Here is a 549,238-nt window from a genome sequence, read left to right as displayed (position 1 = left end):
AGGGGTCGGTCTATATAATGACATGTCATAGTAAATGGTGCGCAGTATTCATGGCCACAACATAATAATTTACAACAATTTGAGAAAGTCTTGCAATCCAAAAGACGACAAACTTGAACACCAACATACTAGAGGTCAAAGCAGCAACATCAACTGCAGTCAACAGCAAAGAGATGACGAGAGAGAGAATTTCACCAGACTCACCAGATTCAATTTTGTGAGTTGTTGAGTTAGGAAAACCTTTATACACTTTGTGAAGCCTTGTCTCTGACAAATTCTCAATTATTTGGGCCTTCTTGTAAATTTGGCATATGTTATACAGCTTTGTTTTAGGGGATGCTGCAGCCCCCTCAGCACCCTTAGGTCCCACATCCATGCCCTAGACACAGGGTCATATCTGATGCTCCTGAAGCACAAGTAATATTTGTAAGAACAAGAGTGTCCATGTTTCAAGTCAAGATTTTCAGTTATAAAAATGTTTTACCACTTCACTTGTAGTTCATATTAGGGGTAGACCAATTATCAGGCTCTCATACAACACTATCTGACTGGTTACACGTCACAAATAATAGCCTATGAACATTGAATAATCTGAATCTGCAAAGTAACTAGTGACTAAATTTATCAAATAAGTGTAGTGGAGAGGAAGAATAAAGTAGCAGAAAATGGAAATACTCAAGTAAAGTACCTCAGAATTGTATTTAAAGGGGCACTATGTAGTTTTGGAGAAGAAATTCAAACTCAGAATTTTAACATTTACAATATTAATGATGTAATAATACAAACTCAGAAATATATTTTTTTTCCATAACTGAATAAACAAGCTGTTCTCAGAGGAAAATCAGGTCCCCAGAACACTGTTTGAAGCTAGAAAGGTGGCAGGGTCCGCCACATATAAACAAAGTAAAACAGTATGAAACTGTGTTGTCCTTTAAGGTCAGTTTGTTTATTCAGTTTATTCAGTCATGAAAACGAAGAGAGTTTGTTGATTTAGTTTGTTTAGGCATAAAAAAAATCAGTCTTCTTTTTCTTCTGAGTAAAATGTCTTCCCTAAAACTACACACTGTAGTGCACCTTTAATACAGTACATGAGTAAATTGTACTTCGGTTTATTTCATCGCTTCGTTGATTTTCATTTTTACTGCAAATGAATATCGGTCCAAATATCGGTTTTTAGTCCCCTTGATTTCTAATAAGCAGTACCTGTATCGGCCCTGAAAAAGCCACATCGGTCGACCCCTAGTTTATATGGGGGGAAAAACATGCTAAATTGTTTCTTTAAAGGTCCTTTTTCTAAGAAAAGATTATTTTTGAGTCTCATTCCCAAAGCGTCAGTACGAGTTGGGAATGAGACTCAAAAATCAACGTTAATCGGCTACATCATGCTATGACCATGGAGATTAAAGATATAGGCTACTGAAAATTGTTTGACATTTATAGTCTGTAATTGAAAATTATAAAATTTAATAATAATAACAAATAATGATAATAAAACTATTTTAATACTGTGATAGCTTTGTAAGGTTTAAAAATATCAGCAGTCTGGGGTGTATTTGTTGCAGAGCCTCTGAAATGAACACACACACACACACACACACACACACACACACACACACACTCACACAAACATCCACACATGATGGATACCGTCTTATTCCAGGGAGATAATTGGCTGTATATTTTCCGGCCAGTGAGGCTCTTCTCTCTCTCGCACGCACGCAGGGGGAATAGACTCGTGCCTCGCGGGCCCGCTTCTGCGGTGGGGCTCTACCGCCGGTGTGCTAATGACGAGAGAGCGCGAGACACAGAGGGAAGTAGAGAGAGATAGGCAGAGAGAGAAAGCTAATGAGAGAGAGAGAGAGAGAGAGAGAGAGAGAGAGAGAGATGGGGAGGATGAGGGAGGAAGAGAGGGAGAGAAAGCGTCCCGCGGGCTCAGTGTGACCCGTGGAGTGGAACGCCGCGTGACGCAGGTGCAGAGTTCAGCACCCGCATGTCCGCGAGCGATTCCCGCTCAACAAAGACAGGAAGCTGCTGAGCATCAGTGGCTCCAACAACGACAGGTTGATAAACAAACAAGGCAGAGATAACAACAACAACAACAACAAACAGGAAGAGAAGCATGGTGCTTTAATGAGTGTAATCAGCCAACATCCGGTCATCACGAGGACACTGAAAATGAAACATTAAGGATTTTAAATAACTGGCTGAAATTTGAAAATTAGACAGATGTTTCTGTTGTGGATGAATCAGACTGACTGGGATATTTCTATATGAACAGAAATGTAGCCATGCTGTTGTAATAAACACAACATTTAAGACAGAATTCATTTAGATCTGCGGTGTCAACAACAACAACAATATATTCATGTCTGAGAAATCACTCAGAAAGAATGTAATGATTAAATTAAACAAACCTTGACTTTACTTGACATTTCCAGCCGGAACGGAACAGCTAATCATCTCATCTGAATAATAAAATGATGATTTATAGAGTTTTAGGATTAAATGTCAAACGGAAGTGCATGTGTGGCAAGAAACAATCATCATCTTGGATTGTGTAGGAATATTTCTCTTCTTGAAATAAGTACACAAAGAACTGAAACCTGTGGTTGGTGCAAGAATTCTTAAAATTTGGTTTTGTCGCTCACTGTGCGGAGCCTCAGGCCTCCTGAAGATGCTTCAGTCAAGGTTGTACATACAGAAGCTAGGGTTCAAAACTAAGTCCGCAAATATCATAAATTATGGAAAACTTGTTCAAGCTTTTCTTTCCTAACATAGTTAAGTGAATTAAAAGTTTTCATTTTTAAAAGATTGCAAGTTTGTCAGGAAAATGCTGAAAAAAAATCTTCATTCCTCAAAGTCTATTATCTCAGATGACAGAACATTTAATGTGCAGATTCTTTTTTTTATGACGTGGCAGTGATTTTTTATAGGTGACATTAAACGTGAGAGTCCACAAACCCATGAAGGAAGATGACAACTGCAGTCAACATGCAGCATTACAGTACTTGCTGCTTCATCTTCAGAATAGATGTGTTATACCTGTCCTGTACGTGCTTGTTTTAGATGTTTCCCTGCTGCATCACACCTGATTCAAATGGTCAGCTGGTCTGCTGAAGCCTGATGACGACTCATTCATTTGAGTCAGGTGTGTTCTGCAACAACTTCTGCCCCTCGGTACAGGATTGAAAAACACTTCATATGACGGATAATGTCATGTTCTGAGTAGACTTATACATGAAAGTTTCCCCCTTTTCATAAAAATAGTTGGAAGCACCTGTATTTTGAAATTAAGTTGATTTTGTCTTCTGAAGAATGTACAACAATATGAAACCCTACAAACTTGGCAAGCCTGTCATTAGAAGCTTGTTCCACAAACTAATGCAAGTTGCAGGAAGTTTCATTAAACAAAAAATGGTGTCAATAATCCTAGCATACGCAAACTCTCACTTTAACAAACACAAGTCCACATGAACACACAGCGAGCATTCAACTGAAAATATAAAATGCCAAGCTGACACAGGTGTAGGTGGAGCGTTCTGATGCAATAATCCAATTCCTGTTCTCATATTCAAATAACAGGACGCTAATTCGCAGCCTTCTGTGAGCTGTGAATTCAAGTCTTGTTCAAAAGTGATTCAACACACACTGAAGGAAATGCATTTATTTTACACGGCAATGACCGACGTCTTCATCAGGATCATTGTCATCAGCAACAAAATATCCACATTGACAAAAGATGTATCATGATGATGTGACATTCGCGACAGAAAATCGAGCATAGAGAAGCCAGAAGTTTGGGGCAGGATGAGCAGAAAAGGTGAAGGAGGGTCCGTCCCTGGAGGTCCTCTGACTTAAATTCTAGTAAATAGACCAAAACAGTGAATCATGATGGAATATCTACCTCTGGACTATAACATGTCTTTTAAAGTGTATTATGTTATTTTCTCCTCTTGCGGTTCACATAAAACTGCTCTGCGATCACCTGTGCAAGTTTTTGTGAGTCCAATATGGCCGATCGTGCTGCAGCGCATCACTTCCTGTTCACCAGGGAACCATCCACCTGCTGCAGAGTGTTTAAAATGGCACATACAGGAGCTGGATGTAACATGAATCACTTGTGTTTGATGAATTGGTGATAATGGGAAGCAAAATTTATTTTTATGAAAACGTCACAGGTTGTTACTTTAATGAGAGGACCAGCGGAAGGTAATCGGGTTATGGACTGAGCTTATGAAGGCGTTGGTAATATTTGATATACAAAGTGTGAGAGCAGCGCTGACAGTCTCTTCTATATGCAGTTATGTCTGCAGTCAGTCTGTCTGTCATTTTGCCAGGAAGTGAGAGAGCAGGCCCCCATCAGCAAAGCCCCTCAGCGTTCTGTCACGCAATGGGCTGTAAAAATGCTTATCCAACACACACACACACACACACACACACACGCAGGTTATCCAGCATGCAGACACCCGAGTGCCGGTTGGGAGTAATTCCTGCTCGGGGCACTGTGCTCCAGGCAAGGCAGGCGCGTGCTGGATATTTCATTATTCATTAATTTACTGTTTAACAAATCCTGTCATTACTGAGCCCGAGCCGAGTTCACACACACACACACGCACACACACACATACACAAAACACACACTCGCAGCAGTGGGTGTCAGGCGTGGCAAATCGGCCTGTTTGATCCCGGCCTTCTCAACAAACGGGGAGAGAGCCATGAATAATAAGAAACGCGAAGCCTCGCCGGAACGAGGGAGCGTGACACTGTCTCACAAAAAGCCCTTTAGCATGGAGCAAAGCTCCGCCGGGGCCTCACCGAGGGCCCAGGGTTCATTATATGAAAAGACAAAACAAACAGTTGGCACAACTGTGATCGATATGAAAGGCAAAGCTCCCACACACACAAAAGGCGAAAGTGAATCAGTCATGTTTGACAAAAGACGCCGCACAGTTTCCTTTCTGCACATGGAGGAGTTGAGCATGGCTGTTGTTTACTATTTTCACTCCTGAGTCCACTAATGGGATCAGGATTAAAGCTGTGAACATGTTTTTGGCTCATCCATCCCTGTTTCTGGCTCAAATCCCAAGATAAACAAAGGGGTTTCTACTTGAGTTTCCCATGAAACAGTTGAATATATACAGAACGATGAACTCAGACACTAGAATAATGACTTTTACTTTCCCTTTTCAGTCTAGTTCACTTAATTAATTAACAGAGGAAGCCTCCAGGCTACAAATATTCATTATTTCACAGGAAGAAAAACATGTATCATAAATATTATAATGATATATTTGTGTTGTACAAATACATTTCATTCTAAATCACTCCGTAACCAAAGCCAGCGTTTCAGACTGCACGGCTCGTGGCTGGAGAAGGTGGAGGAAGGTGACCAGAGACTTGACAGCAGACCTGCTGAAAGGCGAAGGGTTAAAGCCCTCGAGTCGTGGCGCTGAATGCCACAGCGGAAGGATAAGACTGGTGTTCCAAGGAGAAACGACTTTATTTCTCAATCTGCTGCCCTCAAGTACGGCGCGGTCTGTGGGTGGCCACAGACTTGATGTCATTAACATGTGACATATGTAGAGCTGACTGGAAGTGGCTGGAGGCCAGTGTTTGTCTCCACCGCTGTTCCTGTGTCTACGGGGCCAGGCAGGCTGAGTCTGGGCTTTGTCAGCAGCCAAGCAGCCAGCCAGCCAGCCCACTGTCTGCTGCTGTTGATAGTGAACACGTTTATCAGTATGCATGACGGACAGTGTGCATGAATGTGTGTTTGCTGGTAGCTCAGGGCAGAAGAAGTGGTGGTGGTGGTGGTGAGAGGGGGGTCTGGCTGGTTGTTCTATCAGGGGGGTCCTTGGATGTGTGGGCAGGGACACGGGCAGTCCGGGTCCCTTAAGGTTGGGCTGAAGATGCTGAGTTGAAGTGACACAGCTGCTGCTGCTGCTGCTGCTGAGGCAAGGCTGCCCCTCCAGACGGGTCAAGGTTACACAGAGGACAATACACTTCTGCCACACAGCTTCACGCGCTCGCTTACGCACAGAGACACACGATACAAAGCAATGTTACGAGGTCAGAAAGGTCTACTTAGTCGTGCTTATTGTAAGGAAAGATCTTCATGTGTTTTAGCCTCTTAACAGGTTATAGTATGATGTCTTAAGATGTTTAAAACGTGTTGATAAGTTAAATTTTTCTGTTATTATTCAGTGTTGGTCAATGCTTCATGCTATTGGCCAACCCATGCCTACTATGTTATCACAAGTAATACCATAATATAGGTGTCTTTAATGGTAAAGGGTACAATCGGCAATAATCCAGCGCCAAATGAATCTGCAGTAGTCACAGGTGTTTATTTGTGTTTATCGGCTCTGGCTCTGATCGGTAGTGATTGAAGCCCGACACCCGGGTGGACACGCCAATTATCACCCCTTTTCTGGCGTGATGCTATGACATGCGTTAAAGTTAAGGACGTTGGAGTGTAGGTACTTTTACAGCCGTCTCTGTTCAAGCAGCGCTCGAACATTGTTCAGCTGGCGTTGAGTTTGAACGACAGTAACCACCGTAATCTCACTGATCTCCATTTGGATTTCTGCTGTTCCCTGTTTTCTGGCTTTTCGCTTGTGGCCGGTCAAATAGTGGCTGACTAATCAGCTTCCTTCGAGGAAATAGAGGCAGCAGCTGCAGGCGTGGTTTAGATGTGATGACGGCGTAAAGCGACTGCTAGCTTGTAACCAATGGCAGCCATCGAAGAGGTTAGCGTGGATGCTACCATAACAGCATTTTTATCAGAACTTTATCGCAACATTTCTTAATTAAAATAAGAGTAAAAAAACGGCACTGAAGGCTTCAGTAAGAGTTCAGTTCAGTAAGTGGCACAGCTGGTCGAGCGCTCCCTCTGTTGATTTGATTGGTTGAAGTTAGCCTTTTAAGGACAGTTACAGAAAGACAGTTTGTCCAATCACCTTCCAAGTATTTTTTGAAAGCGCCTGCCCTTTTCCAAACAGTTTCTAGTAGCTCCTTCACCGCCGTGTCAGGTTAGTATTATATTGATTTTGAGCCTGCTCAGGTTTTGGCGGTATGAATGAGCCTGCCACATTAACTGGCAGTGAGTCTGACCCCTGAGGACTGATGAACCTGCAGCCTACTTGTTTGACATTTTAGGAGACACTCTTATTTTTTTGTAACACCTGTGAGTAAATCGATACCAATCTTGTATTAAACGTGAAGCTATAGGAAGGAGATGGCTTGGTTAGCGCAGCATATAGACCAAAAAAAGGTGGAAACTACTAGCATGGCTTTAACTTATGGTAACAAAATCCACCTGCCACCTGTTAATTTCTAGTCAAAAAGCAGAAATTGATAAAGGTAGAAGCTCTATCAACTAGGGTATGTAGAAATGAGTAGGAAATTATGGGATGGTGCGGGGGTTTGGGGATTACTACATGAATACCATCACTATTGAACTCCAGCTTGTGTGTGTGTGCATTATTAACTCTGTGTTTACCAACCCCCCAATGCATACACACACAGACACACACACACACACACACACACACACACACAGTCCTCTGAGAGCCAGTCGTTATTAGCTGTGTTTATTGTTGAAGCATGCTCAGGTCATACCACTTAGACACAAACATAAAGGCAGGACCTGTAAGAAGGAGGAGCTGAAGAGGAAAATGAACCAAAGAGTTTACGGTAGATAGCTAATAGATGCTAATGTGAGGAGTAAGACAAAACACACTGTATACATACGTGGAACAAAGTACTGTATATATTCAATCAAATCAAATTCAATCAAATTTCACACAAGGAACAATATCTTGGGCCAAAATGTAGGATATCGCTGCCACCTGTCTCCAAAATGCTAACTTTTAACGAGCTAAGAAAAACAGCCATGTTTTCAGCTTTGTGGCGATGCATTCAGTGCACTCGTAAAGGAGCACTGCCGCCAGTTTTATCAAAAACACAAGTTGATGATACGTGGTTTTACAAAAACACATAGTAAACCATCTATTTAGATACTACTGAGCCTTCTGAGTTGTGTTGGGTGATTCAACCCCTGTATACTTGCTTTTGCTTGCAGGTCCAGTTTGGTGATGATCAGCCTTGTGTTCATTTCTAATTTTGACATGGAAATTCACATCTGGCCGGCAGGCAAACACCTCCAATTCAGTCTCATCCTGATGTGATCAAAGGTAAAAATGAGAGAGGATGATGATGTAGAAAACAGATGTTACAGATATTATAGAGATTCTGATGTGGCTCGAAGACGGTGAGAGATAGTGAGGGAAGGAGAGAGAGAGAGACAGAGAGACGGGGGAGACAGAGAGAGAGACGGAGGAAAGGGAGGGAAAGGGAGAGAGAGAGAGAGAGGGCCTCAGGGCGATAGAGGTCTCTGCTCAGTGTCTGAACAAAATGCCCAGTCTGATCGAGTGCGCAAGGCCATGAACCGACCTCCACCCCATAGCATCCAGCCCACCCTCATAACACTTCTATCAGTGTGTGTGTGTGTGTGTGGAGGGAGAGAGAGAGTTAAAGCTAGACAGACAGATATAGCCATCATTTCTGTGACAGTTCATTTCAGATGAGACGTATATAGCTCAGTTTGTTTGAGTACATATTTAATGTAGAATACTAACAGCTGCCGTCTGTTGAGGCAGAGGGTTTTGTTATGATGATGCATATAAATATGGATGGGGCTCATTATTTTTGTTGTTATTTTTTTAAAGAAAAACAAAAACAGGACTTCATCAGTATTTCTTTTGAATATTGAAAAGGGGAAGGGGAAAATCAAATTTTATGAATACCCTTGGCAGCTCAAAGACTCTAGTTTTAACCCCTTAATGTGCTTAACATCACACCCCTTCTTTTATTTCTCCTCAGTAGATTTAATCTTTATTGAAGCTATATGATGTTTACATTAAAAAAAATGCTTTAAACTTTGGGATCTACTCAAGGATTTTAACTAATGTCCATTGGATTTGGGCAGGATGGTAAGGTTTAAAGGAATAATCAGACATTTTTGAAAAGTGCATTTATTTACTTTCTTTCCCAGAATTAGGGGACGAGATCAACACATCTTTCATATTTGTATGTTGAATATGAAGCTTGAGTCAGCAGCTGGTTAGCCTAGCTTAGCTTAGCTTGGCCCAGCAACGTAAAACTGATATAATGCATTTATTTATTTACATTTGGATGGAGCATGCTAACTGTTTTCACTTGTTTTAAGTCTTTATGCTAAGCTAAGCTAACCAGCTGCTGACAGTAGCTTCATACTTACTGACTTGAGAGCGGTATCAATCTTCTCAGTAAAAAAGTGAATAAGCATGTTTCCCAAAACTATTCCTTTGATGAGAAACTGTGACATTTATTTATTTTTTCCTTACTTGCAAGATTTTTGGTACATAAACAGCAGTTTTTTAGCTTTTCCTCTCCATTTTAGGGCATTTATCAGACGCTTTTGTCCAAAGCAACTTACAGTAATTCATACATAGATACACTAATGGCGGTGGCTGCCATGCAAGGTGCCGACAAGCACTTCAGGAGCAGTTTGGGGTTCAGTATCTTGGCCAAGGACATGCAGACCAGGGGAACTGAACCAGCGAACTTCCGATAACAAGACGCTGACTCTACCCCTGAGCCCAAGCCACCCTATTTTGGTCTTATATTTTAATCCTTTTCTGAGCTGTAGTTGTACAAGGACCTGCAAACTGCAGCGATCAATGTCTTCTTGCATCAGGAGACAAATTTCAGAAGAAAAGTCTGTTTTAATCCTTTGAAAGATCTGGGTTTTAATCAAAACAGGTAAAAACTAAATTACAAGTCTTTTCAGTCCCAAGAACACAATTTAGCCTTTGAATACCCATATCAGCTGAACCAAGTGTGTGTCTTTGAATAAGTGCTTATGAGAAAGGGACAAGGAGACAAAGGGGACACTGGAGTGGCCGGTGGGCTGCTCGGGTTAGTTTGGACAGCAGCAGCAGGGCTTTTCTTGATGCTGAACCAAGAGGACAGGAGGAGGCCCGGCCATGACGCTCATCACTTCTGAAGCCCCCATCTGTACTGGTGTCTCCCCACCAGTCAACTAGCCAACGCACACACACACACACAAACGCACACCAACACACATGGCTCTAATCTCTTCTGACAGTGCTCACATTCAGTTAGGCCCCACAGTGCTTGTGCATGTCACTGACCATAAACAAAACATACACTCCTCTACAGGAGACACACCACAGGACACGGGCCGTGGATACCCGAGAAATACCAAAAGACAGGGGTGTGGGGAGTGTGCGTTGCAAAAGTGTGTGTGATGCCCATGATGGGTGTCTGTGTGTCTGTGTGTGTGAAGCTTCTAGGGAAGGAGAACAGATGCCTGCAGGTCATGTCATATCTCTGACATTAGGGCAAAGTCAATGGCAGCCAAGCCAATGGAAACAAAGAGGAGCCAGTTAGCAAGCAGCAGGACTGGGTGCTGGATGAAGTAAAAACATCACATTATGCTGAATTATTTGGTTTTATTTTCATTATGTGGGTCGTAGGGGTGGGATTCTCTTGTCACCTCAGGATTCAATTCAGAGGTCTACGATGAGATCATAAAACAATTATTATTAGTGGACATTCACAACACGAGGTGGAGGTGAAGGAGGTGGCATTATTACACGCCAACACGGCTGCCAAACGACCGGGCGACAGCAGTTCGAGTCTGTGGCGTCACTTCTAGCTGTTTCAGTGGCGACTAAAACTGGCCTCAGTGAACGTGGCGACAAATCAGGTATTTTAAGCCAAACTATGATGTTTTCCAAAGTGTTTTTTGTGCCTAAACCTAAACAGACCGTAAGCACAGCATTGTGACAAGAGAGCAAGAGAGAATATCAAATTCAACCTAAACGAACAGAAAGTTACGACAAACGTTCAGTTGAACTTTTCTGTGGTTTTGCAGGAATGTAATGAGCTAACATCTATTCTAGCAACAGGGTTGCTGTGTGACTACTTGCTACTTTATGAAAGAGAGCATATTTGTAATGATATATAGCTAAAATAAGATGAATTACAAGGCTAACAACGTAGCCTAAACACCTCGACACTACATATGCACATATTTTATTGATTTCATTCATTACATTTCACCATCCAATTGGTTCAGCCATAGGGACATACAGCCATGTCTTACATGTTGTTACAGGCCATCATAATGTCAAGAACTGGGTTTTAATCTTTAGGTTTAGGACGCAAAACAACTTGATTAGGTTTAGGAAAAAAAATTTGGTTTGGGTTTTAAAAAAGTGCTTTGCGTTGCCTTGTGTTGCATAAAATAGGTCAACTTTTGGTTTCGGACACTGGACACAAACTGATGTCTCCCGGATGAAGGTCCTGTGCTTAAGTCACCCATCCACCCTGACCTCTCATCTCACTTGCTCTGTGCGTTTAATATTGCCACAGATCGGTTTACACCGAAGTTAGTTGAAAGCCTTGTGCGTGTCTGTATGAGAAGGTGAAGGGCGTGACAAAGTGATAACCTGGGAATGAGAACAGTCCAGTCTCCATCATAATTAGGGACTTTAATTGACTTTTATTGGCTGTGGACAGTAAATGTTAACTCAACAAACCAAGACACAGAAATTCACCTCTCTCAGTCAAGGCTCATTCTGATGACGGCTTGCTCAGGCCAAAATTTAAGATACCAATTAAGATGCACATTTTTGTTTCCATGAGAAAGTGAGAATGAAACACACTGGCTCCAGTGTTTTCACATATGTATTCAGCCACTTCACATCTCAAGGTCTTTCGTGTTCACTATTGTCAACTACACAATGCAGCACTGGATAAAACCGCTCATTAAGATGATGTTTGTGTCTCTCCTCTTGTTCAAAAGTTAAGAAAAATGACATTTAAAAACTGAAGGAAGAGGAAATCATTTTTATCCTGTTCAGAAAAAAATATTGACACACACACTCCCCTGAGGTTGTTTCTCATATTTTTAGCTACTGTCAAAAATTATTACTTTAGATTTTGGTGTTGTGTTTTGGGAAGATGAGCTTCCAGTGTGGGTCCCTGGAGAAAAAGTTTTGAATCCCACTGTGCCAGCTCTTTGGCTGCTGGCTGCTTAGCGAATGGAAACACAGTGAGACGTTCCCACAAGAGAAAATGTGCTGTTTACAGACTGTTTTAAAGCAATTCTAGTTTTACTAAGAGACACACAGTGGAGTGTGACAGGAAAGATGGGAGAAAGCACAGACGGCATAAACAAAAAGATATAAGTGGATGTGAACCAACAGCATCATGTAGCTGACACAAACCCTTACATCAGTTATTCAGTCCAACAAGTTCTCAAACCCAAACGACAAAATGTGTCATTTGTCAGTGTGTTCTGAAACATATGAGAGTATCAAAAGTGACATTTTCTTACCCGCTGTACCTTGTGGTTCAGTTTTGATAAAGTTTAGGCAACTTAAACAACTTGGTTAAAGCTGGAGTTGGTAAGATTGTAGAAACCAGCGGGGGCAAGCTACATTTTGAAAGCATCCAGCTGAAAAAATCCCACTCTTTCCAAAGCAACTCCCCCAAATCACATGAACGTGCACTGCCTGACTACATCGGCACCGACTGCTGGCCAGCAGGGAGATGTGTTAACGGCACGTTTGCTATGTTCAACAAGCTCCCTTAGCTAGCTAGCATAAAGAAGCAACTCAAATGCCACAATCATGTAAACACAATCAAGACTATAAGGTCCGTGAAGGCTTTGTGGTACGACTGTTACTCCTTAGTGCTCTGTTACAAACGCGGCTCTGGTCGTCGGCTCAGGGGTTTGTGCTTTATGCTAACGTTAGCTGCTACAGGAAGTGCGTTAGCCGCTTAAGGAGTGTGTCACTTCCACAGCGGCTTTTAAATTGGGCTCAGGGGCTCTGTGCTTTTAACACCTGAAAAAAAATCTGTCACTGTCGCTGCTGCTCACTTCTTCCTTCAGTCTGTGTGCTTCGTGCTAGGCTACTGAGTTAGCAAGCTGTGTGTATGTTAGCATGTTAAGCGTGTGTGCTAGCAAGCTGGCTGTGTATTGCGTCGCGTAGCACATCGTTTGTCATCGCACGACTCACTCACATGTAAGGAAACAAGGAACATGGCTATAGTTAGTACTCACTGCTGTCAAGCTGCTAATAACTTTAGTAAAACATCTGAGAGATTACCCTCATCACTGATAGAAACACACAATGACTGTAAGATGGAGGCATCCACTTCATGACTTCCTTCAGTGTGAAAAGGGAAACAAAATGGCCGTCTGTCACTGAGACAATCTCTGCACTCTTTACTGCACTCATATCTCACAATCCTGCAGCACTAATGGACAGAGGAGAAACTTTTCTAGTGTCCACTGTTAAAGCTGGTTTTGGGTTACTCGTAAAAGTCAAAACACACACACACACACACACACACACACACACACACACCTAACAGATTGGGCGTGATTGACAGCTCTGACCTGAATGTGCACATGGCTCCTTACCCTCAAGCTACAAGCAAGCATGCACACACACACACACAAACACACACACACAGAGCTGTACACAATGATACACATATATTCTTGCGTGTATGCATTCATATGCACCATGACAAAACCATTAACTCTTCCATCTGTGTGTGCATGTATGTATGTACTATGCATACATGTTTAAATGTATGTGCATATGTATCTATGCATAGATGCATGTCATACATATTTATTTATGGATCGTTTTGTCTTCATGTCTCTCTGAATCTATCATGCCTCTCAAATGGGTTTTGATACTGGTGTCGATGCATTTACAGCTCTCTAAAGGAGAGGGCTTCTAAATGTTTTAAATGTCAACTCATGAGCAGACCAAAACAGCAATGCTTTAGTCCATGTCACCTTATCTTCAATCTTCCTTACCCTGTCGTGGCATACCCTGCTTTAACGATGCAATATGTATGGATTTTAGTTAAAAACATGAAAAAATGAACTTAAATAATCAACAGAATGGGACGTAATAACAGTTTTGATATTATGACCCGTCAGGTCCAAAGCTCCTGTGCTAGCCATATGCCATCATATAAACCATATAAGCACCAACACCCCCTCTGTGCTCCGAACTCTCAGTCTGGACCGCTAGCTGCATAGCTAACTGAGCTAACTAGCTAACAGTAGCTACAGCGGGCAGCAGTTAAAGGTTATTCTGGTGTTACGTTGCCCCTAATTGTTTTGAGTATCAATTTAACAAGATGCCCATTCTTACATACTGCACCTTTAATGTATATTTTACTCTAAATAGGACCATAATTTACAGAATAAATATCATGCTGTGTTGAAGAAGATGTGAAACTAATGATTGAGACCCTAAACTCGTTAGGAAACTGTTTACTGAGGTAATAAATCAACAGAGAAGTAGAGTCATTTTCTCATATGCTAACATACAATTGGACTTCTTTTTGAAACCAGTGGAGTTGCCTCCTGCTGGCCATTAGAAAGACTGCAGGTTTGAGATTTTTCCACATTGGATTCACTTTTCAAACCCGAAAGCTTCATCCATATTTCACACAGTGTGTATAAAGAAAAGTGCAGCGTACTGATGAGTTTTTGGACAACAGTGGAGCTCTATAGCACGGAAAAATACGATTTTTCAGACTTGGGTAACTTAACTATTGGTCCTAGCCTTTTCAGAGGATTTGTTGACAATAAGAAAAATACAGAATATCATCAGACTCATCCTTTCATCACATTTATACTGTATGTGGCCAGACTGTGTCAGGATTGAGAATTGTTGTGCAGTCGGAGCCTTGTTTTCTCTCAGATCTTCTCTCAAACGAGCCACAGGCGAGTCAAAGTGAGTGTTAACAAGAGGGATACCAGACGCTTCCAGCACCGAGCCTCAGCTCGCCCGCCGGAGCCAACAGTGGGCGAATATTCATCCCTGCTCACAAAATCATTTTGACTTCAGTGTGGTGGATCCGAGGGGTTGTTCTTATGACCTGCAGGGCTTCAGAGGAACTACAGTGGCTTGTTTGGATCATGTGAGCTGGAGGGATCAGGAAGTATCATTATTTCCATTTTATTTTTTTAATGTGTTCTTTCCAGCGTAGGGAGTATCTTCTGTGTCCTTGATGACTTCATGGTTTAACTTCAGCTTCGAGTTGTTGAAGAAAATGCCTTAATTTTTATTTTAAATTACTACTTTTATTACCACATACAAGTTTAGGGGATCTGAAGGGGAACAGATGCAAACATTCACACTGCGTTCCTGTTATTTTAGGCAAAAAGTGAGAAAATTACTGCCTCATTATCCTGAAATCACTTTTTAATTTGAAGGAATTGAGTTAGGCATTAAAAATATTACATACCATGTTGCGACTGTGTCATGCAAAGTGGTGATAAAGTGTAATAAAGCAGACGTGCCCTATTTCTAACTTTTAAAAAACAGTTGCGTGTAGCTCTGCAAGCACACACACACACACACACACACACACACACACACACACACACACACTCTGATAGCAAAGGCGGAGCAGGGAGTAGCAAAGCAGAAAGCGAGAGGAGGGCTCACCATCTTCTCCGTTAAGCCTGGCTGACTAATTCTTGCTGCTAATTTGCGTTTGGTTAATTAACTAATTACTGAGGATGTCTGAGGGCGAGGCTGTCTGTCAGCCTGTATCAGTAATTATTTTCATCGTTTTAATTAGACTCACACACTCCTAGACTCGATTTCTCCCCTCCTACCACACACACACACACACACACACACACACACACACACACAGATATACATTCATCCTCATTCAAGCATCCTGCACTTTGTAAACATCCTGATGACAGTATAGAAACTAACTTCTATATGTGGTCTGCAGATGTTTAAGATACAAGTTCAAGATAGTCTTCATTTACAACTCAGTGTGATCATTCATAGTAAAGAGGAGGGATTATTACTGATTTACGATGTGATATTGTCATTATCTCATGAATACACTGCAGGGACTTCTCACTGGATAGAGAGAATTGAGGTTTAAGCCACTGACACTGTGTGATGCTGCCTTCATTGTAGGTTCAAAGGTGGTTCGACATTTGGGGAAGTAAGTTTATTGTCTTTCTTGCACAGTTGTATGAGAAGATTAATACAACTCTCATATCAGTCCATTCAGTATAAAGCCACACGAAGAAGCTTGTTAGCTTAGCTTAGCATAAAGACTGTAAACAGGGTGAAAAAGCTACTCCGTCGGAATGTAACAAAATCCACCTGCAACCGGACTATTTCTAAGTGTGGGACTTCCTGGAGTCTCCTCTGGTTGCCTGGCAACTTCACAGTGAACAAGACTGCAAGGAAGCTAGCCAACTTATTTTAGCCCCCGGGGGGCCAGGCCAAGATGGCGACATTAAGGACGTTTTTGGTACTTTGTTTATATGTGGTGGACCCTGCCACCTTTCTAGCTTCAAACAATGTTCTGGGACCTTATTGTCCTCTGAGAACAGCTTGTTTTTTCAGTTATGGAAAATATAAATATTTCTGTTTGTATCATTACCTCATTAATATTGTAAATATTACAATTCTGAGTTTGAATTTCTTTCCAAAAAACTACATAGTGCCCCTTTAACTGGAACCGGTGCTGTAGTTTTTGGCAACAAGACACTAATCCTCTTTCTTAAAGCGATTGGTACGGCAGATCATTCATTCATGAAGACCTTAGCGACTTTGTCATGTGAATATTAGCATCACCATTATTATTGCTTAGCCCACTAAGCTAACACCTCTAAAGCCTTGAAAGTGCTGCCAATGTGTCAATTATCACAATCCTTTGTCACTTATGCTAGCTTCCAATGAGCACCGCTGGTATCACCTGTAATCATTTCCCCTGTAACCTCCCCATGAAACTTGTAAGAAGGAAGGGACATGTTTTTCATCATTCCAACTCTCTTGGTGCCTGATTTTGCCCAACATATCTCCATCGTATGACCTCTGATGAAGAAATGCCTCTCTGAAATGAAAGAACGCACTTCATACATGGGATTATTCTTGCGAGACTCCAGGAAATAACTGCAACCAAACAAGTAATATTCCAGCACATAACATCACAAACTGGCTCCAGCTGTCATGTTTCATGTATCTTTATTTGAACAGGGACAGTGCACTAAAAACATCTTATTTAAAACAAGATGTTATGTAGTGGGTTTTAAGAAAAAAGCTTTCTTCCAGCCGTAGTCCCTGGGCAGGTAGAAAAATAAATCCGTCAGAGTATTAGACATTAAGAGAGTGGTACAGTTGGATGGTTGTTCCTTTGTTTTATGGCCATGGAAGTGAAAGATGATTTGCCAAGGGAGGTCTTGCGTTTTGGGATTCTGCACTCCCCTCAAGTGTTTGTCCTCGTGGCTCGTTGCTTTTTCTGAGCTAAGTGTGACAAAGTTCTTCAAGGGATGAGGTGCAGCATTATGAACGATGTTAAAATCAAATCTATCAAATTAACTTAATGTTAACGAGAGTGGTTACAGGCGTGTCATCTAACTCTCTGCAAGAACAGAAGAAAAGAAAAACATTATCCAAAAAGTTAAACCATTCCTTTAAATTGTTTATTAAAGGATAAGGCCAAGCTATTTTTAGATAAGCTTTACAGCAAAAAGCATTGCGTCATTCTCCTTAACAACTGAAGTAGATGGGGACTTAAGTCGAATGATACCGTTCACATTACACAATTTTAACCTGCTACGATCTGTGCTTGCACATATTTGACTTGCATTAAGTGATGGAAAAAGTTTCAGGTTCCAGGTTCAACGCTGTTTGCTGTTTTTCTGGAGCAAGACCAGCATTTTTTTTTCATTTTTAGTGTCAGTGTCAGTCTGAACACAGCCTAAGGAGGATTTTAGCTTCCCATGATGGTGTAAATGCTGTTTCAGCAACCAGTCCTGCAGTCCCCATATGCCCACTTCTAAAATACCACGGATGAGTTCAGGATTTCTTAAAAATCAGTGAAATAAAAAAGGGCTTGAAGTTAAAGTTCATGTGCAGTGAACATTTATTATACATGGATCATTCCTCACAATGGAATATGAATAATAATGTCGTGTAAAATCCACCATAAGTTGAAATCTTGCAGATGAAATTATTGTCTGTGAAGCTCTAATTTTGCTCTTTGCTTTGCTGTCGGAACTGAATTGTGATTTGTTTTTTGGCGTATTGTTGTTTAGATGTTTCGTGGCCAGAACAAGATGCCTCATCAGCGTTCTGCCCGGTCAGACCCTGGCAGGGAGAGAGACACTCGTAAATAGTGAGCAGATCTTTGGCAGAGCGGCCGCACAGCAGATTTCATCCCAAGAAGCCAACTTTAGTAAACAGGCAGAACTAATGAGGACACTGAACACACACACACACACACACACACACACACATAGAGACAGGCAGACATACACACACACACAACTCAGTGTCTGAGCATTTGGAGGCCCCGAGGCCCCGGGGCCAGAGCAGCCCAGATACCTGATGGGAGCAGGGACATCAAAGCTGCAGGATTAGAGAGAGGAGAGAGGAGAGAGCGCCGCAGGGAGGAAATGCTAACTTATTATCCGCTTCCCAGCTAATCCTGTTATCTACAGAATATAGCTGTGTTTAACCCCCCAACACACCTCCCTCTGACAACACACACACATACGCTGTACACACACAGAACTCAGTGTTCGGGGGTTCAACAGCCTCCCAGAGCACCCCCTGGTTCCACCACGAACCCCCCAAAAAACCATCTGGTTGTGTATCTTTGGGTTTAAGATATTGTAGTTGAACCTTCACCACACGTTAGAGTCCTCTTTGAGAAGATCCATCTCTAGTTAGGCTCATGACTCGGTCCCGAAGTCCACTTCAGTTGGGCTTTCAGGTGATGTAACGCGCCCTCTGGCAGACATATTGGAGGTCCACTCGCCCCAGGCTGACCAAAGCTGAATATGATTTAGTTCCCCCAATTCCATTTTCATTTGTTCGCCTACATTCGCCAACATGGAGCTGTCCTTTAAACTGTATATAAGTAACAGTATTTGTTTTGCTCAAGAAAGTCACTGTTTAGCTTTTTAGTGACAACTATCTATTCAAGTCTTAAACATAAAGGCTGCCTTGCTTTTCCAACCCTTATATATATATATATATATATATATATATATATAAATAAAGTGGACCAAAGGTCATCGGCATTAAATCCCAAATCTTTGATATTTGTCCCCAAGGTCAAGAGTGAACCTCCAAACTATTCATATATATTGTTGTGCTCCTGTATGGTTAACTGTGGTCAGAACTCACAAATGTAAAGTTTGGAGATTTATGCTCATTTCATCAGGACCTTTAAAGAAATTGTTCCAGACATAAACAAGTTGTAGCAGCTTCACAAAGGCAATGTTGCCGCTTTAAATTCAATAAAAGCAGCATGAAGACCATATGTTCAGGATTTCAGCCTTGTTCACCATGTTATTTATACCAAAGTCAAGTCAAATTTCTTTCTATAGCACATTTAAAACAACGTGAGTTGACCAAAGTGCTTTACAAACAAAGGCAAAAGAAAATAGGGTCAACAGAACAGACAATAGAAGATCGTGCATATATTCACAGCTCAGAGCAACTTAAAATAATATGCAGTAAGTAAAATGTCTAAAAATGACCTGACATGTGTTGTACGTTTTGTTGTGTCACAAATGTACACAGCAAACCCAAGAGTCATTTTATTCACTTTTAGTAACGTGCGTTTTATTTGCTCAACAATCCCTCAGTGATCTCCTGGTACTCAATGACGTCATCAAACATAAACTAGCAACAGAAATTACACACTGTGCATTTAGTGGAAGTGCCATTAATGTTTTTATACCTTTAAATGGATTTTACATGACATTACTACCTTTGTACAGCCTTATTTGACATCCACAGCTGTGTTCATCTTTGTTTGACTACAAATGGAAGAGTTAACTTAACATGCTGACCAGTACAGTAGTTCCCACCCGTTAGCTTGCTGGCTAGTTTGCTAACGTCAGAGATAACAACTTTTTATGCACATTTAACTGAACTGAGTCATCTTGAACTAAAATTTCAGATCTAAAGTAATGGTTTAGTCTATTAAATGTGCATCATAATTCCCCAGAATCCAAAGTGACATCTTCAATGTGCTTCTTCTGTCCAAACACCAGCACAAAACCCAAAGACTCGAGAAAAGCAGCAGATACTCTCATCTAAGATGGTACAACCAGCAAATCTTTGAAATGTTGCTTTATAAATGACTTCATTAACGATTCATTAATAATCAAAAAAGTATGCAACTTATTTTTGATCAGCTAATCAATTAATCGACTAGCTGTTCCAGCCCTATTACCTTTATGTCCTGTTCATAAAATCCCAAAACAGCAAAAAACAACTATTGTTTCATTTTAAAAATAAACATAACACATATCTATCTTTTTATTGTAGTAACCAAAACGAAGCGGAGGAATATAAAGTAACTTATTATTTTGTATATAACTGATACTTTCACTAATCTAATTCGTATTAGTGCAGAAGAAGCTGTACAGTTTTTCAGTTCATATACGTCTGTAATGGTAAAACACGCCAGATTTACACCAGTTGCTGGCTCTTATGTTTACTACAGAGTCACTTCACACTGTTACAATCATATTTATCGCACGTTTTTGTAATGGGCAACAAAGTCATTACATTTCTGACAGCATGTAGGCAGCATATGAACCACTAATTCCTCCTGATTAAGCTGCAAGATGATGTGTTATGACAGATGATTAGCTGGCAAGTAAACACACTTCTCATTATGGATCTGTATTGACCTTGATGTAAATTATGATATATATATATATATACAACTTTTTGTCTCTGTCTTTTGTGGCTGCAAAGGTATAAATCTGAATGATCCTTCACATTAATTTACTGCAGGTACGAGAGTTTACTTCTAGCCATAATTAGCTCATTGTCCTTTCTGACCATAACACCTGTAAAATAAAGAGGGGAAGAAAAAAAGGCAGAGAGAGGGAGAAGTTAAAAGAGAGAATTCCTTGCAGATAATGTTTATGTGAACAGAAGTAGCAAAAGAATATGGTGTGCTAATACATGTAGATGAAGTGAAATTGTCATTAGGCTAATCAGCACTAAACTAATTGGGAGTCATGGACCCTCCTATCTGCTAATTCTAACCCTAAACCCCGGCCCATATCTGCGAGCGAATGGAGGAAGAGAGCGAGGAGGAAAAGTGGAGGGAAAGAGCTGAAGACGCGACTGAGGTAAAGAGAGGAAGAGGGAGATGAAGCCTAATTAAGAGTGCTGGGATTTATGCAAATGAGACGGTGCTGATATGGTAATCAGAGCCTGCAGGGCCGTAACAGGCTGTGCACTGAGTCTGTGTGTGTGTGTGTGTGTGTGTGTGTGTGGGTGTGTGTGTGTGTGTGTGTGTGTGTGTGTGTGTGTGTGTGTGTGTGTGTGTGTGTGTATCCAAGAGGCTGACAGCTGGCTGTGAGGAAGGTCAGAGCCAATCAGGCTCTTACTCTAATGCACACTGCCCTCTGGCCACTCTGCCATCTCTCTCTCTCTCTCTCTCGTGCTAGCTCTCTCTCTGTCTCGGTGTCTCTCTACCCCTCGCTGTTATCCTAACCCTTTCCACTCATCCTCTCTCTCCCCCTTTCTCTCCCTTTTTCTTTACATTTCACTGGTTGTCTGTCATGATGCGTCTTGACACGGCACACAAACTCAAACCTACACACAACAATTGTTTTCACACATTTACTGACAATTGGACGTAAAATACACATTTCCCACTCCCATGCCACCATATCCTATATGATAAATGATGCCCATGTGATGATGTTACCGGTTGCTGTAACAACTGGCTTTGGTTCTATATGTGAAAATAAAGCGTATAAACGTATGTAATTCACATGAAAAAATTAAATGAAAGCCAATCACTTGTGAAAATGTCCTGGTTGTTATTTTCACATTAAATTTTTTGTTTGCATGTGAAAATATTAAATTCCCATGTGGCATTTTGTAAGGTGTGACTGACCTCGACTGTACAGCTGAAAACAAGGGTCAAAATTCACAGTACTTATTTGTATATGAATGGTCTGTGATAGTGGAAACTAATACAAAGCTTCATCCGTCTCAGAAGTTTCAAAGTTTGGGTCTTTTTCGCACAAAAATTCCTCCTCCTCCTGTTCTACAGCTGTCATTTCTTCAAATTCAAACAAATGCATCCTTAATTTCATTTTTAAATGCTGTTTTAAAAAATGACAAATAAATCTACCTTGTACCTCGTAAATGTGTTATTTATGTCTGCTTAATTTGTACACAACCCAGGCCTCACTGTAAACTACGCTGTAGAATTAACACTGTTCTGTTCATTCACAGCCTCTGTTAGCGTTATCTCTCGTTACTTTATGGATATTTCTGGGTTCAACCACTGCAGGAAACATTTGGGATAACATAAGTACACAACTCAACAAAATATATAACCAGGGTTTAGTCATTTTGAGAGACAAGTTACATGTTATACTTTAAAGTATGTTACAAGAGATCAATGAAATAATTAAAGGTTAAAAAAAAGTAAAACTTTTTTTTCATTTCGCCGTGTCTTTAAAGCTGCTGTAAGCGTTATTTTCTTATTCAAATAAGTGTAAAATAGCTCTTCATTCGATATCTCTATATAAAGAGAGAATACATTTTCTGATATCCCTGCCCACTTTATCCAATCAGGACAGAGATCCCAATAAAGAGGCGGTCCTGTCTGCTTGTAAAGATGCAGAGAGCAGGATCCAGGGTGAGCGCTCCCTGTGACGGCTTCTACCACCAAATATGCCAAGTGAAGAAAAACGCTTGAAGAAAAGACCGAGGCAACGAGAGCTGCCTCGAAAAAAAAGAAAGGCGTCGTGCACGTGAGGTGGCCTAGAGAGGAGGGAGGGGATTGCTAACTGCAAAACGGACAGGAAGTCAGCTCACAGCAGCTTTAAGTTAACTACAAAATAAAGGCGGGTGAGTCGTGAGAACAACCTCTGTTAGCACTTTAAAGCTGCTCCCGCCCTCATCAGTCAGTGTCTTCATGTGTCAGCGCCTGGACCTCACAAGTAGAATGAAACACAGAGCTTCTTGATAATTATTCAATGCACTCAAATGTGCACGAACATGGACACACACACACACACAGAAATACACATACACACACAGAACCCAGGGCCATGTGGCCATATCAACACATCTGAGTGTAATCCAGTTAACAGAGTATCCCAAATGACTAAATTAATCAGAGAAATACTATCTGGCTCATCTCTCTGTACAGCTTTGAAGTGTGCGAACACACAAAAACACACACACAGATACTCGTACACACACACACACACGGATACACATATAGAGGAGGAATTATGGTGGAACGCTGGTCTAACTGAGAAATTACTTTACCTGCTCTGATAATAAGGCCTCAAACCCATGGAGGGGCCTGTGAGATACTATCATTATACCGGCAACCCCGGGGGCATGGAAACACACATGCACACACACACACACACAAACACACACGCACCTCTGTTGTATACATGGGAGTGAGGGAGATCAAAAAGATGCATTGATTCACGGCTCCAGATAGAGAGCACAATAGCACAAAAAAGATCATTACTGAGGTTCTGTAGCAGCTGTGAAGTACAAGTCTTCACCAGTGACATTACACTTAATTGACGATTTTGCTTTGTAGATACAGTCGAGGTTATTGTGCTGTTAACAGGGCTCGACTTCCTTATCATCTCTCCTCCAGATGCTACAGCTGCCAACAGCAGAACAAAGGTGGTCTTGATTCTGAGACAGAAACTCATTCAATTTTTGACTTTTGAGGCATTTAACTAATAATAATAGCTAATAATTTGACATTTTACCACATGCTCTACTCGAGTGAGAGAAGACTCTATTTGAAATGTAAAAGGATCAGCGTGTTTGAGAGCTAGAGTCAGGGTTTGACAGAAGTTTGCTCACTTCTTTTAATCTGAACTGAATGATACTGATTTTCAAAATAAGTTTGCTATCAAAATAATATGACGAGGGAGTTGTGGTTTACGTTTTCCACATTATTAACAGGTCCTTTCATTTCAACATGGCAGCAGCTTCACTTCCAGCCAGTCTAATCAGTGGTTCACACACCAACACAGTGCTACAGTAGCTTCTCTTTATTTGTAGCCTGGCAAAGCGGTGGATAAGCATTTGATTGAGACAGATTAACTTTCAAGTAGGAAATCCATGATGATTGTCTGTTGTCTTCTCACTCAGGCCTCAACATAAACTATTTTGACACCAGAGGCCTTATTTATATAAATGTTCTTAGATTCATTCTTGGACTTGGTCCTCGGGTCATTTACGACTCTGTGCTTACATTCAAGATGCTTTGCAAAAAAACAGCCCGGTCGCCAGGATAAAATGTTAGCAGTTAACATTTCTGTAAAACACCGACACGTTGACGTTTGTACAGGACATAGGCTACCTGAAATGTTTGGGATGGGATCAAAGCGTTTCAGCATTTGTAATCGTGACACAAGTGACGAAGCAACCTTGGGACGATTTCCAGCTGTTTGTGGTGACAAAACTGGGTGCTTTTAATGAGACCTTGGGAGAACGCCATCCGTGTTTATGGTGACCAAAGTTGCATTTCTAAGCCAAAGCACGATCTATTCCTAACCCTATCCAGATGGTTTAGTGCCTAAACCTAACCAGAGCATAAGCACAGCGTTGTCACAACATAAAATTGAGCATGAAGAAACTTAAAGTTGTAACTTGTATGTGATTTTTTTTGGACAGGTATTCTGGTGAGTGGGCTGTGAGAAAACTTTGCTGAAATAGGTTCTAAGAATCCGATTTGTAACTTCCACACTGTGATCTATAAAACTCAAAACTTGGATAGAATTTAGATTGATGGCACCTGCCTCGCCTGTTTCGCCTTACATAATTCCAGCACATACGAGAGTTTAGTCAGGAATAGTCATGGATCAAAAGAAAGAATCACACTTTTTGGAAAATGAGATCACAGCGATGGCAGATGAGATTGAGGCCGGGCAACATGTATTAATCTGGAGACTAACTAGTGGGTTGACAACAAAGACAGAAACACAAACACGCAGCAATCCATCCCAAACTGCAATACCCCTACATAACCAGCATGAAAATCACTTACGTCAAGTCTAGACTATACTTACAGTAGAGATAAGATCATAATCTCATCAAAATAAGGACTAATAACTACTTATATGTGGTTTTCTGCTAAAGTTAAGATCAAAACTGACAGCAAGTTAGATTGTCATTGGCCTTTGCTTCACATCCTCAAACTGGAAATATATGACAGCTGAAATTCCTCCTGAACTATCCACCAACAACAGGTTCTGATCATATCTGAGGTATGAAGGAAGTCTTCTTCTTACAGAACCGTGCATTTTACACTAGTCGTGGTATATTCATTGGCTGTTAAGGAGGTTACGCCAAGTCATGTCAATATCTAAACGATATCTGCGTGGTGGTACACGTTTTATCATGATTCTTGGTGCTAAACTGAGTTTGTGAAATGTCTCGTGGCTTTTTAAAGTGGTGTAGTAGTGTTGCAGGTTATACATGGATGATTGATAATAATAACATAATAATAATAAGGGAAGAATAGTAAATCAGGGAAACATATAAATCACTTGAACATCACTCCAAATTTAAAAGAAGATGGATTTTCTTCACCTCTGGTACAAAATTTAAGTAGCTGTTCTTCCACCAATCAAGACATGGGTGGGACTTAAATTAAACTTTTAATTACATGAAATGAAGAGTGTGAAAGAATTCGATAAGCATTTGCTTTAAAGGAGTGTTTGAGTGTTGCTTCAGAGATGTTACCATCTTACCAGCAAACATCACGGTACCTACAGGATGACTATGTGTCGTTATTAGCATGTGGCCATGATCCACCATCTCTGGACCATTTTGGGAGTTTTTGCGTTGATTAAAAAGGAGCATGTTAACAGAACCAGGTGGCTTTGAGCTAAACCAATGCTCACGAGCAGAACCCCTCCATTAAAATAATGAAAGCAATAAAAGCAACAACAACAACAACAATAATAAAACCTTTGGAAAACATTTCATAAACCATCAGCAGCCAATTAGAGGAGCCGGCACAGGCTGTGCTGTGCTGTGCTTTGTGTGTGTGTGTGTGTGTATGTGTGTGTGTGTTGGGTATTAGAGCGTTACAGCGCCCAGCCCGGCTGTGCCCTGCAGGCCCGACCTTCTAATCATTATCTGTCTGTCTTATTACGCTCCAAACCGGGCCACTCTTAAATAAAATATGCAAAGGTTTCTTAAATGATGACCCGAGGCTGCGCGCGCCGCCGCTGCTCTACATGCTGTTAATCTGAGAAATGCAAATTCCCTTCATCTCGCACTCGCCTTTATTAACTTTTTTGAATTTAAAATTCCACGAACAATGAGTTCTGTCAGCTTCTGAAATGATATTTTCTCTCCTCTTTTTATGTGCGCACGGAAGCGAGTTTAGAGCATGAAATTACCAGGGGAAATATGAGCGGTTTCATCTCTCCCGCACAATTTAATTGGCTGCTTTGCAATTATTAGTTTTTGCTGCTAAAGTTTTTTTTTTTTTTTTTACTTTACTGTTACTGTTTCCTTAAAGTGGCAGCTCACAACAGTGTTTTATTTTTCCATGTATACATCTGTGTGTATGTGTGTGTGTGCCTGCAATTCCACCGCCAACCATTAGCCAGCCGCTCTGATTGGACGGCTGATTCCATGTGATTTTCACGGTGATTTGATATTCAGATTCCAAAATCAGTGATGCTGAGAGAGGACGAGGAAACTGTTAAGCAGATGAAAATCAAACAGTTGAATATATATGGATAGATACTGTAGTCAGATTAACAGATGTTCCACTTTATGATGCACAACGTGTTTTACAGTGAATGTGTCTTTTTCCCAAATTCAACTAAAATCCACTCCGGTGGTCTTGACCTCCAGATTTCACACACAGGAGGATGTCTAATTCTCAACATTTTCATCATGCACCTCTTTTCTCCTTCCTGCTCTGTGTCCATATTTTTCTCTTTCTGCGTAACATTATTCGCCCTGCTTCCATCCCTCTGTCATTCACCTCTCCTTTCTTCCTCTCACAGGATCAAACACAGCTCCGGGTGAGAGTAAACTTCTGACTTCACCTCTTCAGACTGTCAGAGCAATGTCTTGATGTGTTCATTGCTTTGTGTTTACAAGGACAGCTCAGGTCAGATCATTTTACAATAAATGAAACTGCAAGGGTTGTGTTTGTCACGTGTTTAAGCTGTAAATTATTGCTTCCTCTGTCAGTAGCAAAAGTAGAAGTGTGATTTTGACACTTTTTTGGCCAAAAGTCATCATTGGTTTCTTTTAAGTGCACTGCGGAATGAGACCAAAACCTAACCGAACCTTGAAGCTGCATTAGCTGATTTTTTGGCCACTGGGGGGCAGCACAAACATCTTTTATCACCTTCTAAAGTTACAACATGTTACCAAACAGTTGTCTATTTACACCTCCAGCAGACATAAACAACATCATTTATTTGGTATCTTATTTTTGGCCACTTGACAGTTTTTAGCATTTTTTAGCTCCGTTTTGGTCTCCACACAAGACTGTATAACAAAAAGAAAGTTGCAGCCCCTTTATTGTACTCATAAAAACAAAATGATATACATGGATGAATAAGTAATAAGTCATAAAAATTAACCTATTTTTTATGGTGGACTGTTAAAGTGATAGTTCAGGTCTTTTGATGTGGGGTTGTATGAGCTACTTATCCCTAGTCAGTGTGTTACCTGCCATAGATGACCGTCAGCTCCCACCCTGTGTGGAGAGGCAGTGAGTAGCGCCGGCAGGAAGCAGAACATTGTACATATGTGATGTAAATTAATGATGTTACGTCCATTATCTTGTGGACATGAGTTAAAACAAGTCAGCGCTGACTTTTGGTTTCACGAGGGAAATAAACAACTGTCTCCGAGACCCATCCCTCAACATCCACCCTGCTCGGACTTTATGTTGCTCTTTATGCTACGTCACATCACATTTTTTTTACGCGTGGTATTTGGATGTATTTGTTTCCCACAGAGCTTAAAGGAAAGGGTTGGCGTAACACCAACACACAATATTGGACTTTGGAGCATGTACTAAAAGTCTAAAAGTTGTGTTTGTAGTACGCAGATTGAAGCGACTGGGCTGCACCCAACAGAAAGGAAAGGTAACAACTGTTTGATCATGTTTATACCTTTATCACATCAGCTTTTCAGAACTTGAAAACCTGTTGACATCATTCCTTTGCTCAGTTTCTCTCTTTTTTGTGTTAGCAAAACATGTCAAATGAAACATGACTGTTGCACATTAATCGTCCTTCTTTCTCTCTCCTCCTCTTCACCCCCTCTTTTTCTCTCCACCTCCTCCCCTCGTCTCTTCCCTCCTGCTTGGCGGCAGCGAGTAATGGACGAGGTTATGAGTGTGTGGAGGCTTCAATTGCTTCAGAGGAATAATGACTCTGAACTAATGTTGATTAGAAAGAAATAAGACGCAAACATAACGAGGGCTCGTGCTTCATTCCCCTTAATCACCCTCCTTATTTACCTCTCTGCCAGAGTGCTCAATCTCAGCTCAGCTTCCAGGAAAGAGCCGGGATGTGATCAGAAACACAAAAACCAAGGGAAATATGCTTATTTAGTCCAAGGTGCAATTATAATTTTCAAGAAAACACATAATGAATCCTAAAATTGTGCTGTGTATGTTTTTTTAGTTGCATCGGGGTTAACTTTTCAAAGAGGGTGGCTTCATTTTGAATGTTCAATGTGGAAAAACTGTCTGGTTGCATCAAGAGTGCATGTATGAGTGGTATCTTTAAAATACAAATGGGAACTGTTTCATATCAACAAGTATAAAAGTGTTCTCTCTTTATGTCTAAAATTGTTGTAGCCCAGATATGACTCACACCAGACACATACCACGTGGAATGATGGCACTTGGGCGGTCCGCTCCTGTTTGCCAGATCTGAGCCACACTCAGGCCATAGCATGGTCACAAGTCAGTCAGGAGCGAACAGAATAAACAGGAGCTGGCCCAGACTTGGGACTGAACAGCTGGTTGACAAACAAAGCTAAACACAAAGCTTGGGAGTGTATCGCCGCTGCACATTGTTCGTAAAGCTCGTGCAAAGTTCACCACAGGCTTTGACACACGTGCATCCCAAATTGCAGCAGGGAATTACTTACATTCTTAATAAGATAATTTCCACAACAAAGTTAGGATTTGAAATAACTACTTATACATAGTTGGGGCAGCTGTAGCTCAGGAGGTAGAGTGGGTCATCAAGTAATGGTTTGATTCCCTGGCCCTCCTGATCTTTACATTTTGGCTCCAGGCACTCGTCCATTAGAAGATCTACAGTGTAACTAGTCACACCAAGGCCTGTAGGTTGTCTTGAGTAACAGGGTGATGATTTCTGGAAAGAGATATTCCTGTTTTTCTTATATATTTTTTTTATACTCCAGCCGAGTGTCATCTAGTTCCATCATATCCAAGAGAAGGCAGACATCTCTACATTTCTCCAAAACAACTCAACCAAACCAAACTCAACTCAAACCAAAACAATCTAGGTGAATAAATATCAAAGGTAAGAAAAAAAAAATGTACTTTTGACTTTGGGGTGAACTTGCCCTTAAACTGAGCTCATAAGGATAAGCAGGATTCATATTATACGTGAGATTTCACCTCTGTCATCACTTGTGGTTCACATAATACCAATCAAATATGAGAGATTTGTTAAGAAAATGGGGAATTTGCATCATAAAGTAAAAGGAGTCGTCGAGTTTGATTACAGTTCTCTGAAACACAAACCTGGAGTCAACCTCAACTACAATCACATCACCTAAAGCTGACGAATAAGAGTGGGAGGATGATGAAAATGGCTTTAGAACAAACTGAACTTAAGCTCAGTTCAATCTCATCCCCTGCTCCCAAACGACGTGTACACAAAGCCCACACCTCCTCTGTGCTCTGTTGTAATTTCACTTGTTTCATTCCACTGTAACACCCTGCACCCCCACAATTACACCATTTCTCCGCTCTCATCAAACTCTTCCTATTGTCCTTGGCACAGAACTGCTGTACTTCAAAGTACTTTTACCACCACCACCCTCCTTCTCCTCCGCCTCCTCCGCCTCTTCGTCTTCCCCACAATCCATTTTGTTTTGCTGCCAGTGTTCACTGTAAGAACTTTCAGACATGCAGAAGATGCTGACACTAATTCACCACAGCAGCACAAAGAGATGCTCGTTTCTTTGTTTCGCATACAGTAGAGGAATATGGAAACAAATATGATCGAAGCGCCATAATTACACATCTCAGAAGTCTTAAAAGCATCTGTATATGATCACGTTGCTGCCATGGAAACAAATTGATGGGTGAGTGAGTGTGTGTGAAGGATGTGTGTGTGTGTGTGTGATGGATTGTTGTGATGCTGGGTGGAGGAGCAATTGATTAGGCCTGCCGGATCATTGCCAGGAGCGCAGTGCATTGTGGGTGATGGAGAGGAGGAGCTGGGGAGCGCTGTGACACCTGCACACACATGCAAACATTTACACATTAACACACACACACACAGACACACACACACACAGATTTATCTATCCTGTGATATTGTTGGTATTGAATAATTCAATGATTTTATCAGCCCCAACCACAACAAATGACTTAATTATGTTAATCTGAGCCAGAAACTCACAGTTTGTGTGTGTGTGTGTGTGTGTGTGTGTGTGTGTGTGTGTGTGTGTGTGTGTGTGTGTGTGCGTGCGTGTGTGTGTGTCAGCAGGATTGACAGGAGCCTACGGGCTTCACCACCGAAACGCTGATCTGGAATTTCACATCCTTATCCCGAAAGCCTTAGGACACACACAGACACACACGTGCAAAAACTTGTTCACACACACACACACATACCCAACATGTGTGTGTGTGTGTGTGTGTGTGTGTGTGTGTGTGTGTGTGTGTGTGTGTGTGTGTGTGTGTGTGTGTGTGTGTGTGTGTGCCCAAAGACTGCCCAAAAAGCCACCGGGCGATTAGCACTACCCCACCTAGAGTCTTTTGATTTGCATACCAAGTCAGACGGAATTCATATCAGTGTGCAGCAAGTGTGACACACACACACACACACACACACACAGTATATACACATACAGAAGAGTATGCACAAGCAAAAACACCCACACAAGCACACAGGGTGTGTGTAAAGTGAACACAAAGCAGTTGTGAGTGCGTTGCTGGCTCCTCACTGAGGTTATAATTCAGCATGATGGACTGTCTGTGTCTGCAGTGTATCACCTAGGGCAGCGCACACACACACACACACACACACACACACACACACACAAACACACACACAAACACACACACAGGTACCTGTGGTCTCCACACACTGACATGAAGATGAACACCCGCCTGCTCCACACCAACAAAACAAACTGTACATGTCTTTAACAGCATTACGTCTTTCTTCAACTGTGTACGGTGGTGATAGAGAGCTGAAGTCACATCACTGTGAGGAAAGTTCAGCTGTTTAATTGTTTTTTGTTTTATGTCTACACTGATACAAATTACTTCCAACAGGTGCTGCCAATTGGCTCCTTTTAACTTTTTGACCTGTCAAGCCAGAACTCATAAGATGGTAAAGCCTCTAAGACAACATTTAAGATATAATTCTGCATTAAAATGTTGAGTTGTGTACTGATATTATTTCATTTTGACTGAAGGTAACGGTGTGTTTCATTTGGTCATATGTTGCTTTAACTTTCTGGAAGAGAGTCAACAAAGAAGACAGCAACTCCCATGATCCCATGGTACCTCACTACATCATCAAACAATATCTTTTGTTTTCATTGTTTTGTTTGAGAGACGTAGAGACAGAGATGACCTGCTGTGCGTTTAAAATGGTCCATGGAACCCAAAAGCGCCTCGCTGTGCTTATGGACTCAAACTTTACATTTGCAGGGGAAGTTTTGTCTGTTTACAAGACATTTCAGAATTTACTTCACCAACTACAGTGTAATCTGGTGGAAAGAAGAAAGGGAATTACTGAAGCTGAAAGCTGTTTTTCCACTTGAACATCTAGAAGACATCTCTATGACTCAGACAGTGTAGAATATTACATATATTCAGCTGAAACGGAGTTCCATGTGTGGCTCAAAAGGGACTTTTTAATCAAGTTCCTTCACCAAAAGTGTTTTCTTAGTTCTTAAAGTCTCAAGATGACCTCATTTACATTAAACCACTACGTCCTCTTGCAACAGGAAACACACAAATCCCACAGCCCATATTCATCCCTCGGAGAGGCAAAACATGACGGGTCTATTATGCACTGATACCAGGTTGAAAAAACAACATCCGGGTGTGTGAGAGACATGAAGTATGGCTCCAGACTGATTTTAAATGATATAAAATGAGGTATTTGTTTCTTACTGTCATATTCAGTCATCAGTTCAGGCATTTTTTTTTTATCTTCCTCTACAAGTTTAAAAGTTGCACTCTGACAGGAGAAAACAAACCGGTCTGCTCTCTGCCTGTTTGTATTGTTCTCCTGTCAAAGATCCGGCGTCCCCTCAGTCCAGAACATCGTATGCACCAGCAGTCCAGCGGCACCTCGCAGACAGAAACGCTAAATCTGATGGAGGCCATGAACGGTTTTATGGAAAACAGCTGTGTTGAATCTGTTCCAGCTCCTTTTCTTTTTTTCTCCTTCCACCTCATGAATGAAATTTCCCATGCTGCACTGCTCCAGGCTCTGGCACATCTAGGAGGTAGAGCACTCTCTCTCTCTCTCTTCCTCTCTTTGTCTCTGTCTTTAATGCCTTCAAACACCTTATTGCCGCTCGTCAATTACTGACACACATTTTGGCAACAAACACACCATTAATTGAAACATTTAATTAGCATTAAAACCAGCAGTAATTAACACCTTTTCTCCGGCGCACTCTGAGCCGGGCTCAAATTCTATTAAGGCTTTAAGCGGCTCACTGTTTCCCTGCTCTGCACCGACTTTTCGTAGCATCTGCAGATGTGTGTGTGGGAGTGAGTTTGCGTGTGTGTACACTCAGGGCCCCCAGGTAAGGAGCCTCCGTGAGGAGTCGAGCACCAAGGCCAGGCCTGCTGGGTGCCCAGGGGAGAAGAAGAAGAAAGGCGGTTCGAGGAGGGAGGCGAAGACGAAGAGAGAAAAATGAGGGAGGAGGTCAAGATGGAAGGGGAGGGGAGCGCTTGAAAGAGGGACGGGGGGAAGAAATAAGGTGGGAGGCAAAGCAAAGACATGAATGAGGGAGGGAGGGAGGGAGGGAGGGAGAGTAGGAGCGATAGAAGGATTAAAAGGAGGAGGAGGACTGGTGAGCGAGTGAAGAAGAAGAGGAGGAGGAGGAGGAGGAGGAGGAGAGGGGGTCGTGTGAAAAGAAGACGAGAGATAAATAATGGTGAGGCAGAGCGACTGTTTGAACACATACACACCATGAGCATTAACCAACACTCTCATGTGTGTGTGGCAGTGTGTTTTACATACAGTACGTGTTTGCACATACTTCTGTGTGTGTTCGTGTGTGTGTGTGTGTGTGTGTGTGTGTGTGTGAGGCCTACTTGGAGCCAAAGCAGGGGCCTGGATTAGCTGCATTTGCCAGGGCTGCGGGGCAGGATTAGCAGGCCGGGCTGCTGTCTGACGCCGCTCTGCCACCACTAATGGCATTATTAATAGGCAGCTAAAAAATTCATTAAAAAATCTATTAAAAATAAATGTGTTTTACATAAGACTTTGCCCCAGGTAGAAGGGAGGCAGGGGAGGCAGGGGGTGAGACGGCTGCAGGAGGGAGAGAAGACAGAATGGGCAATTGTTAGCTTCGAGGTCAGCTGAATATCACAGTTCAGACGGCAGAGGAGTAAACACACCAACACTCGTCTCACTGGATATACGTTGGATGTGGGATAATGAGGCTAAACCAACAAGACCGACGTCTCCGCTCCGCTCAGAGAGACGTCGACAGGGCTGACGTCAAATGTCTACAAGCCTCAAAGTGCATTTTAAACACATGTCGGCAGCAGCGGCTGCACGCTGTCAGTCTTCCTGTCAAACACTGAGAGGACCGATTGTGGAGAAAATGTGGGAAATTAAATATCTTGTGGTTTATGGACAGTATACATGTTTCATTCAAGATTAAATCAACACTTGAGCTGGAGAAAGGTCTGGCTGTACCATGTCCCATTCTGCTATAGGAAAAAAAATCCTGTCAAAGAGGGAAAAACTGACAGCCAGACTACAAAAAACTAAACCGAAAACAAAAAAAGGACACAGACAAGTCATTTGAGTAATGTCTTTATTTTGTTTGTCAAGTCAAGTGGCAAATCAGCAACAAAGTGATTCAAGTCAACTCAGAGTCCACATCTCTGCAATTTCATCATGTTGGTTGTCAGCTCGGAGGATGTTGTTGTTTCCCGATTAAAAGTGGTAGAACACATACCTTGAGAGAGGAGACCGCGACTGAAATGGTCGGCCAATAGCTGATTTATATGAGCAGTCTACATCCAGTGAGTCAGAATAGCAAATAAATGTCAGTTTTTTTGGATCTGTATTTAACTGGGTTACTTATGGGAGCAACTTATCCAACTTGGGTTGTTTTTTCACAAACCAAAAATGTAAAATTCATTTCTTCTCTGAGTGATTCTCCTCCGAAATACTGGGCAGATGCTGAGGGTTTAGAGCAGCAAATAATTGGTTTGGTAATCGATACAGCTTCCTCAGAAGACCTACGACCAGATATATTTACATTACTGCAGTAACCCTAACCACAGTATTACTACAGCTATGACAGCGGGCACTTCTCTGCACTCTGTAGCAGAATGTAGGAGAATAGCAAAGACGTGCAACACAGCCTGACTTATTTAATCACAAATTGGCAAAATTCCACATGAATCCAACAATAATTGCAATAAAAACAAAATGATGAGAAAATAAATTACTGGCCCACTGAGTTTACATTCAAACATTGCGTTGCCTTGAATTATTGTGTGTATCAAAGTATCTAAACTGATTAGCCTCTTCAAATGAGTGAGATGGTCGGGGATTATTATCTGTGAGGGAGAGGGAGAGACGAGGGGGAGGAGGAGGTCAAAGGTGAGGAGGGTCTGCTTTGTGTATGTGCCCCGGGGACATTTAACCAAATCAGATTAACAATAGCTGTGTCTACACACACACACACACACACACACACACACACACGTATAACACAGTGGGCGTACAGGCCCTTAAACACATCGACGCTCTTCTGTGAGAGCTGTTATCTTTGTATTGGACATTTTCATGAGTTGTTTGTTCTATTTGATGTGCAATCAGAACAACGATTACAGCTGTCAATCAGTGTGAGAAAACCCCGGTGAATCATCCTGATGGATGCTGATGAAACTGAATCATTGAGATTTTAAACTGACTTATTGTTGACATGACAGCCTGCAACATCCTCAACAACCCTTGAAATACAGTATTTATGTGTGGCACATTTTTCAGGAAACCTACAACTATTGGAAAAATGCAGCTTTACAAAGGGCTTTACAAAGGGGTAGTTAAAGAAATCATTGAATAGTTTTTGATGCAACTGACAGCAAATTTGGGCCTTCAGCAGCATCATAACCAATACTGGTGAAAAGTTAGAACAGCCCAACAAAGGAAAAAAGAAAGGGATATCTGCACATTGGATTAAACTTTATAAACTTTACTGAGCTGAAAAAAGGCAGAGCTCCTGTTCTACCATGGAACAACAGCCAAGGATGGATGGATGGATGGATGGATGGATGGATGGATGGATGGATGGATGGATGGATAGATAGATAGATAGATAGATAGATAGATAGATAGATAGATAGATAGATAGATAGATAGATAGATAACAACATAAAGGTATCAACACAAACAAAAAACAATCCCCTAGTTGCAGTATTAAAACATCCAAAAAGAAAGTTATAGAATCCATGAAAAAATAATACATATACTTCACGCCATTTGTAATGAAAGTTCAAAGTTCAAATGAGAGCTGGGTCGCCTTGGCGCCCGCGCTGTCTTTACATTATCAGGTGACAGATCATTATGGCAGATATAGCTATCTCAGGTCAATTCAATTAAAAATGCAAAGTAATGGCAGTCAGGAAAGAGCCGCCGAGGGAAAACTCAGACGCAGACATCAGGGATGCTTCTCAACCCTCCAACACTCATTTGCAGTCGCCACAATTCAGAGTGTGACATTGCTGCAACAGTTTTAATTTTTTTTTTTATTTCTTATTTCTTGAAACTATCATATGTTGCCAAAGAATTAACAAAATCATACACTGCTATAGTTGAAATGTATAAATCTGACAGTAGGCAAATACTCTTTGTAATTGTAACTCTAGAATTGTGTGAGGTTTGATCTAAGTCTCACTTTTTGCTTTGGTTGTTGCACACCTTATTTAGCACACAGGCCCACCTCAATATTTCTGGCTAAGCTAATGCTGGAAACACGGCAACAGAAAAACATCGACAAAAATGGCAACAAGCAAAGAGAGATAGCTAAATGACATTTTCACTCACTTTTAAAGGTGCACTACGTTGATTTGGGGAATACAATTTAATCAGAAGAGAAAGATCTTCATTGAATGATTTTTTTTTAATGCCAAAACAAATAAACAAACCTCTCTTTGTTTTCATGACTGAATAAACAAACTGACCTCAAAGGAAAACACACATACTGTTTAACTTTGTTTATATGTGGCGGACCCTGCCACCTTTCTAGCTTCAAGCAGTGTTCTGAGGACCTTATTTTCCTCTGAGAACAGCTTGTTTATTCAGTTATGGAAAAAAAAATATTTCTGAGTTTGTATTATTACCTCATTATTATTGTAAATATTAAAATTCTGAGTTTGAATTTCTTTTCCAAAACTACATCATGCCACTTTAAACTCAATCACCATGTCCAACACTAAGTAAACTGCTCTTAGCAAACACACTATGACAGCTTCACAATGGCGTTGGGTGACCTCATCCTAAAGCAGTGTCTCAACGAGCCTCTCGCTCTTCTGAGACTACACGTTGCTCTACCCTGCAGTGTAGACTGTATAGAACTGAGTGTTTATAGTATATAGTTGAGCATATATTAGCAATATTGCAGATCCAAGATGAAACAGACGACAGACGAGAGAAAAAGGTGAAATTTAAAATCCGTCTGTTCCTTCAGCACCACAGACAGCACCATGGATTCACCAACAAACACATTATTTATATTTCAGAGTCACGGTCGAGGCCAAAGAGTCTAACTTGCACAAACATCAGTCAGATAAAGAATCAGTGAGCCAGACTGACATATTCAGCTTAACAACCCCTCTGCCCCTGGAGTCACTCTGCTACTAGGGTAAGTAGAAGAGGGACGGCAGGTTAATAAGGGGGACGCATTTTGGTCATTTTGTTAACAAGGGGGATGACATCCCACCTCGAATGGCCTACTAGATGAGTTTGTTTTTAGCACAGCAAAACAGTCAGATGTTCAAGACAACCAGCATCATTATATGAAGACAGAACTTAAATATCTCTGATGTTGGTACAGAAGTTTCTGAAGCTGGATTTTTCCTGATCCGTGACGCTGAATTTCAAAGATTTTGTGCCACTTTGGGCTACAGTTGAACTTGGCCTCCTGCTCCCACATCATCATCCATCCGATGCTTTTTGGCTAGATATCATGAGGTGATTAAGAATATGTCAGCAAAGGGAGTCTGAATCAGAGCCGGAAAAAAGTAAAATGCAACTTACCAAAATTGGGCGAGGAAGGGCAGAAAAGTAAAAGGCAGGAAAGAGCACCTCCCGCTGTGCCGAGAAAAAGACAGCAGAAAGTCAGCAACATTCACACTCAAAGCAAACATCAAACATCATCAAACACACAGAATGAGACACTTTGATCTCACTGGCTCCACAGGAAGCCAGCATCTTTAGAAAATCCTCCAAATGTAAATTAATTTACTACAGAAAGAGATCCCGAGGCGATGGTGTGCAACCGAACAGCAGACATCAGAGGGTTAAACCCAAACTCCATAGCTCAGCCCACAGAGACAGTTCAGCCCTGGTGAGTTTCTCTCAACTCTGAGCCATGCATGTAGTCCCCCCACCAACAGCCAAACTAACACGCATGACACAATTCTACATTACTGCAGAAGTCGATTACCCAACACACGGGGAATCTGTGTGTGTTGGCATCTCAGCTCATCATTACCGACATCGTAGAAGTCAGTTTTTCCTCAGCAGGACTCGTCTCCAGCAGGGGCCTTTTTCTAAGCACTGAGTTTAAGATGTTTAAGCAAACAGGACTTTATCTGCAGGAGATTTTCATTCATCTCATGATGTTTTTATGCTTACGCCAAGATTTGACATGATTATAGCAGCCATGCACGCTGAGCGCTTCGAGCACACTTCTTTCCATTTTTTTTTTTTTTTTTGGTCACTTTGGGGAAGCAGAAATTGCTATAAAAACGATGAATGAGCAAAACATTTCCTCAGTCCCACATCCACCAGAACGTGAGCAACATTAGCATTAATTCGGAGTGGTGTTACTGACCATTAAAAGAATGTAAAGTCATATATTCACTCTGTGTGTTGGTCTCCAATGACTGTCTAATATCAGCTTGTCTCACTTCCAAAGGCTGCCAAGCAGACAACCTCCGTTTGAGTATGCTTTCGGCATTTTTTAAGTGTGGACTACTGCGTTTCTACATTTGCAAGCGTGACACCACTGGGTAGAACTCGGGGCAGTTTCTGGACTTGTTTGTGCCGACCAAAACTGGATATTTTCCATGGGAAGTAGGGACACCTCCAGCTATGTCTGTGGTGACAGAACCAGGTGTTTTTAAGGAAACTTTTGTCCAGTTTGTGGCGACCAAAACATGTATTTTAAGCCAAACCATGATGTTTTTCTAGCCACAGGCAAATAGTTATTTTCCCCTAACCTAAACAGACCGTAAGCAAAGTGTTTGTGACAAGAGTGGGAGTACGTGGCTTTACGTTATTTTTTACACAAAGCAGGATGTTTCTCTAAACCTAGCCAAGCAGTTTTTGTCAAACAGTCCAAAAAGTCATAATATGTCATAATATGTGAAATGGTAGTCAGCAAATTTATTTTGAAAGTCTAACTGGACAAAACTGCCACTCGAGGGGTAGGTAGAGCGTCATAGTTTGAAGCTTTGAAGGTTTGAACAGACCCAGCTGCCATATTGGACGAGATGGGAGTGAGAACATTTTGCTGATATCTGGCTTGTTAGCCGCAAAGTGCTCCACTAGCTACAGGCAAACTTCCTGCAGTTCGGTACTCAGCAGGAGGCACACAGTGTGCTCTCTTTGGAGCTTTTTCACTGCAGCTGATGTAAACATGATAGATTAGACTGAAACTACACAGTGAAGCTTGGAAACCAAAACAATGAGCTGAAAGAAGCTAAATTAAGGTTGGAAAACTGTTGTTTAATCTTGTTATCAGTCCAGTGTTTTGTCGATAGTCGAAGACATGCTTTAAAAACCAACTTTCTGGAGCTATTTGCTGTGTGTTTTTATGTTGTGTGTATTTATGTTGCTAAAATTGCCTGTTTCTCTGTCTGCATAGTGAGATCCCCCACTAGTGGTTTAGTCCACCTAAATTAGTTACCAGGAGTCTTTGGTGATCCTTCATACCTGCTCTGACGTGCCAATGAACGTAGTGACACAAGAGATATCCACCCAGGAGCTACACTACACTTTCATGCCAAAATGTTAATCCAGAAACAGTCCACCATTTTGGATCAGAGGAAGGCAGGTGCTGTATAAGGAATTAACAAATTGTTAGAGTTTCCTGGTTACTTTAAGAGTTTTCTTTCAATTCCAACATGTAAGAGCCATTTTAAATGATTTGTATTCTCCTGGATTTATCCCAAAAAAAACAAAAAGAGGTCATCCGTGCTCGAGGCTTCACACTCAAGTACAGACAATAATGACACACAACCGAGTGCTGCGGAGAAGAAATCCACCTGAAGTCTGTGTAACCATTCGTTGCGTCTGCATGTCTCATTCTCATAAAGTCACGTAATTCCACAAAGATTAAGGGCTATTAAAAGAAGTAAAGCTTCAGTTAATTAGAAAATTGACTATAAATTATAATACATTTACACAAAGCAAGTATTTGACTAATGATGATAACATACTAAATGTTTTTTCTTTTACCTTAGATCCACGTCATTTAAAAAAAAACACAATTCATTTAATCTTTGAAAGTTTTAAATGTTTTGAAAACAGTACAAATGTTTAAAGTCAGCTGTGGGCAGCTGTGTTAAGCTTGTACTTCAATATTACAGTAACATTAACTGTATTGACTCAAATTTCTTGAGTTAATAGGACACAACATTCATATATCTCATGGATGACTGGTAATTATCAGCAAATGAATCAAATCACTTTCATGCTTATTATGTCTGCAGGAAGCCAACAGGAAGTAACCAGACTCGGCCAGAGACGAGAGATCATGCTCTATGAGACGAAAATACTGAAACCCGAGGAAGCCTGAAAAACATTTGTGGCGCACACATCCAGCAAGCAACTTTTGAATGAATGGGACGGCGTCTTGCAGCACATTGTCCAATTCTCTTTATACATTCATAGTCCGGATTAACTTCACACCATGACAGGGACAAGCTAAGCACAATTTGAGGATGAGCCCAGGAACATTTTGCTGGAGGGGTTTTATTAAGATGATGTGTGTTAAGGGGGTGAAAAAGTAGTGAACCCAAATTCAGACAATACCAGGGAGCCAGAGAAGCAATTATGGGTTTTATTGGAAAAAAAAAAAAAAGTGATGAGAGGCAGAAGGTTGCAGAACAGTGCTGGTCCAAAGAGGTTTCCTGGGGTTTTTGGGTGAGCGTGGATCCAAAGCAGAGTGGTAGGGTAAGAAGCAGGGCTGGAGTCAGGGGAGACAAGGCTAGATGCAGACAAAAAAACAATATTAATCACAGCCACAGTCAAGAACACTTAGATAATATGGTAGTAGCACTTACTGAAGGTGCAAAGACAAACTGGTAGGGTAGATATGGCTGAGCAGACTATTTGAAGAGGTCCTGATGATGAAGATGAGGTGCAGCTGGTGGCTCATTACATCTCACTCCATGTTAATGTGGACCTGAAGTTCACCAGAGTTACTGAGCTTGAAGGTCAGGCCAAACACTGAGACATATGTCATAAGGGCAGAAAATAATCAAGTATTCAAAAATGGCCAGTCTTGCATCATATCAACTAGTGGTGAAGAAGTGCAAGGTGTTTTGCTAAAAAGTAGCAGATGCAAGGTGAGAAAATTACCTTGAAATCATGTCTTGTCATAGCTTTTTACTCAAGTTAAGCATTTTTGTGGGTATATCTGTGTGCATGTGTGTGTTTGCATGCACCTGCAAGGGTGTCTGTGCGTGACATGATGGTTCTTTAAAGTCCTACGTGGAAGGAAAATGTTTGTAAAAATTGCTGATTCAAACCTAAAGGGGTCACTGTGACCTCTACACCCTCTTTGGCACGTGAGGGGGTTCAGACTGATTAGTTGTGATTAGACATTAGAGATTAGACGACCTTGGGGTGTCTTAATTTCTTAAAATATGATGGATCAGAAGAGCCATGCATGCCGATCTTAGTGACCTTGTTGACTTGAGGACATCGAGGCTTTTGGAAGAGTTTCGGTTAAGTAAAACCTATCAATGTTCGATTTTGTATCTCACCGTCAGGCTGGTTGGCCACACCTGCCTTGGGATGATCAAAATCTGCTATACTGTTTACACAAAACAGGAAAATAAAGGCAAAAGAAGAGGCAAAAATGGGTGAAACAAGAGGAGGGAAGAGATCAGAGTTACAGATGAAACAGCATCACTTCACGTCACATCACCTCCAGCAGGATCCCAACTGTTTCTGCTCAGCATGCTGTCTAAACATCTGCCCTTCAGGTTACGGTCACACGTGAGCCCCTCCTCTGCTGACTGACATGCTTGTCTTTGCCCTGTCAGTGTAGAATAGCTGGTAAATGTGAGAGCAGGACTCTGTCGCTCTCCCTCCTGTACCTCTCCTTCACACCGAGAGACACGTCGCAGCCGTCGGTCCCTCCAACCTGCCTCGAGGTCCTATAATCTTTTTACAATGTGTTGAAACAGAGCAATAAATCTGTTAGCTTACAATCTAATTTCCCTGGCCTTTTCCAGAAATCCTCATAAACTTTTGGCGCCCCCATTAACGGCCCTATTGAATCAGAGCGCTTAATCTGCTTCCAGGTGAGGGGTCAGAAAATGAATGCTTTGAGATCCATCACGCTGACGGGAGCAGAGAAAACTGGGCGAGGGAGAGCGCTGGGGAAAAGGGCAGCATCTCTTCCTCATAGGTCAATAGCAGCCAAGAGAGTCAGTCATTCACTTTTTCCCTCAGCGCCGCTCTCATTTTCCATTTAATATGGACATCCAATTAATGTGAGCACGTCTGGGGCGGCCCGGATCTCCGTGAATTATGGCCCATCATCCCCCCAGTTATGGCTCGGCTAAGAGAGAGGAGGACAGAGGAGAGGAGAGGAGAGGAGAGGAGAGGAGAGGAGAGGAGAGGAGAGGAGAGGAGAGGAGAGGAGAGGAGAGGAGAGGAGAGGAGAAGGGAACAAGGAGAGGATATATGAGAAAGAGGAAAGGAAAGGAAAGGAAAAAAGGGAAGGAGGAATAGAGAGGAAATGAGGATGAGCGAAGAGTGAAGAAAAGAAAGGAGAGGAAAGGAAAGGAAACAAGGAGAGGATAAAGGAGAAGAAGGAAAAGAGAGAGACAAGAAGAATAAGGAGGGGGAGGAGAAACAAGAAAAGACAAGTAGGAAAGGAAAGGAAAGGAAAGGAAAGGAGGAGAGAAGAAGGATGAATGGAAAAGGGAAACAAGGTAAAGGAGACAAGGAGAGGAGAAGAGGAATCAGGAAAGGAAATAGAGAGAATGGAGAAACGAGAGGAGAAAAAAGAAATGCAATAAGGAGAGGAGGGGAGGAAATGAGAATTGAGGAAAGGATATGAGGAGAAAGGAAGAATGAGAGGAGAGAAGATAAAATAAAACAAAATAAATAGAAAAGGAAAGGAAAGGAAAGGAAAGGAAACAAGGAAGGAAGCAGAGGAATGACAAGAGGAGAAGAAAGTTAAGAAAATGAGCATAGGAGAAAGGGGAAAGGAAAACAGATGGAGAGGAGAGGAGAGGAGAGGAGAGGAGAGGAGAGGAGAGGAGAGGAGAGGAGAGGAGAGGAGAGGAGAGGAGAGGAGAGGAGAGGAGAGGATTTCCAGAATTAGAGATAATTGATTGGTTGTTGGGGCAGCAGTGGCTGCCACTGATTGGCTGCTGGAAGGAAGAGCCAGATTAGATTCCAAAGTGGAACGACAGACACCTGAGCTGTGTGTGTGTGTGTGTGTGTGTGTGTGTGTGTGTGTGTGTGTGTGTGTGTGTGTGTGTGTGTGTGTGTGTGCGCGCGCGTGTGTATCCAAACAGCATTACACCAGGGCCTGTGATATTAAACCTGGACAGCAGCACCTTATTGTCGCAGCAATGGGGATTTGTCATTGTACCTCATTATCCAATTAACACCATGTGGCCCCGCGGCCAAACATACACACACACACATGCATTGAACCTTGCTGTGTGTGTGTGTGTGTGTGTGTGCGTGTGCGTGTTAATATGTGGGTTTCAACAAAGTTAAAATAGGAAATGTTGGAGGAAACTTTCAGCTCTGCTGCCAGCTGCTGATACATTAAACTTTTTAAATTCATGACACAGAAGACGTCTCCTGATCGTTACAAGGCTTGTTAATTATTTCAAAGAATGGAGTCAAATTACAAATTCACAGTGTGACTGAATTCTCTAGTTTGTTTCTTTCTTAATGTGCCTCACCAATCCTTTAAAGCACACCCACCTTTGAAAACACCTGTGGGTCTGATCCAAGATCAGGCTTCACTGAGTTGTCTGGGTAAGTTTGTTGAGTAAAGCCTGGATTCTTGTTGAAGACTTGAGGGGATTATGAAGATATTCAGGCTCAAAACACCCAAACATGCGCACATACTTGAATCAGAAACAGAAACAGGTTTATTGCTCAGTTTTCACACGCCTTGGTATTTTGTGTATAAGGAAAAACAAGTACTGCAAAGTCAAGACTCATCAATTGAAAATATACATATAGAATAAAAAAACGTTAAGTTTATTTACACATTGCTCTTCATCCCAGGCTGCAACGATCGTTTGCAATGGAGTTGTTGCAGATTTTGTAGCTTTTTTTGCAGGGTGAGGTTGGTAACCTTGTGCCCAACCGTCGACCATTTCTGACTTCTGGAAAATGTGTTAGTCCTCTTCCCTGGCCAACATGAGCAAGCACTTGGCGACAGCGGCGAGAAAAAACTGACTTTAACAGGCAGAAACCTCGAACAGAACCAGACTCAATGGTGGGCAGCCATCTACCTCGACCAGTTGTGTAACCTCCTGGAAAGCCAACAGGAGCTGTAGGTTTCATATCCAAAAGATAAACTTTAAGCTATTGAAACAACTTTGGTTCAGTCTGGAGTTTAGCTTCAAGAACACTACTTAATTTCACTGTTTAAGGTTTAAGCTACTAAAATTATTTAGGATGGAGGTGAGGGAAGTTGTGCTCACTGAAGGAGGAGGCAGATGTTTACAGTACACTGCAGCTGTGACCTTAGACTTTTAGGTCTCATTGCCTATTAAATATCTTCTTTTTCCACGAAGCACATATTTGCATTTTATAGATCCTCATTTCCCAAAACTGTGGGAGTTGAACTGGCATTTCAATGAGCTTGACACGATTCACACACTAAAAGCAACACAGCCCGTCCTCACGGCAGCTTGGCACGCAGGGCTCAAAGTGGACGGATTGAAACATTAAGTGGAGAACAGAGAATGAATGAAAAGAAAACAAACTAATAAAGAGCATATCAAAACACGGTTCATCCTGGCATTTCCTCAGATTTGGAAACGTTTCAAACTAAATGAAAAAAATGTGCATTTCATTAAATGCTAATATCTGAGAGGAGCTCTGCAGATTCTCTCTGATTGTGTCTCTGCTCACAAATAGATCTCTCCCTGATTTCGGAGGAAAATACAGGAGTTATTGCAAGGATACAGCAAGTATTCCAGTGCAGAGCCCTCTAAATCCTGATGTCAGATGTTTTATTATTAAAACTATGAAACATTCAGTCCACTCTTTGCATTTCTCAGAGGCTCAAAGACTAAGAGGAAGAGAGAGACGGGACAGACTGGAGTCACTTATAATGCCAGATACACATCACAACTGATCATCTAACACCAGTGGATAAGGACACTCGACAGGCGTCTGTGAAAAAGAAAACCACCAATTAAAATGTTTGCCTTGTGTCTCTTCACATACATTAAATTTTAAACATTGCTGTCTTTATTTGAAAGTCCTCAGCACAGAGGCAGACAGGAAATAAGGGAGGAGAGGGGGATGAGTTCCCTGACTTTCCGGACATTGCTGCAATGTGGTATGCATCACTACTGCCTTACACATCATTTTAAAGATGAAGAATATCCAGCTGTAAGAATTCCAGCAGGCTGGATGGTATTATCATAGTTTTGGAAAGTGGTAGCTACAGTACAAGTACTACAAATACTATATGATATTACAGTGTATCCACCACTGTCGGTGTAGAAGGTCTGAATGCAAGTTCTCTGATGCAAACAGCTTAAAAGAATATGATTAAAAATTTGTATGTCTCATATGTATTTCTACAGCACTAAAGCACTCCAGTCATTTCACGTTCAGATTACATATTTGAGGTGAATTTTACATCAGTAGGAGGAGGGGATTGTCGTGTCAGAGACCACGGTTCGAGATGCCATTTCAACATTTATAAGCAGGAAACCGCTGGATATTTAAACGGGACATCAGGACATTTTCCCGCCGTGTCAGTGTCAACAAAACAGGTTTTCTTGACAAGATATCGGGACAATTTGCGGCTGTGTTTGTGGTGGTAAACTTTGATCTTTTCCTAACCCTAACCAAGTGGTTATTGTCCCTAATCTTAACCAGGCCAGTAAGCACAGAGTTGTCACAACTTAAAATTGAAAATCGAGTGTAAACAGACGTAAAGTTGCAACACATCCATGGTTTGCAGGAACAAATATTGCCCAAATTATTCAGGCAACTGGGAAAAGACCGAAACCAACAATGAATTCTTCCTACTAGCATCTTTTGCTTGCTAAAGCATGATGTAGCATATTCCTCCTTTCCGAGCTCAAAAACAACACAATGAGCCATAACGTTGCACTGGGAGACATGTTCCTTCATTATTATGAACATGGTCACTGTTTATTCGGACTCAATCTTACGTAAAATGTTGTGCTAATGTTAATACTCACTAGAGAAGTAAACGTGTATCCATCCACAGCTAAAAATAGTCCCGAAACAAATGCACCTTTTAATCCCGTTAGGTTTGCGACAAACCACAGTGCCCAGCTTTTTATAGAAATGAATGAGCTTTCTTTTATTTTGTATACCATAAAGAATTTTTAAAACTTCCTGTGCTTTACCTAAACTGTCTACATGACTTCCCGTCTGGATACAGACCGACCTGCAGGATATGAGACATGCAGCAGGAAGGTTCGGGGTTCAAACCTGCCATATTAACTCCACGTGGAGTTAGCATGTTCTCCTCGTGCCTGTGTGGATTTTCTCATGACCCTCCGGTTTCCTCCCACAGACCAGAAACGTGCAGCCCAGGTCGACTGGTGACTCTAAAATGCCCTTAGGTGTGAATGTGAGTGTGGATGGTTGTCCGTCTCTATGAATGTGTCAGCCCTGTGATGAACCGGCGATGTGTCTGCGGCATACCCCGCCTCTCGCCCAGTGTCAGCTTGGATCGACCTCAGAGTCCTAGAGGATGAGCAGGTACGGCTAATGGATGGATGGAGCTTCATTTATGCTTCCAGATGGCTGCTTTAGAGAGCTGCATTCATATTGTGTTAAAGCCTTCTGAGCTGGTACGTCTTTGCCTCATTGAACTCAACTTTTCTGTTGAGCTCCCCACAGTGAAGTGGGTAAATACAGTATTATGCCTAACTGAAGATAAGCGAGCTACATGCAGTATAAATCAACTGTACATGAGATATTCAAGAAACCACCCTGTAAAATCCTTCAAACTGAAGTGACTCCATAGGTGCCTCCTCACTGAGGTTGTGTCACAAGTAAAAATGGTCTAAAACAAGTCCCTATATCTCTCTGAAGCATAATTTTCGATATTGTTGTATCTTGCATCAAGTTTAATGAGATTTTTGACAAGAAATTAGACAAATATACTCAGTAAGATGTTCCTGCGGACCAGCTACTGCATGTGCTTTGTCAGTTAGCATCAATATCAATACTTTTAATACTTCTAAAGTTATATTTTTTACTTTGGAGAAGGTTATTAGAAAGAAAAGGAAAAGACAGCTCAAGAATAAATAAATCACGGCCATTTACTCCCCAAAAATAACATTAAAAATAACTTTTTCTCCCCGTGAGGATTGCATAAGTATTCTGGCCTTGGAGGAAAGTGGATAGGACTACAGTTGAGGCTCTGTGCATGTGTGTGTGTAAGTGTGTGTGTTGTCAGTGTGTATCTTCGCTGCACGGTAGCCGTGTTTTTAAAGGCCTAATGTTTCCTGACATCTCACAGTTAAAGTATCATAGAGGCAGAATGATCGCCCCTGGCTAGCGGGAAAGAGACTGCCTGGGGCCTTTCGCTCTGGGCAAGAGTGTGTGTGTGTGTGTGTGTGGTGTGGTGTGGTGTGTGTGTGTGTGTGTGTGTGTGTGTGTGTGTGTGTGTGTGTGTGTGTGTGTGTGTGTGGTGATACAGCCTTTCAACATGCAATATTCTCTGTGTCATCAGCTTAAACAGCTAAACAGGGTGTTCAAGGGAGAGAAGAGGAGGAGGAGGACAGGAGGAGGGATGGTAAAAAAAAAAAAAAGAGAAAGAGACAGAGACAGAGAAAAGGAGAAGAGATGGCGATGGAGGGAGAAAAGCTCTCACGGCCAACCGGCTCTGCGGACTCCTCTTTTAATGAAGGAGGAAATGAAGACGAGGGGTGAAGGAAGAAGAAAGAGGAAGAAAATCGTTGTGTTAAGTCGACTCTTATTATCTTGTTCTGCTTCTCTTTCTTACTCTTTCTCTCTCGGAGTGTGTGTCGGTGCCTGCGATCTCCATTAGCAGCGACGCAGAGAGAGAGAGAGCTGCCGCATTAAGACCCGTTTGTTGTCGCTCCTGAAATAATCAAGCGGATTTATAATATTCAGCACTAAATTATTCAAGTGTTTAAGGCTCAGAAGTTTGGAGCAAATTGCCGCTTTTTTCTGCCTTTCCTCTTGTTTTAAGTGCAGGAGGCAGAGTGGTAACGATGTGCACCGCCGGGCCTGAAACCAGCTACTGTAGGCCTGAACTTGAGGTCTGATCTCCGCTTATTAGCGCTCACGTATTCCCCCTTTAGTGTTCTTTAAGGGTTACAATCTCCAGCTCCTGTAAACAGGCAATTAACAGGAGACCTGAGCACCAACACAATGCAATTAGTGCTCAAAAAAATCTAGCTTTTTAATATTCTTAATGTCAATGTAGGTAAAAGCTGACAGTGTGGCTAATAGGAACACAAAGCAATACCTTACAGATGTATTATTAGCACACAGCTGCAGTGGTTTTTGGCCTGTAGCTGCCGGCGTGCAGGAGAAAGTGAGAGAGGAAGGGAGGGTCAGGGTACAGTAGTGTATAATGGTGTCTAGTGTGAGTCCACACAACAGATGAAGTCATTTCACACTCGTCTGTGAATGAAATGAGAGCCCGGCGATACCATCTCCCCTCGCGCCCGCTCTCTGCCAGCAGAGCTTTTGATCTTCCCGAGCGGCGCTGAAATGATCTTCTGTCCGAGTTTTTTACAGCGAATCAGTGCCGGACAATTCTCTCCCTCTGTCCCCATTTTCTGTCTCGTTCTGAAAAGCCGCTGAGCCAAGAGTTCAAAGCTGGAGCCCAGATGAGATGAGCAGCACTCGCGAGGAATTACATTAGTGCCTGACTGTCCCATGTGCCGGCACGCAATACATCAGAAAGAGAGGAGAGAATATTTTCATGTCTTGGGGATGACCTTATAGTGCCATAAAGGGCTGACAGAGTGTTACTGCAACACCTTAATCCCCTGTGGCTCTGACCTGCATCTTTGCTGACTGGATTATTATCAGGTGGAAACAGATCTTTGCAGGTGAACGAAGACACGTTAACATAAAACAACAACAGAAACCGAAGAAAATCAAATACAGGCAGATGAGGTTTAATTGCAACAGATGTATTTTAATGTGTATAATCAGTCTGTATCCGAGTACGTCGGAATTGAATTCTTCTAAGTCATCCTGGGCATCATTTAGTTTAAGAAAAGAAGATCATTTTTGTAGAATTAGTGACAATAAAAGATTGTTAAGACAGAACAAAAAGAAACATTTCAACCTTTCTTTATTCGCACAAATCTGTTGTGTTTCTGTAGTTTTTTGTCACTATTTGCCTCAAACAGCCAATGTACCGACTGGACAGACATTAGCTCTAGCTAGCTAGCAGTGTGCATCATGCAACAGTGTGTGTGGAGTTTTCCTGTGTGTGTTTGTGACACTTTCTGACTGACCTCTGAACTCAAATGCAACTGTAGTTCAAGAGAGAGGAACAAAGAAAGAAAAGATGGGCTTTCTTTCCCGTCTCAGCAATGTATTGAATTGGAGACATGCAGCCTCAGGACTGACATAAAGTTTTTGTTCAAGCTGAAACACATAACTAAAAAAACATAACTCACGCCATTACATCTCAATTCGTGCCAAGCAGGCTAACTCAAGATTGTCCGTGGTTAAAGATTAATCGTAAATGTGCATTCGCTGATCTTTTTGGCCACTGGGAGGCAGTAGAACTGACATGTCGTCATGGCGACTTGTTAGCAATCTGCTGATTTTTTTTTACACATCCAACAGTTACGTAGCAAAATTAGCTGTTTCTGTCCACCTTATGAATATAACTCCAATATTCACTCTCCTTTCGCTCTGTTTTTGGTCTCCACCAACTTCTGAACAAAACATCTGTCTGTTTAGCTGCTTCATGCTCCACTTTGTTCATCAGTTAGTCTAGAAGAGCTTTACTGGAGTACAGCTTTTGGGATTGCTTGCAATAAAGGTTTGATACATTCAGTAATACATTTCAAATACATTATTAAATATATATTTCAATACATAAGAAGATAACACTAATATCAAACATAAACCTGTGTCAACTCTTCATATCAGTGTAATATGTAATCACAAGGTGAAAACATTGTCATAAAACTGTTTAATTGCACAAAAACTGATAAACAAACTTAGAATTGTATGTATCTACATATATAAAAACATGTTTCCGTTGCACGAGGGTTACGTAAAAAGATGTTTGACCAGGCAAGGAAACAGTTTACTTCATTTGGAAAACAGTCAGCGACTACACCCAGAACGTCCATAATGACAACTTACTGCACAGGAACATGTGTAAGCTGTGACAGATGTTTGCGACAGACAGTTCAGGCGACAACTTTATTGTGCACCTTCATTTTCTCTTGTTAAGTTTGGTCGTTTAAAACCTGTACGATCATCTGTCGAACCTGTTGAACCTGTTGAAGTAATGTTCCCCCATTCTCATATCTGTGATGTGTGATAAAGACCAAAACTAAAAAAAAAATTAGAAATGCAAACTGAAATCTCTCTTCAGTTCTAACGGTTACTGAGTTGATGTAAAGCTCGAACAAAGAGGGGGAGAAAGGAACATTTGATGTCTTTTAAAACGCACAAAAGAAATATAAGCACACACACACACACACACATTTCCTGTCTTCATGTGGAGTGAAAGCAGCAACATGCAGCGAGGGAGAGTTGAGCCATGAATCATGACTATTATCATTAGGTTAAGCACCAACCGACCCCAAAGGCAGTGAACGCCTCTGTGGAGAAAGTCTAAATGAGCCTGATTATTATTATTGTCCTCCAAATGAGAGTGATTAGTATTGATGTCTAAATGAGCACTGAGGTTATTATTGCCCTGATTATTATTATTATTATTATTGTGGAGCGGGCGGCCTCGCTCATCTTCGCTTCATTCACTTTTAATTCCACAGGCTGCCTCTTTTACAGACAGCAGCGCCACATGGCCTCTGTCACACACACACACACACACACACGCATGCATGCAAATCTAATAAAAGCCTACAGAACAGTTACACATACATGTTCACACACTGATTTACATGCAAATGCACACACTCACACACAGAAACACACACTTTTATGCATCGGAATAGAGGCGTGGGCCCGCACCAACCTGGAGGAAGGCTGCATCGGGCGAGCCAGCAATGTCTGATGGAGCAGATGGAGGCAATTCCCCGCCTTCCCTGAAACAGAATAAATAAATCATCGCTACATCTGGACAGATAACAGATCTGAGGAACCAGCTGAAAAGGAGCGTCGCGTATGTTAATTCAGTTAACGTGATCGACGTGAGGGGCCCCGTCATCCCCACCGTGTTGTTTTTGGAGCTAATCGTTGCTGCTAATCGGTGAGTAAACACGGCTGCTGTGGTCGGTTTCACCACTGTAAGTGTGTCGTTCTAGTGTTACTGTGATAAAAATGTAATAAGGATGTTGCAAACATAATAAAAGTGTCATGATTTAGCTTATTTATCCGCCTAATGAGTGATTTCAAATGCTGAATGTAGAATTAGGCCTGTCTGTGCACACGTATCTGTGAATGTGTGCGTGTGTGTGTTTGTCCGTGTGTGTGTTGGTGTCAGGACAGCTGTCAGATCACTTCGCTGATTGGCCAGTATGACAGGCATCAGAAAGTGCCGTGGGAGGAGAAAGGAGGAGGCGGGCTGCCCAGCTGTCAATCACTGCCAGTCACAAGTCCAGCTCAGCCAACAAAGCATCACCTGGGCCCACACAGACACACACACACACACACACACAAGGATACACACACACATATACACAAAACCTTTAAAACCCACATGGACGAACATAATCCATAAATCTCCATGCAAACATCCCAAAACACACAATACCACACCCATATAAAAAAACACCTTCTACTGCTTTTCACACACACATAGTGACTGACTCTATATCATTCTCTCTCACACACACACACACACACACACACACACACATGGTCGTCAGTCTTAACACAGACAGGCTTTCGGTTTGACAGAGTAATTATGACGTCCCACTCTGAAGGAGCCCTGGGCTGAAAGGTGAGAGTTATCGATCCCACACAGGAGGAAATTTATCAATGTCCAAACACTCAGCTCTGACAGGAACCCAATCCACTTAGAGCGCAATGTTCAAACTGCTCAGAAAACACACCTCTGCTCAGCTCAGAGGAGGAGCGGCCGGCTGGGATGAAGGCCGACGCTGGGATGGAGAGGTCAGAGGCGAAGGAAGAGCACCAGACACACTTATAGAAAAGTCACTGTGTGGTTTTACTTTACGGTCAACAGGCTCTACAAATGAAAGTACCAAACATGCTGTTCGTCCTCTAGAATGACACGTAGAAGCTTTTTCTATAGAGATCTGAAGTCACACCTCTTCCGGTTTGCTCCATGGGACCTTTATTTCAGAAAAACTTTGTATGGTAGTGAATGAAAAGAGACAAATAATTGTGTGATCCCGTCTGAATTGTGACATGAACTACACATATGATGTTCGTCAATTTAAAAGATTATTTTTCATGTTGAGAAAGTCGCAGTTTGTCATAAAACTAATGAAATATAAGAGTGTGAAAATACATCATTATAAATACTCCACAGCCAACAGTCGCGTTAGTGACATCGTCTCGTTGAACGGTCACCAAAACCATCAACTTAAACATTGTAGAGCTGCTCCTGTATATTAGCAGAACTGACAAATTCTCCTTTCACATAACTGCAGTCGTCAAAATGACCAGATTTATTGTGATTTTCACCTTTTTTAGTACCTTTTCTGTGCCGAGTTGGCGGCCATGTTGGGGATGTGTGTTTAATGAGACAATGAAGTTCACTGAGCGGTTAAACACAAAACTAGATGGTATTTTACTTTATTTACATCCAAACTGAGACCTTCCCGACTTGAAATTTTTTTTTTTTAAATTTGAAAGCATCATATGTGTAGTTCATTATGTTCATTATTATGTTTAGATTACATGAATATGAGATGACTTTCTCACAGGAGGGGATGGACGTGGGGATATAGTGCAGATGGGCGTCAAGCAAGACACCACTGTTGTAAACAGTCCACGTCCCGTTTCCAGCCGACAGAGCCAGGTCATTTTAGTGAGAGCCGTCTTTGTGGTACTGTTAATGAGAGCTGGGACATTATACAGCAGTTTTTGTGGAGACCAAACAGGTATTTGAAGCCAAAACATGATCTTTCTCTAACCCCTAAACAAGGTTTTTGTTGTTAAAGCTAACCAGAACATATCCACAACATTCTCACTTCAAAGGGAAAGAAATGTAAATGTTAACAACATAAAAACATACCCCTGATTTACAGAAACACACAATGCTAACATTTATTCTGGCAATTTGATTGTACCCTATCCATCCAACCTGGACTTATTGAGTTGACCTGTTTTAACCTTTTGGTCTTTTAAAAAGTGGAATTTTTGCCATTGAATGTAAATAATTTATTTGAATGCATTTGCCCGCAGTCTGAGCTCTGGCTCTGCTGTGACTGAAAGCTTGTGTCAAAATATTTAAAGTGCTTTCAGAAACTGTCTGCACTTGTGTTGGCTGGAGTCAGAAACATTTGTCTTTGACTGACAGATCGAGGAATTAAAGTTTGGCTTACCGCAGCTCGAGAGGCAAATAATTTGACATCGAGTTTGTAACACGCTTCTTACTACAGGAGAAGTCTCCTGTTTTAGACAGTGAAACATGGAAACACAGAGGAGACAGTAGCTCAGTAAAGACAGACAAGAAGTGGTCCAGCATGTTAGGGAATATGTGAGATAAATGTAAACATGACAAGATTCAGTGACAAAGCTCACAGTGTTATGGTGTTGTTAACTGGATTCCTTGGTCCCTGGTCCAACAACATGATGCAACTAAATGTAGAGACCATGTTCCATGATCTGTTCCAGAGGTTACTCATTTACAGGAGTACAAACTAGGGGTAGACTGATCATCGCCACTGGCCAATTATCGGGGCCGATATTCAGCATTTTCCAATTATTGGTATCAGTGATTTTTCTGTCAGATTGCTGATAAAATAAACTTATTCAAAAATGTGCTACTTTGGCTCTGATGCAACATCCTCTCACACCATGTCCCGCCCACAACACTATCTGGTTGGTTACACCAATATTCATTTTACTGCACATGAATATTGGTCCCATATGTCGTTTTTCAGTCTCCTTGATTTCTAATATTCGGTATCAGTATCAGCCCTGAAAAGCCACAGCGGTAGACCCCTAGTACAAACTCCAGAAAAGGAAAGAAAAAAAAAAAAACTTCATTGCTACCAAAAAAGGAAACAGTTAGCTAGTATCCACAAAGTTACAAAGGTACCTCTGACAAAGTGGTCACTGAGCGTTGGTAAAAGTGTTTCCTATGTGTCACAAAGGAACCTTGTATATCACTACATGTATCATAAATCACTTCCTGTGCTCCATCTGCACAATGACAGCACACAATGGCATGATATCATATGCAAACAAGCTCAAAATCTGAACTCCATATCACATTTACATTTATATTAAGGCCAGTTCTGTATACTGAACCCCTGCAACTTAACTGTCTCCTCATCTTTGTCCGTCTAGAACTAGAACAAGATGGAAAGATGGGATGGAAACCACTCAGCAGGAGCTTGCTAACAAATCTGACCTCTGATATTTTTAGAATAAAGATAGTAATAGATATGGGTAGTAAACACTGGATGTAACAAAGTAACTTTATTTATCTTGATTACAGCAATTTTCAGGAATAAACATCATTCAATCGATGACATTAATGAAGAGTGAGTGTTTGTTTGAATGTCTTCAAATTCATCATGCGATGAGCTTGAAAGCTTTTCCACTTCCAATACTGTAAACATCAGGAAGTAGCCTCTCTATTTTGGTGATAATTCTCATTGTATTATATAATAATCATGATGTACTCACTCATTCAACCCGGGGAGTGTATTTCCTCCGCTACATGCATGCAGAAAAAAGAGATGCCATATTTTCACACCACATCAGAAAGGATTTAAAACCGGGCTATTTATCTCCTTGAAACCATTTTTTTTAGCAATTTTCTGCATCATAAAGAAACAGATTGTTCCCTCCGTTTAGTCAATATTTCTATCAGAAGACTGCTTTCATAATGAGATTGTCATGAGAGCGGCCTGTCGACTCAAACGTCAGCGAGAAAGTGGTGAAAAATAAATCCATTAGGGACGTACGTGTGTGTGTGTGAAGCCTCTTTTTTAAAGTTTAGCAGGGAGAAGACACACACTGCTCCTGTGTGTTACACGTGTGTGTTATTTGTCTTCCCACTCATCAACTCTACCATCATACTAAGCGAGCACCTGTGGACATCTGCCTACAGCCCGAGGTGATGTCCGCACCTTCATTTTTCTCAGACAATGAGTGGAATCATTTCCCCTCACGCAGACCTCTTCATCATTATTGACACAGAATTATTGATCAGGGCCTCGGCCGGTAAATTACAAGCTATTAGTCAAACTCTTCCCTCCCCCCAGTTTTGAAAAGACCAAAGAGTGAAAGGTTGATAGAGTGAGATTATAGAGAAGCTCTGAGATCTGCAAGGTGGTTTATGCCGCTGACTGGTTTTCTATGTATTCCTGTTTTTCCCCTGTTAAGGACATTTATTAGGTGAATGCAGATTAAACAGCAGACAAACACACACTCACCCGGCTCATTCCTCAAGGTGCCACTGAATCAACATTAGTTCAAGGAAGCCGAGGTTCCAGGTGAAATCTACAACATTGAAGTTAGAGAGCACACAAGCCTCACTTAATTTTTTTCTTCGTTTTTTTTTCTCTCTTTTTTTTGATGTTTTGCCCAAGGCCTATCCTACTAAAGAGAAGTAATTTGGCTTATCTTATCCCAGAGACCTAGCAGCTGCTTTTTATTCTTTTTTGTGAGGTCTTTTTTCTCATTTAGTCCAACAAAGATTGTCCTCATAGATTGACCTTCTCTGTGCCTGCAGGCCGTTGCCCTCATGCCAGTAACTAGATAACACACTCTATCAGAGATTTGAGAAAATCATTGGGAAAGCAGTGGGGCTGATAGTGGCATCAATCCTAACCTGACACCAGGCTGGGTCAACCATTTATCTCTCCACACCGCCTCTGGTCACAACAGCGGCCATCTTGCTCTGCTACATCCTTCTTTAATAACCTTGGCCACGTCTCTTTGCAGACTGAGAGGATAAGACGCCACGGCTACTCGTAGCGCCTCGCCTGATCGCCGCCGCTTTGTTTGCATTTTAGCCGTGAAAATCGCATTCAGAGTGTGTGTTTCAGATCAACAAGATGCTCCGACACACACACACACACACACACAACAAGATGTGTCTAACAAGAGGGCCAAAGCTCACAAACTCGTTAGTGTAGGAGTTAATGGTGACTCCACTGTCATTAATTCCCCATGGTGTTTGACTTAAATGCTTCTATATTGGTGGAGTGAGAGATTCCCAGAGGCCTCCTAGCGCTGAGATCATTGTTTTTCACTTACTAACAATGAACTTATGATCAGAGCGCTGCGAGGCTTTTAAAAAATGCCCCGCAGGATCATTACAGACCCTGTATGTGTGTGTGTGTGTGTGTGTGTGTGTGTGTGATGCCAATGAGGCCGGCAGAGCAGCAGTGTGTCCGAGGCTCATCTCGGTGCTCTGTGGCGCAGCCGGGATGAGAGTGGAGGTTAAATGGGGCGTCATCAATCTCAATGAAGTGCAATTATTTTCTCACTTATTAATCATTGCAGGCTAATAGCTAGTGGCAAAGCCAGGCCCGCCATTTGTCAAACTTAGCAGATTTCTGTAATTTTGTTTCCCCGTTTCCCTCTAATGTTTGTGTAGACTTTGGCAGATATCTATGGAGGGCTGCAATAAGTCTGTGCCTCCAAGTATCTATCTCCTACCTGCACGGCAGAACTAACTGAACTTCTCGCCGTTTCTCCGTGTGAGTGATTCTCTCCATTTCAGAGCTGAGTGACTATTTCATGGTCTGTGGCAGAGCAGAATGGAAAGCTTTATTTGCAGGGTGCAGCATGGACGGCCTATTGATGGTTAACTACACTCAGACCCTAACAAACTTCACCCAGTGCTCCATACTGTAGGTTGTTTGTATGTAATTCCGCAATAAGATGCGTATGCTTTTACATTTTATTACATATTTTATGTTACGTTATGGAGAAAACAAAGAGTAACAAAACATTTTCCAGACTGATTAATGCAATGCAGCAGTACTGCCATTTGGCACTTGGTCTTTATAAGAAAGGTCATTATGTGAAGTTTTATCGAAGGTCCAGTTGGAACGAGGCCTAATCAGGTCATGATTTAAGAGTACCAGGCTCAGCAGCGCTCTTTCACTGCCCTATCTGCTTGAAAGTTCAAGTGTGTTGCGCTTCTGACCACACTAATACCACTTTTACACCAAAGTTAGAGCGTACATGTGGGCAAGGGCAAACCCATTAAAAATAGGCGTTTGACTCCTTTCACATTACCAGGAGACGAATTTGCCTTTCTGTTGTATTTTTTTCCTTGTGTGTCATCGTGAATGCGCCGGAAAAACAGGGAACCGTCTAAAGCAGCGGATCACGTACCTCATCGGACTACATCCAGAAGATGTTAAAACATGTTTTAAAAAGTCTTAATCAAAAGCACTCTGAATCAGACATGTTGTTTTTTTTCCGGAGCTGATAACAGAAGTAGCTAAGGAGTGAGACATTGCGCTTCTTTCTCATCTCTGAGGAGAGCTGCACATGAGCAGAACCTATAAACATATATTTTACATTTTCACACTGAAGACAAAAGGCAGATGTTAGCGGTGTATGTGTTGCTTTTTGTTTTTTATGCCCAGTGTGACAGGGGTATTAGCTATGTCACAGTGTACTGATCACACCCTGGAGTACACCACAGATTACTTACCTTGTGAGACAGCTGGGTTCGTAAGATCACCAGATCATGTGATCGTTCAAATCCACCTCGCCAGGCTTAAGCTACGCACTTGTGGCTGAACACACAGTGGTTTGACCAGCAAGAGAAGCGATGGTGTGTTTGTTTGTGGCTCCTTAAGAGGTGAGCGTAGATGCTACTATAGCAATCCAACTGACAGAATAAATGTTGGATAAGTATGTTTCTGCAAAACCACAGACAAGTTATAGCTTTATGTTTCTTTATGTTGCAACTTTACCTTTCTTTAGGTAAAATTTTCTATTTCTCTCTTGTTACAGCCCTGCGCTTGTGCTCTGGTTAGGTTTAGGCACAAAAAGCGCTTGGTTATGGTTCGGAAACATCATGGTTTGGCTTAAATTGGCTGTTTTGGTTGCCACAAACATAGATAGAGAAGTCCCAAGGTCTCCTTAAAATGCCTGCTTCTGTCGCCACAAATGCGGCTGGAGATGGCTTGACTTCCGGTAGAAAACACAAGGTTTCCAGTGGTGTCACGCTTACAAATGTTGAAACTCTGTGGTCCCTCGTCAAAAATTTCCAGCGACTTCGATGAGAAACCCATAAACATGTGTCATGTGCATGTAATATGAAACGTTTTGTACAAATGTCAATATGGTACGTAGCCTATGACACGCACCAACTTGGACATATCTGCGGTTGAAACCTTAACTGCTAAAATGATATCTTGGCGACTGGGCTGCCTATAGCATCAGTTATATCAGAATTATAGAATATATTTAATTAAAAGAAGAGCAGAGAACGGCACTGAGGGCTTTTCTCGATGGTAAAGATTAAATAGTTTAACTTTAGTAAGAGTTGGTAGCGCTGTCCTACTGTTGATCTGATTGGTTGTAGTGACAGACGGATGGTTCCTCCAATTATTTAAGTATTTAAGTACCAGCCCTTTTTAAGTTTTTAACAGCACCTTACAAAATGCTTCTGTGTAACAAACCATCATTTTAAAGGGAGTGATCTGTGCTGATTCATGCCAAAAATGAATGAATATCCCGATCCTCTATGATCAGAATGTGATGACAGTTATTGCTTGTGTTGCCAGGGTGACACAGCTGTCGATCAAATCTAAATAAACAAAGACCACAGGGCCCTGATGAAGCCGATAAGTGTTTGAGCATTCAACTCCTATTATGCGTGAATGAATGTAATATCGAAGGCTGTTTTTTGCTAAGGTCATTTTTTGTTTATTTTGCAAATAATATCTTAGGTGTTTTATCACTTGGTCACATTACTACAACTGAGCTATCGCCATGACAACTGAGCAAACTCCATCTGCGAAGGAAAGAATAATGTGTGATGTAATGATGTACATTCACAGTACAGTCAAGTACAACTATTAACTCTAATTACAACTTGAGAGCTTTCATTGCATGCTCCTTATAAACCATCTTTACTACATTTGAGAGGCAATATTTTACTTAATAATCTACTACATGTATCTGAAATCACTTAAAGCAACATCATGTAACTTTTTTAAACAGCGTCAACATCATGTTGATGGTTCAGTGTCTTGTAATAGAGTGAAGTGTGTCTCTGTCTCAGCCACTCTGCCCCCCATCACTTGTTTCTGCACTAACTTCAGTAAGAGGGTAGGATCACAGCGTTACATACTGCACATGTTGACTTCAAGACATAACATTGTTCTGACGTAATGAATTTTGTTTGTAGTCAGCACCTACATTGCGTCTGACAAACTGTTAAAGACCTGGGATTTGTATTTACGACAGTGGTGTTGCACTCCGAAACTGTGGGGGGGCGCCAATTTCTACATAATGTTGCTTTAAGTAACCGTGCAAAAATATGAGTGGCCTGTGGTTATTAATAGTGAGTAGGCATCACTTTAGTGTTACAGTTTTAGTTGTAGTTAGTTTAGTGCTCCTAGTTAGTTAGTTAGTTAGTTAGTTAGTTAGTTAGTTAGTTAGTTAGTTAGTTAGTTGGTTGGTTGGTTGGTTGGTTGGTTGGTTGGTTACATTTAACCACTGTCAAATAATAAACAACCAACAGCATGTGAAACAGATTAGCTTCATAGTATTTCTTACATGTTAACACATCTCTAACATCTCTCATACTGTACAATAATATATAATATATGTAAACACTGGCAGGGGAGATTCAGGATAGTAAGCACTTCACTTTTAATACTTTATTAAAGATAAGACTTTCACATTATTTGTAAGAGAGATTCTTTAACTGTTCAAAATGTAACTTAGTAGAGGGTCAGGATACTTCTTCCATCACTCGTAATTATGTAAAATCTGGGATATCACAAAACAATAAGTGTCTTTTAATTCAAGCACAGGTCACTACAGACACCTTGTCAGGATTGTTTGCATTCAGTAACACACCGAATATGAAAAGCTCTGGTTCACAGCTTCAGGACGAACTCTGAGGCTCGATTACAGGACGTGAAGGCTCAGCAGCTCAGCGACTCTGTGTGCCAGATGTGTTGAGCAGAGGAAATACAACTGTTAGTGTTTACAGTTAGTTATTATTATCATGGTATAGCTGTTTGAAAGTCTTATATGTTCCTTATTAATGCAATAAAGTCAGTCATCTGTATGTGCAGATGTCAGACAGATGTGTGTAAACGAGAGGGAACAAATATGACAGATTTATATTTTCATATAAATATGTTAATGTTCTTTGTATTCAATAATGTGTAATTTGAGTCACAACAGTGTAACCTCAACATCCACAGCACTTGATTTGAGTGTCAATAAGAGAAACAGTGATGCATAAATAGTTTGGCTGTGATTATCTGTCATTTGCCTACAGCTAAAAGAGCAGACAGATGTGTTTAAAGGCAGTGGAATAAAACAGCGCTGTGGAGGCGTTTGGTTTGGCAGCCTCCTCATTGAGAGCTGCTGGTGCTGAAGACTGTTGAGTGATGAGGATTGTGTGGTCAGTGTGGGACATCTAGTGGCAAAAACAGGGCAAGACACTCTGCTTGAATTATCTATCTGATCTATGTGCTGGTTTATAAGACTTTTATTTACCTTTTTTAACAACATTATGTTTTCTCTGAACGACAACATTTTTTGTTTGGCACTAAATCTTTTAATTCATATATCCCCAAATACATAAAAATTGAATTAAAGGTGCACTAGTGTATGTAGTTTTGGGGAACAAATTTTAAGATCTTCACTGACTGATATTTATTTATTTATTTTAATGCCTAAACAAACTAAATAAACAAACTCTCTTTGTTTTCATGACTGAATAAACAGAATAAACAAACTGACCTTAAAGGACAACACACATACTGTTTTACTTTGTTTATATGTGGCGGACCCTGCCACCTTTCTAGCTTCAAACAGTGTTCTGAGGACCTTATTTTCCTCTGAGAACAGCTTGTTTATTCAGTTAAAAATAAACATTTCTGAGCTTGTATTAGTACCTCATTAATATTTTAAATATTATGTTTATTTTATTTAAAGAAGGGACAATGCACATCAGTTTACATGAGCACCAGAGTCTATCATGTAAATGTGACAGTTTTAACCATATAGGCTAATTATCAACTGCAGTTCCTGCCAGGTTGATGGCATTAAAAAAAACACACCACACAACACACAAGCATAAACAAGTAAAATAACACAACCACTACTCCGGGCCATGACAGATGTCCCTGGCAGGTTAATGGCATATGAAAACATAACACATACAAGAACATTTATTAAAAATCTGATTTAGAATTTCTTCTCCAAAACTACATACTGCTCCTTTAACATTTGACAATCATCCTACAAAAACGCCAGTGCCACCAAATGGAAACGATACAAGGAAAGAATCGGTACATTTCATTGTATACACTGACTGTATTATATGGGAAGATTTTACATATATCTGCCAGGTATTACTACGAGCTACATGCAGTGTAGTCTGAGGCTACTCACACCTTCAGGGGCTGCTCTGGCCGTATCGTTCACAGCAGAAACAGATGAATAAATATAATTAACAAAAACAAATTTTGCTTTTATTCCAGTGATTATGTATGTATGATGTTTTTATTACGTATTGTGAACAATATTATAGATTTTCATTTGCGCAGAAAAGCATGTTAATGTTGACTGTACCTAGTTTGCTCCTGAAATAAGATTATATTGTTGTGATAATTAAATTGTATTCTCTTCCAGGAGAGCCACACAATGAGCCTTTTGGATTTTGGCTCTGCCTTATTGTGTTAATATGTCCTTCTGTTTTCATATGTTTTGTATTGAAGAAATGTCATTTTTACCTGACATTTTGTATATAATCCTTATTTATATTGTGCAAATAAAAGGTACAGAGGTACATGGGCTGCTTCAAGCAGTCTCAAAAATGAATGTTTTTTTTGTATTGTATAGTTCATATTCTTTTTAATCCTAAAGAGCAAATAAAACTGGTTAATACTCTTTGACATCAGCCTGGGTGTAATGGCCATATGTGTATTTTATTAATATAATAATAATAAATATGTTAAGATGTTGTAACAATAAGACAAAGACACACAAAGGTGCAGATGAATAGACTGAATCCTAGTGGGGGAACTGTCAAACAAGCAATCATTAAAAGAGAGAAAGAAATAGAAAATAATCAGAAACAAACACATGAGAAACATCTTGCTGCTGCATCTTATGTAATGCAATATAATTATTTGTTTACTATTTTGGATCGGAAAAATTAGCTGCTCTTTCAACTACTAATTATATTTTGGACATTTTTGGACATTATTTATTAACTCTGAATCTGACCCTTACTAGAAAACACTTGGGGCCTGTAATAACACTACATAACATTCACTATCATTTTGTTGTTTGACAAAAAAGTAGATTTTTCACCCTGATCATATTTTATTCTGTGGTTCTTTTATCCATAAACTTACTGGGCTGAATTAGATGCTTCTCCATGGCTTCACCAAGAGGCGGCATATGATCTCTTATAATTAAGGGTTAAAGGTTCATTTATTTGTCATTTAACAACACCAGAGTTGTAAAAAAAAAAATAATAATAATTGTATTGAATGCTGAGCTGAAGTCAAGAAACAGCATTCTGATGTCGCTGTTCTTATTCATCAGGTGTGCGAAGACTGTGTGGAGGGCAGTGGATATGGCATCCTCTGTGGATCTGCTGGTTCTGAAGCCTACTGGTGAGGGTCCAGGCTGGCAGGGATGTTGTCTTTGATGTGCTGGAGTCCAGTTTCTCAAAACCAATCAGAATGGGGTGAGAGCCACAGGGCGGCATCAGCAGACTTTTTAGGTACAGGGACAATTGAGTGATGTAGCAATGACATATTTTTGTAGGCTAACCCAGAAGTTAGCATCCCCCTCATTCATTCGACGAAAAACTTATGAGCTTTTTGAATTGGATTTTGGAATATCGCCAAAGTTTATGATATTAACATGTTTTGTTCAGCAAGATAATCTTCACAGATGAACACCACTTTTGTGATTTTCAAAGCGTAAATTAAATTGCTAGAAGTAAAAAGCTAATGTGAGGCTACAAACAGACTACATTGCGGTCATATGACTTAAATGTTGTCACCATTAAACGTCTTACAACACATTTACTACACATGTTTTCTGTAAATTGATCAACATACAAGTTGTAAAGTCGCCTGTAGAGATGAACTAAAGAGTAAATGGATCTACGTGTTCAGTGTGGTGACGTTTAATGTCCGTGATGTCTGTGGTCTCATTTAGCCACTTGTTAGCAATCGCCATTTTTAACCGACACATTATAGCTTTATAATTAAATTGTTGGACATTTAGTGTTGTATTTTATGTCATTAAACAAAACGTGTAAATATCTTAAGCTTATGGTAACCACAGACCTTATTTAAGGCATTTAACCAAAAACCAATTCAAAAACCTCATAGACTTTGAGACAAGGGAACCGGATGTGCAAAAATGCTAACTGATTTCCGAGTTTTAGGACTACAAACTACACCTCTACAGTATATGGTGGCAGACCTAACACCTACACCTAACTCGTCATGGCCTAGGTAATACAGACCCTCGCGTTGGGGAAAAGATCATCACCTTAAAGTTCCTGTTTGTAAGAAAAGGGGATGGTGGCTGACCCGTCCTACAATCCCTAAGCGTCAGTATTTAACGATTTGGGAATGGGACCTTTAACTTTGGGTGGTTTAACACTGGTCTCACTTGAAGTAAGTAGAAACATCTGTAGAATAGTTTGGACATTGAATTGATGTATTTTCATAAAGAAAAGATGCCTGCACTGACAAAAGAGTAGAAAGTTAGTCTCTTCAGGAAGATTCAATATATTTTTTTAAAAATGCTGCCCAAATATGGTGTGTAGACTGAATGTCCTGGTCCTGACAGGGGGAAGCACTCTGTCTTTATAAAAGCCACAAATATCTGCTGATTGTTTTTAAATGTGATGTAAAAATAATTACAGTGCGTTTACTGACCTGTAATATCAAGTGCTTTCCACTAGAGGTCCCCCTTATGACAGGAAAGAAAGGCACCACCAGGTTACAGCAGGTGACAAGCAATTAGAAGGAAGCAGCACCTGTATGAATGCATTCATTAAAGTTAGCTCTCACATTTGTCAAATAGGTTTAAGCTACAGGGTTTACTGCAGAGAAGTTTTTGCTTAAAACCTGCCATGACTGATTACCACCACCTAAATCTGGGCTGCTTTATAGATCCCACTAGATTAATGGACGAAACAAGGCAATTAGTGCGCAACATTATGAAATGCTTCCAGCTCACAGCCCTGAATACAATCATTATGGAGATTAATGTTCAATATGGGGCTGTTTGTTTTGGAAGTACTTCATGTTCCAGCTGATTATTTGGTGAACTAACACTTTCTAATCTGGACTCATTTGTCACAGAGAACTGAAAATACTGCTGAGTGGGTGTTTCGGTCTTGTCGTTTTTCAGGGAACTGCTCCCTTTCCCTGAAGTACACAGCTACAGTACATATGGCCACCGTGTCTCCGCCCAGCTCCACCAGACTCCCACTGATATCTCTCCGCCCAGCGCGCGTGAGTGTGAAGCCTGGGCTGGAAGATAACAGTGGAAACTGGGCAGGGTCTGCCTGCACATGAAGGCACCCTCGATGCGTGCGCACTGTGCTTTCTCTTCTGAGAGCTGACGAGCACGTCGCTCCGATCCGACGCTTGAAGCAGCGCTTAACTTCGCCTCCGTGTGACATTCCCGTTTCCTGTGGGCGTCGCTGCGCTGACACCGGCTGCGTTGCTGAACTTTGCGAAGTGTGTGGATCTGTTCGTGAGAGCCGAGAGGGAATGCGCGGATTCGGTGGCTTTGTTTTTGCTCTCCTCGGACTATTGTCGTGACTTCTTCAGAACCTGCAGTGTCCCACGGCGATATCGGGTGTTTTTCCCAGCGTGCAACCGACAGTGAACATGCAGCATGATGTGTAGCTGCACCCTTCGCTCTGACGGACTGTTTACCTGTGTTAAAGCGGAGCGAGGTTGCACGTCGTTGCCTGCGCGGTGCAGACGCTCCATGGGTAACCGCCGTGCGTAACGCTGGCTCTCCATGGAGGACTCATCTCGACGCACACTTTGAGACAGTGAGTGACACTTGCGACAAGATGAGTCAGTACCAGGACGGGATATCGTTGCCGGTGCCTTGTTTCGGCTGCAGAGAGAGCCTCGCTGGGGAAAGCACGAGCAGCAGCAGTGGAGGAGGTGGAGGTGGAGGTGGTGGCGCCTCCTGTATCCCCGCTGCTGGGACTTTCTGGCACGACTCGATGGTCAGCGGCGGGGGGATCAGCCCCTCCACCGTGGACTGCCCGATGGATGGAGGGGGCTTGCTCTCCACCGGGAAGTCCGGCAAAAGCAGGCCGGTGACGGTGGCGTATGTGGTGACCGGAGAGGGGTTCCAGCAGAACAACGCGGAGAACATGGCTCTGCAGTGCCTGAAGGACGCCTGTGATACGGTGGGCAGCAAGCTGGAGACTGTGAACTTTGGTAAACTGGACTTTGGGGAAACCACGGTGCTGGACAGCTTCTACAATGCAGGTGAGTCAAGTGAAATCCATCGAGTGAAATTTAAAAAATCAAGCTGACTGAACAAGACCTTTTTTGATCTTGTTCTTCTTAGACAAGTCTTAACTTAATCATTACCCTCCATTATAATGATTAAACAATCAGATCAATAGTCCTGAGTGAGAGTCAGTCAGCCCTGAAGTGCTGGCATGCCACAGGAATGCTTACCTCTCCTGCAAACTAGCCGCAGGGGGTCAGAGGTCAGCACTGCTGCATAACCTCTCTCGGAAGCTGTTTGGCTGCAGGACAGGTTGCTCAGCGCGCACTGAACACAACAGGCAGCTCTGCATGTCAGGGCTTGAGGCATTGAACAAGAGAGAGCATCAGTGGGGTTGTTTAATTTGCTCCACAAATGTAGAAGTGATTGTTATTTCCCCCACACACATAGTTTTCCCCCCTTCCATTGTGCGCCTCCAGTATTGTGCCGGGGTGTCATGGGTTGAACCATGAGGCTGGACTTTCCACTGGAATCTACAAACTGACTGAAAGCACTTGTGTGTATAGCTTGCTCCTAATCCTGCTGGAAATGTTCAGTTGTATTATAAACACTGAGAAAAAAAAAAAAAAAAGCCTTTGGAAAGCAGATCTTTCAGGCGCTGTGGTCAAATAAAAAGCAGCTGTAATGTACAGGCGTGTCGAGGAGGAGGGAGGAACAGCAGCAAGTGTATGCATTTCTGTTCAGTAGATCTTGCAGGAATTAAACACCTGTGACCGCTACTGAGAACCCCGCAGCCTTTAAAGAGCGACATCTGTGCAAAACACCAGAATATAAGCTTCAAGGATACTTCAAGGAAATATCGCCGTGTCAGACTCTAGGAAGCCGCTCACGTAGCCTGAGCACAACTTTGACTTTCAAGGACAAACATGAATGAAAATGTGAAAACATTTTGTGTCATTTGTTTTCTGAGCCAGTCTAAAGGCACTGAAATGAGTTTTCACAGACAAGGGCAGCTACAGATAACAAACTCTGCATGTGAAAGTGCACAAAATGCAGAGCGCAGAGGCAGAAGGAAAGCTGAAAGGAACACTTGTAGTCATCTGCGTGATAGTGGAGGACGACACCTGCCACAACCGGGCAACTCAAAGCGTCTTCTTATTAATGGCTTATAACTGAGCCATACTTTAGAAAGTGGGACTGTTATGTGTAACACACACCTATAAAAACCTTTCAACCAAATATGGCCCAGTTTAGAGCTTAAACGCTCAGTCAGTTCATCGATATAACATCCTCTCGTGTTGGCTTCGTAAATGCAAAGATTTTGGTCTTCGGCTGCAACTAACAATGGTATTCTCTGTTTTGGTTAATCTGTTGTTTATTTTCTCAGTTAATCGATTGGTTTGGTCCATAAAATGTCAGAAAATGGTGATGAATGTCAATCAGGGTGACGTCTACGAGTGTCTTGTTTTGTCCACGACACAAAGATATTCAATTTACTATACTACTATACGATTTACTGATTATCAGAATAGCTGGCGATTACTATAATAGATGACAACTAATTGATTAATCATTGCAGCTCTAGCTTACAACTGATCTATAACAATCTACATATCTCCACAGTAATATATGTAACTTAGACATCTAAAATATACCTAGTTTTCTGTTCTCTGTCATATATGATAGTACTGTGAATATCTTTGGGTTTCGGACTGTTTGCTTTACAGAGACAAGCAATATGAAGATGTCTTGTTGGGCTCAGAGAAATTATACTGAGATGTTTGTTCACTGTTTTTCAACGTTTGAATGACAAATTAATTAATAAAAAGAATCATTAGTTTAAACCTCAATGACTTAACATCTTTTAATCTCCAAATATCTAAACCAAAAGTTACTGGGATGTAAAGCTAAAGATGTTATATTAACCAGGAAATAACCTCACTGAAATAAAAGCTCAGTCATGGCCAAGACTGAGAAACACATGAAGAGATGCTGAAAAAATGTGATGCCAAAATTGAAAAGTTGGTGGAAAATAGAGCAAAAAGTTTATTTGAAATGCCTCTGTGTGATGACCCACATCAGACCTTCATAATAAGAGCGCAGCAGTGGAAGCAGACAGTTGTATACAGGCTTGTTTCTTGTCACAACATCACGTTATTAGTTGTACAAACACAATGAGTTCTCCTTTTTCTCATTCGGCTGTTTTCCTCTGAACTACTGTGGAATTTTTCTCATAATTCACAGGGGAGGGCAGAGGCATTTTCCCAGAAACGCTCTGTCTGCTCTATCTGCTCAAACACACACTGCTTCATCCTCTTCCTGCACAAGTGTGTTCCAGAGATGAAGGCCAGACAACACAAACCTTTAAACAATGAGCTCAGAGACGCACCAAAAGTTTGTGTTAATCTGGAAAGACGATTCATTAGATTCCAACACACCGACGGGCTGTTTCTAAAATGTGCTCCTCACATGGTTCTGTGGACGAAGAGGACGTTTGGCTGGGAGACAATAGAGGATGACTGTCCAGTCTTCAGGAAATGTTGGGAAAGAGATGTAATCCAACAATAATGAGGACCCATATCTTATCATCAGGGGATTTTCTATCCTTATAGTTCAGCTATTGATTCTGCTCCTGCAGTCAGACTTGAGCTCTGAAGTCGTATTGATCAGGTGGAGTTTGAACTTGTTGCTCAGCTGTCTCAGTCTGTGTTACTCACAGTGTGATCACACGTTACTGACTGAGACCAGTCAACAGTGATGGTATGTAAAAAAATAAAAAGTGGACAACCTAAAGCAACAATAGGGCTGCAACTCACAACAGTTAATTTAACTATCAATTAATTCACATTTTGATTTTTACAGTTTCCAGTTATCAGACAACAGATTGTACATGCTCATACATATATATTTGTGGAAGGCCAATATCATCCAATGATATATAATATATATTCTCACATTTGAGAAGCTGGAACCAGTTCATCTTTGGCATTCATGAACTGGTTATCTTAATCTTTGGCAATTAATCTTCTGTGGACTGACTAATCAATTAACTGACTTACTGTTTACTACTTAAACTAGCAATAGACAAGGTTCTTGCTTTAGTGTCTCACTATCAAGTAGGCTTGGGGGACATCCAAAATGTAATATTTTGATATTGTCCCGTGACAATATTATACAATATCATCGTCCCGTTCGCACCTGACTGTGATATTGCACTGTTATGTTAACATCTACTTTCAGCAAAGATGACATGTAGCCTGATTTGAACCCCTTGGCTCGCCATTTTCTCCTGCTTTTAACCAACTGCCAACTTGGCGAGCTGGCGTTTTTCTTAGAAAGTGAGTCTGTATGGTAAAACTTTGCATGCATGCCTCATCAGGCCAATTAGACTGTAGTAACCTCCCATTTATCGACGCACGTTGCCTCCGCTGGTATTGTAATGGTATTGTATCAAAGCTAGAAAATGCCAGTATCGTGACGACACTATTCTGTACAATGCAGTAATGGTGAACTTTCACATCACACTGTGTGGATCTGACGCTGTCTTGGTTGTTATCTGTGTCCTGTATCAGTTTTTGTCAGACTGAGCAATGAATTTGTGGTGGGTATAAAACACAGGGGAAAAATACATATATAAGCAGTGCCAATAACCACTCTTTATCCACCTGCAGGAACCTCATTTCTGCTGCAGAGAGCAGTTGCTTGAAGTGCTCTCAGAGAGAAATATTTTTGAAGTCACTAAAAAAAAGCAGCAGCCAAGATCGATACGCCTGTTGTGCTCACTCCTCCATCTCTCCTGACTCAAGTCATGCAGTTCTAATGTATGTAGGCCGAACTGTAGACCCCCTGAACTAACCTTTGTTGAATATTGAATGCGCACATTCACTGACTGAGCAAAGTGCACGACGGTTTAGTGTGAACTGCAGAGGGTGAATGAACTTCTTTGTCCGTCTGTATTAGAATCTAGATTCCAGATGTATTGGATTCCTGATTTCTGAATCATTGTCCAGCAATTCCAGGGTCTTGTGAATGGCTGGTTAGAGATCAACCCAATCGCCAGAATAAGTGTGAGTGAAGTGTCTTTCTGCAAAACCACAGAGAAGTTAAAATTTCTTTATGTTGCAACTTAACGTTCGTTTAGGATGAATTTTGTAGTTCTCTCTTCGCACAAAGCTGTGATTATGCTCTGGTTAGGTTTAGGCACAAAAACCACTTGGTTAGGGTTAGGAAAACATCATGGTTTGGTTTAAAATACCCGGTTTTGTCTCCACGGCTGGAAATATTCCCAGGTCTCCTTAAAAGGCATCTGGTTTTGACGCCACAAAATTGGCTGGGAACATCCCCGGGTGTCCAAAAGAATATCCAGTGGTGGGACTTGAAGTTGGCCTTCTGCCAGCCTCGTTAGCTTGTAATACTGCCATCCTATCCACTTCCTGATGTGAAAAGTTGCTGATAAGCATATAATGTGAAGGCGTCAACCTTGGACCTATCTGTGGTTTGCAGAAACGTTAAATGCTACCATTATATCCTGGCATCTGGGCCGAAAATAGTTAATTAAATGGCCAATCTGGTACTTAAGGCATTAACCAGGAGGATTCAGTGCTTATATTTGTTTCTCCCTTTATAAGTAAATCAAGTAAAACAAGCTGAGAGGTTTTGATTGATGTCTGTGTGACTTGTAGTGCAACAATGAAGCACTAAACAGTTAATTGGGCTCGCTCGATACGTTTCAAATGATGCATCACTTCTATCGGCGTGATAATTTGCAGAGCTCACGGCTCCTAGGCACCGCTAATGCATCGTTTGTGTCTCCTAAATAGAAAGCAGCCGCTCAGAATTCAATGTCAGACTGGATAAGAGAGCGAAAACAAAAATGACAATTCACACCGATGGGTATTGATGTTCTGAAGCTGCGTGGAAACACATCGAGACAAAACAACGACAAATAGTGCCCGAACACCCGCTTTCAATGCTCAACATGCAACAGTTAATATTTGAATTTATCAGGGATCTATTGGTCAAACTTGTGTTGTTGCACCTGAATTAGCAGGTCGGGTCACAGCTGCTGTATGCAGAGCTTTATCTCTCCTGTTGATCATTACTGCTGCATCACTGTGTCATTTACAGCGAGCACAATGGGTTTTTGAACACTTCCTGGGCACTTTGAAAGCAGCTTCGCCTCAGTCTGAGTGTTTGCTCACCCCTTGTTTTCTGCTGAGAGCTCGACCCCACCGCTCACCGCTCTGCCAGCGGCACAGATACAACTCAGAAATTGTTTCATGGCCATCCACTCGTGCTTTTACTTTGGTGGTGTTATATTGAGAAGGCTGAGAGAAGCTCATTGTTGAGCTCTGAGGTGGGGGAGTCACGAGCTGGAAAGATTTTGAAAGCATGTTAGGCACGACAACACTGCACTAAATGTTAAGTAAACACATTTTCTCACTGGTACATTATACCTGCATGGCCTACAGTGGCCCTCAACTGTTCAGACATAACATTTTCATTATTTCAGAAAAGAAAAAAATGTGTTTCATCATCATTTAGCACATCCAGATATTTTTAAATTGCTCTATTTTGTGCAACGAACACATTTCAAAATTGAAGATAATTAATTCGCACACAAAAAAGCACAAATCCTCAAATTTCTAAGGCTGGAAGTGGAACATTTTTCTTTATTTATGCCTTATTAGTGGCTTAAATTCATTCAAATAATTTCCTGTGAAACAACTGGTCAATTAATGGACCTGTAACAGCACTAAGGACGGCACTAAATCCCACCAGAGCTGCTCACTGGTAACCATTAGGTGAGGTAGGGTTTGAGTGGCTCAGCAAAAATTCATCCACATGTCTTAAAATAGGCAGCGGCCTTGTAATCTCTCTGGCAGTGCTACACGCAGGGCTAGCTGGTGAATTCCTGGAGCTGTCGAGCCAAAGCTACACGTTAACGTTCGGCTATAAACGAAGAGTTAACTGTCAAAGCTTGTTGGCTCGGCCACCTGTGGCCTGTCTGAAAACCTGCTCATTTTATGGAACAGTTCAAACGCAGACAGCGGAGGGTTTCAATTAAACTGGATGGGGCAACACAGCAAATAAGCTACGATAGCTTCCTCCATTTTGGTTCCATTTCCTCAAAGGGCAACGCTGTCAAAAGTTTGGTGGTCAAATGGAAGGAAATGTGTCACCAAAGTGAAGCTTTCATCCCCTTGAGTAAATCCACAGCTCACAGATTTAATTGAAATTCATTTGTTTTGTTCTTTTGTAAAATGCTGGTGTGTAACATTTTCTACCAGTTTCTATATGTTAGATTTGTCGGATTCGATTGTTTTCTCATACATCTTTAATGATGTGGCTGTAGACACACACACGGCACAGATGCAACTCTCGCACAGCACGTGAGGTCCTACTATGTTCAGTGTCAACACCGCCGGGTGTCAGCTGACAGCGTCTCTGTATTCACCAGCATTACACTGTGCGCTCGGCTTCCCGACTGCTCTGAAATCCCATCAGCTGGCCCTCCGCTAAGTTGTTTATCCTCCCTCCTGTTTACTCTGCATGCTTGGCTGCTCGTCAGAGGTTAGAGAGCACAAGGTCAGAAGGAATTAGCCCACAGGTCGCTCGCTGGCGTCTGGGGAAAAGTGACTATCTCAGTGGGAGAGGCAGACTGTTGGCAGAAACACAGTGTTGTTAAGGAAAAGTTTCTTTTCACGCTGATATTTCTCAACAGGAAGTACAGTGTCGACTCAGAATCGGAAGCTTATAGCAAACCGTCACATTACATCAGATTTTGCTTTTTTGCTTTGACATTTTTGCATGTTCTGCAGAGTCATAACAGAAATCCCCCCTGGGTCTCTTTAAGAGGGTGTTCTTTATATTCACTGAACATGTTGTGAGTGCAGTACACTCTTGGATAAACCTCAGGGCAAATGTCTTAAGTGCTCCACAGAAAAATGACAGGAGGTGGAAGGGAGCGGCGTATCAAAGCTCCCTCTCAAGTCTTATCTGGGGTTCATGTGAGGTGAAAGGCATCAGGAGTGGGTAGCCAGCGTCTTTAGAAACCAGTGGAGGGTAAGGGAGACTGACTCATGATATGATGATGATAAGGTGCAAGAAAGCAATCTGTAACTCTATCTACCCCAAAGATCAGTGAGATTACGCCGCTGTATGGGCAATCAGCTGTGAAAAATGTATGAAGCAGCCCTTTGATTTAAGGGGAAAAGTGTAAATATTAGAGCTGAGGAGATTGTAACCGGTCTCCAGCAGACAGAGGTTTGATACTCGTCAGTCTTTACAATACTCCTCTCACGTACTCAGCAGCTCTGAGCTGGTTTGGTTCGGTGTTTTGATTCTGCACATGCACCGCAAAGGTCACAGAGTGAAGTAGATGCAAAACTGTGTGCGTGACAAAAGTAAAGCATGGGTGGTTGAGGGAAGGAGGCCAATTTTTTTTAGGTTTCAATTTACTAGATGAAATACAACTTTTACGGGTGTTTTGTTGAAGCGCTTCGCAGAGTTCCCTCCCTTTCTCCTCTCATGCTTGGTTACTCGTCTGTAGGCTGCCAACACCCCTCAGGACATTAACACAGCATGCCAACAAATGAGTATTACTGTAAATCATGTTAAAACTTCCTGCAAGTGATTACCTTAACGTCAAATCAGCCCTCACATGTAGGCTACTAACAAGTCTATAGCCATGATAGCAGTGCTCGAGCATGCTAACATGCTCATAGTAATGTTAAAGAAATACATTGTTTGCCATATTCACAATCTTAAAAGTGTTATTGATAACATTCATCATCTAAATGTGCCATTACATCTCCTCCCTCCCATTGCATTCATGTTACAACACCACTGTTCAAAACCATCTGCCCCCCTCAAGTGGTTTCCAGTCTGTGCACTGGCTAACATTGCTAACGCTAGGTTAGGTTGATGAGAATGTCATTGCAAGTAGGCTATTTTACTCAAATCAAATCAGAGGATACCCAAAGTAATTATGATTCATCCTCTGGGTGACATGAATACCTGCACACAATTTCATGGTACATCATCTAATAGCTGCTCAGATATTTCAGTCTTGATGGATACACTCAGTTTGCAGTATTTGTTGCAGTTTTACTGGTTTGTGACATTTCTGCAGTTTCAGGGGGAAAACTCTTATTTCTTCCACTTTTCAGGATCTACAGGTGAAGTTTTAAACTCCTTCTTAGCGCAGCTTTATTCCACTGCAGCATTCTGCAAACAAGCACAGCTCTCATGAGATGTAATCATGATGAGGCAGAAACACTGTTTACTTGGCATAAATACAAAAATCCTCTTTGTTACAGTGAATTCTGTTTCAGTGAAAAGGAAAGCAGGAAGTAAATCAAGCAGACAGGTCGGGGCAGCTTGCACGGCAGCACGGGTCTCTCCCAGCGTGTTTGTCAGCCGCAGATGAATTCACATTCTGTTCTCAGCTCTTTTCCCCCTCGGGGCCATGGCACTGTGAGTTTGTAAAATCTCTGGGTGTGTGAAAAGGCAACAAAGTGCAGCAGAGATATAAAAGGGCCAGTCTGCCAGGAGAAAGGTGCAACTGGCAGGTTGGTCTCATTTCCTGCATAATGGTTTTTTCAGGGTTTTGGGTCGTTTCTTTCGAACACACTTGTGTCTAAAAATAAAGGGAGCATTAATTTCTCTGCAGGGCAGGGCGTCTAGAAGACAGAATAACTATTGTCTAGTGTTTCCCATACGATCCCGTGGGAGTTGAGATATATTTGTAGACAAAAATGCTCAGTTGAAAGACTTGTATGGTGCTTTTTCTTCCATTCCCAGGGTTGTATTTTTGGGAGAACGCTGCAGCTGGCTGTTTATGTGTGCGGCTTTTTGGCCTCACACGTAGCTGAACCTGATTTTGAATTTGTTATAGTTATTTGACCACTTCTAGAGACACTTTCCCTGACACAGGTGCATCAAAATGTCGTTCGTTCCAGGCCAGGTTCTTAGAGTTTGTATGCCTTTGTTTCCCTTCCATGTGTCGACTGAAGTATGGTGAAAGGGCAGTTGGCACAGTCGACAGTAAAGATGTCATCCTGCGTGAGTAATGGTGACGTCACACTGAGGGGGAAACATGCAGCACCTTGTTTCTACCGGGAACTGTTGCACCACTAGTTCCTTTGATTTTGACATATCTAGAACAAGTTGATGAGACGAGACTTGAAGGTATCCTGGGTATTTTTCCCCACTAGTGGCAATATTTACATTATCTGGGCTTGGCTTGTGCTGATTGGCGTGTACAGGCAGTTGAAGAGATGATCGCTGGTTGACTAGTTACTACTTACTGACTAGCAAAACCAAGATGAACTGATCTCTAGAATCTGCGACCTTCTGTGCATTCAGAGATGTTTCTGGTGAAGTCTGCCCGCCCGCTGAGTCACGTTAATCAGCACGAGTGACGAGTGAATTTAAAATCCTTAGTTACGAGCCAGTAACTACTTGTTTTCCGTGGATCTGACACCTCGCATCTCTGTTCTCCAAATCGCAGAGCAAAGTTCTCCAAAACTTTGCTCTGCGCTTCATAAGAGTAGTTAACGTTACGGATACGTATCAAGATATTAGAGATAAAAACGTAATAATGTTAAACGTGATGCTATGATATTTGTCATGTTGGGTGTCAAAGTGTAGATTTGCAGCACCATTACTGTGATGTGATTGGTCACCAGTCTGTAGAAGAAGGCGTTTGTGGGCAGGCGTGGGGTGTTATTCTGTTGTGTTTGCAATTGCAGAGTTGCACCGCCACCTGCTCGCTTTTCATGCAAACGCCAGCATTTTCAATCATTTTGCGGATTGTATGCACATGCATCGTTTTCAGTGTAAACGCATGAGCACATACTTTTTTTTAAAACGCAAAGTCATTGTCATGTAAATGTGACCTGAGTCACCCATGGTGGCATTGACTCCCCCGACCCCCTGGAACTCTCGCCGACCCTAATGGCATTTCGAGTAAACATGATTGGACGATACAGAGATAGAAACAATCGCCCAACCCTAATCTGACCAGCAAAGACCCGAGACGCATATAGTAGCAGTTTGCCAGAAAAAGGCAGGAAAGAAGCTATTCAAACCAACCATGGATAGAAACAATGAAAATATGACAAATGGCGTTGCAGATGTGATGACAGAAATGCATTGTGCATGTTTGAAAGGCTTCAGGGATACACTCAGTGCATTTAAGATAAGAGAAAGAATGTAAACATAGCTGTTAGTTTCTAAGAAAACTCCACAGGGCACCGTTAAGTCTGTCTTGAGTCCAAGTCTCTGTGCTCGGTTATCTTTCATGTCACTTCAACCTGACAGCACTGAATTATCACCTGCGGCACAAGGACGAGACGTAAGCATCCCGCAGCTGCCACTACACATGGGGACGCAACAACCAGCCGCTGCCATTTCTGGAAATTTGGCAGAGAAGTTGGACATTATACTCTCCGAGGTTTTTTTTTTAAGGGGGAGGAAAAAGACTTCTCGAGTGTGGGAAATTATTTCCAGTGGAGCTCGGAGAGAGCGATTCCACTTTGTGTCCTCTGTGTGGGACGAGCTCCAGGGAAATCTCCCCGCTGCACTCTGCTCCGCTAACACGAGCCGCCTTTCCTCCGTCTCTGTGAGGGATAAGGGGAAAAACCTCAGCAGCAGCAGCTCATCGAGGGTTTCACTCACATCTTTTAGCCTCGCTGAGTCTCCATGGTTACAACATCTTGCGCGTAGCTGTTATGTAATTGATTGTAACGAGTGCTTTATTTATGTCCTGTACCTGTCCTGTTCCTGCCTACTCAGAGTCAAACACAATAAAAATGCAGGTCTTCATGGCTGGCCCCTGAGTGACCGATGCAAACAGTGCTGTTGAAATGTAATTGCAGTGCTTTTAGCATTGCAGTGTGGTGACATTGCACAAATATGAAGTGTTATTAGGCCACGGTACGGGAACATACCTGCACATGCAAACATTTTATCCCTCCCCTACTCTGCCAGGGAAAACAGATGATATGAAATATGCTGTGGCCCTGTAAGAAGAAGAATAGTGGTGGGAAAAATATCAGCAATGCCACAGAAGAGCCACTGCTTTCATAACAGATAGTCAACCTTGTTGATATACTTTTGCTGACATTACCACTTTTTTTTTTTTTTTTATACGTCTTTTGGACGTTGTATAGACGTTTATATATCGTTTATCGACTAATTCTGGCTGTCAGTGGATGTCCAGATCATAGCCAGTATGAACGTCTATTCTCAACTAATTCTGGATGTCAGTGGATGTCTAGATTATGGCCTGACTGGACGTCTTTTCTCAACGTCATTTATCGACTAATTCTGGCTGTCAATGGACGTCAAGATCATGGCCTGGCCATGTCAATAGTCAGGCCATAATCTGGACATCCACTGACATCCAGAATTAGTTGAGATTAGACGTTCATACTGGCTATGATCTGGACGTCCACTGACAGCCAGAATTAGTCGATAAACGATATATAAACGTCTATACAACGTCCAGAAAAGACGTATAAAAAACTTTCATTCTGGCTCCCCAGAGGACGTCTTTTAGACGTCTTGGATGTCCATAAATGATGTCTAAAAGACGTGATCTAGACCACTTTTTGCTCACTGGGTTTTTAGTGTTTTCACCTAAATAAGAAGTTAAATGTTTGGAGATTTTTCATAAGGCACTACTTGAGAATTTGCTCACACCTGGTATTTTCATTTCAGTTACGTCTACCTTGATCCAGGGCCGCTCGTAAAGGGGGGAAAGCTTTCTGGGGCCCATTACTAATCCTGTTCATCCTGAATTTGAGCAATAATAACCAGATTTTATTAAACCGCAATACTCAGTTACTTATTCAAAAGAAAAAAATGTGTATTGTTGCTTTAGTGAAAAGCAGCCTGTAATAAAAAATAAAAAAACGTCCTGAAAATGTGCACCGAGGACAACCTGAGAAATTCACTGATCTAAATTAACTACTCGCGGATATTGTAGTGAATTTTCTTGCTATGCCAGAGCCTGCACATAAAACTGACAATAAATGGAGGAGAAAAAATGTAGATGGCAACATCTTTGGACCCATGTAATAATGTAATGACTGATGTTTTCAGTCAGCTCCGGTTGATGAGTGGACGATAGCCAGGAGGCTAACGTTACTAGCCAAGAGGTAGCTAGCAAGGTTTAATGAGCCACCACCACCCTGGAGAAAGATGATGATGTGTTTCTTGACCAAGCACCCAGGAAGAGCTCCAGGCTTTGAAGCCGACTTTCATAGTGGCCAAACCCTGTAATTACAACGTCACGTGACGCACTGGGGCCCGAAAATAAGAAGATTAATTGATTATTCGGGAAAACAAAGCACAGATTTTCGTAATATATTTTGGTTCATCTCTCAGCCCTCTTCGGTGAATGGAGCTTACTCAGGCGTCATCACGCAATGCGAGCTGAAGCTTGAGGCGGCTGTTTCATAAGGTTGAAAGCTGCAGCGAAAACTCTATTAAGTGAACCTCGAGTTTAGAGTATTTGATCACAGATTTGTGTCACCAAGGTCAACAATGAACATGCATCCTCAGATCTACAGATGAGTCACTGATGAAAGCAGTTGTTGGCACAGCTACAGCGATGTATAGTGTAGGTGATGCACACAGTCTCTGTTTATCGCTGAAGGCTGCTGGTAGTGACTGTTTACATTTCTCAACAGCCCACACTCATTAAAATAGATTTCTTTGTGTCCAAATGTGTTCTCTCCATTTGGCTCCGAGCACAGAAGGGAAAAAGACAAAAGACACTTTGAAATAATCCATATTCAGTCGAGCCGTCTCCAGTGCCATTTACATCCTGCTGCGATTATAAAATCGAGCAGACCCCGGGCCCCCCCCCCCGTCTGAAAAGAGCCTGTGTAGTTGGTGGAGGTCAGAGAAGGATCCATACCAGAGACACCAGCACAATCTCCAGTGAGTTCACGCAGCTCATCAGCCTTCCTCCCGCTCTCCTCCCTCCCCTCTCCCCCTCAGAGGCACCGCTGGGCCTGAGGAACCTACAGCAGCAGGCCGAGCGCCGCTGAGAGCCTATTGAATTATTTTTCCTCCTCTGCTTTGAGCAGTAGGCGAGGGAATCAATTTGGTTTTGGTCAACGGTAGCAGGTTGAGCCGTAGGAGGTGTAGCAGGATTATGAGGGCATCACCGTGCATGTTTTGGTCGTATCTCTCCGCGATGTAGATAGACTTGGGTTTACTACTGATTTGAGGTGATAGCGATGACTACAACAACAGCTGAGGTGAGCACATGTGATCATGTGTCAGGGCCCACGATAAAGCGTGACTGGATGACTCAAGTTACTCTGCTACTGGCTTTACGCAGCCTTCTGTCAACGCTATGTTGGCAGGTCTGCCGCTACGTTGGCATGCGCTCAGCTGTGATGGTGCATTGGTAAGCAATCACGACATCTGAAGGCTCTCCAGAAACATTCAGACGCTCTGCTGTTGAATCCTGCAAAGTCACGGCTACTGTCTGTGCAACGTTGAGCGTGTCTGTGCTGTTTGTTTCCATTTATTCAAGATTATCGTCATTAATACGGCATGAAACTACTGGCAGAACACAAAGAACATTTCAAATATAGCCCGCCATCACAGGGGGAAGTGTGTTCACAACATGTTGACAGGGCTTTGAAGTGTGAGGCATTTCCTCCTTTTGTTTGTTTAGTCATATAGTCAGATGCTTGTCACGATTATGTTCTCGGTACTTACAAATGCAGTGCTGTTTATTATCGTTAACAGTTGGTTCTATCAGGAGATACATATTTAAAGAGGGCTGCAGGAAACAATCACTTTCATTATTGATTCATACGTCCATTATTTCTCAATTAAGACATTAATCACCAGTTTAACCTAACCAGAGGTGACAGCTGTATTTAGATTAGTTTGTTTTGGACTTCCCATCTAACAAAAATGTTTTGTTAGATGGTCAGTCAGAAATGAAAAAGAAATTTAATTCACAATGATATAAAACAGAGAAAAGAAACAGCAGTTTTGCTGGAAACTAAACTCCAGCCGTGCTAGTGTCTCTGTGTGCTATACAGACTTAAGTGGTGGCCATCCATAGAGCTGTAGCACTAGCACGGCTAAAATCTTAAATAATCAACTATCAAATCGTTACCATCACGGAGTAGTTGCTGATTAACTGACGAACCATCTTAGCCTTACTGTTACCCCCTTAGTGTGGGCCTAGATAAGATAAGAAGTAGCTGCATGCGAGCTACAATCCTGTCGTCGTTAGTCAAAAATCCTGACGAGGAAATGAAGGATGAAGGTGGTTCTGTGTGACTTCCCCTGCATTCAGCCTCTCACTAACGTCTGGGACATGTTGTTCTTCTGGTTTTATAATATTAGACTATTGTTCAGCACTCGTGCATTCAAATTGAAATACACACTGCACACTGACAACATCATACGGCACCAGTCAAGTGTTGTCAGCTCTCGGGGGCTTTGTTGTGAGAACAAAGCACTTATGAGAACTGATTGCTCCTCTCCACAGAACAAAACTCACTTGTGTCCTGCCCTTTTTCTTTTCTTTTTTCATACGTGCACAGAGTCGGCTGCGTGCCCTATTCATCACCTATATTAGCCTCGCCCCTATGACAGCAAACACTTTCCGTGGCTCAGATGTATTCCTTTAGAAGCAGGTGAGGTTTCCAAGCAGAGCAACGCATAATCACCCCCATCCATGTCATCACTGCGTTTTATAAACATGTCTGCAAGCTTCTTTTTTTTTTCGTCAGAAGATGCAGCTGTGTGTTACACTGCTGCCTTTTTAATGGCCTGTTTGCATTCAATTCTGGTTGAGATGTAATATTGATGGGGTCTCCCACTAGCAAAGAAATGAGACAAGCTTATATTTTATTCATCAGCCAACCTGCGCTGTCTGGATGTTGACATTCAGGTGCACCTTGTGTGCATAAAGTAAGAAGAAGCTAAACAGCCGTGTTTCAGATTGTTGAGGTCTGCTGTAAGATTAGGCATAAAATATAAAGTATTCCTCTACTTGATATTCAGTCAGCTTCAGTTAGAGCCAGACTGATAGAAGATATTGGCCAATATTGGACTATCACAGATATATAATTATTGACATATATGTTGTATATGTTAACATGCAAAAAAAGATGTTGGGGGGTGGGGTTTAATTACTAAATTCCTGGTGAAGTTTAACATTTCAGTGCACTGATGTCATTTTAGACAATAAAGTTGTTAAAATGTAAAATTATATATCTATCGGATTTTTTTTTTTTTTTGGGTGTAGTTGTAGTTATCAAGAAGATATATAGAAGGAGGCAGGATATGTTACAGTTTAACAACAAAGTAAAACTGAAAATTGAATGATTACACACCACCCCAAACGTCTTTTTCTGCATTGTGTTCTTTAAAACTAAAAAGTTTTTTATCAGCCGATAGTGACAACATATACCCCAATACCGATATATCTGATATCCGATAATATCGGCCAACCCATACATCAGTCGGGCTCTAAAGAAATCACTTGGTTCTGGTAAGTAACAGATCGTGTTTTGGGTTAAAATACCTGCTTTGGTTCTCCTTAAAATCTCCTTAAAATCATCCAGTGGTTTCATGCTTGAAAATGTTGAAACACAGTCTTGAACTGCAGTCACTGGCTTCTTGCTTATCTCCCCCACCATCCCCTTCAACTCCCAACATTACAGTCGGGTCATAACCATGTAATGTGAACGTTATGTGACATGAATCATAGCAGTGTCATTATGGTAAGTAACCTATCACACGTACAAATGTGAATTTAAAAATGGTTTGCAGAAACATTATCTCCCGACATCTTATCCTGGCAACTGGGCTGTACCAGTATCAGCCCCAAATATCGAGGATCAGTTGGGTATATTTTCAGTAGAAGCCAGTCAATTTTGGTCCGGACTTTTAATGACACAGGAGACACAATGAGCCTGAACGTCACGCATGATTGTAGAGATGTCACTGACAGAAGTGCGTCACAGATATGGAAGTAACAAGTGGTCGTTAAGAAGAGGTCAGCGAGTGAGGATTAAGGTGTACTTTCCCTCTCCGCCTTGTACGTCAGAAAGTGAAACCTAACTTCACTGCGTTCAATCACGGAGCGAGCGTCCTGATGTGACTAACCCGGAGAACAAAACCCTCTTGATATTCTGCATCACTGCACAGATCCGCCGAGCTTAAAATCCCTTCTATCCTGTCCTCTGTGTACTTGGCTGTAATGAAAATGTGAGGCTGTTTTTTTTCAAAGCTTGTGTGGAGGAAGGGGACTGATGATGAGAACCCTCTGAGGCCAGCAACAAGTGCCCGCTTCCTGGATGAATTTGCATGCGCTGATGATGAGTGCGACGGGCTGCACGGCCCCTCATCACTGACAAAAGCTCTCCACGGCTGCAACCAGCCAGCCTGTGATAGGCTTCTGTCTGCTGTGTTGGCATGCAGCCACACAGCCTCTGAATTAAGTGACTGTCTGATGTTAACTGTGCATTCAGATTGTGAGCATTCACATGGTTGCTTTGAGTAATTTGGCCTGTAATTTGTTCTGATGGCTTTAGTAGTGTTTGAAGCTTTGAGTCAACAGTTTTTGGGGATCTGCTCTTCTACACAGAATGTATTTTTTAACGTTTTCTATTGTAACATTGCAGTGATGTTACATACATTTGATGAGAGCAGTTTTTAAAGTTGTGTTTTTAGATTTTTGGCCACTGTTAATAGATTAACAGGTCATGTTTTTGCTAAAATGGAATAATACATGGACCTTGATGTGAAAATCATGTGTATTGAGATGGCTTGTATGGGCCTGTTGGGCCATGGCGGAGGTATACGCTCTATTTAGTGTCAAAATCGCATTTTTATGACTTAAATCAGGCTTATATCATGACTCTTTGCTCGCTGTCTTTCTTCAGTAGTTTGAAATGACTGAAATTGAGAGTCTCAGGGTAGAGGGTGTTCATTTTCTAAAGATTTTATATTTGTGATTTTGGATGCGAGTCCAAGCATTAGGCCAGTAAAACAGGACTGACTGGATGTAAACTTTCTTTGAGTATCTGTAAGCAAAACTTGTAGAAGACTATTACTATCTAGAATACTATCTATTCTGCATTTGTCATGCTTCTCTGTTACTCTCCTGATGTATTGTCTCACTGTTTGTTCAATCTGTCAAGTGCAAAATGGGTAATAATAACACGATTTTCCTGCTCAAAACTACTCAAGACCACAACCCAGAGGCAATCAGAGAATACTGCGCCACCGGCAATTGTTCAGAATTGAACAACCTATCATCTGACTTGCTTGCGGTCTGACCAAGAGCTTAAATTGCCCCGTGGACTAAGGATGAGGATGAGGATGAATATTTTAATGCTTTCCTCCAGTACTAGTCCACAGACTCTAATGGGAGCGAGCCAGTGAGGGCCCATTAGGGGTAGAAGATTTGAGATTCTCTGCTCTTCAGCTGCCTGTAATGTGTTTGTTGAAACAGAGAGGTGGATAGTTGGAAACAGATGAGAAAACCAGGGTGCGGCCTTATCTCTCTGACTCTCTGAGCTCTTCTGTCATTACTGGAGCACTGCCACCGGGCTGATTTGTTTTTGTTGTTATCAGTGGGGCGAGGTGGCGTCAGGGACAACGTGTACCGCCCTACCTCATGTATGGGCCTCCAAAACACCGTCATGATTATCCTACACCTTCATCAGTGTGTTTATTACCATACAATGTCATTTAAATGCAACAGTTGAGGGATTTTCAGTATGTTATGGTTCAGTTCAGCAGCACACCTATGAATGAGCTCTTTGGTTACACGGCACAGCAGTCTGTTATGCTAGTATAAGCACAGAGCTCCTGGTTCAAGGCTGGGAACTCTCTCTCTCACTCTATTGATCCAGATCATCTGCTCGAGTCCAGCTGGAGTCAGTGTGGTATTGAGCATGTTTGTATTCATTGATAGGCGGGTCAAATCACCTCCACTGGTGGAAATGAATGTTGTTTTTTAAGAGAGCACTTCTGAATTAACTCCACTTGTGTCTCTGACATGAACATCTATAGCTGACAACAGATAGAGACTGTAGTAAAAGCTGCTCTAAACATCACCTACAGTTTGTAATACAGACACACACATGATGTGGTTTCATATCTGTCCATTAACCTTTGACCTCAGAGCCGTGTCAGTGTCCCAGAACAATAAAGACCGGTCCATGTTTGCTTTAATGAAAACAAGATATTGACAGCTGCAGCAGTGACATCCACCTTTGATGTGCAGCATGGTGTCAGATTATTTATAGCAAAACTGAAATCCAAAATCTGTTTTTTTGTTATTGTGTACGAGCTGTTCTCACAGGGTTTGAAAGGTGTTGTCATGGGACAAAATACAGCTAAATTCTCTGGTATATTTATCAGTTTTAGCATAAAAAATGTATTTGTAAATGTAAAATGTATAGACATTTTTAAAAATATGGCCAAAAGCTTGTAGTCCACATACTGGATCTTGTTTTTCATGGTTCCACTGACTACAGGTTGAGGAAGGGTCTACAGTTTTTCCCAATCGCTCCTCAAACTTCCGCTCAGTTTCTCGAAATTATAAACACAAAACTGAAAAAAGTAACCGTTTTGTAGAAACTCCACAATAATGCCCTCGAAACCATGTTCTCTCTTGTCTTCCACCAAAACAACTCACACAGCCAGCAAATGAAAATGACACTAACGTGACACCTCTCTCCATCAGACATAGCTGTTGTGGAGATGACAGATGCCTTCCGCCAGCCCTCGCTCTTTTACCACCTGGGAGTCCGAGAGAGCTTCAGCATGGCCAACAACATCATCCTGTACTGCGACACTAACTCCGACTCCCTCCAGTCCCTGCAGGTAAGCTGCCGTGATGATCACCAACCGGCCCTCAGCACTTTAACACATGAAGGAAACAATCACTGTTGCTCACAAGGGTGGTGATTAAAGGCTATATTTAGGAGGAGGCAGGGGGATTGACAGAAATGTAATTTGGTGGCAGCGGCACATAAAGGCGTCGATAATTTGATGGAAGGAAATGCATTAATGACGCTGTTTGAGTTGGGAAGTCAGCAGCGGGCTTGTGACGATGCTGTGCTTATGCTTTCGTTAGGTTAAGGCACAAAAAACATTTTGTAAGTGTCGGGAAATGGGTTTTTTTGCCATGTTTTGTCTCCACAAACACCAGAAAAACTGTCCTGACGTCTCATCAAAAAATATTCGCTTCTGCTGAAGTCTTATTTAAAATACCCAGTGGTTTCATGCTTTAAAATGCTGAAACACCATTTCAAACAGTGGTCTCTTGCTTGGCTGCTGACTCGACCGCTTGTTAAAAATATCCTGTTTTGTTCCCACTAAAACAGCTGTAAAATGTCCCGATGTCACAATAAAAATATCCAGCTGTTTCAGGCCTACAAGTGTTGAAACACAGTCTCGAACAGTGGTCTCTCTCTTGGCTGCTGTCACATCACTGCCATCCCCTCCTCTTCCTGACATGAAAGTGAGCTCATATACATGTAGCCTGAACGTGATATGACACATATTGTAGAAATGTTGTTATGATTTATATTTTATTTTTGTGACGGGGCTGTTTCACTTCCACCGAGGAGGTTCAATCCTGTTTGTTTGAATTCAAAAACATGTGCTCGTAACAGGTTTCCATAAAGTTTGGTGGGAAGTTAGGTATGCTCAAATAACAGGTGTATCTTAGTCCAGGTGTGGGTCAAAGGATTGCAAAGGATTACATTGTCACCCATATTTTCTATATTTGAAATAATGTATTTGGTACCATGGTTGAGACGTGCTTTGTGTTTCTTGTCTGTTCATCCATGGTGTTGATTCGTGCTACTGCTACCTACTGTAGCTATTCTTTATTTATTCTGTATTTTCTTCACAACCTTACAGATATTTTGGCCAAAAAACAACTTCCAAAAATGAGTTTTCTGGCAACAAATCTCACACTGTGAACTAGATGTTGAATCACTGCTCCACGATAGCATCAGCAAAGAGACAAACAACACTGTGTTCAGATAGAAATGTCAGGTTTGGACTTTAATGGGCTGGAATCCTAAATCCTGCTGACAGATTTTGTCTGAGTCAGCATAAGACAACAGTGTGGGTCTGTAGCAGACAAGACGTAGTTCACACAGTCTGAGGCCCTGGTGTAACACATTTAAAAACTCCTGCTGTAGGCGACTTGTAGCAGAGGAACACTGAAGCCTTTATTGTTGGTTGTTTGTGTAGTGAGAAGACTTTCATGGCGACAGGGATCCTCAGCCAGCGACCGCACTGCAGAGTCGACATATAGCACCATACAGCCAGACTCAAGCTAAACATGACATAAAAAGATGATTAGCGTTCTCAGCTCTATTATTTCTGCCCTTTTAGCTATAAAAAATGTTTTAGAGGCCATTATTTCCTGCCCTAATGTAAGCTGGTACCTACCAGGAGTTCTCCCTCCCTGTGGTCTGTCGCAGTGCCAAGCTCTGCTGACTCTGCGGTCGGCTAACTGCACCTCACCCTGCCTGGAAAGACCACTTCTCTCCTGTGGTTTCCTCTGATCTCTAGATGCTAAATTGTTTCGAAGGGTGTGTTTTAAGAACAGAGGTTATCTTAAAATACTGAAGCTACTTCTTAAAAATACACCAAGACCCGAAAGAGACCTTTGTGTAGTCAAGAGGCCTTTGTGTACTTGGTGTGCACATGTTGGTCATGCTTCTTTTCACAGCAGATTTATTTATATACTTCTTTAAAGAATAAAGTAACCTGTACAAGCAAGTACGCTTCATTCACTTATGAAACAGGGCTCAATGTGGCTCTCCATCCACAGTAGGAAATACTTGTTTGGATACATGCGAGGATTTCTTTTTTAAATTAGTTTAAGTGAGACATATGCTCATTTTCCGGTTCATCATTTTATTTTCCATTACTACTAGAATAGTTTGAGATGCTTTAATGCTCAGAAAACACATCACTTTTCTCATACTGTCCAGAACTGCAGCACTGTATTCCTCCTCCATCCGAAAAACGCTCTGTTTCAGCTCCTGTCTCTTTAAGACTCCTCTTCCACAGTCTCCTCTGATTGGTCAGCTCACACACGCCTGAGCCAGCACCGCTAACAACAACAGAGCAGCTGTGCTAGATCTAATTTTATGTGTCAAACTAGCTGCTTGGCATAAATTATGTAAATATGTGTCGTGGTGACGTAGTGTGATTAGGTCACCGACTTGAAGGCGGGCAGAAATTTGTGTTTGCCACTGAGCTTATTTTCTGCAGTAATCCAAAACCCAATAGAAAAATCCCAAAGGCTTATTGTTGAGGGAACCAGGGCAATGCTAACTCATCCCTGCTGCTCTCTATTGCAGATGGAAATACGTTTTCTTCCACCAAAGTGGTCCTGACTGCACCGTTATTGATTCAGATTGTAACACATCATAAAGGTCATCATAGTCACTGATATGACAAACTCCAAATAATGTGGTATTGATGTTGTGCAATAACCCATTATTGCCTTATATTCCTCAGTGAGCAGTGGATATTAGTCAGGCTTTGTGCCATGTATCCAGCGCATGATGAGAGGAACGGCAGTCAAATCATTTCTCTCTCTGAGATTTATGTGGTACATTATGTTATGAGTTTGAAAATTAGAAGCGGAGACTGCTTCAAAGTTGGATGATAAGCTCATTTAAAAACAGGTTAAAGCTGACAAACCATGTTAACTGGATTGATAAAATGGACTATAAAGCTTCAGACACTTATTAGTCAGTGATTCAACAAGCAGTTTGAAGCATACTGAGGCCTTTAGGTGGTGTACAGAGGAAGTGAAGCTAACCGGACAGCAAGGTTTTGGTGCTTTAGACTTGAAATGACACTAAAATCTTTCTTTCAGAAGTTTTGTGATGTTCAAATCTGATCTTTTCTTTACCAAACTTTCCTTCTGTGTGGCCTAATGTAGATCATACTGTGGCCTTTTCATTGTATTCAAACATGTTGAGTGCATTTCCTTTCTCATTGAACAGTTGCAAAACCTTCTTTGAATATTTGGAAACCTGCGTCATTCACGTCAGCTCTGTGGTCTCCTTGTACTTAATAGGTGCAACTCTACTTTTTACAATGCATTAATGGCAATAATTTGAACGATTTAATTGTTAGCTAGGTACCATTATACAAAACTATGGATAAGTTAAAACTTTTACGTTTCTTTAGGTTAGATTTCTAGCTTCTCTCTTGTCACAACGCTATGCTTTACTCCCTGGTTAGGTTTAGGCACAAAAACCTCGTGGTCATGATTAGGAAAACGTCACAGTTAGGTCTAAAATACCTGTTTTGGTCGCCTCAAACCCGTCTGGAAATGTCTAGAGGTCTCATTAAAAACACCCGGTTTGTCGGCACAAACGCAGCTGGAAATGGTCTCTCTAAAAATATCCAGTGGTGTCACACTTACAAATACTGAAACGCAGTCACCTGTTTGCTGCCTTTTTCGCCTATAACTCAGTCACCATCCGCTCCACCTGTCAATATGAAAGTCACGTCATAAACATGTAATGTGAACATGCAAATGTCTATATGGTTCATAGCCTATGACTGATCTGTGGTTTGCAGAAACACTAACTAGCGTCTTCTTGATAAAACGTTACTGTCTCAGATATGACTTATTGTATTTTATTATTCAGCAGACTAACACAGTGTCCAAAGCAAATTAGCCCTGAGGAGAAAATGCTGTCATTAAATCTCTAAATGTCTTTGTGTCTTCTTGTCTTTCAGGAGATAATTTGCCAGAAGAACACTGTAAGTACACAAAGCAATCTCTTTTTTCCCCTCGCCTTTGCCTTTCACACATTACTCACCCATTGCTCACACACCGCACATATTATGTGTTGCAAAGAATATGCTTTTTTACAACGTGCAGGGTGCACAGTGTCTAGCACCTTATGTTTTCTCTTCTTGGTGTTATAAAGGTTTTCTGTTGTAGAAGCTGTGATGAGTGTTTGGTTTCTCAGAAATGTGAAATGAAAGCATCTTTTCTTCCATTATCAAGGCGCTTTTTTTCTCAGATGACAGCTGTTTCACGAGCTAAAGTGACTGCAGGGCCACGATCTGCATAAAAAGGCACAAGCATTTTGAAAATTTGACTTGTAAAAAAGTGCAGCATTCAAATAAGGTGCTTCCTTAAAGCAAAGGAAATCCTGTTCTTTACTGAGTCACGCCTCAGTGTGCTTCCTAATTAAATCTATAATTGATTAAGATTAACGCATATATACATTTTAGTCAAGTAAATACAAATATAAACTATGTTTTAAGTTAGAAATGTGCATTTTTTTTTACTGTTATGTGGCTCAGTGTATGTATTGAGTACAATATGTGCTGTAGAGGACAAAGCCAATAGTGTTGTCATTATAAACGACTTAAACATTCCTGTTACAGTGTCGAATCGATTAGTAGGTCTCTGGAATGAAAGTGAGCGAACTGACAAAAATATTTTCATCAGTAATGGTCGTTTAACAATGAAGACAACCCAACTTACTTACGTCTGTTTCTGTTTTGATTGAGAGACGCTTAACCAAATAGTGCCCTTTGATTAATTGATTTTCTCTTAATTGACTAGAACTAGTGTGATGAAGGCAGAAGCGTGGGGGCAGCTGGCTGATTGTTGTCAAGGAGTTCATGTTCGGGAGCGAGATGAAAGGCTTAGCTCTCCTAAGTGGCTTTTCAGAGTGGAGGGAAGTGGCCCTGTGCTGCATGAAACGTACTGATCTCCGACACTGACTTGTGCCATGTCAGGAGAGCTGATTATCACTCACAGTATGAGTGTGAACTCACTGATCTCCCTTATATGCACTCACAGTCTTTGTTCTCACACTTTCTTGCTTCAGTTAGAGCACTTAACTGCCCTCTGCACTGATGCATGTGCTTTTAACACCTGCTCCGAGCTGGTAAAAGTCAAAGTTTCCTTAATTTTTTAAGCAATTATTGCCGGTTTTCTCTATTTGATCCCATTCCCATAGAAGAACTAAAATGTGTTAAATTTAAAATACACTTTGAAATCCGTTTTAATCACATTCAGCGACTGTACGTATTCAGAAACGACAACAAAAGGACACAGTGCAGCTTGACATCAGGACCTGCCTCCTGCAAGCCACAACACAGTCAAGTCAGCATACAAGCCCAAAGTACGACGCTTCAGCCTTAAACTTCACATTTAACACTAAAAGTTACATTTAGCCCTTTTATCTTCTGTGAGTAGATTATTTATAGACGGTGTATTTATAAAATAGAGAGTATGCAAGGACAGGCACAGAAAAAAAACAAAATGCTAAGTCATACTAGCCCCTGCCCAGCTAACTGTTGGTAAGTCTGTTGAGTTTTCTGTTTTCGCAAGGCACAAATGCAGATAACAAAGGCAGATTTGTCACTTCAAATTATTTTATGTAAGTCTTAAATTTCACACAAAAGTAAATAAAAGCGGGGATTTCGTTGGCTGAATTGTCACATATAGCCTAGCTAGCGAGGTCATTAAGCTAACGTGACTTGTTTTAAACAAGAATCCAGTAAAAAGGTCTGCAATATTCAAATGATGGCTTTCTACATTATTCTACATATATACATATATATGTATATATGTATATATATCTATATATAAACATATATATAGAAGCGGAGCATATATATACACTGAACAAAAATATAAACGCAACACTTTTGTTTTTGCTCCCATTTTTCATGAGCTGAACTCAAAGATCTAACACATTTTCTATATACACAAAAGATCCATTTCTGTCAAATATTTTTCACAAATCTGTCTAAATCTGTGTGAGTGAGCACTTCTCCTTTGCAGAGATAATCCCTCCCACCTCACAGGTGTGGCATATCAAGATGCTGATTAGACAGCATGATTATTGCACAGGTGTGCCTTAGGCTGGCCACAATAAAAGGCCACTCTGAAATGTGCAGTTCTGCTTTATTGGGGGGGTCTGGGGGGGGATCAGAACACCAGTCAGTATCTGGTGTGACCACCATTTGCGTCGTATACGCCGATCCAGAGCATCCCAAACATGCTCAATGTGTGACATGTCCGGTGAGTATGCTGGCCATGCAAGAACTGGGATGTTTTCAGCTTCCAGGAATTGTGTACAGATCCTTGCAACATGGGGCCGTGCATTACCATGCTGTAACATGAGGTGATGGTCGTGGATGAATGGCACAACAATGGGCCTCAGGATCTCGTCACGGTATCTCCGTGCATTCACAATGCCATCAATAAAATGCACCTGTGTTCGTTGTCCATAACATACGCCTGCCCATACCATAACCCCACCGCCACCGTGGGCCACTCAATCCACAACGTTGACATCAGCAAACCGCTAACCCACACGACACCACACACGCTGTCTGCCATCTGCCCTGAACAGTGAAAACCGGGATTCATCCGTGAAGAGAACACCTCTCCAACGTGCCAGACGCCATCGAATGTGAGCATTTGCCCACTCAAGTCGGCTACGACGACGAACTGCAGTCAGGTCAAGACCCCGATGAGGACGACGAGCATGCAGATGAGCTTCCCTGATACGGTTTCTGACAGTTTGTGCAGAAATTCTTTGGTTATGCAAACCGATTGTTGAAGCAGCTGTCCGGGTGGCTGGTCTCAGACGATCTTGGAGGTGAACATGCTGGATGTGGAGGTCCTGGGCTGGTGTGGTTACACGTGGTCTGCGGTTGTGAGACCGGTTGGATGTACTGCCAAATTGTCTGAAACGCCTTTGGAGACGGCTTATGGTAGAGAAATTAACATTCAATTCAAGGGCAACAGCTCTGGTGGGCAAATGGTGGTCACACCAGATACTGACTGGTTTTCTGACCCCCCCCCAGACCCCCCCAATAAAGCAAAACTGCACATTTCAGAGTGGCCTTTTATTGTGGCCAGCCTAAGGCACACCTGTTCTTAACAGTTGAAGATCCTTGTATTAGCCTAGATGTGTAGCCTAAATAATTATAATAATAATTATTATTATTCATCGTAGTTGCTAGCTGTAATATTAGAATAAAGTATTATATATAAAAATGCGATTAAAAAGATTAGATTGAAGATGTATGTTCCACTTGTGTAAGAGACAAGGCACCAGTTACTTGTTTAGGTGTAAACTTCCCAGAACCAGATGAGCAAATTAAAGGCGCTTACGCTACTCCCGACTACATAGGCTGCTATTTATAGCCTAGTAGCGTCTTGGTTCCCAAAGAGTTTCAGTCCTGAATGGTAATTTTCCTTACGTAACCTGCAATCCCACAAAATAATTACAGTACTTAATGACATGCTCCTTTTGTTCATAACACTACAGGCATGCTTACAATTCCAGCTTGCTGTGAGCAGATAAATACACTCTTCAGGGCATTATTAGCCCACAATTTTGCCTTTTGTGTTTAAAGAGAAGATTCAGTCATTTCAATCATTATCTTCTCACCTCCATGCTGATGGAAAGTCAGGTGATGTTTCATAGTCCACAAAACGTTCCTGGAGCTGCTGGTGCCATTTTACGTTTTCTTTCTGTTGTTTTTTCTACGTTTTAGAACAAGTCCCCATCTACTTAACTGTTTAGGAGAATGCTGCAACACTGTTTTGCTGTGAAGCTCCAGAAATGCTTTGTGGACTATGAAACTTCACCTGTCTTTCCATCAGCATGGGGTGAACGGATAATGTCTGAATTTTCATTTTTGGGCAAACTTACTCTTTAAAATTACCAGAGCGTCACTTCACCATGTGGAGAGATCCAAAGCTTGACAGGCCGGCTCGCCCGGTTGCGGAGACATTTGCATTTCATTTTTGCCATTGGAACAAATACAATCTGCAGCTGTGAATGTATCTGATTATCCTTTGCTGTTACAAAAGCATGTGTTGTTAATTGTATTTATGTGCATTTAACTTCCCACTGTGATAGTGGAAATCCAGGTAATTAGCCTCCGCTGGTCTGTATCCAATTACTGTAATTGCATGCACATTGCTTCATCCGTGTTGGCGTAAAATCACTGACTGTAGCAACCCACTGAATTCAGTAGTGCATTTGCAGCACTCAGGTACAAACTCTCAAAGCTTAAGTCCTGAGTGTAGGAGGCCATGGGTGATTATTAATCATGATCACTTCCTCCATGAGTTAATGACTGTTTGAACAGTCACATAAATGAAGCGCTAACATCAAATTGTGGTCAGCTGTGTGTGTGTGTTTCTATGAAGGTGAGTGAGTGAGTGAGTGGGCAATGCAGCTCTAATACTAACCTGCTGTAAATGCAAATGGCCAGATGGACTATCGGCAAGGCTAACAAACCAGATGACTCACTCACTGAATAACTGACTCATTCTCAGTCACATTCACCAGATTCCCTCGTGAGCCAGCGCTGTCACATGTGTTTCACTCACAGCTGAGAAACCTGTTACCTGTGAGTGACCAGCGGAGGTTAGCTTGGACTGACCTGCAGCCATTCTTAGATATACATCAGCCTGAGGAAAACAAACCTGCCATTTGATCCCCATGAAGGCGCGAGTCAGACGAAGACAGAGGAGCTAAATATAGCATCAGGATTTTACAACCTGTCTGGTTGCACCTAACAGAAACAAGGGTCACAGGTTTATTTTTGAAAGGCATGCTCCGCCGCTGCAGCAACCGGTGATGTCATGAACCGCTGTTGCACAGGAGGAAGTAGTTATGTGCGGATGGCTTACATTGCTTCAGCACCGCACCTTCCTTTCACTTCCTTTTTTTGTCTCTTGGCAGCGAGAGCAGTGTCTTTTCTATAAGAAAAGCTGCAACATGAATATTAAAGGCGTCAGGATGCAGCTGGTAGCAGCCCAACCGCCTTCAGACGCTCTTATGTTCTGTTCCACCGCACATCTGACATGTTGGGAATAGCTCTCCATGAAAAGACCCCGGCTCTTTCTTGAGGATGTCAATAGTGGATTTCCTGCCTCTCTCGCTCGCTCGCTCTCTTTCTCTCTGTGCTGTCTGTAAACACCACATGCACGTGTTTCCTCTGTTTATTCAGCAGTGGCAGGCCACCGCGACAGGAGCATCACCACTGCTGCTGGAGAATGCTGTGAAGCTAAAACAAATACAGACACAGAATAGAGAAATCTACGTCCAGACAAAGCACAGATGTCTCAAATTGGAGCTAAATAAATAAAGACGAACACTTTAAGTGCCATTTAAAACCGAAACAGACGCGAAACAAAGCTACTCCTGAATGCCACAGCTGCAGCAAATAACAGGTTGCACTCGATGAGCAGCGTGACTTCTGTTTCTGCTTGGTTTTCATGAGCACCACCAGGCTGTAAGTGCACCGCTGTAAGTGTTTGTGGTTCTTAATTGGACCATCACCGCCAATGCACATCTCTTCTCTTGGCTCGCTGCAGCCTGTTTAGATCTGCTCAGCGACAACAACGCAACAGATCAGAAGCCTCAGCCTCATGTCATTACCCGAAACTGTCTCATAAAGGGGAAACAGTTCAGACTTCCTCCAGCCAATCTGCTTCCTCCCTCGACAATGTAATGCTTTACTGTACAGTGTCTATAAAACCGGTTGTAAAGGTTGTCTGTTAAATAATTTAGATAAAGTCGTTGTTTAGTGCAGGTTTATAAATGCACACTCTGTACTGTAAGGATATTTTTAACTGTTTATGATGCATTGTACACAAAGTTTGGATATTAATAAATATGTCAGACCGCTCATGTGCTCAAAACTACAACCACAATATAGATGTGACTTCATAATTGCATTAAGAGCAGGTTGTAAGTCTTATTGTTATATTGAATTATAATTTGTAAATGTTATAAAGGGGAACGACAAAGATACATGACAGGAGGATGCACCAAATATAACCCTGCAAATTGCTCAGTATATATAATTTATTTAAATGCGTCACGCTCAAGAGGTTTGGATCAGTGAGTGCATTTAGTATTTAGTAGAATGAGGAGGGTTTATGGCTGAAAAGGCAAAGTATTATTGTATAAGATGTTTTTCTTGAACTTAGAAACAGTAGATGACAGAAAATGTCACCACAGGCTCAATTTAGAAACTGTAATACTCATTGTCAGATTCACAATTTTATTTTGGGTACTACTAGAATAGGTTTTCATGCGTTTAATCCTCAAAAACAATCAGTTTTCTCAGACTACCCAGTGCAGCTGCACCGTATTCCCCCTCCGTCTGGAATGCTGTGTTTTAGCTCCTGTCTCTTTAAGGCCCTCCTCCCGATTAACCAGTCTGCTCTGATTGGCCAGCCCACGGACGCCTGAGCCAGCACCACTCACCGTGTCTTCGGTTGGCTCTGTCGCGTTTTCAGCTTCCAGTTAGCTGACGATGTGTTTCAGGAGCAGTGTTTTCTGTGGGAGAGCGGAGCTCCCGTTGGCATGGACTTTTCAAGTCAACTTTCAAGACCTTTTACATGCTCAAGTATACAAAACAAACAAAAACGCCTTTAAATAATGCTGATCCCTCTTTAACACCAAACCCACAGTGTCATGCAAAATGAGTCCGTGATGCTTAAATACACTGGCAGCTCTTCAATACTGTGTCTCTCTTGTGTATCGACAGACGCGCTCAGCCAACTACACCTTCATCCCGTACATGGTGACGCCCCACAACAAGGTGTACTGCTGTGAAAGCAGCCTGATGAAGGGCCTGACCGAGCTGATGCAGCCCAGCTTTGAGATGCTGCTGGGACCCATCTGCATGCCGCTACTTGACCGCTTCATCCAGCTGCTCAAAGTGTCAGAGGCCAACTCCCAGTGAGTATATTGACGGGCTGACAGTGGGGTGGACTAGACCGTAGACCAGACATTTTAGTGTTTTTCATCTATTTTTAAACTGTACATTTTTGTTTTTGTTTTTTTCTATGTAACATTTAGCATACTGTAATTCATCTGTTTATGTTTTTATATCATAATTACATCCCACACACGCTATTCATCAGTATGCAAATAGAAAACACCTAGGGATGCTGAACAATATAAACATCCTTTTTTTTAGGTCAGTGCTGCTCTACAAAGGCAGAGACCATGTAACTTCAGACTGAGATGTTTTCAGGCTGTCTTGCAACAGAGATAAAGAGTTTTAATCTGCACTAAACGCATAAACATACAAAAAAATATGAATTAGCATGTTCTGGCTAATGAAGAACCTACATTAGACCTAAAAAATGCAAACAGTGCACTCAGCCTTTGGATTATCTTGATGAGGAAAACACAGTATCTACAAACAAAATATATAAACCTTGTTATGCTACTGTTTGTTTTTTTAATATTAATGTTTACAATAAAATTATATCAATGAATGACAGATAAGTCTGGCAATGAATACATTTACATAGGTGAAGCTAACGTTATGCTAGCTATTTTATAACGCTAGTGCTAGTTACCGTTAGCAGAAGTTAGCTAGCTGGGTTTTATCCATCATGATCGATGATTCAGTTATTGTCTCATTTGTTAATGTGGAATAACGCACTTAATTTTGTTGGTTCATCAAGGAGGATATGTTTAATAATTGATCACAGCCAGGAAAAATCAATAAGTACATTTTGTTGTAGCTTTAGCTTTTTACCTTAATTTAGCCAGTTAACGTTAGCTGTTTTCTTTGTCTCTGTCACAGTCTTGCACGCTGTTTTTTCAGGAAATTATAGATTTCTATGGCATAAAAAATGCGTACATGGTTAAAAAACATGCCAAAAAGTCACATTTCTGTATTTAATAGGCTACATTTAGATATGTGATTTAAAGGTAGCTTCATCACACCGACACCACAAATGCCACCATAAATCACCATAAAATCAGCTTCATGGTGAAAAAAAGTCTACATTCTGTCTCTATTCACTTATGACCAAATATATAGGCTAGCTTAAAGTTGCTGAGTTTTTGGTCTGTTGGGTTAAAAGGTTATTTCCCATCATGAAAATGTAAATGACTGTGAACTTTCAAGTACTGTAAGTGTGAAAGGAAACACTTCAACATTGAGAGCAATGGGAAGGCAATTAGTTTGAGAATGAGGAAGCAAAAGGAACGGTCTATTTAAAGCTATTCCTGCTAACAAGAAGTTCCTCTGACGGCAGTGACACAGGGCCGTGTTGTACCATGTCAAACGCCCAAATTGTTTGCTCATGTATTGTAAAGCAAATATTACATGGAAGAACAGTGTTCAACTGGTGAACACAACATTGTTTCAGTGCAAGCCGACATGTACATCGGATTATTAAATAGGTTCACGACGCCATAGTGTGACTTCTTCAAGTTCCTGTGGTGCCAAATTTAGCTCACAGGTGTTAATGTTTGAGCAGCGCTGTGACTCGCTCTCTCAGCAGGACACGCTTTTGTTTTAATACACCACTCTTCCTATTGTTACACGCTGTAATAATTTTTCATGTAGTGCATTCCTCAACTTTGACTTGCGTGGTAATCCACATTTTTTTTAAAAAAAATAAACATTTATCACTGCCTCAGTTGCTGGGGTAATATTTTAGGCTTTCCTGCCAACAGGCGCTGCAGCAGCCAGTTGGTTCTAGCTCAGCTCCAGGAATAGTGACTCAGGTTTTACAGGCTGAAGAGAAAAATGTGCACTCTGATGTAGCTTTTGTTGTAACCGGTGAGCACAGTAGAGAGTTCTCAGCTCAGCTATCGCTTGTATCTGACTAGAATGCATTCTGCACATTGCATGAAACTGAAAGAGCATGATTACTATTTATTATTATATTGATAGATTCATTTATTCTGCCTCGTGACACAGACCTGTGCTGACCTGTCCTATCAGTGTCAATGTGGCATTGTTTTAATACGTAGTACGTGAACAAATATGTGAATGGCCTGACATCAGCCTTTTGAACCAGGAAAACAACATATCCTATCAGTTTTAATACACAGGAGGTTTAATGTAATTCTAGTCAACTAACATGGAACATGTCATGTGAATAGACTGTATGTGCTGAGTCATTATCTGGCACTTAGGCTTTAACTCTGTCACTCCCTACAAGGTTATACCAAGTTCAGAACAAAGAGATTGGGGAGTGACAATAATGTGCAGAAAATATTCATGTGTACTTGGATCCTTTAGTGAGTTTTGCCACCAATACACTACAATACTTTCTTCAGTACCCTTTCTTGTAGAATATGAACATGCAAATTTAATATTGGGCATTAGCCGTGTCACTCTTGCAGGATACGCTGAGTTCAGAACAAAAGAGAATAGGGAGTGACAATAATCTGCTGCAAATGTTCATCTGTTAATCAAATTCAATACGACAGTCTTCATAACCTTTTTCTTGTTCAAGCAAATGTAATTGTAGCTAGCTAACTCACATGGAACAAATATTTGAATGGCCTGACATTGGCCTTTTCAAACAGGAAAACAAGATATCCTATCAGTGAGTGTCAATGTGGCCTTGTTTTAATACGTAGGAGGTTTAATCTAATTGTAGTCAGCTAACTCACATGGAACAGATATGTTATGTGAATAGACTGTATGTACTGAGTCATTATCTGGCATTTAGATTGGGGAGTGACGGTAATCTGACGACGATAATCTGCAGCAATCTACTTGGATCCTTTGAGATTTTTTGACTGAGTTTTGCTACCAAGACAATACGATACAGCTATCCCTTTTGAGAAGACCTCAGCAGCTCAGTAGAGACTATAAACATGTGTGAGAAAAGGCTGGGTATCTCTCTATTATTCAGTATTTCTAAAAGGAACGCATTCATATGGACTGCATTTATATAGCGCTTTCCTAGTCTACCCATCACTCAATGAGCTTTACGGATCGGATCGCCACTCTGAATAGTGGATGACTCACTCAAAACAACAACAGCCGATGCTGTCACTGCTGACAGAAAATATAGTTATTAAATTTTACGCAACACATTTCCTTATTTTACTGGCAGTCAATACATGGCAATATTTGAACAACATTCATGAAACACTCATTTAAGACAAATTGAAAAGGGCTCATCTCGCTAGAGAATCATTAGAAAGGAATTAAACCAGTCATGCCAAAATTGCCCCTCAAGGAGATGCTAAAATACTTAAAACAATTTGATTCGTACAATGTTAATTGGATTTTTGTATGGAAATTTTAAAAATAACAAGCGTTGGTGGCAGTCATTATCTTTTCCCATCCTGAACGTAGAAGTTTGAGTCAGAGAAGGGCTAATAATTACATGCTGTACTAACTATAAATACTGGAAACTGAGGTGGTTTACAGCAGATGTGTTGTTCCGTCATAAAGACAGCACTCTTTATCTCTTTTGTATTCTCTCCTCTCACAGCCAGTATTTCCGCGAGACAATTCTGAATGAGATCCGTAAGGCTCGGGAGTTGTACACTGGCATGGAGCTGGCTGCCGAACTGAACCGGATCCAACAGCGACTGGACAACGTGGAGTGCCTTTCGGTCGACATTGTCATCAACCTGCTGCTGACATACAGGGACATCCAGGTACTCTTGCTCTGTGTAGCGTCTCTAAACAAACGCATATTGTTGTCATTTGTCAAATTAACTGTGCTGCCGTGGGATTGTTAAACAAATTAGATAATTGGAGGAGACCATTGTTAGTTGCTGGTTATATGCCACTGATAATGTTGTGCTATTGTGTCTAACAATGAACAATGTTGCTTCCTTTTGTTTTGCTGAACAGAATAGGCTCATTGGGAATATTACTCATTTCAGCATGTGAATTTGCCAAAAACATAACAGTTTTAATCCGTTTACTCCCTCCTCTTAGTTCTGTGCCACCACACAGACTGCCTGTCCTCTTTATCAAATGCTACTCTTGGTTAGCTCCATAGAGATGAGGTGTGACAGCAGCATGGTTGTGTAATTGAAAGGTTGCGAGTTCAAACCCTCATGAGTACAATGAAGGAACACTTGCACATCCATTCAAATAAAAGAATGAGGGCGCAGTCTTTGTTAATAACTCCCAGTAAATCTAATAAAGCAAAAGGCTGCAACAGTTATTTTTATCATAGATTACTCTGGTAATTATTTATAACCTCGACTTAACCCTGATTTCGCACCATGAGAACACAATGCTTTGAGAAGGGAGATATAAAAGCTTTCAGCACAACATCCCAAAAGGTTGCTAGGATAAATTATGATCAGACATTCAGCTAATCACTCTTAAGTTCAAACAAATTGCCAACTAAAGCGCAGATGATCTGTGTGTGCTGCTGATTTACCTGACCTTGCCAGATGAAGCTACTGTACAAACCTACTGTACATGTTAGAGAGAGGTCCCTGCTTCAGGATCAGTTTGTCAGAGTCGTCCCTTTACCATCGCAGACCGCCCGAAGAGCGCTCCGGGCGAGTCTTTTGGTCTGCTCGTCTTAAATCTGCCGCTCTTTCCACTCTTTCGTCTCTGCATTGCGATGGCACTCACCATCCAGATCCTCCCACTCACCACAGGCAGCGCTCAGCCTCATGAATGATTCATTAGAACAACAAGCATTGAGGACGTGCTGAATTATTCAACATGCTTTGGTTATAGTGACTATGTAGGCAAGTAGGAGCAACAAAAATGTGATGAGAAGGGGCCACTCAATTATTGAAGTGCTTTTGGTGTCAAGCAGACAGTTCAGTCTCAGACTGAATGAATAAAGGGACATCAGAAACTCTCCCTCCGGCCTGAAAGCAGCCCGAAACCTTGATGAGCTGGAGTGTTGTTTGGAGGACACCGGTGCAGAGATACATGGACAGAAGCCCCACAATGCTTAACAATGACCCAGAGTGAGAGTGTAACATGAGTTCATCCCTGTTCTCCTCGCTAGGATTATGAGTCCATCGTGAAGCTGGTGGAGACTCTGGAGAAGCTTCCGACCTTTGACCCCGTGGCTCATCCACATGTGAAGTTCCACTACGCCTTTGCACTGAATCGGTAAGATGGCGACAACATGCACGACACAGCAATGAACACGCATTCAGTTAAGTGGTTCGACACGTGGAATACTAACATTATTTTTTAAATTGTACACCGTCCATTACGAAAAAAATAAACACTAAACAATAATTAAATAAATTGTATTTATTACCAGAATTTAACATACAGTTATTAAGTAAGCTACCCCTTACAATTGCCCTTGCAGGGGTAAATAAAGTTTTATTAACTTGAAACGAATTCAGTTAGAGCAACAGGATATATCTTTCTGGAGAAAGTTACGTTTAGTTGCTTTAGAGTGTTGTCGTCTGAGGATACTGCTTTCTGCGCGCTCATGAGCAGACAGGACCGCCTCTTTATTGAGTTGTATGTCCTTATCTGATGAAGGATGGCAGAAAATGTATTTTCTCTTTTACTGCATGAGCAGGAGGAGAAAGGACACGGGTTACTAACAAAACACCCTATAACAGTGATTGCTGTTGGAATATAGATCCACAACAAACAACAAAATATCACAATCTTAGTAGAGGAAACTCATTCTTCTTCTCTGCCTTGGCCTTCATTTCCCAGACATCTCATGCTCTTTCATTGCTAACATATGCTTCTGTTTTACAAATCAATATCTACTGTAGGTGTTCAGTTAAAACATCATGATGTTTGTGTCATAAGCAGCAGCGGTGGGAGAATTTTCTCAAAACCAAAAATTAGCAGTTTAAAGCAGCAGCAAATTCAGGTTAAGAGCTCCCGAGCGACTGTGATATTATTGGTAGCATGTGTGCAGCTCCTCCGCTCGAGAAAACGACAGATGTAAAACACAGAGAGGTTCTGACTGCCTGTTTCTCACCAGCTGCTTTTCTTGTAAACTTCCTGCGGTTTTCGTGGTGCTGCCGCCTCGAACAGCAATAAAGCTTGCTGTTCTTTAATTTGGCAGCGATTGGAAAATGTTTCTGCAGGGTGCCAAGATGTCCATGTATTTTTGCCTGTTGCTGTCTGGCCCGTTAGCGGGATGTGATATTGTGTTTGTGGGCTCAAGGCAGCGCACCGAGACATCTTGTGAGATAAATTCGTACGATAAGAGTTAATGACAGAAGACACCTCCTCTTGTCGTGAGCTCGAGATGCTACCCTCAGGTTTGGAACAGGACGTCATGAGTAGAGACAAACAGCTGTGGGAGGTCTTTTGTGTCAGCCTACCTATTCTACAAAGTAGGATGAGTCACTGTAATTACACTAGCTGTTGTTATGTGATGTGCTGTTGTAGTCAGTTTAATTTTTTTCCACCTCTGAAATGATTATTTTCATGTTCGGGGTGCAGGTTTTTAATTTCACTTGATTATATAATAGCCACGAGGTGTGCAATAAAACCTTTAACCTAATTTAGAGTAGTGAGACAACGTGCAGTATGACAACATATAGTCTGAGGTGATATGAATTCATCTTTCCACACTATCTATGCCATCGTAACTACTGTAAATCCTGTAATAATTTTGGCGTATTGGGACAAATTTGAACATTATTTTTGGCAGTATTGGAATTTATCATAATTTAGCATTAATGTGGTGAAGTGGCAGGTTTTTAATTCACTCATTTTAGATAAGAACAGATATTCCCATCTGATTATTTTGTCAGTTTCCCAACAATGTTTCACATTTTAAAGACTAAATGATTGGATGATTAATAATCATATAAATAATTGGCATATTAATTGATTAGAAAGCAACAGTCGTTCCTTGCAGCCATTACCCACCATAAGTTAATATTACATTATAACATGATTTTGCCAGATTATAATAATGATAATAAACTTTATTTATATAGCACCTTTCAAAACAGTTACAAAGTGCTTTATTTATATTGTAAGCATTGTCCTCCCTGTAGCCTCGCTCCACCTCAGACCCACTTCATTTTGCAGTGGAAAATTTGTAGGAGATGTCCTAATTATAACCTCCATGCCATGGTGAAAATTAATGGTATTATAATAAAGAATGTTATCCATGTGGTCCTCTTAGTCAGCTGTCACATATTTCTTTGACATTGAATAAAACAGTGATATAACTACCTTGAAGCTTGGATCGAAAATGACTGATTTTATTCAGTAGTCTTCAAAAAGCCATACCACTCAAAGGTGGGTTGTAATAATCTGCACAATGGGGTGATAAAAGTATTTATATTCTCGGTTTGAACCTGACTGGATTTTTCACTCTAAGTGCAGTTGTATAATTCAATACCTTAAGTTTTTTCACTGAGTTCTTACACACCAATCATGAGACTATTAATATTCAGCCTTAAAGGCATCATAACATTTCTGCATTAAAATGTAGACATTTGTGAAAAATGTTGTTAAGTTGTGTACTTTACATTTTCTATTTCTCTTGTCACAACGCTATGCTTATATATGTCCCCAGATATCTTCACAAATATGCACTGGTGTGGCTCGAGCTGAGGTTGTCAGCCTTTTTGGGTGGTAATAACGACACCTCGGTCCCCTCCGCCTCCGGATTTGAAAGTCATAGGCATATAATGTGAACGTGATATGAACCTCGGATGTATCTTTGCAATAACGTCAACTGCATTAACATTTAATCCCTTAATCTTTGGTGTACAGTCTTTGGGGGTGGGGGTATTGGGGGTAGGTCATTTGCCGATACCCCTGAAAATCTCCCTCTTTAGTCACTGAAGTGAGAGATCCCTAGCGCCAGAAATTGCATCCAAAGACCTGATGTTCGGTCTAAAATAGGAGAAGTACTGTAGGTCCTCTGCTTCTAGATGAATCCTCCAGGTTGAACTAATTGGCTTCAGCAGGGCAGCGTCGGACATGTGAGCTCGGGGTCCCTGTTGCGCAGGGCTCGCTGCTGGGTGCCTGACAGGAGCGAGGGAAGAATCTCCTCCATCCAAACACCATCAACTCCTCCAGAGAGAAGAACGAGAGGAATAGAGAGATCTGTCTCTGTGAGTGTTCTTCCCTCTGGACAGTCTCTATGGTGATAGCTGTCAGCTCATATGTTTTATTTAACCTTCACGCTCTGCAGAGGAACCACCGCGTTATGTTTCTCTATCACACATTGTGCCGGTGTGAGACTTAACTTCACAACGCCGCTCGTTTCTTTATAAGTCTGTGTTTTGGCACTTTCAGTAGCTCAAGAAGAAAAATTACTCAGGAGTGGAGGTTCTGAAACACGTTGCTGAATAAATCACCATAAAAATGAGGAAACTGTTTTTACCTGGAGATGTAAGGGACCTTTGTTGATATTAACGCTCCATATGTTGTGTTAGTATGTTGACAAATGTGAGAATGATCTTAATTAATGGTCTCCTTATCCTTACAGATTAATATATCATGGTGTTTGATAATTAATTCATAGTGGGCACTAATGAGGGCAGATTATGCAGCTCAAGTGGCTCTTTGATTTTTGGTTTCATCTCATTGCTGTGGAGCTTCTGCACGGCAATCCAGAAGGTCAGCGGTGATTCAGCTAATGTGTCCCGTAGTGTGGGATTTGGATATTCTGTGGATTATATTCTAATTTATTTATTTGTCACTCTCAGAACATAAAATGTGTGTAAGAAGTCCTCCATATTAAACAACATTATTTGTCTGTGTCTTACAAAACTGTTATAAATCACTTTTTTGAAGTTAAACTGCTTCCAGATCCAAGACGAGACGTTGGCGTTCGGTCAACATCTCGCCAACGTCTTTGCAATTAGCAAAGTACTTACAATACTTTTCAGCGTAACTCGCGCTGACATCTGCAAGACGATACAGAACGATTGCTATTGGTAGTTTGCTACCATCCAAGAACCCTTCAGTCAGACTTAATAACGTTATATCAGATTCTCTTTTCGATTAGTCATGGAAAATGAGTTTTACTTTTGTGTCACACAGCAAATGTGACATTATAACATGCCATATTTGAGTTACTTTGCCTTACATGAATATTGAAAAGTGAGTAAATTAACTGTCTGTTATTGCTCCCAGCAACCCATCTGTATTTCTCTCTTTTTGTTTTTTCTAATGAAGCAAAGCATTAAGCAAATTAAACACTTTCTTCTGTTTTTTGTATACTGTTATCCTGATGTGGAGTGATCAAAACAGGAAATCTGAAAGCTTTCATGAGCAGACATTCATGTAATTGAATTAATTAACAGCTGAAGAGGTTTCAGTTCATTTCCCAGTGCGAGACTCGTCTCTTCTTCTCTCTCTGTTACTTCTGAATGAGTTACTCGTGACGCTGCAGAGCCGTTGTTATTTCCTTGAAGGCTGGTTACAAACAGAACCTTGTTGTGGTCCAATGCAGCCGCACTGGATAAAAGTGTTGATTCTTTAAATGAACCCAGTGACCTCAGTAACTTAAGTCGGGCTCCTAATGGCCTCCTCTGAGCCAGGTATCACTGTCCCACAACAATGCAGTGCAGTTGTTCCCTAGCTACACACATAAACACATAAACGCACACATCGTTACTGAATGTGCAGCATGCTGGTGTTGCTCATTTTGATTCTCGCTGTTTAAACTAGTGACTTTATTTTTTATCATATGGACCCAAGAATATACAGGAATATACAGGAATATACAGGGTCATGGGCAGATTATACTGCACACTATATATACTTTATTATTATTTGATTTGATTTATTTCATATAATAGAAATTATACAGTGTTGTTTTACTAATCATATAGTAATGTTTTTGCGTAAGGCTTTGCAACTACGTAAACATTAATTGCGATTTTTTTTTCTTGCTTAATAAATTATATGAAAAGGGGCACTATGTAGTTTTGGAGAAGAAATTCAAACTCAGAATTGTAATATTTACAATAATTAGTAATTATCAAACTCAGAAATAATTTTTTTTTTTCCATAACTGAATAAACAAGCTGTTCTCAGAGGAAAATAAGGTCCCCAGAACACTGTTTGAAGCTAGAAAGGTGGCAGGGTCCGCCACATATAAACAAAGTAAAACAGTATGAAACTGTGTTGTCCTTTAAGGTCAGTTTGTTTTTATTCAGTCATGAAAACAAAGAGAGTTTGTTTATTTAGTTTGTTTAGGCATGAAAAAAATCAGTCAGTGAAGATCTTTCTCTTCTGATTAAAATGTCTTCCCCAAAACTACATAAAAATAAAGAAAAACACTTAATGGGAAACCCCACCAGTTTTACTCATCAAAACAGTGTTGTAAAAATACCCAAAAGTCATACTTTAGTCAAAGTAAAACTCACCTATACAAATAGTACTTGAGTAAAAGTATCTGATATTAAATGTACTTAAGTGTCAAAAATGCAAGTAAAAGTAAATATGATAATCATGATAAAATGAATTAATTATGAAAAAAAAAAACTGCTTTGGCTCTGATGCAGCATGTAATCTGCAAAGGTACTAGTAACTAAGGTTATCAAATATATGTAGTGGGGGAAAAAAAAAAGGTACAATATTGGCCTTCAAATGTTGTGGAGTAGCAAAAAAGGGAAATCCTCAAGTAAAGTACAAGTATGTCAAAATTGTACTTAAGTACTGTACTTGAGCAAATGTAATTAGTTACTTTCTATCACTGAAAAAGTTGTATAAAGCCTTTTGAGGCTTCAGAGTGGGCTGAATGAAATCTGATGAATTGGTTCCAACCTGTAGTGTAAGTTGTGTCTGAAGAATACAAGTGAACGCACCAGACCTCTGGTCCTCATGTCTGCTGCAGACTAACGGCCACAGGCTACATCAGCAGCTGCTAATCGACGGTCGAGTTACATTGTGGGGAATTCAGTCAGCAGGTTTTAACAAGAAAGACGAATGTGTGGAATAAAAAATAATGCTAAACAATTTCTGCTTTTTTTTTTCTTTTTCTTTTTTAAATGTCCATCTTGTCTCGGATAACGTCGCAGGAGTGAAATTCTAATGAAGTCGTCTTTTAAAGTGTTCCCACATTCAGGTATCAGGAAAAATAATTCTTTAATCCATCAGATGGATATCAAGTTATTGAAAGCAGTATTGGTTTACTGTTGTGCTTTCTACTGTTTAATAAGCCCATTGTTGTTAAATAGGAGAAGGCATGCCACCTGTTACTCCCTTCATTATAGGGAATTCGTGGGAACTCCTCAATAGTTATTGTGTGATTATCCAAAAACAGAAACAATGGAGGGGAGTGTTTATGAGCAAATGTTGTTCATAAATCTTGTAAATTGACTGTTTTTATGAGGTATACTTATTTCCATTCCAGTGAAAAGAGTGTAAAAAGGCTCATTGACTCACACTTTGGCCTCTGCAATGCTTGAACTTTGGGTTAAGCAAGTGGTGTGCCTGCTTCCTCCGACGCATTTTTATTCTCTTTCATATCGTCCATTGTGATAAATACAGATATACCTGATTGGATGGAAATGCACATAACGTCCCCTCTAGGAAATTGAGAGTGCTCCATGATTTAGCAGTGAAAGTTCATAAGTTTGGGGAACTTCCAAGAGACATATGACAGACGTTTGATGTAACAGAGGCCAAGATATCCTGAGTCTCAAGTGTAGGTCAAGCTCAAACTCAATGTTCAAGTTTTTTCAGCTCCCCCCAGAGCCAAAGATGACTCTATACGACCCCTAATATATAACTTATAATAAGTGTCAATAGTCACAAATACCCACAACAGTTCTCCACTGACACAGGATGGATGGATAGATAATAGTTGATGAGTTCTTGTTCCACTGCTGCCGGCAAATGTCTCACTCAAGTCTAAAAACTGTCTGAACTTTGATTTACCTCCTTAATAACTTTGCACGTGTGCTTTCTGTACACGTTTGTGTTTGCAGGAGGAACCTGCCGGGCGACAGACAGAAGGCTCTGGACATCATGCTGCCCCTGGTGGAGGGCGAGGAGCAGGTGGCCTCGGACATCTACTGCCTGGTGGGACGCATATACAAGGACACGTTTCTGGAGTCTCACTTCACTGACACAGAGAGCAGAGACAGCGGCACACACTGGTGAGAGAGGACGTCAGTGTGTGTGTGTGTGTGTGTGTGTGCTCTTCCAGACACTGAGTCACATAAATATTGTTAGAAGAAATGTTTCGGAGGGCAGGATGCATGATAGATGCCTTTAAGGTGACTCTCTGGATCATGGCACGGCAGTATTTACTGTAAGTGGCTCTGTGGATAAAGGACTTCTCACTAACTGTTAGCGTGAAGGTAAAACCTTTTGTCAGTGAGAAGAATTACGAGTCTCATTCAAGGACAGAGGCGGGCCACAAGTCTGCAAATGACAGCTCATTACAGCAGTGACATGAGACTTGCAGAGGAGACTGCACGTCTTGTTACACCTGAAAGCAAATGTGCAGAAGCATGAGAACAAAATGCAGAAGGTTCCCAGTGCTTTAATTTAACCACATTTACTCAATTATAAGATTGAGATACTTGTACTTCAGGGACAAATACTGTACTTTCTACTCCACTACAAACACAACAGCTATAGATAATAGTTACTCTGCAGATAAAAAAAAAAAATTCAGCTTAGTCGCGAGAACAATTGTTAGCTAAGTACATTCTGCAAAACTAAAGATAAGTTAAAACTGAATGTTTCATAATGTTGCAACTTGTTTGTTTAGGTCGAATTTTCTATTTCTCTCTTTTCACGACGCCGTGCCTATGCTCCGGTTACACCCATTTGGTTAGGGTTGGGAAAACATCATGGTTTGGCTTTAAATACTTGCTTTGGTCGCCACGATCACAGACGATGGTCCAACTTCCTGTGAAAAATAGATGGTTTTTGTCGCTACAAAAACAGCTGGAAATGTCCCCAGGCGTCAGTAAAAATATCCCCCGGTGTGACCCTAACGCTACCACCATCCGCTCCACCTCCTGAAGTGAAACGAGGCTGGTGAAATGTCAACCTTGGACGTGTCTGTGGTTTGCAGAGACGTTAACTGCTAACATTATATCCTGAAGAAATGTTCATACTGTACCAAGTATGACCAGCATATAGTTTTGTTCCACAATCTAATATAAAACCCTTTATTGTACTTTTTTTTTTAACTGTGTTGGCTGGTTTACGAGTATAAAACTATTAAATGAAAACAATAAACCAACAGAGGAAGCTGCAGGTGTGGTGCTGTTGTGTCAAAGATCAGCTTAGGTGCAACAGTGTGGCGTCTTTACAGATAATGATCATTACCGTGTCTATTTTGGTGAACAGAGTTTAGACACCGGTGGTGGCATAATTCAAAGGTCTGCCATATTTTCCTAGATTTGTCGAGGGAACCAATAAGCACCTTAGCTGCTCTAATTTTAGACACCACATCGCTTCCCTCAACCACAGAATGAAAGCGTAGGGTTGTGGGCTTTTTCAGTTCAGTGAAATTACGCTGCTTTCAGGGAGTGTTCGAAAGATTGTCGCCTTTCTATTGTACTTTCAAGAGATGCAGTCAGATTTTAAGAAACTAAACATCGTAAACCTTTAATCTAAGTGAGTATTGCAGAAAACCATTGATGGATATTTTTCATTAATGTCGTTCTGGCCTTTTTCATTAAGAAACCGCTGTCAGGATCTCAAAGTATCCCAGCATTCAATCTGTGTTTAGTCTGGACCTAAAACTCATAAAGACCTTTGGATGATGAAGCTGGATGTTCACAGCATGAGCGCCGAAAAACCAGCAGGATTTGCTTGAAGCTAATGAGTCAGCGGCACAGAGTGAGAGGCATGTGGAGGGTTTCCAGCACCTTGTTGAATTCAATCCCTGAATTCCCCGAATCCTCTGAGGCTAATCAGGGTCTGCCATCTCCTCATGAGTATGTTCGTCATGTCAGCGTGCAGGGGCTAACGATAGCTGACGGTAGTTGACTTAATAACAAAGCAATAATAATAATGCACATAACACTGATTGCCTTCATCTGGAAATAGCTCTTAAGACCTCATCTCTTTGTCGAGTGAATATGCCGCTTTCATTATCGAGCTCCCATCTGGCTATTATTTTCAGTTCCATGTCACAACTTGGCAGAGGCCCCTAATAACATTCACACCCCGTCCCTCAGCTCAGCAGATTGCTCATTAAATAAATGAAATTTCTTGTTTTGCGAGGGTCTTCACAGTTGCATTTGGTCCCAACTCAATATGGCTGTAATTGTTTTTTCTAACTTGAAGTGTCTCAGGAAGCCGGGGGAGCCCCGTGAAGTCATCCGTTATCTCGGAGATGCTTGGGATTGGGAAATGACGCATTTCTTGGATGAAAGAAAAGTGTTTATTAGAGTCGCTTTTTCTTCTTCTCTCAGGTTTAAAAAGGGGTTTGAGTCGGAGCCAACACTACACTCTGGTATCAACTACGCTGTTCTGCTCCTGGCAGCCGGACACCAGTTTGACACGTCTTTCGAGCTACGCAAAGTGGGTGAGTGGACGCTATGATCAGTCACATCTATCCAAGACATTAATTCAACTATTTTGGTAAAGCTTGTTAAGCGTATCCCTAACATTCGCTTATCCTGTGTGCACGAAGACGAACAAATGACTGATAACAGGGGTAACTCTGGTAGCGACTGCGATTTATTTTCTTTGTCAGAGATCCTTTATTGGTTTGTCTAGGAAGAGGGTTCAGATTAGAGAAACAAAAGTTTGTAACAAATTGAATTCCTATCTTTTGTTGTGTGTTGCTGAATCCCTGAAGAGTGTTGTTGAATCCGGGCACCTTTAATTTAGGTGGACAGAAACACAATTTAAGATTAATGAGAATTCCTATTTTACCGGGAATATTTCCATTGAGTTTCAGAATGTTTCTGTTACAAGGGAGTCCTGGCAAAGACGGCATCACAAAACATTTCACATAAAGGAACAAACAACAGCTTTGAACAAACAACATACAATTTTCACATAAATGTGTCTGTTGGGTGTTTAATTAAGCATGAGTTTCCTCACAGGTCCGCCATATTGACATTAATAGGTGATAATGTGCGGCATAAAAGGAAATATCTGTAGCTGATAGCTCCACTATGTTCACCAGCTGTCTCTAACTGTGTCTGTGTTGTTTGGTGCTGGGAAAGGAAGCAAAGAATTATTGTATTAGAGCTTTTTTACTGAAATCAGCTGTTTGCCGCCGCAGAAAACATCGGTATGAGAGCAATGCGAGAAAAACAACGAGCTTAAAGAAGCTATGAACCTCATAAAACTGAGGGAACGGCAGAGGTTTGTGTTATTTCTCTGTGGATTCATCACTACAAGTGAACATTGTCATATCACACATAAAACATACATAAAGATATTTATTATAGCTGCTTTCATAAAGAAAAATCTGATTAAATATAGCAACATTTCCTCCTGTTTGGCAAGCAAGCATGCTGTTAAGCCCTTGTTCCAAATCTTCTGCTTTTGCCCTCAAATCGGAGGCTCAGAGGAGCTCAGGAATGTGGGAAACAGTGCGAGCAGTCCTGGGAATCGGCCTGCAGCTCCCTAAACTAGACCCACCCACCCCCCCAGTTTACCCATGCACTTATGTTACGACCCCCACCTGCCTCTCCAAACGGCTGGTTACTGCAGCAGGACATGTAGCTGCAGCTTCCCTCAGTACAATATTTCTCACAGTTACCTTTAAACTCTTACTCTGATAACAATGATAAATCATAAAGCTCAATCTCTGTTCTGCAAGTTGTAGCATGTCCAGGTAGAGTATTTGTTAAGCCTTTTGTTGCGACAGTCTCTCCTCAGCTGAAAATCTCAGTTCGGAGGGGGAAACTTTAACTCTTTGTTGTGTTTCAGGAGTGAAGCTGAGCAGCCTGCTGGGGAAGAAAGGCAGCCTGGACAAGCTGCAGAGCTACTGGGATGTGGGCTTCTTCCTGGGCGCCAGCATCCTGGCCTGCGACAACACCAGGGTCATCCAAGCCTCTGAGAAACTCTTCAAACTCAAAGCCCCCATCTGGTGAGAACAGGGATAAGCCGTTCTCAGATAAGCACGCCTAGGAACACGTTTTAGACCGCATCCATCCCCAACTGTGTGCTCTGCTTTTCCCTGAGACCACAGTAGCCATCTGTGGTTTTTGTGCAGCCATTTGGTGTATTTTGAATTTGGAGAACAGAAAATATCACGAGGAACACACTCTGCTCATTTGAACAGCAGCTCTCCTATATGGATCTGATGAATATGTGAATCGTTTGTCGTGACATTTTGTGAAGAATTTAAAATGTGAATGTAAATTATTTTCTTTATGGAAAGAGAGACAGAGAAACAGGAAGTGTCACATTCAAGGGTGAGTTCTGATATTATTAAGTGGGGTTGTGTGAGGTACTTATCCTCATTCTTTGTATTATGTACAACACACAGGATTACCCACAGAGAAGCTAAGCGATATACTGCTGTGGATAGGGGCAGCAAAACGTATTTTAGCCACCTGAAAAAGTAAATTAGTTTACGTTTATGCCATACTTAGGACATTTTCACCACTTTACCTTGCTAACAAACCGTCCTTTCCAACGGGGAACTGATGGCAGAGTTTGATGACTGAAATGACGTCATACCCAGAGTTGACTGCGTTCCAGTACATCAAGTGGGTATACGAGTTCTGGTTGGACAGGACTTTTGTAAGACTGATTTAAAGGGACACGAATAAGACAGTGGTGCTGGACTGATTTTGAGGTTGGCGTTGACAAGGTGCGTCTGACTTTCTGAGGTGGAAATCTGACTTCACGGGGTGTTCAAGTTCAAAGTGCTGACTGGGAACTATGAAATTCCGACTTCCGACTTCAAATGGAACACACCATGAAGCCATTATATCATTCTCCGCTTTCTTTTTCCGAGGCCGACAGACCCCTTTGACACGAGCTGTGATTTTACTGAGCAGAACACAGAAGTTGCTGGTATACCGCTGTCTCGATTTGTTGATTTGTTCGTGTTTTAACACGTTAGTTTGGATCAAGACTAACCCTTTAAAAACACCAAAGTCACACATTAATACAAACAAGCTAAAGTATCGAGACAGCGGTCCACGTGCAGCTCCTGTATTCTGTGAGGCAGAAATTACTGTTTTTGTCAAAGGAGTCTGGTGTCATTGAAGACTGTGATATAGATGCTTCAGGTCCCTGTCGGAAATATCTGTCTTACAGGTAAAACAGTAAAAATATTGTAAATATCGCAAGCACTTAAACTGATATTGTTTGGTTTTTTTTAGCTAAAATGTGTTTGATTCCACCACAATTTCTCTCAGGAACAAAAACCTGACTTGCAAAAGTGGAGACATTGGTGTGTTTCAATGGCAAAACAGGAAAATAAGGCCCAAAATGATCCTTTAACGATTAACATTTGTATATGACAACTAAATCAAAAATAACTCCTTTCACAGTGGAGGGACAAAGTCCTAACTAGCTGCAATACATAATTTCAGACTTTATTTCCATTCCTCCAGATTTTATGGGGCCGTGTCAGATGTTGAACATGTGGAGTACAGTAAAATGTCTGCAAAATGTCTGCAGCTTGTTTTTTTGTGTTGCTAATGACCCTGCTGTTCTTTATTTGTGTTAGTGCTGTGAATACTCTTAAGTTTCCATTAACGTCACAAAGAAAAATGAGCCCCCGCATGGAAACACAATCATATGGTATTGTGTGTTTCTGTGATCTTCCTTGATCTATGCTCAGGGGTTTGTTCTGTAGTTAGATTTGGTCAAATAAAGGCTTGGATTTTGACCTTTTTCAGGACACAGTGGATGAATTTTTCTTCTTTTATTCTTTCCCGTTGGTTTCAGGTATCTGCGCTCAATCGTGGAGACCATCGTGATCTACAAACAGTTTAACAAACCCGGAACGGAGCAGCCGGCACCCAAACAGGAGCTGGTGGACTTCTGGATGGACTTCCTGGTGGAGGCCACCAATAAAGACATCTCCTCCGTTCGATTTCCTGTAAGTGACTCCAGCCAAGGAATCATATGATGCAGCTGAGGCTCAATGTGTCAGGTTTAATATGGTGAAACAAATGAAAAATATTAAGCCGGCTCTGCAAACTTTCATTGGTAAAATTAAAAAATAAGAATTCAACACATTTCTCTCTTCTCCAGGTGTTGATACTAGAGCCCACTAAAGTTTACCAGCCTTCATATTTGTCCATAAACAAAGACGTGGATGACAACACGGTGTCTATCTGGCACGTCGCTCCTGATGACAAGGTGGGTGTCCATCATTTATATCATCTCACGACTTCACTTTTTTGGAAACGAGGTGTTCCGGTTAAGTGACGGGATGCGCCGGAAGTCGCGCTGTAAATTGCACAAGGTATCATGAGAGCTGGTGCAGAAAATGTTTGTTTCTGATTGGCTGTGCAAAAAATCCTACAGTGGTACGCCTCAAACATGCTTTGCACGTAACCATAGCAACAATACAGATGCTTAACATTATGTAAATAATTATACTAACTAATGATTAAATCAGAGTTGCTCATCATATATGCTAACAGATGGATGATGATGACCAGGGTTCCTGTCTTGTTATCTCTGGTCAGATGCTCTGCTGTGATAATGGGCTCTCGTTTCCTGTGCAGGAGGTTCTTTGTGTCTTTCTTATTGATTATTTTCTCATATTGTGCCAATTATTGCTCACCTACACTGCAGCACATAAACAAAAGTGGTTGCTCACCAGAAATTGGTCCAAGTAAACCTGCTACATCAGCTACACTGACTTCATACTTCCATTTAATTCATGTGCTATAACCAATGTGATAAAAACTCTGATGTCTTTTCATTACTGTGAGGTCAATCAGTGCGTCTGATACTTGTTTTGATCTCTCCTGCAGAACAAAGGGATTCATGAGTGGAACTTCAGCGCCACATCAGTACGAGGTGTCAGGTCAGTGCCTGCTGTCGTTACATGACATATTACTGATGAGTGATGTGACAGTGACATCACACCTGTCTTCAGGCTGTGACTGGTTTAAATGTATCATCAGGTGGACATCTAAACGATCTGAACAATCATTTTTCGCATCACAATTTTAATTTCATGACGATGTGACATTTGTTGGAGTTTTTACCAAGCAAACATGTCTTCAGAACATCTCTGCTGCACTACAGTACTTTATTATAATGCTGTTCAGTCAGCAATCAAAAAATTGCAGCTTCTGCAATTGCACTTGATAATATTCCCGGCCCCAGTAAACACGTATCAGAAATAAACTAATATTAGAATTACTGGCAAATGAAAAACCTCAAGACAAATGCAAAATATAACAATGGAAAAAGTCAAACATGAGCCAAACATAAATGGATTTTTACTGCTCACTGTAAATATGTAAAGGACTCACATTAGGGCCTAACATGTTATGTGTGCACAGGTGTCCAGTCTTGCACAAAACATTGCAAAAAGCATTTGATTAAAGACTTTTAATGTGCAGTAACATGAGAGCTGACTTGTGCATCAGTAAGCTCCATTAATTCCACAGTCAGTCTACCACAGTCAGTCTACCACAGTCAGTCTACCACAGTCAGTCTACCACAGACAGTTTTCACGATGTCTTCTCTGCGCCTCCTTTTCCTCGCTCCTCAAAGGAATTCAGTGTCAGATCGGGGAGAAGTGGAGGGCTGTGCTCACATGTTGCTAGGGAACGACTCATTCTCTGTGCCCACTCAGCCTGCAGACAGCCAGCAGGACACAATAGCAGCTATGCGAGCAACAATACGACCACACATACAGCCGCTTGGTTGTCTGGCTCAGCAGCTCCAGCCTTGGCATGCTGGATAAGCGCTGGACACAAGGGCTCATCCCATCGAATAAAAGTTTCCATTTAGTCGTTGAATGGAAGCTCTCTCTCTATCTTTTGTGCAGGAATTCAGCATAAAATGACATGCCTACTAAGTGTATCAGAGAGATGTATTGTTGTTATTACGTCTGTATTTGTCAAATCTGCTGGGGTTTACAGTTCGAAGGCCGTCCACACACAGTGAAAAACAGACTTTTACTTCATAGCAAAAACATCTGCTCTCACAGGAGATTACTGTCCAACTAACTGTGAGCTGTTTCTCCTCAGCATCTCCAAGTTTGACGAGCGCAGTGCCTTCCTCTACGTCCTTCACAATGCTGAGGACTTCCAGATCTACTTCTGCACAGAGATGCACTGTAAAAGGTCCGTTCTCACTCTGACTCTGTTTGTTTGACAGCATTAAACTCATTGAGTGTGTGTTTCAAACAGTTGCAGGACTATTAATCCTGTTAACACTGTAAATGTTCACTTAGCGTGATAAAACATCATTTAATAACCTTTTCCTGTACCTTTGAAATTATTATGTTTTGTTAACCAGTAAGCAAGTACTAGCTTAAGTCAGAACACAAGTGCCGCCAGAGAGGCCCTTTGTGTTTTTTGTGGATAAACGTTGAGCTAAATGCTAACGTTATAATGCTAATATTCTCACCAAAAATGCTAACATGCAGTCATTATTAAAGAACAAAATGTGTGGGATTGCTGCATCTGCTGTCGTCGTTCATGGCGGGCGATAATCAATGTCCTGTAAATGGTAAATTTGTCACAAAATGGTGGTTAATAGTGGTTAATGACATCACATTTCACAACTGTGTTGGCGATCTGTGTCTGATGGTACCAACCGCAATTTATGTTAATTGAACTTGTGCGGCAAGTTTCGTCTTCTTGAAGGCAACAGAATTGCAGAAAGATCATATAATGTTGTTACTGTAGCGCCCCCTGGGGGTAGAATTGACATCACATTTTACAGCAGCGTTGGCGATCGATGTCTGATGGTACCACCCAAAATTGGTGCTAATTGAATCACGTGTTAAAGACATAGGCTGGCAATTTATTAACAGCTACAAGGTGGCGCTTTTGGTTCCATGCTTTAATATGTCGCCACATAGAGAACAAGTTTCATCTTCTAAAAGGCAACAGGATTGCAGATATTTCATATTATGTTTCTGTAGTAGTGCACCCTGCCCCGCTCTTCAAAAAACTTTATGTCCAGTGGGTTCAAAGTTTCAGAAAATTCAAGTGTCCAATATTAAACAACTGTATTCATAAGCTCAATTTGGAGCTTTAAAATCCCACACAATTTGTGCCTTTCCTAAATTTTGGATCATAAAGATTTATGTCAGTGTGGAAAGACTGTAAACTCCCACTGCTGTGACTGCACACTGCAGTAGTTCAGACACTCTTGTCAGTTCTGCTCTCAGGTGGAAAATTTCGCAGTTCCCCGTCACCACGAGCGCACCTTGTTTCATTTCGGCACCATCGTGTTCCTCGGTGAAGCACTGAGTGTTCAGACTTGTGACTCTCACATCATAGGCTCCCGAGCACTTCCAGTTCCATTATGTGGAGTGTGAGAGTCAGTGAGTCATGCCGGCTGTTGTTATGAAGCTGCTCTCCTTTAGTAGGGACAGAAAGGAGTGACAGGAGGAAGAGAGGGATGAGGACAGGTGAGAAGGAAGGAAGATGGGGAGGTTAGAACTAAAGGTTGTAGAGAGAGGAAGAGACCCAGTCTGGTTGTGCACACCTGCAGGCTCGGCATGTGTGACAGCACGATGAGGCGACGTGCTAATTCACAGCTTGTGTGTAAAGGTCATTCTACTGTATATATTTGTGGAGGAGGTGCGCGTGTAAACATACTGTAACCTCATTCTAGAGGAGACCACCTGCTAATTACTGCCACGCACAATCACAATATGGACTCAATGGATCTCCCACAACATGTGCAAATTTTTCTTCGTTATTGTGATTCACTCTAGATAAAATATACTGTACATACAAGCCAAATGCCTGAGCTGTGAGGATCACTTACAGCAATTTTTTTACTTGCACTTTGTTGTAATGGAGAAATTTGTAACAGACAAGAAGATATTTGTACTGTAGAAACAGGTTTATTAATAATATAAAGTACAATAAACTGTATTTATACAACACCTTTCACAACAAAGCTACAAAGTACTTTGTGTTTAAAAAACAGAACAATTAAATTGAACCGTGCGATTAAAAGTCTTGCAGCGTTTAACCCTATAACTAAAAATATGAATATATTCATGCATACTTAACTTGTTTGCTTTCCCTTTTTAAATGCATGCTGTGCAGCTTTTGATTTTGAGATGTTTTTCCTACTCCACCAGACATCTGTTAGTTTCCATTTGTACAAAATTGATATGCAAAACATTGCTCCAAGTTTAATTCTTTCACCACCGTCCCAAAATACAAATTGAACTGTCTCGAAATAAAGTGGCTTTTCTTCTACAATAAAATTATTTAGATAATTAAATGTGACACATGGCAGAAGTGTAATGCCATGGAAACAATTACATCATAAAGTAAAGTAATTATTTTATTAAAGCATTTTTCACATTCATTTAATTCATAAAAAGTGTTTTTGTTATATCTGTAAACTTAAAACGTGATTGTATTTGTTTTAGACTCTGTCTATATTTTGGGTTAGGGTTTGACTGTCCCAAAATCAAATTTAAATTGTCCTGGATAAACTTTTCTCTATCTCCGGGCATGCAGGACACAAGTTAGAGCACCTGCAGAAACCTGCTTATAGATGTTGAGTGTACTAAAGTTCAACCACAGATTTGTTCAAAAATCTGTACTGCATTTCTTCACAACAAAAATGTAACTAAACAAAATATAAAATGGTTAGTTGTCAGTTTGATTAAAGCTTCATCTTTATATTTCACTCAGTAATTATAAATAACAAATTCTGTTGTTGTGTTGACTCCATCACACTGGCCTTAGTAAATAAAACAAAGATGTTCTAGTTCTGACTTTGAGCTTCAGTCTGAGTGTTTACATCCATGTTAGGCGCACAGAGTAGGATTCACTTAATGTCCAAATAGCGGAGTAAACCAGATATTTCACTAGTATGGACACAATCACGCGTTCAAACATGCTTAAGTCTCAAAGTTGGCTGTTCTTTATTGTTTTAATACAAATCAGATGTGCTGGACTGGAGCCAAAACAATAAAAATGGTCCACAAACATTAAAACTCTGCTTTATATTTGTAGGCATCCTTGTAAATATGTGTGTGATCTGTATATTTGTGACTGATTTTCCTTTTCTTTGGTAGATTCTGCGATCTGGTCAACAGCATAACAGAGGAGGCCTGGAAGGGTCCAGAGGAGGGAGACTGTGACACCGACGCCTTAGAGGTGAGAGGACTGATGACTAGATTCACTAGTTTGACGCTCATTTCTGAAAGCTCTCTTCTGGTGCAGTAGTAGAACATATTTGAGAGAGCTGGGAGTGAGAACATCGTGCCCCCAACACAGATTTAGACAAAATTCATAACTTTTCCAAAATGTGCAGTAATGCAGCTCATTTCAATGCTGGGTACCAAGAAACACTGTGCCTGTTTGTTTGTCTGAACATTGTTTTGTTACATCCTGTTGTGGCTCTGCGGTGCCTGTTTTTAAAATGTCACAGGAAATATGATGTGATTGAGGTTTTTCCCTCCAAAGATTTGAAGCAACGACAGAAAAAATGTACCACAAAACCATCTTTAAGCTGTTAATAAGCCTTGTTAGAACGTGCATTTCCCCTCGCTTTTCATAACATTTCGACAAAGATCCGTTTTAAGCACGAACTCTGGATTTTCTGATTCAGTTCATCACAGTTTGCATTAGAATAACTGGATCAAAACTCAGCAGCAAACCCAGAGAAAACGAACAGCAACCTGCTGGGATAAGACCTGGATTTAGCTTGTGCGCTTTGTCTGCTTTGACAGTAGAGAACAGACACCTGCTGCTGCATTCACCTGTCTTCCCAGCAGAGCCTCGGGAAAAGAAAAGCTAATTACACAAAAACGCTGCCGCGCCCTTTTTGACTCGGCGGCGTGGCACAAATCAAATGTCTAACAGGTTTCTCTCAAGAACCATTTTCCTTTTTACAACACAACATGTCCTAAAAACATAAGACTCAGCTTGTTTCATGTAAACATGAATCACATGAATCAGAAAGAAAAGAACGTCAGCTGAGCCTCTCTTACTGAGGTTGTCCAGGGCCTTGGAATCAATGTAACAGGTTTAAAGTAATCTGATTACAAAGAAACGACCAATAATCTGATAATCTTATAAGAATGTTAAAAACCTGTTAAAGAAAATAACAGTACAGTTACAAAACACGCAGGGTTTACTGAAAGGAAGGCATTTGTTCAGATTTGTGAGTTAAAGATTACTTTTAAACTATTTTATAGGTTCACTCGATATTTCTGAGTTTGTATTATTACCTCATTAATATTGTAAATATTATGATTGTGACTTTGGATTTCTTCTCCAAAACTCCATAGTGCCCCTTTAAGATGTAAACAAATAAAGGGTTTATTAAGGTTTAGAAAATACCAAAGAAAAAGTGTTGTAATCTATTAAATCACTTAAAAATAATCCAACTACCATTTTTTTCTGGATTATGTTATAATATAATGTAATGTAATAATATATAATATTTGACTTAAAAGTGAATGTATGTTTGAAGGATTCAAATAAAACAAATTTGGATTTCGTCTCTGGTGTTTTATCATGCTTGGAACCTACTTTATATGTGAGAGGATTACAGTAGTCTGTAAAAATCCTGTTTGAATAAATAAAAATCAATAAAAATACAGAAACTCAAATTACTTATCACTGGAGGCAGTTTATCAGATTACTTCTGGAGCCACAAAAGGTTTTATACTGTACTATTTTTATCACATATGCAAAAATAAGAGACAGACAGGTTGACCGATATACTGTTAAATCTACATTAACATCCATTATCACTATTTAACTGCGTGTTGCCCTTGTCTCCACAGTACGACTATGAGTATGATGAGCACGGAGAGAGGGTGGTTCTGGGTAAAGGTACATTCGGAGTTGTGTACGCAGGCCGAGACCTCAGCAACCAGGTCCGCCTGGCCATCAAGGAAATCCCAGAAAGAGACAGCAGGTGAGACTCGCTTCAGATGTTTCTCATGTTCACTTTAATTTCTCACGCTGAAGGTTTCACACTGTGTTCCACTGGTTTCAATAGAAGTCAGATTGTATGTAAGCTTATGAGAAAATTACCCAACTTCTGACTTGATTAGTTTCCTGATGAGTTAATGGTCTCAACCGTTTCAAATCTTCTTCAATGCAGCATGATGTTCATTATATGAAATATGGTCTCATTTAGAGTAAAACACTGTAGATGATAAACCAGGTATGTTTTAGGGCAGGTCTACCTTGTGATTGACAAGTCGTTCCAAAATCATCAAGATGGCGGCATTAGACTTACTCTTGGTCCTGTTTCCTTCCTCGTATAATAAGTACTTAAAATCCAACATTGGATATGTTTATGTATGTGAAACTTGTGGCAGGAATATGTATACGTGCAATCAAAATGAGGAAACGCTTGTAAAAACGTACTATGAGTCATCAAAAACTCCACATTGTACCTTGAAGTTCCCTGTGAATATTTATGGTCCCCAGAGGATGAATCCCTAATATTTTTGGGCACCCGCTGACCTTTGCTGTTTTTTAGCAATCCCTACAAATCTTCTTTTTAATATCCAGTGCAGAGATGACATTACAACCCGAATATAAACATGTGTCTGAGCTGCTAATGTACTGCTTCCCTCCGACTGAGAGCGTGAGGCGCAGATCAGCAGAGTCCCCGGTGGTTCCTGGTGTTCAGTGGGCTGGAATCCACTTGAGTGACGGGTTAGTGGAGAGCTGTGAAGGCAACAACTCCCACCCTCCACCTTGAATTCCCACCACAGTCACTGCTTAAACTGGGCTGTCTCCTCATAGCTCTACAGTAGGCTCTCTCATGGACGAGATGATTTCACTGCAGCTAATCATATCAGTGAGTCAGCCGGGCGCTCAGTGGTGAAGAATGTGGAGAATTAGGGTAAATAATTCAGGAGTGGATTGAAATCCCAAGACAGGAAAAGAGACAGGAAGAGAGTGTGTGATTCACTCTGGGAGCTGAAAGTGAGAATAAACTGCTGGTAGGCATGTTGTCAAGACTCAGGCTCGCTGTTTTTCAGGTTTATTTGTTTAGCTTCTGGCATATCATCTGCATCTGTTCTGTTTACTTGTATTGAGGAAACAAGACTGTGGCATGTGACATCTTCATAAGCCTTCTTTTTGCAATGAAACTGCGCAACCAATCAATCAATCAATTTATTATCAGGCGATATGTGACGTGATACGTTACGCTTAATTTTTCAATACATTTTCATTAAGATTGGGACCTTTTCCAACAAATGAATCGTTAACACTTAACACTGTAGATGCTTAATAAATGCTAAATTGATAGTTAATTAAACTTTAGTTAATAGTTCATTAAGCAACTGTTTATTATAAGGATGCAACTAATGTTTATACTTTGTAGATGCTTAATAAATACTGTGTAGTTCTATAAACATTATTTGGATGGTGGTTATAATGTTACAACTGATGTTCGTAACCCTTTACAATTGCTTGAAAAAAGGGTTTGTAAAGCATTTCATTGTTTGTTAACAGTCAAAGAACCATTAACTAAATTTTAATTAACTATAAATTTACCTTTAATTTGTGTTAGCAATTAGTCATTTTAATGGCCTCAACAGGAAACTTAAAAAAAAAACTGCAAAAAGTGTAGAGACAGTAATAGCTGACCTTTAGTAAGTGTAACTTCTTCAGTATTTAACCTTCTTCTCTGCTGTTGTATCAGCATGGCATCCTACACACCTACTTACACTATCCAACCTGTTTTCTGGGATTAAGATGAATCATCTCGTCATCTGTTCCTTTCTTGCATCTGTAACCAAGTGTTTTGGTCTCTTGTGTTTTTAAATGCAGGTACTCTCAGCCGCTCCACGAGGAGATCGCCCTTCACAAGCACTTAAAGCACAAGAACATCGTCCAGTACCTCGGATCCATCAGCGAGAACGGCTTCATAAAGATCTTCATGGAGCAGGTGCCTGGAGGTGAGATCTGTTATGTTCTTATAAAAAGGGGAAATAATAAAAATATAAGAATAGAGTTTGATTCAAACTAAAGAGCACAAAATAAGATAGAAGAAAAGGTCGCTCACCAAACAGCTTGTGCAGCATATTCCAAGTCTCAAGTATCATCTTAAAGAAATCCTCCACGGGCCTGTCATCGCTGTACTTTGTGTTTTTTCCTTCATCCAGGGAGTCTGTCTGCGCTGCTGAGGTCCAAGTGGGGCCCTCTGAAAAACAACGAGTCCACCATCGGCTTCTACACGCGGCAGATCCTCGAGGGACTCAAATACCTGCACGACAACCAGATAGCACACAGAGACATCAAGGTGACCGAACAGATGTTACTGTGTAATTAATATTCTGTTTTAATCAGCTTTGGTGCATCATAACAATTCTTCTGTCACATTTTAAACAAGTGCCCATCTAGCTCAGTTGTTTAGGAGAATGCTCCAGAAATGTTTTGTGGACTACGACGCTTCGTCTGACATTCTCATTAGCACGAGAGGTTTTCATGTTAACATCTGCATTTTGTTGTAATAGATGGAAGAACGGGGTAGTTAGCATGAGGAGTTAGAGCTACGGGGCCGAACAGACCAGAAAAATAGTGCACCTTCCTCAGAAATCTAAACTTTGTTAACAGGAAGTCCAGGGGGAAAGATGTCAGTACTGGCAAGTAGCCACACGGTTTGATTGACAGGTGATATGTGGGAGGTGCACTGCAAAAATGTCAATTTAAGATAACCTAAAGAAAAACAAAAAAGGAACAGCTGGTGAATGTGAGACATCGGTGTCATCTCTGCATTTTCACGACCAGAAACAAGGAAGTGATTTTGGTGAGGTGCATGTAAGGCTCCTGCATATTGGAGATGAGAAACTTAACAGTAAATAAAATGGTGCGCCGCGTACAGAAACCTAAACTTTGTCGACAGGAAATGCGGGGGAAAGATGTCAGTACTGGCCAGTGTCCACGGGGTTTGATTGACAGGTATGTGGGAGGTGCACTAAGCCTTACCTTAGCATCAGCTGAGGTTTCACAACAACTAATGTTCTCTGCAAAAATGTCAATTTAAGAAAAACTAAAGAACTGCAGACTAGAGGTTTGTAAGGCAAAATAATTTTATTTATAGCATATTTAATGACAAGTAAAGTCTGTCTGCTTTAATTTAAAATGCAAACAGCAACAGGAAACATGTTTTTTGTTAATGTATGTATTTATACTGTATCTTTGCCTCTTTTTTTGGTATTTTTCTTCTTTCTTTGTCCTATAAACACAGGACAGCCAGGAAAAAGAGAGTTACTACTCTCATTGTGCCAGTATGTAAAAATAAAATAAAGCTTAAATGGTTGGATAGATGAATTAATGTGCAGAAAAATAAACAATTACAAGAAAATGCAACAAAAAAGAAGAATACAATACAAGAAGAAAAAATCAGCCATCCCCCCAAAGATATTAATGAGTCCCGAACCACAAACATGCGCAGACGGACACACACTATGTAAGTAAAATAAAGTAAGACACTAGGTAAATTATTTAAGGGCTGCAGAACTTCAGTTTTTTTCTCTTTGTTTGAGGGCTCAGTCTCTGTGACTCGTTGTGCACAGTAAATTTGATTTGGTGTGACACATTCAAACAGCATCCCAGTTGCTCACAGCATTTTCTCTTTAGCTCGGTAAATCCTGACTTCTCTTTCTCTGTAAAATCCCCTCCCTGTTTTATCTCAGTTATGACAAACCAACACTGATAACACTTCCATCACACACAGTCATTAGGTTCAGCAGCCTCTTCCCCCGTGCATCCACCTGATTTAACAACACAGTCATATAAGCGTCATTAACGGCGCGTAAATGTTAATCACCTTGTTTTGACCGGGATGTCGCCCTCGTCCTCCCACGCACTGTGTTGTAACCTGCTGTTTGTCACTCTCGGGGATTTGCAGCCACTTGGCATAATCTCAATACCATCATGACTGGGGAATTTGAGCGAGGGAATGGGTGTGTGGTGTTCTCATGGATGTATTTTCGATCCACAGGGTGATAATGTTCTCATCAACACCTACAGCGGCGTCCTGAAGATATCAGATTTTGGCACATCCAAGAGGTTGGCGGGGATCAACCCCTGCACTGAGACTTTCACAGGTACGCTCTGACCCACCGACTGCCAGACTTAATCACCCCCTGCTTCCTGTTCACACACAAACCCTCAAAAATACTTAAAGTGTTAGTTAAATTCCTGACAAATCTGCATTTTCAGGAAACAACAGTAATCAGTCTCAGTTCCTTGGCCAGTAAGTATGGAGGCCCTGAGAGGCAAATGAGAGAAAAAAAATCCAATGATACATTTTCAAAGGATTTTATCTTATTTAGCCATTAAAGTTTGTTTTGCCAGGATGACTTTGTCATCTGTCAACGTTTTGGCAGGGTACGAAAGTATCACTAATGTACGGAAGCCCTGACAGGCAAGTCAAAAAAAAAAAAGATTTTGACATCTATTTTTGAATTTTTAGAATACTTTCAAGCTTTCTTTTTTTCATCTTTTAAAACAGGTGAAAACTAGATGTTTTCAAGTTTGTTTTTGTTGTTTTAAACACATATTTCCAGAAACATTATTTTAAGGTTTCTTTTATTTTCATATGTGAAAGTTTTGACAGGTAATTTTCATTGTCAGGACCTTGTTAGTGTTTGTTTTTGTAATACTCATGTCGGCCCCAAGAGGCAGAAGTGCACCACAACCCCATGTTCTACATAGAAATAAAAGCATTCACGCTTTCTTCCAGGTGAGTTTAATTTCCCCACGCACTCTAGACACAAGGATATGCGTGTGGTAACAAGCTATGTCATATTCCTGTCATGCCTTGTGTTCAGAGTGCATACGAAAATTAAAACTTACATCCTCTTGTGGTCAGAATGAGTATCACAACAACAAACACTTAAATAATTGACTAATCTTTCACATACGGAAAAAAACCTTCAAAAATGATCCTGGAAAAACTTTATTTTCACTGATAAATTCTTTTTTCTCTCTTGCGTCTCAGGGCTTAGGTACATAAGTGATATCACTGACTGTTTGTATTCAGAGACGCTGGGTTTGGCTTGAGTCTGCGGGCAGGTTTGTGTCTTGTGTGATGTCGACACCACGGCGGCCAATTGCAGCTCAGTTTGACCTCCTTGGATTAGACCATCTGGCAGCTGATTGGTATAGACAGGGACTTACCCCGATGGTGGAGCTCTTTTCAGGAAACTGGGCTACTCCTTTTTATAGCTCATTCTGCTATAAATGTGTCCCTGCCTGTTTTTAGCTCAGTATGTGAGCTTCTAAAAGCAGCACACACCGTCCAGCGAGCTATTCTTAGAACAAAAGAGTCCTTTGAATGGGGAGCTGAAATGTTACTTTGGACTGAGCTGCGATTACGTGGCAGCACAGAAAGGCTTTTTGCTGTGTCTCACCAAGGCCATAAGCCCTGATAAGGCTCTTGTAACCTGATTGGTCATTTTTAAGAATTGTGTCATTACCTCAAGAGCGAGGCAACTTATAATTAGACTCAATGCAAGGCTATTTTTGGCATTTACGTAAGTTTCTTTCATACGCTGCTGTCGCTTTTACCTTTTACTGACTGAAACATTTTGTTACCTTGAAAATTAATCAAGTGGAGTTCGATATTATGAATAGCTTTGTAGACTTTTTCATCTGCAGGGCCTGTTTTCATCTTCAGTGCTATACACAAGGCTGTCGAATGCAAAAAGAGCAAATGTTCGTTTATTATGCCTCAAGCAGACGGCAGGTTTGACACACTTTTCCTTCTACTATTGACACGTGCAGAATGTAATTAAGATTAGTCAGAGTTTGTTTTCCCTGTCATTAATTGACTTCATTTATTAGTTACTTATTGATTAGGTGAAACAGGGGAAGACACTCACACTTTAATCAGCAGTTTCACAGTTTGGAAAAGAAAATTAATTCACGCTTGCAGAGAGTTGGACGAGAAGATCGTTACCACTCTTTTGTTTGTTGGATGAATATAAAGCTGCAGCCAGTTAGCTTAGCTTAGCATTGAGACTGGAAACTGGGTTAAAAGCTAATCCGCACAATTGTGGGTTGCATTTTAAAGGAGCAGTTCAACATTTTGGGAAGTTGGATTAATGATGAGATTGTTACCACTCTTTTGTTTGTTGGATGAATATAAAGCTGCAGCCAGTTAGCTTAGCTTAGCATTGAGACTGGAAACTGGGTTAAAAGCTAATCCGCACAATTGTGGGTTGCATTTTAAAGGAGCAGTTCAACATTTTGGGAAGTTGGATTAATGATGAGATTGTTACCACTCTTGTATCTGTCAGATAGAAGCTGGGGCCAGGAGGCTATTAGCTTAGCTTAGCATGAAGACTGAATTAGCTAGTGTCCACAGCTAACAAATCTAAAGCTCACTAATTAACATGCACCTTGTTTGATTAATCTTGATTTAATTGCACATGTATGAGTGTATACATTGTGTGTATATCTCAATCTTTTGCACATTGCACATTTACATGAACATTGCACAGGCACACACACGGATCCATCTAGGATATATAACATTTCTATCCTGCTTTGTCTTATTTATTCGAGTATCTTTTATTTCACTCTGTTTTATTTTTTCTCTTAATTTATTTCTGCCTTGTGCTAAGAAGTATCTTATCATTTCCCTTGTGCTGCTGTGTCAAATTGAAAGTCTCCTACGCGGGATCAATAACCGTACATCTTGTCTTATCCCCTTTCTAATCCGAACAAGGACTGAATTATAAAATTACAATTCGCTGGGGGTTACATCTGAACTATTTCTTGGCTTGGAGCAATATCCAGGTTTCCAAGTAGAGACTCAAGGAAGTTAACGAGGGCCGCAGGAACCACTCCTAAAACATGAAAATTAGTCGAATTTTTGCCCTTCCAATTCTCTCGACTTAAAGTCAATGTGATATTTTTAAGGTCTTTTGTTTGGATGTGTGTCTGTGGTTAGCATAAGCTTAAGAGAAGAGTCATGTTTTTTTTCTGTGACATAGAACACATTAATAAATACCCCACTTGTGAGTTGGTAAGTGTCTTTAAAAAGCTGATAGCTAACAAGAGGCTAAATTTGATGACAGAGGTTGTCGGGGACATTAAATGTCACCTGTTTACTAGTCTGTCTCTCCAGGTGGATTCTACTTGCAAACTACTCTAACTCAAACTTTCCAGTTTATGAATTAACAATTTATAGTAAAGTGTGTGTATAGTATAATGTAGTAGGAGGCTTAGTTTTGGTGACGCTGAAGTCTGTCTAACATAAATCATAAAAGTGGTGTTCATCTGTGAAGATCATTTTGCTGAACAAAATGTACATCACAAACTTGTGTTTGCCACAGAGCTGATTTTCTGCAATAATCCAAAATCTAATGGAAAAACTTTTTGTCGAGGGAACGAGGGCGATGCTAACTTCCCGGTTAGCCTACAAAAATACATCATCCCTGCAGCTCTCTATTGGTTTCGGCGAAGAAATGGTCCAGCAGTGCTGTTTCTACAAGCTGGGTTAAACAATTGAAAAGCAAATAAGTGTATTTCCCAAAACGTCAAACTGTTTCTTAAGGACAAATTTAAAAGAATCAGAATTAAAACCGTCTACAATAAATTGATAAAACGAACGCATCCAGATCCAAATACATCAGATAAGTTGCCAGCGAGATGACTGCACATTGAGCCGCTTTTATATAATATACACTCTGAAAGTATTTTACACCATTACTGGCACAGTTACTGACATTTAATGAGCATCTACATTAACGAACATCATCTCTGTCTATGTATTTATCCTGTATTTATGTTTCTCTTCCAGGCACACTACAGTACATGGCTCCTGAAATCATAGACAAGGGTCCCCGGGGATACGGCAAGCCAGCAGACATCTGGTCTCTGGGCTGCACCATCATAGAGATGGCCACTGGGAAACCACCTTTCTATGAACTGGGAGAGCCGCAGGCTGCTATGTTCAAGGTGAGAGACACCAGCAGTCACATATCCCATCATTCCTCTGGGTGATGTGTTTAATTTTAGCAAACGGGCTGCAGAAGGCAGGCGAACATCTGTTTCTGTAGTGACATCTTCCACAAAGTGTTGATCAACAGAGCCGGTGAACAGCTGCAGCTCAACGGAACTGAGGATGTGGTCAGTTTTCATGTTAGGAAACTTTTTTTAATTGCTCCCTTGATATGCAAGTATCTGAGATATATTTCATGTTAAGAGTTTACCATCAGCTTCCTGTTGTTGTATGAACAGAAAATGAGCTGCACTGAAACTGAATTAGTTCTTAATTCGTGTTTATGATGTTTAAAGATTATTCTACAGTGTTGTTGTTGTGATACTGTAATTTCTTACTTCAGTACAATGCCTAGAAAAATAAATAATAATTGATACCATGTTGCTCAGTGTTGACACAACATTCAAGGCACAAAATTGTTGACAAGCCTTGTGAACTGCTTGTTCAGCACAACAGCAAGGTGGGGCATGTGTCAACTTGCTGTGGGAGAGGAGAGTGAGAAAGCTCTGCTGCTATTGATACTGCAGAAAATGACTATTGAAACCAATTCAGATCTCCAGAATCGGTATGTATCTATATATCAATATCTCTGACATAAGCTTTGTCTGCTGTTAAGGTCACTTAAAGCTGTCGTGCTTTTTGAGGCCAAAACTAAGGAGCGAATAACATGCACAGGCCTGTGTACAGCAACAGTTAGTTGAAAGTCTTGCGCAAAATACAGTCATGAAAAATCTTTTCATTAGTTCTAATTTAAATATATTCACCTTTAAGAATTATTAAGAGTCATGATGATGTAGCAAATTGATGGTGCATGTTGTTGCTATCTTAATTTGAAACTTAATATTTTTCTAAAAAGTTTTGTGAATATATTTTTTCTCATACTCGATCTTATCCAACCATAGCAACCAAAAGTAGCATCAGAAAAAATAAACATGTTAAGGTTAACATTCAATCATTTCATTCATTTATTTATTTAGTAAGATATAGTTTAGAAGGTTAACTTACTCCCAATCAGCAGATTGAGTTTGCTCAGTTGTCATGGAGTTGGTTTTGTTGTTATCTTGTGGCCTACATATGAAACTTCATGTGGTGGTTTATCAGGGGGGAGATCACAACGGTTTGAGGATATACATGAATGTAATCAGATTACATTGATAATAATTTAAATAACAGATAGGCAAGACTTTAGAAAAGAGAGATCACTGTTACATTTTAGCCAAAAAACACATATGACGCACAACTTATGACACTGCCATCCAGTTAAAACATGACGTGCGTCATTGTTACCACGTGTGTTAAGTTTCTCTTTTTATCGCCTGATTAAAGTTCTCACCAGACCTCCATAATGGGACCAGACATGATAGTCAAGAATACTGTAAGACTTTTATTCAAACTCAAACTGACAGCTCCACTGACATATTCAAATTATGGAAACCTACTTCACATGCAAACTAACACCTCATACCTTTTAAATCCACTGTGTTTAAAAAAACCTTCTCTAAATTCATAAGACACCATCTGCATGTGTGGCGTCAGCACTTATCTGTTCCTCTTTTTATGGAAACAAAACCAGTGAATCAGCCGTTGTGCACCTGCGTTGTGTCACCACCTGCGTGCTGTAACGTGATCCAGCCCAGTAGAAACTCCAAATATTGTCTGTGCGTGAACGTTTGTTTGAACACAAACAAACATGCGTGGCTCACCGAGAACACAGACTACCTCATGTTTTGTTTTCCAGTTTCTATGTGCACGTGGCTTTGTCTAAAGTCTTTTACTCGCACGATTTGCACTGTGTATTTGCTTTGGATGGAAATGTAAAGTGCTCCACACCCATGAATTATTGTTCTTAGCCATGCATGTGTGGCCCATTAAGGACGGTAAAGATGTTTAAAGGTTGTCTGGAAAGCATTAAAGGACTCCTCAGAGGAATTTTCCATAAGATGTAATATAATTAAAGGGCTGTGGATTCAAACATGGAGGAGTACGTTCCTGCGCTGAATATACCTTCTAGTAAACAAAGCATGAAAGAAGAAACTGGGAGCTCTTCACATTTTCTGGATAAAGATCACAGAATTCTTGGAGGCACAATCTCATCATGTCTGTCTCTCGCAGGATCTCATATCGTGTCTGCAGTGTGTCTGCTGTTCAGAGGTTACCCAAACAGTAAAACAGTCCTTATATATTCTTCACTCATCCTTGTGGAATGTCTCGAGGGAGGGGTATCTCCCTGCTGATCTTAAGTCAACATTCCTCAACAGCAACGGCAGGAATTTCTAGCATTATATTGTCATGAGAGGCGCGCGCGCTTGAACTTTGAGTGTTATTGCCCTTAAGTGCTGCCCCTGAACTACAGCTGGGCCTGAGGCACAGTATCAGGGTTCACTGGGTAGACACTTAACACTTCAGTTGAGTCCTCGCAGAGAATAAAACAATTATCCTGAGAGGTTTAGAGCGGCAGTGTGCTCTTAGTTTGATTTGTTTTTCTGTATATGTCAATTCAGGGCTCCTTCTGTGTGTCTTTTCTCTGCAGGTGGGCATGTTTAAGATCCACCCGGAGATCCCAGAGTCCATGTCGCTGGAGGCCAAAGCCTTCATCCTACGCTGCTTTGAGCCCGACCCGGACCGCCGTGCCACCGCCCTCGACCTGCTCACCGACGAGTTCCTCACCGTCACCAGCCGCAAGAAGAAGAGCAAGAGTAGCTTCACAGGTAGGTTCAATTCAGCTGAGAATGTCTTGTTGATGTTTTTCTACTTTGGATCTTCATTAGCTTCCATAAAGTAGTAGCAAGGTTTGCCGGGGTCCATATAAGGTGATAAAGATATGCTGCAGTTTAAAATCTCTCAGTAACAGTGCAACAAGAAAACGTTATACAGACGTCAAGGTAGAAGTTAAAAGAATAGTTTGGCTGAGTTTGTAGCTAGCTGTTTCCCCCATTTCCAGTCTTTATGCTAAGCTAGGCTAACCGCCTCCTGGCTCCAGCTTCATATTTATCAAACAGACATGAGGGTGGTATTAACTGACACTTGTGTGGGAAAGCAGACTGCATCTAGAGATTTAGAAGTGCTTAACATGTGTTTGCACATCATGATCAGCCACTCACATGTAGACAAGTCTTTTAAAGTTTATATACTGTATTTTGGGTGTGTTCCATAGTACCTGAACAGTGGATATTGTGTTTATTATGCAGCCTGAACACACCCTTGTCTTCACCTTCATTGTCTTGATTTCACAATAATCTCAGTTTTCGCCCTGCAGCAGTGATGCTGTCATGAACCCTGGCACCACAACAATAGATTTTGTTTTGTTTTTTTACAGCTTTGCCTACTTGGAAATGTTGTTCTGTCAGTCTTGCATGGAAATCATGTTCCGTTTTGTTGCTGCTGATGACACATTTTATGTTTTTCCCCCCACAGCTCTGACACCGGGGTCAGGTATGTTACTTCACTCTCTAAACTTTCTTCTTCTTTCAGACATATTTGCCACTACAGGAAACTTGTTTATAATCTGTATGACAGTTGCATGAAACATCTGTCTGCTCTGCTGAAGGGTATCCAGGCTACGGTTTTGTTTTTTTTTTCTGCGAGAGGCTACCTTCCTCGCACGACTCTGCCCTTTCCAAGAACTCAAAATAGACATTGCACAACATGACTTCGCTCCAAATGCTTGCAAGTCTTTATAATGTGTTTCATAATTTAAACAGAGTGGCTGTAATTTGCTGCCAGATGTATCAGATAGAGCTCTTCTCCCTGAACATGATAAATGAGTATTATCTGATTTTCTTTGTGTCTTTTCTGAAAAAGAAACCAATTTTCCATCAGCACTTTTACTAATTTCAACCTCTTCAAAGCTTTAGCTCTTTTTGTTATAGCTCCTATTTCCTGATTGGTATAAGAACTCCCTCTGTGCTGCCATGCATCAGACTGGTAGTGCATAAATGAGGCAACAAGCAAAAATATTTTGTCCTTCAGAGTACCTGCGCAGTATCTCCCTGCCGGTGCCAGTGGTGGTGGAGGACACCAGCAGCAGCAGCGAGTATGGCTCCGTCTCCCCTGACAACGACCTCAACACCAACCCCTTCATCTTCAAGCCAAGTGTCAAGTGCTACAGCGAGAGGGATGTCAAGGGGCCAAGGTCACTCTTCCTCAGGTGGGATGAGAGGGCACTGGACCTGTTTTAAAAGGGGTCAAGGAGGTCGTCTTTGCATATTCAGTCATTTGACTTGACCTTAGATTATTATAATGTTTGCTTAAAATGGTAGTATTGATGAATACTAAGCTAGTTTTCAAATTTAGTTGGATTTATTCTCATGCAAACACTATTTTTGTGCCACACAATGGTGTAAGTCAACGGTTCCCAACCTTTTTTAACATGTGACCCCTTAAAACAAAGCGATATCTGCCTGTGACCCCTCATCTTCAGTTGCATATGTCTCAGTTCAACAAGAGTTATTTTTCCCTTTTTTATTGCAATAGTACAGAAGTCCCAGGAAGTGAGGGGGAAAAAATCTGCTGATCCTGAATCCAAAATCTTTTGTCTTTTTTTACCCAGCATTCCAGTGGAGAACTTTGAGGACCACAGCGCGCCTCCATCTCCTGATGAGAAGGATTCAGGCTTCTTTATGCTCCGGAAGGACAGCGAGAGACGAGCCACCCTGCACCGCATCCTGACCGAGGACCGGGACAAGGTGGTGGCCAACCTGATGGAGGCCCTCACACAGGTCAGTCATGGATAACACCACCAGCCAGACACCAAAATCAAGAAACATACCTCAAATATAAAACTCCTCATACTAAATGTGCACCTCAACCTTACCCGTCATGGCTTCTGACTCTCTCACCTCCAGGGCTCTGAGGCAATGAAGCTGAAGCCTCAGCACATCTCCACCCTCGTGGTCAGTCTGGCCGACTTTGTTCGCATGGCAGACAGGAAAATCATCGCCAACACGCTGTCTCAACTCAAGCTGGAGCTGGACTTTGAAAGCACCGCCATCAGTCAGCTGCAGGTCGTGCTGTTCGGCTTCCAGGATGCTGTGAGTGTTGACACAAACACCAGCTAACATCACAGCAGCAGATAATGATTACAGAGACGGTCAGCTGATATTCCCCTCAAATGCTGCTCTTTTCCTTCTCTCCTGCATCTGTAACATGTGATCCTGTCTATTATCCATCTCCTATTTGCAGGCAGTGATGCTCCTAGCCTATGCATAAACCATGGGCACTGAACACTTCAGTATAATTATTGTCATTCTACATGAGCTGCCGACAGGCTGCCATGTTGCTGCTCCTGCTGCACAGAGATCAGACAGATAACTGAGAAACGTGTAACCTTTAAGTGAGGCAGTGAAAGGGGAATCTGTCGGGAGCAGTTGCACATTCTGTAAAAAGGCTGAACTGCTCTCCCCCTCAGAAATGCAGTTATGCAGATGAAACGATTCTGAAGCAAGTGGTTGTTTTCATATTTGTAAAGGGGTGTTGCGTAATCCTACAAGAACATGAAGCTCTGATGCCTCCTGTTGGTCATAAGAGAGAACAGATTAAAGTAGAAGATAAAACTGGGAAGATTCAGAGTTTGGTTTGTTGTGCAGGAGTTTAAATGTACAAAAAATAAGATTAAAATATCAGCACACATAATGTAAGTCTTCTAAGGTCCATTTGTGGATATTTGGTCTGACAAAAATCAATTCAAATTAAAAAGAGATTAATTTTTAATATAAAAATATAAGAAAACACAGTAAAAGTGTGAAACTCTTCTTGTCGTCAGGTGAACAAAGTGCTGCGAAACCACAACATCAAGCCTCACTGGATGTTCGCTCTGGACAACATCATCCGCAAAGCTGTGCAGACGGCCATCACGATCCTTGTGCCAGGTAACCTCATCAGTGTCTCGAGCAGATCGCCCCTAAATAAGTTATCACCGGTCCCTCAGGGCAGAGCTGTTTGATAAATACAGGACTGCACCCTGGAAGTTGCAGTCGTCACAGCTCTTTGTTGCACAACAGATATCTCGGAGTCTGCCGGATGTTCAGTGATGGTAAAATAACAAAATCACCCACGTGTGCACAATAGATAAGTGTCCTGTGTGGAGTACGCCCCACTCGTCATGGGAGCATTACTGCGGCTGCTACTACTGTGTGGAGTAGTAGCAGCTTCAAGGCTCGGCTGGTGTGCAGTAAGATAACCTGATGAAGAAATTTTAGAGATCCACAGCCAAGTATTTTGTTTCATTGTCATAGTTTTCTAAATCTGAAACCACATTTCAGTGTAGGTTGTATCATCTGTAACATGTAACATTATATAACACATACATTTGAACTACTGCGCTGAAGAGCTTCAACGGATTGAGGTCTAATTTGTTAGAAAGTATTTTAAGAAAGCGTATTTTGATGAATTGGAAATTCACTAACTATTTTGGTAATCGATTTATCAGTTTAAGTAATTTTTTAAGAAACAAAAAAAGTCAAAATTCTCTGATTCCAGCTTCTCAAATGTGAATATTTTCTGGTGTCTTTCCTCCTCTATGACAGTAAACTACATATCTTTGGGTTGTTGACAAAACAAGACATTTGAGGACGTCATCTTAGGCTTTGGGAAACACTGATTGACCTGTTTCACCATTTATTGACTTTCTTTAGATCAAACAACTGATCGATTAATCGAGGAAATAACAGACACTTTAATCGACAATGAAAATAATCATTAGTTGCAGCTCTACTGCACCGCTATCTGTATTAAATTATGAATTGTCATGGTAAACAATGCAAGTATTCACGCAGGATAAAAGAAAAACATGGATCCAAAACTCAAGTGTGCAACAACTAGAGAGTTAGAAAGTGTATTAGAGTTATTAAAACATATTTGTGCATACTCAGTTATACTTTCTGTAGAAGCAGTGTATTTCCATAACAAAATACATAATCAAATGAAATGCTGACATTAAATCACTTCAGTAATGTCTTGTGTGTTTGTGTGTCCAGAGCTGAGGCCTCACTTCAGTCTGGCCTCAGAGAGCGACCCGGCCGAGCAGGAGGACGTGGACGACGACGTTGAGCCCAACAGAAACTCCACCCACTTGAGCCGGGTGCCTCCCGTCGCCACTCACGACGACACCGTGGCCACGTCAGGGGTGAGCACGCTCAGCTCCACCGTCTCCCACGAGTCCCATAATGCACAGCGGTCCGTGAGCATGGAGCTGGGGAGGATGAAGCTGGAGACCAACAGGTAGACGGGAACACTCACTGTGATTAAATCCAATGCAGACGCATTAGTCACGTTATTAATTATTCATTACTTCTTGTTGATAAAATAAGAATAAATCTCTCCGTCGCGTTTCCTCCGTCTGGCTCGTTTGACCGCAGGCTGCTGGAACAACTGCTGGAGAAGGAGAGAGAGTATCAGGCCATCCTGCAACAAGTGCTGGAGGAGAGAGAGCAGGAGATCAGACTACTGAGGCTGCGATCTGAGCCCGCAGGTCTGTACTGTCGTCTCATTTACCTTCCTACGCTGACTGAATGAAACACTAGCACTACTTCTGCTGTTACTTCTACCAACCTGCAGCCATTTTACAGCCAGTTGTGGCTCATTGAGACTCCACTTTTCATCCACAGCTGGTCTGTAGTAAATAAATCACAGGGTGATTAAAAGTGCAGAGTGACCAAAACGCACGTCAAAAAAAGCTTTTCCGTCACCTACAGTTGGTACAAATGGTGTAACTTTTAATTCTAATTTGCTGATCTGATCTGAGACTCCATTATAATATGATTATTTTGATGCTGCAGCACAAAGTTTATTTTCTGTGTAAATGTTGGGTGACTGGCTCCATAGTGTCTAAACAAGTCTATTCCCTGTATTCTCTCTCGTAGACGTCCCCACATTATCAGATGGTCCAGAGGGACAGAGGGATCCACCTTCACCGAGACATGAAGACCCAGAGCTGACCAGCTGGCTGAGGCTTTACGGTGCTGACCAGGACTCCATAGACAGAGTGAGTCCCTGCTTTCACTTTGAAGCTGTCTGTTGAGTAACATCACACAGTGACAGCACCAGATTACATTATTGTTTTTCACCCTGTGATGGTTGTTTCCATGTTTCCACAATGTTACTTGTTTCTACAGATACTTAATGAAGAGTACACGCTGAACGACATCCTCCACGATGTAACAAGAGACGATCTAAAGAGTTTAAGACTGAGGTAGTCAACTTTCATTCTGTCGTTTCAAGATGACTGGTTACAGTTTCACTCCTCTATCAGTATTCAGCAACTAAAATACATGCTGACTCTCACATCTAAAAAAAATTACTGCAGGTCTCCGAACACCAGAAACACAGAAGTAAGCAGTGACAACCCTCTTTGTTCATAATGGAGATTAAATGGGGATCCAAGAGTTAAAAATTTGACTTCATTTCCTAGACATCCTGTACGGTTGCCCGAATAAAGAAGTAAAAGTGTCATTTCCTTTTCTCAGGGCTGAGTGTGAAACAGTGCTCACAAGTTCTGAAATTGTTTTCAGCTGTGGTTGTTTGAGGTGTCAACATCACATCTTTAAAAATGTTTATTAGTTGCCTACTACTACGACAGTTTTAAACCTTTTTCTCCCATTGGTGGCATCACTGAAACAAACTCTTAAAGGTGCACTGTGTAGTTTTATTAAACAAACCAAAAAGAAACAAACTCTTCATTTTCATTTCACAAACTGACCTTAAAGGACAACACAATTTCAGACTGTTTTACTTTGTTTATATGTGGCGGACCCTGCCACCTTTCTAGCTTCAAACAGTGTTCTGGAGACCTTATTTTCCTCTGAGAACAGCTTGTTTATTCACTTATGGAAAAAATAGATATTTCTGAGTTTGTATTAATACATCATTATTACACACATATTGTAAATATTACAATTCTGAGTTTGAATTTCTTCTCCTAAACTACATCGTGCCCCTTTAAAGCCATTACTGTATGTGTACATGTCTGCCTTTACCGCCCCCCAGTGGCACTATTAAAAAACAAAACAGTGATATATGTCCAGGGTATCTACAACTCTTCAAAATTCAATTCAGTTTCCTCAAAAAATCAAAAATCAAACAAAAAATTATGAAATATTATATATTATATATTATATATTTTTCTCTTTCCTGCTGTATGCAGTAATGTTTAACGTTTTAAAATGTTTTTGCACCAGGTTGCCATTGTCAGGACATATTATACACACTGTATAAGCCAAGTGAGGGGTGGATTGTGTGCAGTGTGCACAGGAGGCTGCTCAATCCTATTTTGAGGAGATCTATAGCAAGCATTGACACCACTGTTAGCTACAGTGGATAGGAAGGTCATAAGTTCATGTGTCAATTGTTGCACAAACTAAAAAGATTTAAGGTTCCGATAGGCAAGTCTGGAGAAAGATAGTTGATTAGTTAGTCTTATTCCAGTCGTTGAGTCTCATCCACGATGACCACTGTCTTTTTCAGAATCACCTACTGCACCTTTAATGATTCAATGTTAATCCATCCATTCATTTTCTACCACTTAGCAGGGTCCGGTTTGCATTGATTTAATTAATTATATCATTAGGAATTACTGATTATTATGATACTGCTGGGAAAATCTAAAAATGATTCTCTGGTAATTCTGTTTCATATTGTGGTTTTCCATCATTCTTTCTTTTAATGTGAAACAGGTATTCAATTTCCATCTGTGTCATATTAATAAGTCTTAAATTTAACGTGGTAAAAGTTACATAAAGCTTGTTCTCTGTATTTTGTAAAAAACCTTGTTTCGTGTAACATTAATTGACAGATATTGATGTTGTGCACTAGGGCTGCAGCGATTATTTTCACTATCAAATATATATATATAAATAAAAAATTCTCATCACAAATTCCCAGAGCCCAAAGTGATGTCTTCAGATTGCTTCTTCCAAAACTCAAAGGCTCTTCAGTTACTCTCATAAATAAGAAAGAAAAGCAGCAAATCGTCACATTTAAGAAGCTGAAACCAGCAAATGTTTGAGATTTATGCTTGAAAAATTACTGACATAATAAATAAATCATAAAAATTGTTGGCAACTAATATTCTTTTGATTGACTAATCGATTATTTGACTAATCTTTGCAGCTCTATTGTGCAAATTCATGTACAGGGCATGTTTTCTGACACTGTGGACAAGAGAAACAGGGACATAAGACATAAGCACACTGTTGTATGTTGTAACCTGACTGACCAGTCTGTTCTCTGTGTCCTGTCAGAGGTGGGATCCTGTGTAAACTATGGAAGGCCATCACAGACTACAGGCAGAAGCCAACCTGAGGCCTTAAGTGGCGACAACCACTCAGAGAAGTCAGGACCTTTGTCCCAACAACTCAGTATTCTCCTCTTACCTCAGTATTTATAAGAGCAAGACTTTTAGGAGAAGACCCTGTGTTTGACGGAGAGCAGCTTTCCACCCACACAAGAAACTCTTTGACTCTTCGTGTCGGGAGTATTTTGATAATTTTGAAAAAAGGCTTTTGGGAAAAAAAACAAAAACAAGGTCACTTTGAAAGCAACAATTACTCAGAAGTGCCACTAGTTTCGCTATGCCTGATGGACATTACGCAGCTTTTTGCTACTGGTGGGTTAGTAATGACAACAAGGAGGAAAATCTTGAAAACTTTCAAAAAGTTTTCTCCCGTCTTTACAAGATGTAACGTTTACAAAACTTGAGACTGACCGTTTTCTAACACAAGCCTGAGATACAAAAGACTACATTCAAAAATCATCTGTGCTAATGTTTTTATCATCGGCATCTTATCACTACTTTATTTAATGCATTTTAATTTAATTGTTATGGTAATCTGAAGGATGTCAGTGCATGCCCCGCTTTTATTTTAATTTTTTATCCATACTGAGACTTATTTAAATTGTTCATGCTTTTTTTTTCCACATTTCCTTTTATAACACGGATCTACATTTTTATTTTTCCGAGACGTGTAAATATTGTGTTATAAAATTATATGTGAATGACATTTATGTACTTCAAAAATACATTGAGAAACAGAGTTAAATCTCCATGTGGATCAGACAGAGTCTATAATGAACACATTTGAAAAATGAATTGTATGATATTGTATTTTCTAATGTCACAAATCAAATGAGATGATATTCAGTAAGTAATTAATATTACATTGAATCATTTGCTCTGTTTTTATCGTTGTACACTGACAAAATTGTGCTTATCTTGCTTGTGTTCTGTAGATATGATCATCCAATCTGATGTGTGTTTGTTGTGATGAAAAATCTGAAATGCAAAACAAATTTCACATGGAAGAGCCTTGACCTTTTTTATTTTAAAACAAGATGTCAGATATGGGGAAAATAATCATGAGCAGTGTGTCCGTTTTGTTTCATATCTAAAATTACTCGAGATTTTTGTGATATATTGTTAAAATAAAGCTTTTCATCTTGAAACTGTGAAAGAAATGTGTAAGAAGTGTTCTGTTACAAATACCACTGAATATACGTAGGTAGTTAATATAAAGTAGATTTTTTTAACTGAAAGTACACTCTATGGTTCTTAGGAAATCTACTCACTCGGCTTACTATAAAACATTTTAAATTGGATCAACTGTTTTTACTGTTCTCCATAGAACAGGGGCCACTGGGGACTTTTTGAAAGTGGCCCATTTTCCCTATCGCTTTTAAAAAGCATAATTTGTTTTTTCAATCAAGAATTGTTAACTAACAAACAAGAACACTTTGCTCTCCATCAGCACAGTCTGCGATTGAAACCAGCTGCTACAGATTCTGGTGTGAAACTGTTATTTTATTTTTATCCAGGACCTAATAATAAAATCAGAATTTAATATATTAGACGGGCTGATTTGCTTCTTAGCTAGAATAGCCTGAGGTTTGGAAACATTGTACGATCATTGTGTCTTATTTGCTGAATTTGATGGTACATGAAACCTAAGACAGTGATTTACAGTAGGCTAACAGTGCTGCTTGCTTAAGTAGTTCCTAATGTTATTCCTTCAATTGTTTCTTTTTGACATATTTTAATGGAATCATTTCTTTGCACTTTTGATGCGCCTTAATGCAATTCTTTCCCCACCTTCATTATTTCTGACCTCATACCGATCCTCCTATTACATTGCCTAAAATTGCATTTGTTTTCAAGACATAGTGACGCTCTTGTGTCACTTTTATTTTCATTGTTAAAAGTTAAATGGTGAAATTATCTTTAATAAAACCGTTTTTGGCAGTCAGTCATAGCTGAGTACAAACAGTTATCAGGCTAGAAAATGATTTCTAAAAGGTGTTGTGGAATGATAAGGACGTGCCAAAAGGTAACACATAATAAACCGATTAACAAAGATGTAAAGTTGCAAGATGTAGTGAAAAGTTTCAGAGTAGTGGTACTTCATTTTTTTTTTTTTTTTTTTAACTTTGACATTTCTTTAAGAACAGTTTTTACACACACAAATAATTATGCCTAAAATGTTGGCTTTAAGTATTTTAATTGCATGTAAATTTTCTATCAAATTTTATTACATAGGTTTAATGTAAAGGGTCACATGTAATGCAAAGTTTTTCTATCATGTTGAGTCAATGTGTGTAAATTAAATAGACAGGATGACCTATTTGAAATGCATTACTGTAATGTACAATACCTGAATAATAAACACCTGAAAAGCAAATTATACTTATGTAAAGTTTCACCTTAACTTTTTACAAAACGATATAAACTGGACGGTATGTCAGTCTAGAAGAAGAAACGCAGATTTGTTCTATGTGCTGTTGGCTGACATGGAGCTCCATTTTGTTTAGTAACATGAAAACAAATATTGACTTTGTACGTATGGCTGATGCACGAAGATTAAGCTGGCTGTTTACATATGAAACGTTTAGATGAGCTGCTTACCTGAAGAAAGAGATGAGAAAAGAGCCCTTTATCAAGACAAACTAGATTTTTAAACATTTCTTTTCATTGCAAAATTCACTTGAAATGTGGGATTTCATGTGTGGTGCTTTTTCTTTTCATTTCTTTTCCCTTGCAAGAAATTGTTGATACAGTATTTTGTAATTTAATTTATTTTATGTCTTAACATATATTTGCTTTAATTACCTAACTAACTAACTGACCGTGGATTCCAGCCTGGTGTGTTACACAATGATGCAGGCAGAGAGGGAGAGAGAGAGATAACAGAGCTACAGGTGTGCCAGCTCCCCCTCGCCATGTTTATCCATCACTGTGACGTCACTGGTTTCTGCTGAGCAGCCAAACGCTGTGCTCACGCGGCCGCCCCCCTCCTCACCATGACAACAGCGGATTTTTAGCATCGTCAGAGGACGAGTCGTTAGCTGCTCCGCTCATGGTTCAGAGACCAACATTGTGTCAAACAGCGGCGGTAACATTAGTATAACGGAGAAAGAGTTCATGTAGGAAGGTTTTATTTGCTGTGTGGACCCTCATGCGTCGGACACCAGCCGGAGGCAGAGGGAGACGCCGTCTTACTGCGTGAACAACATGGCTCTTCCGTCTCAGCATCCCTGGCTGCTGCTCGCTTGTGTTGTGCTGCTGGCCGCAGGCCAACATGTCGACGCTCGCTCTTCGCCGATATCGGACCTCAAATCCAAAATAACAGGGGTGGAGGAGCTGTTGGAGGAATTCCGCAAGCAGCTCCAGCAGGACCAAGCGTACAAGGTAGGCGACGTGATTGACTCGTGTGTGGGCGACTTCAACGCCGTCGGGGAGCGCATCATCAAGGCCAAAGCCTCCATCGAGCAGGGGGCCACCTTCCTGCTGGCCCCGGAGAGCGTGTACACCTGGAAGGACTGCCTGCACGCCTGCTGCTCCCAGCCTCACTGCACCGTGGCGGTGGTCCAGGAGGACCCGAGGCAGCCCGGGGAGAGTCTCAGCTGCTACCTGTTCAACTGCACCTACAGGAACAAAAATGTCTGCTCCTTCGCTCCGCAGGAAGGCTTCAGCACGTACAGCCGGACCGCCAACACAACGCAGGGACACCTCCCTGTTTCACCCGGAGGCTCAGCCCGGAGGCCCGGGGAAGGACATCCTGAGGAGGATGATACACAAGGTGGGACATCACACATATCAAGTTATACAGAACCCTGGATATAAATTAACGATATGACTGATCATGTTTTAGAAAATTGTCATGTATTGATAGTTAACAATTTGCTGTATTGTTTTCTAATTAAATCTTAACTAATTTAATTAGTAATTGTTTTACCAGGCAAAAATGATGGTTAGTTATCACATTATGGTCAACTATTAAATATGGATACCCTGATAGTTATTTTACACAGTGGTTTATTCATTAAAGGGGCAATATGTAAAAAGTTCTAGTTAAAAGTTAAAATAAAAGAAAAAAAAGGATTAAGTTAAATAAATAGCAGTTTTGACATTTTGATGCCTCTGTATTATGTTGCAGAAATTAGCATGCTAACCAGCTAAGCCCCGGTTCTTTCCAGTCTAAAGCTCCTATGCGAGCCCTATAAATACTTACGTGATCCCCTAGCTTCCAGTCCGAACTGCTAGCTGCATGGCTAACTGAGCTAACTAGCTTGCGGCAGCTACAATTAGCAGCAGTTAGCGGTTACTCTGGTTTGATTTGTTTTGAATATAAATTTGTCAGGTGGCCAATTCCTACATATTGCACCTTTAAAACTTAAATTATGTCTTAAATAACCAATTGTGTGAGTGTGTTTTAGCTAAAACACTGCTGCTCAATACATAAATAAAACTCAGGAAGGAGAATTTCAGTCATAATGAACACATTATAAAGGATTTAATATTTTACCCATTTATTTTTATTTTTGACTTAATTAACATGTAGATTATGTAGAAAAATGGCTAAGCTTTTGCTTGTGATAGAAAATGAATGAAGAGGAACAAGTACGACAGGGAAATGGTAAGATGATCGATGACTCGTGATGGTTACTGGAAAGTTAGTTAATTATTCATGAGCATGTCATACAATAACAAAAAGAGGCAGTAACTGGTGGTTGTTTTTGCAATTTTTTCCCTTAAGGTTTGGCTACATAAAACTTTATTGGGTTTTAGAGGTTTTATCTTGATCCTCCATAGCCCAAAGGGAGTATGAAAGATCAATTCTTTTCACTATTCGAAGCAGTTTGTTTAGCCCCCTGACAGCACTCCATCAGATTTGATGGAAAGTACATCAAGTCTTATATACACTTCCTAACTTAGATCTCAGCAAGTTAGGTTTAGCCACAAGCAACAGCTACTTATCTTGTTAAAACAGGCAGGGTGGGTTAATGATTTGCCTTTCAGTTTCAAGCCTGCAAAATGTCATCAGGACTCTGAGAACGAGAGCAGGTGTTTTATGACCGTAATGATCTCCTCCATTTGTTTGCTAGCAAGAAAAGTGGTCTTTCTAGTACAATCGAAGAAATGATAAAATAATAAGTAAGTTAATTGTCTGGAGAAACAACAGAAAATTAACCAAGTGTTTTGAAGGTCAAATAATCTTTTAAACACATTTTCAAGCAAAAATACCACATATTCTCTTGTTTCAGCGTGCTTTTCAAAGTTTTATATCATTCTAAACTGAACATCTTTGAGTTTTGGATCGCTAGTCAGACAAAATAAGATAACTAAAGACATCACCTTTGACTAAAGGAAATTGTCACAGGCATTTTTTTCCACAATTTCATCAAACATTCATTGAGAAAATAATCAGCAGTATTAATTGATAACTAAAGTCAAATAAGTACAATCTTATATCCAAATGCACACCCCAAAATAGTAAAGACATCTCTACTTACTACTACTCATCCTACTGCAATAGAGTAAAAAGAACATATTTTGTATTCAACTACAATGGAATAAAGCAAGAATTAATTAAATAAGCTAGTCATGTAGGAATTATCTTCTATATTAGCATGGTTTTCCTGTTTGATTCTGCAGATGTGGATGAGCCTCCTCGCAGTGACGCTGGACAGGATGTGGTGATCCAGCTGCCCACAGACTGGGCTGTCCTGGACGGACGGGACAGTGTGGACGACCACGGCATCAACCACTATGAATGGACACTCGTCAGAGGGGACACAGCCATTAACATGAAAGTCAGTCTATTCAGCGGGTAGCAGAGCCATCTTGCATTAAAATGACTTTATCGAGTTTCATTTCAGTGCTTCATGTGAGAATGAAAACAACTGACAACAAACACTGAAGGAAAAACAGACTGAATTAGCAAAATAAACAGCAATAGCTCTATTATTCTCTTCTTTCAGGGATCAGATGATTCTAATGTTTGAATTTGCAGAATTAATTGTCACTAATCGCCCTCACAGACACCAGTGTCAAATTGCGTGTTTATATTAGTTAAGTCAACACAAGCTCCATAATGCCTTGCTGTACCAACAGAGATAAGAGATTATTACGTCCAAACCTGCCTCAAGGACAGCAGCAATGTTGGAGGCTGCCTGCTGTTCACAGCCAGAGGCAACATGTGGAGTGTTTAGTACAATATGTTATAATCACACTTAAATCTGTGGTCAATTTCACCTTTTCTACCTTATACATAAAACAGTTCCAGTCAAAACACTTGACAGCAAGCTCAGGGCATTATCCTGAGTGACTGAGACATGTTTTTTTGGGAAAGACATGTTGCAGTTGAGTCTTTAAAATTTTGTTTTTTGAGTGGTATGAAGATATATACCTTCAGGCGATATTAGCTTGTCCACTGTTAAAGATTTTGCAGTACTGTTTATGCCATTTTAATTATCCCTTTAGCACCAAAAGGTATATCAGGCCATTGTGGGCAGTATTGTAAATCAATAACTTTGACTTTTTTATGGTAATATTGGATTCTTTCTTTTTAGTTACTTTGATTTTTTTGAGCATTTACTTTGCTGATTAGCCAGAAAAGACATTCTTCACTGGTTATTTTATCTATTAACAAATTCTTGATTGATTTTACAATAAATTTAGATTGTGATATGAAATAAAAATGATGAAAGAGGATTTGATCTGTATTTCAAATGTTTTATTTGAGTTTTTTGTGCATTTTGTGCCTTAATTGGACCCCAAGGGCACCAAGCAAATGTAATTTTTTGTGCACTTATGCACTAGAACCACAAGAAAAATCCTTTCGTATCTGTCTTGGCAGGGGATAAATCTAGGCAAAACAACAATATATATACAATGACTGCATACTGAAAGAGCAGGGCTATTTTTGTGATTTGGGTGAACTGACAGAAGCAGTTATGTAGAATTAAAGCATACTTTTCCCAGCCAAAGAAGTTTTAAAAACAAACGATGATGGCATCAGATTTTGTAGCCTGCAACTAACTTCTGTTTAAAAGATGTAAACTTTAGAGGTTTTGAAAATTGTGCACGTGATTTATTAAAATCTGAGAGCAGAATTGTTGCCCATCCTTAACCTATTTTTGTATGTGTTGAAGGCGACTCATCCAGGGCTGCTGAAGATCAGTGGTCTCCAGGAGGGTGTCTACACTTTCCAGATGACTGTCACTGACACGGCGGGCCAGAAGAGCTCTGACAACGTCTCCGTCACAGTGCTGGCACCAAAACACCAAGCAGAAGGTGATGGGTTCAAAAAACATGCAGCTTTGTTGTGTTCTTTTGTGAGCTCCTTCCCAATTGTTTCCAGTAAAATCCAGGGTTATTGTTTCATGTGAAAATATAGCTCTTCTACTTCTTTGCAAACTGAAGAGAAGTCGATGATGCTACAACATTGAAAAAAAAGATACAATATTACTTTCACATGAATAAAATCTGGGTGTTAATATTTCTAGTTGTATCTTTCTGTGCCCACAGTGTGTACTGGTCACTGTTCAAACTACCAGTTCAAGTGTGATGACGGTTGCTGTATTGACATCACATACGCCTGTGATGGGAAGCAGCACTGTCCAGACCGCTCTGATGAAGACTTCTGTCCAAACTGTAAGAAACCATTTTCTTTTTTAATCTATTGTATTGTCTGGATCAGTTAATGGAATGCAAGAATAAAGGAAGAGCACAAGCAAACAAAACATTGACAACCTCTCTGTTGTTCATTTAATTTCTTTAGTTGACAGCAGCAGGAAGACAGTGACCCACCCTGCTGATCCCTCAAGCCCTCATCTGCCTGTAGCTCAGACAGAGGAGGCCGGGGATGACAACATGACTGGGCCCAGAAAGACCGTAGAGACCATCGTACCACCTCAGGACAGGAGCAAAGCCACTCCTCCACAAAGTCCCAGTCAACAAGAGGCTCCAGTCAGTCAGGGTAAGATTGTGCTTGTGTTTGAAGGGCTTTATTACACACTGTTACACGACAAGAAACAAGACAAAAGGGTGTGTTTTCATTTTCAAGAATCTAGAAAGGGTTGATGGAAATGGCCAAAGACTCGCTTGAGGTGGTTTTTCCCCCTTTTGAAGAGTTAATGCGCATAATTTTCATGGTCCCGTCATTTCTGTGTTTTATATGTTTCTTGGTTTTTGTGGTGTCTTATGCATGTTTCCAGTGCTCTTATGTTCCTCCCCAGTCTGCTTTCCCTCCACACCTGCACTACCAAACCTTTGTCAGCCCAGCCCTGTTCCCAGTGTTCTTCCCAGCATATCAGCTCTTTCTCTGCTCTCTTGTTTCCCCTGTTCATTACCCTCACCTGTGTTTTTCTGCTTCTCTCCACCTGCGCCTCGTCCCCTCGTCAGTTTAGTTTCTATTTAAGTCCAGTCTTTTGTTCAGTTCTCGTCACGTTATCTGTTGTGTTTGCCTGATCCTGCTGTGCAGTTATCCTGTTCCCGTGGCTTATTTTTCAATAAATGTTCTGCGACTGATCTGCCAGCCTGCCGTCTTGCATTCTGCTCTCAGCGTGACATTAATGGGAGATGGAAACACCTGTTCCATATTTTTTCCGACATAGTGAACATTTAACTCACATGAACAACGAGCTGTTTCTGTTCCGACTGAAGAGACAAAAAATAGCAGCAGGTTCTCTTCATCGCTCTGCACAGATCTAATGTAACCTTCCTCACATTAATACATTTCATCAGATTGTCTACATTTTTGCCTTTTTAGGTTCGACTAGGTGCTCTCATATATTGGCTTGTTGCGCCCTCTTCTTCTGCAGTTGTCTCATGGTTTTCTACTGGAGAATTGGTGCCACTCACTGCACACAGCGCCATTCATTTGCATTTTCTTTTGCCAGTTTTTTCAAAATTTGGTTAAATTGAAACCTGGCTAAAATTGCTCTGCACTGTGGTGATACAAAATAGAGTGGTAGTATGTAATAAGTGTTTGTTTTTTGTTTTTTTACTACAGCTCTACCTGTTAGACCATTTGCCCAACAATAAGACCCTCCATCACTGTGTCATTAGTGCAGTATCCCTTTGTAAAGAGGCAGAGAGGGATTTTAGTGAGTATCTGGACATAGAAGCAGATGGAGCCCCTGCAGGCAGTCATTGAGTCATAGAACTGAGCTCAAAATGCTGGCAAAGCCACAGGGCCACTCTGCATTCCCTGGGAAAGCAGCTCTTTGCCTGCTGGAACAAAGCTCCTCTGTCCCCTCCGCCATCTGATCCCTGAATCAGGCTGAGACTGACCAAAAGGACTTCTTCCCCCCATTGGTATTTCACCGCAGGTATTTCATGGGTGGGGTGCATTTTCAGGAGTCTTTTATTCTTGTCACGAATGCTCAGTCCATCAGTCATGTCTACATGCAAACTAAGTTTAGGAGAGAGAGAGAGAGGAGAGAAGTCATGTTGAATGACATCAAAAATAAAACCTTTTTCTCTGTTGGTTGTTGTGTATCGTTGTTGACAGGAATGCATTGACTCTCTAAGGATCAATAAAGTTTATCCTCTTCAATCTATATTAATTGATTGATTTGGACACTCAGGGGCAACAAGCTAAACACAACATTGACAAACATAAATATAGTTAATCTGGTGAAAGTGTTAGTAAACAGCTTCCAGAAGACGTGGAGCAACATTAGCATTCATTTTGAGTAGTGTTTCAGGCCACCTGGTAAATATCAGTCCAATATTTGCTCTCTTTTAGCTCTGTCTTGAACCCAACCAACTCCTTTAGCTCCTAAATGTTCCACACTAACTGTGTCTGTCTGCCAGTGGGTACTGTACAGGGGCTTTATTGCACAAAAGTCGAACTTGAAGTCATACATCTCATAGAGGACCCACATACAGACACAGAAGGTATAAGTGAATTGTTTATCACAAAAATTGTTGTGGAACAATTTTCTTTCATTCAAGGTAAACTTTAGATCAATTAGCTAATCATCTCAGCTGACTCCATGTCTTAATATGTGTAAGATCAAATTGTCAAAAGTAAATAAGAATTTGATTGTCTCTTTCTCTGTAGATCCATGTGCTTCAGCTCCTGTTGTTGGACCCTGCAAAGGCACATTCCCACGCTGGTACTACGACCAAAATGCAGGAGAATGCAAACACTTCCTTTATGGCGGTTGCCAGGGAAACCATAACAACTTCCTGCAGGTGTCGGACTGTGTCAGTGAATGTATACAAAAAAGTGAGAATCTACACTTTTTACTTTTTCTTTTTTTCACCTAATTTTGCAACAACATCAAAATGTTATAATTTTAAATTTTTCATGGAAACATCTTTCAGGTCCGGCTTTCAAACCAGCAACCGTGGCTCCTCCAATCACCAAACAGACTGAGATTGGTAAAGCTAAAGTGCATTTTAGTAAAAATTCAGTGACATACCAGTAACATTGTGTTAACTGATGAATGTTTCCTAATCTTGTCTTGAAGCTGCCCCTAAAATCTCCCAGAGCCAACCAGAGAGTGACATCCCCATCTCCAAAACATTTCCAGTAATGGGAGGACATCCAGGACCAGAGTCAGGTAACATGAACAATTTGGTTTTATATCATTGTACTGCATTGGGTCTCAGCTCTTATGTGTCCCTCTTGTGCTTCTTTATGTGTCATGCTCTGCTGTTTCCCTCTGCAGGTGCAATCCTTCCGCTGGCTCTCGGCCTCATCATCACCGCCCTGCTGCTGCTCATGATCGGCTGTCGTCTCAGACTCGTTCGTCACAAGCTGAAGAAAGCCCGACCCCTCACCACAGAGGAGTCAGATTACCTCATCAACGGCATGTACCTGTAGCCAAACACCTGCGGGCAGCAAATACAAGCGCTCCGAGATCTGAGATACAGAACCATGGGAAGCCTGAGCCAGGACTTTTTGAAATTTCTGATTTGTCCTCACTTCAGGTTGGAAACATCCCAACTCTGCTGTCATGAACGTTTCTGAACACACTGATGAACGCGTCTGACTGGTAAATCTGCTGTTGATTGATGCTGCCTTCAAAGCCACTGACACATATTCAGATGCTTGTGAATTCATATTTATGTTGTCCTAAGAAAATATGATTGTAAATCCACGATGAAAGAGTAAACATTCCTAGTACGATACTGATACATAGATGTCTATATTCTCAAAATGACTTCTTGGATACATACGGTAAAAGACCTGTTATTAAAATTCATTTGATCCTCAGTTACGGGTTACTTTGACATCAAAGAAGTGCTGCACAAAATTGTGCTGTATTTCTGCCACTGGGTGACACTAATGTGCCATATATTTGCTGTACATTTTACCTGAGTTAACTTGCCTGAAGGCAGAGATGTGACACATTGGAGTGCCTGTCTAGCACGTTTTGACAGATTAGGAATCTACAGCTTCTTCCTAAAGTTTCTCAGCATCATATAAAGCCATAGTAAATTGTATTGTTCAAATTCTATTCCTGTCGAAGGTTTGTTGCATATTTTTCTTTACTAAGCAATCTTGTGTGGAGTATGTGCTCTATCTGCGCAGATGTATTCCTTCAAAGTGCTGTCTTTCATGTGAGATATTAAAGTTTATTATATATCAAAAACACTGGTCTGATGTGTCAGTAATTTACAAAGGTGCAAAACATTTCCACAGCACATCGTTACATAACCACTGAGGACATGGTTGGATTATAAAACAGGCCCCTCACCCCTTTTTCATAGGAGCACACAGTTTGAAAGGGAGGTCATTTGGTATCTTTCTGATAGTTTTGTGTCCTTTTGTTGTTTTGTCTGCAATATTTTGTCTCTTTGTAGTTGTTTTGTGTCTTCGTAGTTCTACGTGTTTCTGATACTTTTGTGTCTGTGATCGTTCTTCTCTAGTTGTTTTATGTTTGTGATAGTTTTGTGTCCTTTCCTTGTTGTTTTGTGTCTCTATGTGAGTAGCTTTATCCCTTTGCAACATTTAGTATATCTGTTATATTTTGTGTCCCTTTGTAATTTTGTGTCACTTTGCAGTTGTTTTGTCTCTTTATGGTATTTTTTTGACTGCGGTATTTTTGTCTTTGTTGTAGTTTTGTCTGTGGTACTTGTGTCTCTCCCCTCTCGTGGTAGATTTATTTCTCTTTCCATTACTTTTGTGTCTCTCTAGTTGTTTTGTGCCTTTGTTTCATTGCAAGTCATTTTGTGTCATTTTTCCAGTAGTTCTGTGTCACTTTGTAATTATTTTGTTGTACTAATTCGGTCCTTTGGCAGGTCTATTGTGTCTTTTAGTAGTTTAATGTCTGTTTGTGGTACTTTTGTGTCTCTATAGACAATTTGTCTCTTTGTTTCCTTAGTTTTCGTAGTTGTTTTGAGTCTGTTGTTTGGTCTCTTTGTAGTCATTTACTCTTGCAGAGAAATGTTTGTCATTTCAAATAGTCTGGCCCAGTACATCCTTTAGTAATCGATCCATGACTGAGGACACTGAGGTCATTCACCCTTAGTTTATAGGAACTGAGACGATTACACGAGCTATACAATTATAATTAAATAACATTTTTGTATTGATTTATATTCTTGGCAGTGTGAAAATGGTGCATTTAGACAGCAAATACAGTTAACATAGAATAAATGTTTAAATCACATAAAATAGAAATTTTTTGCAAACTTTCACAGTAGGGTGGGGTCGTACTTTCTAAAATATTCACCTCAGCTGTTTGCAATAATTTCTCATGAAATACATATTAGACACGAGCCTGCACACAAAACATTCAATAACAAAAGGCAGACAAAAACATAAGCATCTCTTTATTTTCATAAGCCATTCAAGAAACTGTGAAAGCCAAATATCATCCATCATTCGATCACCCAAAATAAAATGTGCTTATTGATTTCAAGAAAACAGACATTCATTTGCTTTATATTGTTGGAGTTTATTTTGGCAAAGCAGTGACTATCTCATTTAGTGTCAGTCACCAGAAAAGCCTGCACAAATTGTTAATGGTAAACCGGCAGCAGAAAGCAACACATCACCAGGTGAAAAGCACAGCCCTGTTATGTGCACGGGTGTCAATGTTATTAGTGCTCCGCTCTCTTTGGAGTATATTCAGAATGCTTTGCTTACTCTATGTGTAGAATGACTCAAGAGTGCTGCACATCAAACAGGATGTGTGGGTTACATCAGCCATTGTGTTGCCTGTGTGTGTGTGTTCCTAATACTGCTGGCAAGGGAAAAAAGCTCATATGTTAGCAGAGAGGTCTATAGTTAGATGATCCACACTCACACACACACGCTGTAGCTACGTGAATTATCTAAAAGTTTCAAGCTTTCCCCGTCACTGTCCGGCGTTCCTACATTCAGCTTTGATGCTGCTGAAATGTAAGACTGTAAAAATGGCTGATTGTAATTCAAATGATAAACCACAAAAAAACTGAAATCCAGCGGTTTGAAATTGAAAACACAACCAAAAAGATGCAGGCCTGAAAAGAAAAACGAAAAGCCTTCTCCGACATTTCTGCGCTGAGCTTCAGTCTCTCTTCCCAGCCCGTCTGGGCTGTCATCAATGTGATACTCTTGTCCATCGTTAGATTTAAACAAAAAGAGCATGTTTTGTTAAAATGCCATGGGCTGTTCGACCCCATCCAAGTTTTCTCCAGGTTTAAACTTAAAGGTGAGTTATGGACCGTCTTCCTCTTCAAAGTTCATCCCTGTGAGAAACAGAAGTCAAATGTCAGGAAGGGCAGAAAAGAAGAGCAGCATGCAGGAAACTAAATCATTCTACAGTCATGCAAACAGAAAGTCAAGAGTTAGAATCGCATGCAAAACTTTAATAAAGGTTCTCACAGTAAAATACAAACAGTTATTGGTTTTTGTCTACATCTCACAGAGTAGAAGACCAAACAGAACAAATGGAGAGTTGGGTTTTAGTGTCTTCAAGTTGACAAAGTAGCCATGCTCTTGAAAACCAAGAATATGCCTTCACACTGCTGCTATTTCTTTTGTGTTTGGGTTCCAAAACTACGACTATGATTTCAAATTTCATTAGTCAGGCAGGTTTTATTGACCCAATTTGGGTCTACGAGTTAAAAAAAAAAAATGAAGGAAACGTGCAGCTTAGTTGGTATGGTATGGAAGAAGCAAAAAATGTCAACAAGCAGCAAAACGCAGCCCCTTGTGATCCATTGCCTGCTCCAAGCCACACCATTTCACCTTTGCCACTGTGAGAAGGAGAGAGGGGGAGGAAGGGGAGAAGGAAGTCACTTCCACCTGGACCACTGCTTTTCTCTGTCTGTTAAAGGCACATAAATCACCCCCATCAAGGGCTTCATTTTGGTGCTGCCGTCCTCCATCTTGTCGTACTGCTCCAGCATCTGGTTTCCACCGGCCGGGCCGACGGGCAGAATCAGCCGGCCGCCCGGCTTCAACTGATCCAGAAGCTGGGAGAGAAACGGGGCTTTAAAAAGGCATTCCAGCACTGCTATTTAAATCCTGTTTGAAACACAAAATTGCATTAAATTTGCTTTCTCTTTAAGTGCTCTTTTTCACTACTTCTTCTGAAGTGAATTGGGAGAATGTGACCTTGATCATCAGCTCTTAAAGTATTCAGAGAGACTCACAGCTTGAGGAACAGTAGGTGCTGCTGCGCCAACATGGATAGCATCATAAGGCGCTTCCTCAGAATGGCCCATCCGCCCGTCCCCCACTGAAACAGATGACACACACACTCATTCTGATTCTCCGTATTATATTTATTGTTATTTCTGTCTGCTCATTGATTGCATTGACTTATTCAAACATTGCTGTGCTGGCAGCTCTTCTTTGTGTCTTTATCTGACTTCTGACTGTTTTCAATTAGCTGATTCATTATTTAGTTTAAGAAATATCACAAATATCCAAAGATATAAAGCTGGGTGATATTGCCACAATATTTTCACTCAACTCATAGATACTGCACCAGTATTATGACAATATTTAAAGGATGGCATCTAGTTTACACTTCAAGAAATTTCTAAATCTACATGTCCTAAAATAGCTTACTCTGATATGAGCTAACGACCAAAGCAGCTCTTCTGTTAGTTTTTGACACCCAATAGGTTGCATTTCGTAAAAAGTGCTGGCGCAATAAGCAGTAGTGTCAGCCCACACATTTCTACAGAAACTCTTTCATGTTGTGTTGTGTTGTTTTTCTTCTATACTCTTTTGTTGGGAGATTATGCCTTTTTTTTTTCTTTAATTACAGACCAAAATAATGTCAAAGAAAATGTAAATACAGTATGTTGTTTAGCACTATCCTGCAAACGCAATTAATGACTGAAATTGTTCAAAGATTGGAATTTATTTTCTGCTGGTCGATAAATCGAGAAACAAGAGAGAAGATTACTGAACCAAAAATGAACAGCTACAGTATGTTTGCCAACCCACACTAACAATCTGTCAAAACATTGTGGCTGCAACGTTTTTAAAAAAAATCAAACAAAAACCAGAAAGCGTGTCTGTTAACCGCCTACTTTTTATTGTTGTATCAGCACTGCAGAGCAGGTGAAAGTAGGAACACACTGCTAATTTATTTAGCACTGCACTATCCTTGCTCCTGAGCTGCTGTTTGTTTAGTTCGTCACTGAAGAGAAGACAGCAAAGATGACACTGTACTTTGCTGTGAAAGCAGGGTTCCCACACCTTAAGCATCAAATTCATGGACTTATCTCGGTTATTCCAGGCCAGACTCCCTTAAATTCAAGGATCCAAAATGGCATAGTTTGAAACACAGATCAAGATTAAATACTGTTTTTTATAATATAGGCTTTACAGAAGCTCACAGACAACAATAAAAATAAATGTTTATTATGTTTATTCATGTCTATTTTAAAAAACTCTCATGACCTTAATTATTTCCCTTAATTTCAAAACCTTCAAGGATTTCAAGGTATTGTGGAAACCCTGTAAAAGTCAGCGAGAGTCAGCGGAAATTTATGCTGTTCAAATAATTTCCAAAACTTTCTTAAATTATTGCCTTGTGGTTGTTTGCCTCCATGCATTTGTCAAGCTGCTGTTCGTGAGCTATAGCGTTGAATAATGGCCAGAACATTTTTAGCAGAATATTATGACGTCAGAGTAAAGACTACCTTTGACCTTTTGGATATAAAAAGTCCTAACTTCATAATTTTATCCTATTAGACATTTGTGTAAAATTTTGTCAAAATCATCATATGAATTGCTGAACAGAAGCAAAATATGTGCTTTGTGAGGTCACAGTGACTTTGACCTTTGACCACCAAAATCTAATCAGTTCATCCTTAAGTCAAGTGGACATTTGTGCCAAATTCCCTCAAGTCCTTCTTGAGATATCGCCTGAACAAAAATTGGACGGACAACCTGAAAACTTGATGCCTCCGCCATCGCCGGCATGACTGCATACAAAAGTTAGTTAGTAGAACAAAGACAAATACAAAATGCCCGTTACCTTTCATCAATGGCATCTCACCTATTAGCTTGACTCTGCCCGATGTTATCAAACTGGGGTCGTCTTTCTTCACATTGTTTATAGAATCGTCTACCAGCTCTTTGATGTGATCAATTCCTATAACTTTCCCTTTAGGACCTACCTGTGAAGCACAGAGGGAGGAACGGTGCTCAGTTCACAGAAACACATCACCACAACATCAAACATGTTTTATCTCTCTCTATGTTATGTTGATTGGTTGACAAGCTAATCAATCAATCAGAATATGCCACCAAGGAGAAATCGTATGTGTTTACCCGTCATGTGTGGCTCACCATTCGTGCGAAGCAAGCGGACAGGATTCCACTGCCGGAGCCGACGTCCAGAGCCTTGGCTCCCTCGTACAGCTGGTCGTGTAGGAGCTCCAGGGCATAGGCATGCTGGGTGGAGGGGACGTCAACAAGGAAACTGCATTACAACCCATCAGTCAGCATCCATATTGCATCAGACACTGACTGTGACGAGGTAAACACCACCCAGTTAGCTGGCCGGCATCATGACTTATCTCCTTCTGTGTCTGTTTGCATTACAAAGTAATCAGTTTTATTCGTTTTCCATGTGTTGACACCTTTGACTTAGGCTGAAACTAATGAATATCTTCAGAGCTGCAACGATTAATCGATAAGTTGTCAACTTTTAAATGAATCACCAACTATTCTGACTATCAATTTATTGGATTGATTACATTTTGAAGAAAAACTGCTAAAAATGATCTGATTCCAGCATCTTAAATGTGAATATGTTCTAGTTTCTTTACTCCTCTGTGATAGTAAACTAATTATCTTTGGGTTGTGGACAAAACAAGACATTGGAGGATGTCATGCTGAGCTTTTAGAAACACTGAGGAACATGTTTTTACCATTTTATGACATTTTATAAACCTAAAGAGTAATTGAGTAAACAACAATAATCAACAGATTATTTGACCCAAAATAATCATTAGCTTCAGCCCTTATTATTTTCATTATCAATTAATTTGACAAGTTATTAGTGGTTTACAATTATTCCAGCAACTGTCATATGCCCCATATGTAACGTTGAATTTCTGTTTATAAAACAATCTTTTATTCTCAATCTATTTAAAAGGACCCATGTGCCTTCTTTTCCCATGAGAAAGGAGTAAATGTAAACTTTCTTTTACAGTGGAGCTGCAACTAACGGATATTTGTATTATTGATTAATGTACCAATTGTCTTCAAGATTAATTGGGTAATTGTTTAGCCTATAAAATGTCAACAACTTGTAAGAGTACAAAGTGTCATCTTCAAATTGCTTCTTTTGTCCAACCAACAGTCTAAAACCAAAAGACTTTTCATTTACCATCATAAATAACAATGAAAAGGAGCACATTTTTACATTTGAGAAGCTGGAACCAGCATATATTGCTTGAAAAGTAACAGAAATGATTAATTGATTAGCAAAATAGTTATATTTATGTTGTTAATTAATGTTCTTTTGATTGACTAATCAATTAATAGACTAATTGCTTGACAAAGCTAACATACCAACAATTATCACACAAATATAGCAAATTAGATTTGATGAGATTGGATTTGTTAACTGGCATTTTAGAGCCACTAAAATATTTGATTAGATTTAGAATGAAAAGGGTAAAGACAATTTCTCTGACTGCGTCTCTTTGTTATCTACCGACTGAATGACTGAATGGGAGCAAGCTTTATTAAAACAACTGCAGGGATTCACAGGATGCAGAAATGTGTGAGTCTTTTAAAGTCATACCATGTGTGGAGCGCTGATGGTCGCTTGAAAGCCTTTAGGTTTAAAAGAGAGGAAGAGACTTGCTTAGTTCATCCCTCTGACATCAGGCTGTATTTTGAGTGTGGTGTGATGCACGAACGATCGCGTGAGCAGACGTACCTATTGACTGTGGTGAGTCCATGTATGGGTTACACCTAGAGAAATGGGCTCGGTCTGTGGCCAGCATGACTTCATAGACCTTGTCAGACTTAATAATGCCATTTTCTGGGGACGGAAAAGAGTTTGTGTCACCATGCGTTATGGAAACATGAACAAACACCAGGCAGGAATATATTACATAACCATGCATCAGATGTAAAAAGAAATGCATAAAACACACACACACACACAAAGACAGAGTGAATTCAGGGATTATTTAGTCATTACACAACCAAATATAAAATTACTGGTACATTTGGGGTGTGCGATATGACGATCAACCATCAGTCGCTTTCTGTCCCTTTATAGCTCTTGGTGTATTAGACCATTGTAGGCAATTTTCCAAATCAATGAGCAGGACTGCTCTGCGGCAAAATTGAAGTCGTCAGCTAACTAATTCACTGGATTTAACAGAAATAAACACTCCTGTCTGCATATTTTATCCATTACACCCCTTTTTCAATTGATTTCCCAGAACCTTTCCTATGTGCAAGTCACAGCATAAATTAGATATATGCTTACAGAGGATTTTATCCATGCCATCCAATACTATGGTAATGGTACATATAAATTAGAGAAAAACAGTATGATTCTATATTCAGTATGTATAAAGCACGGTTTCAAAGGATGTGTACATTTCAGGGAAATCTCCAGATAATATTTAAATGAAAATAAGCTTGGGAATTTCAAGGAATTTTAGACAATTTAAATATAAAAACTTTACAAATGACAAATACTTGCTTGTCAAATATATCAAAATAAAAAGACAAAATACTGGTATGAGAAAATTCATTAAAATACAAATAAATTGTAATTTAAAAAATACAAAAGGGAATTCTATACAAACTGATATTATTAAATTTTAGCCCTCGTAAAAAAATGAAGTAATTATTTTGTCCTATTTCATTTATTATTGATCTTTTCTTTTAACTCCTAATGAAGCCTAATCTACTATCAATGATTAACTGAAAATTGATTGTTGAGGCAGCTGACTATTGATTAAAGATATCGCTTAAAATTTGCATCCCTATTTTCATCATAACTTGATAACTGAAGTGAATATATCTTGAATATTTTCAGTTAACCAGCAGACAGTAGCCTAAATCTAAAGACAGTTTATAACTTATTAACACCTTCTGCAACTTTTTGCTAGCTATCTGTTCGCTTGATTGAGCAGAGTTTTAATTAATGTATTTCAATTCATTCTTGTCAAATGATTCAACTCATTTTATTGAAGTTCAGCTCAACTGAACTGTTGATTCTTTATTTCTATTAGAAGTTTTGTTTTTAAATAAGGCTGCTTATGGTAAAACGTTTTGTTGCTATCTGCATTAGACATTGTAAATACAGTCTGGGCAAATAAACCCTACAATTTCATTTTATTCCTGTTATTTCTCAGAAATCCCTGTTAATTGCCATGGAAAGTTTCCACCCTCAATACTCCTGGAATCTTGCAACCCTAGCAGGGATTTAGCAGCAGTGGAAAATATTGAGACATGGAGGAATCAAAAGTATGAAAATCTAAGAGGGATGAAAATGAAGTTGCAAATAGCCATGTATTCAGCATGAAAAACTGATAATATCATAGGAAATAGAGGACAAAGTGAAGTTGGCAGCATACAAACAGGAAGTCCCACACGTGTCATTGACACGAACTAAATAACAACACAAGGTCAGACAGTTTATAGACGTGTGGTGGAAGACACCAAAAAAAAACTGAAGTGTCAGTGTCTTCAGAATAATCCTTCGTAACAGGTTCCAGTAGCAGCTGGGGCCAAAGGTGGGAGAAGCCAAGGACAGCAGGCGCTGCTCTCATTACCGACTCCACTCACCCTCAGAGCTGCGTGCCGCTTTAGGATACATTACAAATAAATCACACAGGCTGCCAGATGGACACCGACTAGAGATTTCTGAAATTAAAATAACCTGTCTGGGGAGATTTCAAGCTGGCAGAATTGAAATTTTCTTTGCGAGCTCAGGATAAGCAAACCAACTTTATGCCGTTTTTAAACTATAAACCCATTTAGTAAACATTCCTCCAACACATAAGTACGTGCTGAACTGTATGAATTCATGAAGCAGTCGAGGTTTGAATGAATGGATTTGGCTGAACTGGTACTGCTTGCACTGACTAGTCCTGGGCATTGGTCAGGGGGACACAAACAATTAGAAAAAGTTGTGAATTAGCATGCATCCTGAGTGTGACCTGCTTGAATCCAGATTATGCAAACTGAGGGTTAAATTTAAGACATTTCTGTGTCTAAATAGGTCAGTGTCCAGCAAAGAATTCAATGAGGAGGAGCAGAAAAGCAAAGTCATGACCACTTCAGAATAAGAAGATGTAACAAAACATCTTTATAGTAGCCAATTAAATGTTTTGACTTGAAAAGATGCTCTTAGACAAATGAAAGAGAAAATGCATTTGCATAATTGGCACAAATCATAAGGGGCTGCTTCTGAATTTGACTTAAAAGCCTTTTTGAGAAAGATTAATGTGGATTTCCAGCATTTTCTTATCCTGCATTACAGCGGAGCTGCTTTTAACTACCTTATTACTTTCACAATGCACAACTGCAACATTTGTATCAATATTAAACTGAGATATATAATCACGCCTGCTGCAAAGAAAGATGAAGTTAGAACTATTTAAAAGCAAAAGGAGCTTGAGTGGCCACCATCCAAAACCGTGCAGCTTTTGGCAAAACGCTTGCAGCTGATCTATCTTTCGCAATGCTATGCTGAACTGCACAGAATATAAATAGCCCTGGTAGATACTTTATATTGAAAGCAGTCTTGGATACTGAAGTCTGCTGACATGATTTCATTGAATATGATTTTGCTTTATGCAAGTACAGCAGGTCAGATCAGAGCTTGCATGGTAATAAAATGGGTGTCAATCACTGAGTTTAGCACAATGCACTCCCATCTGATAGCACAATACACCATGTGGCATCAATGGCTCCGATACTGGACTTAGCACCGAATAGCAGCCACCTAGCTGGGTGGTAACGTTACACTGAGTCACTGATATTTTCTGCAGCCTCTATCGTTTGACCTAACAACTAGCTGCCACTGTGCCCCAGCATGCTGTCACATTCAATCACCCGCTAACAAAGTCACTGTTGAAACTGGCCTCACATGTCCAGCTGTCAGTGTCATTCATGTTAAAGTAGAGTGAATGGTACAGGGATGATAGCCATCAATGAATGTGGGCAGGGCACCTAGCAGCGCGGCTAGTGCTACCAGCTAGCTACAACGTCCCAAATGACGCACATAGAGCTAGCAGGCTAAGTTAACCTAACACAAAACTAAAGCTGCACAAAGAATCTGCAACTATGCGCAAGAAATGTGTATATTTATTGTTAAATTATTCTTTGCAACGACGGAGGCATTCGCCTGATCCACGGCGTGAACGTGGTTTGAGAGGGGGGTGGAGAGAGGTAACGCTAGGTCAACAACAACATACCACATAGCTTAGCAACCAGCTAGCTACCGCTCGTGTGATAACCCCAGCCGCCAAACTAAACCGTTTTCGGCCGACCTGCCCGTGAAGACGTCGGTGCTGCCACCGCACAAAACATTTCGACTTACTGCGGAGGTTGTTCACAAGCTCTGCGTGGCTGGCTCCTCCAGATTTCCAGGCCATTATTAAACAGACTTTGCGGAGTAAGTAGACAGCAGCTGTCAGTGCCGCGCCTGCGCCAACGGTTTTGCCGATGAAGCTGACAACCTCCAGAGCAGACGGCGGAGCGGCGGATACGTCACCAGACATCCAGGATGGTTTTACTGCAGGGCGGTGTATCTAACGCAGACCCTCATGCAGAACAGTGTCATTTCACAAAATAATTAATCTGTTAAGATATGAGCCTTAACTAATGTTAATTGCACTGGAAAAAGCCACATTGCTCAGTCAGTGCACAATCAGATTTGCCGCAGTAACATAGACGGTGGCCGCTAAGTGGAGTGCGACACATGTAGTAGTAAATGTGAGGGGAAAGTCGGCTGATTTGGTAGTTTGACCTTACAGGGCCACCGTAGCTACGTACAAGTAGCAGGCGCGTACATTCTGATGTTTCCCATGAATGCTAAGCTAACACCAACAATCGTTTTTATCATTTATCAAACTGAGTGAGAGTGTTTTTGTTTCAATGGAGAGCGTAAATGCTAAGTACGTGTCCCAGAAAATCAGTAAAACCAGATGGAGACCGGTTTCACATTCGTCTTTGCAGCAACCAGACATCTTCGCGACTGGCTCGTGGGATAACGAGGTTGGCAAGTTGTCATTCAGTGTTAATATTTATGACAGTTGTGACTGCCAGACTTCATAGAGAAATCTCTGAATTTTAGGTGATTTTGCTAATTGGCTGACTCACACGTGTTGTAACAGTCAAAACACGATTTGAGACATGATATGAATCCTGAGGGGTCGTTTCGGTGTGATATAATTATGCTAAATGTGACTGCCAAACTCCATAGAAAGATCTCTTAATTTTCTGCGATGTTGGTAAATGGTGGGTTTGCATACGTTGTATCTGTAAAGACACACCTGGTAACATGATATGAATCGTGAGATGTCATTTCGGTAAGATATGTTTATGGTAAACGTGATTGCCAAACTTCATAGAAAAATCGCCTAATTGTATGCGATTATTGTGATTGGGTGACTCACACATGTTGTAACTGTCAAAACACGATTGAAGACATGTTATTAATCCTAAGGTGCCATTTCGGCATGATATACAGTATTTATGATGCATGTGACTGCCAAACTTCTTAGAAAAATCTCTTAATTGTATGTGATTTTGCTAATTGGCGGGCTTGCGCACATAACACTTAACAACCCCAATATTTCTCTATTACAGGACAACAAGATTTCATTTTGGTCCATTGGGAATAATGGAACTACTGGCATGGATGATGGATTTGAAGGAGACCCACAGCTGCTGTGTGAAAACAAACATGATGGAGATGTTCTGGACCTTCAGGTAAGACACTCATGGGAATCCAAATTAATGTACCAGCCTATAATTGGTACGAAAATAAAGAATATTAAAGTTTCCTCCGCTGTACAATTGTTTTTCCTCTTCTCTTCTTCCCCAATATCTAAAATGTGTACTCCTAACTGCATGAAACTCATACAGATTTTTTTTAGTTGAGGGGACATGAGGCCAGGGATTGTGGTGGCACAAAAAAATGGAATGAATGTAACTAATGGAGACACTGAATTTCATGACATTTAAAAAGAATTTGTATTTAATAAGATTTGGCCACATCTGTCTGAAACCCAATCATCCTAATCTAGTATTGGCTGATTGAATTGGTGCATCCCTAATTCAATAAAGTTAGACTTTGTTTTGAAGAGAGAATTTATTGTATGGTTAAAAAAAAAAAATGAAAAAGGGCATTTGTCACTATCAATGATTTGTTGCTGAGTACAACTTAAATGCACAATACTTTAAACTGGTGTTTAAGGACAACAGGATCTTTAATAAAGAGTGATAGACATCATAAACATGGACTATGCATTACACTCTACTATTAATGTGACATCTTTGTCGATTCAAGGCAGGATATGATGCCAAATTCCCCCATCTGGCAGGAAAAACTTTCTTTATAATACAAGTCTGTGTGCCTTAAATATAGTCCCAGGGCTAATTTCACCTTTGTCCTTTTTTAAATGTTGTTTTTTTTTGTTTGTTTGTTTTATCAGTTTTTGGACCAAGACAGAATTGTCACAGCGTCGTCAACTGGAGCCGTCACCATCTTCCGCCACCACCAAAACAGTCAGGTACACACAAGCCCAGTCCTCCACATACACAATTTTCATGTACACAAAGAGGTCATCTGTAATGAGCCTTTAACATGGGGAAAGGTTACAGCCTCTCACAAATGAAATCATGTTGGAAATCTAACCACTGTTTGGCCTGTCAGGATATGTTGTCCCAGTCATTTTAAGACCATTTTATGCCAATGATATATTGATAATATGATAGCACAGTAATGCAATTACACTCTTTCAAAGAGCAATGAATTTGAATTCTTATGAATGTTCAGACATCAGAATATGGGTCTGATAATTGTAGGGAAAACCCTGCTAGTTATTCTGGCATTATGTTGGCTGAAATGTTCTCTTACATTTTGTAATGTAATTTTGTAATCAAACACGCATGTAAACACAGTGGGGAATATAAAGGTCAGCAGAAATGATCAAGGACATGTACATACATCTTAAGTCCATAAGATATGCACAATAAGTTGATAGTGTAATATCCATGATTGGCCAAAACAGTATTACTAATAATATTTAGGGATGGTTTATCTTAAAAGTCACATTTGGCTTGGCTCTTAACACTGATCTTAACTAGGAATAACTCAACACTAGACTAACCCAGCTTGACTCACAGATAATTAAAATTTGTATCATGGCTTTATAACAGTATAATGTGATTTAAGTCATATTAACAGACCAGGAGTGCAGTTCAAGGAGGTGAATGTTGCACTAACAGTTTAACTGGATATATAACATACTTGTGGTTTGATAAATATTGTGATTTCCTACATATTCTCTTCCTTGAATGCAGACAATATCAGTTTCTCAGAGCTGGGCAAGAGCGCATCGTTACCCTTGTGACAACGCTCCCTGTACTGGTGTTGTGTGCAGCAGTCCTGAGATCGTCACCGTCGGTGAAGACGGCAGGATCATCGTCTTCAGAGCCGACCAGGAGGGAGTGGTTCGAGTTATAGGTGAGATTAAGGTTTAGCGACTGTAACTACACCGTCATGTCACATTAAAATACACACAGGGGTACATTTGTCAGCACAGGATACTATCTTAGTACAATGTGACGAACATATTTTTTCAACCCCTGACAGAGAATGCGGACAGCAGCACGATCCATGCTGTGACTTACCTGAGGACGTCAGAGATTTTGACGGTGAACTCTATCGGCCAACTCAAGCTGTTTGATTTCAGACAACAGAGCAACTCGCCATCCCAGATTCTCTCTCTGTAAGATCAACAATTACACATCTCTGCTCTGCTCTTTCCTTGCTGCATTTTGTTCTTGGGTGAATTTTATTATAAGAAATTCTAATTCGTTGTTTTCATTTCAGGTCAGGTGATAGAGTCCCTCTGCACTGTGTGGACAGACATCCGAACCAACAGCACATTGTGGCCACAGGAGGGCAGGATGGCATGCTCTGTGTCTGGGACGTGAGACAAGGCAACGCACCCTTCTCACTCATGGAGGCGCACTCTGCTGAAAGTAAGACTTTATGTTGACAGATGATTTAATCTTGCAATGGCAGATGTTTTCTCTTTGCAGTGACCTTTGCTTTGTTTTATAACTAATGTATAAATGTTTCTCTGGTTTGCTGCACAGTGTGGGAAGTCCACTTCCACCCATCCAACCCAGATCATCTGTTCACATGCTCAGAGGATGGTTCACTGCTGCACTGGGAGACTTCCTCACCTTCAGAAATGCCCTCCTTCTTACAAGGCAAGTCAAATGATTCTGTCTGTATTTCAATTTAGCCAGCAGGAAGGTAATAATTTCTGTTTTCCAAAGAAAAGACTGCAATGTGCTGCTAAGAAACAGCACTTTACTGCAAAACAGGATGTAATGTAAAAGCCATTTCTACCATGACAAGACATCAGGCCAAATTTTACAATCATGCGCCTACAGTGTTCACCAGCTATGTAATGTAAGTATTGTAGAGTTTTAAAAAATGCAGCTGTGTTATTGTGTAAAATAAGTAGGCTGATTCCCTCACAGGAGTTTGAAGTGAAGGCAAATGGGAAAAGGTGTAAAAACAGCCAGACTTCTTTCGAAATCAAAGTTTTGACAAAAAGAACATTAATGTGTGATCAAAAGGAAAGAAAATACTACACACACATGGATGGCAACTGAGGCTGTCTTTAAAAAAAAAAATAAATTGAGTAGCACATAGTGTAAGATAAGTGTTACGGCCATTTTATAAGAAGATTTTTAAATGTTTGCTTTTGTCTGTTTCAAAGATTTACATAATTATAAAATTAGGTTTTTCTATTTCCGGCTCTCAGCAGTGACTTCTGACCAACCAAAACCTACAACAGTCACCAGATTTTATCAGCAAATTGCTGCATCAAGAGTTGATTTATGCTTGGCAGCACAATCATATGATATGAACAGCAGCTTCTGTATTAATCATAGAGTATTTATGAATTTCATGTATTAGTCACACAACCCCGTCTGTTATCGTTTGGTTGTTATAGTGATTATAAAAACACTGAGTCAGCTGGTGTGATACAGACTGCCAAGATCTAAAAAGCTGGTATATCAACATGCCAAGGAAACTATACACAAACATAATAACAGTCAAGTAATCATAATAGTTTTCTCAAATAATAAGAGAACGTTTAATATTTGTTTTCCAGGTGGCAGGAACAGCAGCATGATATCTCGCAGTGCGATGGCCCCCGCTGGAGGGAACCAGTCCCTCATCAACGCCTGGCTTAGTGGGGACTCCAGTAAAGGCCGTCTGGAGACGACTCACATGCTGCCCAGCCAGACGCTGTCCGTCAACAGTTTGGATGTACTCGGACAATGTCTTGTCTGTGGGACTGATGGAGAGGCTATTTTTGTCAACAGACAGGTCCCGGTTTGAAAGAGTTGTTAGTGTACAGGACAAGATCTGTCTATTTCCAGTCGAGACATGTCTTATTGTCTCCTTCAAACATACAGCGTGCCCAAAATACTGCGTTCAAAAGGTTTGGGCTTTTCTTGTGTATTTGTCATATACGTACACTATACTTTGTGCATTTCTATTGCAGCTCGAGTGATGGATCATCTTGGATTAAAGGTTTTTTTAGATCATTCCAAGCAGAGTATTTCAACTCAGCTGTACTTTTGTATGGATGACATTTAAAACTGTTTTGAAATAAATAAATGAATAAAAAGCCTTTACACAAATGTCTCATGCGTCTATTGACAGTTTTGTTAAAATAGAAGATAGAGATCCAAGGTACATCATGAATAGTGTAGCTGCAGTCACTATAGACCTGTTTCTCATTAACCTGTCGAATACTGTTGAATCATATTTAGTTCAGATGACAATTAAAAATCCAATTTAAATGAAATATTTACTTGTTAAGTGTTCAGGAGCGACAGGTGAATAGATGATGGGAAAAGGTACAAAGAAAATTTTCCCAGGCTCCCCTTAATAATACCCACAGTAGTGAAAGACATTTTCTGTTTGCAGTATTGGCCCTCAGTGTTGCCATGTTTGTCCCATTTTTTTAAATTGAAATTTAACAAAAGTACACTTTCTGAGGAAAATCTTTTTAATTTAGCCCATCTGTTCCTTCTACCTGCAAGTGTTTTTAACTGACTTATTAGCATGGCAGCTAACTACCTATACAGTGGCATTGTTCGTAGATATGTACTACACTATTTTGTGCGCATTTATTAGGGTATATTTTATTTAATGTTCGTTTTTGATTTGATATGAGCAAAAATGTTATGTAATTTTTTGGTTGATGGTTTAGAACTGGTTAAAATGAAAAAAAAAAAGATACATTTGTTCTTATTTGTTTGTTTGGTTTTTGGTTGTTTGAATCATTATTAAAGCCACTTTTATTAGACTTTTATTTTGAAAAGAGCCGGATGTGTGTCGCTCTTCCCTGTCTAGCTTGTTGCTGTTGTACTTGTCATTCAGACATCCCAGGAATTCAACACGACAAGGAACAAGCCAGCTCGGCACAACAAGGACATTTTAAGTTAAACTCGCGTCCTTGACGCCTAGTAAGGTCAAGGAAATATCGTTTGTTGTCAAAATAGGGAAAGTGTCGAGGAAGGCGGCAGATACAGACTCTGGTAAGTTGTCAGACACGGCTAATAGCTAACCAACTGTTGCCAGTTGTGTCCCGAGCTAGCAGCTAATTCGCAACCTGTTGTTGAATTAGCTGCTAGCAGCAAATGGATGCCTTTAACACACAGGCCGCGGAGCAACTGCTGCGCTTTCGACTTACTGCAAAGTAAAGTCGCGATAACTTCAGTTTGCAGCCCATGAGTCGCCATATGTCGGAGAAATTTAGACGAATGTGACAAACAATTTAATTTTAGCGCACTTAACGCAGCACAATCAGCGTTAATGTAGCTAGCGCTCTGCTAGCCCCGTGTTGCTAACGACGCTAGCCAGGGGACGGGTTCTTGTTTTGTTAGGGAATACTTTACTTTGAGCAACAAGTGTAGCTTAATGTGAAATGGCAAAGCATTAAAATACAACTTTTCTGCAGCTAAAGTATCATATTAACTCCGAAATATGTCAGTCTGATTTCTAATAATCATATTTCTAATGTCTATCTCTTCGTATCTGCTATTAGCTCTTTCTACATCTCATCTGTCCAACCAGTTCACTAATAAGATATGTACTCTGGATGTATGCTCATCTCACATTGCCTTTTCTTTTTTATTTCTGTCAGCAGAATGCAGATGTGAGGTCAGACCCCTGCCATCCTTTTCTGCAACCCTGGACTGAGTGACATCTTCTTCATCCCCCTCATTGTCATCATACATGCTCTTACATGAAGAGAGGGGAGAAACCCGAAGGATACAGACAGATGAGACCCAAAACATTTCCCACCAGTAACTACAGCGGCAACAGCCAACAAATGCTGCAGGAAATACGGAACAGCCTGCGTAACTTGTCCAAACCCTCTGACCCACCTAAAGTGGAAATTGGTGGAGCTGGAAAGATGCTTCCTGAGGACCCAAGGCAACAGGGGCGCTGCAGCAACCCTAAAAACCCCCACCATAAGGCTTTACAGGAGATCCGCAAATCCCTGATGCCTTTTGCCAATGAGCCCAGCACTTCAGGCCCCGAGGTGAACAAACACATGTCGATGGAACCCCCGTTTGTTGGGTTTGAGGAGGTGAGATGAGTGTTTTTTGTCACCGAAACCAGTCGTTGGATTTCATTCTAAATATAACTCTGTAATAGAGAATAATCTCTCTGTGTACTTTGTTTATTATTTGAAAAATGAAAAGTATGCAAAGTGGAATGACGATGAGCTTGTACAGGTGTCATTACAAAAGCAGTTTCTCAGTTGGCAGTGGCTACTTGTTTTGAACCAGTGATTGAGATCCAGGTCTGAAGTCACACAGTGTGCATTGCAATAATTTTCAGTCAAAGCAAGTTTAAACTGTTGGGAAAAGCTTACTCGCTGATTGGCATCATATTATTCTGCCGCTATTGTCATGATTGTATTATGTTTGTTTTTTTAAGCAACACCTCCAAACATTCCCTGTTTCCAGTTTCTCCAGTGTGAGGATTTGCTGCTATTCTCTGTTGTATATCATTGTAAACTGAATAACTTTGGGTTTAGGACTGAAAATAGGAAACTGAAAGATGTACACTTGGGATTTTTCACTGTTTTAGGACATTTTACAGACAAAAGGATTAACTGAGTAACCAAGAAAATAATTTGCAGATTAATAGAAAATGAAAACAATTTTAGTTGCGACTTTTCATCTATTTATTTGACAGCTCATTTGAACAAGAAACCAAACTCTAAATTTAATTTGTATCTTTTTTGCCTTGTGAACAGAGCAATATTCGCAGTGTGGGGGCAGATTATATGGGTAAGGTGAGCTACCAGGAGTCGATGAGGGAACAGATGGCTGCTGCCAACCCCAACGCTACAGGTCTGAAAGCCCAAGGTACGTAACTGTCCACTGGGACTAAATGCTGGGTTTCCTCTTTTATTTTCCATCAAGGTGTGTTCATTCAGCCTCGATAATGTTTCCAAGATTTGGGACATTAGCTTAAAGAAATGACAATACATGCTGACAAAAAGAGAATGAGTCACTGCATCATGTAATGGAACAAGTTGACTGGAAATTAGGTTTTTGGTTTTCATTTCATAATGAGCTCATTGTGGCACATTCAAGGAAAGTCATGACAATATGTTGGAAACTGTTTTTGGTTTCAACAGGTATTCAATGATTTTTGACAACTGGTCTGGACCTTTTTATTTAAAAAATACAATGTGAGGAAATACTGATCATAGGTGTATCTTACAACAAGCTACGTTTTACTTCAGGCTTCATAATTTTAGCTTCCATTCCTATTGCATCTAATAACATTGTACACACCAAGTTAATTACTGAGTCTTGGAAATGTGGCTCTGAGGTGAGAGCATACCGTACTTATGTGTGCATGTCTGTGTGTGAATTTAACATATTTTACACGGTGCAACAACTGTTGGCTGCCAAAAAACCTTATTAAGACTTGTTTATTTTAGTTTCAGTTTTAGATGGACTTGGGTTTTAATTATTTTGCTACAAGGACACACTGCTACAAGTTATACTTTATTTTTCTCAATTCATTTTGATTGTGACTTTGTTTTTTGTGTGTCTGCAGGAGCTCCTCATATCCAGCAGGCTGTGCTGAGGAGGCCGAGCTGGAAAGGTTCAAAGGAGTCTTTGGCTCCTCGACACGGTCCTCTCATGGTGGATGGAATGATGTACCGCTCAGACAGCCCCGGACCACCTCCCGCCTTCCAACAGGGTCACCCTGCCAACAGCCAGAGAGTCAATCCTCCACTGCCGCCTCAGGTGCGCAGTGTCACACCTCCACCAAACCGCGGTGCCATGTCTCCTGCACCATCCTGGGACAGCAACCCGTCAACCAAGCGCTACTCTGGCAACATGGACTACCTTGTGCCCCGCATCTCTCCTGTACCCCAGGGGGCCTGGACCGATGGCTACCAAGCTGCAGCACCTCAGAATCAGCGCGGGATCAGCCCAGTGCCTATGGGCCACCAGCCCATCATAATGCAAGCCTCCGGGGGGAATAAGTTCACCTTCCCCTCCAGCTGGTCACAGAGTGGCTCCCCACAGCCAGACTACATGGCCGGAGGCAGCAGACAGCCTCCTCCCCCGTACCCAGTCAATCAGAGCAGCCGACACAGTCCCACTGACCAGATGCAGGCGGGAGGACCTGCGTCATCTCCCTCTTACGTCAACGGTGGAAACATCCCTCAGTCCATGATGGTTCCCAACCGGAACAGTCACAACCTTGACATGTACAACATAGGTCCTCCTCAGTCCTGGTCTCAGGCTCCCAACCAGCCCCAGTCTTCCTCTGGCAACAACAGCAACCAGGATCTGTCCCCATCATGGCAGCACAACATGCCAGTCCGCTCTAACTCCTTCAACAACCACCAGCTGAATGGCAGACAGGCCCACCCAGCCAGCTCCCAGCCCTCTGCCACCACAGTCACTGCTATCACCCAGGCACCCATCCTGCAGCCAGTCAAAAGCATGCGTGTCCAGAAACCTGAGTTACACACGGCTGTCGCTCCCACACACCCGCCATGGATGCAGCAGGCTCCACCCCCTCCAGCTGCACCTGCTTACCAAGAACCCCCAGCCCCTGTACCTCAGATCCCTGTTGTCGCAGAAGTCCCCAGCTACCAGGGCCCCCCTCCACCCTATCCTAAGCATCTCCTCCAGCAGCAGGCTGCACCCTCCCCCCCTGCCTACAATCCAGGGGCCAATAAGCTCGGCACAGGCAGAGAGGAGCCCGCTGAAGAGGAGAGCAGCGGCGGTGACGGCTCCCGGGACAAGACAACAGAAACTCCTGAAAGCAGCACAGCGACAGAGAAGGAGAAGAAGCAAATCACAACATCGCCGGTTCCTGTCCGCCGCAACAAGAGGGATGAAGAACGGAGAGGGGAGTGTGGAAGAGTTGCGCTGTACTCCCCGCAGGCATTCAAGTTCTTTATGGAGCAACATGTGGAGAATATCCTAAAGAACCATCAGCAGAGGATTCGGAGGAGGAAGCAGCTGGAAAGTGAAATGAATAGGGTGAGAACATCAACCACCATAGTCACATAATTTTCTAATTGTATTCTAATTTTTGCTATATAAAAGTAAACCTGTCACTCTTTTCAAACTTTTTTTCTTACTATCTTGTGATCACTGTATTATCTCTCTCTGTGATTGTCTTTGTCATGCTGTTCGATATTTTCTTAGCTGTTCTTTCTCTTCCTTTCTCCCCTTGCTGTCACTAACAGCTGATCTAAATAAGGTAAAAGTATCTCTGCTGTCCTGTGCGACAGAATAGTCCACACACATCGGTTATTCAAGTAAGATTGTGTTGAGAGTCTGGTCTTCTGTATTTTAAATGTACTACATGCAGCATGTTGTGGCGGGAGGAAATGCATGCCACTCGATGACCTCCATCTCACTGATCATGTCACTGCTCGAGCATTTTTGTTTTGGACTGCAGCAACGATTAACACATGAGGAAAATGCGTTATGTTTGCATTTATAGGTCATTTTAATGCATTTTGTACTGGTTTCCTTCAGTGTATACAGTTTCTATCTAACCAGGACTACTTGTGTGTTTTCATGCAACTTTTTTTTAGCCATTTTGAGATCATGTGGCCCATTAAATCACTTTTGACTCTGTCCTGTGCTCAGGTGGGTTTGTCTTCAGAAGCTCAGGAGCAGATGCGGATGATGCTCTGCCAGAAAGAGTCCAACTACATCCGGTTAAAGCGGGCCAAGATGGATAAATCTATGTTCAAACGAATCAAGACCCTTGGCATCGGAGCCTTTGGTGAGGTGTGCTTGGCCAGAAAAGAGGACACAGGAGCGCTGTACGCCATGAAAACACTCCGTAAGAAGGATGTGCTACTGAGAAACCAGGTGGCCCACGTCAAGGCGGAGAGGGACATCCTGGCTGAGGCGGACAACGAGTGGGTGGTGCGTCTGTACTACTCCTTCCAAGACAAGGACAATCTGTACTTTGTCATGGAGTACATACCTGGAGGGGACATGATGAGCCTTCTCATCAGGCTCGGCATCTTCAAAGAAGAGCTGGCTCAGTTCTACATCGCAGAGCTCACCTGCGCCGTGGAGAGCGTCCACAAGATGGGCTTCATCCACCGGGACATCAAGCCTGATAACATCCTCATAGATCGAGACGGACACATAAAGCTGACCGACTTTGGCCTTTGCACCGGCTTCCGCTGGACACACGACTCCAAGTATTACCAGAGTGGTAGGTCTCACTTTTTTAATAACTAACAGTTCATCTAAAATATTGAATTATCCTCAAATCTACAATACAAACCGAACATTCTCAAATAAAAGTTTGTTTTAGAAATTATTGCTGTTGGGAAGAGGGAGCAAATCAAATTACCTGTGGTTTGATGGATTATGTGGAAAATTCAGCTTAAAGTAAATTATTTTTATTAGGTCGAAATTTTTTTAGTATAACATGGCTGCTACTAACAGTTTTATTTATTAGCAATTAATTTGACAGTTGGTGTCTTCATTCATTTGGTATAGACAGAAAATGTTTGAAAAATGCAAATCAGAGCTCAAATCGACTTCTTCAGATGACTTTTTGTCCCGAAACCTAAAAACATTAAATTTTTTATTATAAAACACTAATAAAACTAACAACTTTTCACATTTGAGAGGCTGGAACCAGCGAATTTAGGGAAATCTTGCATTAGAAAATGCAATTAAATTATAAAATTCTTTGCCAATTAATTTTCTGTCAGTTGACAGATCTTTTCAGCACTCTGGTTCTGCTTACAACAGAAATGCCATCCCTCTGTTTTAAATGTGGAGGGCACAATGCCAGTAATGAGTCAGGTATTAAAAGTGTTGAAGTGTCAGTCTTAAGGTGTGTGCTAAGGTGACAAAGGCAGCTGGTATGCAGGTCACTAGGTCCACTTTCAGAAAGATTGATCAGGTATTTTACAAAAAAATTTACCCAGTCAACTTTGTTTTTGTCTTAAATCGGCAAGCAGAAAATAAACAGCATGTAATTTGGATCTCCTTTAAACTGCCAGGAACAAATTTCTCTGCTGCTGAACCTGCTGTATGGAAATAATGAGATGACTTCTGGCAGTTTCAGTCCAAATAATAACTCTTGGCTTTCAAAAATCCAAATTCCTGGAACCCTTCATGAGACACAGTGAGAAGTCACATTCAGTGAATACTGTGGAAATCATGAAAACACCAAATGGAAGAACCATATACCTGGTAGAAAACCACATCTGATGAGTAGAATGAGTAGAGTAATGAGCACTGTGTTGTGTGGTCTCTTTCCAGGTGACCATGTGAGGCAGGACAGCATGGACTTCAGTAAGGAATGGGAAGATCCAGCCAACTGCCGCTGCACAGACCGCCTGAAGCCTCTGGAGAGGAGGAAGGCCCGGCAGCACCAGCGCTGTTTGGCACATTCACTAGTGGGGACACCCAACTATATCGCACCAGAAGTGCTGCTGCGAACAGGTACAGTGGACCTGTAGTTGTACTGTACTGTACTGTACATGAAGAGCTCTCCACCTTAAGATTGTAAACTAGGGAGTAAGGCTGCAACTGTCAATTATTTTCATTATCAATTAATCCAACAATGATTTTCTTTAGATTATTATAAGTATTTACTAAATTATGCAACCTATTTCTTCTGATAGTTTCCGATTCCTCAACTTAAGGTATCTGCAGATCTGCAGTACCCATCCAATCCCATTGTCCTCTTTTTTATATTTTACATTTATAATCTTTATACCTCACTGTGGAAACCGCTGGAAACATTTTTTAATGTGAGGAATGTAACTGAGAGTGGAAACACTGAATTTTATAATGACATTGGAAAGGAAACCATGACGAACTTGACGAGCAAGCGTGTGTTGAGCACTTGGAAGCGTGGAGGGTTGAGCTGGCGCTCATCACAGCCCAGAGTTTGCAGGACTGCATTTCTGCAGAACAGAAATGCTCCCTCACTGCTTTTTATGTGTGCAGGTTTTGAGACTAGATAGAAACAGAAGAGCTATATTTCTCGCTCTCTTTATCAGTCTTTGCCTAATTTTCAGTGCATCTGACACAATGTCTCCCTTCTTTGGATGCTGATTAGGATGTTTGTACCTCAAAAACAGTAGAAGCTTCAAATAATTTGGGTCAGCCCGACTCAAAACCTTTGTTCAAGATGTTGTTGAAGAGTGACTGACGTCTTTAATCTCCTCCAGGATACACCCAGCTCTGTGATTGGTGGAGTGTTGGTGTGATCTTGTATGAAATGGTTGTTGGACAGCCCCCCTTCTTAGCCACCACACCCCTGGAGACACAGTTGAAGGTATGTGAAGCACCTGCAGTGAAATGTTTTGCATCTACAGGCTGCATTGTCTCTAATGTTGTTTCTGCTGTTGAAACCAGGTGATAAACTGGAAGAGCATGCTGCACATTCCCCCGCCAGCCAAGCTCAGCCCAGAGGCGTCAGATCTTATAGTCAAATTGTGCCGCGGCCCAGAGGACCGCCTCGGCCATAACGGCGCTGACGAAATCAAAGCTCATCCTTTTTTCAAGACCATCGACTTCTCAAGCGACCTACGGCAGCAGGTGGCGCCCTACATCCCCACCATCGCCCACTCCACAGACACCTCCAACTTTGACCCTGTGGACCCGGATAAACTGTGGAGCAGCGACAGCGACGGCGAGGACAACCTCAACGACACCCTCAACGGCTGGTTCCGCAACGGCAAACATCCAGAACACGCCTTCTACGAATTCACCTTCCGCCGCTTCTTCGATGACAACGGCCACCCGTACAGCTGCCCCAAACCTATCGAGTACGAGGGTTATAACGAGGACGAGGCAGACTCGGAGGGCCCGACGCAGGAGGCAGCCAGCAGCTCAGCCACTCAGGGCCGAGACCTGGTCTACGTGTAGGACTGAGGACAGCTGAGCTGCTTGTACATAACGAGTTCATGGAGGGTGTTTGTGTGTGTGTGGAGGGGATTTAAATCCTTGAACATAGGAACATATGTTTGTAGGAGTCAGAATACTCGACAGCACACGGTCGCACTACAAGTTAAAGGAATAATTATGGGACAACACGCTTATTTCCTTTCTTGCCGAAATAAAGATTAGAAGGTCAACACTACTTGTATGTTTGTACAGTAAATATAAAGCTAGAGCCAGCAGCAACTTAGCTTAGCAAAAACAGTGTAAACGGCTCCTTTTAAGAGTCATTGGTTAACAAGATATTTGCCAAAATAGCAACCGGGAAGGGGACAGTAAGATAGGATACAAGAAAGACTCACTGTACAAAGACTGAACAATTCATCAAAATATCGCCGATATTGCAATATGGCATAACGGCAAAAATCACCATGTGTTGATAGTGAATTATCATTTTAAAATCCTTTTCAGCGATAATGTAATGCTACCTGTTTCCCCGTTTCCAGTCTTTATGCTAAGCTAAGCTAACCTGCTGTCAGCGCCACCTCTGTGTTTACTGTACCGACATGAGAGTGGCATCAGTCTGTTGGCAAGAAGGAAAATGAGCTTTGTTCTTCCCAAAAAATGTTCTTTCCTTTACACTATTCCTTTAATGCATGAAAGGTTCACTGTATGATGTGTTCAGAGGAAGCAGAAAAAAATCAGGGTGCTCTCCTTGACGACTTATCGCAAACCCCCCTTAAAGCCTTAATTTATTTAAGAAACTGTAACTGGTGATGCTAGTGTAGATGCTGTTTGAGTGTGGGAACTTGTTGGAATTACATTTAATGGTAAAAAAAAAAAAAAAAATCGTCTTAATTTATATTTTCACGTCTGTTGCAATGGGGATTTAGTGTCGTGACTTGTAGAAATTTGCAGGGATAAATTGCTCTAATTATTCATTGCTGTGCCTTTTTTTGATCGTTTTTCACCAAATATACAGAGGGTTAATAATCAGACTGGCATTTTAAATGAGAGTAGCAGTAGCTGATTGAACTACAGTAGCTTTTTGTTGTTTTATTTTTCTAATTTATACCTAAAATGTATTTATAAATTAAGTTGTATACAGTTGATGTAAATATATTTCTCCTCCCTGTCAGCTGATTTTTTTTTTTTTTCTTAGGGCAGGCCCTCGTCAGTGTCCACTGCTGCTGCTGCCTTCTGTCGATATGTTGTGTGCTTTTCTGTCTCAACACTAATTCACAGGACTCTGAATGCATTTAAATTGTTTAACTAAACTTCTTTTCATCACAATTCATTCTTCATGCTCGTCTCTCAACCAAAGCACTAAATAGGTGGGTTTAGACTTTTTCTTTTCCAACAACCCACCGTTAGAAAATAATGATCACAGGACCATGAAGTTATAAAGCAGACATGCCTTGCTTTAAGGCACCTAACCACTTCATCATACGGTACTCTACATTGTTTCTGCTCCTGTCTTTGAGAAACACTAAAGCTGACTATCACGTGCCTCTGTATTGATTTTTAAAATATAAACTGGATTGATGGACTGACGGTGGAGAGCAGAACGGCTCTCCATCACATATGATGATTTTGTAACCCGCTGTACTTTTTGTTTGTGTTTAGGAAAAGATCTCTGAATGTAGTTATGGACTTAATGGTGACCACTGGCCTTCTGCACTGGTTTTGTGTTTTCGTTGTAAGTGAGAGAATTTTATTTTTGTGTACATCGTTGCTCTGTGAGGTTGGGTACAGGGAAGAGGGTGATAAATAAAGAATGTAAAGAACAAAACATGTTGTACATGCACACCAACCGCGTTGTATTATTATTAGCATCGTCAAGTAGAAACATGACAGTAATGGAGATTTCGATTAGGGCAGCAGCGATTAATCACTTTGTTGCTATTTGAATAATCCAGTAAATTGTTTGTCATTTTTTAAGTAAGAAAAGTCAAAATTCTCTGATTCTTAAATGTGTTTATTTTCTCCTCTTACAGTAAACTGAATATCTTTGGGTTGTGGACAAAACAAAAGGATGTCATCTTGAGCTTTGAGGAAAAACCGATTGAAATTTTTCACCATTTTCTGACATTTTATCAATTGCAAAAACAAACTGACAGACTAATCGTGAATGAAATCGTTAGTTGCAGCCCTAAAATTATTGTCACTATCAATTAACCTTATTGATAACAGTCCAAGATGACATCTTTAAATGTCTTGTTTTGTTCGACGAAGAGAAAAGCAGCATAATTTCTATATTGAAAAGCAGAAACTGGAAAGTTTTGCATTTTAGATCAGATATTCAACATTTTTCTGAATATCTGACTGCCCATAAAATGAATTCATTTAAAGTGTGTTACTTTGGCTTTGACGCAGCATGCGATCTGCAGAGTAACTAGTAACTAAAGTTGAAGTGAAAAGTACAATATTTGCCTCCGAAATGTACTTGCATTTCATTACTGCAGACTTCTAAACATTCTTAAGAAATTCCCTGACTCTCTTCTGGGTCAAAACATCCAAGTTTACTCATGCAACTGAATTTAAAAAAAAAATCTATTTGGAAACCCGTCTAAAGTGTCACCGGTGTTCTCTTTAATGCTGATAGTGTGGCGCTGAAGAACTACTTCTCATCAAACATATCAAACTTCAGAAGGTTTGTTGATCTATCCCCATGTTTACAAGCCTTAGTATTAAATGATCTTAGATGCAGAAATGCCATGTTGTTACAGGGAAAAATGTCTAAAACTTAGAACTTCAACCTTTAAATATGTCCCCCCAAGAAAGGACTTTGTGTTGTCTTATTGCCCTTTAGTAATAAGTATTAGAAACTTCCTGGATAGTTCACTGATAAGAGTTTCCACACAGACAGAAGCTCAACATGAAAACTATTGTGAAGAGGAAAAAACTGTTCTGATATAGATAGATGTTGACCGCACAGTTTAGTCTCGTTAGTATAAAACAGGCAGGCTGGTGTGATGAAGTTAAGGCTGCAGCCACCAGAGGGCGCCAGACAAAGATGCTTCCAACAGCAGTTACTATGGTATAATGGGCTCCTCTACAAGCCCCAGTGGACCAACAGTGAACCCTGTGATTTTTCAACATATAGCAAGCAGGTATTTTCGACAAATGTATTATCCTATAACATGTTTTCTTTCCCTTTTCCACAGGGTGAGTCGCTCCTTTGTTTTTATTGTAAAATGCAACAAGAGAAGTGTCCAGCACCTCACACCAACACTTTGATATTTAAGTCTTCATTCTGGGATTTTGGAGATAGTTTCACGTATAAACATTCTCCTGAGGCAGAATGTGATGGTTTTCCAGATATTTGTCCAGACAGACTCGTCATGGGACTGTACAAGGTGTTGTCTTCGTTATGACTATAATTCTACTTACAGATTAACTTATTTCTTAGTTAATCTTACAAAAGGAGTTAGTTTGACCCTAAAAGTTCCCACCTGAAATATGTTACACTTCTTGTCTAGCTTAAATACGAGCAGACAGTAAAAGATATGATTCCTAAAGTTTGAAAACTCCTCTGAAATTGAAATTAATGTGGTTCTTTTGTATTTGTATATCAGCAGTTGTCCACAGTGCTGCTCCTGATGGTACAGGGACTCGATTCTTCTGCATGAAAATAAGTGACAGGAAATTTGCTTATACCGTGTGACACAAACCAGGGACCAGAAATAAAGTTGCCAGTGATGAAAGCATTAAAAACTCATAAAAGGCAAACAATAGATTTTGAGGTTAAATTCTGTGCTTTCTTATAATTTATCCCGGTTATTTGCAGCCTCACATGAAGAAACAAAAAGGCAACTCAGTGTGATCATCAGGCTTGACGAGCACAGCTGTAATTAACCATCACTGACATTAAAACTGGCTGCATTCCACTTGATCAGCAAACGTGAACTTTGACCTGAAATCTGACCGGACACACATTCTTTAATTCATCGGTATAATGTGATTTAAAAAAAACTTAAGACGTGTGACTGAGCTCCTAAGACTCCTCTCACTGACTCGCAAGAGAATGACTCATCAAAAATAAAGAGGCTTTAAAATGGAGCCACTTACGGGAGAGATACAGTTAGGCCGAGTTAAACTCAACACTGGAGTCTACTTTGATGTTCATACTACTTGCTCCCGGATTCCGACTTGAACACATTGAAGCAGGAACAACGGAGAAATGGGACCGTCTGAGGAGAACGTGACTGCAGCATACCACTGATGTCAGCCTGTTGGAGGAGTTAACACTTTAAGTTAGCCTCTGAACATTGCAGCTAAAAGTGAATGCCTGTCCTATTGCAGTAAGCTGGCTAGCCAGTGGCAAGTGAAGCGAGACGGCTGTTGTCATGGATACAGGTAGTCGTGCGAGCTCTGAACACCGAGAACGGCTGTTCTATCGTCACTTTTCTTGTTATACCGGTTTCTAAATGTGGTCCATGAGTAGATCTGGTAAAATATCTTTTAAATGAAGCGTTTCTCAAACTGTATGCGATACAGAGCGACTCCAATGCCTGGTAGTGAGTAGGATAGATGTGTTTTTAATATAAAATCAATCATAACATTGGTTAAGTGGTCCTTGTTCTCAAAAAGTTTGAGAAACAACGCAATAGAAGAATCGATTAAACATACAAGGTCTGAGATAGGAAAGGATACAGCCTTGAGTTTAGGAATTGCTTCCGTAAAAAGGGAAAATAGGATTTTTTTCCAACTAATATACGACCAGCAGTCAGGATGTTTTTCCTTAAATGAGGCGCGAACACATCATGCTCGTTAGAAATCATGTGAAGCTGATGGAAACACCGACAGCTTTTAAAGGGCAAGAGACATGAAACTACACACTGCACATCATTGAGGACAAACAAGTTAACTTAAACAAGCTTATTTTTAATGGATCTGCAAAACTGTTTGAATTTCCAAAGAGAACTTCTGTACCTCCCGCCCACAGTTACCCAGTGGCAAACGTTACACAACGTTACAGAAACGCTTCCAACCCAAAGAAATCTGCATGCAGGAACAAAAAAAAAAAAAAAAAATTCTCAACCCAGATAGGGAAAAAGAAATCAACAAAATAAAAGTAAAATAAATCATACAGATAAACATAAAATCAATAAACAGGACATACTGTATAATGCCGTTCTCTTGGCTGGAGGAGAAATTCAAACGCTTCTGCTTCAGTTCGGCTTCCTCGTGTGTCGGGAGCCTGAACTTACAGAATATTAAACTGTAATTTCATTGGGTGGATGTGGCTCCGCCCACCACACAGCCCCGCCCCTGTCTTCCATATAAGGCACAGGACAAAATAAACCCCCACATACAAAAGGAGATAGCCACGCCTCTGTCACTTGGTAACAAATTGTAAATGACCAAATACGGTTAGACAACAGAAACCCCACTAAAGTGTACAAAATGTTAATCCTACATTTGTCTTTTTTGTTTGATTTTCTTTTATTTTGATTTCCTCTGACTGAAGGTGAGTGCTGTGGGTGGGTGGGAGGAGGAGGAGGAGGAGGAGAGGGGGAATAAAGGTTGGGTGAGGGTGTTCAACAAGGTGAGCTCAGGCAAAGGAAATATTAAAAATATGAGCTTGTCTTTTCACATTATTTTTTTTTTCTTTTTTACAACTTTTAAAACAAATGACAAGAAACGTGACTGGATTTCTCTTTTTATCAGAAATAAAAATGATCATCAGATGGAGAGTGGAAGAATATGGTGGGGTGGGGGAGGGGTGGGGGGATTAGACAAGTGAAGTGGTTTATTGTTTCTATTCTGATAAAGAGACAGACAGAGAGTGTCAGTGTGCAAGAAAAACTCATGAGACAGGTTAGAGAGAGCGAGAGAGTTAGAGTTAGCAGTTAGAGAGAGATAGAGAGACCGTGTGTGTGTGTGTGTGTCTGTTTGTGTCTGTTTGTGTCTGTGTGTGTGTGTGCGTTAGTGTGAGTGAAACAGAGGAGTTGTTCAACTGCAGCACTTGCTCTTCCAGCCTGTGACTCCACTTCCACTGCTGATGTCGACGTTTTCACTGTTGGGCTCTTTTACAGGCGTCTGTCACAGAAAACACACAGAAAACACTGTTTATTTCCGAGTGCCAACAATCCCATGATGCAATGTGTCGCATTAGATACGTTGCAATCTATTGTGCTGGGGAAATAAACAACCTCAGACACGCCAAAGTGCAATTGATTGGTCATTTAAGTCAGAGTCTTTGGCAAAGATCCATCTAGCTCCCTCTCCATCCGGCCCGCGAAAATTCTATTTTAAAAGCAAGTTGACTTTTATTTTGAAGTAGACTCTTCACAGGAAATATGATGTGTTCAGTAATTCTAGTTGTTCACGTAATGTAATCGGTGTAAACCCGACTACTGGCAATATAGACTATCATGACAAGGTATACGTAAATTATTTATAAGGAAAAATATTTGCACTGTCAAAAACTAATGAAATAATAACTTCTGTTTGCATTTTTTTTTGTCACATATGAAGAAAATATGAGTAGAAGTGCTGCCAGGTGTCCAGCAAGGAATGATCTGCACTGTTAAAAACCAATCATACAAAAATGTATACAAACTGCTGTTTGCATTTTTCTATTTTTATGTTAATAATGGAAATAAGGCAGCAGAGATGTCTCATGACAATTCATAAGTGTCAGAAATCCTATTTTACTGTTCACTATATAGTAAAGAGGGATTATTATGTGGAGAACAACTGAACAAGGGAGTGATTTAGGACACAATCAAAAATTTGCTAGGTCTCATTCGCTGATGAAGGTCTGTATGACCAAAGTTTACACTAGAAATGAGGATGATTCAAATCATCTGTCAAGAAGTCCGACATTTCCATACACCATATTCACCATTAGCGTGACTGAGAGGACAGGCAGTTCATGGAAATACAGGGCAGACTGACAAAATGTTTCTGTTCAATGTTCCAACGCTCAATCAGAATCAGAAATACTGATTCCCGTGGGGGAAATTGCGTACGTTACAGTTGCTCGTTCAAGAAGAGAATGAGTCACACTGTAGATGTAAACAAGATTTAAATGGAGAAAGATAAAACTAGTAGGTATGAATAAAATATAAAAAGCACAAAAAAATAAAGTACTGAAATATAAAAGTACCAACATATAAATATAAATGTTCATATATGTACGTACATAAAGCTATAATATTATAATAATGAATGCAGCAAAGTAAGTACTTTTGAATCAGACAAGGACTGACACTTCGGCTGAAAGTGCTTTATCACTGAACTATAACCAGAACTACAACCACAGATGATTAACAAGCGTTGCACACAGGTAAAACACAAGACCTTACATGTATATGTGGGTTTTTATAGGAGTTTAGTGTGGACAGGTGTGCTGGACTTTACTGTAACTGGGCAGAGGTCTATCAAATATCTACAGATAAGAGACAGCAGGAGCCACAAACACATGACAATTTAAAAGTCAATATTGGGCCGAAAACTGTCCAGTGAAACAATGAACTGCATGTTTGCAATATTATATGTAACATTATAAGCTTAAAACGAAGCTTTGCTATTGATAACCATGTTGTAAGACCACACTGACAATCCTAAATTAACTTACAATCTTCATAACTTCACTTCTAGTACATGTGTAGCCCTCTAAAATGCTAAGGTTGAAGCTCTTGTCCCTTTAGTGATCGACAACCTTCAAAGTTGTAGATGTTAAAGGAAGTAACACCAGCAGTGGCTACACAACCTGTCAGCAAAGTATTAAGTTATTTAAAGTGGGCAGAATGATGTTACAGTTGGGTTAGATACACTTCCACTTAGAGTTAGCAAAATAACTTGTATCTGATGGTAGGCTAAGTCAAGCTTCCAAGAAGAACAAAGCTATGAAAGGCTGCTTGGAGGGTAAAATGAACACTAATAAATAAATGATAAATAATAATAAATTGAAGCACTTGTTCCCTTAAGTCAGTATATAAAAAACAAATGATTATCTTATTGTGGAATTCCAGGAAAAACTGACTGCTGAAATAAAAGCATTCATTTTGGATTTGTAAGTGGTGAATTAATCTACAAACACTTTTATAGATGATGACTGAACACAGACCCACAACAGAATTCAGTCTCTCGATCACACGCATAATGTCAGATCGTGTCGAAAGTGCACACACACACACCTTTCTCAGGATGTCTTCTGCTAACGTGAGGAAAGCCTTCTCGATGTTGATGTTGGCCTTAGCACTCGTCTCAAAAAACCTAATGCCATGCTCCCTCGCAATCTGTGGATGAGAAAGAGGAGTTAGAGTAATGAGTGAGGCTACAGTCAAAGAAGCTCCAGTCCAAAAATAAAGTGGCTGATCCGCTGAGCAGAACACGGATCAGGTATCACTGGTGTTACCAACTCAGGCGCACACACAAACACACACACATATTTCCATTATAGTCAGGTAGGTGTGTGTATGAGTAAGCAGATCTGTATCTGATGTTGCTAAATCTGCAGACAGACTAGTCGCTGCTAGTTTGCTTTGGTTACAATGAGACAGAGCACTTAAAGGTGCTGCACACCCACACAGATGTTACCATTTATCCTGATGAATCACTATACTGGAGCTTTACTCAAGTGACCAAACCCTATGAACTTATCGAGGACATGTACGGTAAGTGGCGTCACCAGATAAGTATAAGTCGCCACAGTCGCTTCCTTCAAAAGGGGAAAATAAACATTGGGAGAAACATTAAGACAAACATTCCTTGTCTGCTGATAGTGCATTCACATGAGGGGAAAAATAAAAATACTGCTAAAATATTGAAGAAATATTGTGATTTTCACTCCACATATACATGAAATACAAGAAGAGAACAGGCAGCCACAGACTAAAGAGTTTGTACTTCAAAAAATGTACTGCTAGGTGACTCAATACTGACTGCGATTTAACTGTAATCTGTCTTCGTGACATAGATTTTAACGACAAATCAATGGTACCTTCAAGTAGGGATACATAATATTGGATTTTTGTCGATATCCGATATGCTGACATTTTCCAACTCATTTTTTGCCAATTGCTGATGCAAATAAACAAACATTTTTTTCCTCCTAATGGCAGAGAACATCAATACTCTCCTGCAGTGAGTATATTATTAAGCCTACTCTTATTATGATGGCCTACTGGCAGATGGAAACATACAATGCTTTTCAAAATGTGCACATTCATTGGGAAAAATAAGAAAACAATTTAATCAGAGGTTCACATAACATTAGGCCTGGACCAATATTAGATATTATCGAATATCGCAAAATTTGCTATCATATGCAATATTTTTCAACAGCTGTTACGAAATCTTCAGACTTTTATTTTGAAAAGAAAAGGCCTGCTGAGCGGAGGTAATGCATGTTGATGTTTGACAAGGTGGGAATGAGACCAGGCTGACAGAGGTTACTACGGGTTAATTGGCCTGATGTAACGGAATGCACGCAGCGCTTTAACATACAGACAGGGAGGACTTTTAAAGGGGAAGAAAATGGCAAGCCAAGGGATCTGAATTAGACTCCGAGTCTTCTTTGCCTTAAGATGATAATATCTTCTATCAGAATATTTGGGCTGGACAATGTTGTGACATACAATTTGGGATATAGCCCCCAAGCATGCACATATTTAAAGCATCATTTAATGGACTGTCATTATGGCACAAATCTTCATTTCACGATTCCGATACTTTTATACTGATGATGTGCCAATTTTATCGAGCATCCCTACCTCCAGGCTTTGTTTAGTGTACGTGTAGTGTAGTGTCAACATAAGGTACAAATGTGTGTCAAGAATTTCAATTTATCCACATATTTAGATATCTACCGACTATCTGGTGCAACCTTGATTGCAATAAAGTTGGGACGCCATGTAAAACGTGAATAATAATATCCTTTCTACAATCATGTGTGTCACAAAGTGGTGAACCTCTCCCCACCCTTGCTTGTGAACGGTTGAGCCTTTCGAGGACACCGCTTTCATACCCAACCATGATACCGTCACCTGTTACCAATGAACCCGTTTACCTGCTGGTATCAATTTCAGAATGAGCAAATCAATGAATGAAGCTGATGAGGTAAAACATTAAATATATTGTCATTGTTCTGTTTTATCAATGTTTTACACAACGTCCGAACTTTTTTGGAATCAGGGTTGTACATAACATGACTTACTACTGTGTGTACAACCTACAACCACACTCAGCATCACAAAAAGAGGCTTTGATATTTCTACTGGCCCAGCTGTCTTTAATCAGACATAGTAGGAGTGAGAAATGCTCACATGATTGTTTATAGAAAGTAAATCATATCTCCTCAGTGATAAAGGACATGTTGTGGTTTGGTGAAGTCCCAGATCAAACCAGCTACTATGCTGTGTAAGCATCCCTGAAAGAGGTGCAGCTGTTTTATGGTTCCTCGACAAACTTTTACTGCACAAGGAGGCTCATTCAATACAAATTATTTTTTTACTGCCTGTTCACAGTTTGAATTATGCCTCTGTCCCTTTTTATTTCAGCCATAAACACAAAACACAAGCTGTCATCAGTTAAACCAATTTATCAATTTTGTACACATATGAACAATGCACTATTTTGTTTGAGCATGAATGCAGTAAGTTTAAACCCCCAAGAGATAATACACTGCTCAAAATGTCCATTTAGGAAGCACAAGTGATTGTGAATCAGTTTCACCTGCTTTGGTGCAAATGAACAGGTGCAATGGAGAGGCAAAAGCAAGACAGCCCCCAAAAAGGGAATGGTTTCGTATTTCGTGTCCCCAAACAATTATGCTCTCCTAATCCTTCTCGAGTGTGTTCTGCTAGTGTCCTCGTGACTACTGGTAGCATGGGGTGGTACCTGCAGCCCAATCATGGCACGAGGGCCGGACGTCCTCTAGTGGGGCAAGTTTAGCCATAGTGTTAACAGCTCATCAGCAGGTTTGGAATTTGTCTAGACTAGAGGCTCAGATATAATGTGAGTCTTGAGAGAGAATAGAGACTTCTGAAATGTTGCTTGTCACACATTTTTAATTCAAACTATAATGTGAAAATTTACCATTGGTTACAAGGCCTCTGCTGTTGTTCATACTGCTCAAGGGCACCTCAACTGTACTTATTAAGACAGTACAGAGGCTCACATTTCTCCGCTCTGATCCTGTAAGGTTGTCTACAAGGTCCAGTTAATCTCCAACCTTTCACACTACAGTCGCTATGTTTTATTTATTTTTTTTGTGATATCTTCAATGTATAAAACTTAACCTGCAATATAAGGTGATACCAAAACAAAATCTTTTAATTTGGACATAAAAATATGTAATTTAAGGATTCCTTTTTGTATTTTTTTTAATTCATTTTACATGGCTTCAGTGCAAAGAAACTGTTGTTGTAGTCAGTGAGTTCTTATAGTCGTCATAAACCTTTATGGTATGCAAACAAACAGCAGCTTACTGCACTTTCTATAAGGAGGCAGTGTTTTAGTGGATGGTGCAAGCTGACATTTCACAAGTAATTTCAAGAAACTTCCAAACTATTTTCACCTGGTCTAATACCTCAGTTTAAGCCGGTTCTTCAAATATTATGTACTAAACAATCATTATGATATTCTCTTTTTGTTGTCCTTCTATTTTCCTTTTACATCATATCTTTCAGTGTTGAATGAGCACCTTGCATACTGTGTTGTCAGGTGAATGTCGTGTCATGCTGTCAAATGGGACTGAAATGTGACTGACTTTTCTATAAACTAAATGCGTAGCTGCAATGTGGCAGCAACAAATCAGCCAATCAAGCTGCAGGACCTTGATGACGAACGGCTGCTTATAGCTGCAGCGGACTGCACCATCTCACCTGCTCCCCCTTGGCTTTTGGTACGACCCTCTTGTCCTCCATGTCACACTTGTTGCCTAGCAGCATCCTCTCGACGTCCTCGTTTGCATGCTGAAAAAGATAAAGAAGAGAGAAAACATTATTAGATTATTTTTTCATACCAGCGACGATGAACGCAGCTTCATCTGTGATTTCAACCGCACAACACGGATACATGTTTGTTTTGACCAGTCACAACTTAGACAACATCCCACAAGGCCACCAATAAAATCAGCCCCAGTGAAACATGAATCCAGGTAAAAAACACATCTTCTTTTGGCCACTACGGCAGAGAGGCAAAGTGGCTGAGTATACAAGTCAGTTACATTCTCAGTTCATCTAGAAATGTTTTCATCCATCTAAGAAATGCCAGAACTGGTTTGAAACTCCAGTATGACAACTCTTCTTCTTCTCAGTAATCTAGACCAGTGGATCCCAAACTAAAGGTCGGGCCACCCTTAAAGTGTCTCAAGATGAATAAAAGTACAGGAAAACACAATAAACCTTGTTTATGTTAGACAAGACTTTTAGAATCACTTGTAATCTGTAACTGGCTGCAATGATTAATTGATTCGTTGTCAACTATTAAAATTATCTTAATAATCGATGAAAAAAGGTCAAAATTCTCTGTTTCCAGCTTCTTAAATGTGAATATTATCTGGTTTCTTTACTCTTCCATGACTGTAAACTGAATGTTTGAGTTGTGAAAAAAAAAAAAAAAGACAATTGAGGATGCAGTCTTGGTCTTTGGGAAACACGAATTTACATTTTTCACCATTTTCTGACATTATTAAGACCAAACAATCGACTAATGGCAGAACTGAGAGATGAATCTGCAATAAAAATAATCATTAGTTGCATTTGCAGAGTATAGCTTAATTGACTAACTGTTTCAGCTCTAATATTTTTCCCTTAAAACATCAACTGGGGCTACAACTAACAATTACTTTCACTAATGATCAACCTACAAATTATTATCTCAGTTAATGGATTCTTTGTTTCGTCTATAAAATTATCAGTGAAAAATGCCTGTGGTAATTTCCCACAGTTTAAGCAGACGTCTTCAAATCCCCAACTAATGGTACATAACCTACAGTTGCTCAGTTTGTTATCGTGGATGACAAATTGCAGCACTGAGTCCTAAAAACAATTATTGAACTATCAAAATGATTTTGATTTTTGCTGATTTATTTTCTAATGATCTACTAATCATTGCAGATCTACTACAAACAATGAATCAAAAATCACTCTTTGGTTGAAGGGCTCAAACTCATACGACCTATGCAAACTTGCACGACAAAGCCAAAATAAGATTGATAACCACTGATCTAGACTGTATTCATATTACTTTCCAAGTAGCAGAAATCTCTGCATCCCATTAGCCTTCTCTGGAGTCAACAGCAAGCTTTCACTCCCAGAAGTGCAACATGAGCAAGGTCGAGTTCTCAGTTTGCAGGAAATGCATTGTGTTTCCTTTTTCCTTGACCGGACCCAAAGCTCTTAAACAGCAAGAGTGAGAAAAATGACAAGAAATGCCTGGTGGTCTCACCCAATCCACTTAATTTCAAGCTTAACACCTTCATACTGATCATGTGGTGTAATATAATAGAGTACTGTTGCACCCAGGAATAAAAAAGATGTGAGCGAATGATTGTAACTGCCACTGTAATTAATCTAATGTGTTTAATCTGGCATGTGTCCCACAAGATTACTGACATAATAGAATAATCACTACTGAGACAAATAGTAAGACAGCAGTATTAAATGCAATACAAGGGGCAGTGCAAAGAAGCAACAACTTAGAAAAACAACAGAGATGGAAGCTAAAACAGGCTCAATTATCCACAGAGAGATGCATCAACCTCCAACAGGGGTGAGATCAGCAGCAGGGACAAACCATATGTTACACAGCCCGTCTTATTTGTCCGATAATCAGATAAGAACGTTGAAATATCAGGCCTGGTTGAGGCTGATGTCATCACTATTGTGTGCATTAGGCGACACTCCCCTGCCCTTATGGCAGTATATCCATTACGACTAAGAAACAATGGAAACACTGGTCCTCACAGATCGTGTTAAATCCACTCTTAACAACCCATAATACACACAGGACCTCATACAGTACTCAGGTGATGTGTAACCTAAGACAATAAACAAAACACTGACATTTTGAAAGTAAGCTATTGAGTGATGGATTTTTGTACGATTTTAAATATGGAGAGGGTTTAAAACATTTTGGACAGAAGGAGTTGACTAAAGGTGGAAACAGCTCATGAAAAAGAGGATCCTTTGTGGACAATGTACATCATCACTTCAATATTACAATATTCAAGGATTTCCACCAGGGGTCAGATAAACAGCACGACACTCCAATGACAATGGATAGCTGGTCCACTTTAGAGGAAAGGTCAGTCAACCTTTTCAATCAAGGTGGTTCAGAGCCAGTAGAACCAGTACTTTAGTGGTTTGGATCTTGAGTTGTTCTCACATTCATTTGGCAATAAATAGCCTGAACTATACACACACTACACTGCTACGTTAACAGCTATAATGTTACTTTTAACTTCACGCTCACGCACTCTCTCAACCGCACACATCTACTAATGTTGCGCACACAACCTACGCACTTGAGTTCAACAAACATCACAAAAATACTTTTACAAACAATTCCCCGATGCTTACGGGCGGCGGGGGACACAACTTAAGCCTGGCATGTGGCTGCAGCTTGCAATACACTGGCGGAAGCCTTAGTATATAATATAATTTGTATTCCATGCTCTGTAAATAATAATTTATTAACAGAGCATATATTTTTCAAGATTGTTTACATAATGAGTGTTTAGTGTTAATGTTTAATCTCACAAATCACAAATATCCAGGCCTGTAACACTATTAACATAATTACCTTCACTGATTAATCAGTTGTCACACTTATTGAGTGTATTGGCTCCTATTCCAAACACATCTAGTCCTTCCTGCTGATAGTTTTGAAGCATAATTGAAAGTTTAGAATAGCAGACGTGCCTTTGTTATTGTCTGATGTAGTCAAGCGGTGAAACAGTACAACCTCTGGTTCTTCTACAACGAGCAAGATGCACAAAGACATCTGGCACATCTGATGTCATTTAGTCACAGACTCCTGCTACACAGCTCATTGCACACTGATCAGCCAGCCAGTTAGCAATGTTGGCTGTTCTCCTAAAAGTATTTAAGTCTCTCTGTCATTATGCCAAAGATGTAACAATAGAAGGAGGGAGTGCCAACGCTTAACTCCAAAAGCGACAAAAATACTGATAACATCTCTGATAACATTTTTGAGTATGGAGAGTGTGTGTGTGTTTTACCTCATCAATGTTGCGCAGCCATTTGCTGATGTTTTCAAAGCTCTTGGCGTTGGTGATGTCGTAGACCAGCATGATGCCCATGGCTCCTCTGTAGTAGGAGGTGGTGATGGTGTGGAACCGTTCCTGGCCCGCTGTGTCCCTGCACACACAGATCTTATTAGTTTGTATTATATCCCAGTGACTCAACGATTACTGCACAAGATGCTGAGATTTCTCACTTCTCCCAGAAAGACGCTGATTTAAGACTTCAAATATTTTATGCCCCATTAGCACAATTCTGACTCTGAACAGAAAAACTGTCTGTTAATCTCATGCAGGTGAACAACTTTATTTTAAAACTTGACAATACTCTAGGAGCCTGGTATGCCTCACAAGTCAAGTTGAACCTCGTAAACGCACACATTCAAATCCACTGCAGGCTAACCATGTCCTTCACACGTCTGCACTAGCATGTATCTCAACTATGACATTTTCCTATCTAGGGAAACCCTGCCAACTTCCATCTATCACTGCTGATACAGAAAGAGAGGAGAAGCCCAGAGGCACCAGGCTCACATGAGCAAATCAAACTTACAATAGTTTAAAATAATAGCCGGCTGTGCAAAAGTTAGATTTTATTGAATCTGGTGAGCATGACCGCATCCCTGGGCACTCAGGCAATACAGTGAAGATTAAATCCAGACATAATGTGCTCGGACAGGAAGGGGAGACAATGTGAGACTGAAATACATACAGCCACAGTGGAGCTTTAATGGGCAGTATCAGGCCAAATGTGATCAAGTTTCAGATCGGATCAAAATCATCACTGAATGCTAACCAACCCATTCTGAGCTTCACAGGCCAATTATCTTATTTTAACATGTAGCATTTCATATATGCATAAGACACACAGGAGGAAAAAATAGCCCATATTGTATTTTTCATATTTCTAATGTCATCTTTCCTTTTCTAATGCTTTCCTCAGGGATGAAACATAAAGACCGACACAGTATGGAAACTTCACATAATGCCTTCATTTTGAGGCAGAACAGTTCAACAAAATATGGCCATGTGCAACATTCAAATCACAGGACCTGCAATTGTTTGCTAAAAAGATAAAATGCAGTGTTTCCCACTAACAGACATTTACTGGGGCGGTCCACCCAGGTATTTAAACGGCCACCCAAGTATATTTGGCAACCAATTTAAGCATTTCTTTCTTCAATTTTGTTATCCGTTTCAGAGAACGACGCCATCCGCAAGTGATTAACGAGTAGACAATCTGCCTTTGCTGTACCCCTCCTGCTGTCAATCACACATGCTCTGCAGACAGAGAGATGTCCTCTGTTATTACATCCCTCCTGTTGTTTTGTACAAACTTGTAAGTACACCTGGTTGGTTCGTTCGGTACCATGTTGGTTTTAAACAGCTACATAATAACGGCGAGCGTCCTCCATATGCGGCTCACCTGCTGTCATGACAATGGGCAAAAAAAAATCCTAGAAGCGAGGTGTGTTTTTTGGGTGACTTTTGGGTGATACTGCTGAAGAAGAAAGCAGATAACATTGTTGGTAGAGTGAAACAGAAAGGCGAAGCAAGCCAGTGTGCGTGCATTAAGGTGGACAATTAAAGCTAGGGGTAGGGCGACTACCAGGGCCAATACACAGCATTTTCCGATTATCAGTATCTGTGATTTTTCTGTCAGATTGTCGATAAAATAAACTCATTTAAAAATGTACTACTTTGGCTCTGATGCAAGATCCTCTCACAACAATGTCTGATTGGTAACACGTCAATTAATAGCCTATAAAACACTGAATAACCTAATCTGCAAAGTAACTAGTAACTACATTAATCAAATAAATGTAGTATAAAGTACCTCAAAATTGTACTTAAGAAAAGTACTTGAGTAAATTGTACTTCAAAATTTCAAACAACCAGTTATTAAATAAACCTAAGATTTTAATTTGTACTGCAAATTACTGCTTTCAGTCTCCTTGACTTCTAATTATCGGTATTAGCCCTTAAAAAGTAGGTCGACCCCTAATTAAAGCAACACTATGTAATGTAGGCAAACTCTCAAAAGCTAGTCTTTTTAGTTTAGGGCTTTGTTTATTTTCTTATGGCACTAGCCTAATGAGCAGGAACAACTAAATGTAGCAGTTTCCTTAAAAGTAAAAGTATTTAATCTACCATATTTATGCAGTATAGCAACGATACTGCTGAAATAAGACCCAAAGTGTAACTGACATGTGATGTACAATGTTATCAAAAATATGACTCATGACATACAGTCTATAGTGGGGAAGGAACTTTTTCTCAAGGTCTATTGTTTAAAATAGATCGCATTAAATTCTAATATTGAATTGCGATACTTAAGAATGGCAACATATAGCAAATCTGCACTCAAGTATTATTATGATATCGAATCAGGAGATGAGCATGTCGTCCTAGCTCTAGTAGATAATGAAAATAATGGTCAGCCTACAATATCAAATATTTATTCCCATCTCAAAATATAGCAGACTTTGACCCTTTGCCTGCCTGCTCTTTCCAGTGTCCAGGGCCATTTGCTTATCTAAAAAGATCTAGGCTTTTTAATTGTTCGATATAGGTTACTTGGGCAGGTTAGTTTTTGTTGAAGGTTAACTAAGAAGTAGTGTAATAAGTCAAGAATAATCAAGCCGTTTCCGTTCAGAAAATCAGCTGGTGTGGACTACAATGATAACCCCGCAGCAGATCTCCTGATGGACCGATGACCATTTCCTATTCGCACATATTTCTGGGCTTGAGGGAGGTATGTCAAACAGATGTTGCACTATGATGCAACTCAGCACAAGCAGAGGAGCTGAATGAAAGATGAGTCTACCAGTGTCGTCGTATTTTTCAGCCCTGTACTCCTCTACACACAGAGCACTTATGCACTTATACAAACTAAAAAGCCACGTCTCAAAACAGTCCATTGACTCACCAGATCTGTAGTTTGATCTTTTTTCCTTGTAATTCAACAGTTTTGATCTTGAAGTCTATTCCTGTAAGAGAAAGAAAACACATCAGCATATATGACTGAAAACAAATGACAGAGACAACAGCCGAAATGAAGGCTTACAAACAGAGAGAAATAGACACCCAGTGAGAAAAATGGAGACATCAACAACAGAGAATCAGAAACAGCCGAACAAAGACATTCACGTGGAGAGGGAAATGGAAAGTGAGTGACAAGTGTTTCCATCACAGAGACCATAACATTATCTCTTCCTGATTCTGCAGTGTCATGCCAAGGCCTTGAGCCTATCAGCAGACAGCTGTGGGTTCAGCAGCTGGCGAACAATAGACACACACACACACACACACACACACACACACACACACACACACACACACACACACACACACACACACACACACACCAGGTTAAAGCAGGAAAACTCAGTGTGTGTTTACATGCACTGCAGTGACCTTTTTACTGTAAATCCTGTGCTGAAACGCAGCCAGTTAGAAACATGATATTATGCATATTTTAAGGGCATTAGAGAGTTTTTTATTACTTTTGGTTGGAGCAGTTGGACTGATGGTGCAGTGAAGATGGCTGTGGTGGGAGAGCACACAGTGTTTCCCTTTTCACTGTGGAAATAGACTTATTTATTTCAGCTTCCATCTTGGTTTGACTTTGGATTTAATTATTTTTGATACAAGGACGCTCCACTACGTTTTTTCTCCAGGAGGTTAAACTGCCAAAAAGTCCTTCTTGGCAACAGGTTATTTTGTGTTATGTGTTATTTTCATTGTTTATTAATCTGTAGATTTTTTTTTCTTTTTCAATGAAGCAATTAGTTAGTCAAAAAAAGGTTAAAAATGTCAATCAGTTATGCAAAAGCCCAAGACTACGTCCTGAAATGTCTTGTATTGTCCACAATCTAAAAGACGTTCTGTTTACATTTATCAGGAACAACTGTCAAACATGATTTGGTTGCAGCTTCTCTAACTTTGCTGCTTTTTTGTTTTATATCAATATAAGCTATATATAATAGTGCATTAAAGAGCTGGGTGAGACAAAACAAGATATATGAAGATTTGGCTTGTGTTAGGCTTTGAGAAGTTGTGTGTGCTTTATTAGACAATTTACATTGTAAACTAGAACTACCACAAACACCTACTTTCATTGTCAATTCAATGTTGATTATTTTCTTGATGAATCAAGGCTTTACTTACAAAATGTCAGAATAATTCAAATATGCCCATCACAGTTTCCAATATAACTTGGTGGCATATATAAAAATTCTTGTCTTGTCCAACCAGAAGTCCAAAATCCAAGATATTAAATTTAATATCATAAAGGCCAAGAAAATCTGCAAATTCTCTCAGTGGTAAGATGGAAGCAGCAAATATTTGTCATTTGGCAAGTGACTTGCATAAGAATGTAATTAATCAATTATCAAAACAGTCTGATGACTGACTAAATGGTCAGTTGAAAGGATTATCATCTTTTTCATAATCATGAAGCCCTAGAGGAGGCCAGTTTAAAAAGGAGTGACTCATGACTGAAACTTTTTGGCTAAGAAGTGGTGTTTTCCAGTTAAATACTGAGCTGTCAGTTTAACTCTGGTCAGAATTTGTGGTTGGTTAAAAAGTCCAAGAAACAGCTGTGCTCTAAGTGGGGCAGGGCCATAGAATAATGAAGGAACTGGCTGCCAAGGTGTGACTCACTAAATATTATGCACTCCCCGGAGAGAGGGAGGGAGGGACAGAAAGATATGGTTAGCTAGAAACAAAAAGAGACAGAGAGGACAAAAAAGGTTCTGCAGATGAGACACAGCTTACTATGTTGATATTTTACCCTCGAGAAAGATTCAACAGGAGCAAGGACGCACTGATAAAATGTTTAACACGTTTATCGACAACCATTACTAAAAGTTGTGTTTTCAAAAATCAAGCTCAGCAGGGATGACTTCATATTTGTGTGTTCCTGGTGAGGAGTAAAAAAAACACAGAGTGAATCTGTTTTTATTCCTGGTGAGGTGCACTGGCAAGTTGTCAAGAAAAGCTGTGCATTTTGCAATCGCACAGTTAGCCAATCACAGGAAAATGGGCACACTTCAGAAGAGGATAACACTTTCAATGACAGCAAAATGTTGAATTGGACATCTTAAACCAGAGAGTGCATGGTTTATGGCCGGCTTTCTGTTAAATCCCAGAGGAACCATTCCTTCCACAAGTATGAATTCCACTGTAGCCGTCGCCAGTTTCCATGCAAAATTCATGATGTGTTGTGGAAATAGATTTTAGATCGCAACATCATGCATATTCAGCACTCTCAATGTGCATAACCTGTAATATACGATAAGGAAGGGCAGACTAGAAATGAGGATGAGTGACTGATGAGAGAGGGGGGTTTTCCAGTGGGGGTATTTTGAGAAGCAGCTGTGCATCTGTGTCTCCAAAGGTATGAGTACTGTGTCAGAGGAAGAACACACTCCTGTTTCACATGTCCCAGTTCTTCATTTTCTTATGAAGTTATACACTTTACTATTTAGACATCAAGGGCTGTACCTGGTTATACTTGCCGTTAGATTTTTGCAAACTTTGGAATTGTAGTTTTTTAGTGACTGTACATTTTGTACTTGCTGCACTACAGTGTCATGATGCATTTGTTGCATCCATGTAACTTACAGTACTGTATGCCAAAACATTAGCAGCCAACAAAATACTTGGAAAAACTAAGGATAAGCTAATTATATGGTAACAAAAGCAAAAGTAGATCATCCAACACTAAGAGGCTTGTGTTGATTAGAACTGCAATGATTAATTGACTCATCGATTAAGGGTCATCTATTTAAGCAATCGGCAACTCTTTTGATTATCAATTATCCGTTTTTTAAGTTATTTCTTTAAGAAAAAAAAGTCAGCATTCTCTGATTTAAGCTTCTTAAAACTTCAATATTTTCTGGTTTCTACTATCACAGTAAACTGAGTTGTGTTGTGGACAAAACAAAACATCTTTGGCTTTGGGAAACATTGATCAATGTTTTTGTTCTGACATTTTAAAAACCAAACAACAATTCATCAAGAAAACAGATTCAAAGAATAGACAATGAAAATAATCATCAGTTTCAGCCATAGTGTTAATATTTTTTTTAAAAATCATACGCACTAAAATCACAAGTCCAACTACCCACAAGTCATATAATTACAGCCAAAAGAATTAGTCAAAATGCAGAAAATTGATCAGCATTAGCAACTAATTTGACAGTTGATCAATCATTTAAGCAATTTTTTTCAGTACATAAGCCAAAAATGCTGCTTTCTTTATCTACTGTAATACAAACAATATTGCTCGGACGAAAAAAGTAATCTGAAGATGTCAGCTTGGGAAGCAGGAATCATGAAGGGAATGTTTCTCTATTTTCTGAACTTTGTTTTCCTGCTTTTATTGTGTTTTATGTCCACATTGTGTTTATACATTATTGCTTCTGTGACGCACCTTGTGACATCTCTGCTCTCAAAAGGTGCTATATGATTATAGTTACTTACTTTAATATAACAAAGGATTGATTAAGAAAACAATCAGTAGACTAATCAATGATGAAACAACTGCATTATATTAATTATGATATACTATCACCACACAGTAATAGGATGACAGATCCTTTTGGCTGCCTGGCAGAACATTCAGTACTTCTGAGAGGTATTTGGCTTTTTTCCAGGAGGTAGAACTAACAGGCAATAGGTAAATCAATATAATAACCATTTCACGTATTCACTACATATTGACAACGATCAGAGCTCCTGACAACTAACAGTCTGGCATATCTGACGTGCTGAGAGAGATTATGATGTTGTTGTTGCTGCTTTGTTTTGAATACAGATGAAGAACAAAGACAAGCTGAGAGAAGCTGGTGACTGGATGAAAACTGTAGTGGTTTTTAAAAAGGGACAGCTCTCGAAGGGAACCAGTATAAATCCTTTACCGAACATCCTGATATGAGTGAAATTATGTTGGTTTGTTGTGTCGTGTCAGTATCTCTGGACTTTCCACATTTTAGACAAACTGCGGTGGGACCACCCCGAATGAGCACCTCTTAAACTGAATGACAGCAATGACTGTTGTGGAAAGTTTCAGTTCAAGCACTATGATCATCATTGTTTTTGGTATTCTTGATACTTGAAAACGTGTAAACTAACATAACAGTTGTTTACCCAAGCTTTGGGATAACTTAGACAAAAACAGAGCATGTTTACAATATGGATACTCTGTTTTAACAGGTTCAAGTACGTTATTCTTCATGTAAAACAGGTTCCTTTGGAAGTTTTGCTCGGGGTAGACAGAGTATGTTAAATACATTACATTTTTTTAGAAAAGGTAAAGAAAAAAATAACACCTGCAGTTGCTGTAACGCTGAAATACTTGACCTAAAGCACCCCTGCAAGTAGCAAAGGTTACTATAGGTCTTTCCCTGCTGAAGAACCTGTCAATCTGCTTCTGACCATCATCACACAGCTAGGCTGGTGGCTTTTACGCCAAATAAGTCACATAATCTTTATTATTTTGTTTCTTATTTGACAGCACAGATTACGCCTACATTTTAAGTAACAAGACAAGTCTAATGCAACACAAACAGGCAGATTGCGAGACAAAACATCAACGTAACCATAAACAAACACATGTGACAGTAAGCTTTGCAACAGAGCGATTGTTCATCGCTGTACTGCAACAAATCTAATCTAACTTGGATGTCGCCCATTATGGCTGTGTGTTCTTAGGCATTACAGTCAAGAGGAGTTGTCAACACTTAAAGTTACGAAAAACTGGGCTTGAAATAAAAGCTCAATCGTGAAATCAAGGATTAAATGCCTGTGCATTGCAGGCAGTCAGCTTAATGTGGTTCAGCAAAACACGTCTCATGTTACATTATTACTCAGCACCGATCTTAAGCAACAGGAGTAAACGGAGCCTTCACTTTGGCCGTGCAGGGATTTGACATAGTTTGACACTTGACTCATGTGAGCGTGATGTTGGACGCATGCGTCGAGGTCAGAGGGGGGGAAAAAAATGATGATGCCACCATGATGAATTGTTTATGGTTCTCTTTGGAGCAGTCATGGAAAGTACATTTACTTGAATACAAATCAAAGCCACCTTTGCTTTAGTATTTTTCAGGCACAGTGTCTGCCATTTTATATTACCACTCCACTACATGTCAGGCGGGGATATTATACAGGATTTGACATACAAAACATATGATCTTATCATAACATATGATCCACTGCTCTAGATGAAACTAAGCCACAGTATATTAACTAGAGATAATCACTCTCCACAAGCTCTTCAAATGTCCATCACAGTAATGCAGCACTAATGATACACAAAAAATCTACGTACTTTTCCTTTTGACACTTGAAGTACATTCTACTGATGGTGTCTCTGTCCTTTTTCTTAATCTTGATGACAGGACTTTTACTACTAATATAGTATTTTAATTCTTTGTTACCTTTAAGGTGTAATTCATGACAGGGACAACCCCTTACAGTTATATAAGTTCATGTTGAGATGTAAACGCCTGTCAGTCATGGGGGAGGCAGTTTTAAGTGCTTTTGTAACAGCAGTGGGCCTTTACTGCTCCTCAGTGCTAGCTTAGCTAGCTCACTAGCCACTGGGTCGAGTGACATGACAGCTACTCCTCTGGCACCGAAACCAGTTATACTTGCCATTATTGGCAAGCTATACCATAATAAAAATCATATTTTGTTTTAAGAGTCGCAGTCATTTAAAACACGGTTGGCTGGGGATGAGCTACGCGCTCAGAAAGATGCACAACTAGCTTCCCAGCTAACCTGTGCAGGCCTGGGGAGAAGCTAACGTCAGCCTGCCAGTGCATGCTGATAGCACACTGGCTAACCAAATATGTCCTGCCTACCATTTCCAGCTGCAGGAGAGGCAAGTCACCCAGCTGTCAAACTACCTCGGATGTGGGCCCAAGTAAATCAGAAACACCTGTAACAACACACCATCCAGTATGCGTGGCCCCGGGTCTTCTTACCTATGGTGGAGATGAAGGTTGTGTTGAAGGCGTCGTCAGAGAAGCGGAACAGCACACAGGTCTTCCCCACGCCCGAGTCTCCGATCAGAAGCAGCTTGAACAGCAAGTCGTACGTCTTCTTCGCCATTGAAAAACAGCTTGTGTTCACCCAGACAAGATACAAAAAACTGATAACCTAGCAGGCCTATGTGTAGTCTAAAGCCAGCTCCTTAGCCAACCTGACCAACTGCCCCGCTTCTCTTGGCCGTTACAGTTAACAATCTGGGATTTGTTGATTAGCTTGGCAAGCTAGTTGGCTAAATACCACCCAAAATAACGTGCCCGTGGACGTGTCCGAGAAGTTGGATTTCCCAAGCCCGACTGTTTTCCCCCCTACAGCATGAGAACAGAAAGCAAAAATAGGATCTCCTCCCGTGTGATTCCTCTTTTCCACTCTTTCTTTTCTCCCACACAGTCGGGACAAAATGGCTCCTCTCTCTCTCTACCCCGACTCACTCTTTCTTCAAACTAACGGCGAGCTAATTCAAATTCTCGGCACACCCCGTCATTCCAGAGCCCTGCCGCAAGCTCGACCGAGAAGAATTTGAAAAAAATCTCAACGTGAAAGTGCGTCAAATTCTCTGACTGCTCGGAGTTATTTCGCTTTTTTCTGGAGAGATTAGGACCGAAATATAGACGACCGCCGTCGCCTTCGAATGGGAGCCACCACGGCGACACCCTAGGCCCACAGACACGCCTTTCTCCCGCCCTTTCTGTCAAAACCCACGCTTCTGATTGGTCAACGCGGCTGTCATGTCATTAAGCACCCTAATGTGATTGGCCAACATTGCATACATAGAGGGGTAAAAGGGCGTATCTTAGGCTGACAGAAAGGGCAAATGTTACTGCCAAAGTTACTCGGACATTTAGGCTCAAAGCTCCCATTACTTCAGTGAATGAAATGTACCTAATGATCCAATATGGCGGCCGGTTTCTTGAGGATCTGTTTAAGCCGGGGTGTGTTTCCAGTTTTCATGGCAAGCTGGCATTTGATGCGGTGACTATCCCAGCTGTGAGTCAGGCGAAGTGATGTCATATATAAGTACTTCTGTGCTTGTTACGGGCGTTTCCCACATCCTCTGCTCTGTGAACTGCAACAACAGTTATCCTCTGAAGGCCTTTAATAACTGTACACACTGAGGGGGTATCTGCATGGACACACCATTACTGTAGGTTCTTTAGACTGTGTGTGTGTGTGTGTGTGTGTGTGTGTGTGTGTGTGTGTGTGTGTGTGTGTGTGTGTGTGAGTGACTTTTTCCTTCTTCCGCCTGTCAGAGTAGTTTGACTCTCAGACACTCCTTAGGAATGTTGAGTATGCCCTGCTTTCTACTGCCGAGTACAGACTTGCCACAAATTGAGAGAGGAAGACATAAAGAAAGAGTGGGAGGGAAAGAAAAGGAAATAATGAACAAGACTAAAGTGTAATGTTGATGTTAATGTTGGCACTAGATGGAAAGTCAGAGACGACAGTCCCTAACCAAACTGCCTGGTAACCCATCTAGCAGTAGTGAAGGAGGTCAGATCTTTTACTGAAGTAAAAGACTGTGTTGTGAAAAGTACCAAAAAGTCATATGTAAATATTGTGTTGAAATATTACTTTAGTAAAGAATAAAGTCACCGAAATGAATAGTGGCTTACTTGAGTCAAAGTCTTCAAGGTCCACTATGTAGTTTTGGGGAAGAAATTTTAATCAAAAGAGAAAGATCTTTATTGACTGATTTTTTAAAGTATCTGATATTAAATGCACTTAACCATCAAAAGTACAAGTAATAGTAAATGACATATATATATACATACATACATATGTATATATATATATATATATATATATATATATATATATATATATATATATATATATATACATATATATATAGATATATGTCATTTACTATGTAAATACTATGTAATACTGTATACTATAGGTCGAACAGTTGTCAGCCAGGCAGCCTATTGGTTCTCCTATTTAGTATTTTTCTGATTATCAGAATGTTTTTATCCCTTTGTTGATAAAATTAATTCATTTATAAATGCGCTGGTTTGCCTCGGATGTGCAATTTGCAAAGTAACTAGTAGCTAAAGTTATCAAATAAATGTAGTGGAGTAAAAAGAACAATATATGCCTCCAAAATGTATAGTGGCAGTATAAAGTAGCAGAAAAGGGAAATACTCACGTAAAGTACAAGCACCTCACAATCGTACCTATACAGTTCTTGAATAAATGTACTTAATTATATTACATCACTGGGTAAAAGTAGGCTAGTTATCACAGCGTAAAAAATCTGGATTACAAGTCATGTAAATTAGCATTTTATGTACATGAAAATACCAAAGTATTAGCTTCATTAAATAGAAAGATAGATGGATACAATTGTTAACATAAATAGAATAAGTGGAATATCAGATATATATATACAGATTGTTCTTTTTAAAGTCAGATGCACATGTAGATCCGAGGAAAATCAAACCATGAATTTCTGTATTTGCTGACAAGCCATCCAGTGGTTGTTAAAATATTTCGACTAAAGTTCACAGCCACTGACAGCATGACCAAAAAGAGAGAGAAGATGCAGCCGTGTAAACACAAACCAGCCCACACGGATCTTAAAACAGACGTCACAGAGGTTAAAAAGGTGAAACAGAGCAGACGTTTTCACAGATTTTCTCTGCAGCCATTTGAGGTGTCACAGCTTTATTTTAATTTTATCCCACATGATAATTGTATCCCTGCTCTGTCTCTGCAACAGTTAAACAGCCTTTGTTAAGCCAATAAATCATGTCTTGACACAAAAATCCTCCCAGATCAGGGTGCATTCCTGTATTTTTCTTCTTGGGGCCCTGAGGGTTCGACTCACAGACTCTCATACAAAACAGCCAGCAGCTATACTCAAAGCTCAAAACTGTTCTGGCAGTCATAGTGAAGCACATTTACTGAGGAAGTCTGTCTTTGCATGTTTGACAAGTATAAACCAGATGACCTCATGGGGTTTTAAAGTTTTTATCTGGGCATTTCTGCCTTTAATCAACAATGGACGGTTTAAAGGTGACAGGAAGCAAGGGGAGACGGAGGGGGGGAATAACATGGGAACTGGGCAACAGTACAGTATCTGGTATGCATGTTGATCACTGGGCCACCAGGATGTCCCAACCATGTGTTTAGCTTGAAAAGTTTGTTACTTTCCCCCACAATTGAACAGAGTTTATTCTACAACCACAATTGCAAAGAAGTTGGGATGGTGATGTAAAATGTAACAAAAACAGGACGCAATGATGTGCAAATCCTTTTTGACCACCAGTAAATTTGCTTGAAAAGAAAACAAATACAAGATATTTAAAGGAGTCCTATTATGTTGTTTTTCCCTTTCCTGCAGTGTTTATACTGTAGGTTCTTGTGCACGTGAAATGTCTTGAAAGGTTAAAAGTTTAAAGTCCACACCAACAGAAGCTCCTCTCTCCCACAGAAAACACTGGACCTGAAACACCTCGTCAGTAGTCCCAATTAAAGTGATTTTGTGACATCACGCTATGTCACTATGTCACACATTTACATAATTTTATGCCAAGCAGCTAGTTTGGCATGAAAGAATTGATTTAGTACAGCTGCTCTGTTGTTGTTAGTGATGGTGGGTCAGGCATGTGTGAGCTGGCCAATCAGAAGAGACTTAGTGTTCAGGAAGGGGGGCCTTAAAGAGACAGGAGCTAAAACAAAGCCTTTCAGACAGAAGGAGAATACAATACTGCAGCACTGGACTGTATGAGAAAAATGATGTGTTCTTTGAGCACTAAAGCATGTAAACCTATTCTAGTAGTAGCCCAAATTAAAATGATGAACCTGAAAATGAGCGTACTATGTCTCCTTTAATGTTAAAAACTGATAAATTATTGTTTTTTGTAAATATACACTCATTATAAGTTTGATGCCTGGAACACAAAAAGTTGGAAGAACCAAAGTGTTTTGGAACCGGGGTTGTATACAGAGCTCAAAGTAGTTGGTTAATTACTTAATTGTTTATGTCATTTCTCAAGCACTCCTTAGTTCCAGCTTCCTAATTGTCAGGATTCTCTGTTTTTTTTGATTGTTTCTAATCGTAAACTCACAACCTCCTGTTGTTTTTATACTCATTTAAAATTCTGTTTGCAAATTAGCTTCAACCAGATGTTCTCTGTTCATTACATCCGTTGCATATTTATCTGTTTGGTTCCTGTGAATTAAAAAAAAGAAAAAATAGCTAAGTGTCTTTCAAGGCTCAAGGTTCTCCATTTGTCACATACACAAGGCATACAATCCTGCACAATACAATGTGTAGTGAAATGCACTTTAGGCCCTCCAAAGATCAGCTTATCATAAGATTAAATAAGATATAAAGATGAAAGGATAAAGATAAAATAGTATGTATACACATTATACAATATACATAACACATACACTGCAAATATATAAGCTCCCACTGTAAACATATTAATGCAAGGTCCAATCCAAACTTCTAAGAAAACACTGATGAGAAATCCTTAAAGTGAGCAAAAAAAGGAAAATTTGAACATCTACAGTGACAACTGGACCACTCCGTCTGTTTTGGGAGGATAGGGTGATGTGATCAAAAGCTCCAGAATACTTTGCTAGATGTTTTTTGTCAACGACTGTCTCCAAGGTCGGCAGAAAATGTTTTATCTAAAAAATACCTTTAGGTTTTGGTCTGCTGATTATACAAAACACGCATTTTGATGATATTGAGCTGTATGACATTTAACAGGATGTTTTAAAACTATTTTTGTGACATTATATAGGACAAACTATTCATTAATTAGTAAAGAAAATAATCAGCAGTTTAACAACAATGATAGTTAGATGGAGCCATGCACATAGGATTTGCACTACAACAATTCACAGATGCTTTAATGTGCAGTAGAACAACTAACATTGCTGCAGTGTTCATTTTTAAGGCAATCAATACAACACAACTGTCATTTCTGTGTAGAAAATACAGGACCAGTTGACAGTTTGTTGATATTTTGGGTTAGGTAAGTTATTTTCATCAGTTGTCTAGTTTTTTATGTCTGACTGATCGTTTAAAAACATATTAATTGTTGTTTGACAGGTCAATGTCCCTGGCATCCTATTTCCAACCACACAGAAACTGTGCTACCTTGAACTGTAAAACCTCACTGACTTTCCTAAGAATGACTTATAAAAGGTGACACACAAGCACCTGAGTCAAGGGGATTTTAAATACACATATAGTACGGGTAAGTTTCTGGTTCTGCCCCATTAAACTTCAACAAACTCTGCAGAGTCTCACAGACCATCGGTCAGTCATTTGTGATTTGTTCTCAGGCAGCAGGATTAAACACGTTTTGGTGAGAGGGCACCATAAAGGTTCAGTGTTATCTAACATCAGAGTTTCCCTGAATTCCCCGTGGCTGAGTCTTTCCCTTTTCTGGTCAGTGGAGCCTACGTCAGCATTAGTACCCAACGTCGAAATAATACCATATTTGAGACAGGAAGAGGTTACATGGAAATGTTGGCAGTTTTATCAAGAAACCCCCGTTGTGTCACTTCTTACATCACACCTGGAAACTCAGCACAGTAGCCAGAGTAAAATGTTTTTTTGTTTCTGTAAACCACAGAAATGTTACATTTGTACATTTCGTACATATCATATCAATATTTCTATATTCTAGTGAGATGTCTGGACACTCTACAGCCCTGTTACTGGCAATAACCAGGTATTTTTATTGAGATGATGGGACACTTTCCAGCCATGTTTGAAACAGGTAAGTCAAAACATGATGTTAACCTTGGTACATATCCTTAACCAAATTTTTTTTTTACCTAAACCTAACCGGACCATAAGTACAGCCATATCAAAATATAAAATTGACAACTGAACGCACGAAACATAAAGTTTAAACATACCCCTGGTTTGCAGAAACGTAAGTTGCCAACATTTATTCTGCCTATTACTGCGAAATTAGTGGTAACTCAAGCACTCTAGTACAATTTTGGTGTACTATCTTTTCATTCTACTTCTACACCACATTTCAGAGGTAAATATTGTATTTTTTCACATTCATCTGAAAGCTTCAGTTAGTATTTAATTTACGATAAGTATTCATCATACAAAGCATTTTAAAACATTTGAAGAGCTTATAAAAAAATCATGTTTTGTTATGAATACAAATCCACAGCAGTTTACACAATACTTTAATGGTATTTTCCAGATTACTACTTCATATTTTTAAAACATGACAGAGTATTTTTACAGTGTTGCATTAAAGGTTCATTAATTAGTCATTTTACAACACCAGGGTTATAGCACAAAACTGAGTTTTAGTCCCTTTATGCATCATAAGAGAAGAAATAAACAATTTCAAACAGTGGAGTACGGAGGATGAATTTAGGAGTCTCACAGCCTGAAGAAAGGACTAGTACTATACTAAGTAACAGTACTTTTACTTAAGTTAAGGATCTGAATACTTCCACCTCTGCTGCTGGAAACATTCATATTTACTCACATGAATCTCCTGACCTCCGTTGGTAACACTGACCACCTGCAGGTCACAGTGTATTCCACATTTGTGTCACCAGGTGGTGCTGTTGTGTCGTGGTTATACAGTTAGGTAAGTACCATAATGATTAATTTTGCATTTGAAGCAGTTGTCCTCATTTTGTGCTCTTTGGGAGCCCAGTTGTATAAGAACTGGTGGCAAACTAGCTTCAGAATCTGATGAACAACAGTCACTTGATCTAACCAGGAATCGGGAGCGAATCATTCTTTTCCTCCACATTAAAAACACAGAAAGTCACAGTCACATTTTATGATAGATATTGTTATACTGTTTAATGGGCTCATAGAATGGCACACAGGGGTCTGGTGGATCATAAACCAACCTTAACTGAACCCATTGAGCTTTCACAGTACAAACCTCTGACGACTAATGATTATATTGAAGGTTATTTTTTTAATATATAAAATATAAATATATAGCCTATAATATTTCCAGTAGACAAAGATAAAGGCTTGTTATTAAGATAGATAGATAGATAGATAGATAGATAGATAGATAGATAGATAGATTTTAAGGGCTTTTAAATATATATATTTTTATAAAGGTATGCTATTTTAAATTGTAATTAGTTTAATCTTGAAATGATTAATTATCCGTTGTATTCTAAAAGGTTTTACTTAAAAAAGTACACATTAATTCATCTTAAAATGTGCTGCTTTGGATCTGATGCAGCATGCAAAGTAGTTATTTAAGTTTAAGTTATTTAAGTAAACTGTAGTGGAGTAAATCGTACAAGAAGTAGCAGAGGATGGAAATACTCAAGGGAAGTACAAGAACCTCAAATGTGTACTAAAGGACAGTACTTGAGTAAATGTACTTAGTTACATTCCACCACCACTTACTGCCTATTTGTCAATGAGGAGCTGGTGGCAGCGTTGGACAAGAATCAACTCACCAGTGAGCCGAAACTCCATTTCCCATGGTGCTTTGTTCCGCTCCGCAGTGATGTGGGGTGTGGTGGTTGAATGGCTGTGTGTGTGTGTGTGTGTGTGTGTGTGTGTGTGTGTGTGTGTGTGTGTGTGTGTGTGTGTGTGTGTGTGTGTGTGTGTGGAGCTGTGTCTCTCCGCACACACCGAGAGCCGCAAATCCAGCTCGGAGCATCAATGAGCGGCGGACAGGAGGATGCGGACAGCGGTCTGTAGCGGATCTACCGGGCGTGTTGGATCAGGACGACATGAGACTGAGACCTGAAGGTTTTTACTGTCGGCACTGTTGGATTTCTTTTTCTCACCGAGACTGAATCGGGACGTGTAGCGGGACTGCAATGGAGCGTCGATCCAGTGCGTGAGAGCTGGTGACCGTCTGTCTGTTTGTGGGCTAATATTACAGACAATAAGCGAAGGAAATTAGCCTTTACACACAGTGGCATCTCATCGTTAGTGTTGGTTATTAAAGGAGTCTCTGTTAACAGGCACTGTAGCTGTTTTCCGTCATGATATGATCAAGAAGCCATACTGAATTTGTTATTAGTGGTTAAAGATTCAATGGTTACACAATTCACAGGCAGACGGGAGGCTGATTAAAGGCACCACACAGGTTTTTCAGCTCTTTTTTTAAATTTCTATTATTTAGATCATATAAATCAGAGAACATAACAGAAGGCAGTCATGTCAAAAAATAAGAGCAGTGAGTCAGTGAAGGTGGTAGTCCGATGCCGGCCTCTCAACCACAAAGAGGAGTCCAACGGGCCTGCAGGGGGCATCATCCAGATGGACCTCCGCCTGGGACAGGTAATCCTCAGAAACCCGCGAGCACCAGCCAGCGAGCCCCAGAAAACATTTACATTCGATGGAGTTTATGATGCAAACTCCAAACAGCGAGATCTCTATGACGAGAGTGTGCGACCCCTCATAGATTCGGTTCTTGCAGGGTTCAACGGCACCATCTTTGCGTACGGGCAGACCGGAACTGGAAAGACCTACACCATGCAGGGGGCATGGATGGATCCGGAGAAGCGTGGTGTGATCCCTAACGCGTTTGACCACATCTTCACGCACATCTCCCGCTCGCAGTCTGATAGGCAGTACCTGGTGCGGGCGTCCTACCTCGAGATCTATCTGGAGGAGGTTCGGGATCTCCTCGATCCCAAACATGGCAACGCCAGAGCCCTGGAGCTCCGGGAGAGTCCGGAGTCAGGGGTGTACGTGCGTGATCTCACATCGTGCGTCTGCAAGAGCATCAAGGAGATCGAAGAGGTGATGAACATGGGCAACCAGGCGAGGGCGGTCGGGGCAACAGACATGAACGAACACTCGTCTCGGTCCCATGCCTTGTTCCTGATCACGGTGGAGTGCAGCCAGCCAGGACCAGACGGGAGGAAGCACATCCGGGTTGGACGCCTCAACCTCGTGGATCTGGCTGGCAGCGAGCGCCAAGCCAAGACAGGCGTCCAGGGAGAGCGCCTGAAAGAAGCCGCCAAGATCAACCTTTCATTGTCAGCGCTTGGGAATGTGATCTCAGCACTTGCCGATGGTCGAAGCAGTCATGTGCCGTACCGGGACTCCAAGCTGACCAGGCTCTTGCAGGACTCTTTAGGCGGGAATGCAAAGACTGTCATGGTAGCCACTTTAGGTCCTGCCCCTCAGCACTACGACGAGACCCTCACCACCCTCCGCTACGCCAACCGCGCCAAGAACATCCAGAACCAGCCAAGGGTCAACGAGGATCCCAAGGATGCTCTGCTGCGCGAGTTCCAGAGAGAGATCGCTCGCCTCCGGGCCCAGCTCAACCACAGGAAGTGGAGGAGCAAACAGAAGAAGGAGCAGGTGGAGGTGGACGGCGAGGCCTGGGAGAGAGAAGGGGACGAAGAGACAGAGGGTGAGGACGAGGAGGGTGTGGAGAAGGCGGCGGAGGACTACGTGAAGCTGGAGGAGCAGCGGTTGGAGATGGAGAAGGAGGCGATCAGAGGAGATCAGTTCATGCTGGCCGACGAGAAGCAGAGGCTCCTGGGAGAGAAGGAGAGGATGATGGGAGATCTGAGGAAGGAGCAGGAAGCCACTGAGCAACTGACCGCCAAGTACAAGGTGAGAGTCCCGTCAGTGGCTTCATTCATTCATTCATTCATTCATTCATTCATTCATTCATCCTTTTGTTCCATTCACACAGCCAGGAAGTCAGATTAAGGACATGTGGTCTGGGGGATTATCATGTGTGATAATCTGATGAGCTGCTAGTAAAGCACATTATAGACACTAACCCTGGGAACTTCATATCTAATTACATTTTACAAAGAAAACCATGTACTCCTGACGTTAAAGAGTTCATAACAAAATCACTTGATTGTTTAGGTGTGAGTCGCAGAGTCTTTGAGATATCAGCCGTAGAGATGTCTACCGTCTCTTGAATATAATGGAACCAGATGGCACCTGGCTTGTGGTGCAAAGCGCCAAAAAGTCCCTATCCAGAAATCGTAACCTGGTTACTGAAGGTAATCCATGGACCTTGTTGTGAGAAGTTTCATGTAGGTAATATTTTCTTTACGTATCATTGCACAGAAGGAAGATGAGCGCAAGGGTTTGAAGCCAATTTTCGTAGTGGCCAAACTAGTAAGAACTTCACGTGATGCACTGGGGCCCGAAAATACTTTTTCCCAAAAGCTTAAATTACAAAGGAAAGGTCTATAAAACGGTGATGACTGACTCATTTCAGTATCATAATTTGAGCCATTCTGTCCGATACCATTTGGAAAGTCTAGAAGAGCAGCACGATTAAATTGTTCTATCCCTAGACAAGTTAGCCGGGCGCTAATTCGGAAGTTAGCCATCTTGGTCGGCAGACGTCTCTAGTGCACACGCTTTATAAGAGAGCCGGGTAATTTTATGACTTGGAAGTCGAGTCTTTTTTGGCTTCAAAGCGCCGCTGACGTGTTTTTAAAGGAATGAACGGAGCTCAGATTTAATTTATTAGGTCGGTTACAAATGATATATTTAGCTTACCTACAAATACTTTCTACTTTTTCGTAATACTTTGTTTTAATTACTCATACATGCGTAAAGAAGAAATATGAGTTTTAGAGTTGGTTGTAGCCATGCAGTTTAGAATTAGTGGAGAATGTCTGATGATGCTAACCTAGCTAACGCTAATTGGTCACTTAGCAAAATGTTTCCTTATTTGTGGTATTATGTGAAATCTAATTTAAGATCTTCCCAGTTTACGTCATTGTTAAACAGCATTTTGTGAAGTGTCTGGTGAGATGTGTCGACCATATTCCACATAATCTCCTTTGCCCCTCAATCTAAACGGGTCATATAGCATGCTAACTTTAGCAAGCTCAGCTAGCTACACCGCAGTTTTACCTGTGGTCTGCACTGCAAACGGGTCTGAACAGATTGAGTCATCATTCCTATAATCAATCTATCAATCTATCTATCTATCTAGCTATCTAGCTATCTATCAAACAAACTTTATTTATATAGCCTTACAAACAAATCAAAATGCAATTCAAAGTGCTTTACAAGTGATTGAAAAAACATGGTATATTAAGAAAACAAAAATGGGTTTAGAGACTAATGCACACTTATTGCAATAAAATGCTTATAACAAAAAGTGTGCCTTACTTTTTAACATTTGGACATTTTTGGGTATATAATATCTGATTTGTATTCTTTCCAGTTATGTGATTATACAGTAGACATTTCACCCAGCAGAATATCAGCAGTAAACACCTGCTGCCCTTCCTCTAGAGTCTGCAGTGTCTCACATGTCCAGGCAGGAACGGGTGACCACTGTAGCTTAAAATGTCAGCTCTCTCTCTTTGCCCTGTGACACACGCCAACACACACAGGCAGCAATCAAAGACTGAGTCAGAGCTGAATTAATTACTTGCTCTGATTCATGGGCATATCCAGTCAATAAGTCACCCGTGCAGAATGACTGAGTGTAGCTGCAGCGTGGACCGTCAAACATGAGACACTGCTGGATCAGCTTACTGAGCCCGAGGCCCTGATGTGAGGAAATGAGAGGAGGGAAAAGATATTTCAGTGTCACGTATTCGGGAACAATAGAAGGGCAGGATGGAGGTTGAAAAATCCCTGCGAGTATCTTTCTGTTGGTGATGCTCCGTGTAGTTCTCCCTCAAACCTCACCAGAGTGCCTTTAACAACTCCCAGAGCAGAGGTGTCAACTTGATGCGCTCAGCTGTGGGTAATTTAAAATCAGTGTAGGTGGAGGGAACGATAGCAACAGGAGAGCTATAATAACAGGGAGAGATTTTCACGTTTAGAAAAGGTTACAGTTATACCTGAGTCTGCTGCAGTGCATTCTGGTCTATTGTCAGTAGACAAAATGATCAGTTTGCCTCCTCTACTATGAATATCTTCCATGTAGGGTATTATGTTTGAGAGCAAGATCAAAAATCAAGTAGAAATAATATTTATAATCTTGATATTGATGTACAGTGCATCCCAGTCAGGGGTGGGAATTTCTCAGGGACTCACGATTTGATTTAAAGTGATTATTGATACGTCAAAGTTTTTTTTATTTCTATACATGATTTATTTTTTGTTCACTGTGTGCCTACTTAAAACAGATTTGTAATGATCCATCATTAAAATTAATGAATTTACTTCCTGTTATCTTTGCTCATGCCTAGCTTAGAATGTAATCATGACGCTCATGATGGATTTAGGTGCAGTGTACCTATAAATGCAAGATATATTGCCAAGAATTGATTATATTATAATATTGCTTAAAAAATGTATGATTGGGTTACTCATGCATATCTATGTATATAGCCAATATACAGTATGTCCTGAATAAAGTTAACTTAAATAAAGGATATATTCGGTTTGGTTTGAAAGGCAGGATAAAAGAAAATGACTGCCATAGTTTTGTATTTGGGATTTTTTTTTTTTTTTAAGTAATAAATGCACACTGCAACATATACACAGGAGAAAATCAGTAAAATCCCTTAAATTAGCAAAAATGTTGTGCTCACCTTCATTAAACTCATTTTTAAAAGCGGTGTAAGCACTCTAATCTGCAGGACGTGGTCATTTTTCTCCTCAGTCAAGGTCTGCTGAGGTGTGGGAAAGTCCCATGAGACAGAGCTGATGTATATCCTGCTTTCATGTTCGTTTTTAGTGTGAAGCAGCTCATATTCCTTCCCATCACGCTGTCCTCGAAAGCACCGTGGGGCTAACACTGTTTTGTGCTAAAGCGTATAAAATCAGTGATCACGCAGCACAGTTGTGTGTGTGTTCGATGCTGACTGGGTGGCTGCTAAGAGATGTCAGCGCAGAGAATCAGCAACATTTCCCTTCTCCTCTTTGCCCCAAGGAGGAAGATGATTAAGGACAAGAAGTATTTCCTGCCTTTGATGCATCGGTCAGCTGCTGTTGGTGCACTACTTCAAAACAGTGTTTGTTAGCAAGATACAAGTTAATTTGTTTGATCCAAGATGCAAGCAGTTAAGGTCTATCCAAAGTATCCAAAGTCTGCTATATCTACATTATTGTCTAAAAACTAACAAAAATGCACATCAACGAGCCATCATGTTCTACCTGGTGACATGATCCTTGAGTGTGATGAACATGGGAACTGTAGTTTATGTGGAAGTGGACAAGTGCCACAGACAGGATAAGGAAGTTTTCATGGCACAACAAAAATATATAGAATAACTGCACTCTTCAAAGTAAAGAAGCCTTTTTTGGAGCGTACACTGAGGGGAAGAACAGACAAACAAGGAACATGTCACATGTTAAGATCACAGGTCAGTTTTACAAGATTAAGACATGTACATGTGATCCCTTTATGTCACTGATGTTGGTTGTCACGACTCATGCTCTCAAATCAGTAGCTTATGTTTGTTGTAAAGTTGTTGTAAAGTTTTTTGTTATCTCACCTATTACTATTAATTACAGTTTTCCTTGGTCTGGAAGGAATTCTGGGTGATTTTATTATTTTATTTTTATTCCCATGGATAACTGTGGTTCACTGTAATGTAAATTACATATTTGGACTTTCTTAACCTGCCAATGTCAGCAGCAGATGTTTGTGAACACACTGTTTCAACTGATCCAACCACTGAACTAGTAACCGCAATATCCCGAGACTCCCTTGACAAATCAAATGATTTTAAGAGTTGTTGCATGAGGAGAAACAAAACAAACTTTGCAAAACAACTACAGCAAATTCTAAATCACTGGTGCCTTCTTTTAAATTCGGCATTAAATGCAATGCATTAAGTTGATTTTGTCTTTGTAAAAAGTATCAGCCTGTCGTGTCTTAAGTGCGTCTTACCTCTCAGCAGCTATTTGAACACACTGTTTCAACTGATTTAACCTTTTACACAAAATTCATGAAAGAAGACATTGTATTGATGCAAAGCATGCCAAATCTTACAAATAAAGCTAGCACTAACCAATAAAGGGTACTTCTTTGGCGCCTGTGGAAAAAGTCCCCAGACTTCCTTAAAAAATCGCTCAATTTTTCGAGTTGTTGCGTTTGAAGGAACTTTATTTACTTTGTGAAAGGCTGTCTACAACACTTTCTTAACTATTTGGGCCTTCTTATTATTTCGGCAAACATTTAACATGAAGATATTTCTTTCTTTGTGCAACATGGCCAAATTTTGACACAACATTGTATCATGTTGAGATACTTCCAAGGCAGGGACAATAGTAGATGAATAGAGAGGCTGATGGAAAGATCATAAAGGATGGAAAGATCATAAGGGAACTAAATTACAGGATAATCTCCACTGAGCACTTTGATGGTATTGATCAGGGAAAGGATCTTTCATTTGCTGATTGAATCTTTTCTTTTGGGAGGAGTCGACTGAAGTCCAAGTCACAGTGACTCAGGTCCACAACTCTACTTTAATAAAATAATGGATATTTGTACAGCTGAAAATGTTTTGTCTTTGACTTTGATTGACGACAGAACAGTCTTCAACAGCTTCTTAAACACTTCCAAGCAAAAAGATATTCCCTGTTACCAAACATAACACGATTATAAGTTGAGGATGCAAAGATTTTTAGCTCATATAAATCCTTCTACTAGTATTTCTGCTACTGAATTAATAAAATGATAAGTTTTTAGTTGTCTTATGACAATACGAAACAATAATCCATCAATCAACTGCCTTTTTATCTCCCGTGACATCCCTGTGATGGTGTAACGCTTCATGTCTAATCAATCAGCCAGTTATAGCAGACCCCGTCTCTGCTTCCCTCTGATTGACTGAGACTCATATTAGCCCACCAATCACAGAATGTGACCTCAAGGTTCCATTTTTCTCTCTGCTCTGATAACCAATGAGAGAGAGGTTGCTAGGCAGAGAGGCAGACTCACAGAGAGAGACTGGAAATATGGTGGAAAACAGCTCAGGAATAACCAATTATAGATAACATCGGATTGAAAGGCTGTCGAGTCCCTACTCCTGTTTCCTCTCTGTCTCCCTCTCTCTTACCCCCTCTCACCCTCACACACAACAAATGTAAGTAGGTCAGGGACGAGCCTTGTGAAAGTATGTTGGGTCAGCTGGTGCTTCTGCAGGGTGCTGTGAGCTAACCGGCCTCCAAGGTGCAGTGCTCCATCTGTGGACTGTGTTGTTATGTTGGTGCAACTGTTGGTGTAGCTGTTGTCTGCTCAGCTGGAGGTGCCACCAGCTTTGATTTACATAGTTTACTGTAATGGGGGAGGAGGTACAGTCTTCAAAGCTAAAGTACCAATACCACACTGTAAAAATACTCTATTAGGAGCAGAATTTTAAATTCTCAGCTTTCTTTTAATGCCATTATAAATAGATATAGTCCTATTTAAATATATGTTTCCATATTCAAATACACCATTCAGCTCCTTGTTTTAGGAATGACTTGTCATCATGCTATCACACCATAAATTGATGTTAGCAGCTGCTGTTTGTGAGAACACTGTCCGTTTCAGCCAACCATTGAACAAGTAACCACAATGTCACCAGACTCCCTTTACAAATTGCTTGATTTTCAGAGCTGTTGCTTGAGGAGAAAATTAACAAACTTTTCAAAACACCTATGGCAATTTTTGTAAATTATTCAAGCCTTCTTGTAAATTCGGCATAAAATGCTGTACATTAAGTTGTTTCTTTCCTTGTAAAAAGTGTCAGTTTGTCGAGGCACCACTGTACCAGCCTTTAGCAGCCGTTTGAACACCATTGACACTGAGTTCATGAAAGAAGACAACATTTCATTGACAGTAAACATGTCAAAGTTTACAAATACAGTAGTAGTACATCTGTAATGTTATGTAATGAGGAAATCCTCAGACTTCCTTTAAAAAAATCACTTGATTTTGAGAAAATATTTCTTTGTTTTTGTAAAAAAACGTTGTATCCATTTGTTCCAGTGATGTAGGTGTGTATTTGTATACAGAGTGGGTATTTCTCCCATTTTTCCGGGACGTTGAACTCTTCCAGTACTATTTTTCTTAATGGAAACTGCTCTTGAGTCAGATGTTTTACCACCCATTACACAGCACACTGCTGTTATGAAACAGCAAGGTATCAGTGCAGGCAGTGTGGAGAGCTTCATGCTGAGCAGCAGGTTCTCATAAAGGAGGCTGCTGTGTTCCTCCCTCCAGTGGACTATTCTTAGATCCACTTTTCTGGGTCACAACTGCAACATCTCCTTCTACTTCTTCTTACCGTCTCCCTCTCTGCTCCACATCACATCTATCTGTCTTTCTGTCTCATTTTTAAAGAATCTGTAGGTCCTTTAAGAAAACTATCTTATAAAGCTACAACTTTAGACCCTGAAACATGCTTTTATTTTGTTACTTGCATCAAGAGTGTATTCTGTTGCTGGTGTTGATTTGATGCGAAAATGTGGAGAAACATTGTCTTGTTTCTTCATTTCACTCTCCTTTAGCTAATCTGTGTATCTGCCTTCTTTTCTGTCTCTTATCTGAATTCATTCCTCATATATCAAGCTGAGGTGTTCCCTTTTATTACGGGGTTATTTTAAGAAGTTTTAACATTTTCTTCGATCCTTAGTTGCCCTCAATCTGCCCCGTCTTCTTCTTTGTTTAGCAATTTTCTTCAATTCCCGAATATGCCTTCTTACAGCTTCCCAGAAAAACAAAAATTGTCGAATTTGAAGTCTTTTTTGGGGGGGAACAGGAACATCAATCCGCACAGACAGACAACTCTCAAGAGTGAGGCTGACAATAAAAAGCTCCTCGATGGCGAGCTGCCTGGTTAAAGTCTCTGTGTGGGAAACACTGAGCTATTTTTCTCCGATTCTTTTGATCCTTTGATGTCTTTTGTTCGAAGCCTGACGTAGATGTTGCGTCGTTCGACTTTAGAGCAAACAGAGGAGGGTAATTCAGCCTGGAGCAGGAGGATAATTGAATCTTTCAAATGAGGAACAATTACTATTTTCTGTCTGACCGTGAATGCTTCTTCCAGTTGCTTTTGTTATCGGAGGAAATGGCATGGACTGTGCATTAAGGTCTCTACATCCTGCCCGCTGAAGTTCAACCAATCAGAATGTGTGGTCACTACAATGCCCACTGCCTCATCGGAAATATAGCAGAAAAACTCACACACACACACACACACACGTATAGCATCATGGATAGAATGACTGTTTCCTGTTTATGTATCTGCCTTCCTGTCTGTCTAATTAGAGGAAAAAGTCTGAGAGGGAGGCATGTGCGTGGTTGCGTGTGTGTGTGTGTGTGTGTGTGTGTGTGTGTGTGTGTGTGTGTGTGTGTGTGTGTGTGCAGGCTAACGAACAGTAAGAGCTCATCACCGCTCTCCATCTTTCAGCATGGAAGCCTGCATCACTGAAATATTGATGAATCAACTCTGTGTGTGTCCATGTGTGTTTGTACATGTGTGTGTTTGTATGCGTGTGTATGCGTGTGTTTGTGAGCTGAGCATCCAATCGTGGGATCTGTGGAGGAAGACGAGCCATTTCTTATAGAGCGCACACTCCTCTTTCTCTCATACAAGGAGACAAACAAACAGAGAGAAGGTTTGCACATGAATATAAATCATTAAAAGTGTGTGTATTTAATTTTATCTTCTGAGGCACAGAAAGTGAAAATGGGTATTTTGGATGGACAAGTGATGTAATACTTTGCAAATGTAACAACTCATTAAATATACAAAACGATATGAGAACATTTCTATGGTTTAGAAAATTTCAAGCTGTGTAAAAACTTCTAAGTACTAAGTACAAGTAAATCATACTCCTATAAGATTGTTGGACTCGACAAAAAAAGGTCAAAATCAAGTCAGCAGAATCAGAAAACCAAATCCTACTGCCTACATTACCCACAATGCAACCTGACTGGCCACAGGAGGTTCAGATCAAGCCCCCAAGAAGAGCACCAGGCTCTGAAGCCAGTTTACGTAGTGGCCAAATTGTGTGATTACACCGTCACGTGATGCATTGGGGCCCAAAAAGACTTTTTCCCATGACCAAATGTGCACATTGTAAACAGCTCATTAAGATAAAATCTTACTCTTGAAAATGATCAATGTAATATAAAGAAAACATGCACAGTGATTCAGTCTCCCTCTGGCAGGATGAAAGGAGGTTTTGGAGTGCAAGGAGTATCTGTATGTGCTGATTGCACGTCACTTACTGGATCTGCCTTGTGTGTTTGGTAGAAGCAGGAGATGACTGACAGTGAGTGAAGTGTAATGAGATTTTAGGCTTTAAATCGTGGAGCCTTAAGTGGTTTTTACATCGATCAGGACTGATGTGAAGCAGATTCTCAGAGATGCTCTGACCTTTGTTCTGTCTTTTTTCTCTGCCTCTGTCGCTCCTGCTCAGTGTCTCCTGTCTTCTTCTTCTTCTTCTGTCTCTTCCCAGCGAGCTTTCTGTTTATCCGCTGCACACGAGAGTCACTGTCGTCACATTGTATTTATATCCCGGTAGCTCCCAGCAGGCCCTCGCCTCGCTGCGATTGGCTTGCTGATGGCGGATGAGCCGGCTCAATATGCAACACTTTCCGTTCGCTTCACTTTACCATCAGGAAATCAGATCAGTCACAGCTTATAGAATTTGAACACACAATTACAGGCAGATTATACACACACACACGGTGTCACGACCCCTCTATTTTTGCTATCTTGTTTGCTACTGTAATACACATTTAGTCCCCATTGTGAGACTAATAAAGCAATATCTTATCATAACTTATCTTAAAAATGTTAATAAGCATCTTATAAGGACCGAAAAGGCTTTATTACCTATTTACTAAAGCTTATTACAAGGACCTTAATATAAAGCATTACCTGCTACTTTTAGCAGTTGTCCTGCAGACTAAGAAATTTCAGAGAAAAAATATGTCATGATACTACATCTGATCTTGTACATAAAGAAGTCAGAGTAAGAGTTTGATATATGCTGCAGTGAAATGAGACTTGAGGTGAATAATATTTTCCAATGTGGAAATCTTACTAAAGCAAACACACACACACACACACAAACATTGCAAGATATAGAATCGGCTTTATTGATCAAGAAGTACTGAGATGTAGACACAGGAGGGTTTATGGTGACATGATGAACAAACTGAAGCTCGATGTTGACCTTTAGAGAATATCAGACATCCTGACTGCATCTATGTGTGTGCGTGTGTGTGTGTGACTGAAATCGCAACCTGTGGAGAGGCCTGGAAACATTCGAATTGACAAGTGACTCGTGTCTCATGTGATTGAAGGTCAATCGGACTCCTCATTGAGTCATCGCTCCTCCTCCTCCTCCTCCTCCTCCTCCTCCTCCTCCTCTCATGTCTTCTTTTAATCTTCACCTCGATCACATCAGCTCAGATGTGAGAAAGCGCGACCTGAACATTAACGACACGATGTCCTGGAGTCCTGCCAGGGCAACCCATGACACCATGACTGGAGTACATTTCAGGATAAGTTGATTTCCTTCTTGACGGTGAACTCTAATGTGGAATAAAGGATTACAGCTGAGATCAAAAGTTCAGTCGTGACCTCGAAAACAGCAGCTGACAAAACAACTCAGCACATGGTACATTTAGTAGCTGCTCTGTAGCTTTCAATCATATTACATGATTTTCCTTAGCAGCAGGAGGTTAGAAATATAAACAATAGTTTCCATTTTTCTGAGCCCTTGAAGGACTTCTCCTCCATTCCCAAATTTTCCAGTATTTGGAAACGGTACTTCTTGGAAAAAGGTTCACGTAAGAGTTTTTTCTGTAGACTACACTCCACATTTACCCAACTTAAAGTGACAGTTCACCCCTGAATACAAAAATATGTATTCTTCCTCTTACCTGTGGTGTAAGCTATCCATCTAGACTGTTTTGGTGTGAGTTGTTGAGTTTTGGAGACGTCTGCCTTCTCTCCAATTTAATGGAACTAGTGCGGAAACAGAAGAGACAAACTGACAAAGATGGAGGGAGACTAACAAGACACAGGTGGAACGAACGGGGCAATCAAAAAAAGCAAGAAGAAACACATGACACATGAGGGAAGAACTACAAAATAAAACAGGAAATAACTGAACATGACACGATGACACAGTTTGTGGTTTTTTTAATGTTGCGGTTACTTCAACTGGTTTTATTAACTTTTATTAACTGAATAACAAGAGCGTATCTCCTTCATACAAAGATCCTTTTGTGGCAATGTGGCATCATTCTCCTGTTGCTAAGAGGACCACATGATTTCTGTTTAATTTGATAGCAGTGATAGTGACCTTTTTGTTTCAGGAGGACCTCTGTGGTTAAAGAAAGCAAAAGAATCACCTCATGTCCAGCTACCGGCACACAAAACTGCTAAGACGAAGACTTAGAGCACGGTGCTCAACATTTTCTGAACCTGTTTTAAGAGGGGAATAAAAGATTTATTCTTTAGCGCCCAACTTAAAATTAGTGCAGAAGAAGACTCGGTTCCTCTCATGAACTCAATGCTCGCAGGCATAAGTACTGTACAGTGTAATTGTTTGATTTTAATTGGACGTTGCTGCGATTGTGAATTGGTGTAATTGGGGTTTTGACACAGTTTCGTGAACCCAGTGAGACTCACAGCCGATCTTTCACTGAAGTTAACACATGAATATGCATTTTCTTCACTAGATAATAGCATAATGTGCTTGGTAAGTGCCTGGTGGATAAATTTAAAGTGTCAAGTCCATTCACTGCCTGCATTATAAAGTCTGAATATAAAGGATTTGTATCAGACCAGCCTATCAGGGAGAGGAGACATGGGATGCATGAGAGAGAAACCCTGACATGAATCAGCCCTTTAATGAAGCTGAAAGAATATGACAAAACACAAAGAGCAGCAAAGCAGGCAGTCACACACACACACACACATGTACACGCACACACACTGAGAGAACACAAAGACAGCTCGAAACAAAGAGGCTTTCTGTACAGACCTGCTGCAGACGCATCCTCTCTGAGGGACTCCACTGTACTCTCTGTATGAGTTTGAGTGTGTGTGTGTTTTTGTGCATGTAATAAAGAATGTATAGGCTGCACACAGTTGACACACACACTGTCTTTTTGTGTTAAGTCCTGAGACTGGAATGTGGCCAATACAAAATGACCGTGGCCCCTGCTTGCCCTTCTCGGGCCCCATTTTTCTTTCTTCCTCTCCTCCTTTTTTATATTTTTTCTCCTTCTATTCTCTGATTCTTGTCTCTTGTTCTTCCTGCTTCTCGATGTTCATTTTAGATTTCAGCCCTCAGGACAGAGTGTGTGTGTGTGTGTGTGTGTGTGTGTGTGTGTGTGTGTGTGTGTGTGTGTGTGTGTGTGTGTGTTCACTTTCCACACAGATTGCATCACTGTGCATCACTTTTAATCTCCACAGTAACCAAAGGCGCTGTAACCTGAGGCATGAAATGATAATGATTCTTCATCAGAGTTCACGCGCATATTTTAACATTTATGAATTTCATTTTGAAAAGGTAGAAATTATAAGTAGAAATTCTTTCATTAAGTGCTCTAGTTCTTGAGAAGTAAACAGAAAGAGGGAAAAAAAGAAAAAACAACCCCAAGTCCATAGCTTTTTTTGGCACAACTTTGGGGTAAGTGTTAACCTCAGTATGCTAACATGTTAACACTGACAATGTCAACACAGTGATGATGTTTACAATGTTCAACATGTTATTTTAGCGTGTTAGCATGCTAACATTCGCTGATTAGCAGAGTAGAGCTGTAAAGTATTTGTTCATTAATCAACGTATCAGAGAAATTTAAATTGTGATCTAATGATGAAGTTTATTTATTTGTTTATATGTCTGACTAATTTATTTAATTAAAAAGTAACTCACAAAATAACTTTATTTAAACAGGGAAGAGCCAATGGGAGCAAGCGGTCTTTTTCTACAAGGTTGCACCAAATAAAATACAGTTATATATATAAGGGCTGTCAAGCAATTAAAAAAATGATTCTAAATAATTACAAGCTTTGTGATAGATTAATAGAAATTAATTGCACATGCCAGTATTTACCATAAACATTTAAAAATATTTCAGTGCGAATGTATTTATTAGATGAGTGAATCAGTGAATAAATGCCCATTCTAAACTTTAAAAGGAGGTGATATGTCAGGCATGAAGTACTGCGATGGGACTAAACCTCCTTGCTGCATAAACTGCACAAAATGGTGTCCCTGTCAACAGTTCCATGTGTGCGTTTTTTGAAGTACCACGCCAGTGTGTTTGGTATTATTATGATCTTTCCTTATCTTTTATGATTTGTGACAAACAACTTAATTTTGTGCTTTAACTTAAGTTGCAATAAAATGAAATGCATTACAGTAGAATCTGGGACTTTCATGTCATCCACCAAGCTTGGCTTCTGGTGTATAATAAAAGCTGATGCCGTGACCTACACGAGTGACCTACGCCATAGTGAGCATTTATACATGTGTGCTGGCATGTCTGTATTGCTGGCGCTGGTGAGCTGATTTCTAGCTGTACTTTCCCCTTTAAACACCCCGCCTCCTTCGGCCCACAGCTGAGTCTCTGGACTAGAGAGAGCGGACAGGCAGAGTGGCTGCAGGGTGGGCTCCATGCAAACCCAGCTTGAATGACTAGTAAACATAATACAATGAAACAAAGAAATGCATACATTGACGTTTACTACTCCATATATATTACTTTGTTTCACACTACTGTATAATCCTGTTGTAAATTCCAGAATTAGATACATCTTGAAGTTTAGAGATATCCAAAGCTATTACAATTCATCCTGATGGGCACATGAATGTCTGAACAAGATTAAATGCGTCCCTCCCACTGTTGTCAAGACATTTCACTAAAAGCCCAAAAATGTCAAAATCATAATGGCACTGGAGGACATTTGTGCCATCATTTTCATTCATGTTTCCATATTTCACAAAATAAAAAACTGTGATCTGCTGGTAGAGTAAGATGAAAAGTCAGCAGGTCTCATCTTCTCAGGGCCGTTAATATGTGAGTAAAATTTCATGGCAATCCTTTGAATAGTATCAGCCAGGATATATCAGCCTGAACCAAAGACATCAGACATCAGTTGACAAGAAGGTTGACATGAAAGCACAGACTGTCGTTTTGTTCCAGTCTACTTTTGAATGTGATTCATGCCTGAGGTCTGAAGCCCGACAATGTTTCAGCCGAGCTCAGCTTGTTGTGGCATGGTGTCATCGTGGGGACGTTAATCTGCTCACTTCCAGATCTGTCTGCCTCATCAGCACAATGTCTGCACTGACTACAGCTACAACACACACACACACACACACACACACACACACACACACACACACACACACACACACACACACACACACACACACACACACACACACAAAGATCCAACTGATGTCCTGATGACTTCAGTTTGACCTCAAGAAACTTGAGCGTTGTCCTTGACATAAACGTTAAGACATTTTCTCGATTATTAATTTCAGCTACAATTTTACCACTGAATCAGTCAGTTAAAATATGAATGGTTCCTGATTATAAAAATTAATCTGAATATCTTTTGTTTCTCTCAGGCGATGGAGAGCAAGCTGCTGGTTGGTGGAAAGAACATCATGGATCACACCAATGAGCAGCAGAAGATGCTGGAGATGAAGAGGCAGGAGATCGCTGACCAGGTAAACCTGCGTGTGTGTCAGTGTGTGTTAGAGATATAGCTGGCACAGAGTTTCTTTTTCTTCTTTTATCACAGTAATCTGCAGTAATTTTACTGTTAGATACTCCTAAAAGGTAATGGTTAGTTGAACCAGTGGAGAAGGATGTTTGTTTGCTTTTACTCCTGTTCCTTTAATATTGAGTTTGATATTGAAGAAATCTACTTTTACTTTTATTATATTTAAGCTTATTTTTCCCTACATGATACAGCTGCACTTATGCAGCCTACTTTAAGATTAATAAATGTTTAGCAACTAAGTAAGTGGAAACTGGAGAAGAGACATTTAACTGCAGCATGAAATACTGAAAATACTGAAGTTCAGGTGCAGTTTTCAACCATCAACAGACCTTAAGAGTTAAGGTTGACCTGCAAAATACATACGGTTAAATGACCACAAGCGATGCAAGGAGATGCTGTTGAACCGAAAGGTGACATTTTGATGAATATTTTCAGACGTGTAGCGAGAGGGAGATTCAGCAGCAGATGTTGGTGCAGGACGAAGAGACTCTGGAGCTGAGAGAGACTTTCACTTCTCTGCAGCAGGAAGTCGAAGCCAAGACCAAGAAACTCAAGAAGGTAAAGGATGCACAGAACCACTTACACTGCCAAAAAAAGAAGGCACTTTTAAAAAACAGAATAATGGAAATGAACATATATTTTTACATGCTACATCCTTTTCTGTTCCTAATGTTAGTATGTCACTCTTTACCCCTCTGATCCCTTTGTCCCTTGACCTGGATCCTAATGACCCCCCGCCTCGGCCAGTACCTCAAGGTTTGTCCTGCCGCCCCCTCCTCTTCCCTGGACCTCTCCCTCCCTCCGTCACTCTCTATCAATCCTGGGCCTCTTCACGCTCTCCATGCTAACCTTCTCAGTCTGTTTCCCTTCAGGATCTCCCAGTAACTCACTCCCAAATACCCTCAGTGCAAAACCCTAAAACAACACTCTGAACCTGACAAACCCCTCCCTGCTCGCCTCGCATCCCAATCCGCTGCACGGCCAGCAGGACTAACCCCCAAACAAGCCATTGTGTCAGTGTGGATGACGATGTGATTCATGATCTTTGCTCTCCTGACGCTCTAACTCGCCACGCGTGCCATCTACCCTTCTCTCACTGCATGGTGCCGCCTCTCCGAGGAAAAGACGGAAGTTTGAGATGTGAAGTTTCCACACTGTGGAGCTCAGAGGACAGCCTGCGAAGCTCAGACAGACTAAGGGTCAAAAGGCTTGTTGAGTTGAAAACTCTGCAGAACGTTTTGCAGTTGCAAAACAAAGTGGTTGATAATAGTTGAGGAGCATTTATTGAGCCGAATGTATAGTTGTGTGTTCAAGAAAACAGTTTTTTCTTCACATTCAGTTCATAATCTTTTTTATAACTTTCATTCAACTAAAATCCTTACATACTGCACCTTTAAGATGATCTGGATTATTTACATGATATTACGATATTTATGTATTGTGTGTTACACACGCCACAAAAAAATAATTTTCCTTGTGCTATATCCTCCTCCTCTTTTTTGTCCTGTCCATAGTTATTATTCGTAACAGATGGTCGGTTTGCTGTCTGATAGTCAGTTAGTTCTTCGTTAGCTCTGCGTGACATCAGAGAACATGAATACACATCAGAAGCATTTAAGTGCTGCATAAACTACTGCGATTGCTCCATGTGGGTCATGATGATAACTGTTGAATCAAGGAGTCACCTGTCTGGCTTCATGTTGACTTCATGTTTACTGCTCTTGGGTTGTTTGAAAGAAGTTGCTGTGAACAGGAACCACAAACACCTAGTTCTGTTTGGTGTGAAAGCAGCGTAAAATGCTTCAGGAAACACTTTGGAGAACAGGTGCACTGATGTTTTCAGTTGACAGTAAACTTTGAATAAAGAAGAAAAGTTGCTCACAGTTTAAGTCATCTTTTAAACCTTTAGAGAAATACCCCTGGGTATTGTAGCATCATGCCCTTGTGCTTCATTATTCTGAAACGCTGTGTTTGTGAATATGGAATTCCCTTTCAAAAATTGCAACTTTAAGCTTTAAATCCAATTTTAAGCATTTTTTTTTGTTACCAGAAAATAAGCCTTCGCATCATACAATTTATGAACTGCACTGTCATCTTTCAGGACAACTACACCAGGGCTAAAGTCAGGATTAGCCTACTTGTTTAAAGGCCGTGCAGTCAAAGAATGAACAGTGTGAAAGCTCGGGAGCGCAGGAGGAAAGAGGAGGAATGAACCGGAGAGAGAGGGAGGGCTGCCATGTTGCCAGGCTCCTATTGGCTACCCTTTTCTCCAGACACCAGTGCCTCCAGTGCTGTTGCTATGGGCAACCAAGCCCCAGCGAGTCGGAGACCAGTTCATCAGCGAGTACACTGCGCCGGGCGACATCTCTCCTCCTCACCCTCTCTGTTTGTTTCTCTCTCCCTCTCTCTCCTCGTAGCTGTATGCCAAGCTCCAGTGCATCAAAGCGGAGATCCAGGACGTGAACGACGAGCACGTGAGGAGCCGACAGGAACTGGAGCAAACCCAGAATGAGCTCACCAGAGAGCTCAAATTCAAGTGAGTCCAGAAGAGTCAGCAAAAACAGTGAATATGCCCGGATGGTTCAGCAAACACAGAGAACGCTCACAGCAGATACGTACATGCTTCATATGAATTTCATTATCCGAACACTGAGAGAGGCTGAGAGATGTTAGGTCAAGGAATCAAATCTGTGAGTGGGAACTTCATTTTCTAGCTATTTGTCAACATATATAGCAGCTTTAAAAACAGAGTTTACAAAGTGCTTTGACAATCAAGCAAAAGCAGGAAACTCTGGAAGAATAAACACTCAACAGTCGAGCCAAACACAAGGAAGCCGAGTTCAGACAAGAAGGCAGAACAGAAAATGTAAAAACACAGAGATAATATGAGTCATTACAAGTAAAAGGAATAAAAGCCATAAAACAGGCAAACTCACAGTAAAAGAAAGAGAGAGGACAACGGTGTAAATATAGAAATGAATAAAAGAATAAATAATAATAATAATAATGAACAAACTCTCTTTGTTTTCATGACTGAATAAACTGAGTAAACAAACTGACCTTAAAGGACAACACAGTTTCATACTGTTTTATTTTGTTTATATGTGGCGGACCCTGCCACCTTTCTAGCATCAAACAGTGTTCTGGGACCTTATTTTCCTCTGAGAACAGCTTGTTTATTCAGTTATGGAGAAAATCAATATTTCTGAGTTTGTATTATTACCTCATTAATATTGTAAATATTAAAATTCTGAGTTTGAATTTCTTCTCCAAAACCACATAGTGTCCCTTTAATACCAGGACAACTTTTTGCAGGGGCACCATCACTAGCATCGCCCAAGACGACTGTAATTTGTTAAAATACAAACAAGTCAGAGTGATTTTTTGCTCCTATACCAAAATGAAAAATGTTGCAGCCAGACCTTTCTCTTTAGTGCTGTGGGGTCTGACTGTGTGAGACTAACGACGGTGCAATGCAGCAATTAATGTCATTTGTTACATATGTGTTTGACTTGTGCATATGACAATTTAAAACGTCTACTGTCAAAAACAGCTGTTAAACTAGTGTCACTCCACTTGACCCCAAAGACCAAACATTACTCAAACCTATGTAGACAGGCTGTCCTCATACTTTTCTTCATGTAGTGTATTTAAAAATATAGTCAATGTTGAATTTTAATTATCTTGGTCCAAAACAATTCTATAAATCTTTTTTTTATATACTGTAAACAGGCCACATAGACTGGCAAATAGCTAAAGGAGTCTCTTAAGATGTTATCTAAGTGAAAAAAGTGCTTAAAAATATAAGAAAGGAGAAAAAGAGCAGACGATTCAGACACCATATTAATCTGCAGACTCTATTATAATCCTCTCTGAGTATTTGTTCCTGATATGACTTCAGACTAACCCTTTGCATGTGTTGTTTACCTGCAGGTATCTGATCATAGAGAACTTCATCCCTCCAGAGGAGAAGAATAAGATCATGAACAGACTGACCTTTGACCCCGAGGAGGATCAGTGGAAGTTTCAGCCTCTTGTTCCTGCTGAAAGGTCAGTGTGGGTTTCAGATGTTGGGATTCAGGCCATCAGGTGGAAATAATGAACTCAAAATGTGTTTAATTAGAGTCAGGGTTCATGACCTTTTGACGTTTGTGCTCTCTGTGTCACCCGCTCTTCTTCTCTTGTCTTCTTCCGCTGCCATCATGAGCTTCATGAAGATGCATTTTGGCGTTTTCAGTATTGATTTCAGATTTTTTTTTTGTTGGTTTGTTTCTCATTGATCCTCCTCTCTCCCTCTTTTCAGTAAATCCTCACAGATGAAGAAAAGGCCGACATCTGCAGTCGGATACAAACGGCCGATCAGCCAGTACGCCAGGGTTGCCATAGCGATGGGAGCTCACTCCAGATACAGGGTAAGTGTGCGTGTGTGAGTGTGCTATAGGAGGATTTCTGTTGAATGGGAAACTTTGTGATAACGAAAACGTGGAAAGCTACGGAAGCCCTAAAGGGCCACGCATTCATACATTTTATTTCCTCCGTTTTCCTGTGATAACGAGTTAATTTCATTTGTTTTCTCGAGATCTCGAGTTATTATCTCGAAATAACAACTGCCGTTTTCCCGAGATAGCGGGATAATTTTCTCGAGATCTCGAGATAACGAAACTTTGTTTTCCCGAGATAACGATATAATTAATTTGAGATCTTGTCATATATCTCGTCATATATCTTTTCAATCAAGGCCTGACACAGGCTGAAATAGCATTATGCCTTGCTATTACAGATAATATACACATTAGTGTGCGTAATCTAAAAAGATGGTTAGCAAGGCTTCAGCTATATCGGCAGCGCAATCTAAGTGAGCCTGATGTCGTTGTTATCTACATAACTGACCAGCTACGAGGTCCAGGGCGTCTCCATAATCTCAGGCCTATCATATCACAGTCATTATCTCGAGATCTCGAATTAATTATATCGTTATCTTGGAAAAACAAAGTTTCATTATCTCGAGATCTCGAGAATATTATCCCGTTATCTCGGGAAAACGGCAGTTGTTATTTCGAGATAATAACTCGAGATCTCGAGAAAACAAATGAAATTAACTCGTTATCACGGGAAAACAGAGCCCTTTAGGGCTTCCGTAGAAAGCTAACAACGCTAAGGCTAAAACCCTTACCCCCAACTTTGCAAAATGTAATGCATGAAACACCTTTAAAGGGCTTCCGTAGTAAATCATGGGACGGGATCAAAAAATAACTTTCTCTCCTTTCAATACAATGAATGGAACCAACTTCAGCTCTCAATTTGAATTGTGCCATGCATAAAGGGCCATGCATTCATACATTTTATTTCCTCTGTTTTCCCGTGATAACGAGTTAATTTCATTTGTTTTCTCGAGATCTCGAGTTATTATCTCAAAATAACAACTGCCGTTTTCCCGAGATAACGGGATCATTTTCTTGAGATCTCGAGATAAAGAAACTTTGTTTTCCCGAGATAACGATATAATTAATTCGAGATCTCGAGATAATGACTGTGATATGATAGGCCTGAGATTATGGAGACTCCCGGGACCTCGTAACTGGTCAGCTATGTAGTTAACGACGACATCAGGCTCACTTAGATTGCGCCGCCGATATAGCTGAAGCCTTGCTAACCATCTTTTTAGATTACGCACACTAATGTGTATATTATCTGTAATAGCAAGGCATAATGCTATTTCAGCCTGTGCCAGGCCTTGATTGAAAAGATATGTGACGCGGTGATCGATATGCTCCTGCTCCTCTGACATTGCTACACTGAATGATGTTTCCTGCAATGATTTAATATACTACACTATCGTTTTGTTTTCTCAAGATCTCAAATTAATGCATGGCCATTTAGGGCTTCCGTAGAAAGCTAACAACGCTAAGGCTAAAACCTTTACCCCCACTTTGCAAAATGTAATGCATGAAACACCTTTATCTAAATGGATCATCCGTCTGTCTTCAGGCTGAGAACATCATGTTTCTGGAGCTCGACATGACTCCTCCAAACACCGCCTCACTGGATCGCTCGGCGGAGGCGGAGCTGAACCAAAGTCACTCTGTGGACAACTCGCCCACCAAGGACAGAGGCGTCCGCAAGTCTCGATCCTGGTGAGCCTGAAACCCCTAAACCAGATCCTGACTGAGATATATTGAGATATAGTACCGCTGCATATGTTGGCACGTCCGCAAATAGAAAAAGTAGTACAAAAATGGTCTGTAGTCTACTTTTCAGGGCATTTTGAAGCCTATTTAACTAATTAAACATGAAAAATTGTGTATTTTAATCTCTCAACCCTTCATATTTGTTACTGTAGTAAACTTTAACTGTGAAATGTGCTGCTTCGGTACATATCATCAACAGAGCTCTTTAATGACCACGTTTGAAAAATCTTTGCCAAAAAGTGTTTTTGTGAGACATAGTAGGTCCAACATATTCAATCATTTCATTCAACCTTGATTTAAACTCAGGAATACATCGAGGTAGAGCTGTTGACAGCCAGAAGTACAAGCAGGAAGCTCAGATAACAATCGATAAAATGTCAAAATAATAAAAAGCAAAAATTTGCTAAATAGTAAAACCATAGGAATCAACTAGAATGGCACTCAGTAGAGCACAAACCTCCACCGAGGCCCAACAGTCCCTTTTTTGAACTCACTCATAGATACCACCTAATACAGATGATTATTTTTTATCAAGATCCATGTAATATCCCAAGTGAAATTAGCCAAAATGTTAAAATCTCTCAATGTAAAAGAAAGTGAGAAAAGAAATTCCTATTCCTTTATCCAGATCCACACCAAAAGTAAATGGGCTCTATTCTGGGCCGAGACCCATCCTCCATCCAACTTTGGTGGAAATCCTTTAAGTAGTTTTTGTGTAATCCTGTTGACAAACCAACCAACTAACACACAGACGTGGGTGAAAACAGAACCTCCTTGGTGGAGGTAAATAAAAAAAAAAGCAATTGAAATTTTAAACAAATTAATCAATTAAAACAAGAACATCTGAGATGAAATCAGATTAAAAATTGGTCCCTTATTAGCTAATATATCCCGTTGTTAAATTAAAATTTATTGTAACTGTAAAATGTCCTACTCAGTTCTTATCTCAATCATTTTAAAAAGCTAATTTAAGGAATTAAAAATGTTTGTTTATGTCAAAAATCCAGTATATCGGCTGTACCACTTTACTTTGAGTACTGATTTTGTCTTGTCCTGCTTTTACTGGCCTGTGTCTGACTGGTGTAAATGGTTTAGAGTCAGCACATCTCTAAATGAGATTATTCAGGATTAGCCACACCCTGTCTAGGCGGTTCTAATCTGATGGTTTACTGTATCTCTCATTTGCTGAGCAGCCTGTAATCTCAATGTTGCTGCATAATCTTATTAACCTGCGTCTAAACTGTATGTAAAGGTTGAGATTATACATTATCCACATTTTGATTCTTATTTCTGACGCTTCTTGTTTTGTTTTGTTTTTTTGTTGCAGGTGTCAGACCCCAAAATCCATCACCTCCTCTTCTTCTAATGTTTCCCTGGCGGCGTGCCACACTGCCACACCCATGGCGGCACAGTAAAGCTTAAGAGAGTTTTTTTATTTAATTTTTTTTATTTATTGTATTCCTCCCTTTACTCCTCTTCCTCTTCTTCTCCTCATCCTCTTTTTGGCCAGTGATCCTCTTAAAGACTTTGAAATGAGGCTGGGCCACCTCTACTGCATCCTGAGAGGTGATGGACATCATTTAAGAGTCGTAAACAAGGAAGTGATTTTTTTTTCCAGGAAACTAAAGGACCTGATAAACCTCAGAAACATCAGTTCCTCCTGTTCTACCGATGTAAAGACTCAACAGAACCCCTCTTCTTCTTCCTTGCATGTTGGAGACCAAGAGCCTCGGATCATCCTCTAAAAACAACTGGCTGCAGTGCTGTACTGCCCAGACTGTTGTGTGAGCGCGCGTGTGTGTGTGTGCGTGTGTGTATGTGTGTGTGTGTGTGTGTGTGTGTGTGCGTGTGTGAGCGTGTGTGTGTGTGTTATCTGTATATACAGGACTGTATGATTGCCATGTTATGTTTCTAATTGTGACTGCTTGAATCGCCTGTAAGATAAGTGTAAATATTTCATGTATTTGGGGTTTTTGGGGCAGGTTTGGTCTGTTTTCTGTGTAAAAGAGGTGACTAAGAAATGAATTCATAGAGGATGAAGGTTAATGTTCATGTTGGCTGTAGAAAACGATGTTGTAATTATGTTGCTGGTCAGACGAGGTGCTCTGAAACCTGAATGATGACCTTATCGTACCTGTTGTGTCGGATTATTGTGCGTGTCTGATTTAAATGCAATGCCTTAAAATAATGTCATTAAAATAATGAAAATAGTGAGGCATGTCACACTTTCAAAATACATTTACTGGGATTTGTATTCATAATGCATAGCCATTAAAGTCAGGAACCGTTAAATATCTTTTTTGGTCAGGTTTATTAAATAATGGTAACTGTATTACCCATTAATGACTAAAATGCTGACTGCTGTAAACAACGTACTTTAGCCACATAAGATAAATCCCACCTTAAATAAATGTTTATCTGTTTAACTGTGCAATATGTTTTGAACATTTTTGCCGCTTTACGTTGCCCACAAACAGCCCTTTCCTCTGGCACTACATTCCCTCAACCGTACAACCTCCGTATTCCTACACAGAAGTGGAATGTAGTGCCAAAGGAAAAGGCTGTTTGACGGCAACGTAAAGCAGCAAAAATGGTCAAAACATAGCATACACTTAAACGGATATATATTTTTCTTAAACACATCTTGCTGTCGGTCCCGTTGAGCAGTACAATAATCTGCTTCCTGTCGGTGCTATGTGCTGCTTCTCCACACAGAGGAGAGCTGACGGTCATCTGCTGCAGGTAATACACTGACTAGGGATAAGTACCTCATACAACCCCACATCAAAAGACCCCAACTATCACTTAAAGTGCTTTAAAGAAAACTATAAAATTCCACTTTCAACATTTGTGGGCAACTAATAATTAAGAGTTCACTGTTGGCCAAAGAAACAGAAGTTTAACTAACAACAAATACTTTTCTGTAGCTGGGGGCCAAACTCTGGTGTCTCTCTGAAACAAACAAGCAAAACACTTTCTGAATTATGATGACAGAAAACTCAAATCACATGGTTACTATGATATATTTGGTCATATACAGCTTGTTTGTGATTATGTCAAGAGCTTCATTCCCACAGCAGCTACTTGAAACATTCAGGTTGTTGAATACACCATAGGTCTGTGTTCATGTGTTCGTGTTCACCTGTTTACAGACTGTTGACTATCTGAGTTGAAGTGCACCTCACTGGCTTGTTTGGACAGCAGTCTGCAGTCAGTTGTGTACAGTTTAGTGTCACAGGGTTCGTCACTTGTTAGAGGTTAAGAGGAGCAGACAGTGGGGGTCAGGCTGACTAATTATCACTGTATTATTGATGCCAGAGCTCCAGTTGCAGCTGAACCCCCTGATAGCACTGAGTAGTGTTTTACTTATGTGTAGAAACAGCATTTATGACCATTAATGTGCAGCAGCTCTGTTGTTTTTTAAAGAGTTTTTGCAATACTTTATACATGACATTGTCCCCTTTCTGTATAAATGTTTCAAGACCCAAACATCAAACCATATCATTGATAATATCTGATCACTTGCTAGGACCTTTAGCAAAAGTTCAATGAGAAGTCAGTCCTGGATCATTTTGTAGACAAAACAAGACATTTAGGGACGTCATCTTGGACAACTAATGGATTAATCCAGAAAATGATTGACATTATGGATGAATCTACTAACACTTATTTTTATTAATCAGGTGATAATGTGATCTAAAACGGTCAAAAAATAGAATAGAAGTGTCTGACGTTCCCAAAACTCACAGTAACCTCTTAAAATTGCTGCTTTTGTCCAAACAAAAGTAAAATACTTGAAGAGTTTCAGGTTATGCTTACATAAAACAGAGAAAAGCAGCAGTTACTGATATTATTTATTGCTTATATAAGCTAGAAACTGAAAATATTTGACATGTTGACTTGAGCGGTAGCCTACTAAAATGATCTGATATAAACAAAACCAGGGGAAAAGACTTAAATTATTTCTGTGAAATTACCGTCAAGTGCTGTTTTCAGTGAATTCCTAAATCTGTGTTAACCTATTTCCTCCGCTGTCGTCACCATTTACAGACACACACTGAGGATTTTATGTGTTTACTCATCAGTGCCTGGGTACATAATTGACCCAGTTTGTTACCCAAAAAAATTTGACTTTAAATGCTCCGAGGCTTCATTAAAATGTTCATGTCTGTGCTGAATAATGGAGGTTAAAATCCATCCAACTACACCTTTAATGAAGTGAAAGAAAAACCATAAATTGAAGTGCATTACTGCAAATTAAGTTGAGTATAATGAGAAGAAGATGCCCATTTATTTTGACATGTTTTAAAGCATTTCAGGAGGCATTTTATCGGGAAAGACCCTGAAATATTGATTTAAAAATGAGAAATGATGTGTAATGCAGCATCAGTCATCTCTACTGCTTCAAAACATCCATTAATTATAGTCCAAATATAGGGCAGATGGTGATGCAAGGATGAGTGTGACTGGGTTAAATCTTTTAGGAACAAAACAAACAGTTATTACCAGTCTGTGTTGCCTCTCATGTACAAACATCTGTCATATTATCCTGTGAAATTATCCATGTACGTTTCTCATCTGTGTCAGGGCTGTAAAATATTGTACAAATGTGTGTGAGTGTGTGTCTGAGTGTGTGTGTGAGGGCTGTGGGGGAGGGGGAGGATGCCGATGGAGGACGTGGGGGTGGGGGTGGGAGGGAGGGGACGGATGGATGCAGGGATCCAGAGACAATCAGGAAGTGAAGTACGACTGTGGAGGAGGTGGATACTGAGCCTGTTTCCATGGTAACCTGCCGGTAAAGGGTGTTGGGATGGGGATGGGGGGTTTTCATGTATCTATATGTATGTATGTATGTAACATGGTGGGCCAGTCGGGCTGAGCTCATGTCTGGCTGATTAAAAAAAATATAATAAAGACACCGTCACAGGCGCCTGCTTGTTGATGAGCCATGTTTAAATCCCTCTAATCAATAGCTTCAGATTTGATTGAGATTATTGGGTCTGTCTATGTGTGTACACTCAATCTACGCATGATTTCATATCATTTTATTAGGATACCCATTGGATACAGTCCAAAATCACCTTACAACTACATCACAGACCAGCTCACAGACACAAAATCAGAAAATGCTGCAGAAATCAACCAACTGGCTCCAAACGTATCTTAAATTGGTAGCTATGGATTACAGATTAAATAATGTTGCAACATTATCCCAAACAAGGAGTAATGCAACATATTGTAATAATTGCTAACACACAAATTGATATAGAACAAGGTAAACCAAGGCCCCGTTTTGTAAATACTCACCTAAAAGACATTCGTTTAACATTCACAAATCTGTTTTATTTTTTTCGGCTGGAGCTGCTACTAATAATCATTTTCATCATTAATTGATCAAATCTGGTCAAGACTGTATAAAATAAAAACTATAAAAAGAAGTAAACCTCTCTTTCTAAATTCCAGCAGGGGGCGACTCCAGCGGTTTCAAAGAAAAGTCTGATTGTATGTAAGCTTATGAGAAAATGACCCTACTTCTCAGTTTTTTTATTACCTCAGTAAACAGTTTCCTAATGAGTTTATGGTCTCAATTGCTAGTTTCAAGTCTTCTTCAATAAAGCATGATGTTCATTTGGTAAATTATGGTCCCATTTAGAGTAAACTAGACGATAAAGCATGTTTGCTTTAGGGCGTGGCTACCTTGTGATCTACAAATTGTTACCATGTCAGGATATCTATAGTTCCACCCTCTCGTCAAAATATGGTCAATTCTGGCTCCATAAAACCAAGATGGCCATGGCCGCAAAAGCTGGGTTTACACTTGTTTCTGACTCCTTTGTCCTCACAACAAGATGGATCATAATAACTTTGCAGGCCCCTTAACTTTTCCTCTCGCGTCATCATCAGGTCAGAACTATTAACTTTCCAATCAGCTTTGGCTGTACTATGCTTAGTGTTAACAAGCAATGCTAACAAGGTAGGATGGTGAACATGGTTAATACTATGCTTGCTAAACATCTGCATGTTAACATTGTAGTTGTGAGCCTGTAGCTAAAAGCACTGCTGTGCTAAGAGCCCAAAAATGATAATAAATCTTCATTTTTCCAATAATATAAACAGAGGAGAGCAGCAAATCCTCTTCTTTGAGAAGCTGGAAGTAGCCAAACCTATGCTAATCAACTCAATGATTTAATGATGAATAAATTAACTAATTGTGTCAAGATGGCATTAGATTACTTTAGTGTTTTATTTCATTGGAAGCTCTGCCCTCCACATATAGGCCTTGTATGATTAAACTGTCCAAATAAGTGTAGAACACGCACACACACACACACACACACACACACACACACACATACACACACAAACAGTCGAGATTAGTAATCTCACAGGTCAGTGTTATATGGGGAATGTTCATAAACACAAATCAGAGAATCAGGTCTGGTCATGACTCAGAGGTCACACACAATCACACACACACACACACACACACACACACACACACACACACACACACACACAGGTCTATAAATCCACTCTTGTAGTCTGAGTTTTATCAGAAGGCCTGACGGAGGTCTCTTCTTCCTCCCCCGCATGTCCACATTTAATATTTAATGAGCAGAGAGCAGCTTTATAAGGACAGTGGGAGTACATTTTTAATTCAGAAACACTCAAATAGCTATATAAATATTAACCACTACAATTACTAAATTATTAATCACAATACAAAATCCTGTCCTAGACAATAAAATAAAACAATTGTGTGCTGTTATTGGCCAAAAACTCCCTTCTGACATCAAACAGAGCATTGTTATTATTATCGACCTCATTCCCCTCATGAAATGTTGCATTGCTGCATACTTAACCCAGCTGGGAAAAGTGTGATTGGTCTTGTTTTTGAGGAAGCCATACTGTTGAGAAGCAGCACTGAGGCCAACAGGCAGCGGACTCTAACTGGGCTGATGCTGCCCTCTGCTGTAAGAGGAGGATTATGCAGCTTCTTCACCAGCTCAAAGCTCATTTTCACCTGTAAAATGCTGTGTATCCACTGGGAGTATTAAGTATTTATCAAAAGAAAAAAGTCCTTTGAGCTCAAACCAACTGAAATTAACGTTTTACTCTGCATCAATCATTCAAATAATCTCAGTTTGCTCTTAAATTTTCAGGTTTTTGGGTTTTTTTGATCCCAACTTCCAGAAAAGGCGACGTGCCAATAAGCTGCTCGTGTAAACAAACTCTACACAAGTAAATCACTGCAACCATTTAAAGGAGCAATATCAAGTTTCAAACTCTCTTTATTTTCATGAATAAACAAACACAATTTCATACTGTTTTACTTTGTTTATATGTGGCGGACCCTGCCACCTTTGTAGCTTCAAACAGTGTTCTGGGGACCTTATTTTCCTCTGAGAACAGCTCAGATATTGAAAAAAATATATATATTTCTGAGTTTGTATTATCACCTCATTAATATTGTAAATATAAAAATTCTGAGTTTGAATTTCTCTTCCAAAATTACATAGTGCCCCTTTAAGGTTACAATTACTGCCTCTAGTCGTACAGAGTTCTGTCTGTGGTTGTTGTAAGCACTAGAAGGAATAAAAACATCATTTATCTACATGTTATACCTGATAACAACCAGCCTATTTATATTTGGTGCTGGCTAAGTTTGCCCTCTTTTATTGTCCAGGTTTAATATGAGCTGCTATTAACTGGGGCAGAAGAAACTGATGTAGGTCACACAGAGAAGTGAAAACAGCATCTCTGATGAGCCTTCAGACACAGTGTCAGATGAAATAACTAAATTTAATGCAAACTTTTCATGCTAGGTTATGAATGAATGTATGTCTGCTGGAACAAAAACAGCGAGTGACTGTGGCTTAAAAATTGGGTTACTTTTAATGATGTCTCACACATTTGCAACCGGTGTAAGTCTGTATCCAGTGATTTAACACATTCTTTCTGGTCATGCAGTAAACTGAACATATATTGGAAAAATATTTTGGGAAGCGGTGGGAACCCTACCCACTCATAGCTATTCTTGGAGCTACTAGTTCCTTGTCTCATGCAAATAAGTATGAAAAAAACTGCTGTTTTGTTTGAATTGGTGATTGCAAAAAAGTGAATCTTGCGTGTGTGGAAAATGGAAGCTGTTCCAACGTAAGATATGCGGTTGAACACATTACATTTGGAAAGACTGAGACTCTATGATGAAGACAGAGGAGATGTGTTTGATATGATCTGGGACCCAGTACTGAAAAGACTAATATGCTGTGGCTATTGTGAAACACCTTGCTGTATACTGCTCTTTATATACAGTACTTCTGTTTCCTTTTGTTTTTGAAAAGGAAGAAACTTCTTTGTATTTAATTCATTCATGACTGTGGTTATTGTTACTGATACCTTCTGGATGTGCTTATTTTTGTTTTATCCTCTTTCTTTTTGGTCCTTCTTTCCTTGTCTGCTGTTATTTCTCCTGTTCTCAAAAATAATAAACATATCTTACATAAAATTGGGTTACATTCTCGATTAGCCTACATAATAAAGCAGGTGATAAATTCAAAGAAACACCTAAATAAAGGAGTGGAAAAATTAAATGCTGAATGGTTTGGTTCCGATCTGTTTAACACCTCCTATGTGGGAGATTTTTGACCAACAGCACCATCATCAGAATACCAAATGACAGGATATGTTTTGAGAATGGTAAGCAGGGGATACAGAGGATTCTTCCTTAAAGACATTTTGAGCATCAAACACTCAATTTTCTACATCGTGGTGAATTTTTATGCACCAGTTTGTGCCTTTTTCTGCATCATTCATGTTGAAAATATCTTAATTTATGCAAATTAACGTGCATTGTAACAACTCAAAATATAATGAAATATAGCCCTAAAAGTCCTCTGCTGCTTTAATGTTTTTATTAGGTGTTGTCTCAGAGTGTTTTCTGCTTAAATCTACCAGAAGTCATTCATCCATCCATTTTCCAAGCCTGCCTCTAGTGATCTTGGGGGACTGGAGCTTCTCCCAGCATGCACTGGAAAAGAAGTTTGTCTTTTAAAGCCAAAAAGCTTTTAGGACTGTTCTGCAGCTACCCCTGCTGGTACAACGATAGACTCACACAATGAGTCTATCAATGAGTATTTTCTCATCTTTTTATTCCTGAGAGAAAATTTGATTTACATTTATATTATACATGGAAATTACAAATTTCAACGAACGGTCTTATTACATGATCATGAATAAAATGTACAGGTTTTTATACATCTTCACAGAATTTAGGTGTTTTTTTCTGAGATTACAGTAACTTGCACTGACAAATTCAGATTTTATAAACTCAAATGAACAATATGGAACCTCTGTTTAACTAAGTAAAGTCAACTTTTACAATTTACAGTGTAGGTGTCATCCTGAAAGAAAACACATATCTCTTCCCTTTTAGGTACTTTTACTGGTGTGAGACCTGAGCAGAGTACTCTAACAGAGGAACATTATAGAAACCATAAGGAAATTCACATCTGAGCTCTTTGACGGGTCTCAGGAAGGTCACGTTTGTGTTGTTCAGCCAAGTCAGGAAGCTTGTCAGGTTTGGATTGCAATGAAATCGGTTCATATTGAGGTCAAGGGAGCTGAGAGAGCGAAAAGCGGTGGGGTCAGGGGAGGCGATGAAGTTGTTAGACAGGTTGAGAACTTTAAGACTTTTTGGTAGGATGTCAGGCTGGAGATAGGTCAAGGTATTGAATGAGAGGTCCATCGTCTCTACTGACCTGAGACCCTTGAAAATGTCCTGAGGAAGAGACTGCAGTGAGTTGAAGCTCAAGTTGAGAACAGTCACATGTCTGAGGTAGTCAAACAGATTCAGGCATTTCCGCTGAGACCAAATAGACTGCAGAGAGCTTCCGTGAAGATCAAGAGTTTGGAAATTATTCAAATCAGCTGCTGTAACTTGTCTATTGAGGTTGCACGTCCTGATGGTGTTTCCTCCAAAGAAGAGATGCTGGAGGTGCTCCAGCCGAGCCAGAAAGGTGTAAACATCCCCCAGGTCTGTTAATCTGTTGTTCCTAATGTCCAGATGCATGGCATTATCGGCAAACCGTGTGAGACTGTATACTGACGAGGAGGTCAACTTGTTGTCGTTCAACAGGAGATAATCTAAGCTGGGTAGAGACGCAGGGAAGCCAAGATCTCGCAAAGAGTTTCCTGTTAGAATCAACGCTTTCAAGTTGTCAAGTCCATCAAATGAGTCAAAACCGAGTACACCAATGTGATTGTGAGACAAGTCCAACACTTTCAGGTTTGTCAGAGAGGCAAAAGTGTAAGAACGGATTTCCCCGAGCAGGTTGTGCGACAGGTTGAGCATTTTTAAATGACCCTTAAGACCCATAAAGGCATCCCTGTGGATCTGGTTCAAGCGGTTCCGAGAAACGTCGATGATTTCGACCTCTTTCAGCTGACTAAAAACCCCCTGTTGCAATGCAAATATCTTGTTTTTAGACAGATCCAAAGTAAGGATCGAGCTGTTCTTCAGGCCCTCAAACGTGCTGCGGTCTGGATCAGGGAGAACACTGAATGAAAATCCTCTACCCATGTGTCCTGACAGTTTGAGACAGGAGATCTTTGTCCCCTCAATGGCTCTGAAGAGCTGCTTTGATTTATGGATACTGAGCCCGTTGTTTGACAGGTCGAGTGTCTGAAAGGATATTCCTCTGAAAGGGTTCCCACATGTCTGCCAGTCAAAACCTTTACTAGACATGGCCTTTAACAGAACAGATTCCAAGTTCAGAACCTCAAAGTGCTTTCCCCGGAAACCAACTAAATCAGACTCACAGATTTTGTCAATCCTGTTCAGCTTGAGATTCACATCTTTCAAATTAGTCATGTTTGCAAAGAACATTGAAGGCTGGAGTCTCTCAATCTTGTTACCAAAGAGGTCAAGAGTCTCTAAAGAAGACAGTGGCTCCAGATAGTTTTCTGACAGTATGGCGTCTTCAAGTGAGCAGTAATCCAGGTAGAGGTTCTTCAAACCGGAAAGTCCCTCGAAAGCCTTTGGCTCCAGATGAAGGCCTTTGTTGAAGCCGAGCACCAGCCTCCTCAGGCGTCTTTGTCCGCTGAACGCATTGTCCCTGATCACAAATGAAGGAACATACTGTCGTCCGAGGTCCAGCTCCTGCAGCTCCTTCAGGCCTGACAGGGAGGTGGAGTTGATCTCAGCAATGCGGTTCATCTCCAGGTACAGGTGGGTGATGTTGGGAGGGAGAGGAGGAACTGAGCGGAGGTTCTTGAAAGCACAGTTGGCTACAGAGCCGACGATGAGGCATGATGGAAAACAACCTGGCACCTGCAAGAGAAAATTTGAAAATGTGAGTGTTGTTTTTTTTTCTTAAGTCAACCAATAATAACTTAAAGGTTGATCGATGAGTCACATTCCCAACTCGGGTGAAGAGATGAGAACAGGAGAAGAGACGAGAGTCAAAACTCAGTACTATCATTATCCATAACACCCTTAACATAATACTCAAATACAAATTATTTTTACTCATTAAATCAATCATCTGTCATTATGAAAAAGAAACACAATCACTCTCGCAGCAGCTGTTTATTAAATTGCAACACTACTGTACACAGCTAAAAAAAACAACAGTCATAATTCATATATATGTTATATATTCAACTGCTATAGCTAAAGAGGAGCCAGCTGCAGCGTCACACCGAAAAAGTGTTTCACAACGATCAGTATTTAACCTTTTATGAGGCTACAACTAATTCAAACTCTGGTTTAGTCTAATTTTCGCAGGAATTAGGACTTCAGAATTCAGGACAACTGCTTGTTCGGGAATTTTTCAGGACTATTCCCAGCTTGTCAAATACTGATGCTTTGGGTTTGTAGGTCAAGCACACCTGGACGAAGAGATACACCTTTCAAGATGTAGATCAGTTGCTCATGATGTCTGTTTATGAATTGCTTTTTTGTTTTCCTCTGCCTTTGACTGATGAATTAATCCTTTTTCGTGTTATTACTAATTATTGGGCTGTAACTGCACTGTCAAACTCTGTTTTTATAACATTTCATCCTACTTGTCTTTAAATGTTTTTCTAATGTATTTCTTCAGCACTCTTTAAAACATACATTGAAGAAATCCACACAAAATGAAAAGAATAATCAAAACATTTCATTACTTTAAAAAACATTCTAGAAACTTTACACCAAAGACAATTCATACTTTCTCTCCCTGTTTATATATTGTGTACATATGATTCACAAAAGCAATAAATCCTTACCAATCATATCATGTCTCCCTCTTTATATAAGTTGCCTTTTCTAATAGAAGACTTAATAACATCTGCTTACAGTCTGTTATTAGTCTGTTAGTCTTTTCTTAAACAACAACAGTGCAATCAGCCTTTTGGCATGAAAACAACATCATTATTCATATTCTTCCCCTTTATGTAATTGTGTCCTTTAGGATACAGTCTTGTAGCAATATTTCCCATTTTCTAGACATCTTAAAGCAAATTAATATTTTTTTTTTGTTTAAGAAGATATGCTTTACAAGTAAACTTGCCTTGTCTTCAAATTTAAGGCCACATTTCTATTTTCATGGTTGCCATGTAAACAAAGTTTCAATTTACACATCTCTATTATGCTGTACGTTTACCTACCTGTAGGAAAACACAGACGACGATCGCCTGAAGACTGAGCGTCCACATCTTCACGCTGCCTGCCAGAAGAAATCCAACTCCTATAAGATGAAATAATGATCCGGTCTTTGCAGTAAAAACCAGAGCTCTACACTGCAGAGATTGTTGGCAGCCTTTTATCTGAGTGTTTGCGTCACTTGTGTTGGTCAATTCATCGACCCTGTTGTGTAAACATGGCGCTGAGCGGAATTTCTTGCTTTTTTTTGCCAGATTTACATGAAATTGGGAAGTACACCGGCACACTTGCAGCTGTTGCTATGCAATGTGGATTCTGTTGTTGTGTATTGATGTTAGGCTGGCACAGTGTTTTGCACAATTGGCAGATTTTTTTCTCAAAAATCTGATGTCTGCATTATTGTTTCCAACATTGTATCAAAGATTGAGACGATGATTTAAAATATTTGGATTTCAGTGAAAACCTTTGCTATTATTACATATAAGATATGCAGCATTTTAAAAATGGTCTTATATTCCAGTAATTCACTTCTGCAAGTGATGAAATGATATGTGTAATTCAGTTACACTGATATGTACTGAACATATTTGGTGAATTTGATGGGAAACTGCTTTAGTCACAGGATGTGTTGATTTTGCTTAATGTGTAAACCAGTGAGTTAATTATTTCAGAGTTGCATGTTTTTTTCCCACAATTTCCTCAAAAGGCTCTTCCTCTTTCACATAGCAAGACCTTCCAGGTTCCTTTCTAATATGTTGAATAATTCTCTCTTTTTGTTGTAGACACCCAATTACACAGTGGTGGAATGTATATACATGTACTCGAGTACAATTTTGAGGTACTTGTACTTGTACATTTCCCATTTATGCTACTTCCAAATGAACTTCTACCCTAGTATATTTCAGAGGTAAATATTGTTACTGCTTTAAATTTTTCTGAAAACTATACTACAGTCACTTTACAGATTATGATTCTTACATAAATGCATATGATGAATTATAAAGTATAATACATTGCTATGGGTTAAACTATCCAACAGTGTTTAATGTATTAAAAAGTCACCCCACCTCAATCAGATATTAGTGATATCTAATTAGTAATATTAAAATACTGCCAACGTGTCAATGCATCAGTAATGATTTTCCAATTCTACACTAAATATAACAATATAACACTCTCAAATGGACTTCTCTGCCCAATAAGTACTTTTACTTTTGAAGTACATTATACTTTTTTCTTACTTTAAAGTTTGTTAAAGTAACAATGAAGAAATTGTGTTGAAGAGTACTTATTCCATCACTTTAATCACAGTAGGCAACTGTGTTGTATAGGTTCCAGCTTGTCACCTGTTCTGTTTGAGAGACTGTTCATCAGCATAAACACTCAATATGAGCTACAAATTATACAGTCAATTAATAATGTAAAATATGAGAGCTAAACAATCAAATAAAAAACTGCTTACATGACAAATACTCTCAGTGAGGGTGGAAGAGGAGGGTAAGGAGATGTGTAACATTCATTTGATGTGGATTAATCTTGAGCACTCCTGTAATCTTTCTGTAATTACTTCAAAATGTCAATCAATTAATGTCCAAATTAACTATAGCCTGCATAATATGGTGGCTGCTTAATTTTAACTGTAATCCGCAGAGGGAAGAGGTGTGTGTGGTGCGTACGTGTAGTTTAATCACACATGGCTGGTGAATGTCACAACCTCAGGAGAATGAAGCTTTGTCAAATACAAAACAGAGAGAGAGAGAGAGAGGTTGACTGACATTGTGGCAACAATACCACAGATTCTTCTAGAAAAAGCTATTAATCAAATTTCAGGAGTAACAGTTACAAAAAGACATGGGAATATATAATAATGGGATGTAACTGAGTACTTTGACTGAAGTTATTTAAAGGTGCACCATGTCACTTTTGGTCATATAGTAGTTACCTTACACACAGCTGTCATCTTGCCTCCTCTGCGGCTCTGTTACTACCTCCACTGGCGGATCAGAGGCGGAATGAAACTGGTCCCCCATTCTGCCTCTGATCCGCCAGCGGAGGTAGTAACAGAGCCGTAACAGAGGCAAGATGACGGCTGTGTCTAAGAGTAAGCCGGGACAGGGGACAGGGGTATGTCCGTTTGATGGCGTTCAGTCGGACAACTAAACAGGTCCTTCACTCATCAAATAAAAGAGAAACGTTCCACACTTCAACCAGCAAAGCAAAGTTACTAGACCAAACAACAGTAATGTGGTAGCAGGTAGTGTCTTCAGCAACTTATATGAGGGGAAGAAAAACAAATTCATACACGGGAAAGTCGCTGTCATCCTGTCTGATCTACCGACACTTCGTCATACTTCCGCCCCAAAAACAGCATCTGTCTCTGGCAGCTAGAGCCAGGCAGCTCCCACGGTTGACTGGTGATGATTATGTGACGTGATTTTGAGCAGTAACTCTGAATGTCTTCGTCGCCTTCCACTATTTTGTCGTTGTAGTTACACTAGAAAAAAACACCAAATTTAATCATGAAAAGTCACTGCGATGATCAGCCCTTCTTACCGAGTCTTCAGTAAACTACCTCCCAGAAAACAGCACCCCTCTCCGTGAGAGCCAGACAGGGTCTGCTATTTACTGATGGTGATTGTGATGTAATTTAGACCAGGAAACTTTCCACAATGCATGGTGGGTCAGGATCTCAATCACAACACATTATGACAGCATCCATGTGATTACAGTCAGTGGATACATATTTAGATTAACAGGTGGAAACTGTTAAAAACCCCACACAGATCCCCACGTTATAATGTGTACCGTCACGCCTCTTTTGGTTCCGCAACAGCGGCATGCTGTATGAAATGACACGCGCTGCTTGGTTCAGTGTGCGAGCCTTCATTGCGGTGATATTGTGAAATCTGTGTGAAAAGGGCCTTTGTTTGATTACAGGCCTGTAAAAAAAGTTGCATAGTGCACCTTTAACTACAGTAGGCAACAGTTTTGGGGTCAGCTCACTTGTACTTTGAGTCTTTCCATTTCCAATCCTTTATTACAATTCAAAGGCAAACTATTAATTTATTATTATCAATTATTACTTCACCACATTTAGGCTATACTACACAGTAGCTTATGTAAAATAATCATCTTGTTATCGCTGTTGTTGTTGGGGTTGCTGATGTTGTTGTATTGTCTTGTAACTGTGTGTTTTTTTATACCATGATGTTAATTCTCTTTAGTTATGTGTCTCCCGGGAACTATGATTGTAAATAAGCTTATAGGCTAGCTAACTCTGGTGCAGCTAAGAAACAAACAAATAAATAACAAACAAGGAATAAAAACAAGAGAAAAGGGTTACTTTTAAAATGTTGTGTAGATGACATCTGAAGTAGCACAAAATGAAACATAAATCAAGTTCAACTATGTTAAAACTGTTGCTTACAACATTAGCCTAGCTGACTTGGTTCATTTACTCCACTGGACAGGCTGTAGTAAAGAATCCCCAATATTATACTATGTTAATACTTGAGTATCCTTGAGGTAGTTTAATACTTTCAGTTTTATATGGCAGTCCAAAATACCTATGTATGTTTGTCTGCTATGGTGGGTGAAACTTTAATGAAGCCTGGAAACCTACGCTCAGGGTTTACTTTCTTCATGGAGGGATTATGACGTATTAACACAGCAGAAACTGATAACCGATAAAAAAAATCCTCCCTGTGTGAATTAAAAGACATATTTTATCGATTAATCACATTTAATTAACTGTAGAATGAAACTAACATTGTGGTACTGACTGCCTGGTGCGCACTGAGCTGGTTTAGAGGCAGCAGCCGCTCACTGTCACAGAGCAGGGGGCTGGACCGGACCGGGGAGAAGAGGAGTGACTTTCTTTCAAAAATAGTACACTTCATCACAGCAGCGGCGGCCGGTACAGCAGCGGCGGCCGGGCACGGAGGGTGTGAATCATGGCTTACTACGGAAATAAATAACGGGACCGGGACGATATTACTCAAGCCAAAGAGGAAACACAAAACACGGTGAAAAGAGGAAGCGGACATTTGAAGAGAGAATAAAGCTGCTAGCTAAAGTCAGTGCCACACGTTTCAGTGTTGATGTTGGTATTTGGCCACGAATACCTGCCGAAAATACTCCCGGTGAGTAACCCTCGTCTCACTTTTAAGGGTTATAGCTAGCACACAAACAGGAGGGGGGAGTTTAGGCTTTAGTTTGAGTAAGTTTCACTTCTAATGTGTCGTTTCACCCGAGTTTGGGGAGTTAAAGAACACGTTCACTCGGTGGGATAAGGTGAACAGGGAGTTAAACTTTTCTGCAATATGGCCGCTCAGATGTCACACAAGCTTCCCAGAAGTAGGCAGAACTAAAAATGAGCTTTGACTCAAGTCTTTGATATTCATGGCAGCTCAAGAGACCGTTCAAATATTGTGCTTAAACAATGTCTAATGCGGTGTCTGTCCCTGTCCTGAGTGTTGTAGTAGCGTTAGACTTGAGACATGCCCACTTTTCAAATCAAAACTACTATTGGTGTTTGACCTGTACGTAGTAGTGCTGTTCTCTTGCATGGGAGGAACGTTATTCCATTCAAAGATCTGGCAATTTTACGTTACCTGGCGTATCGCCAAACATACAGGTTTTGTAGTATATAACGTAATACTTAGATGAAATCGTGACTATCCGCAGTGAATTTCGGCACAGCATTTCAAGTGGCTCTGATTGATTGAAGTGGCATGCATGTATGCACAATTAAAATGCGACAAGCTGAATGGAAACAGATGCAAGTTAACTAGAAAGTGTGTTGTAGTACGGATAATTAGTCAGTCTTCGTCTGATTAATGAGGTGAAATTAAGTGGTGTATGAATCATAATATATTCTAATAGATCAGCATTCTAATGAATCATCCTATCTGACTTGTGGGGTCAGCTGAAATGATTTATCACACCCCAGCCTGCCAAAAGGTGTTACCAGAGATGGCCCAAGCATTTTTTGGAGCTCTTGCAGAGTGACAGCCCCTCCCCCTAACCCCTACACCCCAAAATGTGTTCAGAGCATGTACACTACTCAAAATTGGATTGATTTTCTGTGTTTATTTATGGTTTTATTGACATCCCACAGAAACTATAACATCTGAGACGCAACATAAGCATTTTTGGTAAATGTTATATTTTTGTTAGTTCAACAAACTGTTTCTGAATGGCATAGAACATATTTAGCATTTCTGCATTATGATTTCTATGTTCTGATATATTTGTGATAAGCTAATATTGTCCAATATCATTTCTTTTTTTCCGGTTCATTGTCATGCTCAAGTTCAGTTGTTTTCAAATTGTGCCTAAGGTGAACCAAAGGGCAGGCCAGACTCTCAAGGCACACCTTTATTGATAATGTCTGTGCAAAATAGCCTGTATAATGCCAGTTATCTAATCACTCTTTACATGCATTGCATATCTACTAATGCCTAATGAAATCAGTCAAGTAAAAATCCAAATTATTGACCAAAAACACAATTAGTGTATTTTTAAATGTGTGTCCAGTGAGGTTGCAGACTTTTCCAAACTGTTGCTCCCTGCAGAGGAAACTAAAAAGAGAGGGATGACAGAGAGAGAGAGAGAGAGAGAGAGAGAGAGAGAGATCACAGTAACTGATGGGCTTTGTCCCAAACTGTCCCCTGAGGATCTTTACTTTTCCCTGGTAGTTGCATATTGTGTACTCTAATTGGGCGGTGGGCGACTTGTTTACATCTCTAAAGGGCTAAAATGAGAGACCCCAACGATAATTAACCATCCCACCACTCTGCACATGATAACCAGGTATAAAAAATGTATGCATGCATCCTAGCTCAGTATTTTATATGATTCACCTGAAGATAATCCTTGGTGGTTTCTTCACAGCAGCCTCTGCATCATCGCATTTAATTTCAGAGTCTCCATATGGAAAGACTTTGGCTGTGACTGATTTACAGCGGTGCTGATTGTGTTACTGTCTCCACTGTGGGTGGGGAGATAATAGCACTAAGGGTGAAACCTATGATTAGAAGAACAGTCATCCCTATCCAGTCTCTAGTTCATGTAATTTCTTTAGAGTTAAATTATAGTGAAATTTAAGTATTCCTCATTTGGATGGCCCTCCAATACTTTTGGAGACCTCAGTGCTCTCTACTCGTTTATGGTTTGGTATGTTTGATGCTGCTGAGTTAATGCTCAGGTAGCTAGCCGTAAAATAAAGTGTAATGAAAGGCTAGTTAAGCTTAGACAAAGAAGAAGAACCCATTTTTGTCACTGATTAATAGTTGGTATAACAGCTTGTTTTGAAATCCTGCAATGGTTTTCTAAGTTCACTGGTACTGCACCAGTCTATCTGATCACACATCTGCTGTAGAGTTTGGTGACTAAATCTTTGTAATTCAGTACAAAAAGTTTAGATTGTTGCTGCTAACAATACTAATATTACTATTTTACTGTATTATCCACCCATGAAGTCCCTATATAAACTCACAAGCTGGTTGCACATGTTATACAGTATGTCAGGTATATCAGGCTGCAAGTTTAACGTCAAACAATCACATTTTTTACTCTCTTATGCAGTTTCTTCAGGACTAGACAGAACTTTCACTTCCTGTCTTTTTTGTTTTTCTCTCATACTCTTCCTGTCTCTTTCACCATCTCTTTTTCTCACTCGCTCTTCCTTCTTCATATAGTCATCTTCCCTTCCTGCTGAACCTGTCTCTTTCTATGCTTTACTGTTCATTTCATCCTCCCTTTCTTTGGAATTGGCATGGGCGTCTTACTGGCATACCATCCATCTCCCTGACCAAAAGCCAGATCTGGTCATATTTCAGTTCTAGACTTAAGTGTTCATTGGTTTCAGACACAAGTCTAGGGTTTGTGTAAATACACATGGATGTGAGAGTAATGGTAAAAGGTCAGGCATGTTATGTTCACAAATTTATACTGAAAACAGCACTGTGTTACTTTAAAACAAAGCAAGGACCTGTGTTAGTTGGGGCATATTGCTTCAAGTAATAATAAGACTATGAAATACAACCCAGCTAGATCAGTTTGAGTAATAGATCCAGGAATGTGGAAGCTTTTCAAATGGCAATTCAAGTGAAAGTTGTTTAAAATACTAAAAGACTGGGTTTTACATGTCTACAAAATTGTCATGGCAGCAGTTGTTTTTGCTTTTTTGTCACAATCACCAATTCAACAGTAGAAATATTAAAAATCTTCCAAGAATGTGAGCTTTTATGCATTTGTTTAGACAGTCCAGCATCTTAACTGATGACATGGCATTGCCTGGTGTCAAAACTTGAGCCAGATTCAACATTTCTTTTTTGCCAGATGACCACTCATCTTTTTGCCAAATGCCAGTGTGGAACTTGGCACATATGCGTGCTGTGTCAATGTTTGTGAATTTCCCATTGGAATGAATGAGTGGAGATGCATTTCTTCATGCATTTCCATTTGTCTGTTTAAATGCGATCTTGAAAAGCTTGAAAATAAACAGTTTGGATACATCAAAATCACTGAAAATCACCCACTTGAGTGTAGTTGCCTTTGAGAAACCCTTAAATCCAGTTCAGGCTTTACGTCCATTTTGTGTTTGGGTTGAATATGTTCTTTGGGGTTTTTTTCCCCAGCTATTTGGACCTGTAAACTCCTCTACAACAGACTCCACCATGACTTCAACTCAGAACATGCTATAACGTCTGGTCTGGTCCTACACACACCCTTGGCATGCGAGCTGTCCATCTTAAATGTGTAACCAGAGATGTGTTGCTTCTGTTTTTACCTGCCTGGTGACAACCCTGGGGTCAGACTGGGTCAGTCAGCTTGTCTCTATGGCAGGGCGGGGATCAGAGGTCAGAACTGAGAGATTGGAGAAGCAGAAGAGACTTGTGCTTTCGGTTCAACCTGCTTGTAACTGGAGCAGTTGATAGGTTTTATAACCGACACAGTTTACTATTTTTACATTTGAATATGTTATTAGGTTATGTCAAGACATCCAAAAATATACAATGATTTGATGTTTTTACCATCAGTGTATTCCAATTAGACCATCATTTTTGTTTCAAACAATTAGCTGATGTATCGATTCGTCATTTGATGGAACATTCATCGGTTCCTTGTTCAGTTTTAAGCAAAATGTCAAATATTTGTTGATTTCAGCTATATAAATTTAAGGATTTGCTACTTTTATCTACTCATATAATTGTAAATTGGATCTTAAGTTGCAGCTCTCCCATCATGCAACACTTAAGTCTCTATTTATATCCAGAGTACAGTTAGAACAGCAAATAATTATTTACTACCAAGACAAATTATTGAATGCTTGCAGCAGTATGTTAGAATCAGTTCAGGTTAGTCAGGCCTCCAATAATCAACAATGTAGTATCAATCAATACTGTGTACATTCAATCTCAACAATACAAGGGTGCGACTACATTGACTGAATCAAATCTGTTTTTCTGTAAAAAGGCTAACTACATTCTTCGTCCTGCAGAAACCTCAGCTAAAATGTTCCAGCTTTTTATTTAATATCAAGTGACAGTTTGTTTGGTATCCATTATGCCTAAAAATGTTTCCGGACATTTGAGACCAAGGAAAACTACCGGTAATGCAGTCAGCACTTCAAAATCTCCAAACTTCCAAGCCCCTCAATTTCCTGAAATCTTAACTTTAAATAAAAAATAATTTAGAAAGTTGCTGCAGAGCTTTTGTTAGGATATGTGGGTGCGGCCAACAAGCCTCATCTGTTTCGTGTGTTACAGAACAGGGTCGTTTAGAGGATAAATGGAGCTCATAGGTATTTCAGCAACGTCAGTGTCTAAAGTTGTAGCGTACTGTATATATGCCATGTATAACACACACAGTCAGGTCCTGTCAGGGCAGACGGTGAGAATAGGGAGCAGCTGCAAATGGTGATGCGGTCATGTGGCATGCATGGTGTGTGTGTGGTGCGCAGAGGGTGGTAAACACCCTCTTACCCCTCTTTAGTACCACCTCGCCTGCCTGACTGACGCCTATCGCTGTTAGTGTCATCGCTGGTTCTGCTCCACAAAACTTTAGTTTGTGGATTCACCCATAGACACAGCGGTGAGTCGAGCGTGAGTGTGCATACAGAATGATTTGTAGTTTGCATGCTTTGGACTGAAAGCAACTGATTCCTAAGAGCATTTGTGTGTGTGTGTGTGTGTGTGTGAGAGAGAGAGAGAGAGAAAGAGAGACAGTACGAAGAGATAGTGTGTGATTATTTCAGGACCATTTGCCTTCTTCAGGAGCTGGGCCTACATAAACGTAACCACGGCTATGATGAAATACTTTAGTGTGTGTGTGTGTGTGTGTGTGTGTGTGTGTGTGTGTGTGTGTGTGTGTGTGTGTGTGTGTGTGGTTAATGCACAGGTGCACTGGTTGGGTGGTCTGCACTGATGCGAAGCCTTCCTACACACACAATAACACACACAAACATCCTGTAATGAGCAGAGTGAAGTAAATGTTGATGAGACTGATCATAATATTTACATAATGCAGTCATGCTGATTACCCTAGTATATGTGCATGTGCAGTACTTACGCATAGGGCTGCGACAAATGATCATTATTATGCTTTCATTAGTTACTTTATTTTATGTTATTTATTTATTTTTTGAGCAATTGATTCATCATTTAGGCCAGTGATTCCTGAAGCTTTTCATGTCATTCCCACATATTGTCCCAGCGTCCCCCATCTGATAATAATTTTACTTTTAGATGTTTTATCACAGAAAGTGCTTGAAACCCATGACCAAAATAGTTAAAAATACATTCTGTAATTGTGTTACTTAAAAATAAGGATTCTCCTTTTGCTGGGGACTCCCTCAAGGAGCCCTGGGGGTCCCTGGACTGCACTTTGAGAGCCACTGATACAGGGCCCTGACACACCAGGGTCAGCCGTCCTTGGCCCCAATGTAGGGGCCATCGGTGAGTGTCCGTGTCTCCAGTTGTTGCGGTGTGTCCCACACAGCTAGTACTGGCATCGGCCCTTGTCAGCAGCTTTTTAGCTGATTGAGTGCACAGAAATGGTGGCGTCTGGTCGATTTTTACGCCTCCGCCTCTTCGCCAGTGCTATTTGCAACCTTTTATCAGACATATTCGGGATTAGAGGTGGCTTTACTAGACTGCTCTGAGGTTTTCTGTTTTGCTTTTTGAGCGTTAAATACAGACTAATGCCTCCTGATGGTTTGGAGATGTGTCTCCTCTTATGCAGCCACGGAACGTAAAAGGTAGTTCGCCATCGGCTGTCGTCTTTGTGGTTTGCTGAAGTGCATCTTTTTGACCGAGACAAAGGCAATGTGAGGTGACACAACAGTCAGCCCTTAGACTATAAAATGACATTTAAAAGTAACAAATTGCCTTTTACATACTGTTATAGCAAACCCTAAATTGTCACATTTCATAAATTGGAACTGGCAAATGTTTATCAATTGTGCTGTATAAATAAATTAAATAATTAAGTGAATATCAAAGTAGAGGTTAAATTTCTGTCAGTCAACAAATTGATTACTTGACTAATCGTTTCAGCCCTGCTTTTGCATAAGAGCACCGTAGACGCACCTTCTTTTTTATCATCAAAACAGTGAGGTATCATTTGAAATTCTTGTTATGTCAATGCTAATATGAAAAACCATACTTTTTTGATGTCTTAGTTTGGGCAAAAACTTGAATTTGAAACTTTAAGTAAAAGGGTCAAAGCTGAAAATAAAGCAGAAAATATAGGGGCAGGCTGACAGTTTTCAGTGTGATGATTCAGGTCATGTGTGGTATTTGAGGTAATTAGCTGTGAACAAGAAACTCATATTCTTGTAACTGATAGGTCAACATGTCGGGTGATAATGTGATAGCAAAAAAACACATTTTAATTTTTCACCTGGCTCATAGCACATCATTGTGTCAGTACCTTTTATGTTTGTTGCTACTTTGGCATGTGAATTTCTGTCGACAAGATAATGAAATATTTGCAGTACACATGAATCAGTTTTCCGTAAGATATCTATCTATCTGTCCTTCTTGCTGTGACACCTGCTGACAGGATGTAACTATCCTCTTCTCGCAGATGTCTTGATTAACATTTAGATGCATTCACAACCTATACTCTTTGGGTTTTCAGTACATTCAGAGCCATTTCTTAAAGCTGTCTGCATGAATTCTTGAATGTAGAGATCATGAACAGAAATATAATGCAGGTCGAAATATCCCATGTCTGAGCTCATTGTATCCATGAGTCTTGAGTTGACTATTTGTGGGACAATGTTTGGATCCTTTGTTGGGAGGATTGCTGACTGTGCTGTTGTGAGAGCTTGTCAGTGTGTGAAACCATTGTATTTGTCATATTTTGTTTGGGGAGGATTTATTTGGCACCTGGCAGCTTTTCAGCGTTTGCTGTCGTTTCTAGTATTTTTCAGCAACAGTGCTTCAGTGAATGATGGTACAAAAACACTTTGATGGTATTATTACAGTCATAATAAGGTTTCTCACTTTGAGGAAAAACAAGGCCTAAATAATTATATTATTATAATATAGTTACATGTTGTTTTTGAGCTTCTGCAAAGTCTGCTAGATCTTATTATAAAACTGTCAGTGTTGTAACAGTATTTAATGTTGTACTATTAGTCCATTTCTCGAACTATGCTATATAGGTCCTGGAATTTGAGGTAATTAGGCCTGGAAAGCCCTGGAGAAGTCCTTGAATGTGATGTTTAAGAAGTTGTATGAACCCTGCCATAACTTAAGAGAATGTATTCAGTTCATGTGTCAAGAAGAATAGGGTATTGATTGACTTTACAATTTGTATAAACCATCCACAAATGTGTAAAGCAGTAGCGTGAATTGACAAGTGTGACTGTAGCATTAATAGAGTGAGGACTTTGTGCTATTTTTCAATCTGAAAGTCTAGTTTTGCGAATAAGAGTGGTAATTGTGATTGCTGAATAAGATACTGACAGTTGTGCTCTTTAAATCAGAGCAACCTGCCAAAACTGAAACTGTGATTTAATCTCATAAAAGTCATAAAACAGTCATAAAACGAGGCACTGATAAAACACAACAGATAAAAGAAAACATTAAAGGATGTTCAGCTGTTTAAGGTGAGCTACAATCAGTGAGAATCATTTATCATATCAGACAGATTAAAGAACTGACCAGAATTTATTCATAGCATAATAAAAATGGACTTTGATGCCACGCAAACATATGCAGTGCATAGAGCTGTAGGAGAGTGTGTGTGCCACACTGGTTGTGTTTAGTGTGTGTCTATATTAGAGTGTGTCCTTTCTATCCCCAAAGAGCCGTTGACATTATTGTCCACAGCCTGAAAAGACTTTCAAATTGCCTTTCTCTTCTCTCTGTGTCTCTCTGCTAGACGTCCTTTATTGAGGCTCCTCTGTCCTGTGTGACCCCCTGACACAGAGAGGTATGACCACACACACACACACACACACACACACACATAAACAACACATCCTCTAAATGGGGACGCAGAGGCTAAATTGAAGCGTTCAGTTATGTTTATGTGTTTCCTGTCTTGGCAGAATTTGTTGGAGGACTGAGAGTGTGTCTTCTTGTTCTGTGTGTGTGTGTATTTGGAGCAGTGTGTGTTCTTTGTGTGTTTGTTTCCGTAAAGCTCAGCAAATGTCAGCCATAATAAAACACCATGGTGCAACAGCAGTGTGCATCACCACCCACACAAACATAGAACAGCACACTTGCAGACAGTCAGCTGTATATACCACCCCACTTCCGTTCCCTTCTCTTTCTGTCTCTCAACCTCTACACTTCACTTTCCATAGCTGAGCTACTAAAGAGAAAACTGAGCACAAAAGTCAGTCATCTGTCAGTCACCTTAGAGTTTCCACTGAGTGAGTGGGGGCTTTTATTTCAACTGGAAACATATAGACATTTTCACTGCTCATGATTCAGGAATACAGTTTGTTTTGTGAGTAAAGCTCTTTATATCACTGTCACCTGAACATATGCATTTTGTGCATTACTAGGGCCATAATCATTTTGAGAGCAGCATGGTAGTAAAGCAGTTACTTTGCTACTTATCCAAATAATGTAATGACTTTGTGTTGAAATAGCAGAAACAATTAGACAGTTGTCAAAGCTGAAACATTTATATTTTTTGCCATTCTTGCCAGTGTGGCTCATAGGAGTGCAGTGTTGGTCTGTCAGCCTGTCAGTCAGTCGTTCCAGGCTGAAATATCTCGACAAATGTTAGATAGATTGCCAAGAAGTTTGGTCAGATGATATAACTAAATACTGAATGCAAAGATGCCGCCCATTCAGTCCAATGAGAATTGCTTAGCTGGCACATACGCCAAAAGTTGTCTAGCTTCCAGGTTTAATTCCTGCTTATGGAGCTCCCTGAATATGCGCAGTAGTGTTTCTCCCACCGGCCCTGACTAGAAACTTAGAATTGTGACGACATCCAGATTTTTAAATCACTTATCTCAGCTCGAGGACAGTTTTACAAGTCAAAACCTGCATTGATAAAAAAAAAAACAATAGATAGGAGTCCTGTCAGCAGTTTTACAGACATCTTTTTAAAAAAAAATGGTACTTGGAAGCAAGGTTGAGCGCTGGTGCTGCATCTTGGTGTTAAAAATACAATTTTAATTTGTCCACTACTTTGATAAATTACTTAATACCTGCAAAAAATAAAGACTTTCACATCTGACTTAGCTGTATTTCATGTTCAGTGCGAAGTTGGTAACTATGGTAAATATTGCTAAACATCAGCATGTATGTAAGTATTAACTGCAGGTGCACCATTCATTCATTTGGGAAGCAGGGACCAGGTAGAACTCTGTTTAATTTTGGACTTTCTGCAAATGTCCAAATGTTTGGATCCATTTCCTGTGATCAACCTTTGTACTTCGAAGCAGCGATTAGGAAAACAGCAGCCAAGCTGTTTCTGCCCTCTGACATAGTTGGGGGTAATTGCAGGCAGGGTAATTATATCAAAGATGGTTTAAAGCTTTCAGAGTTAAAATAGGAAGCAAACCTCACAGACCAAATGTTCCTCCCTGTCAACTATACACAGACAGACAGACATAGACAGACAGGCAGGGTGTAGTTATCAGTAAGGACAGGCTGGAAATAACCATTTTCCCACCATGGGAGTCCAGTGTGGTAACTGGTGAGACTTTTGGAAACAGGCATAGCTCTTACTTAACTCATGTAACATCCAATCCAAGCAGCTCTTCAGTGAAGTCATAATTAGCATCAATAAAAGTTTTCAGCAGCAAACATTTCATTGACTCACATGCATCCACCTGTTCAGCTGCCTTATTTTATTGCTGGCTGTCCTTTAAAGGAATAGTTCAGCTTTTTGGCAAACAAGCTTAGCCGCTGTGGCCAACTCCTGGTTACCTTAGGTCATTATAAAGACTGGAAACAACACTGACACTAACACAATCTGCCTATCAGCACATCTAGAGCTCACTGATTAACATGTAATATTGTTTGTTTAATCCAGACCAAAACATGCAAGGTGATCAATCTTTTCATTTAACTCTTTTCCAGAAAGCCAGTACGGACATTTCCCAAAATGTCCAACTTAACACTTAATCTTTAATCTTTTTTATTTAAGGACATCGTGATAACTTAGGACAGTGTTGGCAGGAGGACACATACTCATGGTCGGGGTCTGCAACTCTTGTTATCCCCCCTGCTATAAGAGGATCAGCAGTCTAGTTCGCAAGTGCATTCAGATATATGTATACAAAGAGGCAGGATGACAGTCTGTGTCATCATAGGGTCAGTACACATTATGGGGCTAGCAGTGAAAATGTTCTGTTGTGGTGCAGCATGAAAGCTTTATTTTTATGTAAATGTGCTTGGATGCATATGAACAGGAACCAATAGCAGGATCTCAAGCAAGCTGGTTCTAGGAATTAGTAGAACTCTGCCTCAACCAGCCAAGACCAGCTCCATTTACTTTGAAGATCCTGAGCCGCAATGCCATTTAATCTTTTTAAAGCTTTTTTAAAGTCCTTATTGTTTCTGTAATACTAGATACTGGAAGCTAAAGATAATTCTTAAAAGGTTTTTAGCGCTGCAATTATTAATCAGCTATTATAAGAATCGATTCATTATTTATGTGTTTTTTTTAAGTATATCAAGTCAAACTTTTCATGGTTACAGATTCTTAAATGTGAGGATTTGCTACTTTAACTGTTCTTGTGTGATCTTTAACAGATATCTTCGTAATTTAGACGCTTGTTTGTAAAAAACAAAGAATTTGATGGCATCTCCATAGACAGTTTTTCACTCCAAATGATTAATTGAGAAAATGATCTGGAGATAAATCAATGATGAAAATAACTATTAGTTGCAGCCCTGAAGATATTATCTACAAAACATTAAAGCACGAGGGAAATTAACCTATTTGTCAAGCACCAGTAGGCAATATAATAGAGCATACTTGCTGTTTTTTGTGATAGTAATGTGCAATGAAAACACCCGCCCATTTACAGCTGCATGTGTGAAATATCTGCTGAGGCAAGAGACAGCTGGTCCCTTTGTCCAAATATCTGAATGCACTGTAACAGCTGTCCTAAGCTCCTGATGTATCCTGATGCAGATTCTAGATTTAATCAAATTTGATATCTTCATTAACATTTTGGCTGTATGAGGGATTAAGATGGAACTTAGAGTCGAGTAACATGAGATGTCCTCTGAAAGAAGTTGTCTAATGTCTTACTCAAGGGCACTTTGAAGAAGTGGCACGACTGTAAATTGTCCACAGAGCACATTGGGATTAGGAGAAAGAAAGTTGCACTTGACTAACTGGAATCAAAAGCCTGTAGAGTGTGTTTGAGAGGGAGAAAAAGCAATGAAACAGCTGTATAAAGATGTATGGGAATGTGAGAGGCAGTGTGTGTCTCTGAGTGTGTGTGTGAGAGAGAGAGTGACTGAAAGAAAGGAGGAATCCTTCTTTTGTCTGGATGAAGCATGAAGTCTCCTGGGAAGCATTCAAATCCTCTCTGGAATGTGTGCGTGTGTGCGTGTGTGTCTGTGTGTGTGTGTGTGCGCAAGTGTCAGTTTCTTAGAAAATCTGTGTGTGTGTGTGTGTGTGTGTGTTGGGGGTTGGCTTGTCACCGCATTTATATAAGGAATGCAAATATTTGTGTGTGTGTGTCTGTGTGTGTGTGTGTCTGTGCATGCGTGCGTGCATGTGCGTTTCAGTTTTGTGTGGTGTAGTGTAACAGTAACCATGGCGACTGATATCCTCTGGTGTTTTCTGTGTCACCTGACAGCAGTGGTTGACAGCTTTCTTTCTTTCTTTCTTCATCCGTTTCCTTCCTTCCTTCCCTCATTCCTTCCTTCCTTAATTCCTTCCTCCATACCTCCCTTCCTGTCTTCCACGCTTTTCTTTCTTTCTTTCTTTCTTTCTTTCTTTCTTTCTTTCTTTCTTTCTTTCTTCCTTTCTTTCTTTCTTTCTTTCTCACAGTCATGTAGTCTGTGAGAGTCTCATGTTCCTGTCTCTCCCTGTTTGTCTGTTGTTAAGTTGTCTAAATGCCAGCCTACAGGTCAGATTTCATCAGCTGTTCTCATTAATGTGTTTATTTACCAGGCACTCAACTCATCCTCTGGTGGCCCTGAATTTGACTCTCAGCCTGCCAGTAATTTGTGTGTATGTGTGCTGGTGGGTGTGCTGGTATGCATACAGTAGACCTAAGTGTAAAAATAAGTTATAGTTACTCAGTGCCAGTGCTATCAGTGTCAAAGTTGTATTTTCCACCCAGTTTCTGAATTTTAAGTCACTTTTTAAAAAGTTGAACAAATCCCATCAGTCAGAAACAAAGACAACATTTCAAGAATCGATTGCTGGTGATCTTTGAAGTTGTTGTCGACCATGTTTCCTGTGAAAGCCCAAAAACGGAAATGCACTGAGTCAACACCAAACAATGCTCATACAAGCACATTGTACAAGATGAGGACTGCAGATGAAATCGATGTTTCAGCCAACTCTGATATAACACACAACACAGGAAAAGTTATACTGTATTTAGGCTAAAACATACATGGTTCCTTACAAATTAATCAAATGATCTTGCATTATATGGAAGCACCAGCAGCTCTGACCTCTTTGAACGTCAATCAGAATATCCACACACATTTTTAAGCTGCAAGCAATTGAAGCAGTCATCCTCAGATTGATACTAGTAGGGTTGCATCATTATTTATTTGACAAATGAAATGCTGAATTTCATTTTTCACTTCACTGGAGATTAAAAATGTTTCCTTGTGTTTAGAGTTTATCAATACTGGGATAGAGACCCAGGTTCTGAGTTTTCCTGCTGTTTTGTGTTTTGTGCAGGATGGTGATGGAGGAGGGGGCGCAGAGAGACAGAGGGAGGGGGACTCCAGCAACAACAGGAGCAGAGGCGAGACAGATTTTTGTGGAGCTTGGTGAGTGACCTTACTGTCACCTAATATAAGCTTTACACGGTCTCTGCAAGGTACCCAGGGTGGATTTTTCCTTTTCAACCTTGTGGATTTTGTTTGTTTGTTTTTTCTGTGCTTTAAAATGCCATTACATACATTTCTGAATTGTGTTACTCCATCAATACCTCTGAGCAGCTATGGTCTGAGATTGATGGGAGAGATGTCTCTATTATGGATACATAATGTCTTTTTCTTTTCATCATAGGGGAGCAGAACTTTGATGCCATTTGTCTCTCTACATATCGAACAGCCTGCAAGCTCAGATACATACAGAAGAGATGCAACTGTAAGTCAACCCTAGTCTCCTTCAGCATGGCAACATTAGTCAGAGAATGACATAACAGTTTGAATTTTAGTCTTGTGCTTCTTTTTTTCCAGTAAGTATAATCTTTGCTCTTTAGCACAGTTTTAACACTTCAGAATGCCAATACAGAGATTGTTTTGTGATATACGAATTTATCTTTGGGAGAAATATCTTATGGAGAAATAAGATTAAGATGTCACCCTTGTCCGTTTTGTTATTAAGTTATTTTCTGTTGACACTAGGTCAGGGGTCAGCAACCTTTACTATCAAAAGAGCCATTTTTGCCCCCGTCCCTCGCCAAAAAAATCTGTCTGGAGCCGCAAAGCATATTTGTGTCTTATAATGAAGGTAACACAGGTTGGAAAGTCTAAAGTAGCCTAACAAGATTATTAAGGCCTAAATGAGCATTCATTTATATTTTTACATGATGTGGCAACTCTGTGGGCTACTTATGCCTACAGGATAAGGTACTTGAACTTGGCATTTCCATTTCAATTATGCCATGTTTTGGTGCATTTATGAAATATAAGAACTAGCCTACAATAAAGGATAGAGGAGCAATACAGAACTATATATGCAGACCAATGATATTAACTCAGGATCATTCAATTAATCACAACTTGATAGAACAGGTACAATTCTGTGTGTAGGCTGTGCATTTTTACTGTCGGAGAATCTAAGGATCACTGTAGGCCTAAAACAGTGATGATGGTAAAAATATATATATATATTATTAATTTCCATGTAAAATGTCAAAACCACACTGAGCCACTGCAGAGGGGCAAAAGAGATGTGTGTGGCTCCAGAGCCACAGGCTGCAGACCCCTGCACTAGGTGGAATGAATTCACAGCAACAGTTTTTTTTTAATATATGTCAAGAATTTACTGACTTTCTCATTCCAGTGCATCTGATTGACATATACAATGTGATTGAGGCGGTGCGGGACGCTGGTCTGAATGCCGTAGAGCTACACGCCGGCATCTCTGTGATCAGACTGGAGAACTTAGTGTCCTCCCTGTTCAACCAGCTCAGCAAGCGCCTGCCCACCACACACACCATCAACCCACGAGAGAGCACCGTTCTGTTAGTCGAGTTCTTACTGGCCGCCATCGACAGGTAAGTACAAAGTAATCTGTCGATCCTTAAAAAGGGAAATTGTGTTTTTTGATGTCCAGCTTCCCACTTTGACATCCTGTTGTTTAAATGTTTGTCATATGTGTTTCTGTTTGTGTTTGTTTCAGTGAGCCAGACAGCCGTCTGACAGTGCTCTCTGTAAAGGCGATGCTGTCCATGTTGTGTGGAGGGAAACTGATTGATAAACTCCGTTGTGAGTACAAGTTGATACCATCACAACTGACATGGAATCTGTTTCAGATCAGTGATTTTACATTTCCCAGAAATACTTTAAACATCCCCCAGAAAGTTAGCTTGAACTGATTTCACATGTAGGCCTTGGGTGTAAACAAAGAGATAGAAATACTGATAATGATAGCATAAAAGGAACAGGAGTTTTTTGTTTTTGCATGTTGTTTTTTTGTACTGTTTTATACGTTAGTGCAGTATTGACATTACAATGCGCTTGAATTAACATTAATTAACTATTAAAATCTAAATACACATATGTTAGATTGATTTTGCATTTGTTTGTTAGAATGTTAAATCGTTGGTGTGTGTTGCCGGCTGAGGTGTTCACTGCAAATTTATATTTTTTCATTCATTCGTTTTACTACACAACATCACACTCTGACATATTGCAATAAATGTTACCCACATTTGTACTGTATTTATGTCTCATAACTCAAACTTTCAGTGTGAATTTCTTCATGTATGAATACATGTCACATATGTGCCACCTTGTGGAAATTGCAGGTCAATGCTGCTGTTTGCTCATGTTAATTTACCCACTATTTCATTAAAGGGGCACTATGTAGTTTTTGGAGAAGAAATTCAAACTCAGAATTTTAATATTTACAATATTAATGAGGTAATAATACAAACTCAGAAATATTTGTTTTCTGTAACTGAATAGACAAGCTGTTCTCAGAGGAAAATAAGGTCCCTGAACACTGTTTGAAGCTAGAAAGGTGGCAGGGTCCGTGAAACCGTATGAAATTGTGTTGTCCTTTAAGGTCAGTTTGTTTATTCAGTTTATTCAGTCATGAAAACAAAGAGAGTTTTCTTTATGTAGTTTGATTAGACAATTGACAAACATAATAAAACATAACAAAAGTACTCACGGCTACACTAATCAGGATTTATGAGATTATCTAAAATAAAAAAACTCTAAAATACATAGCCACTAGGATATATAAGGAAATTCTGTTAAAAAAATGAACCAAAAAAATAACATTGCTGTTAAAGCATCTGTGCAAATGTTGCAAAACGTATTCATCTGAGTGATAGCTGCTGGAACAAAGCTATTTTTATACCGCTTTGTTCTACACCTTTGGGACTATAAACCTCCCCCCAGGGTTAGGGTTAACTGTCTGTTTTAAAGGGACCCTGACGCAGGGACCCTCCTAGATTATTTAACAACTTGATTCAGAGAGATTCTGTCCTTTGAACATAGTTTTCCAACCCATTAAACCAAAGAAAAAAGATAAAATTGATTCAATAAACCATTAAAATTTAGGTTAAGAATTTGGTTACCGTCAGGGCTAGGGTAGTGTGCATGAGGTTATGGTTGGATAAAGTCATTCCTTTCGTAATTATGTTTGCACGTGTGTATGTGTTTGTAGATGTGTTTTCTCAGGTATCTGACTCCGGCGGCGTGTTGGTACAGTCCAAATTTGATGGTTTTCTGAGAGAGGCTCTCAAGCTGCCCACCGCTCTACATGAAGGACCGTCCTTTGGCTACACACACACTTTAGCACGCTCATGCTTCCCACAACACGTATGCTCACACACCTCATCCATCAGATTTTCTTTAATAAGTATTATACTATCTACAACGTTTCCTCAACATGCAGTTCCTCTGCCCAGGATTATAAAAACTGAATGTGATTCTGGTTTCATGAAGAATTTTGTCTTTTGTTGTTGTTGTTTCTGTAGAAGAGGGTGATGCTCAACATGTTCCTGGATATCGTAGCTGATCCTCCTCAGTGTCTTGTCTGGCTGCCTCTCATGCACCGCATGGCCAACGTGGAGAATGGTACACACACCTACACACCACAGACTTACACGTAAACATATCAGCTTGCCAATTTTATTGGCTGAAATTCACTTGGACTGCAGTAAATTGCAACAATATCTGTTTTTGTGTCCTGAAATTTTACATTCAGCCTTCAGTTTCCAAAATCAAATATTGTTTTTATTGTTTTACCAATTTTTGTGAAGGTCATTTTAACTCCCTGTATAATTTAATGTTCAAAAGGTATCTTTCAGTGTAACATAACCTGCTTCAGACATATTTTTTCGTTTTTTTCGTTAAAAATGTAATGTATTGTCAAATCGTGTTATTTATAATCAAATTATTTTCAAATATTGATATCAATGTGGGCCTGAAAAGTCGAATTTCAGTCTGGCTCCAGTTACGTCTCCATCTTGGATTTCCTGACCTTTTCCTGTTTTCTCTCGATCAACCTATGTTGACAGATATTATGTCTCTATGTCTCTCTGTCAGTCTATCATCCCGTCTCATGCTCCTACTGTCGTGGCAACGGTATGACGGGCTTCCGCTATCGCTGCCTCCGTTGCCGGGGTTACCAGCTCTGCCAGAACTGCTTCTGGCGTGGCAACGCCAGCGGCTCTCATAGCAACAAGCATCAGATGAAGGAGCACTCGTCCTGGGTGAGTCACTGTGTGAGCCTTCATTCATTACACCAGGGGGCACTCCACGTGTGCGTGCATGAGTGTGTGTGTGTGTGTGTGTGTGTGTGCATGTGTGTGTGTGCGTGCTCTTGGACCTCCATCTTTGTGAGGACTTTTATGAAATTTAGACCTTGACAGTGCAGCGTGAGGGTTAAGACTTAGGTAGTAGGGTTCGTGGAAGAATCAGGTTTAGTTTAAACTGATCAAAATTAAAATTGTTTTAAAACAGGTTCTATCATAACAACACACATTATAAACACACACAGATTATTACACTGTATCCAAAACTTGCAAGTATCCCTCAATAAATCTGGACCGGGATTCAGTAGCCAAATACAGATGTATTCCCTTTCAAATATTGTTAACTCTTTGCTAATTATGATGTATTTATTTAAAAAAGAAAATCCTTTAAAATGATAAAATAATCCCAAAAAGTTGCACTAGCCTGAGGGGAAAATGTTTTCAATGAAGAAATTATGTATTAATAGATGGAAACATAGTTGTTGAATTATTCATCATCCAGGCTTGGCATAATTTGTCTTATTAATGTTTCAGTTTCAGAGAAAAATCTCCTCAAAAGTGCAGCTCCTGCCTGTCCAGTGGAATCCTCTCATCTCAGGCAACTCATCCTAATAATCCTCAGCAGGCTTTACATATTAATTCAACAGGGTTCAGTTTAAGACTTTATTTATTTTCAGTTTATCTGCTTCACTTCAGTGTTTTATAGCATTCTTACTGTTACACCAAGGAAACTCAGTTACATCTGCGGCTCCAGTTTGATCACATGTGCTGCATGCACTTGTGTTATCAAATAAAATCAGAGACTGGAGCCAGAACTTGATGATAATTGTCTGATCTTAAATCTCTCGGATTGAAATAGTTTTCACTTGATAAAGATATTAGGAATTTATCCACATAAGATGAAGTTTACAAGAGGGATTAAGTTTTAAGATGGATATGAATATTTTTCATCTCTGTCATCCTTCACTCTAATCACTCAGCCAACTGTTTGTTTATTTATTTACCAGCACAAATGCTTTTCCTCCTGGGGTTGAAAGAAAAAAAAAAAAGAAAAGTAAAATTACATACATATTCCTGTACATATGCACATACACAATGCATGTACTTATGAAACAGGTAATAAAGTGTACTTCCAAGTTCAAATATTAGAAATATTTTATGTATTTTTGTAGCAATTTATCAATCCACATATCTTCAAAGAGTGAAGAGAACAGGTAAAACATACTCTATCTAGATCAGACTCAGTCAAATCAATTGTCAGTCAAAAATGTTGTGCTTTGGCACACAAGTAGAGCTTGTTGACAAGACTCAGGATCATGCTAAACTTACCAACATCACCTGATACCACCAAACTTTATCCATGAAGTTCAGTCCCATTCTTATATGCAGTTCAGTCAGTCATTCATTCAACCTTTACTTAAATCTTGAAAAATCATTGAGGGCAAGCCCTCATTTTCAATGATGTCGAGAGCACAAATAAAAAACAGAATAGGTGCAAAAATGTGATAACAAACAGAAACAACGAACTTAAAAGATAAAAAACAGACAACCATACATGACAGCACATAGTTAAAAACAGTTACATTCAAATGCTGATGTTTGTAAAACAAAGTCTTAAACTGACCCATAGGTATAACTGTATCAAGTTTAAATGTACATTGTAAAATGTTCCAAGTGTATGGAGCACTGAAATTGAAAGCAGTTTTCCCAAATTTACTGTTTACCCGGGGGAACTTTGAGCATTATACAAATATCTAGAGCGTGTTGAATAGTGACTCTGTGACCAGTTTAATAAAGAGCTGATATATGGTGGCATGTTGCCCTTCAAAGCTTTGAAAAGAAACAGAAACCAATAGCCTTCACGTCGAATTACAGTCACCAGTAATGAATCTGAGTGATAAACCGAGTCTAGTGGAGTAATATTGCTGCTGATGTTGCTGCTGTTAACATTGCTGCTGAAAATTCTTGTGTCACAAATGTCACAAAGTTCATGTTTGTCTGTGTGTGTGTGTGTGTGTGTGTAGAAGTCGTCAGCAACGAAACTTGGTCGAGCCCTGAGCAGGACTCTGGGCTGTGTGTCGTCCAGAGAGCCCCCTCATCCAATTTACCCAGAGGAACCTGAGAGGACCCTCAACCTCGCCAACATAGTGTAAGACCTCAGGACACTCACACACTCTTATGTTTTAACACAGGAGTTGCTTATGATTGGTCTAGGTAAAGAAAGCCAATGTAACATTGTTCAATCCAAGCCGAGCCGAACATCAGCTAATGTATGATACCTATAGCTATATGCTATGTAACATATGTGACTGAGATTATGAGTCTGGTCCCGCTCATTGACTGTATATAAAGATGGATGACATGACAGCTCCCCAAAAGTAAAACCAAAACTTCTCTATCGCCCCCTGGTGGCTGTTAAAGTATGATGTAAATTGTCCCATTTCGCCCAAAGATGAAGTCACCAAAGGGGCTGAGTCACGACAATCTTCAAGGATTTTAACGAAATTCATTGTGCTGTTATTACCACTCATGGCCACATTGGTTGCTGTTGAGCAAAAGTTTCATAGTCTTGCATTGAATGTAAATAGCACTGATATCTCAACAATATGAGGAGAAGCAATGTCAGTATTTGGTTTGGTATTTCCACATTGAAGGTTACAGACGTAGGGCTTAACAATATGCTTAAAATCATACATCTTTGGAACTTATTTTGTTGGTATGTAATTACAATTTTCGTCAGCAAGAAAAACATTTTCTGGATCATACTGGCACGATACTATTCCTCTGACAGACTGTGCACAGTAACACAGAATATTAAAGAAAGTACATACAACGTTAAAGCTGCATAAGACACTAGTTAATGTTCAGCCAGGCAACACTACATGTGAATGTTCACAACACTCAACACAGAAAATGGCCACTTTTCTTTACAGAAAGTGAAACATTTACTACTGAGGAGCAAACTCTAAAATAACATTTGGTGCGTTATCACTGGTAGAGTTACATGTTCACACAAAGTTCAGATAACACGAGACCTCGAAAGTCCCACCTCTATCGCCAACTACTTCGGTTGCTCCACCCCTTCTGGTGGATCAACATTGTTTGATTTTCCCAACTACGGCAGACTGGGTCAATACAGACCTCCAAACACTGGGCACATATTTAGGCCAGCACACAGAGACTGCACTTAGCACAGACGTGAGTATGATTATAATGATGCCGGGTCAGGTTTATTTTCTGTGTTTCATTTCCCTTCAGTCTGCATTCTCACTCTTGCTCTCTCCTTCTGTCTTTCGCTCCCTCTGCTGATCTTTGCCCTGTCTGTGTTTGCTCAGACAAGTACAATTCACTGTTGCATGATTGCACTCAAAAGCATGTGAGAGCGTGTTAGTATGTGAGTGTGAGTGTGAGTGAAAGAATGTGTGTTTTCTGATAGGCAGGGCTTCGTGGTTTATTGTTGTAATGTTGATATTCTTTCTCTGGTTTTACACTTTTAATACATACATTCTTTGTTTGTGTGTGCAGCCCCTCTCGTCCTATTAGGAACACCAGTGAGGCCATGTTGCTGTCCTCAGCGCCCGAGTCCTCCAAGAGGTACAGACTCACATAAAAAGAAGAAAAATACCAGTTTCGTGTTTGTTGTCATATTAGACGTTTGCAGTTTTCTGGAGCTAAGAAATAATGGGTTACATTGGTAATGAGTTGCTTGAGTCAACATAAAAGGTGTTTTATTAGCTTCCTTGATTCCCTTTTTCGTTGTAATTTACTATTTCTCTATTTCTCTATTTCACCAATTGCCATTGTCATTTCACTGATTAGATTTGAAGAAAATGAAAATTGGGTGTGTTATGCAGGAATTAGTAACAAGATAAGTCAAGGAAAGTAGAATTTGAGTGAACTGGCAACTATTTTAATAGTCAGATAAGTCATTTTCCTAATTAAATTTTCTAAACAGTTTGAGCTTTTGAATTGTTTGTATTTGCTGCATTTCTTTGTTTTATGTGATCGTGAGTTGAATGTCGTTGGGTTTTGGACACAAAACAATACATTTGAAGATGAGATCTTTGGCTAGAAAACACCAATGACAACGATAGAAATAAGTCCAGGATTTTATTGTTCCTTTTCTGATAAAGTCTGATATGATGAGATTACATTATATTGCCAAATCACAGAAACATGATCGTTTTTGCTGTATGCAGAGTAAAGAGCAAAATAACAGTAATACCATTTGCTAAGACAAACAAAAAGCATTATGAAAACATGTGATAGCATTTTATTTTATTTTATTTTATATATATATATATATATATATATATATGTGTGTATATATATATATATATATATATATATATATATATATTAATTTAATCTGAATATTTATGTTTATGTCCTGTCCTGTCTGTTTTTGTCTCATCCAGTTTGTCAGCCGCTCAGCGTATGAACGAAGAACACGCTCTGATCGCTGCGTATGTGAATCGGCTCCAGAGCAGTCCAAGGTGAGAGAGGTGACACAGCAGGGGGGTTACAAAAGGGAACAAGAGACCGTCTTGCGATTGCATCACACCAGCCATGACACATGTCAACATGTTTAATGCTCTGACCATCGCTACTTAGAAATCATTACTACATTATTACATTAGAACTCAGTACGTATGAGTCAGACCACACTCCTCTTCAAACTCGACCTTAATTTCGATCTAGACTACTCACCTATAAAGTTTTGTGACTGTATCTTGCAGGCTTGTGATGTAATTGTGTTGACAAATCCTGTCCACAAACAGACAGACAGACAGACAGACATATTAACACTTGGCGAAGTACTCAAACTGCTTCTGTGTTAGTGTCCACATTAGGACCACATTTTGCCATGATGACACACACAAAAACTGACTCAAGTTGAAAACAGTAACAGCTAACGCTGTCAACGCTGGTTATCAAGGAGGGTGAAAGGAGAAGAACAACATGCAGCAGTACAGTTGGGCCTAATCTTAGTCAGACTGTATCCACATTTGATCTTCATAGTGAAGAGCAAAGATCAAGCAAAAACAGTCAGTATGTAAATAATGTTTAGACATGACAAACTGAACTCATGTTGTGCTGTCTAGTGTGTGCCAATGATTTAAAAACCACTGTCCACAATCAGCCTCTGGGGCAATATATGCACTCAGTAGCCAGTCATGTGTTTCAGTGAAACATCCCAACTAGTCTTTCGACGTCATTGATGTGTCCAGCATCCTTTTAGCTTCATTTAGTCATTAAATAGACAGTTTCACATTACCATCCAATAACATCCTTTTTCGCCTGAAAGCAATCCAGAGTTGCAGTGGGTTACACAGGGTTGGCATGTTCCTCTAATGCTGACCACATAGTGGCAACAGCATATAAGCTCCCATTTCTCACATTCTGACATATTCATACTGTAAATGTATCTTTGACAACTTAAGAACATATAAATGACCATGAGTTAATGGTGCTTTCAGTCAGTTGCTACTGTAATGTCTCTCCTCTGTGTGTTACAGTAGTGTTAACAGTCCCAGCAGGCAAGATGAGGAGCACAAACTGATCGCCCGCTACACCTCCAGACTAGCGGAGACTGACGGCACAGGAGTGAGTCAATAACACCTTGTTTTCTCACAAATTGCAAATACATAAATACATACATATACACAGAGCTCTGACGCACAGTTGTAGGCGGACTATCTCTGATCTTAAAGCTCTAAACTAAAATCTTCAAAATTTTAGGTGATAATTTATCAACTCATAGTCTGTGCAAATCCAACGAGCTCCAGTAAATGTGTGTGTTTTTCAGGTGATACCAAACCGGAGCATCAACTTTGATGTGAACAAACAGAAGAGGGAGCTCATCGCTCAGCTGGAGTGCAAAAACAGGTAGAAATGTGTGAATAATGGATGACATTTCCATTTTAATTCATCCCCTTTTAGTTGGACTGCTGCTCTTTTTAAGTCTGTAACTTTGTAGTTGTGTTTGGGAGTGTATATAGATGTGCAGACTGAGGTGCTACTGCAGTAGGATTTCAATTGTCCCTGCACTGGTTGTTGTACTGGTGTCCATGCCCAGTTTTCCCTCATGTTTATAGAACACTGGAAATTATGCAGCGTGTCATTGTTTAAAAAATTATATTGTTTGATAATGAAGGCAAAAAATAACGATGTGCACTTACAATGAATGTAATGTTTGTCACGTGCAAAACATTAACTTTCGCCTTTTTTGTGGTATTAAACACTGTCAGCATGTTAGTTCTTTTGGCTAAAAGAAAGGTACATTCCTTCACAGTAAAAGTGCCCTGTGTGTATATTTGGATATATCAAATGTTTGAGTTTGTGTTTTCTAAATCCAACATGTACTTTCAGAAGTCTGCAGAAGCATGCATCTGTTGTTGTCTTTTCGCAGTCTGTTCAGTCATGTAACGCTCCCCCAGCCTCAGCTGACGAGTATGTTTTTCATTTCCCAGAGAGATCTTGGCAGAGATCAAACGTCTCCGTGCAGAGCATGACGCAGCGTGCCAGTCCAGCCCGGAGAAGGGCAGCACCAACCCAACCCTGCTGGCCGAGCTTCGCCTGCTCAGGTAAACAAACACTCCACCATAGACCAGAAAATACCAGGAGCTCGGCAATGTGGTCTCCTGCTGCACGGACGCATACAACAACGATTGTGTTCTTTGTTTTGAACCTTGTGTGTCATACCTACTGAAATTATGCCAAAAACCACTTTTCAAAAACAATCAAAGGTTGTCAGGCCCTTACCCCGCATTTCCTGCATTGTGTGCCACAGTGTCAGATTTGGCGGGAAATCTGCCGTGTTGCTTTGCAGCACAGAGGGAGAGTGCTTTATGGCAGATGGTGGTGACAGATGGTGGATTAAGTGAAAAGCCAATATAAAATTCCAACATGTTTATGCTTTTTTGGTAAACACGAAAACTCAAAAGGAAGAGGAGGGAGACTTGATATAAATAATCTGAGAGGGAGAGAGTTGCAGAATACTGGTGGTTTACAGTGCGACAGAGCAGCTTTAACTCTACTGTGTGATCATAACATCATAACATCTTTAAACCTGCTGCGGTAAACGGTGGCGTTCGGACATACGGCGATAACATTACTTGCCTGTTGTTTTGTTGTTGTTGTTAACCAATAATTATAGTAATAGGCCGCTAATTACAAACTGAAAGTGTCTTCTCCGTACAGCAACATGCAGATTTCAGTTATCACGAAACAAGAGTTAATCAACAAGACTATGGAGGAGGATTTCTGGTCAAAGCAAAAACCAAAAGTGCCTATTTGGCAGTATTTCAGATTTAAAACCAATGCTAATAGGGAATGTGATAACGTTAATGAGGGAAAAGTAGCTGATTACTTCACTTAGAAGTTGTAGATATGCAGTCTGTCAAATGCCTTCTAAGCTTGAGCGATTTCCAAAATTTTATATCACGATACTATCCTGCCCAAATATAATTCGATAATATCTAATATCGCCCAAAGTCTAATGCCTTCATTAAACAGCTCACTGTGTCTGCTTCTTCTTGTTCCATTATTCCAATAGAGTGTATAAAACTGCTCCTCTTTCAATTCTTCACACTGATCTGCTGTCAGCGAATGCTGAAAACGGCCGTTGTCTTGTTTTGTAGATGCATTTTTGATGAACGATAGCAGTAAGATAAAATTTCCTCTCATGCTATTCCTCCTTTAAACTTAGCAGTATGCAGTGCCGTCAAGGTCTTTTTCAATGGGGCAACTAGGGGGTGCCAGATTCAAAAGTTTTCAAATTCTGCACTTGGTGGCTTTAAGTGTTGCAACTCACAATATGCACTGTTTAGTTATTTGTAAATGGTGTTGACTGGACTATTCAACTATACTGTGATGAATGAATTTTCTACTATCTGACTAAATTACTTGCACGTGTAGTAAAAACTAACACAACCTTACTGCCACACATTACATAATTCCTTGTAAATACACTGTTTGAAGGTAACTACCCTGAAATGACCAACTCTCCCCTCCATCTTCTCATCTTAACAGCTGATACTATAACTACTCATCCCATGCGTAATTTACAACCATTACCCATAAAATTGCTATCTGGAGTTGTCCAATGATTTTACCTCTTGCAGCTAATTGCAGTCATTCCTTTATAATTATTTGCTTCCATACCACAGTAGTATTATGAAGTTTGTTCTCTCAACAGTGTTTGTGTACATGTGCAGGACAGTTCTTGCCAGTGGTTTCTCAGTCTTAATCCCTTTTTTGATCATCTTTAAGGAGTTTTTTCAGCACAGATTCAGGATGAGACAGCATTATTTAAGAGAACCTCTAGTAAATATGTTCAATTATACAGATAAAATGGCCCCACTGTTGGAGCTTTACTTTCGAATCATAATGACTTAAATCTGGAGTTACTGTCTGACTCAGACTCGTTTTACTTGTTTATTTACTCATTTATCCTACCGTGTGATGGGGAGCCAAGCAGGAAAGAAGAGCTGCTTTAATGTCCCATCCAGACCACATACTGTTTGGGAACAAAGATTGTAAACACCTCTATATGTTTGTTACTCTGTTAGTTACATATGCTGGCTCTGAAATCTTGTAAGTAGTAAGGATTTATCATTTGACTTCAGTTCTGATCCAGTTTGAATGCCTTGGTGGTCTCCATGATGAACATCCCTGCTGCTTCTGCCATCAGTATAAACCAGGCTTGATTGTGCTTTTAAGATTTTTAAAAGTTTGGTTTCATAGTTTTGTGGTCAGTCTCAGATGCTTATGACGCTCTCATGTTCCACGTCAGCGAGCTCTGCGTCTCCTCTCCCAACACTGAAGCAAAAGAGTCACCCAGGAAAATGTCAAGGATTTCTGACCTTGTGTTCCTTTGCCTCTGATCTCCAACCATCCATGTTTCCATATAATCACACTATACAATTTACATTTTCTCTGGCTATGCTCTCACTTGACATCTGCTGTTTTGGAGCAGTGATGTCCTGGGAGTTTTTTAGGATGATGATCTGAGTACCATCAGTCTTTTATTGTGCTAGCCAGGGGACCTTCTGCCTAAGTGTAAGAGAGAAACAGGAGTTTTGGAAGTTTCTAGATTATTTTTTATCCATTCATAAACCTCATCAGACATACTGGAGTGTGTTAGCATTCGCTCAAAGTAACTTAACATTTACAACCTGCACAGGAAAACCAATTTCCCAATTATTGTTTTGGCTGATTGAGATTGTTATGAGGTAGGGGTACAAATTACCACTCTCATCACAATACAGTATTATACCAATTCTTTTGACAGCGATACAATATATGCTGATATCAAAAAGTTTGCCACAACGCAATTTTGATTCAATACAATGTATCATCTGCCCATTTAACGCAATCACTTACAAAAGAAGCTGCCGCCCCTTTTCGGCTTTTGGCCAGAAAAGAATAGAATAACATTATTGTCTCACCCTGGAAAATACAAACACAAACATGTCCACAGGATTTAAAACAAAAACAAGACACATCACATCAATAAAGCGAAGATCCCTCAACTTTACATCTGCAGACTTTTTCTCCACTCATAGCTTTACAAATTACATGTATTATTTAGACTTTTTCTTACTTAGTGATGGTTTAAAGGAGACATATTTTGCTTTTTCATTGTTTTCCTTTCCTTCAGTGTCTTATATAGGTCCTTGTGCATATAAAAGATCTTAAAAGTTAAAAAAAAGCCCAAAACCAGGACAATGGAAGCTGCTTTCTCCCACAGAATACGCTGCTCCTGAAACACCTCGTCAGTAGTCCCACCTTTAATTCTGAGACTTCTTCACATCACACTACATCACCATGTCACATATTTGCATAATTTATACCCACATTGACATTTGAAGTTTCCACTAACTGGAAACTGAAAACATGTGAGCGGTGATGTCTCAGGCGTGCGTGATCTGACCATTCAGAGCAGACTGGGTATTCGGGAGGAGACAGGAGCTAAAACAGAGCGTTTCAGACAGAGGGTGAAAACTCTGCTGCAGCACTGGACAGTATGAGAAAACTTGTGTTATGTGTTTTTTGAGCACTAAGCATGTAAAGTTATTCTAGTAGTAACCCAAAATAAAATTATGAACCTGAATATGAGCACAATATGTCTCCTTTAAGTCACTGCATCTGCCACCAGAACATCACGGTTGAATATCAGCCTGCATGCACTTCTTTTTCAGCCTAACATTGATGAAACAGAGCAGTTAATATTGTCATAGTGAGAGCAACAAGTAAGCAGACTGTGGAGTGAGATGTCCTGTTTGTCTGCCGACCCGTCTTTTCTCCAGAATCCCAAATATATCAACACTGCTGATTTATTTCCAACAGGGGAGTAAATATCCTCATCATCTTTTCTTGGCTGCTTGCCGTTACCTGCCTGGTGCTAGCACTTTGTGCTTAGACAGCAAAGGTGACACAGTGCCAAAGGCATATCTCAAAGATGATGTTGTGGATTGATGTTTTCATGTTTCATTGATTTTATTGGATTGTAGATCATGAGTTGATTTATTGATCCAAAGCAATGGATCAGTCCACCCCAGTTGCATGGCGAAGTCAAAATAAATGTGTACTAAATCAACTCTGGAGATGAATGAAAAAGTGTGACATTTTCCAGCTTGCTGTTCTGTTGCCTGTCTATATTCCTGTACCCTTGTAGCCTCAAATTCTTGTAGTTTAAATGTGTCTCCTGCCTTCTGTGAGTCCTTGAGTTCTTTTATTGCTGCCTCCTGACACTCTGTTATATGACAGTAATGGAGGGTGTGTGTGTGTGTGTGTGTGTGTGTGTGTGCGCGCGCGCTGCAGACAAAGGAAAGATGAGCTGGAGCAGAGGATGTCATCTCTGCAAGAGAGCAGGAGGGAGCTGATGGTACAGCTGGAGGGACTGATGAAGCTGCTCAAGGTGACACACTCACACACACACACACAGACTGCCTGTTGTTTACAGTGTGGTCACACAAGAGGGCAAAGTTTACCTTTTTCTTCACACCTCCTTGTGTCTGTCCTCGCAGTAACAAGCCTCACTTTTCCCTCTGCTTCTTCCTCCTTAATAATTGCACCTTTTCTAGCTCTGACTGTATCTGACCTCTTCTTTTCAATCTTTTTTCTCCTCTTGTGTTTCCGACCGCCCATGTAGGATGAGGAACAGCGACAGGCAGTAAGTTTACCCCCTTATGTTCGACTCACAGTGGTGTAAATGTGAGACTCAGCCCTAATATCATTCAGAAGCTTTAAATGTGAAAATTAGTCAGCTTTACAAGCAACTGCCTCATTTTTCCGATTGGGACCTAAATAATGGCTCGGCTTTTCCCAGCATTAACTAGAACTTTTACTACATAGTGGAGATGATGTCAGCTGCAACAAAAATCACAAGTTCGATGTTTAAGTAAGTCTTAAATAATGACAATGATGTAACAGCTCTTATAAATCCATCTCTCAGGCGCAGGCAGCTGGCTCTTCTCACGCCTCTCCTTCTCGACCGAGCCCGTCAACCGTCCGCTCTGTAGGTGCTGTGTCTCCTCAGGCTTACATGTACCCTCCTCAAGATTCACTTGCGGGAGTGGGTGGCGACGTACAAGAAGCATTCGCCCAAGGTAAGAGTGGAACTTAAAGTAGAACATAAAACAAGTAACATATAGATCTGATGGGTTTGGTTTAGTTATAGCTCTGAGATAAAGGTACTGAGTAATTAATCTATACTGACTTTCTTGAGATGCACAAGAGAGATGTTTTCTTGAAGGATTTAGTCAACAAGGTTTTCATGTTGCTCCACCAAACTATTTCCCCGTTAAAGGGGAATTACGGTATTTTTTAAACCTGAATGTTTATCATAAAACACGTGAGTTGGAAAAAGTGCTTTTCTTTAAGTGAAATTAAATCAAGTTGTAAAACTCAGGTTTCCAGATAAAAAGTCTGACTCTAACCCTTATAAAAAAATATATCCGTATTTTAATGCTCATCTGAAAAAATGTTGTTGTGTTGTAATTCCAGCTGTTTCCCACATTTTTTATTGCATCTCTGCTCAGCTAAAGACACAGTCGTTCAGCAGTTTCCAGTCAGTGTTTCAGATCATTCTCACCTTATTAGCAGTTCATGGTGCACTGTAAAACCTTCATCCTGTAATACAAACCACTTGACAGGAATAAATAATTCAAGAAGTAGCCCACTTGTGAAGGAAATGCTGTGTCACCGTAAAATGTTATGTTTAACAAGAATATAAGGAGATTGGTGTGAAACATTTAGTCAGATCAAGTCAGATTTCATTCATACAGATCAAAGTCTCAAATCACAAATTTGCCTCAGAGGGCTTGAAAGATGGTAATTAAGTGTTTGTTTCTCCAAGATGTACATTGTGTGTTTAATGAATCTCGCTCTGCTTTAAATATACTCATGAATAAATGTGTCACGTGTAAGAAAAGGGAAAGGAGGTGAGCTGATTTTAAAAGTGATGAGTTATATTGTCATCATTACTTAAATTCACATAATATCATCAGGACATTGGGGTGTTTTATGATTTTGTTGTAATTGACAGCTAATAACGTGTCACTCATAAAATGACAATAACATTTGAGGGTTATTAGTCACTATGAGTGTTCGATTTGTGTAAATTTAATCTTTGCTCTCTGATGTGCAACACTACACGATCATTACTTTATTTTTGTCACTTCTCTTCTCCTCAGGCCCAAGAAGGAACCTGAGGAATGACCTTCTGGTAGCAGCCGACTCCATCACCAACACCGTGTCCTCACTGGTCAAAGAGCTCCACTCTGGTAAACATCCATAGTATCCTACAGATGCTCTTTTGACATCTGTTTAGCTTCCAGATGATCTATATTTCACAAATTAAGGCAAAACATTAGGTTTGTTGTATCTGTCTGTTTTCTCTTTAAAAGCCAATATAGAAATTAATTTATAGAAATTATTTTTTTTGTCCAAAACGTGTTCATATGTTGACTTTTTACCCTCTTTTCAGATGATGTTCGGGAGGAGGAGGAGAGATTGCTGAATGGGAAGGACAGAGGTAAATTAATCTCCTCAACATCTCACATTATCTTTTCCACAAAATCATTATCCTCTTTCATCTTACTGACAAAACTTCACACTAACCTGATCATTATAATGCTTAATATTTGCACTGTGACTAACATGGGTCGCTTGAGATGGATTTCAGTATTGCTTAATTAACACATCTACAGTGAGAAGCTAGTAATTTGTGCCTTAAGGGTTTACCTTTTAATGCAAAACCAATACCAAACAGCAAAATAACATAATAAATACATTAAATAACCAATCAATAAAAAATCCACCATTGATCCCACGTTTTCTTTTAGAGGGTTATTCTGAAGATTTTCACATGAAAGGCAGAAAAACTGGTGAGTTTTTCATAACCAAAATCAACTTTAAATCTCTTTTTTTTCACTTAATAAGTCTGTCCACACATCAGCTGAGTTGATCATGTCTCTCGGCTCTTTAGGACACGAATGAACTTCTTTTTATTTAAATAGTTAACCCTGGTAGCTCACCTGGTGGAGCGTGTACCATGTATCAAGTATCAAGGCTGAGTCCTTACTTCAGCAACCTGGGTTTGATTCCGGCTGAGCCCATTGCTGCATGCCCTCCCCTTTCTCTCTCCTGCCTTTCCTGTCTCTCTTCAGCTGTTACTGTCTAAAAAATAAGGCAGAAATGCCCCCCCAAAAAACCATAATTGATCATGAATAATGAACTGTAACAAGACAGTTGTGGAGGACTATTAGATCTAGCAAAAGTCTCAAATACAGCCAACAGCATCACCAGCAAGTAAAATAACTAATTTAGCAGATGGCCCTTTTCAGAGTGTTAGAATATGGTGCCCCAAAGGCTCTGAAAGATAATGTTCTGTTTGCACAGGTTGCTATCTCACAAAACAAGATTAAAAATAGACATTTCTCTGAACTTTAGGAAAGCTACAGTTAGTTAAGTTGCAGGAGTTACAACTTTATCATTCTTATATGTGACTTAAATCCCAGCAGGGCTTTGCACTTATTTTTTAGATAAGATAGCTTAATATCCTGTGCTATATGATCCCTTGTATAGTCTCTTCAGTTGTTTGGAGATAATTGAGTCTTTTTCTTTTGCACACATACGTGTCACTCTGAATGATATCATGAGCTACTTGCTAAGTCTATAAATTCACGTGTTCTTGCGGCTTTTTCTGTATGTGTTTCTGTGTGTGTGCTGTGTGACCACGTGCACACCCTCTGTACGACTCCACTTATTCTCCAGGTGCTCTCGTCTGTACTGCAGCAAGCTTCATTAACATGCCATCTCATTAGCCATGCTTTATGGAGCCCCTCCTCTTTACAAGAGGACCGCCTGCAGAGACCAAGTGGTGAAACTACTTCCTGGTCTGCTCTCCAGGCTCAGACTAAACCCTTATTAGAATACTAACCTGCAGTACTAACCCAGCGACCCCTGAACGGCCAGACAGACAGGAGGCCAGGGTTCAGCCCCACGTTCAGCACAGTTAAGTCTTAAACCTTTAAAATACTGTGTTAGACTGTCCAAATTAGAGGTTTTGTTCTGTGGATTTGTTTAGCACCTGCCGAGAACAGTCATGTTTTATGATTCTATGCGAAGTACTGGTCTGGTTTTTATTACAGTTTCTGGCAGAAGCCTGGAGCACTTGTTTTAGCTTTAGACTGCACTATCATCTGCCAACTACTAACAAACCTTGTTTCTCTCTTTAGCAGGTTAAAATAATCGCAGGACAAACAAAGACAGTAAGTAATTCCTTTTTTAATTACATGATAATAAAAACTTTGTTTGTCTCAGTATGTTACGACTGATTTTTAGCACACTCTAGCTCTAAACTAGGATGTGCCTAGTGCATGAAAGTGTAAGGATGCTACTTTCTTTTATCATTTATAAAATTTGATTTTATAATTGTATCATAAATCAGTTAGTAAGTGTATTTATTGGAAAGACGGGCTGTAAAAAACGTTTCTGCTCTACAGCAAAAAGGCTGCATTCATGTTTATGGGAAAAATGATTTGATGACTCAAAGCAACACCTTGTTTATGTGTTTGGACTTGTTTGCACAGGCCTCCAAACAGTCTGTTTTTGGTTCCTCCTGATCAGCACTTTGTGATCTTTTATTTCAGTTCATGCACAAACTAAGCGATGCACTGTCAACCAGGGACAGAAAATCTGAGGAGTATTTTCTTGGTTTCTGATTTTGTCATTTTTATTTAAAATAAAAGCATACATTTCTTTATTAGATGACAGTCAAAAAACATATTGTGTCACTAGAAACTGTATTTCAAAGAATATTTATCAAATTTGAACTGATATGATGTTTTCTCGCGGTACTTTTGTAGATTTGGTAAAATATGTTTATTCGCTTTCCTCCCAGGAGTTAAATGAATAAACTAATGTCATTTTCATGTGTGTACTGTAAATATGAAACCACAGCTTATTAGCTTATTTTAGCCTTAGGACTTAGCCTAAGCCTTGTTTCCACATACAGTAGCTCTGTGTACATATGCAAGTCAACCCTAAAGTCTATTCAGTGTTATGGGGACCTCCATGATTTTCCATGTGGTTGCGAAACTCCTCCTTTCCTCCTTTCATTTGTTTAATTTATATAAAACCCAAAGCATAAACACAACATAATGTGGTTTTATTGGATGTTATGTGCCAGACTTTTTATTTGCCAGGAGCAGTAACATCTTTTAGTGTTGTTGTCATCATGATTGGTATAAGAATAAACAAAAAAGATTCACTGTGTTTATGAATGTGGTTTAGAGGTGCGGGTAGGTCCATTTTTTATCTCTCGACAGAGCCAAGCTAGCACTTTTCATATGTTTCCAGTCTTCATGCTAAGTTAAGCCAACTGGCTACCGACTCTAGCTTCATGTGTAACGTACACACACAAGCTCGGTATCGATCTTCTCACCTTACTCTTGACAAGAAAGCCAATAGATTTATCTACCAATGTCAAACTATTCCTTTAATTCCTTTAATGACAGAATATAAAAGAAGCTGAACTTCTGATTAGTTGTCTGACTGTTGTGTCGCTCTCTTCTCAGACAGAGTGATGTTTCGTCACGGCCAAAGAAGACTGACCTTGCTGGGATTCAAATATATCTTCTTATATTCATCGTTAGCCAGTGGGGATTAGAGCTCCACCGCCAATCAACCAATCACGATGCTGGACACCAAATGGCCGCTGGGTCCCTACTGATGTATAGCTGTGATTCTGTGTGTGTCTTGTCACTGTGGTTTTACTTTTGTTTTGATTTGATCATGCGTAGCTAAACGAGGAATCTGAAACCTACTGATTTGTACTGTAGTCTGCGTGTGTGTTTGTGTGTGCGCGCTCTGCATTTTTGAGGTGCGGGAAGGTTGAGCAAGTGAGATGGAGACAGAAAGATGCCTGTGGGAAATTTGTGAAGGATAAAAAATACAGGAAAGTTTCAGGATGGAGATACAGGATGTAAGAAAAGAAAGTGAAAAGGACGAGAAGTGAGTTGTAACGTTTTAAGTTTCGGCACTGTGTGCTTAGTATTTATTGCTTTTGATTTGATTTTTGACATTTATTCATTCAGTTTGAGTGTTCATGTGTGCGTGAGTGTGGTCAGGCCCTGCTGAGATGATAAGCTTTAATGGGACGTTTCCTGCTAGATCGAGCCCAGCCCCCTCTGGCTGTGGCGGTGATACGAGGTGAAAAGTTGAGGTCCCGGTCCTGGTCCAGGTGTCTGAAACCTGGATGAAATTATTGCGATGGGTGCTCGTATGATAGCAGCTCAGGTTGTCCAGGCCTCTCTGTATCTCGGTACTGCAGTGGGACTCCGGTCAAAGAGGAGATATCTGATAACTGTGTGTGTGTGAGAGAGAAAGAGAGAGAGAGAGAGAATATAAGACAATTTGCTTCAACAGGATCACTGTAGCAACAGAGTAGAAAAGTGTGAGAACTGGGCGATGGAATTACTAATTACAATTTTAAAAAAAATATATTTAAATCAGTTTACCCACATTACAAATATGATGATCTTTCCAGCATTTTCTGACATTTTATAAAACAAACAACCAATCGATTAATCAAGAAAATAATCAACAGATTTATTGACAGTGAAAATAACCATTAAGTTACAACCGACTTCAATGCTAATACAATTTCTTCTGAAAAAAGTAAAATAAGAGAAAACATCTGTATTAACAAATCCACATTCATTTACATTTTATTCATTTATTTATCTGGCTTTTGTCCAAAACGACGTGTTATTAAGGTTCAGTCCAAGCCACACTTGATAGAAGAGAGTGCCACTTACCAAAACAACTTGAGTTTCAGTAAATATTTAGTACTTTAAGTGGCCCATTTTTAAAAAATCACAGCTCGAGTTTGGGAATCAGTTTTTAAGTATAGTAACACACAAACACATTAAAAACGCTTTTTGGTGGAACTTATTTTTCTTGAAGAAATACTGTATTCTCAAAAAAATCTAATATTTTGTCATTTGGGTGAACTGGTCCTTTAATGAACCTGCAATTAACCTCAATGTTTCTCAACATAGAAACACAACAACTACTGAATATAAATATACACATCTTAAATTATATTTTGAGCTTTTGTCTCCTGAATAATTTAACAACATTATAACATGATGTGAACATATCACAGTTTATCTCTGAAAAATCCTGTTTGTTCCTGCTAGTCTTGCAAGCAGAATATCTCTGAATACTTTTTTATTGTTGTAATCAGGAACAAAACACAGCCTAAACAGAAATATAAGATACTTGACTGGAGTTTTCTTAGTGCGGTGATCCTTGGGAGTTGTTGTTGACTCATCTCCTTTAAGTTTTTACTTTTACAGTCTTGTAGTTTTCGACCTGAGGTTTCAACCAGCTGAGTTTCTTGTTCACTCCAAGCTTCAAAGGAGCTCCAAGTGCCCATTCCCTAAAAGGATCTATGCAAAAAACACAGAATCAGACTTTTCTTTTTTTTATAAGCGCTGCCTGCCCACAATAACTCCTCACACTTTGCTACTCTTTGAAGTCTTTCAAAAACATGCAAAAGATTTTGAGACTTCTCTGTGGATGTCAAACTGCACCCAGCTCTCCAAAAACCTTCAGACTTATATATTTATGCAAATCAGAACATGACCCAAAGTGACTTACTAAGCTTGCATCAGGTCAGGTTGTTTTATTTTCATGTAACAGATGTGAGATAATTGATCAAAAAGATGTTTTAAGCATTTCAGCACAAGTTTGTGCTCACAGGAAGCTGTAATTATCTGTTTTGTACAGTTTTGGATCTGTTGGACAGTTTGTTTTGTCGTTCAGACTTCACCAGCCCTCCAAATAGTTTGACTGACTGCTTGTGACTGAAATGTATCATATTTTCAGTCCGTTGAATGATGAACGGACTGTATGAGTGATATAATAAATGAATGAGCTCATGTTTAGTGTATATGTGTGAAAGAGAGAGTGAGAGAAAGTGACAGGACAGACGTGTCTTGACATGAAACTGTTAACACCTTCAGCTCTGAAGCTGCTGGAGCTGACAGTGTGAGTGAAAAGTGTTGATCTGTGTTTCATCTGCAATAAATGATATTTAACGTCAAACTCTGAGTTGAGTCTCTCTTTGTGACTGTTGGTCTTGATCCCCAGGACACAAAAGGCTGGGCAGAAACATAAAACAAGTATATGTGATGTATAATTCAATAACTTCTCCATGACTTTCCACTACTATGTCATAGCTTTCCTATGACCTCAACATTTTAGTCCCTCCTGGTTTGTTCATGTCCGTGTTCCCTCAAAGCTTCGCTTTGCACTTCAGTTTGGCAAAACAATATGTAATGTAATAAACTGGTGAAACAAGTTGGAAACTACAGTGACCCATTTGTAAAGTCGCCTGGAATAATCTTTTCCAAATCCCATGATATTGCAGCAACTCCAAAACTACTGTGAACAGAGAAAATAAACTAGAGGCAAGAGAATTAAAAAAGATAAGAGCATGGCTTAAAGGAGATTGTTTGATTTGAACGATTTACATGAAAAGTTTTTTAGTTGCACCACATGTCACCTATTTTTAGACTATAAAATGTACCAGGCAACAAAATAAAATTCAGTAACTTGAGAAAAGTTAGGATACAAAAATCCACTGGTTTAAGTATTCTTAGCAACACTACAATGTAAAAGTTCTGTATTATAAGTAGAAGTCCTTCATGGAAAATGTTACTTAAAGATGCACTATTAGGTTTTGGGAAGAAATTTTAATCAGAAGAGAAAGATTGATGATCTTTTTATGCCTAAACAAACTAAATACACAAACTCTTTTTTTTCATGACTGAATAAACAAACTGACCTTAAAGGACAACACAATTTCATACTGTTTTACTTTGTTTGTGTGTGGCGGACCCTGCCACCTTTGTAGTTTCAAACAGTGTTCTGGGGACCTTATTTTCCTCTGAGAACATCTTGTTTATTCAGTTATGGAAAAAATAGATATTTCTGAGTTTGTATTATTACCTCATTAATATTGTAAATATTAAAATTCAGAGTTTGAATTTCTTCTCAAAAACTACATAGTGCCCCTTTAACTAAAAGTATGCAAATATTCTGAGCAAAATGTCCTCAAAGTACATTGGGAATAATTCGATAGAATAACGAGCCTATGTAAAACTGATGAACAGTATACAGTATAATGACATTAATATAGCTAAATAATTGTGTAAATAACATTTCACTGTTGTCCTAGTAGAGCTAAGTAATGTAATAAGTAATAAGTAATGTAGCCATGTAATTAGTAACTATAGCTTTCAGGTAAGTGACAAATAGTCAAGTAAAATGTAGCCTACGATATTTTGTCTGAACTTCAATGGAGTAAAAGTAGAAAGTAGCATTAAATGTACCTCATTTACCTCAATTTGCAGTTGAATGCAGTACTTGAATAAAAGCATGCATTCATTCCATCACAGGTAAAATCACATTGTCAAGGGGACTATAAAACTTTTTGTTTAACTCCATTAAATTCGTAAAGCACTGTTGCTTAATTCTATACATTTAGAGGTTTTGCTGCTTTACAAAGTAAAGTAAAGTAAAAGTAAAGCAGACAGGGCAGATAAAATGTGAAAAGACCAAAGGACATGAGCATGGAGGAAGTAAAGACAATAAATTGATAAGAACAAAACATTGTATATCAAACATTTCCAAAAGCTTTCACAGTTGGTTTGTCTCACAGTGAAAGAAGTACTACATTGAAAATCTGTTTGACCTCTTGTTAACAACTTTATATATTGTTTAAGTACTTTAATCATCCATCATGCATCAAATTTAACAACTGAAAATATGTTTTGCGGTAACACTTTAATAACCACCATTAGTTAGTAATTCTTTGTTTCACTGCTAACAAACAATGAAATGCTTTATAAACCATTTGTTAAGCAGTTGTAAAAGTTTATTTAAAGATGAACTACACCATGTATGAACCATTTAAAAGTATTATAAACGTGTTGCAATTTAACAATAAACTATTTCTTAACACATGGTATATAAAGCATTTCAGTGAAATAACTTAAGTTTAATTAACTAAAAATTGAAGTGTTACCAATACAGTGTTTGCTCCTGAAATGCAGTGGTGTAGATGTTTAAAATAGCAGGAAATGGTAAGCAGAAGTGCCTCAAAGTTGGATTTAAGTCCAACACTGTTCAACAAAATTCAAGTATTTTAGGAATGTAGAGATAGTACAAGAACTGATCACAGTAATCCGGGGAGAGACACTTTTATCTTACTCCTTCCTCTGAGCGAGTGTTTTGGTCATAACCCAGTTTCTATAAATAAACACCCCGGCATGGACTCCAAAAATACACCCAATTTTTCTCCTGCATGTTTTTAACTTTCTCCCTGATTTAGTGTCCTCATTAGTATGGATGAGCAGTTTGTGCCTTTCCCATGAGCTTCCCCCAGAGGTCATGACTGTGTGTATGTGTGTGTGTGTGTATGTGCGTTTGTGAGAGTGTATGCGTGGAGGGGGTGTAAACTATAGACTGAATAAAGCTCATTGAGTTGTTGTCTGTTGTTGGTGACCTCACTGACTGCTATAAATAACCCTTCCCACCCAACACCTCCTATACTCGCTCACAACACCCGGTGCAGTTATGACCCTGTGTAGTGTGGATCTAAACACTTTGTTCTCCTCGGGGGTCAAACTGAGTCTAACCCTCTCTTCTGGAGCAACGACTGGCAAAAATCAACTAGTTATAATGCAATAAAGGTCAATTTGGTCTGATTGGCAGTAGAAGTAACTTTTGAATCAAGGAATCAAGTTATCGATTAGCCGTTAACAGTAAGTTAATTGTGAATGATTTTGATAATCAAATAAACGTTTCAATCATTTATTAAGTGCGCACTATGTAACTTTTGGTTATATAGTTTGAAATGGGCCGTGTGCCGTCTTTGCTCTTAACCCACCATATCTCAAAATACAAGCCTGTTGCTCTGATGTTTATAAATACAAATGGAAACAAATGGCTTTAAAGTTCATCTAAAACTCAGGTTAGCTCTTAAAAATGCTATTCCACGTATCAAGAGCCCTGTCTCTTCACTTGTTTACATGCCGGTAAAAAAGTTGCATAGTGCACCTTTCACCTTTATATTTAATTATGAGGATTTGCTGTTTCTCTGTTTATATCATTGTAAATGAGGTAATTTGGGGTTTTGGACTGTTGGTTGGACAAAATAAGCCATTTTAAAACATCAAATTGGGCAATCTTTAATATTATATGGACTAACTTCAGTATGAGTTAGTGGAAAATCAGTGAAAACCGCCAGTCAGTATTGGAATGTAACTAAGTATATTTACTCACTGCACTGCACTGTGCTCAAATTTCCATTTTCTCCACTTTTTACTCCACCACATCTATGTGATAACTCCAGTTACTTGTTATTTATCATTTTAAATTGAGTATTTTTTGTTATTGGATGGACAAAAAAAAGAAGCAATTTAAAGACATCAAGTTGGTGGAAAGTTGATAAGAAATTCTGAATATACTCTTTAGTATGAGTTAATGGAAAACACCACTAATACTAGTACTGTACTTAAATGTAATAATTACACTTCTTTGCAGACTGCATGCAGCATCAGAGTCAAAGTACCATATTTTAAATAGGTTCTTGGCAATCGGATTAAAAAACCCTGATTCTGATAATTACTAGCTCACAAACTAATTGACCTTTAGTATTCGATAAATACATGCATGTAAATATATATACTGTACTTTATTATATTTTCCTTGTACTTTTGATACTAAAGTGCATTTAATATAATTTAATATTCATGACTTTTAGTTAAGCACTAGTTTGGGTGACTTTCACTTTTATCAAAGTAATATTGTAATGATATCTTTACTTTTACTGAAGAATGACTTTTGTAGTTGTTGTTTTTTTTACAACACTGTCAATTATGCATCCAATTTATACTGTTGTGAATAAAAAGGTTAAAAAAATAAAAGGTTAAAGGTTCATTTATAAGTCATTTTACAATCCCTTCATGCTACACATGAAAAAGGAGTCTCACAGCCTGAGGAATAAAGCTGCTCCATAGTCTGGTGGAATGGCAGCTGAGACTTCTCTGTATATGCTGTAATATTCAGTGCAAACCACAAATTACTTTGAAAATAACTAGAATTGCTCACTCAGTCTGACTTATTCACTCATGCATGTACTGTTTTTCTTGTCATTCCTAGAATAGGGTGTCCACAGCAGTTAGAGAGCAGGTTTCAACTTGTTGCAGCAGGCTTCAGCTTCACCTGTTGAGGGACCTGAGGTGAAAGGAGTTAAAGAAGAAGAAGAAGGTAACCCGCCAAACCAGAAAATGGGTGACAGTGTTGCATTCGCTTGTGGGTTGTGGGTGGAGACAGGTAACCTGGAGAAAACAAGACAAAAAACCCCACCTTTGTGCATCAACAGCCGTTGTTTCGAAACTGAAAGACACTGAATTTTACAGTGTGGTTTCCCAACCTGATAAATCTAAAGGGTCATGAGATGATTAAAAGATAGGAAATAACAAAAAACAATGTGTCTTTGCTGAGCAAATAAACATTTGGAAATGCCCCTCTCCTTAGGAAAACACCCAGTTTTGTCGCCACAAAAACAGATGGAAATATCCCCAAGTCTCTTTAAAAAACACCCAGATTTGTCAGCACAAAAATGGATGGAAACGTCTGCTGGTTTCTTCAAAAACACCCTGTTTTGATGCTACAAAAACAGCTGAAAATATCCCCAGGTGTCAGTTGTATCCTTGGAACTGGGCTGGTTGGTTACTTTGATTAAACGCAAAATAATGAATTCACATTCTATTGTAATTGTAAATTACTTCACTTACATCTCTGCTAGAAACAACCAATCAAAACAGCCTGATTTTATTGTATAAAAAATGTTGATATTGGATCCCTTTGCTTGTATTTCTGCACATTTATGAATAACACACACCTTAAACTTTTAAGACCTTGGGGCTGGAATTAATCCTCTGTTTCTAAATATTCGGCCAAGAGCAAAAATGAGCTGTCTCCCACTCTATGTGCATTCTGAATGTGTTTGTCAGTAATTGGCTTGTGGCAACTTAATCAAGCCCACAATTTATTTTTAGAATATGTGCCATCTAAGTGCAAGTTAACAGAAATAATTAAGGCTTTAAATCTAGTTTTTAATTTGAGTCCCTCTACGAGATTATGTAGTAATGCTGGTGTGATTTACTTTAAATGGTACATACAGTTCTAACAAATCAATTTGCAATTTGTTCAATTATGACAAACACCACACAGTGAATCTGAAGCCTTCAGGCCTCCCGAGGGTCTTGTGGCTCTGGGGAAGCCGGTAATTACAGATGTTGATTCTGACGTTTTTCACACATCGAGTCGTCATGTAATATACTCAGTTCCAGATTGAGCGATTGCACAGAGAATAAACCTGCCATCCCTCAAAGTAAAATATGAAATACCTCCATTAAATCATTAAATCCCACATTTGTGTCTATCAGTCAGACGCTCACACACTTTCCTGTCAGGCTCCTGAAAGAGGTGGGAAATGATTTTCTCTGGCACTTAGCATTTTTCACACTGACTTTTTGAGCTCCTCATCATCTGTGAAACCAGCAGTTATAGGCTGTTTGACAGATGAGTCGGTCTCAGGTTTGTTTCCGCAGTAAAAGACGTCGGGAGATACTTTGACTCGTTTCATTTATTTCCTCTGTGGCAGTGAAACACGATACAAGAGCCGTCAGAAACTCCTGTAGGGTGAGCGGTGCTTTCTTAATACTTTTAGGGCTCACTAACTCCATAATACACACTTTAAATGGACTACAAACAACCAATACACAATGCTATCTAACGTTGTCTAGTCCTATTCTAATATAATTCAACCTGAACACTTGACTTGTATACACATTGTATGTTTGCTCAACATTGTGTTCCTTGTTCAAGGTTGTAGGTTTATTTCTCTTACTGTAGATGATTTGTTAATAATATAAAGCATTCTGATTCTGACTCAGCAATTTCTCAGAATAACTTTTAAAAAGTAAGTTTTAAAATATTACTCAGGTAAAAGTAACCCATGCAAATAGTTCTTGAGTTAAAGTCTTAAAGGATCTGATATTAAATGTACAAAAGTATCAAAAGTACATGTAAAAGTAAATTGTATATTTATTTACATGTATGTTTGACTTACCTGTAACCCAAGATATTTAGTGGAGCAACAAGTACAATCATTAGCTCTAAAATGTAGTGGAGTGAAAGCATATAGTAGCAGAAAATACTTAAGTACAAGTACCTCAAAGTTGTACTTAAAGAGGTCATATTCTGCTTTTTGGGTTTTAGCCTTTCCTTTATTGTGTTATGTAGCATTTTTGTGCATGTAAAAGGTCTGCAAAGTGAAAAAGCCACGCCAAAGCGAGTTACCTGCCTGACACGTCTGGTTTGGAGTCAAGCTTTTACTTCCATAACTTATGTGCGTCACTATGTAAAAGCCGTTATATAAATATATATTTCTATATATAATAAAATATATATGGCTGTACCGCAGCCATGGTTACCAGCTGTAGCAGCGTTATTTTTGATCACACTACCTTGCTCGGCATTGCCTGCCCTACTCTGTCTCTGATTGGCTACATCCTGCCCGTTAAGTAATGAGCATGTGCAACTCTCACCAAAGATTGAACAGAGGCGAGATGTCTCACTCCAAAGCTAAAACGAAGTGTTCAAGGTACAGTGCGTAAACATGTGACGTGACGTGAAGCACGAAGTTGGGCGTGAACAGTGACGAGTGATCTGGTTATTGACCATTCTCTCTGCTGTGATGGTTAGCATCTCCCGGATCTCAGCAGCTTTCCAGTTGCATCTTGACGTCCGCGGATGAAGTGATGAACTGACTGCTGTGATCAGCTGTTTCCTGCTTTTAAAACTCCCGGCTGTGGGTCGCACAACAGTGCACGTCATCGACACCTCCACCCATGTCACGCAATTGCCGGGACATCGACGCCTTGGATTTACATAGCAATGGAGGCGGCAAAAAGTGTACCCTCCGAGGCGTCATATTGGCGGACCAAAACAGACCCCCAATATACCGCGGTCTGTCTAAATTCACGGACCTAGCCACAAAAAGGACAGCCAAATTGGCGGGTTGCTGTCCAGTATATATTGTGATTTTTATCTGAAGTGTTACTTTGTACGTAGCTGACGTCATGTTTCACATCACGAATGCGCCAGAAACAATTGTAACAGAAGAGAAAACAACAATACACCCATTGTGAAAGAAGCGTCTGTAAAACGATGAATACATTATTTTGAGCGTCACAACCCCCGCAAAATGACTTCTTTCGCTATCATCATTTGAGCCATTCGGTCCAATAACATATGGAAAGTCTAGAAGAGCCGCACGATTATATTTTTTTATCCCCCATCAAGTTAGCCGGGGGTTAAACTGGAAGTTAGCCGGCTCGGTCAGCGATCCATGTATTTACATAGTGGGGTAGTTGAGCTATTTTGGCTTCAAAACACGCAGCTTTCATAGGAATGAACAGGGCTCTGCCACCAACACTGTGTCCAGTAATAAAACGTCCTTAATAGGACGCATCCCAAATTACTTCCTTTTTTACATGCCACCGACGGACATTGATGAGGCGTCATCACTTCGCACGGTTCACTCAGGTTCCATGTTTAAATCAAAGCCAAGCCGAACCGAGTTGAAAAAACCCGCGTCTACTGCAGGGTCAATTGACCCGGGTTTAAATGCAGAGTTTACATATTTCCATTGCACACAAAAGCCTGATCTTAGTGGGTTTAAGTGGGATTTTTGACCAGTGGAAAATAAAATGTCATAAAGTAGTGAAAATCACCCAACTTCGTGTCTTCAAATTATTTTTGTATTTTTATTATTTTTATTTTTTTTGTCTGTCAAAAAAAATAAAAGATACCTAATTTATGATGAAAAGTAACAAGTAACTGATCTAATCACATACATCTAGTGGAGTTAAACAGTACAATATTTGCCTCCACAATGTGGAGGAAGTATAAAGTAGCAGAAAACAGAAATACTCAAGCAAAGTACCTCAAAATGGTACTTATCTTAAGCAAGGTACTTGAGTAAATGTATTTAGTTACATTCCATCCCTGATGAGTAGTGTTTTCCATTAACTCATACTGAAGTGTAGATTCAGAATTTCGCAAGTCACATCTCACAAAAATCACAAATTTCAAGTTTTCCAATATTCAAGTGAAGTAAACTGAAATAAAGTTATCAAAAACTGTGCCACTTTGGCTTTGATCAAGCTTGTGATCTACAAAGTAGTAACTAGTAACTAAAGTTATCAAAATTAATATCAAATTTGCCTCCAAAATGTAGTGGAGTGACAGTAGAAAGTAGCAGAAAATGAGGATGCTTATGAACAAGTACCTCAAAATTTTACTTACTTTAAGTACAGCACTTGAGTAAATGTACTTAGTTACATTCCATGCCTGATGAGTGGTGTTATCCATTTACTCATATTAAAGTGTATATTCAGAATAGCTTTGTCCATAAAATGTCATAAAATAGTAGAAAACTGCCCAACTTGATGTCTTAAAATTGCTTAAACCAAAAATTACCCAGTTCACAATTACAAGTAACAAGTTCCTGAAGTTATCACATAAATGTAGTGGAGTAAAAAAGTACAATATTCGACTCCAAAATGAAGCCCAGTGGATGGAAGTATAAAGTAGCAGAAAACTAAAATACTCAAAATAGTACTTAGCTTATGTACAGTACTTGAGTAGATGTACTTAGTTACATTCCATCTCTGATGAGTGGCCTTTTCCATTAACTAATACTGAAGTGTATAAAATAGTAAAAATCACAGGTTCACACAAGTTTGAGTCTTTGAATACTCAAGTAAAATTGTAATCTACAAAGTAATTAGTTACTCAAGTTATCAAATAACTCTAGGGGAGTAGGAAGTACAATATTTGCCTTCAAAATGTAGTGGAGTGAAAGTATAATGTAGTAGAAATAAGTACAAGAACCTCAAAGTACAGCACTTGAGTAAATATACTTGATTACATTCCTTCACTGGATGTCTCTTTGCTCTGACCGGTGTTTACTTCATATAAAGAGCTGTCACTTTGTTCACTCTACACCTGTCTTCATCTGCTAGTGTGCGTACATGTGTGTGCGCGCGCGCGTGTGTGCGTGCCGTGTGTATCTGTAGACTTTAGGACCTCGCGGAAACTTTCTCTCCGGTGCGGCAGCCTCTGCGGCTCGTGAGAGAGAGAGAGAGAGAGCAGGCCGGTGAGAAAGAGAGAGAGAGAGAGAGAGAGAGAGGAGCAGGCGGGGGAGCGCGAGCCAGCAGCGGAGAGAGAAGACCCGGTAGAGCGCGAGAAGGGAGAGAGAGAGAGAGTGAGAGAGAGAGAGAGAGAGATCGAGAGTGAACGAGAGGAGAGAGAGAGCGACGACCATCAGGGTCCGTGTGCCTGAGGGACGGACGACACGGTAAATATAAACATTACATTTTGGCTCGTGAACGCACGCCGGCAGCCGTTAAGTTAGCTACAGTCATCTCCTAAAGTCATCGCTCGCGCGCTCCGGAGCCAAACCGTTGGTTCCGTTTCAGCAGATGATGTGCGCGTGAAGACGGAGCGGGTTCGTACACGGGGCGAGTGAACTTGGTGAGTTCTTTAGAGGGAAATCACGGCAACCGGACAAACCGTGATTTAACGACTGTGTGTCTCCGGTGCAGCGTACAGCCCATCTCCCAGCTCCCCCCTCCCCTCCAACACCAGCAGGTAACGTTAAACCGGAGCGCACCGTCCGCTTCACACACCAGATGCAGACAGACACATCAGCGCGCGGAACCGTCGCGTCCGCGGAGAGCGAGCGAGCGGGCGGGCGCGCGCCTGCAGAGGTTACTGAGTGCATTCGGTCTGAAACGCGCCCCCGCGTGTGTTTTTTACCTGACCCACTAAAGCTTATCGTCGCTACACACTCAGACACGTGTCTTTCACCGGCTGCCCGCCCCGCACACACCCCCGCCGGGATTATACGCCGTTTGTGAGAGGCCGTCCGGTAAAGGCCGCGTGAGGTCGCTCCCAGTATTAATTGTCATAAAGCTGGGCTGCGTCAAGCTCGCGAGAATCACTCTCACACTTCCGGCGTAGACTTTAAAAATAAAAGCACCATTTACGAACGTAAACAAAGTCGTTTCTTACTAAATCTTTCAAACTGTTTGATCACAAAGACAAGTTGTCCAACTGAAATTCATTTTCTGTAAATGAAATATTTAATTTGTATTTTAGCCTGAATACACTGTCGGGCTGCTGCAACTCACTGTTACTTTCATCATCATTTTTTCTTGATTTATCAAGTTACACTACTCAAAATTAGATAGGGATATTGAGATATGGGTGCATATATGCATGTGGATAGATATGCAATAAAAGTCAAACAGAATGTGTCTTATTATTTTTGGTGACCAAAATTATTCACAAAATAAAAATTCCAATATGTCACAGAATAAACAATCAAGTGAAACTTCTAAGTGTTGTATTGTAGGCAACTGGACCTGTTTCAGTTTCTTGAAGACGTTTCACCTCTCAACCAAGAGGCTTCTTCAGGTCTAACTAACTAGAGGGGAGACTAACGCCTGCAACTCTCCTCCAGTTAGTTAGAACTGAAGAAGCCTGAAGAAGAACTGGACTCATGACCTCGGATGACCTTTCATCTCTGAATCCTGGCCCACTTGGATTTCTATGAAAATGGACAGCTTGAAGTGTTAAATGCTGGATGTTTCAGTTGAAAAATAAGAGTTCCCTGCCTTTAAAAAATTGTGACTTTGTTCACCTGTGTACCTGTCATGATGACACAGTTTGAGTATCACGATTTCCACCTAATTTAGAAATCTCTCAAGCACTGCCAGTAAAAGAAAATTGATCATCATCAGAGGAAATTATAATGTTGCAGCTGCACAAAAGACAGGGCAAGAGGAAAGTAAAGGACAAAGAGCTCTCTAAATTAACAAATTAATGGGGACAATAAAGAAAATTACATATTTTATGCTTTTATTGTGGAGACAAATCACCTACTTCCCTATCTTATCACTGCCTAACTCGTGCTACCTTGACATACCTCTGAAGCTTTTTCTCTGCGCAACTATTTCTCCTCCCACCAGTACAGGCTTCTGCTGGGGCCTTTTGACTATAGTCTAATTTAAACCACTGCTGCATTAGGACTTAAACAATTTAAATCAGTGTATACAGACTTGCTTTAGGAGTGTGAGGTGTGTGGGTGACCTAAATACGCAGAACTTGGAGGAGTTGGTTGGCCTGGAGCCTGGAGCTCGTGCAGGGAGCCCCCGAGGGTGTGGGGTGGATACTGTACACCCATTTCTGCAAAGTTTCCACCCTTGTCTTTCCGCTGGTAACCCTGGCCGGCTGCCTGTTGTCTTCACAGTAGGTGATGTAAGGCCACAGCGTGAGGAGTGACATACTGTACAATACGTCTTGAGGAAAGCCAGACATATTGGCTGCACTCACACTGTGCTCAAATCCAAATCACTGCTGAGGTCCAATTTTCTTTTAGGCACATGCAAAGATTGCATTTTAAGCTGCTTTTGTGTTCAGATTGTGATCAGTATCTGACACCAGTCCGAGCAAATCACACTCCTGAACTGACTCGCAAAAACTTCACACCCAGCATGCTCATGCAGAAGTAAGTGAAATGGAGGCTACTTTGACTAAAGCCATCACGTGTGGTGGAATTTGGATGTTAAGGTGCAGCTGAGCTGTGGTGACTGAATATAAGTCAATTCTATGCACTGGTGCGCCTAACTTTTTCATTTATGTGCACCAGCACAAGATTTAGCTGCACCCAAAAACACACTGTAATTTATTTCTCAGCAAATTATTTAAATAATTGTTAACAGGATTAAAGGTCCAGATAAATGTGTATCTTCATTTAAATTACAGCACATTCAATCTGTCCTCCTGACTATCAGGTGCACCAGTACAACCAATGAAAAATGATTAGTCCCACTTGAAATCTTGATGATGATCTGGCCCCATGATCTAGATCATGCCCAAACTTTTTCCCTTGGAGCGCCAAAAGCGAGTGTTGTATTGTTAAGATGTAATGTGCTCAGATTCTGGAAAATGATTAAAAATAAGAACTTTGGCCTTCAGGCTCCACTTTTGGACAGCCCTGATTTAGATGATTTAAACTAAGAATCACTGTATGCCATTTAGTTTCTGGTAATTTGATAAACCGCAAATTTGGAGAATATGCCCCACTAAAGGACAATATAAACTGAGATCCTAAAGACCTAAAGGGTAACTTCACCAGCTATACACATTAAAAAAAAGTGTGTTTACAGGTCTAAAATTGTAGTCAGAAGCCTTTTGTGGCTCCAGAGGAAGCTGCATGTCAACTGAGAAATTCCCTTTCACTAAGTTGGATTGTGGGTAATGTAGGTGCCATGCCCTTTTCATAACTTGGTGCCTACATTACCCACAATGCAACTGAGCCATTGCATGTCATCACTGGAGGCAATTTCTCAGCTTACATGCAGCTTTCTCTGGTGCCACAAATGACAGTAGTAGTAGTAGTAAACGCACTTTAATGTGTAAAAAGGCGGGAAATGCCCTGTGCCAAAATGAACTTCACATTATTATTTCAGCTGACACTTTGCTTAAATGGTGGATATTCCTAAATTACACTATAGGCAGGACAGTGTTCACTATAGGCCTCTTGTTGGTGTCTTGGACACAGTGCAGCTGTCATGTATAGTCTGCAGTGTGTTCTAATGGATACATGGATGTAACATGATACTTCCACAATGCAAACAGAATGGGAGGAACTGGCATCAATAGAGCCCCACAGTTTAATGTAGCCCCGGGGCCTCCAAGTGGCTTAATCCGGCCCTGCTTGATGCTTCATTAGCAGATAGTACCACTCACTAAATAGAGTACAAGTAAACTTGTGAGTTAGCTTTTAACCACAGGTGACCTTATTTGTTGTGTCCTGATATAGAAAATAGAAGACAAAACTTGACCACGTTGTCTATTTGCTCTATTTGAGGTGTGAGCACAAAACCAGTTTAAGTGAGGAACTCTGATGAGTCACAGTGTATGTTGAAACAACAACAGAATCACTTTACTGTTTAAGTAACATCAGGCTTCCTGTTGTGCTCCTCAGCTTGTTAATTTGTCTGATACTGTGAACACACAAGAGCCTCACAGTCGGATATGGGAGCATTTTGTTGAAGTCTGTCATTTGTAAACGCCCTTTAACAGTCTCTAACGAGTCACCAAAACAACTAGACAAAAAATTACAAATAAATCAAATCTCAGAGTTTTACACTGCAAACCTCTTCAGAATTTACAAATCTGTCCCTGTGCCCTCCTGACAATTGACTTTCTCTTGTGCTCGCTCAATACTCTCCTCACTTACTGACTTCCATACAATAAATTAATGGTAATGAGGATGATGAGGCAGAAGAGAGCCAAGATGAGCCCCAGTACTTACAAGGTCACACATGGCCGACTCTCCACTGAGCTCCTCCTTTACAGCTGCCCTCCATTTTCCCGCACTAGCTCTACCAATGATGTGTATGCTTGGTTGCTAGGAGTCATGAACAATGTCTAATTGGAGTGACGTAAAACTTATCAAATGTATTTGCTTGATATGACTTCTTCTGTTTTATATCATCAAAGATTTAACCTCAGTGGGTTTTTGACTGTTAGTCAAAAGAAACAGGCAATTTAAAGATGCCACCTTAGATTCAGGGAGCTGTTTGTACATATATATATTTTTTTCAATAAATGACAGTTGATGATAACATAAAAAACATACCTGCAGTGATCTTTTATTCTCCTCTCTCTCTGTTTATGTCAGTCTCTACTATCTGCTGTCCCAAAAAAAGAAAAATAAACTTAACAAGAACAAATAATAAGATAGATAAACTATAATAATCATGAATACAAATAACTTTTTCATTAACGGTTTGATTAGCCCCAAAAGTAATGTTTTAATCAGTGTGATTAACAGATTTAGGACCAAAAATGAAAGTGGCCCAAATTAAGATTGAACATTTCAGCTCCAATATGATTTTTTCTGTTTTAACTCTCACAAAAAAGATTTGCATCATGTTTAAGGGAAAAAATTTAGATTTTTGTCCCTGTTTACCTGCAGTTCAAAGGCAGCCATTTTGTCTAATGAAATGGGACAGTTTTATCCAGCCACATCAATCACACTCTGACAGCCATGTTGAAAGCTACCCTGATTCCAACGGATTCCTTTGAGGACACCTGTGTGTGTGTGTCTGTGTGTCTGTGTGTGTGTGTGTGTGTGTTTGTACATAAATCTGTGTTAACGTGTTTTGACCTGTTACTACTCTGAAGTTTGATATTTGTGGGGTCTCATCAATCATGTACATTACCGGTCATAAAGACACATACCTGTTGTAGGGCCTTGACCTCAGGGCTCTAGACTGAGGAAGAGAGGAAAAGAGAGATAGGAAGATGTCAGCCACTCACTGAGAATGATTTCTTACTCAGAAGTGACAAATTTCCTCGTACTGTAAATCCACTCATGTCTGACTCTGTGTGTGTGTGTGCTTTGTCTTTCTTCTCCCAGGAGCGGGGTTAGGACTGAGCGAGCAAGTGATCGTCGGAACAGACGGACCGACAGACAGATTGAATGAAGCTGCACCTGGTGCTTCTGAGGGCCTTTCCCATGTTTTGATTTGCTCCATTTTTTACTCTCTAAACCTGGTTTCACCGAGCCACTTCCTGCCATGCCGTCCAACAGTCCTGCTGCCGCCGAACCGCCTCAGACACCTCAGAAAGACACCGCCAATGATGTGGTAAGAGAGATCGATTATTCTTTTTTGTTTGTTTGTTTGCAAAATCTTCCAGTGCGTCCAGTCACTTAACCAGAAACAGCGTTTTCCATGGTAACAGGATGCTAATCCTCTCTCCTCCCTTCATTCATGAAGATCTAAGTTAGTGACTTTATTGAGTGAATACTAACACTATTATTATTGCTTAGCCCACTTAGCTAATGCTTCTAAAGCCTTGAAACCTACGCCGCTGTGTCAGTTATTATGTAACTTTATTATTTACGCTAAATCTGCCAAGCACTGAAAGTATCATCTCAGTAACCTCCCCAGGAAACTCATGGATAACAATGGATAAAATACTCTACTAAACATAAGAGTCCTGCAATCCAAATTTTTGTTACGCAACAGAAGTTTTAAGATGTAAAGTATGGAGTCAGAGGGGTGCCAAAACAATGCTGTTTGTTTACATTAAAGCGTCCACAAACTTAATGAACAATAAATGTTACATTGGGAGACAAATGACTCAATAGTAAATTATATGTGGGGATCTAAATATGTGTATGTGTATTTATGACGATGTTTCAACTGCATGTATTGCATGTATCTGCTATATATATTGAGTTTTTTATGGCTTCCAATTGGAGCAGGTCAGAAATACATTTATTGTTTGTAAAATCTCATAATCTTTTAAAAACATGACGTGAAAAATGAGACCTTCCCCATCTCTCTTGGCCTGTGGATGATTTGTTGAAACTGTCTAATGCTGCTGAACCCTTTCTTTGTTAATGGGTTCAGGTCAGATTTTCCACAACAGTCCAATGGATGTGACTTTATGCACGTTCTCAAGTGCCTCATCTCAGTGCCTCTCTCAGCTCTGCTAACAGAGAGCAACAGCAGCTAACATTAGCTTAGAAATGGAGTCTGCTAATACAACAACAATCTTCCAGCACAACACAGAAGTTAAGCAGAACCCCTTTAAAGAGTTAAAGATAAATAAGAAGAATTATTATTTGGCACTTATTCTAGTTGCACTCTTCAAAGTCTATAAATACAGTATATACCAAGGGTTACAAGAAATGTCAAAATGATTGGTTCCTTTTGTTGCTGATGCATTAACATATCAGCAGTATTTCAGTGTTGTACAGTACATGCAGGTGTCTCAAACTAATTACTGTTCAGCTGTTCAGCTACATAATTGCACTACATCAAATGTTTTCAATGCAATAACTGTAGCCATCAAATAAATGTTTACCAATAAAACATACATAATACCGTCTGTAAATAGTGTTGTAAACGGAAATGGAAATACCAATAAAGATAAGATAAAATAAGATATGCCTTTATTGATCCCCAGAGGTGTGTACATGAGCACACAAGTGTGTCTACAAGTACAGATGAGTAGAGAATGTAAAAATAAGAATAGAAACTATACAAGAACAAAGTTACAAGAGTAACATAGTGGTGTAATTACTAGCAGCAAAGAATAGTAAATGTAAACAGCGTACATCAGAGTGATATACCTCATTTTTACTAAAGTACTACCACTGAAATATTGCATTTAAGTCAAGCACATGAATAATCAGTTTTCGGCCACTTGTACTACTATCTCAGCTACTTCTACCCTCACGACTCTTGCTCCCATTACTGTTATTGTCGCTGCTTCTATTAATATAAATATTACATTACTACTACTGTTATTTTTGAAGCCACAGATATTATTACAACCACCACTTTTACTACAGCTATCATTACCACTACTACTTTGGCTCCTAAGTCTGCAGTTGAGAGCTTTTTTTAGCCAACTCACTCTGAAAATCTGGCAACTAAGACCGCGTGTGTCTGCAATAATTAATCTTAGAGTTATTTACTTACGTTCACTTTAGGCCTTTCTACATTCCACACACTAACCCGACCACATGCACCTGAAACGAGCACAAGGTTTCGAGTCTCAAACTGTTTTTTTTAACCCAGGCGAGGACACACACCAACACACACATTAACACACAGTCAGACATACACAAGGTGAAAAATGGCTCCTTTCATTTGCGCCCCCAGAGCCCAGGGCAACCCTCGTAAATCTGTGAGAAGTTTGAAGTTCATTCTGTAGTGCTGCTAAATAAAGAGCCGTCTTACTCACTTACTTCCACATTCACACGCTGGCAAAGAGCCAACAAGTACAAAGTTTCCCTTATAAAGGTTTCTTTTTACTATAGTTTGTTGTTCTTTTTAACTTCCTAAGGCTTAACTCAGTGAAAGAATTAAGAAAAAAAAAGCCTGGTGAGAATCCCAAGTGAGTCCCAGAGTTTGAGGACAGAGGGGAAGACATGTCAAGGCACTGTAAGAGATAGAGAGTAGAGGTGTGAGATTTGACGGATTCCAGTTAGCATCGATTTCGCATGACAGACGCTCAAATGTTGAAGATAGAGAGACATTTCTGTGGGCTCAAATAAGGGTAAATATGTTTTTAAACTGAATGTGAAGAAAATAAAGAAATAAACTGAGATTCAGTTTAAAGATTGTTGTTTAAGGATTCAGTGTGTAACATTTCCACATTAAAATATCTAAAAACGACGAGAGCTTTGTTATAAATTCTGCTGAATTGTGTTTGTGTGTTCAAACTGAGAGAAAATCTGCAATTTTAATCAAGGTAACGGTACATTTTATTTGGTGATCTGTTGCTACAACCTCCGGAAAAACATCAGATGATAAGTCAGAGTGTGAGGAAGGAAGTCAGCCACATGACTAAATGTAACATGAATAAAACTGCTTTTCATGCAGAGGGGGAATACAGTGCTGCAGCGCTGGACATTATAAGAAAACTGATATGTGTCTTAAGCCCAAAAGCATGTAACTACTTATTCTAGTAGTAACCCAAAAAAAAAATGATCAACCTGAAAATGAGCATAATATGTCTCATTTATAGATATAATATGTTTATGAATATCACTTCACAAGCTCAGAACCTTCCTGATCTGTATTTGAGACGATACAATTAGATAATTTTTTATAGCCTGAGAATTGACTGTGTCTTAAAGGAATAGTTCACTCTAGAACGAAATTCAGTCATTATCGACTCACCCTCATGCTGATGAGAAGTCCGGTGTAGTTTCTTATTCCTCAAAGTGCAGCTGGAGACCCGCGGGGGTACCCTCCGGCAGCAAAAATCCATATAACGGGCGTCAATGGTGCCCGAGACGAAAAGGTCCATAAAACTACACAAAAACGTTGTAATATTCCTCCATACTGCTCGTCCGCTGCAATCCAAGTGTCCTGAAGTGGCGACATCCAGCGTTTACTCGGAACAACGTCATTTAGTACATTTTTACAGCCTAAACAGTCACTATACTATATTTGCCTGGAGGCACACTCCCGCGTGCACGCGAGTCTCCCTCCCTGTAGTGCAAATGCTGTGAGGGAGACTCGCGTGCACGCGGGAGCAAATATAGCATAGTGACTGTTTAGGCTGTAAAAATGTACTAAATGACGTTGTTTCGAGTAAACTCTGGATGTCGCCACTTCGGGACACTTGGATTGCAGCGGACGAGCAGTATGGAGGAATATTACAAAGTTTTTGTGTAGTTTTATGGACCTTTTCGTCTCGGCACCATTGACGCCCGTTATATGGATTTTTGCTGCAGGAGGGTACCCCCGCGGGTCTCCAGCTGCACTTTGAGGAATAAGAAACTACACCGCACTTCTCATCAGCAAGAGGGTGAGTTGATAATGACTGAATTTCGTGTCGAATTAGAGTGAACTATTTCTTTAAGCACTGCCACCTTCCCTCAACACACCAATTGTAGCCAAGCAGGATCTTTGACAACTTTGGTCATATTTCTTCTCATTCGGCTAAATGCCCAAATTTACAGTATATCTTGGGCATTATTCTAAACGTGTAGACAATGTTGTTTTATACCATCTCCTGAGTCTTAAGGCTACAGTACACTTGAAACAATCTAGTGCTTGTGAGCAAATCTAAAGGCAAAAGTCGTTATTCCTGCTTTGAATGGCCATACTTCAAGGTGGGCCAAAAAACCTGACATCAAAGCTCCATCAAAACGGCACTCTTGATTGCTCTTTGAGCATAATTAGTCAAAAAGCAATTGATTGTACAAGTTCTCTTTAAAGATAATATACTGTGTTTCACTAAATTGTACACTCAAAATGTATTAACATTTAAGATAAGATAAAATAAGATTTTATTGATCCCTGAACAGGGAAATTCCCTTATTACAGTAGCTCAGGTAGCTACAGTAGAATAATAGAAACATGAAATAAAAAAATTAATACCAAAGACTCTCCCCTATTTTGTCACCTTCTGATATGTCACCTAGCAGTACGTAAAAAACAGCATGATTGTCAGTATTGGAAGTTTACAAAAATAGGTGGATGAAGCCCTCAGATTTGACATCAGAAAGGGATTTTCGGATGATGTTAGCCCACATGACAAGCTCTATGTTTTAAGCATATCAGGCCTGAATGCTTTGGTTGCCAAGTGTCTATGTAGACAGCATATACTTCAAACTACAAGGACACGTTGAAGATAGTAAAACGATGTGCTTGGGGGCTTTAACAGCATTACTCTGTGTTCTGACTGAGTGGATGAGGTTGTTTATTCCATATCCAAAATCAGAAAAGACGCAGCTGTCACCACAAACAGTATTATAACAGTAACACGGGGAGAACAGTGCTCAGGATTGGTCCATTGTTGTGTATTTTCAGTCCATTGCAGTGTGTTTTTGCAAATACATGTACCTAAATGTGTAATTATTGATTATTTTACTGATAGGATTGGATAAATCTGCTGTTCTACTGATGTTTAAATGTTGTAAATCTGTACGGAGGCTCAAAAATAGATAAAATCTAGTATTTGTTCTGTTGGCAGCTTTATTAACCAATGATTGGTTGAGTAGTACATTCAAAGTGAAGGCAGAAGAGGAGGGAGATACAGGAAATGAGGAGACTGGAGAGAGACAGAGCGGAGGACGAGGGAATGGGGTAGAAAGAAAGAGGACAAGCTGTCTGCTGCTGATGGGATCCTCCTCTGCCCGCCTGGTTTGCAGTCTGGTAGCTTAGCAACTGCGGTGGCCTAAAATAACCTGCCGGGAGACAGAAATAGACCAAAGATATATGGACAGTGTGTGTGTGTGTGTGTGTGTGTGTGTGTGTGTGTGTGTGTGTGTGTGTGTGTGTGTGTGTTTGTGTTGACTTATTCTCTGAAGGGATTTGGTTGAGTGATTTTCAAGCTCTGTCAGTTAATGTTTGACATTTGGTTTGGCACTACAGGTGAATAGGGTTAACTAATAGATGTCACCATGAAATGTCTCCAGGTGATTAAACCATATTATATCCCTTTTTATACTGGACAAAAAACCCACTAACACCTGCTTACATCTGACTTTTGCGTAATGTAAATAGGTATAATCGGCACTCGCACTTCAAATGCCTCTGCAGTAATCACTGGTGTTTATCAGCTCCAGCTCTGATTGGCTGTGATGGAAACACAACACCCAGGTGATCACGCTATTTTCACCCCTTGTCAGGCGCCATGCTATGACTGTTAAAATTGATATTTTCCATTCTTTTTCTATCCGTCTATGTTCAAGCAGCACTCGAGTTTGAAAGAAAGACTGAAGTAAAAGATATTAATAAGAAACCACCGTTATATTGTCAGTGACTTCAGTGTCTCTATCTGATCCTTTCATGTGCACATGTGCAACTCTCGAAAGATGAGAAAGAAGCAAGATGCCTCACTCCTTAGCTAGTTCCACCATCAGCTCTGGACAAAAACGATGTGTCTCCAGAATGATCCAAAGTTTTCTGGATGTACTGTGATGAGGTGTATGATGTGTCATTTTCTACTGTTCCCTGTTTTTCCAGTGCATTCGTGATGACAAATGTGACACACAAGAAAAAGAAAAACAGATAGGCAAACTAGTCTCCTCCTGACACTAGGAAGGGAGTCAATCACCTATTTCTAGTGGGTTTACCCGCATTTAGAATTCTGCATATACACGCTGATTTTGGTGTAAAGGTGGTATTACGCCAGATTTCCACACGGCACATTTAAGTCGTGTTATGGCCGCGACACTCCTGCGACATACCTAGAGCTGATTGCAGCCGTTTAATGCTCATGTTTCCACCAGCTGCGCCACGGCATGTTTTAGCAGTGTTCCAGATGCAGCAGTCAGACACAGGAATGGCAAAGTGCATCCAGTCAAAATCAAAAAATAAAACACCCTGTGCAGACTTGGGATCTACAGCACAACATGAGTCGGAAATATTAACAATAACACACTTAAAACAGACAATAATGATTTTACTACGTAGCCTGCAAACCTGTGGTGCAGGCACAAAAATCAAGGAAAAAAGATAAAATAAACACGATCTTAGCAATTAGACAGTATCAGGCAGGATGCTCCACTTCTGACACGTGCCCAGAGAAATCAAGGTTTTAGAATCAAAGGTTTCACGGAACAAATTTTGGACATCTCTTTTTATCACAGTACTGTCAACAGCTATAAAAAATGTTGCCATGTTTTGGGGAATAAAATGTTATATAAATCACCTTATGAATGATAAATGATCAAACCCGTCAGTAAAAACCTTGTTTTTGATTTATGTAAGTGCTACTGAAGTGGAAATTTCTGGCTCAGAGAAAAATCACTTTGAGAAAACAGCCTTTAAAGGTCCCGTGTGTCAGATTTATGGGCAAACTTTCAATGCAATCTTAGAATAAGGGTTTAGATCTACAGAAAGATTGAGTCATTGTCCAAGGAGTCCACCATGTTGCACAGCCATGTTTCTACGGTAGCCCAGAACGGACAAAACAAACACTGTCTCTAGAGAGGGACTTTTGTGTGAGGGTGAGACATTGGGTTCCTACACACTGGATCTTTAAGATAGGTATTGTACGATTTCATACAATTTTAACCATGAAACTTCCCCAGTTAGTGTCATACATTTCCAGAACAGAAATCTTAACTAAAATAAACACGTTAAAGTCTATTTTTGGCATCTTCTTTACACTAGTCTGAAAGAAGACATGTTATGGAAGCAAAAACACCCAACATCTCAAAAGTGCATAAGAAAAACATGTTTTTTTCTGTAGTGTCTGGACATAATTATACTAATGTTTTCACTTTTTACACTTGTTACATTAAAATGGTCTGTGTGTATGTCTGTGAGTGTGCGTCGTGACACAGGCATATGGACAGGAGCATAGCAGGCAGACAGGCACTGGGCCATTACCCGTTCTAGCTGGTTGCTATGCTTATCGTCAGGGAAGTGACATCAGAATGTTTAGTCAGCACGGCGGCCCCGCCGGAGACAGTTGCTAAGCAGTTTCTGCACCTTAGCAACCACTCCACTGTCACCCTAACAGACGGTCCACCAAGGAGAGAGAGGGAGACATTACTGAAACACAAGGCAGACAGCAGGCAGCATACACAGCTGTTGTTGTAGTTTTGTTTTTGAGCTTTTGTTTTCAATTTGCTTTAGTTTCAGTTAGTTTGGTTTAGTTTTTATTGTTTAAAAAATGTTTCAATATTAGTTTTAGTTTTAGCTTGAAAGCCATAGTCTGAAGTGTGTTCACTATCCAGTGACCCTCTACCATCTTAATCATACTTCAGAGGGCTCTGTCTATAAAAAATAAAAAGTAGTGGCAACTACTTCAAAATCTCAAACAGACCCAAAGAAAATGGAACTGTACCTAGAAAGTCGTTAACACTCTCAGTCATCTGATGTGCTGCCTCCCATTTGTTTTAATCCTGCTCAGATGACTTGCCTCTGTTATCTCAACCCAGCTTTGAACAAGTTGAGCAAACCTCTGATTAAAAACATTATTCCTCCTAACTGGTACACTTAAAGCTGCCTTGTTCACTCCAGCACTACAAGAGTCTAATGGTTTTCCCTTGTAACAGTGACATTTATTTAATTTCTGCCTGAGGCAGTGATGCACATAGAGAGAGCTCAAATATGAATAAAAAGGTCAATGATGAAAATCATTGCAGCTGGCAAATTACTTCCTCCTGGGTAAAATATGATACTCTTAAAGCAACAGGCCTCTCACACAATGAAACCACATTCAAGGTTTGAATGTTTAACTAAAGATGCAGCAGGTGTTGCTTATTTTATTTGGCCTTTTTCACATGGTCTCATGGGCCCAATAAAACGTTTGCACAGACCTTAGACTCTCAGCAACTCAGTCAGAGCCCAGAGCCGATGTAAAAATAGAAATTCAGGACCAGTTTGAGTTTGGTCAGACCCTCAGAATATTTGAGGGTATTGATAGTAGAAGAGGCAAACAAACGGTGACAGTGATTGAGGTATGTGGGGGCGTTTCTGTTCTCCTCAAGCCTCTATGTTTAAATAAATCCTCCTTTTGCTTGATTTATCATGATGTCAATAAAACAAGTTTGAGTTTGAGTTGAGTTTTTAATACTTTTAAATAGAGATACTGACCTTATCAAAGGAAAAGCTCACCCAAAAATGTAAATTCAATCATTATCTACACACCCACATGCAGATGAAAATTTAGGAGCAGTCTGCAAAACATTTCTGGAGCTTCATGGCAAAACAGTGCTGCTGCGTTCTCCTAAACAGCTGAAGTAGATGGGTACTTGTTTTCAGACGTGAAAAAAAACAACTTGAAAAAACCCAACATAAAATGGCTCCATACAGCTCATCCAGCGTTGATTTGAGAAGATGTTATTTGCATCCTTTTTTAAGCCAAAAAGTTGAGGGTCTAAATATTGACTTCTCAAATCAATTTGGGCTCTGGAGAGATGAATTAAGCTGGATGAGCTATATGGAGTTGAGCTGACTGATACTGGATTTTTTGGGCTGATACCGATATTAGGGATTAAAGAAATTCTGATATTGATATCTTGGCCGATATTCTTATATTCAAAGAATACATACAGTACATAAACACACAATTTTTGCAATGATCCCCCAAATGTGGTTAAGAAACGCTTGGGACAAATGTACATGGCGGCAGGATATTTTGACAGTAAATTTTATCAGCTCAGCTACACAATAAACTTCACTAAAAAATGTAATAAACATATATTACCCCCAGCATGTTTTTCTGCATTACGTTCTGTGAAAAAAAGTTTTCATATCGGCACATATCAGGCAAAATATATGCCAATCTATCTGTGATAGGTCAGTATAGGCTGATAATATTGGCCAACCAATCAGGCTCTGATATGGAGCCATTTTATGTTTGGTTTTTTTTCAGTTGTTTTTTTTTTTAACATTATAAACAAGTCCTCATCTACTTTAGTTGTTTAGGAGAATGCTACAACATGAGTAAATATGACTGAATATTCATTGTTGGATGAACTGGATCAGGTATCTGCCAGTTGTGACGGTTTCACTTTAAATACAGTTTCTTTGTACGTTCATTGAGCTTTATTCATCAACATTTACCAGATATCAGATCTGTTCTTGGTATCAGATACCCTGGGTTGAGGAACTTAGTTAATTAGTATTTGGAAAGAAAACATCCTAACAGCTGAGTATTTATCTGACCCGAGTGTTGCTGTCAATTGTTTTACATATCATAACCTTAAATTTTATCTGTTAGTTGCAATGTGAAACTTTCCCTCCAGCACAAACAACATCATGGGCAGCCGTTAGATTGGTTCGAAGTAAATCTGTTGACAGGAAAATTAAGGATTTGAATTGTAGCAGGCTTTTCTTATAATTTTTATTTTGGGGCTTGGCGAGGATATCAAGTCACAACACTGAGATTAAGAACGTAATAAAAACAGTTTGTCGTGATGTAACAGTGAAGGCAGAATGAGATCTCATCAGGATTTCTTCTGGTTGGAAGCCTTTTGAAGGTGTTCGCGTTTGACCCATCACGCTGTAGCTGACACACAGGTGCTGCAGGCTATTTTTATTTTATATATCACTGTACAATTACACTGCTGCTGATCTACAACTCTGATGTACCATAGCACTTTGTCTCTGCTGTGAGCTGAGAAGAGGAACAAACTGCTGAGATGAATTCATTTAGGTTCAAAGCTTCACTAATGGCCTCAATATGAGGCAGTGCCGAAATATATTACAGTATTTCATCTAAAAGACCTTGAATGATGATCTAAGTGTTATTTTTCATCTTATGGGGATTTTTTGTGCTGCGTATCCACAGCAGGTCTAGAAGCACCACAACATGCATTCTGTTTGCTTGACTAAACACAGCTGGATTTGATGTCTGCAAACATATAATTTACTGGTTTTGTCTTTCATATTTCGTCCATTTTAGTTTGAGAGCTGCTTTGTTCAATCAGAACTTGGCCAGGTTTTGAGACCTTTGGTTTTAAAGTTGTTTGTTTTGAAATCGATCTTCAGTTGAGCTTTTTGTCTTCTGGTGAAAAAGTAAAAAAAAAGTGTGAAATGTCACTTTCTAAAAACTGCAAATATTGTCAAGAGTGTGCTAGTCTTCATTCAGTTAATCCTGTTTTCCAGTCTCTGCCCTGCAATGTTTCTTAACCACACTGCCTTGAATATCTGTTGCTTTAATGCGGCCTCACTCCTGACATCAATTATAACTTCATACAGTTGTTGGATTGGCTCAGTGTTTGATGTTTCCTCTCTATAATTGGCCAGAATGAAGATGGAGCAGACCAGGACAGTCCAGAGGAGGGGACGCCAGCGAGCCCCCGCACCAAGCGCAGAGTGGGTCGTCCTGGCAGGAAACGCAAACAGCTGCTTCCTGTGAGTACTGTAATTACAGGCTGTCGACGGCCTTTTATACTCCACACTGCAGGAGAGTGATTGATTATCCATTCACCTATACAACGTTCCCCTGTCTTGGTCTGAAAAGATATGTTAAACATGCATGCCCTGCTTCCAGGAACACTTTGCTCCACATTTATGCATTCACACCTGCTAGCTGCTGAGTGGCAAAATGCTGTTAGATCAGCTTTTTGACATAAAACACAGAGCACTAGACATACTGCTTTAATTAAGTGTCACATTTGAGTGTGTTTGACAGATAATGTGACAAAGCCTCTTCACAGCAGCTTCTTCTGTTGCTTCTCTTCTGCTTTTACATGTTAGATTTATTCCAATCAATGTGTTTAAGAAGAGAGATTCCCCGACGCAACAGCCAATGCATATCCTCTCCCTCAACATGTAATGCTAGCTTCCTCATCATTTTGTCATAATTTACACTTCATCCACCACATTTTCCATGTTGTTACCACTGTGCTGAAAGTTGAAATTAAGAGAAAACACTCAGATTTATTACTCACTCACCAAAATAAGATCTCAGAATGTGGCAACATCGTTAAAGATAAGTCAGTTAGGCAAATGTATTTAGGAGAGAAAACAAATTCAGGGAATGCCAAAGTGAACAGCAAAGTTCCTGGTTCAACTGTGACCCTTGCTGTAGTTTTGCACCGTCATGGGTTTCCTGCGCAATGAGGGATAATTAGCAATGTGGGAGCTAATCTGGCAAAACTATTGGCTTGATTTCAACCTTCAGGCCTATTTTTAGTGATGTTGGCGCATCCTGAGATCTCTGCAATTACTCTAGTGAATAAAATGTTACCGTGACTCATAGGAATGATGGCCATAGCTATGGAAGAAAATGTAGTTTTAAAAAAATTGTTTTCCCATGCTTTTGTTTGATTGATTTAAAAATTCCAGTCTGCTCTGATTGGTCAGCTCACACACGCCAGACCTGGCACTGCTTACAACAGAGCAGCTTTGCTAAATCAATTCTTAGGTGCCAAACTAACCACTAGGCATAAATTATGCAAATGTATGACTCTGTGATGTAATGTGATGTCATGAAGTCACAAGGCATTTCAGGAGCAGTGTTTTCTGTGGGAGAGAGGAGCTTCTCTTGGTGCAGACTTTTAAACTTTCAAGATCTGTTACATGCACAAGAACACATATAAAACACTAGAGGAGAAGAAACAAACAAAAAAGCATAATAGGTCTCCTTTAAGTTAGTTTAGCTTTAATAAGTCTCATTATGAGTCAAGACCTGTTTTGTGAGCCAGACTGTGAGCAAATGACATATAAAGATCACCACAGACACACAGTTCTGGATTTATATACCTTATATACCTTATATATATACCTTTACCTTAACAAAAAATAATGAAAAACAAATCCAACTAGATCTTACACAAAATTAATTTGAAGAAGAAACCAAAATAGAATTATAGAAAGAAAGATAGCTCGTGGAGTTTCGGTTGCACAATGCCTACAGTTAGGGCTATGATTGATCATTTATCACAAATCTTTTTAAAAGGATATTTTACATTTCACCTTATTTCCTCATACCTAGATTGTTTTTGTCTGAGTTGCAGAGTTCTGGGGAGAGGTGAGCCTTCTCTCAAATATAATGGCACTAGAAGGCATTTGTGCCAAAACAAAACACTTGAAAAACTCAACAGTAAGGTCTTTTTCCAGAAATCATGACCCAGTTACTCAAGATAAGCCACAGACTTTGTTGTAAGCGGTTTCATTTTAGGAAGAACTGTCCATTTAAACAACCAGCATTGATCAAAGGACATAGTATAAAAACTTAAAGTGGCTACTTCTACTGGATAGAAGGTGCAATCTGCTGGATTTTCCATGCAAATATGCTAGTTTATGAGCAAACGTTGGTAAAGTTTGCAAATGTTTCCAGGTCAGTTGTGTTTTGGATTTTGGTCAGTGACTGCTTCTGCTGAGACAGTGGGGAACTGAGTTATGTTACTTTTCACAAGGTGAACATGTCGCTCACTTCCTCTGTGTGGGCTTTACTGGATTGGGGTTTGAACTGGCAACCTTCCAATCACCTTTACACCAGCAGTAATAATCTGTGAGTGGTGTTACAGAGCGGCATTATTACTGTAATGACACCAAACTGGATAATACTTCACTCGCTGTGACTTCAGGTCTTTGGCAGCTCCTCTCCTCCATTTTTTTCTCTCCATTCATCCTCTTATCGCTCACCTTGCGTGTGCGTTTGTGTGTGTGTGTGTGTGTGTGTGTCTCTTTGTGCTCAGTGAACTCTGTGGTCGAATCAGCAAGTCAATATAGCTGATCAAACAACCTTAGACAGAAAGGAATACTGAGTGAACTACAGTGAGAGAGCGAGTGTGTGTGTGTGTGTGTGTGTGTGTGTGTGTGTGTGTGTGTGTGTGTGTGTGTGTTATCGTGAATGTATCTGTGTGTGTGTGCATTCATGTGTGCAGGAGAGCAGGTCTGATCATGCTTTGATGTCTGAGTTGTGACAAGGTAGGCAGGATTAATAAGGGTCCTGTCATGAAGACACACACAGATGAACATTAACATGTACATGCTTGCGCACACACATATGAACACAAACTTACACTTATAACATACACACAGCCGCAGTAAAAACAAAGTTGTAATAACACCAATCACAACAGCGCAATAGTAGTGGGACTTGCAGCAGTAGTAAAAGTAGTAGTATTTGCAGAATTACTTAAGTAGTGGTAATGGTAGTAAGAATAGTAGTATTAGTAATGGTGTCATTAAAAGGTGAAAACAATAAACGTAGTACTGTAGTGGTACTTGTAAAGTAAGTAAAGTAGTAGTAATTGTTGTAGTAGACGTGCTGAAAGTTAGATTGACAGCAGCATTAAAAGTAGAAATATTTATATTAGTAGTTACTAGTAGTAGTGTTAGGCCTACAGCAGTAGTCGCAGTAGTAATATTCATAGTAGTAGCAGAATAGAACTAGTAGTAATAATGGCTCTGTAATAGTGGTAGTAGAAGAGATTGTAGCTGAAGTACTTGTAGTTCTATAGTATTAGTAGTAGTTGAATTGTACAATATTACTAATAGTAGCTTTTGTAGAAGAACTAGTAGCAGTAATACTTACAAATACAATTAGCTGTTCTAATAGTTGTTTTATTAGCAGTAGTTGTAGTAGTAATAGAAGTTCTAGTTGTAGTAGCAATAATGATAGTAGTGTAACAGTTTCAAGAATAGTAGTAAATTAATTAGTAGCAGCAGCAGTAGTGGTAGTTTATTATTGATAGTAGTATGGTCAAACATTAATTGCATTACAGTAGTAATAATAGTACTTCTACTACTACTTCAGTAGTAGTGGCAGTAGTTTTAGTGTCTGTACCACTAGTAAAAGTGATAAAGTAATGGTAATTGTATTAGAAGCAGTAGTAGTACCAGCAGTGATCGTAGTAATAGAAGTGTTGAAAGCTAGATTAACTGCAGCAGCAATAAAGTAGTGATATGTGTAGTAGTAATTGTAGTATCAGCAGTAGTCAAAGGGGTATAGTAGTAGTAGTGGTAGCAGTAGTAGTAGAAGCATAATAAAAGTAGGAGTAGTAGTAGTAGTTGTAGGAGAAGTAGTAATTGTAATTCTAGCAGCAGCTACTAGTAGTAGTATTATAGTAATATTAAAAGTAGTTCTAGTAGCCTAATAGTCGTAGTTTTTCAAATTTTTGGTGGTGTAGTTCTAGTAGTAGTGGTAAATGAAGAAGCTGTCACAGCAGCAGTTGTAGATGTAAGAGAAGATAGTACAGTAGTCTATTATTGATAGTGGCTCAATTAAACATTATACTAGTAGTAGCAGTAGTTGTAGTACAAGTAATGTTATTGTTCATTGTAATAGTGCTGTAATGGTAGTAGTTAGTCGCAGTTGTGGTATTTACACCATATGTAAGAGCAGTAGTGGTAGAAATATTCGTAGTGCCAGTAGCACTTGTAAAAGTATTAAAGTAGTGGTGCTTGTAGCAGTAGTGGTAAACTGAAACTTAAATTAACTGCAGCAGCAGTAAAAGTAGTGGTATGTGTAGTAGTAATTGTAGTACCAACAGGTGGTTGGAGTGTAGTATTAGTAGTAGTAATAGTAGTGGTAGCAGTAGAATTATAATAGCAGCAGTAGTGGTAGTAGCATAATAATACTAGTAGGAGTAGTAGTAGTAGTAGTAGTAGTTGTACAATATTAGTAGTAAAAGATGTAGCAGAAGTAGTAGTAGTAGAAGTGGTGGTAGTAGTAGCAGTACCAGTAGTAGTGGTAGTAGTAGTAATATAATAGCAGCAGTAGGTGAAGTAATATGATAGCACTAGTAGTAGTAGTAGCTGTAGTAGTAAAACTAGCAGCAGGAGTGGTAGCAGGATAATAGTTGTTGTATTACTAGTTGTTTTAGTAGAAGTAGTTGTAGTGGCCTAATAGTTGTATAGTGGTAGTAGACGTTTTAGTTGTAGTAACAGTAATGATGGTGGTAGTATAGTAGTAGTAATTTAGGTAGCAGCAGTTGTAGGCATTGCAGTAGTGATAGTATACTATTGATAGGAGCATAATAAAACAATAATACCATTACAGTAGAAGTCTCGCCAGTCGAAGTGGTGATATAAATTGTAGTTACCTATTTTTATTTTATTTGTATGTTTATTTATCTTTATCTATCCTATTTCAATTTGTATTTTTTCTACTTGCTTCTTTGTCTCTACTTGCTTCTTGTCTTTGTGCCGCTACAACATTTGTATTTCCCCTCCGGGGGTCAATAAACGATTATCTTATCTTCAATCTTATAAATGTAGTAGCAATATTGGCAGTAGGTGCATAACACTAGTAGTACCGGTAATTGTAGCAGTGGTATTAGGATAACATAGTGGCTATAGTAAAATAATAAATAACAGTTGTAGCTGTGTTAGCAGCATAATAGTAGCAGTAGTAGTAATGGTAGAAAATAATTACTTAGGAGTAGGTAAGGTGATACTTACTGATTTCAGGACTGATACTGATGCTGATTATTAGAAATCAAGCAGACTGAAAACCGATATTTAGATCAGATATTCATTTGCAGTAAAAAATTAAACTCTTTGTGTCAAAAAATGTTCTGCTACTTTATGCTTCCTCTCCACTACATTTCCTTGATAAATTCAGTTACAGATTCAGATTATTCCGTGTTTAAGGCTATTTATTGTGACGTGTTACCAATCAGGTAGTGTTGTGTGCTAGATATTGTGTCTAGAGGATGTTGCATCAGAGCCAAAGTAGCGCATTTTAAAATGAGTTTATTTTATCGGCAATCCGACAGAAAAATCACCAATACACATAATCGAAAATGCTGAATATAAGCCCAGATAATCAGTCTAACCCTATTTACTGATAATGATATAGTGGTACTATCACATGTAGTATTTGTGGAATATACATAACAGAATCCTCTTGCCCAGCCAACAGTATGTTACCCATTAAGTCTCTCTCTCTCTCTCTCTCTCACTCACTCACTCTCTCTCTCTCTCACACACACACACACACACACACACACACACACACACACACACACACACACACACACACACACACAGTGTCTCCAGGAATAGAGCCATTGTGTGGAGCTCAGGGTGGAGCTGTCAGCGACACTAACTATAGAGAGCAGAGGGACGGAGCCTCTCTTTCTCTCCTCTGTCTCCTTCACTCACTCGTTCACCTCCATTACAAGCAATCCCACACACACATTTACACAAGTACACTACTCTGAACACACACACTAAAGATGATGGTTTCATGGATAAGTGGATTAACCAAATGAGCCTTAACTATTTCAGGCCTCTATCTCTGTTCTTGTACTTTCACACTGATTTTCTCTCTTATTTTTCCAGCTAGTGTTTTTTGCACATTCAAGAGGCTATAAGTTGGCAAGGGTGTGGATCGCTTCCTCTTTCTTCTTTCCTCTCCCATGTGTGATGCAGCTGATGCATGTGTGTGTGTCGCACTTGTGGCTTTTGCTTAAATCTTTCAAGTATTTTGAAATACAGTAAGACGAAAGAGATATATTGGTACTTTTACCAGCATTTATTTAATGCTTTTACATGAAAATCCCCTCACAGCCACAGTCAGATGTGATGTCAACCGTTATGAATAATGAAACTTCTCATGCACACTAATAACTAGATATTATCCAGAGGAAGGATAAACTATAATTACTGGAAGCGTCATGTAAAAACTGAAGTCTTACTTGGACTAAGGGTGACTTGATAACCATTTGATGTTGGCATCTATGCAGCTTATTCAGGTTTTTTTCGGTGTTTCCGTTTTGCACCAAAACCACAAAGGTCACAGAGATATGGTGGAAAAATTGTGTGTGGTAAAAAGTGTCATGACTTACGGCTGGTTGATAAAAAATAACTTGCTTGGGCTGAAAGTGAAACAGTCTTTATGTTACAACTAACCCTGCGACTAACAGCTTGTGTCAAGGTCCTGTATTAATTAACTTATATGTCCTCTATAGTGTCAACAACCACACTGATTAACTTTCTTACAAATCGTATAAACTTTCTTACAAATCATATAAACTCAGGTTGGAGGCTGAGAAATAAAGGTTTTAGTGAATGGGAACAATTCTTTCAAATTTTTCAGAAAACCTTCAGATTTTAGGAGGCGTTTTCAAACAATACCTCAGGTTTTAGAATGCATTTTTAATGGACCTATGTCTTATTGGGTTAATCAGAGTTTTCACATTTGACTGAGAAATCTACTACAAAAGTAGTTAAATAACATTTGATCTTGTGGGTTTTATGATGGAGAAAATCTGCCAAACCTATTCTCAAGGTTATAAACTGGCTTTTGTGTCAGCAGAGAGCAAAATTTTAGTGTTGTTGGAGTGTAGTGCATTATAAAAAGAGGTGTTTCAAACATCTTTCATATAAGTGGGAAATAGTCTGCAACTACTATGACAAAAAAACGTTGTTTTTTTTCCTTTTTCTTGGTCATACTTGATAGTAAACTGAATGTCTTTGGTTTTGGACTGTTGGTCAGACAAAAGATGACAGTTGAAGGCCGTACCCTGGGATGTAGTGATTACTGAGAGCACTTTTACTATTATCTGGCATTTTATGACCATAAGGATTCATCGATAATTAAAATAATTGTTAGTTGCAGCCCCGTAAAGTTTAACACTTTAAAGTTAAACATCATCACAAACTGCAGCCTCCAAAGTGACCATGAAGTTGAATCGACACCTCTATAAAAGGTTTTCAACAGAAACTGAACATGGAGGAAGGATTTAATAGGATTTAATGTATAACTATTGCATTAGACTGCATATAATGTCAGCTAGGTGTTCCTAGGAAACTGACAGTTTGGTGCAGTTGAGATAAAAATCAGTTGACTGCAAGAATTTGCTCCATTATCCCACTTCCGTCTTTTACTTTTTGAAAGTAATCATACCTCGGTAGACTACACAAGTTAATAGAAGACAATAATAAATAAGTAATAAGAATTTGAGATAAAAATCTTTGAGTAAATGTAAAGGAATCAACTCATTTGTGATTCCTCACTACTGTAAGGTTTGTGACGACAGCCTGAACAGCTTAACAGATAGTTTGAAAACTCAGTTAATCCAACAACTAGAGATAGCTATTTTGGCCAACATGGCTACAATAGCTATCTCTAATAATGACAACTGTTAGCTAGCAAAACTAAAGTCAATAGATAAAATAGAATAAAAACAGATATGCAGTATTGAGCTTGAAGATTAAGAACCCAATGGCTGCAGAAGTTATTCCTCCAGAGGCTGCTATGTTTTTTTGACATGGATGTAAAGCAGGGCAGAAATCTGAGAGAGTTTGGGCCGTTCTCCAAATCATGTCACGTCCAAAACATAATCTGGATGGGGTTCACAGCCACTGTGATGTGGACTGCTAATAATAAGTGCCTGCTGTGCACATATTTCTGCACATACCTCCATCTGTCACACTGATATTGGAAACAGCTACAATACATTTTGGCCTATCATCATTGATTTGCAATATTAGCTCGGTGTGACTGCTTATTTTATTATTTTTGGTGCACTATTGTTTTATTGTTTGCTGCATCCTGTTCTCTCTTCAGCCTCCCCTCGGGTATCATCAAAGTTTCATCCAACCTAAAAACTGCCTTTGGTTGAATTGCTATATTGTGCAACACACAGCTTAGGTTAGAGTCAGTGAAGTCAGGTACTTTCCACAATGTCTGTCTGTCGAGATCAAGGCTAGATGCTGAGAGAAGAGGAAGTGCAGGTCAGTGAGGAGTTGTTTGAAAGTTGAAAGACAACAAAAAACACCAGTTTGCATGTAGGAGGTTCTATCTGTCATCTGTCTGAGTTTAATCCTAAATATGACTACTGGTAACGGTAGTCACGCTTGAAGATGTCTTCAGATTCACGCAATACAACTTTAAAGCTGCATTAAGCAATACAGTCATATTGAATCTCTGTGAATCAACTTTGTAGTCTGCAGCCGCATTGAGGTCATAGTTTTGGTTCACCGGCCTAAACGAAACCTAACCAAAGCTCTCACAAAAGGAACTGTACAACCAGCTTGCACAAGCCGGTTGTACACTTCCTGTTTAGCGCAAAATGGCGGAGAGGCGAAGTGGCTGAAGAACGTCGAAACATTTAGTAATCCAAAGACATCCAGATATTTTTCTCAGGATTTGTTGGACCAAACCAGGGCTGAATTGGATTTACATGCGACATGTGACCAAAAAGATGACTGCAAGTCCAGATTCCTCTGTTTCTGCTGAATGTGTAAGTAGTCAGTTGTTTGCTTAAAAGTTAGCTGTAGGAGCTGAATTAAAGATTCTTTTTGCCTCCTAATGTTAAAAATTGCTTAATGCAGCTTTAACTTCAGTTTGGGGTTTTATTACAATAAATGCTAAGGCCATGTGTTCACATCAAGGGCACGTGTGCACACGATAGATGCTTGTGCACTCATTTTGATTTAATTTTAAAGAAGCTTATTACTTTTCGTCTTGTCATGATTTTTGATTGTTTTGTGCGCACAGTTTTAATATACATGTGAGCTAATTTTTAACAAAGCACCCTGTTTATTTTTATGTAGCAAGTTTTACGCTGATGTCAACCACTTGACTCAAGTGTAGTTGACTGCTTTGAGTTATTTAGCTTGAATGTGTTCTTGTCTTTTATGCTTCCTGCAATTTATTGTTATACAGAGTCTATGAAATGTCATAAACAGAAATATTTCTGTCACTTCACTTTTGTTTGAACAATACATTTCTCAGTGTTTTGTCCCAATTTCAGTTAAACACGTCGCTAATAATTTTAGAATAAAAATAACTAAATCATTTTTACACAGTGAAAACACACTTTTAATGAGTTGATGGAGATTTATTAGTCGTCTTACTATCTGTTGACAACCCCCTAATAAAGTGCATTATTGTCAGCAAAAAAAACACAAAATTAAAATATAGAGCTGAATGGCTGTACTGTCGTCTATTTTCAGACTGGAGACATCAAAATCCTGCTGCCTTTTAGAGCTTGATCATAACAAAAAACAGGTTGATGAGTGGGAAATAAATGGCCGCATACAGCTCATGCACATAGCTTTTTGCAATTAGTTTAAAAACAGGAAGGCACACATTAACGCAAAATATAATTTTTTGCGTATAGGTTTGATCATTTGGGCACTTAAAGCCTTTGAGCCTCCAAAAATCCACCTATGTTTTAAAGCCTTGTTCCTGTTTGAGCGTGCTGGTGTAGTTAAATTTGCCCTGAGGCCCTTTTAGTCACCTTTTGTGTTCTCAGCTTTTTACAGGCCTTCTCACCTGCTCATTACAGCCTTTGTGGGCTTGTTAGCCCTAGCTAGCGTTAGCGTAGCCTTTGAGCTTGACATTCACCCCTGCCCTCTACTTTCTAACTACAAATCTATAAAATCTGTCCGCCTGTTAGCGACACACACGCATACAAATCCTGCTGGCCTTTTAGAGGGGACACAGAGTTTAGCATCATTAATGCAATGGAGCTAATGGATAAGCCATTGAATTAAAGACAGGATTATATACACAGTAGATTGTTTGAGTGCATAATTAGACAAAGCAAGTACTGTCCACTCAATGTTTTGCAGTGAAATTACAATACCTGTGTTGAAAAGTGTGAAATTTCAAGAATTTTTGAAATTTCCAATGTTATTTTTGAGATTATTCTACCGTATATGTAATTTAAAGCTAATTTTATGAGGGGTTAGCATCATTTAACACAAGGAGTTCCTCCCACATGTGCTCATTAATCATTAGCACTGTTAACGACATCGATGCTGCTCCCATTCTCATTTCACATGTGTGTGTGTTTGTGTGTGTGTTAATGGGAGCTGGAGGTGTTTATTATACTGATCCTATGCAGACACATTCTGCTGGGGCAGACTAATAGGTATGTCGCTCTTTGCGTGTATGTGTGTATGCACACTTTTTATGTGTGTGTGTGTCTGTATAAGGTCTGTACATGTGTGTGTATAGTTATAATGTCTGTGGAGTCCTTTGATGAGTCTAGACAAGGACCAGCAGCAGTTTTCTCAGACCTAGACTGTTCTCCGTCTGTTTCCCAGGAGATGGCGACCTCTGACCCCTGTGCAAACGCCCCTCCAACCCCGCCAGAGGAGCCGGAGCCCTCCCCCTCCCCTCGCAAGAAGCGTGGGCGTCGGAAACTAGAGCAAAGCGTGAAGAATAAGGGTATAGATTTAATACAAAGTCATGTAATTCTTACACATATATGCAATAATTTGATGCTTTAAGGATGTGAAAAGTTACGGTCAAGTCTTTAGTACCTGTCAGTTTACCTGAAATTTTAACAGTCAAATAACTTCCAGATTGCACTGTTTGAAGGCATTTACATTTTAAATATGGATGCCATGGCACAGTGATGAAAACCATGACTTTACCTCCTCATTAAAGCTCTTGTTAAATCCGTACAAATGGCCCATTTCCTGTAACTTTTTCTCCTCCTGCAGACGAGCCAGATGACAGAAACTGTGACTCCCCCAGAGAGGTGAGAAAGCCAGCCTCTGCCCTGCTTCTGAAGGTTTTTACATTAAAAAATAGAAGAAAAAACACTCTCATAGTACAAGCAGATTTAAGAGTGGGGATGTAACTAGCTTTGTGTGTGCATGTGTGTGTGTGTGTGTGTGTATGTACAGGGTGAGACTGGGAGGCTGCGGAGGAGGCCGGTCCCCAGAGTGACTTTCCAGGCTGGAGATCCGTACTACATCAGCAGGAGACAGAGAGAAGAATGGCTCAGCCGCTGGAAGATGGAGGTGGGAGAGAAACAGGTCTCTGTCTGTGTGAATTTAGAGCTACAGTAACATGGAGGCTTTTATTTCCTCTAGAATAAAACGCCTCATGTTGATGCCTCAATCAAACGCTTTTTGACAGACTATCATTTTTCATGTAAACACTCCACTGAATTACATTTTTAATTTAATTGGCTGACATTTCTGCTTGAGAGGATTTGTATTCTTTTGAATTGGATCTGTAGACGGTTGCTTTGTATTGTAAAGCAGCCAGACTACAGCAGAAGTCATCTGTGGTTTTTCTTTGTGCAGAAATGAGTCGTCAAGTAAAGGGGAAATCCCTGTAAGAAGTCAAATCCACCTCCACAACAGAAGTGCAGTGTGATATCACAAAAAATGTTAATGATTAGCAGTTAAATTTTATGTGTCAGGGATATTAACGCTGCTGTTTTTTTGTTAAATGTTGATTTAACTCAAATAAAATGAGAGAGGACTCACAACAATTAACTATTGAAGATTATTTTTTACTATTTAAAAAATGAATGAAGCTAGTTCATTTTCCTTACATGACATACCCCTCTCACTGCAGCATTTATCTAATGCACCCATCTAATCATAGTCGTTACTGTTTGTTCACTCATGCTGCATGCCGGCTGCCACACTGCTCACCTTAAATCTATGCTGTCATTTGCTGCTTCTGCTGCAACCACTGCTACTCTTCATAAAGCATTTCAAAGTAGCAGGGAGCTCATCAACTAATAATTGACCCATCCTCAGTCCCGTCCCCCTTAGTCACTGTTGCAAGGTCGGACAAGCTTGAAAATAAGAAACATGACAACGCCGGTCCCCTTTAGCCGGCTGCAGCAGTGTCTTTTAGATTCTTTCTGGGAGTCAGGCAATGTAGACGTGTCCGTGAAGGTTGTGGCATCAATGTAATGAGACTTTAAATGTTGTTATGTTACCTTTGAACACACGTAGTTGTCATTGGTGATGTTGTAGTGGCTGCTAGTTTGACCACGTTAAAACGAGACGCGGCTGGCTTGACCGCAATCCACATCCACTCTTTACATCTGACAAAAGTTGCCTTTGGTTCTGTGAAGGCAACAAATAAAACCCATTCCACATGGTCAGGGTCTCGAGTGCAGGCACCAGAGGGTGCTGGTCAGCCTTGCTTCCAGTCTCGCCTGGTGGCCACTAGCAGTATTGCAGCAAAAAATTCCCCTGTGGCCCAAAAAGCATTTTCCCATAGACCGCCATTATAAAAGAGATCATCAAGAACTGCAAACAAGGTCGATTATGACTCTATTATGAATTTTTGATCTATGGAGGTTTCAAATTTGTACAACAACCAATAAGCAGAGAAAAGCGATATTAAAAATATGCGACGTCATCACAATGTAAAGTCGATGAGCTGAGCGGGAACTCGCGGGCGGGGTTTTGCTGTATGTGCTAGGTGAGCAATTCTCATTGGTTTGACTGGCCGCCATCTTTACATCTGGTATCTAGTTCTCCTATATAAATCTATGGTCCAGTGTTGCTTCTAGAGGTCCCCCAGAAACATCTTTTGGCCATCTTGTTTTTCTTTTCAGTATAGACAAACCTAGCACATATAAGTTTAACAGGAAACAGGAAAGTTGTCCGAGTTTCATCAAGGTCGCTAGCTTGTTCAACTGTTATTGGACCACAGAGTGAAAATGGGCAGAACCCAGGAAGGTTCAGGAAGGCCACTGAATACCCCTCACTTCAACTTCCCTACGGTGGTCCCCAAAAAACATCAATGTCTCTCTTTAGAGTCAGTGTTTGGTTATTTCACTCTGGGCTACTGTAGAAACATGGAGATGCAACATGACTCTGTGAGAGAAGACCCACTCTTTCTCTCGATCTGAAAGGCTCATTCAGTTCTTAATTTCAGGTGATTATACACTGATGAAAACATAATTAGAAATATAATATTCCATTGCTGCCCCAAATCCACTCTAGACCTTTAAATGACCGAAATTAAATAATTTTAATTACTTAATCCATATATCGATTTTAAACTGCTTGCCTGGGTCCAGGTCATGTTAATTAAACTAATTATATCATTAGTAATTATTGTTATATACAGCTGGGAAGTAGAGGGAAAATGTTGTCATATTTTGTGATTGCAAAACAGCTATCGAAAGGTCTTTAAAAAGTCTCCAGAAACCCTGCACACTGAAATGCATTGTTCCTTTTTAGACCATAATGAGATCATTACATGTAACTGAACATGACAAGAGTATTGTTTCAGAGCACTTTATAGTGCTTAAAAATATTCATGACTAATGAGAAGTCCATATTTTTGTTGGAACACATCCTCAGCTCATATAATGCAGGACAATTGTCTGTTCTAATCCAAACCGTAAATACTTTGCCAAAGCCAAACCACTGACATTCAAATATTTTTTTGTCAGCATTATCATCATCCTTAGTTCATATCCTTAGTGAATTTGCACATTGCTTTGACATTTTCTCCAGCCTCCATCACACTCTGTTGTTTTGCAGTCTTCCTGCCCGTCTCTGCCCTGTTGTGTGTATTTGTTTACACTGGAAGGGAGTGGACTTCCCTTCTATACAAACACACAGTTGGCTGGTGAAAGAGCAACTGCGTTCCCTCAATTTCATTTCTCAACCGTTGACAAAGTGATAATGTGCCATTGAAAGTGAAAATGGTGCTTCGCCTTTCAGGGGCTGCAAATCCCTGTCATGCACCATTTGTCATTTTAGAAGAATCCAGCTGTGGTTGATTTTGACATGAATCGTCAAAAGTGCAGCGGTGGTAGACACCATTTCAGCATAGCCATAAAACAATGGTTTCCAACCTTTCACACAGCCCTGTCAGATGGGTTCATAGGCTTCTACTGAACTGTTTATTTTCACTGCAGAGAAACACAGTGGCTGTGGTAGATCATGGCATTTGAATTCGCATAAAAGATAGTGACCCTCAAATTGTTGATGTTTAAACTCAACTTTTCTTTTGTAGTACTACCACATGGAGTAGCAGACGCTTGGTGTTTGAACCATTTGTCCATTACTTTTAGCTATTTTGACTTTTCTGCCTGCTTGCTAACAGAAGTCATATCATTAAATCCAACATGATCTATTTCTTGAAATCTGGGGGGTTAAATGACATCAAGTGGATTCTGCATTCTCGTATGTACTTTCATACTCATTTGGATATTTATGACTAAATATCTTTAAAATGTATATGTAATGTATAATTTTTAGTTATTTAGGGATTAAGTACCCTCCACCAGAATTGCATAACTGTATAGAAAACTTTGAAACAACATTTTTTTTTTTATACTCAGATAATTTTATAGTTTGGCCGGTGGCTTGAGAAAAGTTTCTTAAGTGGGTGGTGCTCTGCTGGAGGAATTTGGACTCATGACTACAGTATTTCTAAAGATCCTGGCTGCTGGCTCTGTTGATAACTAATTTTATACACTCTCAATTGCAACATGTGCTGTTAGGATGTTACAGCTGACTCAGGTCAGTGGGAAACTGAGCCATGTTGTGCAGCCGGCCTGTGGTAGCTTGAATGTTACTGGTCATTGTGACATTGTGGTCATTGTGTTTGTTTTTCCCTCCTAATCACAAATTCTTGGCCTAAAACAAATAATTTAACAAGTCGTAATTTAAAAAATGTTAAATTAAGGGAGTTTTGTCAATCATATTATGAAAACAAAGGTCTGACAAAACACAACACTTAATTTAAAGAAGCTAAAATCAATATTTTATATTAACATCAACAACTTGTATAAAAAAGGGGGGGAGTTTTGCTTATTTTGTTTTTTGCCCACAACTTAACTGTTTTTGTTCTCTCTCATCACTATGTCAACATAGTCATTTGGCTGAAACAGGCAAGTGTTTTCAGTGAAAAAGCTCTAAAAAAAAAAAACACAGCACTTCACCTTCCGAGCACCAAACAGCAGACAGTGGCAAAGCCAGCGACTAGTTGATCAACATGGTGGAGCATTTAGCAGCTAAAGAGCCAAAAAATTCTATCAGAAGGTGGAGGAGACCAAAAACAGAGCTAAAAGAAGAGTAAACATTGGATGTATATTCACCATATTGCCAGAGATACATCTCCCAATGAATGCTAATGCTCCTGCTTGTCTCCCACATGTATAAATAAGCAACTGTTGACTATAATTTAAAAGGTTGAGAATATGTCAGTTTTGTTTTTACAACTTATTCCGCTGCCCTGAAGTGCCAAAAAAAGAAAAAGATTTTTATCACACTCATAAAGTATTGATATCTGGCACCGGTGTACAGAGAACACACTACAATACACTTGGGAGAATATTGTGCTGCTATGCTGTAACCTGGGGGGGGGGGTGTGTGTGAGAAAGTGTGTCTGAAGAAGACATAAAAGAGAGAATGGCTGAGAGAGACAGGATGTGGTCATGACTGGCACAGAGACAGTCATTCAGGTTGATTGACAGACAGGCTGGCTGTAGCACACAAGGATGTGAGAGTGTGTGACGTACAGCCAGAGTGTGTGAGAGCCGGAGGGGAACACGTCTGCAAAAGTTATGAAGAGGATGGTTTAGAAAATGAACATCTTTCATGCATAACTGAACAATATATAAAAACACACCCAGACTCTAGTTGGTCAAACTGATGCCTGCATACTGTTGCATGTGAATGCGACAGCTGGAGAGAGAGAGGTACTATAGAGGGAGGTAATGAATGTGTGACTTCCTGTCAACACTTTCTTCTCACTTTCTTACTGACTCATCATCTACTCCCCATGAGCATAAGTGATGTTTTTTTTTGGCATGGCATGAGTGGAGTGAAATAAACTGAGACTAAAGGGTTGGTTCTCATCATAACTTTGTATGTATTTGAATGGAAAGAAGGATGGTAGAGTTTAACAATATAGTGAATAAAAGTCAACAAAAGTAAAAGAGGAACAAATTAACAATTCTATGATGGGAATAAAGGAAGGAAATGCAGAAAAAGGAAAGCAGAGGTGGAAGAAGTATTTCGATCCCTTTCCTATGAAGTAAAAGGACCATACATGTACTCATGTACAAGTTCCAATACAAGTAATGGATCATTCACAAATAGAGCCCGACCAAATAGCCTATCACAGATACTGTATATCCATATTGGCGTTTATGTTGTCGATATCGTGAAAGTGAACTTTGTTGTAGTCCTGTACCACCAGACTACAGAGAAGCTTCTCTTAATTCATCTTCAGCACTCCGCCACAAAAAACTGTTTTATTTTTATGCCTTATCAAACCTGGATAAGTTGGAATCTGACCTGGTGACAGCCATTATTGACATCTTTTCACTGACGGTCTAATATATATATATATCAGTATTACAGAAAGACTTTCATGGTCCTGTCTATTTCTGGTTTCATAATCAGTTAAAATTAGTGTAACTAATTTATCCTGGCCTCCAGCTGCCTGTAAGTTATTGTAAGAGTTAGAGCAATTTTTTTGTAATGATACAGATGGCCACGGTGGCCATAAGATAAAACTGATGGGTTGTGAGATGATTCATGGGAAAAGGAGGAGGAAAAAACGAAGCTCTGATACACAAATGTCTATTCATGTTTAAGATCCCGTATGTTTCTTAGGTAGTTTTAACTCTTTGGGCGTCTAACAATTATTTAAATTAAATCAGCTGAGAAATTTGGAGATTTACCATGTTTTGGTAGAGCTGCTGACAACTCATAGACATCAGAAACGTGACAAGGAGCTCTAACGACGCACTGTTTTTGTGTGATGTCAAAAGTCAAAAAGATTGGGATCAACTGGTTTAACCTGTAACAATGCATTGTATCTTACATGCTTTTCATTTGTTTTAAAAACTCTAAATCTTAACCGCAATCAGCAGCTGTCCAGTAGATGTCAAGGGGTCAAAAGTGCATATTTCCCTCTTAAATGTTGTGAAGTAGAAGCGTGAAGCACCATAAAATGGAGATACTCAAAGTTAAGTACCTCAGAATTGTGCAAAAGTGCAATTCTTGTGAATTGATCTTATCTACTTTCCACTGACAGAGGAGGGAAACCGAGCAAGGAAATTATAGAAGATGAATAAATCAAGAAGGATTGAAAAGGAAAGCAGAAGTGCTACAGAATAGATGGAAGAACGAATGAATAGAAGGGAGAAAGATAAAAGAGTGTAGAGAGAAAGAAAAGAATGAAGGCAGACAAGAAAAATAGAGACTTAACTGCGATGTAAAGCGAGGAAAGAGACAGATATTGACAAATTGTGGGAGAAAAAGAAAGAGAGAGAAAAACTGAGAGTGTATGTGTGTGTGTTTGACAGAGAGAGGTGAAATCAGTGACAGAGACAGAGGTTAACCAGTTCCAGGTTTCTGCCTATGTGTGTGTGTGTTTGTGTGTGAGTGTGTGTGTGTGTTTGCTCTGTCAGTCAGCTGAACTGCAGCCAGCTGTTAACACTCCCATCAATATCCCACATCGCTGCTGTCTGAAGGAAACCTGGTAACTCTGCAAAGTCTTTTCCATTTTGAGATGGAAAAAAATCTGGCATCTTTTCCACTTCAAGTCTAAAGTTTCAGCCAAGAAAATAAACACTGAGTCGGGGTATAATGCACTGTATGTATGAGTGTAGTTTTTTCTCCCTTTAGAATAGAAACGCTGCCTTACCCTCATTTTGTGCTGATTTGATTTAGTGAGTCACACACCAAACACACACTCAGCTGTGACTTTGTTTTGACCTCTAACCACTCAAAGTGATGTGCAGGACCACAGAGACATAATCTGAAACTTTCTATAACAATCTGGTCAATGATGACTGATAGACGACATAATAGACACGAATGAAGACTATCAAACGAGCAAAAGCCAACTAGCTAAATGCATTGTGTTTTTCTTTAGGGCTTACAAATGTGTGAAGTTTATTTGCCTCCTCTTAAAACATTTGTAAAGCTGATTGTTCTGATTATATTAAAACCTTCATTGTTTACATCCTTGTTTACACAAGCTAGAAGTTTTCTTTTCAATCTTCTGCGGGCGCTTGTTACCACCACCATCTGTTGAGTGTTTTATGGCGTACTTGTAGTGCTGCAACCAGCTGATTAATGTGCTGATTTATTTATCAATTATGTCAATAAAATTTTACAGAAATAGAGAAACATGCCTTTTATTATTTCCCAGAGCTTAGTTGATATCTTCAAATAGCAATATCTCAAAAAACTTAAATACACCACCGAATGTTTAACATTTTTGCTTGAAAAGTGAAATTATTCATCTAACGTCAAAACATTTATAGATTAACTTTCTTTCACTCAACAAGCTAACAAGCTAATTTCCTCTATGCTTAAAAGCTTTGATTTTATTCTGTGGCACATTCGAGGATTTCAACATTCTCTCTTCAAGAGCGCCAGCATTTTTTTAGTGCATCACATTGAGCACACACATATTTTTTTAAGTATGTAAGTCAGGTATGTTAAGATTTTTTTTCAAGCAAAGATATCAAACATTTGCTGATTCCAGCTTCTTTATCATCCCTGGCAGATTATCGGGGCTGATATTCAGCATTTTTCCGATTATCTGTGATTTTGTTGTCAGATTGCTGATAAAATAAACTAATTTAAAATGTGCTGCTTTGGCTCTGATGCACCAAACTCTCACACAATGTCCTGCCCACAACAATATCTGATTGGTAACACATCACAATTAATAGCCTATAAACACTAAATAAGTAACTAGTAGCTAAATGTATCAAATACATGGGGTAGAGAGGAAGAATAAAGTGGCAGAAAAAGGAAATACTCAAGTAAAGTACCTGAATACGACTACTATTACTAATACTAACACTAAACTACTAACAATACTGATAAAAAAAGACAACACTCATTCCAGCCGCAGTCTTTTCACCCTGCTACTTTCTGCCATACCACCAGACTACAGAGCAGCTTCATTCCTCAGGCGTGAAACTCTTAAACTCATCCTCAACACCCCAAATAGATGTAGGACTAACCCTCCAAAAATCACAAATAAATCTAGATCCTACTGAAGAACAGTACTTTATAAATTGTACATGGTTTATTCCATCACTGGTTGTTTGAAATTTTGACACAAAGAGTTTCATTTTTACTGCAAATGGCCCTGAAGAAGCCACATCGGTTGATCCCTAGTAAAAAGGCAACTATTTCCTAACACCTTCACCATAATGACTTTTATATGTTATTGTTTTACATGTCTCAGTTTGGTTTGCAGTTACACTGACCTCTAGTGACCAACAAAAGTTAGCATTAGCGTTATGTTAATGCATTTTTACTGCACTCATTACATCCGAGTCTGAAAGAGGTTGTTTTTCTCTTATTTCAAACATTCAGTGTATAGATATTATGTCAGCTTTTCTTTATTTTCCTTTCTCTAACTCTAAACTGTCTCACGTGACTTGTAATGTGTACTTTTTTGTGTGTAGGCCTGTGTGTGTATGTTAGGTCCTGACCCTAACACATCCCGTCACCTTGTCAACTCTGAAGCTTACCTAACCTTTGACCTCAGTGCACATACACACATCAGACACACACACATGTAAACACTAGCTCGGATTTGTGTGTGTATATGTGTGTCGTCATCACCTTTAAACCCCCGGGGCTACCAGACATAACTCTACACCACCGCTCACTGTGCATGTGTGTGTGTTTTGTTGAAGTCCACCTAAACATCTGTTAGGTGAAGGAGCCAGTAAATCACACACTTCACCGCTGGCCAATCAGCATTGAGCGAGAGGGTAAAGATGACTCGAGTGTGTCCGATGAGACACACAGAGAGGAAAGTGTAGGAGAAAGAGGAGGAGGAGGAGGTGAGAGAAGAAAATGACAGAGAGAAAGAGAGCCAGGGAGGAAGGGTTGCAGTTACAGAGCTGCCATGTCCGGTCTGTAAGTGATTTCATTCTTTTTCTTCTTCTCCATGTGTTGCAAACGTGTGAAATCTGTTAAGGTTGTGTTTTAAAATTAGACGTGTTACAAGCTGCTACCAACAAGTTCATTCATTGCAAGTTTGTGTTTATGTTTGCAGGCAGGGTGTCCATTTGTTTGCTGAACTAAAATAGCGTGTAATTTAGTTTTTTATGTTTTCTGGTGCATTTATACCAGCCCAGCAGAAACACATTTAGAGGAGACTGTGATTGCCACTTTAAAAATAAGTAAAAAGGACAACGTGCACAAGGTATTTCCTACTTTAGTAAAAGTAAAGTAAAAATATTGCCAACGGAACAAATGAAAATGGTCTTAAAAAAACTATATTATATCTCACTGAAATGTTACCTTTCAGGTGATTGTGATTAAGCAAATCTACTTGGTAAGATTTTGAGTTTTTGCAGTGGAGCTTGATTTTTTGTTTGAAGGAAGATGGTAGCTCATATAAAAGTGTTTTCCACTTTTTCCCTGGCAGCAAAGACATGCCAATCAATCCTTAACATGTTTGTCCACTTCTGACAAAATCACTATATAACTATATAATAGTATATAATAACTCAGCTAATAACAGAATCTGTGAGGGCCATATTCATAGTTGGTACATTTCAGTTTTCTCTGGATGTAGTGCGGTCCAGCTGGGCAAATCACACTGTCACACAGTGGTTCCCAACCTTTCTGGCTATTGTGACACAACAAAACAACCTCTACTTGTGACTCATCATCATCAATTGCATACAGTATGTCACAATTGTGACTGCCACAACCAAAGACTTATTTTTTTCCGCTTATTTTAGAGTCACAAAGAACCCAAGATGTTCAGTTATTTGCTAGGAAAAGGAAAGATCGGAAGGGAAGTCTATAAATAATTTTTTCTCCATTGCCCTTTGTCAGATTTATCTTTTGACCCCTTGTGGGGGTCCTAACCCTAAGATAGGAACCATTGGGTGTAGCATACAGAAGAAAACCACAGAATGGCTCTGTACAAAAGCATTTTTGTAACTTTTCTCAGTACTTTAGGCAGTCTGTAAAAGTTAAAAATAATACCAAACAACTTAAGTATTTAGCTGCATGGTTAACACAAGATAAGATGAGACTCACATGTTACAGCATCTCAAGAATCAAACACTGAGGGAAAACTGAACAAATCATAGAAAGAATGAATCAAGACAAAGCAGGAAAAAAATAGAATAATATTATTTCTAACAACGTAGAAGTAATAATAATAATAAGACCATATACAAGACTGTAGAGAATACACTCTATTCGCATCAGGTTTGGTAAACTTGCGTTGTCCAAAATCAAACAGCAAACAAGCATTTTTTGATTCATTTTATGACAAGAGACCATTTTGGTCCTTGTAGTTATTTGCTTGTGAAGGAGAGGTGTTGGATTAAGGAGTTTTTAGGCAATGAAAAATGCCACCAAATATGTTAAGAATTTAAAGCATCATCAAGCCACCAAATTATCATGTTGCAGGGTTAAGATCAGAGTTAGAATTGTCCTTTAACAGACACTCGTTGTTGAGTCGGTTTTACTTGTTTGTTGGTTTTGGTTTTGGGTTAAGAGCAAGGTTCGAATTAAGCTTTCTCCAATTTTCCTCTCACCATAAAAGCTGTGCAAATGGTTTCCAAATATGTTAATAATTGGAAAATGAGACCAAATCACCAGCCTATTAGGCTGCAGTGTTAACATCAGGTTTTAGACAGACGTTGTTCAATCAATTTAATCACAAAATACCTTTATTTGTTCACTTTGGTTGGATTACCAGTTTGAGAAAACTTTTATCTTCATGACTTATATATTTATTCATTCATTTATACAACTTTTGATTTTCATGAGAGGGATAAAAGGACTACAACTACGATTTTATTCAACAATCGTGTGTTGTATAATGACTTTTAAATTGAATCTTGAATTGTGAAGCAGTTCCCAGTTTTCCACGGCCTTGAACGACACGCAAAGTGATTTCTAATATGGTAACAATTGGAAAACAACACAAAGCCACCAAATTATTGCCCTACTATCAGGTCAGGCATTTCAGTGTTGTCGTTAACCATTCACATAGATGTTCTTTGGTGCATTTCATTATAAGAGACCTCAGGAGAGCTTCATGGAAAACCACTGATTGTTTCCTTTAACATGTCCCACGGCTGCGATCGATGCTAATGAAAGCGCAGTCACTTGGTGTGTTGCCTATTGATGTGAGAGGGGGTCTTTACCGCTCTCTTGATTGTACTCTGTGTGTTTGTAGAGCAACGTTGGGTTCATCTCGAGGTCAGGGTCAGTCACGCTCATAAAGGGGGCGTGGTTTGAGAAATGGCTCATTGGCGAGGTCGTGGGGTGAGGGGTCGGAAGTCAAGGGGGCGGCACTAAGAGTGAAAACTCTGACCAGGCCACGGGGTTCGCCAAAGTTCAAAGTTGTAACTCACAGTGTTACAACCTCTCTCTGCCTTTATTCGTCCCTCACGTGAAAACACACATGCCTGCACAGTTTCATTTCCTGTTACAATACCGAGAAGTTCCATAGATCTTTTTTTATTTTAACATGACAACAACAATCATTACATAACACAAACTCTAATATACATGTTTCATACAATCTGCATTTTAGTGGTGGTGTGGTACAAGTTTGAGCATGGATGCAGGAACTGCAGCAGGCGAGCTGCAGCACCCCCTTATTATTATCAACTATGAGGGAGGAACAGCTGCATTATTATTATTATAAACTGTGAGGCTGTTTTCCCTGGTGTTAACATGCTTCATAAGGGGACAGCTCTGCAGTCCACACCTGGAATTAGGCGTCTCGACATGCATCTCAGGTGACCACTTGGGATTGGATCTCGCCTCCTTGCTTTATATGCAAATAAACATGTACATCACTAAGACAGATGGACACAATGTTTTTTATACAAAGAAAAAAATAACTTAATGTATAACATATGCCAAATTTACAAGAAGGCCCAAAAAATTCTGAATTTTTTCACAGACAGTGTTTCACAAAGTTTAGAAAGTTTCTCAGGCTTTCTGAATAGACATTTTGTTCACTGTTCCCTGCTGTTCCCTGCAGAGTGGAAGCCTCCCAGTTTAAATGCTGTCAACTGACCTAATTACTGTACTTTTTATGGGTTAGTAGGTAATTTAAAATTGCACGTGTTGCTGGGAATTTGCTCTATTCTTCAGCTCAGTATACAGAATCATTGGGGAAACAGACTCTCAGTATTTAACAAAATATGAAACCTTTCAAAAAACAAGTTACACTTTATTATACACACCATTTTCTGTAGTTGTCTGCATTTAAAATGTGCTTTAAGCACTGAAGAATTAAACTTTTATGGTGCAGTCAATCATCAGGCGGCAGTGATACAAAAATCAAGCAGAGCTGCAGGCTCTTGTCTTTTTGGGGCCCACTCTGCAGTTGTATGACGCTGACCCGTTTCAAACCAGAGTGTTGCTTTTAAACCTGAGCAGACGAATACATCAATGAGTCATCTACATCCCTGGAAGCAGCAGAGCTTCCTGATGGGGTGTTCAATCAACGAATGTTGCCAGGCAACAAACGCAGTTTCCTCCAAGTGAGCAGGATTTTGGCTGATGTCTCACAGCAACACGAGTCAGGTCCAAGTCCTCTAACGAGCTGATCCGGTCCAGATGCTGACAGAAATGATCAAGTTTCCTTCACAACAACAGCAACAACAGCAAAGTGTAGAAATGAAATGACTGCTGCAGGAAGCTTTTCTCCTTAATGAAGAAATAGTGATACTAAATTACTAATAATTGAAAGTATAAATGAGAATATAGTAAGATGTGTTCACTTCAACTGAGTTCAATACAACTTTATTTATCCCTGCAAAGGCATTGTCGACAAAAACACAAGAAATAAATGAAAAAAATGCCAAAACAAAACATATGTATGTGAAATGGTACTGAATAAATAAATAATAGAGCTTTTTGAGGTAAAAGATTCCGATTTTGATATCTCAGCTGTCATGCACATTTTTTGCAACGATCCCTCAAATGTGATCATCAAACACAAAGATATTTAACAGAGGCAGGATATTTTACTATTTAACTGTAAAGTTTTCTGTCTAAAATGAAACCAGTGTGTGATGATTATAAATCACCCCAAAGCAAATTTTTCTGCATTACAACCACCAAAAAGGGAAAGTTTGCATACCGGGGCATATCAGACACCAAGTTTACTGATACCGATACTGATATATCTATGATTGACCCAATATAGGCCGATAATATCAGCAAATTGGTAGATCAATCGGGCTTTAATAAATAATATAAATATCTTGAAAACATACAACAACTACTAATATATAAATGACAGAAAAATACAGATTAATAAATAATGCATAAAAGGTACAGACACAATAATATCACTTTAATCCCTTACATAACATTAAAATACATTCTAAAATGTATATGAATAACTAAATATTAATATTTTGATATTTTCCAATGTTCTACCTGTTCTGATACTTGCTTTTACTCACTTAATTGTTATAATCACATTACTGATGATTATTGGTTATCAGAAATGTCATTGTGTTTATATTTTGTAACAGTACCAACAGTCAGTCCTACAATATTGTCACAACTTTGATATTTTTGGTCAAAAATACTGTAATATTTGATTTTGCTGCCCGGTCCTGGCATTTATTGTATGAAGTGCCTTTGGGAAGATTTTTGAAATGTATATATGACGTGTCATGTGTTATTTTAAGGCCATATTAACCCGACCTACATCAAAGAGTTCCCAAAATGTGAAACATAATAGGAAGCATGAAAATTGAAAAGTTACATCAGTTTAAAGCAGCAGAATACAGTTAAACAAAACCTTTTTCAGCATGTACCAAATCTATACTATGTTACTCATTCTATTAAGCATATAGGACGTACTAAGCATCACAGTAAACTTTCTTAACAGTACTGAATTTCCCATACAGGGGATCAATAAAGATACATCTTGTTTATCTTATCATCTTATCTTACTTTTAAATACTATTTTATACTTAAAGGCAATGATACGAAATCAAACAAACTTTGGTATGTCACTGTCAATTAAACTAGATAAATAAACAGCATATGTCTTTAAGATTTTTTTCCTAAGATGTGTTGAGGTTCTCACCACCCACAATTAATTTAAATTTGTTCCAGCTGTGAGCAGCTCCTCCATTTGCTCTGTGCATTGCTTTGTGTCAGAATAGTATCCATCGACAGCACGCTTAAACATACTTAGTTTACAAGTCATCTAGTTTGAGTATACTTCATTTTGTCACTTTTGCAGCGTTTCATCAAAATCTTCTTCTTCGTCGTCTCACAGATTGTTTGTAGTATTGATTTGGGCCTCACTGATACTTAAATTTAGTCGTAGGAAGTAAGTCCACACATTTTTTCTCAAGCGTCTCAGATGTTTTAGAAACTGGTGACGACATATGGAGTTTCCCTTACAGCGCACATATATGTGTGAGTGTTGTGTCAGTGTGTTTGTGTGTGTGGTCTGTCTACGATCCATGTAACAGGCTGATTAAGATTATATGAGGTCAAAGGTCAACAGGAGCGGGGGAAGAGTGACCCTGTGGCCTCGGGGTCAAACAGAGGAGAGAACTGTCACGACCCGACACTCTCACTTTTACTGTCTCTTCCACGTGGATTTATGCCGTCATCCCTCCCCTTCTTCCCCTCTGTTTTTTTTTCTCAAGGAATTCAGCAGAATGTGTTCCCACCAAATTGTATCACACGTTCATTATATTAGATGGTGGTTTTTCAGACCAGCTAAAGTGGAAACCAAATTGTTCTCTCCAGTGTTAAAAACCAAAAAGGAAGAATGTTTTTTAGGTCATGGAAAGGCTCTCGTGGGAGTCGTGGGACTTTACATCTGGGCCAGTGAGATTTGAGCAGTTTAGCAAGCAGTGAGGTCATGATTATTTTTAGATATGTCTCTTTTGATGCAAAGCGCTTGCCAATGTAGTGTTTTTCACTGGACTCCCCGGTTACATCCCTAAAAATAGCTGTGGTTACACTGACAATGTTTCTTCAACCTGATTGAAATCATTCTGATAAGAGATATCAGCGTAACAAGATGGGTGTCTACATCCGACGAAGCATCTAATCAGAATATAGCTTTTTTGACGTGCCAAAAGTGTTTCCACTTCTTATCAGCCAATATACATTGGCCCATAAGGCACAGGCACTTATAAAGTGATGGATTTTTTTTTTATCATCTATTTATTGATTTTGAAAGTGCTACAGATATACAACAGGACAAACTTACAAATAACAAATGCAAGAAAAAGAAAAAACAAATACTAAGGACACTAAAACACAGTTAAACTGCTACACCATTGAAATAGCGCCAGCAGTATTTGACATAATAAATCAAAATTTTCCTCATTCCTTCAGCCACTAGTCAAAGATTTCCAGAACTATAGCAGCAGTTTTCTGGCTAGCAGTGTGGATAGAGAGATGGCCCGAGCTTCATACCCGTCCTCCACTCTAACTGATTCGATGACCCCAAATAGCCGTAAAGTGACACATTTCTGAATGGAATTTGCCTCGTTTTGTTCTTTGTGGAGCCAGCTAGATCAAATCGAATCAAATAAATTTTATTTATACAGCCCAAAATCACAATCACATTGCCTCATTAGGCTTTGCAATCTGTACAGTGAATGACATCCTCTGTCCTCAGACCCTCAATTCGAGTAAGGAAAAACTTCCCAAATGAAAAAAACAACCCGTTAACAGTGATAAAAGAAACCTGAGGGAGACAGGAGGGATCCATCTCCCAGGATGGACAGACATGCAATAGCTGTTGCATGTACAGAACAGAGCAACAAAATCACAGAGTATAACACTTTTATTGACAGAATATCTGATACAAGTAGATTATATAAAATATATGTGAAGAATGTGGATCGAGAAGGACGACTGAACAGGTCGAGGCATCTCCAACCTCCACACCAACATGGTGACAGAAGAGTGCAAAATGCCAAAAGTATTTTATAAATGTTTGCTTATCAGTAAATGTTGACATAAACTCTTTTGACAAAGCTATAGTTTTATCTGGACAAACTTTCTTATGGGCTTTACGATCTACTGCTTCATACCAAGTGCAACTGTTTAGTAAAAAGAGGCCCTGGCAACAACAGGTGGACTGATTGCAAAAGTTGATATTCATAAAGTTGTAGTTATGTATAGCTCCAGGTAATTTTTAATTTTTATGGTCTTACAGTGATCTTGTTATGTTACACAGTATAGTCGGCATGTTTCTGTCCCTGCTGGAAACTTGTTCACATCACCTAATGTTATCCTCATGTGGCAAACATGCAGATAAAGAATATATTTATTCAAAACAATTGCTTACATGGTCATTAGGTTTACACCACCCATCAGAAACCCATTGATCCAGATTGGGCCAGTCTCCTCCAAGCGAGGTGGTTACATGAGACATTTTTATTTTGATTGGGTTAATGTTCCGATTATAAGTGGAATATTAGGATCTGTGTAAACGTAGCTAGTATAAGCATTACTGTGACTTTTAGCTTTTTTAGCTTCTGTTTGTTTTAGTTGGTTTGTCTGTTTAATAAAGGTGGCCATTATTTCTTAAATGAGGTTAAAGTAGTACTAAACTTAATAGAATATAGAGGCACTTGTACTTTTGTACATTTTTATGCCACTTTGTTATTTAAAGGTCAAGATTTGACACAAAAGACACATGAGCAACTTCTAAAACTGATGCATGATGCAAATAAAACTAGTTAATATAAACTACTTAAAAATAGCTCCACCTTAATGAGCGAAAACATTAAAATACTTTTACTTTTGATACAGTTTGGGATTCACACTTATTCACTTTAACACTGAATGTTAGATGTGAAGATCGATACCACTCTCATGTCTGTCCATTTTATATGAAGCTACAACCAGAATCCATTTAGCTTAGCTTAGCATAAAGACTGAAAACAAAGGGAAACAGCTAGCCTGGCTCAGTCCAAAGCTGTCAAAATCTGCCTATTAGCACCTCTTAAGTTCATGTTATGTCTTGTTGGTCTTATTTGTAAAGAAAAGGAAGCATAAAATGTCAGGTTGCAGTTTCATCGGGAGGTGATGTGGGAAATCTCTGCTCCCCGCCAAGAAAAAGTCCCACATATAAATGATTTAATGATAATATAACTTTTTGCTTTTACACTTTGGTTTAACAAACTAGATACATTAAAATGAGTGAGCTTTAGATATGCAGGTATCATTTCACAGATGCAGGGTTTCCCCCTTTTCCTCTTTATGCTAAGATAAGCTAACTAGCTGCTAGATGTAACCTTAGATATAATGGACAGATATCAGAGTGGTAGCGATCTTTTCACGTAACTTCATGCCAGAAAATGAATAAGGGTATTTCCCAAACTTTTACTACAAGTTCATGTTGGTGCTAATGCTACATTTTACACTGCTGCTTAAATAAAGTTATAAATACAGGACTTTTACTTGTTATGGTGTGTTTTTGTAGTGATATAGCTACTTTCGTAAACTCGATACACTTCTGGTTAACTCATTATTGTAATATGACGATGAGTAATCATCTGGGAAACTGACTTTAAAACCTCACCTACTGTACTGTATCTTCCCTCAGTCTTCTGCTCAGAATGCTCCACTTTCTTTCAATCCCTATAATATTCCTCAGTTTTATAATATAATCCTATTTACTCTCTCTCGCTCTCCTCTCTCGGTTTCTCTGAACCCGCTGAACTGCTCCCCACCGCACCCTTTCTCCCCACTCACTTCCTGTTTAGAGGAACAATTAAAGGATTGTTCCTACGGCCCGGGGCACTAAGGCCTTGATCTGGAGCAGCCGTCACATCAGCTGGAAAGACCCACATGAAACATCAATTATAGGACCTCCTTGAAGGGCAGTGTTTTCCTGTAGACCAACAAGAATAAAACATAAAGGTTATGATAGATTAGAACCTTTGGAGGAAACCCAGGTGAGGGGATGATCCTCTTAGAAGGTGCCGAACAGTGAGACATGATCACTGACAACGACTTGTGGTGTCGAAGTATGAGGAATGGCTTATATGATGGATGATAGTTGATAAATGGACTTAAAAGGTTGAGTGCTGTAGAAAAAAGTTATATTTTTACTTGATAAAAGACCTTAGTGAGTAATCCGTTATCTAATCGTATCAGCGTGGAGGAGGCTATAGAGAGTATGTGGAGGCATTTTCCCTGAAGGGAAATTTGACAAATATTCAGCCATAAATGGTGAATCCTGTTGACTTGGTGCTGGTGCTGTTGGAAGAATAACGAGGAAATTTGTTTGCCTTGTAATTATGCGAAAATGCCAGAGGACTGTTCTCACAGAAATCATTTATTTAGGAAAGCATTTCCCAAGTACCCAAAAAAATAATCACTACTTCAAATGAAAGTGAAACATAATTTAAAGTCAGTGTGTCACTCTGCTGCATATTCTATTTGTTTGTTGTTTTCTTCTTGTGTGAATTTTCAATTAGCTCGTAGTGGAGTTATGAGGAATTATTGCCTATTAGACTTGAGTGCTCGTCCCACAGAAGCCCTGCTCATGCAGCCTTTTTGTGCTGTACCTAACTAGGATTGAAATTTACACAGAACAAGTCCAGTCATAAAGCAAACAATAGATGACAATAAAACAATAGGTACGGTTCAGAGACTTATAAAGTTTTAAAGTTAGGGTTAAGTATTTCTTTATGGAAGCCCTAGACAAACATATTATTTCCCCAAGTTATTTATGTCATTGTCACTGAAAAACAAATGTTTTTTTCCCGAGACAACAGAATAATTTCATTGAGATCTCAAGAAAGCAACTCTGTTTATGTCATCATTCCCGAGATAATGAGATTATCATCATCACGAGAAAATGACTTCATGAGATTCTTATGAGTGGACGACTGCATGTAAACTGCTCTGTGATGTGGGTTTGTGAGTTTCAAAGCAAACCATATGAACTTTTGCTATTTAAATATTTCCTCTATTCATCTGATAGGATGGGAAGGGATAGGTAGGTAGAACAATGGTATTATTATAGTATTATTATGTTGTGCTTGTTTCCACACGGACATTTCAGAGTGAGACACTATGTAACAACAGTCTTACATACAGTGATCAACTGTGTTACTATATGGTAGGCTACAACCTCTTGTTGGCCCTGGGAAAAGAATGTAAAAAAATTGAAAAGATTGAAGTACAGTCTGATGCACTCAATCATAGGTACTCCTTGATCTGACATTCCATTCCAGTCTCTTACGCTTGTCATGATGCAGTGTATGCATGCGTATGGCACTGCTGATTAAATAAACTTTAAGCTATACGTAAAAAGAGGGAACAACATTTAGTTTTCTCTTGATAGCAGGTTAATTTATCTCGTTATCTCGGAATAACAAAGCTTGTTATCACGAGAAAACAAGCTTTGTTATTAAAACGTGATAATTAACTTGTGAACCTAAGAAAACAAGCAAAAAAACAATTGAATCTCTGGCTGTTACAAACTGTGTTTTAGCCATTTTAATTGAAACCCTTTTGACAACAGCAGTCAAAATGTCATATGATATAAAGTTAATGAATTTTTAATGAACAGTATTATTAAAATCTGTTCTTAGGTCACAGAAGGGACTGAAGGGAATTTTCTCTGTTATCAGGGCGTCGTTATGTAAAACCAATCGCTTCTTGAAATCTGCGATATGTCTTTTAAGTTCTCTGTAGGTGTTTTTGTTGAGTTTACTTTATTTTATTAATTGATGATCAAACTATTTATTAACTTTTTCTATTTATTATAGATTCATTTAATTTATTTTTATTTAATTTATTTCTCATCTATTTTTGTGTCTACATGTTACTGTATGTTTTAGTATGTGTGCAAGGCAAGCTGTTCTGTTGCCCCTGGTGGGATTTATAAAGTTAAAGTTAGGTCACTTAAACTGTACTTAATAAATAAGAGTCATTAGCCATTAAGAGCTCAGAAAATACAACTTTAACATGTATTTTTTTCTCATTATATGTGTTGCTTTAGATGTGACCCTACTTGTTTAAGTTCTTTAACCACATTTTTACACTGCAATGTGTGAATGTCTGAAATCTTTTTTTCATACTATTACTGTTTTCTCAACTCTATGTTCTTCTTGTTGCTCATCGCCTGACTCTGTTCTTCCTCCACAGGCAGAGCGACGGGCGTACAGAGAGGCAGAGATCAGCATGATGGACGACCTATCAGAGGCTGACTCTCACAAAGAAGAGGAGCCGCCGAGCCCGGCCCCTCCCCCATCACAACAACACACAGACCCCGCCTCTCCGACAGTCGCCGTGACTCCAGAGCCGGTTGCTAGGGGAGAACAGGCCACACCCAACGAGATAGAGTACCAGGTAAATTCACAAGTGAGTCTTTTTTTCGATTAGTGAATTTTCAACAATATTTTACTCTATTACATCAAACAAACACACATGTTTATACCACACTTTTCATCTTGTAGCACAGATGATTTGTCTGAACTCTTTACTGTCCTGACGGCCGTCTTGTTTTCTCTGTGATATTGACAGGATGGCCGGGGTTTTGGCATTGGCACGCTGGTGTTTGGGAAGCTGCGAGGTTTCTCCTGGTGGCCCGGCCGGATCGTTTCCTGGTGGATGAGCGGCCGAAGTCGAGCTGCAGACGGAACTCGCTGGGTGATGTGGTTCGGAGACGGCAAGTTCTCTGTGGTGAGTAGTTTTATTGAGGATCAAGTACATGAGTAAAGTGGGTTTTAATCCCTAGCAGAGACACATAGGTGCTCAGTAAGGGGACATAAAGCCATTCCAAAGAGGGAAAGAAAGAAAGTCCGTTGTTAATTTTTTAGGAAATCAATTTGGCCTTCAGGCAGTAGCTTAATGTCTTTAACACCCAGAGTATTTACACCCCAGTCTTCTAATTTCATGCTTTTATAGACGCCAAAATACTGTCCCAGTTAAGACATTCATAACCTTTTTCGAATAAAATTTACTCTTCACAGCTCCACAGATTTGTCAGTGTTAATTCAACACTTAATTTGCGCTTAGCAGACACTTTAGTAAATCAATATAATCTTTGATTAGATAAAACATTACCTCAATTTTAACCTTTTTTCTTTTGATTTAGTTAAATTCAGAATTTAATAACCCCATTAGACAGATATCTTGCCCCTCACCCTTTGAGCCACCTTTCCTTCAAATAGATGAACACAAATGGCACACAAAATCACCTTAAAGAAGTATTGCACCTCTGAAAATACTTTTTAAATTGGTGCTTTCCTTTGAAGACCTACAACAACCAGAATGCATTGTGCCACACCAGACCAATAAACACTGCTGATGACATACAATTGAAACAGGAAACGGTAAAGAAGCCAGCTAGTCGTATTACATCTGAACAGTCCACTAAAATATGTTTCTGAAAGCATTTTAGGTGAGAAAAAGACAATGAACAGGATTATGGTTCATATTTGTTTGATCAGAGTAACCCTATCTCCCTGAAGTTTTGTAGTTTGGAATCCGTAGTATTTACACACATCAGTGTGCAAGTTGAGCCTTCAGCCGTGGTGACAGGCTTAGTCAATTCAAGATAAATCAGGTCAGCAAGCTAGACAGCTTTTTCCGATAATTCTTGTGAGGATATTCATGATTATCCCGATAAAAATTATTTTATGGTCCCATCCCTGCAGTTTAGTATCAGAATCGTGGCTTGTAGTTTATCAGCAGTGCCTAGTTTTGACAGTTTGATCAGAGTTTGGTGAGATGCCCCCTCACTCGATACAACAGAGAGAGCAGGGCAGTTCTCTCTCTCGATCCAACTATACTCTTTATGTCCTTGGATGCAGGCTTACAAAAATGCAAATGAGCATAAAGCCCTAAAATCTTCCAGATGATGTGTTTTGTGTCATTGGAGGATTTTTTGTGGGCAAAAGAGTGGGTGGGCTCTAGGAGAAGGCAAGATGGAGAGAAGTTTAACATTGTTCATAGGCATATAATACCAACATTGTAGTGATAAAAAGCTGGTTGAAAATCTGAAAAGTTTCTTTGTTAATTTTCACCTGTGTTTCCTTTTAATCTTGATAACATTTGTCATAATGTCTTTGTTTTGCAGGTTTGTGTGGAGAAGCTGATGCCTCTGAGCTCTTTCTCCTCTGCCTTCCACCAGCCCACCTACAACAAACAGTCCATGTACCGGAAAGCCATCTTTGAGGCTCTGCAGGTAACAGAGCGGACGTTTGATCTCTGCTGTTAACGTCAGGGAGAGTGTGTCATTTCTGATGGCTGATTTATTTATTTCTGTTGCTGCTCTCATTGTATTTCTCTCTGGATGAAATCCAACATCTAAAAGACCGAAATATAACTGTGCGAGACTAAAGGTCATATGTTACTCATTCCTTTCTTATGTAACAAGATCGGCAGATTTGCATTGAAACTGGAGGATATTTTGCATTTGTGGAGGTGTTGTTCGCTTCTCTCTTTGCCCACATTTTTATAAGTGGCAACATGTGGGTACGTTAGTGTCAATCTCACATTTTTATGGGTTATACTACAGAACACATGGTCATTTGCTTCTTCTACACCCTTATCATTCAGTCGAACTTCGGTAAAATTATAAACAATCAGTGAAGGATTCGTACACCTAAACCTGCACATAGCTTTTGTTTTCAACATATTTTTTGTGTCCTGTGTATGAGCCACGCTGTGTTTGTGTGTGTGTGTTTATTCTGTGTGTAGGTGGCCAGTGTACGGGCGGGGAGGCCAGTTCCTTCCTGTGATGCGAGCGATGATGCAGACGGGGTAGAGATTCAAACAAGACAGATGATCGAGTGGGCCATGACCGGCTTCCTGCCCAATGGTCCTTCATCACTTGACCCTCCAGAGGGTAAACACACATTTATTAATATGTTATTCATGGGAGTGATCGTTAAAAATACACAATGGACAGAATTTTTAGCTGTATAACTCACTCTGTTGGTTGGTTGGTCAGTGGTCGCTGGTATATCCTTGAAACGTACAAGTTTGCCCAAAGTATGTGATGGCAAAAGTGTTTATACATGTTCTAATTAACCAAACATAGTTGCTGGTGTTATGTATTTCCCTGAAATAATCTTATTTGGGAAGACCAAAGGAAGAAATCTTATCTTACAGGATTTGGATGACTTACCATCAAACACAAAGCCTGTGGCCAGAAATTTAGGCATGATTTTTGATGGTGACCTGACCCTTGAGAAGCAAGTAGAGAGAGTTGCGCAATACTGTTTCCTTCAGATAAAGTCTTTTTTATCTCGTGCTGACTTAGAGAAGTTAATTCATGCCTGACAGGCTAGACTCTACCTGTCTCAGTCAAAAATCAATTTCTGGACTCCAGTTTGTTCAAAACGCTGCAGCTAGAATTTTAAATGGCACTAAATGTAGAGACCATATTACCCCAGTGTTAGCACATCTGCACTGGCTGCCAATAAGTTTTCAAATTGATTTTAAGATTTTATTACTTGCTTCTAAAGCATAGAAAGGGATAGCCACCACCTACAACACTGACCTCTTAAAACTCCTTAAGGTCCTCTTGCTCGACCCTCAGCTGAGGCTCGAGACCAAAGGTGATTACGCCTTCTCAGTTAGGGTGCCTATGCATTGGAATAGCCTGCCTGAGGAAATCAGGCCAGCAAAATCAGTTTCAACTTTGAAATTACTTCTAAAAACTCTAAGGCTTTTATTTGAATAGTTACCCACGCATTGCTGTTTCGTCATGATTCCCTGTATTCCCTTTTATTCCTGTTTTAAATCCTATTTTTATATTTAAAGCTTTGATCTGGTCTTTTTGAATTGAATCTCTTGTTTGTTGGTCTGTTTTAGATTTGTTGCTGCTTTTTGCCATGTATCGAACTTTGTAGACATTGTTTTTGAATAAGTACTATACAAATAATGTTGTTTATTATTATTATAGAGAGAGGGGATAACTGCACAGGCTTTCAGACAATCTTTAAAGGGGTATATGTAGTTTTGGAGAAGAACTCAGAATTTTAAAATATAAAATATTAATAAGGTAGCATTACAAGTGAATAAACAAGCTGTTCTCAGAGAAAAATAAGGTCACCAGAACACTGTTTGAAGCTAGAAAGGTGGCAGGGTCCGCCACATATAAACAAAGTAAAACAGTACGAAACTGTTGTCCTTTTAGGTCAGTTTGTTTATTCAGTTTATTCAGTCATGAAAACAAAGAGAGTTTGTTAATTTAGTTTATTAATGAAAATCTTTCTCTTCTGATTAAAATTTCTTCCACGAAACTACATAGTGCACCTTTAAAGGTGTTGCACTGGTCGCACAAAAATTGACCAAAGAAGTTGTGAAAAGAAGAAAACGTTCTTCTTCTTAGTCTGAAAGTCTACAAAAGCTTTAAGTAGTGACTCCACAGCTTTAAACCAGTCCCAGTGTACTGTATCTCCAAAGTAACCTGACTCATTCTGGATGATACACCCATAACCACTAAAAACAAAGTTAATCATCCCCACAGGCGAGCAGAATCCATATAAGGAAGTGTACCCAGAGATGTGGGCCGAACCTGAGGCGGCGTACACGCCTCCACCTGCCAAGAAGCCACGCAAGAACGCAGCTGAAAAAGCAAAGATCAGAGAGGTGATCGACGAAGGGACAAGAGGTAAACGAGCAAACATACAATTTCAGCTGAAGCTGCCTATTTTCATAATTGAACCTACAACTTCTGTGTGTTTATTTAAAAAAAATTACTGCAAGTGGAGGAGTGAGTGAGTGAGTGAGTGAGTGTTCTCCTCCACTCAGAGGAAAATGTTGAAATAAATACGAGCTTTTAAGTTGGTGAAGAGCTGAGTCACTTTTTGCCCAGCAGCAGACTGACTTATACAGCTGTACAGAGGCCTGATCTTCTCGATAATACATGTTTCTGTCAATGTTGACTTAACTGTGTTATTACAAACAAACACCCAGAATGTTGTATCAGAAATAGACAATTTTTATTTGGAAAACTCCAATTTATTAATTTCCTTTTGTAGGTATCCTCCAAGATACTGACTATATAATTTATACACATTACAAGTACAAAATAGTGTGTTGATATGTTTTGTTTCTATTGTTTGTTCCAGAGAGACTCATACATGAGATCAAAAAGAAGACCAGGAACATAGAAGGTAAAAGTTTCACATTTTTTACCAGCAACATTCTTATATGTAGATTTGAAATGAAGTGATGCTTTCGTTCAATCCTCTTTAAGAGCTGGTTCGTATAATTCCTCTGGCTCACAGAAGTGTTTTATACACTTTGCTTAACCCTTGATAAAGAGTTGACTTTAGCTCATTTTTATCACCTGCCCCTTTCAGCAAGTCGCACTTTAACTGCTGCTGAACAGTGTTAACAATCATGACCTAATAAAACATCCTTCTAAATGGGTTCGAAAGGTGACAAACTGTTAAATTTAAAACCCACATCATTATTTAGGAAAGTATTATCCCTCTGAAGATTACTTTTTGGATTTTCTTAACTTATCTGCTGTTACAATACAAACAGATGTTTTTGATAAAGGAAGTGACTTTGGCTGCGTATTGAAATGTTAGTATACTGTTTATGAGGCTGTTATTACATTATTAGTGTATTTTTTCTTGTTTAAACCAGAAACAAGGTCAATTCAGTTAATTAGGGTAAATATAAAATCAACGACACCTAAATTAAATTGCTTATATCCTAAATTAAGTCTAGCTTTGACTAAAAAAAACTATAAAAAGTGTTTCTGGCATCCAATTCGTCTTCTTATTTACATTCTTGGCATTTAGTTCATTCATTTATGCAGCAAGACCTACAGTTATATTTCACTGGTGGACTGGAGTGAAGGCATCCAAAACAGATTATGAGCTGGAATGTTAATGTAAAGTTATAAATCACACCAACCGGCCAAGTAATTAGTCAGTCTTTGTCATTAAGTCTCACTTGTTGTACCTTTAAATTCCAGCATTAATCTAAGTGTTGAATATAATAATGTGTTTGTTCAGATATCTGCATCTCCTGTGGAAGCCTCAATGTCTCTCTGGAGCATCCTCTCTTCATAGGAGCAATGTGCCAGGGTTGCAAAGTAAGAAACCTCTCAGAGAAACCCGCTGTGGGTTTAACGATAATCTAATGTTGGTATTGTGGATGATGAGAATTTCATGAGGTCATTTTACAAAATTGTGTTCATTCACACAGTTCATTATCAGTTTGGTTATTTTATAATCAGGAAACATTTTCTTCTTAACAGTGAATTTATTAATCAAACACACAATATGTAGATGAATGTAAATACATGTACCAAACACTTTTGCATACAGACTTAGGCCCTGATCACACAGAGACTCGGTCACCAATGGTTTGGTTGCGTTAAAGCGCCTCACCTGTGGAGATGAAATACTGATAATGTGTTAATAATACACATACGATAATATCGTTTGAACAATCCAGTGAAGATGTTCGGCCTTGTGAATCTTTTGTGATGAGTTCATGTGGTTGCCTTTTCAAACTTGAGTACTTGAGTACTTGAGTAGTTGATAGTAATTGTGTTTTTTAGATGTTGCGTGACTATCGTTATCATGAATATGTCTGGCCACGATAATTGTGTAGTGAAAATCTGATATCATGACAGCCCTAATATGTAATTAATGGTAAAGGCAGTGCGACTTTGCACCATGTGCTGAAAGTTGAACATATTTCATTTCATATTTCCCCTAAAAACCACTAGAAAAACGGAGGGAAAGAATGGTTTTGCTGGTGACGCATTTCTAGCGGCGTATCTAATGGAGATCTGCCTCCAAGGTGTCAACTATGAAGATCTCATTATTGTTTTTGTTTTTTGAATTCATGGATTGTTCATTTTGTCTATAAAATATGAAAAAATGGTGAAAATCCTCCAACACAACTTCCCCGGAGCCTGACGAGATGTCTTCAGATCGCTTGATTTGTTCAACAAACAGTCCAAAACTCAAATATATTCAGTTCACACACAGACACAAACAGAGAACAGACTTGAATCCTCACATTTGAGAAGCTGGAAATAGAGAATGTTTGACATTTTAGCTTGATGAATTATTAAACATCAAATTAGTCCAACAAATATCTGTGGAAGTTGCATTTCTCCAATGGGCCAAATACACAAAACGCACTCTCTTTTTCACTCTGTTTTGAAAGCAGTGAAAATATCTTGAACATTGGTTGAATATCAATAATGTCTGAGATGTAACCTGAAAAACAGATTTAATTTTGACAGCCTCCCTCTGTGCCTCCTCCTGATTCTGTCCTGTGCTCTGGCAGAATTCGTTCCTGGAGTGCGCCTACCAGTATGACGATGACGGCTACCAGTCCTACTGCACCATCTGCTGTGGAGGCAGGGAAGTGCTCATGTGCGGCAACAACAACTGCTGTAGGTCAGTACAATACTGTATACAGACACTGGCAAGTTTTGGGGACTGGCAAGCAGGAGTTTCCTTCTTTTTGTGGCCAGGACAAGGTTTTGGATTTCATATCAACAGTAACAATTTACCCATAAATGTCAAATGTGATTTATGGCTCATTTTATTGGTGACTGAGTCAGCCAACTCATGTGGAGCAGATTTATTTATGTGAATATAGAGTTTATTTTGGCACAAAGACTCTGACCTAATCAATGCAAACATGCACCAGCTCAGCACAGCAGATACTGGGAGTCATGCAGTGGTGGAAGAAGAATTCAGGTTTGACCACAGTACCACAGTGTAAAAATACCATGTGTCCAAAAGCTGTCTTAAAGGTCCAGTTTGTAGAATTTAGGGCAATCTGTCAGCATAAATGCAATATAATATTCAGAATTATTCTAATAATTTAAACGTTATTCTTTTCATTAGTTTATAATCACCTGAAACTAAGAATTGTGTTTTAGTTACCTTAAAATGAGACTTGTGTATGTGTGTATGCAGGTGTTTCTGCGTGGAGTGCGTGGATCTGTTGGTAGGAGCTGGCTCGGCGGCGGCGGCCATCAAAGAAGACCCCTGGAACTGCTACATGTGCGGCCCCCGGAACACCTACGGGTTGCTGCGGCGACGGGACGACTGGCCCTGCAGACTACAGCACTTCTTCGCCAACAACCATGAACAAGAATTTGTAAGTGTTTCCATTTGTTTCTTTTCTGTTCTTCATACATAAAACAGAATTAATAATGGTCATGATTATAAAAGTAATAGTTGTGTTGTATTACAGAGCGATTTCATCCCAGACTTGTTCCTCCACCAGTTCATTCCCTTAAAGGGGCACTATGTAGTTTTGGAGAAGAAATTCAAACTCAGAATTTTAATATTTAGGTATAATATAGGTAGCATTATTGTAATGCTCAGAATAATCTTTTTTTTTTCCATAACTGAATAAACAAGCTGTTCTCAGAGGAAAATAAGGTCCCCAGAACACTGTTTGAAGCTAGATAGAAACAAAGTAAAACAGTATGAACAGTGTTCACCTTTAAGAACAACACAATTTCACACATCACAATTTATGTTTGTTTATTCAGTTTATTCAGTCACGAAAACAAAGAGAGTTTGTTAATTTAGTTTGTTTAGGCATAAAAAAAAAAAATGAGTCAGTGTTCTTCTGATTAAGATTTCTTCCTCAAAACGACATAGTGCACATTTAAACCACTAAAATACTGCCTTACCTGACTTGTTATCAGAATTGATGCCGACAAAAAACTTTTTTAACACATGTGGACAGTAACTAACCATGACAACTTAATACCACATTACAAACTACATTTCAGCAAAAAATGTATATGGAGTATGTGAATTAATTTAAGTTTTTTAACATCAACTAAACATTTATTTCCTCCGCCATGTTTCTTCGCACAGTATATGACGTCAAAGTCAGTTGGTCGTGTAGCTACATTTTCGCCGACTTTAGGGGACATCTGTGTAAATTTCATCAGTTATAACTCATTTTCGGATTTTTCCGGCACCACATGCACTGTTATAACATTTTTTAGTGTTTAAAAAGACACACAGGTAGAGAGAGGGAATTCCAGTGGTGGAAGAAGTATTCAGATCTTTTGTATAAATTATGTAAAAGTAGCAATACTGCATTGTAAACTTACTCTTTCTCAAGTAAAAGTACAGAAGCATCAAAATACTGTCTATAAATGTACCAACAGTAAAATTGTCTGACTTTTGACTGTCAAAATTCCTCTTGATTTGGATTGATTGCAGAAAAATCAGATCACCTGTTGTACAGGGAGTGGAGGCTGGCTCCTAATTAATGAGTGAGAGCAGTTTGGGGCATTCCCATTTTAGCCAATCAGAGTTTAATGACGCCCTTATGTGAATGCTTAAGAGAGGTGGGCAATCACACATCAAGCTCATTCTGAAACACTGCTGACCTCATCCAAACAGACTGTCAACCAGAAACTGTAGTTCATGTATGCTTGTTTGGATTTCTTTCATGTCTTTTTCTTTCCGGTTGAGGGAAGTTTTGAGAATTCTGCAGCCTCGTAGAGTCATTTTTAAAGGTCAATGTTCAGCTAGGCTTCCTGCATCAGGGACATGCATAGTGCTATTTGTGCCAGAGAATGGCTGGTGTCACAACAGCCTGGGACATTGAGGTTTCTTTCAATCTCACTGAACCCCTCCACACCCAGGCCCCTTTATACACCTTACGTTTTTTTTCCATTTCATTTCATTGTGAAAACTTTTGCATTTTTCCCTGAAGAGGCATTTTTTCATTATTATTTTTTATATAGCACCTTTTAAAACAGAGTCTACAAAGTGCTTTGCCAAACAAGCAATAGCAGGAAACTCAGGAAGGCAATATTACAGAATAAACAGTCAACAGTGAAGCCAAACACAAGGAAGCCAAGTCTTAGCCAAGTTAAAACAATAAGGCAGAACAGAAAATGTAAAAACACAAAATGACAATATGAGTCAAAAACAGGCAAAATCACAGAAACAGAATGAGCAATGCAAAAAGAGAGACAAATAATAAAATCGATAAAGGGCGATATAAAGCATCACTTCAGGGGAAGTAAGAACAGATAAAAAGATTATGGGCAGTAAAAAGAAAAAAGGACAATAAATAAAAAAAAAAATAAACAAATAAAAGTAGTAGGACAGAAGAAAAAAACAGATAAATAGACAGAGCAGTAAATGGAGTAAAAAGATAGAAAGATGATATATATTTCCATGTGGTTTGGAACAGGTTCTCTGGCATTTTCCCACCAGTACCGCCACAAAAGTACGCATTATGCAGAATGGCCCATTTCAGAATCATATATATAATATTACTGGATTATAATTAGTTCAGCATTAATGTGTTCATCATTTAAATGTTGCAGAGGGTAAAAGTGGAGCATATTTCAGTTAATTTATATACTGCTGGGTAGACCTTTTTGTAATATCGGCTAATTTATTAGTTGATTTAAGAATCTATTAACTTAAGCTGTCAAATAAATCAAGTGAAGTAAAGTGTCCAATATTTGCATCTAAATGTAGCAAAGTAGACTTATAAAGTAGCATAACATTTACATATTCAAGTGAAATATTGATTAAACACTTGAGAATAAACTCCTACTCCTGCTCCTTCTACAACTATCCATGACATCAACACTGATCGTTGTAACAGCTATCCGAACTCAATCATTCCACCTCAGTCCAGACGACACACTGTAAGTCAATTAGGTGCAGTAAATTTGATATGTTGACCGTCTAATATCAAATTCTAACCCTGCTAGAAAAATTCATCACAGTTAAACATCAGTGCCTGGTGTTCAGTGGGACTTCTGCTCCGGGGCTTGTCACATTTAAATGATCCATGAAGCTAAAACACATCAAAACAGACCACGTTCACATTCAATTATTGATGCTTTTAAGCCAGAATCACCAGAAACACCAGCTCATCGTTGTAAATGAAGCTGGTGGCTTATGTGCTGCTGTTCCATCTGCGCTCTCTCATGTTCTCATCAATGTCTCTTCTTCTTTTAACTATCTTTTAGGAGCCAGCCAAGTTGTATACTCCAGTGGCAGCAGAGAAGAGGAAACCTATCAGAGTTCTCTCCCTGTTTGACGGCATTGCCACAGGTACACAGTTGATCCAGTATTTTGTTCTCAACACTTATTTGATGGATTGGCGTGAAGGTTTACACAGACATTTAGGCCACCACTACAACACAGCTCTAATGACAAATAATAATGTGTTCATGCACTCAGGTCTGTTGGTGCTGAAGGATTTGGGCATCCAGGTCGACAAGTACGTGGCCTCAGAGGTGTGTGAAGACTCCATCACTGTCGGTATGGTTCGACACCACGGCCGCATCATGTACGTGGGCGATGTTCGCAACGTAACACACAAACATGTAAGTACCATTCCTCTTTGCAAAATAATTGTATTTGTTTCTTATTTCTTCACTAAACTGCTCTTTAACTCGTCCTCCTGGTGCTTAAGTTAACTCTCACTGTGTTGTGACTGTTAGATCGAAGAGTGGGGGCCATTTGACCTGGTGATAGGAGGAAGTCCCTGCAACGACCTCTCCATAGTCAACCCTGCAAGAAAAGGCCTTTACGGTAAAAAGCTATAAAATGACTGAATGAATTAAAACAAAATAAATAACCAGAAGGGAACAAGTACAATTTGAAATACATTCCTTTTAATGTTAAAGATCAAAAATGCTGAGAGTCACTGACGATTGTCTCATCTCTCCTCCCGCAGAGGGAACCGGCCGGTTGTTTTTCGAGTTTTACCGCCTGCTGCACGAGGCTCGACCGAAGCCGGGCGACGATCGGCCGTTCTTCTGGCTGTTTGAGAATGTGGTCGCTATGGGAGTCAGCGACAAACGGGACATCTCCCGCTTTCTAGAGGTATCATGAACACACCGGCTAAATTTAGTTCCAAAACACATAGACATGAATACAGATTCCATTAATTTACATACATTTACCCAGTGAGGGAGGACTGAAGCAGGAGAAGATTTAATGTTGTGTCAGGAAAGATTAACCTCCCACTTTATAATACATTTTGACTATACAGTAGATTGATTGCTTTACATACTTGAGATGCTCTCTACAGCAACCTAATTAGTACAGACAGCAAACGAAACAGATAACAAGAGCACTTGAGTATAATGTATTTTAGGGCTGTTCGGCCGCATTTAAGCTGCATTTAAACGTTGACATTCAAATGCTAAATCAACATTTGAATGCTGTGCAGGTCTTTTGTTAGTTGCAGAATTAACAATACTGTTTGTAGGATTAGATTGGTGGCTGGCTGCGTAGGATTGTTCCTGACTCATGTGATTCAAACATTTCCAACTACACTGAGTAGTAAAACCCAGAATTAAAAATTGATTGAATAAAGATCCAAAATGTACAACATTAAGCTAATGTAATCAACTTTGATCCATATTTATTGGTGTTTAGCCTTTCAAAGTAAACTTTTTCACCGCAGTCAAATAGCTTTGCTGATGCTCTGCTTGCCACACACAAAGGGAGACACACACCTGTATTAACAGGTTGGCCAAGCAGAAATTCAACAGCACCATAAATAACATTTTACCACAATAACTAATCTATTTCTGCTTCAACGCTATTTTAATAAATTACTTCAGTTGTTACAAACCAAAAGAAATGAGTAACCTAATTCAAATTCAGGATTGTGTTTGAGTATTTTTGGTTGATGTCATAACATTTGATGACCTACAATGGAAGCTTCGAATGTTAAATGAAATGACAATCAGTACAGCCCCGATGTATTTTACACTTTGATTCAGTTAATTATCAGGTTAGATGTTGTTCGCTTGTGCTGACTGACTAAAAACATCTTGACAAACTTGCAGGGTTTTACATCAGTAAGATAAAGTATGATTTACACAGACCTACGGTACAGTATGAGTCTCTTTTTCAGATAGATGTTCATATTAAGTGAAACAGGAAGTGACCCTGCTGTTCCTCTTCAGTGTAACCCAGTGATGATCGATGCCAAGGAGGTCTCTGCTGCCCACCGCGCTCGTTATTTCTGGGGAAACCTGCCAGGCATGTCCAGGTGAAACAAACACACAAACACCATAGTAACAATCAGCTCACTCTCGTTTACGTCATTATTCTAACTTTTTTACCACCTTTTATTTATTACAGACCTTTAACTCCCATGACGAATGACAAACTTGACCTACAAGAGTGCCTTGAGCACGGACGTACAGCCAAGGTATCCCCCCCTGTGAGTGCGTGTATGTTTGTGTATGTCTGTGCTTATTATCATGTGGTATCTAACTTCATGATTAGTGGTGAGGGTTGGACACAAGTTTGGAAAGTAAAGACAAATGTGGAAAGAATTTAATGTTACTTTCTACAGTATGTGATGGATAAAAAAACTGACTTTTTGAAGTTTGGAAAATGGCCAATGATCACTGTCAGTGGTGTCAAATAATGAATGGATGAGCATGCAGCACCTAAACGTTAATGTCTGGTTAATGTATGTCAATTGAAAAATAGGAAGTCTAAACTATGTAATTCTCCTTTGAGTATAGATTTACACTATAACAGAGGCATTTCCTTCTAATTCTGCAGAAATATACTGTCTTTAACATCCATTTTCACTGCATTTTCCTGCATCTACTGTTAAACTTTTGCTCTACAAACAAGAGAAAAAGTCAGTCAACCCTTTAAACGATGACTCTAGTCTTACTGCAATTGTATCATAGAAAGCTGCTGTACAAAAGGAGGCTAGCTGTAGGATTAAATAAGGATTTGTGTGTGTGTGTCTGTCTGTGTTTGTGTGTTTTTTGTGTGTGTGATTGGTTCTGGATGTTAATTCCAGTTTGAGAAGTTGCGTACGATAACGACACGCTCCAACTCTGTGAAGCAGGGGAAAGACGAGCATTTCCCCGTCTTCATGGACAACAAGGAGGACATCCTCTGGTGTACCGAGATGGAAAGGTACAGTGGTGTGTGTTTGTGTGTGTGTGTGTGTGTGTATTTCTTCTCTTGTGTGTATCCCTCTAATTTGACTTTGTGTGCATGTTCACAAATGAAACTGATGAATATGAGAGTATTTCTGGCTTGTTTTGTGAAGTTTATTTGTGTTTCTAATCTACCACAGCTACTTTGTTTGCATGACATTGTAGTACTTAATTATGTCTGTTAATTAGGTGACAATTTGTTATATGTATATATATGTGTATATGTTTTTTCCAGTGTGTTCTTCCTCTGTGTGTGCCACCTCAGTCCCTTTACAGACCCTTCATTTATGAAGCAACTGATAAAACACCTCTTTAAGACATCAGAAAATAGTGAGGAATTCCTGTCACAATTCTGCATCCAAAATGATGTCTTCAGATTGCTTTTTGAAGACATCCTAAAAATACCAAAAATATTTACAAAACATTTACAACGATACGACAGAGTAAACGCAGTGAATCCTCATATTTGAAAGTATTTGACATTTTTGCTTGAAAAATAAATGATTGATCGATTATTATAACTACAGGTAGACCAATTATCAGTGCTGGACAATTATTGGGTTGATATTCAGCATTTTCTATTTATCGTTAAACTAATGTTCTGCCCTTAACAAGACCTGACTGGTAACATGTCACAATAAATAGACTATAAACACTGAATAACCTGAATCTGCAGAGTAACTAGTAACTAAATTTATCAAATAAATATAGTGGAGAGGAAGAATAAAGCAGCAGAAAATGGAAATACTCAAGTAAAGTACCTCAAAATTGTACTTAAGAAAACAGTACTTGAGTAAATTGTACTTAGGTGTATTACATTACTTGTTCGAAATTTTTGGCGCAGAGATTTTAATTTTTACTGCAATGAGTATTGGTGCAAAATATTGTTTTTTAGTCTCCCTGATGTCTAATAATCAGTATCGGCCCTGAAAAAGCCACACTGGTCAACCCCTAATTATAACCGTATAACACAGTCTGCTGTTGATTAATTGACTAGTTGTTTTGTACATCACAGTCCTGTCTACTCTTTCCCTTTATTTGTTCAGCTATTACATCTACTCCTGTGTGAGTGCAATGAAGAAGCAGAGTCAGATTCCCTGTCTGTGTACACATATTTGGTCAATAAAGCCGGTTCTGATTGTGATTCTAAATACTGATAATTGTCCTGTGTGTCTCCAGGGTGTTTGGTTTCCCTGTCCACTACACCGACGTGTCCAACATGAGTCGTCTGGCCAGGCAAAGGCTGCTTGGACGTTCCTGGAGCGTCCCCGTCATCAGGCACCTCTTCGCCCCGCTCAAGGAGTACTTCGCCTGCAACTAGTCACACACACCGCCAACTCTCTCTCTCTGTCTCACACACACATATTCGCACATTACAACAGTATACAGCGGGTACATGAAGGTTGGATGACACAGATGACCGGACATACACACATAAACACACACACGCTGTAAAGGACTGCTTCCCTAGATCCCGTGTAGACCACTGGCTGACCTTAGTCCCCTGGTGCTACCTTGCTGATTTACACACACACACACACACACACACACATACACACACACATACACACACACACACACAACCACACACACTGGTGCAGGGTCTCTGTACTGTATTTGTTCACACACAAACTTCCTGTCCGACCTTGAAACTGGTGTCTTCTGGCTTTACTGTGTCATAGCAGCTGGAGTTCCAAACCTCCAGGGGGTGCAAAACTGACAAAGATACCCGGGCTTTCTGTTTTTAACAACTCTGAATACATCAACACACCAACGAATCCCTCTAACACCTAACTGTATTCATGCATAGTGACAGTGGTGTATTACAGTGCAATGAACACAAATATACAAACACACACACACATACACACACACACACACACCAGTTAACGCTCACGGTGCTGGTCAGGCAGTCCAAATGGTGCCACTTTAATACAACACTTTTAAAGTTTTTGGTGCTCTCTGAGACTGAATGGTCTCTGGTTGTTTCAGTCGCTACAGTTTTGTGTCCCTAAAAGAGTCAAACCAAATGCTTACAGACGGATGGAGGCAACACCAGGTAAGATAGGTGAATTCTTAAGACCTATTTTCTTTGTCAGATATAGCGATAGTGTGCAAAGGGAGCGTCCAAAAGGAAACACAAGGCAACAAGATTCAGACAGAGTCACATGAAGAGATTTTTAATGTGACTACAATTAAATCACATTGTTAAAGCTGCTTTGGAGGTACAAGTGGTTTTAGTTGTTGAGTTGAAACTCAGTGGGCTGAAAAAATAACACCAACAAAAGGTTGTTATTTATCTGCCACTGATGAAGATGACTTTTGGCTGAAATGTGGCGTGTAAAGAACTGATGAATGAAACCTCTTAAACTCAAACTCAACATAGGTTTCTGATTTTTTTTCTTATTTTTTTTTTTGTTTTCTTTGCTACTTCTTTCTTTCTTCTTCTTTCACAACAGCATTTTTAATAATTTACATGCTAAAACCAGAATGATATCCCATTTATTTCTCCATAGGCAGACTGTAATCACAAGTCTTCAAAAAACATTTAGTTCAATCTTAATGTAAACATTTACATTTTTAATGATGCACCAGGTAGAGGAGGGTCCCAATTTTAACATTTTTCCCTCTAAGTCTCTCTCCAAGCTAGTTTGGTAGTGTAACCAAAAATTGGAATCAAATCGATTCAGGAAATCAGTGGCGATACCCAACTGTAGTTGTCAGCGATGGCTGCAATATGAAAAACAGAAATAAAAGAGTGAATTTTTAGGAATGAAGAAGTCCGTGGTTATATTTCTCCTTCATTTATATACGTCATTCTGCATCTGCGTAGTGCCTATTTGTATCCGGGTTGATTATTTTGAAGTGTTGTCAGTTACTGTCACTTCTGGATTACTTTAAAATCAAACGATTACACTAAAAAAATGGACAGAACTACAGAAATCTTAGTTCCACGAATAATAAAACATCTCAAACCATTTTCAAGGCACATAAAATGCATTTTACGTAGTTAGTATTTAAATTTGGTCAAATCAAATTAGCATTATTCTACAACATGAGGGATGCCGTTAAAAAAATAGCCATATTTTAAAGACATTATCAAAAAGTAACCAAGCAATCCTTGACGATGTAACTATAATCTAATAATATAATTGATTTTAAAATCTTTTAAAACAAGACTAATTTGTCAGAAGAAATAAGAGACAAGGCCTCTTTTTGCATGTTTTTAGTAAAGTCAGCGGACAAGATCATAATGAAAAGCCTCGCAGCAGTTTACATCTTCAGTGTTTAAAGCTCCCTCTAGTGGGCAAACAAACCAGAATACAGACACTGTATTACAAGGAAACACTCATGTTAGGGTAGAACAATCCTTTGTGTTCCACTAAGCTAGTTTTAGCTGTCACTGGATTTGAAAAAAATGATAAATTCCTAAATATATATGAAAATATAGAAAGTCACTGCATGTCTCCACATTGTCAGGGACTACATCCACTTTTAGGTTTCCAGACAACAATCCTTTTGTGTGCTTTTTAAAAAACGTATACTGTTTGGATTATTTCCTGGTGGCTTTTGCAATATTTTAGACAATGATTGTACAATAAGTTTAGCTAATGCTTTGGTGAATATGCTGTGATATACTGTACACTAGTAGCATTTTAAGAATGGATTTATTTCCTCATGCAATACTCACTTAATAACATTCGTAAAAGTGCTCTTGTATTGCATGGATTACTGTAAACTGTTGCTCAAATGACTGTGATGTTCATCGTAATGATGCAAAAGTGGAATTGTATTGTCTGTCACTTGAATAATTATAGATAGATGTCATATACTGTACCAAAAATTGGCCTCCTTAGTGGAATCATTTCATTAAGCTGGCAGTGAACAGCAACACTATTTTAAGCCTCCAGTGGTCACTATGTTGGTGTACTTTACAACAGGTGTACTGTGACATGATGATATGATGTCATCTTTCTATGTAGCTTGGTAACTTTGGTGTGGCTTAGTTTGTTTGTACCCATCATGAGAGCAGCTTTCATTGTGTGGGATGTATCATGCTCTGTCTCTAAAGCTAAGGCAGTGAGTGACCCTCTAAGACCTTCCAATTTTTGTTATAGTTTGAGTTTTTCTTTATATTTACAGCAAAAATAAAGTTAATCCACTGGGTCGTGACATCCTCAGATGGGATTAGATGAAGACCTTTGTGTCAATTCTTGCAGCCAACAACAGAGCAGCTCCCATGTTTAGCTCTTAGCTTTGTACCGGCCCTCGTCTTGTTAACATATGCTGTGGTTCCACGCTTTCAAATGCTGAAACGCTGTGGTCCTTCGTTAAAACTGTGCAGCTAACAACAGAGCAGCTGACATAATGCTAGCACTAGTGGTCCATTGTACAGGTAGTTTCAAAGCCATTGCTGGAAATACTCAGACTGGGGGCAGTATTATTCAAATGAGGCCATAATCTGAACGAGTCCCACAAAAAACCTGACTGGAATGTTTTATTTCACAATTGGGGAGTTGGTAGATATCCAAATGTTTGTGCACAAGCACTGAAAAGTGAGTTTTTCATAATATGCCCCCTGTAAAGGGTTGAAGATTGCAACTTAATGTTATATTATCAAATACATACCCTTTATTTTATTGGTTTTGTTTTGGGAAAAAAAAATCAGTCTACTGTAATGCAGCCTTTAAAACCAGGAAAAGATAACACTTATGTCACATCGCCATTTAACGATTTCCAAAATCAAGGACGATATTCAGTCTCATATCATGATAATAACGATATAATATTGTTGCACACTAACATCAAATTTTAATTCCTCCAGTGAGATTATTTGTACCTCCAGAGCAGCACTGCCTCTGAGAAACATGAAACTAAAACACCAGTGGACTCATGAGGAGTTCAGTGTCTTGTTCACAGCAGCATGTAAAGTGAAAGAAAGTCAGTCGGGGGATATTAAACCTGATCCCTTCCAGATAATACACAGCTTCTCTTGTGTGTCAGCTCCAATGTTGCCATTTCTCATCTGGTGAAAAAGTCCACCAGCCGTTACAACTTGCAGTTAACGCTCCTACTTTGCTCCATAGGGATCCAAAATGTCCACAAGTTACTGCAGTGACATCCACTGAAACCAGACCTTTAATCTATAGACACTATGCTGGTTTATACTTCCTACGACTGAAACAGATCGCCCTGTATAAATAACGATACTACCGATTGTACCTCCTGTCTTGGGTGCTTCTTCTGCCTTTCGCCCAATGCATGCTGGGATCAACTCAGCTGCGCTGTGACCTTGAATAATAACTTTAAGCAAGTAAATTCAAATAAAAATGTTACCAAAACGATCATACACACAGACAGTTTGTGTGAACGTCCCAACAGACTGATGTTTTATTTAGACAGGGCTGTCTTTTGAGAAAACACCTCGTTCAGTCTGGTGCTTTTGGTCCTCAGACGACCAACTTTTTCCAGGAAGCCTTCCGATCCTCTGACCTTCCTCAGATACCAGCGAACAACTGGACACATGCAGTCTATACAGACACACATAGTGCACAAACAGCAACAAAAAAACCAACAATAAACCAGCAGGTTCAAAGTTTTTTCCATCATGTTTACTCTCCGTTTATACAACCAACCTTCAGGTGCTTTTTAAACTCTGCTCTTTTTTACAGTGCTCTTGCAGGTTACAAACACACACACAGACACACAACACAGTGCTTCTTTGAACTCCTTTCGCTACAAACATCAACACACACACATGTGCATACACACTGTGTTTTTGCCGGCCGCCTGTTGCCATCAGGCCTCCCACGGCGCTGCTGGGTGTGACATCATCACCCTGCGTCGTTTGGTGCTCCCAAACCCCCCCACCCCACTCCCCCGACCCCCAGGTGCTGCATGTCAGTCAGTCAGTGTAATCTCCGATTCCATGTTAGATTAGGGAGTAATGATCATAATAATAATGGTAATAATAATTACAATAATAATCTGTTATTGTGTGTGTGTACTGTTCCAGGTTGGTGCTCAGTTCAGTTCAGTCTCAGCCTAGAGAGGAGAGAGAGAGGCTAGAGAAAGCATATATTACAGTTAGTATAGTGACTTGTTCTATTGTACCCAAGGATGCCAGAAGAAATTGTTAAGACGACGAGCTAAAGGACACTTTCAAACAAGAGCGGGTTGACATAACACCAAGTGCAGAGTTGTAAAAGAGGAGGAAGAGACAGGGTGAAGTCATGACCAGCAAAATCCAAACTTTCCAGTGGCTCCCAAAGTTTTGATCAGGACCTCCTGACCACAAGATCATCAAGACCAAGAAAATAGAAAAGTCTGCAACACAAAATTAAACTTGAAATATTAAGACTGTTTTATGTAAAGCTCCTGGTGGTAAGATAGTAATACTTTGGGATTGTAGGTCGGGTTGGCCACCATCCAAAAGCGTCAGTATTTGACGAGTTGGGAATGAGACTCGAAAATTAACTTTCTTACCAACAGAAACTTTAAGGTTGTAAGTAACGATTATTTTCTTCAACTGATTGTTTTCTTGGTTAATTGTTTAGTCTAAAAAACTGGCAAACAGTGAAAAATACCTGTTTAAGTCAAAAGTCAGTCCAAAACTCAAATATTTTTAGTTTACTGTCACAGAAGACTGAAACCCAAAAGATTCTCACGTTTGAGAAGCTGGAACCAGAAATTTTACAGCAATCCGTCATCAAATTTGTTTTTGCATTTTCTGTCATCGACAAACCAATTGATTGACACATTGTTTATGTTTCAGCTTCACCCCTCCCCTCTTCAAAAAATCATGTAAATTAAACAATCTGAGAAGGAAAAGTTTCAGTTAAAATGTTTGGTTTCTTTCCTTCATTTGCATGTTAAAATAAAACAATATACTATATATAAAGTTGTGACAATGATTGTTACATAACTGTGAGTGTTCACAAGGAGATTAAAGGGCCGAAGAAACAAATCTGTCACGGAAAATTGTTCAGCGGCTTTTTTGTTTTGGTGAATATTAGATAATCTGACCTCGTTGTGGCCTTGAAATCCTCTAAAGGAGAAAATAACAACCAGCAAAAATCACTCTTTGGTTGCACAAATGGCATCAGCAGTAAAGCATTTCTTTACTTTAAGAAATCATAAGCCAAAAAGGCCACTGTTGTTATGTAATAGATACAAAAAATGTGAGATTTAAAGGTCCAGTGTGTAGGATTTGGGAGGATTGGGAGGACAGAAATACTCATAAAGCTCCTAGATGACATGGATTTTAGATTTCATATATGTGATATATTAGATCTTAGTTTAGATAATTGTTAATTTCTTAAAAATTAACAGCGTTATTAGTCTATTGTAAATTCTTTGATCTATTTACAACTGATGTTTAATTGTCACAGCAAATATAATTCAGTGTTTTTAATGACATTTTAATGACAAAGGGGGCAGTCTGAAACCACGCCACTAAATCCTACACACTGGACCTTTAAGTATATTTAAAATATGTTCTGTTGGACTTAAAAGATCTTTGTGAGATGTTTGGTAAGATGAAGATCAGATGACTGAAAACAATAATATCAAACATCTGTAAGAAGTTGAATCTCTTGAAATAATAAGTTTGACAACTGACTTAATTTTAAAGGCTCAAAAGCCAAAAACATTGGAAACCACTGGTCAGGAGGTCATGTGGTTGTTGTCGAGCAGTGTTATTTCAACACGTCTCTGTTTGAGAGTGCAGTGGGACATAAGCGAGAGGAATGGGTTTGACGTTTTGAAATGACGGGTGACACGGTGATGATGTTTCTGTTCGCCTATCGACAGCTTTCAGTCTGAGTGACGCGTTGTGTTCAACACTGACACACTTATTAACATATACACACAAAACACTGCTATTATTAACACAGAGCGGACGACGCTCAGACGCAGAGACACAAACACACACACAAACACCTACAAATACAATGCTGTGGCGCATTCAGACACTCATCTCATGGACTAAATGAAAGATGAGCTTTTAGGAAAAGGAGGACCTAGTGGTGTTTCAAAAGGTGCTAAAATTTTATCTGAAAATAAGAAAAATATATTGTTAGGAGTATAAATCGAGTTTGTCTTTACAATGACTGTATTTAAGTTTGTCGTAGTAATGAAAAGGCACTATTATTATTTTACTCTTGTATGAATATGAACTAATTAAAAAGGCATTTTAACTTTGTACTTGAACAATGTAAGAAATGAAACGTGAATAAAAAAGACTGTTTCTTGTGATCTTCTGTGTTATCTTCCTTTATGTTTAAGGGTGTGACTGCTCAGATATAAGACAACATTCTAATTTATTTTTTAACAGCTTATTTAAAGGTGGGAAAAGCGACAGTTGATTGTTGAGGATCATTCCCAGGTCGTCAAATACTGACATTTTCGTGTCCTTTTTTTGCTTCTAGTGATATTAATGTACCCTGCGATTTAATGTCCAATATTTGCAAGGGAAGAGACTGAAATTTATCTAAAGTTCTCCTCAGACCGTATGAGATGTACAACCATTACATTCTCCATAACAGTCTGGTTTTTGCTTTGGGTTTCCCTCATTGTCGAATACTGACACTTTGGGTTGGTGGGTTGGGCTAGGTCAGTATTTGATGACCTAGGAATGAGACTCAACAATCAACTGTCTTACATATTGCACTTTTAACTGTTTCTCCCCTGTCTGTTGATGTCAGCAAAAATTAGCTGACATCGCAACGCAATAACACTCAGCAATTTTCCTCGGCTGTTGTTAGTGTGTCTGCAGAACAGATCAAACTCTTGCAAGTGACAGTTTGTCGACTTGTGAGAGTTTGTCAAGGACAGCAGGAGCCTGCCGACAACACCAAAAACTGGCTATTTTTACACAACTAAAACATTGATTTAGAAGTCAAAATTGTTACTCCCTTAATGTCAGTATATGTCTGTTGTCTTTAAAGTTATGACGTGTGTTTAAAGAAGGTAAATGCCTAGTGTTTTCAGTGTCTTGAAGAATAGAATGGATTGAAATATGTTAAAAACTTTATACCACAAATTCATCCTTTACTTTAGGAGCTGGAATGTCTGGAGTTGCTGCATTTCTCACAAAACAGACGATCCATAAGTACAGTACAGGTACTATACATATAATGTTTTACTCAGCTACCAGGGTGTTAAAGGCTATAATCATGTGTTCCTAGGTGTCAGTGAGCCCTAACATCCTTATGATGGATTAAGTCTGGGTATAAATGTCCATCATTAATTATTTCAAGGTCTAAAAAAAATGTGATTTAAATGTCTGCAATAGTTATAATGTCTCATCGTGAAGGGCTTATTGTCTATTGCAAGTTCCCTACAAGGTAATAGTTTGCGTACAAAGACACAAATTATTTATCATGTATCATACTCATGAATAATATTCAGTAAGTCATCAGACCTCGATCTAATGCTGGTCCAGAAATGCTGTGAATTTTCATCTGCAGAGAGTAAATTATTCACTTATTGACACCTGTAATAAGCTGTTGTTCACGCTGCTCTCACCTCCTTAATCCCACCAGCACCAGCCACCGATGCTGCCAAGGAGTAGCACACTGTCTCCATACTGTGGTCCTTCAAACCCCATATTGTCGCCTTCAAGTGCTGCTTGTAAGCCCCTCTGAGTGGCAGTGCAGCATTCAAGTGCTCGGGGGTTAGGAATAATACCAAACTGGAGGTTTGAGGATTTGTCTTTCATCTCAGAGATCAGTGAGTGCAGTTTTTATGCTGTGATGCTGCGGCAGAGCAAAATTGAGTAGATGTGGGGGCGTAGGCTGATTGATGTTTTCATCAGTTTGCATCTTGGAAGATTAAATATCAGTGAGAAATTCATTGTTTTCTGCTGTTTTGTGCAGGGTTAGTGGAGGGTGTATTCAACTAATTTTAGCCACCTGGCTTGAAATTCGTTTTTTTTTTTTTTTTTTTTAACCCATTAAGTGACAGAGTTTCATATTTATTTGATTAAGTTTAAAGAAAGCATTGTTGTTTTCTAAGAAAACTTGGGCAGTGGTATAGCTGGACAATATGTATTGATATATTTTTTATGAAATTCTGTTGTCTAATTATGAGATAATATTGGCACCCTTTAGGAAATTTACATGTAGCAGCACAAGAGGCAAACAAAAAGGTTAAAAAAAAAACGGATTAAATAAAAAGTATAAAAGAATAAAAAGCTATATACATCGTGTAGATGTTAGCGCAGCACAAGGGCTGATAAAGGAGATTAGAAAGACAGAAAAGGAGCTATTTTAATAAAATAATTCTAATAAAATATTTAAAATGGATAAAGAAAAAGCTATATACACTGTATACATGACTAGATCTTACACTATATATATTAATGCAAATATAGTATACATGTACAGAACTAATGAGTCAAGAAGTGAGATTTTAAATGAGGTCTTAATGATGTAAAGAATAATGTATTCATAGTTGTCAATGTCACCACAGGGTCCATGACTAGCTATTCTGAATTATTATATATGAATAAGAATATCTTAATAATTGTGTAATGGACAACTTGATCTGCTGAAGATGGTTGTATAATATGATAGATAGCTATAAGACAGCTACAAATAGACTTTATGTTGAGATCAGTCCACCATTGTCCAAAATTATGATTAAACTTTCAATATCAACATTTTTATTACAATAATACATAGTTTCTCCGTAGATACAGAAATTATCTATGATGACTTGGGTTTATAGTTTACATTCACATTAACCTATAACTTGCTGATTCAATTGAAAAATAAAAAATATTAAAAACATCCACAATTTGTCAAATCAGCTCAACTGGTACTAACCGCATTATTTCCGACAGCCTTTGAAGGCAACATATGTCTCTGGAGGCAGGAGGAGACACGCCCCTGTCTACTGAGGAGAGGAGACCCCTTCGCTCTACACAACTCGTCTCCTATTGGTGGATTTTTCCGTTGCTCAGGTTCGAACGGCTCCTGATTGGCTGCTGCCGGACTGTCGGCATCGAAGCATCTGCGGCTCGCGCTGTGCCAGCTGTCCTCGAGCACTCGGCTAGTGCTGGGCAACGGAGAGAAGCTCCTGCTGAGGAGGATCTGGGAATCTGGAAAAAAAGGGTAAGAAGCCAAAACATGTGGGAAAAATCAAGATGATAGGGGTTATTTTTTCTGTTTGACAAGAAGCGGAGGAATTAACAATCAATATTCTGATTTAGACCGTTAGAAATCTGTATTATATGTCGTCTGACGTTAATAACCGCAGTGTTCAAACGTTAATTTCCGCTTTTTACACTTGGTAAAACAACGTTAGCTTGACATAAGAGAGTTTTTTTTGTATTTTTATTGTACATTTTCATTCAAACAATGATGTAAATCTGCGTTTACACGTGAATAGACATCAATCAATTCGGGTCTTTTCTTTGCTGAATGACATTTTAATGAAATTTGACATAAATATAGAGACAGACGCAAGATTTGGTCGTATGTTGTAAGCTAGCATCGCGTGCCTTTAGGCGACGAATTATGGGTGAGGTGTGTGTGTGTGTGTGTGTGTGTGTGTGTGTGTGTGTGTGTGTGTGTGTGTGTGTGTGTGTGTGTGTTTGGCGTGCCATCAGTGCAATACGTCTCTGTGTAATGTGTGTGTGTTGGTCGTTATGTAAGTCTGTTATTCGTTTATAGGTTCTACCAAATATATTGAGTCATAGTGGTGATGAAGAGGAGGGTCTGGAGTCGTCATGCATACAAACGAGCCTGCTGGTGTGTGTGTGTGTGTGTGTGTGTGTGTGCACGCCATGATCGTGTTTGTGTGGTTGGGAACATGATGTGAACAGAACAGGTGATTTAATCCTCTGTTTTCTGTTGGATTCTGTGTGGAGGCTGTTGCATGCAGACCTCCTCTGGGGGTGTGGAGGCCTTCATCATTTGGTTTTAAGGATCCTCAAGGGTGCTTTAAGGGGCTCTGGGGGTTCTCAGTGCAGCACGGTGAATTGAATATATTAGATTGCATCCTAATTAGATGATGTAACCTGTTTCCCTGCACATGGTATATTCCATTGGCGTTGCATAAATAGGGATGCACATCACAAGTTTGCAACAGTATGAAGCAGATGAGAAAGCAAATCCTCACATTTAGGAGGTTGTAACTGGAAAATATTTGATTTGATTATTTGATAAATGTGCAGCACGTTCATCCAGTGAGCCAGAAAGACTTTGCCAGTGTCAGTTTCCTCCCACAGTACAGAGACATGCAGGTTAGGCTGCTGTAATTGGGACTCTTCTCTTTCTGTAGGAGTGAATGGAGAGAATTATAAGGGAGTAAGAGGTTTAGATAATAAATGGATGGCAATTTATACTTAATCAATCAATTAATGTCCACCTTCTGTCTATCGACTATTCCCAATCCTATATCTGCTGCTCTGACCACCAAAACCATATAGTTAAATAAAAAATGTATGGATGCCAGCTGGTGCAGGGTAAACCACAGAGGACCAAGAAATCAATATTCACACTGGGATACAATTGACACTATTTAATTAACAGTTGCATTAAATACCACAAGAGTACAGTAGATCTTAGAGTAGATCTTACTTACTTACTTATTTTTGGAGTGGCATGCTGGCGTCCTTCCTAAGCCCTGGTTTTGCTCGAAACAACCTAGATTGTACTACATGCTGTTTGGCCACATCTGAAGGAAAAAGTACTCTGTACTGGCTGTTCTGAATTGCCAACACTCAAAAAAGCCTTCTGCCACAGACAGGGGTGAGACCCCATGAATCATGCAAATGGGGATCAGGGTGTGCACTTTGAAACAGTCTTTCCTCAAAGGCACTCGTGGTGTTGCACCAAAGTCCTTTTAGGCATGTCTCACCACTCAGCAGCCATCTTGGCAACGCCCCTGAGCAGTTATTTCCTCATAACAAGACCAGACTCTTATCTAAATAAATGGGGCTTGAGACATAACTTCACTTTCAATGGTCACTGGGATATAAAACCAGTCATATCTGATTTAAATTTAGGTTTAAAACCCCTTTTCCACAGATATACTTCTACTGCACATGCACATAGTTTCATGACACCGACTGATTTCATGGCTCCATGGCCAGCTTTACAGGTGCATACTGCCACCCAATGTGTGCAGATGCTGCGCTTGCAAAGTCAATGAAAGTGATTTGGCCTCTGGTCTATTCATCGGCTATAATTTCACAGATATTAATTAATAGCTGATTATACAGATTTATCAATATTAGGCTGATATTACTAAATATTACATTTTATATTTTGCATTTTATATATCATATATTCCTTGTCTAATGCTTAGATAACCTCACCTTTCTTGGTAATCCTGTGCATTAGTGTGATATCCACCTCCTTGATGCTAATTTGAAGTCCGCCAGCACCTGCTCCTTCCTGGCTTCAAAATTGGTTCAACTGTTATGAATTTTAGCTGTGTGCTCGTGCCAGTGCAACAACATAATTGGCTGATTAGTTTGCTGGTTACAAACTTTTTTTTAACTGGTTTGTCTCCTCTCTTATCAATCACTACGTGAGGTGTGCGTGATTGCATTTTGTCAGTTTTGAAAGTTACAAAAATTGTCAGCTGTGGACACCCAAATTCTGATGCAGGAAAGGTGTGACTGGGAGGGGTTTAAGACCATCTTACATCCAGTGTGTTGAAGAGCTTTTGATGCTAATGAAAACATTCCGGGGCCATTTAAAATTAGAAATATCCAATCAGATATCTGTTTGCAATATTGTATATTGCCTGTTGGTGGCACAGAAGGAAAGGTCAAAGGTCAGATTAAAACATACTGCTAAAATGTAAGAAGTTCTTCTTTGAGAACTTCTTCAGAGGAGAGTGAAGGTGAAGGAGAGAAAATGATGAATTAATAAAAACATTTTTCACAAAAATATTTTTACATGACCAGAGAGCACGCAGAGAGCCAGAGATGTCCCTAATCCTCTGAGTGATGGCCTAGTTATTTATGAGACCACTGTTGTTGTTTATCTGTGTGTGATTCACTAATGGCTTATTCATCCATGAAGCTCCAGTAGCACCCACAAGTCTTTAAACCATCGTGTGTGTGTGTGGGGGGGTGTGTGTGTGTTCAGTGTCTATTTTTGTCACCAATTGGTTGTAAAGTTGTCGATGCACGTTTGTTCTGGCTTTTTAAATAACTCTACAGTTCACACACACTGGCTAACACATATTCAAGTAAATAAACACACACACAGATACACACTGTACACCGTCTCTCCCTGTGGTGATTACTGTCTACATCAAGCAGGAGTCAGCAGCTGTCCACTCCTTTCTTCTCACTTACAGCATGCACCAACACACACACACTCATACGTTTTCATACCACACATGTAGCCTGCACTTGTTCAGAAACAGACATCTGAGGATGTCAGCAGCTACTATTTCACATTTATGCTGTTTCTAAACATGCACTTTCACAAGCTGGAAGTTTTGATAGTCCTCTTGCCTTTTTTTGGCTCTGATGCACCTCTGCCTCTGTCAATAATATTTTGACATACTTACAATTAATTTCTTTGTTTGTATAAGTCTAGAGTTTCTGTTTATTTTGGTTACATTTTCAAAGTGCTTATACCTCTTTTAGTTATAACTATATTATGGAAATCGATTAGTTGTCAACTGTTAAATTAATCACCAACTATTTTGCTAATCGATTAATGTGTTTGGCAAATTTTTTATGAGAACAAAAAAAGCATTCTCTGATTCCAGCTTCTTAACTGTGAATATCTTCTGGTTTCTTTACTCCTCTATGACAGTAAACTTCATATGTTTGGGTTGTGGAGAAAACAGGGCGTTTGAGGATGTCATTGTGGGCTTTGAGAAACACTGATCACCATTTTTTACCATTTTCTGACATTTTATAGATCAAACAACTAATCGATTAATAAGAAAATAACTGACAGATTAATCGACCATGAAAATTAACTTAAGATAGATAGATAGTTTTAGATAGTAAATTGTGAAATGGCTGGGAGTAGATATGACCATGTTGTTATGTGTGTGCGTGACATTGTCACGATGTGACTTTGGGAGTCTGGACTAACTCTGCCTGCTGCTCCTCATTCATTATTAATTAACACCCCCATTAAAAAAACTGCCTGCATGGAGAGGGTGTGTCTGGGTGTGTGTGATTGTGAGCATAATGAGTGTTTGTGCATGTGCAACTACACTATGTGTGTGTGTGTGTGTGTGTGTGTGTGGCAGCTGGTCACAGAGTGAGTGAGAAATGCTGCCTGGTGTGGCACTGTTTGTCTGTGTGTCTCTCTCTCTGGCTGTCTGTCTGTCATACCTACTATGACACAGCAGAAAGCGAACACGCACGCACGCACGCACGCGCACACACACACACACACACTGTAGACCTGCAGTGAAGAAGTCTAAAATAGATCTGTGCTTTTAAGTTTGAGTATTTAGATGCAGTTTTTGAGGCCACACAATTGACTGAAACAGTGTCACCATTAAATCATCTAGGTTGTAAAGTCATCTTTGGATTGCCTAGTGCACTACGGCTGCAACGCGTAATTATTTTAAATATTGATTGATCTGCCCATTATTTTCATGCTTAATTGATTAATAGTTTAGTCTATAAAATGTAAAATTGTGAAAAATGCTATTGCAGTTTCCCAGACCCCACCCGCATCTTCAAATTGCTTCTTTTCTCACAAAACGAAAAAAGAAAAGCAGCAAATCTTAACATTTGAGAAGCTGGAACCTGCAAATATTTGAGATTTTTGCTTGAAGAACGACTGAAAAGATTAATTGATTATCAAAATAAGTTTCTCCTTATCAATAAATTGTTTTAAAGTGCACTGACATACCAAGCTGAACCAAATAAGTAGCTGTGACAAAGACCGGCAAACCACTCCTCGTGACACCTCACGTCTCATGTCATATCACGTCACAGGACCTCATAACACCTCACGTTGCCTTATGTCCTGTAGCGTCTCCTCCGTCACCTCATGTCACGTCAAGCCTGAAGTCGACTCACATTACTTCAAGTTGGCCCACTTCTTTGGTAAAAAGTCTGTGCTCCTAATTCAGAATAGACCATGTAAGGACAAACAAAACTTCTTTTTGGAGAAGAAAATATTGGATTTAGTGAAACTACACTAAATAGATTAAATCAATTATTCACGACAGCCAGTCAGTCTGATCAGACTGTGACTGATGCTGATTTATCATCTTAAAATAATTAATAATTAGAGCCAGCAACAGTCAATGGCTGGCTGCATACAATGGGCACTATGGTTTTCATGCTTCCTTCCTTTGTGCAGCCGAAGGGCTTCCTGTGTGTGTTAGTCAGTATTAAAGGTGTCACTGTCCAGAATGTCATTATATAAGTTGACATTAATTTCCTCAGACTTTACAGTCCTCACAGACACACAAAGCTCCTACTGTCCTGTGCAGAGGTCTTGTTTAGTCAGCGTTCCCATTCCCACACACAGTCAGTCAGTCAGTCAGCTGTGTGGGTTTGGACAGAGCTGACTGGAAAATAGTGACAACAGCAGTGCCTACTACTTACTATTGTACTGTGGTGAAGTTTTTGACATGACTACTCTGGGGACTAAACGAGACAGACAGAACAAACACTACATGCCATTTGTCCAATAAGAAGAGTGGTTGATCTCTTTTGTCCAAAGCATTTTTGTTTTTGCCAGAAATTGTGTGAGTCTGTCTGTATTTACTGTACAAGAGAGGCAAACTCAATCAATCCTTTGATTTGGCACCTGGCCCACTGGAACTGTGATCCTCTGCTGTTCCCAGTATGGTGTCAGTTTCTGGTGGATCTGTGAGGCTGGACAGTGGCAGTTCACTTTCTGTGCAAGGGGTAGAGGTCTTGCTGCATCAGTATCACCTGCATCCAAAAGAATCAAAGTGGGTCAACTGTCAAAAATCTGCTTGTAGGAATAAAAAACGACTCCCATTTTATATTCTGCATTCTGCTAAAAGGACTTTTCAAACCACAATTTCACAGTGTGAAATATTTCCTGTGTGTTTCCTTTCCTTTAGTCTAAAGAAACCATTCAAAGTAATAATCAAGTACCATAAGAGTACACATATTTTTAATTCGGAAACAGTAACAAAAATTCAAATGTAGTCTTTTATATAACCCACAGATTAAATGGATGGACTATGTGATTAGTAGATGAGTAATAGGAATAGACACATTTCCAGTGGGTCAAAAGCTGTGTAAGATGTGAAATGAACATCAGCATGTGATACAAGTCAACAAAAACAATTTTACATTTTGCTGTCTAGAATAAAGAAAATTGTTACACTGATTGGCCTGCTGGGGGCACTACAATTAAAGGCCAGAAGGTTAAGAAGGTTGAGTGTTTATTTAAAATCATCCAATCAAGGGAAGGAAAATAGTTTTTTAATATCCACCTCAATCAAGAACTCAAGCTGGTAAATTAGTCTTGGTGTTTTAGTATGCTTCACCATACCATGACATGCAGTTGTTTTTGTTTGTGTGTGTCTTTGTAGGCTTTTCCACTGAAAGCACTCCAGTTTCCATCTCCTGGGAAACTAATCTTTTATTCTGGCTGCCAGGCCTTTAGGGCACTGCTTCCATACTGCACCTCCCCCCCAACCCTGCCCCACCACCAAGTTTATCACGATCACTTTATCCCGCATCTCTACACAATCATCCCCTTCTACTCTTCTTCCATCAGTGGACCCATCTCATCCTTACCCTCCCTTCTGTTTCTTTCTCTTTGTCACCCTGTCTTTTCCCCTCAATTTTCTCTGAGTTTGACTGGAGTCTGATCTCGTGCCAAAATATTTCTCTCACTGCTTATAGAATGCCTTATAGCAAAGCCAGATAGTACAAACATTTTATTATTCTCTTCTTTAATAATCAGATATTTTAGTCATCACATTTCTATGTTCAGAGCAATAATTGTGTCAATTAAATGTCAATACATTTCTACTAAAGGACCGCAACTCACGATTATTTTCATTATTAATCGATTAATCGTTTTGTCCATAAAATGTTCATGACAATTTCCCAGAACACACAGTGATGACTTCAAATTGCTTCTTTTGTTCAACCAAAAGGTCCAGAACCCATAAGTGATAACAAAAAAAAAACAAGCAGATACATTCAGGAAGCTGGAACCAACAAATGTTTGACGTTTGTTTCTTGAAATTGACATAATTGGCAAATGATTTTCTTCTATCAACTAATCAAATAATCAATTAATCGACCAAACGTCGAAGCTCTACTGTGCTCAGGGTTCCAGTATAACTGTTTACACTGGTTGAACTGGTGTACCTAACCTTTTTCATTTAGGTGCACCAGCGCAAAATTTACGACTACACAATAATGCATTTTCAATTTTTTTTAACACATTATGTAAGTAAAATAGTTACACCTTGAAGCCTGGTACTCTTAAATTGGAGCACTAACCATATGTTCTACCAGGCAATATTTTGGTATTTACTGTATGTTTGCATTACTTAAAAAATAACTTGACCAACAGGAAATCCAAAGCCTCATGTATTTCTTAAAGTGAGAATTTCTGCTTAACTTTTATCCTCCTCTTTGGACCCATTACAGCCTTGTGTGGTCGGGGTATGAATTTCAAGCTCCTCATTATTCTGTTCAGTGTTCTCTTTTCTTCTGTCATTCCCCTCCTCTCTCCTCTTCTTCCTCTCTCTATTCTCCTCCATCTCTTTGAGTTGATTCTGTGTGACTGGGAGGCTATTGTATCCTGCCATCAAACACATTGCATACAGCCATCCATGCAGAATACACACATACACACAGAGGGATGTTTGTAGAGGAACCTCTCACTTTTGTTGATCCCATTAGATTTGCTCAAGCTGCTTTCTTTCCCAAGAAACATCTGAAAGTATCTCATGTTCGACCAATACCTGGTAAAAATCCTTGTTGCAAAAATACACTTTTCATGTACAGTTTACTTTGAAATATTTAGATATTTATCGAAACTCGAAAGTCTAACAAAAATCCTACACACACCTGCAAGTAAAATTTCATCAGACAAAACATTGGAAAGTACAAGAAGCCAATACTTGTCAGAAACTCTCAAACCACAAGATTTAGCTGAATAGGAGTCTGTACATAAGCTGTGTGTGACATGTACTGTAACTAACACAACCTGAAATTACCATTGCCAGAAGTTATCATTATCTTTTGTAAAGGAGGGGGTGGGGAAAATAGATGCCCACAAACACCACCAGGCATTCATTTTGAAAAGTGCTCATTGTGCAACATTCAGTAAAAATTTCTGAAATTAGGTTAATTAGATCCATGTTTCTTAATCAGAAGCCCTTTAGGAAATTCATCTTGCTTTAAATATTTATAGGAAGTAGGGCTGCAACCAGCAATGATTTTTAGTATTAATGATTTGAATACTAATAAATAATATAATATGTAACTCCATTAAAAAGTCTAAAATCGACTAGACCTTTGTTATTTATCTATAACAGTATTCAAACACAGAGAAATCATTATATTCATGGTAATGATCGTTTCATTAGGTTGCTACAACTTTTGGGAAAAATGTCAGATGATGCATCCTTTGTTGACATGACTTAAATTAGCAGGTGTAAAACTTCAATACATTACCTCATCCTTGAAAATTTGTGCCTGAGTCACGCCAGATAGTGGTGGTTGTTTACCAAAAAAGAAATACAACTCTCGTGATCACACGCTACTTCACAACGTCATCAAACTACATCTTTGTTTTCATTGTTTTGATTGAAAGAAACCTAGCAACAGAAACTACATACTGTGGGTATCACTGATTAAACGGATTATGAAAACATTGTTATTTTGTCAGTTTAATTCCCTAATCACAGGAGTGAAAAACAGTAAATATTGGTCTTTTAAACCCAGCTGTCTTAGAGCTGGTAAGACAATCAAGTAAGTAGATATAAAAAACCTCTACTTTCCATCAGGCCATGCTATATTCTGAGAATCTGTACCAATCCCACAGATACTGTAATAGATTTGTAAATTATGGATCCTCTGCTCGCCACTTAATATTTCATAGGCCGAGCTGACACACTAAAAGCTTGGAGGAAGTTTTCCATCTCCTGAGACAAAAAGACAGAATATGTGTCAGAAACTGTTACTCAGCAGAAAACAAGATGAACAGACTGGTATAATTATGGATGATTAGCTCCTTATGTTTCAGCAATCAGAGGCAGCAACGTACCAATCTGTTTTTTAATGAGTGAAAACTTCTTATTAGAGAATATTACAACATAATTTCTGCAACAAAGGCTGTGAAACATACTCAATGCCACAAGTCACATATTAGACTTCTACTAAGGCACCTGAATACCACTCAGGATCCTGTGAACCATTTTGCATTCATTCTTGTTTGTTTTTTTACCTGAAATATCTACCTACTTGTCAGAGGGATGTTTTTTTTTTGTCATTTTGATCCGTCTCCTTTCAAACAGTACAATTTTTTAAGGCTCAATCTGCACAAAAACATGGAACGGTTAGGCAAAATGTAATTATCATTTTTGCACAGAAACATTGGACAGCCTTGTGGGATGAGTGTACAAATAAGTGGTTTCCAGTTGGGCTGCCACTCAGACACGCCAAATGAGTCATACAGCAGCATTTTCTTGGTTATTTCCCATTTCTTTTCCGACAGGAAGCTGCCAGCACAGAACTCAAGCTCTGTGGTAACAGTGTTGACATTATGGTCTCCATGTTTATACTGTAATATTAAAGTGAAATGTCTTTTTTGTTCCTCTGGTAGGACTATGGCTGCCAACATGGGGTCGATGCGTATCCTCATCAAGGGAGGGAAGGTGGTCAATGATGACTTCACCCAAGAAGCAGATGTCTACATTGAGAACGGCATCATTCAGCAGGTAGACCATATTTACACACACATGCTGTACAAATACACACATTTTCACAAAATAACATGCACATTAAACACAAGTCATACCCTTATTTCTCTCAGCATATTTCTTTGTCTGTCATGACAGACAAGCACACACTTTGAATGGCACATTCATTGTCCAGAGCGTCCACAGCTGTTAGTGTGACTCATTCCTCAGTAATACATCATGAGGAGAATGGACTGTTCTGTGAACTCTGTGGCCTCTGCATGATGATAGTGAAAGCTATAATTAGCTCACAGAGCGTTGTCATGGAAATAAGCATCGGTTTATGTGAGGAGGATGCATTCGACTCAGAAACCTGGAGAGCTCAGCTGTAATCCCACTGAAACACCACTGCCATAGATAGTCGAGCTCACACACTTTGTGAAAGCTTATTTCCCTTCCAATAACAGTATTGTTGAGAGGATCGGTGTTTGGAGAACTTAAACATAGACACGTGTGAATAAGGTTGTTTATTTTGATTTGCTAGTTAAGTGATCATTTTTAAAGCATTAAGTAGGTGATAATATACAACATATTTAAAAGAACGATGACTAAGGTGTAGGCTGATAACACTACAATGTAAAGCAGAGTGGTATTTCTCTTCCAGCTCCTTGATACTCCCACTCACTTGCAAAGTGCTGTATGTGTTGGCACTGACTATGGTTACTTTGCAGTGAGCATTTACTATTCAAGCATGTATGGGAAGCCAGAGCCTATTAACAGCTGAAATTTCTAACTTTACAGTTAAAAAAAGGGATGCACCAATTGAGAAATTTTGGGACAATACCGTTGTTTTTTGCTGTTATTATTCTTTTCTCTTTTGTGCAAGGGAAACAAAGAAATCTTGATTATAAAAGTAATTCAGCCCTTCATTACAACATCTTTAAAAGAGCACAAATACGGTCTTATAAGTCAACCAGTAAACAACCTTTAATATAACCTTCTTTAAAGAAAAGGGAAAAAAGTTGCTTAAAAAATAGTAAACTGCTTTAAAATTGTTAAACTTGTTATCCCGTGGAACACCTACCTACTCAATGCGAAGAATTTGTCAGTACTTTCATAGCTATGGTTGCGCGAGTTGTATATGACGATAACCACAGTGAATCATTGTGATGGACAATGACATCGTGTTAGCCTCATAGGATTGAAACAAAGTTAGCTGGCTACCTGTATTGAGGAAGCTAAGCTAATGCAATTAACAACAACACTGAGAGATTGAGAAAAACATACTAACAGCAGCCCTGCATATAAAAGTCACTGCTGCCACCAGTGTAACGGAGCATCTTGAGTTTTGCCTAATTGAGAGGGTTTAATACGTCACTTCTTGTCATTTTCTGTCATGTCACAAATGCCAACAACTCCTGTCTTACGGCAACTCTGAGGGGACACACTAGTTTTTTGTGCTCTCTGGTGGGGGCCTTTAAATCATGATGGTATGATGGCATTGTCTATCAGCCCTAGACATAGCCTTATAGACTGATGGCAAGGATGCCAAGAGCCAGTAGCTCATGAATGTGCCAGCAAAAAATTTGATATGGCACATCAGATAAATAGCAGCCAGTATCGGTGAATGTCATCTTGTCAGCTAATAGGCTGATAGTGGTCAACAAGACAAATATCGGTTGATACCAACATTTGGCTTAAGTATCAGTGCATTCCTGATTAAAAACACACGTAGAAAGTCGAGTAATTATGGTGGTGTTGTCACCTGGTTTAAGTCCTTCTGCTACCATACACACAGTGACAATGCTAACACGCTGAAGTAAAGCAAGTTAAACTTTTACCATATTCACCACCTTAGTTTAGCATTTACGGCTGAGGCTGATGGGAATGTCATTCATTTTGCAGTTGTTTGGTAGGCACATGGGACATATTAAGTTTCTGACCTGATGGTGCTAGATGAAAGTTAATTATAAAAGTTATTAGGAATCAGGCTGAGGAGGTGATTAACGTGGTTACCAGGTTTCATGGCAATTCATCCAATAGTTGGTGAGATATTTCAGTCTGTGCCAAAATTAATAATCTCAGTCAGGCACTCACTGTGGTATAAACACTTGTCTTAATCCACCCTGTCTCTCTTCACAATTTAATGGACTATATTAAAAGTACATTGACCCAAACACAAATGTCCTTTATAGCCCTATATAGTTATTTTAAATTCAGTGGTTCAGATGCATGTTATGGGGGCAAACTGCTTGTTAATAAAGTTGTGTAATTTGTGCGTTTTTGTTCTTCGTTGCAGGTTGGAAAGGAACTGATGATACCGGGCGGGGCTAAGGTGATTGACGCCTCTGGAAAGCTGGTGTTGCCGGGCGGAATAGACACCAGTGTGCATATGCAGGACAGTTTCATGAACGCAGCCATTCAGGATGACTTCTACAGTGGGACCAAGGTACACACACACACACACACACGCACACCTACACACACACACACACACACACACACAGGACTGTGTAATGACCTGTCAGCATGCCTGTGATTAACACATTTAGAAACCAGAGGCAGCTGTCATACACAGACATACTTTCTCTCTCACTCACTCTTTATTTTCTATATACAAATGTTCACCCTGCTTTCAGCTTCATATGTTCATCAAGACTAATGACCACATATGTTCTCACACTGGTCCTTTAGGAAGTAAAACCAAACAGCTGTGACACGTTTCTGGTTGATGGCAAAGACTTCTCTTTACCCACACTCACACCCAGCTGTTCAGCCTTCATTCATACTCGGTTTATTAGTTCAATTCTTTCAGATGGTCTGCATGTTTTCCACTGAACCCCTGAGACTCAGAGGAGAGAGGATGATTTAATAATTAGGAGACTTAAAAATTCGAAAGGAGTGTAATTGTTGCCCAGAGCAGTAATGTGTAGGAGGATGTTGTGGGCTGTTTTTGTTCTTGTTGCCGGACAGATTTTTATCTCTGGGGGGGTTTAAGTTATAGGCGTCAACTTGGTGTACAAGGGTATGGCAGTCGTTCGACATAATGTAAGCTTAGATCAAACAAATTTGCAGAAATCCATTTTGAAGGCTTACAGCAATTGTGCGTTTAGGACCAATGTTCCTTCTTATGATTATGATTTTCTTGGTGAATCACATTTACCCAAAAAAATCACTGGGTTTCAAGAAAATTAGTGAGTTTAATGGTAGAAGATGATGACTGCCTGAAGAGAGCTCTGGTTTTAATTTTGTAACGCCTTGAGAACATGTTTTAAATGCTGATTTTATTCTGTCGTCTATCATTTTGAGATTTGTTCAGCAATTATTCCCCAAAAATTAAACTCTCAGCGTGTGTTGGTGGTAGTATTACACAAGATAAATCTGTATCAAGCATAATCACAAACTTATCTTCTTTCTTACATAAAGAGAATAAGATAAAATAATGTAGTTGCGTGTTGTTATTTTTGTTGTTTTCAAATATTTCAGGCAAACAAAAGTAATCTCTAATAATATTCAGATTTCTGTAGAAAATTAATTTTGCTCATACTGTGTAAGATTAGAGCTAGCTATCACCATTGATTCAATTCCAATCAACAATGTCCCAAGTATATTCGTTTTCTGAAGAGACTTGAATAGACTTCAATTTGATGTGATTCTATATCCGCCAGTGTGGAGGATAGCCTTCAGAGATTTACTCGCCAAACGGAAAATCAATCCCTATTTGGAGCCTGACAGGTGTTAACTTCAGACACTGACATATACATATATTGAAAGATCAATCTCAGGATTTTATGAATCAGATTGGATGATATCGGATCATTTAAATGAAGATGAATTTGAATCAGAAAGTGTTTGTTCATCATGATATTTATTTGTTATGTCCATCCACAGTCCTGCACGTGGCCTTCCCTCGGTTCAGTACTATATCTGCCCTCTAAGTAGATCAGCTGAATGTTTGGATTATAATTTCTAGTGTCTTTCTTCTTAGAAACAGTGCCAGTGCGTTTAGAAGATTTTGTGGTAAATGACATTAACTGCAGGGTCTTTGCAGTGCTGTATCTGAATGAGCTCTGAGTCTAATGGAATGCCAGATGAATTGGGGTGAGAGGAATTTGGGGGGATTGAATCGTCCATATGCCAGCTTTACCCCGGCAACCCCCGATTACCAACCCCTACCCACTGACCTCGCTGCCATGGCAACTAACCCCCCGCTCTTAGTGTGGAAATCAGAGGCAGCAAATGTGTGCGCACGCATGTCCATGGTAGTATTGTGTGTTCTCTATGGTGACTGCGTTGCTGCGGCAACAGCTCATGTGCAATTGTGATGAACCCCAAAACTATTTCCCCCGGCATCCTCCTCTCTCCCTCCTATCGTTTTGTTAACAGTCTGCTCCCTCTCCTTCCGTCCTCCTCTCTTCCCCCCTCACTGTTTCCTCTGCTTCACCCCCTTCTGTTTCACCCACTGCTCACACATGCAGTGTAGATACTAGTGTAGATAGTTTTGTGTCCAGATATTGAGCTGTTTTGTATATAGACTTAACGCTAACAGACCTCAGATCAGATCAGATATGCAAACCATTCAAGAATTTCCTCTGGAAGAAAGTAGATGTTTTATTCAAAAATATAAAGTATCTGCTACATGCTATCATAAAATGTTGATAAATCATCTAAAGATGTTTAAGACATATTAGGTTCACTGGTTTTCAGCTTTGTTGACTAGCTAGTAAGACCACAAACTTGATTAACTTAACAAGTAAATAATGTTTTTGCAAATGTATACAAATGTTTTCTTTGTTATTTCATTTATAGTTTGTTGTAATTGCAATACAGCCTGTGGGCCGAATGTGGCCCTTTAATAACCTCATCCCAGCCCTTAGATATTTTTTTTAATAGACTGATTAGCCCATTCATTAGTTATGTCTATCAAACTGAACTAACTTCTTAGATTAAAAAGTTGTTTCTTAAATATATAATATTTCATTTTCAATTGTGAAAACAGGGTAGAGAATGTAAAAGTCTGGCCCCTTGGCACTTAATTTTTTTGTAAATCTGTCCCTTCTAAAAAAATATTTGAATGGGCCTCATTTGAATAGGCCCCATTTAAACTCAAAAATATGGAGTGCCTGTAGCTGAATGGTTACAGCAAAAGCATTGTCGCCAGTGTGACCAGCAGGCAAACAACTCCCCAACAATACAACCAGACACTCCCATAACACTACAACATTTGTACTATTAACTACAAACTGAATACTGTGTACTGTACTTACACTCGACTTAAGTTTGATCCCCCCTCACTGTGATCCACAATTAGTCTACTGCAGTAATGATCAATCTTATCGATCAAGTAAGAATTTCAGCTTGACTGCACCAGATCAGATCTGATTTCTTTTAGAAAAGACAAATACTCAGCAAAAATATCATCAGACCAGCTCTGTATCTCTCTGAGCAGGCTCTGCAGAGATCTTTTTAATGTCTCTGCAGGCAGGAGACGTAGAGGGAGATGATGAGGAGGAGGAGGTGAAGGGGATGAAAGACGGTGAGCTGCTCAGCTGTAATGGGAAGTATGAGAGGTCCTGATAGAGGCTGTTCACAGAGCAGCAGTTGTAATCTGTCTGACACTGATAGCCTCTCCCAGAGTCCATGATGCAGAGACCCTCTCATCCTCTCAGATCTGTCACGTCTCACTCACTCTCTCCCCCTCCCTCCCCCTCTGTCATACATATAGTACATGTAGCTTTCTGTGTGCTTATTGGTTTTTTGGGATCATTCAATTATTAAACTATTAATGATTTATTGTCATTGCATACAGGAAACTCGGGCTACGACTAAAAATATTTTTTCAGTTCATAATTTGTCTATAAAATTGCAAAAATGTTGATGATGTGATGTTTCAAAATTAAGGCTGCAACTAATGTTTTTAGCATTGTCGATTAATCTGCCAGTTACTTTCTCAGTTTTTAAGTGTTGTCGTTTTCAGATGTTGATTTTGTCATCAAATTTGTCCCAAACCCCAAAATATTCAGTTTACTACAACAGACAAAGAGCAGCAAACACTCACTGTAAGATGTTGGAACCAGTGAATTTTTTTTTGCTCTTTTGCTTAAACAATTAATAAATTATCAACACAGTTGCAAATGACAGTGGTAAGTTTTTTTCCAGTTGACTAATTGTATATTCGAATAATCATTTGAGCTCTGCTTCAAATTGGTCATTTCAGTTTTTGTTGATATAAAACAGAGTGAGAGTTATGTATTTTTATTCACAATTGATTATTGGATAGTTTTCTTTTCATATAATACCATGTTGACTTTTGTTCTAGTTGCAGTGATTTGTGCATCACAATCTGCTGCCAGCACACACTGACAGATGCACATTCACCCCCTCTCCTTCTGTCTGTTTTACTTTCTTGTCGGGGGATTATCTTCACAGTAGGAGTTTGGGTCTTTAATAGAGTGGGGGATTCATGTTAAAACACAGTTTGGGATTTATGTGTCAACATCCACTTTAACCCTGCTGTCAAGGATCAGTAACATGTTTAAGGAATCTGAGGGGGGAATACAGACAGTATGTCGGGTTTACTGACAAGAGAGCTGTTAGATTAAAGCCATGTTGATGATCTGATGGTGTAGTGCTTAACAACAGGATAAACACACAGTCTGCTTTTACAGTCACCTGCACCATATGTAGAGTATGTTTGTTGTTTTTTCTAACACAATGACAACAAAGTGTTTTTGTCACAACAACAATTCTGTTTCTGTTATAATAAGTTTAAAATAATGCCATACACTTACTTAACCATTACTGCAGCTGCAAAACAACATGTGAAAATCATTTAAGGGCAACGTTATGGGTGTTGACATTCATCACAACACACAGTTCATGTTTTAATTAACACAACATATTCATATCATAGACCCCCGACAGTGAAAAATGTGTTTCTTCGTGTTCCTACAGTTGAATGTATGAGCTTTACTGTGTAGGATGATGTATGTGTAGAGTTTGACACTAGAAGGTTGTTTTCACATTCATCTGCTCAAGGTGTATATTTTCTCAGAGCTGATAAGCTGAAAAGCTGATTTTAAAAGGTGGGCCTACGAGCATGATTTGTGACATCACAAATAGTTCGGAAGCCAATACTGATCCAATACTTGGAACTTTTTTTAGTGAAAAGACATAAGATAGTAAGTAAGAAATGTGGCTGGAAGGGATCTTTAAGTAGTAAGTCAAATAAAATCCTAGATGTCTAATGAAATATTTTACATATGAAAACATTTTACAGTAATTTGACATTTTTTTATTATCAAAAATAATATCTGCATCTATTAACAAAACATGTCTGCTCACAAACAGAGTGTACTGAACAAAGAACTAAAACTGATGTTTTGAAAACTGCCTGATTCGTCTGCTTCCTCCACTGGTTTCATCAGCAACTCCAGTTTCAAACAATTTCATCAGAGCAGCCCAGACTGTATATATATTATGGGTGATAACTGCCTGTCAGTGTTGGTTTGCTACTTCTTAAATCTTTTCGTAGCAGATTTGTAATTAAGAACAGTCTAAAATTAGACTGTAGTTACAGATGCAGCCTAAAAAGAGGAAACAGGGCAGGATTAAAGACATCTCATCCTGCAGACAGTTTCTTTATTCCTGCCTGGCAGAGGAAAGTCAGATACTTTCCTCAGCAACACTCACACTGATGAAAATGCACAATCATAATGTTCAGTATACCAATCACATATACATGCACATGGCTTTCTCCCTTTAGCTCTTTCGTCGAGTTTCTTTCACCTCTTCTGCTCACACAATCTCCCTTTTTTGAGAAGTGTACTGGCAGTAAATTTTAATTAAGGCCAGGCAGGCAGACAGTATAAATCCCACAATCCCCAGCTGTGTCCATGTCCTCTGACACACAGTCACGCACACACACACACACACACACACTGACAGTGATCAATGACACTACACCGCTCATGCACACACGTATGCAGAGACCTTATGCTGACACTGCAGATGATTCGGACTGGTTACTATGGTAATGATCTACCTGATAGCTCGTTGGCTGGCGGAGCTGTCACTTATAAGTAGATGAGCCCGCCCCTGTCTGCGACACGTCTGGAGTCTGGAACACTGACATAAAAATCAGAGTTTTCACATTAAATATCATTTTATTCAGGCCATGTTGTAGAAATGATTGAAGATGAGCACTATTTTGGTAGTGAGCACCTGTTTTAGCTCAGATGATGTGAAAATGAACTGAAGTAGGTCGATTGGGACATGGGATGTTACCTGTTTTTATCTCTCTCTGCTCATTTCCTGTTTCATAAATGATTATTGCTTGTTTCCTCATCATGCCTCGGTGCAATATCCCTGTTAGACTCTGTAAGAGGATATTGAATAGGAGTTTCAGATGGAGAGTGGAGGAGGAGGAGGGTGGGAATGTACGACAGGCATGGCTGAGCAGTATCTGTTGTCATGGCTACACAAAAGTCGACCAAGATGAAGTCAACGCAGACCACTCCCCGTCATTTTTACAGCCTGTCATCCTCTTTTTGCTCTCATACTTCTCTGTGTCTTTTACTGTCTATTTTTCTCCACTTTCTCTCTTTCTTCATCAGTCATTTTCTCTCTCATCCTCATCTTCCCCCTTCCCCTTCAGAAAAGTTAACTTTTTTAAAGAGTTTTCTATGGAATGTTGTTCTCAGAGGGAGCAAATCAACATCATCAAATGTTTTTTTTTTATAGGATTAGGTTTTATTTTGTTATAATAAGGAAACGGAGGAGGGACGCAGAACAAGAATCACATATCTTAAATGGTGTCTAGAAGGTTTTTTAACACTCAACTACAGATTACTTTTTAAAAGAATATTTATCAAAGTGTAAGCAGTTAGTTAGGTTTTTTTTTGTGTTATGTCAAACATTTGGGTCTTTCCACGAATTACAAAACACTGCTATACATCAAACATCGACATAACAAGACATTTTCTGGTATTGCATGTATAAAACAAAAAATTACAGAAATTGTACACAGAAAGAAAAACAAAGCAACAAGCTTGAAGTTCGTCTTCATCTCCGAAACTCTCTAGCTAGTAGCTGTTAACACTTGTATGTGAATAACTATGTCAGTCTTTGTGCATCAGTCTTTATACAACTAGTAACAAGTCGACCATGATGATGATGATGATGAGCAAACAGTTCATGAGGAAGCACTATTGCTCATTGTCACCAAGACAAGCACTGTCTATGTGCTTTACAGTGGCATCATTGTTCTCGTCTCTAATCAGTCTCTCTTTTCTCTTTCTCTCCCTCCTTCCTCTCACCTCTCCTCACCCCCTCACCTCACCCAGGCTGCTCTGATGGGTGGCACCACCATGGTGATGGCTATGGTCCTGCCTGAGCAACACTGCTCCCTGCTGGATGCCTACGAGAACTGCCGAGGTCAGGCCGACGCCAAGGCCTGCTGCGACTACGCTCTGCATGTTGGGGTGACCTGGTGGGGACCAAAGGTAAGAGCCAATGAGGGGACAACATGTGAAATGTACCAGGACCAATGAACAGCACTGATAATTTTTTTTTATGAACAGATATCATTCTTTGTTGTTTTGCTCCTCAAGCTTTTATCTTCGCTGGATGAATAATAAATCAACCAAACCATTTTCATATATGGGTAAAATGTGTAATGACCTAGATTAAACCTGACATGAATTAGGTTAACACACATGCTCACTGGGCACGTTAGGCAGATTCTATGAGTCAACATGCATCATTCAGCCTTTGGCTTTAATATCTGTGCTGTATCGTCTGCTGCCACATTGTAGGGCTGCACAATATTTTATTAAAAAATTATATTGCGATTATTTTGACAGATATTGCGATTGTGATATGATACAGAGTTAGTTGGAGTGATCATTTTTTCATCAGAATTTTCATTTTCACTGAAAAACATTTCTACAATCACGATGATGTGACATTTGTTTGTGTCTGTCCCAAACAAATACATACATTCGTATGCCAGGGTATTTCTGAATTCATTTTAATTCATAAACATTTTACCTTTATTCAAAAATTGCAGCTTCTTGTAATTTGGATGTCGCACTTATTGCCATATTGTGATTTTGATTTCCATTAATTGTGCAGATCCACCACATTGTCATCATCCCTAACTATTCCTTGTAAAACCATGATATACTTGCAACTAGTGCTGTAAACGAGAACGATTGCCATTATCAACTAATCTGACAGTTATTCGGATTCACATGATGTTTTCAAATGTTTGGTTTTGTCCAACCATCAGCACAAAAACCTAAAGATGTTCAGTTTATAATGATTCATTGGTTGATGAATTACTTCAGCCTTAACGGCCTCATGTTGCAGTTGTATTTGATGAATACCTTTTATAAATATAATGTTTATAGTAAATCACACTTAAATACTGATTATTACCTCTTCGGTCAACACTAAATATTATTTTTCTTTAGCATTGTTCCTGCAGGTATGAAAGTATGTGTAACCTGCTCTGTCATTTTCAGAAAAACGGTTTTATATCCTACTGACTTTGACTCCGTTCGAATAAATTACAGTAAACAAAAACTAGAAATTTTCACGTGAAGTTTATTTAATTAGCAGCATTGATTTTGTGCATCGTTCCTGATGACAGTATGGTTAATGTGTGCTGCATGAACAACGATACTACAGATATATTGCTTCTTTTATGTGGATATAGTGAGGATGTATTCTCCTTCATTTGAATTTTGACGACCCCTTTACTGCAGTATAACTAGAATATATACTCTTCAAATCATCATATAGTTTCCGTTTACTGTATTTTGATTGAATTAAATGGATTTTACTATGGGTAAATGTCTCTGTGGGACTGTGATACTCACTAATGTGAATGCAATGTGATCTCATTCTGGCTGCTCTCCAAGCTCATTTCATGCCCCATATAACATGCACACACACACACATAAGCACACACACATACAATAAAGACAGTGTTTCCCCTGGCTAACACTCTCTACTGTCTGCCTCTGCTAATACAAACTCCCCCAGTCCTCAACAGTGATTGGCTGCCAGAATCATTTCAGATCCTTGACCTCCTGACCTTTGTCCTATGATCAGGTGCGTAACGAGATGGAGACCCTGGTGAGGGAGCACGGAGTGAACTCATTCCAGATGTTCATGGCCTACAAAGATTTCATGATGCTGAGGGACTCTGAGCTCTACCAGGCGCTGCAGACCTGTAAGGACATTGGGGCCATCGCACGTGTCCACGCTGAGAACGGAGAGCTGGTGGCTGAGGTGCACATCCAAAAAACACTCAAATCTATTAAAGAAACAATTATAAAATTTAACTTATGTTGAAGTGTTTGTGTACGATTTTGTGAGTGTTTTAGAGCGCAAAAGAGGCTCTGGATTTGGGCATCAGTGGACCGGAGGGCATTGAGATCAGTCGACCAGAAGAGGTAAATTTCCTTCTAAGGTTATTTCTTGTCACTCAGTAATTTTTCCTGGAGATTTTCATCTCTGCTAAAGTGACATGAATTGAAGCATTTTAGATTTTCTGTGCTCTTAGTTTTTTGTTTTTTTAATATTTTTTTTTCTCTTTCTCTTTGAGTCCTTAAAATGTTGATAAAACCTAATTTTAAGGGTTGGTTGTTTTCATCACAATGAAAATTAGATTTAGACAAACTTGTAGGCACGATGAGTTTTGGTGCTTAACCACATTGAATTAATTTGAAAAGTAATACATATGATCCAAAGAGCTTTTCACACTACACTTAGCCCAATGCTAAAAGCAATTGTAGAACCCTGGCCAACAAAGCTTTAACACTGCCGCTATCCTAAATCCCGGCAAATTTCCAAGTGGGATAACACCAAGTTTGGAGTGTGTTTGCTGGTTAGCCCTGAGTTTGCAGGTTTATCCCCTGAAAATCGACTGAACACAGGGCTAAGAGGTGCTAGTGTGAAACCGGGTCAAAGGAAACATTGGACTTGGGGAGTAGTCATGCATCATCTAGAATGTAAACATTAATTATGTGGTCCAAAGGACATTCAACCCAGGGCTTGTAGAAAAGCGGTGGTAATTGTATAGCCCAGGACCAAGGTTAACTCTTGGTTAACAATGTATGTGTGGAAAGGGGCTTATTTATCCCAGGATAGCCCTGGGCTAAACAGATGCAGTGTGAAAAGCCCTTAACTGTCGTTACTAACTGGTCTAAAGTGGAATGTTCCTGTAAAGATAAATAAGCTGACCATGACCATTCACATATTGCAGTCTCTTTGGATAGAATTCGAGATAAAGACCTAATATATAAATGTTGACTGAGTATTTATTAAACTTCTCACTTTGTGATTCTGTCTTATTGTCTACAGCTGGAGTCTGAGGCTACTCACAGAGCTGTCACCATCGCCAACAGGGTAAACAGATGCCCAATTTTAATATCTTGTCTGTGTGCAGGTGTCTGTATGTCACTGATAAATGAATGAATGCTCTGGTGATTGCAGGCTCGCTGCCCAATCTACCTGGTGAACGTGTCCAGTATGTCTGCTGGAGATATGATTGCTGCTGCTAAGATGCAAGGTGAGAAGCTAAAGTATGAAGTATTCAAGTTCCTTAAGCATGAAGATTTTGACAGTTGTGATGATATAAAGCAGATGAAGATGATTTAAACAAGCCTCTTTTGTTCATGTCTGTAGGTAAGGTGGTCCATGCAGAGACCACAGTAGCTCATGCAGTGCTGAATGGGATGCAGTATTATCACCAGGACTGGGCTCACGCTGCTGCCCACGTCATTGTCCCTCCTCTCCGCATCGACCCCAACACGCCCGGATACCTCATGGGCCTGCTGGGCAAGTATGTGCTCAATCCAAAAATAAATGTACTGTACTTGTAAAACATGTCCCTAAAAGACATTACAGACATCATTTTTTTATGATAATTGAGCTCAGTGATTACTGATGATTTAGAATTGTATTGGCATTTAAAATAACGTACTATACTGAACATGGACATCCTGTTTCCAGTGACACTCTGAGTGTTGTGGCGTCGGAGCACCGTCCATTCGGCACCAAGCAGAGAGCTTTGGGCAAGGAGGACTTCACAAAGATCCCTCATGGAGTGGCTGGTGTCCAGGACAGGATGAGTGTCATCTGGGAGAGGGGAGTGGTATGTACGCACATACAGTAGACACACAGAGACACACATACAAACCTGCAAGCAAGTTTGTGTGTGTTATTTAGTGACATATTTTAGTGACAGTAACAGGAAGAGACTCTCTCTGCAAATAGATGGAGTTGTATTTGTAGTTGTATTTCCCTGGCATTAATTAAGTTCATTTTAATGCATTTATACTTGCAGGTTACTGGAAAAATGGATGAGAATCGTTTTGTGGCAGTGACGAGCTCAAACGCTGCAAAGATCTACAACCTGTACCCACGCAAGGGTCGTATCATCCCTGGGGCTGACGCTGATGTCGTAGTCTGGGATCCTGATGCAACAAGGTGATGAAGTGGTTCACAAACACAGATTACTTGTCATTTTTGTTTGAGTCAATGAAAAACAAAAAGCACTGGTATTAAATGGCTGTTCCGTCTTCGCAGGACAATCTCTGTGAGCACTCAGGTGCAGGGCGGAGACTTCAACCTGTACGAGGGGCTGCGCTGCCACGGCGTTCCCCTGGTCACCATCAGCCGAGGACGTTTGGTGTGTGAGAACGGTGTGTTCATGTGTGCCGAGGGCTCCGGAAAGTTCTACCCACAGCGCACCTTCCCTGATTTCCTCTACAAAAAGATGGTGCAGAGAGAAAAGGTGCGTTCACTTTCATTAATTCAGTCACATTTGTTTTATATAAAAGCAGAATCAAATGACTAAGAGTTTCTTCAAAGGTTAGGCAGTTCTGTCAGTGCACCAGGACTCGTGCTGTGCTCTGCTGTGTCAGCCGACAGTGAAGCTGCTACTAACACACCCATCATACTGTGTCTAACTGCACTGATTTGACAGTCCATATAAAGGATTTAATGCTCTTGCTCCCTCTGCACGCTGACGCTGTTTTTCTGTTGCTGCTGTCTGCAAAAACCTCCTCCACCCAAACCCTGCAGGGTTGGGTCTGCTCTGTTTTAGATGCACTGGGTGATTTATCCTGCTAGCTTTTGGGAATTACTTTTCTACGCTTTCTGCATTTCAATGTTTTTATACCTTTTATGGCCTTGTTACTTATAAAGAAGTAGATTTCTTGTTTAATGTAAACTTCCCTACAAGAATGTTAAAGAAGAGGGTCTGTATTTGTCTCATACAATGTATAATGAGTGAAAGTGGTTCTCCGCGTATCTCTGTAGCAGTGGGCAGCCATATGGTATATGGCACCTCGGGACCAACTCCAGCTCCAGGCCAGTGCCTTGAAAAAGGGCAATTTAATCTACATGTTTTTGACTGCATATGGACAAAATGACCATGTCATCTTAAACTGGTTTGCTCCTTTGAAAAATATGGATTTTTTTAGTTTGTAAAAGTCAGATAAAAAAAATCAAATAAAATGTTTGAGCTGTATTAATCCAGAAGGAAGTTCCTGTGCCAGAGAATGCTCAAAATTACAGTAACATAAGAATAAAAAAACAAAAATGCAATAGAAGAATAAAGTGTAAAAGTAGAAACATAAGAACAAATAACAAGTAAAAAACAATAAAAACTAAAATAGAAAAGATAGTGTATACAATGAGATTGAGATGAGATCTTTAGTCTACTCGGGAGGATGCTCCTTAAGATAAGAACCATAAATGTCAGGTCAAATACTTTTATAGCCATCCCCATTTGCAACTTATGATGAGAGTGTTAATGACAGGACTATTACAACGTTTTATCTCATTAATTACTTAAAGTGGAAACAGACAGCCTTCCTCTCCTACTAGCTATTCCAATTGGTATTAGTGTTGCTGCTGTTGTCACAAAGACAACTGGATGGTTTCCTTTTTTAATCAGAGTTACTACAACACAGCACAATATTGAGTTTATTCTTGTATTTAGTCTATAATAGAGATGGTGCCAGGCTGCACTAGATCACCACCAGTCTTCATTTACCTGGTAGATTCTGTATGTGGTGTCAGACAAAACAGCAGTGAGGTTTGTAGGGAACCATCGAAAAGGAGATGGTGTCGTTATTCTGCAGCCATTTCATTGTGCAATCAGCATTTACTTCATCACAATACATTAAAGCAAAAAAACTTTTGTATTGCCAGTTTAATATCTATACCCATTGTATTGTATTCTGTGTGTGTTCTGTATGTATTCTTGATTGTTCACCTCTTCCCTCTCTGTTTCAGACTCAGGCTTATAAAGGGGTTGCGAGGGATCCGTATTCTGGTGACGTGGCCAAGGTGGCAAACACCATGAAGAAGGAGCTCGGTTTAGGCCCCATAGATGGAGAGATGTCCAACAAAGGGCCCCAGGGGGTTCGTGTGCACCAGGGAGTCCGAGACCTCCATGAGTCTTCTTTTAGCCTCTCAGGTAGGCTGGAAAAAAAACTAAAAACACTGCGGTTGTTTAATAAAACTGTGTTTTTGGTGATTTTTATGTGTTTATGTTTTTATGTCTCAGGGTCTCAGGTTGACGACCACATCCCGAAGAGATCCTCGGCTCGGATCCTGGCCCCTCCTGGTGGCCGCTCCAGTGGTATCTGGTAATCACTGGTGCTGGATCTTCACCCGTCCGACCCTCCTTGTTTTGTATAATTCTGAGCAACCAGGAAAACTGCACTGATTTTCAACCACAGGATTAAAGTTAAGAAGGGAAAATAAATTCAAGCACGTCTGTGATTTGGGAAGACCTAACTGATGATCAGTGATCTACCAAAGTGACTTTTACAAATCTAATTTGTGTCTTAATTGGAGTGAATGACCTGACTAATTACACGAGAGTGAAGGGCTAGCCGTGATTTTAAAATGTTTTACCAAATTCAAGCTGATCATACTAACATTGACAAAGTCTGCTCATTATCACCCTGCTCGTATCCTGTGAAGTAACGCAAACTAAACAAACTGTGAAAGATCAAAACCAGTACAGTTTTTGATGGTTTCAACTGAAGTGATGTCGACTGAATTATTTAAAAATAGTAGAACTGGATTCAGTGAATTATCTATTATACCCCTGTCACTCACTCACACACACGCAAACATACAGTACACTGTAGACACCATAGCTTTAGACTCATACGAAGATGTGTGTGGATTCTGTTTGTGATTAAACGCCCACTGTGCTCGGCTTCCTGCTGCACTGTGGGTTCCTCTAACAGTGTTTTTATTTCCAATGGATGAACTGTGCTGTGTGGTGGTGAAATCCAACTGCTTCGAAACACCGTGTGATCTTACACCTACACTCTAAAATAGAGCCAGACTCAACTTTATCCATCCTTATATTTTCACTGCCTCTGACTGAAACAACACTCACATATCCTGGAAACATTCCTGCCTCACCTGCTACGTAGCAGGGTCTATAGTTACTGAAGTATACAACCTGTGGGTGAGAACAAATCTGGTCCCACAACAGCTAAATGTAAGCATTTCTGTCATGGAATTGTGGCATCTATAGACCTTGCAAAGGACTCAAAAGACTGAAAAGAAAAGTCAGTTCTGTTTCTTGAAGGATGGATGAAGAGAACGTAATTTCAAGGATAACAAGAAGGAAAAGCTTTCTGTGACTTTGCTACTGACGAAAAACAAAACATAAGAAAGAATAATGCTTGCTGTTATTTTATTCTATCATTTATCAAATCTAATGCTTCAAAAGCCCTGAAAGTCCTGCCAGTCCATCAGTTATTGTGACAATTTCTTAGGCTAGTTCCACTGAGCACCAGAAAGATCACTAAAAATAATTTCCCCTGAAAACTTGTGGATACTCTGCCCTTCTGGTACCCAACGACAGTCTGACTAAGCTAGCAACTAACCAGTGAATCTTTTTAGCTACAGAGCCAGGATTTCTCCTTCAGGAGATCAAAACAGAGTTAGAAGGAGAGTTCGGTAAAGCCAGAAGGTTTGATTTGGAATTTTCGAAAGTGGCTTGTCTGTAAAAGACTTTAATTTTCTGACAAAAACAAGAAAAGCTTGTATAATCCTATGTATAAAATGTCCAATAGTAGGCATTGTTTATCTAAATTGGCAAGTGATTTTGCTGTGATTACACTTCTCATGAACAATACTAGTTTTAAATGTTTGCACATCACCAAGCACAATAAGAAAGTGTTGAAATGAGTTTTCACAGTTAACAAATGAGGCTCCAGAGGGACCAGAAAGTAATGGAAAGAAATGAAATGATGTTGTTGAGTTTCAGTAACATCTCACAGACTGCATTTTGAAAGCAAACTTCCTGTTTGTAGGAATAAGATGGGACTGTTGTTAGAGAAGTGTGTCTCCACAGAGCAGGAAGATTGAGCTGCACAGGCTGAAGAAAACCACTGATCCTCTCACCTCCTGACGATGTCTCATTCCTGAATAGCAGTATTATATTTATACATGACCACGTCTTCTTGTCTGTGAACTATATATTTAGGATGTTTTTGTTTTGTTTTTTAGTTGAAAGGATAAATGTGCCAATGTGAATCACCCGTGTCACACCCACATTCATGCATGAAGAGCACCACATGGAGACGAAGGAGTACAACCTCTCCTCAACGCCACAGGTTCACAACAACTGGTGCTGTTTTTTACAATTAACCTACAATGGCGTTATTTTATTGTTGGATGGTTTTGTTGTTTTGAAGGCACTGTGACTGGTCAGTGGCTGTGTGTGTTTGTAGATTCTTGTTGTGTTGGACAGTGAACCTGTTGAATCTGTAAGTGGCTGCTTGTTTCTTACCACAAGAGTAACGGCAAAAGAATAAAGTGAGAAAAATAACATCTTGATTCTTCTTGTGTCATCTGATGTTTCTAAAATGCCAATATAGAACAATTGATTAACAGTTGCAGTAGAAAAAAACCCAATAAGGTCATTGTCCAGAAGGTAAATTTAATAGAACTATGATTTTCTTTATTACATATCACTCACAGAAAATTGGGATGTCTACAGGCTTTATCTTGTAAATAATGAAATTCTAAATCCTCTTAAAATATATGAGAAAGTAAAACTCACCTCTACATATAGGACTCAAGGCTGTAGCTCTATTTCATTTGAAGTAATTGCTGTAATCCTGGTTGATCTGCAATAAAACGTAAAACTTTGCATTTGCACTAAATCTTTAATTTAAGCACAGGCTTTAAATAAAATTCTGCTGCTCTTAAAGGTTTGAAGGCTCTTTTAGCCCAGTGCTATTTACTGTAAATAAAGACTATACTATTATAATCACGGTTATTATTTCTCTGGACAAAAGGCCCCTTCAAAAGTAATTAAATAGATTAATGAAATTGTCTTAAAACAAGTGTCCTGTATCTTTTCGATGACTGTGTCTTATATTAAGTGTATGGGAACTTGATGAGAGATATACTTGGTAAAAGTTGTAGTTTTTGTGGTGTAATACCTCCACATTTTCTCCACATAATAACCCCACTGTATTCATTGTAAACAAGTTTTAGAATATCCATGATTGCAGCTGAAATAGCTAACTCTAAATATAATCAGCACAAAAAAAAGATTTTTCTGTGGTAGCCTGCTGTGCTGCATCATATGACCTAAATATTAAGCAAAGATTAAACATACACTCAGTAACACCCTGCTGTGAAAATTGAGTAGTCGACATTTACTTAAGTACTGTACTTCAATAGAAAATTTGAATTTTACATTTTATGCTACTTCACTTCTAGTCCACTATGATTTAGAGGGAAGTATTGAACTTTTATTTGAAATGTTTAGTCAGTTGTTGGTTTGCAGATTAAAATGAATACAAAATATAAATCAACTAATATATTGTGATCTAATTAACATGCAGTGTTGTATAAAGTACCCAAAAGTCATACTTGAGTAAAAGTAAATACATCGTGAATTTTACCTAAGTATAAGTGGAAGTGACCCATACAAATAGTACTTGAGTAAAAGTCTCAAAGTATCTGATAATAAATATACTTAAGTATCAAAAGTAATTTTCTAACAAAAAATTGACTTAAGAATCAAAAGTACAAGTAAAAGTAATTATACATATATTTACATGTATGTATACTGTATACGAGAGGTCAATCTATTATTGGCCTGGCCAATCATCAGATCCAATATTCAGCATTTTTCTATATTTAGCATTTTTCTGATTGAAATCAATGGGGGTTTTTATATGATTGTCATAAAATAAGTTAATTTATATGTGCATTCATTTGCCTCTGATGCAGCATGTAATCTGAAAAAGTAACTAACTAAAGTTATTAAATTAATGTAATGAGTAAAAAGTTCTATATTTTCCTCCAAAATGTAGTGCAGTGGAAGTATAACGTACCAGAAAGTGGGAGGAACAAGTACCTCAAAATTGTACTTACGTACAGTACTTGGGTAAATTTGTTACATTCCATCACTGCTAGTATGTATTATGCTACCTGATTGTATGTAAAGCAGTGGAAATTAACCCACCTTTATTTTTTACATCATTAAAACTATATTTTATATATAACTATATTTTTCTTTCTGCATAATGTATACTGTAGACTCAAAGGTATGTTTTTTATACCCTTGTGTTTTAAAAAATGACATTATATTTACCTTGTAACCTTGTATTTTCACCCTGCTGAATTACTATTTCTACTTAGGTAAAACACCTGAGTACTTATTACTAATTACCTTTTTAAAAATACATGTGAACTTTAACTCAAAGTGAGTTTAATCACTTTAATCTTTAATGACCAAACACGGACCGCAGTCACGCTGTGGTGCTTTACCTTTTCCCCGTCATGGCCGCTCACGGGACACCAGTTTCACTAAAAGTGATAAAAAAAAAAAAAATCCTGCAACTCCTCTGCGCATGCGCACTGACAACGGCTTAGGTGAGAGCAGTCTCGCGCAACTTGCAACAGTCGGGGTATAGCAACGGAAAAGCCCATCGTCAGACACAACGGGACGGCTGAGAGAGACGCTGTCGCACTCCAGTGAGTATCATTAACTCAACTTAACTTAAAATTCGCTTCTTTACGGTTCAAATCAGTTCATTTAACAGCTTGTTTAATTTACGTCTCTGATAAATACTTGTATCCTCCCGCTGGTGACAGTCGTTCTGTCACTGGCATTGTGCGTGTGTATTACCGAACAGGCCTTCAGAGGGGGGTAACGTCAGGCTAAACAAAGTCTCGTTTTCACTCAGCGTTACACTTGGATGTATGTTGAGTCCTCTGATGTCTCTGAGGTGAAATAAAACCATGTGGAAAGTCGTTAAATTCAACAACAACAACAACAGCCACTCGCAGCCAGCGTTAGCGGTGTTTAAGTAGTTAGCTCGGAGCTAGCAGCAGTACAATACAGTCACACACAGTGGCAGCAGTGCCTGTCGCACCGACCGCGGTTGTGAAGTCAACTGTCAAAACAGGCAGGCTGACCCGTGAAACCGACTGGCACCAGGCTGCAGTCACAGAGACACGCACAGGAGGGTTTACGTGCCTTTAAATGTACTTTTAATACGACGAGAAGACCGTATTCTTCTATCTGCTGACCCTGGGTTTTGTTTCCTCACATATATGATAATAGCTGACAGCCTGAGGCAGTTTGCTGGAGGTCAAATGACTTTCTTTTATTTGATAATAAAAACATGTTGTGGAAGAATCTTAAAAGCCAATAAAGTATAGGAGGCTTTCTTAAAGATACTACATAACTTTCATCCGTTATTATAAAGATATTTATCCTATATGTTCATTTTGTAAATATGAAATAACCAATATTAAACATCTTTTCTACCTTCTACTGCTTTTCATAACTTAAATATATAATATAAATGTATTTTATGTGGGGTTTAGATGGATAGATAGATAGATAGATAGATAGATAGATAGATAGATAGATAGATAGATAGACCATCTGCTAGGGAACAATCAAAAATGGACAAATTATGTTATGTTATTTTATTGTATTTGTTGTTTTGTTTTTGTTTTCCCCCCTGTTAAAACAGTTGGGTATGGCACGTTTTTCAAATGACAGAGGATGATGTTCACTGTACAGATTGTAAAACCTACTGAGGCAGTGTGATTGTGATTTATGGGCTATATGAATAAATACAGTTGATTTAACTTGATTTGATATGCCCAATTTCAAACTTGTAGAAACGGTGTATTCTTCAACAAGTTCACCAAGAAACTGCTTCTCCTTTCCTGGAAAAGAAAATTTGATTATAAATAATTTGATAGTTATATTTTTCGGCCCCTATTTCTGGAGCTGCTGTGAATGTGCACAAGTGTGTCAGTCATCCCCCTCTTCTGCCTTTTTAATAGCTTTACAATCTGTTAGTGTAGCATGGCAGCAGCGCAGTGCAAATAAGGTTCAAGGTTTACCTTTATTATCATTGTACAATACAGGATTGAGCAATGAAATACAGTTGTAACCCCTCACACACAGAAAATGTAGAAACACATCATTTAAATTCAGGTATTTAAAATAATAACAATACATTAAGGGATAAAATTCACATACATATACAAAGTATAGAAAATAAGTACTAAAGGAGGAAATGAAAATGAAAGTTATATTTACAAAGACATTATACTGTTATGTACATATATAACATAATACACACAAAAAATATGTACTATATGTGCAATATCAGTGTAATATGCAGGTTATTGTGCAAAGACAAGTATAAGTATCCATCAGATTCTTCAATAATTAAATGTTTTTATTAAACAGGCTCAAACAACTGGTACATACTATATAAGAGAGCAAACAATGACCAGATAAGATGCAAAAGCAGGTATATGTGTTTCCAAAGCGGTCTAAAACAAAGTAAAAACAACAAATTTAGATCAAGGGTGTTTTTATACAGATCCCTTTAAATTTTGTTGAATACTAGCCTGAGCTCTTAAAAGAAATTTGAATTTAAAACATTTATTTATGTATTCATGTGTCTTATTCTGGTAGCAGGAACATGAGTAAAGAAAATGCTTTTAGGACTTACGTTTTATATTTACTACAGACTTGTACTCTACTACTCTATAATAAGGATTCAGAAACAAATAACAAGTGTGTTGATGTCTTTAAGATCTGGAAAATGTTGTGGAAATTGGATCTGTCAGATGGGAAAGTCCAAGTTTAGGGTTACACTCAAGTATGACCATGCATCTTATTTTAGGTCACTGACCCTATCCTTGTGGTCTGTTGAATTAATTAATGTATCATTACTCACGTTTTAGGCAAATTACTATTTAACAAGTCAAACAAAGCCAAGCAGGTGTTTCTAAATCATTGCTCTTAGAACTAGGGCTGCAACTTATGATAATTTTCATTATCAGTTGATTTGTCATTTAACTCTCGTATAAGACAACTTAAAACAGCTAATAACATTTTAGAGGATGGAACCAGTTTATATTTGTCATTTTTGCTTGGAGATATTCTGAGAATTGTTTCACTGTTAGTGATACCTGCTGTTTAGTTAAAAAGAGACCAAATAGTCAGTAGTTATTGTTTCTAATGAACTGCTTGTGTTTCACGTATCAGTTTTTTCTGCTAGGTGTGTAGTTTGCTTCCTAAGTGGACGAGAAAGTCGGGGATCAAAATATACTCTTACGTGAAAAGGTAGTTAGTGACTTTTATTTTGCTAACCTGTAAGTTAGTCAAAGTAGATCAGTGGGCTAAAAGGACACTTTGTATTCACCCACCTAAAGACCAGCATAACCAGTAGCTTCACCGGCCACAACCAAATTAGCAGCGTTTTCCTGGTGGATGGTGTTACCTCTGTGAAGCCCTGCAGTCAGGAAGTGATTGTGCAGCACAGCATCCTGGCTGGTGTTTACTTCGGAGGCGGTCAGTTTACAGGAAACTCTTCGTTATTGTTGGATTTTTATCTCCAGCTGTCAGTGTGATAAATCATGACTGTGTTGTTTTTTCTGCCTGTTTGTTGCACCTGCTGGAGATCTCAGCTGCCTTTGTGAACCATTACATCATGTTGGACCTGAGCTAAAAGGATTAACTGAGGCACAGATTAGTGGCCTAGCAGGTGAACTAGTGACTGATAGTTTATCTCTTTGTAACCTTGTGGAGACGCTCTAGAGCACGACACAAAACCATTCTGACCATTCAGAAATGCAGGTATTGAGGAAATTATTAATTGTAAACAAAGACAAACGTCAGTTACCTTTGAGGAAAATTCTGAGAAGATTACGAGTAAAGTAACTTTGATATAGGATTATCTTAACAGTAGCAGGAGTTATATCCCACATGTTACTGTTTTTTGTCCCCAGGTCTTTTTATAAGGTGGTCCATCACAACCTGATTTGAACAGTTCACACCCAACACACACCCAGTGCAGGTGAGTAAAGTGTGTGTGTGTGTATTCTTTTGCCTGGACATGATAGAGTCAACCAAGCAAATCTCTCATATTAGCCTCATTAGACAAGATACCTTATTTAATAGCAGTATGTTAGCATAAATGTCTTGTGTCAAGTGTTTACATTTGCATATTAACAATATTAAATTTTATTTTACAGCACACTCCAAAACAAAATTACAAAGTGCTTTACATTGTTGAAAAAAAATATTTCAGGACTGCAAATGAGACAAATAAAATCAGACTTTTTAAAAAAGAATACAAAAATAAATGAGCTTTCAATTTCAATCAGCAAAACCAAAAGCAGGATTGGAGATACTCGCTTTATTTTTTATCTATACCTATTGAAGCGTGTCCGGCTTGCGTCTAAAAAGAAAACAAAAAAACACCACTTCAAAGAAGACACAGCTATCCTACCCGTAGCCTGCAGCTGCACTTCCAGGCTAAGACTGTGTGCACAAAGACAATCAAATGGCAGTCACATTGGGTTTATTTTCTTCTTCTGTGATCCTTTATTTATTTATTTGGAAAGAGGGTTTGAGAAACCAAACTTGTTGCAACTCTTTTGTTGTTTTGTTTAACTCTGGACTTATTTTTGGTGAATATTGTTTGAACGTCCCTTCACCCTAACCTGCAAAAAGCCACCAGGATAAAGTTGCGCTGTTGTTAAAAAATAGAAGAATAGAAGAATCTAAAAATGTAAATACCCTTTGTCAACCAATAATCAGATGTGATAGAATAACAATGGCAAAGCCATCAGGGTTGAAAAAGGATGCTCATAATCAAAAATTAATTCATGGCCTTATAATAGAAAAGTGAATCGTGCATTTGGAGAATCATAACACTCCTATGTCCCCAGTAATATGAAATATACATGTGATTTTTCTCTCACAGTACCAGTGTAATGAGCATTATAATAGATCAAGTGGTTTACATGATTCTATTAAATGAAAAAATTATGAGGTTTGCCGTTCGACATCTTTTTAATTCAGTCCTTCCATCTGCTAAAGAAGAGTCATTGGAATCAGAGGTTTATTTACTAAAAATAATTTGTTTCCTGTCACATTTTACCGATCCATTCCTAAGTTTGATACTGTTCTATCTTCTGATTTTATTTTTATTAAATATTGCTTGTGTTATATGATTGCCACAGCTTTGGTAATGATAAAACACAGAGTTTGAAACGTGTTTCCTCTAATGCAGTCTTTATTGTGTGTGTGTGTGTGTGTGTGTGTGTGTGTGTGTGTGTGTGTCTATGTGAAGCAGGAGGATGGCGGTGAATGTCTACTCCACCTCTATGACCATAGAGAACCTGAGTCGTCATGACATGTTGGCATGGGTTAACGACTCTCTACAGCTCACCTACACAAAGATCGAGCAGCTTGGTTCAGGTAAACACACACACATCTTTTTTATGTTGAGCTTGTTATTTAATTCAAATGTATAAAAATATCTGAAAGTTAAATTTTTTTCCTCAGGTGCTGCCTACTGTCAGTTCATGGACATGCTGTTTCCAGGCTGCATATTGTTGAAGAAAGTCAAGTTCAATGCTAAGTTGGAACATGAATACATCCACAATTTCAAGGTCTTACAGGCTGCATTCAAGAGAATGAATGTGGACAAGGTGAGAACTCACACACATTCATGAACACATCTTCCTCCTGGATTTATGGTTGTTGAAACATGTAAGTTGACATAAGATTCATAAAAAGAAAAAATTATATAAGAAGCACCAGTAAGACCAGAATTACTATGCCAAGTTAACCCCATTACTGTGATACTAACACATTAACACCATTCATAGCTTGATCCTTTCATTGGTGCTTTTACACTGAAGCTCTCAGATCAAATAAACCAATATAGCTGAGGAGTTACAAAAGAAATTCTATTGTTTTTAATGTAAACTTTAGTTTGAAAGAATAGCTATCTATTTAAATGATTTGTTTAAGTATTTCTGCCGCTATTTTGATTGCAGTCAGTGACAAGGTAACAGAAATAGGAGGGGTGACATGCCACAGTGATGACAGGCTGGATTTTAACAGGGGCCATTGTGAGAACATGGTCAGCATCTTAAAGCAACATTTCACCCAAATATTTAAATTCAGTCATCATCCACTCACTATAATGCTGATGGAAAGTCAGGTATCAAGTTTATTTAGTCCACAAAACATTCACAGCAAAACATTGTTGCAGCTTCTCCAAAACACCTGAAGTTGACGGGGACTTGCTTTTAAATGTTAAAAAACAACCGAAAGAAAACTAAAAATGTCTCCTGTGGTCGAGCTTGTGCACTCAGCTTCAGAAGACTTGGATTACACCGGACGAGCTGTATGGAGCCATTTTATGTTTTCTCTCAGTTGTTTAGAAAAAATGCTGCAATGCTGTTTTGCTGTGAAGCTCCAGAAATGTTTTGTCTACAAAAAACTTCACCTGACTTTTCATCGATACAAGGGTGACTAAATAATGACTGAGTTTTCATTTTTGGATTTAAATATGCCCACTGAGATGCCCCAAAATAGTCTGACTCACAGGAAGTAGGTTGTTGGTGTAAGCCTACCCTTGGCAGACTATTTCAGTCATCATTCTCCACCCCTTCAACTATCTGCGTATTACTCTGTCGCTACGTGAAACAGCAACAACCTCTGAGCTAGCAACCTACAAACTGAAAATGGCAAATTTTAACAAAGATTTGGATCATGCAATAAGGCAGGCCTGCTTGGTTCGTTTGTGGGGATTTAACCATTTTAATGTCAGGTATCACCTCTCACATGCAATATACAGTAGAGTAAACCTTTATTGTCCCGGTGGGGCAATTTGCTTTGCAGACAGTAGTCAAACACAAATGCATAATACATCAAGCACATACACAAGATAAGATCCATATCACTTACACTATCACAATAGATCATGGAGGTTGTAGTTTGCAGTGGTTGTTCCACCAAAACAAGTTAGCTACCATCATTTTTTGCAGGGGCACCATTGCTGCATCCTGTGTTTTTGACTGCCCAAGAGGATTGCGATTGGTTTAAAGAAATACAAACAAGCCACAGTGTTTGTCTCTCCTATACTATGTGTTCAGCAGGACTATTCTTCAGCAAAGTGTGGAGATAGGTCTGGCTGTGCAAGTCCAGCCCCAAAATAATACTTTGTCTTTCTCATCTTTTCCCCAAATTTCATGTAATGACCTTTTCATCACAACCATTGCAGTGGTTTTTATGGCTTTCCAGTGCCCTTTATATAACATTATACATATCATAGAAGTACTACCTTGACACTTAATCTCTGTCATCCTCTCTCTCTTCACCTCCTTCTCTGTCTCTCTCAGATCATCCCCGTGGAGAGGCTGGTGAAAGGGAAGTTCCAGGACAACTTTGAGTTCCTTCAGTGGTTCAAGAAGTTTTTTGACGCCAACTATGATGGGAAAGAATACGACCCTTTACTGACAAGGCAGGGCCAGGATGGAACACCGCCTCCACCTACCCCAGGTACATACAAACAAGTACACATACTTGTGTTTGTCTGACACCATAAGCTGTGTGTGAACTCGAAAGCTTCATTTCATTGCTCTCACCTCTTCATGCAACCACATCCCCACCTCTAACCCAGGTGAACCCATTCTTCACAAACCTAAACGATCCTCCCGCTCAGGTAACATCCCCTGCATCGAGCATGTGTGTATGTGTTTGTGTGCTTGTCGGTGCTTTCAGAGTGTCATACCTACTTTCAGACTTGGAGTTACTGGGATTGGTCTATTCTGGCTGGTTGTGTGCAGTATTTGTGACTTTGATTGTATCTCTGTAGTTGCATAATAGACATTTTTTAATAGTTTTACACAAGATGTTCTGCTTTTTCCCCATATGTTGTTGATCAGAGTCAGTCAAAATTCAGAATGGCATATAAATATGTTTGGAAGAAGAGGAAAAATGTACAAGGAAATAAGTTGGAATCGACTGTCTCAGAACTGCTCTTTTCAAGCTGTATACTCGGGGACAATAAATACGTATGTGGTTGCAAACTGTGCTGTTCAACTGTGGTGAAGGGCAACACAAAAAATGTCGACAGTACTTTACTCAAACATTGCTAGAGGTATCTATGTTTTGCAATAAATGAGCTGGAACAAAATGGCTACAAATATACTGGAATTGTTCTTTAACGTTAGAAAATCAAACCACAAGACTTCCTGTTAAGGAAGAATCTGTGTCTTTGTGCATGTGTGTGTGTTTTTCTGAGGCACCTGAGACCGAGAAAACTTTTGCAAAGTGAGGTCATTTGGCCACTCCTCATATCTTGATGGGGCTTGTTGACGTTTAGAACTTGGCTTGAAGTCGGTTTAGCATAGGGTAAGAATTAAGATTATTTTTTGTCTACACTGGCCGCAGATCAGCAGCAAAACAGCCCTAAGTCCTTCATCAGTGTTTTCACTGCATCTGCTCAGCCACGGTACATCTGCACATTAAGAAGTTTTTGACAGATCTCACAGCCCAACATTCAATACTGTAGTAACACACGAGAAAAAAAAGAGAGAAAGTAGGGATGTTCCTATTGACTAATTTCCATGATGTTTATAAACTGAAGTTCAAACTTAAACTAGTCAACTACAGTTTGTAGAGCGCTCGTCCCATGTACAGAGGCTGTGCCCTTGCTGCAACGGTCCAGGGTTCCAGTCCGATCTGTGGCCCTTCGCTGCATGTCATCCCCATTTCCTGTCACCTATCTTAGCTGTATATAATGTCAATATAGCCATGAAAAGGCCAAAAAAAAAAAAAACTGAACACAATTTAATCTATAAGGTTAAATTGTCTAGAAGAATTTTGCATATATCATAAGACACATTTAAAACCATTAATCACCTTCTCTTTTTGAATTGAATTCTTCAGTAACCAAATGGTAATTTAAAAGCTGCTGAAATGTGTGGCACTTGCATTATGTACACTGCAGATGATCCAACAAAACATGACAACACATTACTAACTCGAAGTTAAGAAATAACATTTATTGAAAAGTAAATTTTATGTAACAAAAAATCTTTAAGAAACGTGCCATATTATTACAACATTTCAGTGCAGACTACGGCAGAAATTCATTTAAATGTGTACATTAATAAAATAATAATAGTTTAACTGACTGGTATTTCTGGTGTTGACAAGTGAGAGTAGCAACGTTTAAAAGACTGATCAACTGATCACAAACATCCATCATAAAAAGTTGCTTTGGATTCACATGTACTCTCATATCATGCCAGAAAAGCATGACCTACTATATTTCCTATGTAGACAGACAACTGCATTTGTTAAAATGAAGCAACTCTGTTAACTCACTGTCAGTCGACTGAAAACAACTCAGCCCAAAGGTGTTGATGTATAAACGTGTGTTTTTCTGTCTTCCAGGCCCCATGAGAACATCTCCCACAGTACCGAAGTCTGTTCCTGCCCCTCAGAGGCAGATAGCAGCAGCCCGCAGGAGCACTCCTATGACCCGCAATGGAGGAGACGCTGAGCTCATAGAGCTCAACCAGCAGGTACCACTGCTGATTGATTAGTGACACCCTTCAATGTTCACAACACTCGTTTAACTTTGAGAGCCCTTCTTGGCACAAGCACCATCACATTGGGAGTACCACACTGCTCTCTCATACTTAAATAACAACACAAGGTCACTGTGCCAGGTCTATCCCATTATGAAAGCAGGGTGCAGGAATTTTTGGACTGAATCAACGTATTCGCACATTGTTACAGTAATTTTAAAGTCTAAATTAAATAGGTTCAAGGTTAATTTAATGGATCTAAGTTGTAGTCCCTTAATGCATATTTATTCGTACTATATTCTCCCTAACTTCTTTAGTTGTTGTGTTAATTGTCTTTTTACTGTCTCTGCTCACAGCTGCTGGATTTGAAGCTGACTGTAGAGGGGCTGGAGAAGGAGAGGGACTTCTACTTCGCAAAGCTGAGAGACATCGAGCTCATCTGCCAGGAATATGAAAATGATAATCACCCAGTCCTCACCAAAATCATGGATACACTGTATGCTACAGAGGTATATACAAATCACACACATGGAGCACATGCACCCAGATATATTGAACACTTTAACGGTATTGCCCGCTTCCTTTGGGTGCCCGTGTTAACCAATTGTGCTGGTCGTACAGAGCAATCTGCAGCGATCATTTTGGCTTCTGTTTTATTTTCTCTGCATGCCGCAAGCGAATCTGGCAAGAGCACCGACTGATAATCTATTACAAATAGTGTCACTGCTGTTTGTTATTGTGTTTTACGTATTTATTCCTCAAAGATAAACAGACAGACACAGAGGCTGCTGGCAGCAGATAAACCCCTCCCTGCAGATTATCACACAAGTCAATGGTTTTAACTTCATTGTTGCAGAAGAAGCAACATCCCATGTATCCAGGAACAACTTAAAGGCTATACGTTATAAATGAATGAGATTACTATTAAGATTAACTCTATGTGCAGGCCTCATTAGAAAAGACCACCCCACCCCACCTCTGCCAAGAATAAATAAGGGGAGTAGAGGCAATTATTTCCTTCCATTTCAAGCACTGCATTTACAACATATACACAAGAAACCAGGTTACTCAGAAAAATTTGGTTACACAGGTAACAGGTATTATGGTAACTGTATACATTTAGAAGGTCAGTAATTAGATTTTCTTCCCTACCTCTGATCTCAGGTAAGAATTGTATCACACATATCACAACAGTTTAGTGGTAGAAGACACTGCTTACTGATCCTGATTTTTTTAAACACTCCAGTGACACAGCACACTTCAATGTGAATGTGTCCAAATTTTTTGCATACAGCCAAATGTTCAGCTGTGGAAACCAACTTGTTTATAGTTCTAGTACAGTTCTACTTTGTGTCAGTGTAAGTTTTATTCAGACCTTAAATTTGACTTAATGTATTTTCAAATATGAGGATGCCTCTTTTCTAAATATATTGATCTATGCTGACCAGTGTCAGTACTACTTTTAAAGTGTCAATACTACTTTTAAAAGTAACTCACTACCTTAAAAGATTACTTCCATTAAAAAGTAACTTGTTACGTTACTGCGTTATCTACTGAGAAAAGTAACACGTTAGAGTACTTTAGAGTGACCAAAATGACATTAAAACCCCTTTGCGATGGTTGCGCATTTCAGTTATATCGTCTATTATATCGGAGGTGTGTAGCAAACTGTACATGTACCTTTGAATGTATTGACTCTACTGTCATTTTGTAGCCTTCTTTACAGCCCACAATCGGTAACAGCCAATAGGAATGACAGATGCAATATACTAAAATACGGTAAATCTTAAATTATGCTTTTACACGAAGGTTTGACTCGGGTACATTCACAAAAAAAGCCTAGGTTGCATTTTGGCGAGAGTTACACTTTAAATGCATTTAAATGTGGTGAATGTTTTATTTTAGTTCAGACTGTCATAGGTTTTGATTCAACTCTATAATCACATTTAAGGACTGGAGTTTGTAGTGCTTTCAGACATGTATTGATTTTAGTGTTTAAGTGTTTAGGCAAGAGCAACTTGACTTGCTTTAGGTTTAGACATTTCACCTCCTATCCAAAAGGCTTCAGTTGAGAACTGAAAAACTGACAAAGCATTTCTCAAGAAGTGTTATAGAGTCTTTGTTTAGAGTCTTTGTGTCATCAGTTTTCCTCTTTGTGACTGCAGTTTCTTTAGAATCTTCTCCTTGATCCATCACAGCATTTTGCAGTGTTTGTAACTGCTCTATTTAAGCTGTTACAGCAGTCTGATGATCACCAAATTAAAAGTGAGCTGTCAAAGGCAACATGAAGCATCTTACAAGTACAAAGAGCCCCAGGTATCATTGCTTGAATTTCTGTTGCATCAGTTCTGAGCTCTTTAGAAAAATGTAATGTGGCAAGAAGGAATGTCTCAAAACATTCTCACTAATACCAACCATACAATCAAAATATTGATTGAATATTATGACTGCTCATAATGATGTCGTACACTGACTTAAGTCTTCTTTTCCAGGAGGGATTTGCACCGCCAGATGATGAGGAGATTGACGAAGCGGCACAGGGAGACCAGGACGAGTTCTGAACTCTTCTTCTTCTGTTCAACGGTCATCAACCAGCTCCCTCACCTCTCACCCTTTTACCTACCTGAAAATGATTGTCATAATACCCTTTTTTCCCCTTTATTTGATATTTTACGACCCCCTTACCTCTCCCATTGTGTCTGTGGCTGTCCATATCCATGACGACTTTGTTGCACAGCCTAGCTTCCCAAAACTAGCAAAGGACACTTAACCCAGATCTGTCTGGACCAGGGCCCAGCAGCCTGACTTGGCTTACTCGACTTATTCTAACCAGAGGCAACAGCTACTCCAGACTAGTTTAACCTGCTAGTCTGTGAAAGGTTTGAAGTTAAAAGCAATGAGATTACAGAGATCCAGCACTGACAGCCTGCAGCCAAGGGTGCTGTCAATCTGTCTGTCACTTTCTCTCACCATGCACTTTGATTGGTCACCACACGCAGACATGCACTTGCATCAGGGTACAGAGTTAATATATGAAACCACACAATGTTTTCCACACAATGTGATCAGTTTGAGGATATTTTGGCTGTAAATTTCACAAAGTGAAATTATAAATGGTGTTTCGCCCCTTTAGAGAGCAGCCTGCACAAATAGTATATTTTGAAAATATTGCTTATGATGACACGTGAACGTACATTCAGCCCGCAGACATATCGCAGACTCTGAACTGCTCACATGTACATGTAAAGAAGTCATCATTCCAAGGTAAAAGCACTACAGTTGAATATGCTCTTATTCATCAAGTTGTCCCACCAGAGAGGGTTTGCTCATGAATGCTTGTTTATGAGACAGCATGATGTATTTATGTTTTTATTTATTTCTCTTTTTTTAATCTGCTCGATGCAGTTTCTGCAAAAAAAATGAGGTTTTGGATTTGGGGAAATCTTGCACTAAATGTAGCTGAAACAAACCGACTGAAATGATCCAAAATGCCAACATGCAGTGACTGGCTGTAGCCAGGATGATACAGGAAGAAGCTATTTTATATTTTGTAGATTTCTTTTAAAGAGGTTTGTTTTTTATTTGCATTGAATTCCTCAATGGCCAAGTCAGAGGCGTCAGTGTAAAAGTTATTTATCAGACAAATGTCAGGCTTTGAATTCTATGAATGAACAAATGTAAAAAAAAAAAAAAAAAGAAAGTAAGATTACAGACAGACACTACTAAATACTAATGTTTGACTGTGTTAATTGAGTTAAACATTGTAGCTGCTATCATTATTTTTCTGTTGCTATTTAATTGAGTTTTGTTGCAAAGTGTTAAAACGCCACAGTAGCTGCCAAGGCACTATAGGTGTGGTTTATTGTGATTGACAGCCAGGCTGAGGGTGATTGACAGTAGTTGGACAAGTCCGAGAGAACAAAACATCAAACCCTCTCTCACCGTTTGCTATCATGGCAGCCATGTGATAAACCTGCATCATTTGGAGTTAACTGCTGGAATGAAATAAAGCTCTGAGGTTCAAGAAAAGTAACAAACTTTATTGTTGTGTGTGATATCTGCTATGTTGCTGTTGTATTTCTCATTTATCAGGAGTGGTGTTATCTTGTTCCTAATGCAAATCAGTGTGAAGCTTATAGTGAAAACATAAGGATGAGTCTGGCAGTCGTTGCCAAGAAATTAATTGTACTTGAAAAACAATTTGGGAACTAAAAGAGAAGTTTATTGATAAGGAAACAAAAGTACAATTGACTTGCAAAAGAATAACACAGTGACCCTGCAGGATTTCCACTGTTGTCTGTGGTTAAGCTTCCACTCAGATGAAATGGACAAGGGCTTGAGAGAGATCCAGGAGGTTTGTGCCAAACACTAAGAGACTCATTTGAGCGACACTAAGTGCCTCTTTTGAGAGACACTGCAGCCAAAACTCTCCGTCTGTTCCACAGAAGGCAGCCAGACGGAAAAATGCAGCAGACCCATGGTTTAACTGGACCTGGCACTTCTCAGCGATGGAGCCCTCAGCAGAGAGCTTACAGGGATCAGATGATACAGTGCAGGAGTTCAAGTGTTAGGACAAACCTCCCGATGGAAACTCGAGACTATAACCTGCTGCCATCATAACTTTTTTCGTGGTACTGTTTTGCATTATCCTGTTCACATCTCAGATCCAGTTTATATGAAGAATTGTGAATGACCATTTTTAATTTTTTTGTCCAAACCCTAAGTTTCCATATTTCACTTGTTATTGCTACAATATGAAAAAGAAAATTATTAGCATAGAAGCCGTCGGTACATAAAAAGTCACATACCTGGGGCTTGTTCCGGGCTTTGAATTATTTATGTCCAAATGTTAGAAACCCTTTTAAAATTTTTATTTTTAACTCAAACTCCTTAGTTTTTGTTGACTAAATCTCAATTTGAAAAGGTTAAAAAATGGACCTTTACAGTGACAGACACATTCACACATTATTATGCCACCAGCGACAGCATTATATTTTCAGGTTGTCAGTCCGTCGGTCCCGTTGTTGTGACCGCGATATCTCAAGAATGCCTTGAGGGAATTTTGTCAAATTGGGTACAAATGTTCACTCTGACTGAGGGATGAACTGTTTTGAATTTGGTTACCAGAGGTCAAGGTCACTGTGACCTCACAAAACACATTTCTGGACATTTTGACAGGTGCGTGGAGGCGGTAATTCTAGTTATCACTAATACTGTTTGATACCAGCATGGACATACTGTTAACATGACTGGTATCCATGGCTGTAGTGGTAAAACAAAAAGTAGATAAACTGGGAATGTCCACTGGCTCAACTGTCCAATGTTAAGTAATGGTTAACTGGTAAAAAAGTGAGTAAAACCTATGTTTCATTTGAAAAAGGTTACCCTCCACTACACGCCAGCCACTACCAATACCATAACTTCTATACTTGCCAGTGTAGGGTTTATTTGAGGATCATTTGGCGTTTTTTTTATTTAAAATGACTAAAATACTATTTGTTAAAATAATCAGCTAAGCTATTAATGGACTAAACCTTTTAATTATGGGCACATTGAATCTAATAGATTTGGCTGAGATATGTTATTGTTTTGAGTTTAGCCTACTTGGTTCAAATCAAAGCAGGCGCCATTTTTAAATGTACTTTTAAACAAAAGTTTATTCAGTAAACGTAAATACAATTTTAACTTGTACAAAGAGGAAACTCACATTAATGTTAAGCTACTCAGGGTTACTTGAGGTAAATATTTCAGATACTTGTATTCAAAAGTTAGACATGTTTGAACTTGTCGAGCTTCCTCAAACTAACGGTCCAGACGCATCACTCTGACGTCATGCCGACAAAAGAGACGTGGCACGCGGACGGTTGATTGATCAGCGCTGTTGGTTGAGAGAGCGTCGCGTCGCACTGTTTCACTCAGCAGCAGGAAGTCACGGCAACCCGAGCTGATAACACCACAACTGGACCACAGACATGGCTTCAAATAATGGCTCAGTCGGCAAATGGGAGGTAGTGAAGAAAGGAAAGAAAAACACCAGCTCAGGTGGAGCGAAGAACCCGACTGACAAGAAAACCGGCAGCGGGGGACGGAAAGCCCTGGGCGAATCTAACCAGCCATCCAGACGTAAGTGAACATGGCCCTCATAGACCGCTGCTAGCTTCTCTGTGACCCATTTACCTTACTGCTGAAGTTCACATGAAAGAAAACGGATGGAGCTACCTGTTTGTCTGTGTCCACGAACTAAACTGTCTCTTTCGACATCCACTTTTTGGTCGGTCATAATACTGGAAATGACGATGGCTCGGAACTGTCATATGATTTGACAAGCTAGCCGCTGTAGCATAGCATCGCGCAGTAACGCTACTTCCTACGGCTGTTTTTTTGTTGTCTCCTTTGGGGGCGGGGGGGTTACCAGTTTGTCTGCGTGGCTGTACTTAACCTTATCTGCTGACACACTAATTTCAAATTAATAGCTTTAAAAGCTTTCTGGGCGATGTGCTCCTGTCCCATACAGCTTGAAGGAATTGCTAGTCCGCCGTTAGCTTGCTAGCAGCCTTTCAAGCAGTGTGTCAACACAGGCAACGTCATCACTGAGGATCTGCATCTCTGGACAATGTGTTCACTGACTTTGTGGCCTTTTTGTTTTTATTCTGCTGTTAAACTTTTAAATTCAACTCTTGGCTGTTGTTACATAGCTGAACCGTATATGGTTAGGCTTATTAATTAGGCTTATTTCCACTTACAGGGACAGCTGTCACATGAGTGATCATTCATCAGTGTGGCTAATTGAATCCCAGATTTCCCCCTTTGCATGATTTATTAAAGGATTAGACTTATCAATAGGCTGTATTTTTCTTACTGTCAACATATATAAGAAAAGAAAAACACAAACATTTTATTATACTAATAAGTATGCCTGTGCAATATATCAATATATCGTTTTTGTGATACAAGACTATATATCATCTAATATGTTGGACATCATCGTGTCGTGATATGGCCTGAGTGTTATCCTTCCCTGGTTTTAAAGGCTACATTACAATAAAGTAGTAGTTTTCCCAACTTGCCAATGCTTGCCTTTACCCATTCAGTTATTATATCCACATTACTGATGATTATTGATCAGAAATCTCATTGTGTTAATATTTTGTGAAAGTACCAATTGTCATCCCTACAATACTGCCGAATCATCGATGGAGGTATTTTGTCAATAATATAAAAATTAAAAAAAATGTTAATTTTGTTATCCAGTTCCAATCCTAATGTATATGAATTTGCTGCTGGGAATATAAAAAACTGTCTTCAATGGCCTTTTAATAAATAATAATAGTAATGATAAAATTACAGTTTATTTGCCACCCATTTTTTAACCTTTATGACTACAATTGTAATCAATGGACTTGGGGCTTAGTGCCACAGACAGTGTGGGGAAGTGCAGAAGTATTGAGAGGTGCACGTGCACTTAACTAACACTGCTGGTTTTTATGACGATAATAATATATATCTGTGAAGCTAACACCAGTTTTCTCTGTTATGGAAGGAGAATAGATACAGTATAATTATCTGTATCCTAATTGAAGTTCTGTGCTGTTGCAGTATTAGATAGATGGTAGTAATGCGCATGAATTTGCAGGATTTTAGATTTTTTCATGCTTTAATAGTTTGAGGCTCTGTCTTGAAGAGTTAAAATCCACCTTCAAGATCTTCATTATGAGTTATGTTCTAACATGTTGCAATCAAATTACCATACAGCAAACCGGGGGACAGGTAGTATTCTTGTATAGAAAAACCACACGTTGCTCAGAGCACTGGTCAACAGAGGCCAATAAGCAAACTTTTGACCCAGGTAACCCAGCAGATTAATCTGACCATGGGAAACACCACACTAACCACATTAAATCTGGCAGTTATTCTGTATGGTGTGATGATACCTTTAGTAGAACAAAATTACAGACCCACAGCATGATGGATTGTTTTGTTTTATATTCAGCATAATTAACATTCAGTAAACCTGACAGCAACTATCCTCAACTACCGCACCCTCCCCACAGGTATGGCTGTGAGTTAAATAATGGGTGACAGAGCAGATTAGATCCGACTTTGCCACTGCTATTTGTTTATGCACCAGTTTTATCAGTGAATCAGCTCGTCCAAAGTCTGTCTGACTGGTCACAATGACTGTATCAGTGATGAGGTGGTGTAAAAGTTTTGTCTAGAAGAAATACATGTCTCTTTTTGGTATATAAACTCTTTAACCAACATAGTGAGAAGTATTTAATCTGAATTGTGGTTTACACAGCATATCCAGGATCATACTTTCTTTTGAAAGTCTGCTTCAGCATTACCAGGCTCTACAAATAATCAGATACTGAACTCTTAAAGATGATCAATATTATAATCAACAAGACAAAGCTCAGTTTAAAGCCTTAAAGGCTTCCATACTTGAATCATGAGATTGTTACTGTTGAGTTTGTGAGTTTGGCATGTTCAAAATTATCCTTCAGCCACAGGTTCAGCTTGAGACTTTTGTATCTGTTCGAGCAGCTTTGTGGGTTGTGTGTCTTCACATGGAGACACCAGAAAGAAAAGTGTTAGTTATATAATGCTTGATTTAGCTCAAAACAGCTTTTGGAAGGTGAGACTACACTTGTAGTTTGTCACTGACAGGGCTCCAGTGTCCAGACTGACCTTTTGACACTGGTTGCACAGGTGCCCCTAAATTTTTCATTTAGGTGCACCAGCACATAATTTAAGTGCACCCAATAATGCATTTTAAAAAATTATATGAATTATTGTAAACAGGAATAAAGGTGCAGATAAACGTTTTTTCTTATTTTAAGTCACAGCACATGCAGCAAGAAATTGCAAAAACCTCAATAACCTAAATGTTGAAAATGCTTAACAAACAGCATTTTGCATTCAGCATTTCAACTTTGTTTTAAAACAACATACTATAAAGCTGGCTCTAAAATATGGATGTTTGTCAGATTATTATTTTATTAACCTTAAAAGTACATTATTCTCCAGAGAGAAAGGGGAAGATGCATACAATCCAATGATAGACTAACAGGACATGGGACCTTCAGCAAATGGGTTTATATGCTAATATTTGTTCAAAGGCAACTGTCTACACACCCAGTTGATATCTGTAAATATAAAAATATATTTATAGGCTACTTTTTTTATAATCAGACCTATTGAATATCAGGTGAAATGACGCAACCATGAAAACAAATTTTTGGGAAGAGTCGCATCCTTGAGCCCTGATTTAGCCAAGATCTTCTCACATCACTAAATTAGACAAAAAAATAATAATATAAGAGGCTTTCTTAAGGCTCTGCCCTGCAGCCTTTAGTCTTGTTTATAATGTCTGTTATTGCATATTTAAATACATACCTTCACCTTGAGGAGGTCATATATAAGACAGCTGATGTGATGCATATATTGGACTTGTTCCACATTACATGTCTGAACGTGTTATAGGATATTTGATATGGGCTCATCTTTCAACAGGAGTGATTATGTCAAGTCCAACGTGTATGATGTTGATTTACATGCTACACGCTATTTTGTAGGCACCTTCATTTATGGAGGGTTAAAAAAAATCCACCTGGTTTTTACTTTATATTACTGTATTAATTTCAGCAGTAGAAAGCTTTGTGAAATTGTTCTGTTTTGTTTTTTGACTTGACCCCAACCCACTTTTTAGAAATTGTTAACTTAAATGATATCTGTAGAACTGGTTTATCTGTATTGGTATTAATTAGTTTTTCAGCCCTCCTATCTGTAAATACCAGCATAACCTTTTACGACACAGTTCATGTGTTTCTTAAATAATGCCAGACAAACATCAGAAAATCCTTCTGACATTATACACAGAGAAAGACTTGCCTTGCTGCAGTCTGCTCTATGTTGTTGAGAAGGGTCTGAAGGTGTTTTGCTCTGTATCTATATGTGAAGCTTCCTGTCAGCTATTCTTCTGCTGGTGTGAGAATCCATTGGAGTCCATCCACCCTGTAAGAGGGCCACGCTGGGTGCAACTACTCAGATTACACCCCGACACAACATAAAGACCCTCTGCTGAAATATGCCAGGACAGTGTCCAAAATCACTCACACTGATTGGTTTGCTATACAGTGAGCAGTACTGTAAATTGAGATTTCAGACACAGATGGATCGTTACTTTGCGTCATCAGTGACGGGTGTAGAGCCTCACAGCAGTTATTTCCGCATCTGTAGCTGTGCTCCCATCATAGACTTTATAAAACATTAATGGAGCTTCTGGGTCTAAATTATATAAAATAGTCATTCCTCACACATTGCTTTATATTTTACTTTAAAATTTTTGACACTCGTCTTGTGCTTGTTTTGCTAACACATTCCCCCTAAGAAGACAGTACTTTCTTTGTGTTGATGTATTTGACATTTACAGATTACAAGACTGGTGGCAAATCTCCAAAGTGTTTGCTGGAGTGATGTAGTTCTTCTTGTATTTAGTGATGCTGACTAGATTCTTGTAAAGTCTGTCTTGGCAGATACTGCAAGTGGCTTACTTTGATCTGTTTAATTACTGCAGGGGTAGTACATATCTGTTCGATAGAGGTACTACTTTTTTAAAAGTTTGCTTGAGGTGGAACAGTGAATTTGGTACAGTGCCTGTGCCTGGACCCATCTTTGTGATTACTCACTGTTGACCTTGTCTCGTTTTGTGTAGCTTTCCTAGATTTATTTTCATGGAAATTGCCAATCGTATTGATGTATATGAAAGAAGTAATCTCGAGCTCAAAACCTTGTTAAAACATAGCTATCCAACCAGCTTGTCTGCTGTTTCAAATGATGTTTATCGTTGTAATTTTTAAGTATACAGTTATATTAACACTGACAATCTTTCACATGAAGCTATATTTTATAAGAGTGTACATAGAGAATTAAAATAAAACAAATGTCAACAACATAAAACAATTGATTGAATTGAATAAGTTGAGAAAAAGCTTAGGATAAACCTGGCCGATTATCAGGGACAATATTCTGCATTTTCCCCCATTATCTGTGTATCTTTTTGTGTCCGATTGCCGATAAAATAAATATAGTATCATCAGCTATCTTTCTTCAGGAAGTTCTTCAGAACTATTAAGGGCTTTTAAAGTAATTTAGATAATCTTAAAGTGAATTCTTAAATGAAAACATTGTACAGTGTCTAAGTTTCAAGGAAAAGATAAGGACTATAAAAAACAACAAAAAAACACTGGTTTGTTTCCCCCAGTGTCGGGGCACATGAAGTATTCCTAGTCACTACTCAAGTGGCCTCATTTGTTATTGCCCTGTTACTGTACTTCACTGCAGCAGAAGTCTTATCATGTCAAGAGCTGCTGCTGGAAATGACCACTTCCTGACACTTAAGGATATTTGTTTAGTATTAATGTACGTCACGTGACGAGACTGGTCAGATTACGCCTTTTAGTACTTTCCTTGCTATTCGGGTATTGCTTACTAAACTGAGACATTCATGCAGATGACAACTGGCTTCAGTGAGGGTAATAAATACTTTGTAATGTTACTCATGAAGTAAGTCTGCCTGCTGTGATGGATTTATTTCCATTCAGGGAAGTGAACAATAATGAAAAATAATAAAGAAGTTAAGGTGATAGTCAGTCCTGAACACTGACACTATGATGAGACAGGCCCCCTCTTTGCGTTACAGCCCTGTGTTATGCCGACACTTACACAGACCCGATATAGATTTAGGTTTGTAAGCAGCATGTAGAGCTAAATGATCAGTGAACAACTGGTGACCTCTGTCAACACTGACTCAAGTCTGTGGGTGGGGTTGACTGGGATTCTTGTCTGCAGTCATATGGACTCGTAGTTGAATTCTTTAAATACAACCTTTACTACAGTTAGTTAAGGTCAGAGCATAATGGAGCAGCTTACTCTGGAATAAATTTAACATTAATAGTCTGGGTTTCAGTGTGAGTTTTAATGGATAAGATATGCATTATTTAAATTTTTTCTTATGTTGAAAACATCCTTTGAAAAGACCAAAACCAACCAATAAAATTAACCTACAAGCCTGATGTAGCTTATTCCTCTGTGCCGTAGAATCCCATTTCCAAATACTTTATGCTTTAATAAGCCATAATGTTGCACTGTGTGAAAGGTTTCTTCATTACAATGAGCATTGTAACTGTAGTTCATTTTGATTCAATCCCACATACAGCTCCAGATCTAAAAAAGTATATTATATATATATATATATGAGTATAGTTTACTAAAAAGAAACGACTGTTCCCAGCTGTGTTAGGAAATAACTATGGCAAAAAAGGAACTGTATATTTGTGGCCTGTTTTATTTATGTCTTTCTGGGGAAAGAATGACAGCTACAGTCAGGGATTTGTTCATCATTTGGGACTTGTTGACAATAAATAAAGTATAGAATGATGTCAGCCTTATCATTTCAGAGGCTTTTGGAGACATTTTGGTAATACAAAATAAATTACCAAATTATAAGTTCTGGGGTATGCTGAAAACTTAAAAACTGTGATGTTTTGATACTAATATTTGTATTAGCTACCTCAGTACACAGAACATATTATTATTCACCCTCAAAACTTCAAACTGGTCGAGCTCTAATATAAACTCCGTTAGCACGGACACTAGACACAGTGGATTCTTAACACACAGGGGAATACTTGGAATGCTGCTGGTGCTTAACCCTGTTCCTTTGTGAATTGTAATGAGCGTTGCATGAATATTGTCTGGTATTATAACAGCTCATTACGTAAGCCAAAGAGGGCGGGTGGAAGCACTGAATGTGAGGGGAGCGGAATGCCTTGGTTTCAAGGATTAACTTGATTCACAGGGTGAATGTGAGAAAGTGTTATAGAAGACGGAAGAAGTTTGAAAATAGACTCATTTCTGCACAGAGGCGTGTCTTAACCACAGCTGCCTTGTTTCCTTCAGCACCCCTGAAGATGTCAGAGACTCTGTACGATGGCTTTGAGAAGATGGGAAAAAAACAGAACAAGGAGCAGGTTCCACCAGCAGCTGAGCCTGAAAATAAGAAGCCCTCATCAAGTAAACCATCCAAGAAGACACACCCCAGCAATACAGTCACCCACCCGACTCACAAGAGCCTTGAGGAGGCCTTCAAATCTGTGAGTAATGCACATACCCCTCTGTTTTCTATCTTTTTAAAACTTCTGGGTTGTTGAAATATTGGGTCAGTGAGATTTGTTTACAATCTAAAGTCGTATTTCTTGCATTTTTTAATGAGAAGAGGATAATTTTGGGGACTATTTTGAAGATTCTGTGTTCTTTTTTCCCTAAAACACCATTTGTGGCTAAGATTTAAGAACTAACTGATTATTAATCATCCTCAATAGTGGGTTAGGAATTAGTCTGATCATTGTAAGTGAATGAAAGGATAAAAAAAATAAATGTAATAGGGGGTAAAACCTCTTAAAGCCATAAATATGTTCACAGAAACAGTGCTACATTGTTGCATTTCCAAAGCAAAGTATCACATGCTGAAATGCAGTCTCATCCCTGCATAATGGACGTTTTGTTTCTTAATGTTTTATTTCCGTCTTGTTCTGTTTTAGTTGGATGTTGGTGACCTGAAGCAGCAGTTGGCCCGCAGTCAGACCCTGTTTCCAGAAAACCCATCAGTGTGGCTTAAAGACCTGGCAGGATACCTCAACCTCCATCTGACTGCGCCAGAGGCTGAGCCCACACTCAGCAGCTATGCTCACGGTCGGTCAAACTCACACTTTATTTTGTTTTAAAGAAAGATTAAGAATAAAATATTGTGCACATTCAATATAGCCCAAACAGACTGTTGGTACTGACACAATAATCAAAGGACGGTACTTATTTCATGTCCTCTTTTTGTCCCCAGACTACCCATACTGTCTTACAGGAAAAGAGCTGAAGGGCGTGATCAAAGGCCTCATTGGACGCTGCGGTGACATTCTGCCGGATTTATTCGACCACTGTGTTTATACTATGCTCAGGGAGCTGGACAGACAGTCAGGTAAGAGTAAGAGCTCAAATGGAGGGTTGGAGGTGGTTTGTGCTGTGGATTAAAGACAGAAGTGATGCAGTAATGAAAGCTATTGTAATGCAACAGCCCTTGATATCGTTCTATCTTCTACTCAAAAAAATTCTCCTTCTCCTTCTCTTCCTCCTTCTTCCTTCTTCTTCTTCTAACAGCCACCTACCTATCTGAGATTGTAAATGCTGCACTTGTTAAATCAATGAAAGCATGTTGTCTTCATTTTATCGGCTCTATAATTAGCTGATAATGAGGAAATAATGGTAGAGAGCAAAAATGGGGATAACATGCAACAAAGGTCAAGCTGGACAAGGAAATTCTAATTAATAAAACACCCAACGGTTTTTCTCTCTGTTTCTAGGAGAACCTCTGCATGGCTACAGAGTTTGCATTCAGGCAATCCTACAGGACAAACCCAGAATAGCCACCCAAAACCTGTCAGAGGTGAGTGAGTGTGTGTCCTTGAGCCCTGCAGATAAGTGGCAGGTTTCTGCTTCACTGCCCTTGTCTGCTCTGAATGTACAATTCAAACTTCAGTACTATTGTCCAATTTACTGGGGATTTTTCTTTTTCAATATTATATTTAATATCCTTTCCTTCTTGTATGTCCTTCTAGTATTTGGAGTTATTGCGGTCAGTTCAGAATCGTCCAGTGAAGTGTTTGACCATCATGTGGGCTCTTGGACAAGCTGGATTTTATGACCTCAGCCAAGGACTAAGAGGTAATGGACAAGTCAAACACTTACCCAAAGAATTTACACACATTTTCACACAACTACAAAGTATCTGCTCTTTCAAATACGAGAAACAGTATTTTATTATCCTCTCAGCTCGAATGTGTCTCCCCTTTCTCCCACTTTCCCAACAATATGTGCTAATAGACATTCTGGGTTGGGGGTTAGTAAAGCAACAGTGCACATTAGAGCAGTAACACATCCTCTGACAGCCATCTGTGCGCTTAAACACATGGTAGCTTCACACACTCAGCTTTTGCTCCTGGTCTTTGCCTGTATTTGATGAGGCTGTGAGGTGGGAGAGGCGTGGGTGTTAGTACAGTATGCAGGCATGGGAGGATGAATATTCTTGGAAAATTACATAACAACCTTCATCTGCAAAATAAGAGTATCAAGTACCATTCAACTCGCCCAAGGCAAGAAAGACACATTCTTAACAAAGCTGCAAATGCAAAATGTGCTGCATATTATCTTGATGTTAGAATATAATATCAGCTTAAGACCTGTTTAGAAACACTCCAATCTTATTATCGAGAATTTAAAAAAGCAGTCAAGAGTTTCCTGTCTGAGCCTCAGACTTTGATATAATTAGAATGAGCAAGACTTGACCAGTGTGACACGCAATGGGAATGTGGAAATATAGTATGAAAACAATAAAATAACCATAATAACCACCAATAACCACCAATTAAATCTGAGTGCATTTAGCATGACAGACTTGTATAACAGTGAAGCATCTCTGAGGGATGGCTGCAGAGCTCTTTATCCTTCAGGCTACCTTAGTTTTCACCATACTAGCAACCTTCATGTTCTGTTTCACTATGCTACTTATATAATTAGGCATGCGAGAACAAAACCTATGTTTTTCTGCAGTTGCTCTGGGCCAACAGTTGAGAACATTTAATGCCAGAACTAAAAGTTCTTATAAGATAAATCAAGTTCTTTATCTGTGTTTCAGTGTGGCTGGGTATCATGCTTCCTGTGCTTGGAGTGAAATCCTTGTCTTCATATGCCATTGCATACCTGGAGAGACTTCTGCTGTGAGTCCTTCTTAGAAATATGTTTGTTTTTTTGTTTTTTGTTTTTTGTTTTTTTCAGTACAATCCTCAAATTCAAAGGCAGTATTGTTGATACCGCCCAGGATAAGGTCAAACTGTTGTTGTAAAATACCCGTCTTTTTTTAAATGGCAGTTGTAGGAGCATGAATCTAATAATCTGTTGATTTTATTAAAAATCTAGATGTGGGTCTAACAAAAGCAATACTGTCAGTGCTGAAAAAAATTTTAGAAATCAAATCTTGACTTTAAAATCAAATCGAATCGTGGATTTGGAGAACCATGACACCTGTAGTACTGCACACTGTATAGTAACTGTAAATTCTTCATGCTCTTAACTGAGGGACACTGTTTTGTATATGTTTGCCTGTAATTGAAATATACCTTGACTGATTGTATATAATATTCTCCTTTTCCCAGACTTCATGCAAACCTGACAAAGGGATTTGGCATCATGGGTCCTAAAGAGTTCTTTCCTTTGCTGGATTTTGCCTTCATGCCCAAGAATGCCCTGTCACCAAGGTAAATGTAACATAATGAATAATGCAGATTTCTGCTTGTGTAAAAAATGGTAAAGGTGTCATTGAAGGTATTTTTATTGTGTTCAGTCTGCAGGAGCAGCTGAGGCGTCTGTACCCTCGACTGAAGGTCCTCGCGTTTGGAGCCAAACCCGAGAGCACATTACACACATACCTGCCATCGTTTCTGTCCAGAGCCACACCACACTGTCCAGATGACATGAAGAGAGAGGTACACACACAGACGTACAAACTCTGAATGTGTTTTAGACTTTAAACTGATCTTTTCTATGTAATACTACTGTCTTGACCAATGCAAAAGATGTAGTGTAGTTTAGCTTGGTGCAGCTGCATAAATCTTTTAGGTGTATGTGACCTATCAGACAGTAAGTTGTTATAACCTCATTATAGTGACCAGCTTGAAAAGAAATTACGCTCTCAAACACTCTCACTGTGTTTATAACCACTAGCCAGCTAACTCATTCCATGAGTTAACTGGCCAAATATTACTGCTGACAAATGACATCATTTCCTGGTCTGCTTTAATGGCATTTAACTTAACAGTAATACAAGTAATTATCCATAATATGTAGCTACAAGATGTATTCTTGAGAAGGATGTGTTCTTGATCTGCTATCATTGTTGTTTGATCATCATAAAATTCACTGGTTAGCTTAACTAAGAGATGAAAGAAGGCAGTATTGAGAAATATAGCTTAAAAATGAATAGAATTTGAATCAGAAATCAAACTGAGTCTTTTTGTCTTTCTCTTCTTCCTCTCTCGTGTGTTTTGCAGCTGCTCAGCAGTATGACGGAGTGTTTGTGTGTGGACGTGCAGAGTCTAGGAGTGTGGAGGCAGCTCTATACCAAACACTTAGCCCAGTCCAGGTGAGTTATACATGTTTTTGTGTCTTTTTAAGCTGTGAGAAGTACAATGAAAACAGCGTTGCTCTATGGCAAAAGCATACTTCACAATTAAAGATAAGACGTTAAAGATTCTTTCTGGATTTCAGCCATTTATATACTGATAAATAGAGCTGACCTCATTTCTGTTTTCCTCTCCAGTCTGCTGTTGAATCATTTATTGAAGTCTTGGAATATCCTGCCACCAAAGGTACGACTCCTGCCGTGACGTCTGATGGTTTAAAAGCCCAGATTCACCTCCCTTGAGATGGTTTAATTGGAGCGTAACAGCATGTTTTTACTCCGTGTGATGCAGCAAGCAAGCTTAGAGTTGATAACTAAGGATAAAACCACCTTTTATTGTTTCTTTAATCATCTTGTTTTTGACTAATTGTGCTTTATTTTCCTTTTAGCTCCGGAAGAACCTTGAAGAAACAATCCAGTCTTTCAAAGTGACCAATGAGGAGATGAGAGACACTGTTGAATCTCAGGACCTTCAGGAGTGCAATAGCCTGTGCCAGGTGAGACAGAGTCGAATCGACAGTCATCTTTAACCATGAGAAATGTTGGGAATTTTAACAGGTATTGGATATAGCTCCACTCACTTTACTCTCAGTAGCGTTTTTCTCAGTGTTGTCCTCTTCTGTCTCCAGAATCTGCAGGTAAAGATGCGTGGTCGTGGCTTCCCCTGGTCCAAACTCCTCATGGTTCTGCTCGTTTTTGTTGCCGGCTTCATCGCTCATGACATCAGATCCCACGGCTCCTTCACAGGTCCGTCCGAGTCCTCTTTACTCATCACAATAACTAGTCTTTATGTTTGTTCCTGAGGTCTTACAACATGCGTTGTTTGTTTCAGATTCCAGCACAGCCAGGCATCTCCGCAGCTCAGGGGTCACAGCCGTATCTCAACAGGCCTGGGGCAAAATAACAGTGTACACCAAACAGGGTTTCGGGTATGACCTCACTTATCTCGTCACATATGTGTTTGTGAACAATCATTTGACCAATACACCATATATGTTGCTCTCTCCTCTCACAAATTAACCAAATTACCATCCACTGTGTGCCAGATATATGTATCTCTCTTTTAGGCTTTGTCCTGGTTGACTTTTGTACACTTTGTCTGACCAGAGGCCGGTCACGCCAAAGAATAAAAATAGCTCAGTATCTAGCACACATCGGATTCATTTCCTGTATACAAAGCAGTTTGCTCACTGGCTCAGTGTTGGCAGAAACATGTTCCCAAAGTGATGTTTTGAATAACTGTAGTTTGTCTGAAGTTACTTTTCACATTAGTTAGTTTACAGTAATATAGAAAATATAACAAACTCAGTGGCCACTTTATAAGGTACAACGGCTCAATCTAATTTAATCCAGTGACTTGTATGATGCCTATAATGTTACGTTTTTGTTGACACTGTCAAAGAAATACTTATTCAGTTATACATTTTAGCATTGAACGCATAGTTAGTGGTAGTGTTGTACTGGACTGCTTTACGTTCAGAGGTGTTTCTACTATTCTGTCCCCCTCGGATATGTAAATTAAAAGACAAAATATTAGAAACACTTACTCAATGTAATGCAGTCCAATTTAACACCACTTTCAATACGACCTTTTCAATAATAAATTAATCCATTCTAATTCTCTGATTCCAGATTCTTAATTGTGAATATTTTCTGTGTTATTAGTTTACTATGACAGTAAACTGATTTATATCTGGGTTGTGGACAAAAGAAGACATTTGAGGGTGTCATTTTCTGACATTTTATAGACCAAATAACTAATCGCTTAATCTAGAAAATAATCAACAAATTAATCGACAATGAAAATAATCAGTAGTTGCAGCCTTAATGACAATGTCGCCCCAAAACTGAATACTGTGAGCTTCTTAAAGATAGATGCTATTGCAGGGCTGTTATATGGTATTGCAGTAGATTTTAGGCGTACCTGATAAAGTGGCCACTGAGTGTGTGTATAATATAGAAAAAAAAAAAAAAATGTAATACATTTAAATAACACACTGACTTGTGTCTGTTTTTGTTTTTTTTTTTGTGTGTGTGTGTCCTCGGTAGCTGGTTGGAGACGAACACTCCTCATTATTACTCTGAGTGTGTTCGGGTTGTGGGGCCACTAATGGAACAAGGTCTGGAAAAGGCAAAAACAGCAGCCATCTTCATCTCTGAAAACACCACACAGTTTATTCTCTGGGTCAAAGAAAAGACACCACAGGCCATAGAATGGGTAAGGCTGTGAAGAAACGGATGTAGAACTGTTACCTCCTTCTGCCAAAGCATCTGATGAGAATCAAGGTGCTGGAGCTAACAAGATGAAACAGTCATATTCTATGTTGTTGACTCGTGTCTCATCTCTGTCTACCTTTGCCCAGGTGAACGCCAACACTCCTGACAGTGTGTTCCAGGTGTTGGACTATTTAAAGGAGCTCCTCCTCTTCCTCCATCAGAACTATATCCTGCCAGCGCTGGCGTACGTAACTGACCTGCTACAACGAGCATGGACCAACCTACAGGACTCTTGCAAGTCAGTAACCTTGAGGAGTCTTTTAACCTTTTTGTTTGTTTGTTTGTTTGTTTTACTGTAACTGTGCATCCTTATTTCTCTGAATGTGAGCTGACTGGATTACATTTACATCTGGAATTGAAAAAAAGAGTGTCTGGATTTAGCTGCACCAGCTGTTCTTAAGTTTAAACTGATGTGTGTCACTAAATTAAAACTGGTGACACCACAAACAATAACTCTTACATAGAGCTATAATGCATCTGCCCAGTAACTTCCAGGTGCACCTGTTATGTAGCTACATCAGCTTGCCAATATAACGTGTTTAGCCTGAAGAGGAAATGTGGCATATGTTCAGCACATTTGAAAATTCTCTGATTCCAGCTTCTTAAATGTGAATATTTTCTGGTTTCTTTACTCCTCTGTGACAATAGACTGAATATATTTGGGTTGGGGACAAAACAAGATATTTGAAGACATCATCTTAGTCTTTGGGAAACATTGATCAACATTTTTCACCATTTTCTTACATTTTATAACCAAACAACTAATCAGTTAATCAAGAAAATAATTGACGGACTAATCAACAATGAAAGTAACCCTAAAAGCAGCCCTACTCGTTTTTAAAGTGGCATTTTTTCCAGTAAAGTAATACCTTCATTTATGATGTAATGGCGCTCAAGTTTTTTTATATGTAATTTGCCCCCAAAGCGGATCTTCTGTTACAGCTCATGATGACACTGTGACACCAATTTACAGATGTTTTTTTAACACATTTCTAAAGTTTTAATGGTTCAGTCACTTCAGTATATCACTAGTTTGAAACTACATAAGAGTTACAAACGGCGACAAATCAAAAAGCTGCATTTTTGTGATAATTTTTTAAAAACCTGCTTTTCTGTGTTTCCCTGCAGTGGTGAGGTGTCCGTATCGTGTCTGCAGAGCCACGCTTTGTCCTTCACCAACTCCACGTGGCAGCTGCTCCAACACACGACCTCGGCCATCAAGACGTGGGCGCAGGAGCTGCTGACACGAGCATGATGACATCACAGATGCTGACTAATTTATACACCCACACACACAATATACACACATGAAGTTATCTACACACACACTGACCCAATCTGTGGCTGCCTTTCAACGTGTCTGCTCCCGTCTCGCGCCGTGATTGGACACTGAGGGGTCAGACAAATAAAACTCTCACTCAGAAAGGACCCTTCAATCTCTTGTTTTGGCTAAATTTTTTAATCAGTTTGCTGTATAGATGTTTTTTTCTACCAATCCTTTTGTCACTGCTGGATGCAGAGGTCGTATCTCTCTATCTCTCTGTCCCTGAGTTTTCTACTGCAACTTTCAGCTGTTGCTTTAACCTTTGGGTTAAAAGAATTGTGTAATTTATAGAAAATGTAGGTTTGTAGATGATTTATAAACCATTTTTATTTAAAGATATAAAAAAGTGTTATGTGAAAACTTGGTAAAGGGCAGGGAAAAGACCAAAAAAACATATTCCAGACTTCTCCAAGCTACTCAAGACTTTGTCAGCTAACTTCATCCCCCACACTTGGTCCAGTTGACTATGGTAACGTGTGTCGGGCGCATTAAAGCCTTCATCAAGCCTGAGAAGCTGTCTGTTGGGCAGATCACAATGTAAAGCCTTCATTATGAAAGATTTGAATGGATTGACTCCTTCAGAGGATCTGGAGTGGAGTTCATAACCCAAAACGGGACACGAGGAGTCTCAGAACAGTTCAAAAAGGTCCAGAAGAAGAAGAAATCTACCTGCTGTCTCGTCTGTCCTGCACATTTTCTCATCATGCCTTTGCTGCTTCATCATCTGACTGCTGTTTCTCGTGCTTTTTCATTTGCCATCAGTTGCTCTTCACCTGAGCTAAAAGCAGCTCTGTGGTCGTGTACTCATACTTGAAGGCTGATGATATTCTTTCTGTCTGTGTGTGTGTGTTTGTGTGTGTGTGTGTGCCTGCGTGGATCGACAAGCTTATTCTCAATAATGGGGACATGTTTAACCCAGTGCCAACATCATCCTGTAGGCCCTAATGTGACTAAGAATAAACCCCATCAACCCCTCATCTGGGCAAAGTGAAGGTTCTGACCAGCTGATTCACTCACCCCACCTTGTAAACAAGATGTTTGGATGGATATGGCAATGACTAATGTCTTACTTTGTAATGTAAATGATTTATAATAAAGAATTCAACCCTATTCACTGTTTTCATGACTGGATTATTGACTTAAATGTCTTAAAACGTTCCCCAGAATTGTATTAATGAAGAATTAAGTTTAAATTTTGTTAAATTTCCCACCAATAGACAATAGCATGTTTTTTTAAATCTGATTGCCAACGAAATTAATTTAAACATGCACTACAGCGAGCTATCTGCGAAGTAACTAGTAACTTAAGTTATAAAATAAATGGATCGAAAACTCCAAAATCTAGTGGAGTGGAAGTATAAAGTAGCAGACATACTCAAGTAAAGTACAAGTACCTCAAAATTGTACTTTGTACTAAGAGGCAATTGTTATAATAATTAATCATTTAAGTATTTTTTAAAGCAAAAACACCAGAGCCTGACTTACGTGTCAGTTGGCTGATATTATGTGCCGATATTAGCCCATCACAGATATATCTGTATAGGTGTATACATTTCCAAATATGTGCCGATATGAAAACTATCTTTTAGACATTATAATGCTGAAAAAGCTGCTGATTTACAATCCTTCAATTCCTAGTCAAGTTTACTGTTTCAGTGCATTGATTCAGTTTATTGTTAAACCACAAAATATCCTGCCTGCGTTGAGCACCTTTGACAGAAGTGTTTGATCGCCACATTTTAGGGATCACTGCTAAAAACATGTGTATATCAGCGTATACGTACAGTAAATGTACTTTTCATCACCGATTAAAGCTTTATACCAAGATATATATGTCAAAAAATATAGTCTAAAGCATATAAATTACATTACAACATAACAAGGCTGGATTAGCAACGCAGAGCTGTGTGAATCTGTCCAGAGTAACGTTGGCGGTTCAGTCATCACAGCGGCGTGTTCAGCATCGCCCTCCAGCCCCTTCGATAGCTCAGTTGGTAGAGCGGAGGACTGTAGAGTGATCCACAGCAGACATCCTTAGGTCGCTGGTTCAAATCCGGCTCGAAGGAGGTAACTTTTCATTTTTTTATCTGTACACACGACAAAACCACGCGAAAACGCAAAGTGTGGCGGACGTAGCTTAGCAGCACGCTAACGTAGCCAGCTTGGCCACCGTGCTTATGCAAACTTAGCAGAGACTCCTGTTGGTTCCGGTGATAATCAGAAGCAGCATTGTTAACCACCACTTACCTGGTGTCTGTATTCAAAACAAATCAGACTCTGACAACAGGTCCTTAAAAATAAATGTTGTCTGAACTCTGATATGTAGAAAGTTCTAGCTAATGATGCAGCTTAGCTATGGGAGACCTGGCTGTCTGAACGCAGGATTGTTTAAGGTTACATTGAGGACTCCCATTTTCTCTTTCTATAACGTGACAGTCGGAGATACTATTCACTATAGGAACGAGGAATGACTTTGAAGTCACGTGACTACATGAAATGAATCAGTGGGCTTCTGGGTTTGTCCAACTGTTGATTTCTGTTATTGCGGTTTCGTGCGACACTAACATTTAACGTGTATTCTTCACGTGCCACTTTCTATGAATATGAAGGGAATGTCCACATATAATTTAGCCCTGAAAAATGTAATGTGATTTATTTTGTGATTTGTCCTTGCGCCATAGCGTGCAGAGAAGAAGTACAGGAAGTCACCGCCCTCTGCTGCTCGTACAGAGAAGTAAAAGCTTACAGCACCTGGTATTCCCAGGCGGTCTCCCATCCAAGTACTAACCAGGCCCGACCCTGCTTAGCTTTCGAGATCGGGCGTGTTCAGAGTGGTATGGCCGTAAGCGAGAGAAGCAGTGACAAATGCAGTATTTGTACATGTTGAACGGTCATGTGCTGAAGAAAACACTGGACAGCGCCCGTGGTTTGATCCCGGGGAGGGATGGAGACCGCGAAATCACAGAGATTTGAGGAGAGAAGTAACCACTGAGCTAAGCCAGTGCACATGAATAACAGGGAATTAATGCTTTTACAGCTGCTCTTCTCTGCGCTGAAGGTACTGATGAGAATATTGTGTTGAAAAACGACTTTACAGCGCTTTTGTGCTCTTACAGAAGACATGCATGTAAATGTTTCTTAATCTGTGGTGCAGTTTGGAATCAAAGCGATTATTGTTTGAAGTAACCAGTGAGATATACCAGAGCAGCACAGCTGAAGAGAAACTGCTGTTATAAACATGAGTCTGACTAGTAATGTGGGCTACCCTGAGGAAATGTAGTTTCATTCAACCGCTACAGTCAAAACTCATTTCATTTTTTTAAAACACATTTGGACTTCACAATCATACAAAAAATGGCGCTAGACTTAGGCCAAAAGCTCTGTAAAGTCGTTTTTCAACACAGGATTGTCATCAGTACCTTCAGCGCAGAGAAGAGCAGCTGTAAAAGCATTAATTCCCTGTTATTCATGTGCACTGGCTTAGCTCAGTGGTTACTTCTCTCCTCAAATCTCTGTGATTTCGCGGTCTCCATCCCTCCCCGGGATCCAACCACGGGCGCTGTCCAGTGTTTTCTTCAGCACATGACCGTTCAACATGTACAAATACTATATTTGTCACTGATTTTCTCGCTTACGGCCATACCACTCTGAACACGCCCGATCTCGGAAGCTCGGCCCTGGTTAGTACTTGGATGGGAGACCGCCTGGGAATACCAGGTGCTGTAAGCTTTTTACTTCTCTGCATAAAGCAAGGTGTGCAGTCAACATGCACACATTTACACTTTTGATGCAAATATATGAAAAATGAGCAAAATACAACCATGTTTCTCAGACAAGCTGCTCTGTTGTTCAAAGCTGTCTCCGCTGAAGAGGGAGCAGCAGCGCCCTCTGCTGTCTGTACGGAGAAGTAAAAAGCTTACAGCACCTGGTATTCCCAGGCGGTCTCCCATCCAAGTACTAACCAGGCCCGACCCTGCTTAGCTTCCGAGATCGGACGAGATCGGGCGTGTTCAGAGTGGTATGGCCGTAAGCGAGAGAAGCAGTGACAAATGCAGTATTTGTACATGTTGAACGGCCATGTGCTGAAGAAAACACTGGACAGCGCCCGTGGTTTGATCCCGGGGAGGGATGGAGACCGCGAAATCACAGAGATTTGAGGAGAGAAGGAACCACTGAGCTAAACCAGTGCGCATGAATAACAGGGAATTAATGCTTTCACAGCTGCTCTTCTCTGCGCTGAAGGTACTGATGACAATCCTGTGTTGAAAAACGACTTTACAGCGCTTTTGTGCTCTAAAAGAAGACATTCGTGTAAATGTTTCCAGATGACATGTTGGTCAGTGTATATGTGTATGTGTAGGAATCGGGAAGGTTAGCCAGAAAGGTGTCTTTGTAATTACAACCACCACTTTCCTTGATTTTACCCCCACTGGTGCACCTACAGTAAAATTAATTTCAATACATATGGGTCAAAGCGAGAGAACCAGTGACAAATACAATATTTATACATGTTCAACAGCTCCGTCATGATCATTTGTGTATATTTATGCAAAATGGAAAATACGTTCCATTAAACCTCTACAGGTGAAACAAATGTCACACTTTCTATTCACAAATGATTATAAAATGAGCACAGAAAGAAATAATTAAATTGGTAAATAATTAAACATCAACAGGCCACCATTAAAGGTGGCAAGTGATAATTACACGGAGAGCTCCGAATATCAAGCAGTTACGGATAGAGAAGGGCCCACAGATTTCCATGACATGGTCACATGGTTGTCTACGTCATTCCTCGTTAGTATAGTGGACAGTATCTCCGCCTGTCACGCGGAAGACCGGGGTTCGATTCCCCGACGGGGAGTTTCTTTTCTTCTTGTCTCATGTGGTACTTTTCTACGGAGCAAGACTAAAGACAGGAATAGAAAGAAGTATAAAATGGCAGAAAACGGGAGTGTTCAATAGTGGTTCAGGCTCCTCAAAATATACTACTCAGGCACCGTACTTGGGTAAATGTACTAGATTCAGCCTTTTATAAGTAAAGCAAAAAATAATCCCACATTTTTCTCCATTTTGTGACTGAAAATCAGAATCAGAATCAGAATTCCTTTATTTGTCCCGCAAACGGGGAAATTTGTGCATCACAGCAGCCAAAGGACAGTTCAATATAACAATAAACAATAATAACAGTAAAAAAAATAAACAATATAATCAAAAGGTGAGAAATAGAAATAGACTTGTATATACATTATATGTACAAATATAAACAGTGTAATTATAAACAGTGTGGGCAGTGTATTGTTATTAATAAATAATGAATATGAGTAATTGCCCAGATAGTGCAAACCAAAATGAGAAATGAGTTATGTATAGAGTTTTTATTGCACAGTGCACAAGTGAGGTCTACTTGGAGCAGTGCTGATTGTAGAGTCTGACAGCAGCAGGAAGGAAGGACCTTCGATACCTCTCCTTCACACACTTGGTGTGTATCAGTCTATCACTATAGGAGCTGCCCAGTGCTGTGATAGTGTCCTGCATGGGGTGGGACTCCTTCACCAGCAGCGATGACAGTTTATCCATCATCCTGCTCTCAAAATATTTCTAGTATTATAATATAATTCATTAATATTATTTATAATATTGTGTGACAGAGATATTTGTGTGCCTGGTAGTCAACTGGACAAGAGGGAGGGCAGAACAGTGGGACCCAAGGCCAAGTGCCTGTTCTTGGCTGTCCTCCTGTGTCCACACTACCCTTGGTGATCCGGTAGTCCCGCTGTACAAGTAGAGGGAGGGAGGTCAGTGGGCCACAATGAATTTACTGTTCAATCAGACTAAAAAAGAGGCAAGAATTAGTGATCTAACATGCTATTTCCTAAATGTATGTTCAATGGCTATGGGCTGACATTGTGTTTTAAGAGAGGTGGATATTATGAAAAATTATTGAAAACTACTAGTGATCAACTGAATACATTTACTTTTTAATTAAAATATAATTTGATGGGAACAAAATGCAGTGTAACTTTTAATATAAAACTATTTCTCATTAATTAAATGTATTTAAATTTAAAATAAAGTATCATTGCATCTTTTAAGTTGATATATTGCAATCACATCATCTTATAGAAGACATTACTGTAAATGTTTCTAATATGTGATGCAGTTTGATATCAGAGGGACAGAAAACCCTGGAGAGCATCCGTGGTGGGATATAGAGCTGTTATTTCATAATAAAACTAGGGATGAAGCAACCACTTAGATAGACCCATGCAGAGATACTGGGGAGAAATGTTTTTTTTTATAAACGTGAGTGTGATTGCTGCCGTCCACTCTGTAAATGGGAGAACTCAGGTAAAGTACAAGTGTCTCAAAATTGTACCTTGAGCTACCCTGAGGAAATCAGATCCACACATTACTTTAATCTGACATTTAACATGTTTAGGCCTAAGTCTCGCGCCATTTTTTGCATGATTGTGAAGTCCAAATGTATTTTAAAAAAATGAAATGAGTTTTGACTGTAGCGGTTGAATGAAACTACATTTCCTCAGGGTAGCCCACATTACTAGTCAGACTCAGGTTTATAACAGCAGTTTCTCTTCAGCTGTGCTGCTCTGGTATATCTCACTGGTTACTTCAAACAATAATCGCTTTGATTCCAAACTGCACCACAGATTAAGAAACATTTACATGCATGTCTTCTGTAAGAGCACAAAAGCGCTGTAAAGTCGTTTTTCAACACAGGATTGTCATCAGTACCTTCTGCTTCAGAAGAGCAGCTGTAAAAGCATTAATTCCCTGTTATTCATGCGCACTGGCTTAGCTCAGTGGTTACTTCTCTCCTCAAATCTCTGTGATTTCGCGGTCTCCATCCCTCCCCGGGATCAAACCACGGGCGCTGTCCAGTGTTTTCTTCAGCACATGGCCGTTCAACATGTAGAAATACTGCATTTGTCACCCTTTCTTCGGCTTACGGCCATACCACTCTGAACACGCCCGATCTCGGAAGCTCGGCCCTGGTTAGTACTTGGATGGGAGACCGCCTGGGAATACCAGGTGCTGTAAGCTTTTTTACTTCTCTGCATAAAGCAAGGTGTGCAGTCAACATGCACACATTTACACTTTTGATGCAAATATATGAAAAATGAGCAAAATACAACCATGTTTCTCAGACAAGCTGCTCTGTTGTTCAAAGCTGTCTCCGCTGAAGAAGGAGCAGCAGCGCCCTCTGCTGTCTGTACGGAGAAGTAAAAAGCTTACAGCACCTGGTATTCCCAGGCGGTCTCCCATCCAAGTACTAACCAGGCCCGACCCTGCTTAGCTTCCGAGATCGGACGAGATCGGGCGTGTTCAGAGTGGTATGGCCGTAAGCGAGAGAAGCAGTGACAAATGCAGTATTTGTACATGTTGAACGGTCATGTGCTGAAGAAAACACTGGACAGCGCCCGTGGTTTGATCCCGGGGAGGGATGGAGACCGCGAAATCACAGAGATTTGAGGAGAGAAGTAACCACTGAGCTAAGCCAGTGCGCATGAATAACAGGGAATTAATGCTTTCACAGCTGCTCTTCTCTGCGCTGAAGGTACTGATGACAATCTTGTGTTGAAAAACGACTTTACAGAGCTTTTGGCCCAAGTCTCGCGCCATTTTTTGCATGATTGTGAAGTCCAAATGTGTTTTTAAAAAATGAAATGAGTTTTGACTGTAGCGGTTGAATGAAACTACATTTCCTCAGGGTAGCCCACATTACTAGTCAGACTCAGGTTTATAACAGCAGCTTCTCTTCAGCTGTGCTGCTCTGGTATATCTCACTGGTTACTTCGAACAATAATGGCTTTGATTCCAAGATTAAGAAACATTTACATGCATGTCTTCTGTAAGAGCACAAAAGCTCTGTAAAGTCGTTTTTCAACACAGGATTGTCATCAGTACCTTCAGCGCAGAGAAGAGCAGCTGTGAAAGCATTAATTCCTTGTTATTCATGCGCACTGGCTTAGCTCAGTGGTTACTTCTCTCCTCAAATCTCTGTGATTTCGCGGTCTCCATCCCTCCCCGGGATCAAACCACGGGCGCTGTCCAGTGTTTTCTTCAGCACATGACCGTTCAACATGTACAAATACTGCATTTGTCACTGATTTTCTCGCTTACGGCCATACCACTCTGAACACGCCCGATCTCGTCCGATCTCGGAAGCTAAGCAGGGTCGGGCCTGGTTAGTACTTGGATGGGAGACCGCCTGGGAATACCAGGTGCTGTAAGCTTTTTACTTCTCCGTACAGACAGCAGAGGGCGCTGCTGCTCCCTCTTCAGCGGAGACAGCTTTGAACAACAGAGCAGCTTGTCTGAGAAACATGGTTGTATTTTGCTCATTTTTCATATATTTGCATCAAAAGTGTAAATGTGAGCATGTTGACTGCACACCTTGCTTTATGCAGAGAAGTAAAAAGCTTACAGCACCTGGTATTCCCAGGCGGTCTCCCATCCAAGTACTAACCAGGCCCGACCCTGCTTAGCTTCCGAGATCGGACGAGATCGGGCGTGTTCAGAGTGGTATGGCCGTAAGCGAGAAAGTCAGTGACAAATGCAGTATTTCTACATGTCCAACAGCTCCGTCATGATCATTTGTGTATATTTATGCACATAGAAACATTAGTATTGTTGAACAAGTTTTGGGGAATGCTAGTGTTTTCACAGTGGGGGTACATGTCAGTGTTGGTGTCATCTTACAGAAGACATTATTCACAAATAATTATCACATAAGCACAGAAAAAAATAATCGAATGGGTAAATAATTAAACATCAACAGGCCACCATTAAAGGTGGCAAGTGATAATTACACGGAGAGCTCCGAATATCAAGCAGTTACGAATAGAGAAGGGCCCACAGATTTTGATGACATGGTCACATGATTGTCTACGTCATTCCTCGTTAGTATAGTGGACAGTATCTCCGCCTGTCACGCGGAAGACCGGGGTTCGATTCCCCGACGGGGAGTTTCTTTTCCTTTTGTCTCATGTGGTACTTTCAGTATTGTTCCTTCCACTTTTTCATAAGACTAAATACTAAAATAAAAAGAAGTTTAAAATGGCAGAAAATAGAAATACTTATGTGTTCTTCAAGCCCCTCAAACTATTAGCACAGTGGTGCTTTCTTTGGGAGGTTTGAGGCACTGAGCAACACTCCTGCTGTGAAAACTGTTCCCCACCAGGATGAAAAGGCACTCTGCCCTGACATAGCTGAGGTGCGAAGGTCTCAGAGGAGTGTCTACTCACGGAAGGCTCCGGGCCCTGACGACATACCTGGGCGGGTGCTCAGGGAATGTGCAGATCAGCTGGCTTGTGTCCGAACTGACATTTTTAACACCTCACTGGATCAAGCCAAAGTCCCATCATGTTTCAAAACTGCCTCCATCATCCCAGTGCCAAAGAAACCTCAAATCACATCACTCAATGACTACCGGCCCATCGCACTCCTACTCCTATGATGAAATGCATTGAAAGGTTGGTAAAGGAGCACATCACCTCCAGACTCCCTGCCACGTTTGACCCCTTCCAGTTTGCCTACCAGCCAAACCGCTCCACTGAGGATGCCATCTTCACCGCTCTTCACTTGAGCCTTGCACACCTGGAGGAGAAAAACACTCATGTTCGGATGCTGTTCCTGGACTTCAGTTCAGCATTTAATACCATCAGCATCACACCACAGCATCTGGTAGACAAACTGGGACCCCGGGGCTTCAGCACCCCCCTGTGCAACTGGCTGCTAGACTTCCTCCCTGAAAGACCACAGTCTTCGGTCGGTCAGAATACCTCCAGTGTCATCACCCTCAACACAGGCTCCCCTCAAGGCTGTGTCCTGAGCCCCCTGCTGCGTCCCAAGGGCTACCACCATCCACATTGTGAAGTTTGCGGAGGACAAACACAACAGTGGTGGGCCTCATCAGGGATGACCACGACCTGGCTTACAGGGAGGAGGTGGAGCAGCTGGTGGGCTGATGTAGCAAAAACAACTTGATCCTGAACGTGGACAAAGAGATCATTGTCGACTTCAGGAAGAAGCAGCCCAGCCACGCTCCACTTCTCATCAATAACACGGCTGTGGAGGTGGTCAGCAGCACCAAGTTCCTGGGGGTGCACATCACAGACAACCTCACCTGGTCTGTGAACACTGCGGCACTGGTCAAGAAGGCACAGCAGCGTCTGCACTTCCTGCGAAGGATGAGGAGAGCCCTCCTGCCCCCGCCCATCCTCACTACATTCTACAGGAGCACCATAGAGAGCATCCTGACCAGCTGCATCTCCATGTGGTGTGGAAGCTGCAAAGCCTCTGACTGGAGGAATGTGAGGAGAGTGGTGAGGACAGCAGAGAAGATCATTGGGACTTCTCTCCCCTCCATTCAGGACATTGCTCCCAAGTGCTGCATGTCCTGAGCTGGGAATATTATCAAAGAGTCCTCCCACCCTCATGGACTGTTTTCCGTGCTGGCCTCTGGAAAGAGGTTCTGCAGCAGTCGGTGCAGGACCACAAGGCTCTGTAACAGCTTTCCCCCCCATGTCATCAGACTGCTGAACTCTAAGTGACAACTGTCGTTTATTCTGGATACCTTGTTTCCTCAAAATATTTGCACTACCTAACTCAACAATGTCACTTTCAATAATTTGCACTTTCAATATGTTTCTGTTTTTGATATTTATTATTCTTATTGTGGTATTTTTTTTATATACTTTCATATTTTATTTTGAAACTAAATTTAATTCTGTGTTCACTTGTTGCACACTGAATAACAATAAAGTATGTCTAAGTCTAAGTCTAAAAAGTCTAAAAATCCCACAGCTTCCTCATTGGGAAGTCGAAAGTGAAGTAGTGGTAAGGTGGTACTTTGACTGTTGTTTTTTCCGCTTTTTCATAAGACTGAAGAAACTCTCTCTCAAACACACACAAACAAAAAGTAGGTCCTATAAAATGGCAGTAAATGGGAGTACTTAAATCTGAGTACTTCAAAATATTACTTAAATAGAGGACTTGAGTAAGTGTCACACATTTTTTTTTATAACATATGGACACTACTTCACATTTGTAAAAGTGACGCATCAATATTTCACTTTTGAAATTTCTTCATCTTGTGACTAAAAATATTAGCACCTATTTTTGCAAATAACATGTAACTTATTATGTGTTGAATAATTTTAAACAGCAAAATCGTCATCATGATTTAAGTTTATTCTTATGTGTATATGTGACTGTTTACATATGCATATATGTATAAAAGAAAAAAGAAAAGGTTAATTGTATCCCTGTAATTGGAAGTATCTTGAACTTTTCAATAAAAATATTTGAAAAAAAAAAGTTTATTCTATGATATAGAAGGATGTGTTGAGTTCTGATTGTAAAACAAAGTACTGTGCTACTAACTGTGAAATAAAGAATTGTGGACTTTTGACAATTTCAACCCTATTTTCACAATAAAGACCAAAGACACAAAAATAGGAACACAGTCTCTGTCTTAAAGGTTTGTCTGATGTGGTTGTCATGACCGCTCTTCTGGCTTTTTAGTGTAATAATGGTATCACAGCACTTACATTAGTGATACAACAGTGTCAAGATATGGAGTGAATTATTAACCTGTAAAAAACAGAAGTACACATTTTCAAGGTAGCTGTTGTCTTCTCTGTAAATCTTGATGCGAGGCAGTTGTGGAGATACTACTTTACAGTGTTTTTATCCTCTTTAAGAAGTCACTGTTCTAATTTTGTGATGCAGTTTGAACTCAGAGGGACAGAAAACCCCGGAGAGCGCCCATGGTGGGATATAGAGCTGTTATTTGTTAATAAAACTAGTGATGAAGCACCCACTGAGATAGACCAGTGCAGAGATACTGGAGAGAAATGTGTTTTATGAACGTGAGTGTGATTGCTGCAGTCCACTCTGTAAATGGGAGAACTCAGGTAAAGTACCTTTGTCTCAAAATTATGAATTTATTGTATGATTGTGAAGTCCAAATGTGTTTTTAAAAAATGAAATGAGTTTTGACTGTAGCGGTTGAATGAAACTACATTTCCTCAGGGTAGCCTCCATTACTTTAGTACAGCTTTGAGGTACTTCTGCTTCACCTGAGTACATCACAAACATTTACATGAATGTCTTCTTTAAGAGCATAAAAGCGTTGTAAAGTCGTTTTTCGTTTTATGCAGAGAAGAGCAGCTTTAAAAGGTATATTTCCACATTATTCATGCACACTGGCTTAGCTCAGTGGTTACTTCTCTCCTCAAATCTTTGTGATTTCGCGGCCTGGGAATACCAGGTGCTGTAAGCTTTTTCACTTCTCTGTACAGACAGCAGAGGGCGATTCAGTGGAGACAGCCTTGAACAACAGAGCAACTTGTCTGAAATTTGTATATTTTTCGAAATCTATTGACAAAAGGAAAGAGAAGACACTCCTGAAAGTACCACATGAGACAAGAGGAAAAGAAACTCCCCGTCGGGGAATCGAACCCCGGTCTTCCGCGTGACAGGCGGAGATACTGTCCACTATACTAACGAGGAATGACGTAGACAATAAACTGACCACGTCACTGAAATCTGTGGGCTCTTTTTTATCCGTAACTGCTTGGTGTTATTCGGAGCTCTCCGTGTAATTATCACTTGCCACCTTTAATGGTGGCCTGTTGATGTTTAATTATTTACCCATTCGATTATTTTTTTCTGTGCTTATGTGATAATTATTTGTGAATAATGTCTTCTGTAAGATGACACCAACACTGACATGTACCCCCACTGTGAAAACACTAGCATTCCCCAAAACTTGTTCAACAATACTAATGTTTCTATGTGCATAAATATACACAAATGATCATGACGGAGCTGTTGGACATGTATAAATACTGTATTTGTCTCTGTATCCCTCGCTTACGGCCATACCACTCTGAACACGCCCGATCTCGTCCGATCTCGGAAGCTAAGCAGGGTCGGGCCTGGTTAGTACTTGGATGGGAGACCGCCTGGGAATACCAGGTGCTGTAAGCTTTTTACTTCTCTGCATAAAGCAAGGTGTGCAGTCAACATGCACACATTTACACTTTTGATGCAAATATATGAAAAATGAGCAAAATACAACCATGTTTCTCAGACAAGCTGCTCTGTTGTTCAAAGCTGTCTCCGCTGAAGAGGGAGCAGCAGCGCCCTCTGCTGTCTGTACGGAGAAGTAAAAGCTTACAGCACCTGGTATTCCCAGGCGGTCTCCCATCCAAGTACTAACCAGGCCCGACCCTGCTTAGCTTCCGAGATCGGACGAGATCGGACGAGATCGGGCGTGTTCAGAGTGGTATGGCCGTAAGCGAGAAAATCAGTGACAAATATAGTATTTGTACATGTTGAACGGTCATGTGCTGAAGAAAACACTGGACAGCGCCCGTGGTTTGATCCCGGGGAGGGATGGAGACCGCGAAATCACAGAGATTTGAGGAGAGAAGTAACCACTGAGCTAAGCCAGTGCGCATGAATAACAGGGAATTAATGCTTTCACAGCTGCTCTTCTCTGCGCTGAAGGTACTGATGACAATCCTGTGTTGAAAAACGACTTTACAGAGCTTTTGTGCTCTTACAGAAGACATGCATGTAAATGTTTCTTAATCTGTGGTGCAGTTTGGAATCAAAGCCATTATTGTTCGAAGTAACCAGTGAGATATACCAGAGCAGCACAGCTGAAGAGAAACTGCTGTTATAAACATGAGTCTGACTAGTAATGTGGGCTACCCTGAGGAAATGTAGTTTCATTCAACCGCTACAGTCAAAACTCATTTAATTTTTTAAAAACACATTTGGACTTCACAATCATACAAAAAATGGCGCGAGACTTGGGCCAAAAGCTCTGTAAAGTCGTTTTTCAACACAGGATTGTCATCAGTACCTTCTGCTTCAGAAGAGCAGCTGTAAAAGCATTAATTCCCTGTTATTCATGTGCACTGGCTTAGCTCAGTGGTTACTTCTCTCCTCAAATCTCTGTGATTTCGCGGTCTCCATCCCTCCCCGGGATCAAACCACGGGCGCTGTCCAGTGTTTTCTTCAGCACATGGCCGTTCAACATGTACAAATACTATATTTGTCACTGATTTTCTCGCTTACGGCCATACCACTCTGAACACGCCCGATCTCGTCCGATCTCGGAAGCTAAGCAGGGTCGGGCCTGGTTAGTACTTGGATGGGAGACCGCCTGGGAATACCAGGTGCTGTAAGCTTTTTACTTCTCCGTACAGACAGCAGAGGGCGCTGCTGCTCCTTCTTCAGCGGAGACAGCTTTGAACAACAGAGCAGCTTGTCTGAGAAACATGGTTGTATTTTGCTCATTTTTCATATATTTGCATCAAAAGTGTAAATGTGTGCATGTTGACTGCACACCTTGCTTTATGCAGAGAAGTAAAAAAGCTTACAGCACCTGGTATTCCCAGGCGGTCTCCCATCCAAGTACTAACCAGGGCCGAGCTTCCGAGATCGGGCGTGTTCAGAGTGGTATGGCCGTAAGCGAGAAAATCAGTGACAAATATAGTATTTGTACATGTTGAACGGTCATGTGCTGAAGAAAACACTGGACAGCGCCCGTGGTTTGATCCCGGGGAGGGATGGAGACCGCGAAATCACAGAGATTTGAGGAGAGAAGTAACCACTGAGCTAAGCCAGTGCACATGAATAACAGGGAATTAATGCTTTTACAGCTGCTCTTCTCTGCGCTGAAGCTACTGATGACAATCTTGTGTTGAAAAACGACTTTACAGCGCTTTTATGCTCTAAAAGAAGACATTCGTGTAAATGTTTCCAGGTGACATGTTGGTCAGTGTATATGTGTATGTGTAGGAATCGGGAAGGTTAGCCAGAAAGGTGTCTTTGTAATTACAATCACCACTTTCCTTGATTTTACCCCCTCTGGTGCACCTACAGTGAAATTAATTTCAATACATATGGGTCAAATTTGACTCACTGCAGCTCTGACATGCTAAAATCAGGAGCAGCAATGCTGATAAAAAATGTTTTGGGACATTTTGAGTAATTTCAGTTAAGATCGTGTAATTTATGGTTATTTCACTGTTCTCAAATGTCAGAAAGAGTAAAAATTGTCACACCAAAAGGAAGTAGGGGTTAACAACACAAAGGCCTAAACGTTTAATATATACATCTAATATTGTGACTGAATCCGACCCAACCGTGACCCAAAGACCAAGAGAAAGGTGTTATTTCAACCTGTTGGCTGTGTTTCCCTGCCTGTATGTCAGTTAAAATGCCATTAGTTTTCCATCCCCTTTATAAGTAATTGGGTAGTTGTAAGCCTTTGGTTTATTGTGTCACAGTTTATGTTTGTTAAAGTTTACATCAGTGTTAAAGTGCAGTTAAAGTGTATTACTGTTAATACTCCATACCTTAGCTTTCCCATATCATTCATAGGCTACATATATATATTAATTTCACTGCACTTTACTGCTTTTTGCACTCTGGTTAGACTGAATTGCATTGCAATGATGATAAAGTTGAATGAATCTCATGTATTTTCATTATTAGTCTATATTAGTCTTATGTATAGCACACACCAAGCATCTGTTTTTTATTAAAATGTAACATCCAGTGGTCACATATACTTCTCTTCTCTCTCAGATGCACTTTTAAAATATTTCAACACCACACCCAGTGACACAGCATCAGGTGCTCCTGTCCCCTCTACCTCAGCACACCAGAGTGACAGTATTCTTTAATGTGTTTGTGCACTACCTTATTTATATTGTATTTTTCATTGATCACTTGTTTCTTTCTTCAGTTTTTATTTGGTGTGATATTTTTGACTTAAAAGAAATAAAATCTTGAATACATACATGCAGTTTCTGTGTGAGTGTATGAAAATTGATTGTGAAATTGACTGTGTTGCAGGGGGGGCGCCAGCTAAAATCTTGCCTAGGGCACCAAATTGGTTTTCTGGCACAACACCGGAGCTCACCGTGTAGTTATCACTTGCCACCTTTAATGGTGGCCTGTTGATGTTTAATAATTTACCCATTCAGTTATTTCTTTCTGTGCTCATGTTATAATTATTTGTGAATAAAAAGTATGAAATTATTTTCACCTGTAAAGGTTTAATAGAACGTATTTTTCCTCAGGGTAGCCCGCTGTACTTCAAAAAGATTGTGAGGTACTTGTGCTTTATCTGAGTACTCACTCAATGTCTTCTATAAGATGAAGCAAACACTGAAATTCCCCAAAACGTGTTGCCAACATGTCAACTATGCTAAATAGTTAAAATATAAAAATAATATATTATTATTATTTGAATAATTGACTGCATACCTTGCTTTATGCAGAGAAGTAAAAAGCTTACAGCACCTGGTATTCCCAGGCGGTCTCCCATCCAAGTACTAACCAGGCCCGACCCTGCTTAGCTTCCGAGATCGGACGAGATCGGGCGTGTTCAGAGTGGTATGGCCGTAAGCGAGAGAAGCAGTGACAAATGCAGTATTTCTACACGTTCAACAGCTCCGTCATAAACATTTGTGTATATCTATGCATATAGATACATTAGCATAGTTGAACAACTTTTGAGACAAAAAGAGTAATTATACATGTTGAACAGTAATGTGTTTAAGAAAACACTGGACAGCGCCCGTGGTTTGATCCCGGGCGGGATAGAGACCACGTAATCAAATAGATTTGAGGAGAGAAGTAACCACTGAGCTAAGCCAGTGCGAAGGTAAGAGACGGAAATAAACCTTTTAAAGCTGCTCTTCTCTGCGTTGAAGGTACTAATGAGAATGTTGTGTTAAATAACGACTTTACAGCGATTGTATGCACTTAAAGAAGACATTCATGTAAATGTTTCCTAATCTGTGGTGTAGTTTGGAATCAAAGCGAGAGAAAACACTGGACAGCGCCCAGCAGCTTTAAAAGGTTTATTTCCGTGTTCAACATGGCTGACACTGGCTTAGCTCAGTGGTTACTTCTCTCCTCAAATCTCTGTGATTACGTGGTCTCTATCTGTATCTATGGATGTAATCTGATTTCCTCAAGGCAGCTGACTGTAGGCTATATCTTTGAGACACTCGTGCTTTATCAATGTTTTCCCATTTACGGAATAGTCTACAGCGCCAAGATTTCACCTCTTTATATCTAGATAAACTGACGTCATAGAGGTTGTGGCAGTAAGGGGGATTAGCTCAAATGGTAGAGCGCTCGCTTAGCATGCGAGAGGTAGCGGGATCGATGCCCGCATCCTCCAACTTTTCGTTTTCCGTCTATTTTTTTCCTTTCCTTTCCTTTCTTCTTGTCAATTTGTCTCATTTTTTAAAAGGTGTACCATGTAGTTTTGGGATCAGAGGAGAAAGGTATCCACAGACTGATTTTTTATGCCTAAACAAACAAATCAAACTCTTTACTTGACTGAATAAACAAACTGACCTTAAAGGACAACACCATTTCATACTGTTTTACTTTGTTTATATGTGGCGGACCCTGCCACCTTTCTAGCTTCAAACAGTGTTCTTAGGACCTTATTTTCCTCAGTTATGGAAAAAAAACCACAAATCCATTTTGAGCCCGAATCAACCCGGATATCATTTCCCTGGTTTATCAAATGCGGTGTCACTCCAAGATGGTTTCTTCACACGTGGTGAGTTTTTAATTTTATTCCTGTACGTTTGAGTAATGCGAGAATAACAAGATCCAGACACAAAATCAGTGCACAAAAACATGATAAGTTACGAGAAAGCAGATTCGAGTTTTGACTGAGAATCGTGAAAGCAAAGTTTGTAAACACAAAAATCATGTTTTCTCTGTATTTCATTTTATAAGCTGGCGTCCTCCTCCGCGGAGCATCGTGGGGGATTAGCTCAAATGGTAGAGCGCTCGCTTAGCATGCGAGAGGTAGCGGGATCGATGCCCGCATCCTCCAAATCATTTACTTTTCGTCCTTCATAACAACACATTTGCACTTTCAAAAACACAACCAATCACACTGATGTGACCCAAGTTTGTTTTTCCTATTTACACGCAACCCCTGCACAGTGTTGCCAAGTCCGCTTATTATAAGCGACTTTGGGCTTCTTTTTCTGTGAAGTTGCTTATAAATATTGGTAGTCGCGGGTCGCGGTTTTCTTGGGCTTGTTTCTAAAGTGTAGTTGCTCATTTGGGCTTGTTCCCAGCTCCGTAATAAGTTGTCAAGCAGATATTTTCGATGTTATTTAAACGTAGGATAGTTTGTCCTACCTGTTCCCCCTGCGCCCCCCTCGCCCCTCACACACACACACACACACACACACACACACACACACACACACACACACTCACACACACACACACACACACACACACACACACACACACACACACACACACACACACACACACACAGAGGAGACAGCAGAGTTTTTTTCCCACCCACATCCTGCTTCTAATTGGCTCTGGCCCTGATGGCAACGAGTACTAGCCAATCAGAGCGGATGCTGAGCAGGGCCGTCTTTTTTCTGTTTAGGAAGTAAGAAGAAACACGTCGGTGACGTTTAAATGAAGGAGCGCGACTGATTGACTGTAGGAGAGTTTTTTTTTTTTTTTTTTAGCAACAATGCCAAGATATATTTAAAATGAAAGAAGGAAGTTTCTTTTGTGTTTTATTCTATGACATTGTTTCAAAGTCATGTAGCTAAAAGAAAAAAGGAAGATGAGTGCATAAAAGCAACAATAAAGAATTTGTGAATTCAGGATGATATTTATTTGTGGAGCTTTACTGTGTATATAATGTACTTGGTAAATCAGTTTATATTTGATATCCCATCTGTTTTCTAATGTTAAATAATGTGAAAAGGTGGTATAAAGCTCAGGGGGGAGAAAAATAAAACTGCGCACAGTTTACCGATCTGTCCACATGGATGCAAATTGGCAATCTGTAGTACCCACCGTTTACAATCCGTCCACACAGATTGTAAAAACGTGCACACAATTTATTTGTTTTTCTCTCCCCGGAACCTAGGGGGGCTCCGTAGCAAAAGGTGCTTGTTTTGGGCTTGTTTTCAAAGGCCTGGTTGCTTATTTGTCTCGCGAGATCTGGCAACACTGCCCCTGCAACAGTGGACACATTTACCAGGTGTACAGTATCACACAAGTGTTGCATTGACAATAAAATAAAAGACGTGTCATTTAAAATTTTACTTAGAAAATACACTGTTAAGCACGCTCTGGTTCGTGTAACTGAATACTTATGATTCTTGTGATTTATGGTCTTAAAAAAGACAAATACTAAAGTAGAATTTAGAGGTACTCTACTCGACTCTACTTCAGTATTAATAATCGTATTATATAATGTATTATCATATATCAGTAAGTCGGGCCAAACCAGTACTTTTACTTTAATACTTTAACTACATTTAGCTACTGATAGCAAGGTACTTTTACTTAAATAAATGATCTGAATACCTCTTCCACCACTGGCTATAATGTGGCTTAGTTGCTGTTATTGGCTGGGTTTCACCATCAGCGGCTTTACTTAACAATATAATGTAATTATAATGTAATAATGTAAAAACACTCCGGATTTCCCCGAATTTGATGACGTCAACACTCACTGACTTGCAAGGGGGATTAGCTCAAATGGTAGAGCGCTCGCTTAGCATGCGAGAGGTAGCGGGATCGATGCCCGCATCCTCCAAAATACCTTTATCCCAATCTCGTCATGGCCATAGAACTACAATCATATAAGTTTGACTGAAGTATTTTAAATTATTATTATTTGGCCATTGACATGAATATATTTAAATGTAGAAGAGAAACAAAATCAAGGGACAAAAATTGTTTTAATTCTAAATATCAGCACATGTAGTCATAATAATAACAAAGCTACATTCTAGATATTCAGGAGACAATTGTCAAGACATGGCAATATCCCTTTCCCCCTTAAAGCAGCCCATGATCAGATCCTTTATAATATATAAATGCCTGATTACCTACACCTAGATTTACTGCTATAGATACAGTATGTAGAACATTTGCTGCCACCATTATGTGAATAGCTGATTTATCATCATAAAACAATTGTCTTGGTACTATGATTCTGATTTGAAACATTGGAGAAAAGAAACATAACATCTTGGCAATTGAAGTAAATGAACTAAATTACAGAAATAACCTCAAAATTGAGTGTAATGACATTAATATATTGTTTTATTGTACATGCAAAGCACCTCGTGAAACTGGCTTGTAACGCCCTTAGAACCATAGCACACTTAGCACTTTCTCTACAAAACCGCAGATCCTCCAAAAGTAGTCAGGAAGCCAAACAAACAGATGTGTGTCACTTTTAAGAAAAAACAGCCTCAGCATTTTTAGATCTGCAGATTTTCTTAGTATATGAGATGTGTAGATGTGTTGACCTATAGGGCAAAAAAACAAAAACTGATGTATTTGAAAACTTACACAACCTGTAGTTTTTTATTTTTAAACCTACCTTTCGGGTTGAACAGTTTATATTTCAAATGTGAAGAATCTAAAAGGAATTGAATCTACATTATATTGGACAGACCCTGCAGGTCTAATAGATGCTGCTGTTACATTTCTCATCTGTTGGTGGTGCAGTTTAAACTGGTACTGCAGATCCAGTACTGAAGAGGTGGAAGTACTGGTCATGTTTGACAAAAAACAAACAAACTTTACTCAAGGTCCCCTTGTGTGCTTTTAGATTGATGTTAAATTAACTGTGTGAGACGTTTGTTAAAAAAAAAAAGACCTTCAGTTAAGATTTATTTTTTGTCAAACTAGTTTCAAAGGTCAACAATTAACTTCTATGGTCCTTCATCACTATTATGGAATGAGAGTGAGGCTTAAGTTTTTATTCCTGCGCACACAAAATATTATCTTGTGAGCCAGCTTCTAATAACCTATAAATCATGAAAGTAGTTCCTCTAGCAAAATGCTAAACATTTGATGGTTCTGCTTTTTTAAATGAGGAATTTCTGCTTTATGGTGTTGTACCATCATAAACTTAAGATGTAATCTTAGCTTTAAGGAAATGTGATTTTAGCTAAACGGCCTTAATTTGCGCATATGAGATTTAAAATTAAAAAAAAAAAAAAATCTTTCAGGACTTCAGTGGCTCCACACGCTATGGTCCTTCAGTTGGATACGGTGCTTTGCTAAAGAATATAAGGGCTTTTCAACATATGTAACTATAACTGTGATTTTAATTCAAACACTGAATTGTATTCAATAAAATCAGACATGCAGAGAAATGACAACATGAAGAGTGTTAGCAGAAAGGTGTGCAGGGTTATTCAAACACCCATACAACAGTTTTATCATACATCAGCATCAGTCCAAAACCCAATCAACACAGTTTTGCTTTTAAGTGTTTTCTCCCCCAAATTAATCCTCAGCGTTCTCGTCCTCCTGTGTTCCTTCTACAGTGTCCCTTGATGAAGAGGCCAGCCAGCTTGGTTTGGTTTGGAAGCAGCGTCTCGAAACCAATCAGCATGTGGAGTAAGTCCCGGCGCTGTCCGTCATTGGCTCGCTTTCTGCTCCAAGTGTCCAAAAGCAAAAAAGGTATCCATTTGTTTTTGTTTTTCCTTAATGTCATTGCAGAGTTACAGCAAGCAAAAGCAGCAGGGGAGCATCCTCACAGCAGATCTGATAGGAGGAGGATTTTGTGTGCTTGCTGCCTGGTGGTCACCTCTCACATGAAGTCATCTGAATCATAACCATCCTGAAAACGACATGCAGTGACACACGAGTTAATGCAGTCAACATTACAAGAGGTATTAAAAACTTTTCTTTAACTGAATGAAGTAGAGTGACTTCTCTGTATAATGTCAGTGAAAGCTAGACCTAAAAATATGTTTGTAAATATATGTCCTCACCTCATTAGTCTGCATATTTTCAGACTTCATCAGTGACGTATAGTTCCTGGAGAGAGAACCCAAAACATAACAATTGATGAATGTAACTCAAGCAAATTTTACACCAAAATGTAGGTTTAAGTATGATGATGTTTGTTTTCAGTCAAGAATTAAAAGCTAGAATTTCCCCAAAATATACAGTATAGTCCGGTAAGATGGTGATCATTTGAGTTCAAACCAACTTTACTAAAACAATGTCAAGGAAAAAAAACCCACCCAAAATACAGAGGACCAAAACTGCCAAAAATAAAAAATAAATACATAAATTGCTCAACAAATAAATAAATTACTCAATAAATAAATGAATACTGAGCCTGGCCACTGGTTTGGGATCAAAGCATCTATAATCGATCAACAAAAAAGCGAGAAGTTGACCCCATGACACACATTTATTTATGGAGTCATTCATTTATTTTTGATTTGGCAGTTTTAGTCCTCCAAAACAACTAAAACAATTAAAAAGCATTTTATGTACTTGAGGTCCTCCATCTCTTTTTTCCTCTTTATTTCATCCTTCTCTTTTTTCTTCTGTTCTTGGAGCTGAGCTTTCTTCTCGTTCCTCTCCTCTCTGTCTCTCGACTCTTTCTCCGCTGCCAGGTCAGGGTAGCGTTCATCTTTTGTTTTCTCCAGGCGGTTCACGATCTCGTTGATCTTCTTCTCCACCGCCACGATCTTCACCTGAAACACAGTGCAGGGATCAAACACCCGAAGTGGTCTGTCAGTGATGCTGCCATTCATGTGTGTAAAACAATTTGTGAGATAATCCAAAACTTTGAGTTAAGAGTGTTTTCTGTTCATTTCTACTGACGTCTCTTTGTCGAAAGAAGCCGATCTGTCCGACGTCCATGTCTCCCGTTTTCTTCAGGTTGGCCCACGGTGTGTAAACCACGTTGATGTTGTTCATCTTACAGCCTGACATCATACAACATGCTTAGCTTTAATATACACTGAACACAAGGTACTACTCCATGTGTCACATACAAAGAACAGCGGAAAGAGGCTTTGACATGATATCTCAGGGTCTCTGTCAGCATGCAGGTTTAAGGATGATCTTGGCCCTGGTTGACCAGAAGACACTAGGCTCATTCTGACACTCCGTTCTTGCGCCCGATATCTGATCATTGTACAAATTACAAGAAATGATCAGGAACCAGATCTTTACCTTGAATGCTGTTGTTTTTCACCAGCTGTGCGCAGTCTATCAGCACTTCTGGCGGGATATCATTTATCGTCTGACCCTAGAAAAAGACATGCACAGTGCAATCAACAACCCTGTCCCCACATACAATTCCCTGGCAAAATTGGGGGGCTGTGTCCGACAATTTTTCAAAGCTCTTTTTCATTCTTTACAAACTATTTCCGTCACTTTTTCATGTGTGTAACACACATGGTATGAGAACTTTTCCTACAGACTAATCATTGACATATTGTACAAACCAGTATGTTTTCGAGCATACAGCGGCCTTAAGGGCTGCACAGCGCTTTTTATTTTACAGCTTTGGTTTGCTTGTAGCCAGCACTTAACCTTTGTTGTAAAAGATTTCATATGAGCAATTAGATTTGACAGCCTTTTATGGAGATTGTCCAAATTTAGATCTACGATGGGGTATTTTACAGTTGCCATTCACCATGCTCCTGGTTACTCTGTTGCTGTCTTGTCTTGTCTTTGGATATATCTGGAAAGAGGCTCTGGGGCTAAACTACTGATACATTTGAAAATTAATTTGATAAAGCCATTACATCCGAAATTAAACTTAGGTTTGGGAGAAGGGGAATTATATACTTGTGCTCACAGTCAAGTTAAAAAACAAACAAAACTTCTAAATCATCAATATCTTCGAGGTCACATAGCAGCAGCACATCCTGAGGGCAGTTCTGGGAATGTCTGCTGTGTTCAAGGGCTTCATACAAATATACAAATATAGTCTTATTTGTGCTGTTTTGCACTAGGTTACATGTTAACTGACCAAAGATAAAGACAACTTATATCTGCAGAAAGTAACATCAAGCCAAAGTTATTTGTACTAATGATAAACTTGTCTAACAGCCAAACTTAATAATGCACAATCAGGACTCAAGCCGGGATTTTGTGCTTAAATTTCAGTATTTCAGGTTCATTGTGCTGACTTCATACCTTTGGCAGTCTCAGATACACGTGAGCCGAAGACAGCTTGTCCACATGAAACCTGGATGTGGAAAAAAAAACACACACACAGTTCAAACAACAAGAATTCATTAACTAATAATCAGATATATTATCTAATATACATTTATTTTAATTGCGCTTAAGATTCTAAATCACAGGATATTAAACAACGTATGTTTATGTTTATTTACAACAATAACTTTTCCAGGGTGTAAGATAAGAAAAACAAACAGAAATCTCACCAGATGTCTTCAGGCCATCCGTACTTTATTAGATCCTCATCTGCAAAAACAATCACAGCAAGTTAGAGGGGATGCGACACCATTTAGGAGACATGAAAAATATTAGTTCAACAGAGTAATACAATAATCAGAGACAACACGAGACAAATGTTAAACTTATGGCAGCAACTGTGTGAAAAAGGGTGTGTGTGTCTGTGACAGAATGATAACGAACTTACTTTCATATTTGTCTTTTCCCATGTAGATTGTGTAGGGAGGGTTCACCACTGAGAGAGACACAACAAATCGATAGTTACTGGATGAAACGAGAATATAAGATGACACGAAACACAATAACGTCAGACAGAAAAAAGAGAAATAAAAGCTTACAGCTTTAAAGTGCATTTGCTAACCAGGCTAAAAGCTAGCATTGCTGTTAGCTGGTGGCTTCACTCACCGGCACTTGTGAAGTAAAACACCATTTTAAGTGTATTAAAAGTCGCCTATAAAAGATGAGCAGTAAGTGTATACTATTCGAAAGCTTTCACACTAATTATGACCACAGAGAAATGTAAATATCTGTCTGCCGACTGATCGTTGCTGCTGTCACTTCTCGCATGTACAAGTTGACCCGGAAGTTGTTAGCTAGCTGCGTCAAGTTGCAGAGAGTTAGCATGTAGCGGACAGGAAGTACCCAAATTTGTGTTAGAAAAATAAAAGCTTGACATTCCATACATTTGACACTGTGTCCCTGTCCGGAAGTTTAGACTTTGGGAATTTCTCTGTTTGCTTTTGAGAGATGTTTACCCAATTAGAAATTAGATGATTGAATGCACTGTTTTTAATTAAATTACTGTTTGTTTATCACACACACACACACACATTGACTATAACTATTGTGTTGCTTTTAATGATGTATGGTAAAATGTTGTATGGTAGTGAATGAAGAAAGATAAATAATTTCTTGATCAAGCTTGAATTGTGCCATGAATCATCCATATGATGTTTGTCAACTACAAAAGATAATTTTCCAAGTCAAGAAAGTCTCAGTTTAGATGTAAATAAAGTAAAATATAATCTAGTTTTGTGTTAAACCGCTGAGTGAACAGAAAAGTACTAAATAAGGTGAAAATCACAATAAATCTGGTCACACTGACAACTGCAGTTATGTGAAAGGGTATTTCTTCAGTTCCTATGAGCTGCTAATATACAGGAGCAGCTCTACAATGTTTAAGTTACAGGTTTGGTGACTTTTGGTTGTGTAGTCTTTATAATTACATATTTTCAGTCCTATATTTCATTAATTTTTATGAAAAACTGTGGCTTTCTCAAGTTGAAAAGTTATTTATATTTGTGTAATTCATGGCACAATTCAAACAGGATACACAAATAATTAGTCTCTATTCACTACCATACAAAGTTTTTCAGAAATAAGGTCCCATGGGGTCCACCGGAAGGATCGTGACTTCAGCACTCTATAAGATGTAAAAAAAGAAAAGGGTGTTTCCAAAGCCCTTGATAATGTATCTCAAATATCTTGTTTTGTCTACAACCTCATTTGAGTGAAGAAACTAGAAAATGTTCACATTTAAGAAGCTGAACTACTTTTTGTTCTTAAAAATGTACTTAATACGACTAATCGAGTGTCAAAATAGTATGCGATTAATTTAATAGTTTACAACTAATTGATTAAGTGTTGCAGCTCCACTATAAAGGTCCCAAATGGCTGATATCAAAAATGTTTGACATGTAGAATTTTACCTACCTAATATGAATGTAACTTCCATAAACTGACTGAACAAATGCAATTTCGCAAACACGAATCTTTTACTTTGAAAGCAGGAGCCGGAAGTCGCTCCATGCTTTTACGCTGGTAACTCGATTAATACAATGTAGTGTTTCCGCTTCCGGTCCGGTTGTACAATTTTTTTTAGAGTCTGGCGCGCGCTGTTCAAAACAGAGATAAGAAACGCGGGCAGCAGGAGCAGGACATCCGCGAGGAACTTCAACTTTACAACAACATTTATCGTTTTATGTAGCACGACAGAAACGTGTGCGGTAAGATACATGCAGACACATATATGTCTTTTTGTGGTGTTTTAATACTTTGCTTGTTTACCTCCGAAATGGCGTATTTACTTTACGTGACGCAGATTAATTTAGAGACGCGTATATCCATAAGACAGACCGCCCTGGCGTCTCGATGTATTTATTAGCTATAAAACAGAGTCAAACATAGAAACAAATGGCTAAATCGTTCGGCTTCTTTAGATCAGGGAACTAGTGACCTGTTTGTATCGAGGCAGTCACTTTTGTATAAGCTAATCATCCCGCCAATTATCCATTCATCTCGACTTTAGCTGTTAAATAAGCGCTTCATTAGCTGACACGTAACGCTAAGCTAGCCTTAGCTAAAGTTCATGTCGAGATAATTCAAATGTGCACAGACAAGATAATATTTGGTGTCATTTCAGGCGTGAACCGTTGAGTCTAATTGATAGCGCTGATCAATAAACGCCGCTACTTGCAGTCTGAGTGTAGTTTAGCCTCCAGACGCTTCATGCAATGCGGCGTTGAGACACTCACGCCAAACTTCATTTGAAAATCTGCCATTTTTATCATTAAACGCACAAAAATGGACTAGTGATCCATCACGGGCTATCACGCCTCCTTCACTAATATGAAGGTTTGTGGCACTGCATACGGCAGCTGTAAATGTTACAAAAGCAGTAGGTTTTTACTTTATATCTGACAGTGACATTGTGCATTTCTTTACAAAGCTTTGTTACCCCTTGTTGCACTTTTTACCCGAGATATCCTGGCAACAAGTCTAGTAATCATTTAAACAAAGGTATTAATCATAATTTAGTTTTTAGCTACCCAACAAGGTATTACTTCATCTTTAAGTCTAAGTAAATAACTTGGCTTGGAGCGTTTCTGTTCTTGTAAATCCAGTATTTCAGTAAATTGTGAAATTACCAGTGTGTTAGAGGGTAAATCCTTCCCCTTGTTTTTGGGGTTCTGGGGTATTTCAAAATGTGAGCTGTCTTTGCGCAGACAAGAAACATTTTGAAGTTAAAAATTTGTAATATTTTATATGCTAGCCTAGAATACCTACTAATGTTTCTCTGTTTGTGTAGGTGAGATTTGTGAAAATGATGCCGACTACTACCAGGAAGAGAAAGCTCCCCTCTCTGGACTCTGACAGGTGAGTTGTGAACACACTGGATTTGAGCATTTTTAAATAAGCTGACTGGCTAGCTGATAACTGTATTGATAATCGATTAGTCTGAGTAATTTTTTAAGAAAAAAGCTAAATATTCTGTGATTCCATCTTCTTAAATGGGAATATTTTCTGATTTCTTTACTTCTCTATGACAGTGAACTAAATATCTTTGGGTTGTGGACAAAACAAGACATTTTAAGGACGTTATCTTGGGCTTTGGGAAACACTGATTGACCTTTGCTGTCGTTTTATAGGCCAAACAGGCTGATTGATGATTTTTATAATTTGTTTATAATTTGATCAGATACGGCCTGATTTAAGTAAAGAGTTAATTATTTAATGGTCTGCAATGTTTCCACGGCTGCCTGGTTTTTGTGTATAATTTTGGTATTGGTACCAAAACTGTGGTATAATATTGGCAAAAATTTAAACAATACCCAACAATTGCCATTATCCCTTGAAAGTATTCTGTCATTGATATTTCTGGTTGTGTTACGCTGTATTTTTGTTGGTTAATCAGTTTTACTACACACCACTACATGGACTCTGTTTCCACATGAGAATTTATTCAAATCTAAAGTGAAGTTTTCATCTTTTGAATCCTAATGAAAGCTGCATTGGATCTGTGGCACTTGTTCTTTCTGTGACGGACCTTCTGTGTCTTTAACTCTAGTCAACTGTCCACGAAGGGAGTGAGTGAGGAGGTGTCCCCCGTGAAGAGGAGATCCCCCAGGAAGAAGCCAGTTGGGCGTCTTAACAGGGAGGACTGCTCCTCGCCACAAAAATCTCCACATAGGCTGGCAGGTAGGGGGGGATGCATTGAATTAGTAGTGTTCCAAAATGCTCTATGCTTCTTTATATCACATACTTTCTCATATGTGTGTATCATTTTTATCTGTTTATCCACCTTTTTTCCTAGGCTCACCAGCCAAATCACCGCGTAAATCTCCATACAAACATTCCATGCGAACAAGCTCCTTCTATGGCAAGAAGAAGCCCATCTATCTCACTCCACTAGAGAGGAAGGCCATCAAGGAGTCTCTGCCTCCTCCTCCTCCTCTTCCTTCTCTTCCGTCCCCTCCTTCCCAGGAGAAAAAGAAGAATAAAAAGAATGGTAAAGGAGGCAGCAAGCCGAGAAAGGTGGCTGCAAAATCTAGAACTGCAGGAAAGATGGCGATCCAAAGCTATACGACATCTTCAAAGGCCATCAAGCTGCCTAAACTCAACAGCAGGTTTGTTGTCACAGAGCAATCATAGATACTTTGTTGGTGCTTCTGTACTGTGTTCTTGTTTCTTGACTTGTAGTTTTAGTCATCAATATATCTAAAAAAATGTTTTTGCAATTGTTGCACCATTTAATCCAACAGTGTCACCGCTAAACCAGCGCCCCCCACTACAACCACTGCTCCCACCAGCAGCACCAAGCCAGAGTACAAGAAATCGATCACCATCTCTTTCAGCAGCCTGAAGCCCAAACCCAAGATCTTTGTAGGAGCTGCTTTCTTCAGCACAGGGAAGAAACCCACGTCCATGTACAAGAAATCTGTACCAAAATCCTCAAACAGGCCCGCTTCAGCCCCAGTGAAGAGCAAAGCTACCCTGCCACAGACAAAGAGTGAGAAATCAAAGCAGCAGCCCACTGCTCCGGTGATGAACCAACAGCAGAAACCTCCTGCAGAGGTTAGAGGAGCCTTGATGTTGGTTTCAACTCTGCAGGCCAAAGACTAAGCATTTAATTTTTTCAGGAGCAAATCTTGATAATCTTAATGTAACATTGACGTTATCCTGTCCTTGTTGTTGCCTGCAGGCTGCCGTCCAGCTGGTGGAGACAAAAGACATGCAGCCGAGCATCAAGCAGAGAGCGAAGTTTGATCCGATGGACTGGCTGGACTCTGTTGACGAACAGCCTGAAACTCCACAGACATTAAGGTGCAAAATATAATATTTAGCATGTAAATAATGTTTAATGTACTCTTGGTCACAATTAAAAAGAAAAAAAATCTGATCTTCTTCCGACAGCTCTCCTAAGATGTTAACCAAGAAATATGGGCTCACAAAGGAGCTGTTGATTGTGTTGACAAGGACCCCAACACCAAATCCTGCATCCACAGCGTCACACCTCAGTACTCAGGTACAGCAGCATACACACATGTTCACAGGTTATTGTACAGGGTTTCTTCTGGTCCGTCATATGTTTAAAAACTAGATCATCTAACTTCAGTTTACCGAAGCCTGATTTTAGCTGCAGTTCTCAATCATTACTAGAAATCGATGGTTAAATAATAATGGTGTTGATCTTGAATTATTCAGCAATTTTTACAATGTTGAACCTTTTCAGGATGTTTCTCTGGCAGACCTGAGTGACATCAGTCCCATCAATGATGCTGCCAGCCCACCTAAAGGTACACAAACCCGCACAATGTTCACGTATAAATGCATCTGTTGCTGATTTGACCTCAGTGAGAAACTAAACGCATTTCCATCAATGTATTTTTATGCACATTTTGAGGTATCACATTACAACAGGTTTTCGGAAAGGGATAAAATTTAAAAAACGTTCCAATTTCACAAACACATGAGGTGGTTCAAAAAAGATGGAAATGCTGTATCTGCACAAGTTATTTTGTAGAAACTGTTTAACTCCTGTCACTGAGTTTCTGCTTTGAATAATGGAAGCAGATTAAAGAGAGATTTCTTCATCGCTCCACATAAATCCATCTGATGTAACCTTTTTTGTTTTACATGAAATAAAATTAAGTCATATTTCCATTTGTTTGCGCCCTCTTTTCTGCATTTGGCTTTCCAACCAGAGAATTGATGCCACCTACTGCTTATCTTAATAAACCAGCTTTTTATAATTGCATAACTGAAGTAGATGGGGAAAATAACATTAATATGCATTTTCTTTTGCTGACCTTTTCTCAAAATATGGGCCTAATTTGTGATGATTCAGATAAAAACACAGCTACTGACTGTCATACATCAAAACCTGAAGACTTCAGAGGCTTCATCCAGTTCACTGTTTGCTGTTTGAAATATCACTCTTGTACCACGAAAGCTTTATTTAAAATAATTTTGTTTTCTCCTCAGAATCGGCAGCGTTGTATCCCATCTTTGGCTCTGCCTCCAAGAGGTGAGACAGTCTAATTGTCAACATTTCAGCAGTTAATGTGGCACTATGAGAGTAAGATGGTTAGCAAGAGGATGAGCGATGAAAAGTGTTACATTTTGTTTTACATTTCTCTCCCTTTGACAAAGCCTTTTGCATTAACGCAGATGTCACTAAAGTATGTTCTGTTATTTGCGGTCTTGTAGGTCAAGGAAAGCTTTGCAGCCACCAGTGTCCAGCAGCACCCCCTCTGGCCCAATAACATCACTGCAGACTACTTCCTCAGTCAAAGAGAGACCTGCTCGCAGGAGGAAAGAGAGACAGGATGACGATCAGCTCATCATTGTACGTTAATGTTGATGTTCTTCTGTGTGCAGGGTGGAGCCCTACAGTTTGGTACATAGTTAAGGCTAGCATGCATCTGAAGGCCCTATTTTTCAAGGCTGATGCAGATATTTTAGATTGAAGCTGATTCATTTTGTGTGCCAAAAGTTCAAAATCTTACTATGATTTTAATGCCAACTACAGAATATGCAAAAATGAGGTTGGTTGGAGGGAAATTGGGTTTGTGTCAGCTTCCCTTCTTTTATTGGACTTTCACATATTTTTCTTCCTCTGTGTGTGTGTGTGTGTGTGTGTGTGTGTGTGTGTTTTGACTGAATTTTGTCTGTATTTTGCTCATCAGGACGCAGGCCAGAAGCAGTTTGGAGCGACAACCTGCAGCTCATGTGGGATGGTGTACAGTGCAGACAACCCAGAGGACAATTTCCAACACACCCAGTTCCACCAGCGCTTCCTTGACTCCATCAAATTTGTGGTAAAACTTCCTTTCTTTAATCTCTCTTAACTCAATAGTATGGAGACATCTACATCTTAAAGTGTACAGATATTCAAGTTATAAAACCATAAAAGCGTGTGCAGTTTTTTTCGTTTTTGTTAAATAAATATGCACCGTCACTGCATCTTTTTTTTTTATTGTGCAGAGAAATACTAATTCACATAGACTAACAATAAAATCCCACTTTGAGTTTTCTTTCATCAATTTTTGTTAAAGTTGCTGTTTATCATGTAGAAATTATATTTGTCAAAGTTGGAGTAATCAGAATTGGTTCTGATCCTGATTAAACGGCACCATCGTCTCTTTAAATCGTGACGATGACCTCATCTTACCTGTAGTGCTGGCTGTCCCTTCAATCTCTCTCTTCTTTGTCACCGAGATGATTAAGTGCCTTGTTTTTATTTTGAAGTAGTTTTATATTTTGCAGAGATCTGCTGTCAGGAGTTTGTTTCATGGGAAGGTTAGTTTGATCTTGAGTTTGTCTGATTGCAACTGCAGCTTCTTTTCTCTGTTATGATTCAGGGATGGAAGAAGGAACGGGTGGTGGCCGAGTTCTGGGATGGAAAAATTCTCCTGGTTATGCCAGATGATCCCAAATATGCCATCAAAAAGGTTTGGGGTTTGCACTTGAGCATATTGTGTGTCGTAAAATATGTCACCACTTAAGTCTGTAAAAATCACAGTTCAGCTTTCCTGTCAGTCAAATGTTTAATACAAAGTGTGTCATATTTGATGTGGTGTGAAAGACTTACTGGGAGAACGTTTGTTTGTCTTCTGCTTGTACAGGTGTTTAAAGTTGTTTGTCCATGTTTGCTTTCGTGCTCACAATGTGCTTGTTTTCAGGCTGAGGACGTGCGTCGCGTAGCAGACAATGAGCTGGGTTTCCAGCAGGTGACTCTGAGCAGACCCACACAGGCCAAGACCTACCTCTTCATCAACACAGAGCGCATGGTGGTGGGATGTCTCGTCGCTGAACCGATACGTCAGGTAGGGCTGGAGATTAACCATAAAGTTATATTTTCCCTTTTTATTTGAAGGGTGTGAACAGCCTTGAAGAGAAAAATATCCAGTTATTAACGAGGAGATTATATATTATCATATGTAAAAACCAGAGCTGCAACAATAAGACAATCAAAAGGAAAATGATGGCAAATTATTTTGGTAATTGATTAATAATTTCTGAGGTTTTTTAAGCAAAAATGTCCAACTTTTGCTGGTTCCATCTTTAGATGTGAGGAATTGCTTCTTTTCTTTGACATTTATGACACCAAATGTCTTTTGGTTTTGGGTCATTGGTTGGACAAAAGAAGCAGTTTTCATTTTCGGCTCTAGGAAATTGTGATTGTGTGAGCATTTTTAAAGTCTTTTGAGAGTAATAATTAGTTGTAGCGCGGATTAAAAACATATTAGTGGTAGTGTAAGTATGATATGAACAGGATGTTGTGAGGGTCATCTGTATTTTTCTCCACTTTACATTGTCTACAAAAACATCAGACAAAATTATTATACTTTTATGAAATGTTTTAAGCGTCAAGCAAAGCAGAAGCACTAATTCTTCCGGCAAATTTAAGGAGCAAACCAACTGGTTAGACCATCATTTAGTAACCAAGTTAATCTCAGCAGTTAAGATAAGTCTGATTCACTTTAGCTTGTGACACTAACCAATCAGGCCATTCATCTGCTTTGAAGTAATTAGAGCAGCATTTCGTAGAAAAGAACAGAAACTAGCTTTTTATATGTGGGAAAAGGTGATGCAAATATATAAAAATTATAGGTACACGCTCAACAGTAAATTGCAGCTCTTCAGTGCCTCGCTAATGTTGATTGGGTCCTGACAGACAGTTTTACTTTTTGTCCCTTCAGGCTTACAGAGTCCTGGAGCAGCCGGACCGACACAAAGATATGACAAAGGACGACTTCATGGAGCGACATCGAGCCTGGTGCTGCTCCACCGTCCCAGAACAAGCTCTGTGTGGGGTCAGTCGGATCTGGGTCTTCAGTCTGGCCAGACGACAAAGCATTGCAACCCGTATGTTGGACACAGTCAGGTACGATGTCACACTCAACAAAAATCTTATCGTCTTATCTTTCCTGTACAAATTTAATGATACTTCAAACTTCAAATGATTCCCCAAATTTTGAAACGTCACTGTCTGTTTGGGAGATCTTGCCAATAGAGCCAGTATCATTCCTCTCAATAATAATAATTACATGTTGTTTTTTTAGGAGCAGCTTCATGTACGGCAGCCATCTAACCAAGGAAGAAATTGCCTTCTCTGACCCGACACCTGACGGCAAACAGTTCGCAACCAAGTACTGCAACACACCAACCTTCCTCGTTTACAACTTCATCGCATGAAGTGTGTAAAGAATTAAAGACGTGGAAATTAAAGGTGCATTACTGTTTTAACTGACATGTGGAATTGTAAGTATTGCAGATAAACAGATCCTGAGGCAGTTGTTAAATTGTCTTTTTATATGCAGAGCAATAACTGTTCAGGTTTTTAATTGTTGACAAGGACAGGCTTTAGTTTGTGTTGAAGACTGTGTGATAAGCTTCAGTTGTATAATTATAATTATCATATGTTCAGGATTAAGTAGGTCTAGAGTTTTAAAAGGTACGCCTGTTCTCATCAGTATTTATACTCAGTAATGCTTAATTTACTGCTGAATGTATGTTAGCAGTGTTTTCAGATGTTTATACTCTGCAGTGACTGAAAGTTCAGCTTGAATTTGAGGATTTGTTTGGATCATTTTTGTCTTTTTGCATCTCAGAAAACTGTTTGATACATTATTTTTATTGTTCAGATAGCTCGAGGTATTCTGGACGTTTTTGGAAGGAAAATATGTTGATAGACCTGTTGAAAGGTGGGTGCCGTTATTGTTTAAAGGGCATTCTACTTTGTAAATACACTTAATAAACATACTGCCTTTTGTTTTATGACCCCAATTGTGTTTCTTGATTGCATACTAACTAGGGGTAGACCGATTATTGGGGTCGATCTTCGGCATTTTCTGATTATCGTATTGGTGATTTTTCTGTCAGATTGCCAATAAAACAAACCAATTTAAAAATGTGCTACCTTAACTCTGATGCAGCATCCTCTCACTCATGTTTATACAGTAAATCTGAAGAAAATATTGTAAACAGCCAGCCTGGCCCTATCAGAGGGAAGCGAAAGTGGTCAATCAGCACTTCTAAAACTCACTAATCAACGTTGGATCTTGTTTTAATCTTAAAAAAAGCGTAAAAACAAGTTGTGGTTTTCCAATGAGTTGTGCAGGGGACAGTTCTTGGGTGAAAGCTGTCACAATTAGGTTGCTAGTAGGTGGATTTGTTACGCTTTAGCAGAACCAGGCTGTTTCCCCTCATTCCCAGTCTTTATGCTAAGCTTAGACAACCTGCTGCTTGCTGTAGAGTCGTATTGATCATCTTGTAGTTATACACAAAGCATTTCTATTTTAACGTTTTTTTTCTGGAATGTGTTTTTACGCTAGAAAATGTGTAGGGAACACTAAAACAAAAGCTTGATGGTATTGCAGATTGCTGTTTACCAAGGCTGCAGTACAATCTACCACTTAACTTGCCAGATATTGAAAAGGTAAAATAAAAACAGTAGCTCAAGAGTTTAATCAAGAAAGTTTACAGAAGTTGAGAAACAAACATACAGACTAATTTCAAGAAGAATTCAGGAGAAGAAAGTAAAAACATTTAAACCATAAAAGTCCACATACAGTGGGGGAGAAAAAAGAATACAGCAAAGACAACATACAAATAAATGACAGACTCAGACTGTTCTCATGATTGTGTCAACAGAAAAAGATGTACAGTATAGAGATTACACTATGCTTTTGTAGCTTATGTTTAGGCTGGATCCTCTTAATATTTTTGTTTCCAGGAGGTTTCTACTTCTGAGTTAGCACAATAAACTAGTAAATAGGATAAACTGTCCGGGATTCAGGTTGTGTTTATATACCCTGCAATCTTTAATATAAATCCCTGACAAAAATCCTTAAACCCGTCATTTCATAGTAGTCTGGATCCTAAACACCCGACAACATTCCTGACCTGTAGCTCTAAGATCAAAATGCAGAATTAGTTGTGTAAATCAGTCGATAACGATCACCTCACTGGGAGTTTTATCCAGTGGGCTGTTGCTCTCCAAAGCCTGGACGATCTGGCCAGCCGAGGGTCTCTTCTTGGGGTCTTCCTCTGTGCAGAGGTAGAAGAGCTCCACCATCCTGCGGTACGAGATGCCCAGAGCCTCGGCATCCAGCACCGGCCTCGTCCCCAACCTCTCGTAGTAGGCATCCTCATCAAAACTCTCCTCCATGGAGTCCTCTGAAATACAGACGCAGGATTTTTAACACGTCATAAAATCTAAACAGGAAGTAATTATGATTAATTTTTAACTTGTGAGTCCTGAGATAATGAGACTGCAGGATGTAAAATTGAAGAGAAATGAAAAGGAAAAATAACTACTCCTTCACACATTGCATGCAAATGTAAAGAGGGTAAATTTCAGGGCTTCCAGAGGCCACAAAGCGTCTCACCTTCATCCTCTTCATCGTCGTCGTCCAGCATCTCCAGATGAGGCATAGCCAGGGTCATCATCTCCCAGAGAGTCAGACCGAAGGCATAGATGTCAGCCTTGTCGGTGATATCTCCTCCTTCCTCATCCAGAGCTTCCTTTGGTTTCCACGGCTCTGTGCCGATGTACACCGCCTTTGGATTGGACACTGAGGACAGAGAGAAGAGAAACATTGTGAATTTCACCATGACCAAAAAGATAAAAAGACCAGTCAGTCAATCTGTATATGGTTGTACAATGGTGTAACTTCCAAACACAAAGCTCATGTTCAAAGCAAGAGCCAGAAGATTGCAATTAGTTTAAATCAAATTAAAAATGGAGGAGACCCCCACTGGCTGATGACAGGAATGCACAAGAAGAGACTGAAGAATGAATGTTTCTGTCTGGGCACAGAAACGAAGCTAATCCACTGTTGTAAACAATCATTTCCACCCACATCTTTTCTGCCAATTCTGTGCTTTGGTCCATGATTACTCCCATTTATACACACGCTCTTACAAACACACACACAGTCTGAACTGCTCTATGTATTTTTATAACAGTATGTCTTCATATTATTAAATATAGGTTAGGTGATGAACCGATTGTTTTAATGGCACAAAATGGTTCAATTTAAAGAGGTAAGTCTGGTGAAGTTCTATACTTATTGTACACAAATACCATTTAAAGACCAAAACCAACAGGACTATGGAAGCCCCGAGGGGCAAGGAAATTATTTTCTTCTGGTGATCCATCATCTAAGTCTGATCTAATTTGTTTTGTCTCCTGTGTTTGTGAATTGCGAACTGGTGACTATGAGTGAGAAAAAATAAAATAAAAAACATTTTTGAAACATTTTCAAGAGAACTTTTTTTCATGTGTGAAACAGAGTGAAACAAACATTTCAGGAGAATTTTCCCCCCCATTTGTGATACCGAGCAAAGAAGAATTTTCAGGAGAATTTTTTTCCCATGAGAGTGAAAAAATTGTTTTCAGGCAAAAAAACCCGTACTTTTCAATCACCTTGAATTGCTACACTGTCAGTTATTCTCTGTTAGCCTCATGCACAATCTGACTTTGTATTTGATATTATATTTTATATTCATATACATTTGTGTTGAAATATATCACACATATTTAGAATTCTTCTTGCTCTGTTTTTACTTTTAAATCACCCTACTTTTGCAATACATGCACAGTTTCTGACCTTGCAGATGAACTTCCTTCATTTGCACATACTCTATCATACTGACATCTCTGGAGTAGTTCTGGTGGCCAGACTCAGTCCATTACTACGTTTTTACTATTGTATTCTTGTGTGTATTGGTGTTTTGGAAATGTCATATAAGCTACTGGAAGCCTAATTTCCCTTTGGATCAATTAACTAACTATCTAACTATTCTACTACCTACCTATCATCACACACTCACGCAAATGCACTCTTGTTTCAATTATGTTTGATGAAAATGATAGTGCTGCTGAAAGAAACCTATTTAAAGATCTTTATTTTTTTTCAGTGGGAACCAGTGGACTCAGCTGAGTGCCAAAGTCAGAGTGGGGAAACTGGAAAGTAATGTGAGATTTTTGGTTTTGGTCTTTTCATGGGATTTTGTTGACATTAATGTCGGCTTTATCTTTAATAAAATAAGTATTGGTCCAAAGTCAACACTGAAAATATGATATCTCCTCAGTTGAAACCTTTTGGTTGATTGTTTTGGGTCTGACTTTAAAACAAAATCTTGACTGAGTGCCATATTTTTCCCTGCTCATCTACGTCCAAAGTGACAGGGTCTCTGTAACTAAAGATTAAAGATTTACATACTTTGAGCAAATACAGTTAATCGTTTTTAAGATATCGCTGAACTGTGAGCACTTTTGGGAAGTTTTTGGCTCAGACTCGCTCTTCAAATCAGAGCTACTTGGATGATTTTTATCTTGACTGCCATGAACGCAATCATTACCTTTCATGTTCTCATCCAGCTGCAGAGACACACCGACATCGCAGATCTTGACGGTCTCAAAGTCGCCTTTGATGACAACATTACATGACTTCATGTCCCCGTGCAGCAGCTTCTTCTCATTGTGAAGATACTGTAGAGAGAAACAAAGCATTCCTGATACTCGTGACTTAACGCTATCCTTCTGTGTTTATTTTGTTCTGTTAAACAATCATGCTTTCTAAAAACAAATTCAAAGATGGATCGAGAAGAGACTAATCTGATTGGAAAAAGAATGAAATAGTGATGAGCAGAAGAGCAGCTGATCATGTCACATGAGTTACCTACACGTGTGACGTTAATCCAGCTGTAATTGTGTCCGATCTAGATAAGACACTTGCTTACACTAGTTAGAAGAGAGTCCATGATTTACCTGAAGGCCACGAGCAACATGCAGCGCTACTTTTTCTATGTTGGCAGCAGGGAAAGCTTTGAGGCCGTCCTCTTTCCTCTTCTCTATCAGGTCGTTGAGGGACTGCTCTCCTCCGTACTCCATGGCCAGACACTTTGATCCATCTTTGGCCGTGGTGAAGGCACGAAACCCTGGATATAAACAAATACATTTATTATGACGGAACAAAATGAAGCCCAAGTTTCAGCATTTGCTGCCACATTTATCCACTCAACATGAATGTTTAGCAAGCAACTAGCAAGGTATTTTTTCCCTGCATGTTTCAGAATTTAGCAAATTTAGGAATTATAGAATCCAGTGGCCATTGTAGAGGGAAAGTGTTGTAAATGTTGGGAGGCCTTTATCAATTTTATGATCAACTGTGATTGCTCACTTAAGTGTGAAATGTCCCTTAAAGGCATTCCTGTAGTTTACATTGATGCTAGTGACACAAATAAATAAACTATACAAGTGAAGCTCAAGGATACAATAATTCTTCTATGTATTCTTTTCTGAAGAATCAGACACTGCGTCTTTTAAGGTTGTCACAAGTATCGATAATCTGATTATTCTTCGATAACCATATGTTTATAATGATACACTTAGTTAGTTATACATTTGACAGTATCCAAAGTACTGAGGATATAAATATACAGTATAGATATACAGTCAGATTTTCTGTTCAAGGCTGCACAGATAAACATTATTCCAAATGTTTTGGTAACTGTTCAGTGACTTTTCCTGCAACAGCACAGTGTGCAGGTTGTTAAAAAAACAAAGGGTTAAGGTTGCTGTGGTAACGAAAGAGGTATCGAGTATCAGTTTTTAATACTACTATTGTATCGAAGTGTAAAATTCTGGTATCCTGACAAACGAAAGTGTCTGTTACACTGGCCAAGTGATCAATACATCACCGTGATTGCACCACAGGCCTGTTTTCGTGTCTTACCAACAATATTTGGATGATTGATTCCCTTCAGGACCTTTGCCTCCGCATTCAGACGCTTCTGGTAAACCGCCATCTGTTTGGTTGCACACCTGCTGTTGATCTTCTTGACAGCCCAGGGAGATGCATTCAGCTTTCCCATTCTAGGATAAATTTGATCAACAACATACACATTATACAGTGACTTGTTTTAACATTATTTTTACACAGACATGAAAGCGTTCCTATGCAGTAGTTTGGGAAACATCACCATTGAACATTGTTATTGGCAATTTATGCTGCAGACTATTTTCACTCAAATGATTTATGAATGCATGTAACATCATGCACACATAGGGCAATTTAATAAGGACTTGCTAATTAAAAGCACACACATTATTCATCATGATGACTTAATAATCTTTAACAAAGGTTTAGGCTCTCCTCAGCCATCCAGTATGTATCCAAAATACACTTATCTGCTCCTTTTTCAATAAAATGTGCATTTCAGAAGGTGTTCTCTTATCCCAAAAGTATTCTTTATGAACCCCACGCGATAAAACTGCAACAGACCCTGTCAGATATTTAAAATATAATGCCTAGCATGTACATTTACCTATGAACAAAACTGTCAGGAGTACAGTACAGAAGTGTTGGATCGAGAGAACAAATGAGGAGATACATGGTAAGTGAGGTGTAAATCAATGTATTTGTTAATGAGAGAGCACTACAAACCTGTTCATGAGGTAAACGTTGACTCCAGTCCCACAGCCCAACTTCTTCATGAAAGGTGAAGCAGGGATGGTGACTGGGGTTCCTCCGTTGCTTCCAAAGCTCTTAACTCTGACAGTTTTTGGGGTCTTGAACGCGCCCTCATCAGTGGCAGGGGAGGCCATTCTGTCCGGGGAAAACAAATAACAATAGTTAACATGGGAAAACACATATTGTGTGATACAGCTAATGACCCAAACACATAACAACGATACATACTGAGCTACACTTAATATTCTGGGAAACACTATGAACGTTCCTAAGGCTTGTACTATAACATAACTTAAAAAAAGTTAATGTTTTATAGAAGCAAGTGAGGTTTCGTGTATGTGATACAAGCTGAATTCAAATCTGAAGTATCTCATGTTACCCAGTTAGCATGTATGACGTGAACGTTGTCCATTAATAAGTAAAATGACAAAAAATGACACATTTTGAATGGAGTCTGGCATAATGGTTCCTCATTTCTAATGGCGTTGTGAATGTCAGTTTGCTCAAAATGCTACATTAAATAGAGAAATCTTGTCAGTGTTAGACAGCTGCAAAATTAGTGGCAATTTAAACTTAGAACAAGATATGATAGATAGATTAGATAGCTTGTTTGTCAACAATACATTACTTTTGGTGAACATTTAGCCAGCAGTGACAAACTTAGCGTAAACGGCAGCTAAAATTAACGTCAACCGCTAAATCACTTGATAAGTTCCTGATGTTAACATGGCGACAGTACGATTAAAGTTGTCATTATTGTGTTTTGAGTCAGCTAACTTAATCATTTAGTCCATAAATGTAACATTACCTGCGTTTTCTTTCTCTGTCACAACAAAACTGCTGCAGTTAAAACGCGCCGAACATTCAAAATGTGGCTCTGTCGCTTTACGGATGCCGCGGAGGAACAAACTGAGCGAGTGATGTTCGCGTTTGAAAATGACAACAGCAGAGAGTGAATGTGTCACTTGTTTTTAAACACTTTAAGGAGTGTAGATGATATACTGTGAATATATAGAGGCCACAGCGTTACCCTGAAAATATTTCAACATTGTTTTAAATAAAGTTACAGTTGTAATAGAGATGTTCACCAGCAGAGGTCAGTAACGTTGTAAAATTATGGTAGTAGGTTGCAAGACTGTAAACTTGCTAAATTATTTTCCACCAATGATTATATATAAAGCATTTTGAGCTTCAATAAATCATGATTAATTAGCAGGATAAAGAATTCTACTTTTTAGAAATCAAAATGGAAAATTGTTTAGCCTGTAAGTCACAAAACAAACAAAAAATAATAATAAAAAAAAAACAAAATAACATGAAATAACAAAAAATATAAATGATAATGAACTAAAATGTCATCCGGACTACATCTAAAAGAATATTATGGCGAGATCATGATTGAGATGACTAATCAACATTTTTCCTCAGGCTGAGAATATGATGTTGCCTCTTCCATTAAAGGTTTTTCTTTGTGTTTACTAATGAAGAAAAAGTCTCTTCTTCCCACATAGCCTTTCACTTTTAACCAATCATCATTATAATGAATTCTGAAGGTCTAATAGTCTTGTTTGCAATGGAGAAGTACACTCTTGCTGTTGTGTTTCAATCCTCTTGATCATTTTTTTTCTTTGATTAGGATCCTTATGCCAAGCATACGTTTTGGAATACAGTATTCGAGGGCTTGTCTTTTAAATGATATACAATCCTTTATATGATAATCAGCCACACCTGCTTGGTTTTTGCTGATCCTTGTAATAAAGTGTAGTGATGATTTAAAGGTGCAACAGCCTCAGTTTCACGGGCACATGTGAGCAATAAGATCAAGAAAGAAGAGATTTGTTTAAATTTCATCTCCCAGCATGTGTCTGACCTTTCTTTAATGTAAGGGGCTTGTCTGAAAGAATTTCCTCACTTAGATGCTGAAGCTGACCTCGACCTCGACTCTCATGATCCCATTTTTGTTTCATCTCCTTCACATGCTACAGATGTTCCCAGCCTGCTCTCCTCATTGTGTGGAGGGATAACCGTTTCATTATGAGGAAGAGGAGAAGGAATGTGGTCTGATGACAAATGGACATGAATGTGAAGACTGGGACCATTGCTTTTGTCTCTTCCTCGTTCCCCCTCGAGGGAAATGAGCTCATGTTTGTGGGCTCTGCTGCCACATGTTGTGGTGCATTTTATAGAATAAGGATGGGTTACACTCTGGTCAGACCACAGAGAAACAGGCAGTAAGACAAAGGAGGAGGCCAACTGTCATGAACAAGTAAAAAACAATTCCATTTTATTTAGTGATTTATACTAAAAAATAAGAGACTATTGTTTGAGTCAACTCCTGTCTGTTTTCTCATTTGCAAGGATGATTCATGCTGCTTGGAGAAGGTTCATGTATTAGCATATTTACCCACTTTTTTGGAAACTCTGTGTTGCTGTGCCTATAGATATGCATCCACTGTGCTTACATGTACACATGCTTACATTGAATACAGTAAATCAGGGGTTCCCAATCACTAGGGTGTGGAGCGGTACCAGGTCTTGGGGTGTTCATTGCAGGGCCACGAAAACCCAGTAGGAACTTAATGCAGTCATGTTATTGCCATTTATGGACCTGTACTTTTGCTACTTATCTTCCTGGAAATGGTAAACCTTTTTATTACATATCACAAGACAAATAATGTTCATGTAACTTTAGAATGTACAAAAAATTATTTTCTTTCCATAAAAATGTGAATATGACAATGAAAACATTTTACTGTTTACAGCACGTATGGGTCAAAGGTCCATCAATTAACTAGTGAGAGAAAAAAGAAGGAACGGACTACATTAACAAGTTTTTTTTTTCTGGGACTGTTGAAAAAAGGCCCACAGACAGGAAGGATAATGGAGACAACAAAGAAAAAAGCTCATATCAACCAAAAATGCTAATTCTATTACTATACTTCATATACAGTATGTAAACTTACGTAGAGAGCGTGTTGTCCATGAGTAGATGCACACTTCTGCGCCATGATATGTAAATACAATATCTAGAAAACTGGGTAACTTCAACCAAACAAGGTGTAAGAATAAATAACACTACAGGTGAGAGGATTTTGGGCTAAACTGTCCCTTTAAGGAACATGAAGTCCAGTTTTATTCCTGGGATCAGATGTAAACCAGACTTTTTAAAATGTAAAATTATGCCGCCTCGTAGCTGAAGAAATTAATGATGAAAAAACAGGATGTTTTGCTCACATCTGGATCAGAACATGCACTATAATGATCATGTAAACAACAGAAAAATAAAACACAAAAATGCTCTTTCCAGAACAGTTTTTAACCACATTCATATGTACAAAATAGAGCTGATAGGAACCCAGGACTTTTAATGCGCCACAAACCAAAAATATTTGGATATTACACCCATATGTGATTGCTGAAGGTCTTATTTTTAAAGTCATGGGTATTAATATTCTGCTATGAAAGCATCCACGAAGCATCTGTTGTCTTTCTCTTCTTTCTTTGTGGTGGTCAATGAAAAGAAATAGGACCAATGTTCTGGTTAATTTCATGCCTCTAATCTCTCGATGTGGTTCTTGTAGAATACGAAAGGATTTGACTCATTTAAATCTTTTAAATTCATAAATTTTAATGAATAGTGTAATAAATAAATAAATTCCTTAATTTTGCATAAGTAAACAGGATTTATGTGTCAAGAGATGGTTTCTTTCTCTCTCTGGTTGTGGTTTTCACTGGTGAGAACGTGGCTTTTCTACATCTAAAATCACACAGAACTGCAGCCCGTGAAAGATATTTTGCTGCAGCGCAAACATGCAGCATCTGTCCTCCAGTCTGGCACTTTCTTCTCACCTGCACGGACACAAAACACTTAAAAACAAAAACCTTTCCACTGTTAGATCGGTCCTATAAACCACAAAGCCACAGTCTAACCAGCGATTCATTAATGCCAAATGATGGGATAAAAACAGAGGAATGGCAGCTGCCTCATATGGAGCTGATGTTGAGGAAAAGTAAAAGCATCTGTCGTCTTTCTCTTCTCTTTTCCTTTGTGGTGGTCAAACCAGAAATTGGAGCAATTTTTTGGATCATTTCATACCCTGATTTCAGGATGTCGTTCCTATTGGATGAGGACCCTGTAAAAAATGTTTTCATGTATCATGAATGTAGAATCAGAGCAAGGAATATTACGTAACTGCACATCTTCACATGTGAAGATACATATGCTGTTGATTTATTTTATACAGTGGTTGTCAAGTATAGGTTAAGGGGACATGCAGGAGTCCTGGAGGGTGAGCAGGTAGACTGCTGCTGAATGTTAATAGCTGCCCTTATGAAAATATCACATGTGAAATTAGATTTTTCACATTAAAAAGAATCATAATTTCACATGTGAAACCAATTTTATAATTTTTTTTAGCAGATTTTACCAACTTTTATTTAAAAACTTCTTTCTGTTTTTGTGCATTTAAATAGCAACAAGATCTTGGCAAAAAATTAATGCAGCTCTGGACTGGACGGCAATAAATGTTGAGACATAAGCTTATAAAAACGATGCCATGGTGAATACGTGCCTTGGGCCAGGCAGTATATATACAGATATAAGTTGTCAAGGAACTATAGATGATCAAATTTTCTCCAACGTTTTGACTTCTTGTCCATGTCTGCTCAATAGCTAAGGTTCAAAGTGAAATCTAGACCTCGGAGACAACAGTTCACCTAATTTGCTGAGGAGATCTTTGCTTTCCAATGTCAAGGGTGAACTTTGATCCTCAATGATGAAGAAATGTTTTGGCGAAAAACTTCCAATTAAAGGAACAACATCTGTTCATAAAAACAACAATAACTGATATATCAAATGAATGTTCTAAAACTATGTACAGAAGAACAAAAACTACTTTATCAATCAAGCAGTTATGAGTTCAGTTTGACTCCCGGACCAGTTCCCATAATGTTTGTATTTTATGTTTCCTCAAACTACTGATATCTGTGTATATTTGTGTAATACACATTTTATCAAAATTTCATATCTCAATCACATTCTAAAAATATGAGCTGACTTTCATGCTGGGAAGAAGAGGGGATGATGGTGGGAAACCACTGGTTATTTTTGACGTTGAGACATTTTCCATCCATGTTTGTGGCAACCGAACCAGGTATTTTAGCCAAAATGTGATGTTTTCCGAACCCTAACCAAGTGTTTTTCTGTGCCTAAACCTAACCAGACAATAACACAACATAACATTACGAATTGAGCCTAAAGAAATGCAAATCTGCAAGATAAAGTGTCAAGACATCTGTGGTTTGAAGAAATGTACATTGCCAACATTTATTCTGGCAATTGGGTTGTTTATTCCTCAATGCGCATGCCATATTTTAACAGAAATGTGTTTAAAATCAGCTTGTTCCTGTCTAAATTTCACCCTGGTCAGGACATGAATGTATTATGACCATGTTAACATAAACAGACACATAACAAATGCTATTTTCAGAATTGTCACACTGAGATCACGTGATCATGCGACAGCCAAACATACGTATGTCTCCAGAGAAGATATTATCAATTCAGCGTGTTAGTGTTTCTGATCTCCATATGTGTAAAACCACTTGCATACCTTTACATTTTACTGTATCAAATAAAAACGTATACACTCTTACCTTCCTGGAGGATAAGTGAAACCATGTTGACTCAAATCAAACCGGCCTTGTAGTCTTTGTTCTGACTGTTGGCCATGTGTGTCTGAGACCAGGTGATTTTTCAGCCAATCATTTCTACATCCGCCTCACATGTGGAAACATTCATACCTGTAATCACTGCTCAGAGCCGTCAGTCAACGCACACACATAATGTACACGTCCACTTGCTCCTGCGCCTGTGATCATGTGCGCAACTCATACACACACGTCCAAGTCAACTTCCTCCCTCTCTCTTCACCTGCTGAAGGGCCTGTTTCCAATTCACCTCCACTCAGTGTTATCAGGAAAAACAAAGTCCACCTGTTTAAACAAATCTACTTTTTATTATTTCAGCAGTGCATATACAGCATTTAGTGGTACAAACAGAACATAAAGTAAGGAGTGTATTTCTTTAACGTGAAGCACTTTATCAAGTATTTTCTTGACATAATCATGTATGATGTATGTTGTATGTAACTCCATAGCCTTTATATGTGTTATGACCAGCACAATGTAATAAAAAACAGACATGTGTATACGCATATGAGCTCAGAGCCAGTATGCCAAAGCAGCATAGTAAGTTCTTTGTACAACCAAGTTAAAAAACCAAACACAAAAAAATGACATAAGTGGTTAAGTGCACGTGGTTTGCAATGTGTTCTCTCTTTCAAAGGTAATAGGCTGCTTTACATTTTCAAAGTATTCGAGTTATTTGACCCTGTGAGGCTGAAGCATTGATGTGAGGTCAGAGGAGCCTCTAACCAATCAGGAAATCACATTACTACAGTTTTTATCCTTCTGATATCTGATAGGCTGCAACTTCACAGAAAATGAACATCAATCAGAACACATTAAGGTGAGAGAAGAGCAACACTGGCACTGCATATTGTACTTCTGCTGGCTGAATTGTGCCCATTAGGTTGTCATATGTGGTTGGTCTCCACTAATTTCACCATTCGCAGTCTTTAGTACCCATATATCCCAGGAACTGAAGTTTTAGTTGAAGGAATCTTAAACCTAAAGGAAAATTGGGCCAAAAAAAAAAAGGTTTATTGCACGGAGACAAAAACATCATGTAACTGATCACACCTTGAGATTTTGAACGTCCGTCCAGTCGCCAGAATAAAATTTTGGCAGTTCACGTTTCAGCAAACTGATACAGTCAGATATGTACGTGTCATAGGTTACGTATCTAACTGACATTTCTGCAAAACATGCCATATCACGGTCACATATCACGTTTTTGTGACGTGACTGTTGTATCAGCAGGTGGAGGGGGTGGTGGTGTTTCAGGCAAGGAGGCTGCCAAGCCAGTGACCGCTGTACAAGACTGTGTTCAACATTTGTAAGTGTGAAACCGCTGGATATTTTTGAGAAGACATCGGGACAGCTGTTTTTTTGGTGACCAAAACCCGATATTTTTGATGGGAAGTCAGGACATCTTTTGTCGTTTAGGAATTGGGGCATATTTAGGTGGCTGGTATTTAAATATAGGAGCTAAGAATTGCATTATGGCGAGAAAAGAGAGAAAAACAAACAAAACAAAACCTGGATTTACTGCAGCTGCTTGGTCATTTCCTGAAAGGGGAATGGTACCAATTTTCAATCAATAATTTACATTTCTGATTTATTTTTATTTTTTTAACTGAAAGGCTAAACTGGTATAGTGTATAGTCCCTTTGATAGCCTATTTACTGTGTGTGTGGCGCTGTAGTTAGCTTAGCCTACAATTCAAGATCACAACTGTCATGGTCATAGACAAGAGAAGCTACTGCCGTAAATCTGTTTTGGGTATATTTTGTAATTTATAACCTTGCAGCAAATACAGTAACTCTGCTGTTCAAATCTGCTGGAAAATACCAGATGACATGATGATGAGGAATGAAATCAGAGTAGACCAACCACTTTTCTCATAAACATTATATGCAGAGGATTGAAAAAGTTAGAAAATGGTCCCTTTTTAAGAGTTGGCTGTTATTTCTTCCACTTTTTCAACTCTTAAGTAATAAAAGAAGTGGCAGAGAAGTTGATAAACTGTTTCTCTTCAGTGGCTGACAAGCAAAGAAACAAAAGTTGGGAACACCGCCATCTTCTACACTCATAGCTGTGGCTTCTTACAATACTCTATTGTTCAACATGCTTTAATGAATATTAAACGTCTGTTTGAATAAAACAAACTGAAACCTGTGTAAATACAAAACTATTTTCTGAGAAAATGTTTCACAAGAATTTCAATCAATATCACTTTGTTTGATTAAACACAGAGGAGATGACAAATAAGCAGAGAAGGAGCCCTTGTTGTTTTCTTTGGCTGTTGTTTTAGAAAGGCAGAGCTTTAAGTAATAACTCCACGGCTGAAGTGCTGAATGTGATGCCATACAAGATGAATGAGAGGCATCAGGACGACACACACAAAGGCCTCGCTGTCACTGAGTTGCACTGTCATCTACACTTTGGTGCTGCACAGAAAAACAGAGCAGATACTTGACAAGTGTCTTGTGTTTATTCTATTTATATTCTACTCAATCATGCACAAACTGGTTGGAAAGTATCCAACTCTACAGCCTTGTAAATTTAAATTGTACATTGTAAATTTATTCCATTTACTCCCTTTATAGTACAACCAAATCATGGTGAAAAAAAAAAAAATGACTGAAAACAGTTTACAAACCTTGTGAAAAAAGTGAAAACTCTATAACGGTGTAATTTGTAAAATATAACCAGAATCTGAAGGTAGGTAACACCAGAGTGACTGACATCTGCTGCCCTTTGCTAGCTATCTGTAGCTGTAGCTAGCTACCATTAGCTAATTAGCTCATAGCTCAGTTAGATGTGGAGCTAGTGGCCCTAGAGTTTGGGGACCTCAGATCACAGGGGGAGTCTCCAAGGGCAACGGGGCCCAGCTCAACTGGGTTTAGCAGCCTGAGAGTGAACACAGCCTCAAAGAGGAGGTCAGTTTGACAACAGGGGATACAGTACAGAGGCGATTTACAGCGGCTCTGACCAAGTCTATGTCCTCGAAGATGAAAAGACAGGGCAGCAGAGGCATGAAGAGGGTAAGAAGAAAGAGAGTCTGACATCGGCAGCGGGTGAAAACGGTGTGTAGAGTCAGAATATTTTCTCATTTTACTTGAGGATTTATTTTAAACAAACCAGAGGTGATTGTGGAAAGACACACCAAGACTGTTTTGGTGATTTCACTTAATTTATGTTGAGTTTGAATTAAGTGGAGTTCACAATACAATTAAGCTTGTTGCAAAAGATAAACTTGAATTCAGACACTGTGTGGTTGTTTTTTCCTTTTTAGTAAAGGAAAATATGTGTAAAAATAACAAACTAACCACTTTTTTTCCTAATCAGACTACACTTCTTTGGCTGGTATTATAGGACAGGACTAGAGGCTAGCTGGTTAGTGTGCTTTAACTCTGCAACACACTACAAATACACTAATGTTTCTTCATTTTATTGATGTTTTGAACTAAAATTCTGGCCAAATGCTACAAATTGCTCCTTTAAGGATAAACAAATGAAAATGGAAAAGATAATAAACTAGCTTCCTTGTAGGTCAAAGAGTTGACTTGTTGTTATTTGGAAATGCCAAGAGGTACAAAAAAGGTATGTGTACAAAATGACCACAGATTTCTGCACCAGACCTGAAACTGCTGAGTGAGTTATTCAATGAACTTCTAAAGAAAAATGTACAAACATGTTTCCCGCCTACTCACAATTCCCTTTTGTGTTGCTACAACTTCTTCTGAGACACACCAGTCTATTGAGTTTGGGTTTCTCACCTCATTTTCCCTTTTCCCAGACTCCCTTTTTCCCCTTTCCCTTCATTAATTTGTCTTTTTCTGTGGCGGAGTCGTGGTTTTTAACAGAAACCCCTCGACAAACATCAAGGCACTTGAACACGAGGTAGAGAAAGACATTTCTGGATGCACTGGCTTGAAAAGTCAAATTCATATCCAACATTTTATCACAAACTATTAAATGGACATCATGGGGGCAGATTGATTTTCATAAAAAGAAAGCGGGCCAGAGAATTCTTGTTTGTTTAAAGTAGGACAGCTGACAGAGGCAGATTTCTCTACAGAATATAGGATGAGAGGGAATTCAGCTCTTTAGGGGGTTAGTGAGTTTACCATATTTTTAGGTTCACTAAAATGTTTTCCCTCTTTAAATATAAAACATGACTGGGTACAGAGACAGGTTCCTGCATATGTTTTCATTCCAACCTCGATGTCTCCTGTTGGCTCAGAAAGAGAAGTGAGCCAGAACATTTGGGAGGTACCAACCTTTTTGGATTTGAAGGCAGCCATAAAGATTAAACCCCACTGAGAGAGGAATAAATCTTAAAAGAAAAAGCTTCTCTGTTATAGTTGGTTTAGTGTGTGCGTGTGTGCATACACATGTGCATCAATGCTGAAACAACCCAACTTTTGGCAGTAAACACTGACAGACCCGCCGCTGTAAATCGTTCAGGGCAGGCATCCATGCATCCATCTGTTTATACTCATCTGTTCTCTCTTCTTCATAATCACTTCATCTGTCAATAGTGACCGATAGCTCTTTCCAAAGTCTTTGTTAGTTGCATGTTTTTTTTTTTTTTACATTTTCATTATTTATAAATATAAAGCACACAGTAAACACTCATTTGGTGATTTGCAGGTTAAAATACATTTTGATGTTGAGATTAAAACTGTGCAAAAATCACTTTTTTTTGCCACTTGGTGGGAAAGGAACTTCAAAACAAGCAAAAAAATGTACAACTGTAAAATATTTCATCTCCTCGTAAAGTTGTTCTTGCCAATGTGCCATCAAATATTTGCCAATTTAAACATCCAACAGACACAGAGCAACATTAACATTCATTTGGGGTTGTGTTTGTGTCCATCTGATGGATGTTAGTCCAATAATCTCTCTGCTTTTAGCTGTGTTTTGGTCTCCACCAACTATTCAGAAAAATATCTGGCTCATTAGCTGCTAATTGTTCCAGTTTCTTCACCAGCTTATCATTCATTTTTTGTGTCAATCCTGCGGTGCTGGAAAGTTAACAAACACAGGGTTAATTAGAACTTTTTGGACTGAAAACTGCTTCCTGTTTTGGTTGATAGGAGCGTAATTTGAGTGATGGAGCACAGAATCAAAACACCAAAGAAATGAGCTGTTTTAGTGTGGTGTAGTTGCCCAACTCTAGATTTGCTGTTGGTTATAATTCTCTTTGTATAAAATGTAAAAATATTGATTAGGAGAAATATTTTTTGAAAACTTTGATTTCCATGTAAAGGTACCCTATGTGAGTTTTTGAACACTAGTAGCACTATTAGCCATGTTTTTACAGGTGGAGTTTGTTCTGTCTGCACAGGGATGCACATGTTACACTGATCAACAGTACTGTATGTAAATAAGCACAAATACTCAAGTACTGTACAATTTTGAGGTACTTGTACTTAAAGTATTTCAATTTTGTATAATGTATAATTTATTTTTACTTCTACTTTTGATATTTAAGTATATTTAACATCAGATAGTTTCAGACTTTTAGTCAAGTACTATTCGTATGGGTGACTTTTACCAAAGAAAAAATTTAGCCCAATAACATTACAGTTTCTTAAATATGACACTGGTTGCAGTAAAGCGCATAAATCGTAGCAATTTGCCAGTAAAGGCAAGGAAGACACTGCTAGCTTGCTAATATGACTGTAAAGTAAAAGTATGTCATTTAAAATATTTTAAAAATCGGCTTTGCGAATGTTTTACAATGAAGGAAATGTACTCAACACATGTTTGATTGCATAAAACTCCTCAGGGCATCTATAAAAGTAATAAAAGTGAAAGCCAAAGTTAAAAAAGGTTACATTTTTGGCCTAAATTCAGTCCTGTTTTAACTCGACTCACACTTTTTTCCACCTGCAAATCCTCAAATGACAGTTTACTATGTATTGCCGAACGATATATAATAAGGCAACACTGGGTATGTTTAGCATCACTCAAAAGCCATTCCTACTTAATACTGTGAAGAGCAGCTGTCTATAAATGAAAAATCAGTTTAGTCAGTGACACAGTCGTCTTATCAGTTTCTTTGTGTCGTTCCAGCTCCTCAGCAACACGGAGGCGATAGCCGACAAATGAAGGCTGATGAAGGCTCTGGGATGATGAAGTTGTTGTATTAGCTTTCTCCACACGCTGGATGAGCCTCTGAGGGCGACACCTGAAAGCTGACCTCCAGCCTAATTGTAGATTCTGTCATTCAGTCTGATGAAGAATCCGGTCGTGCGACAATCCCCGTGTACCGGCTCATATGGTCGCTCAGTCTGAAAAGTGTGCATTTTCTTTGCTCCCATGATTCCATCTCAATGTTTAACCATGATCTACTAAAAAGCTGCAGATTTACTTCATGCACAACATGGAGGTTTGTCAGGGGAGGTGGCACTTCTTCACTTCTTCTGCAGGTAGAAAACAACATACTGCCCCTGTGACACCTCTTTGATCCTTGCGTCTTCATAAAAGTCTAAGGCACTGTTTAAGGAGAAGCTCGGCCGCTGCAGCAGTGACGGGATCATGAAGGCACGAATGTTAGACGGCACAGGTCACACCAGCGTCCTCCACGTGGCCACAGTTGGTTTTGCCCCAGCCTGAAAACTTACACTGGTGGATGGTGTCTTCAGTCCCCACACAAGCCACATCATCCATCCAGATCAGACCAGTACCTGAAGCAGAACGGAGGACAAAAAATATCACATTTTAGGTTTTAATTTGTAATTTCTGAACAGTGTAGACTCTGATGCTATGATGTTGTATGTCATTCTCAGTCATACAGCACACCAATATAGCTACAGATATCATTCCCTGAGACTAAAGGCTGCAGGTGGATGCTGAGGTGGTGTGGAGAGGGAGAGCAGGACATTTCTGAGATCTTTTCATACACTGCAAAATGTTTTAGTTAGGTGATGCAAAGAATCAGGTGTATGTCATGTGTGAATGCGGCAGAACTTAAAAATTCCATGGATGTAGTTTTGGTTGCAGAAGTGGAGGTTTCTTCACTATCATTATTATGAAAAGCACAATAATAAACAAAAATAAAAATCTGTTATTGTGCTTTCAATAATAATCACAGTACAACAAAAGATGAAATACTATGTAAAACTGTACTGTAATCCCACCGGCAATACAGTTTGGTTTCCTTTATAGATACCCGATACTTTCTGCATATGTTAAGTTCAAAACTTTAAAGTAAAGAAGTCTGTGCTTAATCATTTTTATCTTTTTTAGGGGCGTGTTTATTAAAAGTTCAAGATAAGTGATTAATTAACACATATATTAGACATGACATGGCAAAACAATAACGACAACCAAGAAAAATAGAATAGAAATACAGAAATGCAGAAGCTTAAGTAATCAGAATGAGGTATAGATTAAATTTGAGGTTTCACATTTAGATTTTCTAACTGTACTATATTCACGAGCAAGTGGATGTGTGTGTATTGTTTAGGGTAGAGGGACAAAAAATAAGGGAGATGATTGTTGCTTTGGTTTATATGTTTAACTGGTATATGCTACTCTTTCATGTAGATGAGTCTAACCCTGTCTTTCCCTGCCTCACAGCAAGAAGATCCCAGATTTGAACACTGGTGGTCCCAGGTCCTTTCGGCACAGAGTTCACATGCTCTCCCTGTGCTTGTGTGGGTTCTGTCTGGTGCTCCGGGCTCCGGTTTCTTCCCACCATCAAAGACATGTGTGTAACGGTTAATTCTTCCATCCAAGTCTTCTTTTCCATAACAGGAACAACAGGGGAACGAAGCAGAATGCTCATCAAGGGTCTCTGAGTCTTGACCCACTGGTTTTTATACGCTCCAGCCACCACGACTGTTTGGCCCTTGCTCATCCTTCTCCTCGACCCTCAATCATCCTACTGAAAACGACTAGACATTCCAAATAAAACCTTTTGTATATTTCTTGTATCATGGCGTGGTCTTCATCAGTGAAAAGAAGGTTTAAGGTTTTAAAGGCGAGTGTTATTAGATGCAGAGGCTCCGCTCCAAAGAAACAGCCATCATCTGAAGTGTGCTTGTACAAGTCTTCAGATTGAGACAGCAAATACTCCCAGTGCTTCCTCACAGACTTGTTGATCAGATAATATTGTATCCGGTAATAAAACACACAGTTCCAGCTGGTAAGCAGAGCTTTTGGCAGTGCTGTTATTCACTATAAAGTCGGTTCCTGTTTGTAAAGCCGGAATCACTGGAGGCTCATGAAGTCCCAGTTTTGCAACAGTTAAAGATACTCAGAGGAGATGGTGCTCAGAGGAGATGGTGCTCAGCTGCGAGGGAACAAGATAACATTTGGTTCCACTCACACGCTGATAATCCAGTTTAAGGATACATAACCAAAGGGTTTATGTGCTGTAGGTGAGAAGAGAGGCTGACTCATCTGTAATGGCCTTAAAGCAACATCTGGAGTGGAGGACTGTCTGCTGCTTTGCTCTATGACTGTTAATCAGTCAGGTGTACAGGACTGTCAGAGAGGAATACAAACAAACTGTACTTCTCAGAAACAAAAAAAGGAAACAATATGCCAAAACCATAACAAACATATTGGCAAAGTCATGACGAGGAAGATAAAAACCATAAAATTATAAATCTAAATTCAGAAGTATAATCAAAAACACTAGTCCAGCTTCAGACCAGCAAGCTCGTGAGGCAAGTCTTAAATAATTTGATCCAAACTCTTCATCTTCCTCTTTGTTTCCTCTTACAACTGGCAAGAAGTTCAAGGCACCATCACAATCAAGACAACTGAAGAGTAAATAATCACATTAGAATTAAGGAATGACTGGAACAGGACAACAATGAACCCACTTTGAGTCCATCGTCCTTGATTTATGTCTGACTTTAATAACTGTCCAGGAAAAAACAGGACAAGAGGTAACGAAGTTCATTAGTCAATAAGGAAACACATGATTGTTACTGCTTCTGACCTGTATCACAGATATAATCTAACTAAGTACATTTGCTTGTCAAAACATGCGTTTAAGTGTTGATTTACCCTTGATCTTACCCAAAAGCTTATTGGCATTTTTCATTAAATAAAGGAGCAGTTCACCCCAAAATCAAAAATACGTGTTTTTCCTGTTATTCCTGTTCCTGTATTTATTCATCAAGGTTGTCTTGGTGTGAGTTGCAAAATTTTGGAGAAAGAAAGAAAGAAGGACGTGTGTATCTACTGTATCTACTTGTCCTGAGATCTCCTAAAAAATATCAAGTAGGTTTAACACTTACAAATGTTGAAAGGCAGCCTCAAACTGTCGTCATTGGCAACCTAGTCGCATCTTGTCACAAGAAGAGAGCCATCTACTTTAAGTCTATCTGAGAGGAGGCAGATAGCTCCAAAAACTCTGGATTGAATTGGATAAAAACTGGATAAATAGATCTCAGAGGAAAAATATGAAATTTTGATTTTGAGAAGAACTCACCTTTTAAGTAGTGGGAAGCTATTTCACTCAGTGGAAAAATGTTTTTCATACATGGATCTAACTGATTTTTATGCTCCCCTGAATTTAGTTATCACTGATATATTTCAACCTGGAAGCAAATTTGTGAAAAATTCACCCAAGCTGCAGCCGTGTGACATCGATCGCATACAGACATATCAGAGAGGTTTTATGAACTTAGCAAAAGATAAATGTTTCCTGAACTCTCACTGGGAATATTCTCTTCAGTGTTCCATTAAGACTTTGCTCAGAGGAAGAACGTTTTTGTTTATTTTACAGAAACAAGTCCAGACTCTGACTTTAACCCTAATCAGTGGCCAAACCCTGCAACTCCGGTGTTTGAATATATATGTGTTTTTGTGTTTTAAAAGATTCACTGCATGAAATATTATCCCTAAAAATGCTGATTAGTTTTTGGGAACTGGTATTTTTCCTGTCCTGCCAGTTACAACTTGGCCTGTTTCTATGTTTTTACCACATTAGAGCTCAAGATCAAAGCTAAGACTAAATCATCACTGGACACATAAACTCTCAGCTGAAACTCAGACTAATAAAATGTAGGTCGGCTCAGGTCAGGTTTATTTTCAAGACACAAAAACCCACATCAAAAATGTGCTTCAAATGTGCATCCTTAGACCCTCAAAACTAAAATAACATAAAAAAAAAACTTGAGTCGGGATTAGACATTTCAGAAAGAGCAAGCAAAAAAAGATCCTTTCTTCAAGACAAGGATTTTAAAATGATTTAATTTGCCTACAAACGATGCATATTTCTGTAAAATCTGCTCGAAACATTGAATTTAAAGCAAACCAGTACCTCTGTTGAGCCACCTGCCTCCTACATTCCTGCTTTGCTTCACAACGTAACGTAACAAAGAGAAACTGGATTCGGATTTGACATCTTCAAAGCACCGTGAAACACCAGGCGCACGTGTCTCCATGCAGCCGTGCACAGGATGGAAATGAGGTATGCACCGGGGAATACATGAGCGCCAGCTGTTTTGCTGCTGTGCTGTCTCAGGATTTGCTTTAATGGACATGGACCTTTAAACTGTTTACTCTGGGTCTCAACACACTTTTATAGCACCGGTTGCAGCATGAGGGTTGGTCCGCTCGCACTAAATTTATGACAGCTCTCACTGATAAGTGTTAAATCACCAAAAATACTGTGTGGGATTTTAAGGGAACACCCAGGGACAATTTAGACAAGAACCTTTAAATTTCAGAGTGATTTAAAGGATTCAAATGTTTGTAACATGCAAAATGAGGCACAATTTACAACTGTGCCGACAAAAAACAACCCTATCTGCAGTCAGTCCTGGATTTTGTTAAAGAGCACTTTTTCTAACCACAGTAACTGATTCTCCTTCAGGTCTGCGTGTCCTCACTGATTACAAGGTCAAGACAAACTGTTCTTTTGTTTCTAGTCATGGGAAATGACAAGTCATGGTTCACCTACGCAGAGAAATCTACTGTTTAATTTACTGAAATTCCTCTGTTACATTTGAGCTCACAGACTGAAGGTTCAGGACCATGGGGACATTTAACAAACAGTGAAGGTATGAAGGAAAGTATCCTGTTTGCACTGTTAAGATTCAAATGTAACTTTTCTGCATTACAATGTCTAAAAATTTGCTTGATATTCTGATAAATTTGCGATACATTTGGATTAAATCCTGGCTAATGTCAAAATGTTAAGAAGTTAGAAAACACTTTTTTAGCAGGAGGTGATGTCTCCATGACAACAACAACATGATCAACTCTGCTTAATTACTGACGTTGTAAACATCAGTGGACAAAACAATCCCTCCACAAAGTTAAAGTTTGATACAAAAGGCTCGCAACAGCTACTTAAAAGAAGATGTCAAAACTATTGGCCAATACCAACAAGGAGTAAAATAAGCACTTTCCACAAAACATGAGTCAAAATGATCAAGTGTTTTGCTGACATTACTGAAAAATACAGATTGTGGTTGCATTTCAACAGATATCCATCAAGGCATAGCTTAATGGTTTGGTTATCTAAAGAGTATCAATTTTAGGATAAATCAAACAAATACTTTTGAATTTGTGTTTTTTGTGCACTTTAGTTTCAGCAGAAGCTGAGTTTTCATCCATTGCTGATAAATTTGAGCAGAAACAAAACATTTTGAAGTTTCAGTTCTGGTGTCTCTTGCATCCTGGTGGCCTGGTGAAGGATCTTCATCTTCATGCTAACAATAATCTGATATGAACTATTGACTTGGTTGCAATCGTGATTGCCTGATTGGGAATGATTTGGTAATGTTGTTGGTAAAGTGTGTCACATCTGGGTCTGAGAAAGATGTTAAAAGATGTTATTATGAATTTAAAAAAGTTGAAGGCAGGTGACTCATTTGAAAAGACATATTTGAAATCCAGATCGTATTTAAATTGAATCCAGGCGTGATGTTAGTCACTGCTGTTGTCTGGAGGTTGTCCTCTGGAACAAAGGCAATGTTTTCCCCCAATTTTCCAGACTTATTGGGAACAACTCTGCCTGGACAGAGACTCTGAATGATGTAAGGTCGACTTGGTGAATGAAATAAAAGAGAGAGAGAGAGAGAGAGAGAGAGAGAGAGAGAGTGATGGATATGACCTTGGAGACTTTCTTGACGACATCTGGCTCACATGACTTTCCCTATAAAACCTTAATATTAATCCCCGCGGCATTTTAGTGCACTGTTCAAGTAATACCACTCAACAGCGAAAAACAGCAGACTTAGTAAAAATCAAACTACTTCCATCAGTAAACGTCACCGTGGATCTTTACTGTGGGCAAAATAAACTCCTTTGAATTCCCGCTGTGATTTAGATGTTATTTATTTCACAAACTGAATTAGCTGAAAGGGACACTGCTTTTAAATTTAAAATCAAAAACTAATCTTTGTTTATTGCAGCTAATATACTGGGAAACTGTGGCAGTGTGTGTACTTTTAATACAACTGATCCATTTACCAAATTTTACCACATTCTTGGATTAATTAACTTAGCCTTTGGTTTCTGTTTGTGGTACAAAAATCACCAGAATAATTTTTTTATGTTGTTATCTCGAGAGCATGGGAAAATGAATATATTATCTTGAGAAAACAGGCTTTGCGTTCTTGAGATAACAAGATAATCAACCCGTTATCACAAGAAAACAAGAGGTTAGTTCCTCTTGTAAGGCTACGTACAGTATAATGTTTATCATAAGTCAATGCCAGCAAAAGCAAACAACAAACAAAAGTTGTTTTCTTGTGATAAATTATCACTTAATTAATATCACAAGAACCTAGCTTTGTTATCCCAAGATAACAAAATAATCACTCTTCTAAAACTCGTCACATACTGACGCATTGGGATTGTAGGTCGGGTCGGCTGCCATCGGAAAGCATCAGTATGTGATGAGTTGGGACTGAGACTCAAAAATCCTCTTTAAAAAATAAGTACAGGCACGGCCTTTCTTGGCTTCCATAATAATCACAGTTTTTATTTGTCCTGATGTGCTTCAAAACAGGTGCTGATACAGTTCTGCACATCAAACTACAAAGATCATAAAGTTTGGGCAGTGCATGAAAGACATCTTTGTAAAGATTAACAGTACGGAAAAATAAATGTCACTCTCTCGAACCTTTGCAACAGCACAGGCTTATAATGTAATCTGCTCAATGTAGTTTTATAGGGACAGTTCACTTTTGTTACCTGTGAAAAACTTTACTACGACTGAATGAATAAACAAAATTCACATGAGCTGCGATCTTGTTTAAACGTCCTTTTCTTTTGATTTCCATCATTATCCTCAGTGGAAAGCACTTTAAGCCACACTGTGTGCAGGAAAGACTCTATATAGTATTAATCACTGCAGTTATCATCTAGTGGAAGGCTCTTACCTATTTGCTTGATTAAATCCAGGTGGTGACTGTTTTTTTTTGGCCAGGCAGTGTATAAATAAAGTTGATTTTCATTATATTATATTAATGTTCATGTCTGCATACTGTTTTGTCTTGAAGGTTGGATTTTTAAATGACTTGGCTTGAGTGAATAAATGTCGGATGACGAGGCTAATTGAACATTAGCCTACACTAGGGATGCACTTGATGGATTTTTGCAAATATCCTAAATGTTGATATCTAACTTATTTTGGCCAATTCTGATACTGATACCAATATAAGTATATGTTTTTCTATGTATATGAGTACATCGAGTCTCTCCTGAAGTGGAACCAACATATTATTATGCCTTCTGGCTCACTGGCACAAGCAGACATTTGATCCTTTTCAAAAAGTACACATTCAGTTGGCAAAATAAGAAAACTACTTGTTCAACAGTTTGCCTAACGCATGCATAATCAGAACGTCACCATATCTCCCTGTCATATCGGTAGGAATGGTCATTTTGGGTCAATGCCGATATGTTATTTTAAAGCCAATCATTCAATACCAATGATGTTATCATGGATCCCTAGCATATGAAGTTGCTTTTAGACAAAAGTGCTTTACAGTCAGCCTCTAAAGCATGCTGTGCGAAAAATTGGCCGGCAATATGAAGCAGCAATTGTTCCAACGGATTTTGGCTTATAAACAGAAGGAGCAAACTACTAATGGTGCATTTAAAGGATGACTTGCTCCACCTCGTGAGGTGGAAACACCTCCTTGAACCCCCCTTCGTCACATGACAATGATATCCCTTTAACAAAAAAGAAACACTTAACATGGTTGGCAGGAAAGCAAACCAGGAATATACAGTATATTGTTAAAATAACAGCCTGTGTGTGTTGACCATCTCATACCCTGTCCGAAGCGTCCAGTCTTATGGACCTCAGTGGCTCCGCGGTATCCCAGCATCCTACACACCACGTCTCCATCGTTCTTATCCCAGACGTCATCACACACTGTCCCCCAGCGGCGTTCATGGAAAACCTCCACACGACCTTCATGAGAATCCGACCCGTTCACCAGCCGCACCAGTGTCTCCTCCACTGCAACAAACACACAATCGTTTATCAACAAACTGATCAGTGAATGCAGAAACACTTATGGATAGGCAGAGGCATTTATACACATTTGTTTTTGCCATTTCATGTGTTTGCAGACACAAGACAAAGAATTACTGGAGCCTTCCTGCAATAAAATGATCATAGTAAAAGCATCAAAACACACCATGATCCTGAGTGTGCAGAAATACTGAAGTCATTATCATTTACGTCAACACGACTGCATTGATAGAACACACGACTCTCTTTTACCCAGCGCTTGCTGGTATGTCTTTGAACTCACACTGAGCAGATTATTTTCATTGTGAGTGTTTATGAGTTTAATGAAGGCCTGTAAATCAAACCAATATGAAAACAAATGGTTGTTTTTCGACATGCTGCATCAGAATTTTTTCCATAAACCACAGAAATAGTCTTTGAGTCAACAAGAAAATAAATAAATAATAAAGTATTCTGAGTGAGGGAACTTCTCCCTCTTGTGTGAAACCCCCTCAATAAAAGTTGGTTACAAAAATCTGTGAGTGAAGTTCTGTCCAAGAGTGATTTTTCAGCGGTTGCTGACCATCATTTGAACATCATGACCTATAGTCTGGCAGAAATCTTGTGAACCTGTCAGCATACAGAATAGAGGATTTAGAAATTCATGACTTTCCTCTCTGGAACATATGCATCTATATGCACTATGCATCTGAAAACATTTATCCTGTCACCTCATTGGACAAGACGCCACACGTCTTTGCTCTCAGTGAAGAAAACACTGCAACTTGTTGTTTTGACATTTTTTGTTCGGGTTTGACAAACAAGATATAGATCGACATGTTTTTGTGACCTTGTTGAGAGGATTTTCTTTTTACCTCTACCGCAATTTCCTTTCTTAGCACCAGCCTAAGATAGCTGGCTGTAGCTACATATTGATCATACAGAGTGGTATCAGTCCAAAATGTCGAACTATTTCCTTAAAGACCAAGCTAACTACAGACATGAGGATCCAATATCCAGCATGTCCTCATCAGAAAACCACATTTACGTTTGAACTCGGCTTCATGCACCACTGAGCAACTTTCATAAGAATGACAGGAGCTCTGGCTCTGACACTGTATCCAGATTTCGTGTGTTGGATCCATGGGATGAATGGGTCAAACAAACAAAGGACATTTCACCTCAGAGACCGCTTTTTGTGTCCCGTGTGAAACCAGAAGTCATTTGTGAGTTATTTTAACTGATTAACATAGTTGACTCACATACATAATAACTTCAGTAACATACTAATATATTACTATACTAATATAAGTACCGTACTTATTTTAACCCACACCACAATGTTTTCCTAAGCGTAAGCAAGTACTGTTCTTGCCTAAACCTAAACAAACTGTGAGGATACAACCATGTTACGGTACGCCTGTCGCCGGCACACTGCAATGGTCATGTTGTCTTGGAAACAGTGGTATTTGTCGATTTGGGAGTCATTGGCAATCAACCAATTTAGTCGTTGAGGTATAAAGATGTGTTGCCAATATCAAACATGAAAAAAAAAACTTAAAATACACAATATACATCAAAAATTCACTACAGTGTGTTGAGAAACAAATAATTAGAATTAAAGTGAAGAGATAGCAATTAATAACTGAACACAATAATTACCCTGGATGGTGGAGAAAAATGTCCTGTGTCTAGGCTACATGTAGCAATGTTAGCATCATTAAATACAGTTATTGCACTTTCAGCACAAAAAATACAAAGTGAGTAACCAAAACAAAGAGCAACAATCATAAACAAAATAAAGACACATCTTAGAGACACATCCAGCTGCCTCTGGTGTCGTGTCTCGAGACCAAACGTCAATTTTAATTTTAATTTTTTATCTGTCATAGTCATTTCTAGAACTAATAAAAGCAGATAAAAAACATTGTTTCTGCCAGATTCAGGAATGGAGTGCCTTGCTCAAGGGTACTATGGCCAAGAACTTCCTAAATTACTTGTCTAAAGCACCTATCCAAATTATAATCAGAATTAAATGTGCGTGCATGAGTGTGTGTGCTTGTGTGTGTGCGTGTGTTAGCAGGAGCTTCATAGAGCCACGGTACATCTCGTATTCCTGAAACTATGCAGCAGCTGTACTCGTATAATTGACTTGATTTATCACCTTTCAGGAGGCAGAGTGAAAATGAGAAAAAGAGGTAAACACACACACACACACACACACACACACACACACACACACACACACACACACACACACATACACACACACACACACTACTCTGGACTCTCTGTGTTAAGACACGCGCTGACTGAAACTGTTGACAAAGTACTGGAGAGTAAAGCCAGACACATTATCTAGACAGGATATTAGTTTCATCAGACCATCATAAATTTTAACTGTCTACCATTTAACACTCATTATACAGGCGAGTACTCTGCACTCACTGGCCCATCATAATTTAATATCTACCACGACATTATACTATCATATCTGCTGCACATATTTGTATCATATTCTCGCAGAAAACCGGGAAATTAAAAACAGAAATTAGATGTACTCCAGTTGTTCTTTTGTCAGACAAAGAGAATAAAAAAAGAGAGGAGCAACGACTGCAGGAAAAACTTAAACTTAATTTCAAACACGGCATGAGTAATTGAATATTCAATTACCTGAAACAGATGTTGAAACTATTTGTTCACCCGTCAAACGCAAAAAAAGCCCTTTTTTCAATTGAAGCTGGGTAATAAAGTTCAAATGACGTTGGGTAAAACTCTGCTGGCATGGAGATGAAAACGTACCACACTGATTAATCTGTCTTATAACAGCTGAACAAAGGAGACTTTTAAATGTCCTTAAATGAACCTCTTGGGCAACCAGACTAAAATCTGCTCCAGTTGCTGCAGAAAAAAAGTCTTTCCACAGACGTGATGCATAATTCTGCTAAATAGTCATTTATTGTGGAAGTATACAGTTACCCTTATTGATTAAGTGGTTCTGGTGAAAGAGAGGTGACAGAGAAAAACACAGCGTAGATCCCTTCCAGTCTGCTGAATTGATTGAATCAGTGTTGATATTGGGTTTTATTTAGCTATAACTGCAATTGTGCTTTTGCAGCTATTTTGCCTCTGGCTTGTTGACACTTTTTAATCACACGAGCCTTTAATAACCAGAAATCGACAAAATCTACACAGGGAATCACAGCCACAGGGCACATGTGAACATGTTCGTCAGGTTTTTTGCAAATAGGACCCAAATGTAAGACTCAAGGCAGGGAGACAGTAAAAACAAAAGGCAAGCTTTAATAAAGTAAAGCTGAGTCTAAAACAAAAACTGTCAGGCAACAAAAAACAGAGAAAACAGGCAGAAGCAGATTTATGAACAAAGGAAATACAAAAATGCAAAAACTAAGTAGCCTGCACTGACTAAATGCAAAGGGACTGATAATCAGGGACAGGTGAAACAAATCAGGACGATCACAAAGGTGGGAAAGAGACAAAGACAGGAAACAAACATGACACAAGGGTGAAACCTACAAAGAAAAACAGGAAATGACTGAACTAAAACCCAAAACCAAGACAATATTTCAAATTTGGCTACTGTAATTACAGTCTGAAGTGTACAGACTGATGTGAATGTGACAGAAAACACACAAAACCACTCCAGAGTTTAAATTTCACCTAAAAACTTGTTTTTGACTGCAAACCCACAAAGAGGTGTCAATGACATGAAAGGAAGATGACTAACAATCAGCCCCAGGACTCTGCTATGAGGCAGTGATGCTAATAGATGCACCATGTTGCCAAAAAGCATGTTTTCAATCAGGCTACCAAGTCAATTTTGAGAATGCATTTCAACACTTGTAAGTGTGAAACCACATTATACATAATTTTTGCCAGATGTCAGGACATATTTTCCAGCCGTGTTTGTGACAACAAAAACCAGGTATTTTAAGCCAAAACATTATATTTTCCTAACCCTAACCACGTGCATTTTGTGCCAAGACCTAACCAGATGATAAGCACAGCGTTGTCACAACACGAAAAGTAGAAAACTGATCCTAAACAAATGTAAAGTTACAACATATTAGTGGTTTGCAGAGCTGTGAATTTGCCAACATTTTCTCTGGCTATTGGATCCCCTCTCTGATCACTCGTTTTCAGTCGTGGCTTAAAATACATTTTTATATCCTTGGCTGTCAAGAGAACTCAGATTTTTTACTTAAGTAAAAAAAGCTAAAACTAGGCTTATTTTTTTTTTACTATTGCTTGTAAATTTAACCAGTTGAGATGAATACCGTCTTATCTATTTATTTATAGTAATACAAAATAATGTTTTTTTTTGTCATATTTTAGATTATTAATCTATATCTGCAAATTAACCAGTAACTAAAGTTGCCCAATAAGTATGGTGGAGTAATATTTCCTTGCAATGTAACAGAGTACAAGTAGAAAGTAGAAATTCTCTTCTAAATTACCTCAAAATTTAACTAGTACTTGAGAAAATGAATCTTTAAATGTATCTTTAAAACTTTTCTTTAAAAGATTGGGAACAAAAAATATCTAAATCCTGAAAAACTAAACAAACTGTATCAAATTGATCTTATCACTGATTGGCTCATATTTGCAGTAAAAGGCCATTATCGGTCATATATCATTCTAATGTTCGTGTTCACATGTTTGAATACATGTGAGACATGACTCACCACTTTTTCACATCTCTCTTACACTATTCATCTTTCTGCCTTTCATTCCTCCTCTCCCTGTAAAGTGCCTGAGGCTCCCTGCTGTGTAAATGAGAGGCTCTGGAGAGAAGAGGAGGAGGAAGGAGAGGAAAGGTCCTGGATGGAGGCAGCACATGTAGACATTAGTCTTCATGGATAATGAGAACCATACAAGCAAACTTCACCGGTAATAATATCTTTGCCATGAAGAGCTGGACTGCAACATATTGGAAATGTGATGGATTATGTTAACCTGAGGGAAGTTGACTTGATTTATTATGCCAGAAAACTTGGTAGAAATCAGGCAGATGCATGATGAGAATGATAAGATTAATCAATCACTTTATTTTAAAAAGGTATATGTAGCCAAGATGATGGACGACACTGCTGCTCCTCAACAAGACACGATTTGTTTTGTGCTGTTGGATGAACACTTTTCATGCTTTAATTGAATTTTTCAAATGATTTAAATTTAAGACTGGCGTGCTCCTCCAAACTTAGAGCCAGCATAACTTCCTGGGCTCATAAAATCCCCTCAAACATGTTGGGTAATGCTATGAACGCATTATTTTCAAGCAAAAATAGATGTATTTTCCAAACGTCGACATTTTGAAGAAAGAATGTTTTCAACAGACAACAGAAATTTGGTCAAAATGGCAGTGAACTGTAAAAGCAACACATTTATCATTCTTTAATCCTATTTTGACAGACCATATTCTCCCTAATGCCACACTTTGGGTGTAAATCTGCCATCGTTAACAGCGTATGTGCCAGACGAGAACAGAAAGCTTAACAGGCTTAGCAACAGCGGCTAATGGCAGCACATTGGTGAAACGCTTTCTAGCATCATTGGCCATCGTTTCTAAATTATGTTTAAATATTGTAAAATATCAACTTGTCAAAACTATATGTTCCATTTTGGATTAAAAAACAAGAAAATAAATGTAGCTATCATTTTTGAGTTGGAAAATAAGCCTTAAAAAGCCGAATAAAACAAATTACTAAGACTCTAGCTTTATGTAGTTAATGAGTCAAAAAGCACAATAACACACATGCCCACAGGGAGAAAAGTTATTATACAAAAAAAAGAAGAAAATTAAGGATCCTGGTCTTTAACTTATTCTGTCAGCTCTCATGTTCACCTTGGAAAGCCAAATAAAGTGGTTCACCATAAAGTAGAAACTCCCTAATTTGGAGAAATCTTGACATTTTCATAACAAGCCCTGTACATTTTCTGTGAGAGTGGGGAAATTAATGTGAGCTGCTCAAGATGTAATGACTGTTTTTGTCCAGGGAAAACTGGACTCTACAACTGTTGGTGGACCTCCAAGTGGTTCAAGCCTCAGACGCCGGGGGGGCTACAGCACCAGTCTGTCAATAACTGAAGAAGTCCAGAACATGGACTGATCGCTGTTACTAGTGTTTATCTGGCAGGCAGGAAGGGTCTGGACTAGACTGGACTGAACGGCTTCAGGACAAATGTTAACCAGCTCCATCTGTTTATAAAATGCTCTCCTTAAAACACAGATGTAATTGTCTTTCACATTATTTTTTTTCTTTACTTTTTAATATTTCCTTCTTCTGATTGTTGCATTGTATTTTCTTTGTGCTAATTTGTTTGCTTATAATTTGAATTTCTTGGCCACCGTACATGCACACTCAAAATTTGGCGAGCATATAAACATCTTTTGAAACTGATTTGGGCCTCTCAGGTCATTTTTGTTCTTGCATACAGCAAGAGTTTGCCTTTTTTTGGAAGTGCTTCAAGGCTTCAGCGAACAACCGGTTAGCTTAGCTTAGCATAAAGACTGGAGGCAGGGGGAAACAGCTAGCATGGCTCTGTGAAAGGGTGACAAAATCTGCCTACCGGCACCTCATAAGCTAAAAACTTATCATGTAAAAAAGCACATGAAAGGGTCAAACTGAGTCTCGGAAGATTAAAGTGTATATAAGAGTAAAAGACTGACTCATCTAACTGTTTCTGCATGTGTATTTGCTTCACTGTGTGTGTATTAAATTAGAAATGAAAAAAATTACATTCAATTACACTGTAGGGGAGCTGGATTGTTCTGTTCCAGCAACGGATAATTAGATTCAGCGAATAAAGGGTGAACATAAATAATAAAAACGGAGTATGTAGGGGGTTTTTCAACACAAGTTAGAGCTGCAGAATACAGAAATAAATACATATTAACTGATATCTGATTCTTTTCCTCAGTATTGATGTTGGAGGCTTTGTTTCAGGTGAACCTCCTCATAAAAACAACACAAAATGATGTTTTCTTGAGCCCGAGGTCCAGGGTGAACATAAATTTCTTACTAATGTCCGATGCAATCAATGAAATCATTTATATTTGGATCTCTAGCTGCACCGGTTCACTATAAAAACAGCCTGTCAAACATTAAACCCACAACACTTAAAAGTTGGACCCTCGAGATCAAACTGTCAGGCGGCCTCTGAAAACAAGAGCTGTGTGAATGTGTGTGGTTATGAGTGCATCACTTCCAATCTCTCTCGTAATGCGTCAACTGTCAAGTAAAAATTACACAAAATTTTGCAATACCCCAAAAATGAAAAGGAAATTAGGTATTTTGTTACATACACATGAGAAAATGTCTTTCAAGAACATATATTAAGCCAATGGTTGGACTTTAGCCTCAGCTAATGTCGGTCATATTTCATGTCTTTATCCTAAAAATTCGAAACCAAGTCATGCAGTTCTGTTGGATTCAGAGAACCACGGAAAGTTTCACAACAATACGCAATATCAGTTTGTGTATGTACCAGCTCTGACATCAGACACAATCTTTAGCAGCTAACCAGCTCATTAAAGGGTGATGCCACCAGTTTTAATTATAAAAGTGTGTTTACAGGTCTTTGGGAGTACTACTGCACATGTGAAAACAGAATATGAAGCCTTTCGTGGCTCCAGAGGAAGCTGCATTTAATCTGATAAAATGCCTCCAGTGGTGTCACTCAGTGGCTCAGTTGCATTGTTGGTATTGTAGGCATCAGGTCTTAATGCACAGTGTACAAACAAATGATCAAAGTCGATTCAACAGAATCAGAGATATCACCTTTTTATTCCACACATTCTTCCTTCTTTTCAAAACCTGGAGTCTACATTACCTGAAATACAACTTAGCCACTGAGTGACATTATTGGAGGCAATTTACCAGATTACATGCAGCTTCTTCTGGAGCCACAAAAGGCTTTAAACTAAGTTTATCACATATTTAGTAGTAAACACACTTTAATGTGTAAAATTGGTGGAGTTACCCTTTAAGTGAGTGCATTACTTTGTGGGGTTACAGATTACATTAACAAATCCCTACTCTCAACCAGGGGTGGAAGTAACTAATTAGTAACAATTACTCAAATTACTGTCATTCGGTTATTTTTTGAGTTTTTCTTTTACTTTAGTATGCATTACATCATGTACTCTACTTAGTTACTTTTAAAATCATCATAATTGAGTACTGAGTACAGTTTGAATTCATATTTAAATCTATCATCTGCATTTTTGTATCCAATAAGGCTGTAAGGATCACAATCGGACCAATGAAAACCCCGACATAAAAAAAACTAAACTCTGCAGCAGGTGCAGGTTTGGAGAGGTGACCATGGCCACTGAGCAGAACAGAGCAGAACAGAGCAGAACAGAGCAGAATAGAGCAGGAGCTGGGAGAAATTTAGACTGAAGATTTGGAGAAACAGAAACCACTTTGATTGGATGTCTGCTATTGATAATGCATTCAATACAAACAGATAAATATTATTGTTGTGCCGTCGAGACTTTCTGTACAGCTGAATATTCTGATCTACTCAGTTACATAACATCCTGTGTGGCAGGTTTGTTGCGTGTTAACACCCAACATATGTGCACCAATGCACACTTTTCCCACAGACAAAACTTCAGTCGTCTCAGGGCACTCTGGTGTTCATTGTGGTAAGTGAACGTAAAGGTATGTACTGTATGCTTTGAAGTGTAAAAAGATCTGAGTCATGCATCAAGTTGGCAAGTCAGCCACATACGGTTTGTGACAGAAAAGTGCACGACACGGAGATTCAATATTTTTCTGACAGCCAGCAGCATGTGGTCACAGTCTGTCTTTCTGTCTCTGAAACCTCAAACACCCGTGTCTTGTAAATAATGTGACGACAGAACCGATCTTCAACGGCTCTCTAATGGGCAGAAACGGCGTTCAGATGTTCGAGGGATCACATCCATTTGACGTGAGCACCACTCCATCAATCGTCACATGATGATGTAACTAAAGAAGAATAACATTTGTGGCAAAAAATGAGGTTTTGGGCCATTAATGTTTTTTTCTTCATACCTATATCCAGATTGGTGGTTTTTGTACGAGGTTTCAGTTTACCACCACAGAACATATGCATGCACATAAAGGTTTTCAAGTCCTTTTGATGTACACTGAGCCATGTGGTTCTTCATCATGTGTCGGAAACCGTGAGATTACACTGAAAAGAAAAGCAGATCTGCTGATCCTTTAAACTTCCGGTGGGGCAGAGACGTATGAGGCCCATAAAGTCATCAGCTCGTAAATTTTTGCTCTTGCGTTGTTAACTGTTGGTTTTGGATCACATGCTCTGATATATGTCTGTGCTCTTATTACAGCAGTGTTGCCAGGGAGGATTTTCTTCACTAAGAGATGCTGCACAGACGGAGTGCATTTTAATGAAAATATAACTACATTTCAAAAGTGATTTATTTATGAAAATCGACCTGTGAACAGTCTGAAAACTGTTTTTGGAGTGGAGGCAGGGCAAAAGCCTCAAAAATGTAGCTGAGTATATTAGATTGATTGATTAGACATTAGATGTTTATCAAAGCAGAAGAGAATCACAATCCAAAGAATCATTGTTTGTCTAAAAAGGTTAGTTGGAGAAGACGATTTAGGAAAAAACATAAAACGATGTCACTGGAACTGAAGAGCAGTTTGTCACCGCACTAATTATTGGGTATTCACCATAACATAAATTGTTCCAACATTCTTTTCCGCATTTGAGTCTATAAAACACTCGATTTCAGTGTTGAATCTTTTAGCAGACCATGTTCACTTAACTGTTTAACCAAACTGGATTAGCTTAATGCGTGCGGTCATCTTACAAGCTTGAAGCAGCAGAACATTAATGAAGTCACTCAGCCAAAAGAGACTCGGCCTTCCTCAAAGGATGTTATTATGCTGTTGTTCAGAACAGTCAACAACATACTGAGCAAAATGTATTGTTAGAATAGAAGTGGTGTAATACTATTAAACTACTCCTCATTTCTGTGGGGCCACCATAGAAACATCTTCAGGAACCCTGGCAGAGCCCAAACCACGTTGAATGGTTGAATAGTTACTTAATGCCCCATCACTGAAAACATTTTCAGTGCAAACTATACAGGCTAACATAAATCAAAGACATGCCTGGTGGATGTACATTAATCAGTTTAAGCAGATACATGTGTTTGTTAACCATTTTAACCAGGACAGACTCTTCATGGGCAGCTGAGGAAGAGTGAATACTTTTCTCGCTTATTTGTATTTATATATATGTTTCTGAACTGTAAATGAACATTTTTCTCCTCTATCTCAAACCATTTGGTACCCATTTGTATCTCGACACATTTCTCTGAGAACAAAATCCACATTTATTCTGTTTATGTATATTTTTATGTTTTCCTTTAACATTTATTTTGGCAATGTATATTTTTTTGTTATTGGTTTTTTTCACTTGTTTTGGCAATACATTTTTTCTTTTTTTCTTTTTTTCTTTGTTATTGTGGTTGTTTCTCTCACTTGCTCTTTGACAAGGGGACCAATGCTGTTGTTTTAAGGGTGAAGACAATATTTCTTTTCAATTTCAAACATCTGAAACAACCTAACATGACATGGATCTCTTGTGGCTATGATTACTAATAATGATTACTGTTTCTCAGAAGCAAAGGCAGGAGTGGCTTGATGTTGTTGTACCATCAGGAAGAGGGTTGTGGTGGAAGGTCAGGTCAGCAAAGCATTTGATTTGGACACAGGCGACTGCTTCGTAAGTGTTACTTAAAACAGTTTCAATTGCCTGAACCTCACCAAACCATGAACATAGTGCTGTCAAATTATCATGGTCCTATAATCATTTTTGGAAGACACAGACAGATATGTTGTTCTGCTGACAGGGATGCAGTAAAATGATACACTGACATTTCAATGTTGTGGACTGAGTGCTGTCACCTGTTTACACTGTTACACATAGTATAGTTCACCTCTTACCTGTTTTCTCTCCTCGGTCTCCTCGATCGCCTTTCTCCCCCTTAAACCCTCTTTCTCCTCGGTCACCTGAAGACAAAACAGGAAAAACAGACTGAAAATCACACAGACTTACAACTCTTACCAGAACTAAATGTAGGCCTGAGAACACATTTACAATCTAGTTATAGCTCGCTGAGTAATAGCATTAAATATGATTGTAAAATATAACTTAAATGTGATTTTGCCTCTATGAATAACATCAAGGCATACATGTTTCATTGCAGATTTCGGTAAAAAAAAAGAGAAAGGAATCACAATCATATTACATTTGGATGCCACTATTAATATCCAATAATGTCTGTTTTTTTTATTATTAAAAACCAACAATAGTAGATGTATTCATCAGTTGGACCCAAACTTACTATATGTGTACTACAGCGATGACCACAATATAGCACACATGGGGGCAGAAATGTGGAGCAGCTCAACCATCGACAGGTCTCAATTCTAAAACCGTTCCTCGACCTCACACCCATTTCCTCTCCTTTGTATATTTTCAGAAAAAGCCTCTAAAATGGTCAGCCCTGTAATCTTGCCTTGTCATTTGGGAATAAAATGTAAAATTAGAGGACACCCACCCTGCCTGCTGCCTAATTTACCTCTAAAAGTTGTGGTTAAATGTTATTTTTTTCTGCTGTGGAGTGGAGGTGAATGAGGTTGAGAGACAGGAAGTAGAAAGAAAAGACAAGAGGATTGAAAACAGATTTTTGGACTCAAATGAAGGTACCAGCGTCAAGGTAATTTCTTGGAGTATCTCTGCAGACGTAGCTGTGTAGATGTTTGCATGTTGGAAAAGTTAGTACAATGCCACACCGCTCAATCAATGTAAGTAATACTCCCCTCATTTGTGGTTTCTGCAAAATCACGGTCCATTTACGCACGACACCTCCCTCCAATCAGCAGCCTGGAGACGACTTTTTCTCATTTGTTTTCATTTCAAAATATGATTCAGTGCCAAACTCCCAGGAATAACCTCCAAAGCAGGAGAGACCCTGCTTCAGCGACATTTGTTGCTCATTTTCAGCCGTGAGGTTTCAAACCTCAAGTCTGTTTTTGCCATAAAGCTATAAGAGGATCAGCTTCAAATTGGCATCCATCCCACTTTTAATTTGACTCTTTTTCACATCCAAGACCGCAGTGCAGCCGCCAGCCGAGGTGGCACTCAGTCCCACCTACCATGACTGAGGAGTGTAGCTAACACCACACCCTGTCTGTGACGCCCTCAGCTGTCAGTGTCACCTCCAACTTTACCACATCCTTAACAACTAAATAACACTGCAAGGAAAACCCAAACACACTGGTAAGCTACTGCTGAGCCACAACAGACAGCAGATGCATCTGATTTAAAATAGCACAATTAATTTGGTATGTTGGTGGTCCTGAATGTCTGAAATTTAAGAACTTAAAGCGTCACTGATTAACTAATTTAGCCATGTTGACGGCCTGTTAGTCCACCAGAGTGAATTATCTCAACAATTAGGGATGGAGTGTAACATTTACTCAAGTACTGTACTTATAGACCTTTTTTTCACTTAACTCACTCTCCACTTGAGGAGTTACTAGTTACCTTGTAGATATCAGGCTGCATCAGTTCAAAGTACTTATTTTTACCAAAACCAGGATGTTTTCCTAAACATAACCAAGTAGTTTTATTCCTAAATTTAACCAAACTGGGAGTGTACGGCGGAGCTCCTGTACACCTGTCGCTGGTACGCTGCAGTGGTCATGCTGTTTACTGAACGGTCATATGTCGTTCTGGGATTCAGGATCAACCTATTCTGTTGTTTATTGCTGTGAGGATGTGTTGTGACAATCAACAAACTCTGCAGCTCTTCTGAGCTTTTAAGCTGTTTTTAGGTCAGTGTTTTCACTCACTGTAAAACTGTTATCAATGAAAACCCAAGGTACGCTACCTCAGTATGACAGGAACAAAGTTACAGACTGGTGGACATAGTGGACAATTAAGCAGTTTAAGACCCAGATGTTGTTCTAAAACAAAGCTAAAATGGGAGAAGTATTGGACTGATATTGATCAGGTGGCTGAAAACATGACTCCAGTTGAACTCTGAGGTAAATAGAGAAATGTTTGCTCATATCTTAGCTACAGGCACTTGATGATGTGATAATATTTCTGAGCTTGTTATGAAGTTTTTCCTCCACCAATCATTAATGCAGTTCAAACAAAAAGAAATACATTGCAGTAGTCTAATGTTTTGGCCAAACACAGCTTGTTCAACTCAGTGATCTATGATGCTTTACAACCAAAGACCGAGCCAACACCTAATGCACTCCTTGTTCAGCCTACATACCATTTATCTATTAAAAGAAACCATGAAGCTTCCCAGTGCTGTTTTAACAAGCTCTCAGTATCCCTCCTCCCTCTACAGCTGAGCAACTGCCGTCCTCTGAGGGTCCATTCACACCAGAGCGTCTACAAACTCTTCACCCTTCACTGGTTTGTTAAACCCACAACCAGACCACAGATGGGTGGAAGCACAGACAGACATTGTTGTAAACTGCCCGAGTGTAGATAGTCAAACATCCCAGAAGATTCTTCATCCTGTCTCCATTAAAAAAAATGGTTATGTGGTGTTTTGAGCGGCTCTTCACACAATTAACGTGTCAATCAAATGATGTCACCAGTACCAGAGGTTTTTGTGGGTGACACTTTTTTCATGTTTGTGAGGACCTCATGCCTATTGCCTGTGTTAATTTGTCCCTTAACTATGTTAAGTTATTGTTGTGTTTGGGAATGTGCTAATGACAGTTATTAGCCTAAGCTGTTAGTGCTGGGTAAGCGCTGATAGATTTTTTTTCCTTTTCAATAAAATCCTTAATTGAATATAGCGATGTACATTCACGTAGCCTAAACGATCCTCCTTTGGCGTAAAACCCAGTTCTGACCAAAGATTGGCTACAAAACTGTTTTAGAACATTGCAGGGGAAAGTTGCAGCAGTGTGAACTGGCCCGTTTCAGCTCGACTCAGATTGGCTGATGGTGTACCTGCAACTCAGCTTGTCAGGGTCGCCAGTGGCTGGTTTTCGAACGTAATGCATGTAATCAATGTAATCAGCACCTACGGCTTAATTGACAACTTCATTGCTTTTCCTCTGCTCCGCTTGCATTCACAGCCCGTCTGCACTGCTCGCTTTCTCTCTCACTTAACCACACCTCTGTCCACCGCACTTTCTCTTTCACTCCTATACACTTTTTTGCCATTTCATCATTACTACAAATGCAGCTGCAGCAAGTAACTGGCTACAACTGTGCTCACTCATATTTTATGGTGCGACAAATTAAATCCAGTTATAAAAAAGTCTGAAAAGCCAGCAGATAACACAAAGGTACAGAGAGTCGTTACATCCTAAATGATACAGCGTCTTGTCTGGACACATTGGTATGAACTAGCAGGTTTAACTCGTCTCGTCTCCAATCTTTGGTCTGAATCGGGCTTAACTCCTCTTAATCTTTTCTGATTTATAATGAATAAAGTAATTTGATTTGTTGTCCAGTGCATTTTTCACAATTTTACTCTCAGTAAAGAACTCAAAGGCCAAATGCTGTCTTCAACGTTCATACGAAGCTCACTGCATAGTCGTTCACCTAAGGGCAGAACAATTACAACAACCAGCATCTATACAAAATTTATATCTATACAAAAATGCTCCAAAACTAGAGTGGAGTCTGGTGCAGAGTGTCGAGCCACAACAACAAGGCGCATGCACAGATACAGAGGACGGCAGATGAGTCTGGTCCAAAGTTTTGAGAGCTACTGGCCAACAGAGGGACTGTGGGACTCCAACACTGGACATTTCAGCCAAACCCAAATCTGATCGGCAACAGCTGTTGGCTAAACACACATACACACAAACTATATACATACACACACATTGACATGCTGACACAAAAATGACTGCAGCGCCTTATCATATTTGTCACGGTTGTCTTTTCCCTGACGTTATTCTGTGTGTCTGAGTGTGTTATTGTTATCGTTGGCACTGTCCAGCAGGTGATGCCATGGCGAAAACATCGACACTCCAGGGTTATATGGACGGGACTGGATAAACGGATAAATGGGTGGATAAGTGGATGGAAGGAAAAGCGGAGGGAATGAGAAGAGAGAGAAAGAAATCTCAGAACTATGTAGGTCATCAAGGTATCATGTGTTCAGATAACAATCCTTTTTATTTCCAAAGTTGGTATCAAATATTCAGACTGTGTTGTTGCAGATTGTTCTTATGTCTTCTTGGGAAATTTGAACGCTCATGTCAAAGAAATGCATATTTATAGTGTGCAATGGAAAAGAACTGGAAACACAGAATGGTGAAGAATTTCGTAATGTTCTCTTCCGATGTATAATGTTATATTCAGCTGTCTGGACACTTACAGTAAATACTCAATGTGGATTTTACATCATGTATAAGAATGATTGTTGCACTTCAACTCTCAAATTGCCCTTTACAAAAGCATACATAATAATTATATGAATGGCTGCTGTGACTGCATACCTTTAAAAATGTTAGAAAATAATAATCACCTCTCCTTTGGAGCCAGCTTAGTCTCCAGAAGAAAATGTGGGCAGGATAGCTTTCTGCTAACCACTGATACACTCACATTTGTATGTCATCAACTTATCATTTTGACATTACTACAATAAGTGTCATAACATGTTCACATTACATGTTTATGCACTGACTTTCATATTGGGGAGGTGGAGGGGATGGTGGTGAAGTTACAGGCAAGAAGGCTGCCAAGCCAGTGACCACTGTTTGAGACTGTGTTTCAATATCTGTAAGTGTGATTCCACTGGATAGATTTGCGGAGACCTCAGGACAATTTCCAGTCATTTTTGCGTAAACAAAAAAACTGATATTTTTGAAGTCAGGACATCTCCAACCGTGTTTGGAGCAGCAAAACCAGATGTTTTTAACTAGATTTTAAATGCAAAACAAAAACTTTTCCGAACTCCAACCTCCATCCTCCAAACTCAAGTGTTTTTGTGTCAAAATCTTATCAGTATTGTCACAATATAAAAGTGAAAACTGTAACTAAAGATTTCAACATATACGTGGTTTGCAGAAACATATTGCTAACATTTATTCTGGGTTGCTGGTGCCCCTTCTTACAACTGATCACTGCTTTACTACTCAAAGAGTACTCAAAGAGTAGTAAAACACACAGATAGGTGTATAAAATCCTAGAAGAGTTTAAGCCTTCTTGTTTTTGGGGCAATAAGAATATCCATCTCTTGCTTAATCAGATGACTCCCTGCACACATGAATGATACATGAATAAAAAAATACTGATGATACAGTTGTTTATTGAACCAACTGCTCAAATTGTTTTTTAATGTATTTTTGATACTCTGGGAAAGTGTGCTCATCATTTTACAGCTGAATGATTTTATGTGGTACAATATCTTCTTGCACTGACTCATTTAACAGCTGAGAACTGATTTTATTAGCACAGACAGCTGTTTCGTTGGAAAAAATAAAAGACGATATGGATAGTTAAGCAATTATAGTTTCATGGTAATTAAGTTCATACTCTGGCAAAACAGTCAACATCTCATGAAGTTTATCAGTTTGAAAGTCTGATGTGGTTTGAGCCGTAAACACGTTGACAGGAGCCAGCCGTGAGTCGGACAAGACAAGACAGTTTGCTCGTGATTTGTGAATGACAAACTGTTGGGTGAGTAAGTAAATGAGGCACTTTAATGTGACTACTACTGTTGACTCAAAGTACTAAACCTTATATTTTTTCATTATTATATTTACATCCGATTATGATGATTAATCTGTGCTGTATGTTCTTGAACATCCATATATTTTCTAGATGAACGTAATTGGCAATGGATCAAGCTAGAAATGAGCAACCATCAACTGTTATTTGCTTTCATAGAGTAGATAAGCCACAAATATGATTATTTAAAAAATAAGAAGCAAAAGATGATTAATATGACACATTAAAGACATACGGTACCTCTGGGACCTGTAGGTCCAACGTCTCCTTTTTCTCCCTGAGCACCGTCGACCCCAATAGGCCCTTTGACTCCCCGAGCGCCCTGGATGCCTTTTTCTCCTGTAAAACCTGAAACACAAACACATACTGGCTTGAGTTTAACAAACGATGAAGAGATCATATTGAAAAGCTATGATATGCTGTAAGATGGGTCATCAGGTTCTCTTTGACATATGAGACCATTCATAAGGGAAGGGAATCACAGACAAACTCGTGATATGATACTGTCACGATACACTGCCCATGATAACGATGATATCAGTATACAGATACACACTACAGCACGATTTCTGTGTAAATTCAGAAGAAAAAATAGAACAATTCTGGAGTTTAAATATTTAAAGGAAGGATACAACTATACCTCAGTAAAATCTTTCCAATCTTTATAATTGCACTATCCGCCAAATCAATCAAGATGAATTAGAGGAGCTGCTGTGGTGTTAATCAGAAATCATTATGAGGACTTTATACTTTACAATTATTAAAATCTGATTCAAGTAACTAACTTGCAAAAACTGCAAAATGTAACATTATGAGGTCTCTATGAACTCAATTCCAATAAGCATTGTTGCTGTCTGTCCTCCCCCACCCTGCCGTCATTTGTAGAAGATACAAAGATGTTGAAAGTGATCTTAGCGTTGGTCTTTCACTTATCCCACCATCTGCCAGTGTCTCAATCTCTGAACGCTTGCAGGTGCTGGAAGAATAGTACTATCCTGTTTTTTGTTCCATATAACAATCCTGCAAACTCCTACCCTGCAGCACACAATGAGTGTGTTTACAGTCAGCACACTCAAATGTCTCAAAATTAATTAGTTATTGATTGCACTGTTGAAGGGAGCACAATCTACCCTGATATGCTCTGATTACACTGTTGTGAATACTCAGCGATCAGAATGAAATAATTAGACTAAATACGTCAGAGCCAGAGACACAAAATAATCTGATGATGGATGATGTCATGTTTTCTGTGGTTTTCTGTCTCTCTGCTGTAAAAGGGTCAATAACTCCCTACTTAAAAAAAACCCACAGGGAAAAATTGCTATCAATCATGTTTTGGAAAAAGTGCAGAGGTTCTTTGTGTTCTGCAGGACAGTCCAACTAGATCATTCAACGAGTCCAGAAGGAGTTTTAGAGCCTGAATGTGATGACAGGTTCCTCTGGCTTTGATGCAAATGGAGTGACTGAAGGACATCTGCTGCATTACGATCAGATTATGGAGGCTTGTTAATAGAATGGGTAATTTTTATCATCAAAAACAACCGTCAGGAGAAGAAATTTCTAAAAAATAACATTTATTATAATATCATTTGTAAGCATATTGGCATGATGTAACAAGGCTTGAATGTCCTGTGTTCTGTTATGTATTTACTGATGGTAATCTCAATCTGATGACATCTCATTTGATTCAACATGTATCCTAAATCCTTTTACCCTGAAGGGCCAAAAACTGAAACCATATTTAGACCTCTATCTACAAGCTCTCTGACCATTTGACAGTATTGCATAATATATGTGTTTTTTGACATATTTTATGTGTATTTCCTTCATTTCCTGATCACATATATTTTGACAATCAATTAAGTCATATTCAACTAGAGAGTTTGTGTCCCATCTCTGACATACTGTTTTTGGATGTCTTTTTGTAGATTTCCAGTTAGCCCAGTTGCCAGGATATAATGTTAGCAGTTAACGTTTCTGCAAACCACAGTAACATCCAAGGTTGACGTAGACACTATATGCTTATTAGCCACCTGTCACAGCGCAGGTGGAGGGGAAGGAGGTGATGTTGTTACAAGCTAATAAGGCTGCCAAGCGGGCAACTGGCATTCGAGTCACACCACTGGATCTTTTTAAGGACACCTGGAGACATTTCCAGCAGTTTTAGTGGAAACAAAGCCATGCGTTTCTTTAGGTAGCCTGGGGACATTTCCATCTTATTCTGTGGCTTCAAAACCTGTTGTTTTTTTAGGAGAACTGTGGACATTTTCAGCCGTTTTTGTGGCGACCAGAACCGGCTATTTTTCATGGGAAGTCGGACCATCTCCATCCGTGAGCGTGACAACCAACACAGATATTTTAAGCCAAACCATGATGCTTTCCTGACCCTAACCAAGTGGTTTTGGTGCCTAAAATTAACCAGAGCATAAGCTCTTATTTGTGGTTTTGCTGAAACATACTTAGCTAACATTTATTCTGACTGTTGGTTTTTTCCACTATCTAGTTTGAATTCCTTTTTACAAATATATTACAAGGTTAAAGATAAAATCAAATATATATAAATATTGCTTAAAGCCCATAATTGCTGAACGGTACAGAGACTGACCAGGGATTAAAACCCTCCTTCCCGACGAGATGACATCTTTCATAAATGTTGATGCTTGGTTTTAGTCTCGGGGGGTTTCCATTCAGTTTTGTATGTTTTCATGCTAACTATTAAAAAAGCATTTTTTTGCTCCTTGCCTACAGTCAGAAATTATTTTTGTTCACTTTTTCCTGGAACCACAGCGGTGGTGGTGGGGGGTTCCTTTCAGCAGGAAGATAATGCTTCTTGGAAACATCATGTGAGAGCTGCAGTTCATCAGCCCGGGAATCTGCGATGGATGATGACAGGGGAGGAGCTGCGGGGTGATGATTTGATGATTCAAGAGGTACCAAGCTGGAAAGGGTCCCAAAAACATTTAGACTCATGTTGTCGTTGTTTTATATCTTACAGTATCTATGAAAAAACGGTCATATAATGGTCCTGAGGTGCAGATTCTGTCTGTATGAGGGTTCATGTTGGGGTTTTTGGTGGAATTACCTGCAAGACAAAGATAGATGACCCGTCCCACAGGGCCTGTCCACACCCTGTCTGAAAATAAATCACCATCCAAAGTCTGGGGCCTTGTTTTCTTAAGCGGATTTACAGTATATGACCTCTTTTATTCTCTGTGCTCACTGCATTATTAATGCCGCTACTAAAATGTAGCTAGATTTTCACTTTTCATGCCACACAAACTTAAATCCTCTTGTGTAAAAATGGTATGTAAATCAAAATTTTGTGTTTACATTGGACATTTATTGGTACATTTTAGGAGGCTTGTAAAATTCGTCCAAAAAAACCCAAGCAAGTGCAAAACACAATGGAGTAAATCAGAAAATCAGCAGTAGTTGACAGCGTCTCTGGCTTCACATTCATTAAATTAGAAATAGTTTTAAGAGCCAGTAGTTCTATCATATTCCTGACCTTTCTTACAATCATTACAAAGGTTTAAGTTAACTATAATTCCACAACATTCACCAAAGGTTGAGGGTTTGTTTGCTGTGGTTGTCATAGAACAATGTCATTTAAATTATAGTTTGTGCAGTCAGTTAAATTGGAAATGTCAAGTGTGTTTCCATTTTTACTTCTAACAGGAAATATTAGACTAGAAAGTATTTAAAACATCTGTGTGGGGAGATATCTACTTGGGTGATCCATCTCAATAAATTATGCATATCTTAAATTCAGTATAACAGTTGAGTTTCTCAACTTTTTCTGTTCATAGTTTGGTTTTAAGGCCCCACACGTTGAGACTTGTGAAATTTAAGAATTACATGTTTTTATGATCTATTTTCAGAGCTTAAGAAATACTTTAAATGGATTGCACTTAACTGAAGCAATGCATATCATAGTGTTTGTTAATGGGGAGCTTTTGACGTGAATTAGTGAGACGTGTTGAAGAAATAGTTGGACAGTTGCAGATCGATCCTACTTTGAGATATATCTGTCAAATATGTAGCCAGCTGGAGCCAGGAGATGGTTAGCTTATCTTGACATAGAGACTGAAAAAGAGGGAAGAAAAGAAAATAAACCTCTCAAATCCTCTAATTAATACTTTACATCTTGTTTGTGTAATCAGTACAAGTCAAGTTGTGTGTTTTTTTTGGAGCGTTACAAGCCAGACCTTTTTTTTGGCTAAGAGCGGTGACCTCCTGGGGTACAACCCAACCAAGATATCTCTAAGGAGCCATGAGCAATGATACACAAGAGCAGCCTTCCTGGAAGACTTTCAGCTGAACACCATGACGTACTATATAATTGCTCTGCTCCTATACATCTGCCACATTTGAATGAGACAGTGGACATTGCTTCACATGATGCCTAAGAAGAATCTCAGACATCTCATTACTCTTAAAACACAGTTCCTCATGTCTTCGCTCTTTGCATGGTTTCATTTGTGCCTCTCCATCCATGCATCCTCAGTGGGATGGACTAAACCGCAAGGAAAAGATTCAAGTGAGGAAAATATGGATGAAATTTAACAGACTTGGGACGTACTACTGGAATCTTGAGTATACTTCTATACTTGTCTATAGAAATATGTACATTGCAGTATGCATGGTAACGTACTCGTATGACAGAGTGCACAGACCAAAGCTGTGTGACTAGCATCTAATTCAAGACGAGCGAGCGCTTTCTTCCCACTGCTGCCGTACAGTAGCTTCTTCTTCACCCAGCTCCCTCAACTTGTGGCAACAAGTGCTGAACGGCTTCCCTTCTCCACCATTTTCCTCCATCCATGCCCAGCACCATTTGTTCTTAACTCCTCACCCAAGTAAGGCTGTATTTTAGTCAGGTTTAATAAACTTAATAAACCGCACTCATGTGTCTTGACAAGACGCGCCCTACTCTGCCTCTGATTGGCTAGCACTCGTTGGTCAGCCTCATGCCATTGGTAGGTGGAACTAATCTTCGCTGAAGATGATTTCTTAAACCACGTCAAAAACAAAGCTCATGTGGACTTTTTCTTTTTTGTAAAATAGTCATACACCAGAAATCCGGCACCATGCCGGAGTACTTTAAGCCCTGCCATTTTGATTATTTCAATATTAAGCTTTTTATGCAATTCAATAACTTAAAGTCTGGTTGTACCCACCTCTCAAGCCTGTCAACCCAGGAGCCCCAGCTGGCCCCAGTGGTCCAGTGTCACCCTTCTCTCCCCTTGGACCCGGAGGACCTGCAGAAAGAAACACAAATGTGGTCATAATTGAGGAACATAATACACAGGTGATATAATGAAAACAATACAATGGTCAGAAAATCTCAAATGTCTTGTTTTGTCCACAACCCAAAGATATTCAGTTTACTGTCATAGAGGTGTATAGAAACCAAAAAACACAAATTAATCAATTATCAAAACAGTTGGCAATCATTTAATAGCTGACAATTTATAGATTTATTGTTGCAGCTCTATTGTACATTGTGAAAAACAAGAAGAAAATCTCAGTAATATTCTACTTTTCCTTAAAAACCTAAAAAAGGTACTTGCAGATGTAAACACATAAATCCAGCTTTACTAATTGCAGCATGTTTTTGCCTCCTGACACATGTACCAGTATTTAGGATTAAAGTCAAGTTAAAATTGCAGCAGTACAGTTTTATAGCTCTTGAAAAAAGTGGTCCATTTATACTAATAACTAACAACATGTCCATGAAAATAACTATTTTATTACTTTACTTTTACTGTCCTGAAAAAGTATTTTTCTTCTCTTTAACTACTGGGGTTTGTTTGGATTTTTTTTTTTTTTTAAAGTAGAAAAATAAGAGACGTCCACGTTGAGTCACTGAGTGCCTTTATTATTACAGCATGTTGGATCACTTATTATCGAAGGTGTTGCCAAAATCAAGGAAGGCAACAATTGTGCAGATTATGACTTCAAAAGGGAACTCATGGGACCAGACATTGTCTTTAGAGAACAACTTGTGAGGCTTTAATTCCTGCAGATAATGATTTTATTAATGTCATGAAAGGAACACACACACACACACACACACACACACACACACACACACACACACACACACACACACACACACAAACACACAGTGACAGAGCAGCCAAACTGAAGGCAACTAGGTCTTACAACTGGTCTAAGGAATCAGCCAAAAGTTTGTTGTACTTGGAGAGAGTGATTGAAGAAAAGCCAAACAGAGAGAGAGAGAGAGAGAGAGGGGGAGAGAGAGAGAGAGGGAGAGAGACAGAGAGCGAGAGAGAGAGAGAGAGAGAGAGAGAGAGCACGCTCTGGCCACAATGGGAACCACATGTTTTACAAGGTGGACCACTACACAGCTTGTGGGAATGCTAAGAAATTCATGGTTTGTTATTGTCCAGCGGCTCTTATCCATCAGAGCTCTAATGTTCTTCATTTGCAAATTTCTGATGCAGAGAGCTAATGCTCGTCTTTGTGATACCGATCTGCTGTGGCTGCCTCCCGCTGCTGCACAACTGCACACGTTTAACTGGTGGCCGCAGGTCATGGGACTGTGAAGAGGTCACATTAAGAGGGGAGGTGGAGTGACCTCATTTAAGTGTGTGTCCTTGTATTTCTATCCTTGTGAGACCAGGAGTACAAGCTGAGAAAATCTGTCCAAAGCAAGGACACTCATGGAGTTCAGGCAGAGGTCAGAATTAGGGGCTGTCAACACCATCAAGATCGCCATAACGGTAAAAATAATGATAACAGTGTGAGCATCCACACTGACGAATGGTAACTTTCTGTAAATGGTCACGCTGGGCACACGCCAGGTGCCCCAGCTGTGTCGACAGAAGGATATGGTTTTACAGAATTTTCAAAATGCCATTAATTAACTACATAAAAGAGGTCTGCTACAGTTAGAAATCAATAATATAAGCACTCCTGCAAGATTATTTTGCAGAAAAATGCCCCAAAAATCATCCTAATGGCCCTGAAAAATTACCGTGGATTCCGATTGGCTGCCAGTGTTTCTATTATCCATCAAATCGCTCTGAAAGTAATCCTAACAATGTCGTTCACCACTGTTATAGTTGTTGTGCGGACTCTGCCATCCACTGCGTTAAAATGATTTTTAAAATAATATCTATATAGTAATTAGTAAAAGTAATAGTTATCTGTCTTGGTGTGGACAGCCATTCAAGGTTAAGTCTAGAACTGAAATGATGAGTTGATAAAAAGGACACAATAATACAATCGACAACGGTCTTGACTTTTCCTGTTTTCAGTTTCTTCATGGTGAATATTTTCGAGTCTTGTAAATGAATTCAAATTTAGTGAGTAATGACACTTGATGTAATGACGTCTGGCTTTTAGAACTTGCAATGAGCTGAAAATGATTAATGACTAATCAGGATAATAATCTGCAGCTTTACAAAGCGGCATCTCTGTAGCGGAGATATTCCATCAAAGGCCTTTGTGCAGAGTTGTCCACACAAATAAATATTAAAAAGAATAAAAATATAAAAATGTAAAAAATGTTACAGCTGTTTTCAAGAGAAAAACAAGTTCGCAAAACAAAAACAAAAGTCCCAGCACAAAACAATTATAGTTCATCCTGGGGGGAACATGAATATTTCTTCCACCCAATCCATCTAAAAACTCTGACGTGCTGCATTCAGAAAATGTCAGTAGAATGAATCTTATGGGGACTATGACCCTCTGCACAAGAGTTCATGGCAATTCATTCACAAGTTGTTGAGAGCTTGGGTAAGATCTGCTCAGAGCAGATAAGGTTGTGTACAAATTTTGAGGCCCATGACAACGTCTGGTTCCACTTTCCACTGACTGAGATGCTGCAGTTTTCTCATTTCGCTTTGTCCACACTGTTTTCTTTTTAATGTGATGTTTGGTATGAACACTGGTGCAAAATCACCAGAAGTCAAGTGAGCCTTTTGCTGAGAAAATGCTGGACTTAGACCTGATGTGATATGTCTGGATACTTAATTCCTAAAATTCACATTTCAATGCCAATTATCTGCTTTTGATGTTACAGTTTGGTAAATGAATCTTCAGAATCCTCACAGGTACTGTAATACAAACATGTGAAGACAGTTCACTCCGGTGGTCCTGGAGAAACTGCATCCTTGTCAATAGTTTGTTTTAGCTAAGCCTCACATAATTACTCTCCTGACTGTCTGTCAGAGTCCTATTTGTTCGTTCAGCTGACAGCGTTTCAACAATAACAAGCTCGGCGGCCTCTCCAGGATCGGCTTGAAAGCATCTGACAGCACTGAGTCCAAGAATACAACACTAGTGTGGAGTTCAGGCGCCTCCGTCCAACATCCAGTCTGTGTTACAGGGTGGAGCAACAGGGCAAAGAGCTTGTCTTGTTTTGTCTTTGACACGTGTAAGAGAAAGTCTCATCGAGGTGGTGTGACGGCATGTATGTTAAATGTAAGGGAGATAAGGAGCGTGTTGTAACATTCATCACCGTGTGACATGAGGTATTACCAGGTTTTATGTTGTTTCAGGATGATTATAACAAGGAACAGATGGACAAAACTACGGTCAGAAGGAGGCTGAAGTGTTCGATGTATGCACTTAATTTAACAGGACAGGGCTGTGTTGACAAGTGATTCGTTCTGATGGAGGATTTAGAGAAAAGGCTTTCTACAACGTGTCTCAGCTTTACAGAGTAATATGACACAGTGACATTAATGGTTCAAATATGAGAGAATCATTTTTTCTGGAAATCATGTTTGAAACAGTGACATCTAATATTTGAAGATCAAATATTCATTTTTAGTAGAGAGACTATTGCGTTATGGCATGTTTTGTAGTTTTAATGAGTGTCTTCATATCTGTTTATAGTGAGTTAGTTAGCACTCACAATGTTTTGTTGGCCCAGTTTAACCTACAGGAGTTTCTCAAGGCTCGTGTAATGTGTTCTGTTGCCACGAAGGAAATAAATTCCTGAAGAGTGAAACAAAAAGTCTCCCGACATATTTACAGCAGAAACAGACCGTGGACTGAAGTCAGTCAGACAAGAATGCACGCTGTCACAAATAATCAAGAGCTAAAAATGACAAAAAGACATTTTAGAAATGCTAACTCTTGGACGAAGTCATTTTGAATGTGCGGTTTATGTTCTGATTTAATGGTATTAGATCTTGTTGCACTTTGACGTGAGAAAAAGCATCAAGAATTCAGACTCTCCTTCCTTAGATCAACAGTATCTTTGGGAAACTTTCTCAACAGCATTAAAGTGTGTTCAAAAAGTATTTTTCCAGAAACAACAGGTCTCAGTAAAGGGGGATCGTCTTATAATAAAGATTGTCTTAGCCAATAGCTGTTTTCACCACCAAGAATGGCTAACTTTCTTTCAAGTTCACTGAGAGATCAACTACATACATTTTTACTCAATAAGCCCTTAATCTAAAGTCAGGTCAGTCTAGTTAAGTGCGCGCATGGTTGTCATGGCCAGCGCCGACGTTTTATAAACAGCAAATGTACCTGTGCACCCCTGGTCCTGCTATTCAAAGGGCACATTATTCAGGTAGTAAGACGTGCCTATGTAGGTGGATTCACAACATGCCTACCCTCTAATTTTATGATTAGAGAGGCAGCTTTCAGTTATTTTAAACATTTCCAGTAATGTCACTGCAGCAAATATCATGTTACATTTAAGCAGCAAAACTTAAAGCTGTAACTTGACAGGACAGAGGAAACTGCATAGGAAACATGTCATAGTTGGAGTTTTTTGGTTTTGTTATATCCTGTTTGATCCTAAAGTTCTGTCCTCATGTGTCATGTTTTGCTTTTCATTTCCTCCCTTTGTCCATTTTCTCGCCCTTTTTTTACTCCTCATCTGTGTTCTATTAGTTAATCACACCTTGTCCTTGTCTTCCCGTCTCTCGTTGTCAGTTCGTCTGGTCTGTTTTGCCCTTGTGTTCCTGTGTCTCCCTGTCCCATCTTTCCATCGTGTCTTTCTGGCTTTTGGTTCCTTATTCCTTGCGTTATTTCAGGTATGTACTTTGTTTTTCTTTTGTTCTTGGATTTCTTGAGTTTTGTTACCTGCCCTTTGTTGTTTTGCCGATTTTGGATTTGGATTTTCAGCTTTTTGTTATTAAAGCTCCCTTTTTTCTTAAGTTACTTATCTGCCTGCGTGTCTGTATTTGGGTCCACTTTGTTTAAACTTTGACAGAACAGAATTAGACTTTAAGCTTTAAGGATTTTACTTTGCACCCAGATTATTTGCTGTTTAACTCTTAGGAACTAAAAGGAAGTTGGACACGCCCTCAATGCACTTCAGACCATGCGCCATAGATCGTTTAAATGGGCCATGAGTTTCATACTGAAAATAAATGTAGAAATGGGGGGAAGTTGGATGGAAGAATTTAGTTTGTTTTTCATCTCCCCTCATATTAAGAATCAACAACCCCATACTCATAATACACATAAATAGCAACATCTCAGAAATCCTTGTGGTTGGTTGCAGAAAAGGCAATTATTAAAAGCTGGTATGAGGGAACTTCCCAGTTTTCAACGATGGATGGACACAGTAAGAGATATATGTGTTGGAAAACTAACAATTTCCTAAACGAGTGAAAGGAGGCCTTCCCTAAAAAGGGGAAACTTGATCAGACTACATATCTGGATTTGGATAAATTTAATGACAATAACAACATAAAGTCAGCAGATCAAGAAATGTATTCTCCACTTCTCCACCATGCTTTTCCAATGATTGATTTGTCTTTCTTTTGTAAAATAAAGTTGTCACAAATTAAAAATGACAAAAAATGTGTGTGATTTGAATGCGAGTGTTTGAGTCTGGGTGTGACGATGTGTCAGCCGGCCTCTGGACTGATGGGAGCTATGGGACTCCTCTCCAGTAAAGCAAACATGCCACTCAAAATGTTCACTAATGATCATCAGACGACATCGAGGCCTTAAAGGTTTCCAGCCTCTGCTCAGATTAATTCCTAACAGATGACTAACTCAGCACAAATTCCTGAAACTCAGCAGCTTTCAGCAACAACAGATCATCAATCCAAATCATGTCCCCATGTCACTGTAAGTCATGACTTCAGAAACAAACACATGCAGCTTTTTGTGCCTGTTGTTGCTTTTCTTGGTGGGATGTGGGAATTCTGCAACCTTTTTGAAAACCTTTAAATACACATGTACAATGTACAAGAGTTTCATCTTCAGGAGCAACACATCAAAATCATGGTTCATTTCTCAAAGGCACTGACAAAGGACCTATTTCTTATTGGTGTCCTTACGAAACAGCGCGTGGGCCTATTTAAAAAATGTCAGCAAATATCTACACACATGAGTAGAGGGAACCCGACCGCTAGTGAACACACCATTTCTCTCTCACATGCACACACTGCTGTCAAATTGACAAATAGTTGTGAAACCCTAGTAGAAGGCGTTTGCTTCATGCCAATTAAACACTTAGTCCAGAGGAACATGGTAACACATATACAGTAGAGGAGGAGTGGAGAAAAGGAGTAATGGAAGAGGGATCACAGCATATGACTACACAGAAAGGGAAACTGGGTGGGCCTTTCCAAAACAGGGACTGCTTTTGTTGATTAAACATCTGATCGCACAAAAATGACATGTGGAGTTGCCCAAGGCTCCATCCTCGGGCCTCTTCTGTTTAAAATCTACATGCTTGTACTGACTCAGATTTTGGAAAACAACAAAATATGAAATGGGTTTCCTCTGTGGAGTGGCTGGGCTGAACGTTAGAGATATGGAACACAGATTAAATCAGCCTATTGCCTTAAGAATGAATCAATAATTAAAGTACTTATGTCTCAGAAGGATCGTCCATGCTCTTACCTTCAGCTGCCTTGATTACTGTAACAGTGTCTGTACAGGTCTCTCTAAAAAGTCAATCACAGCTGCAGCTGATTCAAAAATTGGTGCTAAAGTCCTTCAGAGAGAACACATCAGTCCAGCTCTCAGATCTTTCTGTTAATCATTTTATTTTTAACATGCAGCACTGAATGGTTAAGGGCTAAAATGAATTTCTGATCTGCTGTTCCATTATGAACCACCCAGAACTAAACTAAAGAAGAAGCATTCAGTTTTTATGCTCCAAACATCTGGAGCAAACTTCCAGGAAACCAGAGGTCTGCACCAACTCTCCGTTGTTTAAGACGTCTCTGTTTGCCACTGCCTGTTATGACATTAAATTTGGGACTATTGTTTGTATCCTACACTGCACGGTCTCTCTCTATTGGAGTGGGCGACTAAGTGATCTTATTTCCTCATTAAGCACTTTCAAAGCCGGTCATTTAAGTAGTTTAAATCCAGCATTGCTTACATGTTTACATAGGCCGGACCTTGTGCACAAGAAAAACAAAATGGGGACCTACTGCGGCTCCATAGCACTACTAGAGGTCAGAAACTCCACAGAGTGCTTTAAACAAAACATATATTCTGGTGAAAGCACGAAATATGTGAAAACATTTCTTATGATTTAGTTATTGACAACATTAATCCCCCCAAATTTTGAAAATCCAAATGCATAGTCAACTAAAAGACACTAATTGATGATAACGTCATACATAAACAGTATTTAAGTTGTAATCAAAGTCGTCTGATACATTTTCCCTTAGTTTCTTCATGTTACCGTAAATAATGATAACATGTACAATAATTAACATCTGCAGAGGTAAGATTTTTCTCCTCCCCATCAAATAAGAATCAAGGCGATATTTTAAACAGCTTCTCATGAGTCTTTATCATCAATACAACAAGTAACATGTGTGGCATGAACATCTCGGAGTCACAGAGAAATTAAAGGCAAATCAACTGAATCAGAAGAGAGGATGAAGAAAAAGGGAGGCACGAGAACACAGAACAGAGTTGGATAAACATGGATAGAGATGTAAAACTTTTTCTTGGCGAAGGTGACTGCCAGCTAACAACAAACAAATGGGCCACAGAGCTCAAACTAATGACAGAGCTGAGTGGTTGGGTTTTCATTCTGGATGTAGCGTCTAAATTTAACCCACAATTGTTTCCAGGTCCAGAACAAACGGCATCCCACCCACATGTGAAGCAGACACGAGATCAGGGGTCCCATTCGGTTTGAGTTGCCATCAATCAGCTCGGGCCGCGTCCCCTGCCAGCATTACATCATAGCATACCTATTCTGATTTTAACAAGCCAGGGAAGTCATTTTGTGCCCTGGCAGTGAGAGTCGTACGACGTCGGGACCAATCAGATCCGAGCAGATTGGAGGAAGAACATTCAGAGTTGCTCAATACCTCGGGGTAGTAATCTCCCAGTGTAAAATCATGTTTGCATGCTAGGGTCACTTGAATTCAATCACACTGCAAACATGTATTGGCTCAGATGAGCTCTTGTAAATGAGCACAAGGTTCCACCCAAAGGGATTCGTTACACTGAGAGTTCAGAGAAGTAAAGTTCTCACGTTCTCCAGCTGTGTCCATGTTTTTCATGTTTTCCCCTTTTGTTAGTTTACACTAGATATCTCATATTTCCAGCTCAGATGTCTTGTTTTGTAAATTTCATATCGTGCTTCCAAGAAATTCTTTTTTTTTTGTTTTTTTTGTCTTGTATGTTCAACTGGGTTTTTTTTTTGCACACATTGTTTTCCATAAAGTCCCTTCTTTGTCTCCTATGTATGTGTTTATGTACATATGACACCAAGGATGAGTATGAGACATTTGAACGTCATTAAATACAAGTTTTCAGGTTTTTATCTCCATTATATCTACTTAGAACTTCACAATTACTGGCCAAACTACCTTATATGTGGATTGGCAGTGGTGTGCAAGGGTAAGATTTGAAAATGGATAATGGGCAACTGTTCACCAGGATTTAGATGAAACTAAAGCTCGAGCTACCCTGAGGTGCATTTGAATCAGCAGCAGCAAATATTCAGTTTGCATCAACATAATTAACTTAAAACAGCTCCAACATTGCTAAAGCATGTTGAATCATTAAAAGGTAAATTTGGAAGTTAAAAAAGTACTGAGAAGCTGAAAACACTGAGTCAGTATGATGCATTGGCTAGAGGGAGGAGACCATCACGGGTTGGTGGCGTTGCTGACCACAACAGGGCAACTTGGCACGGCTTTCAACTGCTGCGAGGACTCAATGGAAACACATGTTTGTGGCTAGGCCCAATTAAACTGGGAAAATCAGCATTAGATTTGGGTCATTTCCAACTGACTTAGAACAAGGCTAAAAAGTCTGGATCAACTATAACCATTGTTTGGATATGATATAAATAATGGAGCATTTAAAAGCTTAACAGTCAGATATTTCCCTCAGGAGGTGGTGGATACCAAAAACAAAGCTAAAAGTGAGTGACTATTGGACTTACGTCAGCAGGTGGACACAAACACGCTTAAAATAAATGATAATCTTCCTCCGTGAAGGCTGGATGTACTTGCACCGTGTGGTTATGGTTTAACCAAATGTGTGGCCTTGCAAACAACCCCACAATTGTAATCAGAATAGGATTTAAATGTTACAAAAATCCTGATAAGTGCACAGAAATACGTGACATCACTGGATCTAAATTAGCCCCCGCCAACTTCACATCAGAGAGAAGAGCACAGACAAAAGCACAAATAGAGTGCCTAGATTAAAACTGGGCTAAAAAGTCTAGATAAAAGTCTAGATATAACCATTGCTTGGATATGTTTTTAAGTGTATTTGGGACAAAATGCTGTTGAAAAAATGGTTTTATGTAACCCAACTTATCCCAGTTCTAACTGAGAGATGGAGATGCCTTTTGACCTGCAAATCACCAAATCAGTGTTTACTGGACAGGAGCACTAAAGCTAACCATAAGGGCACTTATGGGGAGCATTTGGGCTGACGAGAGAGGCACTTTGATTTCTCAAGTACCTCTCTGGGTGCACACTTGGGCCAAAATGAATCCTGGACTTGTCCCCTTTGGGAACAGCCAAATGCTTGTTATATAAAAGTCTAAAAAAGGGTTCTTTTGCACTCAGAACAACAATCTGAACAGGCATCCATTCATCTTAGCTGACCTTCTAATATGGTGAGGTTCTTCATGGCCAAGGAGTGCTCCCAGTCCTTCAGGCGGAGGTCCTCTGTGATTGTGTTGAGGATCTCCATCTCGTTCCTCAGCTGGGCCTCCGTGTGGATGTGGGTCACCCATAAACTGCTGGTGTCTTCTGTTATGTTGCTGATCTGGATCTGAGCAGCAGGAGTGCACGCAGATGGAGTGTCAACAGTAGTAAGATGTCCTCACAGTGTAGTAAAACAGTGTATATACTGAACCATATGAATGTTAACTTCCAATATTTATTTGATTCCAATATTTATCTGCACCTGCAAGTCTTGTATCTTCAGGTGGTGAATACTGATGTCGTTGCTGACGGTGTGATTGACAGCTCCCACTGTCCAATTAACCTCGTCCACTTTCTCTCTCAGCCTGCTCATCTGCCCCGACGTCTCCCTGAAAGAGATCACAAACACACACAACCTTACTCTTGATCTAATTAGTCGTCGTCATGATGCAGTTACACTTTCTTGTGTTGGTAATGAGGTCTTTTACTGTCATATCAATGTGTACCTGAGCAGGGTGTCCTGGTCACGGAGCCAGGTGGATGCTCGAGACACTTCCGCAGTCAAGCCTGTCATGTTCCTGCCGGTGGAGCTGCTCAGAGAGGACAACCTGTCGTCCAGCTGCACTAAGTAGCCCTCTGACTGCAGGGAGTGAGCCTGGGCGCTCCTCAGCTCCACCTCCAGACCCTGTGGATGAAAGAACATAGCATCATCTTCATTGATATTATAGCGTTTCATCATTAGTATCACTTAATTTGATAACATCACAGTTAAACAGCACTGATGACTCAATACTAATGCACTTCTAGAGAGCAGACAGTGCATTTAAGACCTTATCATCTTCATTATCTGAACCTTTATTGTCACTGTCACTGGCTTCATGTTTATGAGCCTCATGGCACACCGCCATCATTATCATGATTGGCTGATCTTTCAGCAGCGACCTAGGTTTGATTTGAGCCTGTGGCTGCACGTCTTCCCATCTCCGTCCTCCCTTTCCTGCATGGCTCTCCTAGCTGCTCTGTACCATTAAAGGGCAAAATCACACCAAAAAACAAACAAGCAAAAAAAAAGTTTTGATGTTGTGTTCTCAAAGTTTACTACTCTTACACCTAAAGAATATTTAAAGTATCCTTTCAAAAACTAACTAGAACTACCGCAGTTGTATGACTCAGACAAATATAGTGGTTGTGGAAAGCACAATACTTGCCTCCAATACTTCCTAAGTACCTTGAATTAGTACTTCAAGAACAGTTATCTGCTCTGTTGAAGCTCTTGTTTCCTCTTTTCAGTCTTGTGTCATACCTTGATGAGGATCTCCAGCCTCTGCAGCCAGTCGCTGTGGTTCTGGAAGAGGTTCTCAAGCTTCCAGATGTTCTCCAGCAGGTCGGCCTGAGTGGACGCCTCGCCTAGGGTCTGCTGGAGCAGCCTAGAGCGCTCTGACATCCGGGTCACATTCTCCATCAGCACCTCCTGGCGCTGCGAAGACACCTGCGAACGAGACACTGGGGAGGCAGAGGGAGAGAAAGAGAGTGAGAGATTAGTTCTGGATGTTGATTCACTGATCCCTCGGCTATGCAAAAGTCCCCAAATCGAGTATCATTTACTATCAATCACGACGTCAGCTTGGACCGAGTCAGCATGTTAACGCAGAGCAGATGTCGATCCAGTCCTCTGCACTAATTTTGGTTGTCTATTCATACTAAATGTATTGTTTTGTTCAATCCAGACCTAAATATTTTCATGACTTCAAATCCAGTTTCCAGAGTTGGCTGACTGTGAGGTTCTCTGTGCTGTGATGACAACACATTGTGGAAAGTCTGTCTTCATTGTGACTTATGTTGAGGTTGGCGTCTGCATGTTGCTGATCGTCCAGTACTTAAAGGAGAGACAGCGTTAGCACAGAGGGTTGTTTATTTTGGTAAAGATTTTACTCAAGAGGGGTACTTCAGTACAATTTTGAGGTACTTGTACTTTCAGGATTTCCATTTTTACTCCAGGGAATCATTGTACTTTTTACTCTACTACATTTATCTGACAGCTATGGTTATGAGTTTAGGATTATAGCTCCATCTGGACAAGCTACAAGGGTAAACAATCTAATAATGGGTTAGTCATGAGACCATTTTTCTACAGAAACAGTAGTTTCGATTTGATAACACCTCAATACTAAATCAAATTTTTACCTGACTTTTACTTATAATAGAGTATTTTGACATTGTAATATTGCCACTCAGAGATGTGAATTAGCGAATTACAAATACTTTGTTACTATACTGTACTGAGCTTCGTTACTTATTTTAACTTTTGACTTTTCCTCCCCACATTTCAACACAAAAATCTGTACTTTCTCCTCCTTACATTTTCAGAACAGGCTCGTTACTTTAGTTTTAATGTATTTGAGGGTAACCATCAATTATTTTTATTTTGTATCATTGCATGCCACCTTCCCAACATCACCAGACTGATTTCAACCAAGACCTATTTCAAAAACCTCAGTTTGTTGCTGTGCTCGGGATGCTCTGCCAACCCAAAATGTTGGTATTTGACGTCCTGGGAATGACAATCAACAATCGACTATCTCTGTGGTGTGTTTACGAACAGCTGGGACAAATCCTACTGATTCTACCTTTAGGTTCCTTTAATAGTCTTAATTATATTAATATGAGATGAGCTTCAGTTAGCTTTGCACAGAAATGGCCGGTAGAAATATCCTTCAGAGGGATACTTTTTACTTTTATGCTTTGACAACATTTCAGAGACTGTCCTTTATTACTTTTGCTTGAGTAAAGATGTTAAATCAGTACTTCTACTTTTACCACCGTCTTCTTTTTACACAAGTATCTGTACTTCGACTTGAGTAAAGAATTCATTCACTTTTGACACCTCTGCTGCTACTTTTACTGAAGTAAAGGATCTGAGAACTTCTTCAACTAATGTGGATTTACCACAATTTGTTCTTGATCTTTCCAAAAATACACAAATCTGAAAGAAACAGAAATAACAAGGACAAGGGACAACATGTTTTCCCTTAAGATTATTGGGACAGCACGATCTGGATTACATACGTGTTTATTTAGCTGAAACATCACATTTGCTGACAGTTAAAATATTACCGATGAACCTTTCTTGTCTTGTTTCTGGCTGTGGCATAAAGGCCACTTCTTTCCCCTTCTCTCTGTTCTCCACCGTGCCTAATGAGAAAAATCTTCTCAGTCTGGTGTTATGTTGAGAGCATGTTGCGTGGTAACAGCTCGATAGCCCGGGAGATATTTTGAAACCAGATCCTCAGCATTACGGGATGACGACATGCTCTCTGCAGGACAGCAGGGACCGATGCGTGCAAGAAAACTCAGATGGAGAAAGGGATTATTTGGTAAACAGGAGGAAGCAGATTATTCCCTTCACACATGCTCCTCGATGCCCCAAACAGGCTGATATTACTCTCTGAATGCTCCACGTTTCTAAGACAGTGATGTAAGTGTGTTTCTCTGTGTGTGGCTTCATGTGCTCAGATCCAGGCCAAGAAATGTCTGCATGACCTCAGAGTTAGAAAAGTGCTGCAAAGCCACACGGCTGCAAACAAATCATCTAGATTCCCGCTCATTACGTGTGTTAGGTTTATTTCTAATGACCTGAAAAACTAAATAAGCTGAAATCTCTCATCTACACAGAGTGCTTAATTGCTAAATGATGGTCTGTGGGTGCAGTGTTTTTTCAGACGAACACACACAAATTTGGGATCAACCAGAACTTGGTGGTACAGAGTTTCTCAGCAGTTCTTCTCCTTGAAATGGAAGAAGAGAAGGTGGAACAAGACCAAGGAGATGATGAGGGATAAGAGGATGGAGATGAAGAAAAAGTAAAGAGGGAGAAGATGATAAATTAAATGCTGTGGTAAAATCTGTCTGTTTTGCGGAGACCAGAATAGAGCTATATTAAAGCCTCTATTAATCTTAATATTCATGCTTAATTGTAGATCTCAGGATGCACAGAGGCTGATTTTGTTGCTCTGTGTGTGACCTGTGTTTGGGAGAAGTACCAGCACATTGTGTTGGTGAGAGTTGCTCATGCGCATTACTTAATGGACCGGATGTAGCCAATCAGAGGCAGAGTAGGGTAGGTAATGCCGAGCAAGGTAGTGTGATCGAAAATAACGCCGCTAGAGCTGGTAACCATGGCTGTGGTACAGATGTATATGCAGAAGCAGTGTTTTCTGTGGGAGAGAGTAACTCCCTTTGGTGTGGACTTTGGGCTTTTTCACTTTGCAGACATTTTACATACAGAAAAATGCTACATAACACAATAAAGGACAGGCAAAAACCATCAGAGCCAAAGTAGCACATTTTAAATTAGTTCATTTTATCAGCAATCAGAATCAGAAAATGCTGAATATTGGCCCCGATAATCGGTGTACCCCTACCATTTATGGTTCAGAGCTGCACATATAGAAATGTAAGCTGCTCTACCCACAAAGCAGCCGCTTCAGAGTCGTTAACGAACCAGTGAGGCATACCCTTAGAGTGGGACTGTGTGTGCAACTGGGTGATTAAATGTAGTTAATGGAAAAAGTGGTGCGACTCCATGCTTTGTGCTGAAAAGTTGAGAATATTTCAACTTCTAAAAAAACTACTAGAAAAGACAAAGTGCACACCAGGTGCACTGTACCAGAGGTAAGGACGAGGACAAGGAGAATCGGAGGAAGAGCCCTACTCAATAAATGCAAAAAAACATGGTGGTCAGCAAAAGAATCTGGCTCTCTAACTCAGTTTCTGAATGTTGACAGTTGGGAAACACACTGTTGTCCCAACAGTGACAACACACACATGGATACCACATTTCTGTCAGATAATCATGTTAGGATAATTTAAAAGCTACAGATGGAGCGGCGGGACAGAGCTTAGTGTTAATGTAATCCAAAGAATGGTTTCCAAATTCTCTGTAATTTGTCAGAGGAACCACAGTGTGGTTTTTCTAGTTTAAGGTGCAGAATTACATTTGTGAACCACAGACTGTTTGGGGGCTGTGGGTTCTCACAGTTCAGGACAAATGTGTGCTATTATAGTGAAGACATATAAACTCATAACTGTGTCTTGTTGCCAGAACACATTTGAAGAGATTTTCCACGGAGTGTGTCTCAGTTTGTTTCCTCTGGTTTTATCGCCTGAAGGAATGAACAATCAGCATCACAAATCACTCTCCATTAATGGATGTGTGTTAACCTGCTGCTCTGTTAACACGGAGAGCTCTGCATATACAATCAACCAAACCTCAGAGGTCAGGTGACTGAGCAGAGAATAAAAGGCTTTTCTATTCACAGTGATAAAGTCGATATAGGTAATTTGTCGGCAAACAGTTTAGTAATTACACATCCAGGAGATTCTGTCATCAACCCCTTAAAATGTCAGACTGCCGCTGAGTTACAGCAGGAGAGTCTTTAAGGTGATTGTTATGACTTCAGGCTAGGATGATGAGAAAAAGACTGAAAGATGAGATGTTAGCCTGACAAATCCATTTCAAACCTCTCACACTGCAGCTCTGTAGGATGCGAAAGTCATCGTGTCTTTTCTATTCCACTCCTATTCCTTCATTTCTTATAGACATGCACAAAAACACAAACACACACAGGCACGGCAGCACTACTCACAACAGATGATTCCCAGATTCACAGCTTCATGGTCTTTGAAACCTTCTTTAGAGAAGAGGACACTTTCTACTCATGTATCAAATGATGGGAGAGGCGGCCAGAACACCAGCTGGACCTGACTGTGTAATGTGAATGGATTCTACATTATTGGTTCAGTCATAACATGGTCTCTATGTATATGTTTGCAATGAATTCAAGTGATTTGCAGAGTTTTATCTGCACTCAACATGGTTAGAATCAAAGATGGCAAAAGTGAACACAGTCTTTACTCAAGTAAAAGTAATAAAGTACAGGCTGTGGAATGTACCTCAAAGTATGAAGAAAAAAGTATCACTCTAAAGGACATCTCTACCGGCCATTTCTGTTCAAGTCTAACTGAACCTCAAATCATATTTCTATAATTCAAAGACAATTAAACCTAAAGGTAGAATCAGTGGGATTTGTCTGAGCTGTTTCAAAACGCACGACAAAGATAGTTGATTGTTGAGACTCATTCCCAGGATGTCAGATGCCGACATTTTGGGCTGGTAAAGCATCCGAGCACAGCAACAAAGTGAGAAAATAACAAAATCCAGGCAGAGGGCTGCAGGGTCTGCAGAGACACTAACACGCATGTTCTCCTCATTTCAGTGTCCCTCTCTGTCTGTTTCCGCTTGCTTGCATTGTTTCGTCTCGCTACGCCTGATATGCACTGATAGGTTGAAATCAGTCTTGTGATGTTGGGAAGGCGCCATGCAGTTTCGCAAAATAAAAATTATCGTAAGGAGTGGAAATACAGATATACACCGATCAGCCACAACATTAAAACCACTGACATTAGGCAGTGTCGTTGCCAGGAGGCTCTTTATAGTATATCGGTGTTTGGGTGGGTGGTGCATGTCAGGTGGCATCCACATGAATCCCAGGACCCAAAGTTTCCCAGCAGAGGTGTAACTCACATCACCTGTCAGTGGTTTTAATGTTGTGGGTACACTTTTTAAGTTTGTATAGCCATTTGTGAGGACATCATTGACATAATGCATTCTCTAACCCTAAACCTAATTCTAACCCTAATACCAAGTCTTTACCCTCAAGCAGCCCTTTAAAGGTCTGTCCAAAAGTAAGGACTGGCCAAAATGTCCTTAAAATGTTTTTTCTCACAGAGATAGCTGTACAAGCTCACACCTACTCACACAGGCTGCAGATAAAGAGATAGATGAAGGAACCATGTTGTCTTTGGCTTCACCCACAGAGGAATGTAGTTCTGATAGACCTCCCTCTGTCTTTCTGTTCTCTCTGCCCTGACATGACACTGTCCAGCCAGCCTGTCTGTCTCACTGGGAGACTGCCTGTGCGTAAGAAGTGGATAAGTTGTGCTCAGGCAGCAGTTAGAAGAGCTGTATCACATTAAAGATTTTCCCTCCCAGATGTCTGACTTCACACAGATACAATACATGTGTTAAAGCTGCCAAGATAAAAACATCAGATATTCCTGTGTTGTATAGTTTTGAGTACATTTTAAGTTTACTGTGTTCTGTCTTATACTTTTAGTGGCAGCTGCAAAGAGAATTTCCCTGGAAGGTAAAGTTAACATACATCGTTTAAAACAACAAGACGCAGTTCTGTACAGCACTAAGTAACTACACCTCATCACACCTTTAACTTGTTTGTTTTAATTCTAGATAGAACACTGAAAGGTGTAAGTAAATAACTTTAGTCTTAACCTCGTCTGACCCTCTAAATCGAAGGTCTTTCATGAAGCATCTCTGTGTTGTGTTAAAAATGTTGGACAAGTCAAATGTCCTGCAGTTCTCTGCCTTGTGGCTCTGCACCCATGGTTACTAATCTCCCTGTTTAGCCCTCTCACAGGAGTTTTAATAAAGTTACTGAACAAGAAGTATGTGTGTGTGTGTGTGTGTGTGTGTGTGCTTCCAAGGAGAGAAAGCAGCTCCATTTATCTTTGAAGGACTCTGCCATTACAAACAGACTTAGTGAACTCCTGAAAGGACTCATGTGTGATGTGACTCAAAGTGATATTCAGATTGTCAAGTCAGGTTTATTTGTATAGCCTCACATGACTCCCAGTACATCCCGAACGACAGGAGGGGTGTACTGGGAGTCACTAGTGATGTACTCCACAGATGGACGGAGGTCTGTGTCCTCGTAGTCACAGAGGACTGAACATGTGTGGAACATCAGTTGATCATTAAGGCTTTTGTTTTCTCGAGATATAATCAAAATGTAACAATTTTGATATTAAGACTCTCAACATTTCTATAGTTTTGTATCACTGCTTTTTTTTTCCAAAATATAAATTAAATATAATAAAACAATACAAATACAATACAATTGTATAATACAAATAATTCCATGTTTTTATTTAAGTGTATGACTTCAATCTTGTAGTATTTTTATAAAAATGTCATATTTCAGCTGGTATCATCATTTTCCCAACTTTTTCTTCAAGTATTGCAGATTTTTCTTTGATATTATACCTTTATTTTTTTAAATGTCATAGTTTTTTCTCGAAATATGTAGTTTTTTTAAAATTTCAGCATTTTTTTAAGTTTCAAAGTATTACCATTTTTTACTCAAAATAGTGCGAGTTTTCTCTTGAACTATTCCAAATCTTTTTTTCAAAAAAAGGTTGCAAGTTAGTTCTTACAACTGTTACGCAAATATTATGACGTATTCACAGTAAGTTTTCAGTTGTTCAGTAACAAAAAAAGAAGCTTTTCTCAGTGAATGCATACCCCGCACGAGCAGCATATTCATGAATCACGCAATACAAATCATATTTCTTTGATGCAGAGTTCATTGTAATTTTAACAAAGGTTAGGGTTAGCTTTACAGACACGGTGGGTTTCTACAAAGACAGCCTTAATGGTTCTTGTTGCATGTTTGTTTCTTGCGGGTCAGACATGTTTGTACTGTATACAAACCCACGTCAATGACAGTGCGATTTGGAAACAACACTAACTCTGACTCTAGCTCAGTTTGAGTGTCTTTCTGTGTGGTATTGTTTGCTAACACTGAAGAGGAGATGAAGTGTTTGAAAAGAGACCAATCTTCTTTTGTTTTCTGAAATCTAAAATAGCAATTTTCAACCTTGACCACACCACAACTGTGGCTCTCTGTTGCTCACGATATGAATAAGAGAGTGTAAACATCATTGCTTTGATCATAACTGTGAATTTATCCATAATCTAGTTTTCTCAACATCAACCCCTACGCTACAATTTATGGTCCAACCACTGACAAACACCTCAGTAGTGAAGCATAATTGCGCAAAAGACCACCATGAAGGACTCAGACATGGCTGATATACTTTGTCGCTTCAGAGCCTCTACCAGTCTACTCCTCCTCTTTCAGTTATCCAACTTAAACACAGAGACAATAAAAAGCCAGAACAAGCAGTTCTGGTATGTTGTTTTTGGTTTATGAAGTACCTGGAATGACCTTTCTGATCAAAACAGGAATAAGATCATAAAATTCTGAAAGACATTAGAAATGAGGCATTTTAGTGGCTAATAAAGACAGAAACTGCTCATCAAAATCTCAAAGTGTTGATTAAGTCGATAAAAGAAGTAATATCTAATTTTGACACCTCACCATGGACAAAAACCACACTGACGTCAATAGTTGGTTTGTAGACCACTGTTTTTTCAGCATCTCAGTTTTTTTCGGCGAACGCGAGAGCGTGGTGCTGGGGAGGATATCCCGATTAAATCAGTCTGAGAACTTGAGAACACACCTTGGTTGTGACTCAACAATCACTAAGTAGCCATGCCCTAAAGCCTACCCTGCTTTGTCATATATTTTACTCTAAATGGGACCATAGGATTTTTCCATTTCAGATTGTTTCATGTTGAGGATTTTTAGAGGAAGTATTGATGTTTTATACCTTTAATAATCTAGTGACCCCTTAGATTTATCTTGGTACAGCTTTGATATTTTTGTTTGGTCTGATTGTTGTTTACTGTTGAGGCTATATGTTTTTATGTACTTCGGGAAATACAAGGAAAAAGAAGTTTGTGTTACACCCCTACTTTCAGCTTTGATACATTAACCGTCTTGCATTAGCATTGAATATTGGAAAAGGTCGTAAAATCTGCACTGCAGACTAATCCAATATGAAGATAATTCCTCAGGGACACTGAGCTGGAATGACTGTCTCAGTAAAATATCTGAAACGACTTCAACATTCGCAGACCATGTAATGTAATTCTAAAATACAAATCCAATTCAGTGCAGCTTATACTATATAATTGACCAGCCAGAGGTGAAAGTGATCTGACCTGAGAGGAGGATGAGAAATATTAAAACAGCTGCTTCTCAGTTAAAAATAGCCAACTTACCACATGTGTCTGGAACATCTGTGTGTAAATACTAAATTGTATTTGCAATTCTCCTCTTCTTTCTCTCACATTGTGAGATGCATTTTTTAATATCCGTCTAACATAATAATGATAATAAAGTCATACATGGACACCACATGTGTCTGTCACATCGTGTTTTCAAGTGTTTGTGTATAAATGAGAGAACAGAGTGAAAGCAGTCACCTTCAACCAGACAGAAACTGCCCAACATCCTACTTGACTTTGAGGGGATGCCAGCAGCAGGAAGTCGGAAAGGAACTAAGGAAGAAAGAGTCTTTTTGTGAACTGCAGACCTGAAAGTCTTCCAGCGGTGAATGAGAATGAAATTACAGGCTCTTAAAATCCGACAGGGAACAACCTGCTTTGCTTGACCTCACATCAAAAGGCAGCCGTTAGATTAATTTTTAAATGGATGAGTAAAAAAGGCTGGATTCATATCCGGAGTTAAGCTCAGTTAGCTCCAACTGGCTCAAAGATGAAATGTGTGTGAGATAAAGATTAAATTGGATTATTGCACCAGACAATGAGGATGTGATACAGCAGAGGAATAACAGACATGACATTAACAAATAGACAATAGACAATAGCCATGAAAAAAATGGGTTATTATTTTCTAGGTGTGTGAAGACTGAGTGGAGGGCAGTGGATATGGCATTCCCAGTGGATATGTTGGTTCTGAAGCATACTGGTGAGGGTCCAGGCCAAGGACATTACATTAAATCTGGACACAGCGTTGGAGAAAGAGTTCAGTGGTGCTTTGAAGCCAAAAAAGCTTGACTTCCCGGGCAGGAAAATACCTGGATCCTCCGTGTTGTGGGGCCTATAGAAACTTCCACCGGCCGAGCAGGCTAACTTCTGGTTTAGCGCTAACTTGAATGGGGATAAAATAATTTAATCGTGCGGCTCTTCTAGACTTTCTAAATTTTATTGGATCAAATGGTGAGTTATCTTGCCCGGGTTGTGATGCTCAAAATCCACAGTTTTTTAAGCTTATGGGATAAAGTATTTTTGGGCTGCAGTGCATCGCGTGACGATGTAATTACACCGTTTGGCCATTACGAAAACTGTCTTCAAAGCCTGGCGCTCTTCCTGGGGGCTTGAACCAGGCTGGCAGGGACAACCAACATCCATCACATTACACATATTCATATGATCTGTTGTTAATAAAAAAACAAACCCTGATGATTGCAGCTTTCATTATTACTGTTGAGTGTAGTTGCTCAGTTGGCGTCATTGACTGTACTTCTGACCAGCTCACAATTTCAGCACAAATAAAAAAAGGGGAAACATTTAAAAGAGGCATTCAAACATTTTTAGAAGTTCACACCAGATTAACCTGACAGCTGGCAGGAATTTCACAGCTCATTTATCAGTGACTGAGCTTGTGCTTCCAGCTGTGCTGAATGTGAAACAGCTCGGAGGAGACAGCTTTGCAATCAACCATGGTCGATCACAACAATTAACCAATCATGACGCATAATGTACACAACAATACACAAACAACACACACTGCCGAGCTCCAGCGGTGCAGTTGCATAGAAAGAACGCACTTTGATTATTTAGCACTGATTGTTTGTTTTTATTTTCGGCCTGGACAGTTAACCAGAGGGAGATTTGGCTGGCTTCGAGCATATCTTAATGTGTCTGCATGTTTGCAATTTATTCTTTGTGGATTTATAAAGCAAGGGTGTCAGATGACTATGATAAGGTGTTGGACCATTTCTTAGCATAAATGTCCTCAGGAGAACGATGATGAAGTGCAAATCCAAATTATAAAGTTAGCCATTATTTAAGTTGAAAAGGAAAAAGCCAGATATGGACCAGACATCAGTGCAGACCAAAGCAGAACTGTCAGAGTAAATACTGGACTCAAATCAAAAGTTGGAGAGATACACAACATCATTTCCCAATAAATGTGAGAAAAAAGGGCAATTATTGGCTCACATGTAACATAACAACTATGTTAGACTATGGGTTTTACTGTGGAGTTCTTCAACCCCAACATAGCCAAAATCATTCAATTAAAAATCAATATTCAATTCTTATAGCTTTATTCATTTTGTCACATAGTGTGTATCATTGAGACAACTTTGGCAGTGAATGTGCAGAGATAAAGCTTTCAGAGTTGAAAGTATTGGCATTTTAGGTAGTAAAATGAACCAAAATGAAAAAGTTCATCATCTTTAATAAGACAAAAACACCAAGGAGTGGAAAGGCTTAATAGGAAGGAGACAGGTAAACAAGGGTCTTGTCTAGATGTAACCCTAGCTTTGAGAAGCTCTGATTTGTACAGGTTGTTTCTTGATATTTTAAAGTTTCCTTCAGGGCTTTCTGCCAAAAAGCTGCTGTTCAAGCCCCGTTTGTTCTCATCAAGACACAACTGTACAAACAATCTGACAGTCATTCGGGACATGATGTCTTTGATTTGCAGCAAATATAAACACGTATCACAATTAATTTGACAGTGATGAATTTATGTTTAAAGTTCTTTTCTGCAGCATCTGAAGAAAACTGACTGGGGTTATTTTTTTGTGTTTCACTGGAAATGGTTGTGCTTTACTATTGTCACACAAACCACATGTCTGTCAGAAGGTCATGGACCCACGCTCACATCGCTGAATGCAACCTACTCATACAAAACTTGCTGTCATGGGTTAATGCCTGGTCATCGCCACTCACACAAGGTCCAATTCTGCAGCTGTGACAACATGAAGTACACATCACTGCTTAGCTACGGAATTAGACTGGATTTAATGTAAATATCTTGAGTTTTTGTTTATAAAAGCTGTCTGGAATGTTTAAACTGAAGTGGAATGCAGTTGTGAACGAATAAGTGTAGTTTTTGTTGGTGTCTTTCTTTTTGTTTATTTGGCCATTTTATGGAGGGTTAACCAATAGCGACTGTGCACTTTGCAGTCATGTTGGGTGAGGTTGTGTGTGTGTGTGTGTGTGTGTGGAGTTCAGCCAGCTGTAACTCAGCTGCAGGAATGTCCAAATGAAGTGACAGCGGTGGCGGCGGTGGGTTTGTTTGATTTCTGAGCGTGGACCCCGTCTGATGTGGCAGACATCAAAGCGAGGCTCGCTGTGAGAGGCTGAATGACTTAATGTGTGTCTCTGTGTGTGTGTTCAATAGAAGTACCTGTTTTCTGGCTCCTGTTGGTGCGGAGCAACTGACTATCACCACTAATATTCCCTTTTACATGCATTTAGAATAATAAAGTGCGTAAAAGAATTCCTACAGCACAGGATTTTGGATTTCTTAGATTCTTAGAGAGTGTAATTTTTTGCCACTAGGGGTCTCTCAATCAAAACAAAACAAAAGACGTAACATTACGTGGGATCATGGGAGTTGTTGTCTTAATTGTTAAGCAACCACAACTGCTGATGAATATCTATCTACTTGACTCTTGTAGAAATGGTCACAGACGAGGTAATGTTTTAAAGTTTTATTCAAGTGATCTTTAGTCATGTTTAGCAACTTCCTTCCTCAGTCTTAAGCCCCATTCACACTGCCCTTTCAATGCGGGAATCATGCACCGATACTCTGCCTCGCCGTCTGTGTGAAAGTTACAGATGCAGAGAGGGGGGACAGTTTTGCTGCGGCTTTGATCGACCACCAGAGGTAGTATCAGAGCCGCAGCAGAAGCGATACGGTGTCTGTGTGAATGGAAAAGCTGGCAGCGCAGAACAGGGGTGTGTCGGTCTGATGGTGTTCACAGTCTGACAGCTAAACAGATCCCTCACTCATCAAATAAAAGAGAAATGTCCCACACTTCCAACCCACAAATCAACGTTACAGGACCAAACAACAGTAATGTGGTAACTGGTAGTGTCTTTGGCAACTTTTATGAGGAAAAAAATACAGCATCCATACGTGGAAAAGCCTCTGTCATTCTGTCTGTCCTACCGACTCTTCGTCACATTTCTGAACGAAAAACAGCGTCTGTCCCTGGCAGCAGAGCAAGGCAGCTCCCGCAGTTGAATGGTGATGATTATGTGTTGCGATTTAAATCAAAAAACTCACCATTTCTTTGTCGCCTTCCACTATTGTGTTGGCACCTTGTATGCTGTGCACTAATTTGCTTAGCTAAACAGCCAATCAGAGAAATTTCTCTGAACAATGGGCTCTGACACTGATTCTATACATTCAACGTTCAACTGCCAACAAACCACCTACAAGGGCCGACTGCTGCCAACGGAGCAGGACACACCGCAACAACTGAGGTCAGAACTGAGGTCACAAAAGCTCAATGATGGCCTGTAAAATGTTATTCACTGGCTGATTGCAGACTGTCGACTTGGTATGACAGGACTTCCTTTCAATGTTTTAACACTATTCCATGATCAACAGGTGCCAAGAAAATGAGCAATTTGCCAGGAAAATGCAATGAAGAAGACTAAAAGCTCACAAACAGCGATGTAAACAATGGAGGTTTCATGTTTTAATTGGCTTTCAAAAATGTTTTATGAGGAAGGAAATGCATTCAACACATTTATCAGACCTCAAAGATACACAAAGAGAAGTATAGCAAATGTGCTGCAATAGTGGGCCAAAAGCACATCAAGGTTTATTCTTACTATACGTTCCTCAAGAAAGAACTGTTTTCTAAGAGTTTTTTGGGCTTCACTGAGCTCCAACACCACAATTATCTCAATGAGAGTCCCCTGCAGTGAGTGTTTAACAGACTCGAGCAGAGCCTGCCCAGAGTCTTTGGAATCTGTTGTTGCTTAATTAGCCTGCTAGTAAAACAGGAAAAAAGCTTTAGAGGACTAATTTAGGCGCCTGCTATCGTGCTCTTTAAATCCCTGAAGCTCTAACACTCCCACTCCTGCAGATTTGAAAAATCACTGTAGCCGTTTAAGGAGAGCTGCATCAGTGAGGCCTGCTGCTTTTATTTGTTATTTACACACTGCTGTGTTTGACTTTATTGCATCTGATGACCTAATTTGGCTGAACTGAATGTGTGAAACTTTACAACTTGTTCTTTTCAAAGCTATGCTGTCAGATGGGTACGATAAGGTGCTTTACTCTTGTGAAAAGTACAAGAAATCAAGCGTAAAGTCATTGTAATGATACAAATAACTGATGCTGGTTGCCAGTTCTCTGGGTTTATACTAACAACCTCTTTAAAATGAACACTTGCTGCATTAGGGATGACTAACAAACAAGAATTATACCCAGATTTTTATTTCTTCAAATATATAAAATAATATACTCCCCATGCTAGCTGCTCTGTAAGGCTATACTAATTACATTCTCATTTTTGAACTAGCAAATGTGCTATCAGCTAGACGAAAGAAAACAAAAAGTTCTGATTGGGAGCCATCAACACCTTTGTATAGTAATTGATTTATTAGCAAGTTGCAACTCTCTACTGTCAGCAATGTTGTTCATGTTTAATGCTGAAGACAACACACACACACACACACGGACACACACACAGATGAGAGAGAGAGAGAGAGAGAGAGAGAGAGAGAGAGAGAGAGAGAGAGAGAGAGAGAGAGAGAGAGAGAGAGAGAGAATGAGGTCTGGTCCAATTAGTCCTGACATGTTAATGACCTGTGCTTGACTTTGACTGCCTGAATGAGGCTCTACACTGACTTTTGTGTGTGTGTGTGTGTGTGTGTGTGTGTGCTTCTCTTATGATAGACTCCCACTGGGAACGCTGGACCATCTCCAGACTCTCTTCTATACAGAATCTCATTAGAAAAGGCTTTATAGTCTTAGAGTCAATTTAGGGGCCCTGGGCCTGTCTGTGACATAAATGTCTATATGTGTGCCTGCAGTCATATATGTGGTTTGTGGCCTGTTTGAATATCTGAATGAATGTCTCTCAGAATTATACCTTTTGTGTGCATTTGCTTTCATGCATTCAGTCCGTGACTCTGTCTGCACTTACACATAAAAAAAGTATGTGTGTGTGTACATGTGTGTCTCTTTTGGCGCGTGCTCTGGGTCCTTGATGGAGGATTAACTTTTTACTGCAGGGGAAGTGTGTTTTGGGAAGGAATTTCTCACCCGAGTCAGACGTAAACAAACCAAGATCAGAAACACCTCATCCCCAAGTCCTGATTGTTTTCACACGGCGACGGGTGTGGTTCAAGACCTTTAAAGTTCCTCTTTAAAGTCGTCAGGAGTGGCACTTTGTGGTGTCAGATTTACCCTCTGAAGGTTTTTCTACGGACAAACCCAGCCAGACACATATGGTCCACATTCAAGACAGGTTTTTATCTCGCATCATGTTGAGAAAGAACGTGTGCTTTCTTAAATGACCTTAAAGGAGGTTAAGTAAGCTAAAGGTTGTGATTTTGGTAAAATTGTCATTGTTTTTCTCATGGTCAGGAATGTAGAATTCTTTAGTCTTTTATGGAAGCAAAAGAAAAACCGCTGGACCAAAATATGTGTATATATATATATATATATATATATATATATATATATATATATATATATATATATATATATATGTATAGGTCCAGCGGTTTTTCTTTTTTTATATATATATGTACAGAAGTACATCCCACACATAAAATAGCAACAAGACAGCAAGTGCGGTTCAGGTTAAAGTTAAATTTATATTTCTCAAGTGTGAGTGAGCTTGTTTGCCACACAGTTTCTATATGTTAACAATTATATGACTTATGTTCTGTATAAGAACAACATATTGAGTGAAGATGAAAATAGCAACAAGAGAATCTACTTTACCTCAAGAGAAGGTAAGGAAGGTTCTACTCAATGTTGCTGGCAATATTTTTAACAATTATAAACTAGAATGGCGCTCAATAGAGTGCATACCTCTGCCAAGGCCCAACAGTCTCCTATTGCACTCACTCATAGGTATCAGCCACCTAAATAGGCCGGATTTTTCATCAAAATCGATGCATTATTCCCTGAGAACGAAAATGTTGAACAATGTCCTATGTTTCAATTTTACAGAAAGTAAAAAAAAATAAAAAATCCCTGAACGCCCCCTAAACTTTGCTACAGAAAACAATACTTAACACAACACAGTTAATGCTCTGATTTGGATTTACAAGATAATCATCATCACATTTTCATCTGATCTCACTGTTGCTGATGCACATCTCGAGATTGTTCATGCAACAGGGGGCAAGCAAGGCTGTTGGTCAAACAAATTTCGAACAAAAAACGTTTCATCTTTGCGGGCTAAGCTTCATGGTGTGACAGAAAGAATGAGAACGGATTGAAAAATGTCTAATTACAGCAGGACAGAGATGAGATAACGCTGTGGAGGCTTTTAGAGAGCAGAGATTATAGCTAATAAATTGGAAAAAAATTACCTTGGAGGAAATCTTGGTGAATTTATTGCTATGGACGAAACAAAGATACAATGACATGAATACCTAAACTTGTAAATATTAATGAAAGTAATAGTTTTTCTGTGCAAGTAAATGAAATTGTTGCTGAATGATATATTTGTATTAGTTACAGAAGCTAGTGGAACATGAGCTAAACAGGAAGTGACATCATGGGTTCAGGTCTCCATGGAACACTGGTAGTAGTGGTTGCTACAGCAACAGAATGTTTAACTGAAACCAGCTGCCAGTGTCAGAATAATGAGAGTTCAGCTGCAGCAGGAAAAGTTGATGTAAAACACAAAAGTGATTATGATAACATGCGTGACCGAACCCAGGTTCAACAAACGTCAGATATCAAAATAACCCCGAGCTGTATCAGGGACCAGGGAGTTGTGCCTATTTCTGCTTGGCAATAACAACCCTGTTACCGATCACTGGAAGACACAAACTCAAGCTCAAAGACTTTATGGCTTACAAGAAGAATAACAAACCCACCGTCATGTTTTCCAGCAATTAAATGGCTGAGGAAAAGAGCACAACCAAGCCAAACCTGTGAGCTGCATGTTTGCTCCAACTGGAAAACATGACTCAGATATACAGTATAAGCTGAAGAGAGGCATCTAGGCTGTTTAGGTTTTAAGACCTGCAGCATGTGGAGGGAAAATTAGCCTGTAAACATCACTGGCTCGTGTCCTCAATCATACCTGTAAAATACTACAGGTACTTCTCGAATAATGTGCAACAGGCGGATGTAAATCATTGAAGGAATTTTACTGGCTGGATCAAAATGCACCACTTATTTCATATTTTGCATGATTGGATCCAGGATAGCAGGCAGTAATAGACCAATAGATCTCTATCCAGCTCATGAAAACAGATATAAAATGTGTAAATCCAGTTGAAACCTCCTGTCCTGAACACCCAGACAGTTATCAGTCCAAGCTCTGGCTACAGACCATACATGGGCCAATCTCTAGATATTAGATGTGTTTGTTGGGTGTTTTACACAACCTGTTATTCTGAGAAGTGACTCCAGATGTAGCACAAGGTATTTGTAGGAACATCTGGCCAAAAATGTAACTAAAAACCTCCATAGAGAAAGGCGGGTTGTTTGAAGGATCTATGGCTCAGACTTTGGCCACTTGGGGGCAGCAGAAACAAAATGCGAACACAACACTGACATACAGTCATGGAAAAAATTATTAGACCACCCTTGTTTTCTTCAATTTCTTGTTCATTTTAATGCCTGGTTCAACTAAAGGTACATTTGTTTGGACAAATATAATGATAACAACAAAAATAGCTCGTAAGAGTTTAATTTAAGAGCTGATATCTAGCCATTTTCCATGGTTTTCTTGATAGTAACCAAAATCACTTAAGTTCTTACATCAATAGCTATGGCACTGTACTGCCAAAAACACTGCTTTTAAGCATTCCATGTTTTCATTTCTGTTTGCTTTAAACACATGATACACACAGGAGTTAGTACTTGATTGCGTAACCATTGTTTTTGATGACTGAAGCCATGCGTCTTGGCATGCTCTCCACCAGCTTCTGACATTGTTCTGCTGTCACAGCAGCCCATTCCTGTTGCACAAATTCAAACAAATTTGCTTTGTTTTTGGGCTTGTGGTTCTCCATTTTGAGTTTGATGATTTTCCATAGGTTTTCAACTGGATTCAGATCTGGTGATTGAGCAGGCCAAGGCATGGTGCGAATGTTGTGGTTCTCCATCCAGGCTTTAACTGACCTTGCTGTGTGGCAAGGGGCATTGTCTTGTTGGAAAATCCAGTCATTCGAGGCAGGAAAGAGTTTTCCAGCTGATGGAAGAAGACTGTTTTCAAGAGTAGCCCTGTACATGACCTGGTTCATTCGCCCTTCACACAATTGCATTTGCCCTGTTCCACTCATACTGAAACAACCCCAGATCATCACTGATCCACCCCCATGTTTTACTGTAGGGGCAAGACAGTCTGGTTTGTAGGCTTCTCCAGGCCTCCTCCTAACCAGTAAGTTAGCTGGAGTGGGCATCAACTCAAAATTGGATTCATCACTGAAGAGAACCTTAGCCCAATCATCAACAGTCCAATCCTTGTGATCCCTAGCAAAGAGTAACCGGGCCTACCTGTGCCTTTCGTTGATGAAGGGCTTCTTCCGTGCTCTGTGTGACTTCAGACCAGCTTCAACAAGTCGGTTTCGAACTGTCCTTGCCGAACAAGTCACATTTCTCGACAGTGCCCACTCATTTTTAAGGTCCCTGGAGGTCTGACGACGATTCCTGACACAGGAACGGACGAGTGCACGGTCATCTCGTGGGGTAGAGAGACGTTTCCTGCCGCGGCCAGGTAGCAATTTGGTAGTGCCGTGTTCGGCTTGTTTTTTCTTGTTGTAATGAACAGCTGTCTTGGAGATCTTTAGTTTTTTTGCTACCTGTCTCTCACTCATGCCAATTTCCAGCAGTGCCAAGATGGCTGCCTTTGTGGCTTCACATAATTCTTTTGTTTTAGGCATTATGTGAGAGCTGACAACTTCTGAGTTGTGCTATGGCTTGAATGTAAGCAGGAAACCACTCTAAGCCTTTGCATGTGCAGTGCTGCTTATGACATGAAATGGCCTCTTATATACCCTGGGAATACAATTAAGCTTAAGAATGTCAAATAGGACATAAAGTATTATGTGATCAGCTGCATTTTTTGTCGTGTTCATTGTATTATACCTTTAGTGGTACCAGGTATTAAAATGAACAAGAAATTGAAGAAAACAAGGGTGGTCTAATAATTTTTTCCATGACTGTATATCAAGTTCAGCTCCCTACTACCATAATCATCAAGACACAGATCAATGTTAGCATTCGGAGACGTGTAACTCCAATATTCACTCTTTTAGCTCTGTTTTTGGTCACAACCATCTCCTTTGATGAATATTTGGTTGTTTAGCTGCTAAATGCTCCACTATGTTCACCAGCTACTCTCTGACTGTGTCGTTTGGTGCTGAGCAGGAAGTGTACAGTGGTAATGATGCTGATGACAGCGGCGAGAATGAACCAAAAGAGTGACAGAATGAGCTATAGGCAATGAGGGGAGGTGCAGAGTAATGTGACAAAGAAGGATCCCATATGATTCATTGTTGAAATAGAAGGGCGCTATGATATAATATCAACAAGCGCAACTGCTGTATATGTCTGGACATATTTACAATAGTGGCGATGCTACAATTTTACTGGTTACTGTCATGAATGCTCCATAGCACTGCCTTCTGTATAGAGTTTGAGCGACTACTTGTGTAAGCTACCCTAGGAGATTACTGGTGTCCATTAATTGTGACATGGGTTCATTGTATGCCTGCACTTGGTTGTGATTAGACACTACTGAACTTCTCTACCATCTACTTGATGGTAGAGAACTGACGCTTTGGGATTGTATGTCAGGTCGGCCGCCCTTCCCAAAGCATCATTTCTTTGACGAGTTGGGAATGTGACTCAGAAATCTACGTTCCTTCCATTACAGCAATTAAATGTATATTTCTGTATTGGTTGTATTAAAAAAGAAAAATATATATATATATATATATTTCAGCCCAACGTCTCTCTTTTCCTGCCCTGCTGTAATGTTTTACAGTGTCTTATCTGCAGATTCTTTGGATGCACTCAGCGATAAAAACATCTGAAAGAGCTCAGGAGCTTTCTATAAAAGGTTTATTCTATTCTGCTGCCGATTCTTCTGGCATTATTATTCATGGAGGGACAACAGAAAATCTCTGCATCTGGTTTCTTTTTAGAAAAGTTCTGAAAATCTTAAGATTATCACATGTGATATGGGCCAATAAAGTAGAGTTCATGAAAAAGACTGCTACTCTGGAGTAAGGATGAAGAATTTTCTCACTCAGGCACCTACTCAGGTTATAGGCCACAGGACTTCTGGGAAGTTAAATCTTCAAAAGTTACATCATGCCACCGTTTGGGCTGCCAACATGCACAGTTCTCCAGAGCAGCTTTAATGCCAAAAAGACAAAGCATGTCTTTTAAGTGACGGCCCTCCTCTTGAACTGTGTCAGCCAAAACAAGTGACTACAAAGACAAAAAGTGTCTCCAGCAGGCGCCAATGAGATGATAGAAGTCTCGGTTCTGGCTCAGGAACATTTCAGCAGTCTATCATGGGAATTGAACATGTGACCTTTCAATTGAGCCGTCTCTCTGCTGAGCTCTGTCCTATCTGCATGGAGATAAGCTTGTAGAAAAAATGGACTGATAATGGAGCAGGATTCAGCTGTCCCTTTCATCCTCTGTCTCTGTTTCTGTTTATCACCCGCCCCCCTTCACTTGACAAAAAATAAGATTTAGGATCAGGAGCGCTGACACAGTAAATATTTGACTAATCATGCCATGAATGCAGATGTTTTCAGCCAAAGGCGAGGCTCCATCATTCTGCTGCCGATGAAATATGGACGTGTTTAAATGCTCGGGCAGAGACATGAAGTTGGGAGAAGGCCAGGGAGGCGACGTAAGAGTCGAAGTCAAGTGAGAATTCAAACAGAAAAGAACGGAGAGTTGAATCTGTGTTCACATTGGAAACCTGGCAGCTGACGCAAATGTTTGTGCGCGCATCACATCAATGTGTGTTTGTGGCGACAGGGCCTCCCCTGCAGTTACGCTGGAGCCACTTAGCTTTTGGATGGCCGGCATTTAATTTAAGAGAGGCCGGTTGAAAAGCCCGGTTTGATTGCTTTTCTAAAACAACTTCATCTAAAAGCCTTAAATAACCGAATACCTCTGAGACGACAACAAAGCCGATCCAAACTCTTAACTACATCTCTGTGCCTGGGAATACACACACAGCCACAGCCATTTAATGGCATCAGCCGTGTGGTTACGGCATGCGTGGGTAGCTCGGGGGAGAGCAGGTCTTGAAATGAAATTAGGATTAGTGAGAGCAGTTTATTCCTCCAGGATCTTGCTGGTTTGAAGCCAGACAGCTCTTAAACCTGTTTCTGGGTCGGTCACTTCTCTTTCTATCTCTACCTTCCTTAATTTTTGTGCCCTTCTAACCTCTCTCCCTCTCTCTCTCTGTTTGTCCTCCTCTACTCTAATAGCGGAGTTGACATTTACAAGGAGGCCACAGCAGGGTTCTTAGAAGGTAACAGCCATAAAGTCTGACACACCTCCAAAGCTTTCTCATTCACACACACACAGAGGAGAGAATTGGCCATGAGGCTACTGCGGCTTCATGCCAGGGTATTTCCAAATGAAGCAGGAGGAACTGCAGCGGTGTGAGCTCTGAAGACGCTGGAACCTATTACGGCGCTGTGTCACACACCGAGTGATATGAAATAATAACAGCTAATGCCGATTTCCATAACTCACAAGCCCAAATTTCCACATACAGTTTCACTTATTTACGTGCCAATCAGTGAGATGTGATGTTTGAAAGACATGTTTGTGCCTCCAAATCTAGCTTTGGAAGTTTGTAAAAGTGGTTTAGGACTTGGTGGTTTCCATTATTTAGGAAATGTTTTGGTGGGTAAATGAATGACTACCTGCCCTCCTAGATTACATAATGCACCACTGAATGTTCCCTGAGCAAAGCACGACTGCTCTAATGGTTTAAAGCTAAAATATAGAACTTTTAGCCTTGAGTCCCGCTTTTTAAATCCTTCTCACCTCTTTATTTTACCCCCCTTTCTTCTTCTTCTTCTTCGAAACAGCAGCTAACTTGAACATGAGGTTGTGATTCAATAGAAGAGGACTAACTTAGAGACAGTAAATGATAAATAGATATAACCTAGTAACCTTGGTAGCGCTCTCCTACTGTTGATCGGATAAACAGAAGGTTCCTTCTATCACCTGCAAAGTATATTTTGAATGTCCCTGCCTTTTTCCAAACAGCTTTTCATGGTGCCTTTCCAGATGGTTCGGTGGAACAAACATCTGGTGCGTCAAGTGAAAGGCAAGCACAAACGGACAATACTGTTGTTTTAGAGTTGCAACACACCAGCCGAAGTACCAATGGAGAGCAGTTAGAGGTGCAGTATGTAAGAGTTGGCCACCTGTCAAATTCATACTCCAAACAAGTAGGGGGCAGTACATCACCTGAGTAACTGCTAACTGCTGCTAACGGTAGCTACTGTTAGCTAGTGAGCTCAGTTAGCTGTGCAGCTAGCAGCCCTACTAGATGGCTATGCACGGATTGTGAGCGGCAAGCACCAGGGGAACGTTAGTGTCGTTTACCATCCGTCTACTACCTCTAGAGTCACAAACTAGCAAGGGGGCTAGGACAGCTGGTTAGCAGGCTAACTTTAATAGATATCTCTGTATCACAATAAATAGACATCTTTGACATAACATCAAATTGTCATTTCTTCAAATTCTGTTGATAATTCTAAATTACAATTCTTACATAGTGCACCTTTAAGGACTTGCTATTAGAGTATCATGTTTAAATTGGTAACAACCCAAAATGCATCACATCAGGAATAAATGCCTCTAAATTGCCCACAAAAAATGCAAAATCCAAACATCCAACCGAGTATCGTTTAAGTTCTATACCGCACTTCCTGTACAATCAACTGGTTTTCACTTGATTTACAGTCAAGAGATGCTGAACGCTGAAAGCTGAACCCTCACAAGCTGTACAAACCAAATTATTATGGCCTTGATCTCCTATAAAATCAGTTGTGATGCCAAATTATGAATCAGGCCAAAGGTGGAGCTGTTTTTTCATCACCCTGAGAAGCCTTCATGAAAAACAGTCTCTAAAGTGAAACCCTCTGCAGATTGAAACCTGGCATTTCAAGGGAACCCTGCTGTACAAAGACGGCGGTCTCTGTCACGCTTTATCTGCTCTCTGTCTTTCATGTAGCTGTCTTAAAGGTCAATCCTGTCACGCTTCCAAACCGCTGCGACAAACGTAACTTCATATGTGGGAGTGAAGTTAATACCTGCCACACATTTCGAGCTTTCCGTTGGCAGCAGGAAGCACAGAGGTCAAACGTGCACTGAACCTGGAAAACTGATTTCACAATTCAGATTAGAAAACCCTCCAAGGGCAGAGTGAAGCTGCATTAAACAGACACAGATCTGCGGGACTTTTGCCATTAAAACATTACAAACTCTTCAACAGATATAGCAGTAGAATAGCAGTAAGTGAGTCCATAAAATCACCAAAAGGCCTATGCATTACTACAGTTTATGTTGTGCTTCAAATGATTGTTTAGTCATTGTGTGTGTGTGTGTGTGTGTGTGTGTGTGTGTGTGTGTGTGTGTGTGTGTGTGTGTTCTCAATGCTAAACGAGAACAGACAGTTTAAGAGGGGTATAGGGTTTCAGACCACATCCCAGAGTGTTGCCTCAAACTAACTGAGCTGGGTTTTTTTGCTGCATGTGTGCATATGTTCATGTGTGTGTCCTTCATTACAATTCAACCTTGAGGAATGGGTGATGTCATCTGCGTAACAGAGCTCTAAGCGCTCTGAGAACAAAGGGTGGACAATATGCTTTCTTTCTCACTGTGTACAAACCACGCCTTTTTCATACTGTTCTTACCATTCCATCTTCTTCTTTAACTACTTACTTTGTTTTTCTGAGACAAAGTAATGATGAAGGAAAGTCATGAAGACGAGTTGAAGACAGTTTTGATACAGCACCAGTAAATAACAGATGATGTATTCACACTGTATGAACAACCCTGTCTATTGCGTATAATATTCGCTCTGATATAACAATCATGTCTCTGATGTGAACTGAACCTTCCTAAATCCTCCAATAATAGTTGAGCAAGCTTGGTACCTAGATGAACTTCTGTCAACTCTCCCATTTCTTTTTAAACTTATATGCTATGTGCTCTGTTTGTCTATGTTGAAAAGAAAATCAAGTTAAGAAGATGGTTAAAAGATGTTGCTCGGGGACCTGTGAAGGCGACACGCAATACCTTCCACCATGTGGAATGTATTTTGTTTGTTCTGTTCCCAAAACCGAAGATGAATTTTGTCTCTGTAAAGAGTAGACCTCACTGTCAGCTGAACATCAATTAGGAAAACTAGGAATCAGTCTAACTTCAGATTACCAACGTTCAAAGAACGCTTGGCAACTGCAGAAGTACCGCCTGGAGTTCAAGTACCCCTGGTTGGAAATCACTAGCAATAAAAACGGTCCATTGTTAAAATGTTTGTGGGGATCAAAAAAGTGTTTTACGGTTGTCAAAGAGCTAATGGCAGAACATGAATCCACATCCTACCTGCCAGGCAGAGTCCAAAGATGGTCAGAAGAACCAGGATGTAGAGGGAGACGATGGCGTACTTGATGGCTGAGAGGGAGTTCAGGTGGCTGCAGCACTGATCCTGCTTCCTGCGACGCTTAGCAGAACCTGGCCGAGACAGAAAAATTAGGACAAGAAACAGGAGAAAAGTCCACATGGAAGTGGATATGTTTTTGGAATATGGCTGGTTTTTCTCATGAATGAAATAGCAAGCGTTTATTAATGCTGTTTGAAAATCAGTTTGGTCTTTTGCGTTCTACAAAACAAAACCATTCCTCTGAAAGCTTGTTAATTAGTGGCTGGGAAAGTATGAGTGAGGCAAGAGGAGTTTGAAACCAACAAAGGTCATGTTTTCCAGTTATTTCCTTTGTCTGGATGAAGAAATGTTGGGAAAGTCCAAAGAAGCAAGAACTTCTAGAACCTTAATGACGACAATGCACACAGTCATACTATTTACCTCATAGCAATCTGTTGAGAACATGCTCTCGACTAGAAGTAAGCATGCAGCAAAAACACTTTTCTTGGTTTAGTGGTCTAAAACTGAATTACATTATGACAATATAAATTGCACACACACACACACACGCACAGTGAGTAGCTACAGTATTACTATAATTCATGTCACCACATCACACTCCTCTCAGGGTCAAACAGATGTTGGAGAATTAGTCTTGATAAAAGTGACACAGGACTGTTCATGTAAGATGGAAGTGTTTTTTCTGTGTGTGTGAGCGTGTGTGTGCGTGTGTGTCTCTGTGTGTGTGTGTGTCATAGAGAGGCAGGAGGCAGGGATTCAGCTGTTGATGTTGAGGGAACATTCCCTTCAGGTCAAGAGGATAAAGAGATTTTCAAGGGTTGTTCTGGAGCCACATCCTTCATCAGTCATTAGAATAGGAATGTGATATTCCTTGTTTTCAGACATCAGCACATGTGGCTACTAACAAATTGTTACATACCTGGAGATTAGGGCAACAAAAAGAAAAGCTTAAATAACAATAAAAAATGTTATTTATATAAAGGCTGACTGTCTGAATTTATAGTTTGCAAAGCTCTGCACCTCTTGCCAAACCTTTCAAGCTTTGTGTTTTAATGAAGCTTGACATGGCCTATGGAGTTTACAGCAACAAGAGAGGCAGATTTGCCATTCAGTTCATAGCAATTCTTTGGACCAGAAGTCCTTGATTTCAGACATAAGTGGACAAAGACAAACACTGGTTGAATATTACATTTTTCCAGCTGATTTTATTGAAGTGAGAGCACTGTAAATGGTAAATGGACTTGCATTTCTGTAACGCTTTTCCAGTCTACTGATCGCTCAAAGCGCTTTACCACACTTGTCACATTCACCCATTCACACACACATTCATACACTGATGGCGGAGGCTGCCATGCAAGGTGCCAACTTCTCATCAGGAGCAATGTGGGGTTCAGTATCTTGCTCAAGGATTCTTCGACATGCAGCTGGGGGAGCCAGGGATTTGAACCAGCGACCTTCCGATTACTAGACAGCCGCCCAAGTGTAAAAAAGTCTTTAGTATATGTATATAATTGCTACATTTATCATGTGCTAACTCTGAGGCAAAAAAGATTGAAGCTAATATTTAGCTTTGTCAAGTTAGCCCTATTACAAGTAGAAACGTCCATAACATCACCCTGTTATTTCTTTATTTCTACTTTAACACAGTTGGGATGCTTACTATGATTCAGAAAAACAGATTTAGAAAAGTTCTAACAAATCCAATAAACTGCAGGATTGTGCTATATAGGCTTGCATTTGGCATTAGCTGCCACACAATGGATGCGTCAGTCCTGAACAACGTAATCCTAATTAGCCACTCAAAATGATACGGTTAGCTAACAACAGAAGCAATCAATATGAAGAGGCAAAAGAAGACGTTGGCTTTGAAACTCTTTGGTTAGCATGGATTTGGTACGGCTAACGTCTTTGGAATGTTGAGACGACTCAGAATCCTAACCGAAAAACGACCTTGTAACGGTTGCTAGGCTACAGTATGATGCTTTGGGGGGCGGGGTTTAGGGTACCTAAACTGTCACCAAATATCAATAAAGAAATCTATCTGAGTAGCCTACCAGTGCTTTCAACACATTACTGGCCCAGGAGATCTGACAGGTGTCTCTGGGAAATCACTGTGTCCATTTGACATTAACATTATGATGAATATTACACCCGCTGGGATATTATGAGGTTAAAATGAGAGTCAGTCTTCCTGTGAGCAGTCATGATGTTGGCTCATGTCTGACTTTAAAATATAAACACTGATCGTGCAGCGAGGCCTCATAAACGGTATGGTTTCATTTGGACCATGACAATCTGTCAGTGGATTGTTTCTGATGCGCACACGCACACACTTTCCCTCTATGATGAAGCACACACACGTTCCTCCAGTGTAAAACAAACACAGCTGGCTCAGATGTGTGCGTGTCATATGGATGGAATGCATAGAAACAGAAATTGCACTCCAAGTGAGTCTGCCTCTCAAGTTAAACTCACGCTGAACTTCAAAACGCATTTTACGAGAAAGAGACAAAACAAGTGCACATCATACACCTTCATAAAAACCAGAGGGGCAAATAAAACCAGCAGTCCGGAGCTCAAGTGGGGAATTATAACATTGTTTTCTTTCTTATGACGTTTATTTCTCCAGCATTTTTGGTAATGCACTTGTCTGCTGTCATCTCAAGAGTTAGATGAGAAGATTGATTTGATATCACTTTACTAGTGCCTTTAAAGGTCCAGTGTGAAGGATTAAGAGGCAATTCTGAGATAGCAAAATTGTTGTGGCCCAGATCTGGCCCACACTTGACATGTTCTTCTGGTCCAGTTCTGGTCCACTCTTGTTTGCCAGATCTGAGCCAAAAGCAAAAAAAAAAGCCCAAAACTGGTCCAAATCTGGGCCACAGTTCATTACTCTTCCGATGGGCTGGAGCTGGGCCAGACTTGGGCCAGTTCTGGTTTATTGGGATCGCACTTGGCTTGACCTTTTATTCAAAAAGGGAAACCAGAAGACTGAGGACTGCAGATATACATCTTTTTCCACGCCATTCTTGCAAATACAGCCACTTGAAATCTAGAATATGGGAGAAATCATCAATATAACAGTGACAGGCTCTTTTTTGGTGTCTCTTCTTATGAACAGTCAATGAGACTGGTGAAAGTCTCCCACCGATGGGCTCCACCGACGACATACCGCAAAAACTAGGACAACAGACGCTAACGGATAGCCCAGACCCTGGCTCTGAAGACACAGGCTCCTAAAACCAAACTGAGGCCTGTTTCTGTGGTTTTCACAGAAAAACACAGCACAGTGCAGTGAAAATAAGATGTTTCAAAGATGTTCAGTGACGCTTTGGAGTTTTTCCAGTTGACATTAGCAAGACAGAAGAGTCAATATTTATATATCACATAACTGTAAACACATTTGGAAATTAAATTATTGCGGTGCTGTATGTTCTGACTCATCATCATCGTCTGTGGTGTGGTGAACATACTGTACTGTTTAGACAACGAGACTGGATTTAATAAACAGATTAGACGGGGATTAGCCAACTTGGGAGGCTTTTTTAATAGCAAACTTGGAGTCGCAACAATAAATGTTGACCCGATTTGACACATATCACGAGTCTGTATACTTCAAGTAGGTCCAGCATGAGTCAGTTACTGGCACTACCTGTGTGTGAATTTATAAGGGCAGGGCATTGTTCCTGTTGCTTTAACTTTCCTAATCAAACACACATGTGCCACAGATTTCATAAAAGTCAAGCCCTGACTCTGTATTTCCCAAAACAACACAGAAAATGCTTGAAATGCGCTAATTTGTGTGTATATTTTAACGTCAACATATCATTGTCAAATGTATTGTAATGTGCTGTTATAATTACAAGTGAGACCGTGGTGAAGAGGCTTGTGTTAGTGCCACAGTTAACAACCTTTACACCAAATTAAACTCTGAACTTTCTTCCTGGATGAACCCTGTTTTTACCCACAATGCACAGGGTGTTTAACTGGTCCTTTAGTTGTGTGAATAATGACTGGCTCACACTCTTACAGAAACCTCCCGACTGCTTTGTTTCTCCTAAACCCCAAAGAAATAAACTGTACCACGGTCGGGAACATCTCCTCTAATTGAACGAGGTGTGAAAATGTTCCAGGATTAGAGAAGCTGGACGAGGACAATCTTTCTGATGTGTGAGGCCATTGTCCACTTTCCATTAAAATGTCAACAAATTCTCCAGTTAATGTTCACTTAAGACTTTCCCACCGAACTCGCAGAGCTCTGGGTCGAAACCTGAGAACACCAGAGGGTCAACTGTGGATGTGTAGCAGCTGCACCTGTATATTTACACACACACACACACACACACACACACACACACACACACACATTTGCACAGATGTTGCTCCTGGACATTCCTGGCTTTCATAAGCGATCATAGAAAGAGGAGAGTGAATGCCAAGTGGTGACAGCATTGCCTCATCTTGTGTGTGTAAGCGTATTTGACCTGAGTCTGTATTGGTTATTAGTGTGTGTGGGTGTTTCTGTTTACATACAGAAACGGTTCTGCAGAAAGTCCCTGGAAGTTCTGAAAATCAATTATTATGTGCCAGAAGATCATTTCAGATTTCTGTGCCTAAATAGTCAAGAAATTGTTGGAGATTAAGAAAAAATGATCTACAATATGAATTTTACATTTTCATTTTTCTGTTTGCAGTGCAACAAGTCTCTACTGGTACTTCTTTTTTGCCTACTTCAAGAGATTGAGGTGCATAATCGACAGCTCATTTGTCTCTCTTTTCTCTCCTGCTCCTATTATCAGAGCTGTCCTTGTCATACCATTAACATTAACGGTGCAGCAGGACATATTTTGAGTAAATGCAGACTTAAATCCAGGTGAAAATTAGAGAGAAGACTGGTTGCTTCATTAAATACAATGTAGGCAAAACATTGTGGGGGTGCTCTTGGAAAAAGGGGGATTTCAAAGGCAATCCATGACAATTATACCTATACAATAAAAGCTTTTCCTCATTTCCTGATATTTTCTTATTCGTAGTGCCTGGACTGCCGTTGGAATCACTAGGTTGGAAATAAAAATCTAGATTTGGGGTGAAAATCTCTCCAAAAAAGGGAAATAACAAGACATACGTTCAGCTCAGTGTTTCCAGTTTACTGCTGTCAAACTCTCGTCCTTACCTTCATCACACAGGTTGAGTTTGGACAGGTTGTGTCCGTCGTAGGCCTCTTCATACATGGAGCCGTTCTCCCTCTCTTCATATGTACTCAGATACATGGCCTTGTTCTCCATCTCCTCCTGACTGAAGAGAAAAGATACACACAGTGAGATTTATGACCCACAGCTCATTAGGGGTCACTGACTTGTTTGATGAACATGAAAATAATGTTAATTATGTGATAATAATCAGATCCAAACCACATCAGTCTTTTGGATGAATGGTGTTCAATGTCAACAGCATAGAGTTCCAGAAATTCAAAATTCAGAATTTAGATATAAACACTCTTTATGGATTTGGGTAAGACACATAGTGAGGTTCAGGGTTATGAAATGCATTCAGCCAGTGAGGGTCCGACAGGTGTACAGGACAGTTATAGAAATCTAAATATGAGTGTTTGTTTGCGTTGGTGCCCTCTAGTGCTGTGACCCAGTTGTGAATGCTCTGACTGTTTCTGTTGCACTTTTCAAGCCACAGCACAGTCAGAGACACACATTATGTGCATGTACACACACACTCGCACACAAATGTAGGTCCAAGCTAAACAAACAGAAGGAAATCCTCGTGGTGTGAGCTCTGTGGCTGTCTCCAGACCAGCGTTATGTGATTTGTTTCTTCCGCCAACAGAGTTGGACAGCGGTTGTGTTTTTGCCACATTTCATTTGTCTGCTTGCCTTTTAGCAGGATATTAAAAAAGGAAAAAAAGCTCTGATGTGCATAAAGCATTGCAGAAAGGTCTATCACAGGGTGAGAAAGAACCATTTAATCTTTTATATAAACTACACAAGGAGTGTATGTGGAAGTGGCTGCTGCATCAGAAGAGGTCAACCTTCATTATTACAAACCATATTGAAGTTCTGGTGGAGACAAACTGTGACTGCTCCGACAATTTTTCCAAAACATGCTACAGGGTTTGAACGTCATCCCAAATGGAAATGGTTACTCAACAAATACAGAGCTGATAGCCACAAAGTGAATCCATCCATTCACACATCCTTTTTCCACCATTTATCCATGTTGCATTGGCAGCAGAAAGCAAAGTGGTCCACATAGCCACGTCCTCCAACCCTTCAAGGGAGGTCCTGAGGTGTTCACAGGCCAGTGTGTTCTCAAGCCTGCCCCTGGGTCTCCTCCCAGTACGATCCTGAAGGAATCCTGATCAGATGCCCAGGAAAAACCTCAACTAAGTCCTTTCAACACAAGAAAACAGCTGTTTTTCCCTAAGCTCCACATCCTGTCCGTCAAACTTAGAGAGATTTCAGTACACTTGGCTCAAATCACATGGGAAGGATGGCAGAGTTGGGAAAGATTATCTTGCTGACTATGAGGCATCCATGTTTGTACAGCTTTACAGAACTGCTGTATTATTAAGCACCACGTCAGCTACATGCAAGCTTTCAGAAAAGTTTCCCAGTCGTCATTACGACCTAGTTGATTTGGAAACAAAATCAAAACCAGTATTAGAGTAACGTCCACATCACTATGGACACAGCTCAAATCTTCCAGTTGAACTCCTGTACAAAAGTGTACCCTTCAGATAATTCCCCAAAGTTCTTATAGAGCCGGGCCAATATCAGAACGATATCAGAGATATATTGGTAACAGCCTATATGTTTTCCAATATGATGCAATAACAGAACTTTTTTTATATACAGAACATAATGATGAAAAAAATGCTTGGGGTAATTAATAATCATAACATTTAAAGTTTAGTGTTTCAGTGCACTAATGTCATTTTAGACATTCAAATGAACTGTTATAGAGCTCTGCAGTGATGACACGTTTTTGTAGGCTGACCCTGAAGTTAGCATCGCCCAGGGTCCCTTGACAGACGGGGATTTGGGATTTTTCCATTGGATTTTGGATTAATGCAGATTATTGTGGCAAAGAAAGCTTCTGTCATTGACACATTTTGTCCAGCATGATCATTATCACAGATGACACCATTTTTATGATTTTTGAAGTGAAAAGCTAATATTAGGCTGTAAACGGACTACATCACGGTCACATGACTTCAACATCACCACCACTAAGCATCTTACAACACAATACTATCAGACTTTACTGTAAATTGATCAAGATGCTTAAATTGATCAAGATGCTTAAATTGATCAATTTACAGTAGTCTGCAACTAAAGTAGAGGAGTCTTTGTGCAGCGTGATGACGTTTAATGTCCCAGACAACTTCTGTAGTCTAATTTAGTCTCTTGTTAGCACCTGACATTTTAAAGACATGCCTTTGAATTCAAACGTGTGGTATTTACTGACATATTTTATGTAATACAACAAAAAATGAAATTATCTTAAGCTTGTGTAATCACAGACCTTACTTCAGGCATTTAACCTAAAACAATCAAAAAACCCATTGACTTCAAGACGATAGAACCGGAAGTGTAAAAATGCTAACTTATTTCTGGGTTTAGGACTCTATACTGCAAAATATTCTGCCTCCACTACATATCTTTGTCACAAA

The 549,238-nt window shown here is 39.6% G+C and overlaps 17 protein-coding genes, 14 non-coding genes and 2 pseudogenes across 41 annotated transcripts; 20 read left to right on the top strand and 13 right to left on the bottom strand.

The window, feature by feature from the left end:
- Positions 1–65,401: 65,401 nt before the first annotated feature.
- map3k5 (mitogen-activated protein kinase kinase kinase 5) lies at positions 65,402–139,706 on the top strand. The gene is made up of 30 exons (XM_073492410.1): positions 65,402–66,291; positions 85,005–85,144; positions 89,048–89,071; positions 95,861–96,054; positions 99,576–99,744; positions 101,073–101,179; positions 107,959–108,129; positions 110,410–110,522; positions 111,884–112,043; positions 113,861–114,014; positions 114,170–114,277; positions 114,901–114,953; positions 116,131–116,226; positions 119,160–119,241; positions 120,879–121,012; positions 122,890–123,017; positions 123,225–123,361; positions 125,066–125,171; positions 128,876–129,033; positions 131,607–131,784; positions 132,491–132,508; positions 133,046–133,223; positions 133,626–133,794; positions 133,921–134,106; positions 134,838–134,943; positions 136,051–136,294; positions 136,432–136,544; positions 136,936–137,057; positions 137,188–137,264; positions 139,312–139,706. The coding sequence occupies exons 1-30, from the start codon at positions 65,862–65,864 to the stop codon at positions 139,370–139,372; spliced, it is 4,116 nt and encodes a 1,371-aa protein (XP_073348511.1). The 5' UTR covers positions 65,402–65,861; the 3' UTR covers positions 139,373–139,706.
- A 2,695-nt stretch (positions 139,707–142,401) lies between these two features.
- lrp11 (low density lipoprotein receptor-related protein 11) lies at positions 142,402–150,952 on the top strand. Its single transcript, XM_073492843.1, has 9 exons — positions 142,402–143,139; positions 144,996–145,153; positions 146,495–146,636; positions 146,871–146,996; positions 147,124–147,321; positions 149,413–149,580; positions 149,679–149,735; positions 149,825–149,917; positions 150,026–150,952. Exons 1-9 carry the CDS (start codon positions 142,572–142,574, stop codon positions 150,178–150,180), a joined length of 1,665 nt encoding a protein of 554 aa, XP_073348944.1. The 5' UTR covers positions 142,402–142,571; the 3' UTR covers positions 150,181–150,952.
- A 1,166-nt stretch (positions 150,953–152,118) lies between these two features.
- On the bottom strand, positions 152,119–161,547 carry pcmt (protein-L-isoaspartate (D-aspartate) O-methyltransferase). Of its 3 annotated transcripts, none has more exons than XM_073492704.1 (8): positions 161,336–161,547; positions 157,706–157,810; positions 157,568–157,599; positions 156,103–156,207; positions 155,810–155,930; positions 153,945–154,030; positions 153,639–153,764; positions 152,119–153,035 (listed from the first exon to the last, which is right to left on the bottom strand). In XM_073492704.1, the coding sequence occupies exons 1-8, from the start codon at positions 161,514–161,516 to the stop codon at positions 153,030–153,032; spliced, it is 762 nt and encodes a 253-aa protein (XP_073348805.1). In that variant the 5' UTR covers positions 161,517–161,547; the 3' UTR covers positions 152,119–153,029. The 3 variants fall into 3 exon arrangements, with proteins under 3 accessions (XP_073348805.1, XP_073348804.1, XP_073348802.1); XM_073492703.1 differs by having other exon boundaries at positions 153,538–153,764; positions 161,336–161,544; XM_073492701.1 differs by having other exon boundaries at positions 153,595–153,764; positions 161,336–161,544.
- nup43 (nucleoporin 43) lies at positions 161,440–166,695 on the top strand. Its single transcript, XM_073492700.1, has 8 exons — positions 161,440–162,012; positions 162,607–162,729; positions 163,455–163,532; positions 164,326–164,488; positions 164,618–164,753; positions 164,858–165,009; positions 165,127–165,243; positions 166,161–166,695. The coding sequence occupies exons 1-8, from the start codon at positions 161,893–161,895 to the stop codon at positions 166,388–166,390; spliced, it is 1,119 nt and encodes a 372-aa protein (XP_073348801.1). The 5' UTR covers positions 161,440–161,892; the 3' UTR covers positions 166,391–166,695.
- A 748-nt stretch (positions 166,696–167,443) lies between these two features.
- On the top strand, positions 167,444–177,280 carry lats1 (large tumor suppressor kinase 1). 2 transcript variants are annotated; one of them, XM_073493093.1, is made up of 8 exons: positions 167,444–167,598; positions 168,210–168,656; positions 169,332–169,443; positions 170,147–171,594; positions 172,213–172,795; positions 173,860–174,042; positions 174,777–174,883; positions 174,964–177,280. In XM_073493093.1, the coding sequence occupies exons 2-8, from the start codon at positions 168,309–168,311 to the stop codon at positions 175,474–175,476; spliced, it is 3,294 nt and encodes a 1,097-aa protein (XP_073349194.1). In that variant the 5' UTR covers positions 167,444–167,598; positions 168,210–168,308; the 3' UTR covers positions 175,477–177,280. The 2 variants fall into 2 exon arrangements, with proteins under 2 accessions (XP_073349194.1, XP_073349195.1); XM_073493094.1 differs by having other exon boundaries at positions 168,207–168,656.
- A 3,074-nt stretch (positions 177,281–180,354) lies between these two features.
- rab10 (RAB10, member RAS oncogene family) lies at positions 180,355–200,422 on the bottom strand. Its single transcript, XM_073492520.1, has 6 exons — positions 199,708–200,422; positions 193,641–193,701; positions 190,691–190,829; positions 187,329–187,418; positions 183,639–183,740; positions 180,355–181,533 (listed from the first exon to the last, which is right to left on the bottom strand). The coding sequence occupies exons 1-6, from the start codon at positions 199,832–199,834 to the stop codon at positions 181,447–181,449; spliced, it is 606 nt and encodes a 201-aa protein (XP_073348621.1). The 5' UTR covers positions 199,835–200,422; the 3' UTR covers positions 180,355–181,446.
- A 7,498-nt stretch (positions 200,423–207,920) lies between these two features.
- kif3ca (kinesin family member 3Ca) lies at positions 207,921–231,066 on the top strand. The gene is made up of 8 exons (XM_073492519.1): positions 207,921–209,336; positions 223,263–223,364; positions 223,856–223,978; positions 225,838–225,956; positions 227,354–227,470; positions 227,724–227,832; positions 229,409–229,554; positions 230,936–231,066. The coding sequence occupies exons 1-8, from the start codon at positions 207,921–207,923 to the stop codon at positions 231,021–231,023; spliced, it is 2,220 nt and encodes a 739-aa protein (XP_073348620.1). The 3' UTR covers positions 231,024–231,066.
- A 7,673-nt stretch (positions 231,067–238,739) lies between these two features.
- LOC141018089 (toll-like receptor 5) lies at positions 238,740–242,386 on the bottom strand. Its single transcript, XM_073492972.1, has 2 exons — positions 242,263–242,386; positions 238,740–240,940 (listed from the first exon to the last, which is right to left on the bottom strand). The coding sequence occupies exons 1-2, from the start codon at positions 242,308–242,310 to the stop codon at positions 239,051–239,053; spliced, it is 1,938 nt and encodes a 645-aa protein (XP_073349073.1). The 5' UTR covers positions 242,311–242,386; the 3' UTR covers positions 238,740–239,050.
- A 3,922-nt stretch (positions 242,387–246,308) lies between these two features.
- On the top strand, positions 246,309–282,509 carry dtnba (dystrobrevin, beta a). Of its 5 annotated transcripts, none has more exons than XM_073492969.1 (22): positions 246,309–246,399; positions 254,657–254,707; positions 259,622–259,713; positions 259,955–260,035; positions 260,957–261,170; positions 261,296–261,381; positions 262,793–262,947; positions 263,106–263,205; positions 263,677–263,843; positions 265,910–266,034; positions 267,411–267,479; positions 268,304–268,381; positions 269,405–269,492; positions 269,695–269,774; positions 270,359–270,472; positions 274,713–274,809; positions 275,347–275,500; positions 276,587–276,676; positions 276,880–276,927; positions 277,238–277,279; positions 278,636–278,665; positions 279,974–280,062. In XM_073492969.1, exons 3-21 carry the CDS (start codon positions 259,623–259,625, stop codon positions 278,638–278,640), a joined length of 1,884 nt encoding a protein of 627 aa, XP_073349070.1. In that variant the 5' UTR covers positions 246,309–246,399; positions 254,657–254,707; position 259,622; the 3' UTR covers positions 278,641–278,665; positions 279,974–280,062. The 5 variants fall into 5 exon arrangements, with proteins under 5 accessions (XP_073349070.1, XP_073349068.1, XP_073349071.1 ...); XM_073492967.1 differs by having other exon boundaries at positions 278,633–278,665; XM_073492970.1 differs by lacking the exon at positions 277,238–277,279 and having other exon boundaries at positions 278,633–278,665; positions 279,974–282,509.
- A 9,273-nt stretch (positions 282,510–291,782) lies between these two features.
- On the top strand, positions 291,783–354,809 carry LOC141017658 (DNA (cytosine-5)-methyltransferase 3A-like). Of its 3 annotated transcripts, XM_073492380.1 has the most exons (23): positions 291,783–291,903; positions 297,040–297,268; positions 307,862–307,969; positions 318,575–318,698; positions 318,977–319,014; positions 319,163–319,279; positions 339,383–339,586; positions 339,761–339,919; positions 341,319–341,426; positions 341,942–342,089; positions 343,719–343,862; positions 344,323–344,367; positions 345,223–345,302; positions 346,514–346,626; positions 347,155–347,338; positions 350,205–350,289; positions 350,419–350,564; positions 350,682–350,772; positions 350,918–351,066; positions 352,161–352,246; positions 352,339–352,408; positions 353,021–353,139; positions 354,342–354,809. In XM_073492380.1, the coding sequence occupies exons 2-23, from the start codon at positions 297,200–297,202 to the stop codon at positions 354,481–354,483; spliced, it is 2,529 nt and encodes an 842-aa protein (XP_073348481.1). In that variant the 5' UTR covers positions 291,783–291,903; positions 297,040–297,199; the 3' UTR covers positions 354,484–354,809. The 3 variants fall into 3 exon arrangements, with proteins under 3 accessions (XP_073348481.1, XP_073348483.1, XP_073348482.1); XM_073492382.1 differs by lacking the exons at positions 291,783–291,903; positions 318,575–318,698; positions 318,977–319,014; positions 319,163–319,279 and having other exon boundaries at positions 297,123–297,268; positions 353,069–353,139; positions 354,342–354,550; XM_073492381.1 differs by lacking the exons at positions 291,783–291,903; positions 318,575–318,698; positions 318,977–319,014; positions 319,163–319,279 and having other exon boundaries at positions 297,123–297,268; positions 354,342–354,550.
- Positions 354,810–364,252: 9,443 nt separating this feature from the next.
- On the top strand, positions 364,253–391,867 carry LOC141017975 (dihydropyrimidinase-related protein 5-like). The gene is made up of 15 exons (XM_073492810.1): positions 364,253–364,279; positions 373,940–374,054; positions 376,315–376,464; positions 383,360–383,518; positions 385,134–385,313; positions 385,409–385,477; positions 386,388–386,432; positions 386,520–386,595; positions 386,712–386,868; positions 387,039–387,180; positions 387,373–387,515; positions 387,615–387,822; positions 389,331–389,514; positions 389,605–389,686; positions 391,575–391,867. Exons 2-15 carry the CDS (start codon positions 373,944–373,946, stop codon positions 391,576–391,578), a joined length of 1,710 nt encoding a protein of 569 aa, XP_073348911.1. The 5' UTR covers positions 364,253–364,279; positions 373,940–373,943; the 3' UTR covers positions 391,579–391,867.
- A 2,100-nt stretch (positions 391,868–393,967) lies between these two features.
- LOC141018348 (microtubule-associated protein RP/EB family member 3-like) lies at positions 393,968–406,999 on the top strand. Of its 2 annotated transcripts, XM_073493297.1 has the most exons (8): positions 393,968–394,061; positions 397,353–397,420; positions 398,702–398,829; positions 398,917–399,062; positions 400,764–400,923; positions 402,826–402,956; positions 403,319–403,471; positions 405,455–406,999. In XM_073493297.1, exons 3-8 carry the CDS (start codon positions 398,709–398,711, stop codon positions 405,521–405,523), a joined length of 780 nt encoding a protein of 259 aa, XP_073349398.1. In that variant the 5' UTR covers positions 393,968–394,061; positions 397,353–397,420; positions 398,702–398,708; the 3' UTR covers positions 405,524–406,999. The 2 variants fall into 2 exon arrangements, with proteins under 2 accessions (XP_073349398.1, XP_073349399.1); XM_073493298.1 differs by lacking the exon at positions 393,968–394,061 and having other exon boundaries at positions 398,705–398,829.
- Positions 407,000–408,839: 1,840 nt separating this feature from the next.
- Positions 408,840–424,960, top strand: tmem214 (transmembrane protein 214). Its single transcript, XM_073492659.1, has 17 exons — positions 408,840–409,085; positions 415,923–416,116; positions 416,564–416,714; positions 416,860–416,994; positions 417,377–417,459; positions 417,632–417,737; positions 418,708–418,789; positions 419,225–419,326; positions 419,413–419,554; positions 420,119–420,210; positions 420,388–420,436; positions 420,639–420,746; positions 420,879–420,996; positions 421,082–421,178; positions 422,299–422,467; positions 422,613–422,764; positions 423,655–424,960. Exons 1-17 carry the CDS (start codon positions 408,935–408,937, stop codon positions 423,779–423,781), a joined length of 2,058 nt encoding a protein of 685 aa, XP_073348760.1. The 5' UTR covers positions 408,840–408,934; the 3' UTR covers positions 423,782–424,960.
- An 866-nt stretch (positions 424,961–425,826) lies between these two features.
- On the top strand, positions 425,827–425,916 carry trnay-gua (transfer RNA tyrosine (anticodon GUA)). The gene is given in 2 exon segments: positions 425,827–425,863; positions 425,881–425,916. It is a non-coding gene; the product is annotated as a tRNA-Tyr (tRNA).
- Positions 425,917–426,589: 673 nt separating this feature from the next.
- LOC141018553 (5S ribosomal RNA) lies at positions 426,590–426,698 on the bottom strand (annotated as a pseudogene).
- Positions 426,699–427,763: 1,065 nt separating this feature from the next.
- LOC141018551 (5S ribosomal RNA) lies at positions 427,764–427,882 on the bottom strand. The gene has a single exon (XR_012180731.1). It is a non-coding gene; the product is annotated as a 5S ribosomal RNA (ribosomal RNA).
- Positions 427,883–428,642: 760 nt separating this feature from the next.
- trnad-guc (transfer RNA aspartic acid (anticodon GUC)) lies at positions 428,643–428,714 on the top strand. The gene has a single exon. It is a non-coding gene; the product is annotated as a tRNA-Asp (tRNA).
- Positions 428,715–431,100: 2,386 nt separating this feature from the next.
- On the bottom strand, positions 431,101–431,219 carry LOC141018550 (5S ribosomal RNA). Its single transcript, XR_012180730.1, has one exon. It is a non-coding gene; the product is annotated as a 5S ribosomal RNA (ribosomal RNA).
- A 770-nt stretch (positions 431,220–431,989) lies between these two features.
- On the top strand, positions 431,990–432,108 carry LOC141018574 (5S ribosomal RNA). Its single transcript, XR_012180751.1, has one exon. It is a non-coding gene; the product is annotated as a 5S ribosomal RNA (ribosomal RNA).
- A 184-nt stretch (positions 432,109–432,292) lies between these two features.
- LOC141018573 (5S ribosomal RNA) lies at positions 432,293–432,411 on the bottom strand. Its single transcript, XR_012180750.1, has one exon. It is a non-coding gene; the product is annotated as a 5S ribosomal RNA (ribosomal RNA).
- Positions 432,412–432,769: 358 nt separating this feature from the next.
- trnad-guc (transfer RNA aspartic acid (anticodon GUC)) lies at positions 432,770–432,841 on the top strand. The gene has a single exon. It is a non-coding gene; the product is annotated as a tRNA-Asp (tRNA).
- A 3,477-nt stretch (positions 432,842–436,318) lies between these two features.
- On the bottom strand, positions 436,319–436,390 carry trnad-guc (transfer RNA aspartic acid (anticodon GUC)). Its single transcript has one exon. It is a non-coding gene; the product is annotated as a tRNA-Asp (tRNA).
- A 361-nt stretch (positions 436,391–436,751) lies between these two features.
- LOC141018569 (5S ribosomal RNA) lies at positions 436,752–436,870 on the top strand. The gene has a single exon (XR_012180746.1). It is a non-coding gene; the product is annotated as a 5S ribosomal RNA (ribosomal RNA).
- Positions 436,871–437,053: 183 nt separating this feature from the next.
- Positions 437,054–437,182, bottom strand: LOC141018552 (5S ribosomal RNA; annotated as a pseudogene).
- A 780-nt stretch (positions 437,183–437,962) lies between these two features.
- LOC141018557 (5S ribosomal RNA) lies at positions 437,963–438,081 on the top strand. The gene has a single exon (XR_012180735.1). It is a non-coding gene; the product is annotated as a 5S ribosomal RNA (ribosomal RNA).
- A 2,113-nt stretch (positions 438,082–440,194) lies between these two features.
- On the bottom strand, positions 440,195–440,313 carry LOC141018548 (5S ribosomal RNA). The gene has a single exon (XR_012180729.1). It is a non-coding gene; the product is annotated as a 5S ribosomal RNA (ribosomal RNA).
- A 709-nt stretch (positions 440,314–441,022) lies between these two features.
- Positions 441,023–441,095, top strand: trnaa-agc (transfer RNA alanine (anticodon AGC)). The gene has a single exon. It is a non-coding gene; the product is annotated as a tRNA-Ala (tRNA).
- Positions 441,096–441,694: 599 nt separating this feature from the next.
- trnaa-agc (transfer RNA alanine (anticodon AGC)) lies at positions 441,695–441,767 on the top strand. The gene has a single exon. It is a non-coding gene; the product is annotated as a tRNA-Ala (tRNA).
- Positions 441,768–443,443: 1,676 nt separating this feature from the next.
- On the top strand, positions 443,444–443,516 carry trnaa-agc (transfer RNA alanine (anticodon AGC)). Its single transcript has one exon. It is a non-coding gene; the product is annotated as a tRNA-Ala (tRNA).
- Positions 443,517–445,024: 1,508 nt separating this feature from the next.
- ccdc25 (coiled-coil domain containing 25) lies at positions 445,025–448,769 on the bottom strand. The gene is made up of 9 exons (XM_073493419.1): positions 448,580–448,769; positions 448,362–448,409; positions 448,144–448,183; positions 447,890–447,941; positions 446,918–446,993; positions 446,564–446,667; positions 446,231–446,433; positions 445,717–445,762; positions 445,025–445,562 (listed from the first exon to the last, which is right to left on the bottom strand). Exons 1-9 carry the CDS (start codon positions 448,602–448,604, stop codon positions 445,533–445,535), a joined length of 624 nt encoding a protein of 207 aa, XP_073349520.1. The 5' UTR covers positions 448,605–448,769; the 3' UTR covers positions 445,025–445,532.
- Positions 448,770–450,086: 1,317 nt separating this feature from the next.
- On the top strand, positions 450,087–458,239 carry esco2 (establishment of sister chromatid cohesion N-acetyltransferase 2). Its single transcript, XM_073493008.1, has 15 exons — positions 450,087–450,180; positions 451,263–451,330; positions 452,022–452,152; positions 452,268–452,580; positions 452,716–453,028; positions 453,156–453,277; positions 453,368–453,479; positions 453,687–453,750; positions 454,439–454,481; positions 454,664–454,802; positions 455,143–455,274; positions 455,818–455,907; positions 456,139–456,282; positions 457,159–457,343; positions 457,522–458,239. Exons 2-15 carry the CDS (start codon positions 451,278–451,280, stop codon positions 457,652–457,654), a joined length of 1,974 nt encoding a protein of 657 aa, XP_073349109.1. The 5' UTR covers positions 450,087–450,180; positions 451,263–451,277; the 3' UTR covers positions 457,655–458,239.
- Positions 458,240–458,907: 668 nt separating this feature from the next.
- Positions 458,908–464,817, bottom strand: pbk (PDZ binding kinase). The gene is made up of 7 exons (XM_073493106.1): positions 464,750–464,817; positions 463,915–464,076; positions 463,204–463,343; positions 462,237–462,406; positions 461,828–461,957; positions 459,850–460,035; positions 458,908–459,637 (listed from the first exon to the last, which is right to left on the bottom strand). Exons 2-7 carry the CDS (start codon positions 464,073–464,075, stop codon positions 459,405–459,407), a joined length of 1,020 nt encoding a protein of 339 aa, XP_073349207.1. The 5' UTR covers position 464,076; positions 464,750–464,817; the 3' UTR covers positions 458,908–459,404.
- Positions 464,818–476,190: 11,373 nt separating this feature from the next.
- Positions 476,191–546,845, bottom strand: scara5 (scavenger receptor class A, member 5 (putative)). Its single transcript, XM_073493249.1, has 11 exons — positions 546,728–546,845; positions 541,497–541,625; positions 517,250–517,449; positions 516,453–516,631; positions 516,209–516,335; positions 515,905–516,073; positions 506,035–506,115; positions 501,095–501,202; positions 495,073–495,138; positions 483,893–484,081; positions 476,191–476,324 (listed from the first exon to the last, which is right to left on the bottom strand). The coding sequence occupies exons 1-11, from the start codon at positions 546,837–546,839 to the stop codon at positions 476,191–476,193; spliced, it is 1,494 nt and encodes a 497-aa protein (XP_073349350.1). The 5' UTR covers positions 546,840–546,845.
- Between the last annotated feature and the right edge of the window lie 2,393 nt (positions 546,846–549,238).

This window comes from Pagrus major, chromosome 22 (genome assembly GCF_040436345.1).
Source record: "Pagrus major chromosome 22, Pma_NU_1.0".
In the NCBI taxonomy this organism is placed as follows: Eukaryota; Metazoa; Chordata; class Actinopteri; order Spariformes; family Sparidae; genus Pagrus; species Pagrus major.
This window is presented reverse-complemented; position numbering and strand designations above follow the sequence as displayed.

Coding starts and splice junctions, on each gene's coding strand:
- scara5 (XM_073493249.1), bottom strand. CDS start 546,839: ATGGAGAACAAGGCCATGTATCTGAGTACATATGAAGAGAGGGAGAAC. Junction 516,632..517,249: donor GGCTGGAGATCCTCATCAAG/GTATGACACAAG, acceptor TTTCATCCACAG/GGTCTGGAGGTGGAGCTGAG. Junction 516,336..516,452: donor GACCAGGACACCCTGCTCAG/GTACACATTGAT, acceptor GATCTCTTTCAG/GGAGACGTCGGGGCAGATGA.
- LOC141018348 (XM_073493297.1), top strand. CDS start 398,709: ATGGCGGTGAATGTCTACTCCACCTCTATGACCATAGAGAACCTGAGT. Junction 400,924..402,825: donor ACCGCCTCCACCTACCCCAG/GTACATACAAAC, acceptor TCTGTCTTCCAG/GCCCCATGAGAACATCTCCC. Junction 403,472..405,454: donor ATACACTGTATGCTACAGAG/GTATATACAAAT, acceptor CTTCTTTTCCAG/GAGGGATTTGCACCGCCAGA.
- lats1 (XM_073493093.1), top strand. CDS start 168,309: ATGAAGAGAGGGGAGAAACCCGAAGGATACAGACAGATGAGACCCAAA. Junction 169,444..170,146: donor TACAGGTCTGAAAGCCCAAG/GTACGTAACTGT, acceptor GTGTGTCTGCAG/GAGCTCCTCATATCCAGCAG. Junction 171,595..172,212: donor TGGAAAGTGAAATGAATAGG/GTGAGAACATCA, acceptor TCCTGTGCTCAG/GTGGGTTTGTCTTCAGAAGC.
- LOC141017658 (XM_073492380.1), top strand. CDS start 297,200: ATGCCGTCCAACAGTCCTGCTGCCGCCGAACCGCCTCAGACACCTCAG. Junction 307,970..318,574: donor AACGCAAACAGCTGCTTCCT/GTGAGTACTGTA, acceptor TCTGTTTCCCAG/GAGATGGCGACCTCTGACCC. Junction 339,920..341,318: donor GAGACGGCAAGTTCTCTGTG/GTGAGTAGTTTT, acceptor TTTGTTTTGCAG/GTTTGTGTGGAGAAGCTGAT.
- ccdc25 (XM_073493419.1), bottom strand. CDS start 448,604: ATGGTGTTTTACTTCACAAGTGCCG. Junction 448,410..448,579: donor GTTTTACTTCACAAGTGCCG/GTGAGTGAAGCC, acceptor TGTCTCTCTCAG/TGGTGAACCCTCCCTACACA. Junction 446,668..446,917: donor GAAAAACAACAGCATTCAAG/GTAAAGATCTGG, acceptor GTATGATGTCAG/GCTGTAAGATGAACAACATC.
- kif3ca (XM_073492519.1), top strand. CDS start 207,921: ATGTCAAAAAATAAGAGCAGTGAGTCAGTGAAGGTGGTAGTCCGATGC. Junction 223,979..225,837: donor AGACCAAGAAACTCAAGAAG/GTAAAGGATGCA, acceptor CTCTCCTCGTAG/CTGTATGCCAAGCTCCAGTG. Junction 227,833..229,408: donor GAGCTCACTCCAGATACAGG/GTAAGTGTGCGT, acceptor GTCTGTCTTCAG/GCTGAGAACATCATGTTTCT.
- rab10 (XM_073492520.1), bottom strand. CDS start 199,834: ATGGCGAAGAAGACGTACGACTTGCTGTTCAAGCTGCTTCTGATCGGA. Junction 187,419..190,690: donor GGCTGCGCAACATTGATGAG/GTAAAACACACA, acceptor TATCTTTTTCAG/CATGCAAACGAGGACGTCGA. Junction 181,534..183,638: donor CAGAAGACATCCTGAGAAAG/GTGTGTGTGTGT, acceptor TTTCTGTGACAG/ACGCCTGTAAAAGAGCCCAA.
- LOC141017975 (XM_073492810.1), top strand. CDS start 373,944: ATGGCTGCCAACATGGGGTCGATGCGTATCCTCATCAAGGGAGGGAAG. Junction 383,519..385,133: donor TGACCTGGTGGGGACCAAAG/GTAAGAGCCAAT, acceptor TCCTATGATCAG/GTGCGTAACGAGATGGAGAC. Junction 386,869..387,038: donor CTCATGGGCCTGCTGGGCAA/GTATGTGCTCAA, acceptor TCCTGTTTCCAG/TGACACTCTGAGTGTTGTGG.
- lrp11 (XM_073492843.1), top strand. CDS start 142,572: ATGGCTCTTCCGTCTCAGCATCCCTGGCTGCTGCTCGCTTGTGTTGTG. Junction 149,581..149,678: donor CAGTGAATGTATACAAAAAA/GTGAGAATCTAC, acceptor AACATCTTTCAG/GTCCGGCTTTCAAACCAGCA. Junction 149,918..150,025: donor ACATCCAGGACCAGAGTCAG/GTAACATGAACA, acceptor TTCCCTCTGCAG/GTGCAATCCTTCCGCTGGCT.
- LOC141018089 (XM_073492972.1), bottom strand. CDS start 242,310: ATGTGGACGCTCAGTCTTCAGGCGATCGTCGTCTGTGTTTTCCTACAG. Junction 240,941..242,262: donor TCGTCTGTGTTTTCCTACAG/GTAGGTAAACGT, acceptor TTTCTCTTGCAG/GTGCCAGGTTGTTTTCCATC.
- pcmt (XM_073492701.1), bottom strand. CDS start 161,516: ATGTCTGGTGACGTATCCGCCGCTCCGCCGTCTGCTCTGGAGGTTGTC. Junction 157,811..161,335: donor GCTTGTGAACAACCTCCGCA/GTAAGTCGAAAT, acceptor TTCCGTCCCCAG/AAAATGGCATTATTAAGTCT. Junction 153,765..153,944: donor CACCTACTGTTCCTCAAGCT/GTGAGTCTCTCT, acceptor TTTCTCTCCCAG/CTTCTGGATCAGTTGAAGCC.
- nup43 (XM_073492700.1), top strand. CDS start 161,893: ATGGAGAGCGTAAATGCTAAGTACGTGTCCCAGAAAATCAGTAAAACC. Junction 164,489..164,617: donor GGGAGTGGTTCGAGTTATAG/GTGAGATTAAGG, acceptor AACCCCTGACAG/AGAATGCGGACAGCAGCACG. Junction 165,010..165,126: donor GGAGGCGCACTCTGCTGAAA/GTAAGACTTTAT, acceptor TTTGCTGCACAG/TGTGGGAAGTCCACTTCCAC.
- esco2 (XM_073493008.1), top strand. CDS start 451,278: ATGATGCCGACTACTACCAGGAAGAGAAAGCTCCCCTCTCTGGACTCT. Junction 451,331..452,021: donor CCCTCTCTGGACTCTGACAG/GTGAGTTGTGAA, acceptor CTTTAACTCTAG/TCAACTGTCCACGAAGGGAG. Junction 455,908..456,138: donor CCAAATATGCCATCAAAAAG/GTTTGGGGTTTG, acceptor GCTTGTTTTCAG/GCTGAGGACGTGCGTCGCGT.
- pbk (XM_073493106.1), bottom strand. CDS start 464,075: ATGGCCTCCCCTGCCACTGATGAGGGCGCGTTCAAGACCCCAAAAACT. Junction 463,344..463,914: donor AACGTTTACCTCATGAACAG/GTTTGTAGTGCT, acceptor AATTTATCCTAG/AATGGGAAAGCTGAATGCAT. Junction 462,407..463,203: donor CAATCATCCAAATATTGTTG/GTAAGACACGAA, acceptor GTTTATATCCAG/GGTTTCGTGCCTTCACCACG.
- dtnba (XM_073492967.1), top strand. CDS start 259,623: ATGGTGATGGAGGAGGGGGCGCAGAGAGACAGAGGGAGGGGGACTCCA. Junction 259,714..259,954: donor ACAGATTTTTGTGGAGCTTG/GTGAGTGACCTT, acceptor TTTTCATCATAG/GGGAGCAGAACTTTGATGCC. Junction 260,036..260,956: donor CATACAGAAGAGATGCAACT/GTAAGTCAACCC, acceptor TTCTCATTCCAG/TGCATCTGATTGACATATAC.
- map3k5 (XM_073492410.1), top strand. CDS start 65,862: ATGAGTCAGTACCAGGACGGGATATCGTTGCCGGTGCCTTGTTTCGGC. Junction 123,018..123,224: donor CATGGAGCAGGTGCCTGGAG/GTGAGATCTGTT, acceptor TCCTTCATCCAG/GGAGTCTGTCTGCGCTGCTG. Junction 133,224..133,625: donor CCAAGGTCACTCTTCCTCAG/GTGGGATGAGAG, acceptor TTTTTTACCCAG/CATTCCAGTGGAGAACTTTG.
- tmem214 (XM_073492659.1), top strand. CDS start 408,935: ATGGCTTCAAATAATGGCTCAGTCGGCAAATGGGAGGTAGTGAAGAAA. Junction 409,086..415,922: donor ATCTAACCAGCCATCCAGAC/GTAAGTGAACAT, acceptor TGTTTCCTTCAG/CACCCCTGAAGATGTCAGAG. Junction 416,117..416,563: donor TTGAGGAGGCCTTCAAATCT/GTGAGTAATGCA, acceptor GTTCTGTTTTAG/TTGGATGTTGGTGACCTGAA.